Below are 558,402 nucleotides of genomic sequence, written 5' to 3'. Positions count from 1 at the left end.
ATGCTTATGTTGAATAATTGTTTTCTTTAGAGACATCTAAATATTTAGAGTGACTGGTTCTATTCTTATTCAAAAAGTGGCTAGGTTGTTTATCTTTGTTGGGGCATTTTATATTTTTAATGACAAAAATTGGTATTTATTGTAGAACATTTAGAAAACAAAGGTAAGTGATGAGTAAAATCTAAAAATTGCTTATATTCCTGCCATCTGGATATAATCACTGATAATATTTTTGGTATATAAGCATTAGGAAACTTTAATTAAAAAATCAGAAATGTTCATTGCCAAGACTCATTGAGACCAACTGAGGACATCTTCAAAAGCATATGTTGTATTCTGTTCCATGTACACAGAGTTGTATTGGTTTGGTCCCATTTACTTAAGTAGTCTTACTCTGTTATTCTAGTAATTAATAGATAAATATAAAATGTGTTATGATTGTAAGTATTTGAATTAGAGAAAATCCACAAGAAAATTTAAAGAGTAAAGAAAGACTATCAGAAGATACTCCAATATTTGATGCAGTTTTTTTCCTTAAGGGTTTATATTCAGCCAAGAGAATTGAAAAAACTGAAGCACCTAAAACACTGGATTATTAAGGGCATGTTGATAGTTTGTTTTCAGTATTACTTTAAATATTTTTCTTTGTTGTTTACATGTAAGCTTCCTCAGATTTGAACCTGAAAAAATGTTTAAGCCAACCACTTAATTCTGCGTTTTGTTCATTAAGTTTATAGAAAATATTTTAATTAAAAGACCATGTCTTTTCATTTTTTCCCTCACTAATTAAAAATAGTACCCAGTTTAAGCAGAGAGCGTGGGCTTTTGGGTGAGATAGACCTGAATTTGAATCCCATTTCTACCACTTCTAGACTAGATGTGTGATACTGGATTGGATGTTACTTACCTCGCTGAGCCTCTATTTCTTTATATGTAAAATCGAGAGAATAATACTTGCTTTACAAAATTGTAAACACAAATTTTAATAATATATGTGAAGTCTCTGGCTCATTTGAAGTATACAAGTTTCTCTTCCCTTTTCTCCCCCAGTGTGTTTTTTTTAAATGAGGTGAAATTCACATAATATAAAATTAACCATTTAAAAATGCACAAATTCGGAAACACTTAGTACATTCACAGTGTTGTGCAACTACCACCTTTGTCTAGTTCCAAAACATTTTCATCACCCTAAAGGAAACCCCATACCCATCAAGCAGTTGCTCCCCACTCCCTCTTCCCCCTTGCCCCTGGTTATCACCAATCTCTATTCTGTTCCTATGGATTTACCTGTTCTAGATATTTCATGTAAATAGGATCATATAGTATGTGATTTTGTGTCTGGCTTCTTTCATTTAGCATAATGTCTTCAAAGTTCATCCATGTCATAGCATGTATCAGTTATTCCTTTTCATGGCTGAATAGTATTCCATTGTATGTATATACCACACATTTGTTTACCCATTTATCCATTGATGGGCATTTGGGCTGTTTCCACCTTTTGGCTACTTTTAATAGTGCTGCTATGAACATGCCCATACATGTACTTGTTTGAGTCCTTGTTTTCATTTCTTTTGAGTATATACCTAGCAGTGGAATTGCTGGTTCATATGTCAATTGTATATTTAACTTTTTCATGGACCACCCAACTGTTTTTCACAGAGCTGCACAACTTTACATTCCCACCAGCAGTGTATGAGGGTTTCGATTTCTCCATATCCTTGCCAACGCTTGTTATTTTCCTTTTTTAAAAATTATAGCCATCTTAGTGGGTGTGAAGTGGTACCTCACTGTGGTTTTGACTTGCAGTCCTGCCTTCATTTTTGAATGGAGTGTATTCTAGAAGTTGATTTTTAAGTTGGTTGATTAGTATTTGAAGCGTATTTTTCCAAGAAATCTGTAATGTTGTGATCAAGCTGTGGTCATCTATTTAATGCATAAACTACCTGAATTGTCTCCATAATAATATAAGATCAGAGACAAAACTTGAATATTAAACACTTATTCATTTAACAAACATTTATTGGATGCCCATTATGTGGCAGATGTTGGGGATATAACCAGATGTTGGAGATAATAACAGTGGAACCCTAGACCAGATGTTGGAGATATGACAATGGAACTTAGATGGTTCCTTCCCCTAAAGGAGCTCACAATGTGTCTAGACAGATAGACGTGTAAGTAAAGATAAGATGCTAATAAGATCTGTGCCAGTAGAGATAAATGCCGTATGTGTGGTATATATGACCATTAAGATCCTATGGTTTGCCTCGGAGCTTAGTGCTAGAGTTTTACAGAGCTGGTGATTGAGCAGAATTTCAAATAATGTATGGTAGTTTAGCTAGTGACAAGGGAGGGAAGACTTTTCTTGGGTCAGCCTCTGCAAAGGCAGTAAAGGTCAGAATGTTTGGGGATCTGAAGCAGATGATTATGGCTGAATCTATAATGATAGATGGGGAAGAGATGAGATGAGGCTGTGAAGATATGTAGAGGGCCTTGGATACCAGGCCAAGGAGTTCAGATTTTAGCATATGGGTAATGTGGCATCACTGAAGATCTTTAAGTGGAAAAGTGACATACAATTTGTATTTTAGAAAGGTCATGCTGATGTACTATAGAGTACGTATTGGAAAGGGCAGCCAGGAATGCCAATTAAGAAGCTAGTGTTGTAGCTTATGTGAGAAGTCATGAGGTCTTGGACCAAGTCATTGACAGGCATAAAGAAGAACACAACAAGGAAATACTTAAAGGAGGTAGGCTTGGTTAGACATGTGAAGGGAGGAAGAGTACAAAGATGACTTCAAGATTTCTGACTTCTGGTAATTTGGTGAAAAAAAGGTAATGGCATTCATCAAGATAGAGCATATAGGATAAGCATGATGATTCTCCTTTTGGACATGTTGAGTTTGAGATGCCTATTTAGATTATCTGTTAGCTATTGAAAACACAGCTCTGGAACTTGAGACAGGCCTGTCGGGGATGTGGTGGGGGGAGGTAGGCACGTGAATGCTTGAATGAGCAAGAGAACAATTTGGGAATCATTATTATGTGTAGGCAGTAGCTGAAATCAAGGGTGTGAACCAAAGTGCTCAAAACTGAGATGAGGGTAGGGAGAAGATAGCTAATCCTGGGGGACACCATAGGAAAAGTGACAGAGGTACGAGGAGAACAAGGAGGGAGTGGCCATGTGGAATCCAAGAAAGAATTTTAAAAAGAAGTGTTTAGTGCTTGCTGGAAGTCAAATAAGATCAGGAAGAAGCATCATTGTCAGTGGCAGTTAGGAGGTTATGGGTGATGTTAGCACACAGATTCCCCAAAAAGAGGTGCCTGAAGTGTGCTTGCAGAGGGTTGAAAAATGAGAAAATGACAATAATAGTGACCATGAGCTAGTCTTTCAAGAAGTTTGGTTATAAAAGGAAGGAGTGAAGGTATTAGCTGTAGATAATGTAGATAAATAGGAGTTCCTTCTTTGGAGGAAACTTCTTTCTTCCACTTGTTAGGCATTGACAACAATGTTTCCCCATTATCCAATCCATTGATGGAAGAAGGCAAGGAGCACCCTCAGAATCTGGGAAGGGAGAGGGAGAATAGAGACAGGGACGGTGATGGTGTTGATAATAACAGCTAACATTTATTGAGTGTGTACCATGTGCCACGTACAGATTTCAGTTAATTTGCCCAAGCTATTATTTCTCATAGATATTATGTGGTAAAGCTGGATTTGAATGTAATTACTCTGGAGCCAGTGTCTCTGCACTAGATAGTAAGAAGCAAGGGAGAGAATAGGTGTAAAGAGTGGCTCGTACCAGAGTTCCATGTCCATCTGATCTCTACCCTGCTTCTTCCGAGAAAATTCATAGTCCTCAGCTAGCTCCTGCCTTCCAAAACGCCTGCTGTGATAAGTGTCAGGAGCATGCTTCCTTGTTTCCTTTTCGACTAGTAACTACCCCTTGTGGTTTCCTTCAAGAGTTTTTCTTAGCTTATTTGAGGTTTTCTAAAAGGATTTTTTATTGCAAAAAATAAGGAAATAAGTGCATTTAAAAGACTGTCAGTATGCTTATGAAAAGGTAAAGTCACTCTTATGTGACAGTAATAGTCCTTGGGTATTCAAAAAGCTAGTTTCAGAGGTAAAGCAAACTCTGTCCGTTATGAACGTTTGATTCCTAAAGCAAGGTTTCTGGGATAGGATTGTGGCTTCTCTGGTACAGGTGTGGGGAGAGGAGAGAAGAAATAGAGTAGTGTCTGAAGATACCAGTCAAGGAGGCCAGTGCTATGGTGTGGGATGGCAGCAGGAATGAAGGAACGAAGTTCAGAGGGTTTACACTTGACTCTGCCTCCCCTTGGCTTTTATTGCTGCCCGTGACCCATCAGTTTGTGGCAACATGGGCTCTATGGAACAGGGAGCAAAGTTCCAGGTAGGGGCATTGGGTACCTTGACTGAGTTTCTGTGAATACCAGGCCTCCAGGTTGGATAGTTTAGGTGTAACCATCTCTGTTGATATCTCCATGTTTTTCATAATTGAGGCTTGTGTTGCTTCTTTGGTTTTATAGTTACCAGTATGAAAGATCCTTAGAATAATGACAGTTTCATTGTACATGCATTTTTAAAAATAAGGAAGATGACTTGCAAAGAATTCCTCAGTCTGAAAAAGTTTCCAAAGTCAAATGTTTACAGTGACAGATTTTTTTTCTTTTTCACTCAATTTTGTTTTTTCCAAACCATATTTTGCTTTTCTATTTTTGGCTATTCATATTTTGATTTTGTCTATTTCTAGCCTCAATTCAAGGCATCTGGTTTTACAGTAGTTTCTGCCCTTGTTTTCATATGGTTATATGTATAGCATTCAATCTATTTGAGGAGAAGGAAATCATAAATCTGTCTACTTAAGGAGATAGGAATTATATATATATACACACACACAAATATACATATAAAATATGAACTGTATGACTGGGACCATATTTATTTCTTCTGGATTTCCTAAATTGCCGAGATTGGTAAAAAGAACACACTAGGTATTAAGTAAATGGTGGATGGAAAAATCTGGAGAACAGTAAGCAACCATACCTCTATCATGTCTTTTTAGATCAAAAGCAAGATACATATTAATTTATATCTCCAATCCATTTTAGTTCCTCTTCAAGTCAGCCATGTGTAAGCCAAACCAGCACATGTATAACAGTAACTGGAAATAAGGGTTGCTGTTCATTTCTAAGTGTATTTCCTTTTCTATGGTAATTGTATGTGCTACTCTCTTTTCATAGCTCAGAGAATGCAGGCAGTATCTTTCAATAATAAAGCATCTTCATGTATCAACAGAAACGTACATTTAATGAGTACTATTTGGCAATAAATATTAAATAAGGTTAAATCCCCAGGCATGAAAAGTTTTACCAGCATGTTTTTGTCTGTACTTGTTAATGTTTTTCTCCTTGTAAGTATGCCTCCACATCTGATTTTAAAAAAAACCCAAGACTTCCTCTGTCAGAGAGCACCTAGCAACTAGTGAATTATCATAGGAGTTCACAGGGTTGTCTTTTGGGCCTTCTTCTTCTTCTTTCTTAAAACACATGCACTTTGACTCGGGGAGTGAATTTAATAGGCTTTTTTGTTAGAGGACAGAAAGCAAGGTGGCATATTAGAAGAAGCATGCACTTAGGAGATAAAAGTCTCTTAGCCAAATGGGTGATCTTGGCAAAGTTACCTAATCTCACAGAGCCTAAGTTTCCTCAGGTATAAAGTGGGGAATAATACCTACCTCATAGGACATTTGGGAGGATTACATGCAATAACAGATATTGAAGCACTTAGCATGTAATGGGTAGCCAGTAAATGTTGGCATCTACCTCCTTTCTTTCTTCAGTTCCCCCTGTTCCAGGCTTCCAGGCCTACTCTTGACTTTATTTCCTGCCTTCTGATTGTTTCCCAAGATTTAGTCATTTCTTTTGCATTTTCACAACTGAGTAACTTCATATCTCCTGGACATTTTTCTTACGCAAACATTGTCTGTTCTACCTGAAGATAAGCTGAGGAACCAGGTATCTTTTGTGTTAGGTATTCACATAAAACTTTTATTAAAGATGATTAGCACATCCTTCTGTATATTTTACATACTTTTTTCAAAGAGGTTTTTACTCCCTTTGTTACCACTATGAACACATGGTTGTAGTGCTATATATAATTTTCACCTTATCTTTTAAACAAATCTATTTTCTTTTTCAATAGTTTAATTAATACTGAATAGAGTTTTAGCATGGTGTGTATATGTTATATGATTGCTCTTTGGAGGAGAGATAAAAATACATGTATAATGTATATAGTTTAATTTTGTTGTTCAGTGTATTGAATGATTACTCATTCCTCTTTAGTTAAAGTAGTTTAAAAGTATTTTGTTCTAGGTGCTGGGGATATGGCAGTGAACCAAATTGAGTCTTTGCCGTTGAAAAGCTTGCTTTCTAAAGTGAAAACTTTTTAATTTTTTATAACGCATTTTTCTTACTTTGGTCATACATATATATACCATGCATCAAGGAGTTTTATTGTAATAGAATATTATATTTTGGGGGAATATTTGAAGCTATGGCTCAAATATTTTGTGTCCCAAGATTTATTAATATCAAATGTCAAATTTTTTAGATCAAATATTGATTTCATTACATTTGCCATGTTCCACAAAGTAATATTTTGTTACAATTCTTTATATAAAATATACTTGTTTTGGAGGTATAACATTGGCTTGCAGGTTGAAAATATTTTTCATTCATTTAGTAAATATTTTTTGAGGACCTCCTATACTCCTAGGTTCTGTCTTAAACTAACCTAGTACAGGAATTTAAACTCAGGTCCAGAGCGCAATCTATTTCCTTTTCTTCGTGCCATATATTAAAAGGTGGGGACCAGAACTGTGGTGATGAATAGATTGGTCAAGAGAATGAGGATTTATTTGGATTTAATTCCTGGGAAGGGGTCATTACCTTGGAAAGAATTTTTTTAAATGGTTGGGGGAAGAAAAGCTTATTATAGGAGACTAAGGAAGCCCAGAATAATAAGGAAACTGAAGTATGAAGTATAGGCGATTCTTCTTTGTATCGTGGTAGTGAGTAGAAGGAAGATTCATGCAAGGGCTTGAAAGTACCAAAACTAGGGAAGGAAACTTCAAATAAGGGATATATGAGGGTTGTAAGAGAGAGCAAGGAGTTGGGGATCAAGTGATTAAATACCATGAAGAGAGGAGATCATTGAAACTGTAATGTTCCAGAGGAACCAGAGAAGATAGTTATTAGGACAAAAGTGAAAGGGGATTTGGCTTAGAAGAGTAGAGAGAAAACTTCATTTGATATAAGAGGAAGAGATGAGAATGAATGAAAATAAAAGTATTTTAAGATGGAGGAATGGGATGGTTATGACCACTCCCAAAAGATAGCCTTTAATCTTCTCATAAAGTAGACGGTAGGGTCATTTGCTGAATGGAATAGAGTGAGAGGGAGAGGGGAACTTAAAAAGGGGAAAATGTTCTGCCATTGAAACATACTTGGAAATCACTGAGTTGAAGCAGTGACACCCCAGTTGAGGTTAGCATGGATGTTACAGTGATCTACAGTATCCCACTGTTCTGTAGCAGGAGTTGGCAAACTACAACCTGAGGGCCACATTAGCCCATGTAGCCTGTGAGCTAGGTAATATTTTTATATTCATAAAGCGTTTGAACAAAGAGAGAGACAAAGAAAGATGTGTGACAGAGACCATATGTGACCTTCAAAGCCTAAAAGATTACTCTCTGGCCCCTTAGGAGAGAACTGACCCTTGCTTAGGACCAGAGAAAGCAAATGATAGTGTGACTCAGTGGTTGGAGCTGACATGTTGGACATGATCAAAGATCAGGGGTGATAACGTAAGGGATACTAGTTATGAGGGTTTTGGTGGAGGTGGACAGTTGGGTGCAGGTTGATAAGGGGGTAAAGTAAAGCCAGAAGAAAGCTAACAGATTGGATGAAAATGGAGAGGGCTTGTGGCTAGATCTCATAATGAGAATGAAAAGCATGATCAGTTGGTGTAAAGCAAAGATGACAGGTAAGGAAGTTGGAGGTGGAAGAAGGGAAGCACAGTTGGTTATCTTGGAGATAGAAGAGCTTCACAAATTGTCTATTGATGAGGTCAGGATGATGGAGCATCAGAAGTATGATATTTAAATTCCTGAAGATGATAACAGGAGACTCTGTAAGAAGAAATAATGTGAATTAGGTTACTAGAGTATTTGAAGAAAGTGGAAGTGGGCATGGAGTATGAGGTAGATGATGGTAAAGAGTTAACAGAGGCTGGTGTAGTAGGGTAAATTCCTTATAAATAAGGGGAGGGGGAAAGTGATGGTGGCAGTTAAGTGGTCCTCCATTTGCCCTGGCAGCTGTTCTATCCTCTTGACTAGGTAATTGATAGAGGTAGATAAAAGGCTGCAGGGAAGATGTGGTATTCTCCATAGAAGGTCACATTTACACATAGTCTTTGAGGATGGGAGAAGCAAAGTGGTAGATTAGTTTCAGTTGTAAAATGAAGCCCTCAAAATAAAGTAGTTGATTTTTTTTGCACAGATGTGTAAATGTTTTACTTACACAGCTCCTCCTGTAAAGACTTTTTGACGTTAGTACTATTTACTATGTAAAGTTCATTTTTGTACTAATGAAATTATTAAGGGATTAATACGAAAAATATCTCTTTTTACTTAACTATGAATATATACAAGAGTAACCTGGCAGGTAATCTTCATTTGAAATATTAAAACTGTTTTGATTGGGCTACAAATAACTAATAGATACAAATCACTTGGGCATGATAGTGGTCCTTCCATGACAACGTTAATGTAGAGTCTATATTATGGCTTATGAAGCTTTACTATTAAACATACATATAGGAACATAATGTATTTTAGCCACTAAAAAAAAAAAAAATCTAGTTAGGGGGATTCCCCTGGCGTTTAAAAGATGACGCAGGAGCCGTTGGTAGCTGCTTTGTTATGTTTTTCTATATTGGTGGGCAAAATGATTCCTGTATATGGCATAATTGGATAGTATTTTCTGAAGGAAAAACTCTTTTCTGTGCCAAGGACTAAAAATATGAGAAGCAGACAAAAGGTAAATTGATAGAAATTTTCACTGTGCTAATTAAGTGGGAAGTTACTGGTTCTTATTATAAAAGCCTCTTTATTTTTTCTGGAGAATCAGACTATTTCCTGATAACCTGAAATCTTAAATACCTAAAACGTGATTGTTAAATGGTACCTTATTTTTAAGTGGTTTTCAGTGAATGACCTTTGGAATATTTTTAAAGATTGAGTTAAATTTCGTCTGAATCATAAGAAGAAAATACCTTAATTATGTCATTTATTTTAATTGTATTTTTGTGTTGTGTGTTTTTTCCCTCAGTTTCCTATTACAAAGAATATAGCCAAAAACACATTCTTCCAAAGCAACCCAGTGTTCAATGAAGTCTCCACAGAAACTGCTGTAATATTACCAACACAGCAGATCAGGAAATCAAGTCGGATTAAACCACCTGCACCTACTTCAGTCCCCAAGAAGGGGAGTACTGTTTAAAAATATCACACCAAAGAAAAAAGGCCCAAACTCAGGAGAAAGGTTAGTTGTATCTCCTACGAATTTGTATTACAGGTCTCCGTAGTGCCTTATTATTAAACATACAGTTTAGGACTTACTAAGAGTGTTATGATGCCTTTTAGGAATGTACCAAGAGTATATAAGGCTTTTTACAAGGTGGAGCAGGGAGGGGAAGGGAAGGATTGGGGAGTTCGGGACTAGCAGATGTAAACTATATATAGGATGGATAAACAACAAGGACCTACTGTATAGCACAGGGAACTATATTCATATCCTGTGATAACCATAATGGAAAGGAATATGAAAAAGGATATATAACTGAGTCACTTTGCTATACAGCAGAAATTAAACACAACATTGTCAATCAACTATACCTAATTAAAATTAAAAAAAAAAGTATATAAGGCTTTTTAAGACCTCTGTAACCATCAAGATTGTTATTTCTTTTCTTGGATAAATTTAAAACTGAATAGTGTTCGACCTCTTCAAAACCACATTGAAAATACTGCATGGGTGTATTTATGTTCGAGCCAGTTTATTTAAAACTCCGTATACTTTAAAATCAATGCGAAGTGAATTTTACTGTACATAGATTATACCTCAGTAAAATGGGGGTGAGGGGGAAATCAGTGTGATAAATTCAGTGATGCCAAAGTCACATCCTACCTAGCTGACTCTCCCCCAAAGAAAACAACTCTAAAACCTGGAAATAATAGAAAAAGCAGCTACCCGAAGACACTGGAGAATGAATGGAAGCAGACAGACTGTGGTTGGGGGGAATACACATAGGAGGAGGGGTGTTATACGAAATTCTATATTCAGCAAACATACTCTTCAAGAATGAAGAACTAAAGACGTTTTCAGGTAAAAGCATACAAAAAATTCATCACTGGCAGAAAAACACTATAAGAAATGCTGAAGGAAGTTATCTCTAGGCAAATACTAATGACTTTCTTTTTGCTTTTTTCCTCTTAATTTCTTTATAAAAATAGGACTATTTAAAGCAATGATTATAATACAATACAGTCTTGTGGGGTTTATAGCATACATAGATATAATACATAAAAAAATTATAGTATAAAGGCTTAGGGGTGGTACCGCAGACCGCCTGCAGAAAGCTAGAAGTTCCTGGCGGTGAGGGGTAAGGAACTGAAAAGCACCAGTATGGGGTCAGAAGGGCCAAGACAACTGATGGTTGCAAGGCAAGTTTATTCAAAGAGCATGAATGTATATATAGGTTTAGTACGGAACGAATATTAGACAATAAATCAGTAAACCTTGTATTTCCACATAATTCTGTCGCCACTATCTATGGGCCACTATCTATGCGCCACTATCTATGCGTCAGCATGCCTTATGGGCCATTCTTTGGAGATACAGACTTCCTCCTCAGGGCAGCATGTCCTTCTGCTGGGGAACAACCAGGGGCTCTTAGATCCAGAGCAGGCACCTGGAACGAAACTGGCCGCAAGCCATTTTCCTTTTTTACGCTCAATACCGCAGCGTCAGGAGTGCATACCAAGAAAGAGACAAGCAGTTCTCCGGAAAGCAGAAAGCTGAATAAGCTTACAGCTTGGGGGCCACCACATTTCCCCCTTTTTTATTATTTTTTAAAGCTTGATAATGTAGTTTTAAGCCATGAACATCCTGACGCAAGACAGTGAAGCGCCCCATTACAAATCTAACAACACAAGGTAATAAACCGATCACCAATAAAAGTAGTACACCAATTGATATCAGGCCTGAGAGCCCTCCATGAATCCATTGTATCGGATTTAGCCCTTGTAGGTGATCTAATAATCCTTGAATCAAATTCTGGGGTCCATCTTCGTCCAGGTGGGCCTCTTGAATAGCTTGTATTTCGGCATTTAACTTTTGAATATCAAGGCTAATGTGTCCATCAGTCCATACACTTAATATATGCATTTTTACTTTTTCCCAATCCCATTGTGAATCATTATATAAATGTTGAGTTACACAAATCCAGGTATATTTGGCATGACAAATCAAACGCATTTTTAATTTTAAAGCCATAACTTGATCCCCTATTCCTATTAGAACATTGTTTAATTCATCTACTTCCGTTTTTAGTTGGGTATCAATATGACTTTGTAGGGCTAATGCTACACTAGTATTTTTAGATAACTGATTAACATAATGAGCCTGGTGAATAGTTTGTGAAAGAGCAATCCCAGCAGTGGCCGCAGTAGCAGTTAAAGCTGCTAAGGCTAGGATTGCACATATTAGAACACCTATAAATCTCTTTGGTCGTTTTAATGCTTCAGTCAATTCCAGCCAGGCTTGCATGCCAGTGTTATGATACCATGGTTCAGACAAATTAACAGGTAACATTATATAAGAAGGTTGCTTCATAATCATAACAGATGTAGATCCTTTAACGGGCAAAACACAACTACTAAAGATACAATTAACACAAGTAATATTATAACCTATAGGATTCATAGTGTTTTCTACAATTAAATCTCCAATCAATAAAGCATAAGGAGGAGCGACGCAAGTAATCACCGGTCTATAAGAAAAGGATAAGGCAAGTTTCCAGAATTCCCATTGCTTGTAAAAAACAAGGCTGTTATTATTAAAGGGGACAGAAGAAACTAGTATGGTGCCATTATTATAATCTAAAGTACACCAGACAGAGGCTTTAGTCCATGTATCATTACAAACAGGAAAATCAAACTGCGGGAATTCAGAAGCCATAAAAGCAGGAAATTGTAGTCCTGTGACAGTCTTTACGACCGTAATTTGATGTCCAGCTAATAACGTCCCTTGATTACCTATGGTAGTTTCAATACACAAATAATGTCCAGTATCTTCAATCCTCAAGCGATATATGCATAGAGAATGATCCAACGAAGTATTAGAAGCAAGCTTAGTTACTCTAGCATTCATGTGAATGGGAACGTTATCCTTATACCAAAATACAAAGGTGGATAAATCTTCTCGTCTAGAAACAGTCTGTTTGCAAGGAAGACAAATATTAGATCCCACAGCTTTATAATTTTTACATAAATGAGTAAAAAATTGAGAATTTACAGTGGTTTGGTAAGAAATAGCATGTTCTAAAGCAACAGCCTTAACACAACCCGAATTGGTACTCATAGGACTTAAACAAACAGGGGGAGTATTAAACCAATTAGAGTAATTAACAGAAGTATTAGTAATAGGCAAATTTCCTAGCACTCTTCCAAAAGTAGAATCATTATAGAAAATTGGAAGGTCAGCTTCAGACCATGTAACAGGTTGTAATAAAGGAGGATCGGGTACATAAGCCCAATAAGATTTAGCCTCTATAGGTGGGGCTGCCAATACAGCTATCATGGCTAAAAAAAAGGTAAGAGGAGAGCGAGGATGAGCACTCTCCTCCATAATCCTACGTGCTTGAAATACTAAACATTGCAATTGATACCAAGTAATTTGATTTCGATCTCCCCTCGCCTCCCTGACAAGTTGTCTCCTACTCCATCGCCGCATTCTTCTCGTCCGCCGGGGGGAACCGGTTGGGGTGTGCTGTGGTCGATTGCGAGAGCCTCAGGCGACGCATTCTTCGAGTCAGGGTGTTTATTGGTGATGGCATGATAATGTCGAACCAAGCGCTCCGGGAGCCACTGAGGAGAGTCTGCCTCCCTAGGGAAAACACAAACATGGCCTCGGCCCCATACTAAAACAGGGTCTGGTCCATGCCAAAGGTTAGTCATGGGATCTTTCCATTTAACAAGCGCTTTTTCAGGAGGGGTTCCAGAAAGACCTGTAAACAATCGTTCATAAGGCGTGTGACTAAATGCATCTAAAGTTAAAAAATTTAAAATAAATAAAGCATGATTAAGCATAATCTGAGGAGATCTATCATATTCTCCCTTTTTTATTTTTTGTAATGTAATTTTTAATTGTTGGTTGGCACATTCTACAATACCTTGACCCTGAGGATTGTAGGGAATGCCTGTTTTATGTGAAATATGGAAAGTTGCACAAAAATTGGCAAAAGCTTTACTCGTATATCCTGGAGCATTATCTGTTTTTAAAGCTTTAGGAATTCCCATAGATGCAAAACAATGAAATAAATGAGTAATTACATATTTAGTAGATTCCCCAGCCAAAGGCGTAGCACATATAAAATTAGAGTAAGTATCAACAGTTACATGAACAAATTGTAATTTACCAAAAAAGGGAATATGAGTAACTTCCATTTGCCAAAGATGATGAGGGAGTAAACCCCGAGGATTGACTCCAAATTGTGGAACAGGAAGGTGGGGTAAACATTTAGAGCAGGACTTAACAATGTATCGGGCTGTTTCTCTAGAAATAGAGAATTGTTTTTGAAGCATAGCAGCAGATTGATGATGTAAATTATGTGATTGAGTAGCAAGATCCTGAGGTTGAGATAAACTTAAGGCTATAATCTTTGTATTTTCGTCAGCCAATTGATTTCCCAAAGACAATGGGCCAGGGAGACCTGAATGGGCTTGAATATGTAATATGGCTACAGGAAAGTCATGCTGACGAATAATCTTTTGTAGTTGAAAGAAAGTCTGAAACAATTGAGAATCAACAGTATTGCCAATTATAGCAGTTTCTATGTTACGCAAAATAGTAACCAAATAATGGCTATCTGTATAGAGATTAAAAGAACAATGTGAAAAGATTTGAAAAGCCAAGGAAATCGCATGTAATTCAACTCGTTGGGCAGAGGTATGATCTGTTTGTTCTTTATGAAGTAAGTCATCAGAAATAACAACAGCGATGCCATTGGCAGAACCATCAGTAAAAACATTTGGGGCATTGAGAATAGGAGTTGAACAGATAGTTTTAGGAAAAATAAATAGATGTTGAGTAGCAAAATGAAGGAGCTTATTAGAAGGATAATGATTATCAATAATTCCTGAATATCCAGCAAAAGCAAGAGCCCAAAAATCAGAGACAAATAATAGCCAAGAATATTGATAAGTAGTATAAGGTATAATAATAGAATTTGGTTCATATCCTACCAACTGAATATTTCTTCTATGACCCAATTGAACAAGGGTTGCTATTAACTCATAATAAGGTGTAATGACTTTATTAGGCGTATTTTTCATATGAATCCATTCAAGAATTCCTGTTTCTTGCCATAATAAGGCGGTAGGGGTATGTGACGTAGCACAGATTATTAATAGTATAGGTAAAGAAGGCTCAATTCTAGTTAGCTGAGCAGATTGTATTGCTTTGTTTACAAGCTTGAGTGCTTGTTGAGCTTCAGAAGTTAAAATACGAGGGGAAGAAGGATCAGGACTTCCCTTTAGGATATTAAAAAGAGGCTGTAACTGACCCGTAGTTAATTTTAAAGAAGGTCGCAGCCAATTAATATCTCCTAATAACTTTTGAAAATCATTAAAGTTTTAAGAACGTCAGTCCGTATCTCTATCTTCTGAGGTGTAATATTATAATTTGTGGTATACTTACCAAGATATGAGAAAGGTGGGTTCATCTGTACTTTGTCAGCAGCAATGACTAGTCCTGATCGTGACAAATGACTTTGAAGGGAATTATAAGCCTTAAGTAAAATATGTTTATCAGAATAAGCAAGTAATAAGTGATCCATATAATGAATAAAATATATCTGAGGGAACTGTTTACGAACAGGGGCAATAACTTGAGGTACAAACTGTTGACATAAAGTAGGACTATTAGCCATACCCTGAGGCAGCATTTTCCATTGATAACGTTGCATAGGTTCTATAAAATTTAAAGAGGGTAAGCTAAAAGCAAATTGCAACTTATCAGCCGGAAGTAGAGGAATAGTAAAAAAGCAATCCTTAAGATCAATAATAATAATCATATAATTTTTAGGTATGGCTGCAGGAGAAGGCAAACCTGGTTGCAGAGCTCCCATAATTACCATAGTTTGATTAACAGCACGTAAATCTTGCAATAAACGATATTTTCCCGATTTTTTCTTTATAACAAATATAGGAGTATTCCAAGGGCTATTAGACTTTTCTAGTCTGCCCAAAGCAAGCTGTTCATTAATTATATTATGGGCCGCCATTAATTTCTCCTTAGAAAGGGGCCATTGGTCCACCCAGACAGGATTATCAGAAATCCAAGTTATAGGGTCAGCATGTGGTGGAGGAGAATCCAAGGCCCCTAGAAAAAACCCAAGCCTGTTTTATCCCGTTTATTATCAGTCTGTAAGGGTAATTTATTTCCCTGTTGATTTTTTCCCAAACCATTCCTAGGATCATACCCTTGATTTAACTATTGTTAAATTAGTTACAGTAGGGTTGGGACTAAGCAATAGGATTCCCATTTGTTGTAATATATCTCTTCCCCAAAGGTTAACTGGCAGTCCAGGCAATACGTAGGGTTTGAATATTCCTTGATTACCTTCAGCATCCTGCCAATGTAGGTATTGCGAACTTTGTTGTGGAGAATTAGATTGGCCAATACCTTGCAACTGTGTAATGGTTTGGTGCACGGGCCAATTTTTTGGCCAATGTATAAACGAAATAACAGAAACATCAGCACCAGTATCTAATAACCCAGAAAAAGGCCTTCCATTTATTTTTAATACCAATTGTGGTCTTTCCCTACCAATTTGTTGAATCCAGTAAACTGCATCAGAGGAACCGAAACCCCCAGTTCCTCTTTTGTTATGTTGTAAAATTTTTCCTTCTGGTATATATGGAATTAATAGAAGCTGAGCTATTCGCATACCGGGCGTGATAAGAAAAGATCCTTTTGATGTTTGAACCATAACCTTTAATTCCCCTTCATAATCAGCATCAATCACCCCAGGAATAATAGTTAAGCCTTTCATAGACATACTACTTCTTCCAAGGATTATACCAACCGTTCCCTGGGGTAAAGGCCCAAAAGTTCCCGTAGGAAGGGCTTGGGGTCCCATATCCGAGGTTAATAAGAATTGGGTGGAGGCACAGAGGTCCAGTCCTGCACTATTTGGCGTGGCCCTTTGAAGGGAGGAGATTCCATTCCCTGAGGAACAAAGGTCTGAGCTGGAGGCGGTGGAGCACGTTGTGGGGGGATTATTGACATTGCTCCAATTGTTTGATGGGGCCGGAGCAGGCCCCTCCGGAAGTTTCCCGACAAGGGAGTTCCATCTTTATGAGTCACTGATCGACATTCTTTAGCCCAATGCCGTCCTCTTTGGCATCGGGGACAAATTGTGGGAGGAGGAGATTTACCTTGAGGCACAGAATTTACGACAGGCATATTAGGAGTATCAACAGTACAATTTTTTGCAAAATGACCTGGCTTCCCACATTTAAAACAGTTTTTACTTTTAGCATTTGGCCCAAATACTGCCTTAGTTAGGGCTGCAGCTATAGCTGCTCCCTGTAAGTAAGATGATCCAATATCAGAACAAACTCGAATATAATCCTCTAAATTTCCTTTCCTTTTCCATGGACGTATAGCTGCTTGACAAATATTATTAGCATTTTCGAAAGCCAATTGTTTGACGATAATTGCTCCAGAAGGACCATCAGAAATAATTCTATTAACAGCCTGTAATAATCTAGCCACAAAATCAGCATAAGGTTCATCTGCCCCTTGCCTTATTTTAGCAAGGTCTTCAGTCCTAGTGGAGGCAGGTAAATGTTTCCATGCATGTAGAGCTATATGATTGATCTGAGCATAAGCCACAAAAGGGAAAGCTAATTGATCCTGTAATAACTGATGTTGTCCTTCCCCAATCAACATCTCATAATTTACTAGCACATTATGTGCAGTATTTCTTTCAGCTTGTTCAGCAGCCTTTTCATAATATTCTGATTTCCAAAGTAAATAGTCGCCACCAGTGAGACAAGCACGAGCAATAGATTTCCAGTCTGCTGGAGGCAATGCTTCTGTTGCAATAGTATCCAACATAGTAATAGTGAAAGGGGCTATAGGCCCATATTGTGCACAGGCTGCTTTTAAATCTTTCAAAACCTTAAAGGAGAGAGGCTGATATTCCCGATTATTTTGTTGTGGATTTTGAGGATTGGGTCGTTCCACCACCAGACAGCAGAATAAAGGATCTTCCCCTCTATTAAGAGCTCCCCGTACTGCTTGTTGTAAAGGACTAAGCTTAGGAGGGATAGGGACAGAGACATGTAATTGCTGTAACCGCGGAAGAATATTTTCATCAGGATATTTTTCAGCCTCATATTTGGCTTCTTCACCTGCTAAATCAAAAGAAAAGTCATCATCATCAAGTGAATTAACACTCTTTATCCTCGGTGGCAACGGAGGAGCAGTAGCTACTGCAGCAATATGTTCTACAGATTTAGCTGTTAATTTTGGAACTGAATCATAAATTGGATTAAAACAATCTCTTATTAAATTCCACAAGCTAAAAATGGAAACTGAAACAGAAGATGGTCCATGTGCTTCATGATATTTAGATAACTCATCTCCTACACGAGTCCAAATTGCTAAGTCCACTGATCCTCCTTCAGGGAACCAAGGACAAGCATCATATACTAATTGCAAAAATTCCAGAAGTTGTGAGGTAGTTACCTTAGTTCCACGGGCTTTTAACATCGAAAGCAAAACCTGAGCAAATAAATCATGCTCCTTAGAGCCCTTTTGTCCCATATTATTTTACTTCTGACTCTTTCTCGAGTTACCGTCCTAAAAACGAAATTATTTCTTGTGGCCACACTATCTCACTCGAGAGTTCTACTTACCTGAAATCTTCCGAAATGCCTCACGCACTCAGGTCCCTGTGCGGGCGCCACTTGCCACAGACCGGCTGCAGAAAGCTAGAAGTTCCTGGCGGTGAGGGGTAAGGAACTGAAAAGCACCAGTATGGGGTCAGAAGGGCCAAGACAACTGATGGTTGCAAGGCAAGTTTATTCAAAGAGCATGAATGTATATATAGGTTTAGTACGGAACGAATATTAGACAATAAATCAGTAAACCTTGTATTTCCACATAATTCTGTCGCCACTATCTATGCGCCACTATCTATGGGCCACTATCTATGCGCCACTATCTATGCGTCAGCATGCCTTATGGGCCATTCTTTGGAGATACAGACTTCCTCCTCAGGGCAGCACGTCCTTCTGCTGGGGAACAACCAGGGGCTCTTAGATCCAGAGCAGGCACCTGGAACGAAACTGGCCGCAAGCCATTTTCCTTTTTTACGCTCAATACCGCAGCGTCAGGAGTGCATACCAAGAAAGAGACAAGCAGTTCTCCGGAAAGCAGAAAGCTGAATAAGCTTACAGCTTGGGGGCCACCACAGGGTGGGGGATATGGATTTGTAGCATTGCAAGGTTTCAACATTTTCTGTTAAGTAGTACAATATTAACTTTATGTGGATTGTACATTGAAACTCCCAGAGCATATTGTAAAAATACAAATGCAAAGAAATATAGCTAAAAAGCCAATAGGAAAATTAAAATGGAATTCTAAGGACTATTCAAGTAATCAACAACAACAAAAAAGAGGAAAGTAAGACAGAGGAACAAAACACAGAGGAAACAAACAGAAAACAAATAATAAATGGTAGACCCAGACCCAAACTTATTAATAATTACTTTAAAAATTAGTAAACTAAACTTTTCAATTAGAAGACAGAGATTATCAAAATGGATTTTTTAAAAGATCCAAATACATCCTGTCTACAAGAAATACACTCTAAATATAAAGACATAGAATCTCTCTAGATCTGTTAGAACTGAATTAAATTTCAGCAGTATTACCTTAAACATTTCTGAGTTCAGCCACCTGATATCAATATATATAACGTTTCTATTTTGTTACAACTAATGTTTGCAGTATGGAGCAAAATGACAATACCATTTTGATTTAAAAAACTTACATTAATATTGGTATTTTATTTTAAAAGGCATTCAAAATTTATAAAATAAAAATGAAAAGTCAATAAAACTGAATATTTTTCAAATATAAAATCATAAATATTGAAAAAATCAAATAAGCAGATTATTCTAATGTAAATTCTTAGCAGCTGACATTTTTTAAATTAAAAATAAATTATATAAGGGGACTTCCCTGGTGGCGCAGTGGTTAAGTCTCCGCACTCCCGATGCAGGGGGCCTGGGTTCAATCCCTGGTCAGGGAACTAGATCCCACATGCATGCCGCAACTAAGAGTTCGCATGCCACAACTAAGGAGCCCTCGAGCCGCAACTAAAGGAGCCCGCCTGCCACAACTAAGGAGCTGGAAAGCCACAACTAAGGAGCCCTCCTGCCGCAACTAAGACCCGGTGCAAACACATAAATAAATAAATATTTTAAAAAAATAAACTGTATAAACTTAAGGAAAGTTAATGAAATTTAAAGGCAAATCATTTATTTTAAATGCATTTTAAAAATTAAAATGTATCAAGGGTGTCATTGATGCATATATTTAGTACATATTTTCCAGTTGCTGAAAAAAGTCTTTGTGATTAGCTGGTATATGGTCAAGATATGATAACTCCAGAAAGTTTCTCTTCATTCTTTTACTTTCAAATAATTCCAATGCTGATTTGACAATTTTAAAGAAATCTTTTTGAAAATATTGTTGTATGGTGGTGAGGAGGGGCAAGGGAAAGATAATGTAATTTTTTTGATAATAAACTTTTTTGTTGCAAAAGAAGCATTTCAATTCACCTTCATCTTTTTTAGCTTCATTATTTCATCATAAAAAGATGAAGATTCAACTCTTTGAACTAGAGTAGGAATTGTTCTTGCTGTACTCTCCTTTGTCAATTATTTTCTTCCCTTCCTTAAGCATTCTAGAAGTATGGAAGTATGGAAGCATATTTTCCAAATAACTATTCAATTTACATTGTTAGTGCAAACACACTATTTTGGTATGTCATAAGTCAAAGGATTTAGATGTTAGATTTTTAAAATACTGAAAGAACGGGAATATATTGACACAATAATTGTAATTTAGTATTTTCAAAATAATTTACTAAGGTACTGTGAACCCAAATGACAGTCACTAATTTAAACAAATAAAGAAAAATCCGACAACAGAGTGTTTGTTTTTTTCTCCTTTTTCCCTGCCTTTTAAAATATCTTCTATTATTACCTTTTCTAGGCACAAGATCCCCTTCTCTGATACTGAAGAGTTGTGTTTGAAGATAGCTCCTAGAAAACCCCAAGAGTTGATATAAAATAAACAAAACACTAGTGATGTTAACAATACCCAGAAGACATTTGGTTCTTACATACAATAGGCATAATTTTGTATGGACTTTAGCAAGCCACTTACAATTTTGTCAAAATTATCGTATGTAATATGGAGAAATGCAGGCTAGATATGGTAAAAACCCAGATGAGTGACTGCTTTCTGAAGACAAACTTTGTCCTCTGCCTTGTTGAGGTCCCCCACCCTCATCTGATGGATTGCTGGATTAGATTTCCAAACTACTTTAGCAGTGTAAAAAACTTACTGGGAACCTCAAAAAAAATAAAAAATAAAACAAGTTTTACAGAGTGAATTATTTTGGCTAAAGTGTGACTAGTTGGAACAGGGGGTAGCATTGGGAATCCCAGCCTCTTGGTCTCTTCCTCTCCTACCTGACCAGCTTATGGGCCCCTCTTAGGAGCACAGTTTGAAAAGTACTGCAGTTTGTGACACAGAGATTTCCAACCCAGAGGACTTCAGACAACTGATCATTTGTGAACCAGTGATGCCAATAATTTTATGACCTCCTTATCTAGGAATTTTTTTTTTTAACAGGAAAAATGTATTCCTGTTGTATGTTCCACATCTTCAGCTCCTCTCAGTACGCTGACCAGAGAACGTCGTGGTGCTTCATATGATAAGGATGCTGTTGCTGGGTCATCTAAAATAGTGATGTCTACAGGTAAATTAATATTTTTAAAAGAGTATAAAATTAGTTATCTTTTGTTGTATTATTTTCAGTGTCTTTGAAGTCTTGGAAATAAAGTAAGAGGGAAAAAAGATGATAGTAAACATTTCTTTTAGCATTTTTCATATTAAAATATTTTGAAATTCTGATTGTTCATTTTGATGTCAAGGAAAAACAATCTGTTTAAATACATAAGTCACTTGAAAATTCAACACCCTTAAGATATTTTATCCCTCTTGGTAAGATTTATAAAATTTACATTATTGTCAAATCTATTCTTGTTTTCCCATTATCTCATTTCACAATTTGTCTTTTTTGTTTTTCATGTATTTTTAAGGTACCTCAAACCTTATTTTAATGCCTTATAAAAATTTCACAGATCCTTGCCTGTCAGGGGGCATGATGACTTTAAATTGTTCTTTGCTATGTGAAGAGTGTGAAATGACAGACACCCAAACTAATCAGTCCCTTTTATTTGTCATTTCCTGCAAATTTCCTTATTCCTTTCCTGTTTTTTAAAGCAAGTTTTTTTGCTCCCTCTCCTAGACCCTTAATTATCTCTCTTACATTTCTTCTGTTCCTTGGACTTTTCCCCTCAATTTTTCTTTTCTTATTAAAAAGAAATTATAATTTGATTTAATTTTTTGAAATAGAAATCACTTTAAAAATGATTATTGTAACATACCCCCCCCCCTTTTTTTTTTTGGCTGTGTTGGGTCTTTGTTGCTGCGCGTGGGTTTTCTCTAGTTTTGGCGAGCGGGGGCTACTCTTTGTTGCGGTGCACAGGCTTCTCGTTGCAGTGGTTTCTTCTCTTGTTGTGGAGCACGGGCTCTAGAGTGCAGGCTCAGTAGTTGTGGTGCACGGGCTTAGTTGCTCCGCGGCATGTGGGATCTTCCCAGACCAGGGCTCGAACCCGTGTCCCCTGCATTGGCAGGTGGATTCTTAACCACTGCACCACCGGGGAAGCCCGTAACATACCTCATTTTGTCTCTTTATTATTTCTGATTTTTAGTCCATTAGGAGGGGAGCCTAGCTAAACGAGTATAAACATTGAAATCCTTGTTTAGCTCACTTGTGTTCAGTAGAACTTTGTCCATGCCATCAGCACCTCAGGTTAAGTTTTTAATAGGTGTTTCATTTCTGTGACAGAGTCCATCCTTCCTCTGGCTATTGCCACAAAGCTTAATTATATATTTCAACATAGTGAAAGTGAGATTAATGGGTTTTTATTGTACTAAATATAGACTGTATACATGAAAATTTTGCAATATATTGAGTAGTGGATAAAAATAATGTGCCTCTTGATTTAGGGGGACAATATATTTTCTGTTTGTTAATAATCATACTACGTTGTGTGTTAATTTGTATTTGTTGATTCTCAGTGAAGAAAAATTATAGAAACTTGACTGATTGTGATTATAGATTATTTGCTTCTAAATTCTAAATGCTTTTATTATACGAAGGAAAGCATTTATTTTTAAAATTTTCTTCCGTGAACCTCAGCATGTATATAAAGAACATTTTTATTTTCTTAAAAATTAATGAAAAAAATTTCTCTAGGTCATTAGAACTTACTGTGACACATATCTGAAATTATTTGGTTACTTTAGAAAATACTATATGATGAGAGTGCAATATTGTTGATTTAAAATAAATTCAGTCCAAAAGGAGTGTGCTAATATGACCAGTTTTGAAAGAAAAGTCTTATAGTGTGATTACTGTTAAAAAGTGAAAATATTCTTGTCTTTAAGCCATTTTATATAATCTGAGAATGTGTGAAGAATTGTTTTGTGATGCTACTAAAACTTGTATTGTTTTCATTATAATCAGTTTGGGCAGAATTCTAGAAAATGGAATAAGCATTTGGATTATTTATTTCTAGATTTAATATATTTACAAAATGTGAAAATATATTTACATATATATTTTTAGGTAGCAGAAAGGATCACCGATAGTAACTATGTTTAGGTTCTCTTTGAGTGAAGCGTGGCTAATGGGATATATAGTGATTGATTATGTAGTGTTTATGTTCCTTCTAACCAATCTCATTGTTTGTTATATCTATATAATACACGTTTTTCATCAAGTCTGTGTCTATGTAAACAAACATGGAAACTGTGGCCCTCACCTGGATCAGACGAAAATCCAGCAGCTGCCCGACCACTTTGGCCCAGGCCCTGTCAATGTGGTGCTCCGGCGGACGGTGCAGGCCTGCGTGGATTGTGCCATTCAAAGTAAGACTGTTTTTGGATTCCTTAAGCCAGATCATCGTGGAGGAGAAGTGATAACCGGTACGCTCATCTAATCCTTTATGAGGTTTTATTCCCTAATTTGTTTGTAGGTTTCAAGAAGGCAAGGATTTTATAATACATAGATTATTTTATAAATTTATATTCTGTTAACTATAATATTTGAATATTATATTAATGTAATAGAATATGTATAATAATTATATGTTTATAGACTTTTAACCCTGGTTTGGAAAGTTTAACTTTCAATATAGACAAATAATGTCAGAGTAATGCTGTATATTGAGGTAAGAGGTACAGATTTTTCCTTTTACCTGCTATATTAAGCTCACTATAGATAAAGTGAGCTTAATATATTTTAATTTTTTTAGAAAACAGACTAATCTGTAAGAATCTCTAAATAAAAATGTGATTCAAGAAGTGAGTAAGAGGTAAGATACACATGGCTTTCATGACTGTATGATCAGATACTGCATTTGTACCCATGGAATGTTTGGAAGAGCAGGAACTATTGTACATCAGTGGGTTTCTGTTGTTGTTGTTTACTTTATGAATATTTTTAAATGAGAATGCTTTTACTAGTTCAGACTATTGTGTTTGAATGAGAGGAACTTTTATAATTTAAGATTATTCCTTTATAAATTACAAAAACCACACATTAGATTTATAATACATTTCCTAAATTGATGGCTTTTATTTTTGTTGATGTGGTTCTCATCTTTCTGTGATGTAACTCTGACATCTTTTCTTCCCTATAATAGCCTCCTTTGATGGGGAAACTCATTCCATCCAGCTCCCTCCAGTGAACAGTGCATCATTTGCTCTTCGCTTTCTTGAGACCTTGTGCCACAGCCTGCAGTGTGATAACCTTTTGAGTAGCCAGCCTTTTAGCTCTTACAGAGGTAATGGTCATAGTCCTGCAGAGCATGATCAAAATAAATCAGATAAGAGAAAATGTAAAATTTTATACTGTGCTTCTATTTTATATTAGATTCTACATTAACTTGAGAATCTTATATAATTCAGTTTTTCCTGTGTCTTCCTCAAAGTAAACCTTTTAGCCACAGTGAACTAATTAGACATGTATAATATATAGTTTTTGTTCATTCAAAGTGGAAAAGTAATTTCTTATTGAATTCATAATTAACTTGAGAATCAAAACCTGAAAGGTGTATCATTGTGGGGTTTCTTTGTTTTTTAAAATTTATTTATGTATTTATTTATTTTTGGCGGCGTTGGAGCTTCGTTGCTACGCATGGGCTTTCTCTAGTTGTGGCGATCGGGGGCTACTCTTCGTTGCGGTGCACGGGCTTCTCATTGTGGTGGCTTCTCTTGTTGCAGAGCACGGACTCTAGACGTGCAGGCTTCAGTAGTTGTGGCTTGCGGGCTCCAGAGCGCAGGCTCAGTAGTTGTGGCGCACGGGCTTAGTTGCTCCGCAGCATGTGGGATCTTCCCGGACCAGGACTCGAACCTGTGTCCCCTGCGTTGGCAGGCGGATTCTTAACCACTGCGCCACCAGGGAAGCCCCCTCAGTCCTCTTTTAAGTACTGTCTGTATGGTATATTTTTTCCCATCCTTGTACTTTCAACCTATTTGTGTGTTTGAATTTAAAGTGTAGTAAGTTTGTAATACAACTTTTAAAAAAAATCCATTCTGCCAATCTAATTTTTTACTGGAGTGTTTATTTCATGTACATTTAATTTAATTACTGATAAGGTAGGACTTACATCTACCATTCTTTATGTCTCTCTTTTTTTTGGGGGGGTGGGGCTAGTCTTTTCCTCCATTACTGCCTTCTTTTGTTTTAAGTAGATGTTTTCTTGTGTACCATTTTATTTTCCTTGTTCTTTTTACTATTTTTTTGAGTTATTTTCTTAGTTAGTTGCCTTGGGGATTACAATTAACATCTTAATTTAAAACAATCCAGTTTGGATTAATACCAACTTAATTTTAATGTTATGCCAAAACTTTGCTCCAGCATAGTTTTGTTTTCTGCCCACTTCTTTGTGCTGTTATTGTCATACAAATTATATTTTATACATTATAAGCTCCCAAATACAGTTTTATAAATACGGCTTTTTAAAAAAAATAAATTTATTTATTTTATTTATTTATTATTTTTGGCTGCATCAGGTCTTCGTTTCTGCGTGTGGGCTTTCTCTAGTTGCGGCGAGCGGGGGCTACTCTTAGTTGTGGTGTATGGGCTTCTCATTGCAGTGGCTTCTCTTGTTGCGGAGCACGGGCTCTAGGCACGTGGGCTTCAGTAGTTGTGGCTTGCGGGCTCCAGTAGTTGTGGTTTGCGGGCTCTAGAGCGCAGGCTCAATAGTTGTGGCGCACGGGCTTAGCTGCTCCGTGGCATGTGGGATCTTCCCGAACCAGGGCTTGAACCTGTGTCCCCTGCATTGGCAGGTAGATTCTTAACCACTGCGCCACCAGGGAAGCCCTGTAATTATTGCTTTATGTAGTTGTCTTTTAAATGAGAAAGGAGAAGAAAAGAGTTATAAACACAAGTATATTTACTGGTACTGTTTTTTTTTTTTTTAAATGTGGATTTAAGTTATTCTCTATTTTCATTTCAACTTGAAGGAGTCTCTCTAGTATCTCTTATAGGGTAGCTCTCTACAAGTGAGGAATTCTCTCAGTTTTTCTTTATGGAGAATTTCCTATTTTCTCCTTCAGTTTTTAAAGATTAGTTTTGCTAGATATAGAATTCTTGGTTGACCATCTTTTTGTTTCAGTGCTTTGAATATGCCATCCCACTTCCTTCTAGCCTGTGTAGTTTCTGATGAGAAGTCAGTTGCTAATCTTATTGAGGCTCCTTTGTATGTGATGATTTGCTTTTCTCTTGCTGATTTCAAGATTCTCTTTGTCTTTTGCTTTTGGTGGTTTGACTCTAGGTGTGGATACCTTTGCATTTATAACTGGAGATTCTTGTGCTTTTTGGATTATGCAGATTAATGTTTTGCATTAAAGTTGGGAAGCTTTTAGACATTATTTCTTCAGATAGTCTTTTTGCTCCTTACTCTCTCTGTCCTCTCCTTCCAGGACTCTCCCATTATGTTTATTGCGGCATGCTTGATGGTGTCCCACAGGTCTCTGAAGTCTGTTCATTTTTTTTTTCTCTCTCTCTCTCTTTTTTTTTTCTGTTCCTCAGACTATATAATCTCAATTGACCTCTTAAAAAATTTGGTGATTCTTTCTTCTGCTAATTCACATCTGCTGTTGAGCCCCTCTAGGGTTATTTTTTTTTTTTAATTTCATTTATTATACTTTTCAAGTCCTGAATTTCTATTTGGTTCTTTTTATAATGTTTATCACTTTATCGATAGTGTGAGACATTGTTCTTATACTTTCCTTTAGTTCTTTAGACATGATTTTTTTTTAAGTTCTTTAAACATATATAAAATAACTGACTTGATATCTTTGCTTAGTAAGTCCAGTGTCTGGGCTTCCTCAGAGGCAGTTTCTGTTGACTTTTTTCCCCCTGTGTATGGGTCATACTTTCCCCTTCTTTGCATGTCTCCTAATTTTTTAATTGAAATTTAAAAGTAATATAATGCAGCAACTCTGAAAATTAGGTTCCCTCCCCCTTCCTAGGCTCTGTTGTTGTTGCTGGTGCTGTTTGGATTTTTAGTGACTCTCCTGGACTAATTTAATGACTTTTCCAGGTCTAATTTTGTTATATGTGGCTACTGAAGTCTGTTCACTTAGCTTAGTGGTCAGCTAATAATTGGACAGGGATTTTCTTAAGTGCCTGGAACCAGTATGTCTCCCGGCCTTTGCCAAGGGGTTCTTAGTGTGTGTTGGGACTTACCTTGAACATTCCAGGAGACAGTTTACAAATCTGCTTTGTGCAGGGCTTCAAGGTCAGCAAAAAATGAAAGATTAGGGCCTCCTAAAGTCTTTCCTGAGCATTCATACAACCATGTACATACATATGGCCTTCTAGATTCCCAGGAATATCTCAGTGCTTTTCAGAGTCCCCTAATGGACATCTCATTCTCCAGTTTTTCCTTTTAAGCTTCTTGGTCAGCTTCTTGTCAGCCCCAACTGGTAATACTACCTCTGGGAGCTGCAGTGTTAAACAATTGCCATTGTTGTGGGTTTTTTGGTTTGGTTTTGGTTTGGTTTTTGACCAGTGCTTTGGATAGGGCTGTTTACACAGAGCAGGCTCTGATTTAGGTCAAATAAAACAAGCCCAGAGATCAGAGGTTTTCAGTGAGCTGCAAGATTGATCAAATAGTGACAGTTCTCTGGGGGTGGAGCTTTTGGAGAGTTCCAAATCCTTTGTGCCCCCTCCAGTGCTAGGCTGGCTGCTGGCTTTCACAGCTACTGTAGTTGCGAAGCTGTTGGTTTGCAAGGCTGCTGCAAAACTGGGGTGAATGGGATTATATTAGGGAAGCTAAAATGCCACAGAATTTGTTGTTCTTTCTGAGATTCAGCCATTTTTCTTGAATAAATGCTTTTTGGGTTGTTGTAATCCTTTAGTTAACGTCCAGAATTTTGAAAAAGTTAACTTTGCCAGTGCTGTCATTATTTTTATGAAGGAGTGGATTTTCTGAAGTCCTTAATCAGTCATCCTGGAAGTTGCTTCTCTATGATGACTTCTCTATGAAGTACTTTGTAAATTATCTGGCTTTTTCTAGTTATCTCTGCAGGAACAATTTCATGCCTGAGCTCACTACGATACCCAGAAGCAGAAGTCAAGAATCAATTTTATGTTTGTATCAACCCCAGATAGTAGACCATATACCAGCTTCATAAACTTTTCATAAAGAAAGTATTATAATATTACAAGTAAAAGATAAGTAAAGACTTTTTCTGATCTTGCTATGATTCTGAGGTAAATATGTATAGAAAACTTTAGAAACTGTATATTTTAGTACTCCAATTTTCTGTATCATTAAATGGGTATGAAAAGAGTCAATTATTTCTCTTCTTAGAATTTAGCTGTCCGAATTGTAGAAATATCTCTCATTCACTGAAGTATGTTTTGCCCGTTGGTTTTGTAGTTGATGATTAAAAATAAAATCAAATGGTGAGAGCTCTCTTAGACTCATTAGTAATCAGTCAGTAACTGGATGGCTAAAGATTGCTCATCAGACGATTTTGAGAGGCATGCCTGGCCCCCAGCCATTTTGAACTAGATGAAGTTTGACTTTGGTACTTTCTCATTGCAGTCTTTCTTCTCTCTGGAGGTCTGTTATCCTACTTTATAGATTTCTATTGCACTTTATTTTTCCTTTTAGTTGGAGATTAAATCAAAATATCGATCGATAATGTAGTGTAATGTAGTCTAATATAGTGTAATAGTGTAATTAATAAATTGAAATGTCTTTACTTTCAGGATTATGCCTTAAAGTGTGGTCCTTTAGGAAGAAATGCATTTGGTTGAATGATAAGTAAGCAGTAGAATTGTTGTAAGGGTACCCCTAGGCCAGGATTGTTGCCTGTAAAATGGAGTGTTCATTGTACCCTATCTTCTCTTTAACTTCTCTGAATTCTTAACTTTTCTTGCTCATGGGAGCAATTTTCCCAGGTCTTTTTAGACACATTACAATTGGTTGCCTCACTGTTGGCCTGAGAGAGTTAGAAAGATGTGTTGACCCTAGAATAAATGAAGCCTAGACATAATGCCTTTAACCCTTGAATATAATATCACTGAAATATTTAATAGGATGAAATGAACACATCTTGTTCATAAATAATCGATAAATTATTGATGAAGTTATAGTAGGCAAATGATTTAGAAACAAAAGTGTTTTATGCTGATGATATGAAAACGCTTGAGTATATTAATTAGTTATAACAGACATTTCTTTTTTTGAAAACAGTAAAAGAAGATACAACAGAAAAGAAAAGCACCAAACGACCTTCTCAGCAACCTCTGCCTTATGTTGCTCCTCTCTCTCCTAAGCTCCCCAAAACAAAGGTGCATGCCTCTGAAGGTAAATAGTATTTACATGTTGCAAGATTGGGGAGAAAAGTCACTCTTCTATCACTTATATGCTCTTGAGTGTTGATGCTGGAAGTAGGGGAGTATATTCCCCCAAATCAGTTTGGCAGTTAGGCTACTACTTTGGCAGCTTTGTTGAGCACTTCATTCCCTTCAGAAGTGCACAGTTGTCATTTCTCCTTAGATTAAAGAAAAACAGTTATAGGCGTATTTTCCATTCGGCTTTGTATTGCTAAAAGCTGATAGAAAGAGGAATAGAAAAACCTAGTACATTTCTCCAGTGAAAGTTTTAATAAGTGCCCAAGGAGTAAGCAAATGTTAGAAACCAACTGTGTGATCATATTGTAACAAAGAGTTGTGAAGAACGGCATTCCTAAAAATAAATGCTTTAGTGAGGTGTTCATAGTCTTGGTGGCAAGACTGGCAAGGGTTAGTTGCCATGAGAAAAATAGGTGATGTCATTAGAATCAATTTGGATTTCAGGACAGTGTCCATTACTATAAACACCAAGAAAGGGATGGCCATGTGCTTTGTGTTAGAGGTTTGTGGTTCAGTATAGTATGGCTTAAGTGAACTGTTGTTGGCAGTTAGGGGATTTTTGACCTTTTAATAGTATTCGAGCTGTAAGTCTGTTGAAGATAATTGCCTTTGTCTTTTTTCTTATTGCCTTTGTCTTTTTTTCTTGTAGAAGAAGTATTATCTGCTGAGGGAAATGGCATGCCCAAAGGGGAAATGCTTTCTGAAGAGTCCAAGAACTCACCACTAAATCCAGCAAGTTCTTTGAATCCTGCCAGCAGAAGTCCTGTAAGCACTCATACTCCAGTCTCCAGGAGTGTTTTTCAAAGTGTGCCATGCACCTCGAGTTCAACACTGGTGGGGACCAAATCATCTTCCAAGAGCGGTCACCATGAAGTTACATTCCAGAAGCAGAGGAAAAGTGAAGGTATATTCAAAAACAGTGATTCTCAGCCAGTGTGTTTGTCTTTCCCCTTAAGGTTTCCATGCCCCACAACATCCCCTGAGAGTTTATCGCATTGGAGAAAGTGCCAAAAGTGAGGAGGTCGAGTCCTCCCCTTCACATCATTTTCAGGGCCAAGCTGCTACACATGCTCTAATCCTCATGGCATTACAGAACTATTTCTGGGAATCTGGATCACCAACCATGTTTCTGATGGAGACTTCGCAGTTTAGTGCTTTTCCATCCATTGTAATTTATCATTTCCTTGGTTACTGCCTGGACTCACAACCCTCGCATGACTCTGAGGCCTGGAAGGATGCACTCCCTCTTCTTTCTGACGTACTCTCTTCCTTGTCCCTATTGAGACCTTTCCTGGCCCCAGCCTGTATGTGGTTCCCAGATCTAGGCTCTGGCATCCTGTTGCTGCAGCCATTTCCCCATTTTCCACACTCCCAGTCGTTCCCTCAGACCCCCCAGGAGAACATGATATGTATAAACAGGACAGTATCCTACTCTTCATTTGGAAAGAGCCAGAGCAGCCTTCCATGTGCAAAGATAGCTACTATCCTGTACCCTTTTAAAAGGGTTAAGGGTGCTGTGGTGGGGGGAATAAGTGTTTTGTCTTTTGTCACCAGATAGGCATCTAGGCAAGGCTGAGGAGTAAAGGAAGTAGGAATCAACTAACTCCCCTGCCTTTCATAATGGATATTATCTATGGGCAACTGCACTGTACCACATGCTGTGATACATTTAATATCGTCACCCCCATCTCCTACTCCGTGTAGATTGTCTCTGGTTCTGGAGTGATTTTTGTAGAGAGACTGAAGATAGATGTTCATTTTATAAAGGGGTAATGTACCCTGAATTTTTAGATATTTTCACAATATATGAGTTTATGAAGACAGGCCTTCTGATCTCCTAGTGTATATAAGACAGAGCCATTAAGGAGAAGAGCATGACTGGACTTTGATTATTTTTCACATAATTTTTTATTTCATGTAATTATTTGAATAACACTAAAATAATGTTCATAGCCTTCTCTGATTGTTTGGAAGATGTGGGCCCAATTAAATTATTTTCCATGATAGATTAGAAATAGATGAGCTCACAGTTGTTTTATTTTTATTTTTTAAATTTTTTATTTTTTAAATTTTTAAAATAAATTTATTTATTTTATTTATTTTATTTTTGGCTGTGTTGGGTCTTCGTTGCTGCACGCGGGCTTTCTCTGGTTGCGGCGAGCGGGGGCTACTCTTTCTTGCGGTGCGCGGGCTTCTCATTGCGGTGGCTTCTCTTGTTGCGGAGCATGGGCTCTAGGCATGTAGGCTCAGTAGTTGTGGCTCGCGGGCTCTAGAGCGCAGGCTCAGTAGTTGTGGTGCAAGGGCTTAGTTGCTCCGGGGCATGTGGGATCTTCCTGGACCAGGGCTCGAACCTATGTCCCCTGCATTGACAGGCGGATTCTTAACCACTGCGCCACCAGGGAAGCCCCTGTTTTATTTTTAATATAAAATTATAGTTTTATACCAGAAATCGTATCTTTACATATAGTTTATTTGTAGTAATCCGTAAAAGTAGTTATATGTTATTCAAAACATAACTATACCAGATTCTGATGACAGAAACCAAAAATCCCACACAAATATAAGTTAATTTAGAGGTATGGTTAGCCTTGCCAGTAGTTTTTTAAGTATTAAATTGAGTCTGTTTTGAGTTAAAGGAGAAGACTTTTCTGTCTAGATTGTTAGAATGCCTTAGGCATGGCATGGTCTATACCATCATCGTTTTTACTTGGGTTGATACAGCCCAGCAGCATTTCTTGGTAGACCAACATTTTTATCTCTGACAAGTAGAAAGTAGGATAGATTTTACTAAAGAGTTTTTATTTCATATCAAAGTTACGCTATTTAAAAAGAAAATAAGTAAAATTTACCATTGTGAGTTCTTTTATCTTCTGATTTTCTTTGCCCTTTCCCTGGGTGAATACTCAAAATACCCATAAAATGGCCAGAGCCCAGAGGATAGGAAAGAAAAGGTGCACTTTTGGCTAATTCACACATACAAAAATATTAAATTTGTATTGATGGTCCTTGTTTAGAGAAACAAATCCTCCTAGCAAATTACAAAACCCACTTCTCTTATCATACACTAACTTTAGAGAGTCAAGCACTCTGGTTGAGTAAATGAATACCTGTCTGGACACAAAGAAATTTCAATACAACGTAGTGAACGGCACAGCTATAACTTTTTGAGGTATGAGCACTTGAATTGTTTCATGTCTTAGTTACTTCTTTTTTAAACATATAAACCTTCAACCAAAATATCTATTACTATGCAGTGAAACTTGAAAGAGGCATTCAGTATAATGTTAAAGTTACTTCTGACCTAGCTAAGCACAAAATAATCTTGTTTTCTTCAAAATTCAGGTAAGCATATCAGGCTTGAGAGACAGGAATTTAAAGAATAGAGTGATGCTAAAAACCATCCATATTGAATACATTAAAGTGAATAAATTTAAGCAATGATCAAACTGTAAATTCTGGGGATTTCCATTGCAGTTAGCTAGTAAAATAAACCTAATTTGGAGATATCAAGAGGAGAAAGATTGAGAGAAACTCTTTGAAATATTTAAAGTAAGAAAGCAGTAAGTTAGCTTAGATTAACCTAATTTAACCCAAGTAACAGATCTTTTGCTGTATTTTCCTGTGGCCAAAGTGGCCTCGGATTGCTCAGTCTCTTTTATGATCTTTGGAACTGCAAGGTGTCTTCCGAAGCTGCTTTTGTTGTTTGGGGGAGGTCAGGTGGGACATTCTTGAGTAGCCATCCTCAGGTCATCTTTACTAGGCTTTCCCTGGATTTTATCTTGGAGTCCTGGGTCCATGCCGGGGTACTTCACAGAAGGTTCCAGGAATGAGACAATTACTCCCTACCTAACATCTCTTCTTTCAGGATAATGATCAGGTCAAGTACGATTTGTCTTTTTTCCCCCCATTGACGCTCCAAGTTATATAGCTGTACCTGACCCCAGTGTCCTGAAACAAGGCTTCTCTAAGGACCCTTCAACCTGGTCTGTGGATGAAGTGATACAGTTTATGAAACATAAAGATCCTCAGATATCAGGCCCCCTCGCCGACCTCTTCATGCAACATGTAATGTATCTTTTGATCCGGTTTTCCTGCCGTAATGACTTTGAATGACCTCTGTGCAGGCCCTTCAGTTGGATACTGATTAGTGTGGATGGTGGGGGAACCCTATCAACTGATTTTTCCATATGCGAGAAAGTTTACTTTGCCCAAAGTTAGAGCCTTAAAGGGTGGAGGCTGGATCTGTGCTTTAAATGGGTACCCGAGTACCTAAAATACTACAAGTCTTCAAGTTCTCAAGAGAAGATGATTCGGCATGGCCGCTCTCAGGTGTCTTCTCCTTTGTAACAACAGTTACAAGGATCCTCCTCCCCACCTGCTCCCTGCTCGGCCCCAGGACCGTGAGTAGGAGGGGTGACCACAGCTGTGACAGGGTGTCTTCCTTGTTATGATGCCCGACGAATCCAGTAACTGTAAAAGATTAAGTGCAGCTTTATTTTAAATAGGAACTCATGAAAACCAAATAATATGCTTCCACGACATAAATTGCTTCATTAAGGAAATAATTTTAGGAGGATGCCTTGTGTCTGTTAAATAATGTTTATAGTCTTTTCTAACAAATCAAATTCATGACCAAATATCTATGTATTCCTTTTTGACATTGTAAGAAAATCAGTAATAAGTTTTCGTATCTAATTAGCTTCACACAACTAACTGAATAGCTTTCAACATAATGACAACACTGTATAGCACATTTACAGTTTGCATTAATGCTGATATACTCATATTCCCAGCCTTTCTAAGAAAGTTAATGACTGTCTGAAATTCATTTCTACAGTTCACAGTTTTCTACCCTTTGTCATAAATACGTGGTATTTTATTCAACATATAGTATTTAAAATCAGAGTTTGATGCTAAGGCCACTTTTCAAAGATACTGGGTTAAATTTCCTTTTTCTTAAAATTTGAAGTGAATTTAGAAATTTGCAAATGATGCTTCACATATAAGTTACATTTTTAATAGTTTTCAGGAAATAAATGCATATTCAGAGAATATATATTGAGAATGTACAGCTGCTCCCTATTTTACATGTTCTTATATGTACGTAACGTGACAAAACATGAAAAAGTTTCCAAAGTCAAATGTTTACAGTGACAGATTTTTTTTCTTTTTTACTCAATTTTGTTTTTTCCAAACCATATTTTGCTTTTCTATTTTTGGCTATTCATATTTTGATTTTGTCTATTTCTAGCCTCAAATTCAAGGCATCTGGTTTTACAGTAGTTTCTGCCCTTGTTTTCATATGGTTATATGTATAGCATTCAATCTATTTGAGGAGAAGGAAATCATAAATCTGTCTACTTAAGGAGATAGGAATTATATATATATACACACACACAAATATACATATAAAATATGAACTGTATGACTGGGACCATATTTATTTCTTCTGGATTTCCTAAATTGCCGAGATTGGTAAAAAGAACACACTAGGTATTAAGTAAATGGTGGATGGAAAAATCTGGAGAACAGTAAGCAACCATACCTCTATCATGTCTTTTTAGATCAAAAGCAAGATACATATTAATTTATATCTCCAATCCATTTTAGTTCCTCTTCAAGTCAGCCATGTGTAAGCCAAACCAGCACATGTATAACAGTAACTGGAAATAGGGGTTGCTGTTCATTTCTAAGTGTATTTCCTTTTCTATGGTAATTGTATGTGCTACTCTCTTTTCATAGCTCAGAGAATGCAGGCAGTATCTTTCAATAATAAAGCATCTTCATGTATCAACAGAAACGTACATTTAATGAGTACTATTTGGCAATAAATATTAAATAAGGTTAAATCCCCAGGCATGAAAAGTTTTACCAGCATGTTTTTGTCTGTACTTGTTAATGTTTTCTCCTTGTAAGTATGCCTCCACATCTGATTTTAAAAAAACCCAAGACTTCCTCTGTCAGAGAGCACCTAGCAACTAGTGAATTATCATAGGAGTTCACAGGGTTGTCTTTTGGGCCTTCTTCTTCTTCTTTCTTAAAACACATGCACTTTGACTCGGGGAGTGAATTTAATAGGCTTTTTTGTTAGAGGACAGAAAGCAAGGTGGCATATTAGAAGAAGCATGCACTTAGGAGATAAAAGTCTCTTAGCCAAATGGGTGATCTTGGCAAAGTTACCTAATCTCACAGAGCCTAAGTTTCCTCAGGTATAAAGTGGGGAATAATACCTACCTCATAGGACATTTGGGAGGATTACATGCAATAACAGATATTGAAGCACTTAGCATGTAATGGGTAGCCAGTAAATGTTGGCATCTACCTCCTTTCTTTCTTCAGTTCCCCCTGTTCCAGGCTTCCAGGCCTACTCTTGACTTTATTTCCTGCCTTCTGATTGTTTCCCAAGATTTAGTCATTTCTTTTGCATTTTCACAACTGAGTAACTTCATATCTCCTGGACATTTTTCTTACGCAAACATTGTCTGTTCTACCTGAAGATAAGCTGAGGAACCAGGTATCTTTTGTGTTAGGTATTCACATAAAACTTTTATTAAAGATGATTAGCACATCCTTCTGTATATTTTACATACTTTTTTCAAAGAGGTTTTTACTCCCTTTGTTACCACTATGAACACATGGTTGTAGTGCTATATATAATTTTCACCTTATCTTTTAAACAAATCTATTTTCTTTTTCAATAGTTTAATTAATACTGAATAGAGTTTTAGCATGGTGTGTATATGTTATATGATTGCTCTTTGGAGGAGAGATAAAAATACATGTATAATGTATATAGTTTAATTTTGTTGTTCAGTGTATTGAATGATTACTCATTCCTCTTTAGTTAAAGTAGTTTAAAAAGTATTTTGTTCTAGGTGCTGGGGATATGGCAGTGAACCAAATTGAGTCTTTGCCGTTGAAAAGCTTGCTTTCTAAAGTGAAAACTTTTTAATTTTTTATAACGCATTTTTCTTACTTTGGTCATACATATATATATACCATGCATCAAGGAGTTTTATTGTAATAGAATATTATATTTTGGGGGAATATTTGAAGCTATGGCTCAAATATTTTGTGTCCCAAGATTTATTAATATCAAATGTCAAATTTTTTAGATCAAATATTGATTTCATTACATTTGCCATGTTCCACAAAGTAATATTTTGTTACAATTCTTTATATAAAATATACTTGTTTTGGAGGTATAACATTGGCTTGCAGGTTGAAAATATTTTTCATTCATTTAGTAAATATTTTTTGAGGACCTCCTATACTCCTAGGTTCTGTCTTAAACTAACCTAGTACAGGAATTTAAACTCAGGTCCAGAGCGCAATCTATTTCCTTTTCTTCGTGCCATATATTAAAAGGTGGGGACCAGAACTGTGGTGATGAATAGATTGGTCAAGAGAATGAGGATTTATTTGGATTTAATTCCTGGGAAGGGGTCATTACCTTGGAAAGAATTTTTTTTAAATGGTTGGGGGAAGAAAAGCTTATTATAGGAGACTAAGGAAGCCCAGAATAATAAGGAAACTGAAGTATGAAGTATAGGCGATTCTTCTTTGTATCGTGGTAGTGAGTAGAAGGAAGATTCATGCAAGGGCTTGAAAGTACCAAAAACTAGGGAAGGAAACTTCAAAATAAGGGATATATGAGGGTTGTAAGAGAGAGCAAGGAGTTGGGGATCAAGTGATTAAATACCATGAAGAGAGGAGATCATTGAAACTGTAATGTTCCAGAGGAACCAGAGAAGATAGTTATTAGGACAAAAGTGAAAGGGGATTTGGCTTAGAAGAGTAGAGAGAAAACTTCATTTGATATAAGAGGAAGAGATGAGAATGAATGAAAATAAAAGTATTTTAAGATGGAGGAATGGGATGGTTATGACCACTCCCAAAAGATAGCCTTTAATCTTCTCATAAAGTAGACGGTAGGGTCATTTGCTGAATGGAATAGAGTGAGAGGGAGAGGGGAACTTAAAAAGGGGAAAATGTTCTGCCATTGAAACATACTTGGAAATCACTGAGTTGAAGCAGTGACACCCCAGTTGAGGTTAGCATGGATGTTACAGTGATCTACAGTATCCCAATGTTCTGTAGCAGGAGTTGGCAAACTACAACCTGAGGGCCACATTTAGCCCATGTAGCCTGTGAGCTAGGAATAGTTTTTATATTCATAAAGCGTTTGAAAAAAGAGAGAGACAAAGAAGATTGTGTGACAGAGACCATATGTGACCTTCAAAGCCTAAAATATTTACTCTCTGGCCCCTTAAGGAGAGAACTGACCCTTGCTTAGGACCAGAGAAAGCAAATGATAGTGTGACTCAGTGGTTGGAGCTGACATGTTGGACATGATCAAAGATCAGGGGGTGATAACGTAAGGGATACTAGTTATGAGGGTTTTGGTGGAGGTGGACAGTTGGGTGCAGGTTGATAAGGGGGTAAAGTAAAGCCAGAAGAAAGCTAACAGATTGGATGAAAATGGAGAGGGCTTGTGGCTAGATCTCATAATGAGAATGAAAAGCATGATCAGTTGGTGTAAAGCAAAGATGACAGGTAAGGAAGTTGGAGGTGGAGAAGGGAAGCACAGTTGGTTATCTTGGAGATAGAAGAGCTTCACAAATTGTCTATTGATGAGGTCAGGATGATGGAGCATCAGAAGTATGATATTTAAATTCCTGAAGATGATAACAGGGAGACTCTGTAAGAAGAAATAATGTGAATTAGGTTACTAGAGTTATTTGAAGAAAGTGGAAGTGGGCATGGAGTATGAGGTAGATGATGGTAAAGAGTTAAACAGAGGCTGGTGTAAGTAGGTAAATTCCTATAAATAAGGGGAGGGGGAAAGTGATGGTGGCAGTTAAGTGGTCCTCCATTTGCCCTGGCAGCTGTTGTATCCTCTTGACTAGGTAATTGATAGAGGTAGATAAAAAGGCTGCAGGGAAGATGTGGTATTCTCCATAGAAGGTCACATTTACACATAGTCTTTGAGGATGGGAGAAGCAAAGTGGTAGATTAGTTTCAAGTTGTAAAATGAAGCCCTCAAAATAAAAGTAGTTGATTTTTTTTGCACAGATGTGTAAATGTTTTACTTACACAGCTCCTCCTGTAAAGACTTTTTGACGTTAGTACTATTTACTATGTAAAGTTCATTTTTTGTACTAATGAAATTATTAAGGGATTAATACGAAAAATATCTCTTTTTACTTAACTATGAATATATACAAGAGTAACCTGGCAGGTAATCTTCATTTGAAATATTAAAACTGTTTTGATTGGGCTACAAATAACTAATAGATACAAATCACTTGGGCATGATAGTGGTCCTTCCATGACAACGTTAATGTAGAGTCTATATTATGGCTTATGAAGCTTTACTATTAAACATACATATAGGAACATAATGTATTTTAGCCACTAAAAAAAAAAAAAAAAAAAAAAAAAAAAAAAAAAAATCTAGTTAGGGGGATTCCCCTGGCGTTTAAAAGATGACGCAGGAGCCGTTGGTAGCTGCTTTGTTATGTTTTTCTATATTGGTGGGCAAAATGATTCCTGTATATGGCATAATTGGATAGTATTTTCTGAAGGAAAAACTCTTTTCTGTGCCAAGGACTAAAAATATGAGAAGCAGACAAAAGGTAAATTGATAGAAATTTTCACTGTGCTAATTAAGTGGGAAGTTACTGGTTCTTATTATAGAAGCCTCTTTATTTTTTCTGGAGAATCAGACTATTTCCTGATAACCTGAAATCTTAAATACCTAAAATGTGATTTTAAATGGTACCTTTATTTTAAGTGGTTTTCAGTGAATGACCTTTGGAATATTTTTAAAGATTGAGTTAAATTTCTTCTGAATCATAAGAAGAAAATACCTTAATTATGTCATTTATTTTAATTGTATTTTTGTGTTGTGTGTTTTTTCCCTCAGTTCCTATTACAAAGAATATAGCAAAACCACATTCTTCCAAAGCAACCCAGTGTTCAATGAAGTCTCCACAGAAAACTGCTGTAATATTACCAACACAGCAGATCAGGAAATCAAGTCGGATTAAACCACCTGCACCTACTTCAGTCCCCAAGAAGGGGAGTACTGTTAAAAATATCACACCAAAGAAAAAAGGCCCAAACTCAGGAAGAAAGGTTAGTTGTATCTCCTACGAATTTGTATTACAGGTCTCCGTAGTGCCTTATTATTAAACATACAGTTTAGGACTTACTAAGAGTGTTATGATGCCTTTTAGGAATGTACCAAGAGTATATAAGGCTTTTTACAAGGTGGAGCAGGGAGGGGAAGGGAAGGATTGGGAGTTCGGGACTAGCAGATGTAAACTATATATAGGATGGATAAACAACAAGGACCTACTGTATAGCACAGGGAACTATATTCAATATCCTGTGATAAACCATAATGGAAAGGAATATGAAAAAGGATATATAACTGAGTCACTTTGCTATACAGCAGAAATTAAACACAACATTGTCAATCAACTATACCTAATTAAAATTAAAAAAAAAAGTATATAAGGCTTTTTAAGACCTCTGTAACCATCAAGATTGTTATTTCTTTTCTTGGATAAATTTAAAACTGAATAGTGTTCGACCTCTTCAAAACCACATTGAAAATACTGCATGGGTGTATTTATGTTCGAGCCAGTTTATTTAAAACTCCGTATACTTTAAAAATCAATGCGAAGTGAATTTTACTGTACATAGATTATACCTCAGTAAAATGGGGGTGAGGGGGAAATCAGTGTGATAAATTCAGTGATGCCAAAGTCACATCCTACCTAGCTGACTCTCCCCCAAAGAAAACAACTCTAAAACCTGGAAATAATAGAAAAAGCAGCTACCCGAAGACACTGGAGAATGAATGGAAGCAGACAGACTGTGGTTGGGGGGAATACACATAGGAGGAGGGGTGTTATACGAAATTCTATATTCAGCAAACATACTCCTCAAGAATGAAGAACTAAAGACGTTTTCAGGTAAAAGCATACAAAAAATTCATCACTGGCAGAAAAACACTATAAGAAATGCTGAAGGAAGTTATCTCTAGGCAAATACTAATGACTTTCTTTTTGCTTTTTTCCTCTTAATTTCTTTATAAAAATAGGACTATTTAAAGCAATGATTATAATACAATACAGTCTTGTGGGGTTTATAGCATACATAGATATAATACATAAAAAAATTATAGTATAAAGGCTTAAGGGTGGGGGATATGGATTTGTAGCATTGCAAGGTTTCAACATTTTCTGTTAAGTAGTACAATATTAACTTTATGTGGATTGTACATTGAAACTCCCAGAGCATATTGTAAAAATACAAATGCAAAGAAATATAGCTAAAAAGCCAATAGGAAAATTAAAATGGAATTCTAAGGACTATTCAAGTAATCAACAACAACAAAAAAGAGGAAAGTAAGACAGAGGAACAAAACACAGAGGAAACAAACAGAAAACAAATAATAAATGGTAGACCCAGACCCAAACTTATTAATAATTACTTTAAAAATTAGTAAACTAAACTTTTCAATTAGAAGACAGAGATTATCAAAATGGATTTTTTAAAAGATCCAAATACATCCTGTCTACAAGAAATACACTCTAAATATAAAGACATAGAATCTCTCTAGATCTGTTAGAACTGAATTAAATTTCAGCAGTATTACCTTAAACATTTCTGAGTTCAGCCACCTGATATCAATATATATAACGTTTCTATTTTGTTACAACTAATGTTTGCAGTATGGAGCAAAATGACAATACCATTTTGATTTAAAAAACTTACATTAATATTGGTATTTTATTTTAAAAGGCATTCAAAATTTATAAAATAAAAATGAAAAGTCAATAAAACTGAATATTTTTCAAATATAAAATCATAAATATTGAAAAAATCAAATAAGCAGATTATTCTAATGTAAATTCTTAGCAGCTGACATTTTTTAAATTAAAAATAAATTATATAAGGGGACTTCCCTGGTGGCGCAGCGGTTAAGTCTCCGCACTCCCGATGCAGGGGGCCTGGGTTCAATCCCTGGTCAGGGAACTAGATCCCACATGCATGCCGCAACTAAGAGTTCGCATGCCACAACTAAGGAGCCCTCGAGCCGCAACTAAAGGAGCCCGCCTGCCACAACTAAGGAGCTGGAAAGCCACAACTAAGGAGCCCTCCTGACGCAACTAAGACCCGGTGCAACCACATAAATAAATAAATATTTTAAAAAAATAAACTGTATAAACTTAAGGAAAGTTAATGAAATTTAAAGGCAAATCATTTATTTTAAATGCATTTTAAAAATTAAAATGTATCAAGGGTGTCATTGATGCATATATTTAGTACATATTTTCCAGTTGCTGAAAAAAGTCTTTGTGATTAGCTGGTATATGGTCAAGATATGATAACTCCAGAAAGTTTCTCTTCATTCTTTTACTTTCAAATAATTCCAATGCTGATTTGACAATTTTAAAGAAATCTTTTTGAAAATATTGTTGTATGGTGGTGAGGAGGGGCAAGGGAAAGATAATGTAATTTTTTTGATAATAAACTTTTTTGTTGCAAAAGAAGCATTTCAATTCACCTTCATCTTTCTTAGCTTCATTATTTCATCATAAAAAGATGAAGATTCAACTCTTTGAACTAGAGTAGGAATTGTTCTTGCTGTACTCTCCTTTGTCAACTATTTTCTTCCCTTCCTTAAGCATTCTAGAAGTATGGAAGTATGGAAGCATATTTTCCAAATAACTATTCAATTTACATTGTTAGTGCAAACACACTATTTTGGTATGTCATAAGTCAAAGGATTTAGATGTTAGATTTTTAAAATACTGAAAGAACGGGAATATATTGACACAATAATTGTAATTTAGTATTTTCAAAATAATTTACTAAGGTACTGTGAACCCAAATGACAGTCACTAATTTAAACAAATAAAGAAAAATCCGACAACAGAGTGTTTGTTTTTTTCTCCTTTTTCCCTGCCTTTTAAAATATCTTCTATTATTACCTTTTCTAGGCACAAGATCCCCTTCTCTGATACTGAAGAGTTGTGTTTGAAGATAGCTCCTAGAAAACCCCAAGAGTTGATATAAAATAAACAAAACACTAGTGATGTTAACAATACCCAGAAGACATTTGGTTCTTACATACAATAGGCATAATTTTGTATGGACTTTAGCAAGCCACTTACAATTTTGTCAAAATTATCATATGTAATATGGAGAAATGCAGGCTAGATATGGTAAAAACCCAGATGAGTGACTGCTTTCTGAAGACAAACTTTGTCCTCTGCCTTGTTGAGGTCCCCCACCCTCATCTGATGGATTGCTGGATTAGATTTCCAAACTACTTTAGCAGTGTAAAAAACTTACTGGGAACCTCAAAAAAAATAAAAAATAAAACAAGTTTTACAGAGTGAATTATTTTGGCTAAAGTGTGACTAGTTGGAACAGGGGGTAGCATTGGGAATCCCAGCCTCTTGGTCTCTTCCTCTCCTACCTGACCAGCTTATGGGCCCCTCTTAGGAGCACAGTTTGAAAAGTACTGCAGTTTGTGACACAGAGATTTCCAACCCAGAGGACTTCAGACAACTGATCATTTGTGAACCAGTGATGCCAATAATTTTATGACCTCCTTATCTAGGAATTTTTTTTTTTAACAGGAAAAATGTATTCCTGTTGTATGTTCCACATCTTCAGCTCCTCTCAGTACGCTGACCAGAGGACGTCGTGGTGCTTCATATGATAAGGATGCTGTTGCTGGGTCATCTAAAATAGTGATGTCTACAGGTAAATTAATATTTTTAAAAGAGTATAAAATTAGTTATCTTTTGTTGTATTATTTTCAGTGTCTTTGAAGTCTTGGAAATAAAGTAAGAGGGAAAAAAGATGATAGTAAACATTTCTTTTAGCATTTTTCATATTAAAATATTTTGAAATTCTGATTGTTCATTTTGATGTCAAGGAAAAACAATCTGTTTAAATACATAAGTCACTTGAAAATTCAACACCCTTAAGATATTTTATCCCTCTTGGTAAGATTTATAAAATTTACATTATTGTCAAATCTATTCTTGTTTTCCCATTATCTCATTTCACAATTTGTCTTTTTTGTTTTTCATGTATTTTTAAGGTACCTCAAACCTTATTTTAATGCCTTATAAAAATTTCACAGATCCTTGCCTGTCAGGGGGCATGATGACTTTAAATTGTTCTTTGCTATGTGAAGAGTGTGAAATGACAGACACCCAAACTAATCAGTCCCTTTTATTTGTCATTTCCTGCAAATTTCCTTATTCCTTTCCTGTTTTTTAAAGCAAGTTTTTTTGCTCCCTCTCCTAGACCCTTAATTATCTCTCTTACATTCTTCTGTTCCTTGGACTTTTCCCCTCAATTTTTCTTTTCTTATTAAAAAGAAATTATAATTTGATTTAATTTTTTGAAATAGAAATCACTTTAAAAATGATTATTGTAACATACCCCCCCCCTTTTTTTTTTTTTTTTTTTTGGGTCTTTGTTGCTGCGCGTGGGTTTTCTCTAGTTTTGGCGAGCGGGGGCTACTCTTTGTTGCGGTGCACAGGCTTCTCGTTGCAGTGGTTTCTTCTCTTGTTGTGGAGCACGGGCTCTAGAGTGCAGGCTCAGTAGTTGTGGTGCACGGGCTTAGTTGCTCCGCGGCATGTGGGATCTTCCCAGACCAGGGCTCGAACCCGTGTCCCCTGCATTGGCAGGTGGATTCTTAACCACTGCACCACCGGGGAAGCCCGTAACATACCTCATTTTGTCTCTTTATTATTTCTGATTTTTAGTCCATTAGGAGGGGAGCCTAGCTAAACGAGTATAAACATTGAAATCCTTGTTTAGCTCACTTGTGTTCAGTAGAACTTTGTCCATGCCATCAGCACCTCAGGTTAAGTTTTTAATAGGTGTTTCATTTCTGTGACAGAGTCCATCCTTCCTCTGGCTATTGCCACAAAGCTTAATTATATATTTCAACATAGTGAAAGTGAGATTAATGGGTTTTTATTGTACTAAATATAGACTGTATACATGAAAATTTTGCAATATATTGAGTAGTGGATAAAAATAATGTGCCTCTTGATTTAGGGGGACAATATATTTTCTGTTTGTTAATAATCATACTACGTTGTGTGTTAATTTGTATTTGTTGATTCTCAGTGAAGAAAAATTATAGAAACTTGACTGATTGTGATTATAGATTATTTGCTTCTAAATTCTAAATGCTTTTATTATACGAAGGAAAGCATTTATTTTTAAAATTTTCTTCCGTGAACCTCAGCATGTATATAAAGAACATTTTTATTTTCTTAAAAATTAATGAAAAAAATTTCTCTAGGTCATTAGAACTTACTGTGACACATATCTGAAATTATTTGGTTACTTTAGAAAATACTATATGATGAGAGTGCAATATTGTTGATTTAAAATAAATTCAGTCCAAAAGGAGTGTGCTAATATGACCAGTTTTGAAAGAAAAGTCTTATAGTGTGATTACTGTTAAAAAGTGAAAATATTCTTGTCTTTAAGCCATTTTATATAATCTGAGAATGTGTGAAGAATTGTTTTGTGATGCTACTAAAACTTGTATTGTTTTCATTATAATCAGTTTGGGCAGAATTCTAGAAAATGGAATAAGCATTTGGATTATTTATTTCTAGATTTAATATATTTACAAAATGTGAAAATATATTTACATATATATTTTTAGGTAGCAGAAAGGATCACCGATAGTAACTATGTTTAGGTTCTCTTTGAGTGAAGCGTGGCTAATGGGATATATAGTGATTGATTATGTAGTGTTTATGTTCCTTCTAACCAATCTCATTGTTTGTTATATCTATATAATACACGTTTTTCATCAAGTCTGTGTCTATGTAAACAAACATGGAAACTGTGGCCCTCACCTGGATCAGACGAAAATCCAGCAGCTGCCCGACCACTTTGGCCCAGGCCCTGTCAATGTGGTGCTCCGGCGGACGGTGCAGGCCTGCGTGGATTGTGCCATTCAAAGTAAGACTGTTTTTGGATTCCTTAAGCCAGATCATCGTGGAGGAGAAGTGATAACCGGTACGCTCATCTAATCCTTTATGAGGTTTTATTCCCTAATTTGTTTGTAGGTTTCAAGAAGGCAAGGATTTTATAATACATAGATTATTTTATAAATTTATATTCTGTTAACTATAATATTTGAATATTATATTAATGTAATAGAATATGTATAATAATTATATGTTTATAGACTTTTAACCCTGGTTTGGAAAGTTTAACTTTCAATATAGACAAATAATGTCAGAGTAATGCTGTATATTGAGGTAAGAGGTACAGATTTTTCCTTTTACCTGCTATATTAAGCTCACTATAGATAAAGTGAGCTTAATATATTTTAATTTTTTTAGAAAACAGACTAATCTGTAAGAATCTCTAAATAAAAATGTGATTCAAGAAGTGAGTAAGAGGTAAGATACACATGGCTTTCATGACTGTATGATCAGATACTGCATTTGTACCCATGGAATGTTTGGAAGAGCAGGAACTATTGTACATCAGTGGGTTTCTGTTGTTGTTGTTTACTTTATGAATATTTTTAAATGAGAATGCTTTTACTAGTTCAGACTATTGTGTTTGAATGAGAGGAACTTTTATAATTTAAGATTATTCCTTTATAAATTACAAAAACCACACATTAGATTTATAATACATTTCCTAAATTGATGGCTTTTATTTTTGTTGATGTGGTTCTCATCTTTCTGTGATGTAACTCTGACATCTTTTCTTCCCTATAATAGCCTCCTTTGATGGGGAAACTCATTCCATCCAGCTCCCTCCAGTGAACAGTGCATCATTTGCTCTTCGCTTTCTTGAGACCTTGTGCCACAGCCTGCAGTGTGATAACCTTTTGAGTAGCCAGCCTTTTAGCTCTTACAGAGGTAATGGTCATAGTCCTGCAGAGCATGATCAAAATAAATCAGATAAGAGAAAATGTAAAATTTTATACTGTGCTTCTATTTTATATTAGATTCTACATTAACTTGAGAATCTTATATAATTCAGTTTTTCCTGTGTCTTCCTCAAAGTAAACCTTTTAGCCACAGTGAACTAATTAGACATGTATAATATATAGTTTTTGTTCATTCAAAGTGGAAAAGTAATTTCTTATTGAATTCATAATTAACTTGAGAATCAAAACCTGAAAGGTGTATCATTGTGGGGTTTCTTTGTTTTTTAAAATTTATTTATGTATTTATTTATTTTTGGCGGCGTTGGAGCTTCGTTGCTACGCATGGGCTTTCTCTAGTTGTGGCGATCGGGGGCTACTCTTCGTTGCGGTGCACGGGCTTCTCATTGTGGTGGCTTCTCTTGTTGCAGAGCACGGACTCTAGACGTGCAGGCTTCAGTAGTTGTGGCTTGCGGGCTCCAGAGCGCAGGCTCAGTAGTTGTGGCGCACGGGCTTAGTTGCTCCGCAGCATGTGGGATCTTCCCGGACCAGGACTCGAACCTGTGTCCCCTGCGTTGGCAGGCGGATTCTTAACCACTGCGCCACCAGGGAAGCCCCCTCAGTCCTCTTTTAAGTACTGTCTGTATGGTATATTTTTTCCCATCCTTGTACTTTCAACCTATTTGTGTGTTTGAATTTAAAGTGTAGTAAGTTTGTAATACAACTTTTAAAAAAAATCCATTCTGCCAATCTAATTTTTTACTGGAGTGTTTATTTCATGTACATTTAATTTAATTACTGATAAGGTAGGACTTACATCTACCATTCTTTATGTCTCTCTTTTTTTTGGGGGGGTGGGGCTAGTCTTTTCCTCCATTACTGCCTTCTTTTGTTTTAAGTAGATGTTTTCTTGTGTACCATTTTATTTTCCTTGTTCTTTTTACTATTTTTTTGAGTTATTTTCTTAGTTAGTTGCCTTGGGGATTACAATTAACATCTTAATTTAAAACAATCCAGTTTGGATTAATACCAACTTAATTTTAATGTTATGCCAAAACTTTGCTCCAGCATAGTTTTGTTTTCTGCCCACTTCTTTGTGCTGTTATTGTCATACAAATTATATTTTATACATTATAAGCTCCCAAATACAGTTTTATAAATACGGCTTTTTAAAAAAAATAAATTTATTTATTTTATTTATTTATTATTTTTGGCTGCATCAGGTCTTCGTTTCTGCGTGTGGGCTTTCTCTAGTTGCGGCGAGCGGGGGCTACTCTTAGTTGTGGTGTATGGGCTTCTCATTGCAGTGGCTTCTCTTGTTGCGGAGCACGGGCTCTAGGCACGTGGGCTTCAGTAGTTGTGGCTTGCGGGCTCCAGTAGTTGTGGTTTGCGGGCTCTAGAGCGCAGGCTCAATAGTTGTGGCGCACGGGCTTAGCTGCTCCGTGGCATGTGGGATCTTCCCGAACCAGGGCTTGAACCTGTGTCCCCTGCATTGGCAGGTAGATTCTTAACCACTGCGCCACCAGGGAAGCCCTGTAATTATTGCTTTATGTAGTTGTCTTTTAAATGAGAAAGGAGAAGAAAAGAGTTATAAACACAAGTATATTTACTGGTACTGTTTTTTTTTTTTTTAAATGTGGATTTAAGTTATTCTCTATTTTCATTTCAACTTGAAGGAGTCTCTCTAGTATCTCTTATAGGGTAGCTCTCTACAAGTGAGGAATTCTCTCAGTTTTTCTTTATGGAGAATTTCCTATTTTCTCCTTCAGTTTTTAAAGATTAGTTTTGCTAGATATAGAATTCTTGGTTGACCATCTTTTTGTTTCAGTGCTTTGAATATGCCATCCCACTTCCTTCTAGCCTGTGTAGTTTCTGATGAGAAGTCAGTTGCTAATCTTATTGAGGCTCCTTTGTATGTGATGATTTGCTTTTCTCTTGCTGATTTCAAGATTCTCTTTGTCTTTTGCTTTTGGTGGTTTGACTCTAGGTGTGGATATCTTTGCATTTATAACTGGAGATTCTTGTGCTTTTTGGATTATGCAGATTAATGTTTTGCATTAAAGTTGGGAAGCTTTTAGACATTATTTCTTCAGATAGTCTTTTTGCTCCTTACTCTCTCTGTCCTCTCCTTCCAGGACTCTCCCATTATGTTTATTGCGGCATGCTTGATGGTGTCCCACAGGTCTCTGAAGTCTGTTCATTTTTTTTTCTCTCTCTCTCTCTTTTTTTTTTTTGTTCCTCAGACTATATAATCTCAATTGACCTCTTAAAAAATTTGGTGATTCTTTCTTCTGCTAATTCACATCTGCTGTTGAGCCCCTCTAGGGTTTTTTTTTTTTTTTTTTTTTATTTATTATACTTTTCAAGTCCTGAATTTCTATTTGGTTCTTTTTATAATGTTTATCACTTTATCGATAGTGTGAGACATTGTTCTTATACTTTCCTTTAGTTCTTTAGACATGATTTTTTTTTAAGTTCTTTAAACATATATAAAATAACTGACTTGATATCTTTGCTTAGTAAGTCCAGTGTCTGGGCTTCCTCAGAGGCAGTTTCTGTTGACTTTTTTCCCCCTGTGTATGGGTCATACTTTCCCCTTCTTTGCATGTCTCCTAATTTTTTAATTGAAATTTAAAAGTAATATAATGCAGCAACTCTGAAAATTAGGTTCCCTCCCCCTTCCTAGGCTCTGTTGTTGTTGCTGGTGCTGTTTGGATTTTTAGTGACTCTCCTGGACTAATTTAATGACTTTTCCAGGTCTAATTTTGTTATATGTGGCTACTGAAGTCTGTTCACTTAGCTTAGTGGTCAGCTAATAATTGGACAGGGATTTTCTTAAGTGCCTGGAACCAGTATGTCTCCCGGCCTTTGCCAAGGGGTTCTTAGTGTGTGTTGGGACTTACCTTGAACATTCCAGGAGACAGTTTACAAATCTGCTTTGTGCAGGGCTTCAAGGTCAGCAAAAAATGAAAGATTAGGGCCTCCTAAAGTCTTTCCTGAGCATTCATACAACCATGTACATACATATGGCCTTCTAGATTCCCAGGAATATCTCAGTGCTTTTCAGAGTCCCCTAATGGACATCTCATTCTCCAGTTTTTCCTTTTAAGCTTCTTGGTCAGCTTCTTGTCAGCCCCAACTGGTAATACTACCTCTGGGAGCTGCAGTGTTAAACAATTGCCATTGTTGTGGGTTTTTTGGTTTGGTTTTGGTTTGGTTTTTGACCAGTGCTTTGGATAGGGCTGTTTACACAGAGCAGGCTCTGATTTAGGTCAAATAAAACAAGCCCAGAGATCAGAGGTTTTCAGTGAGCTGCAAGATTGATCAAATAGTGACAGTTCTCTGGGGGTGGAGCTTTTGGAGAGTTCCAAATCCTTTGTGCCCCCTCCAGTGCTAGGCTGGCTGCTGGCTTTCACAGCTACTGTAGTTGCGAAGCTGTTGGTTTGCAAGGCTGCTGCAAAACTGGGGTGAATGGGATTATATTAGGGAAGCTAAAATGCCACAGAATTTGTTGTTCTTTCTGAGATTCAGCCATTTTTCTTGAATAAATGCTTTTTGGGTTGTTGTAATCCTTTAGTTAACGTCCAGAATTTTGAAAAAGTTAACTTTGCCAGTGCTGTCATTATTTTTATGAAGGAGTGGATTTTCTGAAGTCCTTAATCAGTCATCCTGGAAGTTGCTTCTCTATGATGACTTCTCTATGAAGTACTTTGTAAATTATCTGGCTTTTTCTAGTTATCTCTGCAGGAACAATTTCATGCCTGAGCTCACTACGATACCCAGAAGCAGAAGTCAAGAATCAATTTTATGTTTGTATCAACCCCAGATAGTAGACCATATACCAGCTTCATAAACTTTTCATAAAGAAAGTATTATAATATTACAAGTAAAAGATAAGTAAAGACTTTTTCTGATCTTGCTATGATTCTGAGGTAAATATGTATAGAAAACTTTAGAAACTGTATATTTTAGTACTCCAATTTTCTGTATCATTAAATGGGTATGAAAAGAGTCAATTATTTCTCTTCTTAGAATTTAGCTGTCCGAATTGTAGAAATATCTCTCATTCACTGAAGTATGTTTTGCCCGTTGGTTTTGTAGTTGATGATTAAAAATAAAATCAAATGGTGAGAGCTCTCTTAGACTCATTAGTAATCAGTCAGTAACTGGATGGCTAAAGATTGCTCATCAGACGATTTTGAGAGGCATGCCTGGCCCCCAGCCATTTTGAACTAGATGAAGTTTGACTTTGGTACTTTCTCATTGCAGTCTTTCTTCTCTCTGGAGGTCTGTTATCCTACTTTATAGATTTCTATTGCACTTTATTTTTCCTTTTAGTTGGAGATTAAATCAAAATATCGATCGATAATGTAGTGTAATGTAGTCTAATATAGTGTAATAGTGTAATTAATAAATTGAAATGTCTTTACTTTCAGGATTATGCCTTAAAGTGTGGTCCTTTAGGAAGAAATGCATTTGGTTGAATGATAAGTAAGCAGTAGAATTGTTGTAAGGGTACCCCTAGGCCAGGATTGTTGCCTGTAAAATGGAGTGTTCATTGTACCCTATCTTCTCTTTAACTTCTCTGAATTCTTAACTTTTCTTGCTCATGGGAGCAATTTTCCCAGGTCTTTTTAGACACATTACAATTGGTTGCCTCACTGTTGGCCTGAGAGAGTTAGAAAGATGTGATGACCCTAGAATAAATGAAGCCTAGACATAATGCCTTTAACCCTTGAATATAATATCACTGAAATATTTAATAGGATGAAATGAACACATCTTGTTCATAAATAATCGATAAATTATTGATGAAGTTATAGTAGGCAAATGATTTAGAAACAAAAGTGTTTTATGCTGATGATATGAAAACGCTTGAGTATATTAATTAGTTATAACAGACATTTCTTTTTTTGAAAACAGTAAAAGAAGATACAACAGAAAAGAAAAGCACCAAACGACCTTCTCAGCAACCTCTGCCTTATGTTGCTCCTCTCTCTCCTAAGCTCCCCAAAACAAAGGTGCATGCCTCTGAAGGTAAATAGTATTTACATGTTGCAAGACTGGGGAGAAAAGTCACTCTTCTATCACTTATATGCTCTTGAGTGTTGATGCTGGAAGTAGGGGAGTATATTCCCCCAAATCAGTTTGGCAGTTAGGCTACTACTTTGGCAGCTTTGTTGAGCACTTCATTCCCTTCAGAAGTGCACAGTTGTCATTTCTCCTTAGATTAAAGAAAAACAGTTATAGGCGTATTTTCCATTCGGCTTTGTATTGCTAAAAGCTGATAGAAAGAGGAATAGAAAAACCTAGTACATTTCTCCAGTGAAAGTTTTAATAAGTGCCCAAGGAGTAAGCAAATGTTAGAAACCAACTGTGTGATCATATTGTAACAAAGAGTTGTGAAGAACGGCATTCCTAAAAATAAATGCTTTAGTGAGGTGTTCATAGTCTTGGTGGCAAGACTGGCAAGGGTTAGTTGCCATGAGAAAAATAGGTGATGTCATTAGAATCAATTTGGATTTCAGGACAGTGTCCATTACTATAAACACCAAGAAAGGGATGGCCATGTGCTTTGTGTTAGAGGTTTGTGGTTCAGTATAGTATGGCTTAAGTGAACTGTTGTTGGCAGTTAGGGGATTTTTGACCTTTTAATAGTATTCGAGCTGTAAGTCTGTTGAAGATAATTGCCTTTGTCTTTTTTCTTATTGCCTTTGTCTTTTTTTCTTGTAGAAGAAGTATTATCTGCTGAGGGAAATGGCATGCCCAAAGGGGAAATGCTTTCTGAAGAGTCCAAGAACTCACCACTAAATCCAGCAAGTTCTTTGAACCCTGCCAGCAGAAGTCCTGTAAGCACTCATACTCCAGTCTCCAGGAGTGTTTTTCAAAGTGTGCCATGCACCTCGAGTTCAACACTGGTGGGGACCAAATCATCTTCCAAGAGCGGTCACCATGAAGTTACATTCCAGAAGCAGAGGAAAAGTGAAGGTATATTCAAAAACAGTGATTCTCAGCCAGTGTGTTTGTCTTTCCCCTTAAGGTTTCCGTGCCCCACAACATCCCCTGAGAGTTTATCGCATTGGAGAAAGTGCCAAAAGTGAGGAGGTCGAGTCCTCCCCTTCACATCATTTTCAGGGCCAAGCTGCTACACATGCTCTAATCCTCATGGCATTACAGAACTATTTCTGGGAATCTGGATCACCAACCATGTTTCTGATGGAGACTTCGCAGTTTAGTGCTTTTCCATCCATTGTAATTTATCATTTCCTTGGTTACTGCCTGGACTCACAACCCTCGCATGACTCTGAGGCCTGGAAGGATGCACTCCCTCTTCTTTCTGACGTACTCTCTTCCTTGTCCCTATTGAGACCTTTCCTGGCCCCAGCCTGTATGTGGTTCCCAGATCTAGGCTCTGGCATCCTGTTGCTGCAGCCATTTCCCCATTTTCCACACTCCCAGTCGTTCCCTCAGACCCCCAGGAGAACATCATATGTATAAACAGGACAGTATCCTACTCTTCATTTGGAAAGAGCCAGAGCAGCCTTCCATGTGCAAAGATAGCTACTATCCTGTACCCTTTTAAAAGGGTTAAGGGTGCTGTGGTGGGGGGAATAAGTGTTTTGTCTTTTGTCACCAGATAGGCATCTAGGCAAGGCTGAGGAGTAAAGGAAGTAGGAATCAACTAACTCCCCTGCCTTTCATAATGGATATTATCTATGGGCAACTGCACTGTACCACATGCTGTGATACATTTAATATCGTCACCCCCATCTCCTACTCCGTGTAGATTGTCTCTGGTTTTGGAGTGATTTTTGTAGAGAGACTGAAGATAGATGTTCATTTTATAAAGGGGTAATGTACCCTGAATTTTTAGATATTTTCACAATATATGAGTTTATGAAGACAGGCCTTCTGATCTCCTAGTGTATATAAGACAGAGCCATTAAGGAGAAGAGCATGACTGGACTTTGATTATTTTTCACATAATTTTTTATTTCATGTAATTATTTGAATAACACTAAAATAATGTTCATAGCCTTCTCTGATTGTTTGGAAGATGTGGGCCCAATTAAATTATTTTCCATGATAGATTAGAAATAGATGAGCTCACAGTTGTTTTATTTTTATTTTTTAAATTTTTTATTTTTTAAATTTTTAAAATAAATTTATTTATTTTATTTATTTTATTTTTGGCTGTGTTGGGTCTTCGTTGCTGCACGCGGGCTTTCTCTGGTTGCGGCGAGCGGGGGCTACTCTTTCTTGCGGTGCGCGGGCTTCTCATTGCGGTGGCTTCTCTTGTTGCGGAGCATGGGCTCTAGGCATGTAGGCTCAGTAGTTGTGGCTCGCGGGCTCTAGAGCGCAGGCTCAGTAGTTGTGGTGCAAGGGCTTAGTTGCTCCGGGGCATGTGGGATCTTCCTGGACCAGGGCTCGAACCTATGTCCCCTGCATTGACAGGCGGATTCTTAACCACTGCGCCACCAGGGAAGGCCCTGTTTTATTTTTAATATAAAATTATAGTTTTATACCAGAAATCGTATCTTTACATATAGTTTATTTGTAGTAATCCGTAAAAGTAGTTATATGTTATTCAAAACATAACTATACCAGATTCTGATGACAGAAACCAAAAATCCCACACAAATATAAGTTAATTTAGAGGTATGGTTAGCCTTGCCAGTAGTTTTTTAAGTATTAAATTGAGTCTGTTTTGAGTTAAAGGAGAAGACTTTTCTGTCTAGATTGTTAGAATGCCTTAGGCATGGCATGGTCTATACCATCATCGTTTTTACTTGGGTTGATACAGCCCAGCAGCATTTCTTGGTAGACCAACATTTTTATCTCTGACAAGTAGAAAGTAGGATAGATTTTACTAAAGAGTTTTTATTTCATATCAAAGTTACGCTATTTAAAAAGAAAATAAGTAAAATTTACCATTGTGAGTTCTTTTATCTTCTGATTTTCTTTGCCCTTTCCCTGGGTGAATACTCAAAATACCCATAAAATGGCCAGAGCCCAGAGGATAGGAAAGAAAAGGTGCACTTTTGGCTAATTCACACATACAAAAATATTAAATTTGTATTGACGGTCCTTGTTTAGAGAAACAAATCCTCCTAGCAAATTACAAAACCCACTTCTCTTATCATACACTAACTTTAGAGAGTCAAGCACTCTGGTTGAGTAAATGAATACCTGTCTGGACACAAAGAAATTTCAATACAACGTAGTGAACGGCACAGCTATAACTTTTTGAGGTATGAGCACTTGAATTGTTTCATGTCTTAGTTACTTCTTTTTTAAACATATAAACCTTCAACCAAAATATCTATTACTATGCAGTGAAACTTGAAAGAGGCATTCAGTATAATGTTAAAGTTACTTCTGACCTAGCTAAGCACAAAATAATCTTGTTTTCTTCAAAATTCAGGTAAGCATATCAGGCTTGAGAGACAGGAATTTAAAGAATAGAGTGATGCTAAAAACCATCCATATTGAATACATTAAAGTGAATAAATTTAAGCAATGATCAAACTGTAAATTCTGGGGATTTCCATTGCAGTTAGCTAGTAAAATAAACCTAATTTGGAGATATCAAGAGGAGAAAGATTGAGAGAAACTCTTTGAAATATTTAAAGTAAGAAAGCAGTAAGTTAGCTTAGATTAACCTAATTTAACCCAAGTAACAGATCTTTTGCTGTATTTTCCTGTGGCCAAAGTGGCCTCGGATTGCTCAGTCTCTTTTATGATCTTTGGAACTGCAAGGTGTCTTCCGAAGCTGCTTTTGTTGTTTGGGGGAGGTCAGGTGGGACATTCTTGAGTAGCCATCCTCAGGTCATCTTTACTAGGCTTTCCCTGGATTTTATCTTGGAGTCCTGGGTCCATGCCGGGGTACTTCACAGAAGGTTCCAGGAATGAGACAATTACTCCCTACCTAACATCTCTTCTTTCAGGATAATGATCAGGTCAAGTACGATTTGTCTTTTTTCCCCCCATTGACGCTCCAAGTTATATAGCTGTACCTGACCCCAGTGTCCTGAAACAAGGCTTCTCTAAGGACCCTTCAACCTGGTCTGTGGATGAAGTGATACAGTTTATGAAACATAAAGATCCTCAGATATCAGGCCCCCTCGCCGACCTCTTCATGCAACATGTAATGTATCTTTTGATCCGGTTTTCCTGCCGTAATGACTTTGAATGACCTCTGTGCAGGCCCTTCAGTTGGATACTGATTAGTGTGGATGGTGGGGGAACCCTATCAACTGATTTTTCCATATGCGAGAAAGTTTACTTTGCCCAAAGTTAGAGCCTTAAAGGGTGGAGGCTGGATCTGTGCTTTAAATGGGTACCCGAGTACCTAAAATACTACAAGTCTTCAAGTTCTCAAGAGAAGATGATTCGGCATGGCCGCTCTCAGGTGTCTTCTCCTTTGTAACAACAGTTACAAGGATCCTCCTCCCCACCTGCTCCCTGCTCGGCCCCAGGACCGTGAGTAGGAGGGGTGACCACAGCTGTGACAGGGTGTCTTCCTTGTTATGATGCCCGATGAATCCAGTAACTGTAAAAGATTAAGTGCAGCTTTATTTTAAATAGGAACTCATGAAAACCAAATAATATGCTTCCACGACATAAATTGCTTCATTAAGGAAATAATTTTAGGAGGATGCCTTGTGTCTGTTAAATAATGTTTATAGTCTTTTCTAATAAATCAAATTCATGACCAAATATCTATGTATTCCTTTTTGACATTGTAAGAAAATCAGTAATAAGTTTTCGTATCTAATTAGCTTCACACAACTAACTGAATAGCTTTCAACATAATGACAACACTGTATAGCACATTTACAGTTTGCATTAATGCTGATATACTCATATTCCCAGCCTTTCTAAGAAAGTTAATGACTGTCTGAAATTCATTTCTACAGTTCACAGTTTTCTACCCTTTGTCATAAATACGTGGTATTTTATTCAACATATAGTATTTAAAATCAGAGTTTGATGCTAAGGCCACTTTTCAAAGATACTGGGTTAAATTTCCTTTTTCTTAAAATTTGAAGTGAATTTAGAAATTTGCAAATGATGCTTCACATATAAGTTACATTTTTAATAGTTTTCAGGAAATAAATGCATATTCAGAGAATATATATTGAGAATGTACAGCTGCTCCCTATTTTACATGTTCTTATATGTACGTAATGTGACAGAACATGAAATCAGTATTAGTAATTATAATTTCTTTCTCTCTGTAGGAGATTGATGGGAAGGCTCTGCTACTACTCAAAAGTGATGTGATGATGAAGTATATGGGGCTGAAGTTGGGGCCAGCCTTAAAGTTATGTTACTATATTGAAAAACTTAAAGAAGGAAAATATAATTGAAAAAAAATGTATAAGTTTAGATTAGACATAATTTTCAATATTCTTGATAACTTTTTAATTTAAAAGTATTTTTATTCTCGTAGCAGTTTTTGTTTTGTAGACGGTTCCTCTAAAACTACGTTATATCCAGAATTGCAGAACTACATTGCAAGTCCAGTCTACTTCTTTAAAACACATTAACATGTTAGTATTAGCATATTCAACTTGGCAGTCCTTTATGTCTTATTATTATTTTACACTTTACAGTTTATTATTTAATTGTACAGTTTACAAATATACTTAATGCAGGAAACAGAGGAACACCGTTGATTTTGATTAATGTTTATATATAAAACCAAAACAGCTACATCCCAAAGGGGAAAGTATCAGGGACTGACAGGCTCTCTAATAAAATCCATGAGAAGTTTTCCTTAGAAAAGAATTTAAAGATGCAACTGTAGATATCATCTCTTTTTCAAATATTTTATGTCTGTTACTGCAATGTTCTGTTCGTGTTCTACCAATTTCCGGAAAGGGAATAGCCATATAAATTATTTTCCTTTCGTTATTATTTCTCTGTATGTTGTGTTTGTTCATATTTAAAGAAAAAAAACAAGCTTATAAACTTTCATAAAGTGTTCTTACCAGTTTTTGATAAATTTCGAACAATTGTTAAGATAGAATGGTTGTTTTATGCAGGAGATATTATACTACTACAAGGGTGGTTTGGATGGAGTCTGATTAAAATTTTTCAGTGAAATACCTATTATTTCAAAACTTTACATATTTTCTCTAAGCTTAGACATTTAACTAGGCATTCATTTCTCATATCTCTATATGAGGACACCTGTGCCCAAATTTTTAAAATATATATATTTTATTGTCTGTGTTTATTCTTCATATGGATACTATACCATATTTATATATTATTCTATACCTGTAGGTATTCAAACAAGTAAATCTGTTCTTTTTGAATTTAATATGGCACTTTGCACTGCCACAGAGGTAATGGTGAACTATTTATATAGTTGGATGTTTTTATTCTGAAAAATATATGTGCATCATTTGCTATCACTAGTACCTCTCAGCTTAGTCTTCAGGGGATAAGAAACAATCCATAGATTGGTTTCCATACAGGGAAGTTCTCTGTCCTATGCAATGTTGCTAGTTAATTTGCTTAGTTCTGAGCCATTTATTCTGCTAAATTTTGGAAGATGCATTAATTCAGACTTATCATTTTGGGCTTTATTTTTAAAGTTAGAACTTTCAAGGGGAAATGGTGCTATATGTTTATTGTTATTACTTTGTATAAGTTTGGTGTAATGTTAATAAGCTATGAGAATCTGTGCTAAAAGTATTAGCCATTTGTTATAAATGCCAATAAAATGTACACCAGGGGCAAGAATGTACATTTTCTTTTTTAGAAAACCAAATGTACTTTATATGAGAATGCTACTATTTAAAGGGTGGTTTCATCTATGTTATTCATTTTGTGTTATAAGACAAAATTCTAATTTAAACTTGGTCTTCTCTCAAATTGTTTGTGTGAAGATGCTGTGCCCAGTTAAACAGTCCTCAGGTGTTTGTATAAATACTGTTTTACAGTTTTCAGATTTTAAAATATAATAAAGTTTAATAACCACAGCCATTAATGTCAAAGCCTCAGATTTGATTTTACTTGCTTTCACCACATTATATTAATGTATGAATCAGCTATAGTTGAAAAAGCAGCACTCTAGTAAGTTTGTGGCTTTATATGTCCAAATACTTGGTTTTACCACTTGCTATTCCTAGGAGCAAAGGGCTGATCTTTTGCAGGGGCCTTAAATGAGACCCCAGGGAAGCAGTAAGAAGTTAAATCAATGAGCTTTATCTGTACTCAAGTTAGTTGGCAGTGATGCAAGTGTGCTAGAAAATGCCAGTGCCCCCATATATCTCATCCTACCTGAGTTCATGCATCTGGCTGGCAATTCTGGCTGCTCTTTTACCACTGGGGGCCAGAAGCCATACTGCTACTCAGCCTTCAGCTCTCCCAGCTTACCTGGTGGAAAAGCCCTAGAGGCTCAGGGTTGTGGTTGAATCACCTTCAAGATCCGACCCCTCAGCCCACCCGCACCAGGAGCTGCTGCCTTGGAACCCAGAAACTCTTACTGCTGTTCATTGGAGACAACCGGGCCCTAACTGAGGCTCCAGGGATGATGAGCTCAAGTAACTGGAATGGAGGTGTCGATTTTCACTATCTGGTTTGTAAATTTTTGTCCAGAAACTATCATGCCGTGTTAGCGCGGGTTACCTGTGAACTTAGTTATCTTTGCTCTAGTTTTCCCCCTCAGTCCATTCTTCAACTTTCTGTGGGCAGCAGGATTCTGCAACTTGAGCTCTAAAGCCCTCTGGGCACATTGAGCATGTGCTTTTCTGTCTTTTGTCTACGTGATTTCTAATTGTTGGACAGTCTTATGGTACATGGTTCAGAATAGAATTTCCCAGACTTTTAAATTGGGACTCCCTCTGTAAACATGAAAAAACCATGCCCTTCTGTAATATTAGAAATTAAAAATTAAACATCATGACTAGGAACAGTGATTATGGGAGGAAAAGTGCTGCTTTTTCAAGCTACATAAGGGACTGTACTCACAGTTGGTTGAGTAAATGAAGTATGTTTAAATCTCTGGGGCTGTTTCTACAGTGTGATGCTAGGACTTGCTTATATTTTTAAGTGCTCTGACGCTGATCCAGGGAATGGAGGGAGCTCTTAGGGAGGACATGTAAGCCAGGGCCCACCTTCAGAACACATGGTGGACAGTTTGCATCTGATCCCTCCTGACGTTTCCCCTGTTTTGTCCAGCATTTTGATGAAATTGAACCCTGAAAGCAGCTCTCCACAATGAGCGCATACTAAGACCAAGCTTGCCCACTCTCCCTGCTGTACAAGAGGCAACAGCAAAAAGACTTTATTGTATCAATCAGTCTTTGACATAAGGAAGCAAAATTAAACGGCAGATACTGGTATAATTAAAAAGGCATTATTGATAGACATTAGATTCAAAAAGAAAATTCACTGTTAAGAATCCATGGAGCTTTCACAAAATTGAGTACATACTAAGCTACATAGAACACTCTGAATCACAGGAAACAAAGTTAGGACAGGCTACAGTCTGGGACATAAAATTCAGAAGTTAATGAGATACTTCTGAAACGCTAACAAGAAAAACAATAAGCACCCCTACCTTTGTAGCCACAGCTTCTTTCCTGAACTTTCTCCTTGAGTTCTAGGCCTGGGTATGTCACTGTCTACTGATGTCTCCACCTGCAAGCCCACAGCATCTCCTCCTCATCACACCTGAATCTTTTCCCATCTTCCTTTGCTGATGTGCCCGTCTCCAGTCCCTGCCTTAACAGCGCCTCACCCACTGATGCATCCGGGCGCCTGACAGAGTGACTGCCGGTGTTGGCCTCCGCTCCTCATTGCCCACAGCCCACCACACCCCTGAGGTCACCTGGTCCCAGGCATCCTACCTCTCACGGCTCTCTCTTGTCTGGGCCCCCCAATCTGCTGTTTCCCGAGTTTGCTGCCAGATGCCACTTCAGAAGTGCTGAGTTTCTTTCCTGTGAGCACTTCCAGGGCTGATACTTTTATTTATTATTGTATTCCCAGGATTTAGCATAATAGCATAATCCTACATAATAGATACTTAGATGTTGGTTGACGGAAAAAAACACAAAAGCAAATTTTCTTCTTAGAAACACGGCCGTTTCCAGTACCTCTCCCAGTTTACAAGAAACTCATTTTTATTGATGCTTGTGCTTCATTAATGCAGTGTGGCTCCCCGCCACCACCATGGAGCAGCTCAGATGTGTCTGAACGGTAATGGGAGATGGCCGATCCAGAGGGCTCTCAGGGCAAAGGCAGTTAGGCCCAGAGATTCTGGGCTTGTTGTAGGAGAATTGAAAAAATCCCTCATCTTTATGAAGATACTGAAAGATTTGTCAGAGACACAAACGAAGTGCTTTCAGTAAATCTGTTGGTGTTTTGCATGCGTGTGTGTGTGTGTGTGTTTAACTAGGATTTGAAGGTGTAACTGTGAGCTGTAAACCCTTAAGTTTAACAAAGCTGTCCCATGTCCTACTGACAATTTATATCTTATGTCTGCAAACCAGTTGCTGGGTGGCTCCATGTTTATCGAGCCAGGCTAATATTTTTCTCTCCTATTTAGGAGCCGCCTTTTTCATGCTTTGGAGTTGGAATTTAAAAATATAAATATAGAAGGTCAAAGTTGTGCTCGCTGTTGACAGCTCCTGTAAAACACCTGACTCAATGAGCAAATATTAGCTCTATCAACTACTCCTTTCTTTTAAAAAAGCTTTATTGTAGTACATTTCAAGTACATGTGAAAATAAGGATAGCGAAGGGATACCACCCAGCTCCAATAATTATCAGCTCATAACCTATCTTGTTTCATCCACACTCCCACTCACATCTCCCATTTGCACGTTGTTCTGAAGCAAATCTGATAGATCATTTAATGTATAAATAGGTCAGTATGTACATCTAAAAGATAAACTTTTTAAAAAGTGACCATACCATTATCACACTTTAAAAATTAATAATTCATTTCTAACACCATGCTGTAATGAGAGGAACCAGGGCTCCCTGGAGAAATGACCGATTCTAGGACTGGGATGGGGAATATACAAGTTGAGTCTGGAGCATCTTGTAAGTGTCGAAGGATGTGCTCCAAAAAAGCACAACCATGAGGAATGTCAAAGGGACACAGGAGCGAACTGAAAGAGCTTCCAGTGGCCAAGGAGTCTGGAACGGTTTGAGCAACAAAATAAAGCAGTATTGGATTATAACCCAAAGTATAACAAATATCCCTGAGTCCATACTGCTGCAAATCAACGACTGAATAAGTAAATAGGGGAGAAGAGAGAAATGTGTGCAGAAGAATCCCAAGTCATCTAGACACTCACCCTCAAGGAGGTGGAGCATTGCTCCCCACTCCTTAAGTGTGTGCTGTGCAGAGAAGTACGTGCTTCCTTCCAAAGAGGACAGCATGGAAAGGGGGGAAAAGAGGAACTGTCCAGGGGAGAGACCTGACAAACACCCTCAGCCAGGGGATCAAGGTCAACATCAACAGCGAGAAGTCCTGTTCATAGTATGTACCCTTGATATGATAGGATGAGAATGGCCCCTTATCGCTGAGGTTTTCCTCCCCAAAACCCATGACCCCAGTTTCATCACGAGGAAAATCATCAGACAGATCCCAATTGGGGAACATTCTGCGACATACCTGACCAGTCCTCCTCCAAACTGTCAGGGTCATCAAAAACAAGGAAAGTCTGAGAATCTGTCACAGTCTAGAGGAGCCCAAGGAGACATGAAGAGTAAACATAATATGGGATCCTGGAACACAAAAAGGTGAAAAGGAAATGTGAATACAGTGTAGGCTTTAAGTTAATAATAATGTACAAATATTGATTCATTAGTTGTGGTAAATGTACCACAATATAAAATACTAATAATGGATGAAAATGGGTGTGGGTACTCTCTCCACTATCTTAATAACTTTTCTGTAAATTAAAACTGTTCTAAAATTAAAAGTTTATTAAAAAAATTAGCAATTCCCTTCTATCATCCTACATTCATGCAGTGTTCTGTTTAAAGCCCTGATCTCTCAAATCTGAAGTGTGAAAATCTTCGCCAAAAGTCCCAGTGAGATTTTGAGGGAGTGACTGCTCTTCCTTGAAAAGGAAAATATGTAAAGTTTCTTCTTGGTGCATGAAATATTTGATATGTGCAACCTGCTCCAGTAGTTATTTTTAGATCTTACCTCTGATGAGTGCCTGGGTCTTGTTTTCACTTGTCTTTCAATGTTTGTGTGTGAGCGAACGTCAACTCCCAGAAAGAAGGAGTTACGGCATATGCTTTAAGGGGAACTTATGTATGTCCATGTAGATTGATTTCTACTTTTTCTTCTTTGCCTTTTCTTCCTTTAAAAATATTTTGTTGTTGCTTGCTTTCCTCACACAGGAGTATATATCTCGTTTCTATGTGGAAAACTGATCTATGATGTACAATCAGCATATGAGTGTCACCATTTAGAAGTGTTCATTAAGTGAGGCTTACTGGTTTCCAGTGTTGCATCTGGCTTTATTAATTTTTGTATCAGTATATTTCAGAAGTTAGCATGGATGCTGGCCAAATCAATAGCAACGTTGCTCTTAGAAAAAGTGCAAGAACGTAAGGAATGACTCTGGTCGGAAAAGAGTGTCTTGATATAATCCTTTCCTGAAATGCTCGAGTTAGTCAGTGACCTATGAACCTCCCCCCATCTGGGCACTATGAACAGGCCCTGGTCAGGGTGGGCAATGGCGGCAATTAGCACCCAGTTCCACTCCAGACATTGCCAATGTTTAAGTACCTGCTAAAGGGACACGCTCATGACAATTGTGCAAAGGATTTTAAGCTTTATTATTATGTAATAAGTAAACTGCCTGATTAAGTGTGGTTTTGGTGACTACGCTTATATCAGCCAGGATAAACTGTGCTTTGCTGCAGTAACAAACCAACCCTGAAATCTCAGTGGTTTTGCTTTTCTCCCAGGCAAAGTCTGACTCTCCAGAGCTACTGCTTTTTTTTTTTCTTCTTTCTTTTTTTTGGCCTTGCCATGCGGCATGTGGGATCTTAGTTCCCCGACCAAGGATCGAACCTGTGCCCCCTGCAGTGGAAGTGCGGAGTCTAAGCCAGGGAAGTCCTGAGAGCTACCACTTCTTTTGTGACTCTGTCCATGTAACACATGGCCTCCAAGAATCTTTTTGTTGCCCAGAGCTGACATGTGGCACTTCTACTTGGAGCCCACTGTTAGAACTAGTTACGTGGCCCTGCTTAAGTGCAAGAGAGTTGGGTAGAGTGGCTTTCTCAAGAAGAGGAAGAAGAAAATGCAAGATTTGGTAAACACATAACATTGTTTCTACCACAAGGGTTTAAACATTTTTTTCAGACTAAAATGATTGCAGACATGCTTTGGGGCTGGGCCAGGTTGGTGGCCTAACTGGGAGAAGCTGGTTGGGTGTAGTGCATAGGTGTGCACAGGTGACTGGAGGGGCTGCGTCTGGCAGGAGCCCAACCGTTGCCATGCAAGATTTTGAGTCTTATGTTACAGTTCTTCCAATTTTTCAAAAGCAAGTGGAAAAGCAGATTTTAATGTGAAATCTCCCGATTTAAAAATGTAGGCTGAAGTATATGAAAACACAGGCCAAACAAAATGTGCTTGCAGGTCTCATTGGACCTATGTGCCACCAACATTAAAATCTTAATTAGCTCTTTGGCCTAGGAACTTGGGATCTTGAATGGCCCTTTATTTATCTGTGAGGTAGGGCTACATTTCTAAGAATCTGGCTCTGCCTGTGAGCATTCCCTCAGCCCACCCTGGTTCAAGGTTCAAATCCTTCCTTCGTCCTTGCACAAGCTCAGCTGACCGCTGGAGCACTTGGAGCCACACTTAAAGGACAACAGATTCCTTGCATTCCAGGTCATTGCCAGGCTATGTAATCTTTAGGCATTTGGGAAACCACAAAGTGTTGAGAAAGAATGAAATAGGGATGGGTGTTGGGGAGCCATTATGAACTTGGAACTGGAGGGCCCGTATGTCAGTTTCAGACGAATCTCAAGGGCTGTGGGAGGCAATTAAAAGATTATAAATGGGGGAGGGGTCACACGGACCTGCAGCTCTCGGGGGCGGGGAGGAGAGCTCTCAGCAAAGGGAACCGATCGCCCACGGTGCGCCGTGCCCTCCACGTCATCGCATCCACGTATTGTCCTTGCGGGCGACTCCAGCGACTTCATTCCACCTTTTCTGAGCTCTTCTCAGAGGCGTAGGCGTCCCTCTGAGGGCGGCCCGAGTTGTTTGTTGGGTTCAGCACAGCCCGAAGACGGTCCAGCACAACCACCTTTTCCTTTCAAATGATATTAGCGGTTACTTTCCAGATCGCCCGAGGTCTGGGAAGGCCAGCTTTTGGCAGGGGTCTTAGATGAGCTTTCGGGCCGGGGAAGAGCCCAGGAAGGCACCCAGAAGCCTCGACCGCCGGCCATCTGGGTCCCACGCTGCCGACCCGGACGCACCGCGCTCAGGAGCAGAAAGTTCCGGGCCCGATGGGGAGGGCGGCGTGCGCTGCGGCCGCTTCTTGGCACGAAAAGGTGATGGGGTGTGGACGGGTCTCCCCACCCCACCCAGGCGCCCAGGAGCCACGCACCGCGGCCAGGAAGCCACGTGGGGCTCGAGTCGCCGCCAGAAAGAAGGCACGTGAGGAGAGGCCCCGAGTCCTGTGCCACCACCTGGGCGGGGGTGGGGTGGGGGCGCCGCACTGCTGCCCGGAGCCGGGGTCACAGGCCCAGGCTCAGCCTGGGAGGCACACAAGCTGTTGTCACCCTTTCCTCGCCCGACGCCACCACCTCTTTGTAGGTCACACAGCAGTGGAGAGGGGTTGGCTCTTATTTACCCCTGTGTCCCCTCTCGAGTGTCTTTTCTATTCTCAGCCCCCATCGTAGCCCCATCTTCCCCCCCCCACTCTCTCTCACGCACATCCCCCCACCCCGACGTGCACGTATACGCATGCGCACACACACACACACACACACACACACACACACACACACACACACACATATCTCGGCGTTAATGACCCAATGGGATCCAGTTTCACAACCGCTGGGACGCAGGCTGTGCTCTGTGCCTCTCCTGGGCCTTTCCCTGTCTCTACAAAGAGAATGTAAGTTGGTCAAACTTGTTCCTGTGTTGTTGCCACCCCTCCCCCGCCCCCCCACACTGGGAAGTGTTCTTAAGGCCTTGGATCCAACAGCCCCGTCGTGGCCCCGTAGGGTGGGAGTTGGGAGGGGGCAGCAAGGATGCAGGAACAGAGGTCTTGGTCAAGTGTGAGGTTCCACACCTGGGCTCTGCAGCCCCCAGCGTTTCAGGCTGATTGGCAACCTTCAGTACTGCCTTGTGAAATCCGTCCCCGGGTTGCGTTGGTTTTTGTTGTTGTTGTTGTTGTTTTTTGCTGGATCAATAATTTAAAAATTTATTTATTTAAAATTGAATAATTTGAATTGAATATAATCAATTATTTCATTTTGGGTTTTTTGTTTTTTAATTTTTTAATTTTATAATTTTAATTTTTTATTCAGGTATAGTTGATGTACAATATTATGTAAGTTACAGGTGTACAATATAGTGATGCCCAATTTTTAAAGGTTACCCTCCATGTATAGTTATTGTAAAATATTGGTTATATTCCTTGTGTTGTACAATATATCCTTGTAGCTTATTTTATACATAATAGTTTGTACCCATTAATTCCCTGCTCCTCTATTGCCCCTCCATCCTTCCCTCTCCCCACTGGTAACGACTAGTTTGTTCTCTATTTCTGTGAGTCTGCTTCTTTTTTGTTATATTCACTAGTTTGTTGTATTTTTAGATTCCACATATAAGTGACATTGTACAGTATTTGTCTTTCTCTGTCTGACTTATTTCACTTAGCATAATACCCTCCAAGTCCATCTATATTGTTCCAAATGGCAAAATTTCATTCCTTCTTATGGCTGAAGAGTATTCACCTATATCTATCTATTGATCTATCTATCTGTCTATCTATATCCCACATCTTCTTTATCCATTCATGCATCGATGGACACTTAGGTTGCTTCCATATCTTGGCAATTGTAAATAATGCTGCTATGAACATTGGGGTGCATGTATCTTTTCGAATTAGTGTTTTTGTTTCTTTCAGGTATATACCCAGGAGTGGAATTGCTGGATCATATGGTAGTTCTAGTTTTAGTTTTTTAAGAAACCTCCACACTGTTTTCCACAGTGGCTGCACCAATTTACATTCCCACCAACAGTGTTCAAGGGTTCTCTTTTCTCCACATTCTTGCCAACATTGGTTATCTGTGTTCTTTTTGATGATAGCTGTTCTGACAGGTGCGAGGTGACATCTCATTGTGGTTTTGATTTGCATTTCCCTGATGCTTAGTCATGTCGAGCATCTTTTCATGGGCCTGGTTGGTCATCAGGGTTGCAGTAGTTTATTTATTTATTTAGGCTGCACTGGGTCTTAGTTGCGGCACGTAGGATCTTCGTTGTGGCATGTTTAGTAGCGGCATTGGAACTCTTAGTTGCGGCATGCACGTGGGATCTAGTTCCCGGACCAGGGATCGAACCATCCATCAAAACTCCATCCAGCCAACTCCATCAAAACTACTACAACCTGGTGACTTCACTGGTGGTCCAGTGGGCATGACTCCACACTCCCAATGCAGGGGGCCCAGGTTCGATCTCTGGTCGGGGAATTAGATCCCACATGCATGCTGCAACTAAGAGTTTGCATGCTGCAACTAAGAAGTCCACATGCCGCAACTAAAGATCCCGCATGCCGCAATGAAGATCCTGCGTGCCGCAACTAAGACCTGGCACAGCCAAAATGAAGGAAAGAAAGAAAGAAAGAAAGAAAGAAAGAAAGAAAGAAAGAAAGAAAGAAAGAAAGAAAGAAAGACATCCTCTTCTGTAGGGACGGTGGCTCAGCTCATACCTAAGCCTAGGTTGATGGCACTACCAGCGTCTCCTCCCACTTCTCCCATATCTGCAAGGTCTCCTGGGCACTATGTTCCACCCTACTCAGTCAGGTTGATGCAGCTTAGGTAGACTAGGAGAAGAAAGCTGGCCTTAGGAGAGAACCACGGTTAAGAAAGCGTTTCCACCTTCCATTCTGTGTCCCTTCATGGAGAAGAGGGGGCAAGTGAAAGAAGGGAGAGGTCTGACTAGAAATGAAAGTGAAGGGGTTGTTGAGCATCTGCTGGATGTTCGGTTACATTCCAGGAACAGACATTGGGTACATTGGGTAAGTGGATCAGTCTGTGTGTACGATGAAGAGAAAAAAAATCACACAATAATTGGAACAGAGAAAGTTTAATACAAAGACGTATTAAGTATAACAGTGGATTGGAGTAATGAGGGATTGGCTAGTAAGAAAAAAAGAAAACTCCAAAGACTATAGGAATAACAGCTGTGAGGAACAGTTACTACCTCTAGGCTGATAGTGGGCCCAAGAGGGCACAACTATGACTGAATGATACAAATCACTGTGCTGCTGTACTGGTGGAACTTGCTGTAAATCGACCCTCTGGAACTTGCCGGCAATATGCCCTGTAGGATAAAACTTGTTCCCTCTACAACCTCTCTCCAGCACCTCCTACTGAAAGAAGCTTAAACTGTGCTACTGGCAAAGGGAAAAATTAAGGGTCCATATCCATTTCCACAGAGCAGGCTAAATGGTGAATGTGAAGTTGAAAGGGAGTACCAGTGTCAAAAGTTCAGAAAAAAAAAAAAAAAGTGAAACCGATGAATCACTGAGGCAGTGATTAGTAAAAAATTTACTTTGCACACACCAAAAGGACAGTTTTCAAACCAGGAGCACTGAAACCAAAACATAGAATGAGACTCAGAAGTATATTGTTATAAAGCAGCTTATATAGTGTGGAGGCAGTGATTTTCTTCACAGTGATTGGTTATAATATTAGAATTTTCTTAAATGAAGGGGAATTGGTTAGTGGTCACCTCATCAATTTTGGGGAATAACTTAAGTTTCACCTATGATTTTCAGAGGCATAAGCAAGAAGTGACCCAGGTTAAGTTAGTCTCACTTGCTTTGCAAAATAAACTAAATTAAGCTTTGCTTGTGTGACTAAACTGGTTTTGTATGCTCAGGGAATTTTCAAGACTGGTTTCTGTTTGTGTTTGATTTTAACACCAGCATAGTGCATCCTTTCTATTACTCAGCTTCCCTGTGCACCCTCTTACACATATTTACACTCCCACACCCCAGTGAAGCAACTCTACATTTCTACCCAAGGAGTGGGTAGAAACTTACGAGTGAAGAAACTCTCTCTCACTTTTCCCCCCAAATGAGGAGATGCACAGTGCCAAGAGTCACTGTATAACTGCCACAGTGAAACGGAACCAAAATTCCAGGCACTGTGGTGGGTGCTCTATATTTTATAACATTTAATTCTTAGAACCTTGTGAAGGAAGTGCCATTTAAATATAAATAAGATGTGGTGCTTCTCTCCAGGAACTTAGGCGAGAAGACTGTCTACAAAGATTTCTAATAACAGGCAAAGTGACTTAAGTGCTAAAAGGAGGTGACGGGAACCCACTGTGGAATCCTAGAGAAAGAGCTACTCATTCCTTACCAGGGGGCTGTAGGAAAGTGTCTTGGTGTAGGTTTTATTAGAACAGATGTCCTACTGGAACAGGCTTCAAGGGATGTGAGAAAGTTCCAGAAGCAATTGAGCAGGAGGTAGAATAACAGGGGATGTGAGCATGTGCTATGGGGTGGGGGTAATACGTGTGTTCAAATGATAGCTCTGCCACTAGCCTTGTGGCTTTGAGCAAGTTAATGAAACTATCTAAGCCTCAGTTTTCTCATCTTTAATATGGCACAGCAATACTGACTTCTTACAGTGGAAAATGGCAAATAGAGAGTGGTGCAGCTGAAGGGCAGGGTGGCACAGATTTAGTGGGCCTTATTAAGGGCACATTTCGAAAGTTGGATTATTCCCGGATTTGTTCCCACAGCTGGTGTTGGATATGAGTACAAGCCCCGGAAAACGTTAGACAAAGTCTGAACTCGAATCTCTTACATTCTACACTTTTTCTATGACGTGTTGTATGTGAAGAACATTTTGGAAAGGGTGGAATTACCCTGGTAGCTACCAGTTCACATTGCTTTTTGTATGTGTGGAAAAAGGTACACTTAAAAACATCTACATATAGGTAGAAAGTGAGGGAAGCCAGGCACCACACTTGCCGTCGCACATTCGGCCCCCCTCCCTTGCAGGCGAGTGCACACGCCCGGCGCTACTGCGCAGGCGCAGAAACCTGGGCGGTTGGCGCGCTTTCTGTTTGACGCCTCAGGGTATTGCCGTCATCCGGTGGGCTCAGTCGCGATCCGGCCGCAGCGCAGACGCCGAGCCTGAGGCACTCAGAGCTGGGCTCCCCGCCTCACGATGTCTGAGGAGCAGGGTAAGGGGCCCTCCCCGAAGCTTTCCCAATAGCTTCTGCCTCTCCTCACCCCGCCCGGGGAACGGCTCTAACAGATCTCGAACCCAGCCCACCCAGAGGGCTACACAGGTGACCGCGGGACTAGCTGGTAATCGGCCACGGCGCGTCAGGTGGTGGCCTCTCGGCTGCGGTCCCAGCTTGGTCAGGGCGCGCGTGGGAACCTGGGTGTTGCGGGCAGAGTCTAGCCCTGGGTCCAGGGCGTCACTGAGGCTTGAGGCATCCCCGGAACTCAGGGTGTACCCGAGGTTCATGGCGTTCCAGAGGCTGAAGCTGGTCCTGGGGCTTTTGGGGTCATGGTGTCCCGGGGACTGGAAGCTCTGGGGCTTTCGAGGTTCCAGGGTTCATAGCTTCCAGGGGCTGGCGGCGATCCGGGGCTGGCGGGGTCCCACGGTTCATGGCGTCCCAGGGGCACGAGGAGATCTGGGACTTCCGGTATCCCACGGTTCATGGCGTCCCGGAGGCTTGAGGTGATCTGGGGCTTCTGGGGTCCCCGGGGTTCGTGGCGTCCCTGAGATCCGAGGTGATTTGGGGCTTCAGGGGTCCCGGGATTCATGGTCTCCCAGGGGCCTGAGGTGATCTGGGGTTCATGGCATCCCAGGGGCACGAGGAGATCTGGGGCTTCCGGTATCCCACGGTTCATGGCGTCCCGGAGGCTTGAGGTGATCTGGGGCTTGCAGCGGGGCGCAGGGTTCATGGCGTCCCAGGGGCTTGAGAGGATCCTGGGGCTCGAGGTGTCTGCAGAGTTCATGGCGTCCTGGGGGATGGAGGGGATCCTGGGGCTTTCAGGTCTCCAGGGTTCATGGCGTCCCTGGGACTTGAGGTGACCCTTAGCTGGCTCCGTCCCCGGGCGGCTTTCTCGTGGCGCCAGGACGTGGTGAGGCCCGGCCTCGTTTCCTGCATGAGGGCGGTGTTTCCTTACAGGACCTCTATTGGCCGTAGAACAGCCGTCCTCACGCAGGAGGGTGGGCCACCGCGGTTGTTTCCTGCGCCCTCCAGAGGGCGGCGTGCCACGCTTTAGCTCCAGAGCAGTTCTGTGCAGCAGCGGTTTTTCCTTTGAACTTTTTTTCAAGGCCTCGTGTGCATGCGTCACAAGCAGCTGCTGAGCACCGCTTGTTGCTCCAGGAAAGCGATTTGGCTTAGCGGCTGGGACACTCTTTGGAGGAAGAGGATTTGCTTTGCTGGAAGAGCGAGCCTGCATTTGGCAACCTCAAATTGCAGCAGTGCTGCGGGGGGTGGGGTGTGTTTCCCACCATCTCTCCCGGGATGCCAGAACGTGTGAGCTTTTGAGATTTGGCTACTTATTTTTTAAGTACTTGGTGCTGACTTTCTGGGACAAGTTGATCCTTTATCCTTTCTCTTTCCCTGTCGGAGGAGGTAGGGGTCCAGGAAGGGCCAAGACTCTCAGACGTTATATAGAATTTTTTTTAATGTTACTTTATTTTTATTTCTTTTTAGATTTGCTTTTCATTGAGATAAGATTGGTTTATAACATTATACGTTTCATGTGCACAACATTATATTTGTACTTCTGTATACCCTACAGCATGCTCACCACCAAAAGTTCATATAGAATTTTGAGTTTAAAGAATTGACAAACTAGCGAGTTGATTTATTATAACATCTTTTGAGATTGAGACGTTGATTCTGAGGCTTAGATCGTAACTGCGTTTGACCAAAGACAGATTGGGCAGCCTCGTTGTTTTACAGTAAATATGAAAATGAGGAGAAAGAAAATAAAGATGTGTGTGTGGAGAAATTCCCGCGCATAGAGCCTGTTCTTTGCTTCAAGAGGGCAGATGCGGGAGTCAGAACACTGCAAAATGTGAGGACCGCTGTAAAGCAGGGGAGTCCTTCGGTGCGAGCTCCAGGACCCATCCCGCCGGCAGTATGGTCGAGCACGGTCGTCCGGTAGAAAAGACTCTAATTTAGTCTGCTGGGGATCGCTTCCCTCCCTCTTCTACCCGGTTCTCCCCGAATTAGGACTGCTCTGGGGTTTTATGACACGAAGTGGTCCACTGGTTCAATGTTTACAAGTAGAGATTTTACAAGCAACTTTTCTACGCATTGTTTTATAACGCAGGGCATGGGCTCGATTCAGTTTCAAGCCTGCCTGCAGCAAGTGCTGGGCGATGGGACACATTTTGGTGGTATTGTCCCCCAACGGGCCGACTTTGTAGTCTCTAAAGTTTGACTAGGAGAGTAGAAGGGCTGCTTTTTAGAGTCCTGGGCAGGAGATTTAGAAAGTGATTGTTCAGTGTACTGACGCAGAGTTTTGCTAAAAAAATCGGAATGATCTGGCTATTGTAATCTGCCCTGTTTTGCTGTGTATATTCTTTGCAGTAGTTGTCATGTGAAACGCAGGTTTCAGCCCTCACCATTGTGAACTATGCCTTGTCTGGTAAGTTCATGGCAACTTAGTCCCTTGCACCTTGGGAGCATAATCTTCAAAAAACTTCTAAGTATTATAATGTCTTAAAAATTGCCTCTGAAGGCTATGCATATACCTAAAGGAATTAATTAGAATTTTGCAAATTAACAGAAATCTTAGTGGAGTTGTCAGTAGCTTTACTCATACTAGTTTGAAAGATCAGTTGATATACAAAAACTTGTCTTAAAAATAAAATTTCAGTTGCCTTTGTTATTTTCTTTTGATTATAAAGTCTAAGCTTTATTGTAGAGAACCTTAACAAATACAGAGAAGTCTAATGAAGATAATTTTGCCACCCAGAGATAGTGACATAGAGATAACCATTGGTATGTTTCCTTCTGCTCTCAAAGTTAAGATTATGCTGCATTTTTCTCCTTTGAATCTTACCCCCCTTTAAGAAGCAAGCATTTCACAAGCATTTCTAATATTAATAAATGTTCTTTGAGAATGTGCTTCTCATTGGCAATATACCATTCCATCATATGAAAATACCATAATTTATTTAACCAGTTTCCTTTTGTTTGGATAACTAGGTAGTTTCTAATGTTCTATTTTTTTTCCATGAAGACTATTAAGTCTTGGGACTTAATAGTTGGGACTCTCCAAACCCAGCCCCGAAGTTTTATGGATGAGAAAACAGAGGCAAAAGAGTAGATGTATCTGGCCCAAAGTTAATACCTCTGGATAGCTGGAGAGCCTGAATTGGAACCTACACCATGTGATTCCTAATTTAGTACCATTTTCACACCACCTTATACTAGCTAGTTACTTTATTCTAATACTTTGGTCTATTGCAAATAAATGTACTGAATCCAGGATATGCAATGTAAATGTGATCTACGAGTTAATACTTCAAGCTTAAACATGTTCTTTTTCAGACCAACTTTAAGAAATAAAAAAGCCCATTTAGCGACCATACATTTTGCACATTGTGCTATTTTTCATATTCATTAAAATGGTTTACCAAGTTGATATTTCACATCTAGTTTACCTGTAGTCATCTATTTCACATTTTGTGAGATTCAATTTGAATTTAATTTGTTTGATAACAACATTTACTTTTGTACATTATTTCTGCATTATTTATTATCGTAAGGATTGATATTGATTTTTATCTTTTTATTTTTAAATGTCACCTTTAAAAAAAATTATTTATTTATTTATTTTTAGCTACATTGGGTCTTTGTTGCTGCGCGCAGGCTTTCTCTAGTTGCAGCGAGTGGGGGCTACTCTTCCTTGTGGTGCGCAGTCTTCTCATTGCGGTGGCTTCTCTTGTTGTGGAGCACGGGCTCTAGGTGCGCGGGCTTCAGTAGTTGTAGCACGCGGGCTCAGCAGTTGTGGCTCTTGGGCTCTAGAGCGCAGGCTCAGTAGTTGTGGCGCACGGGCTTAGTTGCTCCGCGGCATGTGGGATCTTCCCGGACCAGGGCTCGAACCCGTGTCCCCTGCATTGGCAGGTGGATTCTTAACCACTACACCACCAGGGAAGCGCGATATTGATTTTTAGAGAACAAGTTTGGGAATTCATGGTCACCACAAAGTGTGGTTGTGTAATACCAGGTGTATCCTTTAAAAGTTAAAAGCATATCATTGAACACATAGTACATGGGCCAGGTGGTCCAGTTTCTTTTTGTTTTTAATTTAATTTTATTTATTTTTTAAACAGCAGGTTCTTAGTAGTTATCCATTTTATACATATTAGTGTATATATGTCAATCCCAATCTCCCAATTCATCACACCACCACCCCCCCCCTCCCCCAGCCACTTTCCCCCCTTGGTGTCCATATGTTTGTTCTGTACATCTGTGTCCCAATTTCTGCCCTGCAAACCGGTTCATCTGTAGGTTCCACACATATGCATTAATATACGTCATTTGTTTTTCTCTTTCTGACTTACTTCACTCTGTATGACAGTCTCTAGATCCATCCACGTCTCTACAAATGACCCAATTTCGTTCCTTTTTAAGGCTGAGTAATATTCCATTGTATATATGTACCACATCTTCTTTATCCATTCGTCTGTCGATGGGCATTTAGGTTGCTTCCATGTCCTGGCTATTGTAAATAGTGCTGCAATGAACATTGCGGTGCATGTGACTTTTTGAATTATGGTTTTCTCTGGGTATATGCCCAGTAGTGGGATTGCTGGGTCATATGGTAGTTCTATTTTTAGTTTTTTCAGGAACCTCCATACTGTTCTCCATAGTGGCTGTATCAATTTACATTCCCACCAACAGTGCAAGAGGGTTCCCTTTTCTCCACACCCTCTCCAGCATTTGTTGTTTGTCGATTTTCTGATGCTGCCCATTCTAACTGGTGTGAGGTGATACCTCATTGTAGTTTTGATTTGCATTTCTCTAATAATTAGTGATGTTGAGCAGCTTTTCATGTGCTTCTTGGCCATCTGTATGTCTTCTTTGGAGAAATGTCTATTTAGGTCTTCTGCCCATTTTTGGATTGGGTTGTTTGTTTTTTTTAATATTGAGCTGCATGAGCTGTTTATATATTTTGGAGATTAATCCTTTGTCCGTTGATTCATTTGCAAATATTTTCTCCCATTCTGAGGGTTATCTTTTCGTCTTGTTTGTAGTTTCCTTTGCTTTGCAAAAGCTTTGAAGTTTCATTAGGTCCCATTTGTTTATTTTTGTTTTTATTTCCATTAATCTAGGAGGTGGATCAAAAAAGATCTTGCTGTGATTTATGTCAAAGAGTGTTCTTCCTATGTTTTCCTCTAAGAGTTTTATAGTGTCCAGTCTTACATTTAGGTCTCGAATCCATTTTGAGTTTATTTTTGTGTATGGTGTTAGGGAGTGTTCTAATTTCATTCTTTTACATGTAACTGTCCAGTTTTCCCAGCACCACTTATTGAAGAGACTGTCTTTTCTCCATTGTATATCCTTGCCTCCTTTGTCATAGATTAGTTGACCATAGGTGCGTGGGTTTATCTCTGGGCTTTCTATCCTATTGCATTGATCTATATTTCTTTTTTTGTGCCAGTACCATATTGTCTTGATTACTGTAGCTTTGTAGTTTGATAGGGATTGCATTGAATCTGTAGATGGCTTTGGGTAGTATAGTCATTTTCACAATATTGATTCTTCCAATCCAAGAACATGGTATATCTCTCCATCTGTTGGTATCATCTTTAATTTCTTTCAGCAGTGTCTTATAGTTTTCTGCATACAGGTCTTTTGTATCCCTAGGTAGGTTTATTCCTTGGTATTTTATTCTTTTTGTTGCAGTGGTAAATGGGAGTGCTTCCGTAATTTCTCTTTCAGATTTTTCATCATTAGCATATAGGAATGCAAGAGATTTCTGTGCATTAATTTTGTATCCTGCAACTTTACCAATTCATTGATTAGGTCTAGTAGTTTTCTGGCGGCATCTTTAGGATTCTCTATGTATAGTATCATGCCATCTGCAAACAGTGACAATTTTACTTCTTCTTTTCCAATTTGTATTCCTTTTATTTGTTTTTCTTCTCTGATTGCCGTGGCTAGGACTTCCAAAACTATGTTGAATAATAGTGGTGTGAGTGGACATCCTTGTCTTGTTCCTGGTCTTAGAGGAAATGCTTTCAGTTTTTCACCATTAAGAATGATGTTGGCTGTGGGTTTGTCACATATGGCCTTTATTATGTTGAGATAGGTTCCCTCTGTGCCCACTTTCTGGAGAGCTTTTATCATAAATGGGTGTTGAATTTTGTCAAAAGCTTTTTCTGCATCTATTGAGATGATTATATGGTTTTACTCTTTCAATTTGTTAAAATGGTGTGTCACATTGATTGATTTGCGTATATTGAAGAATCCTTGCATCCATGGGATAAATCCCACTTAATCATGGTGTATGATCCTTTTAATGTGTTGTTGGATTCTGTTTGCTAGTATTTTGTTGAGGATTTTTGCATGTATATTCATCAGTGATATTGGTCTGTAATTTTCTTTTTTTGTAGTATCTTTGTCTGGTTGTGGTATCAGGGTGATGGTGGCCTCATAGAATGAGTTTGAGAGTGTTCCTTCCTCTGCAATTTTTTGGAAGAGTTTGAGAAAGATGGGTGTCAGCTCTTCTCTAAATGTTTGATAGAATTCACCTGTGAAGCCATCTGGTCCTGGACTTTTGTTTGTTGGAAGATTTTTAATCACAGTTTCAATTTCATTACTTGTGATTGGTCTGTTCATATTTTCTATTTCTTCCTGGTTCAGTCTTGGAAGGTTATACCTTTCTAAGAATTTGTCCATTTCTTCCAGGTTGTCCATTTTATGGGCATAGAGTTGCTTGTAGTAGTCTCTTAGGGTGCTTTGTATTTCTGTGGTGTCTGTTGTAACTTCTCCTTTTTCATTTCTAATTTTATTGATTTGAGTCCTCTCCCTCTTTTTTCTTGATGAGTCTGGCTAATGGTTTATCAATTTTGTTTATCTTCTCAAAGAACCAGCTTTTAGTTTGATTGATTTTTGCTATTGTCTTCTTTGTTTCTATTTCATTTATTTCTGCTCTGATCTTTATGATTTCTTTCCTTCTACTAACTTTGGGTTTTGTTTGTTCTTCTTTCTCTAGTTCCTCTAGGTGTAAGGTTAGATTGTTTATTTGAGATGTTTGTTGTTTCTTGAGGTAGGATTGTATTGCTATAAACGTCCCTCTTAGAACTGCTTTTGCTGCATCCCATAGGTTTTGGATCGTCGTGTTTTCATTGTCATTTGTCTCTAGGTATTTTTTGATTTCCTCTTTGATTTCTTCAGTGATCTCTTGCTTATTTAGTAACGTATTGTTTAGCCTCCATGTGTTTGTGTTTTTTACGTTTTTTGCCCTATAATTGATTTCTAATCTCATAGCATTGTGGTCAGAAAAGATGCTTGATATGATTTCAGTTTTCTTAAGTTTACTGAGGCTTGATTTGTGACCCACAATATGATCTATCCTGGAGAATGTTCCGTGTGCACTTGAGAGGAAAGTGTAATCTGCTGTTTTTGGATGGAATGTCCTATAAATGTCAATTAAACCTATCTGGTATTGTGTCATTTAAAGCTTGTGTTTCCTTATTAATTTTCTCTTTGGATGATCTGTCCATTGGTGTAAGTGAGGTGTTAAAGTCCCCCACTATTATTCTGTTACTGTCGACTTCCTCTTTTACAGCTGTTAGCAGTTGCCTTATGTACTGAGGTGCTCCTATGTTGGGTGCATATATAGTTTTAATTGTTATATCTTCTTCTTGGATTGATCCCTTGATCATGATGTAGTGTCCTTCCTTGTCTCTTGTAACATTCTATATTTTAAAGTCTGTTTTATCTGATATGAGTATAGCTACTCCAGCTTTCTTTTGATTTCCATTTGCATGGAATATCTTTTTCCATCCCCTCACTTTCAGTCTGTATGTGTCCCTAGGTCTGAAGTGGGTCTCTTGTAGAAAGCATATATATGGGTCTTGTTTTTGTATTCATTCAGCGAGCCTGTGTCTTTTGGTTGGAGCATTTAATCCATTCACATTTAAGGTAATTGTTGATATGTATGCTCCTATTACCATTTTCTTAATGTTTTGGGTTTGTTTTTGTAGGTCCTTTTCTTCTCTTGTGTTTCCCATTTAGAGAAGTTCCTTTAGCATTTGTTGTAGAGCTGGTTTGGTGGTGCTGAATTCTCTTAGCTTTTGCTTGTCTGTAAAGCTTTTGATTTCTCCATCGAATCTGAATGAGATCCTTGCTGGCTAGAGTAATCTTGGTTGTAGGTTCTTCCCTTTCATCACTTTAAATATGTCATGCCACTCCCTTCTGGCTTGTAGAACTTCTGCTGAGAAATCAGTTGTTAACCTTATGGGAGTTCCCTTGTATGTTATTTGTCGTTTTTCCCTTGCTGCTTTCAATAATTTTTCTTTGTCTTTAATTTTTGCCAATTTGATTACGATGTGTCTCGGTGTGTTTCTCCTTGGGTTTATCCTGTATGGGACTCTCTGCGCTTCCTGGGCTTACGTGGCTATTTCCTTTCCCATGTTAGGGAAGTTTTCGACTATAATCTCTTCAGATATTTTCTCGGGTTCTTTCTCTCTCTCTCCTCCTTCTGGGACCCCTATAATGTGAATGTTGTTGCGTTTAATGTTGTCCCAGAGGTCTCTTAGGCTGTCTTCATTTCTTTTCATTCTTTTTTCTTTAGTCTGTTCCGCAGCAGTGAATTCCACCATTCTGTCTTCCGGGTCACTTATCCATTCTTCTGCCTCAGTTATTCTGCTATTGATTCCTTGTAGTGTATTTTTCATTTCATTTACTGTACTGTTCATCTCTGTTTGTTTGTTCTTTAATTCTTCTAGGTCTTTGTTAAACATTTCTTACATCGTCTCGATCTTTGCCTGCATTCTTTTTCTGAGGTCCTGGATCATCTTCACTATCATTATTCTTTTTTTTTTTTTTAACATCTTTATTGAAGTATAATTGCTTTACAATGGTGTGTTAGTTTCTGCTTTATAACAAAGTGAATCAGTTATAGATATACATATGTTCCCATATCTCTTCCCTCTTGCATCTCCCTCCCTCCCACCCTCCCTATCCCACCCCTCTAGGTGGTCACAAAGCACCGAGCTGATCTCCCTGTGCTATGCGGCTGCTTCCCACTAGCTATCTATTTTACATTTGGTAGTGTATATATGTCCATGACACTCTCTCACCCTGTCACATCTCACTCCTCCCCTCCCCATATCCTCAAGTCCATTGTTTAGTAGGTCTGTGTCTTTATTCCCATCTTGCCACTAGGTTCTTCGTGTCCTTTTTTTTTTTTTTCCCTTAGATTCCATATATATGTGTTAGCATACTGTATTTGTTTTTCTCTTTCTGACTTACTTCACTCTGTATGACAGACTCTAACTCCATCCACCTCATTACAAATACCTCCATTTCATTTCTTTTTATGGCTGAATAATATTCCATTGTATATATGTGCAACATCTTCTTTATCCATTCATTCGATGATGGACACTTAGGTTGCTTCCATGTCCTGGCTCTTGTAAATAGAGCTGCAATGAACATTTTGGTACATGAGTCTTTTTGAATTATGGTTTTCTCAGGGTATATGCCCAGTAGTGGGATTGCTGGGTCGTATGGTAGTTCTATTTTTAGTTTTTTAAGGAACCTCCATACTGTTCTCCATAGTGGCTGTATCAATTTACATTCCTGCCAACACACTATCAGTATTCTGAATTCTTTTTCTGGAAGGTTGCCTCTCTCCGCTTCATTTAGTTGTTTTTCTGGGGTTTTGTCTTGTTCTTTCATCTGGTACATAGCCCTCTGCCTTTTCATCTTGTCTATCTTTCTGTGGTCCAGTTTCTTAAAGGAGAAGAAATTTATTGCTCTATAGAATTGGAAGTCCTAGAAATAATACTATTTGTGTGTGTGTACATACACATATATCTCAAAGCTTCATACTAAGCAGTTGATTTCTTAGCTAACTTGCAATTAGAGAGATGAAAATATTTAATGTAATTTTTTTCAGCTAAAATGTTTTTTAAACACTCCATAACTTTATAAGGTAGTTTCCTCTAGAAACTTTTAATTTAATGTGGTATCTAATCTAGCCTTTCTCTTTGCTTCTTCTTAGGTTATATTATTTTAACTATTGGAGAGGACAGTGATGCCAGTGATGATGCTGTTGTGACGGTAGAAGATTCTGATACAGAGGTTACTGAGAAATCATTTTCTAGTGATGAAATATTGACTGTAGAATCAGATTTTGAAGACGACCGTGATACCTCTGAGGAACCATCCCAACAGTCACATGGTAATTTTGTTAAATTTCCTCCTGTGTGAAATTTTGCTCCCTGGTCCTCATTTCCAGTAAATTGCTTAAATATTCCTCTAATTCTTACATTAATTAGTTATTATCAGAGGGCGAAGCTTTGTGGTAATAGCACAGTGTTTACTTGTACTTTCATTTTCCCTTCATTTAAGCTTTGTCATGTCTCCTTTTCTATATATTTTCGTTCTATGGGGAGTGGAGAGGTAGCCTTGGAAAGTGTTGGGGAGAATATATTTTGTTTCTGAAAAATTATTTATACCTGGCAACTAAAATTATAACTTTTTGGGGGCAAAGCAAAAACTGAACTTATGGGAGAAACATCTTGGGCCAAGAGTCCATGGAACAGACGACATGATTGTCTTTGTTGAAGGTCTCAAAGAATCAAGAAAAAACTCCCAAGCAATTATAGCAAGATTCTCAGGATACAAGGTTAATAGGCAAAAGTCAATCCCTTTCCTATATACAAGCAATAAACAATTGAAACTTGAAATGAAAAACACAGCATCATTTACATTAGCACCCTGGAAAGTAGAATCCTGCAACCAGAACTCTAGCTACTTGTCCTTCCAGTGGTTGCTTCTCAACCACAATAACAAGGAAATGGGAGGCCATTCACCTCCTCACTTATACACAGAGCCAAGAGACGTTAACCCCTTGGGAACATTCCTTCAGTAACTATATGACAGTATGCTCTTTGCCATTTGCTTAGAGACTTGAGTTTCCTACTCTTTAAAACATTGAAGTATTGTTGCTTAGATTAGAGGTCAGCAAACTTTTTCTGTAAAGGACCAGATAGTAAATATTTTAGGATTTGCAGTTGTAAGGGCTCTGTTGCAGCTATTCACCTCTGCTGTTGAAATGTGAAAACAACATTATATTAGCAGACAAGCATGGCTGTGTTTCAATAAAACTTTATGGACACTGAAATTTGAATTACCTGTAATTTTTCCATTTCATGAAATATTCTTCTTTTGTTTGTGTTTTTTAAAATTTAAAACTTAAAAATGTGAAAAAAACCCCACCAAACAATAAAACCATTCTTGGCTCCTGGGCTATACAAAAACAGGCAGCAGGGTGTGTTTGGTCTACAGGCTGTAGTTTGCCAACCCCTGATCTAAGTGATGCCAAAAATCATTTGATACCACTTGTTGTCAGTTCTGGTTTTAAAACTATATTCAAGACCAACAGGATGCTTTCTTAGTGTATTACAAAACATCTGACTGACTCCTTGATAGTGGGGAAAGAACTAGAGGAGAATTTTCAATTGTGGATGCCCTTTGACATCTCATTTCTACTTCTAGGAATTTATCCCATAGAACTACTTGCAGAAGTGCACGACTGTTCAGCAGCGTTCTTTGCAAGAGGGAAACTTTAGAAGTAACTTAAATATCCATGAATTGGGGACTGGTTAAATAAATCATGCATGGCCTATCTGCATGATAGGAAACTGAGAAGCTGTTAAAACTGATTGCAGTATACCTAAAGGTATTAGTTTGGAAAGACTAATACATGTTTAGTGGAAAAAGGAGGTTGCAGAGCAGTACTTATAGTCTGATCCCTTTTATCTATCTAACTGACATAAAAATTCAGAATAGGAGATTTCAGAAAAGGTGGCTTGGTAATTTTTTTATTGTGGTAAAATATATATAACATTATATTTATCATTTTAATCATTTGTAAGTGTTCAAAGTAGCGTTTGACAGCCTAATAGCTCTGGCTAAAATTTTCAGTACATTGATATTGATATTGATAGCAGTGGTGAAAACGGGCATCCTTGTCTTGCTCCTAATCTTAGGGGAAAAGCTTTCAAGTCATTCACCATTGAATGTGATGTTAGCTGTGGGTTTTCATAAATACCCTTTATCTAGTTGTGGAATTTTCCCTCTGTTCCTAGTTTTCTGAGAATTTTTATAATGAAATGATGTTGGATTTTGTCAGATGCCTTTTTGGCATCAATTGAGATGATCATGTGTTTTTTTCCCCTTTTATTATATTAATGTGATGTGTTACATTGATTGGTTTTCTTATGTTGAACCACCCTTGCGTTCCTGGGATAAATCCCTCTTGGTCATGGTGAATAATCCTTTTTTTTTTTTACATTTTGACTGTGCCACGTGGCATGCGGGATCTTCGTTCCCCAACCAGGGATTGAACCTGCAGCCCCTGCAGTGGAAGCACAGAGTCTTAACCACTGGGCTGCCAGGGAAGTCCCTGAATAATACTTTTAACATGCTGTTGGATTAGACTTGCTAATGTTTTATTGAGGATTTTTGCATCTATGTTCATAAGGGATGTTGGTCTTTTTCTTTTCTTGTAATGTCTTTATCTGGCTTTGGTATCACGGTAATTCTTCAGTTTTTTGGAAGAGTTTGAGAAGGATTGGTTGTTAATTCTTCTTTAAATGTTTGGTAGAATCCAGCAGTGAAGGCCTCTGGTCCAGACCTTTTCTTTACTGGGAGGTTTGTGATGATTGATTCAATCTCTTCACTTGTTATAGGTCTGTTGAGATTTTCTATTTTTTCTTGAGTCAGTTTAGACAATTTTTTAAATTATAAGGACAAATTGTCTTCTCATATACCAGCATCAAGCAATTTAGAAAATATATAGGAAAAAAACCCAATTGATAATGGCTACAAATAAATATTTAAAATTATAAGGAATAAGCAAATAAAAAATAGCAGAACCTATATGAAAGGAAAGCAAATACTTTACTGAGGGTCATAAAAAAAGGCTTAAGTGGAGAGACACAAAGTGTTCCTGGATGAGAACAAATACTTTAGTGTACCTTTAAAAAAAACCTTGGGAAAACCTATTTAAGGGACAGGTGGTAATTTACCATATCAAATGCACAAAAAGTTTAAAAGGACAATTATCGAAATATTAGGATACTAGTTTTGAAACAGGGAGCCAGATATAATGCAATAGGAAGATCATAAACAGAACAAAGAATTTAGAGTTAATATACTACAGTATATTAATATGAGAAACATATTACATAGTAAATCATGCTGGTACAAATGGTTAACTATTAGGAGTAGGGAAGCCCACTGGATTTTGCCTCACGTCACACTTAAATAATTTCAAGATGGATTAGAGAGCTGAATATCTAGTAAATGAAAGTATGGAAAACTAGAAGAAAATATAGTTGAATGTTTTTTCTAATCCTAGTGAAAGATTGAGTATAGAAGTAGTTCGAGAAGTCACAAAAATGTTAATGAATTTGATGAAATTAAAAATAAAGAATCGCTCCCTACCTCAAAAGCATCAGACTTCAAAAATCACATCACTACCTGGGAAAAGTATTTGCTGAAAATATACATTTTCCAGAGTTATTATCCTTAAGATAACAAGACCTCACACAAATCAAACAGGAAACACTGAAACCCCAATAGGGCAATGATCAGAGGACATGAAAAATAGCAAGTCACAGAACAGGAAATCTTAATAGATAGCAAACATCTGAAAAATATTCAACTGGCTGGCGGGGTCCCACGGTTCATGGCATCCCCGAGGCTTGAGTCGATTTGGGGCTGTCGGGGTCCCCGGGGTTTGTGGCGTCCCTGAGATCTGAGGTGATTTGGGGCTTCAGGGGTCCCGGGATTCATGGTCTCCCAGGGGCTTGAGGTAATCTGGGGTTCATGGCATCCCAGGGGCACGAGGAGATCTGGGGCTTCCGGTATCCCACGGTTCATGGCGTCCCGGAGGCTTGAGGTGATCTGGGGCTTCTGGGGTCTCCGGGGTTCGTGGCGTCCCTGAGATCCGAGGTGATTTGGGGCTTCAGGGGTCCCGGGATTCATGGTCTCCCAGGGGCTTGCGGTAATCTGGGGCTTCTGGGGTCCCCGGGGTTCGTGGCATCCCTGAGGCTTGAGGCGATCTGGAGCTTCCGGGGTCCCAGCGTTCATGGCATCCCAGGGGCACGAGGAGATCTGGGGCTTCCGGTATCCCACGGTTCATGGCGTCCCGGAGGCTTGAGGTGATCTGGGGCTTGCAGCGGGGCGCAGGGTTCATGGCGTCCCAGGGGCTTGAGAGGATCCTGGGGCTCGAGGTGTCTGCAGAGTTCATGGCGTCCTGGGGGATGGAGGGGATCCTGGGGCTTTCAGGTCTCCAGGGTTCATGGCGTCCCTGGGACTTGAGGTGACCCTTAGCTGGCTCCGTCCCCGGGCGGCTTTCTCGTGGCGCCAGGACGTGGTGAGGCCCGGCCTCGTTTCCTGCATGAGGGCGGTGTTTCCTTACAGGACCTCTATTGGCCGTAGAACAGCCGTCCTCACGCAGGAGGGTGGGCCACCGCGGTTGTTTCCTGCGCCCTCCAGAGGGCGGCGTGCCACGCTTTAGCTCCAGAGCAGTTCTGTGCAGCAGCGGTTTTTCCTTTGAACTTTTTTTCAAGGCCTCGTGTGCATGCGTCACAAGCAGCTGCTGAGCACCGCTTGTTGCTCCAGGAAAGCGATTTGGCTTAGCGGCTGGGACACTCTTTGGAGGAAGAGGATTTGCTTTGCTGGAAGAGCGAGCCTGCATTTGGCAACCTCAAATTGCAGCAGTGCTGCGGGGGGTGGGGTGTGTTTCCCACCATCTCTCCCGGGATGCCAGAACGTGTGAGCTTTTGAGATTTGGCTACTTATTTTTTAAGTACTTGGTGCTGACTTTCTGGGACAAGTTGATCCTTTATCCTTTCTCTTTCCCTGTCGGAGGAGGTAGGGGTCCAGGAAGGGCCAAGACTCTCAGACGTTATATAGAATTTTTTTTAATGTTACTTTATTTTTATTTCTTTTTAGATTTGCTTTTCATTGAGATAAGATTGGTTTATAACATTATACGTTTCATGTGCACAACATTATATTTGTACTTCTGTATACCCTACAGCATGCTCACCACCAAAAGTTCATATAGAATTTTGAGTTTAAAGAATTGACAAACTAGCGAGTTGATTTATTATAACATCTTTTGAGATTGAGACGTTGATTCTGAGGCTTAGATCGTAACTGCGTTTGACCAAAGACAGATTGGGCAGCCTCGTTGTTTTACAGTAAATATGAAAATGAGGAGAAAGAAAATAAAGATGTGTGTGTGGAGAAATTCCCGCGCATAGAGCCTGTTCTTTGCTTCAAGAGGGCAGATGCGGGAGTCAGAACACTGCAAAATGTGAGGACCGCTGTAAAGCAGGGGAGTCCTTCGGTGCGAGCTCCAGGACCCATCCCGCCGGCAGTATGGTCGAGCACGGTCGTCCGGTAGAAAAGACTCTAATTTAGTCTGCTGGGGATCGCTTCCCTCCCTCTTCTACCCGGTTCTCCCCGAATTAGGACTGCTCTGGGGTTTTATGACACGAAGTGGTCCACTGGTTCAATGTTTACAAGTAGAGATTTTACAAGCAACTTTTCTACGCATTGTTTTATAACGCAGGGCATGGGCTCGATTCAGTTTCAAGCCTGCCTGCAGCAAGTGCTGGGCGATGGGACACATTTTGGTGGTATTGTCCCCCAACGGGCCGACTTTGTAGTCTCTAAAGTTTGACTAGGAGAGTAGAAGGGCTGCTTTTTAGAGTCCTGGGCAGGAGATTTAGAAAGTGATTGTTCAGTGTACTGACGCAGAGTTTTGCTAAAAAAATCGGAATGATCTGGCTATTGTAATCTGCCCTGTTTTGCTGTGTATATTCTTTGCAGTAGTTGTCATGTGAAACGCAGGTTTCAGCCCTCACCATTGTGAACTATGCCTTGTCTGGTAAGTTCATGGCAACTTAGTCCCTTGCACCTTGGGAGCATAATCTTCAAAAAACTTCTAAGTATTATAATGTCTTAAAAATTGCCTCTGAAGGCTATGCATATACCTAAAGGAATTAATTAGAATTTTGCAAATTAACAGAAATCTTAGTGGAGTTGTCAGTAGCTTTACTCATACTAGTTTGAAAGATCAGTTGATATACAAAAACTTGTCTTAAAAATAAAATTTCAGTTGCCTTTGTTATTTTCTTTTGATTATAAAGTCTAAGCTTTATTGTAGAGAACCTTAACAAATACAGAGAAGTCTAATGAAGATAATTTTGCCACCCAGAGATAGTGACATAGAGATAACCATTGGTATGTTTCCTTCTGCTCTCAAAGTTAAGATTATGCTGCATTTTTCTCCTTTGAATCTTACCCCCCTTTAAGAAGCAAGCATTTCACAAGCATTTCTAATATTAATAAATGTTCTTTGAGAATGTGCTTCTCATTGGCAATATACCATTCCATCATATGAAAATACCATAATTTATTTAACCAGTTTCCTTTTGTTTGGATAACTAGGTAGTTTCTAATGTTCTATTTTTTTTCCATGAAGACTATTAAGTCTTGGGACTTAATAGTTGGGACTCTCCAAACCCAGCCCCGAAGTTTTATGGATGAGAAAACAGAGGCAAAAGAGTAGATGTATCTGGCCCAAAGTTAATACCTCTGGATAGCTGGAGAGCCTGAATTGGAACCTACACCATGTGATTCCTAATTTAGTACCATTTTCACACCACCTTATACTAGCTAGTTACTTTATTCTAATACTTTGGTCTATTGCAAATAAATGTACTGAATCCAGGATATGCAATGTAAATGTGATCTACGAGTTAATACTTCAAGCTTAAACATGTTCTTTTTCAGACCAACTTTAAGAAATAAAAAAGCCCATTTAGCGACCATACATTTTGCACATTGTGCTATTTTTCATATTCATTAAAATGGTTTACCAAGTTGATATTTCACATCTAGTTTACCTGTAGTCATCTATTTCACATTTTGTGAGATTCAATTTGAATTTAATTTGTTTGATAACAACATTTACTTTTGTACATTATTTCTGCATTATTTATTATCGTAAGGATTGATATTGATTTTTATCTTTTTATTTTTAAATGTCACCTTTAAAAAAAATTATTTATTTATTTATTTTTAGCTACATTGGGTCTTTGTTGCTGCGCGCAGGCTTTCTCTAGTTGCAGCGAGTGGGGGCTACTCTTCCTTGTGGTGCGCAGTCTTCTCATTGCGGTGGCTTCTCTTGTTGTGGAGCACGGGCTCTAGGTGCGCGGGCTTCAGTAGTTGTAGCACGCGGGCTCAGCAGTTGTGGCTCTTGGGCTCTAGAGCGCAGGCTCAGTAGTTGTGGCGCACGGGCTTAGTTGCTCCGCGGCATGTGGGATCTTCCCGGACCAGGGCTCGAACCCGTGTCCCCTGCATTGGCAGGTGGATTCTTAACCACTACACCACCAGGGAAGCGCGATATTGATTTTTAGAGAACAAGTTTGGGAATTCATGGTCACCACAAAGTGTGGTTGTGTAATACCAGGTGTATCCTTTAAAAGTTAAAAGCATATCATTGAACACATAGTACATGGGCCAGGTGGTCCAGTTTCTTTTTGTTTTTAATTTAATTTTATTTATTTTTTAAACAGCAGGTTCTTAGTAGTTATCCATTTTATACATATTAGTGTATATATGTCAATCCCAATCTCCCAATTCATCACACCACCACCCCCCCCCTCCCCCAGCCACTTTCCCCCCTTGGTGTCCATATGTTTGTTCTGTACATCTGTGTCCCAATTTCTGCCCTGCAAACCGGTTCATCTGTAGGTTCCACATATATGCATTAATATACGTCATTTGTTTTTCTCTTTCTGACTTACTTCACTCTGTATGACAGTCTCTAGATCCATCCACGTCTCTACAAATGACCCAATTTCGTTCCTTTTTAAGGCTGAGTAATATTCCATTGTATATATGTACCACATCTTCTTTATCCATTCGTCTGTCGATGGGCATTTAGGTTGCTTCCATGTCCTGGCTATTGTAAATAGTGCTGCAATGAACATTGCGGTGCATGTGACTTTTTGAATTATGGTTTTCTCTGGGTATATGCCCAGTAGTGGGATTGCTGGGTCATATGGTAGTTCTATTTTTAGTTTTTTCAGGAACCTCCATACTGTTCTCCATAGTGGCTGTATCAATTTACATTCCCACCAACAGTGCAAGAGGGTTCCCTTTTCTCCACACCCTCTCCAGCATTTGTTGTTTGTCGATTTTCTGATGCTGCCCATTCTAACTGGTGTGAGGTGATACCTCATTGTAGTTTTGATTTGCATTTCTCTAATAATTAGTGATGTTGAGCAGCTTTTCATGTGCTTCTTGGCCATCTGTATGTCTTCTTTGGAGAAATGTCTATTTAGGTCTTCTGCCCATTTTTGGATTGGGTTGTTTGTTTTTTTTAATATTGAGCTGCATGAGCTGTTTATATATTTTGGAGATTAATCCTTTGTCCGTTGATTCATTTGCAAATATTTTCTCCCATTCTGAGGGTTATCTTTTCGTCTTGTTCGTAGTTTCCTTTGCTTTGCAAAAGCTTTGAAGTTTCATTAGGTCCCATTTGTTTATTTTTGTTTTTATTTCCATTAATCTAGGAGGTGGATCAAAAAAGATCTTGCTGTGATTTATGTCAAAGAGTGTTCTTCCTATGTTTTCCTCTAAGAGTTTTATAGTGTCCAGTCTTACATTTAGGTCTCGAATCCATTTTGAGTTTATTTTTGTGTATGGTGTTAGGGAGTGTTCTAATTTCATTCTTTTACATGTAACTGTCCAGTTTTCCCAGCACCACTTATTGAAGAGACTGTCTTTTCTCCATTGTATATCCTTGCCTCCTTTGTCATAGATTAGTTGACCATAGGTGCGTGGGTTTATCTCTGGGCTTTCTATCCTATTGCATTGATCTATATTTCTTTTTTTGTGCCAGTACCATATTGTCTTGATTACTGTAGCTTTGTAGTATAGTCTGAAGTCAGGGAGTCTGATTCCTCCAGCTCTGTTTCTTTCCTTCAAGACCGCTTTGGCTATTCGGGGTCTTTTGTGTCTCCATACAAATTTTAAGAATTTTTGTTCTAGTTCTGTAAAAAATGCCATTGGTAATTTGATAGGGATTGCATTGAATCTGTAGATGGCTTTGGGTAGTATAGTCATTTTCACAATATTGATTCTTCCGATCCAAGAACATGGTATATCTCTCCATCTGTTGGTATCATCTTTAATTTCTTTCAGCAGTGTCTTATAGTTTTCTGCATACAGGTCTTTTGTATCCCTAGGTAGGTTTATTCCTTGGTATTTTATTCTTTTTGTTGCAGTGGTAAATGGGAGTGCTTCCGTAATTTCTCTTTCAGATTTTTCATCATTAGCATATAGGAATGCAAGAGATTTCTGTGCATTAATTTTGTATCCTGCAACTTTACCAAATTCATTGATTAGGTCTAGTAGTTTTCTGGCGGCATCTTTAGGATTCTCTATGTATAGTATCATGCCATCTGCAAACAGTGACAATTTTACTTCTTCTTTTCCAATTTGTATTCCTTTTCTTTGTTTTTCTTCTCTGATTGCCGTGGTTAGGACTTCCAAAACTATGTTGAATAATAGTGGTGTGAGTGGACATCCTTGTCTTGTTCCTGGTCTTAGAGGAAATGCTTTCAGTTTTTCACCATTGAGAATGAGGTTTGCTGTGGGTTTGTCACATATGGCCTTTATTATTTTGAGATAGGTTCCCTCTGTGCCCACTTTCTGGAGAGCTTTTATCATAAATGGGTGTTGAATTTTGTCAAAAGCTTTTTCTGCATCTATTGAGATGATCATATGGTTTTACTCTTTCAATTTGTTAAAATGGTGTGTCACATTGATTGATTTGCGTATATTGAAGAATCCTTGCATCCATGGGATAAATCCCACTTGATCATGGTGTATGATCCTTTTAATGTGTTGTTGGATTCTGTTTGCTAGTATTTTGTTGAGGATTTTTGCATGTATATTCATCAGTGATATTGGTCTGTAATTTTCTTTTTTTGTAGTATCTTTGTCTGGTTGTGGTATCAGGGTGATAGTGGCCTCATAGAATGAGTTTGAGAGTGTTCCTTCCTCTGCAATTTTTTGGAAGAGTTTGAGAAAGATGGGTGTCAGCTCTTCTCTAAATGTTTGATAGAATTCACCTGTGAAGCCATCTGGTCCTGGACTTTTGTTTGTTGGAAGATTTTTAATCACAGTTTCAATTTCATTACTTGTGATTGGTCTGTTCATATGTTCTATTTCTTCCTGGTTCAGTCTTGGAAGGTTATACCTTTCTAAGAATTTGTCCATTTCTTCCAGGTTGTCCATTTTATGGGCATAGAGTTGCTTGTAGTAGTCTCTTAGGGTGCTTTGTATTTCTGTGGTGTCTGTTGTAACTTCTCCTTTTTCATTTCTAATTTTATTGATTTGAGTCCTCTCCCTCTTTTTTCTTGATGAGTCTGGCTAATGGTTTATCAATTTTGTTTATCTTCTCAAAGAACCAGCTTTTAGTTTGATTGATTTTTGCTATTGTCTTCTTTGTTTCTATTTCATTTATTTCTGCTCTGATCTTTATGATTTCTTTCCTTCTACTAACTTTGGGTTTTGTTTGTTCTTCTTTCTCTAGTTCCTCTAGGTGTAAGGTTAGATTGTTTATTTGAGATGTTTGTTGTTTCTTGAGGTAGGATTGTATTGCTATAAACTTCCCTCTTAGAACTGCTTTTGCTGCATCCCATAGGTTTTGGATCGTCGTGTTTTCATTGTCATTTGTCTCTAGGTATTTTTTGATTTCCTCTTTGATTTCTTCAGTGATCTCTTGCTTATTTAGTAACGTATTGTTTAGCCTCCATGTGTTTGTGTTTTTTACGTTTTTTGCCCTATAATTGATTTCTAATCTCATAGCATTGTGGTCAGAAAAGATGCTTGATATGATTTCAGTTTTCTTAAATTTACTGAGGCTTGATTTGTGACCCACAATATGATCTATCCTGGAGAATGTTCCGTGGGCACTTGAGAAGAAAGTGTAATCCGCTGTTTTTGGATGGAATGTCCTATAAATGTCAATTAAATCTATCTGGTATTGTGTCATTTAAAGCTTGTGTTTCCTTATTAATTTTCTCTTTGGATGATCTGTCCATTGGTGTAAGTGAGGTGTTAAAGTCCCCCACTATTATTCTGTTACTGTCGATTTCCTCTTTTACAGCTGTTAGCAGTTGCCTTATGTATTGAGGTGCTCCTATGTTGGGTGCATATATAGTTTTAATTGTTATATCTTCTTCTTGGATTGATCCCTTGATCATGATGTAGTGTCCTTCCTTGTCTCTTGTAACATTCTATATTTTAAAGTCTGTTTTATCTGATATGAGTATAGCTACTCCAGCTTTCTTTTGATTTCCATTTGCATGGAATATCTTTTTCCATCCCCTCACTTTCAGTCTGTATGTGTCCCTAGGTCTGACGTGGGTCTCTTGTAGAAAGCATATATATGGGTCTTGTTTTTGTATCCATTCAGCGAGCCTGTGTCTTTTGGTTGGAGCATTTAATCCATTCACATTTAAGGTAATTGTTGATATGTATGCTCCTATTACCATTTTCTTAATGTTTTGGGTTTGTTTTTGTAGGTCCTTTTCTTCTCTTGTGTTTCCCATTTAGAGAAGTTCCTTTAGCATTTGTTGTAGAGCTGGTTTGGTGGTGCTGAATTCTCTTAGCTTTTGCTTGTCTGTAAAGCTTTTGATTTCTCCATCGAATCTGAATGAGATCCTTGCTGGCTAGAGTAATCTTGGTTGTAGGTTCTTCCCTTTCATCACTTTAAATATGTCATGCCACTCCCTTCTGGCTTGTAGAACTTCTGCTGAGAAATCAGTTGTTAACCTTATGGGAGTTCCCTTGTATGTTATTTGTCGTTTTTCCCTTGCTGCTTTCAATAATTTTTCTTTGTCTTTAATTTTTGCCAATTTGATTACGATGTGTCTCGGTGTGTTTCTCCTTGGGTTTATCCTGTATGGGACTCTCTGTGCTTCCTGGGCTTACGTGGCTATTTCCTTTCCCATGTTAGGGAAGTTTTCGACTATAATCTCTTCAGATATTTTCTCGGGTTCTTTCTCTCTCTCTTCTCCTTCTGGGACCCCTATAATGTGAATGTTGTTGCGTTTAATGTTGTCCCAGAGGTCTCTTAGGCTGTCTTCATTTCTTTTCATTCTTTTTTCTTTAGTCTGTTCCGCAGCAGTGAATTCCACCATTCTGTCTTCCGGGTCACTTATCTGTTCTTCTGCCTCAGTTATTCTGCTATTGATTCCTTGTAGTGTATTTTTCATTTCATTTACTGTACTGTTCATCTCTGTTTGTTTGTTCTTTAATTCTTCTAGGTCTTTGTTAAACATTTCTTACATCGTCTCGATCTTTGCCTGCATTCTTTTTCTGAGGTCCTGGATCATCTTCACTATCATTATTCTTTTTTTTTTTTTAACATCTTTATTGAAGTATAATTGCTTTACAATGGTGTGTTAGTTTCTGCTTTATAACAAAGTGAATCAGTTATACATATACATATGTTCCCAAATCTCTTCCCTCTTGCATCTCCCTCCCTCCCACCCTCCCTATCCCACCCCTCTAGGTGGTCACAAAGCACCGAGCTGATCTCCCTGTGCTATGTGGCTGCTTCCCACTAGCTATCTATTTTACATTTGGTAGTGTATATATGTCCATGACACTCTCTCACCCTGTCACATCTCACTCCTCCCCTCCCCATATCCTCAAGTCCATTCTTTAGTAGGTCTGTGTCTTTATTCCCATCTTGCCACTTGGTTCTTCATGACCTTTTTTTTTTTTCCCTTAGATTCCATATACTTGTGTTAGCATACTGTATTTGTTTTTCTCTTTCTGACTTACTTCACTCTGTATGACAGACTTTAACTCCATCCACCTCATTACAAATACCTCCATTTCATTTCTTTTTATGGCTGAGTAATATTCCATTGTATATATGTGCCACATCTTCTTTATCCATTCATCCGATGATGGACACTTAGGTTGCTTCCATGTCCTGGCTGTTGTAAATAGAGCTGCAATGAACATATTGGTACATGACTCTTTTTGAATTATGGTTTTCTCAGGGTATATGCCCAGTAGTGGGATTGCTGGGTCGTATGGTAGTTCTATTTTTAGTTTTTTAAGGAACCTCCATACTGTTCTCCATAGTGGTTGTATGAATTTACATTCCCACCAACACACTATCAGTATTCTGAATTCTTTTTCTGGAAGGTTGCCTCTCTCCACTTCATTTACTTGTTTTTGTGGGGTTTTGTCTTGTTCTTTCATGTGGTACATAGCCCTCTGCCTTTTCATCTTGTCTATGTTTTTGTGGTCCAGTTTCTTAAAGGAGAAGAAATTTATTGCTCTATAGAATTGGAAGTCCTAGAAATAATACTATTTGTGTGTGTGTACATACACATATATCTCAAAGCTTCATACTAAGCAGTTGATTTCTTAGCTAACTTGCAATTAGAGAGATGAAAATATTTAATGTAATTTTTTTCAGCTAAAATGTTTTTTAAACACTCCATAACTTTATAAGGTAGTTTCCTCTAGAAACTTTTAATTTAATGTGGTATCTAATCTAGCCTTTCTCTTTGCTTCTTCTTAGGTTATATTATTTTAACTATTGGAGAGGACAGTGATGCCAGTGATGATGCTGTTGTGACGGTAGAAGATTCTGATACAGAGGTTACTGAGAAATCATTTTCTAGTGATGAAATATTGACTGTAGAATCAGATTTTGAAGACGACCGTGATACCTCTGAGGAACCATCCCAACAGTCACATGGTAATTTTGTTAAATTTCCTCCTGTGTGAAATTTTGCTCCCTGGTCCTCATTTCCAGTAAATTGCTTAAATATTCCTCTAATTCTTACATTAATTAGTTATTATCAGAGGGCGAAGCTTTGTGGTAATAGCACAGTGTTTACTTGTACTTTCATTTTCCCTTCATTTAAGCTTTGTCATGTCTCCTTTTCTATATATTTTCGTTCTATGGGGAGTGGAGAGGTAGCCTTGGAAAGTGTTGGGGAGAATATATTTTGTTTCTGAAAAATTATTTATACCTGGCAACTAAAATTATAACTTTTTGGGGGCAAAGCAAAAACTGAACTTATGGGAGAAACATCTTGGGCCAAGAGTCCATGGAACAGACGACATGATTGTCTTTGTTGAAGGTCTCAAAGAATCAAGAAAAAACTCCCAAGCAATTATAGCAAGATTCTCAGGATACAAGGTTAATAGGCAAAAGTCAATCCCTTTCCTATATACAAGCAATAAACAATTGAAACTTGAAATGAAAAACACAGCATCATTTACATTAGCACCCTGGAAAGTAGAATCCTGCAACCAGAACTCTAGCTACTTGTCCTTCCAGTGGTTGCTTCTCAACCACAATAACAAGGAAATGGGAGGCCATTCACCTCCTCACTTATACACAGAGCCAAGAGACGTTAACCCCTTGGGAACATTCCTTCAGTAACTATATGACAGTATGCTCTTTGCCATTTGCTTAGAGACTTGAGTTTCCTACTCTTTAAAACATTGAAGTATTGTTGCTTAGATTAGAGGTCAGCAAACTTTTTCTGTAAAGGACCAGATAGTAAATATTTTAGGATTTGCAGTTGTAAGGGCTCTGTTGCAGCTATTCACCTCTGCTGTTGAAATGTGAAAACAACATTATATTAGCAGACAAGCATGGCTGTGTTTCAATAAAACTTTATGGACACTGAAATTTGAATTACCTATAATTTTTCCATTTCATGAAATATTCTTCTTTTGTTTGTGTTTTTTAAAATTTAAAACTTAAAAATGTGAAAAAAACCCCACCAAACAATAAAACCATTCTTGGCTCCTGGGCTATACAAAAACAGGCAGCAGGGTGTGTTTGGTCTACAGGCTGTAGTTTGCCAACCCCTGGTCTAAATGATGCCAAAAATCATGTGATACCACTTGTTGTCAGTTCTGGTTTTAAAACTATATTCAAGACCAACAGGATGCTTTCTTAGTGTATTACAAAACATCTGACTGACTCCTTGATAGTGGGGAAAGAACTAGAGGAGAATTTTCAATTGTGGATGCCCTTTGACATCTCATTTCTACTTCTAGGAATTTATCCCATAGAACTACTTGCAGAAGTGCACGGCTGTTCAGCAGCGTTCTTTGCAAGAGGGAAACTTTAGAAGTAACTTAAATATCCATGAATTGGGGACTGGTTAAATAAATCATGCATGGCCTATCTGCATGATAGGAAACTGAGAAGCTGTTAAAACTGATTGCAGTATACCTAAAGGTATTAGTTTGGAAAGACTAATACATGTTTAGTGGAAAAAGGAGGTTGCAGAGCAGTACTTATAGTCTGATCCCTTTTATCTATCTAACTGACATAAAAATTCAGAATAGGAGATTTCAGAAAAGGTGGCTTGGTAATTTTTTTATTGTGGTAAAATATATAAAACATTATATTTATCATTTTAATCATTTGTAAGTGTTCAAAGTAGCATTTGACAGCCTAATAGCTCTGGCTAAAATTTTCAGTACAATATTGATAGCAGTGGTGAAAACGGGCATCCTTGTCTTGCTCCTAATCTTAGGGGAAAAGTTTTCAAGTCATTCACCATTGAATGTGATGTTAGCTGTGGGTTTTCATAAATACCCTTTATCTAGTTGTGGAATTTTCCCTCTGTTCCTAGTTTTCTGAGAATTTTTATAATGAAATGATGTTGGACTTTGTCAGATGCCTTTTTGGCATCAATTGAGATGATCATGTGTTTTTTTCCCCTTTTATTATATTAATGTGATGTGTTACATTGATTGGTTTTCTTATGTTGAACCACCCTTGCGTTCCTGGGATAAATCCCTCTTGGTCATGGTGAATAATCCTTTTTTTTTTTACATTTTGACTGTGCCACGTGGCATGCGGGATCTTCGTTCCCCAACCAGGGATTGAACCTGCAGCCCCTGCGGTGGAAGCACAGAGTCTTAACCACTGGGCTGCCAGGGAAGTCCCTGAATAATACTTTTAACATGCTGTTGGATTAGACTTGCTAATGTTTTATTGAGGATTTTTGCATCTATGTTCATAAGGGATGTTGGTCTTTTTCTTTTCTTGTAATGTCTTTATCTGGCTTTGGTATCACGGTAATTCTTCAGTTTTTTGGAAGAGTTTGAGAAGGATTGGTTGTTAATTCTTCTTTAAATGTTTGGTAGAATCCAGCAGTGAAGGCCTCTGGTCCAGACCTTTTCTTTACTGGGAGGTTTGTGATGATTGATTCAATCTCTTCACTTGTTATAGGTCTGTTGAGATTTTCTATTTTTTCTTGAGTCAGTTTAGATAATTTTTTAAATTATAAGGACAAATTGTCTTCTCATATACCAGCATCAAGCAATTTAGAAAATATATAGGAAAAAAACCCAATTGATAATGGCTACAAATAAATATTTAAAATTATAAGGAATAAACAAATAAAAAATAGCAGAACCTATATGAAAGGAAAGCAAATACTTTACTGAGGGTCATAAAAAAAGGCTTAAGTGGAGAGACACAAAGTGTTCCTGGATGAGAACAAATACTTTAGTGTACCTTTAAAAAAAACCTTGGGAAAACCTATTTAAGGGACAGGTGGTAATTTACCATATCAAATGCACAAAAAGTTTAAAAGGACAATTATCGAAATATTAGGATACTAGTTTTGAAACAGGGAGCCAGATATAATGCAATAGGAAGATCATAAACAGAACAAAGAATTTAGAGTTAATATACTACAGTATATTAATATGAGAAACATATTACATAGTAAATCATGCTGGTACAAATGGTTAACTATTAGGAGTAGGGAAGCCCACTGGATTTTGCCTCACGTCACACTTAAATAATTTCAAGATGGATTAGAGAGCTGAATATCTAGTAAATGAAAGTATGGAAAACTAGAAGAAAATATAGTTGAATGTTTTTTCTAATCCTAGTGAAAGATTGAGTATAGAAGTAGTTCGAGAAGTCACAAAAATGTTAATGAATTTGATGAAATTAAAAATAAAGAACCGCTCCCTATCTCAAAAGCATCAGACTTCAAAAATCACATCACTACCTGGGAAAAGTATTTGCTGAAAATATACATTTTCCAGAGTTATTATCCTTAAGATAACAAGACCTCACACAAATCAAACAGGAAACACTGAAACCCCAATAGGGCAATGATCAGAGGACATGAAAAATAACAAGTCACAGAACAGGAAATCTTAATAGATAGCAAACATCTGAAAAATATTCAACTGCATTAGTAACAAGAGAAATGCAAATTAAAATGGGATACAAAAATGGGATAGATAAACTTTCATCTATCAAATTAGAAATTTTTAAATAATTCATTTTAGTGATAATGGAGAAAAACCATTGTACTTCAGTTTTCTATGAATGTAAATTAGTACAACCTTTTTGGACATTTTGGCAGCACCTATGAGGAGCCCCTGAAATGCTCATAGCCTTTGACCTACTGACTCTTCTATATATCCATTATAAAGAACTATTCAGAGATGTACATAAATATTTACAGTTGAATGTGTACACATCATTATAGCAAAATAATGAGCAATTGGAAGCTGTATTAATGTCCTGCAACAGAAAACAGATAACATAACCTATGGACATACACATGATGGAATATTATGCAGGCATTTAAAATATTTAAAAAATTATAAATGACATACAAAATTGCTCAGAATACATGTACGATATGAGTCAAACTACTATATAAAATATATAGAGGCCTTCCCTGGTGGCGCAGTGATTAACAATCTGCCTGCCAATGCAGGGGACACGGATTTGAGCCCTGGCCCAGGAAGATCCCACATGCTGCGGAGCAGCTAAGCCCGTGCGCCACAACTACCGAGCCTGTGCTCTAGAGCCCGTGTGCCTTGAGCCCGTGCTCGGCAACAAGAGAAGCCACCGCAATGAGAAGCCCGCGCACCACAACGAAGAGTAGCCCCCGCTCACCGCAACTAGAGAAAGCCCGCGTGCAGCAACGAAGACTCCATGCAGCCAAAACAAATAAATAAAATAAAAAAATTTTAAAAAAAAAAAAACAAAAATTAAAAAATAAAATATATAGATAGTAAGAAAACAAGAAGGAAATATGTCTAAGGGTTATGCTATTTCTTAGTGATGGATTACTTTATTTAGATTCTGAATTTTTTATAAAGAGCTTAATTTTAGGTTGACTGTTTATAGAAATCTATCACATACAAAAATATGCACAAATCATAAGTATGCAGCTTAAATAATTTTCAACTTAATACACACATATAACCAACAGTGAGCCCCCCAGAATCAGCTCTCACCTCCCTTTCAGTCACTACTCTCTTGCAAGGTAGCGCTATCCTGACATCTCCCACCATTGATTATATTTGCCTGTCTTTAGATTGAGCTTTAGCTCAATTGAATCATACACTATTCTTTTAGGTTCCTGAACCCAATTCCAATGTGTGTGTTGGGGCTTCCCACACAACAGCAAGCAATTCTTGGAAACCAGCAGGGTGTCTGAGAATTCAACTAAATTCTGACACTATCTATTGTAGATAGTGTCAGATTCCACAGGTTGAGGGCTCAGTCTTACAAGACTGCCCCCTGCCACCCCTCCTCATGCCCCAGTCACAAGCCCAGGCTGTTACCTGTGCTTCTGACCTACTTGCTATAAATCAGAGGTTCCCACAACCTCCTGCTTGGGTTCAATTAATTTGCTAGAGCAGCTCACAGAGTTCAGAGAAACATTTTACTTACTAGAATAACAGTTTATTATAAAAGGACATAACTCAGGAACAGCCAGATGAAAGAGAGGCACAGGGCAAGGTATGGGGAAAGGGCACGGAGCTTCCAAGCTCTCTTCTAGCTCCACTCTCCTCAATCTCCATGTGTTCACTAACCTGGAAGCTCTCTGAACCCTGTCCCTTTGGGTTTTTCTGGAGGCTTCATTACATAGTCATGATTGATTAAATCATTAGCCACTGGTGATTGATTCAACCTCCAGCCCCTCTCCCCTCCTGGAGGTCAGGGGGATGGGACTGGAAGTTCCAATCCACTAGTCACATGGTTGGCTCCTCTGGTGACCAGCCTCTATCCTTAGGTGATCCAGGGGCATTCCAAAAGTAACCTCAATAACATAACAAAAGATACCTTGATCACTCTCATCACTTAAAACATTTTAAGGATTTTAGAAGCTCAGTGCCAGAAACCAGGATGGAGACCAAATATGTATTTCTTATTATAAATCACAATATCACAACTATATTCTCTCCTTTTTTAAAAAAATTAATTAATTAATTAATTAATTTTGGGCTGCATTGGGTCTTTGTTGCTGCATGCGGGCTTTCTCTAGTTGTGGCGAGCAGGGGCTATTCTTCGTTGCGGTGTGCGGGCTTCTCATTGCGGTGGCTTCTCTTGTTGCGGACCATGGGCTCTAGGCACTCGGGCTTCAGTAGTAGTGGTGCACCGGCTTAGTTGCTCCGTGGCACGTGGGACCTTCCCAGACCAGGGCTCAAACCCTTGTCCCCTGCATTGGCAGGCAGATTCTTAACCACTGTGCCACCAGGGAAGTCCCAGTATATTCTCTTTTGTGTCTAGCTTTTACTCAACGTTATTGTTGTGAGATTTGTCCTCATAGTGTGTAGCAGTAGTTGGTTTATCCCACTGCTGTGTAGTCTTTCTTTGTATGAAAACACCACAGTTTAATTATTTATAGCTTGTATTAGTCAGAAAAAAACAACCAGTTTAAAAAATAAAAATTGAAGTTACAGCTCAAATTGGAGGTATTTCATAACTGAATTTTCCCCACAATATTAGTCTGCATTTATGTAACTTGAGTCTTTAACTCCTCTGATTTCTTGCTTCTGAGCCTTTGTTCCTTTGTATCTCCACTATAGAATGAAAGGGAAACAGGAAAGGAGGTAAAACTCGAAACCCTTCATTCCGCCTCATTCCTGCCCTGGCTCAGGATGGATAAAGGGAACCTAGCTCTCTCATTAACGCCCCTCCCAGTACTGTGATGCCAGCGTTCAAATCTACTACAAGATATGATATGATAGCATTGCACTCAATGTCTTCCTGGTGGCAGAGATGAATGACTCAGAACCATAACCGAGCCTACATAATTCAAGAAGAGTTTTTGGCTTATTTTTCACATACAGTCCTTTAGGTTTAATACAAAATTTAACTACGGAAGCAATCCTAATCTTAGCACTGAAATGACCTTAGACATAATCTCACCCAGTTTTCACCGAGCAGGGGAGGAGGCGATGTCTTTGGTGGTCTTTCCAGGCCGCACCGTGGTGGGCGGCCCAAGCCAGAAGAGACTCCTGACTCACATTTGGAGGCCCGCAGCCTCCCTGAGTAAAAAGCCTCTGAGCTCCTTGACTAAAGCAGTTGGGACTCATGCTCTGTTGTTCATTTGTCTCCAGCGCTTACTCTGCAGCCTTTAGGCTGTGGAGCAGCCGCTTCACCACTTGGAGCTGTGTTCGATCTGGAGTCTTATTCCTACGCGTGGGCAATAAAGCCCTTCAGTTTTTAAAGGTTCATTCTAAATCACTAATGGAAGAATTCTCATTTTGTCGCTCTCTCAACTTCAGCCAGGACTCCAGTTCAACTTGAGTTGGTATTCTGAGAACATATCCACATTAAGTTTATTAAGGCAGTAAGTGGGTGAAGTAACTTTTTTATGCGTTGCTTTTCAGGAGTTGAAGGTTTAGCAGAGCTAGGTGACCAACCAGTTTCACAAATGAACCGTCTAGCAAATTTAAGAAGACATTGCCCCTACTCAGCGGAAATGGAGTCCATCCCGTTGCACAAAAAAGGGCGATCATCTATTCCAGGAGAGGATAACATGGGTTGTATGGTAAAGTGAAAATCTTTCTGTTTTTCATTCTGCTTTATTTCTTTTTAATAGATTGAGTTTAATTTCATACAGTGAAATGCACAGATCTTTAAGTGTATACAGTTCAATGAGTTTTGACAAATATGCACGCTCACCCCTCATCAAGGTAAGAACATTTCCATCATCCCAGAAATTTCCCTCATGCCTATTCCCAGTAAGTCCCCACCCCCTGAACCTTGGCGAAATACCATTCAGATGTTTTTTTCCATCATAGATTAGTTTTGCCTGTTCTAGAACTTTATATAAATAGAATCATATAGTACACACTCTTTTGTGTCATGGTCTCTTTTCCTTAGAGTAATGTTTGGAAATTCATGGTCTCTTTTCCTTAGAGTAATGTTTGGAGTAATGTTTTCCTTAGAGTATTGTTTGGAAATATTTCATTCCCATTTATTGCTAAGTAATATTCTGTTGTATGAATATCCATGATTTGTTTACGCCTTCTCCTTCTTTTTTAAATTATTTATTTATTTATTTATTTATGGCTGTGTTTGGTCTTCGTTTCTGTGCGAGGGCTTTCTCTAGTTGCGGCAAGCGGGGGCCACTCTTCATCGCGGTGCGCGGGCCTCTCACTATCGCGGCCTCTCTTGTTGCGAGGCACAGGCTCCAGACGCGCAGGCTCAGCAGCTGTGGCTCACGGGCCCAGCTGCTCCGCGGCATGTGGGATCCTCCCAGACCAGGGCTCGAACCCGTGTCCCCTGCATTGGCAGGCAGATTCTCAACCACTGCACCACCAGGGAAGCCCAATGCCTTCTCCTTCTGATGGACATTAGGGTTGTTTCCAGTTTTCGGCTATTATGAGTAAAGTGTCTGTGAACATTATTATGGAAGTCTCTGTGAACATATATTTATGTTTCATTTGGGGAAATGCTCAGGAGTGGAAATACTGGGGCACAGGGTAGATTAAAGTTTATGAGAAACTGCCAAACAGTTTTCTGAAGTGGTTGTGTTGTTTTACATTTTCATCGTATTCTGCTATGCTTCTAAATCTTTGAAGTTGAATAAAATAGATTACTAAACTATATATAATTAAGCTTAACAGAAAATGCATTTATTTACTTACATAAGGATGAAGATAGTAATACCACCTAATCAGTATAGGCAATTCTCTTAACTTCTATCAGCCCCAATATTTTAATCTTTGGGGGGATAATGTTATTTGCCTCCCAAGAGCCATGGTTTCTGACATAATTATGTGAAAGCACTTTGAAAAGCATAAAGCATTATAGAAGGGTAAGATGACAATATTGTTTTTATTATTACTAATCTATAATTCCATATAATTTTTACTGCCTAATAAGTTTGTAATGCAGGGCTAATTCAGATAATTTTTTAAAACAAAGACTTTGATAACTACTTGGTGTATTTCTATTAAAATTATCCTTATAGTCCATAATTCATCCTTAAAATAGTTATTATAATTAAATCAAATGGTTATTTGCTGTCTGTTTATTTATTTATACTCTATTTTATTCCAAAAAAGGATTTAAGGTGCCTTAGAGATTAATCTATTAAGAAAAATAGGTGCTTATGTGCTTCCTATTTTGTCCACAGAGTGTCACTGTTGGATTATTTGAAAATTAAAAGCCATCTAACATTTGGTTCTTTGTGGTTAGAAATATTTGCTTTTAAAGCAGTTCTGGTGCCGGATTACTGGAAGACTAGTCTTTCCATCCTGAAGTACATAAGGGGTTAAGCTTGATGGAAAATGTTATCTTAAGTGTAGTTGACTTAATGAGAAAACAGTTCTGCAAATATCTTTCCATGTTGTTGTAGTATTTGCAGCGGGCAGAGGTCCTTTAGGCCTTTGGTGCTTCTTCTTTCTTTTTTTTTTTTTTAATAAATAAATTTATTTATTTATTTATTGGCTGCGTTGGGCCTTCGTTGCTGTGCATGGGCTTTCTCTAGTTGCGGCGAGCGGGGGCTACTCTTTGTGGCGGTGTGCGGGCGTCTCATTGCGGTGGCTTCTCTTTGTTGCAGGGCACAGGCTCTAGGCACGCGGGCTTCAGTAGTTGTGGCTCGCGGGCTCTAGAGCGCAGGCTCAGTGGTCGTGGCGCACGGGCTTAGCTGCTCCGCGGCATGTGGGGTCTTCCTGGAACAGGGCTCGAACCGGTGTCCCCTGCATTGGCAGACGGAATCTTAACCACTGCGCCACCAGGGAAGCCCCCTTTGGTGCTTCTTGAAAGCGAAATTGAAGTCCTAAAACTTTTCTTTCAATTCCTTCTTTTGTATTTCCTTTTGGTTTATTAATAAATCCTTCCTCTACAAAAACATGAACACCTTATTGTAAAGAAGGTGGAAGTGTCATTAATGAATGTACATCAGACTGAATATTTAAGTAATATTAATTTATAATTGCCAAATATATTTACATTTACTATCATAAAGAAAATGATTAAAATTCTTTTTCAGCCTTCATTTTTTTTTAATTAATTAATTAATTATTTATTTATTTTTGGCTGTGTTGGGTCTTCGTTTCTGTGCGAGGGCTTTCTCTAGTTGCGGCAAGCGGGGGCCACTCTTCATCGCGGTGCGCGGGCCTTTCACTGTCGCGGCCTCTCTTGTTGCGGGGCACAGGCTCCAGACGCGCAGGCTCAGTAGTTGTGGCTCACGGGCCTAGTTGCTCCGTGGCATGTGGGATCTTCCCAGACCAGGGCTCGAACCCGTGTCCCCTGCATTGGCAGGCAGATTCTCAACCACTGTGCCACCAGGGAAGCCCTCAGCCTTCATTGACTATGGAGTAACTCTGAACTTGTGAGCCCAAGGAAATATTTCTCTCACATGAGCAGTTTACCATTTTATTTTCCTCTTTTCCTTATCTGATAGAAATTCATAGCAGTTTTGTACCCTGTTTCAGTAGCTTTTCTAATTTTTGAAATACTTTTAGATTTATGGAAGAGTTGCAAATATATTACAAAGAGTTCTTGTGTATACACTTCACTTCCCTTAATGTTAACTGACCTGTATAATTTAAAGTTATGGTAATTGTTTAACCACAGTACAGTTTTCAAAACCAGGATATTAACATTGGTACCTTACAATTAGCTAAACTGCATCCTTGTTTGAACTTCACTATCCCCCCCCACAATGTCCTTTTTCTGTTCCAGGATCCGATCCAGTATCCCAGATGGAAATTAGTTGTGTCTCTTTAGTTTCTTCCAATCTGTGACAACTCCTTATTCTTTCCTTGTCTTTTGTGACCTTGACATTTTTGATGAGTGTACCGATCAGTTATTTTGTAAAATGTCTCTCGATTTTGATATGTCTGATATTTTCTCTTGAATAGATTGAGATTATGCATTTTTGGCAAGAACACCACACAAACCATGTTGTCTCCTCATTGAATCGTATCAGGAGTATGAGGTGTCCATATATCTTTTTACTGGTGATGTTAACATCAATCATCTGGTGTCTTCTGGATTTTTTTCACTGCAAAATTACTATTTTCCCTTTGTAATTAATAAATATCTTGGGTAGGAGTGTACTTTGAGACTATGCTAATATCCTGTCCTCAACTTTTTGCCCTGTCTTGAGTTAGCTCATGGATTTCACCTGCAACATTCAGTACCGTGGTGTTTGCCTAATGGTGACTTTCTATTTCCCTTATTCCTTTGTATTTATTAATTGGAATTGATTTGTAATGAATAACTGTCCTTTCTCCCCCATTTATTCATTCAATTACATATTTTATATCAATATGGACGCATGGGCATTTATTGTATTATATAAATTATAATCCAATATTATCACTATTTTATTGATCAAATTTTCCAGCTTTGGCTATCGGGAGCTCCTTCCAGTTGGCTCGTGTGACCTTTTGACATGCCCCCACTTCTTTTTTGAGCAATTCCTTTTTTTCTGACATCACAAGGTGTTCTAGTCTCATTTATACTTTCCCTGTTCCAGCTCTGGAATTCACCTCTCTTCAAGGAGCTCTGGTTCCTTTTATTGGAGAGTGGTATTTAGAAACCAAGATCTAGACACTAGGTGTGTTCATTGCTACTCTTGTGTCATTGATTTTAGTCCCTCTTAGTGGACAGAGCTAGGAAATAAGTGTATGTCTACTAATCCAGACATACACATGTATTTATATTTCTATATCTATTTTTATATATATTATAAACTATGTGTTCATACTGATATTCAGGAGCTTCTGTTAAACTTAGGCTCCTGTATAGTAACTTCCTTCCTTTAGTCCTCTTTTTAATCGGCTCTTATCTTTTTCATTCTCATGATTGTGAGGTTTGGTTTTACTTTATCTCTGCTTTATATTGTAGACTTCTGAAATCCTTTTGGAATGTAGGTAAAAAAGAAAAACAATTAAAATAGGGAAATATATATTTCTAGTGCTTTATTTGGCTCCTAGAGATATTAAGCATTGACTCACTTATTTTCATGATATTAATAGGAGAGCAGTGCATCTGTAGTTTTCTATGATGAAAATCATCGTAACCAACTTTCGGAACTCCAGCACTATTGCGAGGTATCAAAGTTGTCTCTTAAATGTAGTTTTCCAAAATATTGAGCTAAAAGTTTCTTTATCTCATTTAACGTCATTGGACTATTAATAGAAATTTTGCTATGCCAAGTTCTCTATGATTATCACTCCATTGTGATACATTTAAAAAATATCTACTTAGAACAACATCCCTAGGTGAACAACTTGAAATAAAAATATGGCTTTTGTACCTTAAAAAATACAGCCCATAACTGGTCAAGTGTAGTTAAGTGTCTTGCATCTAGACTGTTCGATGTTGAATTTCTCCAATATTCTCTTTTAAGGAAGTTGGCTGATTTGGATAAAATTTAGTATGTGCCTAAATGCATGTCAAGATATCTCAGTTGAAACAAAATGGCAGCCCACCATTTTTTAAAGAGTTTATCTTCCATAGTTTTGAGGGGATTTTGTAAAAATTGACGTGTTGGTGGAGATTGATAGAAGTATGTAATTATCAAGGATTCTGTGAGTGGCATACCCTAGAAGCAGTGAACATTTATAAACAAATACATGTTTCTTAACATATAAAAAAGTTTCTTGAATACAATGAACATACTTTGAAAAGTAAAAAATGTTTATGGAAGTCTTCATCATTATAGAGAACAGCAGTGGAATAGTTAAAGGGAACGTGTCTTGTCTTCCGGGGAAGGATGTACAGAGAGTGGGAATGCAGGGACGACGTAGGGAGTTCTGATTTTTGAGCAGTGCTCTCCCCTGCTTGCTTTACATCAGCATCCACGATGAACTGGGTTGACACTGCTCTGCCAGGACCTTCTGAGCGATTGTGCAAGATGTGGTGGGATAGAGTATCTCCGCTAAGACATGCCCAGGTTCCAAAGTCACAGCTAAGGGATGCTCTCCATTTCTCCTAGTGTGCTAGCTCCCTCCTTTCTTCAGCGCCTTCCCTTACCAGTCTAGACCACACGGTGCAGCACTTCCACCTGTCCTTTTTTAATCCTCGCCCAGCACCCCCTTTAGTAAAACCCCAGCCCTGTCCAGGCTGGGAAGCAGAGGGGAGGACCTCCACTGGGGACTGGTGATCCTCAGGCAACCCCAATCCTGTTCTCTTATTTCGTGGAGAAAATGGAGGGTGTGGAGCAGAAATCCCCTCCAAGTCCTGATTCCTCTCCCCACAGCCCTCACACTTGCCTGGATCCATCTCTCACGACCTCCTTCCTGACCACTGGAGTGGGAAAAGTGTTTCCTCTGTAAGGCTAACACCTCTGCTGGTTTCTGCATCTGACCCTCTTTCCCTGCGCTCAGACACCTCCCTTCATCGCCCTGTCTCTTGTGTCTTCAGCCTCTGTCTCCATCACCCTCAGCATAGTCATTCTCCCACAGGTTTAAAAAAACCACTCCTTTTTGCCTCCCATCCCTCTATAGCTGTCATCCTCTCTCTCCTTCCCATCATAACCCAGCTCTTTGATCGTCATTTATGTTCACTTTCTAAACATTTGACTTCCTGTTTCCTGTTTGGGTGTTTTTAATTTCTGTTTTAATTTTTTTGTATTGAAGTATAGCTGATTTATAATATTGTGTTAGTTCCAGGTGTAGAGCATAGTAATTCGGGGTTTTTGCTGATTATATTCCATTATAGGTTATTATAAGATTTGGGGTATAATTCCCTGTGCTCTACAGTAAATCCTTGTTTATCTGTTTTATGTATAGTAGTTTATATCAGTTAATCCCATACTCCTAATCTGTTGGGTATTTTAGAATATACTGTTCCTTCTGCCCCGTATGCTCCTCTGTACATCTCTACCTAGTGAACACCTTCTCATCTTTTCAGTCTCAACGCAGATACCTCCTTCTTCGAAAATCCTGCCACGACTTCCAGCCTGGATTAGGTCTTGCTCTTCTGTGCACGCTTAGCCTCTTGTTCTTATCTGTATCGTGGCAATAATAATACTAATAGATGACTGAGCACTATCAGACCAGTCATCATGTACTATTATTATTATGTCGGTATTAATACTGTAGCACGTTGTTTTGTCCTCAACAGAACTGAGAGAGGTTTTCATCCTGATTCTATTTATAAGGACATTGAACAACAGAGAAGTTAAGTAACTTGAACCCAACTGTGTTCCCCTAGAGCCTGTGCTAGTTATTCAGGGCTGAGAGCCAGTGGGTCTCACGCTTCATCGTGCATCAGAATCACCTAGAGGGCTTGTGAAAACACAGATCACTGCCCTCGATCTCAGAGTTCCCAGTTCAGTAGGTCTGAGGTGGGAGAGTTTTCATTTCCAACAAGCTAGTAGATGGTGTCGGTGCTGCTGGCCCGCGGAGCACACTGAAATCTACTGCTCCAGGCTGCTGGTCACTTTCTCTGTTGACCTTGTCTCTTTACTTGTCTCTCTCCAGCTAAAATGGGAGTTCCTTAGGGTAGGAGCTGGGTTTTTTTTCCTTTTTCTTTTTCTTTCTTTTTTCTTTTTAATGTCCACATTCCCAGCATCTAGCAAAGTAGTTCTCACAGGTGGTAGGCCTTCAATAAATGTTTATTTGAATGAATGATGTAATGGTTCTGGCCTTTTAAGTGTATTTTTGCCCGAATGAAATTTCTGTGAATTTCAAGAATTCTCCGGTTTTATCAGTCACATACTTGATTGGCATACAGGGGCCGCGTACTCAAAGGTTTTGTAAGGTTAATTGTTAATTGCATGACTTTAAAATACTCTGAAGCCGAAGGTCACATCTGTTGTATTTGGCTCACTGTTCTTTCCAGAGTGGACCCCTCACTGCCTATTAGTTTATACCATCATTATATGGAAAGAGGCTCTTCGGCCTTTTAGCAGATTTGAACAATCTCTTTCCTAAAATAGCACCTTCCTTGCTGTAAAATGACTCCATCATAAATGTGATGGCTTATAGGAATTGTGGTACATTTACTTCCCAGTATTCAAGCTTCTTAAAATGCCTGTGTGACATGGAGTAGTTGAGTGGGAGGTTGGGGCGCCTTATCTCAGCCAGCTCGGCTCTGGGTCACCAACAGCCAGGCATCAAGTGGGAAACAAGAGATTTCTGACGGCTTGAAAACTTTCAAACTTTGACTTTGGCTTAATGGTACTTTCTTATATGTTACTTTTGTTTCAAAATAGGAACTACTAAAATTTTTTTTTATTATGACAGGATTTGCGAGAACTTATTGAAAACACGAATAGGCAAGTTAACCACCTTTGTGGAGTCGTTTCACAAATGCAGCATTCTTTGGAGAAACCATTGTTGCCTAACTGTGTACATGTTATAAGAAGATTTTTACTACTTCCATAAACCTCTAGTTCCTAAAGATACCAATCAGTTAGAAGTGAGAGAGAACTAATAACTCTGAGATTAGCAAGGCTGATCTATCCTTACTTTAGCAGTAGGTTGGAGAATAACCTCTCTTGGAAGAATGCTGAAGTCTAGGTTTGAGACATGATACTGAATACTTTTATGTTTGTAACCATAATGTATAAAATGCAATCAAAATGTAGGGTTGAAGAGGATTAAAAATCATATAATCAAAATTCAGCATTTATACTTGACTATGGAAAATGATGGGGCTTCCCTGGTGGCGCAGTGGTTAAGAATCCGCCTGCCAATACAGGGGACACGGGTTCGAGCCCTGGTCCGGGAAGGTCCCACATGCCGTGGAGCAACTAAGCCCGTGCGCCACAACTATTGAGCCTGCACTCTAGAGCCCGCGAGCCACAACTACTGAGCCCGCGAGCCACAACTACTGAAGCCCGCGCATCTAGAGCCCGTGCTCCACAAGAGAAGCCACCGCAATGAGAAGCCCGCGCACCGCAACGAACAGTAGCCCCCGCTCGCCTCAACTAGAGAAAGCCCGCGTGCAGCAACGAAGACCCAATGCAGCCAAAGATAAATAAATAAAATAAATAAATTAAAAAAAAAAAGAAAATGATGTTGCAAGGAAAACGGGTATTAATGCTTTTACTGACTTTTCAATTCTTATTTTTACTCACAGATGATTTATACTGAATTTGTGTCATTTTAGAGGTCATCTGGATTTACACAAAAAAGTTTTGATTGTATACTTCATGGAGAAATTACAGAAAGGAGCTTAACCCGTTCTGTTCTTTTACCCTGGACAGGGAGATTGTAGCCTATCTTTACCCGTGGAAAGGAAGGAAGACGATGCCGGGACCAACCCTGTAGGAACATCTCTTCAGTCAGCAGCACTCCCTGAACTGCAGCAGCCGGTCCTCAGGGAGAGTCCACCACTGCCCAGAATTGTCTCCATATACTCATTAAGGCCGTGTGTCACACCACACAGCCCGTCTCCTGGGCCTCCTGTTCTATCCTACCATCTCAGTGAAGGTGCCGAAAGTACCAACAATGTTATCTCATCTGCCCAGGCTACTGTAGCAGTACCTATAGCAGTTCCGCCACAAGGAGAACCCAGTCTGGCAGATACCTCTGAGACAATGAACTACTCAACTATAATGGGAAATAACAGCATGGGCCCAGACACTGCCTTGCCATTTCTCTGCACCCCTCCCAATACTGGTGAGTTTGAAACGGCACACATTACAAATAGCATCCTGTAATCTATATTCAAAAGCATCCTTAATGCAAACTAGTGATAGCTATTTTTTAATTAGAGGTTTTATATTGAGATAATTATAGATTCACATGTAGTTGTAAGAAATAATACAGAGTGATACCCTTTACCCAATTTCCCTCAGTGGTAGCATCCTGTAAAACTGTAGTAAAATATCACAACCAGGATATTGACGTTGATATAATCCATGGATCTTATTCAGCTGTTCCCAGTTTGACTTGTATTCATTTGCGTGTGTGTACTTTTAGTTCTATGCAGTTTTACCATATGATAAGGTTTGTATGTCCACCACCATAGTCAAGGTACAGAATATCTCCATCACAAGGATCACTTGTGTTGCCTTTTTTATAACCACCTATCACCCTCTGGTGACCCTGCCCTCCCTATTCCCCTATCCCTAACTCTCCCTATTCCCTTATCCCCTCAGTACTCAGGCACCCACTGATCTATTCTCCATCTCTAGAACTTTGTCACTTCAAAATTGTTATATATTTGTAGGCATATGGTATGTAACATTTTGATATTGGCTTTTTTCACTAAATATAAGTCCCTAGAGATTAAACCAGGTTGTTCACTAGTTCCCTCCTTTTTATTGCTGAGTACTGTTACTTGGTATAGATGTGTCCTAGTTTAACCATTTGTCTGTTGAAGAGAATTTGGGGTTTTGTTTTCCAGTTTTTCACTATTAGGACTAAGGCTGCTATGAATATTCATGTATAGGTTTTTGTGTATTCCCTTATCCCCTCAGTACAGTACTCTTCCTATGTTTTCCTCTAAGAGTTTTATAGTGTCCAGTCTTACATTTAGGTCTCGAATCCATTTTGAGTTTATTTTTGTGTATGGTGTTAGGGAGTGTTCTAATTTCATTCTTTTACATGTAACTGTCCAGTTTTCCCAGCACCACTTATTGAAGAGACTGTCTTTTCTCCATTGTATATCCTTGCCTCCTTTGTCATAGATTAGTTGACCATAGGTGCGTGGGTTTATCTCTGGGCTTTCTATCCTATTGCATTGATCTATATTTCTTTTTTTGTGCCAGTACCATATTGTCTTGATTACTGTAGCTTTGTAGTATAGTCTGAAGTCAGGGAGTCTGATTCCTCCAGCTCTGTTTCTTTCCTTCAAGACCGCTTTGGCTATTCGGGGTCTTTTGTGTCTCCATACAAATTTTAAGAATTTTTGTTCTAGTTCTGTAAAAAATGCCATTGGTAATTTGATAGGGATTGCATTGAATCTGTAGATGGCTTTGGGTAGTATAGTCATTTTCACAATATTGATTCTTCCGATCCAAGAACATGGTATATCTCTCCATCTGTTGGTATCATCTTTAATTTCTTTCAGCAGTGTCTTATAGTTTTCTGCATACAGGTCTTTTGTATCCCTAGGTAGGTTTATTCCTTGGTATTTTATTCTTTTTGTTGCAGTGGTAAATGGGAGTGCTTCCGTAATTTCTCTTTCAGATTTTTCATCATTAGCATATAGGAATGCAAGAGATTTCTGTGCATTAATTTTGTATCCTGCAACTTTACCAATTCATTGATTAGGTCTAGTAGTTTTCTGGCGGCATCTTTAGGATTCTCTATGTATAGTATCATGCCATCTGCAAACAGTGACAATTTTACTTCTTCTTTTCCAATTTGTATTCCTTTTATTTGTTTTTCTTCTCTGATTGCCGTGGCTAGGACTTCCAAAACTATGTTGAATAATAGTGGTGTGAGTGGACATCCTTGTCTTGTTCCTGGTCTTAGAGGAAATGCTTTCAGTTTTTCACCATTGAGAATGAGGTTTGCTGTGGGTTTGTCACATATGGCCTTTATTATGTTGAGATAGGTTCCCTCTGTGCCCACTTTCTGGAGAGCTTTTATCATAAATGGGTGTTGAATTTTGTCAAAAGCTTTTTCTGCATCTATTGAGATGATCATATGGTTTTACTCTTTCAATTTGTTAAAATGGTGTGTCACATTGATTGATTTGCGTATATTGAAGAATCCTTGCATCCATGGGATAAATCCCACTTGATCATGGTGTATGATCCTTTTAATGTGTTGTTGGATTCTGTTTGCTAGTATTTTGTTGAGGATTTTTGCATGTATATTCATCAGTGATATTGGTCTGTAATTTTCTTTTTTTGTAGTATCTTTGTCTGGTTGTGGTATCAGGGTGATGGTGGCCTCATAGAATGAGTTTGAGAGTGTTCCTTCCTCTGCAATTTTTTGGAAGAGTTTGAGAAAGATGGGCGTCAGCTCTTCTCTAAATGTTTGATAGAATTCACCTGTGAAGCCATCTGGTCCTGGACTTTTGTTTGTTGGAAGATTTTTAATCACAGTTTCAATTTCATTACTTGTGATTGGTCTGTTCATATTTTCTATTTCTTCCTGGTTCAGTCTTGGAAGGTTATACCTTTCTAAGAATTTGTCCATTTCTTCCAGGTTGTCCATTTTATGGGCATAGAGTTGCTTGTAGTAGTCTCTTAGGGTGCTTTGTATTTCTGTGGTGTCTGTTGTAACTTCTCCTTTTTCATTTCTAATTTTATTGATTTGAGTCCTCTCCCTCTTTTTCTTGATGAGTCTGGCTAATGGTTTATCAATTTTGTTTATCTTCTCAAAGAACCAGCTTTTAGTTTGATTGATTTTTGCTATTGTCTTCTTTGTTTCTATTTCATTTATTTCTGCTCTGATCTTTATGATTTCTTTCCTTCTACTAACTTTGGGTTTTGTTTGTTCATCTTTCTCTAGTTCCTTTAGGTGTAAGGTTAGATTGTTTACTTGAGATGTTTCTTGTTTCTTGAGGTAGGCTTGTATAGCTATAAACTTCCCTCAGAACTGCTTTTTCTGCATCCCATAGGTTTTGGATCATTGTGTTTTCATTGTCATTTGTCTCTAGGTATTTTTTGATTTCCTCTTTGATTTCTTCAGTGATCTCTTGCTTATTTAGTAACGTATTGTTTAGCCTCCATGTGTTTGTCTTTTTTACGTTTTTTTCCCTGTAATTGATTTCTAATCTCATAGTGTTGTGGTCAGAAAAGATGTTTGATATGATTTCAGTTTTCTTAAATTTACTGAGGCTTGATTTGTGACCCAAGATGTGATCTATCATGGAGAATGTTCCATGCGCACTTGAGAAGAAAGTGTATTCTGCTGTTTTTGGATGGAATGTCCTATAAATATCAATTAAATCTAGCTGGTCTATTGTGTCATTTAAAGCTTCTGTTTCCTTATTTATTTTCATTTTGGATGATCTGTCCATTGGTGTAAGTGAGGTGTTAAAGTCCCCCAGTATTATTGTGTTACTGTCGATTTCCTCTTTTATAGCTGTTAGCAGTTGCCTTATGTATTGAGGTGCTCCTTTGTTGGTTGCATATATATTTATAATTTATATATCTTCTTCTTGGATTGATCCCTTGATCATTATGTAGTGTCCTTCCTTGTGTCTTGTAACATTCTATATTTTAAAGTCTGTTTTATCTGATATGAGTATAGCTACTCCAGCTTTCTTTTGATTTCCATTTGCATGGAATATCTTTTTCCATCCCCTCACTTTCAGTCTGTATGTGTCCCTAGGTCTGAAGTGCGTCTCTTGTAGACAGCATATATATGGGTCTTGTTTTTGTATCCATTCAGCGAGCCTGTGTCTTTTGGTTGGAGCATTTAATCCATTCACGTTTAAGGTAATTATCGATATGTATGTTCCTATGACCATTTTCTTAATTGTTTTGGGTTTGTTTTTGTAGGTCCTTTTCTTCTCTTGTGTTTCCCACTTAGAGAAGTTCCTTTAGCATTTGTTGTAGAGCTGGTTTGGTGGTGCTGAATTCTCTTAGCGTTTGCTTGTCTGTAAAGCTTTTGATTTCTCCATCGAATCTGAATGAGATCCTTGCTGGCTAGAGTAATCTTGGTTGTAGGTTCTTCCCTTTCATCACTTTATGTACATCATGCCACTCCCTTCTGGCTTGTAGAGTTTCTGCTGAGAAATCAGCTGTTAACCTTATGGGAGTTCCCTTGTATGTTATTTGTTGTTTTTCCCTTGCTGCTTTCAATAATTTTTCTTTATTCTTAATTTTTGCCAATTTGATTACTATGTGTCTCGGCGTGTTTCTCCTTGGGTTTATCCTGTATGGGACTCTCTGCGCTTCCTGGGCTTACGTGGCTATTTCCTTTCCCATGTTAGGGAAGTTTTCGACTATAATCTCTTCAAATATTTTCTCTGGTCCTTTCTCTCTCTCTCTTGTCCTCCTGGGACCCCTATAATGCGAATGTTGTTGCGTTTAATGTTGTCCCCGAGGTCTCTTAGGCTGTCTTCATTTCTTTTCATTCTTTTTTCTTTAGTCTGTTCCACAGCAGTGAATTCCACCATTCTGTCTTCCAGGTCACTTATCCGTTCTTCTGCCTCAGTTATTCTGCTATTGATTCCTTCTAGTGTAGTTTTCATTTCAGTTATTGTATTGTCCATCTCTGTTTGTTCGTTCTTTAATTCTTCTAGGTCTTTGTTAAAGATTTCTTGCATCTTCTCTATCTTTGCCTCCATTCTTTTTCTGAGGTCCTGGATCATCTTCACTATCATTATTCTGAATTCTTTTTCTGGAAGGTTGCCTATCTCCACTTCATTTAGTTGTTTCTCTGGGGTTTTATTTTGTTCCTTCATCTGGTATATAACCCTCTGCCTTTTCACCTTGTCTATCTTTCTGTGAATGTGGTTTTTGTTCCACAGGCTGCAGGATTATAGTTTTTCTTGCTTCTGCTGTGTGCCCTCTGGTGGTTGAGGCTATCTAAGAGGCTTGTGTAAGTTTCCTGATGGGAGGTACTGGTGGTGGGTAGAGCTCAGTGTTGCTCTGGTTGTCAGAGCTCAGTAAAACTTTAATCCACTTGACTGTTGATGGGTGGGGCTGTGTTCCCTCCCTGTTGGTTGTTTGGCCTGAGGCGACCCAACACTGGAGCCTACCCGGGCTCTGTGGTGGGGCTAATGACAGACTCTGGGAGGGCTCATGCCAAGGAGTACTTCCCAGAACTTTTGCTGCCAGTGTCCTTGTCCCCACGGTGAGCCACAGCCAGCTCCCGCCTCTGCAGGAGACCCTCCAACACTAGCAGGTAGGTCTGGTTCAGTCTCCCCTGGGGTCACTGCTCCTTCCCCTGGGTCCCGATGCACACATTACTTTGTGTGTGCCCTCCAAGAGTGGGGTCTCTGTTTCCCCCAATCCTGTCGAAGTCCTGCAATCAATTCCCACTAGGCTTCAAAGTCTGATTCTCTATGAATTCCTCCTCCCGTTTCCGGACCCCCAGGTTGGGAAGCCTGACGTGGGGTTCAGAACCTTCACTCCAGTGGGTGGACTTCTGTGGTATAAATGTTCGCCAGTCTGTGAGTCACCCACCCAGCAGTTATGGGATTTGATTTTATTCTGATTGCACCCCTCCTGCCGTCTCACTGTGGCTTCTCCTTTGTCTTTGGATGTGGGGTATCTTTTTTGGTGAGTTCCAGTGTCTTCCTGTCGATGATTGTCCAGCAGCTAGTTGTGATTCTGGTGTTCTCACAAGAGGGAGTGAGAGCATGTCCTTCTACTCCGCCATCTTGGTTCCTACTCCGGATCCTGTGTTCTCTTTACCCACTTTTCCCCAATGGTATTTACAACTGTAAAATGGTATCAACTTGCAGAATGATAGAAAATTATCACAACCAAGATAGTGACATGATACCAGCCACAGATATTTTTGAGCTGTCCCCAGTTTCACTTGCGTTAATATGTGTGTGTATTTAGTTCTGTACAGTTTTATCACATGTGCAGGTTCACGTACCTCCTACCACAGGCAAGCCCTAAAACAGTCCCCTCACCACCACGACCTCTCATGTTGCTCTTTTATAACCACACCCGTCCCCTTCCAATTGACATTTGCCCGCTACTCCTACCCTCTGCCCTGTTGCATGATAACTATGAATCTCTTCTCCAGATCTATTATTTGTCCCTTCAGCGTTGCTATATACATGGAATCATGTGGTGTTTGAGATTGGCTTCTTCCCTCAGTGTAATTCCCTGGAGATTCATTCACACTGTTGTATCAGTGGTTCCTTCTTTTTTATTGCTGAGTAGTATTTCATGGTGTGGATGTACCAGGGTTTATTTTTCTGTTCATGTGTTGAAAACCTCTGCGTTTCCTGTTTTTGACTGTTAGGGGTAAAGGTGATATGAATATTCATTCATAGTTTCAAATTTTGCTTCATTTCACTCTTTCACACAAGTTTTCACTTCTCTGGATGAATGCCCAAGACTGCAATTTCTGGGTCCTATGGTAACTGCATCCTTAGTTTTATAAGAAATGGTCAAACTGCTTTCCAGTGTAGCTGTACCATTTTCCCTTCCGGCCAGCAATGTATGAGTGATCTAGTTTCTCTGCATCCATATTTCTGTTCTTTCCATTGTTCTTTCTCCTTCTTAATGCTCCAGAATTCTATTATAGATTTTCTGCCAGAAGGTTTTCTTGTAGCTATTTTCTAAGTATAAGTCAGTTAGTGAGAAATACTTTTGGTTTTCCTTTGTCTGTTAATATCTATTTTTGCTTCATTACGGGAGGATAGTTTCATCAGCTATAGGTATGAGGGTGGGAGTCTTTTCTCACAGCATTTGAAAAACGTTTTCCTCACAGAAATATCGGCAGAAGTAGAAATCATCCTGGAAGATAACACTCAGATGAATTACCCAGCTTTCTTGGGAGATGACAGTGGTAAGATACTTCATATTTCTTCATCCCTCCCAATTTTGGTGAGTTTGTAATGATATATATTACAAGTAGCACGATTTAATCTAGGTTTATTAACACCCTTAATATGAGCTAGTGGTAGCTTTTCCTAATTAAAAATTAAAAGGTTTACTTTAAGAAAATTTTAGCTGGGCATGCAGTTGTAAAAAATAATGCAGAGAGATCGTGTGTATACTTTCCCCGGTTTCCCCCAAAGATAACACCTTGCAAAACTATAGTACAATATCACAACCAGGATATAGACATTGATAAAATCCGCAGATTTTTATTGAGATGTGTTCAGTTTTATTTGTATTTGTGTGTGTTTATGTTTGTGTGTGTGTGTGTATGTGTATTCAGTTTTATATAATTTCATGACATCCTCCATCACAGTGAAGATTCAGAACATTTCCATCACCACAAGGATTCTCCCTTTTGCCCTTTAAAACCACACCCACCTTTGTCCTCTCATGCTCCTACCCCTACCATGCCTGTCCCTGCCCTCAGCAACTACTAATCTGTTTTCCTTCTTTATAATTTTGTCATTTCAAGAGTTTTACATAGACTCACATAGTATGTAACCTTTTGGGATTGCCTTTTTTCACTCACCGTAATTCCCTGGAGACTCATCTCGGTTGCTGTGTATATCAGTCCTTTTCTATTTTTGAGTACTACTCCATGGTATGGGTGTACCATGGCTTGTCTGTCTGTTCACCAGTTGAAGGATGTCTGGGTTGTTTCCCGTTTTTGGCTATTTGGAGTAAAGCTACTATGAACGCTCATGGATAGGTTTCTGTATGAACATCAGTTTTCATTTCTCTGGGCTAACACCCAAGAGCACAGTAGCTGGGTCCTATGATAATAGTAAGTTGAGTTTTGTAAAATACTGGCAAACTGTTTTCCAGTGTAGCTGTACCATTTTACATCCCCACCAGCAATGTATGAATGATGTAGTTTCTTTGCATGTGTATTTCTGCTCTTTCTTTTTATTATTCTTATGATTAAAAAAATTCTTTTGGCTGCACCACGCAGCATGTAGGATGTTAGTTCCCTGACCAGGGATGAAATCCATGCCCCCTGCAGTGGAAGCGCTGAGTCTTAACCACTGGACCGCCAGGGAAGTCCCTCTGGATTTTGTTCTTTCTTCCTTCCTCATGCTCCAAGCTTCCTTCCTTCATTATATCCTTTTGGTCAGATGAGTTTCCTTTAGCCAGTTTTTAAGGGTTAAGTCAGTCAGTAACAGTTTTTTTTTCAGTTTTCCTTTGTCTGCAGATGTCTTTATTTTTCCTTCATTCCTGAAGGATAGTTTTGCCTGAAACAAAAATTACTGTTGAGATTTCTTGTCTTTCAGCACTTGAAAATGTTTTACTTATCAAAATGTTGTTCAAACAGAATCCGGCACACAAATGGGTTGTGAGGCAATGAATTATCCAACGGTACAGAAAGATGAGAGGGACGAAGATACTGATTCAGAAAATTCCTTCTTCACTCCTGGTTTTGGTGAGTTTGAAATGATCCCTATTATGATACACTCTAACCTAGATCCATCAGCATTCTTAATATTAATTCTTAGTGACTGCTTTTTCAACATTAAACTTTTCATTTTGAGATATTTCAGAATCACATGTAGTTGCAAGAAAAAATACAGAGATCCTGTGTACCCTTTACCCAATACCTCCCAATAGTAGTATTCTGCAAAAATATAGTAAAATATCACAACTAGGATTTTGACATTGATATGATCCACAGATCTATTCAGATGTCCCCAGCTTTACTTGTATTCATTTGTGTGTGTGTCTGTGTGTGTGTGTATGTAGTTCTCTGCACTTTTATGACGTGTTTAGGTTCAGGTATTCACCGCTACAGTCATGATACAGAACTGTTCTATCACTTCCAGGAACCCTCTTTTGGCTTTTTATAACCACACCCACCTCCTTCTTGTCATTCCTTCCCTGCCTTCATCTTTAAGCCATCCAAATACGAATGTGTTCTCCCTCTTTATAATTTTGTCATTGCAGGACAATGTTCTATTAATGGACTCATATAGTAGTTAATATTTAAGGATTGCCTTTTTCCTCACTCAGCGTAATTCCCTGGAGATTCAACCAAGTTGCTGCATGTATCAGTAGTTCCTTCCTTTTAATTGCTGAGCACAACCATGATTTGTTTATCTGTTTACCTCGTGAAGGACATCTGGGTTGTTTCCAGTCTTTAGCTATTAGGAGTAAAGTTGCTGTGAACATTCATGTGCAGGTTTTTGTCTGAACGCAGTTTTCATTTCCCTGTGATAAAGGCCCAAGAGCACAGTTGCTGGGTAGTATGATGATTGCCTGTTTAGTTTTATAAGAAACAGGCAAGCTATTTTCAGAATGAGTGATTTTAGATTCTCACCAGCAATGTATAAGTGATTCATTTTCTCTGCATCCTCACCAGCATTTAGTGTTTTCACTATTTTAAAAATTTTATCCATTCTGGTAGGTGTATAGTGTAATAATATTTCATTGTGGGTTTAATATGCATTTGCCTTTGGATAGTGATATACAACATCTTTACATGTGCTAATTTTCCCTCTGTATGTTCTTTCTCTGAAATATCTGTTCTGTCTTATAATTTGTTTTCTTTTTTTTACTGCTGAGTTTTGGGAGTTGTTTAGATGTTTGTGGATACTGGTCTTTTGTTGGATATGTGGTTTGCAAATATCTTCTTCCTTTCTGCAGGTTTCCTTCTCATCCTGTCTACAGGTATTTTTTGTGTTGTTTTGTTTTGTTTTGCAGAGAGAAAGTTTTTAATTTTTGTGAGGTTATATTTGTCTAATATATTTTCTTACATAAGTCTTTGTTATATGTACAATATAATATTTTTAAAGTATGGTTAATTTGAATCACTATGGACTGAAGAGAGATGGTGATGATTAGGCTGTAGAGTTGAGAAATAAAAACAGGCTTAAAATTTATTTTTCAGTTCAAGTAAGTTATCTAAAATATGATATTTTAAGATGAGTTTGTTGATTTTTAAATGATGAGTTTAATACCAAATAAAAAACCTACATTTTAAAAATTATAAATATTTTAGTAAGAATCATGGTTCTTAATTTTGAAAAAGCCTTTTCTCTAAGTAGGAAAACAATTCATTAAAACTACTTAGAGTTTTTGATACAATAAAAATTAATTTTAAGAAAGCTACATAGAATTTGTTACCAAATGTAATGTTAAAACTGATTGTATCCTAAAAGGTAGCAGAATACTGAATTGTCCTCTTGAACAATCAGAGCACATGTAATTACATCAGAAGTGATTCCTGTCTCATTTCTCATGCTGTCTCGTGATACACTAAAAACTTAAAGCTTTAATTTTTTTAACCTCTCAAATTCTTGAGCCTAAAAATTCAGAAAAGTCAACTTTTCTGTTACAGCCTTTTAAAAACTTGAACCTAACATTTGCCATGAAAATTGACATCTTCTTTCTCTTTTGCTTCTAGAATATCTTGGAAATCCATGTAGAAATATACAGATGCCAAAATCAGTTCTGAATATAGCAAAAGGGAAGTCTCTCCCAGAGCTGTCAACCAGATACCTTATTTGCAACCTGTTCACAGAGGAAGCCCTGATAAAAAGTAATGTCTATGGCAGTCTGCGGTGTGGCACGTGCGCCCTTAATGCCAATAAGATTAACGCTCTCCGAGGTGTGTTACATGTCGAGTATGTGAGAATAAATAGAAGCAAAGTGTGTTAGAGAAGGACAGAAAGAAAAATTCATTCAGTTTATGTGTATTTTGAAGAGAGGGAGCTCTTTTACTAATTCCCTCATTTGGGTATAACAGCAGCAGGTTCATGAATATGTTTCTTTTTGCATTTGGGTTCTCAGAGCTAATTGCTCTGTCTTGAGCAGCTTTATTAGAACAGGAAAGGCATTATTGACTGTGGCTCCTGGTATGAACTGCCAGATGTATGGAAACTCAAACACCTTCATTTCAAGGTCGAAGCTGCTGGGCTTTGTCAATTTGCAGAAGTGTCAATAATAGCACAGCAGGTTAATTTGCTAGTTTTTCCTTGTGCACATGAGCATAGTGTAGTCTTTATTTATGACATAAATAGATGAAATAATAAAGCTTCCAGAAGCAATTCTGTGAAGTTTTAAATTTAGACCAAGCAGGAAGCAGAATATTCCTTACTTGTGTCACTGGTACCCAGTAAAGATATAGTTCTGAGCCCTGGCCTAATCTCAGTTGGCAGGTTCCTGCCTTCATATCACACGTTTCACATCCATCAGATTTGAAGAACACTTGTGTTTCACACTAAACTAAAGAAATCTGGCTCATAGCACCTTTTGTAAGCATTTGCTATCATCTAATCCAAATGTTTTCAATTTTTTTTTTACCTGCAACCCATAGTAAGAAATATATTTTACATTGTGACTGAGTATGTGTGTGATTTTTTAAAAACTGAAGCAAAAATTTCACAAACAGTACTTACTCTTCCTATGAGAATTACATTCCAATGTTTTCTATTACTTTTTTTTTTAAGTGCTGCTATCACTAATTTCATGACCTAGTAATTGGTCATAATTTGCAACTTGAACATCACTGAACTAACCCACCACGCAAAAAACCACAACCCAATTCCTCTTACCTTATAGTAAGAAAAGAACACAGAGTTTGTAACCAGTTTGGAAATGAACGTGTTTATAGAAGAAATAATGTCTTTCTAATTAAAAAAAAATGTTTTTAAATGAGAGGTAAAAGGTGACTTTTAGAGTTCTTTAATGTCTGGAATAGATTAGTTCCTTAAAAGTGGACTAAAAATATTATTCTATGTATTTTGTTTTGTTTTATCCCTTAATGAATTATATTACAAATCAAGAAGATGTCTTTTGTAGTGAAAAATATTCAGCATGAGTTTGACATACTAGCCACTTAGGGCATATTTTAACAAATTTCCCATAAGACTCAAAGTTCTACTCCTTTGTAGAAGGGCAGCCATGTAAGTCATTTCAGCAGAGAGAATGCAGTAGAATCATCATTGTCCTGGGGGGCAGAGCCAGGCCCAGGGAGGAGAAGCTGACAAGAAAGCATATTTTACTTTAATATGAGGACACGATGAATTTGGAGAATGAAAATGCTCAGAGTAACAGCTGAATGACCAGAGATGTGAGGAGATTCCTGCACTAGTAAGAGAACTAGGCTTTATGGGCTCTAACATAACATCTTTAGAAGTATTGGTTCAGTATCAACTATTTAAAACATACAGAAATGTATAGAAAATAATATAGTAATAAATTAACACCTGTCTACCCAGTATAGATATATTTTGCTTTTTGTGCTCTAGGTTTTTAAAAATAATAAATCATTACTGATACCATTAAAACTCCATCCCATCATCTGTTTCCCCTGTCTTTCTCCCCAAAAGTAATCACAGTCTTGGAGTTGGATATATCATTCCCATGCATATTTTATACTTTTGCTACCTCTGTTGATATGCAATATTGTTTTGTAGTTGTTTTAATGTACATAAATGGGAATATATAGTACGTATCCTTTTGAAATTTTTTTATCACCCGACGTTATGTTTTTGAGATCTAACTCATGTATTTTAACTGCTGATTGCTGATTGGTATCAGCAGTTGGTAAACCAGATTATTCTTCTATTCTAATATCACTTCTTATCCTAAGATTTTATTATTTTGGGGGAACTCTTCTGGAAATTAAAAGTCAAAGGTAAATATGTCCAGTAGCCAAAGGTATTGATTTCACCTAAGAAACTGTTATGTGATGCTCTCTGAGAGTTCAGTTATCACTTAAGGTCTCTTTAAAGAATGGTCCATATGGAGAAAGTTAGTAGGCTGCAGATTTGCAATCAGCAAACAACCCTTACTCCTGCCCCCTCCCGTCCATTTCTGAACATAACAGAACTGTAAAATCTTAGCAATAGGAAGTACATTAGGTCCTCTAATACAGCTTCTCACCCAGAGCAGGAGTTCCCATCTCAGCTTTGGCATATAGTTGCCTCCCCTTGGCTTGAACACTTCTGTTGATGGCAGTCCACTACATTTTAAAAGGGTTCTAATTCATGAGAAAGTTCTTCTTCCAAGTGACTCAAAGTTTACCTCCCTGCGAGTAATGCACATTTGTCCTACTTATTCCTTCTAGAGCTAAATTGGGTGGATCTAATCACGTTTTACATGATAGGCCTTCAAGTATTTAAAGACAGCTATCACTTTCTGCTGTATGCGTTAGGAGAGAATAGATATACCCTCTCCTCCCACTTTCAAGTTCAGAACCAAGTGAGTGACAGCCACTAGAATCTGGCAGGTGGAGATTAAAATATCAGCTTTATTTTTGAATCATACATGCCCAGTTCTTCTAAACTTTCCCATTTAGAGATCCCTCTACATGGAAGTGTGAGGATTAGAGACTAAGTCTTTGAGGATTGGAGAATAAGTGTTATTCCTAGCTTTTCCCCACAAAGTCTTAAACTTTTACAGTTAAATATCTCCATTTTGTTTAGTAATTCCTCATATAAATATTGTCCTAATTTTTCATGATCTCGTTCAGTGACTAACTTCGTATGTGCTCAAGTTAACCCAGAATGCAATAGTACTATTACCTACAAGGCTGTTAATGCAGCCTAAAATGGCACTTGCCATTTAAAAACTTATGGTTATCTAAACCCCTAGATCATTTTTTTCTATATACTGACATTTATCCAATACTTTTTATTTTATTTTATTTTATTAACTTTTTTTAAGTGAAAGATTCTCTAAAGTCTATAGTGCTTTACTATCCAGTACTTCTATTGTTAGTATTTAGGCTGTTCCTATTTATACTGTTAGTATTTTTTTAATGTAAATGTAGGATTTTTTATTTATTCCTCCTGCATTTTATCTTGTTAGTGTAGAGCAGCATTCCCCAAACTATGTTTCTTAAAGACAGCTGAATGTTAATAGGTTCTTCCTGAATAAAGTGCTTTTTAGTCAAATGGCTAGGAAAGATCTTGATCTGGCACCCCAAGGGCCTCAGTCCATAGATCTGCTTCATTTGACTCTGTTTTAAAACATGTTTTGAATGCCTATAGCTGTCCAGCCTGCCTAGATCTCCATGGTCCTGACCCTCTGTTGCCTTATGTGTTGCCACCTCCCTTATTTATGTGCCCCACCAAATCTGCATCTGTCACCTTTGATTCAGCACGTCTCTCATTTTTTAAATAATTAATTAATTAATTAATTTTTGCCTGCATTGGGCCTTCGCTGCCGCATGCGGGCTTTCTCTAGTTGCAGCGAGCAGGGGCTGCTCTCCGTTGTGCTGCGCAGGCTTCTCATTGCGGGGGCTTCTCATTACAGTGGCTTCCCTTGTTGCGGAGCTCTGGCTCTAGGCGTGCGGGCTTCAGTAGTTGTGGCATGTGGGCTCAGTAGTTATGGCTCACGGGCTCTAGAGCGCAGGCTCAGTAGTTGTGGCACACAGGCTTAGTTGCTCCGCAGCATGTGGGATCTTCCCGGACCAGGGCTCAAACCCATGTCCCCTGCGTTGGCAGGCAGATTCTTAACCACTGCGCCACCAGGGAAGTCCCCAGCACGTCTCTTTACTGTGGGATTTTTCAGTGGAGACTAACTCTGGAGTTAAGCATTTCTTATTTGCACAACCAGAATCTTTCCCCGCTAAGAAACTTCTTTTATGACTAGTGTTTCAGAGAATACATTTTAGGAAACACCAACCAATTTAGGTTCCTTGTTGCAGTCTTGAAAGCTTTGCAGGTACTTGTCTTCCAGTCTGTTAGTTATCTGTCCCAGCTTTGCTGTCATTGGGAGATGGGGCAAGCCTGCTTTCCATAACTTCTTTTTTGTTAATAAAAATGCACAGCAGGATAGAGCTTGATACTGAATCCAGTGACATATGACTAAAAGCCTCCTTCCAGGTTACCACTGATCTGTTAGACCTTTGAGTATGAAAGCTTTTTAACTTTGTCACATGACTTGCTAAAATTTAGATATACACTGTGTTTATGGCATTGTCCTGATTTCCTAGCCAATTAATCCTATCGAAAAACAAATGACATTAATGTAGCCAACTAATGCTGTCCTGTAGTGATTGCCAGATCCTTTTCTAAGAGCTCAAAGGTACTTAGGAAATTACCTAAGAAAGTATCCAAGAGTAGCTCTGCTCTTCTAGTTAACACCCTCTTCCCCACCTTTCCCTTTGTCCTCCTACTTTCTCTGAGTGCTCCTTGAGCTATGTTGCTCTGTTAATAGAAGTTTTCATTTAACTGCAAGATCTAAAGACTCTCATTCCTTTTGTCTGAGATAAACCAAGCAGTGCCAAAAAAGTTAGCAGTTATAGCTTCTTGCCTCTAAAAGTATGAAAGACACTGCAGCCTCTAGTGTATTAGAACCTTATTAGCATGTCTCTATTTGATATAATGAATAACATACTAGATGCATGTTTAATAAATTTAAGAATAAGAAAAGTTTCTGTTGGGTACTAAAGAGAGCAGATCTTGCTACATAACCAGATCATGGGGTATTTTGGTATTTTTTGTGTGATTTAAGAATGGTGCTATTTCATATTACTATCCTTTCTGATGAAAAGATTTGTTCAGCTAATTTAATAATAGCTATAGTCCATGTGTTTTAATTAATTAAAGTCTTAATGACCCTTTCACAGACATAGCAATAGTACTAAGGTTGAATAAATTCATTTCTCTGAGAAGTGATTTCTAATTAACTGTTATATTTTTGGACTTTACCACCAGAGTTTCTCCAAGACATCTACCCGACTTGTGATCTATCAGCAACTGGATATGACTGGGAATTGTGTGTGAAAGCTATCAATAGTTGTATTCGCAGTCTTAGATATGACCACAAGAAGTCCACATCCGAATCACAGCTGCCTCCAGCAACGACTCCTTCGACAGAGTCAGAGCCAAGAGATACTGGCTTAGCTGACTGAAGTACTTGAATGTCAGTCATCCAACTTTTTTTTTTCACTGTTGTACCATCCTTTAAGTTTCTCAAGTTATTAATTCCAAAATTAGCCTGATGTAGTGGCATTGTAGTTCAGCATTCACACCTAAAGAAATAACCTATGTTCTTTGTTTGCCCACAAGGGAGGCAGAATTGCATTATGAAGTTGTCTAATGTTTCATCTCATGAATAAAGTGATGGGCAATATTGCAGTAAGAACCTCTGAATAAAGGAATGGTTGTAGACTCCTAAGGATCTTTTTAATTGCTGTTTTAATGTAGAATGAGAATAGTACATTTAGCTGTTAATGACAGATGAAATCTGAATGTCAGTGATACAGATACAGGTAGTGACGTAGAGAGCCACAGTTGGATAGGGAAATCATAATTCCGAGCATAGGAACTTGCAGGTAATAGACACTCAATATGTCAAGTGAATCTGCAGTACAGAGCTTAGGTTAAGCTACACTGATTCAGAAGGGTGGTATGGTTTACATATAACCAAAACATGCGTGCTGGCTTTTTTTTTTTAACATCTTTATTGTAGTATGATTGCTTTGCCATTTAGTTTCTGCTTTATAAAAAAGTGAATCAGCTATACGTATACATATATCCCCATATCTCTTCCCTCTTGCGTCTCCCTCCCTCCCACCCTCCCTATCCCACCCCTCTAGGTGGTCACAAAGCACCCAGCTGATCTCCCTGTGCTATGCGGCTGCTTCCCACTAGCTATCAGTTTTACATTTGGTACTGTATATATGTCCATGCCACCTGGCTTTCTTATACATCCATCAGTAGGGGATTCATAGGATTGACATCATATTGTTTAACATAAGCTTTCCAGAGATGAGACCTATGTTCTTTTGATCTACTTCTGATAAGAACAGAATTCTTTTAATTAACTCCTGATAATATTTTATCACCGAAGTTTGCTAAGAGTCAACATAGAAAATCATATTAGACTTTTTGGTTCCATTGAGGTAATTTAAATTTAAGAATATATCACTGTGAATATAAAGAATCTGACAAGATTTAGACACTAACTTTTTTTTTTTGATTTCTGAAATGTCTACGTAAAGGTTTTAATATGTTTACTGTGTTTTTATGATTAATTCTAGTTGAAATGCATACAAGTTTAAATCTTACAAAGTTTAAATGAAAAAAATTTTTATCAGGAATTCAATTAGAAAAAAATGATCTTAAAGGATGTTGGTGGGATTATTGGAGAATTAAAAAATCATACCATTTTGCTCATAAATATAATTTTTTTTTTTAATACTCAGGGTGCAATCCACCGGCTCCCCAGCCTGGCCACTCCTGCCTCCCCTGCCTACTGTCACATCTGAATCCTCACACTGAATGCCACTTCCTCCATGAAGGCTTCCTGCTTACTCCCTTCCTAGGATTCTTTTTTTTTTATTGAAGTGTAGTTCATTTGCAGTGTTCTGTTAGATTCTAGTGTACGGCAAAATGATTCAGTTATACATACATATATATTCTTTTTCAGATTCTTTTCCGTTATAGGTTATCACAAGATATTCCCTGTGCTGTACAGTAAATCCTTGCTGTTTACTAGGATTTTATTTTTAACTTAATCACTTTATTTTAAAGTTCTTGAATGTTTCAGCCATAGGAAATATTATATAATTTCATCGTTTGATCATTTGTGTTTAAGAAACATTTTGTCAGTTACAATGCCATCTTTCAGCTTTCAACCTGTTGAACGGTCCTCAGTTACATTTGTTTTATAGTGTTCCTTGTTATTGTTCAAAGAGCAAATTTTTTCCTTGTGAGAGTTCAATCTTTAGTTATGGCCATTTGCTTGTGACCCATGGCTTTGTCTTAGGTAATAGACATTAATTAAGTTCTGTTTTTTAATAAGGCAAAGAAGAAATTCAATAGAAAGTAATAAGTATGTCAAACAGGATAGTTTGTGTGAAGTCTTGTTATTTTTGTGACTTGTGAGATAGTTTAAGATGGTTTTATGTGATCAGTTGGTAGAACAGATACATATTTTCATATGATATATCTTTTGAAAATTGAATTCAACTTTGAGTATTTTAGTGAAGTATAATATAATTAGTTTTATAAAGATAAGATATAAGATTTAATTTTTAAGACTGTTCTTCAAATAAATAATTTGCTATTAGTTGCCTTTAGCTTAATAAAACTATAGTATTTCTATGCATATCTTTATATGTTTAGGCTATGCCTACAGTGGTCTTAAGAAGTAGATAATTGAAACCAAAAAGTCTTCCAGACTTTTAACTTCAGATTAATTCATCTAAATTAGTCTTTGGCTTCGCCATTCAGTTTCACAAAAAATTTTACAAACTACTAGTAATAGAGTTAATATAGAAAAGTAAATTTATATCCTAGGCAAGATTAAATTTCAAATTGTATATGCAGATTTCAAATTTGATTTGTATTTTGTGGTATCTGAAAGATTCCCTGGATTAGAAGCAAAATTACAAAAACAAAAACTTAATATTTACAGAAGTTTTTCAAGATTTATATGATTAACTTTATTATGGTGGTTGCTTATATAAGTTAGTTGACCAGCCCTGTCCAATAGAACTTTCCATTATGTTGGTAATATTCTATAATTTTACATTGTCCAGTATGGTAATAGCTAGCCACATGTGGCTTTTGAGCACTTGAGATGTGGCTAATTAGATGGAGGAATTAGATTTTAAATTATATCTCATTTTAGCTAATTAAAATTTAAATTTAAAGTCACATGTGAATAGTGGCTACTATACTGGATAGCACAGTTTAGAATGAACTTTATTTTTTTTTAAGTGTTTAAAATTGTCCCCACAGTTTGAGTCATAGTAATATACACATAACTTCTTTAAAATCACACTGAGCAAAATAAGTTTCATAAAGGTGTTTCAGATCTTATTTAAACTAAATTAGACCTTTTCTATCTACAAAATTTCACAGGTCAGTTTTGTTATTGTATCAGTCCAACGTTAAACACTTTAAATGTCTGCTCATAAGACTTGTTTTTGATAAATAAATTTATCGTTAATTTATTTTGTTTTCTAAATAAATACAATGAATAAACATTTAAAATATTCTTAATACAGACGCTTATTGTTTTTTTAATGTAGTAATTTTATAGAACTTTTATTTAATGTCATCTATAGTGTTTTTAATTTAATGATAGCATTTTCCAGCCAGTTTCATAAATGTGACACAGTGAGAATGTTTGCTTTCTTGCTTGATAAGCAAAACAGAAATAGTTTAACCCAGTAACGATAATTGTGGATATAATTGAAAGGATGTTGAAAACTTTGGAAGTGTTTTGTCCTTCCTGGGTAAAACATAAGTGTTACTAAAGCATATTATTTTATACTTTAATATTTATTTAAATATATGCCAATATTTTAATTTTGGTCAGCAAGGCTTCGATGTTCAGCTCTGGTTTTCGCCTTTCTTTATAGCCCATATCCACATAGAGTAAAGAATTATCTTTGCAGCATTCTGCAACAGTAGCAATCTAACCACAATCACTGTTGTGTAGGACTAAAAAGCACTTGTCACTCCTTCCTTCACCCTAACTTATTTTAATACGTTAAATGTGCAATGAATTTTTTCACCATGATAAAAAAATCTGCTCATCCACTTTGAGATGGAATAATTGGTAATCTCAAATAATTAGCAATATTAATCTGAAAGATTGACGGATGACAGGTTTAAATCTCAGGACACCAACACAGGTGGGCAAGAAACATTTTTCTATAAAAACTTAATTTCTATTTTGATTACACAGCTTTCAGGTAATCTTTCCAGCCCCTTTGGGCCAATCGCCCCGCCCCGCCCTCGGGAGTCACAGTGGGCAGGGCTCTGTTTTAGCTCACTTGCCTTAGCAGGACTGGGTTGGGTAACGCCAGGCTTTCCAGGCAGGGTAGGCCGGCAACTACTCTCAGCCTCGGCTCTGAATTAATTCCCCTCACTTGGGCGGTAGCACGGGAACCCTGCACGCGATTCCGGCTTTTCTCGGGAGGCTGTCAGCCCCGCCCACCCACCTCTCAGCTCCCGCGCTGTCGGCCGCGCAGCTTCCAGGTGTCCGCTCCTCTGGTGAGACGGGGCCGGGAGATGCTCTCCTCAGCTCCTTGCCTGGGTGGGCAAGTCAGGCTCTAGGGCCAGCAGAAATCCTCGTTTGAGGGTCCCACCGAGTTCCCCGGTCAGAGTGCTGCAGCTGAGCAGAGCGGCTGCTTGGGACTACTGCTCGGGCGCTGCAGGTACGAACTTAGCCCAGGTCCAAGTGCTGGTTGTTGCCAGTCCCTCGGCCCCTTCTCGGTCACAGGCAGATTCCCACTGGGCAAGCCCTGTGGGGCGAGACTGGAGTAGGGGCTCCCACACAGTGACCCACAGTGCTGGGCGAGCTGGCTTCTCCCCCCACCCCCGCCCTTTTCGCACTGGAGGACCCGGAGGCTCAGGGGAGACGACCGTGTGGGGCTGCGCTGGCCTGGGGGAGGGGCAGTGTGGTGTGTGTAGCCGCTTCTCTGACCTTTCTATGCCGTCTGTCTTGGTCTCTGCGATGCAGAGGGTGCTTCCGCCTCACCCCCGCGTTCTAGGCTGCTCTCAGTGGCGTCCGGTTCACCAATGGTCGTTGGTTGTTCCTGAGAGGGTGAGCGAAGTCGGAGTGACGTGTGACGCCATCTTGGTGACGTCACCCTTAGTCTCCGATTTCAGCCTCCATGTGTTGGAGTGGAAACTGAGCCTTAGTCATACAAGGCTTGTGAGTTTCCCAGAACTACAAGGAGAGAACCGAGGACATGAACGGAGATAGGTTTGGGAGAATACCAGCTGGCGGGGGTTTTAATCAGAACTGCTCGTATGTTGTAGGGGGTCTTACACAGTGCCAAGGCTGGGGGGAGGGTTTCAGAATCAGTTTCTGGTCATTTTTCTTAGCTATCAGCTGAGATAGTTATTTGTCCCATCTGCTCCTTAGTCGTTGGCTCAGAACCATCCTCATTTCTGTCCACAAGACCCATCAGATGGCGCAGCTCTTATCTCTGCTCCTTCCAGTTTCCCCTGGAGCTCATGGGAATTGTTTTGTTGCCGCTTCATTATTTTGCATCACGGGAAACGGGTTTTACACAGTTTTCCATATACTTCTGTTACCGAATTAGGTTGTCTGGTCCCCCACTTGGGCCCTAGCCTGGCCAAGGCCCCCCTGCCTCAGGGGGAAGTTTCTTTTTCTGTTCGGGTTCTGACAGCCAAAAACTAAACCCAAGCTGAGATCGAAGCTGAGGGCAATTAAATTAATTCAATGGCCCGAGGATGGAGAAGTGAGAACTTAGGTCGCCAATCAACTTCTCACCTGGGTGATGGTTAAGACAAGATTTTAAGGGCAAGGTTAATGAGAGGGAGTCATATACATTGATTTTTCTGGGAATAGGTGGGGTTCTTCCTGGAACTGGGGTGCCACCTCTTTTCTGCCCTTGTATGGTCCTTTGGCATTTGGGTCTGAAGCAGGTCAAACCATCATGGTGAGGACAGGCAGAGATCTTAAGATTACAATGAGATGGTAATGAGCTGCAGGGCAACCTTTGTCCCACTTTTGAAGCTGAACAAGTTTCACCAGTTTTCTTGTCGATGGACTCTCTTGTTCCTGTCCTGTGAACACAGCTAGAGGATATGCTTTTCTGCAAGTTTACTTGGTTCTGGGGCAACAGCCTTGGTAACACTTCCATGCAGGACCAGCTACATAATTCGCAGGGCCCAATACAAAATGATGAATTCAATTTTGATACTGTTTAAATAGCACGGTTTTAATTTTTAACATTTTATTTTGGGATAATTTTGGATTTACAGAAGATTTACAAAAATAGTACAGAGAGTTCCATACACCCTTCACCCAGCTTCCCCTAATGTTAACAGCTTCCACAAATGTGATACAATTATCAAAACTCACAAATTAACATTGGTAGAATGCTATTAACTCCAGACTCTATTTGTATTTCACCAGGTTTTCCGTTAAAAATCTTTTTTGCTTCCAGGAGTCAATCCAAGATCCTATATTTTATTTAATTCTCATGTCTCCTTAGTCCCTTCCCATCTGTGGCAGTTCTCAGTCTTTCTGTTCTTCCTGACCTTGACACTTTTGAAAAGAGTACTGGTCAGTCATTTTGTAGAATGTCCCTCAATTTGAGTTTGTCTGATGTGTTCTCATGATTGGACTGGGGTTATGCCTTCTTGGGAAGAACACCCCAGACATGATGTGCTCTTCTCAGTATCACAGCCTTTTGAATTTTTCAGTGAAACAGTTATAAGAAGGTTCAGTGGTTTTCCCCAAATCATAGAGCTGCTAGTGCCAAAGCCAGGGCTAGACCTCAAGTCTCACTTTTATGCTAGGGTTGTTAGTACAAACCTGTAAATCCTTTCATGTATTTTTCAATACTACTGAATTATTCAGCAGTTGCCTTCTAGGATTGTGACTGCAGGGTCCTTGTTTGGCCCCTGCACAATGAAGTAGGGGAAAGGGGAGACTGGACAATCAACGGACAGAAATCCTACAAGAAAAATGGTACAGTTGACCCTTGAACAACGTGGGGGTTAGGGGCTCTGACCCTCTGCAAAGTCAAAAACCCATGTATAATTTATAGTTGGCTCTCTCCGTATACCTGGTTCCTCTGTACATGCAGTTCCTCCAAATCTGAGGTATTGCATCTGCGGATTCAACCATCCGTGGATTGTGTAGTACTGTAGTATTTACTATTGGGAAAAATCCACGCATAAGTGGACCCGCACAGCTCAGATTTGGGTTGTTCAAGGGTCAGCTGTACTTTCAAATGCTGGGAAGGTGAACACTTGCTCAGTGTCCCTGCCACTTCATGGACGGCAGGGTTGATGGTCACCATGTAGTGAGCCCCAGCTGTGTGCCAGGTCTCAACTCAGCATCACCACCTCCCCCTTCTAGAATCTCTGCTTTGCAGAAGAGAAGCTGAGAACCACATCTCGCAGAACCCCTGTCTCAGTATAGTTCTGGTTTAGAGTTTGTTGATGAGAGGAACTGGCCTGAAGTTTGAAGGTAGAAGAAAAGAAGCCGTTTTTCTCCACAACTGGGACATATGGGCAGACTGAGATTTACAGAAGCTTCCTGAAGAACTCATGAGAATCATGAACTTCACTGCTGCAGACACGTCAGGGTAGGGTTGGGGATTTTCAGAGATTCTTCATCAGCTTCCCAGTAATCTTTCGAGAATCTTCCACCTTGGTGCTTCAAGCTGAGGTCTCCAGTGTCTGTTTCCTTGATCTTTGGTGGCACCGTCTTTGACCTTGTCTTTCCTACCTCTTTTAATAGTCCTGTAAACCACTAATTCCTGAGCTTCTTGAAGGCAAAGATTGTGTCATCAGTGCCTAGCACAGTAGTCTGGGATTAGTAGGTGCCCAATAAACAAAGGCATTCCTCATTCACCTTGTCTTACTATGCTTGAAATTCTACCATTAGTTTGATTTCTTTGGTTTGAGCCTAATTTGACCTTTCCCCTTGTTACAGTACAAGTTCTGTCTATTCGTCTTCTGTGCCTTCATGTAGCTGAACTTGTTAAATCCATTCCTTAAAGTTGGTTTGATTTGGAGTGTGAGAGAGCATGAGGACTTCTTAGTCTTGAGACTTCTATGCAGAGATAAATGTGCAGTAAGTGTTGCAGCATCCTCTGTAACAGGATAAAAAATTAGAAACAATGTGTTAAAGAATAATTTTTAAAAAGCTAAAATATGCCTCATGTACAGATATAAAAGGAACACATGTTAGAGATTTTATTAACTCATTACTTATGAGGGAACTCGTTAGATGTCACAACCATTTTAAAGGACAATCCAAAGAACAGACACATTTACAGATTAGAAACATTAAAATTAAAGTGCAAATGAAGAAAAAATTGGCTTTTCCCATAACTGGGGAGGAAAGTCAATTGAATCTTCACCAGACAATTTATTTGCATGTCTATAGATAAGAATTATTTTGCATTGCTATCAGTTATATACAATTTATAGAATGGAAAATCAGAATCAGATAACCAAGAGCAGTGTTCTCTAAACAATGTACAGTTTTCCACTGAAGCACAAAATTTTCCCTATGAGTGTAAATATCCATTAATAATGGTAACATAAATTAAGAAACTGCTACTACAGTGGGAAAAATGTGCATCCATTAAAAAGAATGTGGCAGATACTAATGTGAAAAGCAAGCCTTAGACTGAAAATATTCACAATGCATGTGTCTGATAGAGGACTTGTATCCATTATATGTTAAAAATTCTATAAATTGATAACAAAACGATGAGCAACCCAATTTTAAAATGGGCAAAATTCTTGAACGGGCACTCCATAAAAGAAGATATAGGAATGGTCAATAAGCACGTGAAAAAGTGCTCAATATCACTGGTCATCAGGAAAATGCAAATTAAAATTGTAAGGCGATACCAGCATGCATCCACCAGAATGGCTAACAATACAAAGGACTGACAATGCAAAGTGCTGGCGAGGATTGGAACAATTGGAACTCCATACACTGTTGGTAGGAGTATAAAATGGTTTAGTCTCTGTGGAAAAATGTTTGGTAGTCTCTAATAAAATTAAACATACACTACCTATGACCCAACAATTATAAGTACATTCTCAAGAGAAATGAGTGCACATGTCCACAGAAAAGTTTCTAAAAGAATGTTCATAGTAGCTTCATTCACAAGAGCCCCTAACTGAAAACAACCCCAATTGTGGTGGGAATACCACTCAGCAACAAAAACAAAAAAACGCAAAACTACCAATATGTGCAAAAACATGGATGAATCTCAAAGGTGTTATGTGGCATGAAAGAATCCAGACACAGAAGAATATTTACTATATGAGTCCATGAATGTGAAGTTTAATAGGAAAACTAATGCTTGGTGTTGGAAGTCTGAGTAGTGGTTACCTCTGTGGGCGGTGGTATTGACTTGAAGGGGCATGAGCGGATCCTTCTGAGGAGGTGGAAATTCTACATATTGATCTGGATGGTGGTCACACGAGGATATACAGTCCTCAAGCTGTACTTATGTGCATTTATTGTATATAAATCATTCCTCAACAAAATACTATTGAAAAAAAGAATGCAGTCAGTCTACATAAACGAATTTAAAATTTGTCCTGACTCACAAAGACATACCTCTTAAGTTCAGACAGCAAGTCACAGAACAGTAAATGTAATGCAATTCTATTTGCATTATTAAAAACCATTTATGTGTGGTTATGGGTAATACGTGAATGCATCACAAAAGGCGGAAGATACTTGTCTGGATGTTTACTGTGGCTCTCCTGGGCAGTGGATAAGAGTAGGTGTGGAGAGGCTTTATTGTTTGGATCATTTACACTGTAAATGTATGCGTAATTTAAAAAGGCTAATTTTAATTCAAGTAATATTCACAGAGAATGGAATACGTGATCTAAAAGAAAAGTGCTGAAAGGGACAGTTATGCAGTTGGACCAGGCTGGCCCCGAGATCTCAGCTGGACATAGTTTCAGAAAAGGTTCCATTGGCAAATAGAGGGATTTTAGTCAGCCCTAAGTAAAGCCAGAGCCAAAGATCTTCTGTGAATCCACTCTAGTACAAAAATACAGTTTGGGTTTTGGCCCTCTAGCATTGTGTCTTTCACACTGCAGGTCATTTCCCGTCAGTGGTGGTGACATCAGTTTAATGAGTTGGGACTAGCATTTAAAAAAAATGAAATAGAAAATATCAGAGGGCGGTATTATTTTGGAAAATGTTTGTCTTAGTTTGGAATCTATACTGTATTTAGGAACTGGGTTGCCATGTAAAATGTGGTTTCTTATTCAGGTCACAATTCAAAAATATGTGGAATCTACTGGCTCTAGTAACTTTAGCTCTGCTCTGCTTAGTTCACTGCATTGACAAGTGCAGGGTGACTGGTTTTTCCCTTGACTTGTAATTTAGAGAGATTTGAGTGACAGCCCATGGGAAGGGGAATGACTTTCCCTCTGGCTACAAGGAGAGCACTAGCCTCCCTTCAATCTGAGTCACAAGTGATACCATCAGGGATGGTCTTTGGCATCCAGATCAGGCTTGGGAAGCAGGGGCTGGACCACAGTGGGTTGTGTTTAGTGGAATGAACTTCCTTGTTCTTACATTCCACCTGTCATATGACCCTTGAAATACTTGCTTTTTAATCCTTGAAATCCATGTTGTTGTTTTAAACAAAAGCTATTTTAGATGTCTGTTTAAAGGAAATGCCAGCTGCCAGCCTTCAAGATGTAGGCAACGGTAGGTTTCTTTTCTTTTCCCATCTCAAACACAGGAAGAGTGATGTGTGTGTGCACGCGCCTGCACGCGTGTGTGAGAAAGCACGCACGCGTGCACCAGACAGAGAGAGAGAGAGAGAGAGAGAGGGAGAGAGAGAGAGAGGAACATATATATGCATGCTCATGGTCCAATATATTATCCTTATCCCTAAATGGCCAGATAAAGGCCCTGCCTAACTGAGATATCTGACTTGGACAGGACCATTCAAGCCCAGCTTGAGGAGGCACTTGTACATTCGCATTGCTAACATAATCATTTCCCAAGAATGTTGATACTTCAAGTTTTTAATGGCACCATTTAAGTGAATTTCCAAGTAAGTAACTTTCTTAAAAGTGATGTTCCTGAAATAAAATGTACATTTTAGTGGATATCACTTTTCTCTATTAGCGCTTTTGTTTTCAAATTAATTGGTTTACTTAAGTGATGAATGATGTCTATTTAAGGAAGATATAACACATTGATATGTTTTTGTGGTGCCTGACAATGCAGTATCCTGTACTTATACTTACTTACTGGGCTCCTAGAGTAATTATTGTTTTAACACCCTTTTGATCTGCCTAAGGATACTAATAAGAAAAGCTGTTACCAAATTTACGAACTGTGGGCTTGAGAACAGAAGTGTTCACATAGGCACACTTCCCAGCTTGTCAATTACTAAAGAATATTAACCAATTCATAGACCTTAGCATGTATCTGTGTATGCAGGTAGGTATTCTAATGTGTGATGGATGTGATACACAAGGCTATAGAATACTATTTGGGTCTGTTGGTGGGGGGCAGTGGGAGTCAAGCTTTGTTAGTTACTCATATTAAAGACTCATCCTTTTTTTCTCAGATGGGCCTATGCTTTCTAGGTTATTACTCTAGAAAAGTGGTTTTCAAACTTCATTCTAAGAAACCCCAAGGGTTTCACAAATGTTTGATTAGAGTATCATTGAAAACAAAATTGAAAAAATTTAAACCTGTCATTAATGCAATTGTTAATTTTCTTAGGTGTGATGATAGCATTGTGGTGGTGTAGATTGCACTTATTTTTGAGCAATGCCTACAGAAGTATTTAGGAGACAAGTGAGATGATGTCTTCAAACCTACTTTCAAATGGTATAGGAAAAACAAAAGATAGGGAAAAGAAAGTATGCTAAAATGCTAATAATTATTGAATCTCAGTGGGAGTATGTGAGGGATGGTGGTGTTAGTCCTTCTGTAGGTTTGACAATTTTCGAAGTAAAAATTTGGGGAAATATGTGTGTGTGTGTATATATGACACACATATAAGTTATAATATGTATATATGGAGAGAAAGAGTTAAAATATAGCAAAAGGAGAGTACTTGTTGGATCCAGGTGTAGGCTACATGGGTATTTGTTACATCTTCAACTGTCTGAGGCGCTGAGACAGATGTTTACCTGCAGAAGTTAATGGTGGAGTGCTCTTGTGGGGGAATGAAGGCAGCAGGATTCAGCAGGGGGAGGAGTCAGTCACTACTAAGGCCTCAGCTCAAATCATGGGAGCTCTGCAGCTGGGATGGCCCTTCCCTGTTGTCTTCTCTGAGGCAAGGGGGTCAAGAATTTATGCCTCCTCACCCACTGGTCATTGGATGTGAGCTACCCGCCTTTGGGGGTGTGACTTTGGGTGAGGTGGCTCTCTTTGGCTGAGGGCAGTTCCCAGATGGGGCCTCAGCTGAGACCTGTCAGCCTCAAACACAGCAGCTGGGGGATGAGCGTGTCTGTCCTGAAGGCTAGAGCTGGAAGGCTCACCACAGCATCCACCACACCGCTTTTCTTTCTGGCATGTTAATTTGTTTATTGGAGTCACATTCTTTTTTTTTTTTTAATTAAAAAAATTTTCTTTGGCTGCGTTGGGTCTTCGTTGCTGTGTGTGGGCTTTCTCTAGTTGCGGCGAGTGGGGGCTGCTCTTCGTTGTGGTGCAGAGGCTTCTCATTGCAGTGGCTGCTCTTGTTGCAGAGCACGGGCTGTACGTGTGCAGGCTTCAGTAGTTCTGGCACCCGGGCTCAGTAGTTGCGGCTCACGGGCTCTAGAGTGCAGGCTCAGTAGTTGTGGTGCACCAGCTTAGTTGCTCCGCAGCATGTGGGATTGTCCTGGACCAGGGCTTGAACCTGTGTCTCCTGCATTGGCAGGCAGATTCTTAACCACTGCGCCACCAGGGAAGTCCCGGATTTCGCCTTTTAAAACATGGATACACGAGGAGCTTCAAGATGGCAGAAGAGTAAGATGTGGAGATAACCGTCCTCCCCACAAATATATCAGAAATACATCTACATGTGGAACAACTCCTACAGAACACCTACTGAATGCTGGCAGAAGACCTCAGACCTCCCAAAAGGCAAGAAACTCCCCACGTACCTGGGTAGGGCAAAAGAAAAAGGAAAAAACAGAGGCAAAAGAATAGGGACGGGACCTGCACCAGTGGGAGGGAGCTGTGAAGGAGGAAAGGTTTCCACGCACTAGGAAGCCCCTTCGCGGGCGGAGACTGCGGGTGGCGGAGGGGGGAAGAAGCTTCGGAGCCACGGAGGAGAGCACAGCCACAGGGGTGCGGAGGGCAAAGCGGAGAGATTCCCGCACAGAGGAACGGTGCCGACCAGCACTCACCAGCCCGAGAGGCTTGTCTGCTCACCCACTGGGGCAGGTGGGGGCTGGGAGCTGAGGCTCAGGCTTCAGAGTTCGGATCGCAGGTGGCGTGAACACAACCTGAAGGGGGCTAGTGCGCCACGGCTAGGCGGGAGGGAGCCTGGGAAAAGGTCTGGAGCTGCCGAAGAGGCAAGAGACTTTTTCTTGCCTCTATGTTTCCTGGTGCACGAGGAGAGGAAATTAAGAGCACCCCTTAAAGGAGCTTCAGAGATGGGTGCGAGCCACGGCTACAGCGCGGACACCAGAGACGGGCATGAGATGCTAAGGCTGCTGCTGCCGCCACCAAGAAGCCTGTGTGCGAGCACAGGTCATTCTCTACACCTCCCCTCCCAGGAGCCTGTGCAGCCCGCCACTGCCAGGGTCCCGTGATCCAGGGACAACTTCCCCGGGAGAACGCATGGCGTGCCTCAGGCTGGTGCAATGTCACGCCAGCCTCTGCCGCCGCAGGCTCGCCCCGCATCCGTAACCCTCCCTCCCCCCGGCCTGAGTGAGCCAGAGCCCCCGAAGCAGCTGCTCCTTTAACCCCGTCCTGTGTGAGTGCAGAACAGATGCCCTCAGGCGACCTACATGCAGAGGTGGGGCCACATCTAAAGCTGAACCCCGGGAGCTGTGCGAACAAAGAATAGAAAGGGAAATCTCTCCCAGCAGCCTCAGGAGCAGTGGATTAAATCTCCACAGTCAACTTGATGTACCCTGCATCTGTGGAATACCTGAATAGACAACAAATCATCCCAAATTGAGGAGGTGGACTTTGGGAGCAATGATATATATATATTCCCCCCCTTTTTCTCTTTTTGTGAGTGTGTATGCGTATGCTTCTGTAGGTGATTTTTTCTGTATAGCTTTGCTTTTACCATTTGTCCTAGGGTTCTCTCTGTCCGTTTTTTGGTTTTTTTTCAGTATAGTTTTCAGCATTTGTTATAATTGGTGGATTTGTTTTTTGTCTTGGTTTTCTCTTCTTTCTTTCTTTGTTTTTTTTAATTCCTTAAAAATTATTTTAATAATTATTTTTTTTGTATTTTAATAACTTTTATCTTACTTTATTTTATCTTTTTCTTTCTTTCTTTCTTTTTTTCTCCCTTTTATTCTGAGCCGTGCGGATGACAGGCTCTTGGTGCTCCAGCCAGGCATCAGGGCTGTGCCTCTGAGGTGGGAGACCCAAGTTCAGGACACTGGTCCACCAGAGACCTCCCAGCTCCACGTAATATCAAATGGCGAAAATCTCCCAGAGATCTCCATCTCAACACCAAGACCCAGCTCCACTCAACGACCAGCAAGCTCCAGTGCTGGACACCCTATGCCAAACAACTAGCAAGACAGGAACACAACCCCATCCATTAGCAGAGAGGCTGCCTAAAATCATAATAAGGTCACAGACACCCCAAAACACACCACCAGACGTGGACCTGCCACCAGAAAGACAAGATCCAGCCTCATCCACCAGAACACAGGCACTAGTCTCCTCCACCAGGAAGCCTACACAACCCACTGAACCCACCTTACCCACTGGGGGCAGACACCAAAAACAATGGGAACTACGAACCTGCAACCTGCGAAAAGGAGACCCCAAACACAGTATGTTAAGCAAAATGAGAAGACAGCGAAACACACACCAGATGAAGGAGCAAGGCAAACACCCACCAGACCTAACAAATGAAGAGGAAATAGGCAATCTACCTGAAAAAGAATTCAGAATAATGATAGTAAACATGATCCAAAATCTTGGAAATAGAATGGGGAAAATACAAGAAACGTTTAACAAGGATTTGGAAGAACTAAAGAACAAACAAACATTGATGAACAACACAATAAATGAAATTAAAGATTCTCTAGAAGGGATCAATAGCAGAATAACTGAGGCAGAAGAACGGATAAGTGACCTGGAAGATAAAATAGTGGAAATAACTACTGCAGAGCAGAATAAAGAAAAAAGAATTAAAAGAATTGAGGACAGTCTCAGAGACCTCTGGGACAACATTAAACGCACCAACATTCGAATTATAGGGGTCCCAGAAGAAGAAGAGAAAAAGAAAGGGACTGAGAAAATATTTGAAGAGATTATAGTTGAAAACTTCCCTAATACGGGAAAGGAAATAGTTAATCAAGTCCAGGAAGCACCCAGAGTCCCATACAGGATAAATCCAAAGAGAAACACGCCAAGACACATATTAATCAAACTATCAAAAATTAAATACAAAGAAAAAATATTAAAAGCAGCAAGGGAGAAACAACAAATAACATACAAGGGAATCCCCATAAAGTTAACAGTTGATCTTTGAGCAGAAACTCTGCAAGCCAGAAGGGAGTGGCAGAACATATTTAAAGTGATGAAAGGGAAAAACCTACAACCAAGATTACTCTATCCAGCAAGGATCTCATTCAGAATCAATGGAGAAATTAAAACCTTTACAGACAAGCAAAAGCTAAGAGAATTCAGCACCACCAAACCAGCTTTACAACAAATGCTAAAGGAACTTCTCTAGGCAGGAAACACAAGAGAAGGAAAAGACCTACAATAACAAACCCTAAACAATTAAGAAAATGGTCATAGGAACATACATATCGATAATTACCTTAAATGTAAATGGACTAAATGCCCCAACCAAAGGACATAGACTGGCTGAATGGATACAAAAACAAGACCCGTATATATGCTGTCTACAAGAGACCCAATTCAGACCAGGGACACATACAGACTGAAAGTGAGGGGATGGAAAAAGATATTCCATGCAAATGGAAATCAAAAGAAAGCTGGAGTAGCAATTCTCATATCAGACAAAACAGACTTTAAAACAAAGACTATTACAAGAGACAAAGAAGGACACTACATAATGATCAAGGGATCGATCCAAGAAGAAGATATAACAATTGTAAATATTTATGCACCCAACATAGGAGCACCTCAATACATAAGTCAATACTAACAGCCATAAAAGGGGAAAGCGACAGTAACACAATCATAGTAGGGGACTTTAACACCCCACTTTCACCAATGGACAGATCATCCAAAATGAAACTAAATAAGGAAACACAAACTTTATATGATACATTAAACAAGATGGACTTAATTGATATTTATAGGACATTTCATCCAAAAACAGCAGAATACACTTTCTTCACAAGTGCTCATGGAACATTCTCCAGGATAGATCATATCTTGGGTCACAAGTCAAGCCTTGGTAAATTGAAGAAAATTGAAATCGTATCAAGTATCTTTTCTGACCACAGTGCTATGAGACTATATATCAATTACAGGAAAAGATCTGTAAAAAATACAAACACATGGAGGCTAAACAATACAGTACTTAATAACCAAGAGATCCCTGAAGAAATCAAAGAGGAAATCAAAAAATACCTAGAAACAAATGACAATGAAAACACGACGACCCAAAACCTATGGGATGCAGCAAAAGCAGTTCGAAGAGGGAAGTTGATAGCAATACAATCCTACCTCAAGAAACAAGAAACATCTCAAATAAATAACCTAACCTTACACCTAAAGCGATTAGAGAAAGAAGAACAAAAAAACCCCCAAAGTTAGCAGAAGGAAAGAAATCATAAAGATCAGATCTGAAATAAATGGAAAAGAAATGAAGGAAACGATAGCAAAGATCAATAAAACTAAAAGCTGGTTCTTTGAGAAGATAAACAAAATAGATAAACCATTAGCCAGACTCATCAAGAATAAAAGGGAGAAGACTCAAATCAGTAAAATTAGATATTAAAAAGGGGAAGTAACAACTGACACTGCAGAAGTACAAAGGATCATGAGAGATTACTACAAGCAACTCTATGCCAATATAATGGACAACCTGGCAAAAATGAACAAATTCTTAGAAATGCACAACCTTCTGGGACTGAACCAGGACGAAATAGAAAATATGAACAGACCAATCACAAGCACTGAAATTGAAACTGTGATTAAAAATCTTCCAACAAACAAAAGCCCAGGACCAGATGGCTTTACAGGCGAATTCTATCAAACATTTAGAGAAGAGCTAACACCTATCCTTCTCAAACTCTTCCAAAATATAGCAGAGGGAGGAACACTCCCAAACTCATTCTATGAGGCCACCGTCACCCTGATACCAAACCAGACAAAGATGTCACAAAGAAAGAAAACTACAGGCCAATATCACTGATGAACATAGATGCAAAAATCCTCAACAAAATACTAGCAAACAGAATCCAACAACACATTAAAAGGATCATACACCATGATCAAGTGGGGTTTATTCCAGGAATGCAAGGATTCTTCAATATACGCAAATCAATCAATGTGATACACCATACTAACAAATTGAAGGAGAAAAACCATATGATCATCTCAATCGATGCAGAGAAAGCTTTCGACAAAATTCAACACCCATTTATGATAAAAACCCTCCAGAAAGTAGGCATAGAGAGAACTTTCCTCAGCATAATAAAGGCAATACATGACAAACCCACAGCCAACATCATCCTCAATGGTGAAAAACTGAAACCATTTCCACTAAGATCAGGAACAAGACAAAGTTGCCCACTGTCACCACTATTATTCAACATAGTTTTGGAAGTTTTAGCCACAGCAATCAGAGAAGAAAAAGAAATAAAAGGAATCCAAATTGGAAAAGAAGAAGTAAAACTGTCACTGTTTGCAGATGACATGAAACTATACATAGAGAATCCTAAAGATGCCACCAGAAAACTACTAGAGCTAATCAATGAATTTGATAAAGTTGCAGGATACAAAATTAATGCACAGAAATCTCTTGCATTCCTATACACTAATGATGAAAAATCTGAAAGTGCAATTAAGAAAACACTGCCCCTTACTACTGCAACAAAAAGAATAAAATACCTAGGAATAAACCTAACTAAGGAGACAAGAGACCTGTATGCAGAAAAGTATAAGACACTGATGAAAGAAATTAAAGATGATATAAATAGATGGAGAAATATACCATGTTCTTGGATTGGAAGAATCAACATTGTGAAAATGACTATACTACCCAAAGCAATCTACAGATTCAGTGCAATCCCTATCAAACTACAACTGGCATTTTTCACAGAACTAGAACAAAAAATTTCACAATTTCTTTGGAAACACAAAAGACCCCGAAGAGCCAAAGCAATCTTGAGAAAGAAAAACGGAGCTGGAGGAATCAGGCTCCCGGACTTCAGACTATCCTACAAAGCTACAGTAATCAAGACAGTATGGTACTGGCACAAAAATAGAAATATAGATCAATGGAACAGGATAGAAAGCCCAGAGGTAAACCCGCACACATATGGTCACCTTATTTTTGATAAAGGAGGCAAGAATATACAATGGAGAAAAGACAGCCTCTTCAGTAAGTTGAGCTGGGAAAACTGGACAGGTACATGTAAAAGAATGAAATTAGAACACTCCCTAACACCATACACAAAAATAAACTCAAAATGGATTAAAGACCTAAAGGTAAGGCCAGACACTATCAAACTCCTAGAGGAAAACATAGGCAGAACACTCTATGACGTAAATCACAGTAAGATCCTTTTGACCCACCTCCTAGAGAAATGCAAATAAAAACAAAAATAAACAAATTGGACCTAATGAAACTTAAAAGCTTTTGCACAGCAAAGGAAACCATAAACAAGATGAAAAGACAACCCTCAGAATGGGAGAACATATTTGCAAATGAATCAACTGACAAAGGATTAATCTCCAAAATTTACTAGCAGCTCATGCAGCTCAATATCAAAAAAACAAACAACCCAATCCAAAAATGGGCAGAAGACCTAAACAGACATTTCTCCAAAGAAGATATACAGATTGCCAACAAACACATGAAGGAATGCTCAACATCATTAATCATTAGAGAAATGCAAATCAAAACTACAATGCTATATCCTCTCACACCAGTCAGAATGGCCATCATCAAAAAATCTAGAAACAATAAATGCTGAAGAGGGTGTGGAGAAAAGGGAACCCTCTTGCACTGTTGGTGGGAATGTAAATTGATACAGCTACTATGGAGAACAATATGGAGGTTCCTTAAAAAAGTAAAAATAGAACTACCATATGACCCAGCAATCCCACTACTGGGCATATACCCTGAGAAAACCGTAATTCAAAAAGAGTCATGTACCACAGTGTTCATTGCAGCTCTATTTACAGTAGACAGGACATGGAAGCAACCTAAGTGTCCATCACCAGTTGAATGGATAAAGAACATGTGGCACATATATACAATGGAATATTACTCAGCCATAAAAAGGAACGAAATTGAGTTATTTGTAGTGAGGTGGATGGACCTAGAGTCTGTCATACAGAGTGAAGTAAGTCAGAAAGAGAAGAACAAATAGCTGTATGCTAACACATATATATGGAATCTAAAGAAAAAAAAAAGTGGTCATGAAGAACCTAGGGGCAAGACGGGAATAAAGACGCAGACTTACTAGAAAATGGAATTGAGGACGTGGGGAGGGGGAAGGGTAAGCTGGGACAAAGTAAGAGAGTGGTAGTGTATATATGGACATATATACACTACGAAATGTAAAATAGATAGCTAGTGGGAAGCAGCCGCATAGCACAGGGAGATCAGCTCGATGCTTTGTGACCACCTAGAAGGGTGGGATGGGGAGGGTGGGAGGGAGGGAGATGCAAGAGGGACGGGATATGGGGATATATGTATATGTATAACTGATTCACTTTGTTGAACAGCAGAAACTAACACACCATTGTAAAGCAATTATACTACAATGAAAACGTTAAATAAATAAATAAATAAAACATGGATACAGAGAGTGGGCAGGTTTGCCCAGACAAGATCGCTGCTTTCATGGAAAGTCTCCAGAGAAAGACCAGTCCCCACTGAAAGTGGCAGTGATGTTGAGTGTTATAATTCCCACCTGGAGACCCGACTGCAGTCTCAAGGTGCCTTTGGAGAGTTGACCTGTGCAGCATTTTTAGAGCATACATAGGCAAATCATTTGTGACAACCAAAATATGAAGAATTGCTCGGCTTCCCTGGTGGCGCAGTGGTTGAGAATCTGCCTGCCAGTGCAGGGGACACGGGTTTGAGCCCTGGTCTGGGAGGATCCCACATGCCATGGAGCGGCTAGGCCTGTGAGCCACAATTACTGAGCCTGCGCGTCTGGAGCCTGTGCTCCGCAGCAAGAGAGGCTGCGATGATGAGGGGCCCGCGCACCGCGATGAAGAGTGGCCACCACTTGCCGCAACTAGAGAGGGCCCTCGCACAGAAACGAAGACCCAACACAGCCATAAATAAATAAATTAAAAATTAAAAAAAAAAAAAGAATTGCTAACCCCTCCCTGGCCCCATGTCCTCACTAAATTCCAACCTTAAATAGTCTATTCTTCGTTAGTACTTTCTCCCTCTGCAGTAGCCTAGTACAGCCCTTACTCTGTACTGTAAATGGTGTTGTATTGTAAATAAGGCCATTAGTACCCAACTATGCACGCTGGGGTGCTCACTAAATACCGTGTTCATTGGTTATATTTTACCATGAATTCCCTACATTTCAGAAGATCAAAACCAAATGTTAATGACTCAATTTTCTCTGACATTAAGCAATAGGTAGAAATTGTGCAAAACATGGTGCAATTTTTTTTAGTGTGAAAGATTGTCCTCGTTTGAGTTCCTGTGGAAGTAGATCCCAAGACAAGGATTCAAATGCAAATCATTTAATTGAGAGGTTAAGGAAACACTGGAGTGGGGTGAGGAAATGAGACAGGCATGGGAAGGAGCTAATATAGGGTGCTACCAGAGCTTCAGCCTGCTGAGGATCTCTGGGAGGTGGTGTAGGAGACTCAGAGTTCTCCCACCTGAGGGTGAGGAAGCTGAAGCATTTCATATACAAATCCTGTCAGCTCTGGGTTGAGGACTGTTGGGGGAACCTCAATTTTGTAGCACTTTCAGCCTGCTGCCCTGGTGGCAAAAATGGGCTTTATGCTAGTGGGTTAGGGATATGGGTGGGTGCTACAAAGATACTATTGGATATCCAGAATAATATTGCAGTATTTTTTAGCAAGGTCTGGCACTTCTATCATTAAAGAATTGTTTTTTCTGGTGATGGGCAAGAGGCTGGTTTCATTTACTTGAGTTTAGTAGCTAAGAATGACAATACTTTTTCAACCTCACAGGTTTATTGTGAGGATGAAGTGAATTAGTACTATCTGTGAAAGTACAACAGAAATGGAAGATGGCAGTTGAAATTATTTGATTGTTTGCAACTGGATAAAAAAATGAACCAAGGAAAAACAGTAAACTGGAAAATAGAACTATCACAGTTTTTTTCTCATTTTATTGTGTTTTAAGTGGTTTTGCTTCTGAATCCCAAAATGTGGAGTTTCACGTGATTTAGTTTATTTCACGTTTTCTGATTCATCAGAAAGCCTTCTTGGAATCTGACATGTTATCACTTTGGGACTGTTGGCCAGCTGCTCCTGACTTGGCCACATGAAGGCTCAGACTGTTCCAGTCTCTGAACTGAAGAGGACCAACACTGTTAGCATATCTCTCACCGCCATGAATGCAAGGTTAGTATTCTCTTTGTAGTCAATTTTTGTAAATGTTACATGTGATCTCAAAATGAGTGTGTATTCTCTATTCATTGAGTGCAGTATTCTGTGTATGAATATTAGATCAAGCTGTGTTTTTAGTGTGGATTAAATCTTCACTGTTTTTAATGTATGTATATATATTGCCCACCTTATTGATAACTTTTCGAGAGAAGTTAACTGAAAATATTCTATGATGGTGCATCTGTTATAAAAATGTTGCTTTATGTATTTTGAAACTACATTATTCAATGCATACAGGTTCAAAATTGTTATAGCTTCTTGGTAGATTGTTTTTATCATCTAGTGAGGTCCTGCTTTATTCTTACTGTCTTTCTGCTTTAAGTTCTGTTTTGCCAGATATTAATTTTGCTAGATAGATTTTTGTTGTTATTTGTCTAATATATATTTCCCATACATTTTATTTTAGCTTATGTATGTCATTGTGTTTTAGGTGTGCCTCCTATAAATAGCCCATGTCTAGTTTTTGTTTTTCACCCACCAAATATAAATAGATTTACTTATCTATTAAACATTAAAAGCATAGATTACTGCTATATTTGGGTTTAATTTTTGCTTTCTTGTTGTTCCTGTTTATTTTTTCATTTTTGTTTTCTTCTGGTTTGGAAGTTATCGATTCTATTTCTTTTTTTATCATTCATTTCTTACTCTCATTTTCCATTGCCTTTTGACCTTTTATGTTGCTGATGAGATGTTTTCTGCAAGGTTGTCTTTCCTTAGCTTGGAATAGAGTAAAAACATGATAAATATTTATCTTCTGGAATAACATTCACTGCATATTTGAGGGTTGTTGCTGTGTACCTAATGACATATAGTGTATGTTGCTTTACTCCCTACTCACAGAGGGTATGGGGCAAATTAGTGAAATCTTCCCAAACTTTCTTTGACATTTCTATCCACAGTACTTGGCTGACCCTCCCTCTTCTTCCCTTTCTCTTTCCTCATGATTTTTCTCGTGGCCTTTGAAAAGGAGCCTTAAATAGTGACAGGAGTTGCAAGAGGTAGCATGAAGGAAAGTTCAGTATATCAAGTTATGAAGCCTCAGCTACCCAATTCTGTAAAGTTAATAGCTTTTAAAGGGAACCTCTTTTTTTCTTTCTCTCCATTTGTGTGACAGCTTTGTCCTGTGACACATGCACCTTCAGCTGACTTTCGGAAGCCTGCTATTCTTGAGGTCATAATTTTGACTGATGGGCCTATAATTAGTAAGTGCTCATTAAGTACTCTGTCCTGAGTATTTCTGTGGGATGGTAAAGAAGGTTCTTAGCAGCTGCCAGGGTGATAACAGTCCTGCCAATTGGCATGACTCCAAAAGTAACCAAAGAACTTTATTAAGATTAAAAGCAAACGAACAAAGAAGCATAGCAGTAGCTATAGCAGCAACTATGGCAAAGGAGAAAATAGTGTGAAGGCCTCCTAGTCACCAAATCCTTTTTCTCCATAGTGTTCAAAGCTTGATACACTCTCAGTTTTCCTCCCACCCATCTGAAGTCATGCCTGTCTCTACTGACTCTTTGTCCTCCTGCCTCCTAGTTACAGGTGTTTTCCACATGTTGATCTGGAGTCCTTTTCTCTCTTCTGTGATCCTCCCCCACACAGAGCATTCCATTCCATTGGCTTCTAATATAAACTTTATGTTGATGCCTCCCAAATCCACATCTCAGGCTTCTACCTAAACTCCAGTTCCACATCTTTAATTGCCTGCTAAATGTTTTCCCCTAGAGGTCCTTCTGAAGCCTTGACTCAAGTATGACTTGAGTATGACTCACCTAAAGTCATACTCTTTCCTTAAAATCAGCTTCCACACTCTGTGACCCAGCAATTCCACTCTTATATATGTAGCCAAAAGAAATGTGTGCCCAATGCACCAAGAGACATGTGTTAGTGTGTTCATAGAACATGATAGAGACCAAATAGAGATTGACTCAGGAATGCAAAGTTGGGTTAAAATTAGAAAATCCAACAGTTTAATTCATCACATTAATAGAACAAGGGGGGGGGATCACATGGTAATTTCAATAGCTGTAGAAATTCATTTGATAATATTAAACATCCTTTAATGGTAGAAACTCTTAGCAAAGTCAGAGAAGAAGGGAACATCCTTAATCTCTAAAAGACTTACTGCAAACATACTAAATGATAAAATGTTGAAAACTTTCCCTTGGAGATCAGGAACAAGACAAGAATGCCCTGATAACCACTGCAATTCAACATTGTTCAGAGTGTTCTGGCCAGGGCACAAAGCAAGAAAAAGGCATGAGAATTGTAAAGAAAGAAACAGAAAACTGTCATTATTTGCATATATGATTATATTCATAGAAAATCCAAGTGATTTGGCGGATAAACTATTGGAATTAATAAGAGAATTTTAGCACAGTCCCTGGATGTGAAAGCTCAATACCCCAAAATCCAATATGTTTCTCTATACCAGCAGGAAACAGAAAATGAAATTAATACAAAATACCAAGAAATAAATATAATTAAGGATGTGCAAGATTCTACAGAAAAAAATGATAAAACCTTATTCTCAGACATTAAAGGAGTATAAGAACAGGGAGATATACAGTAGTAAATATGAGAAAAAAAGATGCCCATTCTCCCCAAATTCATTTCTAAATTTAATGTAATACCAGTTAATGTTTTTTGGTGGAACTTGACAAACTGATTTTAAAATTCATATGGAAATATAAAAGGCCAAGGATAGGCATTACCCTTTTGAAGCAGAGGAATAAGGGAGAAAACTTGATCCATTGGATAAGAAGAGTGTTATAAATCTATAGTAATCAAGACAATATATTACTTTTTCAGGGATAGAAAAATAGACCATGAAATAGAATGAATAAACCAGAAACATATCCACATATAAGGTCAATATTTGATATATGTTGCACTATAGAAGAGAAATGTCAATCCTTAGAATAAATAGTACTGAGACAATGGGTAACTGTAATTAAATTAAACCTCTATCTCACACCATATCCCCACATCTATTCAAGGTGTATTGAAAACCTGAACATGAAAAATCAAAAAGTTCCTAAAAGATAATATAAAATATCTTCATGAGGTTGGGGGGTAGGGATGAATTGCATAAACAAGATACAAAAGATACCTATTCATAAGGAAAGGGGAAATATTGATAAATTAGATATTAACTTTAAGAATTTCTGTTTATTAAAGAACACTGTAAGAGTGAAAAGGTAAATCACAGGGTGAGGGAAGGTATTTGCAGCTCATGAAACTGACAAAACTGGTATTTTGGCGTATTAAGAAGTCTCATGTAGGCAAGTCCTCGGGAGAAGGATGGGGGTGGTGCTGACAGACAAATTTGGGGAAAACTGAGACCAAGGAACTTTTGCCTCATTTACTGCTTGAAAGTTTTAGAGGAGTCTGCTGGACAGAGACCCTTTGCCAACATGGGATGGCTCAGCCTAATAAAGAGAGGCATTGTCAGACATAGTGAGTGTCTTAGGTCATGTTCACTAGAAGCAGAGCTTGAGACAGGGATTCCAGTGCATGCTCTTTATTGGAGGAATGCTCTCAGGAGAAGGGGAATGAGGGAAGTGGGATAGGGCAGGGGAAGGTGCTAAGCAAGGATGTGTTCTTAGCTTCAGCCTGAACCCATAGGGAGTTCTGTAGCATGAATTGCACCACAGAGCTGTTTCCCCTTGAGGCAAGGAGGCCAGAATTCCATACCTCTATGGCATTTAGTCACTGGCTGTGGGCTGTACCCCAAAGGTGGGGGTGAGCATAGCTTCCTAAGCAAAAGTGGCTTCTGCTCAGCTGGGGGAAATTCTCCAAAGAAGGGGGCATTTGTAAGCTATTAGCAACCATCACACAACATCTGGAGGGATGGGTGAATTGGTTTGTAAAAGGCATCACTGTGGAGCACCAAGAGTGTCCTCCGCAGTGAGGACCTGGTTAGCATGTCTGAGTCAATCTCAGTTCCCATGTGGTGTGGATCGTATGTTGGAGCCCAGAAGCCTGCGTGAGGCTGGACCTTACAGGGCACAGTGATCTAGAGCAGAGGATAAAGGGTGAGCTCTGTTCTCAGAGGGTGAGGAGGAGGTTGTGACAGGGACTCAGAGGGATTTCTAGAGATGAGATTGAAACAGCCACAGGGAGAGGGTCAATATTCTCCTAGAACACTGAGCCAAAAAACAAAACCAGAAACAGATCACAAGTTCACCAGCTGCCAATGCTGACCTTAAGGCCTGCAGGGAACACAGCGCAAGAGAATATAAGGACATCTTCTATCTAAGACCAACCCCATTTTCATCATCCAGGCTCTAGCCTCGAGAAGACCCTAGGGCTTGGAAATAAGTGCCGTTGGGGTTTGTGAAGAATAATATATTAGGTTTTTAAGAAATAAACTACATTTACACTGCATATCTGAATTGTAGTGTAAGTGAAATTTCAACACCCACTTTAAAACACATTATGTCCACTAGATTGTTACAGTCAGACACATAAATGGAGTAAACAAAAGTTTGACCTTTGACAACAAGATTGTAAACCCTTTGAGAGCAAAGTGGTGAAGCCCACACAGTGAAGTGTTAATAATTCTCTTTTATCTCATATTATTTCCCCTAATGAGATTTGAAACTCATCCTCTTTTGTTTCAACCCACACGTGTTACCAAGAGCCACTGGTAAAATTCAAAAGACACCATGGAAAAGGAAACTTGACTAGAAATTGCATTGGGATATCTGTTACTGATTTAGAGAAAAATCATTTTAGACCCATACCTTACACCACAGTGCCAGATGAATAAAATACGTATAAGAAATTAATTCATAAGGAAAAACATTGAACTTTATGAGGTCTCTGGAACTCTCTATAAGTTTCATAAGCTTTTTAAAAAATTTTATTTTTTATTTATTTATTTTTGGCTGTGTTAGGTCTTCATTGCTGTGCGTGGGCTTCCTCTAGTTGCGGCGAGCGGGGACTACTCTTTGTTGTGGTATGCGGGCTTCTCATTGCAGTGGCTTCTCTTTGTCGCAGAGCACAGGCTCTAGGCACGCGGGCTTCAGTAGTTGTGGCATAAGGGTTCAGTAGTTGTGTCTCGCAGGCTCTAGAGCACAGGCTCAGTAGTTGTGGCGCACAGGCTTAGTGGCTCCGCGGCACGTGGGATCTTCCCGGACCAGGGCTCTAACCCGTGTCCCCTGCATTGGCAGGTGGATTCTTAACCACTGCGCCACCAGGGAAGTCCCAAGTTTTATAAGCTTTAAAGTGAAAAAACATCAAAATTATAACTGACAATTTCTGACTACATAAAAATTTAAAGTTTTGTATACAAGAAACTAAAAAACACAGGGGAAATATTTTTAACAAATATGGAAAACAGGTTTAATATCTTAGGAAAATTCAAAAGAAAACATTAATACCCCAATAATAAAGAAGAAAAAGACTGACAATTCCAAATGAGGACCTATGCTAAGTAAAGAAATATATGGGAAAGTGTTAAACTTTTTGCTTCAACCTTAAACAAGTTCTTATTGAGTATAATATTATGGGCTAGATACAGTTCTAGGTACTAGTCATTGAAGAATACAAAGCAAATTACTAATTTGATACTAGCAAAACTGATACTTTCATACACTGCTGATGGAAGTAAAAATTACACAATCCCAATTGAATTTAGCCATACCTATCAAGTGATAGTATTGTTTTAAGTCAAGAATTCTACTTTGGGGAACATATCTCCAAAGGAAAAAGTAATCCCAAGAGGGGAAGAAAACATATGCCTGAAGATGTTCATCACATTGTATTTTATAAAGAGAGAGAGAGAGAGAGAGAGAAAATATATATGAAAGCGCTTAAAGTATTTAGCATTTTTATTGAAGGTTTCTCAAATTAATTTTTCTGTATAATCTTTTTTTCATAGAATATCTATTAAGTTTCTTGAGAACATGCCTTCTGGAAGAAGGGAGCCCCTCACTTTGGTTATCTTCCTCTTAGGGTTATAAAATTAATGATGTGGTTCATTTGGCAATAAGGTTTCAGTTGGATGAAAAGTTTGGAGCTCAGGCCCACCTAAGCACTAGCCTTTCACCAAGGTGAGAGAGAGAACTTCTAGAACATAAACGAAGAGGATGAAGTCCCTTGATTATGTACTTTTCTAGATTTTCTGAGGTGTGAGCATCTCATGTGGCCTTTAGTAAGGCTAGATAAGACAGCTCCAACCTACCTACTGGACACAGGCCCTGAACTTCTCAGAAAGAATGAGAATAAATCTCTTATTCTATAGAAACTAAGACATGCATAGAAAGGACAAGACCCCTTTATCAGCTAGAGGGGTCAGAAGGAAGGGCAAACTACCTGATTGGGCCTCAGAATAAATAATCTCAGAGCAATGGCACTCACTAGGATCTCTCCAAGGTCCTGAACAACTGCCTGCATCTCTCTACAGCCTAATAGAAACTTCCTCTCACTAGTGTCTCTCACCTTAAGGATTCACTACCTCTGCTTGCCTTGGCACTTGCCCTCTGGCCTCTGACTCCCTGACACAATCTGTCTATGACCGTACCTAATGGTACTTCAGTCACTGTCTGTTCTCTGCATGTACTGGCAGCTTCATTTATCAGGTTCCTTCTAAAGGAAGTCTGTTTGAGGCTATGTCAGTAATAGAGAATATATGCTTTATTAATTCTTGGTTGTACTATCAGGAGGAGAGGGAACACAGGAGAGGTGATTTTCAGATATGAGTGCTCTTAGATCAGTAAAGCCTAGTATCTGTCACTGTATTTGGTTGTTACTGGGATGCTTGAGAAAGGAACTACAAGAAGATCACATAGAGGAAACAAAAAGAGGAGACCATCAGAGAGTGGAGAGATATAAAGAGCCTGTCATACTTTTCAGTCCTTCAATTACTGGATTACAAACAGGGTGCCTTACATATGGTTGGTGCTGTAAAGAAATGAATATTAAACTAAGCACTAGAAGAACAAAATTCTAGTTCTCTCTCTCTCTCTCTTTAAAAACTAACTATTTGTGTAACATTGGGTAAATCATTTAAGTTCTCTGTATTAACGTAGGGTAACTGCTGCAACAAATCACCCCCAAACTCCAATCACGTAAAACAACATAAGCTTATTTCTCACTCACACAACAATCCAATACATATTCCTGGTTGTCTGGCTTTCCTGGACAACTCTCTTGAGTCTCCAAGTGGTGACTCAAACTTCTTCCATATTGTAGCTTTGCTGTCCTCTGAGTTCTTGGAGTAATTGTCATTCAGTTAGCCACTGAGGAAAGAGAATAGGAAGCTTATATATTGGAGGGTTTTATGGGTCAGGCCATGAAATGGTACACATCACTTCTACCCACATTCTATTGGACAGGAATCATCACATGTTCACACCTAACTTCAAGGGATCTTGGGAAATGTAGTCTTGCTATGTGCCAAAAAAGAAAAGGAACACAGTTTGGTAAATAACTGGCCAGTCTCTACCATAGTCTCTGGGTTCTGGTTTCCTCAACTGTAAAATGATGCAAATAATATCTGCCCTTCCTTCTGCATTGAGTTATTGTGAAGATCAAAGGAGATTATCTGTGTGAAAATGGCTTGAAAACTGTAAATCAACATATACAGGAAGGGAATCATTATTGCTTGGCTTACCTATCTTTGAATGTTAACTTTAGGAGTGAAAGAAAGATGTTCTTTCTTTGGTAAGACTCTTTATAGTTGATCCCAGTATATACCAAGTACAAGTATATGTAACAGGGTAATATATTTTTTCATGTGGGGTAAAAATAGAGATTGTAAATGGACCTTTGACATTTCATAATTTGAATGCCTTGATAGAAGTATACTAGGATGAAATTAAGGGAAAGTGCCATTTTGCATTCAAGCCTAATTTCTTGCCAGGCTCCTTAAGATACTATAACCTCCCAGACAATAAAACTACCACAGGTTTGATAATGCATGTTAAGTTCTATCATCTTTGACATTCTTCCCTGGACTGGTTATTGGAAGTAGGATATCTATTATGACTTTTGTATATGACATCCAATTATTCATATATAAACAATGAACATACACACACAGATCCTTTTTAATTTTTGAGGCCCTCACCCTCAGCAGCCAGAAGCTCCTATTCCCTCTAACTTTCCAAACAAGCAAACAAACAAAGAAAACAAAAACCAAAACCAAACAAACAAAAAACGAAAAAAGAAAAAGCCTCCTCCAACTTCTCTTCTCCATCTCAGGTTGGCCATGAAGGAGAGGATCTGATAGAGTTGCATTATGCTTACACACCCAGCAACATGCCAACGATTTCTTTTTTGGTTTTTTGTTTTTTTTGTTTTTTTGTTTTTTTTAAATTAATTAATTTATTTATTTTTGGCTGTGTTGGGTCTCCATCTCTGTGCGAGGGCTTTCTCTAGTTGTGGCAAGCGGGGGCCACTCTTCATCGCGGCGCGTGGGCCTCTCACCATCGCGGCCTCTCTCGTTGCGGAGCACAGGCTCCAGACGTGCAGGCTCAGCAATTGCGGCCCACGGGCCCAGCCGCTCCGCGGCACGTGGGATCCTCCCAGACCAGGGCCCGAACCCATGTCCCCTGCATTGGCAGGCAGACTCCCAACCACTGCGCCACCAGAGAAGCCCCTCTTTTTTGGTTTTTAAATATTTATTTATTTATTTATTTACATCTTTATTGGAGTATAATTGCTTTACAATGGTGTGTTAGTGTCTGCTTTTTTTTTTTTTGATGTTTAGAGAAGCTTTATTCATAATTGCCAAAATGTTGAAGCCATCAAGATCTCCTTCAGTAGGTGAATGGATAAATAAATTGTGGTACATCCAGACAATAGATTATTTAGTGCTAAAAAAATGAGCTCTCAAGTGATGAAAAGACATGAAGGAAACTTACATGCCTGATACTTGTTTTTTTTTTTTTTTAAGATTTTTAGAAATTTCATGTAATGTCTGAAACATTTATATTAACGTATTTCCATACATATTCCATACAAATACAAATATAAGATTTTTAGAAATTTCATGTAATGTCTGAAACATTTATATTAACATATTTCCATACAAATAACCCAATGAAAGTTTAGTATTAGTTGTTTTGTTTGTTTTTTTATACTGCAGGTTCTTATTAGGCATCAATTTTATACACATCAGTGTATACATGTCAATCCCAATCGCTCAATTCAGCACACCACCATCCCCACCCCACCGCAGTTTTCCCCCCTTGGTGTCCATATGTCCATTCTCTACATCTGTGTCTCAACTTCTGCCCTGCAAACTGGCTCATCTGTACCATTTTTCTAGGTTCCACATACATGCATTAATATACGATATTTGTTTTTCTCTTTCTGACTTACTTCACTCTGTATGACAGTCTCTACATCCATCCACGTCTCAAAAAATGACCCAGTTTCGTTCCTTTTTATGGCTGAGTAATATTCCATTGTATATATGTACCACACCTTCTTTATCCATTCGTCTGTTGATGGGCATTTAGGTTGCTTCCATGACCTGGCTATTGTAAATAGTGCTGCAATGAACATCCGGGTGCATGTGTCTTTTTGAATTACGGTTTTCTCTGGGTATATGCCCAGTAGTGGGATTGCTGGGTCATATGGTAATTCTATTTTTAGTTTTTTAAGGAACCTCCATATTGTTCTCCATAGTGGCTGTATCAATTTACATTCCCACCAACAGTGCAAGAGGTTTCCCTTTTCTCCACACCCTCTCCAGCATTTGTTGTTTGTAGATTTTCTGATGATGCCCATTCTAACAGGAGTGAGGTGATACCTCATTGTAGTTTTGATTTGCATTTCTCTAATAATTAGTGATGTTGAGCATCTTTTCATGTGCTTCGTGGCCGTCTGTATGTCTTCTTTGGAGAAATGTCTATTTAGGTCTTCTGCCCATTTTTGGATTGGGGTGTTTGTTTCTTTAATATTGAGCTGAATGATCTGTTTATATATTTTGGAGATTAATCCTTTGTCCGTTGATTCATTTGCAAATATTTTCTCCCATTCTGAGGGTTGTCTTTTCGTCTTGTTTATGGTTTCCTTTGCTGTGCAAAAGCTTTGATGTTTCATTAGGTCCCACTTGTTTATTTTTGTTTTTATCTCCATTACTCTAGGAGGTGGATCAAAAAAGATCTTGCTGTGATTTATGTCAAAGAGTGTTCTTCCTATGTTTTCCTCTAAGAGTTTTATAGTGTCCAGTCTTATATTTAGGTCTCTAATCCATTTTGAGTTTATTTTTGTGTATGGTGTTAGGGAGTATTCTAATTTCATTCTTTTACATGTAGCTGTCCAGTATTCCCAGCACCACTTATTGAAGAGACTGTCTTTTCTCCATTGTATATCCTTGCCTCCTTTGTCATAGATTAGTTGACCATAGGTGCGTGGGTTAATCTCTGGGCTTTCTATCTTGTTCCATTGATCTATGTTTCTGTTTTTGTGCCAGTGCCATATTGTCTTGATTACTGTAGCTTTGTAGTATAGTCTGAAGTCAGGGAGTCTGATTCCTCCAGCTCCATTTTTTTCCCTCAAGACTGCTTTGGCTATTCGGGGTCTTTTGTGTCTCCATACAAATTTTAAGATGATTTGTTCTAGCTCCGTAAAAAACGCCATTGATAATTTGATAGGGATTGCATTGAATCTGTAGATTGCTTTGGGTAGTATACTCATTTTCACAATGTTGATTCTTCCAATCCAAGAACATGGTATATCTCTCCATCTGTTGGTATCATCTTTAATTTCTTTCATCAGTGTCTTATAGTTTTCTGCATACAGGTCTTTTGTCTCCCTAGGTAGGTTTATTCCTAGGTATTTTATTCTTTTTGTTGCAATGGTAAATGGGAGTGTTTCCATAATTTCTCTTTCAGATTTTTCATCATTAGTGTATAAGAATGCAAGAGATTTCTGTGCATTAATTTTGTATCCTGCAACTTTACCATATTCATTAATTAGCTCTAGCAGTTTTCTGGTGGCAGTTTTAGGATTCTCTATGTATAGTATCATGTCATCCGCAAACAGTGACAGTTTTACTTCTTCTTTTCCAATTTGTATTCCTTTTATTTCTTTTTCTTCTCTGATTGCCGTGGCTAGGACTTCCAGAACTATGTTGAATAATAGTGGTGAGAGTGGACATCCTTGTCTCGTTCCTGATCTTAGAGGAAATGCTTTCAGTTTTTCACCATTGAGAATGATGTTTGCTGTGGGTTTGTCATATATGGCCTTTATTATGTTGAGGTAGGTTCCCTCTATGCCCACTTTCTGGAGAGTTTTTATCAGAAATGGGTGTTGAATTTTGTCAAAAGCTTTTTCTGCATCTATTGAGATGATCATATGGTTTTTATTCTTCAATTTGTTAATATGGTGTATCACACTGATTGATTTGCATATATTGAAGAATCCTTGCATCCCTGGGATAAATCCCACTTGATCGTGGTGTATGATCCTTTTAATGTGTTGTTGGATTCTGTTTGCTAGTATTTTGTTGAGGATTTTTCCATCTATATTCATCAGTGATATTGGTCTGTAATTTTCTTTTTTTGTAGTGTCTTTGTCTGGTTTTGGTATCAGGGTGATGGTGGCCTCATAGAATGAGTTTGGGAGTGTTCCTTCCTCTGCAATTTTTTGGAAGAGTTTGAGAAGGATGGGTGTTAGCTCTTCTGTAAATGTTTGATAGAATTCACCTGTGAAGCCATCTGGTCCTGGACTTTTGTTTGTTGGAAGATTTTTAATCACAGTTTCAATTTCATTACTTGTGATTGGTCTGTTCATATTTTCTGTTTCTTCCTGGTTCAGTCTTGGAAGGTTATACCTTTCTAAGAATTTGTCCATTTCTTCCAGGTTGTCCATTTTATTGGCATAGAGTTGCTTGTAGTAGTCTCTTAGGATGCTTTGTATTTCTGCGGTGTCTGTTGTAACTTCTCCGTTTTCATTTCTGATTTTATTGATTTGAGTCCTCTCCCTCTTTTTCTTGATGAGTCTGGCTAATGGCTTATCAATTTTGTTTATCTTCTCAAAGAAGCAACTTTTAGTTTTATTGATCTTTGCTATTGTTTTCTTTGTTTCTATTTCATTTATTTCTGCTCTGATCTTTATGATTTCTTTCCTTCTGCTAACTTTGGGTTTTGTTTGTTCTTCTTTCTCTAGTTTGTTTAGGTGTAAGGTTAGATTGTTTACTTTAGATTTTTCTTGTTTCTTTAGGTAGGCTTGTATAGCTATAAACTTCCCTCTTAGAACTGCTTTTGCTGCGTCCCATAGGTTTTGGGTCGTCGTGTTTTCATTGTCATTTGTCTGTAGGTATTTTTTTATTTCCTCTTTGATTTCTTCAGTGATCTCTTGGTTATTTAGTAACGTATTGTTTAGCCTCCATGTGTTTGTCTTTTTTACGTTTTTTTCCCTATAGTTCATTTCTAATCTCATAGCGTTGTGGTCAGAAAAGATGCTTGATATGATTTCAGTTTTCTTAAATTTACTGAGGCTTGATTTGTGGCCCAAGATGTGATCTATCCTGGAGAATGTTCCGTGCGCACTTGAGAAGAACGTGTAATCTGCTGTTTTTGGATGGAATGTCCTATATATATCAATTAAATCTATCTGGTCTATTGTGTCATTTAAAGCTTCTGTTTCCTTATTTATTTTCATTTTGGATGATCTGTCCATTGGTGTAAGTGAGATGTTAAAGTCCCCCACTATTACTGTGTTACTGTCGATTTCCTCTTTTACAGCTGTTAGCAGTTGCCTTATGTATTGAGGTGCTCCTATGTTGGGTGCATATATATTTATAATTGTTATATCTTCTTCTTGGATTGATCCCTGGATCATGATGTAGTGTCCTTCCTTGTCTCTTGTAACATTCTTTATTTTAAAGTCTATTTTATCTGATATGAGTATAGCTACTCCAGCTTTCTTTTGATTTCCATTTGCATGGAATATCTTTTTCCATCCCCTCACTTTCAGTCTGTATGTGTCCCTAGGTCTAAAGTGGGTCTCTTGTAGACAGCATATATATGGGTCTTGTTTTTGTATCCATTCAGCCAGTCTATGTCTTTTGGTTGGGGCATTTAATCCATTCACGTTTAAGGTAATTATCGATATGTATGTTCCTATGACCATTTTCTTAATTGTTTTGGGTTTGTTTTTGTAGGTCCTTTTCTTCTCTTGTGTTTCCCACTCAGAGAAGTTCCTTTAGCATTTGTTGTAGAGCTGGTTTGGTGGTGCTGAATTCTCTTAGCTTTTGCTTGTCTGTAAAGCTTTTGATTTCTCCATCAAATCTAAATGAGATCCTTGCCGGGTAGAGTAATCTTGGTTGTAGGTTCTTCCCTTTCATCACTTTAAGTGTATCATGCCACTCCCTTCTGGCTTGCAGAGTTTCTGCTGAGAAATCAGCTGTTAACCTTATGGGAGTTCCCTTGTATGTTATTTGTCGTTTTTCCCTTGCTGCTTTCAATAATTTTTCTTTGTCTTTAATTTTTGCCACTTTGATTACTATGTGTCTCGGCGTGTTTCTCCTTGGGTGTATTCTGTATGGGACTCTCTGTGCTTCCTGGACTTGGGTGGCTATTTCCTTTCCCATGTTAGGGAAGTTTTCGACTATAATCTCTTCAAATATTTTCTCTGGTCCTTTCTCTCTTTCTTCTCCTTCTGGGACCCCTATAATGCGAATGTTGTTGCGTTTAATGTTGTCCCAGAGGTCTCTTAGGTTGTCTTCATTTCTTTCTTTTTTTTTTTAAATGCAGATTCCCAGGCCTTATCCTACCCGGGGCAGGACCAGAGAATCTGCATTTTATTAAGCTTTCCCAGTGACTCTGAAGCCTATCGCAATTTATGTCTTCATTTCTTTTCATTCTTTTTTCTTTATTCTGTTCCGCAGCAGTGAATTCCACCATTCTGTCTTCCAGGTCACTTATCCGTTCTTCTGCCTCAGTTATTCTGCTATTGATTACTTCTAGTGTAGTTTTCATTTCAGTTATTGTATTGGTCATCTCTGTTTGTTCGTTCTTTAATTCTTCTAGGTCTTTGTTAATCATTTCTTGCATCTTCTCAATCTTTGCCTCCATTCTTATTCCGAGGTCCTGGATCATCTTCACTATCATTATTCTGAATTCTTTTTCTGGAAGGTTGCCTATCTCCACTTCATTTAGTTGTTTTTCTGGGGTTTTTTCTTGTTCCTTCATCTGGTACATAGCCCTGTGCCTTTTCATCTTCTCTGTCTTTCTGTAACTGTGGTTTTTGGTCCACAGGCTGCAGGATTGTAGTTTTTCTTGCTTCTGCTGTCTGCCCTCTGGTGGTTGAGGCTATCTAAGAGGCTTGATGGGACGCTCTGGTGGTGGGTAGAGCTGACTGTTGCTGTGGCGGTCAGAGCTCAGTAAAACCTTAATCCACTTGACTGTTGATGGGTGGGGCTGGGTTCCCTCCCTGTTGGTTGTTTTGCCTGAGGCAACCCAACACTGGAGCCTACCCATGCTCTTTGGTGGGGTTAATGGCAGACTGTGGGAGGGCTCACGCCAAGGAGAACTTCCCAGAACCTCTGCTGCCAGTGTCCTTATCCCCACGGTGAAACAGAGCCACCACCCGCCTCTGCAGGAGACCCCCCAACACCAGCAGGTAGGTCTGGTTCAGTCTCCCCCAGGGTCACTGCTCCTTCCCCTGGGTCCCGATGCACACATTACTTTGTGTGTGCCCTCCAAGAGTGGGGTCTCTGTTTCCCCCAGTCCTGTCAAAGTCCTGCAATCAATTCCGACTAGGCTTCAAAGTCTGATTCTCTAGGAATTCCTCCTCCCGTTGCCGGACCCCCAGGTTGGGAAGCCTGACGTGGGGCTCAGAACCTTCACTCCAGTGGGTGGACTTCTGTGGTATAAGTGTTCGCCAGCCTGTGAGTCACCCACCCAGCAGTTATGGGATTTGATTTTACTCTGATTGCGCCCCTCCTACCGTCTCACTGTGGCCTCTCCTCTGTCCTTGGACGTGGGGTATCCTCCTTGGTGAAGTCCAGGGTCTTCCTGTCAATGATTGTCCTGCAGCCAGTTGTGATTCTGGTGCTCTCGCAAGAGGGAGTGAGAGCACGTCCTTCTACTCCGCCATCTTGGTTAATCCTCTCTCCTGAATATTCTTTAATTCTAGTGTCTGCTTTATAACACAGTGAATCAGTTATACATATACGTATGTTCCCATATCTCTTCCCTCTTGCATCTCCCTCCCTCCCACCCTCCCTATCCCACCCCTCTACGTGGTCACAAAGCACTGAGCTGATCTCCCAGTGCTATGTGGCTGCTTCCCACTAGCTATCTATTTTACGTTTGGTAGTGTATATATGTCCATGACACTCTCTGACTTCGTCCCAGCTTACCCCTCCCCCTCCCTGTGTCCTCAAGTCCATTCTCTACATCTGCGTCTTTATTCCTGTCCTGCCCCTAGGTTCTTCAGAACCTTTTTTTTTTTTAGATTCCATATATATGTGTTAGCATACTGTATTTGTTTTTCTCTTTCTAACTTACTTCACTCTGTATGACAGACTCTAGGTCCATCCACCTCACTACAAATAACTCCATTTCGTTTCTTTTTATGGCTGAGTAATATTCCATTGTATATATGTGCCACATCTTCTTTATCCATTCATCTGTCGATGGACACTTAGGTTGCTTCCATGTCCTGGCTATTGTAAATAGAGCTGCAATGAACATTGTGGTACATGACTCTTTTTGAATTATGGTTTTCTCAGGGTATATGCCCAGTAGTGGGATTGCTGGGTCGTATGGTAGTTCTAATTTTAGTTTTTTTAAAAAAAATTAATTAATTTATTTTATTTATTTTTGGCTGTGTTGGGTCTTCATTTCTGTGCAAGGGCTTTCTCTAGTTGCGGTGAGTGCGGGCCACTCTTCATCGCGGTGCACGGGCCTCTCAGTGTCGTGGCCTCTCTTATTGCGGAGCACAGGCTCCAGACATGCAGGCTCAGTAATTGTGGCTCATGGGCCTAGTTGCTCTGCGGCATGTGGGAACTTCCCAGGCCAGGGCTCGAACCCGTGTACCCTGCATTGGCAGGCAGATTCTCAACCACGGTGCCACCAGGGAAGCCCCTATTTTTAGTTTTTCAAGGAACCTCCATACTGTTTTCCATAGTGGCTGTATCAATTTACATTCCCACCAACAGTGCAAGAGGGTTCCCTTTTCTCCACACCCTCTCCAGCATTTATTGTTTCTAGATTTTTTGATGATGGCCATTCTGACTGGTGTGGGATGGTATCTCATTGTAGTTTTGACTTGCATTTCTCTAATGATTAATGATGTTGAGCATTCTTTAATGTGTTTGTTGGCAATCTGTATATCTTTGGAGAAATGTCTATTTAGGTCTTCTGCCCATTTTTGGATTGGGTTGTTTGGTTTTTTGATATTGAGCTGCATGAGCTGCTTGTAAATTTTGGAGACTAAACCTTTGTCAGTTGCTTTATTTGCAAATATTTTCTCCCATTCTGAGGGTTGTCTTTTCATCTTGTTTATGGTTTCCTTTGCTGTGCAAAAGCTTTTAAATTTTGTTAGGTGCCATTTGTTTATTTTTGTTTTTATTTGCATTTCTCTAGGAGGTGGGTCAAAAAGGATCTTGCTGTGATTTATGTCATAGAGTGTTCTGCCTATGTTTTCCTCTAGGAGTTTGATAGTGTCTGGCCTTACCTTTAGGTCTTTAATCCATTTGGAGTTTATTTTTGTGTATGGTGTTAGGGAGTGTTCTAATTTCATACTTTTACATGTACCTGTCCAGTTTTCCCAGCAGCACTTATTGAAGAGACTGTCTTTTCTCCATTGTATATTCTTGCCTCCTTTATCAAAGATAAGGTGACCGTATGTGCATGGGTTTATCTCTGGGCTTTCTATCCTGTTCCATTGATCTATATTTCTATTTTTGTGCCAGTACCATACTGTCTTGATTACTGCAGCTTTGTAGTATAGTCTGAAGTCAGGGAGCCTGATTCCTCCAGCTCCATTTTTCGTTCTCAAGATTGCTTTGGCTATTCGGGGTCTTTTGTGTTTCCATACAAATTGTGAAATTTTTTGTTCTAGTTCTGTGAAAAATGCCAGTGGTAGTTTGGTAAGGATTGCATTGAATGTGTAGATTGCTTTGGGTAGTAGAGTCATTTTCACAATGTTGATTGTTCCAATCCAAGAACATGGTATATCTCTCCATCTGTTTGTATCATCTTTGATTTCTTTCATCAGTGTCTTATAGTTTTCTGCATACAATTCTTTTGTCTCCTTAGGTAGGTTTATTCCTAGATATTTTATTCTTTTTGTTGCAATGGTAAATGGGAGTGTTTTCTTAATTTCACTTTCAGATTTTTCATCCTTAGTATATAGGAATGCCAGAGATTTCTGTGCATTCATTTTGTATCCTGCTACTTTACCAAATTCATTGATTAGCTCTAGTAGTTTTCTGGTAGCATCTTTAGGATTCTCTATGTATAGTATCATGTCATCTGCAAACAGTGACAGCTTTACTTCTTCTTTTCCAATTTGGATTCCTTTTATTTCTTTTTCTTCTCTGATTGCTGTGGCTAAAACTTCCAAAACTATGTTGAATAATAGTGGTGAGAGTGGGCAACCTTGTCTTTTTCCTGATCTTAGTGGAAATGGTTTCAGTTTTTCACCATTGAGGATGATGTTGGCTGTGGGTTTGTCATATATGGCCTTTATTATGTTGAGGAAAGTTCTCTCTATGCCTACTTTCTGCACGGCTTTTATCATAAATGGGTGTTGAATTTTGTCGAAAGCTTTCTCTGCATCGATTGAGATGATCATATGGTTTTTCTCCTTCAATTTGTTAGTATGGTGTATCACATTGATTGATTTGCGTATATTGAAGAATCCTTGCATTCCTGGAATAAACCCCACTTGATCATGGTGTATGATCCTTTTAATGTGCTGTTGGATTCTGTTTGCTAGTATTTTGTTGAGGATTTTTGCATCTATGTTCATCAGTGATATTGGCCTGTAGTTTTCTTTGTGACATCTTTGTCTGGTTTTGGTATCAGGGTGATGGTGGCCTCATAGAATGAGTTTGGGAGTGTTCCTCCCTCTGCTATATTTTGGAAGAGTTTGAGAAGGATAGGTGTTAGCTCTTCTCTAAATGTTTGATAGAATTCGCCTGTGAAGCCATCTGGTCCTGGGCTTTTGTTTGTTGGAAGATTTTTAATCACAGTTTCAATTTCAGTGCTTGTGATTGGTCTGTTCATATTTTCTATTTCTTCCTGGTTCAGTCTCGGAAGGTTGTGCATTTCTAAGAATTTGTCCATTTCTTCCAGGTTGTCCATTTTATTGGCATAGAGTTGCTTGTAGTAATCTCTCATAATCCTTTGTATTTCTGCAGTGTCAGTTGTTACTTCTTCTTTTTAATATCTAATTCTACTGATTCGAGTCTTCTCCCTTTTCTTCTTGATGAGTCTGGCTAACGGTTTATCAATTTTGTTTATCTTCTCAAAGAACCAGCTTTTAGTTTTATTGATCTTTGCTATCGTTTCCTTCATTTCTTTTCCATTTATTTCAGATCTGATCTTTATGATTTCTTTCCTTCTGCTAACTTTGGGGGTTTTTTGTTCTTCTTTCTCTAATTGCTTTAGGTGCAAGGTTAGGTTGTTTATTTGAGATGTTTCCTGTTTCTTAAGGTAGGATTGTATTCCTGTAAACTTCCCTCTTAGAACTGCTTTTGCCGCATCTCATAGGTTTTGGGCTATCGTGTCTCCATTGTCATTTGTTTCTAGGTATGTTTTGATTTCCTCTTTGATTCCTTCAGTGATCACTTGGTTATTAAGTAGTGTATTGTGTAGCCTCCATGTGTTTGTATTTTTTACAGATCTTTTCCTGTAGTTGATATCTAGTCTCATAGCGTTGTGGTTGGAAAAGATACTTGATACGATTTCAGTTTTCTTCAATTTACCAAGGCTTGATTTGTGACCCAAGATATGATCTATCCTGGAGAATGTTCCATGAGCACTTGAGAAGAATGTGTTTTCTGTTGTTTTTGGATGGAATGTCCTATAAGTATCAATTAAGTCCATCTTGTTTAATGTATCATTTAAAGTTTGTGGTTCCTTATTTTTTTTCATTTTGGATGATCTGTCTATTGGTGAAAGTGGGGTGTTAAAGTCCCCTACTATGATTGTGTTACTGTCGCTTTCCCCTTTTATGGCTGTTAGTATTTGCCTTATGTATTGAGGTCCTCCTATGTTGGGTGCATAAATATTTACAATTGTTATATCTTCTTCTTGGATCGATCCCTTGATCATTATGTAGTGTCCTTCTTTGTCTCTTGTAATAGTCTTTATTTTAAAGTCTATTTTGTCTGATATGAGAATTGCTACTCCAGCTTTCTTTTGATTTCCATTTGTATGGAATATCTTTTTCCATCCCCTCACTTTCAGTCTGTATGTGTCCCTAGGTCTGAAGTGGGTCTCTTGTAGACAGCATATATACGGGTCTTGTTTTTGTATCCGTTCAGCGAGTCTGTGTCTTTTGGTGGGAGCATTTAATCCATTTACATTTAAGGTAATTATCGATATGTATGTTCGTATTACCATTTTCTTAATTGTTTTGGGTTTGTTATTGTAGGTCTTTTCCTTCTCTTGTGTTTCCTGCCTAGAGAAGTTCCTTTAGCATTTGTTGTAAAGCTGGTTTGGTGGTGCTGAACTCTCTTAGCTTTTGCTTGTCTGTAAAGGCTTTAATTTCTCCATCAAATCTGAATGAGATCCTTGCTGGGTAGTGTAACCTTGGTTGTAGGTTTTTCTCCTTCATCACTTTAAATATGTCCTGCCACTCCCTTCTGGCTTGCAGAGTTTCTGCTGAAAGTTCAGCTGTTAACCTTATGGGGATACCCTTGTGTGTTATTTGTTGTTTTTCCCTTGCTGCTTTTAATATGTTTTCTTTGTATTTAATTTTTGATAGTTTGATTAATATGTGTTTTGGTGTGTTTCTCCTTGGATTTATCCTGTTTGGGACTCTCTGTGCTTCCAGGACTTGATTAACTATTTCCTTACCCATATTAGGGAAGTTTTCAACTATAATCTCTTCAAATATTTTCTCAGTCCCTTTCTTTTTCTCTTCTTCTTCTGGGACCCCTATAATTCGAATGTTGGTGTGTTTAATGTTGTCCCAGAGGTCTCTGAGACTGTCCTTAATTCTTTTCATTCTTTTTTCTTTATTCTGCTCTGCAGTAGTTATTTGCACTATTTTATCTTCCAGGTCACTTATCCGTTCTTCTGCCTCAGTTATTCTGCTATTGATCCCTTCTAGAGAATTTTTAGTTTAATTTATTGTGTTGTTCATCATTGTTTGTTCGCTCTTTAGTTCTTCTAGGTCCTTATTAAACGTTTCTTGTATTTTCTCTATTCTATTTCCAAGATTTTGGATCATCTTTACTATCATTATTCTGAATTCTTTTTCAGGTAGACTGCCTGTTTCCTCTTCATTTGTTAGGTCTGGTGGGCTTTTACCTTGCTCCTTCATCTGTGTGTTTTTCTGTCTTCTCATTTTGCTTAGCTTACTGTGTTTGGGGGTCTCCTTTTTGCTGGCTGCAGGTTTGTAGTTCCCGTTGTTTTTGGTGTCTGTCCCCCGTGGCTAAGGTTGATTCAGTGGGTTGTGTAGGCTTCCTGGTGGAGGGCACTAGTGCCTGTGTTCTGGTGAATGAGGCTGGATCTTGTCTTTCTGGTGGGCAGGTCCACGTCTGGTGGTGTGTTTTGGAGTGTCTGTGGCCTTAGTATGATTTTAGGCAGCCTCTCTGCTAATGGATGGGGCTGTGTTCCTGTCTTGCTAGTTGTTTGGCATAGGGTGTCCAGCACTGTAGCTTGCTGGTCGTTGAGTGAAGCTGGGTCTTGGCATTGAGATGGAGATCTCTGGGAGATTTTCGCCGTTTGATATTACGTGGAGCTGGGAGGTCTCTTGTGGACCAGTGTCCTGAAGTTGGCTCTCCCACCACAGAGGCACATCACTGCCTCCTGGCTGGAGCACCAAGAGCCTTTCATCCCCACGGCTCAGAATAAAAGGGAGAAAAAATAGAAAGAAAAAAAGAAAGAGGATAAAATAAAATAAAATAAAATAAAGTAAGATAGAATAAAATAGTTATTAAAATTAAAAATTAAAAAATAATTATTAAGAAAAAAAGAAAAAAAATTTTTTTAAGTAAAAAAAAAAAAAAAAGGATGGACAGAACCCTAGGACATATGGTGAAAGCAAAGCTATACAGACAAAATCTCACACAGAAGCATGCACATTCACACTCACAAAGAGAGAAAAAGGGGAAAAAAATAATATATCTTGCTTCCAAAGTCCACCTCCTCAATTTGGGATGATTTGTTGTCTATTCAGGTATTCCACAGATGCAGGTACATCAAGTTGTGTGTGGAGCTTTAATCCGCTGCTTCTGAGGCTGCTGGGAGAAATTTCCCTTTCTCTTCTTTGTTCGCACAGCTCCTGGGGTTCAGCTTTGGATTTGGACCCGCCTCTGCGTGTAGGTCGCCTGAGGGCGTCCGTTCTTCGCTCACACAGAACAGGGTTAAAGGAGCAGCTGCTTTGGGGGCTCTGGCTCACTCAGGCCAGGGGGAGGGAGGGGTACGGAGTGCGGGGCGAGCCTGTGGCGGCAGAGGCCGGCATGACGTTGCACCAGCCTGAGGCGTGCCGTGCGTTCTCCCGGGGAAGTTGTCCCTGGATCACGAGACCCTGGCAGTGGCGGGCTGCACAGGCTCCCAGGAGGGGCGGTGTGGAGAGTGACCTGTGCTCGCACACAGGCTTCTTGGTGGCGGCAGCAGCAGCCTTAGCATCTCATGCCTGTCTCTGGGGTCCGCGCTGATAGCCGCGGCTCACGCCCGTCTCTGGAGCTCCTTAAAGCGGCGCTCTTCATCCCCTCTCCTCGCGCACCAGGAAACATAGAGGCAAGTAAAAGTCTCTTGTCTCTTCGGCAGCTCCAGAGCTTTTCCCAGACTCCCTCCCCACTAGCTGCGGTGCACTAGCCCCTTCAGGCTGTGTTCACACCGCCAACCCCAGTCCTCTCCCTGGGGTCTAACCTCCGAAGCCCGAGCCTCAGGTCCCAGCACCCGCCCGCCCCGGCGGCTGAGCAGACAAGCCTCTCGGGCTGGTGAGTGCTGGTCGGCGCCGAGCCTCCATGCAGGAATCTCTCCGCTTTGCCCTCCGCACCCCTGTGGCTGCGCTCTCCTCCGTGGCTCCGAAGCTTCCCGCCTCCGCCACCCGCAGTCTCCGCCCACGAAGGGGCTTCCTAGTGTGTGGAAACCTTTCCTCCTTCACAGCTCCCTCCCACTGGTGCATGTCCCATCCCTATTCTTTGTCTCTGTTTTTCCTTTTTTCTTTTGCCCTACCCAGGTGCGTGGGGAGTTTCTTGCTGTTTGGGAGGTCTGAGGTCTTCTGCCAGCGTTCAGTAGGTGTTCTATAGGAGCAGTTCCACGTGTAGATGTATTTCTGATGTATCTGTGGGGAGGAAGGTGATCTCCGCGTCTTACTCTTCTGCCACCTTGAAGCTCCTCCCTATTTATTTATTTATTTGGCTGCGCCAGGTCTTCTTTGTGGCATGTGGGATTTTTATTTGCAACATGCAGGATCTTTAGTTGTGGCATGCGATCTCTTAGTTGCGGCATGTGGGATGTAGTTCCCTGACCAGGGATCGAACCGGGGCCCCTGCATTGGGAGCACAGAGTCTTAGCCACTGGACCACCAGGGAAGTCCCAACATGCCAATGATTTCTGAACACTGATCACTTTTTAGTTTCATTATGTTTTGACCTGAAGCTAGTACCAGCCATCTGGGAAGGGCTGTTATTTAAGCAAACATCGCTCCGCCAATTGGACTGAGGCACTGGATCATGCTGAACTATGAGATTTCTTATAGGGATGAAAGGAAATAATAAGAAATCACAGTAGCTAGGAATATACTTTGAGACCCAGCTTAGTCTTCTGAAAGGAGAAAAAGAAAGACATTTGTTTGAAACTCTGGGGCCTTAGGGTAGTTCACCAGAGCATACTAAACCTTAGGAATAATGTCTAATTTATTTTAGAGCAGACCAAACTCACTGCTTAAAAAATCAAAGCAAAGATAGCTCTCTTCTCAATACGTGTAAAATAACTGAATGTGAACATGCCCTAAAGGAAATTAGACTGCACAGAATCATGCATTCTGGTGCAGTGTGGTATTAACTTGAAAATACTGAGCCTTGGGTTTTGTGGAAGGAAACAGAAGTTGGGATGTGAAATGAAGCAAAGAAAGAGATGCTCTTGGAAATATAAATTGCTATAAAATGAAAGCAGTGTCTAATCAAATAAGGGCCTTCTACAGATAGACTGTCCCTCACATCTGGGTATCTTGCCTATCTATTATTAGGAGAAAAAAACGGGTCAGGGAATTATAGCAAAGCTATCTCTTTCAGGTGGACAAACTTTGAAAGAATTAAAAACAGCCTCTTTTCTAGTGCCTCTCAGTGGGCATGTCTTTTTTTTTGTTTTTTTTTATTAAAAAAAACTCCTTATACCAGGCATTTCCCAGCTACATATCTACTTGGATTTCATTCTGGTCTGTGTTCTGCTTATCTTATGTGTCTCATGAAACTCTGCAAATTGGTGCCAAACCCAAGCATACTAAAACTACTGGAGTCAGATTGTACCCACCACTTATTCACTGACTGCTTGCATTAGTGAAGAGGAGGTGGTTTTGCTTTCAAAAGGATTTGAGTATTGATATGTTATACTTGGAACAAAAGTTTCCCCCTTTTCAGGACAATACACATGCATCTTCCCAGATATTATGATGAGGGAGACATGGGGAAATGTAAAGATAATATGAGAGAGTGGAGGAAGAACTGGGATTCGGGGGTTCAGGAAACCTGGAATCTTACTGTCTCTCACTGAATCTAGGAACTTGGCAAGTGGCTGATCCCTCTGAGCCTCCATTTTCCCATTTTCATGATAATAGTATTAAACAGTTAAGTGGCAGGGTGGTATAGTGGGCAAGTGCACTCACTCCAGAGAGATCGCCAGGGTTCAAATTTCCGGCTCTGCTGTTGTTACCTGTAACACTTCTATGTCTCAGGGTTTTTTTGTTTGTTTGTTTTTGTTTTTTCTGATTTTATATCTAGCTGAAGCTTCAACTGTGTTACTGGTTGTAGAATGTTCCATTTTCCTTTTTTAAAAAAATTAATAAACTTTATTTTTTAGGGAAATTCTAGTTTCACAGAAAAACTGAGTGGAAAGTACAGAGTTCCCATATACCCCGTGGCCCCACACATGCCCAGTGTCCCCCGCTATCAACAATCAGTGTTATAGTTGATGAACCTACATTGACACATCATAATCCCCCAAAGACCACAGTTTACTTTAGGGTTCACTTTTGGTGTTATACATTCTATGGGTTTGAACAAATGTATAATGACATGTATCCACCATTGTAGTATACAGAATAGCTTCACTGCTCTAAAAATACTCTGTGCTCTGGCTTTTCATTCCTCTCTCCCCGCCAACGCCTGGCAACCACTGATATTTTTACTGTGTCCATACTGTACTTTTGCCTTTTCCAGAATGGCATAGAGCTGGAATCATACAGTATGTAACCTTTTCACATTGGCTTCCTTCACTTAGTAATATGCATTGAGTTTCCTCCATGTCTTTTCATGGCTTGATAGCTCATTTTTTCTTTAGCGCTGAATAATACTCCATTATGGATGTACCACACTTTATTTATCCATTCACTTTCTAAAGAACATTTTGGCTGCTTCCAAGTTTCAGCAATTATGAATAAAACTGCCATAAACATCTGTATGCAGGTTTTTGTGTGGACATAAGTTTCCAGTTCATTTGGTTAAATACCAGGGAGCACGATTGCTGGAGCATATGGTAAGAGTAGTTTATTTTTTTAAGAAGCAGATTTATTAAGTGCGAGATTTGGTAGATTGTGTCTTTCAGGGTAGTGGTCCATTTCATCTAGGTTAACAAATTTGTGGGCTTAGAGTTGTCCTTAATATTCCCTTATCTTCCTTTTAATTTCGATGAAATCTTTAGTGATGTCCCCTCTTTCATTTCTGATACTAGTAGCTTGTGTCTACTCTGTTTTTTCTTAGCCTGGCTAGAGGCTTATTGATTTTATCGATCTCAAAAAAACAGCTTTTGGTTTTGTTGATTTTCTGTATTGACTTCCTCTTTTCAGTTTCATTGATTTCTGCTTGAATTTTTAAAATTTTTTCTTCTGCTTGCTTTGGATTTAGTTTGCTCTTCATTTTTAGTTTCCTAAAGTGGGAGCTTAGATTACTGATTTTAGATCTTTCTTCTTTTTTAATATATGCATTCAGTGCCATAGATTTCCCTCTAAGCACTGTTTTCACTGTATCCCACAAATTTTGATGAGCTGTATTTTTAGTTTTATTTAGTTGAAAATATTTTAAAATTTCTCTTGCTTTGGTATTTTCCAGCTTTCTTTCTGTTATTGATTTCTTCCTTAATTCCACTGTGATCTGAGAGCACATATGATTTCTTTTTTAAAATTTTTTTTAAAAATTAATTAATTATTTTTGGCTGCCATTGGGTCTTCGTTGCTGCACGTGGGCTTTTCTCTAGTTGCAGCGAGCAGGGGCTACTCTTCATTGTGGTGCGCAGGCTTCTCATTGCGGTGGCTTCTCTTGTTGTGGAGCACAGGCTCTAGGCATGCAGGCTTCAGTAGTTGTGGCATGTGGGCTCAGTAGTTGTGACTCGTGGGCTCTAGAGCACAGGCTCAGTAGTTGTGGTGCACAGGCTTAGTTGCTCCGTGGCATGTGGGATCTTCCCAGACCAGGGATCAAACCCATGTCCCCTGCATTGGCAGGCAGATTCTTAACCACTGCGCCACCAGGGAAGTCCCTATATGATTTCTATTCTTTAAGATTTATTAAGGTGTATTTTATGCCCCAGAGTGTCGTCTGTCTTAGTGAATGTTCCATGTGAGCTTGAGAAGAATGTGTATTCTGCTATTTTTTAAAATTAAAAAAAAATTTTTTTATTGGAGTATAGTTGATTTACAATGTTGTATTCATTTCAAGTGTACAGCAAAGTGAATCAGTTATACATATACATATATCCACTCTTTTTAAGATTCTTTTCCCATATAGGTCATTACAGAGTATTGAGTAGAGTTCTCTGGGCGATACAGTAGGTCCTTATTAATTATCTATTTTATATATAGCAGTGTGTATATGTCAATCCCAATCTCCCAATTTATCCCTGCCCCTTTTTCTCCCCTAGTAACCATAAGTTTGTTTTCTACATCTGTGACTCTATTTATGTTTTGTAAATAAGTTCATTTGTACCATTTTTTAACGATTCCACATATAAGTGATATCATATAATATTTGTCTGACTTCACTCAGTGTGACAGTCTCTGGGTCCATCCACGTTGCTGCAAATGGCATTATTTTGTTCTTTTTTATGGCTGAGTAATATTCCATTGTATATATGTACCACATCTTTATCCACTCCTCTGTTGATGGACATTTAGGTTGCTTCCATGTCTTGGCTATTGTAAATAGTGCTGCAGTGAACATTGGGGTGCATGTATCTTTTTGAATTACGGTTTTCTCCAGATATATGCCCTGCAGTGGGATTGCTGGATCATATGGTAGTTCTATATTTAGATTTTTAACAAATCTCCATACTATTCTCCATAATGGTTGTATCAATTTACATTCCCACCAACAGTGTACGAGGGTTCCCTTTTCTCCACACCCTCTCCAGCATTTATTATTTGTAGATTTTAAGATTTTTTTTTGATGTGTACCATTTTTAAAGTCTTTATTGAATTTGTTACAATATTGCTTCTGTTTTATGTTTTGGTCTTTTGGCCACAAAGCATGTGGGATCTTAGCTCCCTGACCAGGGATTGAATCCACAGCCCCTGCGTTGGAAGGCGAAGTCTTAACCACTGGACTGCCAGGGAAGTCCCTGTAGATTTTTTGATGATGGCCATTCTGACCAGTGTGAGGTGATACTTCATTATAGTTTTGATTTGCATTTCTCTAATAATTAGTGATGTTGAGCATATTTTCATGTGATTTTTGGCCATCTGTATGTCTTCTTTGGAGAAATGTCTATTTAGATCTTCTGTCCAGTTTTTTGATTGGGTTTTTAAAAAATTAATTAGTTTATTGGCTATGTTAGATCTTCGTTGCTGCCCGTGGGCTTTCTCTGCTTGCGGCGAGTTGGGGCTACTCTTCATCGCAGTGTGCGGGCTTCTTATTGTGGTGGCTTCTCTTGTTGCAGAGCACGGGCACACAGGCTTCAGTAGTTGTGGCACTCAGGCTCAGTAGTTGTGGCTCACGGGCTCTAGAGCACAGGCTCAGTAGTTGTGGCGCATGGGCTTAGTTGCTCTGTGGCATGTGGGATCTTCCTAGAGCAGAGCTCGAACCCGTGTCCCCTGCATTGGCAGGCGGATTCTTAACCACTGTGCCACCAGGGAAGTCCCAAGGGTTGTTTGTTTTTTTGATATTGAGCTGCATGAGCTGTTTGTATATTTTGGAGATTAATCCCTTGTCAGTTGCTTCGTTTGCAAATATTTTCTCCCATTCTGTGGCTTGTCTTTTCATTTTGTTTATGGTTTCCTTTGCTGTGCAAAAGCTTTTGAGTTTTATTGGGTCCCATTTGTTTATTTTTGTTTTTATTTCCGTTACTCTAGTAGGTGGATCAAAAAAGATGTTGCTGCAATTTATGTCAGAGAGTGTTCTGCCTGTGTTTTCCTCTAAGAGTTTTACAGTATCCGTCTTACATTTAGGTCTTTAATCCATTTTGACTTTACTTTTGTGTATGCTGTTAGAGAGTGTTCTAATTTCATTCTTTTACATGTAGCTCTCCAGTTTTCCCAGCACCACTTATTGAAGAGACTATCTTTTCTCCGTAGTATATTCTTGCCTTCTTTGTCATAGATTAGTTGACCATAGTGCATGGGTTTATCTCTGGCCTTTCTATCCTGTTCCATTGATCTATATTTCTGTTTTTGTGCCAGTACCATACTGTCTTGATTACTGTAGCTTTGTAGTATAGTCTGAAGTCAGGGAGCCTGATTCCGCCAGCTCCATTTTCTTTCTCAAGATTACTTTCTCTATTCGGGGTCTTTTGTGTTTCCATACAAATTGTAAAAATTTTTGTTCTAATTCTGTGAAAAATGCCATTGGTAATTTGATAGGGATTGCATTGAATCTGTAGATTGCTTTGGGTAGTATAGTCATTTTCACAATATTGATTCTTCCAGTCCAAGAACATGGTATATCTCTCCATCTGTTTGTGTCATCTTTGATTTGTTTCATCAGCATCTTATAGTTTTTTGAGTACAGGTGTTTTGTCTCCTTAGGTAGGTTTATTCCTAGGTATTTTATTCTTTTTGTTGTGATGGTAAATGGGATTGTTTCCTTAATTTCTCTTTCTGATCTATTGTTGTTAGTTTATAGGAATGCAAGGGATTTCTGTGTATTAATTTTGTATCCTGCAACTTTACCATATTCATTGATGAGCTCTAGTAGTTTTCTGGTGGCATCTTTAGGATTTTCTATGTAGAGTATCATGTCGTCTGCAAGCGGTGATGGTTTTACTTCTTCTTTTCCAATTTGTATTTCTTTTTCTTCTCTGATTGCCGTGGCTAGAACTTCCAAAATTATGTTGAATAAAAGTGGGAAGAGTGGGCATCCTTGTCGTGTTCCTGATCGTAGAGTAAATGCTTTCAGTTTTTCACCATTGAGAATGATGTTAGCTGTGGGTTCGTCATATATGGCCTTTATTATCTTGAGGTAGGTTCCCTCTATGCCCACTTTCTGGAGAGTTTTTATCATAAATGGGTGTTGAATTTTGTCAAAAGCTTTTTCTGCATCTATTGAGATTATCATATGGTTTTTATTCTTCAGTTTGTTAATGTGGTGTATTACATTGATTGATTTGTGTATATTGAAGAATCCTTGCATCCCTGGGATAAATCCCACTTGGTGATGGTGTATGATCCTTTTAATGTGTTGTTGGGTTCGGTTTACTATTATTTTGTTGAGGATTTTTGCATCTATGTTTATCAGTGATATTGGCCTGTAATTTTCTTTTCTTGTGGTATCTTTGGTTTTGGTATCAGGGTGATGGTGACCTCATAGAATGAGCTTGGGTGTGTTCCTTCCTCTGCAATTTTTTGGAAGAGTTTGAGAAGGATAGCTGTTAACTCTTCTCTAAATGTTTGATAGAATTTGCCTGTGAAGCCATCTGGTCCTGGACATTTGTTTGTTGGAAGTTTTTAAATCACAGTTTCAATTTCAGTACTTGTGATTGGTCTGTTTATATTTTCTATTTCTTTCTGGTTCAGTCTTCGAAGGTTGTACCTTTCTAAGAATTTGTCCATTTCTTCTAGGTTGTCCATTTTATTGGCATATAGTTGCTTGTAGTAGTCTCTTATGATCCTTTGTATTTCTGTGGTGTCAGTTGTAACTTCTCCTTTTTCATTTCTAATTTTATTGATTTGAGACCTCTCCCTTTTTTTCCTGATGAATCTAGCTAAAGGTTTATCAATTTTGTTTATCTTTTCAAAGAACCAACTTATAGTTTCATTGATCTTCTCTATTGTTTTATTTGTCTCTGTTTCATTTATTTCTGCTCTGATCTTTATGATTTCTTTCCTTATACTAACTTTGGGTTTTGTTTGTTCTGCTTTCTCTAGTTGCTTTAGGTGTAAGATTAGGTTGTTTATTTGAGATTTTTCTTGTTTCCTGAGGTAAGATTGTATTGCTATATACTTCCCTCTTAAGACTGCTTTTGCTGCATCCCATAGGTTTTGGATCATCATGTTTTCGTTGTCATTTGTCTCTAGGTATTTTTAAAATTTCCTCTTTGATTTCTTCAGTGATCCATTGGTTGTTTAGTAACATATTGTTTAGCCTCCATGTGTTGGTGTTTTTTACATTTTTTTTCCTGTAATTTATTTCTAATCTCATAGTGTGGTCGGAAAAGATGCTTGATGTGATTTCAGTTTTCTTAAGTTTACCAAGACTTGATTTGTGGCTCAAGATGTGATCTATCCTCGAGAATGTTCCATGTGCACTTGAGAAGAACGTGTATTCTGCTGCTTTTGAATGGAGTGCCCCATAAATATCAGTTAAGTCCATGTGGTCTAATTTGTCATTTAAGGCTTGTGTTTCCTCATTGATTTTCTGTCTGGATGATCTGTCCATTGGTATAAGTGGGGTGTAAAATCCCCCCACTACTATTGTGTTGCTGTCAATTTCCTCTTTTATGGCTGTTAGCATTTGTCTTATATATTGAGGTGCTCCTATGTTGGGTGAATATATATTTACAATTGTTATATCTTCTTGTTGGATTGATCCCTTGATCATTATGTAGTGTCCTTTTTTGTCTCTTTTAGCAGTGTTTATTTTAAAGTCTATTTTGTCTTATGTGAGAATTGCTACTCCAGCTCTCCAGCTTTCTTTTGATTTCCATTTGCATGGAATGTCTTTTTCCATCCCCTCACTTTCAGTCTGTATGTGTCCCTAGGTCCAAAGGGGTCTCTTGTAGACAGCATGTATACGGGTCTTGTTTTTGTATCCATTAGGCCAGTCTATGTCTTTTGGTTGGGGCATTTAATACATTTACATTTAAGGTATTTATCGATATGTATGTTCCTATTCCCATTGTCTTAATTGTTTTGGATTTGTTTTTTCGGTCTTCTTTCTTTTCTTTTTCTTTTGTTCTCTTCTCTTGTGGTTTGATGAGTATCTTTAGTGTTTTTCTTCTTTTTGTGTGTATCTATTGTAGTTTTTTGGTTTGCAGTTCCCATGAGGTTTTGATATAGCAGTCTATAAATGTACAGGGTTGTTTTAAGTTGCTGGTCTCTTAATTTCAAATGCATTTCCCATTTCTTGCATTTTTACTCTCCTCACAATTGCTGGTTTTGATATCATATTTGTGTGTGGATGATAGCATACTTTTACTGTATGTTTGCCTTTACCGGTGAGCTTTCCCATTTGTGATTTTCTTGTTTCTAGTTGTGGCCCCCTCCCCCCTCCCCCCACCTAGAGAATTTCCGTTAGCATTTGTTGTAAGTCTGGTTTGGTGGTCCTGAATTCTCTTAGCTTTTGTTTGTCTGTAAAGCTTTTGATTTCTCTGTCAAATCTGAATGAGAGCCTTGCTGGGTAGTATTCTTGGTTGTAGGTTTTCCCCTTTCATCACGTTAAATATATCCTGCCACTCCCTCTGACCTGCAGAGTTTCTGCTGAATAATCAGCTGATAACCTTATGGGGATTCCCTTGTATGTTATTTGTTGCTTTTTCCTAGTTGCTTTTAATATTTTTCTTTGTATTTAATTTTTGTTAGTTTGATTACTATGTTTCTTGGCATTCCTCCTTGGGTTTATCCTGTATGAGACTCTCTGTGCTTCCTGGACTTGGGTGACTATTTCTTTTCCCATGTTAGGGAGTTTTTGGCTGTAATTGCTTCAAATATTTTCTCAGGCCGTTTCCCTTTCTCTTCTTCTTCTGGGACTCCTGTAATGTGAATCTTGATGCATTTAATGTTGTCCCAGAGGTTTCTGAAACTGTCCTCATTTTTAAAATTCTTTTCTCTTTATTCTGTTCTGTGGCAGTGATTTCCACCACCTTGTCTTCCAGCTCACTTATTCATTCTTCTGCCTCAGTTATTCTGCCGTTGATTCCTTCTAGTGTATTTTTCAATTCAGTTATTGTGTTGTTCATCTATGTTTGTTTCTTCTTTAAATCTTCTACCTCTTTTTTAAACATTTCTTGTATCTCTTCGGTCTGTGCCTTCATTCTTTTTCCGAGATTTTCGATCATCTTTATTATCATTACTCTGAATTCTTTTTCTGGTAGATTGCCTATTTCCTCTTCATTTAGTTATTCTTGTGGGCTTTTATCTTGTTCCTTTGTCTGCAACATATTTCTCTGTCATCTCATTTTTTCTAACTTTCTGTGTTTGTGGTCTACTTTCTGCAGGCTGCAGGATTGTAGTTCCTCTTGCTTCTGGTGTCTGCCCCCTGGTGGGTGAGGTTGGTCAAGGGTCTTGTGCAGGCTTCCTGGTGGGAGGGACTGGTGCCTGCCCTCTGGTGGGTGGAGCTGGGTTTTGTCCCTCTGGTGGGCAGGGCCGTGTCAAGGGGTATGTTTTGAGCTGGCTGAGAACTCAGTATGGCTTTATGCAGCCTGTCTGCTGATGGGTGGGGCTGTGTTCCTATCTTGTTCATTGTTTGGCCTGAGGCTTTCCAGCACTGGAGCCTGCAGGCTGCTGGATGGGATTACCTCTTGGTGCCAAAATGGGGACCTCTGGGAGACCTCATGCTGATCAGTATTCCCTGGGGCCTCCTCTACCAGTGTCTTTGTCCCCACAGTGGGCTACAGCTGACCCTCACCTCGCCAGGAGACCCTCCAAGACCCCTAGGTAGGTCTAGCCCTGGTTCCTATGGAGGTACTGCTTTCTGCTGCATCCTCGTGCATGTGAGATCTTGTGTGCACCCTCCAAGAGTGGAGTCTCTGTTTCCCCCAACCTTGTGGAGCTTCTGCACTCAAGCCCTGCTGGGCTTCAAGGCTAAATGTTTTGAGGGTTCTTCCTCCTGATGCTAGACCCTCAGACTGTCTTGGAGAGCTATTTTTATGTGGGAATGTCCCTGTGTAGCCTGCATGTATTTACTATTTTTTGGTCCAAGGGCTGTTTTTAGAATGGATGTCTGCCACCTCTTTCCTCAGTGTAGGCTGGCCTTTATCCCCTTCATTGGAGGTGTGACTGATGTTGTGGTGATCAGAGCCTGCACTGGATATTGAGCGGGGCCTCCCCTTTGCTCTTTGGTTGTCACTGCCCTGTCAGGAGCAGGTTCTCCTCCCTAGTTGTTGGAGTAGAGGCCCCCCAATGTGTTCCCTAGCTTTGTTTCTGATCTGTGGTGCAAGGTAGGTGGGATTGGAGCACTCCCACTGGGAGAGAAGCCACTGAGTATTCCTTATTTGGAGCTGTTCACCTGTGGGTGTGCTCTGTTGTGTCACCTTTCACACTGTTACACTGTTGTTGGCACTGCTTTTGGCCTCACTTTAACTGTGGGTATGCCGGCAATTGGTCCTGGTGTCTCTGAGGCATTGTTTTCACCAGGCCACCAACGTAGATGTACTTGCAGTAATCATGGATCTGGACCCGCTGTGGGCACTATGGAGGCAGCTCAGACTCTGGCCTGGCCCAACCCCCGCATGTACCTGCCCACAAAGTCCACAGTTGCTAAAGCTAGACCCATCTCAGCTACGGGAGCATTCATTGTCCATTCAGATGTTCTGTAGGTGCTGAGTTTACAAAGCCAGTTGCGGGGGTATAAATCCATGGTTCGCACAGCTGCGAGGGGAGATTTCAGCTCTTCTTCCTTAGTCATACAACCCCTGGGGCTCAGCTGTGGTTTCAACCCTGCCTCTGCATGTGGGCCACCGACAGGCGTCTGCTCCCGAGACTGCCCCAGAGCACGTGAGCTCGCCTGGGTGGGAGGTGGCAGAGGAGGTGGCAGCAGCTGGGGGTGTGCAAGCCCACGCCAGCGGGAGCCCTTCCTAGTGCCTGTGGAGGCAGGGGCCTGCACATGGAGAGAGAGGCTGCAATGGCGGGCCCCGCCCTTTGTACATCACTCAACAATGGCACTTTGCTTCTATGGCTGTCAAGGCTTCCTCCACAAGCATTTCCAGTTGCAGGGCTCCTCACTCTTATCCCCTGAGGCCGTCTCCTCACAGCTGGCAGCAGTCCTCTCCCTGGGTCTGCTCTCCAAACCCCCAAGTTCCAGCACCCAGTCCCTGTGCATACCGGCGGACACATGTCTCAGGCTGGGATGCGCAGGGCTGTGGCACGCACTGCTTGTGTGGGTCTCACTCTGTCCTTCCTGCCACAGACCGATTGCTGCACTCTCCTCCTGGCCTCCGAAGCTCCACTTCTGTCCCAGCTGATCTCCCCACCAGTGAGGGGGCTTTCCCAGTGCAGGAACCTCTCCTCTTCTTCAGCTTCTCCTTGCAGGGGCACAGGTCCCGTCCCGCTTGCTCTCCTCTTCCTTTTCCCTTCTTCTATCCTTATCGTACCTGGTTACATAGGGATCTTTCTTGTCCTTTTAGGCATCCGAGGTCCTCTGCTAGTGTTCAGCACGTGCTCTGTGAGAATTCTTCCATCTGTAGATGTATTTTTGCTGCATTTGTGGGGAGAAGTGAACTCCACATCCTCCTACTCCTCCACCATTTTGACTCCCCCTCTATTCTGCTATTTTTGGATGAAGTTGTCTATAGATGTCAATTAAGTCCAGTTGATTGGTGGTGCTCTTGAGTTCAACTATGTCCTTACTGATTTTCTGCCTGCTGGATCTGTTTCTGATATAGGGGTGTTGAAGTTTCCACCTGTAATAGTGGATTTGTCTATCTCTCCTTGCAGTTCTGTTTTTGCCTCACATATTTTGATGCTCTGTTGTTAGGTGCATACATTATGTCTTGGAGAATTGACTCCTTTATTATTATGTAATGCCCCTCTTTATCCCTGATGACTTTTCTTGCTCTCAAGTCTGTTCTCTTTGAAATTAATACAGCCACTCCAGCTTCCTTTTGATTATTAGTGTTAGAGTGGTATGTCTTTCTCCATTCATTTACTTTTCTATATGTGTCGTTATATTTAAAGTGAGTTACTTGTAGACATATAGTCGTCTTGTTTTTTTGATCCACTCTGACAATTTGTCTTTTTTTCTTTCCTTTTTATTTTATTTTTTTGAATCTCTAAAATGATTGTATAACCTCACAAATTCATACTAAGTTCCTACTGGGGGGCACGTTTTTCTAATTAATCCTGAAAAGGTGAAAGAAAATTGGGGCTGAATCTCAGATGTGGTATCACTGAAGGCAGTAGGAGAGGAATGTGGATCGTCCTCTTTGGTTGGTGAAATTGAGGAGGGGGGACCATTACCTTTCAAAAATTAATAAAGCAACACATTAAAAATGCTGTTCATATTTTCTATTTTTTCCTGGCTCCGTCTTGGAAGGTTATACCTTTCTAAGATTTTGTCCATTTCTTCCACGTTGTCCATTTTATTGGCATAGAGTTGCTTGTAGTAGTCTCTTAGGATGCTTTGTATTTCTGTGGTGAGACAATTTGTCTTTTAATTGGTGTATTTAGACCATTGATGTTTAAAAGTGATTATTGATATAGTTGAATGACTATCTACCATATTTGTTACTGTTTTCTATTTGTTGCCCTTATTCTTTTTTTCCTATTTTTGTCTTTCACACTTTTTCTGGCTTTTGCGGTTTTAACTGAGCACTTTGTATGATTCCATTTTCTCTCAGTTTTAGCATATCAATTATACTTCTTATTTACTTTATTAGTGGTTCCTCTAGAGTTTGCTGTATATATTTACAGCAGATATGAGTCCACTTTCAAGTAACACTATACCACTTCATGGGTAGTACAGGTACCTTATAACAACAAAATAGTCCTAATTCCTTCCTCCCATCCCTTGTATCATTACTATTATTCATTTCATTTATACATAAGCATATGTGTATATATATATGTGTGTATATATATATATATATATATATATATATATATATACAGGTAAGCACACATAGTTGAATTCATTGTTGCTATTATTATTTTGAATGAACTGTTATCTATAGAGCAGTTAAGTATAAGAAAAATAAGAGTTTTTAGTTTGCCTTTTTTAATTCATCCTCTGATATTCCGTCTGTCTTTATGTAGATCCAAGTTTCTGACCTATATTATTTTCGTTCTCTCTGAAGAACTTCTTGTAATATTTCTTGCAAGGGAGATCTTCTGGCAACAAGTTCCCTCAATTTTTGTCCTAGAAAATCTTTATTTCTCCTCACTTTTGAAGGATAATTTCAAAGATTACAGAGTTCTAGGTTGGTGGGTTTTTTCTCTTAACACTTTAAATATTTTGCTCCACTCTCTTCTTGCTTGCATGGTTTATGAGAAATCAGATGTAATTCTTATCCTTGCTTCTGTATTGGTAAGATGTTTTTGCCCTCTGTCTTCTTTCAAGAATTTTTTCTTTATCTTTGACTTTCTGCAGTTTGAATATGATAGACCTAGGTGTAGTTTTTTGGGCATTTATCCTGCTTGGTGTTCTCTTGAGCTTCCTGGATCTGTGGTTTGGTGTCTGACACATGCCTCAGTTAATCCATCTGTAAAGTGGGGATTATAATAGCAGCTACTTCCTGAGGTAATTTTGGGAATTAGGATGAATTCAATGTGTGACAAGCATTTAGAAGAGTACTTGGAATGTAGTTAGTACTACATAAGTGTTAGCTAATATTTAATAGACACTTGCTAAGCAGCAAGCTAAGTCCTTTTCATACAGGATCTTGTTTCTTCCTCACAACAATCCTATCCTCAAGAGGTACCTATTAGCTCCATTTTACAGATGGGGAGACTAAAAGCTTAAAGAGAGTAAAGGTCTTTTTTTCTTTTTCTTTTTTAAAAATTAATTAACTAATTAATTTTTGGCTGCGTTGGGTCTTCGTGGCTGTGCTCAGGCTTCCTGTAGTTGTGGGGAGCAGGGGGTACTCTTCATTGTGGTGCGCGGGTTTCTCATTGTGGTGGCTTCTCTTGTTGCGGATTACGGGCTCTAGGCGCACAGGCTTCAGTAGTTGTGCCTCATGGGCTCTAGAGCACAGGCTCAGTAGCTGTGGCTCACGGACTTAGTTGCTCCGTGGCATGTGGGATCTTCCTGGGCCAGGGCTCGAACCCATGTCCCCTGCATTGGCAGGCGGATTCTTAACCACTGTGCCACCAGGGAAGCCCAAGAGAGTAAAGGTCTTGTCTATGATCACACAGCTAGTTAAGTGGCAGGTCTGCAACTCCAGCTCAGGTCTGTCTGATTGCCAAGACCATGTGTTAAATTATCAGGGAGCAGCATCTCAGAAGGGGGTTGGATTCTAGTTAATCTCTATGATCCCTTTCAGTAATAAAATTCTATTGTATGAAGTTTGAAATAATGCCAGAATAATACTGTGGTAAAGTGCACAGGCTTGGGAGTTGGAAAGCCTGTGTTTAAGCCAGTCAGGCATACTCTCTGCTTTCCCTACTATGACATGAAGCTAATCCACCTACCTTTCTTCTTGAGTTGTTTTGAGGATTTAAAGAGCTGTTGTATGTAAAACATTTTTGCGCAGTGCTTTGTAAGTGGTACTGGCGCATTGTAGGTGCTCAAAAAAGTTAGATAATAAAATAATTATAATTTTAAAATCTTCTCTAGTAGTTATATTATTGGAAAGAATCATGAAATGCGTTGATTTAGAGGCCCCCAGGTTGTCCAGGCAGGAGGGCATATGGTAAAAAACTGTTGATATGGAGCTTGGCTAGAAGAGGTCAGAATAACTTGCATAATAGAACGCAGCCCTTGGGCTGCACAGAAGCCCTCCTGCAGAAGAAGGTGAAATGACTCTGGTATGTGGAGATTTTATTTCTAATGCTGGCAGTCATAAGAGAATTGGGACACTCTTGGGCATTATGGCAAGGCTCTTATTTATGATCAGTCTCATTCGCAGGAAGGATTAATTTGGAGGGAATATTCCCAACATGGCTGGTCCTGATTGGAGAGGGACCAGATGGCCTTTAAGCTGGACATCAGCCATGCCAGACAATGTTAGGACTGCCTGCTTTCTGAGCTTCTCAGAGTGAAAGGGCTGCCACAGTGATGTGACTCGGGCATGGCATTTCTTAGAGTAGCATAAAGGGATATATGATTGTTAGAATTAGAGGTGACAGCTGCTGTGGGAGCCAGACCTATGGGTGAAAGGGACAAAATTCCTGTCTCTCACATTTCTCTGTGTGTTTATGTGTGTGTGTGTGTGTGTGTGTGTGTGTGTTTATGTGAATGATTCTATTACTGCTATTTCCATCTCCTCTGAAGTAGCAATTCTACTCCCTTTCTTTGGCTGCCCAAGTAGCCCCACCTCCAGAAATGTGACTTATAATCTCAAAGCCCCTTGCTAGCCTTCTTCAATAATCCCTGCTCATCACACATCACATTTTACACTGCCACAGTTTTGGTTTTCAGATCTCTCCCCTTAGTCAATAAGCATGGATGGAAGGCATATTAGGTGACTGGAACTGTGTTACGACCTGAGGATACAAGAAGAATGATAGAGTTGAGAGTTCTTAGGGTGATAGGGATGTTGAAACAGAAGTACAACACTATGTAATGGGCTGTGAGAGAAGTGTCGTAATTTGGGTTTCTCTCAAAGCAGGCCTGTGCCACAAGGATTCGAATGCAAGTAATTTATTTGGGAAGTGATGCCAGGAAATACTGGTAGAAAAGATCAGGGAATTAAGGCAGGGAACAGAAGAAAGCTGATCAAGGGTGCATTTTTAAGCTAGTTACTACCATAGGCAACTAGGGTTCAGTCTCCCTGGGGAACTCTAGGAGCCGGTGTAAATGTGCCTCATTCTCCCAATCAAGGGGCCACACAGCTGGGGCAGTTAGCCATCAGGTCCCTCTTCATCAGTGTTTGAAGGCTGTCTGGAGTGGCATTAACTCCCTAGCACTACTCCCGAGCACCTGGCCAAATGTGCTCTGGTGGGCCAATATAGAGCCCCAGGTGGAGCGACAGGTGTTCATAGCAAGCATCCTTCTGTGTCTTCCTCGTCATAGTAAGCATCTCTTCCAAGGAGATGTAGGCAGGGCCCCAGCAGCATCCGCTAAAAGAAGTATGTTGGGTTTATAGGGAGGGCACACAGAAAGGATTAGCCATTTCTAGTTTGGGTGATCAACAAAGACTTCATAGAGAAGAGCTTCCCAGGCCAGAACAAAGGCACGGAGTGTTTGGGAGAATGCAGTGAGTTCAACATGGTTGGCGTGGATGCTGTCAGGGAGAGAGCTTGGAGTGCGGGAAAAGATAGTGCTTGTGAGCAAGCCAGGACCAGCTCTAGGAGGCCCATACAACAAGCTACACTCCACACTCTGCTGGAGATGCAGAGAAAGCCACGGATTTAAGAAGGCTTGTGACCTGGCCACATTTGGTTTTTAGAAAGATCAGTGCGGCAGGACAGGTGGCTGCTCTTTCCTGTTTGCTTCCTGTGAGTTTAATGTCTATTTCCTGTTGCTGTGAGCATCACCCTGGCACTAATTGATTCCCATCCAGTTTGCATTTTCCCCAACACTCTCATAATCAGCCTCATTACGTCCCTTCATAGATGGGTGTTGTCTCCTCTCTGGGGCTCTGGGTCACAACCCCATGGGGTCCCTTCTCCAGGCTTCTAGGTTCTGATAACCTCAACCTCTTCCCTTTGTTCCTCCACATCCCGGGGAGGCCACTGATTCCTGTGTTATCTCAGCATCCCCTGTCTACCTTTTGAGTTCTTCAGTGTCTTTTTCAGCAATTTCATCTCCCATCCCTGGTTTACCTCTGCTGAAATAACTGGTGCTTTGTCTTTCTGCCTGGATCCTGGTTGGTGGAGTACACCGATGGCATACCAATGGAGTACCTGGGGAGTGGGCTTAGCTTGGAGAACATGAGTTTGCAGTCCGCACACTTGTTTGATTTTCCCCAAAACTCTCAACAGCCAGGACACAGGCATGGATAAGTCAGATGGTTGGGCTGATCAGACTTTGGGGGTTTGAAGAGGAAGATGTTCAAGAGGACATATAAGCATCACAGGCAGGTGAACTAGATAATAACAGCAACAGCAGCAGCAGCAACAATAATAATAGATATACATAAAATTTTGTTTACTGTGTGCCAGGCACTGTTTTAAGTGCTTTATGTATACTATTATTTAACTTAGCCCCACGACAACCCCAGGAGATCTGTATATACTTTTATTCTCCATTTTGCAGATGAGGACACCAAGGCACCAAGAGGCTCAGTAATGTGCCCAAGGTCAAATAGCTAGTAAGGGGCAAAGTTGATATTTGAACCTGGGCAGTCTGCCTCCATAGTTGGGACTCATCATCATTACAAGGGGTGAATTTCCTCCCCTACAGTTCTGACTCCACGGATATATGACTTAATGCCTCTATGACACTGCAACTTGGCTGTGAAGTTTTAGTGATGATGACACATTTCCAAGAAGCCCTTACAGGAAGTCAGAGAAAGCTGAGCTTAATCTACAAAGATGAGACTGAAAAGAAAGCTGGAAGAAAAGGCATGGACTACTGGGGGTGTGGAGCTCCTCTTCTGCAAAAGCACGGATGGAAACGAGACAGAGGAGCTGAGAGTTTATCATTCTCTGAAAGCTTAATTAGGTCATTGGCGAGGACAGAATATTAAAAAAAAAAATCCCATCAGCTAAAGACCTGTGGGATTTAATTCCCTCATTCCTATTCCTTAGTCTTAGAATAAATGAAGCCTTTTCCTAGTTACAAAAATGAGGTTGAAAAATGATTGATTGTCCTAACGAGGAAAGAGAACAGCTGCCTGAACAGCAGATGTAACTTTTATAATCATTTCCTCTTCATTGGTTTTCTCCCTAATGACCCCAGCACTGATGATAGTATTTAAGAAGGAGGGTGTGTGATGGGCAGAGGCCTGGAATGATCAGGAAGCTTGGACAAAGAAGTAAATGGTTGGCCTGAGTCCCTCGTGATTGGCTGCATTAAGTTATGGCTATTCATCAGGCTGGTTGAAGACAGCATAACTAGAGTTTGTGGCAACCCAGTGTCCCAGGACTGAGGGCCAGACCTGATAGAAAAACCACCCACAGCTACTACATGTACTTAAATCTGCTCCAGCTTCACTAAGACCCTAGGGTAAACAGTCATGCAGAGAGGAACATCCCCACCAGGGGACATTTAGCAGCAAGCCTGCAAAGAAACTGAAATGTGATAACATAGGCAGCAGGCATGGTGGTTAGGAGCATGGGCCCTGGCAGCAAAGACTGTATTCAAATCCTGACTCTACCACTTACCAGCTGTGTGATAATGGGCAAGTCACTTAACCTCTCTGTGCCTTGGTTTCTAGCTGTGTGACCTTGGGCCAGTTTCTTAACATCTCTGTGCCTTATTTTACAGTTTCCTAATCTGTAAAATAAGGATGATAAGAATACCTATTTCATGGGATTGTTGACGGGATTAAATAAGTAAATGTAAAGCACTCAGTGCAGTGCCTGGCATTATAGTAAGTCTATTTACATGCTTCTTAAATATCGTAAATGACCTGCCATTGGTAAAACTGAATCAGCCAAGTTTTTATGCTATCTGCAAAAGTACGATGCAGCCAAGTTAGTCTTCAGTGCCCTCCAGATTCTTGGACCTCTTTCTCTGTCCCTTCACTTCCATGGCATGTTCCTTTATTCTGTACAAATATTGCACACAAATCTCAGGCGGGGCTAAGACCTCAATTTATGGTGAGATGCTAGTGACTGTTAAGCTTCATCATGTTCCTCCTGTCAGCCTTAGATCAAGGGGCTCATGTGGCATTTCAGGCACTGGCCAGAAGTGGTGGACCTCTCAGGGCCACTTGGTGCTCATTTTGAAGATCAGTTTTGTGTGACCTCTCCTGGTGTCCCTCGCCACAGCTCAGAAATCTCGAGCTTACTGTTCCCCCAGCTGGGACCCCAGATCCCAGCACATCCTGTTCAGGCAGTCCTGACATTGCACCCCCAAAGCAGTCATCTCTTTGGCCTATGGGTGTAGCCATTGTTGGTTCTGGACGTGTTGGATCAAAGCTGCTTGGTAATACTCTTATCCACATATCAGGGTAGCTGTCCCAAATTTTGGTTTGGTTCAAGTAGATATAATTACCCCTAATGTTAAAGAGCAAGATTTCTTCTAGTCAAAACATTTGTCTTCATTTCTTGTAGCCTCATGCTATCTCCATTTTGCAAGTGAGAAAAATCAGGTTTGGTTGTATATGCTAGGAACCCTATCTTAAAGTGTCTTCAAAAATATGGGAAATTAATTGCTCCAAATAAATGACGAGCCCATTGGCAGGGCAGTGATCAGCTTTGGTCCTATGAAGACCATCTTCTCTTGAGAATCTTTCAGCTCTCCTCCTCCACAGTGTGGCTTGATTCTCAGGCTGGTAGAAGGTGCTACAGCACCCCTGGGGCTCAGATCCATACCCCAAAACGCCCGAGGAAGACAGGAACCATCTTTTCTGGTGGTTCTCTTTAAGAAGCACCCCAAAAGTGTCCTCTTGTGCCTCATTGGCCTGAATCTGGTCATACGCCAACCCCTGAATAATCATGGAGGCTGGGAGAATGCCGTGTGCTAACTGGCTTAGGTGTGGAATTTTGAGCCAATCACTGTCAAAGGGGCTGTAATTACATTTAGCTCAATTAGTCTCACCAATGGTATCGGGGAAAGAAAGACACCCAAACAAAAGTCTGTGGTTTTGTCAGGAAGTGGTCATTGTCAAGATGCTGGATAGGTAACCAGGCAGTCAGCCTATATAATGGTCTCCACTGATTCTTGCCTCCTGGTAGTCACACCCCACCCCTCCCCTCTCCTTCCCTCCCCCATTGAATAGGGCTGACCTATGTCACCAATAGGATATTGCAGAAGTGACAGTGTGACTGCTGAGGCTAGGTCCTAAGAAGCACTGGGGCCTCTGCCTTGGATCCCTCCCTCTAGGAGAAGCCAGCACCATGCCATGAGGACACCTCTGTAGCTCTGTGCAGGGGCCCACAGAGAGAGGAACTGAGGCCTGCAGACAACAGCCTGCACCAATTTACCAGCCATGAGTGTGAGCCATGTTGGAAGTGGATCCTGATCCAGCCCCAGACAAGCTGACATCTTAATGCAATCTCATGAGAGACTCTGAGCCAGACTCACCAGTTAAGCTGTTCCCAGATTCCTGAACTTCAGAAAACCATGAGAGGTAATAAATGATTCTTGTATTAAGCCACTAAGCTTTGAAGTGATCTGTTACACAGCATCCTACAACCGGAATGGTGACCTTCAATGGACACTGCAGCGATTTTTTTTTTAGATCCAAGAGGTTTCCCTCCTCCCTTTCCTTTTCTTTCTAGATAATTCAAGTAAAATAAGTGCTTTTTAAAGAATTCCCTGTCTTTGCTCCCCATTACTTTCACTGCTTCATTGAATGGGCAGCTACTAACCAGATATGTTTTCTGAGGAATTTCGCTTGAGTTCTTAAAAAATTCAGAACTTCTAAGTTGTGCCACAGACAAGGCTGGCATGGAAAACATTGAACTGGGAAGTTGCCTGAGTAACAAAGTGAGAAGTTTACCAGGCCCACCCGGATAGCTGACTTAGAGTCAGTCCTTAGTGTATACAGGCTCTACCAAGTCGGAAACAGAACGTTCAGCTTTACAAATAATCAAGACAGAATTTCCCCCTGGAAATATGGTAAAGCTAAAAAGGATTATAACATTTCATTTGCTTTTTTCCTGATTATAAAGGTAAAAACTTTTAAAATTAGAAAATGTGGAGGATAAACACTGAAAAGAATAAAGAAGAAACTAGAAACCACCCATAATCTCACTACAGAGACTACTACTAACATTTCTTCATTGCATTTCACTATAAAATTGTGACATGAAATATACAGTTTTATATCCTGCTTTTTCCGTTATGTTCTGAGCATTTTCTCATGTCGTTAAATATTCCTTGAAAATGTGTTCTTTACTGGATGCTTAAGGTTTTATTAAATAAGTGTGCCATCATTTATTTAGACATTCTTCTAGGTGATTCCCAATTTTTTCTATTATAGACAAAGCTGGGGGGGCAATCCTTGTACATTCATCATTGTCCACTTTTCTGATTACCTCTTTAGTAGCTATAATTCCTAGAAGTAGAATTATTGGGTCAAGTTTGTGGTATTTTCTAAAGCCATTGATCTATATTGCCAAATTGCCTTTCAGGATGTCTTCGCAGTTTATAGCATTCTAAGAAGGTAATGAGACTGTTCATGTCATTGCACATTTATCAAAACAGAGTAGGACAATTTCTAAATTATCATTTCTAAATTATTGTCAGTTTGAAAGGTAAAAATAGTATGTTTTAATTTGCATTCATTTATTAGTTGGAAATTGAACATTCTCTCGCACATTATTAGCTATTTTTATTTCTTCTTTTGTGAAGTGTCTATCACAACCTTCACCTATTTTTTCCATTAGGATTTCATCTTTTATTTATTTTTTCATGTTCTTTTTTTTTTAGGATTTCATCTGTTAAAAGACACTGATTTTTAAAATATTTAGGTCAATAATATTAAATGTAGTACAGATATTTTCCTTGCTTGCTCATTTGCCTTTTAATTTTATTTATGGTGTTTATAGATGATCATATTGATTTCTTTCTCTGCTTTTATATTTTGGAAGTTTGTTACCATGTCAATATGATTTAAGCATTTGTTTTTAAATTTGTGTTTCTCTTTTAATTATCAACCCATCAAGAATTTATTTTCTGGTATGGTGTGAAGTAAGAATCTAACTTTGGGGCTATTTTTTTTTCTGGTTTAGTCAGCTAGTTGGCCTGAGACAGTTTATTTAATAAAACTTTAGTTCACCACTGATTAGTATGATGACCTTTGTTGCATACGAGATTCTTATGTATATGTGTCTAGCATGGTTCACTATAGCTGTAGGTAGGGTACATTTAGATAAAGTCTCCTTCTTTTAATATTCAAAATATTAATAGGGACTGACCAGTTTCTACTGGACTCTGTGTTCTCTACAGCAACAGAAACAGAATTGGTGGTTTACCAGTGAGTGAGATGGCACCTGAAGTTCTCTTTTTTAGGGGAACTGGAAGCTGGGCTGGTCCATAAGCTCCTGGGGTAACTGGGAAATTTAACTGGGGCTGTTACAAGAGGAAGATACTATACGTCTCGCTCAGCCAGGGGAGGGGGAGAAGGATAAGGGAGAATGACACATGCGATAGTCATTATTTCAAGATAAAGTCTTGTTTGAAAACTTCATAAGAAATGGAGTCTTCATAACATAACCCTTGTGACAGAATCTGCAGTGTCTCCTGAACAATTGAAGAAGTTGTTCAAGAGATGTGTTACCTCAATAGTAAGTTTTTAATGTTGGTGATTCAGGTTTCTTTTGGAAGCAAGCACCTTTTAAAACTTCACTGTATTAGTTAGGGAGATTCTAGCTGCTGTAAAAAGTATTCCCCCAAATTTTAGTGGCTTAGTAGAATAGAATTTATTTCTTGCCTTCATAACTGTCCACAGGGAGTTCCTGGTCAGCAGACAGTGTTCTATGCAGTCATTCAGGAACCCAGGCTTCTTCCATCTTGTGTCTCTGCTGTCCTATAGGGCATAAGACTCTACTGCTTAATCCTTTGTATCTAGCTAGCAGCCAAGTGAAAGAAAAGAAGATGGAGAAGGCACACCTGCTTCCTAACCACCTGAGCTCAGAAGGGGCACACATCACATGTGCTCACTTTCCTTTGTCAAAAGCTAGCCATATGGCTCTACCCATATGCTAGAAATATAGTACCTGACGGAGAAACCATTTCCTAGCAACAATTTTATACATGGAAGCAAATGCATGAATTTTATCGTATGGTTAGCTGTCTCTGCCATATTCGGTAACTAACAAAATTTTCAGATATATAATTCATGGGGTTGATGAGACATTGGTATAACAGAGTTTATCAACCTCATCACTATTGACATTTTGGATTGAATAAGTCCTTGTTGCAGGGGTCTGTCCTGTGCATTTAAAGATGTTCAGCAGCATCTCTGGTCTCTACTCATTAGATGCCAGTAGCATCCCCCTAGTCGTTACTGTTTTCTGTTCATTGCCCTTGTCCTTTGTTTGTTTGTTTGGTCTTCTACTTTTTTCTGTCTTCTCTTGTTTTAATTGAGCATTTTATATGATTCCGTTTTCTTTCCTCTCTTAGCATATCAATTATACTTCTTTTTTTTATAACTTCTATTTAATGGTTGCTCTAGAGTTTTCAATATACATTTACAATGATTCCAAATCGACTTTCAAAGAACACTATACCACTTCATAGGTAGTGCAAATAGCTTATAACAGAGTATTCACAATTCCTCCCTCCCATCCCTTATAACCTGCTGTCATCCGTTTCACTTATTCATAAGTTACATTCGCTGAATACATTGCTGCTACAATTATTATGAACTGTTTTGTGTTAGGTTAATTAAGAATTAGAAAAAGAAAAATATTTTATTTTACCTTTACTTATTCCTTCTATTGCACTCTTCTTTATGTAGTTCTGACTTTCTGACCTATATCATTTTTCTTCTTCTAGAAGAACTTTTTTTTAAAACATTTCTTGCAAGGCAAATCTACTGGCAACAAATTCCCTCAATTTCTGTTTGTCTAAAAAAGTCTTTATTTCTCTATCACTTTTGAAGGATAATTTGACTGGATACAGAATTGTAGGTTGGTGGGTTTTTTCTTTCAACACTTTAAATATTTCACTCCAGTCTCTTCTTGCTTGCATGATTTCTGAAGAGAAGTCTGATGTAATTCTTAACTTTTCTCCTCTATAGGTAAAGTGTTTTATTTCTTTGTCTTCTTTCAATATTTTATGTCTTTGATTTTCTGCAGTTTAAATATGATATGTCTAGGTATAGATTTTTTAATATTTATCTTTTTGGGTGTTCTCTGGGCTTCTTGGATCTGTGGTTTGGTGTCTGTCATTAATTTTGGAAAATTCTCAGTTATTACTTCAAATATTTCTTCTCTTTCTACTCCATCTGGTATTTCTATTATACATATATGACACTTTTGTAATTGTCCCATAGTTCTTGGATATTATGTTCTATCTTTTAATTTTTTTTCTCTTTGTATTTCAGTTTTAGAAGTTTCTATTAACATATCACTGATCCCTTCCTCAGTCATGTCTAATCTGTTGCCGAGCCCATCAAAGGCATTCTTCATTTCTGTTAGTGTTTTTGATTTCCAGCATTTCCTTTTGATTCCGAGAATTTCTGTCTCTCTGTTTACATTTCCATCTGCGTTTGCATGTTATCCACTTTTTCCATTAGAGACTTGAGTATATTAATCATAGTTGCTTTAAATTCTTAGTCTAATAATTACAAAATCTCTGCCATATCTGAGTCTGATTCTGATGCTGGGTGTGTTTTTTGCCTTTTGGAATGCCTGGTAATTATTTGTAGAAAGTCACACATGATGTAATGATAAAAAGAACTGAGGTACATATCCCTCTAGTGTGAGGTTTTTATGTTTTATCTGCTTAGGAGTTAAGTTGTGCTTATTGTTTGCCTTAGCTGTAGGTATCAAAAGCTAAAATTTCCTCTGATGTCCTTATTTTTGTATCCCCTGTTGTCTTTGGGTTTCCCTAGAGTCTTCTTAAATAAGGTCTGAGATGTGCAATTCTCTCAGTTGTATTACTTTATTATTATACAAGAGCCCATATTGATGTGGTAAGGTGTGGGATATTTTCTATAATCCTATGATTAGGTCTTAGTCTTTTAGTGAGTCTGTACCCCTCACAAGTGCCTTTTATCCCCCCCTCAACCTTAGGTGAGATAGGAAGGCTAGAGGTGGCTGGAGTTGGGTGTTTCCCTTCTCCCAGGTCAGTTAGTAAAACCCCAGTTGGTAAGGCCCTGGAAAAATAGTTTTCTTGAGAATAGGCTTTGTTAAGAAGCACAGAATGATCTAGGCATATTTCAAAATGGCCATGTTGGGGCTTCCCTGGTGGTCCAGTGGTTAAGACTCTGCACTCCCAATGCAGGGGGCCCTGGTTCGATCCCTGGTCAGAGAACTAGATCCCACATGCTGCAACTAAGAGTTCGCATGTTGCAACTAAAAGATCCCGCATGCCACAACTAAAAAAGGTCCCACGTGCCGCAACTAAAAAAAGATCCCGCATGCCGCAACTAAAAGATCCCACATGCTTCAACTGAAGATCCTGCACGCGGCAACGAAGATCCCACATGCCACAACTAAGATCCAGTGCAGCCAAATAAATAAGTAAATAAATATTTTTTTAAAAGGCCATGTTTCCCCTGCCTCTGCTAGAAACACGAGGAAATTTCCCTTTAATCTTTAAAAATAACACAAAGACAAAAGAGCATATGCTTCACATGCCTGATTCGAAGGTCAAGACTCATTATGTTTTAACCTCTGTAAATTTCTCACTACCTGATTCTGAATTAATGCCTTAAGTATGATGAAGAATAAGCAAATTAGTAGGTTATACATAAGTTTATATGGGTCAAGAAAGGCATGTAACCTATTTAAACTCTTTGGGAAACAAACCATTTTCAAGTTTTTGGCAGCATTAAGTGGTAGAAAAGGGACTTCCCTGGTGGCGCAGTCGTTAGGAATCCACCTGCCAGTGCAGGGGACACGGGTTTGATCCCTGGTCCGGGAAGATCCCACATGCTGTGGAGCAACTAAGCCCATGTGCCACAACTACTGAGCCTGAGCTCTAGAGCCCGCAAGCCACAACTACTGAGCTCACGTGCCGCAACTACTGAAGCCTGCGCACTCTAGGGCCTGAGTGCCGCAACTACTGAGCCCCTATGCTACAACTACTGAAGCCCGTGTGCCTAGAGCCTGTGCTCCACAACAAGAGAAGCCACTGCAATGAGAAGCCCGTGCACCGCAACGAAGAGTAGCCCCTGCTTGCCGCAACTAGAGAAAGCCCGTGCACAGCAACAAAGACCCAATGCAGCCAAAAATAAATAAAATTAAATTTTAAAAAATACATTTAAAAAAGTGGTAGACAAATATATTAATTAGAAATAACTTACTAAAGCAAGTCTTTGAGAAATTCTAATGGTAATATTTTAGTTAATTGCTTGTATTATATTAAAGGACTGGAATATCTTTTGAATATTTAGAACTTTCATGAGTCTAGACTTCCTTTCCTTCAGTTGGTCCTATTTAATGTGGTTTTATGCTGCATCTTGTATTTCTGAAAACTGGGTTTTTGTATGTATTGAGGCTGAAGAACCTTGAGAACTGTCACTGGCCGACCAGTGGCTCAGTAATCATCAACAAGACCACTGGGAGTGGGAAGGTGGTTAGATGGTGCCCTTGAGTGACTTAATGGGAAGGTTCTTTATGAGAGATTTCCTGAATAAACATGTAGTCTTTTCATTCCTTTAGATATGCTAAAAATTTTTCTTGGAATCAGCCCGACCCTGAGATAGCTCTTTATCTAACTTATTTTGGCCCCAGTAGACGTGCTTTTGCTGATTTGTGTTTAGCTGTTGTAATGCTGACTGGCATTGAGAAACTTGATATCATATTAAGTTCAAGGTTGTTATTTCTCCCTCTATCACTATTTTATGCAGTATCTGCATTATGAGTACCCGATGAAGAAGCTTCTCTGAAATGTCACTAGCTAACAATAGACAAAGTGAGTCATGGAACTCATTGAGTTTCCCACTATGGGTAGACAGCTAGGAAGCTCAGAACTGAGAATGAACCCACTTCTTGCACAAGACTATGGGATCATAAACTATGCATCTGTTTTTCATATCGCTATTCTTTCTTCCCCTCATTGTCCCCTCTCTCTCCCTTCAGTCTTAACTGTGAAAACCTGATAGGGGTCCTGGAAGTAAAATTCAGGAAAGAGTGGGGCTCCCTTAAGGCTGGGACCCTGTGGCATTTTAAATTCACAAGACTGTCCGTATTGAGCTTCCAGCTTTTGTTAATTAAAGCTTAGATTTTCCTATCCTGTACAGGTTCCAGTAGTGATTTCTGCTTCTGATGGTAAAACATGATTCTTTGTGTCTGTCTGTCTGTCTGTCCAAATTTGGGGGCAGTAGTTTGCCCTATGACCTCAGTTCTCTGAAGAACCTAAGAAGAGTTGTTGAATTTCACTTTCTTCAGCTTTTTTCTTATTGTGGAGCTGCGAGTGATGATTTACAAGCTCCTTATATGCTGGACAAGAAACCAGAAGCTTACTATCCCTTCCAGTTGTGACCACCAAAAATGTCTCCAGACATTGCCAAGTGTCCTCTGGAGAAGAGTCAAAAATCACCCTCAGTTGTGAATGATTGCTATTATATCATGTAGAATACTAAATATGATGTTTAATAATATGTAATTATATATTTAATAAAAATAGAATTAGGTGAATGAGACTTCTTGGCGATTTGATGGAATCGAACACTGTGGTTTCTGTTGGTACGTGGCTGGGGCAGATTGGCTAAATGCGCGTCAAACCCATTTCCTCTTCCTGGGCACTCAGTTGACTGTATTCTCTGCCCCATTGCATCTAGGTGGAGCCATGTGACTAATTGAATAGGGGTGGAAGTGGTGCATCTCATTTCTAGGCCCCTAAACCATCCCATGTGCTCTTCTGTATTCTCTCACTTTATTCGTCAGTCAGCCAAATTCAGAGGATTCAAAGCATATAGGGGATGACAGGCTTACAAGGTAGAAGGAACCTGGACCCCTGAATCAATGCTTGAAGAAAAGCCACCTGGGAGAGCCTTTCAACTCGAACACCTACAATGAATTTTGTGTGAATGAGAAATAATCTCTATTAGAATTTGGAATTAATTCGTTGCTGTAGCATAGCGTAGTTTAACCTGAATAATTCAGGGGCTCAAAACATTTGCTATTAAAGAATAGGATGACTCTAGAAGTTTGGAAGACTTGAGGAAATGTAGGGACAGACCTTAGTGTTTATGCCTATCAGTTAACAAAATGCATTTATTCCCATTACTTTAAAATGATGTATTATAAATAATTCTAATTTCAGAAAACCGTATCAGCAAAATGATAAAGTCCTTCAACAGTCCTCAGTACTGCAGAGTCTACCTGAGGCTCTAGTGTCTCAACTAGACACCTAGGAGTCAGGGTAACTGTAAGGTGGGGCCCACACTACTTCCCCACAGTCTGATTCTGATAATGCTGACCAGTACATTCTTTTCCAAGGCAGGAGTCAGAAGAAGTTTTCCATTTTGGTTGCTTTTCATAGAATTTTGAAGAATGAGAGTAAGGGACTCATTCAGCCATATGCGGATAATAAACCAAGTCAACCGAATGGCAGATACTAGAGGGAAGCCAAACATCCAGATGTTAATCCTTCCCATTAATTAGAATAAAAGTCCTGTGGAATGTGAAGGGTTGGAGGTTACTGGGTTAAATTGATCTATGGTTTTTCTTAGACTACTTAAGAGAATTTGAAATTGCTGTCTTTAAAAATGCAAACTGCGCTGCACTATTTACATATTTTATGTGGGAAGTGGCAGGTTTTAATTTTAGCTGCATACCACCTTCTCAATTGTTCCCTGAACAGAGTAGAAACTTAGAGAAAATTAGATGGACGGAAAAAAATGATAGTAAAATGAGAAACTGATATGAGTTTAAAGTTCAAAGTGCATTCCAAAGTGCTGGCACATTCTGTAATCCATGCACATTTGATCAGGAAAACTACATGGTCTCTTATAGTGTTTTTGACTGTCTGAAGAGACTCAAAGCAAGGAAAATTCATTGTAGAAGAAAAAATAGACTCATGATATGCACGAAGAGATGGCTCTAGGGTTTTAAGAATTTCTTCCAATCTGATAGTAAACTCTTTAAGAAAAAAAAGGGGTTGGTTTTATGCTTTAGCCTTCCTTGGTTTTGTGCTTTGGAATAGAACCTACCTTCTACTTAAATTGTGTGAAGGAATGTTAAATGACAAATGACAGATAAGTTTAAATCTTGAGCCACATGCAAAAAAGAAAAAGGCTGAAAGGAAGGATATTCTTTTTCCTTTTTCTTGGTCAAGTTCTTCTGGTGCAGCTTCATGAATTGAGGTGCCTGACTTCGAGGTGAGGACATAACTCTTGGAAAAGTGACCTTATCACTTTAGAGAACGCTTTCTTCAGGCAACATTTATAGACATCTGCCTTCTGCTTGCATTAGGCTCTTTGCCCTCTCTCACCGGATATTATATTAGTCAAGATAGATAGGCTGTACTGCAGTAACAAAACTGCCTTTCTGAGCAGTGTGAAAACTGCCCTTCTCTTTCTATCAAGAGACTTTCCTCTCAACCAATCCTGCTTTCGCCTTCAAAATGGTGTTGTTTTTGCTGCGGGCTTCAGGTTCTTATTTTGGACAGTAGTATCTGAACATCTTCTCTTTGCATTCCCCCTTCAGTAGTCCTCAAGGCAACATGGATGTCCCTGACTATCCAGATGAGAGTCACTATAAGGAAGTGCAGAGAAGAAAAACCCCAAAGTGAATTTTCATTCTCAGCGATTATTCCTGTAACACACTGCTTCAGTTCTTGTTATTCACGCGTAATTTTGTGACAAGCTTTTGAGTGCAGGGCACTCGGGCTCAGCTCTGTGTCCCCTTGGGCTTGTGAGCAGTATGTGAGGAGATGTGTGCAGGCCTGGAGATTTTTTAAGTCTCTCACTAGGCATTCACTTTCTAATCAAGGGCTCTTTCACAAGAAGCTCAAATATACTCTTAGGGACAGCAATAAGGCATTAAAGTTTGCCGAAAGATATGTCCAACCAGCATGTTAATGGCGGCGCCATTTTATTTATACCTATTGGAATGTGTTTTTTTTTTAAATTGAGGTATAGTTGATGTACGATATAAGTTACAGGTGTACAACAGTGATTCACAATTTTTAAAGGTTATACTCCATTTATAGATATTATAAAATATTGGCTGTATTCTCTGCATTGTACAGTATATCCTTGTAGCTTATTTATTTTATGCATAATAGTTCGTACCTCTTAATCCCTACCTCTTTCTTGCCCCTCCCACCTTCCCTCTCCTCACTGGTAACCACTAGTTTGTTCTCTGTATCTGTGAGTCTGTTTCCTTTTTGTTAAACTCACTAGTTTTATTTTTTAGATTCCACATGTAAGTGGTATCATACAGTATTTGTCTTTCTCTGTCTGACTTATTTCACTTAGCATAATACCCTCCAAGTCCATCCACGTTGTTGCAAATGCAAAATTTTATTCTTTTTTATGGCTGAGTAGTATTCCATCATGTATAAATATATACACCACATCTTTATCCATTCATCTGCTGATGGACACTTAGGCTGCTTCTGTATCTTGGCAGTTGTAAATAATGCTGCTATGAACATTGGAGTGCATGTATCTTTTCAAATTAGTGTTTTTGTTTCTTGAGGATATATACCCAGGAGAGGAACTGCTGGGTCATATGGCAGTTCTATTTTTAGTTTTTTGAGAAATGTCCGTACTGTTTTCCACAGTGGCTGCACCAATTTACATTCCCGCCAACAGTGAACGAGGGTTCCCTTTTCTCCACATCCTTGCCAACATTTGTTATTTGTGTTCTTTCTGATTATAGCCATTCTGACAGGTGTGAAGTGATATCTCATTGTGGTTTTAATTTGCGTTTCTCTGATGATTAATGATGATGAGCATCTTTTCATGTGCCTGTTGGCCATCTGTATGTCTCCTTTGGAAAAATGTTTATTCAGGTCTTCTGCCCATTTTTTAATTGGGTTGTTTGTTTTTTTGATGTTGACTTGTGTGAGCTGTTTATATATTTTGGATATTAGCCCCTTATCGGTCATATCATTACCAAATACCTTCTCCCATTCAGTAGGTTGTCTCCTTGTTTTGTTGATGGTTTCCTTTGCTGTGCAAAAGCTTATAAGTCTAGTTAGGTCCCATTTGTTTATTTTTGCTTTTATTTCCTTTGCTTTAGGAGACAGATCAAAAAAATTTTGCAATGATTTATGCATATTAATGGTTACACCATTTTGTTTGTAACTACTGGAATGTGTTGGTTTTTTAAATAATGTAAACATTTTATATATAGGTAAGAAACTCATATTAAATGTTTATACAGATCAGCTTGAAAATCACTGCTTTATTAATTAGCTGATAAGGCTCTGTGTAAAATCCTGATGATGTGAACACATGATAGGGAAGCTTTGATGGAACAGGGAAGGACTAGCAAAGGGGTCAGAAAGTTCTTGGTTCTGAAATGTTGCATTTGTCTTTGGGGGAAAGCAAGACAATGGAAGATGAATCCTGTCAGACCAAGAAGACCCATTTAACAAACTACTGACATTTTCTTCCCAGAAAGTACAGAACTACTTCAGTAATCACAGTAATATGTTAACTAGCAGTTGTTCTTGGATAAACTTTAATTTTGGTACAGTTGTTGCCTTGGCTATGGGTGATGCAGGAAGGTACCCAGACTCTTCAAGGCTGTGTCCCAGAGTCTGATACAAGGAGAAGAGGAACAGAGGGAGGAAGTGGGGAGAGAACAAAGGGGAGTGGGAGGAGACAGTATGGCAGAGACCTTGGGGCATTCTGGTGAGCGCAGCTTCAGAGGGCTTGGGCCCAGATGTGGACATAGGGCCTTACTCCCAGGGTCCTAGTCACTGAGGTCAGGGAAGGCCCAAGCTGCAACCACAAGCTTTTGTGCCTCTGGGCCAGGGATACTTCCTGAAGAGAAGCCAGAATGCTGGAGTGTGGTTTCAAAGGCCAGGAAGCTGGAAGCCAGAGACCACCCCCAAAGGAGAAGCCTCGTTGCCTCAAGGGGAGAAAGGAAGAAAATGAGTACCTATCTGCTATGGTCTGAATGTTTGTGTCCCCATACCCCCCAAATCCATATAATGAAACCCTAACCCCCAATGTGATGGTATTAGAAGGCGGGGCCTTTGGGAAGTGCTTAGTGCCTTTGGGAAGTGGGTAGAGAAAAAGATGAGTGAGTGGTAGAGTTAGACCAAACAGAGCTCCGTCCTTGTCTGGGGTTTTGAGGTCCACGCTGTGTGGGCAGTGAGAGGTGGTCAGGAGGTGGGAGACATGGAAGTGACCTAATAGATGCTGCTAGAAGAGGGGCTGGGACAAGGTGGCCAGGTCCTGGGGGTGGGGTGGGGGTGGTCTAGGGATGGGAAAGAGTGGTTGAAGATCTGTGGGGTGGAGACTGCTGGCATTTACCTCCCTGATTTCAGAAACTCCTCAGGGCATAGGCTGTACTTTGGGAACATTCTTTTCTTTTTTTCCCCCTTCAAGGCTCTTGCTGAGTGTTTAACCACTTCTTACCTAAGAACAGTTCTGGGAGTGGAAAGGGTTCCCTCACAGTATGATTTGCCCCACACTGAAGAGCGGTTGCTGGGGCCTTACTGTGTGGGAGTTGGGGCTGAGGGCTGCCCAGCCAAGAAGCAGAAACTAGACCGGGCTTGCATTCTTCCTAATTTCTCCAGACATGCTCTTGTTCACTGTTCACTATTCTCACCTGCTTATTCTTCAGTGTAAATGCTAGAATCAATTTGGCAAGTTAAAAAAATTCCAGTGAGATTTTTAAATAATTAATTAATTAATTAATTTTTGGCTGCGTTGGGTCTTCGTTGCTGCGCGCAGGCTTTCTCTAGTTGTGGCGAGTGGGGGCTACTCTTCGTTGCGGTGCGTGGGCTTCTCATTGCGGTGGCTTCTCGTGTTGCGGAGCACGGGCTCTACGTGCGCGGGCTTCAGTAGTTGTGGCTCGCGGGCTCTAGAGCGCAGGCTCAGTAGTTGTGGCTCACGGGCTTAGTTGCTCCGCGGCATGTGGGATCTTCCCAGACCAGGGCTCGAACCTGTATCCCCTGCATCGGCAGGCGGATTCTTAACCACTGTGCCACAAGGGAAGTCCCTCCAGTGAGATTTTGATTGTAATTGTGTCAAAGCAATGTATTACTGCTTTTCATTAAAATTGAATTTGAGCCTAAATAATAAAGTGCTTTTTTATTCGGAAAGGACTTTTTTTTGCTCATTCATTTATTTCATTACCCAGCAATACATATTGAGCACTTAGGAAAGTCCTAGAAAAGTGGCCCCATTATCTAGTGACACTGAGAGCCACTTGAGGCAAAGGAAAGAAGAAGGACAGTCCTTCTACTTGCACTGCCCACCTTCCTCACCTTGCCCCAATCCCAGCCCTGGTGGAGCCTGTTATTTAAAATTTTGATATTATTTTCATCATGAATTTTTGCATTAATTTTAATTTAGAAATGTTGTATTAAAATGTTTATCTTGATTACTGAGTTTTTTTGACATCCCTTTAAATTTTAAACCCAAAGTGAGTGCCTTGCCTGTCTCCCCCATGTCCCCAGTCCATGGAGTACTTAACAGCAGGTGAGAGTAGAGAGGGAACAGGGTTTTAGAGTGCTCAGGGAGCCAGGATGACTGAGGACCAGGAGTGAGAAACTTCTGTGCTTAACTCCTAAACAGAATCATGCAGCGCTTCTTAACTGCAGTGTAGAGATACCCATTCTCTGAAGGGCTGCCCTGACCACAAGTATGGCAGGTGGCTTGCAGCTGAAGAGGAGGAGGACACAGCTCAAGCATTGCCATCCCAAAAGGAGTACTGCACTGTCCAGTATGGGAGCCACCAGCCAATTTGGCTCTTAAGCACTCGAAACATGGTTAGTCCGAATTGTGATGCGCCATAATTATTAAGTTTGCACTGGATTTTGAGGACTCAGTATTAAAAAAAAAGATCATATATCTTATTAAAGTTTTGTTTTATATTGATTACCTGTTGAAATGATAATATTTTTGGATACATTAGTTTGAATAAAATGTATTATTAAAATGAATCTCACTGGATTTTTTATTCTTTTTTTAATGTGGGAACTAGCAAACTTTAAATTTCATGTGTGGCATGTGTTTGTGGCTCATAGTATTTCTGTTGGGCAGCACTGGTCTGGGTGGTAGCAGGGATGTGTCCTTGAACTCATACAGGGGCCCTGATCACAGAGACCTTCGGAATTTCATCACACATTGAGGCACTTCCTCTAACCTCTTCTGTGTGACTGGGTGCTCAGCATGTAACCTGTATTAAGAGGCCACCAGCTAGGCAAATGTAAGTTGGAGCTCACAGGTAGTCAGAGATAGGACCTGCTATTATGGCAGTAGGGGAGGGCGCTGGAGAGTGACGGATAAGGAAGTGTAGTGGAAATCCTTGTTGACCTAGCACCTTTGAACACCTTTCTTATATTTGGAAACTGCCCCACAATGGATGAGATTCTTACTCTCCCAACCTCCTTTGCAGGTAGGGATTAGGGCTCAGCCAATCAAACACACACAGGCCATATTTGAGGTGATGTGGAAGCAGCCAGCGTTACTGCATGAATCCATGAGGTTGAGGTTGGCAGCACCAGCTTCCAGGAGCAGTGAGGCAGAGATTCAGCATTAGTGGGTGGGTGATACCAGCTGTTATGATGCTGCCCAGGAGGTGGCAGGAGTGTCTCTACCAGACCAGTCCTTGGTGAAATTTGTGGCATTGTTCTTTACTGCATAACCTTTAAACTGGTTTTCTGGTCTTTCAGAGATTCTCTGTATCCTTCAAATTTTTCCTAGCTAGAATGCTATTGTCTGCAATAAAATCCTGACTGATATACAGTGGTTTCTACACCTGCTGTATAGTAGTACCCAAATACCCAAATGGTGCTTCAAGCAGTCAACTACTCTTGAAGACCTTCTTTTTGTTTAGCACTGTGATAACAGCTGGAGGGACTCAGAAAAATAATGAGCCTTCATTGCCTTGTTCCAGTAACTCACACAGGTGATGTATGGTGATTGGCATCCTGGTGCCAAGGTCTTCCCCAGGGCAGAGGAGAACAGGTTCTGATTCCTCTTCAGCTTAGAGCTACATTTAACTCTTCAATTTTAATTCTCTAAAAATAATTGGCTGCCTTCCCTCTTTCCTGGCATCTGTTCTCAAATCAACCTTGAGACCAAGGCTGCTCTGGACACACACAGAGTCACAAAATCTCACTTACATCGCTGCCTCTAAGTGAGTTTACTACTCTACTTCCTGCCTGCAGGAAGTAAAATGATGGGGTGTGTGTTCCTTGTAAAAAGGAGGACATATTTTCAAATCATACACTTATAATTTTGCAAACGTCAACTCTAGTGTTTGGGTTCCCCCAAAGCTAGACTCTGAGATGAGGATTTAGATGCAAGTTGTTGATTTGGAAGGTGATCCCAGGAAGCACAGGGAGGGAGCAAGGAAAAGAGGGTGTGTTGATGAGAGGGTTATTGCTGTGGGCAACTGGGCTCAGTCCTGCTAAGGATCCTCTGAAAGATTGCGCAGAACATAACTCAGAACCATCCCACCAGGGAGCAAGGAAATTGGGGTATTATCTGTCAACTCCCAGCCCTCATTATTTGAGAGTTATTCCTGGGGGTGTTACCTCCCCAGCGCTTCTATTCTAGTTTGCCCTGCATGGACAGAGACTGCTCCTATGGCCAGAGAAAAGTCCTCAGGCAGAGAGACCCAGGTGCTTGAGGCTGCAATCTGCCAGTGTGTGTGGGGACTGTCCACCAAAGCTGTGGATGACCTTCAGGTGGGCCAAGGGCATATTGGCTATATTGGTTGGCTACATCTAGTTAATAAAACTTTCATCATGAATTCATTCTTGCATTAAACATATATTTATAGAGCACCCCGTATGTTCCCAGCATGCATTTTGTCATGGCGATATAATAGTGACCAAAACAGATACAAAGCCCTCCCTTAATAGCTTATTCTAGTGACTATTCTCAGGAGTATTAAATTCTACCAACCACAGATGCCTAACAGATTTTCAGTAACATATGCATTCATTTAATACTAATATTTGATATTGTACTAATTGGATAAAATATGACACTTTTTGTTATCTTTCTTTGTTAAGAAAACATAATTTCAAAGAATGTTGGAGCTTGAAGTGTTCCTAAAGATAACTGAGGCATGATGTATATGGAATTTTAAAAAGCGATACTGATGAACCTAGTGGCAGGGCAGGAATAAAGACGCAGATGTAGAGAACGGACTTGAGGGCACAGGGGGGAAGGGGAAGCTGGGATGAAGTGAGAGAGTGGCATGGACATATATACACTACCAAATGTAAAATGGATGGCTAGTGGGAAGCAGCTGCGTAGCACAGGAAGATCAGCTTGGTGCTTTGTGACCACCTAGAGGGGTGGGATAGGGAGGGTGGGAGGGAGGCTCAAGAGGGAGGGGATATGGGGATATATGTATACATATAGCTGATTCACTTTGTTGTACAGCAGAAACTAACACACCATTGTAAAGCATTTATACTCCAATAAAGATGTGAAAAAAAAAAAGATAACTGAGGCATGCAAAGGTGAACTAAACTTTCCTAAATACACATAGCGGAACCAGGACCAAAACTTCAGGTTTCTTCACATATTTCCGAAATAGCACCACATTGCCTGAGACTGGTGATTTTTTACAGCAAAAACCAAAAAGCGGTTTGAGTGCACCCTTATACATTGTGGTAGGAGTGGAAATTGATGCAAAGTTTTTGTAAAACAATTGGCAATAAGCATAAGAGCTTTAGAGGTAAACATTCCCATTGACATAGTAATTCAGCTTTTAGGGATTTATCCTAAGAAAATAATCAGAAAATTGCAAAAGATTTATATACAAGAAATATTAATTTAGTTGAAAAGTATGTTTTTAAAAATATTTAGTATTATGGGAAAATACAGTACAATACTTAGTGATGAAATGAGAATATACAACTTCATATACTGGATGTCTCATTTTTTTCAGAAAGATCCACACAGAGAAGAAGATAACAGCAAAGCAGCTGTTATATCTTCATGGTGGGACCATGGAATATTTGTTTTTTCTTGTATTTTCTGCAGTGGACATGTGTTACTTTTATAATCAGGGGGTAAAAATCGAAACATTCTTTTGCCTAATTTTTCACCTCTAAGCATTTTGCTGAGTGCTGGGGAAGTGTTAAGCAGATATTTTTGTGTTCTTCCACCTTGAAAAAAAATCATAGTTTAAAACTAGGCTCCCAGTGTTCAGAAGCCTTCCAGCCAGTATGGCTGTGGAGAGGGTACATCTTGAAATGCCTTCCCTCGTGGCCCTGCATCCCCCTCTGCAGCTTCATCTCCCTTCACTGGAGTGCTTCCCTTCTCCCCATGGGTGTCCCATGGACATGGGTCCCTTGTCTGCATCCTGCTGGTGTATTCCTGCTTTGTGGCTTCTATTCCTTTGTTTCCTTCTTCGCCATCAGCTCCGCCTTCATTGTGTTTCTTTCAGTTCCTCTTAGAGAAGCAGAATCCCATGCTGCTGTTTTTCAGCCTTTCTCCCCTCTTAGTTTCAGCTGCAAAGTGTGATGGGGACTTCATCTCATCTTACCTGCTGTGTCTTGCCTTTGGGATTAGACACTTACTATGAAGATGAAAGAAAACCAGCTGCCTATTAAATATATCACCTTTGGACTTTCCAGAGCCTCCAGCTTTGCCAAACACCACGGGAGCCTTTGGCCCCCTATGGCAACACTTCCCGAAATGCATGCTCTCTTCCAAAGCAGCTGAAGAACACAGACCCCCTTCTTTCTCCCAAACAAGGCTGTTGTTTTTATCTCCCAGGTTGCTACCATGTGGGAATGTCGTTGTGTGAGAAAACATCAACACCCAAAATGCAGATCTCACTTGCTTCCCATCAACTATGAAGGGGCCATTAATCATTCTCCACCCTCCCATCTTTCCCCGTCTTTATTACAGAGAAGCTGTTCTTGTAATTTCTGACGAGTATCTGTGGGTGGTGACTAACCTTTGGCATTGTCCATGTGGTCTGACAGGAATGGTCTCGTGTCTCCTAGCATCAGCCTGGAGAGTTCAAGGGCATCTGAGGAGGCCGCATGGCAAGGTGCAGCCAAGCAGAAGGAAATGAAGATGTTAGGATGGGAGCAGCCTGAGGCTGGCTCCCTTAGGCCTGGTGGTGATGCATTCTTGCTTCTTTGTTAACTAAAGCTCTGAAGGCGTTTGCTTTTTTTATTCCTGGCTCAGCTGAGTAAAAAATGCTGTCTGGGCAACATTTATTAGAAAACCTCTGCTCACAGGGGTGTAATAAATATCATTCTTTTTGGAAAACCTGTGGTACTTATATGGGTGCTACTGTAGTTCAAGCCCAAGAGAGATACCATGCTGTAGCTATTGGCGTTCAGTGCTAGAAACAGAAACCCCTTTAGGTATTTAAATAGAAAGGTTTTGAGTTCAGAGAATTAGGGACTTACCATATTGTTGGAAGGGCTGGACAAACAGGAATGATTGCCAGGGTATCACAGAACTGACTAACCCAAAGAAATCCTACCTCTGTCACAACTAGGAAGGTGGAGGGTCAGAGGCTGCTGCTGGAATACACTATCCAGGGTCCAGGAAGCCACCACTGATGCACTTCTTGACACCCCAGAGGTGCAAATGAAACATTGGAAATCTGCTTCAGAAACTCCACATCTCTGCTTAAAGGCAGAAAAGCAGGAAGATGATCTCTGCCTCATGTATTCTTTCCTATTGGTGACACCTGTCTATGTACAGAAGCCTAGCTGCAAGGGAGTCTGAGAAATATACTATTTAGCTTTCTGGATTTCTTAGTTTAGTAAGACACAATGGAAGGAGGTGGGAATGGAGGCCAAGTGCCAACAGACCATAACTTATAAACACACATACGTTATAAAACGGCACTGGCCTTAGAGCATGGAGGGGGCCCAGTTGGGGATGGCTGGGGCCCAGCTGGGGATGACTGAGTCCCAGTAGGGTCTGAGACCAAAAAAAGTGGGGTAAACAGAATATATGGTAGAGTTTCTTCAGGGAAGAGAGAAGGCAGAATCCATCACAGAATTGTCCCTGGTCTGATTTTTAGCAACACAAAGGAAATAAGGAGACTGTATCCTGGCTAGGGAAGTGGCTTGACTTTTGGCTTATGGGAATTGCTGATACTCAGTGTTAAGTGCAGACAGCATCATTACCTGGGACTTCAATTAGATGGGAGATGGAGTGGATCATAAACAAAGGTATAGTTCTTGGAAAGAGCTGGTGATGGAGTCAGGTCTCTGGCAGCCAACTTCCCTGGCATGGAAAGAGCTGTGGAATGGGGTTTAGGGGAAGGCACAGCAAGAATCCTGGGGTCCTGACAAGACCCAGGGAGAATGAGGCCAGATGATTGGGTGGGCTCTTTGGGTCTGATACCGAAAATGGGCCTCTGTACACCAGCACTGAATTAAGTCTTGGAGACAGAGTTTGGGTGAAGTAGAAAAAAATAGCTTTATTGCTTTGCCGGGCAAAGGGGGCCACAGAGTGCTAATGTCCTCAAAGCTGTGTGTCCCAACCTGGGAGGGTCTGTGAGAAGTCTTATAGTCAAGGGGCAGGGTTGCTGATAAGGATCAGGGTGTGTGCAGGGCCTGCATTCATTCAGTCTAGAGATCGTCTGGCGTCAGGTGGTCTCATGATGGGCTTTTGTGGTTCTTGAGGTTATTGAACTGTGACCTTCTCTCTGAAATGAAGAATGCTTCTTCAAGCAGTTAACATCTTCCATTTAGTGGGGGTTTTAGTTCTGCAGAAGAGCTCAAAGATATTGTTACGTATATCCCTTGAGGAGGAACCAGGACCCTGCCCCAAGGCTGCACTGTTGTTTTTTGACTGCTTCTCCCTTGTCTCCACATCACCTCCCTTGCCTGATTAGCAACTGTTTGAATTGTCCTTTGGAACTCACAGAAAATCGTGGAGGCTGAATGAAGCCTACTTCCTACAAACAAGAAATGGGGGACACAGAAAGGCTTTTGTGCCCAGGAGCCCCACAGGGTCCAAGTAAGCAGATGGAAGATTGCGGGAAGTTGGCTTAATTAGCCCCAGTTCTACATCCCTCCCTGTATCCATGCCCTTTGCCTTGTAATTTTGCATCTTCTCTTACAAAAGGCAAAATGGGTTTCCCGACCCCTTGATTTTGGGCTTGGCCTTGAGACTTACTTTGGACAACAGAATAGGGGAAGAAGCAGCACAAGTTCGGTTTTGAACCAAAGCCTTAAGAGGCCTCACCTGTTTCTATTTTCCCTCTCTCATGCTTTTGCCATGTTCATGAGAAGAGCTTCCCCTGGGTTCTGATTATTCAGCCTAGGCCCAAGAATAACCCATGTGGGAGAGACTAGAGCCCAGCTCATTACAAGGAACCAATCCCAGTGGACCTATAGCTTGAAGGAGGGCCTTCTAGCTGAACTCAAGCTAGTTCTTCTGGGCCCCAGGCAAACTAATGGTGTGTGAGAAATAAATGCTTATTTTGAACACTGAAATATTTGTGATTGTGTAATAGTTATGCAGCAATAGCTGGCTGATATAGAGACTGTCACTGAATACCAACGGGTTTATCATTTCCAGGTATTTCAATGAAGAGTATCAGGAGGACATCTACAAATCCCCGACTGGCATGTGCAAGCTCTGAGGAATGGTGGAAGAACCCAATGTATCTGGGTGACCTTTGGAGACAGCTGAGATAGAACTACAACAGGGCAGTGGCTGACACCCAAATCATAGCCTGTCTTCTCCAGGTAGGCTTCCCTGATTGGCCAAGCCCACAGAGATCTCTTCATCCTCTACTCTCCTCACTTATTGCCTGTTTTTCTCCTTCAGCTCTGATCATATGCCATCACATTTAGAGTGACCTAATTCCAAATCTGTCCAGATAAATGGATCTACCTCACTGTATTTTTATCTAACCACATGTCTATATTTTTTCTGTGTGGATATAATAAGGGACTGGTCAAGCATCTTGTTCAGATCCACATGCATTATGTTTAAAGCAGTGGTTTTTGAGATTCAGTCACTTCTGAACCATCTTCATGATGTTTGTCTATTTCCGTGTATAACCAGGGAACAGTGTCTAGGGGGTGAGAGATTGTAGGCAAGCTGAGGCTGTGACTGGCTGTGACTCATAAAGGACTAGAATGCTGAGAGAAGGGAAGAGTCTTAGAAGGAGTTCTGTAAGGGAGATGGGGAGGCTGGAGGAGGCAGAGGACTGGGCTAGAATTAAAGTGCAGTAGTAGTTAAAGAAGGGTACTGAGAAGGAAGCCATTCGAGGGCAGCATTAAGAACCAGGAAGGGGCACTGTAAGAGGTAGAGATGGGAAGGTGTAGGGGAGGGCTGCAGAGTCAGTGCTGAGGAGTCTCACAATAAGACAGGGCAAAGGGCAGATGGTGGAGGAGAAGCAGGAAGATGTAAATGTTGGGCAAGTGAAGTCTGTGGACCATCATCGTGCCAAGTAAAATAATCTTGTTTTCCATGTGAAGAGATGTCTCTGTATTGAATACCACACTGAGGAAACTTTGGTCTAAATCAGTGGGCTTCCAAATCTTTTTCTGCTTGCATGTCCTCTAAAAGAATTTTGAAAAACTACATATTCCCTCACACTTTTAAAGTTGATATCTAAAATCCTTTATAAGTTTAAATATTGTAATTCTAAAAGATGTAATATACAATAATATATTGTAACTATTGATATTTAAAAATAAAACTCACACTGTACTTGCTGGTATCAAAACATCATTATGGGTGGGGACCTTCAAGATGGCGGAGGAGTAAGACGTGGAGATCACCTTCCTCCCAACAAATACATCAAAAATACATCTACATGTGGAACAGCTCCTACAGAACACCTACTGAACGCTGGCAGAAGACCTCAGACTTCCCAAAAGGCAAGAAACTCCCCACGTACCTGGGTAGGGCAAAAGAAAAAAAGAAAAGACACAGACGAAAGAATAGGGACAGGACCTGCACCTCTGGGAGGGAGCTGTGAAGGAGGAAAAGTTTCCACACACTAGGAAGCCCCTTCACTGGCGGAGACGGGGGGGTGGGTGGGGGGGAAGCTTCGGAGCCACGGAGGAGAGCGCAGCCACAGGGGTGTGGAGGGCAAAACGGAGAGATGCCCGCACAGAGGATCGGTGCCGACCGGCACTCAGCGGCCCGAGAGGCTTGTCTGCTCACCCGCCGGGGCAGGTGGGGCCTGGGAGCTGAGGCTCGGGCTTCGGAGGTCGGATCCCAGGGAAAGGACTGGGGTTGGCTGCGTGAACACAGCCTGAAGGGGGCTAGTGCGCCACAGCTAGCCGGGAGGGAGTCCGGGAAAAGGTCTGGACCTGCCTAAGGGGCAAGAGACCATTGTTTTGGGCTGAGCGAGGAGGGAGGATTCCTTCCCTGTCTGCCCACAGAAGGCAGAGCACCGCCTGAACGAGCTCCAGAGACAGGTGCAAGACGCGGCTATCAGCGCGGACACCAGAGATGGGCATGAAATGCTAAGGCTGCTGCTGCCGCCACCAAGAAGCCTGTGAGCGAGCACAGGTCACTCTCCACACCTGCCCTCCCGGGAGCCTGTGCAGCCCGCCACGGCCAGGGTCCCATGATCCAGGGACAACTTCCCCAGGAGAACACACGGCACGCCCTAGGCTGCTGCAGCGTCATGCTGGCCTCTGCCGCCGCAGGCTCTCCGCACATTCCGTACTCCTCCCTCCCCCCGGCCTGAGTGAGCCAGAGCCCCCGAATCAGCCACTCCTTTAACCCCCTCCTGTCTGGGCGAAGAACAGACGCCAGAGGGTGACCTACATGCAGAGGCAGGGCCAAATCTAAAGCTGAACCCCAGGAGCTGTGCGAACAAAGAAGAGAAAGGGAAATTTCTCCGTGCAGCCTCAGGAGCAGCAGATTAAATCCCCACAATCAACTTGATGTACCCCACATCTGTGGAATACCTGAATAGACAACGAATCGTCCCAAAATTGAGATGGTGGACTTTGGGAGCCACTGTAGACTTGGGGTTTGCTCTCTGCATCTAATTTGTTTCTGGTTTTATGTTTATCTTAGTTTAGTATTTAGAGCTTATTATCATTGGTAGATTTGTTTATTGATTTGGTTACTCTTTTCCTTTTTTTAAAATATATATATAAATATATTTTTCCTCTTTTTCTCTTTTTGTGAGTGTGTATGTGTATGCTTCTTCGTGTGATTTTGTCTGTATAGGTTTGGTTTTACCATTTGTCCTAGGGTTCTGTCTGTCTGGTTTTTTTTAGTATAGTTTTTAGCACTTGTTATCATTGGAGAATTGTTTATTGGTTTGGTTGCTCTCTTCTTTTTTTTTCTTTTTAGTACATTTTAATTTTTCTATTTTAATAATTTTTTAATTTTTTATTTTAATAACTTTATTTTTTATTTCTTTTTTTTCCTCCCTTTTCTTCTGAGCCGTGTGGCTGACAGGGTCTTGGTGCTCTGGTTGGCTGTCAGGCCTGAGCCTCTGAGGTGGGAGAGCCGAATTCAGGACATAGGTCCACCAGAGGCCTCCCTGCCCCACGTAATATCAATTGGCAAGAGCTCTCCCAGAGATCTCTGTCTGAACGCTAATACCCAGCTCCACTCAATGACCAGCAAGCTCCAGTGCTGGACACCCCATGCCAAACAACTAGAAAGACAGGAACACAACCCCACCCATTAGCAGAGAGGCTGCCTAAAATCATAATAAGTTCACAGACACCCCAAAACACAACACCAGACGTGGACCTGCCCACCAGAAAGACAAGATCCAGCCTCATTCACCAGAACACAGGCACCAGTCTCCTCCACCAGGAAGCCTACACAACCCACTGAACCAACCTTAGCCACTGGGGGCAGACACCAAAAACAACAGGAACTACAAACCTGCAACCTGTGAAAAGGAGACCCCAAACACAGTATGTTAAGCAAAACGAGAAGACAGAGAAATACGCAGCAGATGAAGGAGCAAGGTAAAAACCCACCAGACCAAACAAATGAAGAGGAAGTAGGCAGTCTACCTGAAAAAGAATTCAGAGTAATGATAGGAAAGATGATCCAAAATCTTGGAAATAGAATGGAGAAAATACAAGAAACATTTAACAAGGACCTAGAAGAACTAAAGAGCAAACACACTGATGAACAACACAATAAATGAAATTAAAAATTCTCTAGAAGGAATCAATAGCAGAATAACTGAGGCAGAAGAACTGATAAGTGACCTGGAGGATAAAACAGTAGAAATAACTACTGCAGAGCAGAATAAAGAAAAAAGAATGAAAAGAATTGAAGGCAGTCTCAGAGACCTCTTGGACAACAGTAAATGCACCAACATTCGAATTATAGGGGTCCCAGAAGAAGAAGAGAAAAAGAAAGGGACTGAGAAAATATTTGAAGAGATTATAGTTGAAATTAGAGATTATAGTTAATATGGGAAAGGAAACAGTCAATCAAGTTCAGGAAGCACAGAGAGTCCCATACAGGATAAATCCAAGGAGAAACACGCCAAGGCACATATTAATCAAACTATCAAAAATTAAATACAAAGAAAAAATATTTAAAACAGCAAGGGAAAAGCAGCAAATAACATACAAGGGAATCTGCATAAGGTTAACAGCTGATCTTTCAGCAGAAACTCTGCAAGCCAGAAGGGTGTGGCAGGACATATTTCAAGTGATGAAAGGGAAGAACCTACAACCAAGATTACTCTACCCAGCAAGGATCTCATTCAGATTCAATGGAGAAATTAAAAACCTTTACAGACAAGCAAAAGCTGAGAGAATTCAGCACCACCAAACCAGCTTTACAACAAATGCTAAAGGAACTTCTCTAGGCAGGAAACACAAGAGAAGGAAAAGGCCTGCAATAACAAACCCAAAACAATTAAGAAAATGGTCATAGGAACATACATACCGAGAATTACCTTAAATGTAAATGGATGAAATGCTCCAACCAAAAGACATAGACTGGCTGAATGGATACATAAACAAGAGCCATATATACGCTGTCTACAAGAGACCCACTTCAGACCTAGGGACACATACAGACTGAAAGTGAGGGGATGGAAAAAGATATTCCATGCAAATGGAAATCAAAAGAAAGCTGGAGTAGCAATACTCATACCAGACACAATAGACTTTAAAATAAAGACTATTACAAGAGACAAAGAAGGATACTACATAATGATCAAGGGATCGATCCAAGAAGAAGATATAACAATTGTAAATATTTATACACCCAACGCACCCAGCATAGGAGCACCTCAACACATAAGGCACAACCCAATCCAAAAATGGGCAGAAGACCTAAATAGACATTTCTCCACAGAAGATATACAGATTGCCAACAAACACATGAAAGGATGCTCAACCTCACTAATCATTAGAGAAATGCAAATCAAAACTACAATGAGGTCTCACCTCACATCGGTCAGAATGGCCATCATCAAAAAATCTACAGACAGTGAACGCTGGAGAGGGTGTGGAGAAAAGGGAACCCTCTTGCACTGTTGGTGGGAATGTAAATTGATACAGCCACTATGGAGAACAGTATGGAGGTTCCTTAAAAAACTAAAAATAGAACTACCATACGACCCAGCAATCCCACAACTGGGCATATACCGTGAGAAAACCATTATTCAAAAAGAGACATGGACCACAATGTTCATTGCAGCACTATTTACAACAGCCAGGACATGGAAGCAACCTAAGTGTCCATCGACAGATGAATGGATAAAGAAGATGTGGCACATATATACAATGGAATATTACTCAGCCATAAAAAGAAACGAAATTGAGTTATTTGTAGTGAGGTGGATGGACCTAGAGTCTGTCATACAGAGTGAGGTAAGTCAGAAAGAGAAAAACAAATACCGTCTGCTAACACATATATATGGAATCTAAAAAAAAAAAAAAAGTGGTTATGAAGAACCCAGGGGCAGGTCAGGAATAAAGACGCAGACATAGAGAATGAACTTGAGGACACGGGGAGGGGGGAGGGGGAAGGGTAAGCTGGGATGAAGTGAGAGAGTGGCATGGACATATATACACTACCCAATGTAAAATAGATAGCTAGTGGGAAGCAGCCGCACAGCACAGGGAGATCAGCTCGGTGCTTTGTGACCACCTAGAGGGGTGGGATGGGGAGGGTAGGAGGGAGTTGCAAGAGGGAGGGGATATGGGGATATGTGTATGTATGGCTGATTCACTTTGTTATACAGCAGAAGCTAACGCACCATTGTAAAGCAATTATACTCCAATGAAGACGTTAAAAAAAAAACATCATTATGATGTGACAGCCACCATCATCCATTTAAAAAGTAAAAGACAAGCTCTTTAACAATCAGACACTTTACTTCATTCCTTTTACTCCTTGAAATTATATTTCCATTTCACTTCCCCCACAGAATTTTATCCTGATGTGATACATTGATACTTTTATGCTTGGCAGTCTTTTATTGATCAGTCTCTCATGTATCACAGCAACAAAACATGTATGCAAATTTGTTTAAAATTTGTTTCCTATAACCGTAAATAATAAATAATTATTAAATATAAGAAGTAACATTTTATTGGAAAAACATCTCTTAACGAGATGGCTGGAGTAGGGGAGGTAGGTCATGGTCCCTCCATTAGAGGAAACTTGGCCGATGCTGGTATCCTGAATTGTACCTTCCTTAAGCATCTCGGAGGTTTTTACACCCAGGGCATCGTGTCTTGGTCAGGTTTGGAACCTTGGATATGGAGACATCTGTATGCCACCTGTACTAAGACAATGGTGATGGTAGCTGCCATCATGGTAAACTGAAGATCCCCTTTGCCTATTTCCTGGGTATCAGAGAAGCTTCCCAGATCTTTGTGTGATGCCAGGGCAAGGCAGGGGGGAACCCAATAATGCCAAAGATTGGATTTCCTGCAAGCATGACAGAATGGGTATTTAGAGCCTGATTTGCTTTGATTCAAAGAATACAAAGAAATGGGGCATTTTTGGTACAGTTGAATTCCTCACATTAAACTTCATGCCTACTATGTGGGGGGAAGGGGGAGAGAGCTTTGGATTGGGTGATCATAAAAGCGGAGGTTATCTGCATCTGATTGTCCACGTGTAAGATGGGATTGAAATCTACTCTATGCATCCTCCTGTGTTACTGTGAGGCTCGTATGAGATCAAAGGATGCTTGTGACATCATTTTGTAAACTGTCAAGAATTCTTTCTTATTTTTATTTGTAAACTTTTTATTTGGAAATAATTACAGGTTCACAGGAAGTTGCCAAGACATGTACAGGAAGGTTCTGTGCATCCTACAATCCACCTCCATCAATGCTGACATCTTGCTTAACTACAGTATAATATCAAAACCAGAGCTTATTCACATATAGCCAGTTATCGCCAGTTATACTTGTACTCATTTGTGTGTGTGTCGCTTCGTGAAAATTTATCACGTGTGTAACTTCGAGTAATTACCGTCACAGTCATGATACAGGACTCTTCCATCATCACCAGGCTCCCTCATGCTATCTCTTTATAGCCACATACTCCTCTCTCACAGTCCCTAACCCCTGGTAATGACCCTGTGCATCTCTATAGTTTTGTTATTTCAGTAATGTTATATACATCAAATCACAGTATGTAGTTGTTTGAGATTGCCTTTTTCATTTAGCATAATTCCCTTGGGGTCCATTTAAGTTGTCACCTGTATCAGTAGTTCATTCCTCTTTATTGCTGAGTTATATTCCATGGTATGGATGCACCATAGTGTGTTTAACCATTCACCTATTGAAATACATTCAGGTTGTTTCCCATCTTTGGCTATTATGAATATAGCTGCTATGAACGTTTGTGTACAGGTTTTTGAGTAAACATAACTTTCCTTTTCTTTGGAATATGTGAAATTCTGGGTTGCATGGTAAATGTATATCTAGGTTTATAAGAAACTGCCAAACTTTTCCAGAGTGGCTGCACCATTTTACATTTCCACCAATAATATATGAGTTATCAATTTTCTCTGTATCCTCATCAGCATTCAGTGTTTTCACTATTTTTTATTTTAGACATTTTCACATTCCCATAGGTGTGGAATAATATCTCATTTTGGTTTTAATTCACATTTCTCTAATGGCTAATGATATTGAACATCCTTACATGTGCATATTTGTCATCTTTAAATTATCTTTGGTGAAATGTCTGGTCCTGTTGTAACAGAGAAGAACAAACCTGACTCCATATTGGATCTATTCCTCTAGCTCTAACCCTTGTGCTCTGTTGCCTGTGCTTAGTCATGCTGGCTCTGCACCTTCCTAAAAGAATGTTGCCTAGAGTCTGAAATATACATAATAGCCCTTTCTCAAGGCTCTGCCTCCCAGGCTTGATCTTCATATAGAGATAAAAAGTTGCATAACAGAAAATAAGAATTATCTTGTTGGAGGTTTACAGGAATATTGTGACCAGACCTATGTGGACAGCTGCAAGAACAAAGGATTATCACATACCCTCCGGGGTCTGGCCAGCACCAAGAAGTTTCCAACAGCAAGCCACATCCCCTCCCCTTTGCCTAGGCCTAGATCCCAAAGGATTTCTCCTAATTTTTTTTCTAAAAGTTTTATAGCTTTATGTTTTGCATTTAAGTCTGTGATCCATTTTGAGTTAATTTTTGTCCATGATGTGAAACTTAGGTTAAGGTTCATTTATTCTGCCTATGGATATCTAATTTCTGCAGCACCATGTGTTGAAAAGTCTATCTTTCCTCCATTGTATTGCTTTTGCACCTTGGTCAAAAATCAGTTGGGCACATTTGTGTAGCTCTATTTCTGGGTTCTTTGTTCTGTTCCATTGATCTATGTGTCTGTCCCTCTGCCAGTGTCACACTGTCTTGATTACTGTAGCTGTATAGTAAGTCTTAATATCAGGTAAAGTGATTCCTCCAATTTTATTCTTTTAAAAAATTGTTCTAGTGATTCTAGGTTTTTTGCCTTTTCATATAAGTTTTACCATAGTCTTATCTATGTCTCCAAAAATCCTTGCTGAGATTTTGATAGTAATTGCACTAAGCCTATAGATTTCAGCTTGGGGATAATTGACATCTTTACTAAGTTTAGTATTCTAATCTATGAGCATCCATTTATTTAGTTCTTCTTTGATTTTTTCATCAGCATTTTGTAATTTTCAGGATACAGATCCTGAATATGTTTTTCTAAGATTATACCTAAGTATTTCATTTTCTTTGTGTTTATCTTGTATCTGCAACCTTACTGAATTCACTTATTAGTTCTAGGAGTTTTTTTTGTAGATTCTTTGGAATTTTCTGTTTAGAGAATGTCATCTGCAAACAGGGAGTGGTTTTCTATCTTTCTTTCTGAGCTGTATGCAACTTATTTCCTTTTCTTGCCATGTGCTTGCTAGGACTCCTGGTACTATGTTCAATAAGAGTGGTTAGAATGGACATCCTTTTCTTGTTCCTGATCTTAGAGGGAAAGCATTCAGTCTTTCACCTTTCATTAAGTATGATGTTAGTTGTAGGTTTTTTAATAGATGGTCTTTATCACGTTGAAGACCTTTACCTCTCTATTCCTAGTTTTCTGAGCTTTTAAAAGAATTATGAATGGCTGTTTTCAAGAACTTTTAAAACGTTATTTTCTTTTAGTACTTTTAAAATGATGCTTAGATTGACATCTTGGTTCTGTGTGAAGTTCTGATAATATGAGGACACATCATTTTCCTTGTCAGCTCTGCCCCTCCTGGGCGGACTGGGAGGACACAGGTGACGGAAGGGCTTCTTGTTGGGTGGGACTATGGAAAAAATGGAGGGGAGAGATCTCGAGGCGTTGCCCAAAGGGGTCTGTTACCAAGTTATCCAACAGAAAACCATGGTGCTGAGAGGGTTATCAGTTTCCCAGGGCTGCTGTAACAAATTGCCACAAACTTAGTGGCTGAAAACAGCACAAATTTATTCTTTTACAGCTCTGGAAGTCAGAAGTCTAAAATCAAGGTGTTGTCAGGGCTGTGTTCCTTCTGGAAGCTTCAGGCAGAGCCTGTTTCCTTGCCTTTTCCAGCTTCTAGAGGCTGCCTGCGTTCCTTGGCTAGTGGCCTCTTCCTCCATCTTCGAGGCACATCACTCCACCCTCTGGTTCCATTAGCACATCTCCTTTTTTCTCTTTGGCCTTAACTCTACAGCCTCCCTCTTTTATAAGGCCTCTTGTGATTGCATCGAGCCCACCAGGAAGATCCTTAATTACATCTGCCAAGTCGCTTTTGCCATGTAAGATGACATAGTCACAGGTTCCAGGGATTAGGATGTGTACATCTTTTGAGGGAGGGGGCATTATTCAGCCCAGCACAGAGGTGTGACCATGGACATGATGGTGAGGTATTCTAAAGAGCAGCACTATGGAATTAGCCTGTGGTTCGAATTCTCATTCCAGGTTTACAAGCTGTATGACTTTCAGTCAGTTTCTTATTCTGGCTAAACCTTTGTTCACCTGCAAAACTGTAACCCCTACTGTGGTAGAGATGACAACTGCCCATCAGAAATTTACACAACTTTTCCAGAGTATGCAGTGGTGACTGGGAAGCAACTTTCCAGACAGGAACTACATTTCTCTGTACCACGTGCATCTAGGTGAGGCCCATATGACTACCAATGGAATGTGAATGGAAGTGATATATGTTACTTCTGGCTGAGGGTGCTTATGAAGAAGGGGTGGATTCTCTATGCTCTCTTCTCCCACCTACTGGCTCTATATTGACTCCCAGGTGACCTTGGAAGCCTCGTGATGAAGATGGTAAAGCTTCCACTAGCCTAGGTCCCTCAATGACTGAGTGGAGCAGATTCTCTCCTCCTCTCACTGCCAGAATGGACACCTGTGTGGGCCTATAATATGAGCCAGAAATAAATTTCTGTTGTCTTAAGCTGCTGAAATTTTAGGTTTATTCATTTCAGCAGCCAGCATTATCTTAAGCAATAATCTACCTTGCAGACTATTATTATCCCCTGGAACTATAAAATGAAATCCTGTGTGTAAACCACATGTGAAGGGACTAAGGGACTCACAGATTAGAAAGTCATGAAGTTTTCTGCCTAGAGCAGTGGTTCTCAAACTGGGAAGTGCGTCAGAATCCTGAAGGGCTCCTTAAAACACGGATGCGAGGCCCCATTTCAAGAGTTACTGATTTGGGGTGGGCCTCCTACACCCAGAACTTATCCTTAGGCTTTTCTCTCTTGCCTGTGTTTTCTGTGTGGCTGTCACCTCCATGAGGGCAGGCACTGGGTCTAACTTCTTGGCAATTCCATTCCAGAACTAGCACAGTACCTGGCAAATAAAAGGCCCCCAACCAGCAGTGGAAGAAGGAAAAAGGAACAAGTTGGCAGTCTGTGGCTCCAAGGGCTAAGTTAGAGCCAATATGCTTCAGTTAAAGGTTTGATGATTTCCTCATTCTTAAATAGCCTTGAGTGGGATTCTTTGTTCCTCCATGATCCTGTTAAGGTGAGGAGAAGCTGCTGCGGTAGTAGCCTGTGCTGTTGTCTGCCAAGTAGATTTTACCTTTTGCTGGTATCTCTTTGGAAGAGCTCCTGGGATTGATGAAATATTTTGCACCCCAGAAAGTATATCCATTCTCCTATCAGGCAGACTTTATTTTGCCTTTTCATTCTGGGGGCGTATTCACTTGATCACGCTGGAGGATTTCATTTCAGAGAGCTGCTGCCCATTTGAGAAAGTGTATGGCCTATATTTCCTCTCAGTGGAGCTTCCCTGAAGAACATAAAGCGCCCCATGCGGAGGCTGAGGAGGTAGCCTTCTCCTGGTGTGAGGAAAGGCCTGGGGGGACGGGTGAGCCCTTGGAAGCAGCTATTAAAAAACAAATGTTAAAAAAAAAAAAAAGCAAATGTTATCTGGGAAAGAGGGAGATGGGTTCAAAGAGACAAATTCTGTGTACTTGGCGATTTTGCCCATGGCGAGCTCTGAATTCTATCTTTCTGTGAAGTAAGAAGTTTGGTAATAGCAATTCCAGAGTCATTCTGATTTCAGCAGCTTTGAGGGCTGACGGTGGGCCGGGGGTGGGGAAACAGGAGTGTGTGGGGCTGCCAGAGGACCAGGCAGAGGCAGGAGGTTGGTGGTTGCGTTTGGTTTACCCTCCCAGAACTCTGGCAAGACAGGGCAGCCTCTCTCAGATCACCGCCCACTGGGGTCGCCTTTGGAGGCCTGAGCTATATCCAATTTCAATTTCTTGGGTTAATTTATACTCCACTGTAAACAAACTTTGTAAAAGCTGAGAACCGGCAAGGATAAAGAAGCTGTTTTTCCATTACAGTCTTTCTTCTGATTGGTTGTGAAATGAGTTTTGCAATAACAGAGACCCCACATTTTGCCCTGGGCATCTGGAGGGTGTGTACTGGGGAGGAGGTGAGGGGCAATTCAGCACGAGCCTGCTTCATGCTTGGCTCTGTGTTGGGGGCCTTCACTTGTATTGAAGCGGGGGGAGGGGGAAGTTGTGCCCTCTCCCCCTGCCCCCCAGCCCCTGTGACCTGGAGTTTAAACGTAATCCACAGTGTGGTGCAACGTGGGAAAGTGTAAACAGGGCTATGTGGCCAGCCTAGGCCTCTCAAACTCAAGTTTATTGCTGCCTAAATCTCCTTGCTCAGCTGATGTTTCAGTATCAAGCTATTCTCTAATTGAAGTTTTAAATTTTACTTGGAGTATTTGGGGAGATGTTGTGTCTTATGTGGTAATTTTCTGAGAGCTCTATTTTCCCCATTTCAAATTGTTGCTAATGTAGCGTATTTGGGCGCCTGTATGATTTTTATTCATTAACCTCATCTGAACCGCTCATCTGAACTGATCCCAGATCATCTCCACTCTTCTGCGTGCTTTGTTTCTGTTTTCTCTTTTTCATTCCAAAATTTTCGGAATTGCTTTTCCTGCTCTCGGTTTTGAGCACCATGCGCCAATGATTTGGCTCATTTCTTTGTGTCGCCAGTTAGTGTCCACCGACGGAACTGTGGGAGGCCTGAGTCTCAAAAGCGTCTAGTGACCTGACTGCATTTTAATTTCAGATTCTTTCTTCCAGATGTGGTAGTAAAAAGAGAGGTTACTGAAAAAGCATGCGTGGTTTTTTATGTATGTAAATAAATTTTGGGTTTATGATTGCTGAGAGATTACCTTTCAACTTTCTCTTTTAATCTCTAGTTAAATGTAGTTTATAACTAGTTGCTATGGAGTTTGCACCTTTAGAATATTCAAGTATGAGCTGAGATTTTTTTCAGCTTTACTGAGGTATAATTGACAAGTAAAATGGTAAGATATTTAAAGTGTACATTGTGATGATTTGATATATGTATATGTTGTGGAAGGTTTTCCCCATCTAGTTAAGTAACACATCCATCACCTCACATATTTATCTTTTTTTTCTGTGAGAACATTTAAGTTCTATTCTCTTAGCAAATTTCAATTATACAATAAAGTGTTACCAACTATAATCACCATCCTGTACATTAGATTCTCAGGCCTTATTCATCATAGAGCTGAAAGTTTGTACTCCTTTACTAGCCTCTCCCTATTTCCCCCACGCCACTCCCCCCAGCCCCTGGAAACCACTTTTCTGCTCTCTGTTCCTATGAGTTTGACTTTTTCTAGATTCCACTTATAAGTGATAGCATGCAATATTTGTCTTTCTCTGTCTGGCTTATTTCACTTAGCATAATGCCTTCAGGGTCCATCCATGTTGTCACAGATGGCAGGATTTCCTTCTTTCTCATGGCTGAATAGTATTCTTCTGTGTGTGTGTGTGTGTGTGTGTGTGTAGCGCATCTTTTGTTTGATTATGCAGATCACTTTAGTTAGCACCTCTGATGTGGAAGGGCAGTACTAGGTGTTGCGAGGATTTGGAGATTAATAAAGACAAGCCTAGGGAGCTGACAATCTAGTGATTTTGTGACACCAATCATAATAACACCAACAATATCTAATATTTCTGAGCATTAAAAATGTGCCAGCCTAAAGTCATAGAGATATTCTTCAATACCTATAAATGTAAAAATTTTTATTTTTCACATTTAGATCTTTAATCCTCTTCAAATTCATTTGTGTGCATTGTTTGAAATAAGAATCCAAGTTTACATTCTATTTAGATAGAACCCAATTTCCCAGGACTATTTCTTGAATCTTTTCCCCACTGCTTTGCCATAACCAATTCCATTTGTTTATTTGTTTATCCCTGAACCATGTGTCATGACTCCTGTAGTTATATAACTAATGACTTGCTATCTGGTTAGAGCTAGTCATCCTCTACCTCTGATTTTACTGTGAATTTTGACTTCTTACTCTCTTTTTTTTTTTTTTTTTTTTATTTCTGAGATATACATTTTAAAGTAATAACTAGGATTATTACTTATAACATTATACCAGAACATATAAGATTTTTAGAAATTTCATGTAATGTCTGAAACATTTATATTAACATATTTCCATACATATTTCCATACAAATACAAATATAAGATTTTTAGAAATTTCATGTAATGTCTGAAACATTTATATTAACATATTTCCATACATATTTCCATACAAATACAAATATAAGATTTTTAGAAATTTCATGTAATGTCTGAAACATTTATATTAACATATTTCCATACAAATAACCCAATGAAAGTTTAGTATTAGTTGTTTTGTTTTTTTTTTTATACTGCAGGTATGACTTTAGGCTGGAAGAAGGAGTGCTTAAAAATATCCAAACATAAAGACTAATACAAATATTAAAATTTAAAACTTCTTTACAAGAAAGACACCATGGACACAGTTCAGAAACAAATCATACACTAGCAGAGGATATTTTCACAAGTAAACCCCACAAATGATTAATATCACACTATATTAATAAAAATAATATTAAAAATTAATATGAAATAAATACAATCCAATAGAAAAATGAGCAAAATATGTGAATAACCAATTCATAAAAAAAGAAAACACGATTGACCAATAAACCTATGAAAAGATTATCAACCCCTCTGTTAATTAAGGAAGTGCAAATTCAAACCACAGTATGATACAACCTCATGCAATTCAGGTTGCTAAAAATTTAAGTCTGACAACCCCAAGAGCTGGCAAGGATGTGGAGCAACAGGAACTCTTCTACACCACAAGTGGGAGTCTGAATTGGCAGACCAACTTTGGACAGCAGTTTGACAACATCTAATTAAGTTGAAGATGCACACAGCCTCAACTCAACAACACTTACATTCCTAAGACTATGAGAAATTCTTGCACATATACACAAGAAAATATACACCAATGTTTATAGCAGGAGTGGTTGTGTGGCAAAAAAATTGGTAACATCCTATAAAAGACCCTTAACAGAAGATCAGGTCATTATATTGTGATGTCTTCACAGATCAGAATATTGTGCAGCAGTGAAAATGAATAAATAAACTAAAGGTAATTAAATCCACATAAATAAATCCCCTAAACATAATGTTAAGTGAAGAAAAAGACATTTTGCAGAATACATATGACATTATAGCATGTAAATAGTTTAAAACATGTAAAATAGTAAAATATAATGCTCTTGATATGTACATATGTAATCATAAAGAAATGATAAAATAATAAAGAAATATGCTGAAATATTAAAAAAAAAAAAAAAAAAAAAAAAAAAAATGTGCCAGTGTACTAAAAACCATTGAGTTGTACACTTAAAAATATGTGCCAAGTCTTGTAATAACCTGTAATGGAAAAGAACCTGAAAAAGAATATATCTATATCTGTATATCTATATAACTGAATCACTTTGCTGCACCTGAAACTAACACAACATTGTAAATCAACCATACTTCAATTAAAAAAAATATGTGCCAGGCATTCCACATACATTTCTCATTTATTTCTTTATACCTTTAAAAATAAAGTAGATATAGTTGACATATAACATTATATTAGTTTCAGTTGTACAATATAATGATTTGATATTTGTGTATTTTTCGAAATGATCACCATAATGTCTAGTTAACATCCATCACCACACAGTTATAGATTTTTTTTTCCGTGTAATGAATGTTTAAGGTCTACTGTCTTAGCCACTTTCAAATATACAATACAATATTATTAATTATAGTCCCCATGTTGTACATTACATCTTCAGGACTTATTAATTTTATAGCTGGGATACCACATCTTCTTTATTCATTCATCCGTTGATGGACACATTGGGGGCTGAGAATATTTTTAATTCTAAACTTTATGTCAGTAACAAATTGTCACAGGAATAGTCTCCTCTAGGGGCAGTGAATGCAGGTTTGAGTTCATATAAAATCTAGGAAGAAGACACAACATTTGAGGGGCAGTGAGTGTCTGTCGTCTCTCTGGCTCGTTACTCCCACCCAACACACCCATCCCCCACTTGCAGATAAAGACCAGTCAAAGTCTGTTTGCAATGCTTTTTCTGGGTCCTTTTCACCTGTTTCTGAGTTTTCTACAGCTGAAGCTTGAAGCCAGTCCTGGTCCTTCCTGGAGCTTCCTCGCAGGTTCTGCCCCCTCCCCATGTCGTCTATGATGGTAGGAGTCTGGCCTGCGCCAGTCACTTGGCTAGTGCCTCAGTTAATGCAAGACAGAAGGGCACAGCCCTTTCCCCAAAGGAATATGCTACCAGGAAAATTTTAGTTCACAAGGGCCTAGGCTACTGGAAGGCAGACCCTTATTCTTATGGCCAAGCCCCAAGGAACTGTCAAGATAACCTATCTATTGGGCCCCAACAGTCATGAAGGGGGCCTGGGCCGCTTCTGGCTGAGGGAGAGAGACTCAGAGCTGGGAGGTAGCTAACTCCATTGTAAGACTTCAGTGCAAGTGTGAAAGAACTATTCTACTTGATGATGGAGATAAACTGGAGGTGATAGAATGTATTTTATACAGTAACTGTGCCCAGTTAGGAATTTTGAAAATGGTATCAAATTGACCTAGATATATATATTTTTTAAAAGCATGTTAATTTTTGACTGACCGAAACATTTCATTAAAAAAGCATGTTCTATGACTTTGATACTCAAAGGAAGGTCCGTGAACAGCTTCGGCATCCCTTGGGAGCTGGTTAGAAAACAGAGGGTCTCAGGCCCTGCCCTAGCCCTACCGAATCTGAATCTGCAGCTTAATAAATCCCCCAGGCAATTTATATGCACACTAAAGTTTGCATGTTTCCTCTCTCTACCCCCTCTCTCTTTTGCTTTTTCAAAAACTTTTTATTTGAAAATAATTATAGATTTATAGGAAGTTGCAAAAATAGCATACAAAGGTCTGATTAGACTCTTCACTCAGTTTCTCCCAGTGGTTACATCTTACATAATTATAATATTATCACTTCTCCACAAGACTGCAAAATCATTATGCTTCCTCATTGAAAGCTACTGCACCTGGTGGCACTCATCTGGGTTTCAGGCCACCGTAGTGCCTTGTTCTACTTGGCAGGATTCTGTAAGTAAAGGAGATGGTGCTGCCAGGTGCAAGGTGGGGCAGCATGGCTCACAGGGTGATGTGTGCTGGTGCTGTGCAGTTGTCCCATTGTGGGTTCTATAGTGCGGCTTCAAATGGTCAATGCCAAGAGGGGAGCTATGGGACCGGACATAGGGACCGGGCTGAGGCCAGACGCGAGAGCTGGAGAGATGGGAAAGTCAAGCCAAGTCATCAAACCCTAGGTAAGCACAAGTGAGGAGAGGTAAGTTTGAATGTGAGAGCCAAGGTCTTTGGGACAAACCTGGAATCAGTGTTGATATGGATGGAGATGGGAGAGAAGGAATTGACAAGGTCATCCCAGTGAATTTGGGTGCACAGTTTTTGGTTTTACAAGGACTCTCCTTTGAAAGCTCGGAAAGATCTCCGTTGGCCTTAAAGGCACAGAACTCTGAACCTGACTGAGTCATTTTATTAAAGCAAGGTGAATTTGGGACCAGAGAATCTGTGTTTAATGGGCCAAGGTTGACGGCAGGTTGAATAATCAGGAGAGGACTGAGCTTGACAGAGTCAGGTAGAAACAGAGGCATGAAAACAGGAGGCCACACAACACTGAGGACAAGGCAAGGGAGGTTGGGCTGAAAACCTGAGCCCCAGTTTAGCAGGAGCGGGGCCAAAGGCAGGAGGAAACGCTGCCTGCGTCTGGTTCCAGGAAACCCAGAGGCAGAGACGACTGGAAGAAGCTAAGTTATAGGGGAACCCAGAAGCAAATGGGCCCAGGCCAGACTTCCTGCCTCACCTTGCATCAGAGGGCCTGCACCCTCAAAGTGCTAGGGGTTGCCCATTTCCTGGGAGGGAATAAAGAGCCTGTGGGTGCTGAACTTAGAAAGCTAATGTGCACTGGGGATGGCAGCAGTGTCACTTACAGCCACTCTCTGTCTCTCCTCTGATTTTGAAAGCCACACAGCTTATTGCCTTGCTGCTTAAGTATGGTGGGGAACCAGCAGCAGCAGCTGGGAGCTTGTCGGAAATGCAGCATCTCTGGCTCTGCCTCAGACCTCATGCAGTAGAATCTGCATTTTAACACAACCCCACCGTTGTGGTTACTTCTTTGCACTTTAAAGTTAGAGAAATGCTAGCTTATTGCTTTAGCACACATCCTGGAGATCTGAATTCTAAATCCTCTGCCAACAGTCGCCTATTTGTGGAACTCTAAGTGTGTTTCCTGGCTCTCGAGAGTGACTTATTTTCTTATAAGGCAGTGGTTCTTGACCCTGGCTGACCATTAGAGTAAGTTGAGGAGCTTCTTAAAATACTGATGCCCAGGCCCCACCTAGGGTCAACTGGGATGAAATGCTGATTCAGTTGGTCTGGGTGGGGCTCCTCGGGTGATTCTAATGTGCAGCCCATTGGAAACCTGGGAACTGGGGTGAGAGGAAAGAGGAGGCAGCACAGGGCTATCTCTGAGAAAGGGACCAAGACCTCGAAGTGGCCACAGTAAAAGGATCCTGCATCTCATGTATCATTACTTCATTCCTTTTGGTCGCTGAGTAGTATTCCATTGAGTGCCTACATCACAATTTGTTTACCCATTTTCCGGTTGATGAACATCTAGGTTGTTTTCATTATTTGAATACTACAAATAAAGCTGCTGTGGACATTCACGTGCAAGTATCTGTATGGATGTATGCGTTCATTTCTTTTGGATAAGTACACAGGAGTGGAATGCCTGGTTTTATGGCAAGTATATGCTTAACTTTTTAAGAAATGGGGCAGTTAAAAAAAAAACACCTCATTTTTAGTTGTCAAGTCCATATCTTATGTCAGTAATTCCAGCTTCCTGTTCCTGTGGTCTAGTTGGAAAGAATATTGTTTTAAGAGTCAGAAGTCCGGGGATTGGCCTGAGCAGCTTAGTTCTAGACTTGGATTTTGAAAAAGGGGTCATTTAGCTTCTCAGAGCTTCAGTTCCCTAATCTTTAAGTTGGGGTTAATAATTTCTTTTTTCTTTTCTTTTTTTTTTTTTGCCCTCACCATGCAGCTTATGGGATTTTTGTTCCCCAATGAGGGATCAAACCCGGGCCCTCGGCAATGAGAGCACAGAGTCCTAACCACTGGACTGGCAGGGAATTCCCAATAATTTCTATAACAATAAAAAATTGGAAGTAGTCTCAGAATTCATTAACAGGAGACTGGTCAAGTAAAATACATTCCTAAATTTGAATACTCTGTAGCCAGGGGGGTGGGGGAGGGACGGATTGGGAGTTTGGGGTTAGCAGATGCAAACTGGTCTATATAGAATGGATAAACAACAAAGTCCTACTGTATAGCACAGGGAACTATATTCAGTATCCTGTGATAAACCACAATGGAAAAGAATATTAAAAAAAGAATGTATATATGTATAACTGAGTCACTTTGCTGTACAGCAGTAATTAACACAACATTGTAATTCAACTATACTTCAATAAAAAATAAATTTAAAAAAGAATACTATGTAGCCATTAAAAATGATGATGTAAAATTATATTAATTGATGTGGAAAGCTCTTTTCAACATACTCTGAATGAAAAAAGCAGGTTAGAGAAGCAGGTATAGTATGATACCATTTAGGTGAATTATGCAAATGGAGAGATATATGAAAAGCATATTTACTAAAATATTAATAGTGGTTATCTATGGGTAGTGGGACTTAGGGTGTTTTTTTACTTTATAATTTTCTATATTGCTTAATTTTATTTGCAACAAGCATGTATGAGTCCTTGCAAAATAATAAAGCTATTAAAAATATAAACTAAAAAAAAAAAAAAAAGGATCCTGCATCTTGAGAGTCAGGAGTTCTGTGGATAAGGCTCAGTGCAGAGCGGTCTTCCAGCAGGAATGCCCCTCACCAACCCACTGACCAAGGGTACCGGATCCTTGTTATCCCCAAAATGGCAGGTTGTGGATTTTGGCCACTTTGGGTGGGAAGGGGGTGTGAAGGGAGAGCCTTTTCTCTGAAGCAAGAGGGGCCTGATCAGAACCATTTGGAAACCCAGAGCAGGGGCCAGGGAGACAAGTTGGGAGACTCATTGCTGAGGCTCAGGCCAGAGATGGTGACTAGGATAGGGTGGTGGCCGAGGAGATTTGGATCATGAGAAGGTCAGGACCTTGTCTAAATCCAAGCTCTACCCTGACTCCCTCCTCCCTATAGTTTGCCTGGACCCCATTGGCTGGCTCAGCCTGTCAAGGTCAGAAGACACTTGAGTGCTTGTCCGTCAGTGTTCTGTGGCTGAGTGACATCCGGCCTTGATCTGCATCCTTCATCTGGCTTTCTGCCTTGATTTCTGCTCTCAGCATGCTGAACCCTGCTCAGGACTCATTGCCTCCTAGAACTAGAACTCTGCTTGCTTGTACTTGTCCTTCTCCCAGTCTCTTCACCTCCTTACCCAGCATCCAGCCTGTCTAGATCAAATAGAGAAATATATGTACAGAAACTGCAAATTGTCCCCCAGAATTCACTCTCCCTTTCTTTAATAATAAGAAAACTCTTGATTTTTAGTAAGGTTCCTTTCCCAGGCTTCCATAAGTCTAGATTCTGGCCAGTAGGATATGAGCAGAAGTGACATGTCCCTCTTCCCACTTGCTGGAAAGTGGGTCTGGTGAAAAGCCATCTTGGCGATGGATCAAAAAGAGGGATGAAGCCTGAGTCCTTGATGAGTTCATCAAGTGGAGCCACCACACCAGTTTGCACTTCTTTGTGAGTCAGAAGTAAACTGTTGTGTTTAGGCCACTGTCATTTGGGGTCTCTTTCACATGCTGTTGAACTCATTTCTTACCTCATGGAGTTTAATGTCATAACCCTTTCTGAGTGCCTATATGTGCTGGACACTTCTACAAGCTTGAGATCACAACACGCTAAAGCTTTGAGGTAGACATATATCACCACCATATTTACACATGACGATTCAGTCTCAAGTGTCAATGAAAAGATCTGAGATTTCACCTAGGTCTGTGTGATCCCAGATCTCTGGCCTTTGTGCATTAAGCCTCGTAGGAGTTGATACAAATTCAGGCATTTTGAGTTTTATTAAGTATATAATAGGGGGTGGAAGCCAAATGGAAATTTAGATTTCCAAAAGGAAATCTAGGCTCTCAGAGGTGAACTAGAGCAAGACATCTCAAGCTTGAATGTGCATAGGCGTCTTTTGGGGATGATCCATCCCTACCTAGAATTGAAAGAGGCAGAACAAAAAATGTGTGGGCCCAATTTTTTCTGCCTCTGGTGTTGGCCTGAACAGCCCATGGCTAATTTAATAACAAAACCTTGTTTTCTGATTTCAGTATCACTTTACAGTGATACTCCTGGGATGGGGTTAGTTTGAGTGGATTGATGTAGAGCAGAGGCTCTCAAAGTATGGTCCCTGGACCAGAAGCTTCAGTGTCACCTGGGAAATTGTTAGAACTGTGGATTCTCAGGCTCTGATCCAGAGCTGCTGAATCAGAGACTCTAAGGATAGGGCCCAGAACTCTGGGGATTTCTCCAGGGGATTCTGATGCACGCTTAAGTTTGAAAAACACTGCTGTAGAAGAAAAACCTGGGAAGAGGCAGTTATGGTATAATGGAATAAAAGCCTTCAGCTGGAAATTGAAAAATCTTTCAATCCTAGATGTCTCATTGTTCTTAAATGGAGGTGGAAGCACTAACTTCACTAAATAATTTGCAGAATTAAACATAATGATATTTTTGCTATATACCAGTTAAGAGCACAGACTCTAGAGCACAGCCTGGCTTCAAATCCCAGCTCTGCAATTTTTACCTTGGACAAGTCACTCCTTCCTCATCTGTTAAAATGGGGATAGTAATAGTGTACCGCTCTCATATTTTTACAAGGATTAAATGAGCTAGCATTTGTAAAGCCCTTAGAAGAGTATCTGGGACTTCCCTGGTGGTCCAGTGGGTAAGACTCTGCGCTCCCAATGCAGGGGGCCCAAGTTCGATCCCTGGTCGGGGAACTAGATCCCGCATGCGTGCAGCAACTAAGAGTTTGCATGCCGCAGCTAAGAAGCCCACATGACGTGACGAAGACCCGGCACAGCCTAAATAAATAAATAAGTAAATAAATAAATAAGAGTATCTGGCATTGAGTAAGTGCCATATGTTTGTTAAATAATGATAATAATAGTCATAATAATAATAAATGCAGTGCTTGTTGTACACAGTGACTGCTCTGAAAGTATTTTTGGTTTAAGAAAGAAAATGGAGCAAACTGGGATTATGGGGAAAGGAGATTAGAAGGGCTCCCAGGGAATCAGTATTCCTGAAACCAGAACAGAATGCCAACTACTTGAGAACAAGAGAACCCCCCTTCCCACTTGAATCCCATCCCCATCCCCAGGGTGACTGTCCTGGCACAACCCAGAGATGTGTAAGAACTATCTGTCTGCTGTGGCGGGATTAAGCAGGCTTTTGGTGGGAATTGTCCCCCGGATGGCCCGGCATCTCTGCACAATGTCCATTCAAGTTTAAGAGTGGTGGAAACCTGGCCAGTGCAGTTGAAGGTACCCCTACCAGCCCTCCAGAGAACTGAGTGGACTGTAGGGGCCTCACGGGGCTGAAGACCACAAAGGGACCCCAATCAGCTGAGCTGGAGAAAGGAGTGGCTGGTGCTATGTAAAATGTAACTCTTTAACAATTTTTATTAATTTTTTAAACAGTGGTATTGAGGTATGCTTTACATACCATAAAATTCACCCATTTTTTTAACCTTAAAATATTTGTCCTTCCAGTTTTACTGAGATATAATTGACATACAGCACTGTATAAGTTTAGGGTGTACAGCATAATGATTTGACTTACATACATCATGGAATGATGACCGCAATAAGCTTAGTGGACATCCATCATCTCATATAGATGCAGCATTAATGAAATAGAAAAAATTTTTTTCCTCGTGTTGAGAACTCAGGATTTACTCCCTTAACTTTCATAGATAACATGCAGCAGTGTTAATTATATTTATCATGCTGTACATTACATCCCTGGTACTTACTTATCTTATAACTGGAAGTTTGTACCTTTTGACCACCTTCATCCAATTCCCCTCACCCCACCCCTCTCCTCTGGTAACCACAAATCTGATCTCTTTTTCTATGAGTTTGTTTTGTTTGTTTTTGAAGTTTGACCTGCAACACTTGTTAATTCCTTTTACACAACATAGCGATTCAATATTTCTATACATTTCAAACTTATCACAATAAATCTAGTTATGATATGTCACCATACAAAGATACTACATAATTATCAACTATATTCCCCACACTGCCCACCCATTTTAAGTGTACAATTTAATGACTTTTTAGTAAATTTACCAAGTTGTGCAACCATCACCATAGTTGAGTTTTTTTCTTTTTTTTAAATTTTATTTTATTTTTATTGAAGTATTGTTGATTGACAACCATAGTCCAGTTTTAAACATTCTTATCATCCCCGTAAGATCCTTCATACTCATTTATAGTTGATCTATCTTCCCACTTCCAGCCCAGGCAACCACTAGTCTACTTTCTGTCCCTATAGAGTTGCCTTTTCTGGACATTTCCTATAAATGGAGTGGCTTTTTGCATCTGACTTCTTTCATTTAGCATCACGCTTTTGAGTTTCACTCATGTTCTAGCATGTATCATTATTTCATTCCTTTTTATTGCTGAATAGTATTCTCTTGTTATGGTTGTGCCACATTTTATCTAGCCATTCACTAGTTGGTAGACATTTGAGGTGTTTCCGCCTTTTGCCTATTGTGAATAATGCTACTCTGAACATTTACATGCGAATCTTTGTGTGGATGTATGTTTTTAGTTCTCTTGAGTAGAGAGATACCTAGGAGTAGAATTGCTGGGTCATAGGGTAAATTTAGGTTTCAGCTTTAAAGAAGTTGCTGAACAGTTTTCCAAATTGGCTGTACCATTTTACATTCTCATCAGCAGTGTAATGAGGGTTCCAGTTTCTCCACATCCTTACCATTGCTTGTTATTGTCTTTTAAAAATTATTATCACCATTTCAGTGGGTGTGAAATGGTGTCTCATTATGGTGATGATTTGTATTTCTCTGATGGCTAATGATGTTGAGCATCTTTTCATGTGCTTATTGGCCATTCATATATCTTCTTTGCCAAAATGTCTATTCAAATCTGTAGAATTTTTGTGTTTAAAAGTAGATATGAGATGGCTACCACCTCATCCTGCCTCTGGGCACCCAGACAGGAGGACTCTTTCCAAGATAAGTCCAAGTCCCTCAGGCTGGTGGTAGGCTGGGGTTTCCAGGAGACAAGCTCTTGTATCTGTCACTTAAAACCTTTTCACTGGAGGATTAGGGAGCAATTCTGTAAACTGCTGAACTAGAAGAAAAGTGAGTTGGTTAAAGTAAATGCTTGGTTCGTTTTCTATGAATTACATTTTTCCTTATTTTTTTAAAGCCAGTTAACCTTGTGTGGAAAAAAAAATCACCAAGTTAGGTTAGATTTATTTAGCTGTTATTCAGATATGTACATATTTTAAAAGATGGGGATTTCAGTTGTTTTCTGTTTATGCCTTTTCTTTTTCATTCTGAATAACCACATTGCCAAGTGAATTGGAAGATTCCAGGTGATTTTCATTTGTGTGAATCTGATTAACAAATGATGCCACTAAAAAGGGCCCTGCCACTTTCTTGGATGAGGAATATAGATGGCACATAGTGAGTAAGGATAAATTTCTGACTACCAAATAGCAGTGAGTCATTAGTGGGATGGCACGTAGAGCTAATGGCATTAGGGATAATGGAGAAGGGGTGATGAATGGGAGCCAATATGTTTCCTAGAGATTTGCAGTATGGTCCTGATAGGCTCAGCAGGAAAGGCTGTATTACTGGAAAGCCCAAACCATTCCCTGGCCCTTGTAGAGAATCACCACAGAGTTTACACCTGATTTTTCAGAATGGCCTGTAGCATGTTCTAGATATGTTGCTGCCAAACCTGGACAACTCAGGGGCTCAGAATGTGGAAAAAAAACCCCTGTGATTTCAATAACTATCAATACCAGGAGAATGCAGAGTACCGTTATTACTTGCGTCAAAACTACCTTTAGTGGCCAGTGGTGGCAGAAGGATGCTAGGGAGAGCTATAGGAATAGGCTGAGAGCGTCTGGATTCCAGATTTCCTCCTTATTCCATCCATCTTGTCCCAAAGATATTGAGGGATAGCCTTTCTCCAAAGGGACACAAAGAGGAGGGCCCCAGTCACAAAAGATTCCTACATAACTTGGTTTTTATTCATTTGTAAAGTGAACATAACAGTAATCATGCAGTAGAGTTGATGTGAGATAAAATGTATGCATTGTGCCAGCGGAAAGTAGGCACTCAGTGAACAGAGGCTGTTGTTATGCTGTGTTCATACATTTTGAGTGTTTAGCTTGTAGGCAAGACAGTGCACATAGTTGCAGTTTTCCCAGCCATTGATCATGTCATTGATTGAGTCATTCCTCAACACACATTTTTGAATACCTACTATGTAGCATCGATTGTTCTGGATACAGAGCATGCAGAGGTACAAAACAGGGTCTCTATACCCAAGTTGTTAAAAATCTAGTCAGGAAATTAATTCTAGAAGACTGTGTGAATGACTATGACAGAGGGTTGAAAAGGTACCATTGGAGGACAGAAAAGGAAGTGATTCACTGTGCCTGGGATTAAGGAGGGAGCAAGAATCATGGAAGGTATTCTAGAAGAGGTGATATTTGAGCTGAGCTTTGAAGGATGGATAAGAGTTCACTAGGTAGAGATGGCAGGCAGAGTGTTTCCAGAAGACAAAATAGGAAACAGCATGGAACTAGTCATAAGGGTATGATGTGTTTGGAGAACTTTAAGTATCCTAGTGACTACATTGTGGGTGCAGGATTGGGTGGTGGCAGAGTTGGGAGGGTATGGACTGAAAATATACTTCAGAGTGAGATTTCAAAAGGCCCTAACTGGGATTTTAAGGACTTTAAGATAAACACTGAAGGCAAAAAGAAAACAGAATGGGTTCTGGCAGGAGTGGCATGACTATTTTCCCAAATTAAAAATGTTTTTCAACTTGCTGGGCACATGTCAACTAGTAAACATAACCCAGTTGTCCAGTCTCTTTAGAAAAATGACTTATGGAAGGGGAAATCCAAAATTTAATCGGAAACCTGATAGATCACCTGACCTCTGACCATCAATTTTTAAAAATCCCATTACAATAAAAACCATTATAAAGACTGCCTACTGCACTGCTATTTCTCTCTCTAGGCAGATGGCTTAGAAAGACCATTTTCTTTTTATCTAGTCACAATAACTTATATAGAATGGATAACCCAGTGCAATAAATTCCATCTTTGTTCCCTACACATGTAACAGCCCCTTTTCTGCAGGGAAAGCAACTGCTCCTGGACTGCAGGCGGGAAGAGGAGGCTGAGTTGAACTGTAGCTGAACTCCATTTAGTTTTTCTCTTCAACTATCAATCCCCAACTATTCTTTGACCTCCCTTTACCACTTCCCCACAAACATTTCAATCCCTTCATCCAGAAAAGCTCATTGGGACTCCCAAACCACCCACCCAACTTCCCAAACAAAACACTCTAACCCCAAATATCTGGAGCTCAAAAAGGAACCCCTGCTGATTTCCAAATATGGTGGATTCTTGGCATCTGAAGATTCAACAACTGCCATTCCAACTCTTCGTGAGTGACCCTGACAGTCATTTCTATTTTTGGTGGGGCATGGATTTCGAGCACTGCAACAAGCCTCTTTCTAAGGGAAGTCCAGGCAATTGCTAGCCTCCACATCTCAAGGTGGTTTTGTTTTCTCTTCTTGTCACATACACATTTTTGCTCAGGAAGTTTTGTTTCACTGCATTTGATGAGGGATGCTATGTTCTATGGATATTAACTAAGTCAAGAATTCATGGAAGGTCTTAAGGTTAATACCTTAGGAATGTTAAAGACCTATTCTGCTTCTAACACTTGCTGATCCTGAACGGGGATATGGTCCTTGTGTGTGTGTGTGTGTGTGTGTCTTTTTTAACCTTATTTATGAAAAAAATTAAACCTACAGAAAAATGATGGAAATAGAATAATGAACTTCCACAAACTTTCACTTAGATTTACTTATTAACATTTTTCAGATGGTAGGACAATAAGGCCAAGTAATTGGTGAGACAGAATATTAGTTAAGGTAACTCTAGCTACTCTAACAGACCTTCAAATCTCTCTCTATATGTAGGTATAGTTATCATTATTTACCGAACCATTTGAGACTAGCATGCAGACATCGTGACCCTTTTCCTCTAAATATTTCAGTATGTAATGGCATTGTCGTACAAAACCACAGTGCAATTATCCAATTCAGGAAATTGAGCATTGATATTCCACCATTAGCTGGTATAGAGTCCATATTAAAATTTTGCTGATTGTTTCAATAATGTCCTTTAGAGCAATTTTTAAAAATTTGTATTGGAGTATAGTTGTTACAATGTTGTATTAATTTCAGGTGTACAGCAAAGTGATTTAGTTATACATATACATATATCCACTCTGTTTTAGATTCTTTTCCTACAAAGGCCATTACAGAGTATTGAGTAGAGTTCCCTGTGCTGTACCATAGGTCCTTATTATTTATCTATTTTATATATAGTAGTGTGTATATGTCAATCCCAGTCTCCCAATTTATCACCCCCACTTACCCCTGGTAACCATAAGTTTGTTTTCTAGGTCTGTAAGTCTGTTTCTGTTTTGTAAATAAGTTCATTTATAACATTTTTTAGATTCCACATATAAGTGATATCATATATTTGTCTTTCTCTGTCTGACTTACTTCACTCAGTATGACAATCTCTATGTCCATCCATATTGCTGCAAATGGCATTATTTCATTCTTTTTTGTGGCTGAGTAGTATTCCATTGCATATATATATATGTGCATACACACACACAAACCCCACATATTCTTTATCCATTCCTCTGTCGATGGACATTTAGGTTGCTTCCATGTCCTGGCTATTGTCAGTAGTGCTGCAATGAACATTAGGGTGCATGTATCTTTTTGAATTATGGTTTTCTCCGTAGAGCAATTTTTTGTTTGTTTGTTTGTTTATACTGCAGGTTCTTATTAGTCATCAATTTTATACACATCAGTGTGTACATGTCAATCCCAATCGCCCAGTTCAGCACACCACCATCCCCACCCCTCCGCGGTTTTCCCTCCTTGGTGTCCATACGTTTGTTCTCTACATCTGTGTCTCAACTTCTGCCCTGCAAACCGGTTCATCTGTTCCACTTTTCTAGGTTCCACATACATGCGTTAATATACGATATTTGTTTTTCTCTTTCTGACTTATTTCAGTCTGTATGACAGTCTCTAGGTCCATCCACGTCTCAACAAATGACTCAATTTCATTCCTTTTTATGGCTGAGTAATATTCCATTGTATATATGTACCACACCTTCTTTATCCATTCGTCTGTCGATGGGCATTTAGGTTGCTTCCATGACCTGGCTATTGTAAATAGTGCTGCAATGATCATTCGGGTGCATGTGTCTTTTTGAATTATGGTTTTCTCTGGGTATATGCCCAGTAGTGGGATTGCTGGATCATATGGTAATTCTATTCTTAGTTTTTTAAGGAACCTCCATACTGTTCTCCATAGTGGCTGTATGAATGTACATTCCCACCAACAGTGCAAGAGGGTTCCCTTTTCTCCACACCCTCTCCAGCATTTGTTGTTTGTAGATTTTCTGATGATGCCCATTCTAACTAGTGTGAGGTGATACCTCATTGTAGTTTTGATTTACATTTCTCTAATAATTAGTGATGTTGAGCAGCTTTTCATGTGCTTCTTGGCCATCGTAGAGCAATTTTTAAAAACAGTCCATGTTCTAATCCAGGCTCAAGCATTGCATTCAGTAGTCATGTCTTTAGTCCCCTTTAATCTAGAACAGTTCTTCCATCTGTCTTTGTAAAGTTTCATGGCATTTATTTTGAAGAGTACAGTCCCATTGTTTCATAAAATGTTCCTTGATTTGGGTTTATCTAATGCTTCCTCATGAATGGATTCAGGTTATGCATTTTGGGCCAGAACTTTACTTGGATTTTTTTTACTCTAGTTAATTAAGAATGTGATTTTCAAACAGTGCAGTCATTATCAAAAAATTCTCCTGCCGCAAAATATCATGGGTGGATTCCAAGGAAACTCATTTTAGTGGAATTAGTGCACCTTTACTAACACAGATTATGAAAATCACTTCCCAGGTTGCTGATGTGGCGTAGAAGTCGACACAGCAGACAGTTCTTCTGGTGGGTCACTTCCTTTCGACATTGCCAGTCTGTTCTCGCAGTCTTGGTGCACCACACTGCTGTCCCTCAGTAAAGCATCCGAAAGTCAGTAATGGAGGGAGTGTGCAGGCATGGAACGGCATTTACCAGCAAAGAGCTGGCAGTGACTCACATTACTAAGTCTTCATTACTTTTACAAAACACACCACAAAATATAATAAACAATTCACATTAAACTGTGCTTATCAAAACATGAATAGTTCATTTTATGATACAGCACCTTGACTTGGATAGTTGTGTATTCTCAATTATTCAATAAATGGACATGGATGGTGTCCACTCACTGACACTAGTAAGAATTCAAGAGCTTTCACTGATTCAAATGTGGATTGCTGAGCCTTGTAAGATGGGATGCAGAAACAATATAAACTTAAATGTGTACTTATTTCTTCCTTCTTTCATACACTCAACAAAATGTGGACTGAGAAACTACTTAGTGTCAGGCTTTTAGGGATTAAAGACCTAGTCCTTGGCCTCAGGGAGCTCTTCTTAGAACTTGATATTTGGACTCAAAAGCCAGAGCCCAAGTTATCCTCTTGCTTAATGGCATCACTTCACATTTTGTCCTAATTTAGGTGGTGATAAGGCAGAGAGCTTCGCCGTGGTAATTTCGTGACTCTTGCTTCATCCCGTTGGCTCAACGTTGCTGCCATCATATATAGGCATGTCCCTGTACCTTCCCAACAGCTAAGAAGCCCCCTTTCAGGGTTGTCACATGGCATGACCCTGTCTTCTACCTGCCAGTGACCTTTTTAGACTGCATTCTCCCAAATTTCAGTGGCCCTCAATGCCTCTCTGTGTTAAGGTCTGCAGAGGTGTACTCCATGCCTTGGATTATGCCATGTAGATGTATTAACTCATTAAAAATCCATTACAGCGTGAACCCAGTATAATAGAAGTAACACTGATCTTGGATTCAAGTGATATGGTTTTCTGGCTGTGGCAGGGATGGGCCAGTGTTGTTGACCACACCTGTGTTCTCCTCTTCTTGGGCACACAGCTAGTCTTCATTTTCTGGGCTCTATTGCAGTTAGGTGTGGCCACGTCACTGAGTTCTAACCAGCAGAATGTGAGCAGAACTGATATCTATGTATATCACTTCTAGGCCTGACTCATAGAAACATGAGTTCTGCCATGCTCTTGCAGCGCATGCCTTTCTTACAGAGAAGCCACATGGTGGTGGTAGAGCCACAAGGTACCAGGCACCTGAATCCCTGAATCACCATAAGGACCCCTGTTTTTCCCAGTGAACAGGGATACCCACCTTGAATTATCCTAGAACCAAGAAATACATGCCTATATATTAAGTCCCTGAGATTCTGGTATCTGTTACTTAACAAATACCGTCACACCAACACCTTTGACTTGTCTTTACGTTCTGTCTACCCTTGGGCAAGTCACCTAGCATTTCAGAGTCTCCATAACCTCCTCTGTCAATGGGGTAATAAGATAGGCATTCTTGGCCCCATTTTACAGATGAAAGAATTAAATGAGGTAACATTTGCAAAGATATTTTGTAGATGTTTTTACAAATGTAAGATGGTGCTATTATTATTGTATCTTGCCCCCATAGGTAGCTAAGATAATGTTTTCCATTCACGTACCTCTATTCCTTCCCTAACCAAGTAACATTTCCTGGTAAAAGTATAGCTGGGGCTCTCGGGCACCTGTACTGATCAGCCATATAGATCACGGTGAAGGAGCACTCAGACCTTGCTGACTCCCTCTGACACGTCAGTTTGCGGACCGTGCCTGCCTTAGCCAGCACTGAGTGCTTCCTACTGCCTAGGTGATGTCCCAGAACTTGAACTCCTAACCAACTAATTCCTATGATCATCTAAGTCCCTATCATAGGCATCAGAACTGTGAATTTCCCAAGGTTTTCCTGGATCCCTAACGGTCTTATTATAATAGCAGACATAATATTGAGTGCTCCTGATATACTGTTGTTGCATGCATTACCCCAGGTCATCTTCACAACCACCCAAGGAAGAGATTCTTTCTCACCCCCATTTTGCAGATGGTAAAGCTGAGGCTTACAGAGGTTAAGAATTTCACTCGAAGTCACTCATTGTAGATGTATTCAAACTTGTGTCTCTGAAAGACCTATGCTCTTAACCTCTATGTATCCAATGGTTAACTCTTTGCTTCACAGCCCAGCATTGCCCATTCCCTCGTAAGAGTCTCATTGCTGAGAAAGCCAAATCTCCTTGTAGGAGAAAAGGATTTTACTTTTTTTTTAACTTTTTTTTTAAAAATTTTTGGCTGCGTTGGGTCTTCGTTGCTGCGCGTGGGCTTTTTCTCTAGTCACAGTGAGCGGGGGCTACTCTTCGTTGCAGTGTGCGGGCTTCTCATTGCGGTGGCTTCTCTTGTTCCAGAGCACGGGCTCTAGGCACGCAGGCTTCAGTAGTTGTGGCACGCGGGCTCAGTAGTTGTGGTGCACGGGCTTAGTTACTCCGCGGCATATGGGATCTTCCCGGACCGGGGCTCGAACCCATGTCCCCTGCATTGGCAGGCGGATTCTTAACTGCTGTGCCACCAGGGAAGCCCAGGATTTTACTTTTTGAAAGGAGCCAGCAACAATTATCCCTTTGGATATTTCAAATGGACATTAATATTCCTGTACACTTACCTCCATATTTTAATTGCAGTATAGTTAATTTGCAATCTTGTGTTAGTTTCAGGTGTACAGCATAGGGATTCAGTTTTATATATATATATATATATATATATATATATATATATATATATTCATGTATATTCTTTTTCAGATTCTTTTCTATTATAGGTTATTACAAAATACTGAATATAGTTCCCCGTGTTATACGGTAGGTCCTTATTTACCTATTTTATATGTAGTAGTGTGTATATGTTAATCCACAACTCCTACTTTATCTTTCCCTCCACCCACTGCTATCCCCTTTGGTAACTGTAAGTTTTTTTCTTTTTCTTAAAAGTATTTATTTATTTACTTTTAATTTATTTTGGCTGCTCTGGGTCTTAGTTGTGGCACACGGGATCTTCATTATGGCATGCAGGATCTTTTAGTTGCGGCATGCAGACTTCTTAGTTGCGGCATGCGAACTGTTAGTTGTGGCATGCATGCGGGATCTAGTTCCCCGAGTAGGGATCGAACCTGGGCCCCCTGCATTGGGAGCATGGAGTCTTACCCACGGGACTACCAGGGAAGTCCCTAAGTTTGTTTTCTATATCTTTGAGTCTGTTTCTGTTTTGTAAATAAGTTCATTTGTATCATTTTTTTAGATTCCATGTATAAGTGATATCATGTGATATTTCTCTCTCTCTGTTTGACTTACTTCACTTAATAGGATACTCTTTAGGTCCATCTATGTTGGGAGAACAGTATGGAGGTTTCTTAAAAAACTAAAAATAGAGCTGCTGTATGATCCAGCAATCCCACTCCTGGGCATATATCTGGAGAAAACTCTAATTCGAAAAGATACATGCACCCTAACATTCATAGCAGCACTATTTACAATAGCCAGGACATAGAAGCAACCTAAATGTCCATTGACAGATGAATGGATAAAGAAGATGTGGCACGCACACACACACACACACACACACACACACACACACACACACTGGAATATTAGTAAGCCATAAAAAAGAATGAAATAATGACATTTCTTCCAAGTTTGTTATTTATCTTAGTCATTGTACGTTAATTTGCCTGCAAGCTATATTAATGCAGTTTTTTAATGTTAAGAAAGAATTCTCTGTGGGCAATTGCGCAAAAATATTGTGGCATCAATGTTCAGCATCTGAGAGAAAGTGCAGGGGTGGGTGGTCTTCCTACTTGCATAGGGCCGACTGCCTTCGACAGGTTCTTTGTTGGGACGGGAACTTAAATCCATCCCAATGTGCTGGTCAGCACAGTGCATGAAGGGGATGCCCCAGACATTTCCTGCTCTACCAGTTGTGATTGCCTGACAAGGGGTAAAATCGTTGGGTTATTTCACTTGACATCTGACGGGGACTTAACATTCCAGATTGCATGTCTGTCTGTGCTGAACCAGTATCCCATGGGATCTTTCTATACTGATTCCCAGTTTGTGCCCTATCTCCTACGGAAACTGAAGAATTCAGTTGTCAAGCAAATGTCCTGTGTTGTTAAGGAAAGGCAGTTGTTACAGTTTGTCCTTATGAAGTGTATAAAGTCAGGAGTAAACTAGCTCTGAGTTGAACTCTTGAAATTTCAAAATGTTCAATCTCTCTGAAATTCAGAGAGACTAAATCTCATCTTGACATCTTCGTTATCATCAAAAGTTTCAACTCATGAGTAAGGAAACGCTTCCCATGGGACAATATCACTGAATTCATCAGTGCAGTCAAAAAGAAAGCAGTACTGGATCAGCCAATACTTCATGTAAATACATCTCCCCTAATTCCCCAACCACTTTTCAGGGTAGGTCTTAGCTCCATCTTACAGAGGAAGAAGCTATGCTAAGCAGACCTAATTAACTGGCCCAATATGCACAGCTAACAAACGGCAGATCCAGGCTTTGAAGCCAGACAGTCTTGGCCTCACAGCCCATATCCAGCGACCTCTCTGCTTGGAACACATCTGTTTCCTAAGTAAGGAATTCCTATAATCTAAACATCCATAGGAAGTTGTTATGAAGGGACTACGAAGCAAGAAACAGAAGGCCTGCTTTGTCAGAGCCTTTCTGGTCAGCTGTTGTGAGCCTGCCCTCTTCATTGTGCGTTCCCTACAAAAGAACCTCGCTGATGCCAGAGCCACCCCCCCTCCTCCGCCAGGGAATGAAAGAGGACCAGGCAGGGGAGATCTTAGTGAATATCGGGAAGATGGAGCCAAAGAGACCCATGCACTTCTAATTAAAGAGCACGCCTTCCATGGCCCGCTCAGCGTCCTGCGCCTTCTGAAGGCCTACCCAGAGAGTTTCAGCTTTGGCAAAGGCCTGTGAGATTTCATGCTCCTTTTCCCCATGTAATAAAAAAGTCATTTTTGCCTCAAGCTAAGGAAAACACTGACATTTTTAAATTTAAATGTTTGGGTGAGGGTTTTGTTGTTGTTATTGTATTTTATTGTTGCTGTTGTTTGGAAATCTTGTGGACATTCACAGTTTTTGGTTCCCTTGCTGAACTTTTCTGGAAACTTCTATGGAAAGGAGGGTTAAAAGCAGAGGAAAGAGGCTGGTTTTTAAACTCCAAGTCTTCAGGTAGGTGGAAGACTTTAAAAACTGTGCCTACTGGGTTTCAGATGGCGTACAATTTAGTCCTGGCCTTGGTAGAGAGCAGAGGACTGGCAAGGATGCCATCTTGCTCTTTACTGCTTGTAAAAACTAGGGTAGGATGCCCCATTCTGTGTTCACTGACCAGCCTAGGGGAGGTTTTACCCATGTGCACATCTTCATTTGCTTATTAATTCCCCCTAAAAGGAAAGAAAGATCCAACCCTTCATAATTCGAACCATTCAGGGAAGAAGCAAAGCAGAGCCTTCACCAAGAATTTAGATGTTCACTGTGGTGGTCAGACCTCACCACACAGGTTCCAAATTCCAAATGAGCTTTGCCTGTTTCCCCATTTCCTCTCTCGCCATCTTGGGCCTACACCAAAACATGTCGCCCTTAGCTTTTTTGCAGCCCACACGACTGCCTTGTACAGCCTCACCCTCTAACGGTGTTCCCTTTCTGCTTTAAGGGTCAGGGAACTGACCCTAACATGATATCCTCTTTAAAAATGCCCCACCCTGTCCCTCCCAGCACCATCCTCTCTCATCCCAGTCCAACTGGACCCCTCCAGTTTTTCTTTCTTCCTCTCAGTTTCTGAGGGTAGAAAACACTCCATTTTCTTCTTTCCTTTTGGTGACTTGAATGTCTCAGAGGATATTTATGAGGAAGTCATGCATGCCCCACTCCACCTCCTACTCACGTTTCCAGATCCTGAGGCTTCTTTGGTAGGACAGCATCTGACCCATCTCCCGAATCTTCCAACCTTGGGACCCAAGTGAAGGGAGTGAGTCATTCAGTCAGTCGTCAAATTTCTGTGCAGTGCCCACCAAGTGCTAGGCCCTGGAGATGCAGTGGGGGAAAGACATAGTCCTGCTGTCATGGGGACTCCTCAGTTAAGTGGCAGGCTTGCCACCATCTAGGCTCCTCTGTCACCCACCCTAATCCCAGCCCCAGGGGAACATATGTAAGCGGTGCCAGAGCCTTCCATCCTAACTTTGACTCCCCACCACCTACCACCATCACTTCTGCCACTTTCATAGTGTGTCCCAGAACTCTCCACCTAACTGCACACTCACATTTGGGGGTGCTCATGAACATCCCCAACTCCTAGAGTCTGTGCACTTCAAAAAAAATTTTTGGCTGCATTGGGTCTTCGTTGCTGCACGCGGGCTTCCTCTAGCTGCGGTGAGCGGGGGCTACTCTCCGTTGTGGTGCGCGGGCCTCTCGTTGCGGTGGCTTCTCTAGTTGCGGAGCACAGGTTCTAGGCGCGCGGGCATCAGAAGTTGTGGCACGCGGGCTCAGTAGTTGTGGCTCACGGGCTCTAGCGTGCAGGCTCAGTAGTTGTGGAGCACGGGCTTAGTTGCTCCGCGGCATGCGGGATCTTCCCAGACCAGGGCTCAAACCCATGTCCCCTGCAGGTGGATTGGCAGGTGGATTCTTAACCATTGCGCCACCAGGGAAGCCCCTGTGCACTTTTCTGCCTCTTTCTTACACACATGATTTGATAGGTACATTTGGGCTATGCCAGATCTAGATTCTTGGCGGTTCTCCCCAAGTTTACGTGAGTCAGGTAAGTGACTTCCAGTTAAGGGCAGGTCACTATATCCTTAGTTTCTACAAATCTCTCTCCACACATTCTCCTTTGATTTAGGGGTTGACTAGAAAGAAAATGATTATCTTAAATCTTATTTTGCACATCACAAAATGGAGATTTATGCCAGACACAAGCATGCATTCTTAATTATAATCACAGCATTGATCTGAGCCAAGTATAAGATATATGGCTGCAAGTTGCTGGTGGTTTTGCATTACCATTTTAGTGCAATTAACGTCTACCACTAAAGCACCAACTTACGCATAAGACAAAATTTAAAAGAAGCTTGAAAGGTTATATCCTATCCAGGAACTGTTGTTACTATTGCATTTTAAAGATGAGGAGTTAAAGTTTTCATTTTTAATTACATTACTGAGTGATTCGGCTTAAGGGAACCTAATTGTGAAGAATATAAATTACTTTGCAAGTTTATGGTGAGGGACTAGTAATCCTTTTGGGAAGCAAACAAACAAGCAAATTAGAATTCAGCAACATTCAATAGTAAAGTATAAAATTTCTGTCTGGTTGTAACTCTTTTAAAAAGCCGTTTTACAAGAATATTGTAATAGATAATTTAATCATTCATGAAGCATTCTTACTGTGATTCGTGGGCAATACAATGGCAGAAAGCTTGTACAGCTTCAAGGCTGCTGCCACCCACGCCTTCTAGGCCTGTCTTCTTCCCTGAAGTGTTTCCTCTCCTCCCACAGGGGCCCGATCTTCTCAGAGCCCTCCTTGGAGTGCCTGCTCAGACAGGAACCCTCATTCTCCAGGGCAGTGCTCCAGGTTTGCAAATTCTCCTTTCCTCTGCTACCTTCAGAACTGCTCTTCTTTCCCTCCAAGCCACTCAGCTAGCTGTTAGAGGAAGGAGGCTGATTAAACAAAGTCACACTCCAGTGTTGATGAATAAAAGCACTTAATGCTCCCTGGGGTGTGTGTAGCTGGGACTGTGAGCCTACAATGGTGGAATTTCAGGCTGTACTACGGGCTGGTGGGGATATAATTTTTGGTGTGTTTTGATGCCACTCAAATCATACCACCTGTAGATGCTAAAGGAGCTGGTATAAAAGGATTTCATAAAATGACATTTTGCCTAAGGGCTTTCTTCTAGGCCTTCAAATGATCAGGAACAGGTTTTAGTGCTCTCCTAGTCCCAGGAAAGTTTTGTTTGGGTCACATCCATCTGCCGCTTCTTGGAATTACTCTGTGACCTTCAACCGTAGATGCGGCCTTGTAGAGCTGTAGCAATGTTCCTTGTGCCGATTCATTCCCCACGAATGGAATCCTGACTTCAGTAGAAAGATCCTTAACATTTGCCAAGGAGGCATTCCCAGGCCTTTTATTTTCCCATGAAAAAAAGTAAAGTGTAGCTTCCCAGGTGTTAATGCACATGAGGATAACAACAGACATTTCCTATGTTTCCAGCGCTGTTCCATGTGCTCTCCACATACACAAAATGAATTCATGAAACTAAAGTGTAAAATTAATTTATATAATTTAACTTTTGAGTGATGGTTTTTGTGAGTTTGTAGCATTTATACTTCTGAAATTATTAATGCTTAAAATGGCACTAACACTTTCAGGTCATCCTGTATTAACTCATTTAATCTTCATGACAATTTTAACACGTAGGTAGCATTGTTCACCCCATTTCATGGATGGGAAAACAAAAGCACTGGGAGATTAATTTGTCCAATGTTAAATAGCTAGTAAGGGACAAAACTGGGATTATAAACCCAAGCAGTGTAATCCCAGTGTTCGTGCTCTTAGCCACTATGCCACACTACCTCTTGGTAGTCACTAGGAGACAGCAGAGATGCTGCCATGCCTGAAGGACAGCTAGACTCAGTCATTAATCGGATGTTTCACTCTCCACACCAGCCTCAAATGGTCATAATTCAATTTCAGCCGTAGCAACATGGCACCTTCCCACATGTCATGGATTATCAGGGCCCTCATTGGAATCAAAACCATGAATGACAAATCTAGGACTGCTAAGGGTCCCCTGTGTCCTCCACTCTTGTGTTTCCCACGCTTTTACAAAGCATGATCCAACCCACACTTGTTAAATTGAATTAAATGGAATTGCCAAGACCCTTTGGCATTCCGTAGTGAGTTTGGACAGGTCCTCCTGTCTTGCCCTCCACTTAATTCCAGACCTATTGGATGGCCTTGGCATGGCCCGTTTCCCTCCTACATTCTCCTTGTGCATGAGGTGGCAACTTTCTCCATAAACCCACCACACCTGCCCCAGCCTAGAGAGCCATAGTGAGGGCCTATTACTGCTACATAATAGCCCCCAAGGCTGCTATATCCTCTAATGGTAGAGAAGGCACAGTGCTCTATTTTGGGGAGCCAGTCCCATCTGGGCCAGAGCTAGACCTGAAGCTGTTTATGCCTGTGGTCAGGCAGTCAGTCAGCCTCCTCTAGCTCATTCCAGGGGCCTCATTTGTTCTTCCCAGACCACCTGCGTCTCCTTTCCCAGACTCACTGGCCTCCAACTGACTTTGGCTGGGGGGCTCTGGTCTCCTCACCCTGTTTTGTTGGCAGTCCCAGGCCTTGTGACCCTGGCAAGCAGGAGACATTAACACCTAAGATCCAGGGAGCCTCATCTGTCTTTCATGGCCCACAGACAGAGGGCCTGCTTGTTGACCTAACTTTATGGCACTGTCCCTGGCACCTGGAACCCCCTGAGACTGACCTGGTCCCATTAGCCAAGGCTCTATCAACGGTACTTTATTTCTTGCTGGCATTTCTGAAAACTGGGAGGTTGCTCAGGGATTTCTGAGCCTTGAGTTGATTAGCAGTTAATGATGTGTGTTTTCATGAGAAAATAAAAGATTTTGTTTATCCACTTGAGAGGAGGAAAATTAGGAGTGAAAATGAGAGAAGGAAAAACACAAATTCTCAGCTTTTCAATGGGGTTTTAAGTGGTTTGGGTCTGCTGAGTTCCCAGTCATTGCTGGAAAATTCTCTGGGTGTTGATTTTATGTATCAGCTCTCAGAAAAATTCATGAAGTGTTCAGCTCTGCCTAAAGCTGTCAGGAGACACACAGAAGGCCAAAAGGGCTGCTGGACAAGTCATTTTACTATTCAGAGAATGTGTAAATACAACCAGGAGGTGCATTTATACTTCCGCTTGAAGCAGAGGCAGAGAGGAGCCCACTGAGACCAGAGGCAGTTTCCAGCATTGGGTCTTCCAACCAGAGCCATGGTTCACAAGGATGCCCCCAACTGGGTCAACATGTACAGAAAGGATGTTTTCTGAACTAACTCTTGGTCCACCATTGTTTAAGTCATGGGAACATGCAGAGGGGCTCCACAAAGGCAGGATGTGGTAATCTAAAAGGAATAGGCTTTGGAGTCAAACCAATCTGGGTTTGAATCTCACTTAACTATTCCAGATTTCTCAATCTCTCTGAGTTTCATTTCTCATTCATAAAATGGGCCAGTACTATTTATTAACTTGTAGAGTTGCCACAAGATTAAATGGTTCAATAAGTGAAATTAACTAGCACAGATTTACCCTCCCCACCCCTTCCCTTTTTTCCTATAGAAAGTCTGCATTCTCCCCTCTCTAGAGCGCACATGGCTTTTAATGGCTGACATTCAAAACAAATAGAACAAGGTGGTTAACATCTTCTGGGGGCTTGGGTTGTTTTTTTCAAAACAACTCACTGGGGAACTAGTAATTCATAATCCTCCCTTTCAGCTATCCCCTGATCAAATCAACAGAGTGTCCTTTATTAAGTGCTGATGTTGGAGTTTTACAGACGGCTTGGGCCAATAAACTCAGTTGGCTGGAGTTAGGCAGTCAAAGCCTTGATTTCCAAATGTGTCCATATAAGGGACGTTCTTTGACGTTAGTCTTACTTAGACCAGTTCAGCCGGTCACGTAACAAATAAGTATTGACGGTTATGTGTGGAGCTAGGTGAGAGGCAGGGTGAGTGTCTTTCCCTATCACTATTCCTAAAATGACAACTTGGAGCACATCTTATTGGCCAGCAGCATTTCCTTTGCTTGGCAAGACCAGTCCATGGGGTAGGAAGTGCCCTTTGGTGAGAATATGTTCTGAAGACTTTATTGATGTTCGTGGGTAGTCCTAAGTCTGAGGGCAGATGACAACATTAGAGGATCTCAGCTCTTCTGGAGTAGTCTCCTCTCACTAAACTACCTTTGCCTCTGGGGTTGGAAGAGTCAAACTTGTGACTTGGGTCATCTAGAAAGGAGTTACTGAGGGAGCAACTTATATGTGGGGTTATACACTGTAAAGATATTGCCACCACCCAGTAGAAGATACTCCAAGGTCACAGACACATTTAACAGCAGGTCAAAAAAAGAAAGCCTAAGACTTCAGTCTGATTATTCTTTATTTCTCATTCTTCTTTATTTCTGGTCTTTGAACACATTAAAATTGTGTTCTTTCCACTTGGAGGGAATTTTTCAGTCAAGGTTAGGGGCTTATCAGAACTTCCTTTCCGTTCTGGCACCAATACAATTCTGTAGGATAATTTTAATGGAGGAGTTGTTTCCCAATTAAGCAACAATTTTCAGGAACATCTCTGGGTTTAAGGTAGCTTTAGTATGCCTGTAAAAGCCAAGAGTCATTCAAAGCAGCTGGTTATGAATTCCTCATGAGATGGGTGATAGTGAGTTCAACACTAACATTGGCAATTATTTTTAAATAAATTTATTTTATTTATTTATTTTTAGCTGCGTTGGGTCTTTGTTGCTGTGCACGGGCTTTCTCTGGTTGCAGCGAGCGGGGGCTACTCTTTGTTGTGGCGCGCGGGCTTCTCATTGCGGTGGCTTCTCGTTGCGTGCAGAGCACAGGCTCTAGGCACGCAGGCTTCAGTAGTTGTGGCACGTAGGCTCAGTAGTTGTGGCTCGCGGCCTCTAGAGCGCAGGCTCACTAGTTGTGGCGCACGGGCTTAGTTGCTCCACAGCATGTGGGCTGTTCCCAGACCAGGGCTCGAACCCTGTGTTCCCTGCATTGGCAGGCGGATTTTTAACCACTGCACCACCAGGGAAGCCCGGCAATTTCTTTAAAAATGAAGAAATGCACCTTGGAATTGCTCAGAGTCCTAGAAGGATAAAAGAAAAGGCCAAGTTTTCTCACATGAGGATGGTGGTGGTAACGGAAGTGAGGGGGGCTGTCACCTGCAAACCAAAGGACATAAGTCAATTGGGAAGCATTTGGGGTGGGTGTGGCTGAGGTCAATATCATATGGTGAAGCTCAATGGGATATTTTATTTCTTGTTTGGGGAGAGATGGACAAGAAGATTTTCTTCAGCAAAAGCTAAGCCTCTCCATATTCCCTAAAAGCTTAGAGGTATCATCTGCAACCCACCCCAAGCCAGGAAATAGAACACTCACTCCTGGTGTCCAGAGGCCCCTTGCATTTGTCCAGTGAGGGAATTGCCTCCTGTACACAGCAGTGTGAAGTGATATTCCTGCAGCATGTTTGATCCTTCCAGAATCTTCTTTCTAAAGCCTTTTGGGCAGCTACTGGTGTGGTTCTTTAAGAGCTGCCTGTAAGACAAGATCCACTGATAGGTGCTAAAATTAGTGGGTGAACATTTGTGGAGAAACAGGCTCTCTCTCTCAAGGTATTTATTAATTACAAAGGGAAAAACAGTAACAGTGTGCAGCCAACATAACAATCACACCACAAGCAAGTGATCAAGGTTAACGTCACTAATAATCAGGTGTGTCAACACCATGTACCCTCTGATATGATGTCCTGAGAAGGGTACATTATTGTTTCTCTGGTATTCTTACCCCAAATGCATAGCAGCTTTAACTTAATTATGAGAAAACATCAGACAAACCCAAATCGAGGGAAATTCTACAAGATAACTGGCTAGCACTCTTCAAAAGTGTCAAGGTCAGAAAAGACAGGGAAAAACTGAGGAGGTGTCACAGATTGAAGGTGCCCAAGGATGAGTAGATTCTGGAACAGGAAAAGGACATTAGTAGAAAGACTGGTGAAATCTGAATAAGGTCTATAGTTTATATGATAGTACCTGTGCTAACGTTAATTTTCTGGTTTTGATGATTGTACTACGATTATGGAAGATGCTAACATTGGGGAAAGCTGGGTGAAGGGTATACGCATATGAATTCTCTGTACAATTTTTCCGACTTTTCTGTAAGTCTAAACTTATCTTGAAATAAAAAGGTAAAAAATAAGTTTCCTGGGGAAAAAACCCTACCAAGCAGCATACTATTGCCCTACGAAGTGCCTCAGCGAACCAGATGGGGGTGCATAATTACCTTCCTTCACATTCTGTGTTTGATTTCCACAAGTTGTAACTTGTGCAGCCTCTCAGTATCCTGTGGGTAGTCTAGGAAAATGATATTTCATGTTTCAAGACTAAAAGGGTAAAATTGAGAAGAGCCTCTCCAACTTGGTTTCACAAGCTTTATTACTTGTGAGAAATGTGTCTGTGAATAGGGAAATACCAATGATGTAAAAAGGTATATATTTTTAAAGGCTAAAACGTGGAAGAGGGAATTTAAGGCAGGAGGACTGCCAATTATTTGATTTTTTTTTTTCCTTAAAAGCTGTGTACTTCTTTGGAGTCAGAATCCAATTGTTTCAAGTCTTCATTAATCAGTGACACCATTCATCAAATGGACACATTGGCATAACGAGCTCTCATAAATACAGTGTTTGTGATCTTTCTTGAATTATTAGAGTGAGAAATGGGGGTGGAGTGAAATCACGCAGTACCCCATTTACTTAGTCTAAAACATACTTACATATGCCACACCAAATTAACATCCTGTCATGTTTTCTGTTTCATCTCTCTCTCTTGTCTATTTCTCTGTCTCCTTTCGTTCTCTGTCTTGCATGTATAACGAGCAAACCAAGGGCACCCCCCAATCCCTTAATTGAGGCTGTTCAGGTCAAATCATGATTGTTAATGGAAAGAAACCAAATCATTTGTCACAGAGCTTAATTTCGACTGCGTTGCCTGATTTCCTGCTGTTATTATACTTACAGTAGATGATAAAAGCAGTTGCTACAGCCTCTTCACAGGAAAACAAATCCCAGCTGAAATCTGAATCAAAGTACCTGAGACTGTGGATCAGCTGGGATCGAACAGCTATTTTTCCAGCCTTGGTTGCTCCTCAGGTTGATTGAAATGAACTGCACCAGTTTTGAATGAAAGTTAACACCCTTATTTGCAAGACTATGTTTAGTCTCAAATGAGTGAGTATTTGAGGACACTCCTGAGAAAATATGGAGGCCCCAGAGCCCTTTTCTCATTATACCACCTCAGAACTCACAGGCTTGCCCCAGGTTTCTGAAACTGCAGTTCACAGGCTTGGAACCACTTGTGTGTTAAGACGGAGATTGACTGGGCACACGTTGAAAATTGGAAAGCCATCACCAAGAGGCCAGGAGAACAGGTTCTTCTCATAGGGAACGGATAAAACATTTGACTGAGCATTTGTAGAAATGATGATTCCCTGGGACCCCATGATTTCAGTACTTTCTCCAATTTTCGCCTTGCTAATGGCCTGTTGGCTACGGAGGTGGTGCTGTCTTACAGATGGAGAAACAGGTATGACAGACATGACGTTAGTCACAAAGGAGGTTCAGAAGTGACATGATAGCTGCTGGTCATGATCAGCCTTCTGGCCAGCCACTTCCACCACACATGGGGCTCCCCTGGGGCCACCCTAAAATGCACATCAGTAAGAGTGTAATCTTCCCTTTCTGGAATCCAACACTGGCCATGGCTCTATCCAGGCTATGGTGTGTGAGTAGGGTATGTATGTCCTGCGTTTATGTATAGGTGGGGCGGAGTGTTATTTGGCATGAGAGAGGACACAGCCTGAGAGGAGAGATTGAGGAATGCCAGGCATACCCCTGGATGAATCAATTGTAACTTCCAAAACCACTGCCTTTGAAGATTTGCTCTAGGTCAGAGATTTCCAAGTCTGGCTGAACATCTAAGTCACCTGGAGAAGCTTTAAAAAAATACTGATCCCAGGGCTTCCCTGGTGGCGCAGTGGTTAAGAATCTGCCTGCCAATGCGGGGGACATGGGTTCAAGCCCTGGTCCAGGAAGATCCCACATGCCACAGAGCAACTAAGCCCGTGTGCCACAACTACTGAGCCTGCGCTCTAGAGCCCGTGAGCCACAACTACTGAGCCCGTGTGCCACAACTACTGAAGCCTGCGCGCCTAGAGCCCGGTCTCCACAATAAGAGAAGCCACCACAATGAGAAGCCCGTGCACTGCAACGAAGAGTAGCCCCCGCTGGCCGCAACTAGAGAAAGCCCGTGCGCAGCAATGAAGACACAGCACAGCCAAAAAAACCAAACCAAAACAAAACAAGACCAAAAACAGATTCCAGGGCTCATCCTAGGGGAAGGGCCAAGGAAAAAGTCTTTCCCAAAAGCCCAGCAGGTGACTCAGACCATGGTCCAGGTCTGGGAACCACTGGTCCTGACTACTACTAACCAATCACTATCCACTGACTATATGGGATACTGTGAATAAGTAATAGTAACTTAATGTTTATCAAGCATTTGCTATATGCACAGTGCTAAGAGCCTTACATGCATAATCTTATTTAATCCTTACAATAGCCCTATGAGAAAGGTACTATTATCCCCATTTTAAAGAGGAAACTGAAGTTCAGAGAAATAAAATAACTTGCCTAACATTTCACAGCTAATAAGTGGAAGAACCAGGATTCATACACAAATGGTCTGATTTATGAGTCTAGGTTCTTACTTACTAGGCCATAATACTTTGGGATGCTGAGTATTTATTCGCTTAGATAATTTTGGCCCTAGGATAAGGGAGTGGAGGAGGGAAGTAACTATATCAAAAAAGAATGAAGCACAGTGTGTATGTGTGTGCCCGTCTGTGCTTACACACATGAGTGTTAGCAATGTGGGGAGCAGATGGAGAACTGAAGAAACTGATAGATGACTGAGCCTGAGGGAAGAAGAGTACGATGGGATAGAGAAACAAGAATAAATTTTGGTGCCAGAGACTCAAGTGTGATTCCCGGCTCTGCCATTTGCTAACTGTATGACTTTATGCAGGGCATTTAACCTCTTAGGACTTTTGGTTTCCCTGTCAATAAATAAAAATAATAATACCTATGTTGCAGGTTTTTAGATTGTAGATAAGGTTTATAAACTGCTCTGTGCAGAGTAGATCCTCAGTTATGGAAGTCATTATTAGATGTTAGTATATTGCCAAGAAAAAAGGGCAACAGTTCTCAAAGGACTGATGTCCTGACCCCAAACTGAAAGTTGTTATCAGAAATAATCTGACTGAAGACATAATTCAAAGTGGCTAGAAAAAGTTCAGAACAAAATTCTTTTAGAAAACTACCTGGGAGACATTGAATCTTTAGATGTGGGGAAAAAGAAAAAGAAAAAAGTAATCCAAAACACAGTTGTTCTCTGGCCCATATGAAGAGTTATAGGAAAAGTGGGGGGTTGATAAAGACCTGAAGAGTGGATCTAAGTGCTTTCGAGTATCATGATGCTTATAAAGGATTAGTTGATTTTCTCCCCTCTTAGCATCCTCTTCTCAAAGGTGGCCTTGTGTTTTTAGACAAGACAATGCTGGTTCTAATCCGGGGGCACCAGGGAAGAGACCTCAGGGAAGAACAGATTCTTCCCTTAGATGAAGATTGTGTACAACCCACTGTGTGTCCATTGGCTGGACATGGTCCTTGGAATTTTGCTGATGGGTTTGGACCCTGAACGTGAAAATGATGGCAGAAGATAGGAAGACATTTAGAAGTTGTTCTACAAAAGCAAGGAGAAAGGCACTACTGCCAAAAGATGACTAAGAGGGAACAATAATAGTCTTCTATCATTGGAAGAATATAGTGGTCCCAGGGAGAGTAATTAGATTACATAAAAAGGATTCTTGGGAAGGAAAATTCAGACTCTCAGGAACATTTTCTACATGTCAGGACTTGTGAAATAGTGTTCCAAAAGAAGAGGCAGAAACTGTCTTCACTGAATCATGGAAAGTCAAGTGAAAATTGAACATGATAAAACACTCCAGCTGGGCATCTCCAATCTAGTTCTTGAAGATGCATTTGACAAGATTTAGATTTAAGAAACATTTTGAACTATAGCCACAAGAATTAACAAGCTATTGCTGCATGGAAAACATAGATAAGTCTCATTAAGTATAATGTTAAGTAAAAAAAAGCTAGACACAAAGATGCATACTGTGTGATTCCATTCATATTAAGGTCCAAAAGAGGTAAAACTAATCTATGTGTTAAAAGTCAGGCATCATAGTTATCTTTGGAGTATGGTGATTGAGAGGAGACACAAGAAAGTTTTCAGGGGTGCTGGTAACGTTCTGTTTCTTGATTTGGGTGCTAATTATGTGGGTGTGTTCAGTTTGTGAATATCCACTGAATTATATACTCATGATTTATGCATTTTTCTGCATGTATATTTCAATAACTTATAAAGGGCTTTTGGGGAATTTTTATTTCTCCTTTTATTTTTTATTTTGTAAACAACTTTATTGGAGTATAACTTGCATTGTTGTGTTAGTTTCTGCTGTACAACAAACTGAATCAGCTATACGTATACATACATCCCCATATCCCCTCCCTCTTGCATCTCCCTCCCACCATCCCTATCCCACCCCTCTAGGTGGTCACAAAGCACCGAGCTGATCTCCCTGTGCTATGTGGCTGCTTCCCACTAGCTATCTATTTTACATTTGGTTGTGTATCTCTGTCAATGCACTCTCTCACTTCGTCCCAGCTTACCCTTCCCCCTCCCCAAGTCCTCAAGTCCATTCTCTACATCTGCGTCTTTATTCCTATCCTGCCACTGGGTTCTTCATAACCTTTTTTTTTTTTTAGATTCCATATATATGTGTTAGCATACAGTATTTGTTTTCCTCTTTCTGCCTTACTTCACTCTGTATGACAGACTCTAGGTCCATCCACCTCACTACAAATAACTCAGTTTTGTTTCTTTTTATGGCTGAGTGATATTCCATTGTATATATGTGCCACATCTTTATCCATTCATCTGTCAATGGACACTTAGGTTACTTCCACGTCCTGGCTATTGTAAATAGTGCTGCAATGAACATTGTGGTCCATGTCTCTTTTTGAATAATGGTTTTCTCACGGTATATGCCCAGTTGTGGGATTGCTGGGTCGTATGGTAGTTCTGTTTTTAGTTTTTTAAGGAACCTCCATACTGTTCTCCATAGTGGCTGTATCAATTTACATTCCCACCAGCAGTGCAAGAGGGTTCCTTTTCTCCACACCCTCTCCAGCATTTATTGTCTGTAGATTTTTTGATGATGGCCATTCTGACCGATGTGAGGTGAGACCTCATTGTAGTTTTGATTTGCATTTCTCTAATGATTAGTGATGCTGAGCATCCTTTCATGTGTTTGTTGGCAATCTGTATATCTTCTTTGGAGAAATGTCTATTTAGGTCTTCTGCCCATTTTTGGATTGGGTTGTGCCTTATGTGTTGAGGTGCTCCAATGTTGGGTGTGTTGGGTGCATACATATTTATAATTGTTATATCTTCTTCTTGGATTGATCCCTTGATCATTATGTAGTGTCCTTCTTTGTCTCTTGTAATAGTCTTTGTTTTAAAGTCTATTTTGTCTGATATGAGAATTGCTACTCCAGCTTTCTTTTGATTTCCATTTGCATGGAATATCTTTTTCCATCCCCTCACTTTCAGTCTGTTTGTGTCCCTAGGTCTGAAGTGGGTCTCTTGTACACAGCATATATATCGGTCTTGTTTTTGTATCCATTCAGCCAGTCTGTGTCCTTTGGTTGGAGCATTTAATCCATTTACATTTAAGGTAATTATCGATATGTATGTTCCTATGACCATTTTCTTAATTGTTTTGGGTTTGTTATTGTAGGTCTTTTCCTTCTCTTGTGTTTCCTGCCTAGAGAAGTTCCTTTAGCATTTGTTGTAAAGCTGGTTTGGTGGTGCTGAATTCTCTTAGCTTTTGCTTGTCTGTAAAGGTTTTAATTTCTCCATTGAATCTGAATGAGATCCTTGCTGGGTAGAGTAATCTTGGTTGTAGGTTTTTCTCCTTCATCACTTTAAATATGTCCTGCCAATCCCTTCTGGCTCGCCGAGTTTCTGCTGAAAGATCAGCTCTTAACCTTATGGGGATTCCCTTGTATGTTATTTGTTGTTTTTCCCTTGCTGCTTTAATATTTTTTCTTTGTATTTAATTTTTGATAGTTTGATTAATATGTGTCTTGGCGTGTTTCTCTTTGGATTTATCCTGTATGGGACTCTCTGTGCTTCCTGGACTTGATTAACTATTTCCTTTCCCATATTAGGGAAATTTTCAACTATAATCTCTTCAAATATTTTCTCAGTCCCTTTCTTTTTCTCTTCTTCTTCTGGGACCCCTATAATTCGAATGTTGGTGCATTTACTGTTGTCCCTGAGGTCTCTGAGACTGTCCTCAGTTCTTTTCATTCTTTTTTCTTTATTCTGCTCTGCAGTAGTTATTTCCACTATTTTATCTTCCAGGTCACTTATCCGTTCTTCTGCCTCAGTTATTCTGCTATTGATCCCTTCTAGAGAATCTTTAATTTCATTTATTGTGTTGTTCATCAATGTTTGTTTGTTCTTTAGTTCTTCCAAGTCCTTGTTAAACGTTTCTTGTATTTTCCCCATTCTATTTCCAAGATTTTGGATCATGTTTACTATCATTATTCTGAATTCTTTTTCAGGTAGATTGCCTATTTCCTCTTCATTTGTTAGGTCTGGTGGGTGTTTGCCTTGCTCCTTCATCTGGTGTGTGTTTCGCTGTCTTCTCATTTTGCTTAACATACTGTGTTTGGGGTCTCCTTTTCGCAGGTTGCAGGTTCGTAGTTCCCATTGTTTTTGGTGTCTGCCCCCAGTGGGTAAGGTGGGTTCAGTGGGTTGTGTAGGCTTCCTGGTGGAGGGGACTAGTGCCTGTGTTCTGGTGGATGAGGCTGGATCTTGTCTTTCTGGTGGCAGGTCCACGTCTGGTGGTGTGTTTTGGGGTGTCTGTGACCTTATTATGATTTTAGGCAGCCTCTCTGCTAATGGATGGGGTTGTGTTCCTGTCTTGCTAGTTGTTTGGCGTAGGGTGTCCAGCACTGGAGCTTGCTGGTCGTTGAGTGGAGCTGGGTCTTGGCGTTGAGATGGAGATCTCTGGGAGATTTTCGCCATTTGATATTACGTGGAGCTGGGAGGTCTCTTGTGGACCAGTGTCCTGAACTTGGGTCTCCCACCTCAGAGGCACAGCCCTGATGCCTGGCTGGAGCACCAAGAGCCTGTCATCCACACGGCTCAGAATAAAAGGAAGAAAAAAAAAAAGAAAGAAAGAAGAAGATAAAATAAAATAAAATAAAGTAAAATAAAATAAAATAGTTATTAAAATAAAAAATAATTATTAAAAAACATTTTTTTAAAGTAAAAAAAGAAAGAAGAGAGCAACCAAACCAAAAAACAAATCCACCAATGATAACAAGTGCTAAAAACTGTACTAAAAATAAAAAACAAAACCGGACAGACAGAACCCTAGGACAAATGGTAAAAGCAAAGCTATAGAGACAAAATCACACACAGAAGCATACACACACACACCCATAAAAAGAGAAAAAGGGAGAAAACTATATATATCTTTGCTCCCAAAGTCCACCTCCTCAATTTGGGATGATTCGTTGTGTATTCAGGTATTCCACAGAGGCAGCATACATGAAGTTGATAGTGGAGGTTTAATCCGCTGCTCCTGAGGCTGCTGGGAGAAATTTCCCTTTCTCTTCTTTGTTCGCAGAGCTCCTGGGGTTCAGCTTTGGATTTGGACCCGCCTGTGCATGTAGGTCGCCTGAGGGCGTCTGTTCTTCGCTCAGACAGGACGGGGTTAAAGGAGCAGCTGCTTCGGGGGCTCTGGCTCACTCAGGCCGGGGGGAGGGAGGGGTACGGATGTGGGGCGAGCCTGCGGCGGCAGAGGCCGGCATGACGTTGCACCAGCCTGAGGCGCGCCGTGCGTTCTCCCGGGGAAGTTGTCCCTGGATCATGGGACCCTGGCAGTGGCGGGCTGCACAGGCTCCCGGGAGGGGGGTTGTGGATAGTGTCCTGTGCTCGCACACAGGCTTCTTGGTGGCGGCAGCAGCAGCCTTAATGTCTCATGCCCGTCTCTGGTGTCTGCGCTGATAGCCGTGGCTCACACCCGTCTCTGGAGCTCCTTTAAGCAGCGCTCTTAATCCCCTCTCCTCGCGCACCAGGAAACAAAGAGGCAAGAAAAAGTCTCTTGCCTCTTCGGCAGCTCCAGACTTTTTCCCGGACTCTGGCCCGGCTAGCTGCGGTGCACTAGCCCCCTTCAGGCTGTGTTCACACAGCCAACCCCAGTCCTCTTCCTGGGATCCGACCAAAGCTGGTGCCTCAGCTCCCCGCTCCCGCCCGCCCCAGCAGGTGAGCAGACAAGCCTCTCGGGCTGGTGAGTGCAGGTCGGCACCGATCCTCTGTGTGGGCATCTCTCCGCTTTGCCCTCCGCACCCCTGTGGCTGCGCTCTCCTCCGTGGCTCCGAAGCTTCCCCCAGCCACCCGCCGTTTCTGCCAGTGAAGGGGCTGCCTAGTGTGTGGAAACCTTTCCTCCTTCACAGCTCCCTCCCACTGGTGCAGGTCCCATCCCTATTCTTCTGTCTCTGTTTTTTCTTTTTTCTTTTGCCTTGCCCAGGTACATGGGGAGTTTCTTGCCTCTTGGGAGGTCTGAGGTCTTCTGCCAGCATTCAGTAGGTGTTCTGTAGGAGTTGTTCCACATGTAGATGTATCTCTGATGTATTTGTGGGGAGGAAGTTGATCTCTGCATCTTATTCTTCTGCCATCTTGAAGCTCCTCCTAGGTTATCTTTCAAATGATATTGATTGGAAAGTAATCTTGAGGTCCTCTTGGTAGAAAATATATTTTTCTTTTTCTTTTTTCCTTTAACATTTAATTTTATTTTTTGAATGGATAATACGTTCACATGATTCAAAAGTCAGAACCGGGACTTCCCTGGTGGTCCAGTGGTAAAGAATCCCCCTTCCAATGCAGGGGATGCAGGTTTGATCCCTGGTCAGGGAACTAAGATCCCACGTGCTGCAGGACAACTACGCCCGCGCGCCAAAACTACTGAGCTCTCACACCTCAACTAGAGACCCTGCGTGCTGCAAACTGTGGAGCCCACACACACTGGAGCCTGCACGCCACAGCTAGAGAAGAGAAAACCCACACACCACAACTAGAGAGAAGCCCACACGCCACAATTAGAGACCCTGCAACAAAGAGCCCGTGCACACCTCAAGGAAAGATCCTGCATGCCCCAACAAAGATCCTGCGTGCCGCAACTAAGACCCAATGCAGCCAAAAATAAATAAATAATAAAATATAAAAAAGAGAACAACATAAAAAGTTATATGTTGTGAGGTGTTACGCACATTCCTTCCCCTATCCTCCTGTTACCTGTTCCTTTATCCCGTAGAGGTAACCATTTTTATTAATTTCTTATATATCCTCTTATACAGTGCAAGCAAATATGAAAATATATTCTTATTTCCCTCTTTCTTACACAAAAGAACCATATATGTGGTTCTTTACCTCAATTTTTTCAGTTAGGCCTACAGTCTGGAGTTAAGACCAGATTTGCACTGGGAGATCTTATTCATTTTTTTTTATATCTGCATAGTATTCCTTGTATGGCTGTCACAGAGTTTATTTAACCAGTTCCCTATTTGTTGACATAGGGTTGTCCCAATCTTTTTGCTATTATAAACAATACTGCAATGAGTGACTTGTATATACGTTTTATCTGAAAGTGTATCCATAGAATAAATTCCAGAAGTGAAATTATTTAGCCAATGTGTATTGAAATTTTGATAGATATTGTCAATTTGCTTTCCATTAGAGTTGTACCATTGTGTACTCCCCTTACCATCCCACCCCCCTGCAGTGTACAAAAGTGCCTGTGTTCCCACAGTACAGTGAGAAGTGAATATACTTAGAAACCTAACTTGGTACTTAAAGTGCTCAACACAATCTCTGTAACATAGCTGCTCGCTCTGACCATCTTCTCTAATGGTATAACTCCAAGTAGCATTGGCTGAACTTTCTGCTGAGTGCAACTTAATCTTTTTCTCTTAAATCTTTTAAAGGGTGAAATACAACAGACGCACATAGAAAAGTTCAGAAAACAAGAATGCATAGCTTAATAAATGATTGTGAAATGAACATACATGGACCACAACCCAGATCAAGAAAGGGAGCATTTACAGCACTCCAGAAAGGCCTTGGTGTGCCCTCCCTCCTCACAAAGAAGTCACTGTCCTGATTTTTTTTAGTACGTATTCAGTTCCTGGTGTTCTTTCCACTTTGCCTTCCTATATACGCAACCTTAAACATTCTAGGTTAGTTGTGCTTGGGTTTGAACTTTATATAAATAGAATACAATCTTTACTCTTTTGTATTATGGTAAACTACACATAACATAAAATTTACCTTATTAACCATTTTAAAGTGTACAGTTCAGTGATGTTAAGTACATTCACATTGTTGTGAAACCATCACCACCGTCCATCCCCACAACTCTTTTCATCCTGTAAAACTGAAACTCTATACCTATTAAACAATAACTCTCCTTCTCCCCTCCCCCCAGCTCCTGGCAACCACCATTTTATCTTCTGTCTGTATGATTTTGACTATTCTAAGTACCTCAGATAAGGGGAATTATAGCATTTGTCTTTCTGTGATTGGCTTATTTCACTTAGTATAATGGCCTCAAGGTTCATCCATGTTTTACCGTATTGTAGAATTTCCTTCCTTTTAAAATTTGAGTAATATTCTGTTGCATGGATAGACCACGTTTTGGTAATCAATTCATCTGTTGATGGACACTTGAGTTGCTTCTTGTTTTAGCTATTGTGAATAATGCTGTTATGAACATGGGTATACAAATATCTCTTTGAGGCCTTGCTTTCAGTTCTTTTGGTATATACCCAGGAGTGGAATTGTTATATCATGTGGTTCATATAAATAGAATAGTAGAGTCTCTACTCTTTTTTTTTTAATTAATTAATTAATTTATTTATTTTTGGCTGTGTCAGGTCTTCGTTCCTGTGCAAGGGCTTTCTCTAGTTGTGGCAAGTGGGGACCACTCTTCATCACGGTGCACAGGCCTCTCACTGTCGTGGCCTCTCTTGTTGTGGAGCACAGGCTCCAGACGCGCAGGCTCAGTAGTTGCGGCTCACGGGCCTAGTTGCTCCGCGGCATGTGGGATCTTCCCAGACCAGGGCTCGAACCTGTGTCCCCTGCATTGGCAGGCAGATTCTCAACCACTGCGCCACCAGGGAAGCCCCGAGTCTCTACTCTTTTGTGTTTGACTTGTTTCAGTTAAATTTTGTTGGTGAGGTGTATCCATATTGATGTCTGTAGCTATATTTCATTCATTTTGGGAGTCTTATTCCATTGTATGAATATGTTACAATTTATCCTTTCTACTCTTGATGGATCTGTAAGTTGTTTATAATTTGGGTCTACAGTACTACAGACAGTGTTGCTGTGAACATTTTGGCAGGTGCCTCTGCTGCACACATTTCTACTTTGTATGCACTTAGGATTGGGATTGCTGACTCATAGGGTGTGTACCTTCAGCCTTAGCTGACTTGGATTATGTTACAGTGAAGAGAATGAGAAAACCTGAGTTAAACAGATATTGTTTTGAATTTTATTTTTAAACTCCTTTCAAAAGATAATATCATTTTTTAGGTCTTTTGCTCTTGGTAGATGTATACCCCACATTTTGTAGCGCAAGGTTTCTGTGTGTGGGCTATGACCCATAGGACACAGAAGGATGACTGTTGATGTCTCCTAGACATCTAGAACAGGGGGTAGCAAACTAAATCCCCATAATCTGTTTTCATAAATGAAATTTTATTGGCACACAGCCACACCCATCATTTACATATTGTCTATGGCTGCTTTTGTGCTACCATGGCAGAGTTGAGTGATTTGTGGCAGAGATTGTATGGCCCACAAAGCTCACCCCAAATCTCCTAGATGGCTATTGCTGCCATGACAAATTACCACAAATATAGTGATTTAAAACAACACAGATTTCTTATTTTACAGTTTTGTAGGTCATAAGTCTCACAGGGTCTCACTGGACTAAAATCAAGGTGTTGGTAGCGCCAACATTCTCTTCTGGCAGCTCTAGGGTAAAATCTGTTTCCTTGCCTTTTCCAGCTTCTAGAGGCTGCTTGCATTCCTTGGGTCCTGGCCCCCTTTTCCATCTTCAAAGCCAGCAATGTTGCATCTCTCTGTGCCTTTCTTCAGTAGTCACATCACCCTGTGACCACGGCTGGGAGAGCTTATCTGATTTTAAGGACCCATATGATTAGATTGGGCCCTAGACTACTCACATAGTCCAGGATAAGCTCCCTCTCTCAAGATCCTTAATCACATCATTGATGTTCCTTCTACCATGTAGGCTAACATATTAATAGATTCTGGGGATTAGGACATAGACATGTTTGTGGGCCCTTATTGTGCCTAGCATACTAGCCCTTTCCAGAAAAAGTTTGCCAACTCCTGATCAAAAACAAAACGTTGAGGAATTTCTAGTTGGAATCTAATGTAATCTAATAGGAATATAACTTCCTAGTCAAGAATTTGGCACTTCCATAATCTTTAGCTTCTCCTGCAATCTACCTGAAGTCATCCTGGCAAATGAGACAAGTGGCAGGGCTGTATTATGGACACTTGAGCGCAGTGGAGGAATTAAAGTACAGACAATCCCTTGATGCCTTTCTCTTGCAAAATTCTGTGTTCTCTGACTTTCCCAGTGGACTTAAACAGCATCAAATTCAGTAGCAATCTCTCCCAACAGGTCAGCAAATCCTCATTCGTCTTCTAGTATTCTGACAGGTATTAGCATTTTCCAACTCAGCCAAAAATGACCTCACTGAGATCACATTATAAAGCTCTGTTAAATGTGATTGGCAATATAAAGTGATCAAGAGCTATCTTTCCCATATTTACTGAACATATTAATAGTCTGAAATGATGCTAATATTTTAGCTACCTGGTATGTATATATTCAGTGGGATAGATAATAAATTTTAGAGCAAGTTTTTGAAAGACTGAAACATTAGGATTTCATGTTTTTTGTATATTTTAAAAGGTCTCTGGCGGGGGAGGGACAAATTGGGAGATTGGGATTGACATGTACACACTACTATATATAAAATAGATAGCTAATAAGGACCTGTTGTACAGCACAGGGATCTCTCCTTAATTCTCTGTAATGGCGTATGTGGGAAAAGAATCTAAAAAAGAGTGGATATAGGTATATGTATAACTGATGCACTTTGCTGTACACCTGAAACTAACACTAACATTGTAAATCAACTATACACCAATAAATTATTTTTATTAAATAAAATAAAAATTATCAAAGAAAATAAATTTTTTAAAGATCTCTAATTGAATTTTTCAATCAAAATCCATAAAAATAAATCCAAAATTCTTTCCTGTTATGTGCAATTAAATGAATGTATCTTGAATTTAACCCAGCTTTTTTGTGTGCACAATATAAATATTTCTGAATAAAAATTCCACACTAGGTAAGACAAATTCTTGTTATCGTATAAGACAGCCCAAGAAATAGCATCTCCCAGGGAAGTCACTAGTGTGGGGCCAAGGGGCTGGCCACTGGGGCTTTCTCTGAAAATGTAGAAGGCATGCATGTCAGTTCTGCACCTGACCTGAGACTGTGAGGGATCCCAGGTACCCAAGGGATGTACGTACAACCCATAGGTATTAGCTGGGAAGCTGTGGCTACAGCTGCAAGATGATAGTTGGGGGTAGCCAAAGGCTGTCACTAGTGAATTGCCTATCAAAAGCCTTGAGTGATAAGGGCTTTGCTGAAAGTGTCTTTCATGGGGAGTGGGGTGTGGGGTTGGGCAGATATGAGTGCTGTGCTAAAAAGTCTTGATTAGCTTTAGTTAATCCAGTGTATTAATCAGGATAGGACAGGTTATGCTGTAAGAACAAACATCCATCAAGTGTCAGTGGCTTAAAATAACAAAACTTTATTTCTTTTTTTTTTAAATTTAATTTTATTTATTTTTTTATACAGCAGGTTCTTATTAGTTATCCATTTTATACATATTAGTATATATATGTCAATCCCAATCTCCCAATTCATCACCCCCCCTCCCCCGGCCACTTTCTGCCCTTGGTGTCCATACGTTTGTTCTCTACATTTGTGTCTCTATTTCTGCCCTGCAAACCGGTTCATCTGTACCATTTTTCTACGTTCCACATATATGCGTTAATATACGATATTTGTTTTTCTCTTTCTGACTTACTTCACTCTGTATGACAGTCTCTAGATTCATCCACGTCTCTACAGATGACCCAATTTCCTTCCTTTTTATGGCTGAGTAATATTCCATTGTATATATGTACCACACCTTCTTTATCCATTCACCTGTCGATGGGCATTTAGGCTGCTTCCATGACCTGGCTATTGTAAATAGTGCTGCAATGAACATTGGGGTTCATGTGTCTTTTTGAATTATGGTTTTCTCTGGGTATATGCCCAGTAGTGGGATTGCTGGATCATATGGAAATTCTGTTTTTAGTTTTTTAAGGACCCTCCATACTGTTCTCCATAGTGGCTGTATCAATTTACATTCCCACCAACAGTGCAGGAGGGTGCCCTTTTCTCCACACCCTCTCCAGCATTTGTTGTTTGTCGATTTTCTGATGATGCCCATTCTAACTGGTGTGAGGTGATACCTCACTGTAGTTTTGATTTGCATTTCTCTAATAATTAGTGATGTTGAGCAACTTTTCGTGTGCTTCTTGGCCATCTGTATGTCTTCTTTGGAGAAATGTCTATTTGGGTCTTCTGCCCATTTTTTTATTGGGTTGTTTTTTTTTTAATATTGAGCTGCATGAGCTGTTTATATATTTTGGAGATTAATCCTTTGTCAGTTGCTTCATTTGCAAATATTTTCTCCCATTCTGAGGGTTGTCTTTTTGTCTTATTTATGGTTTCCTTTGCTGTGCAAAAGCTTTTAAGCTTCATTAGGACCCATTTGTTTATTTTTGTTTTTATTTCCATTTCTGTAGGAGGTGGGTCAAAAAGGATCTTGCTGTGATTTATGTCATAGAGTGTTCTGCCTATGTTTTCCTCTAAAACTTTTATAGTGCCCAGTCTTACATTTAGGTCTCTAATCCATTTTGAGTTTATTTTAGTGGATGGTGTTAGGGAGTGCTCTAATTTCATTCTTTTACATGTAGCTGTCCAGTTTTCCCAGCACCACTTATTGAAGAGGCTGTCTTTTCTCCATTGTATATCCTTGCCTCCTTTGTCATAGATTAGTTGGCCACAGGTGCGTGGGTTTATCTCTGGGCTTTCTATCCTGTTCCATTGATCTATATTTCTCTTTTTGTGCCAGTACCATATTGTCTTGATTACTGCAGCTTTGTAGTATAGTCTGAAGTCAGGGAGTCTGATTCCTCCAGCTCCGCCTTTTTCCCTCAGGACTGCTTTGGCTATTCGGGGTCTTTTGTGTCTCCATACAAATTTGAAGATTTTGTTGTTCTAGTTCTGTAAAAAATGCCATTGGTAATTTGATAGGGATTCCATTGAATCTGTAGATTGCTTTGGGTAGTATAGTCATTTTCACAATATTGATTCTTCCAATCCAAGAACATGGTATATCTCTCCATCTGTTTGTATCACCTTTAATTTCTTTCATCAGTGTGTTATAGTTTTCTGCATACAGGTCTTTTGTCTCCCTAGGTAAGTTAATTCCTAGGTATTTTATTCTTTTTGTTGCAATGGTAAATGGGAGTGTTTCCTTAATTTCTCTTTCAGATTTTTCATCATTAGTGTATAGGAATGCAAGAGACTTCTGTGCATTAATTTTGTATCCTGCAACTTTACCGAATTCATTGATTAGCTCTAGTACTTTTCTGGTGATATCTTTAGGATTCTCTACGTATATTATCATGTCATCTGCAGACAGTGACAGTTTTACTTCTTCTTTTCCAATTTGTATTCCTTTTATTTGTTTTTCTTCTTTGATTGCTGTGGCTAGGACTTCCAAAACTATGTTGAATAATAGTGGCGCGAGTGGACATCCTTGTCTTGTTCCTGATCTTAGAGGAAATGCTTTCAGTTTTTACCATTGAGAATGATGTTTGCTGTGGGTTTGTCATATATGGCCTTTATTATGTTGAGGTAGGTTCCCTCTATGCCCACTTTCTGGAGAGTTTTCTTCATAAATGGGTGTTGAATTTTGTCAAAAGCTTTTTCTGCATCTATTGAGATAATCATATGTTTTTTATTTGTCAATTTGTTAATATGGTGTATCACATTGATTGATTTGTGTGTATTGAAGAATCCTTGCATCCCTGGGATAAATCCCACATGATCATGGTGTATGATCCTTTTAATGTGCTGTTGGATTCTGTTTGCTAGTATTTTGTTGAGGATTTTTGCATTTATATTCATCATTGATATTGGTCTGTAATTTTCTTTTTTGTAGTATCTTTGTCTGGTTTTGGTATCAGGGTGATGGTGGCTTCATAGAATGAGTTTGGGAGTGTTCTTTCCTCTGCAATTTTTTGGAAGAGTTTGACAAGGATGGGTGTTAGCTCTTCTCTAAATGTTTGATAGAATTCACCTGTGAAGCCATCTGGTCCTGGACTTTTGTTCGTTGGACGATTTTTAATCACAGTTTCAATTTCAGTGCTTGTGATTGGTCTGTTCATATCTTCTGTTTCTTCCTGGTTCAGTCTTGGAAGGTTATACCTTTCTAAGAATTTGTCCATTTCTTCCAGGTTGTCCATTTTATTGGCATAGAGTTGCTTGTAGTAGTCTCTTAGGATGCTTTGTATTTCTGCGGTGTCTGTTGTAACTTCTCCGTTTTCATTTCTAATTTTATTGATTTGAGTCCTTTCCCTCTTTTTCTTGATGAGTCTGGCTAATGGTTTATCAATTTTGTTTATCTTTGCAAAAAAACAGCTTTTAGTTTTATTGATCTTTGCTATTGTTTTTTTAGTCTCTATTTCATTTATTTCTGCTCTGATCTTTATGATTTCTTTCCTTCTACTAACTTTGGGTTTTGTTTGTTCTTCTTTGTCTACATCGTTTAGGTGTAAGGTTAGGTTGTTTATTTTAGATATTTCTTGTTTCTTGAGGTAGGCTTGTATTGCTATAAACTTCCCTCTTAGAACTGCTTTTGCTGCATCCCATAGGTTTTGGATCATCGTGTTTTCGTTGTAATTTGTCTCTAGGTATTTTTTAATTTCCTCTTTGATTTCTTCAGTGATCTCTTGCTTATTTAGTAATGTATTGTTTAGCCTCCATGTGTTTGTCTTTTTTACGTTTTGTTCCTTGTAATTGATTTCTAATCTCATAGCATTGTGGTCAGAAAAGATGCTTGATATGATTTCAATTTTCTTAAGTTTACTGAGGCTTGATTTGTGACCCAAGATGTGATCTATCGTGGAGAATGTTCCATGTGCACTTGATAAGAAAGTGTAATCTGCTGTTTTTGGATGGAATGTGCTATAAATATCAATTAAATCTATCTGGTCTATTGTGTCATTTAAAGCTTGTGTTTCCTTATTAATTTTCTGTTTGGATGATCTGTCCATTGGTGTAAGTGAGGTGTTAAAGTCCCGAGTATGATTGTGTTACTGTCGATTTCCCCTTTTATAGCTGTTAGCAGTTGCCTTATGTATTGAGGTGCTCCTATGTTGGGTGCATATATATTTATAATTATATCTTCTTTTTTGATTGATCCATTGATCATGATGTAGTGTCCTTCCTTGTCTCTTGTAACATTCTTTATTTTAAAGTCCATTTTATCTGGTATGAGTATTGCTACTCCAGCTTTCTTTTGATTTCCGTTTGCATGGAATATCTTTTTCCATCCCCTCACTTTCAGTCTGTATGTGTCCCTAGGTCTGAAGTGGGTCTCTTGTAGACAGCATATATGTGGGTCTTGTTTTTGTATCCATTCAGCAAGCCTGTGTCTTTTGGTTGGAGCATTTAATCCATTCACCTTTAAGGTAATTATTGATATGTATGTTCCTATTACCATTTTCTTAATTGTTATGGGTTTGTTTTTGTAGGTCCTTTTCTTCTCTTGTATTTCCCACTTAGAGAAGTTCCTTTAGCATTTGTTGTAGAGCTGGTTTGGTGGTGCTGAATTCTCTTCGCTTTTGCTTGTCTGTAAAGCTTTTGATTTCTCCATCGAATCTGAATGAGATCCTTGCTTGGTAGAGTAATCTTGGTTGTAGGTTCTTCCCTTTCATCACTTTAAATATATCATGCCACTCCCTTCTGGCTTGTTTAGTTTCTGCTGAGAAATCAGCTGTTAACCTTATGGGAGTTCCCTTGTATGTTATCTGTCGTTTTTCCCTTGCTGCTTTCAGTAATTTTTCTTTGTCTTTAATTTTTGCCAATTTGATTACTATGTGTCTCCGCATGTTTCTCCTTGGGTTTATCCACCCTGGGACCCTCTGTGCTTCCTGGACTTGGGTGGCTATTTCCTTTCCCATGTTAGGGAAGTTTTTGACTATAATCTCTTCAAATATTTTCTCTGGTCCTTTCTCTCTCTCTTCTCCTTCTGGGACCCCTATAATGTGAATGTTGTCGTGTTTCATGTTGTCCCAGAGGTCTCTTAGGCTGTCTTAATTTCTTTTCATTCTTTTTTCTTTATTCTGTTCTGCAGCAGTGAACTCCACCATTCTGTCTTTCAGGTCACTTATCCGTTCTTCTGCCTCAGTTATTCTGCTATTGATTCCTTCTAGTGTAGTTTTCATTTCAGTTATTGTATTGTTCATCTCTGTTTGTTCTTTAATTCTTCTAGGTGTTTGTTCTTTAATTCTTCTAGGTGTTTGTTCTTTAATTCTTCCAGGTCTTTGTTAAACATTTCTTGCATCTTCTCGATCTTTGCCTCCATTCTTTTTCTGAGGTCCTGGATCATCTTCACTGTCATTATTCTGAATTCTTTTTCTGGAAGGTTTCCTGTCTCCACTTCATTTAGTTGTTTTTCTGGGGTTTTATCTTGTTCCTTCTTCTGGTACATAGCCCTGTGCCTTTTCATCTTGTCTACCTTTTTGTGAATGTGGTGTTTGTTCCACAGCCTGCAAGATTGTAGTTCTTCTTGCTTCTGCTATCTTGCTTCTGCTGGTAGATGAGGCTATCTAAGAGGCTTGTGCAAGTTTTCTGATGGGAGGGACTGGTCGTGGGTAGAGATGGGTGTTGCTCTGTTGGGCAGAGCTCTGTAAAACTTTAATCTGCTTGTCTGCTGATGGGTGAGGCTGGGTTCCCTCCGTGTTGGTTGTTTGGCCCGATGCGACCCAACACTGGAGCCTACCCGGCTCTTTGGTGGGGCTAATGGCGGACTCTGGGAGGGTTCAGGCTAAGGAGTACTTCCCAGAACTTCTGCTGCCAGTGTCCTTGTCCTCACGGTGAGCCACAGCCATCCCCCGCCTCCGCGGGAGACCCTCCAGCATCAGTAGGTAGGTCTGGTTCAGTCTCCTATGGGTCACTGCTCCTTCCCCTGGGTCCCAGTGTGCACACTACTTTGTGTGTGCCCTCCAAGAGTGGAGTCTCTGTTTCCCCCAGTCCTGTCAAAGTCCTGCAATCAAATCCTGCTAGCCTTCAAAGTCTGATTCTCTAGGAATTCCTCCTCCCGTTGCTGGACCCCCATGTTGGGAAGCCCGACGTGGGGCTCAGAACCTTCACTCCAGTGGGTGGACTTCTGGGTATAAGTGTTCTCCAGTTTGTGAGTCACCCACCCAGCAATTATGGGATTTGATTTTATTGTGATTGCGCCCCACCTACCGTCTCACTGTGGCTTCTCCTTTGTGTTTGGATGTGGGGTATCTTTTTTGGTGAGTTCCAGTGTCTTCCTGTTGATGATTGTTCAGCAGTTAGTTGTGATTCCGGTGCTCTCGCAAGAGGGAGTGAGCGCATGTCCCTCTGCTCCGCTATCTTGAACCAGTCTCTCCAAAACTTTATTTCTTATTTATGCTATGAATCCCTCAGGGATCAATTGAGGCTCTGTTTTTGTCATCATCGGGCCTAGGTTGAAGGGAGAATCACCATGTAGAGCACTGCAAGTCACTGGAGCAGAGGAAGAAGAGAATATGGCAAAACATGCACTTGCCCTTAAAGCTTCTACCCCAGAGATGATACATACCCCTTCTGCTCATGTTCTATCAATGAAAGTACAGGGATGCAGTTTTGAACTAGATATGAAGAAGAATTTTCTGAAAATTTGAATAAAGCCACCTCCTGGTCATGGCCTGTAAGGCCCTGAAAGATCTGGCCCCTGTTGGCCATTCCAATCAAATCTCATGCCATTCTTTCCTACCTGGCTTGGTTCTAGGCATGCTCACCTTTCTAAGAATGCCAACAACACGCCAGGCTCTTTTCTGCCACAGGACTTCTGCACTTTCTGTTCCTTTTGCCTGGAAGGCCCTGTCTTTACCTTTTGTATAGTTAGCTCCTTCCCATTCTTTTGGACTCAGCTTCAGTGTTGCCTCCACATGGAGGCTTTCCCTGACCATTCAGTCTAAATTAATACCCACCTCTTGTCACTTATTTTCTCTCCCGGTACCCACATACATCAGTCTTAGCATTAGTCATAATGTATAGTTACAGTATGTATGTATGTATGTATGTACGTATGTATGTATGTATGTATCTATCTATCTATCTATCTTCTGACTCCATCCATATACAAGCTCCATGTGGGCAGAAAACTTATCTATCATTTCACCACTAAATCTCTAGCACCTTTACATACTAGGTGCTCAATACACGTTTACTGAATGAATAATAGGCTCTTTTATGGATCTTTTTTCAAGCATACACAAGAGTAGAGAGAATAATAAAATGAACTCTGACATCCCCATCACCAAGCTTCAGCAGTTTTCAACTCATGGCAAATCTTGCTTCATCTAGATCCCCAGCCAGTCCTCTCCTGAATTATTTTGAAGCAATCCAAGATATCATATAACTATTATCTGCCAATAATAAATGTTTCAGTATGTGTCTCTAAGAGATAAGGATTCTTTTTTAAAAAAATAACCACAATAAGATTATCACACCTTCAAATCTTATCAGTACAGCTTAGAGCTGTCCGTGAAGAGCACAGCCTGCTTCAGAAAGATGCAAGCGCCTGGTTGGTTGACGAATGTTTACTGAGCCCCTACTCTGTGCCAGCCATAGATTTCGAAGTGAATCATACAGACAGTGTTCCAGGAGCTCACGTTCTGGAGAAGGGGCAACAGTCAGAAATGTGAGCTGGGACCTCCTTCCCCACAGAGCTCCCCAACACGGGCTGTGTCCAAGTCAGTCTCTGTGAACAGGGATGTAAAGATGTCATGGCGAGGAGTTCTGCTTTACAGGGGGACTGGTCCATCTTAAAGCTTAGGGATTCTTATTTTCATGCTGTTTTTGCCTTCATTTGACCCAATTCCTTATTTATGTCTCAAAATATTTGTATGAAAAGCATTTTCTTTGGTTTCTCTTTGTAAGAAGTGACCTGGATTTTTCTCACTTCTCTGTGATTTACCCATTATGTTTACCAAACAGGTCACTAAGGGGGTGGGTGGCCAGGACTACTCCTAGCCCATATGCCATCTCTGTATGAATGTAAAAGGCATGGCTTGCCCTGGACAGAGCAGCCTATATTAGGGTACAAGGCTTGGTGTGCAGACCACAGAGTTGGATTTTAGACCCTTCTTGCCCCCTCAATCAAGCACTCACCCTTGTGAGTAAACCACCTCTAAATCAGTACATGGCAGGCCTGAAGGTGGTTATCTGTTCAGGGTGCTTTCCTGACTAGTTTAATTCTGTACAACTTATGTTCTTGCCCCCAAACACAAGTAATTCAGTGAAACCATTAAATGCAAAGGTGAGAAATGGCATGTGATTTGTGACAGATATCTGCTGTTCATTTGTCAAAATCCAACTCTGTGTGTGAGGAACAGTTAGTGGGATGATAGCGTTATGATTATAAAGCATGGTATTTTACAAAGTTCTCGATTCTACTGACAGCCAACTATGTGAATTATTTCATAAAAGTGTGGTATGCCTGTCTCATTCTGATGTATTTCTAAAAAATGATACATGGATAATAAATCCAGGGTTTATAAATTTACTTCTTGTCAAGAAGTAGATGTCATTATAATGTCTGTTGTCATGGAAATAGTTGGGATTTTTCAGACATATGAGGGCACCTCATTAGGTTGAAAATGTGTAGATGTGTTACACTCCTTCTGTCCCTTAAATTTTCTTCAAATTTTTCCTATTGGAGGAAAAATCCATTGCAAGAATAAAAAACCTAAAACATGTTGAAATAGCACGCTTTCAATTTGAGAAAGCTAGTTTTCCCCCACTATTTAAGCAACTGAAAAGGTAGTAGTTCTGGGTACCAAAGAACTAGCTGAAGTTCTGCACTTCTGTTTAGCATGGTATAGCATTTATATGGCAAGAGGGTGGAGGAATGTTATGTGTTACCTTGCTCTGTACTGGAACCGGCAGTTCAGTGATGTTCTGTCCAGTGTGTCAGCCACAGCTACGTGTGGCTACCGAGCACTTGAAATGTGGCTAGTCTGAACCAAGGTGTGCTATAAGAACAAAGCACACACTGAATTTAGAGACTTGGTATGAAAAAGAATGTAAAATCTCTCATTAATAACTTTTTAATATTGACTTCATGTTGAATGGTATTTTAGATATGTTGGGTTAAATGTTATGATATTAAGATTATTTTTACCTGTTCCCTTTCATCCTTTATAATGTGATTACTAGAAAACTTTAAATTATCTAGGTGGGTCACATTATGTATTTTTTTGGACAGTGTTGATTTAGATATAAACAGTGCCAGCATGATGCCTAGATGTCTGGTCAACTGTGACAACCAAAAACTCATCCATTCCTGTGAATATTTTCTCTGTTTGGCAGTCAGTTAGACTGCTGGCCTGGTTTTCTCTGGGCAGACACAGGCAGAGAGGAAGGTATTGTGGAGATGGGGTGGGGAGGGGCACATGCATTATAAAACAGGTTTCCAGCGGCATACTTACTAGGTGACGTGAGGCAAACCGCAATGAAACCCCCTTGACTGCTTCCAGCCAGACCTCCCCTCATGGTGGTCTGCCTGTCCCCAGGTGTTCTATTAGTCTCTTTGGAGCAAATCACATTATCTAAGACATTTAACTATTTGAAAGAATTTGTCATTACATGGTAAGGGCTGCAATATGCATGTGGATATTTTATTTTATGTGGAATTTTTGGACAGGAAAAGAACCAACCTAAGTCCAGTGAATTTGGAAAAGGTGGCAAACTTTTGGCAGAGTCCTGGTTGATATACTTCATTGCAAATCCATTTTTCTTTCCACACTATCTGAAAGTCCAGATTTCTCTTATTAGGGTTTATAAGGTGTAAATCTCTTTTTAAAGAGAAAAATCCCTGCTGCTGAAATTCCTTCATGATACCCATGTATATATTTGGATTCAGTTAGTGTACCACATTTTCAACAATTGCTGAGTGCCTCCTGAATGTTGGATCTTTATTTATTTATAAGAAACAAACTATTTTACCATATTTTTGCAAGGTAGGTACTTTGATCCCATTCTACAAATGAAGAAACTAAGATTCAGATGCTTATGTAAGTTTCCCAAGGCCTCAAAGCTGCTCAGTGGTAGATGGACTGAAGATTTGAAAACAGGTCTTTCTGGCTCTAAAGTTTAAGTTCTTTCCTCCAGAACTCACTGCCTCCTTTTAAAACACGGAGCAAGAATTGTTCCAGAGCCACAAAATTCTACATGTAAACTGAAGGCTTGGGTCTGCTCTAAAGGCTGGGCTTTATTCTAGATTCTGAGAGGTCCTCAAAGTGGGAGGGCCCACTGCCAAGGATAAATGGGCAAGGAGGAAATCAGTGAAGACTTCGGAGAAAAGCAATAAAGAGAACAGGACTGTAAGCCAAATGTCAAACTCTTCATCATTGGCCTTCAGACCCTGGGCAGATCATTTAATTTCTGTGGGTCTTACTGCCTTTACTTGAAAAGTCGAGATGGTATTTGTCCACTCTGCCTCCTTTAGGGGTCAAAATATGGACCAAATTTAGATATTGTCTGGAAAGTGCTTTGTAAACTCTAAAATGCTCTACAAATAATGTATTATTAAAGTAAAATTATGTTTTCATATTGTTCTTTTTTAAATATTTTTTAAAAATTAATTCATTTTTTAAACATCTTTATTGGAGTATAATTGCTTTACAATGGTGTGTTAGTTTCTGCTGTATAACAAAGTGAATCAGCTATATGTTTACATATATCGCCATATCTCCTCCCTCTTGCGTCTCCCTCCCACCGTCCCTATCCCATCCCTCTAGGTGGTCACAAAGCACTAAGCTGATCTCCCTGTGCTATGCAGCTGCTTCCCACTAGCTAGCTATTTTACAAAAAAAATTAATTCATTTATTTTTGGTACGTTGGGTCTTCGTTGCTGCATGCGGGCTTTCTCTAGCTGCGGCGAACGGGGGCTACTCTTCATTGCAGTGTGCGGGCTTCTCATTGCGGTGGCTTCTCTTGTTGCGGAGCATGGGCTCTAGGCACGTGGGCTTCAGTATCTGTGTCTCATGAGCTCAGTAGTTGTGGCTCGCGGGCTCTAGAGCACAGGCTCAGCAGTTGTGGCTCATGGGGTTAGTTGCTCCGCGGCATGTGGGATCTTCCCGGACCAGGGATTGAACCCATGTCCCCTGCGTTGGCAGGCGGATTCTTAACCACTGCCCCACCAGGGAGGTCCCTGTTCTTATTTTTAATATGGGGTGATACTTGATTCCTCTTAAGTGGATAATTGTCAGCTGAATTTAATAAAAGCTTATTTGTTTGTGTATATTTCAAACAGAACAAACCTAAAGTTCATCATCTAGAATGGTCATGAGAGGGAATGAGTTTTAAACACTTTGTAGTGGTAATACAAAAAGCTCAATGGCTAGAAACTAATGCTCTGTGGCCAGAAAGGAACTTAAGGTCACTCTGGTCAATACCTGGAAATCTTCTTATTCCTAAGTGTAGAAGACATATTTGAAATAGACTATACAGGTTTTACTGAGGGACATAAAAATTAGACCTGAGTGAATTATAGAGACATACTGTGTTCTTGGATGGGAAGATTAGAAAAATAGTAGTTCCACCCAAATTAATTGATAGCATTAACATAATCCCAATCAAAATTCCCATGAGACATTATTGATAATTTCATGCAATTACTTTAAATTTTATGTGGAAAACTACTATGTATAAAATAGGTAACTAATGAGAACCTGCTGTGTAGCATGGGGGACTCTACTCAGTGCTCTGTGGTGACCTAAATGGGAAGGAAATCCAAAAAAGAGGGGATATATGTGTACGTATAGCTGATTCACTTTGCTGTACAGCAGAAACTAGCACAACATTCTAAAGCAACTCTACTCCAATAAAAATTAATTTAAAAATTTATGTGGAAAAATAGCCAGGATAATTCGAAAAAGAGGAGTAATAAGTGGAGGGTTGGCATTTAGGGTAGATTCCTATCTTCCTATCTTGGCCCCAGTTCCTCACCTTCCCTTTGTAGCTCCATCATTCATCATGTGACTTTGCAGTTCTTCTAAAGGCCCCTTAGTGTGGAGCTTAACCATGGGACTTGCTTTGGCCATTGGAATGTCAGCAGGAGTGCTAAGAGTCAGTTCTGAGCTTAGGGCTTGTGAGGCCTCCCAGGTGTCTACTTGTTTGTTGCATCTCTCATTGAGCCAGGAAGAATGCACCTTGGCTAGCCTGCTGGTTAAAGGAGGATGAGGGATGCATGGAGCAGAGCCGCCTCATGTGACTTGCAGACCTGCAGTGAGAAGCAGATCTCCCCAACCATTGCAGCCTAAAGCAGACCCACCTAGATAAGTTGAATTCCAGTCGATCTGCAGATGCCTGAGTGATAATAAATGATTGTTGTTTTAACCCTTAGGTTTTAGGGTGGCTTGTTATGCAGCAATCAGTAACTGATATGGCCATATAACAGATGAAAATCTATTGTATTGTTATAGCCAGTATGAGGTGGAAACAACATTCAATTTTGGGTCTGTTTTACTCCAAAGACCACATCTTCCTTTCCTGAGAAAGTTAATTCAAGGTTTGTGTTAAGAGACAGTGGCCAGAGCTTCCCTGGTGGTGCAGTGGTTAAGAATCCACCTGCCAATGCAGGGGACACAGGTTCGAGCCCCGGTCCGGGAAGATCCCACATGCCACAGAGCAGCTAAGCCCGTGTGCCACAACTACTGAGCCTGTGCTCTAGAGCTCGAGAGCCACAACTACCGAAGCCCACGTACCTAGAGCCCATGCTCCGCAACAAGAGAAGCCACCTCAATGAGAAGCCCGCACACCACAACGAAGAGTAGCCCCCACTCGCCGCTAGTAGAGAAAGCCCGCATGCAGCAACAAAGACCCAACGCAACCAAAAATAATAATAAATAAATAAATAATAAATAAATTTATAAAAATAAAAAATAGACAGTGGCATACTACCCAAAGCAATCTACAGATTTAATGCAACCTCTGTCAAATTATTACCCATGACGTTTTTCACAGAAATAGAACTAATAACCCTAAAATTTATATGGAACCGTAAAAGACCCAGAATTGCCAAAGCAATCCTCAGGAAAAAGAACAAAGCTGGAGGCATAACCCTCCCAGACTTAGACGATACTACAAAGCTACAGTAATCTAAACAGCTGGTACCATGGCACAAAAATGGACATATCGATCAATGGAACAGAATAGAGAGCCCAAAAATAAACCCACACACCAAGGGTCAATTAATCTTTGACAAAGAAGGCAAAAATATACAATGGAGAAAAGTCTCAGCAAGTGGTGTTGGGAAACCTGGACAGCCTCATGTAAATCAATGAAGTTAGAACACTCCCTCACATCATACACAAAAATAAACTTGAAATGGCTTAAAGACCTAAATACAAGACATGACACCATAAAACTCTTAAAAGAGAACACAGGCAAAACATTCTCTGACATAAATCATAGCAATGTTTTCTTAGGTCAGTCTCCCAAGGTAATAGAAATGAAAGCAAAAATAAACAAATTATAAGCTTTTGCATAGCAAAAGAAACCACCAACAAAACAAAAAGACAACCTCAGAATGGGAAAACATATTCACAACCCATGTGACCGACAAGGGCTTAACTTCCAAAATATAAAAACAGCTTGGACTTCCCTGGTGGCACAGTGGTTAAGAATCCGCCTGCCAATTCAGGGCGCAGGGGGTTCGATTCCTGGTCTGGGAAGATCCCACACGCCATGGAGCAACTAAGCCTCTGTGCCACAACTACTGAGCCTGCGCTCTAGAGCCTGTGAGCCCCAACTACTGAGCCTGCATGCAGCAACTGCTGAAGCCCACATGCCTAGACCCCGTGGTCTGCAACAAGAGAAGCCACCGCAATGAGAAGCCTGTGCACCGCAACCAAGAGTAGACCCCGCTCGCCACAACTAGAGAAAGCCCTCACGCAGCAACAAAGACCCAACACAGCTAAAAAAAAAAAAAAAAAAGGTTCTATATTTAAAAAAACAGGAACTTCCCTGGTGGCGCAGTGGTTAAGAATCTGCCTGCCAATGCAGGAGACACGGGTTCAAGCCGTGGTCCAGGAAGATCCCACATGCTGCGGAGCAACTAAGCCCATGCGCCACAACTACTGAGCCTGTGCTCTAGAGCCCGTGAGCCACAACGACTGAAGCCCGCATGCCTAGAGTCCGTGCTCCGCAACAAGAGAAGCCACTGCAATGAGAAGCCCACGCACCGCAATGAAGAGTTGCCCCTGCTCACCGCAACTAGAGAAAGCCCGCGTGCAGCAATGAAGACCCAATGCAACCAAAAATAAATATAAAATAATAAATAAATTAAAAACAAAAACAAAAAAACCAAACAGCTCATACAACTCAATAACAACAACAACAAGAAAACAATCAAAAAATGGGCAGAAGACCTAGATAGACGTTTCTCCATACAGATGGCCAATAGACACATGAAAAGATGCTCAACATCACTAATTATTAGAGAAATGCAAGTCAAAAGTACAATAAGGTATCACCTCACACTGGTCAGAATGGCCATCATTAAAAAGTCTACAAATAATAAATGCTGGAGAGTGTGTGAAGAAAAGGGAACCCTCCTACACAGTTGGTGGGAATGTAAATTAATGCAGCCACTATGGAAAACGGTATGAAGGTTCCTTAAAAATCTAAAAATAGAGCTACCATATGATCCAGCAATCCCATTCCTGGGCATATATCCAGAAAAGATGAAAACTCTAATTCGAAAAGATACATGCACCCCAATGTTCATAGCAGCACTGTTTACAATAGCCAAGACATGGAAGCAACCCAAGTGTCCATCAACAGATGAATGGATAAAGAAGATGTGGTATATACATACACACACACACACACACACACATATATATATATGTATATATATAAAAATATAAATGGAATACTACTCAGCCATAAAAAAGAATGAAATAATGCCATTTGCAGCAACATGGATGGCCCTAGAGATTATCATACTAAGTGACATAAGTCAGATAAAGGCAAATACCATATGATGTCACTTATATGTGGAATCTAAAATATGGTACAAATGAACTTATTTACAAAACAGGAACAACCTCACAGACAAAGTTATGGTTAACAAAGGGGAAAGGGGGTTGGGGAGGGATAAATTAGGAGTTTGGGATTAGCAGATACAAACTACTACATATAACAGCGGTCCCCAACCTTTTGGGCACCAGGAACCGGTTTCGTGGAAGACAATTTTTCCACGGACTGGGGGGGTGGGGGAATGTTTTCAGGATGATTCAAGCTCATTACATTTGTTGTGCACTTTATTTCTATTATTAATACATTGTAATATATAATGAAGTAGTTATACAACTCACCATAATGCAGAATCAGTGGGAGCCCTGAGCTTGTTTTCATTTGCCACTCACTGATAGGGTTTTGATATGAGTCTGCAAGCAATGGATTTATTATGGTCTCTGTGCAGTCAAACCTCTCTGCTGATGATAATCTGTATTTGTAGCCGCTCCCCAGCACCAGCATCACCGCCTGAACTCCACCTCAGATCATCAGGCATTAGATTCTCATAAGGAGCGCGCAACCTGGATCCCTTGCATGGGCAGTTCACAGTAGGGTTGGTGCTCTTATGTGAATCTAATGCCACTGCTGATCTGACAGGAGGCGGAGCTAAGGCAGTAATGGGAGCAATAGGAAGCGGCTGTAAATACAGATGAAGGTTCGCCCTCTCGCCTGCCTGCCGCTCACCTCCTGCTGTGCAGCCCGGTTCCTAACAGGCCACGGACCAGTACCTGTCCGTGGCCTGGGGGTTGGGGACCCCTGATATATAAAATAGGTAAACAACAAGGACCTACTGTATAGCACAGGCAACTATATTCAATATCCTATAATAAACCATAATGAAAAAAGAGTATGAAAAGTTATATATATCTGAATCACTTTGCTGTACACAAGAAACCAACACAACATTGTAAGTCAACTATAGTTCAGTTTAAAAAAGAGAGAGAGAGAGACACTGGGCATAATACAATCACTGTGCACTATAACCAGGTCATTCCTTATATGGCTTAGGAATGATATCCAAAGACCTGCTTTGTTGTGAGACGTATAACATGAATCACCTCTCTGAGATAGGGGAATTGATAAAAAAATCAAGCCATGTGCCCCAAACCTTCCAAGACCATAAATGGTTTAGCTCCCTTGTTAGAAATTCAGTTCAAGGCAGATGCAACAGAATTACACTTCTTTGTTATGAAACTCCCACTCCCTTCTTTCCAGAAAACTAACTTCTTTAGGTACCTTCTCCCCAAGAGGTCCTGAAGGTATCTTGAAAGCTGTGGACCTGCTAGGGAGGGGCAATAATTCATGACTTATAAGGGCAAAGCTTTTTAGTTTAAAGAGAAAGAATGGCTTCTATGTTACCATTCTGCACAGACTGCCAGAATCTTTCAGGAAGCTCCCATTGTCAAGTTCTCAACAACTTGTAATGACTCTTGGCTCCCACACTACACATTTCTGTGGCTGCACAGCAGTATTTCAGCCTCTTTCAGTATCTCATAAAAATCACAGCTAATAAACTCCAATCGGCACCTGAAGGAAGGGGTGCTTGCTTCTGACTGTAATATACTGGCCTCTGCAGCACTTCAAAGGGCAGGCGGCTGCTCAAGTCTGCCTTGCCCTGGTTTCCATCCCTAGGTGAAGATTAACCATATGTGCTCTGGGAAACTCTGTTCTGAGTTTGCCTTCAAGTGTTTCGTATCCCTTTATATCAGCTGCTCAATTTGACAGCCCACTAACATAGGCATCTTTTTCAGTAGGGGGAGGGCACATGCTCAGTTTCCATTTGATCTTTCAGTTTCCTCGTGTCCTCTCTTACCCATCTCAGGCTTCTGATTTCTTCTTTTCAGAAGATGGAACATGTATGTCCATGAGAGAAGCCTGATAATTTGAAAGTTTAATGATAAGTCAAAACTAAATTTGAGAGTTATTGGGTGCCTGGCTCCTGATATTTGAAAATACTTTGTTCTTAGCTAAGGTTGGGTATCAGATGCATGATGATAGGGTAAGTGATATAAATTTTTATGGAATTTCAACTGAAAAAAATTTTCCTGTGTGTCCAGAGCCTTCCGCTCTGAACCTTTCATTGTCACTGTAGCTTTATATTGAGATCTCAAAGTTTGGGTTCTTTGAAAACACCTTGTGAAAATGCACAGACTATTTTTTTAAATAGCCTATTTAAAAATGTCAGTTTCTTCTTTCACCCCATCTCAGAAATGTGGAGAGGGTTGCTGAACCCTGGAAAAATGGGAGAGCAATATTTATTGACCAGAGTAAAATTACTCCGAAATGATACGTGATATATATCACAGAGTTGGGGGTATTACTTAGCGATTTAGGGGAAAACTTTCCCCTAAGTTTTAACCACATTTCTCATTCCTCTCAAGAGAAAACAATGTTTTTACTTCCTGGTGGCACATAAAATAATGGTGTATCTTATAATTGTTGGCATCTTAGATTTGCTGAAATGCAGTATTCCAGTGGGCCACGTTCTTCCTTGTTCCTCTGATCAGTGATGTCCAGCCAGGGAAATCTGGCACTTACAGATGTGAGTCTGATGCTGGCGCCAGCCTATGGTCACTCCTGGCATAGTTCACCCTGTAGCTCAGTGGTTAACAGGCAGTAGGACTTGCCTCCTGCTGTTTCGTCATTGCACTGTGGGTGCCCGAGTCATTGGATGTGGGATACAGACCCCACCAGCTCTACATGCATTTATTTTCCACTTTGTCAGATATTTCCCTCTCTGGTCAAGCTTCTTTACTTGGAATGTGCTGTTCAGGCCAAAAGAGTCTTCTGGGAGGAGAGAGAGTTTAGGGTCACCTACCAGTAATCAGACCTTTCACAGTTTCAGTTGTCTAAAACAGAACTCCAGACCTAAGAGTGTGTGAAAATGTCCTTCAAGTGGCAAAAAGCTGTCACAGGGTTCTAGAACAGGAGCACAGAGCCTCAAGCTTCTCTCAGATAATTAGGCGCAAAATAAATTAGGAGCTTAGGAGCAATAATATACACAAATTAGCGAAAAGCAGGAGCCGAAGCTATGAAAAGGAGAAAAGAAAAAGAGCTCTGAGAGTTAATCTTTGTCTAGAGTTGTGTAGAAATCTGATAGCCAGAGACATGATGGACAAGTCTTTTCACGTCTCTAAGTCTCAGTTTTCTTATCTGTAAAGTGGGATACACCTACCTCATGAAGCGACTAGAGGCATTAAAATGCTTTCAAAATGCTTGTGTACAGTAACATCACATTGAAATAATTATACATGCTAAGAACACCATATGACTTGATAATCTCTGAATGTACATGCCCGAGTGGATGTAAACAATGGCCTTAATTCATGAAGTAAGATGTTCTGAATAATCCGTTTAAGGAAGTGGTTGCTGGTGGGGGGGCAGTGGTGGAGGGATGCAGGCCATTTTTTAGAAAGATTTCCCTCAAAAACACATGTATAGGGGCTTCCCTGGTGGTGCAGTGGTTAAGAATCTGCCTGCCAATGCAGGGGACACGGGTTCGAGCCCTGGACTGGGAAGATCCCACATGCCGCGGAGCAACTAAGCCCGTGCACCACAACTACTGAGCCTGTGCTCTAGAGCCCGCGAGCCGCAACTACTGAGCCTGCGTGCCACAACTACTGAAGCCCGCGCACCTAGAGCCTGTGCTCTGCACGCAACAAGAGAGACCACCGCAATGAGAAGCCCGCGCACCGCAACGAAGAGTAGCTCCCGCTCGCCTCAACTAGAGAAAGCCCGCGAGCAGCAACGAAGACCCAATGCAGCCAAAAAAAAAAAGAATAAATAAAATTAATTTTAAAAATATTTTTTTAAATGCTTGTATATATTGGAACTTATCAGTACATTTTAATTATCTGGATAATTCACATATATGAAAACCTAATCTTCAGCAATGCTGGATAAATGAAGCATTGTGGTAAAAACATATTCTAAGATCTCCAAATCAGGCTTTGGAAGAATTTAGTGCTATGATTGATAAAAACCATTGTAAGTCATGTAGCCAAAAAAAGGTCTTGGAAACTGGGCCTTTTTTTTCTTTCTTGGTATCCATATAAACACAGGAAACCAGGACTGTTTTAGCTACAGATTCTAGCAAATACTTAAAATGAAAGTGTAAGAGCAGAGCCCCATAACGGGCACCTCTCCTAAGGTTGCCTTAAAGTTGAATCCAAAAACCAATGATGACCACCTGCTGTTATTGCACGTAAGAAACTTGTATGTAATTTTGCCTTTCCAAAAGTGGCCAAGAAAAAGTGGGTGGATAGGATGTGGCGATACACTAAAATAATTAGAGTCAAAGCCCTATGTGATTGATTTACCTTCTAGCACATTTTTCGGCTTCTCTCTCATCTGTGTTATTCATTAAAATCACCTAAACTGATATTTATGCAGGTCATCCAGCCCTGCCATCATTCTCCAGTGTGAGTTCTGCAAATAGTCTGGCTACATGGGGAGACCACCCTGTATATAAGGTTCCCTAATGCTGAGTACGTTTTTTATCTTTGAAACTTAAGCAAGTTTGTAATCTTCTAAAACAAGCTACTCTGTTTCAGACAGTATTTTCAATTTAAAGGCATAGAACTAGACTTTCAAAGAGCAAAGAGTGAAGTGTATGTTTTGCAGTTTTCCTTGGGAGGCTTTCTAGGGCTTTACCGTAAGACAATTGCAGGGAAGGGGTTTCTTCTAGACCTGTGACACTAGCCGTGGTAGCTTACTGAGCCCTTGAAATGTGGCCAGTCTAAATTGAGATGTGCTGGGAGTGTAAAATACATACCCAGACGTCAAAGACTTGGTTTTAAAAAAAAAGTTAAATATATCATTAATATTTTAATATTAATTACATGTTGAAATTAAGATATTTTGGGTTGAATAAAGTATATGGTTATAATTAATTTCACCTAGTTACATCCCCTTTTAAAAATGAGGCTACTAGAAAATTTACGATTACGTATGCGGCCGGTATTTATGGCTTGCATAATATTTCTCTTGGACAAATAGGTCTAGGGCATGATAAGGTTGGCTCACCCTAGCCTGGTTCCCTGTATCAAGTCCTTTTAGGACTAAGAAACTGAGAGTGACAAATAGGAGATACTGGTCTTAAGCCAGGCTCTGACCTTAACCACACCAGTCTCCCCTGTGCCTCAGAATCCGGATCCATGGTTTGAGGTAACATAACCTACTCTCCACACCTCACGGGTTGGCTGTGAAGATAAAATGAAATCATGTATGAGAAAGAAGCCTCGGGGCTGTTGGTATCATCTAGAATACTCTCAACACAAAATAGTCATCAGAAGGTTTTCTGAGGCTACTTGTCCTCCCTATTCCAGACCTCAGGGGACATCATATTCCATATTACATGGGCACATCACTACATCCACAGCTCACATTTACTGTGTGCTTCTGTGCAGTGGGCATTGTGCAAGGACTTGATAAACGTTAGCTCATTTAATCCCCAAAACCATCCTGTGAGATTGACACTGTTATTACTGAGCATCAGAGCTGCGTGGTGTTTAAGATGAGGGGCTCTAGAGCCAAACTATTTGGATGCATAACTGAGAGCCACCACTTAAGAGCCGTATGACATTGGGCAAGCTACTTAACTTCTCTAAGCCACAGCTTCCTCATCAGTATGATGGGGGAAAATAATAAGACTGCATTAGTTAAGGTACTGCTAACTGGTATAACCAGCAAAATCAAATGGGCATGATGGCTCATATATAACAGAATATTTGCACATGTAAAGCACCTGTAAGTTGGATATTCCAAGCAGGGATCCAGGAATGCAAGCTTCTTTATGTCTCCTTCGAATGACTTTCAAAGTCACTGAGCTTGTCTGCATCAAGCTAGAAGAGGAAAGAGTATGGAAGATGATGTATGGAAGGAACCTGAGGCTCAGAGAGACTTGTCCTAGGTCATACAACTAGACAGTAGAGGCTCTGAGATGCACGCTCAGCTCTGTCTGGTTCTGGAGCCCATATTGACTGCACAGGTCATAACCCTATTGTTAGGGACACCAGTTCGCTGTGTACAGAGCTGAACTACCACCAGAAACGGGGGCACAGTTGACCACTTGCCTTGGACTCTACATCTGAGAAGATGGAGAAGGATCCGACCAACAGCTACACTGGCTTCACACTAGATGATGGAGTGGAGAATGTGCTCTGCGCAGGGAGTAGAAACGGGACACCATGGCTGGTCCTCCTGGGCATCGCCACTGTTGCCACCACAATCACCACAATCTTTTCTTTTTCTCACTGCCTGCCTTCACTTCCTTTTGGAACATTACAAGCCCTTCATAAGCTTGAAAAAACAGCTCCTAAGACAGAGAAACAAAAACTATTTACAAACACAGCTGGGGCAATGAGCTGGAGGTTAAGGGCTCTGGTTCTAATTCTTGCTCACTTACCAAGTGTGGTAGATTTCTTCATAGTTCTAATTCTCTACTCTTTATTGTATCCATGCTGTTTGCCATGTGTCTTTTTAGTTCCTACCACCAGTAACAGAGAATATATCCCTGTCCTGTCAGTGTTGGACTTGGCCATGTTACTTGCTTTGGCCAATGAGCTATTAGCAGACATATTGCAAGCAGAGGCTTGAAGTATGCTTACATCATTAAGCTTGTTCTCTTGCCCGCCTTACATTCTCCATTAGAAGAATAAACTCTGGCTAGCCCACTGGTCCAAGTGATCAGAGGCACATGGAAAAGACTTGAATTCAACTTGCAGCTTGGAGCCTAGCCCAGCCTAAATCAATCAATCCCTAGCCAGAGAAGAGTGAATGTTTTAAGGGACTAAAGTTTGGGGTAGTTTGTTACACTCATTATTTTGGTAATAACTGACTGATATATCAACCTTGATTACCCTCAGCAAGTCATTCCTCTCTGGAACTCAGTTTACTTCTCTAAGCAATGAAAGCATTGAACAAGATACCCTAAAGCCCCTTCCAGCTGTCCTGAAGACAAAGCCAAGCTATCTTACCACATTTTTTCCTAAGGCTTTGGGTTCAGGAACGGAAGTGGGGCTTTTAAGTGAGTATCCTTTAAATATGATCATGAGGCAACTCTCTCATTATAATTTTGAGCAATATGGCATTAATGTATTTTCATATTTTAATGAATAGAAGCAGATTTCATTAGCTTTCAAACACCGAAAGCTTGCTTTACTAGCCCCTTCTCCATAGCCAGCAGGGGCTGTTTCTGTGGCCCTCCTGGCAGCTCAGAAGGTAAAGCCTGGAGGCTGCTGAAGGGTGGCAGGTGGCCTCCATTCAATCTCCAGCCTTCAGGAGATAGAAGTCTAACTTGAAAGGTAGTAGACACATCCAAGCAGTTGTGAAAAGAGCCTACGTCCATCCACCCCTTTTCCAAAGGTGCTTATATTGGAGAGAGGTCCAAGGAGATATATAGCCATGGAATGTACATATGTGCCTTAAAAATTGGTCCCTCAGAACTGGCAGTGATTGTGGTAGTAGATTTATTGTGTGTACCACAGGTCAGGGTTCACAGGTTACTTTCCAAATATCCTTTTCAGGTGTCTGAGAATTCCTATAAAAATATACATTATGGTGCAGAATACTGTGAGGAAAGTCAGTTCATTACTTGCTCCACTTGGAGCCCAAATGAAAATAAGATAAATATTCTCTCTGGGGTCCCCAGGTCCTCAAGTTTCCTGATGAAGTTTCTGGCAGTAACTGCCAAGGGCCAGATGGGCTAGAACTCTATTCTGACTGGAGTGGATGCACCTGACATTCTGTACCTGACATTTTTTCTGACACTTACTGATTCAGCAAAATAAACTGAATCTAGTCATCCTTCCATTTGATTAAAAAGAATGGTTTCTTCTTGTACCCATACATAAAAGTACATACCAGGAGAGACATTGTAACCTTATTTTCACAAGCAAAAGATTAGAAATGACAGAAATGTCCACCAATAGATGACTAGTTAAATAAAGTAGCCACTGAAGTGGTCTAGGGTAGTGCTTAATATCAAAGTACCTGAGGTCAAAGGCCTGAGGTCAAATCCCGGTAGTGTTGATTATGCACTTGGGGTACTGGGCCGGTCATGTAATATCTCTGTAGCTCAGTTCCTCATCTGTGGAATGGGGATGGTATACCTCTATAAAAAATGTTTAGGGTTAGTGGGAATTAAATGAGCCAAGATATGTAAGGCACTTAGAACAATGCCTGGTACATAGTAAGCATATAAATATATGTTAGCTATTATTATATTGTTAAAAAGAATGAGGTAGATTTATATACTCCATTGAAATGGAATAATCACCCCAAAACTTAGTGGTTTAAAACAACAACCGCCGTTCATTATTTCTCGTGATTCTGAGGGTTGACTGGTAACTAGGGGACAAGGAGACTGAGCTGGGAGATGGACTTAATTTTCACTGTAACTTGCATTGTTTGAATTATTTCCACCATGTCCATATTTTATTCAAAATGAATAAATAAAAATGTAAAGAATCAGCAATAATATCAACGTTTCAGCTGTTCCTAGTACAAGGGGAAATCATTCCTGGAGAAAGCAGTTTCATGAAGCCAACCTTTCACTCTCCTGCCAGTTATCAATGCTGAATAGCTGTGGATAACTTTGAATTGTCCTCACTGACCAGAGAGGTCCCCCCAACACACACACACACACACACACACACACACACTACTGGTATGGGTTTTTTTTTAAACCACCAAAGTAGTTCATGTGTCTGTCAGGTTCTCACTAAGAATCAGGTTACTGGATACTTGAAAAACATTTTTCCATTCCAATTTAAAATCATCATTTATTTGTGACTAACATAACATCTCATTTATGTCTGAAATCGAAGAGCAGAATGACTCCACCAAATCGGGAATCTATAAACACAGTATCATATTTTGATAGACACATAGCTGTGGATTTCCGCGTCATTGTTTGGTAGCTGTGGTTTTATGCTATTTCTCTGTGGTATTAGATGGTTGCAAGGAGGTTTCAATTCTTCTTTTACAAAGAAGGAGCAAAATCAGAAAGTACGGACACAAATTCCCAGCCATCTTATGTGCCACAGTAAGGAAAGCCGTAAAGTCGTTCCAAGGTGAGGGGCAGGAATGTTCTGTCTGCTCTGCTTCTGCTTGATGTGTGAGACCCTCTTGTCCTAAGAGCTGGGTAGTGGTGCCACTGAGGTAGGAAAGAGATGATTCCAGGCTCCACAGCTTATGTGCATCTTGTTATTACGATGTTTGGCTTTTCATTCTGGGCATGTGCTTGCCCATAACAGAATCTATTGCATTTCATTTTTAAAAGTCTTATTCTAACTTTATGGATATGGAAGCAAGCGTTCCAGATTTTTCACTTTCATTCTTTTTTTTTTTTTTTTTTTGCCACACCACGCAGCTTGTGGGATCTTAGTTCCCCAACCAGGGATTGAACCTGGGCCCTCGGCAATGAGAGTGTGGAGTCCTAACCACTGGACCACAAGGGAATCCCCTCACTTTCATTCTTAATTTTTAAAATATCCATTTGCACTTCCATTTGTGACCCCATTTAGCATGATCTTTTGAATCAAGGCCAGCCAGACTGAGCACTAGTGAATTTCATGAATGAATAAATCAAGCAAGGGTCAAAGTGCAATTCATAGAGAATTTTAGAGGTCAGATTCACTTCCTCATTCCCCCTTGCCTTTAAAAGGGCCTTTGGGTGGGTATTATAAATAATCAGCTTCTCTATAGTCACCAACTATAGAGCCCCAATCATTATTCGGGGCTCACAAATTTTGTGACACAGTTGTGCTTATAGACTTATAACATTCTGAAGCAGAAAGGGGCCTTAGAGATTATAATGAAGAAATACAAGTTCATAGAGGTCAAGTGACATGCGGTCACATAGGCGGTTAGTGAAAAGTTCCAAGTAAAACTTGCAGATTTTTGCAGCTCCTAATCCATTGCTCCTTTTCCTGTACCACGATATTATAGTTATTATTGTAGGGTTCAATGTCACCCTTGCCTTCCGCATGTTTACGGTATAGTGAAATGCACCAGGAATTGTGCTACTTGGCCATTGGGCAAGGCTGGGGTGCATGTGGGGAGAGGATGATTCTCTACTGAAGCTTCAACAAGAACCGCTCTACTTATGTCCTTATTTGTTCATGCTTCTGGCTAAGATTTTGTTGGAACAAAGGGTTCTACGACTAAAGCATTTGGAAACCACATCAATAGTCCAATCCAAATTTAATGCAGGGTATAGGTTTAATAAAACATGTATAAAGCATGCATATGAAGTAGATTAACGTGTCAAAAGAAGTCAGGTTTGTGACTGGGTACAGTGGTGGATCAAGTCAGAATTCTGAGTTAAGTGAGCAAGTCCTTTTTCATTACTCTAAGTTATAACGTCCTCTTTCTCTTCCATCTAAGTCAGCAGTTCACAACTTGGGGGGGGGGATTTTGACCCCCAGGGGACATTTGGCAATGCCTGGGGACATTTTTGGTTGTGATAACTGGGGGGGGGGGGTTCCTACTGGCATCTAATTGGTGGAGGCCAGGGATTCTGCTGAACATCCTACAATACAGAGGACAGCCACATAACGGAGAAGTATCTGCCCAAAATGTCAGCAGTGCTGAGGTAAGAAATCCTGAACTAGTTAAACCCTACTTATTAGCCAGGGCCAGATCAAGGCCCACTGCTTCTTTTTGATGTTTTCCTGGTCTCCACCAACCCTTTTCGCTCTGAGATTTTATGGTTTCTACTCCCCAATTTAGCAGTTAGTTGAATAATTTTCTTACTTGCTCATAATTTTTCAAGCCAATATTAGTCTTAGCTGCTCAACTAGGTTATAAGTGTCTCGTGAGAAAAGAGAGTGTTTTATGAATGTGCTTGTTCTGGGTGCCTTATAAGCACCTAAACTTGGCTAAACATATAGGAAATGCTTTTCTGGGGGAGATGTGACAGGGGAAAGTTCAGAAGAATGTCTCAGGTGCCCAGAGGAGCTACTTAAACAAATATCAGGAATCACTAGTAAAGAAAGTCAGCAGGGACTTCCCTGGTGGTGCAGTGGTTAAGAATCCACCTCCCAATGCAGGGGACACGGGTTCGATCACTGGCCTAGGAAGATCCCACATGCCGCGGAGCAACTAAGCCCATGCGCCACAACTACTGAGCCTGTGCTCTAGAGACCGCGTGCCACAACTACTGAGCCCGCGTGCCACAACTACTGAGCCTGCATGCCACAACTACTGAAGCCTGCACGCCTAGAGCCCGTGCTCCACAACAAGAGAAGCCACTGAGATGAGAAGCCCGCGCACTGCAACGAAGAGTAGCCCCCACTCTCCGCAACTAGAGAAAGTCCGTGAGCAGCAGCAAAGACCCAACACAGCCATAAATTAATTAATTTGAAAAAAAAAGTCAACAGATCAGCAGATTTTTCTACTTGGTGTGAGGGTAAGGGCAAAGATGGTGGTAAAAAGCAAGAAGGCATGGGGAAGAAGGTGGAGGCAAAATGGAAGGGGATTTTGAAGCCCACAGAGGATTTAATGATAGAACAGGTAGATAAAACAGGTAGATAAATGAATCTAAAGATTTCATTCACCATTCATCCATTCAACAAATACTTATGGAGCATAGTCGAGGTATGGGTACTGTTGTAGGCGTGGTAACCAGCAATGAACAAAACAGGGTGTCTGAGGGCTGATATACATTCTGGTGGAGGGAGGGGAAGATCATTAATAAACTAATGATGTAATATAATGTATTATCTATGCATGCTTTATACATACACACATACATACAGCCTATACAATGTAAAAGCCACATATATGATGTAAATACAGATAGTGATAATCAGTACTATGCTAATAAGGAATTAACTGCTGACTTTAGGGGTGGGGAGAGCCTAGATTTATAGCATTTGCCAATTTCCATGGTATAAATACTCTGACCACAGATGATTTTAAACTACAAATGTGAGGTCACTGAGCAGGGAGTTGGGAAGAGATGCGTACAGTACTATAAAGAAGATAACAAAACATGTTTAAGAGACTGAGGATGACAGGGATGGTATTTTCTTTTTTTTTAATTGAGGTACAGTTGATGCATAATATTATATAAGTTTCAGGTGTACAACATAGTGATTCACAGTTTTTAAAGGTCATATTCCATTTGTAGTTATTATAAAATATTAGCTATATTCCCTGTGTTATACAGTACATCATTGTATTTTATTTATTTTATGCATTGTAGTTTGTACCCCTTAATCCCCTACCCCTATCTTGTCCCTCCCCACTTCCCTCCCCCCACTGGTAACCACTAGTTTGTTCTCTGTACCTGTGAGTATGTTTCTTTTTTGTTATATTCACTAGTTTGTTTTATTTTTTAGATTCCACATATAAGTGATCTCATACAGTATTTGTCTTTCTCTGACTTATGTCACTTAGCATAATGCCCTCCACGTCCATCCATGTTGTTGCAAATGGCATTATTTCATTCTTTTTATGGCTGAGTAGTATTCCATTGTATATATGTACCACATCTTCTTTATCCATTCATCTGTCGATAGATGCTTAGGTTGCTTCCATATCTTGGCAATTGTAAATAATACTGCTATGAACATTGGGATGCATGCACCTTTTCGAATTAGTGTTTTTGTTTCTTTAGAATATATACCCAGGAGTGGAATTGCTGGGTCATATGGCAGTTCTCTTTTTAGTTTTTTTGAGAAACGTCCATACTGTTTTCCACAGTATGCAGTAGGCTGCACCAGTTTACATTCCCACCAGCAGTGCGCAAGGGTTCCCTTTTCTCCACAAGCAGGGATGCTATTTTTGATGCTTCAGAAGATCTCTTTGAGGATGTGACATTTGAATAGTGCGGTTTCTGTAAAAAGTTGTGATCTTTGTTTTATCAGTATGTTTAGTGACTCATGATACTGCACCTATTTCGCCTTCTCCCTGTAGGGCTGTGAATGTGGGCAAAATTGAGCTTCTGCCAAATCTGCTTTCTCTCCCTCAGAGGAGCAGCTGGTGAGATGCCTCAGAAGAGAAAGTTGAAAAGAGCTCCCTTTCCCACATCACATCCCCTGGACCTAGCATGTGCTTGGAAGTCTCTGTAAGAGTAAAGACTGTCACCATATCTGTGGGAGTACCAGGGTCCTACCCAGAGCTGGCTGGAAATCTTGCCTCTTTCCCAGAGATAGATTGTAGATTTTTCTAGGAGTCACTCCACAACGTGAGCCTGGGATACTTGGCAAGGCAGTCCTACTTCAAGTCATAACATTCTCCACATGCTTTCTGGGTTGTTGTTGAAAAAAAATGTCATGCAAATAGGATTTTCCATTTTCAAACAAATGCCCACAGATCTCCACAATTACAAACTGGTGCTGCCTAAAAGAGTGGCGGTTTGGTTGAGAAATGGATTTCAGTTTGTAACTTCCAAGGGTAGATGATAAATTTCTAGGAGTAAAAAAGCTGGAAACATTAAGGAAATGTTTTCAAACTATCCTCAACCAAGCCACTGATATAAATGAAAAAAAAAAAACTTCCCCCGAATGCCAAAAAAGCATACTTCAGATGTCCCCGTCAACTGTGAGACAGTTGCTTTCCCATGAAGACCTGCCATATGGACAGTATGAGAAATCTCAAATTAAAATAAATTGTTATTCAGAGAGAGCCTTTCAATCGAGCCAAGACTCCCAACTTTACATTTTACATACACCCTTTGCCACACTATTATGAGGTCCAGTTGGGTTGTTTAAAATTTTTGTACTATTTAATCCCCCAAGTGCAGCAATCTTTGTTTTAATCTCTCCTCTACAGTTCAGTGGCCCTGGGCGCCAACTTCCAGCCTCCTGGTTTCCCTTCCCCTACTCCGGCTTCGGGCCTCAGGCTCAAGGCTGGGCTGCTAAGCCCTACAGGATTCAGTCCTCCTTTAAAATGTTGGGCTGGCTTAGGCGGGCCCATGGGGGACAGAAGAGAAGATGGGCTGGGTGGGACCCTTGGTTCTGATTGTACAGTCAATATGACTGACAGGGACATTGCTTCAGCCTCTGGGGATTTTTACTGGGGAAACAGACTGGTCTTGCTTTGGTGACATTGGCATCAGGAAGGGGGACACTTTATTCTCCCCTTTCATGCTGCTCGATGCTTGTAGGTCAAGCTTGCCCTCTGGGATTCTTCTCCTTCGGCCCCTTGCCTCTGATGGTTTGGGGGGGGGTCATTGGAAATGGAGGTGGGAGGCAAGTAAGCCAAGGAAAAGGTTAAAGCCAATTGTGTTCATTTGCTGGGGCTGCTGTAACAAGCTGGTGGCTCAGAAGATTCTTCCTTGCCTTTTTCAGCTTCTGGCAGCCCCATGTGTTCTTTGGCTTGTGGCAACAGAACTGCAACTTCTGCCTCCATCTTTATATGGCCTTCTTCCCTCTGTCTATGTCCAGATTTTCCTTTTCTTATAAGGACACCGGTCATATTGGATTGGAGTCCACCCTACTGCAGTATGACCTCATCTTATCATCACTAATTATATCTGCAACCACCCTATTCCCAACAAAGGTCACATTCTGAAGTACTGGGGATTAGACTTCAACATATGTTTTTGGAGGGAAACAGTTCAACCTATGACACCACTGAAGAAAGGGAGATTTTTTTTTCCAATAAAGATACTCCACTCTTTTTTTTTTAATTAATTAATTTATTTATTTATTTATTTTTATTTTTGGCTGTGTTGGGTCTTCGCTTCTGTGCTAGGGCTTTCTCTAGTTGCGGCAAGCGGGGGCCACTCTTCATCGCAGTGCGCGGGCCTCTCACTGTCGCGGCCTCTCTTGTTGCAGAGCACAGGCTCCAGACGTGCAGGCTCAGTAGTTGTGGCTCACAGGCCTAGTTGCTCCGCAGCACGTGGGATCTTCCCAGACCAGGGCTCGAACCCGTGTGCCCTGCATCGGCAGGCAGATTCTCAACCACTGCGCCACCAGGGAAGCCCCCTAGATACTCCACTCTTAACACATGCTCAGTGCCTCAGTGTAGACGGCATCTAGGACACAAGTGAGCGGGAGGAAACAGCCCGCTGGTCCAGGCCTAGATGGCGGGTCACAAGCTGCATCCTTGTTGAAATTCTTGCCCCAGCCACAAATGTAAGGGTGTCGGGGACAGACTCCTAGTTTGGGAGTCTTAACTCCAAATTTCCCAACTCCTAGAGGTGTAATTGGACCTGTAATGGTATTCTAACTGTGTCATTTGTGATTTAATACAGTTTATATGTGGCATGGATACCTGATCAGAAGCCAGATTAAGAGCTCTTCTTCTGCAGAGCTCACCCCACCTAGGGAAGGAGGCTTGTGGAGGTAAGAGGGTGGGAGCTCCCCAGTGTTACAGGGGTCGCTGAAGAAGGCTTCTTGGTCAGAGTCCTCTCTCTGTTTCAGCAGCCCTGACAATCCTTTTATCTTACTTACTCTGATCTTGAGCCCAGTTTTTACCCTGGGGGCCTTCAATTATCTGTCTCCCTTGCAGCTAAACAAGCTGACATGATGGAGTTTGACACATAGAGGAAGAGAGAGGGAGGTTCCTTTTCTTTCCATGATTAGAGGTGAAAGGGGGCTTCCTGGATAATGGTATAACTTACTTTTAAGTAAGCTGCAAAATAAAATGATCTCCCTCATTCATTCTCTGGGCGGGGGGCAGAGGGGGACCAATATGCACAATGTAGACATTTCTGTCAAATTAACACAGCCGTAACACTCAAACCCATCACACAGATATTTTCTCCTTAGGTGTGCTCAAAATGCAGATGCTTTTATGATTGTAAGCTAAACAAACAAAAGAAAAGCCATACCAAAGACTCCCCACAGTCCTGGAAATCAATTTGAGGCCTCCTTAAATTTCAGACCACTCTCCACAAGCCTGACAAACGTTGGCCTAAGTTGGCGGTTCCTGTCTTCATTTTGAGATATGGAACTCCTTGGAGGCCTGGGGAAGACTGTAGATCCCTTCTTAGGAAAGTGTTTTTAAATGCATTAAACACAATGCAAAGATTTACAAAGGAAACCAGTTATCTTGAATATAGTTACCAAAATATTAAAAAAACAAAATTTTGGTATAATATTATTTCTGTGCATTTGTTAATGCTTTAAATAAGTTCTAGCAGCAATAACCATGGTAATTTCTAAGTGATAATGAGTGTAAGAAATGATATTTTAGGATATCTGAAACAACAGTAATGTGATGTGAAAAAATCTGCGATTGCTGTTGGTGACAGTCACTGGTGTGGTTAATACTACTGAGATGTGTCGTCTATATTCCTAATTGAAGGACACGCTCAGTTTCATCTAGAGGTGAGTAAAGACAAAGGTGTAATTTTTTCCCATCTAAGTTCACAGACCCTTTGGGGATCTGTGGACCCAGATCAGAAGCCCTGGCCTATGGGACTTCGGGGTCTCCTCAGCCCTCTCCCACCTGAGGCCTCCTTAGTGGCCCATGTAGATAACGTTGTCCATACTTATCATCCCTCCCTGTCAGAGGAAGCTGAGCCAAATTCTGAGCCCTGCCTGAAAAGGGCAGAACTTAGAAAGTCTGAATAAGGCTCCCTGAGGCTGGGAGTTTGCCTCTTCAGACACCCCATCTGCCTCTGACTTCTCTCTCTGCAAATGCCCTTCCTCTCCCTCTCCCTTCCTCACAGCCAAGGTCATGGTCCTGGGAGGTCCCATTCCTGCCACTGCTGCTCATCTGTGGCTCCTGCAGCCAGACCAGGGTTGGCCCCTGCCTCCCGGTGTGCTGGCCTGCCTAATGCCACCTCTGTGAAATGGGCTGCTCCCCTAACACCATCCGCCGTGGGCCCCTCTACACCTCTCCCTGGCTCTTCTGCCCAACCCCCAGCTCAGCCTGCTGCCCCCAGAGCATTCTATCAGTCTTGTCCCGGTTCATACAGAACAGCAAGGCCTCTGTACTTGAACCAAACAATCAGTAAACTCCAGATCTTCCACCTGTTCCAGAACACCCTTGGTCAAATTCCTTTTTTAACCCAGTCTCCTCAACACTCACCACATATTTAATCACTTCCCCCCTCATCTTGGGAAAAAGATGGAAATAATAGAGTCCTTGTGCATGTTGAATCAAAATTGCATTTCTTTATTTTAAGAAAATCTTATGTAGCACTATGATGTTCAGGAACAGTTCTATATACTTTACAAATATACTATATCATTTAATCCTTGTAACAACCCTATGAGGTGGGTATAGATGAAGAGACAGAGAAACAGAGTAGGGTTGCCAAATTCAGCAAATAATACAGGATGCCCAGTTAAATTTGAATTTCAGGTAAACAGCAAATATTTTCAGTTGTTTATTTAATATGCCCCATGCAACATTTGGAACATATTTATACTAAAAAGTTATTTGTTGTTTATCTGAAATTCAAATTTAACTTAGTGTCCTGTATTTTATTTGGAATCTATACAGAGAGGTGAAGCAACTTGCCCAAGATCACACAACCAGCAAGATTCAAACCAAGGTAGTCTGGCTTTGGAGTCTTTGCTCTTAGCCATCTGTCTCAGAGAGATGAAAGTCACATTATTGCAATACATGGAACATGTATTCCTTGCAAGGGTTCTGGGAAGAATCTCTGTTCCAAAATCAGGCCAGCTTGCTGTTTGAGATTACTGCTAAAGAACTAGTCTAGTGGACCCACTTCAAATGAGGTAATGGATGCCAGGTTGCAAGCAAGAACTTTCTGTGTTGGCCCCATTAAACAATGGATGCTTTGGATCTGAATGTGCAAAAGGAAGGCTTGACTTGCCCTCTGGCTGCTAGGAAAATCTTTTCAAGGATCAGTCGTGGAGTCCCACAGAACCATCCAGTTTGTACACCTCTTCTTCTGCCGGAGTGGAAAGAAGACACCAATAGAAGGCATTTTTCACCCACCACCCTGTCAGGCACCACTGGTCTCCAGCACTCCTGTTAAGATGCAAGTGGATGGTCTGTGATGAGTAGTCGCTCTGACTGTCACCTGCCCTTCACAGCAAAGATCTGAAAACGGGGTTCATTGAATTGCATTTCTTAGTAGAGGGCAGAATCTTGGATACATTGAATGTGTAGTTTCTGCGGTCAAATGCTCCCCATCAGAAGTAGACACTCTCATAGATTGTGGAAGCATAACATTGGTACAACTCTTATAAAGGGCAAGTTGGCAAGATCTATCAAAATTAGAACCCTTTGAACCAACAATTTCCCCTCTAGGGAAATTTCCTACAAATTCACTCTTCCACATTTGTGCAAAGTGGCGTGTGAACAGGGTTGTTCTCTGCAACACTCTTGGTACTAGCAAAATATTTGAAACAATGTAAAGAATCCTCCAAAGGGAACATAAATTATAGTACATCTGTATGGTGGAATACTATACAGCCATGAAAAAGGAATTAAGAACCTCAAGCATGAATGTGAAAAGCTCTCCAAGATATATTGTGAAGTGTGGAAAAAGAAAAGTGGAGTGGAGTTTGTATTGTGCACTACCAGCTGGTTAAAAAAAAAAACTTTGAGAGGGGAAACATATACAAATATATGTGCATGTATATTTGCTTGTATATAAAGAAAATATCTCTGAAAGGAAACATAAGAAATTGGTCATAGTAATTACCTACAGTGAGGGAAACTGGGTGGCTGGGGGACCGAGGTGGAAGGAATGTTCATTGTATCGTCTTTTATACCTTAAAAAAGTTGGATCATGTGTATTCATTTTTTTATTCAAAAAATATTATTAATAAAAGGGAAAACTTCTCCCCACCATAGACTAAAAGATCACCTAAGCAGGGCAGGGGAGGGAGACAGTGGGAATTGGGAGCTACAATTCTCTTGGTAGATCTGGAGATAAAAATGGGATCTTGTTTGACTTCCTGGAAGTTTCCTTCCAGTTAGCACCTTCCTGTTTTTCCACAAAGAAAAGAAGGGGACATGCCCCCAGGCCAAACGAACCCTTCATCTGTTCCAATACCTTTGGGGAGGCAGAAATATATTTCTCCTCGGTGTTTTCTGTTCTGCCTTTCAGAAATCCTACATGCTTCGGTTCACTGTCTCCCATGGGTTTTTCCTTGGAACAGCTAACATGGAACCAAAAATCTATCTGGGATGGCTGCCCCTTATTTAAAAAGATCAAGGTCATTGTTAGTCCCACAGTCTAGCAAAGAAAGGGATACAAGCCCAAAGTCCAACAGTCGGAAATTTCCTTGTGGAGTACAGTTGGCTTCTGAACAGCCTCCTTCTTGGTTATTTTCACCAAGAGTATCTGGATTTTTCCACAGATTTTGGGCACAGGGACCACTATAACAAGTACACTGTTGCTCATGTGGGGTTCAACTCCCTGAGGCTGTGACCTGAGATGGCACACCACGTCCCTGCGGAAGGGACAGACGCCTCTTTGGTAGTGATCTTCTCGAAATTTAGAAATTCGAGTAGTTGGTGAAAAACAGGTTCTGAGATACCATACAAACTGGGATTTCTATTTATTTGTCTTGCAAACTCATATGTGGCACTTTTATGTGGCAACACTGTTACTCACCTCATAAATATTAATTTGCTTAATTTTCATGACAACACTATCAGGTAGTTACTATTAATATCCCCACTTTACAAATGAGGATACTGAGGAGTAGAAAGGTTAGGTTACTTGCTCAAAGTCACACAGCTTAGTGATTGACAGACTTGGAATTCAAATCCAGAGGTCTAACTCCATAATGCATACGTTTAAACGTTAGCATAATGCGAAGTGGGTGAGTTTTCGATATCAGATGTCTTGAGCATTCCCTAAAAAGGCAGATTAAGTCCATGTAACAATGAAGTCTATTCTAGGGGTTCAAGATCTGTCCAGACAATTAACTGAATTGGAATTAAAATGGTCTGGACAGATCTTGAACCCCTGGGTTATTCTTGGTTGCTAACATGGAATTATTCTGCCTGTTCAGGAAATTCTCAAGACATCTGATTTTGAAATCTCATCAATTTCCCACTACTCTAGTGGTTTAAAATGAAAGTATTTGGGGAGAACACCTTTATCTCTACCAACAACAGCCTAAGTAGGTGCTAACATGTAAATAAATGGTTTTGTAAGAAATGGCCGGGGTGCTTGGACCTATGAGAGAAAGATAGGAAAGTTTTCATTTTGATTATCAGTATCCACAATGGATGTGAGACCCAGAAAGTGATTGCTGCTTAGTAGGACATGGAGCACAATCTCTGCCAAAAGATGTGGCACGTCAAGAGTTAATTCAGGTTTTTCCTGAGCAGTCTCAGTCATGTCTCTTCTTTTGCTCTCCTTCTAAATTTATTTATTTTATTTATTTATTTTTGGCTGCGTTGGGTCTTCGTTGCTGTGAATGGGTCTTCTCCAGTTGTGGCGAGCGGGGGCTACTCCTCGTTGTGGTGCGCTGGCTTCTCCTTGCGGTGCCTTCTCTTGTTGCGGAGCTCGGGCTCTAGGTGTGTGGGCTCAGTAGTTATGGCTCGCAGGCTCTAGAGCTCAGGCTCAGTAGTTGTGGCGCACGGGCTTAGTTGCTCCACTGCATGTGGGATCTTCCTGGACCAGGGCTTGAACCTGTGTCCCCTGCATTGGCAGGTGGATTCTTAACCACTGCGCCACCAGGGAAGCCCTGCTCTCCTTCTAAATACTGGAAAATTGAGACAAAGGTAACAGTTTTCCCATGAAAATCACCATCCCTCCTCCCTCTTTCCCAAACAAGGGGGAACATCGAAACCATTCGCTGTCACCCTAGGATCACACCAGGCATCATGACCACTGCCTTCTTGTTTCCCCACCATAAAGTAGCTTCCAAAAGATGTGCTGCACGGAGCTATAAGAACACTGGCTGCAACGGCTATTTTACTCTGTTGCATTCTGCGACAGCATGATCCATTGGTTGATCTTTGGAACACAATATAGTAAAAAGAATTGGCCCCTGCTGGTGCTTAAAAGGTGCTGGAAGGGGAATGTTAATTTATTGCTAATATACACTGTGTTAAAAATAGAAAGAAAAATGTCTTTTGTTCCCACTTTGCCTTTTGGTGCTCTAGAAGTGGGGTGGGGGGGGTCTAGTGGCCATGATTAGAGGTCATGTTTTGGTTACAACATAAACCTGTATGGTTGTTGAGACATAGGGGAATGAAATCCTTTGTTCCATGCCTGCCAAGAAGCTTCCCAAAGGAGCTGACCTCCGCAGAGGCCAGAACACACTTGCCACACTAACGCTGGGGACATTTATCTCCTGGCCCCAGATCTTTTGAACTTGCATTTGCACTTTCTGCCTGTCCACCCGATGCCACACTAATGGGCTCTGGAAACCTTCTGCGGTGGATCAGGTCAGCTGGCGACAGGCAGAGAGGAAACAGGCTCGAGATCCCTGAAACCTCATTTCAGGGGTCTGGAAACAGAGGCTGGGAGAGAAAAATGGCCCTTTGGTGAGGCGCCCAATAAATAGTCTTTGGATTGAAGAGTTGTGGACTCAGAGTGGTCAGATGGGAGCAATATTTAAGGGAGATGCAAGGAGGCTCCTGTGAGCTTCAGAGAGTGGATTTCCTCCTGCACTTGGGTATTTTTATTTTTATTTTTTCATTTTTTTCTGATACCCAGAAAGATTGTCATTTTTTTTAAATTCCAGTTTATTTATAATTGACATAGAGCAATGTATATGTTTAAGGTATACAGCATAATGATGTGACTTACATCCATCATGGAGTGATTATTACAGGAAGTTTAATGAACATCCATCATCTCATATAGATACAAAATTAAACAAATAGAAAAAACTTTTTCCTTGTGGTGAGAAGCCTTAAGATTTCCTCTGATAACTTTCATGCTGCAGCAGTGTTAATTATGTTTATCATGCTATACATTACATACAGCACTTATTTATTACATTATAGTACTTATTTATCTTGTAACTGGAAGTTTGTACCTTTTGACTACCTTCATCCAATTCCCCCTCCCCTTAACCCCCCATCCCTAGTAACCACAAATCTGATTTCTTTTTCTGTTTGTTTGTTCTTGAATATAATTTTTAAAAATTTTTATTGAAGTATAGTTGCTTTACAATGTTGTGTTAGTTTCTATTATACAGCAAAGTGAATCAGCTATACGTATACATATATCCCCTCTTTTTTGGGTTTCCTTCCCTTTTAGGTCACCACAGAGCATTGAGTAGAGTTCCCTGTGCTACACAGTAGGTTCTCATTAGTTATCTATTTTATACATAGTATCAATAGTGTATATATTGTCAATCCCTATCTTCCAATTCATCCCACCACCCCCCTTTCTCCCTTGGCATCCATACGTTTGTTCTCTACGTCTGCACTTGGGTATTTTTTTTTAATTTTTTAATTTTTTTTAACATCTTTATTGGAGTATAATTGCTTTACAATGTTGTGTTAGTTTCTGCTGTATAACAAAGTGAATCAGCTATACGTATACAAATATCCCCATATCCCCTCCCTGTTGCATCTCCCTCCTACCCTCCCTATCCCACCCCTCTAGGTGGTCACAAAGCACCGAGCTGATCTCCCTGTGCTATGAGGCTGCTTCCGACTAGCTATCTATTTTACGTTTGGTAGTGTATATATGTCCATGCCACTCTCTCACTTCGTCCCAGCTTACCCCTCCCCCTCTCTGTGTCCTCAAGTCCATTCTCTACGACTGCGTCTTTATTCCTGTCCTGCCCCTAGGTTCTTCAGAACCTTTTTTTTTTAGATTCCATATATATGTGTTAGCATATGGTATTTGTTTTTCTCTTTCTGACTTACTTCACTCTGTATGACAGACTCTAGGTCCATCCACCTCACTACAAATAACTCAATTTCGTTTCTTTTTATGGCTGAGTAATATTCCATTGTATATATGTGCCACATCTTCTTTATCCATTCATCTGTCGATGGACACTTAGGTTGCTTCCATGTCCTGGCTATTGTAAATAGAGCTGCAATGAACATTGTGGTACACGTCTCTTTTTGAATGCTGGGTCATATGGTAGTTCTATTTTTAGTTTTTTAAGGATCTTCCATACTGTTCTCCATAGTGGCTGTATCAATTTACATTCCCACCAACATGCACTTGGGTATTTATTTATTTTTTTATTTATTTTTTGGCTGCGTTGGGTCTTCGTTGCTGTGCGCGGACTTTCTCTAGCTGCAGTGAGTGGGGGCTACTCTTCGTTGTGGTGTGCGGGCTTCTCATTGTGGTGGCTTCTCTTGTTGTGGAGCATGGGCTCTAGGCATGCAGGCTTCAGTAGTTGTGGCTTGAGGCCTCAGTAGTTGTGGCTCGTGGGCTCTAGAGTGCAGGCTCAGTAGTTGTGGCGCATGGGCTGAGTTGCTCCACGGCATGTGGGCTCTTCCCGGTCCAGGGCTCAAACCCGTGTCACTGCATTGGCAGGCGGATTCTTAACCACTGTGCCACCAGGGAAGCCCCCAACTTGGGTATTTTTAAAAGCTGCTTATGGGTATTTGGGCTGCAAGAAACAAGCATAGCCAGAGGGGAAAATCAGCAGAGCTCACCAAGACTTTCTGGAAGATGTGACAGCCGGATGCTGTTCGGCACCTGGGTCTCAGTCACCAATTGCTTCCTCTGTCCCCAGCAGTGCCAGCTCCTAAACTGCCCTTCATTTTGAGGAAGCCAGTAGACCCCCTAGGAATCGTGCTTGGCTGCAGTTGGAATCAGTTTCAGTGATTAATTAAGTTAATTAACGTATTTGGAGTTTTGACCACCTTTAATATCCTCTACCTCTAATAAAAACTCCTATGAATTAAGGCAAATATTTTTGTGGAAATAGCCTCCCTGGCCAACTTAGAGGAGGGGAAATGATAGTAGCCTGGATCTAACTACCTCTACTGCTCTTTAAGGGATTTCCAAAATATATGATTCTTTTTCCTAGAGAAAAATTTAAGTACGCTTTTCTTCATCTGATTCCCTCCCTGTTCTCTCCCTTTCCCTCTCCTCCCACTCATTCTGATTTATCAAAATCCACTGGAAATGGACTGGCCCAGCCCACACATTGAAAAAGGGCAGGTAGATGGAGCGCTCAGTGAGAGACAGCGGGGAGAATCAGCAGTCTTCCCCACGGGGCCGGGAAGCTGCGAGAAGACAGTTCATTTCTTAGCACTAAGTGTCCCTTCCCCTGGCCTGCGTGCTTGAGAGAGACCCACTTTCAACTCAGTCGTGTTGTGAAAGGTCACCCACTCAGCTTTCTGTGCCATGAAGAGAAATTAGTCAGGGCCTCGCTGAGAGCGGACCCTTGGCTGTTCATCATTTGGGGTGAGTTCTCCAGCTTTGCACTGGCCCAGCGTTTTATTAAGCAAAGGCGTAGCTGGTAGCCTGGGGCTGCGTAAGAAAGCTATGTGTTCTGTCCTTTTAGGAAGAAGAGGGGTAAGGGTGGGATGAGGCTTTAGGGAGAAAAATGATACAACCAAAAAGTAAAAATAAGTATGGAATAAAGACCATAATTAGTTCTGTTATTTTTCTTTATGTCATACAGTCAGAAACCACATGTGAAGCCTTCCTCCTCCGGTAATAAAAATGTGCATGTCAATCATTGCTGGGCAAAATACATTTTTTTTTTTTTTTTTTTTTTTTTACGTTTCACCAGAAGTCTCAGTGACCTCTGAATTTTAAATTGCAGCCAGGTAACCTGGCCTCAGCTGTACAAGCCTATTTTCCTTTTCTTGTTGTCCCCCCACTTCATTCCTACAGAAATAAAGTGATCCAGACCTACCGGCAGTTCAGGTAGGACATTAATCAAAAACCTAGTAGAAATGAGAAAGTCCTTCCAGCAGCAGGCAAGAGTTAGAGCTGTGAGCCAGGACATTCAAGTTTGCCTTTAAACTGACATGAAAACAAAACACCTTGTTTAATCAGAACCTAAAACCAGACCCAATCTAATCCTCATGGGTCAATCTATTAACTCGTGTTTAGCATCAGTATCACTCACTGCCTCCCACCCCCCACCTGCACCCTGGAAAGAGCAATCTGTGTTTAGACACTGTTTTGTTTATACAGATTATATATAACTATTTCATATATTTGCGTTTGCTATTTCTGCGCCTCTTGTACTCATAGTTGGCACACACACAGCACTCAGAAAGAAGTTCTTAAAGACTTATCAAAGGACAGGAAGAGACAAAAAGAAAATGGTGAAACAGCTTCCCATGAAGAGGATAAATTGGGTTGGTAGAAAAGCCTTTGCTTTATTTTCCCATTTTTACCCTCTGATACACATGAGATGTATGGCTAATTATAATCACTCTAAAGCTTATGGCAGTGAAAGGAATAGAATGTTTGAAGCCCCTTGGTCCTGGCTGCCCTTGGCAACCACACTTAAAGGGCTTCAGTATGGAGCATTTAACAACTGTGAGCAGGGCCAGCCCATGAAATGAGCTGGTGGGATTTTTTGCCACCGAAGTATCATTGTGGGGGAAAAGTCGATGCTGACCAGGACAACTGGTCTGCCATGGCTCTGGCTCTCTCTAGGATACCGAGCAGGTCATAGTAACTTTGACAGAACTTGGATTCCTCATCTGTAAATGCAGCAGTATGCTATTTAAAGAGCTACTAAGTCCCTTCCACTGGAATATTCTAGGATTTTGGAGTAGAATAACATTTTCTTTGACCTCATTTTTCTTCTAGGGAGATGTAAATAAAGTTAAATGTGACAATTCAGTTGAAGTGTTAGATGGCCTCTTCCTGGGCCATAACTATTATGTCAGGGAGATGAACTAGTAAGTAGTTTTAACCTTTCATGTATCATGGGTCCCTCTGAGAGCCTGATGAAAACTCTCGATCCTCTCCCCAATAAAACACACATATGCCTATTTATGCTCACTTCGTACAAAGGTCACATCACGGATGGTGGATTTCCAGAAGCGCATCATTGGATCCCAGTTAAGAACTGCCAGACAGGAGATTTTAAAGCCCCACCCAACCTCTAGAGGTCTGTAGCTCCATTATACAGCTCTAGGCTGGACAATATTTTTAGCATTTACTAGTTCATTAGGCATTTTAGCTTCCAGGATCATCTCAGGACAGAGGTGAGGGACAGCCCTCAAACATCTACTCCCTCTCCCAGATCTTTCCTGCTCTTCCTTCCTCCTGAGTTATACCCTGGTTAACATTATTTATATCTAACAAATACTTATTGGCACATACTATTATATGTGGCAGACACCTATATTTAAAAAATTAATGTGTTTAATCCTTGCAAAAACCCTACGACATAGATAGTATTGTCATTTCCATATTATAATTGAGAAAACCAAGGGACAGAGACGTTAAATAATTTGCCCAAGGTCATTGAGTTAGTAAGTGGTGGATCTGGGTTTCAAACCCAGCAATCTGACTCCAGAGTCTGTGCTCTTAACCACTGTGACTGTTTCTAAAGTATTTGGGTAATGGAGATTTCAAAACAAAAACCATTCTGTGAAAATTCTTCAAGTTGTATACTTATGATTTGTGCATCTTTCTGTGTGTATTATACTTCAGTTTTAAAAAATTACTTTACAAATCTGTGTCGATTGGGAATACTTTTGGCAGCAAGAAAAATCTCTTGAATGGTGGACTAAACCGGAGGGGTATTTAGTGTTTCTTTAACAAGGAAGTAGGTGGTCTCAGAGTTGATTTGGCAGCTTGGTTGCATCCCAGTGACTCAGACTCTTTCCCGTTTCCCTCTTGCCCATTTTCAGTGTTCTGGCAGTGTCTCTCGTCCTGGTCACAGGTGGCTACTATGTCTCCAACCACCACATCTGTATAGGAAGGGATGGGCAGTGAAGGAGGTCTCCTCGCATACTTCTCTCCTCTCCTTTTGCAAAACCTCCTGGCACACTTTCCCATTAGTCTCATTGGTCAGAATTAGGTAACATGGCCACTTTCGTATAAGGGAAACTGGAAACATGAGTCTGACTTTTCCAAGCCCCTATGGGCTGTGATGGAGAAGGGAGAAGGGAGAAGGGGTGGGAATAAACATTGTATCTCTCAACAGCGTCTGCTACACAGTCCCTAGGTAAAAACACTTCTGCATTGAGACAGGAGGAGAGGAATGGAAGTGAAGGGAAAGCCTTCTTTGAGATCAAAGGTAGCCAATTACTATTTTTTTCCTCTAGATTAAAAAAAAGCCTCATACTGATTCCTTGGGAAGATGCAGAATATAGCTGATAGTGAAAACTATTTGGAATGGCAGATTTGAAAGTCTCTGCCATCAAATTGGAACGATGAGCTCTTAACCAGCGGCTTAATTTGAATCTTTGAAAAATGGCCATTTCATTACTTTCTTTAGTGGAGTATACATCAAATTTAGGGTGTCTCCTGAACACCGGGCTAGGTTTAGCCAGATGGTGCAAGTTTTTCAACCTTCTACTAATTCTTGCACATTTCTAGCAGTTAAAATGCCTAAAGGGACCACCATTCCAGTAGGAGGAGAAGAGCAGTCGGTTAAGTGGTCTTGTCCACAGCTTTGTACCTGAATGACGATGATCCTTCCTCTGTTCTCATTATCTACTAAACTCCTTAAAATTCCTGTCTGTGGAGAGAACCATTTTCCTGCAGCCTTCAAGAACCCTATCACCACAGTGTTTGGTTTGTGGGGTTTTGTCTTAGTTTAAATTCACCCAGAAGATGATGTTAACATCAAGGATTCTGGTATGAACAGTTTCTTTGGGTGATGAAGGAAACACTGGTGGGAGAATGGGAAAGTGATACAGGGAAGGGAAAGCAGTGAACGAAGGGTGCATTACCAAGTAAATTACCATGTTGATTGAGTGGAACTTGATCTCTCTGGGAAATTCGGAGGAGATAGCGTAAAACACATAGTTTAGGGTTCTTCTACCTGAGGGTAAGAGAGCTGGGGTATTTATATACCAACTCCCCAGTATTACTGGAGGAGGCTCCTTCCAAATGGTGTTAATTCCCTGGCATTTCTGTCCTGCCACACAGGCAGACAAATCTTCTGACTTCAATGGCTACAGATAGCCCTCAGACAAAGAAAGGTAGGTGCTGGCATTTGGAAGTGGTGAAGGTAAGGGGGATGTAGATTTCTCAGAATTAAAGTCCAGAGCTCTCTGCTCTTCCTTCCTTCTCCTCATTTTATAATCTAAGTAAATGTGGTCCAGATACGTAAAGTCTCACACCTAGGCAGTGGCTGGACTACAGTGAGAACCCCGTTCTCTCACCTTTTCATCTTAGATTCTTTCATCCTCACCATGTTATTCACAAACCAGGGGGGGATACTTAAAATAATAAAAGATTATTGCTCGGTTGAATTATCATGAAATTTAGAAAATGCTTTTTCTTTGTGTAATATTAAGAAAATATAATTTTTAGGGACTTCCCTGGTGGTCCAGTGGGTGAGACTCTGTGCTCCCAATGCAGGGGGCCTGGCTTCCATCCCTGGTTGGGGAACTAGATCCCACATGCATGCCGCAACTAAAAGATCCTGCGTGCTGCAACTAAGACCCGGCGCAGCCTAAATAAACAAATAAGTTAAAATTAATAAATTGGTTATGGAACAAAGTAAAAATAATCACAAACACTCCTTTCTCTGTACATATCCCTCTTGGATGTTAGATGATCTTCCCACAGCTGTGAGCGAGGCTATTCTCAGTTCTGGGTCCTTCTGCCATGCCCTTTGGATATTCTCTAAGGTCTGCTACTTAAAGTCTGTCCGTTTGACTATTAAATACAAGACCATGTGATGTAGCCAGCCCCATCCTCTTGTAGCACTACTAGTGCTTCTTAAAAATGCAATGAGAAAAAAAATGCAATGAGGAAAGAATTTGCAAAACCTTCTACTCCCACAGGGAACTGAAGAAACCCTGCAGGTGGAGCTCTAAGATATGGGAGTGTTTAGGAAAATCTTAAGGAAGAACAAAGCTCAGCTTCACAAGAAGGTCTGAAGTAGAACATTTGGCCAGTGTTTCTCTCCAGACGCTCTACTCTCCGAGCTACATAGACTGCTCTTCACACACTTCTGGGAGCTCCTAGGGCTATTCAGCGTCTCTGCTCCATTCTGATTTTCCTCCTTTTCTCTAATCTTCTTTTCATCTCACTCACCCATTTTTCCTACTCGAGGAAGGGCTTAATTCTGGCTCAGAGATCAAAATAATTGGAATAGAAGCAAGGTGTTCAGATTGACCTCTCTTTGTTAAGTAGGTTTTGACATCTTATTACCCAGAGGTTCATGGCTGGATTTTCCAACTGAAATGATTTAGAAAGAACTCCTCTGCAGCTTCTCTTTCTTTTGTTTAAATCGTGGAATAATATGCATAATGTAAAGTGTAAAAATTTCAGGTGTACAGCTCAGTGAATTTTAGCAAAGTGAACACATCCAGGTAACCACCACCCAGGTCAAGGTGTGCGTTACCAGCACGCAGAAGCCTACTTCGCATGTCCCCAGTCATTACCAATACCCCCAAAGTAAAGATAATCTTTCACCATAGATTAATTTTGCATGTTTTTGAACTTCATGTAAATGGAACCACACAACATGTACTCTTGTGTGTCTGGCTTCTTTTGCTCAACGTTAGGTCTGCAAGGTCGTCCTTGTGGTTAGGTCATCCATGGTGCATCCATGGTGTTGTGAGCAGAAGTGATTTATTTCTTTTTTCATTGCTGTGTAGTATTCAAGTGTGTGAATCAGCTACAAGTTATCCATCCATTTGGGTCGTTTACAGCATTTTAGTACTGAATTTCATAAGGTCATTGGGATGGGATGAGATCATAATTATATTTAGACATTTATGCCTAAAAACATTCATTGGCAGGTTGACAATGGCCTGTCAAGTCTATTTATTTAGCTAACATGTATATGGAGCTTACTATGTGTCAAGCACTGACCTAAGTGCTTTATAAATGTAAACTCATTTAGCTTTCATACCAACACTCTGAGGTAGGTCACTATTATTGTTCCCATTAAACAGATGCAGAAGCTTAGACACGGATTGGTCTGGTTAAGTCACTGCCTAAAGTTACATAGCTAATCCAGCAGACAAGAAAGTTCTGGCCAGTGGAACTGCCTTAGATCATGTCTCTACTGTGCCCCTTGGATGTATTCTATTACAGCACCAAGAACATTGTAGTATATGTCTTTATTTACCTCTCTTTTTGCTCCTCTGGACCATGAGCTTAAGCGCAGCTCCTGTGTCTTATTTTTGCCAGTGTTGGTTCAAAGGACAAGCCAGGGGCTTTGCTGAAGTAAATGCTTGTATGAGGAGGGAGTTTAGTGTGAGGCAGTGAGCTCATGGGCACCTTTTGTTAAAGTGCCTAAAATTTCTTTATATTTTCCTGGTGAAAACTGGGGGAGCAGGGTCTGCGAGGGGCTAGGGAGGAGAGCAGGAAAGGGGAAAAGGAGAGTGGGTGTGTTGCCCATCGCTTGTGGATCAACCATGCAAACTGCTCAGTACTGTTTTTATAACTTAAACCAGAGGAGAGAGTGAGGAGGGAGAGCCTAGAGCTGTGCTGACCAATAGAAATAGAACACGAGCCATGTGTGTAATTTTAACTTTTTTAGAAGCCGCATTTTAAAAAGTGAAAAAGAGGTGAAATTAATTGTAATAATATATTTTATTTAACCCAATATATCCAAAACAGTATCATTTCAAAATGTGATCAATATAAGAATTATTAATGATACATTATAGATTCTTTTTTACTAAGTCTTTGGAATGTACAACACACCTTAACTCGGATCGGCCACATTTCAGGTGCTCAATGGCTACCTGTGGTTACTGGCTACTGTGCTGGACAGTGTAGGCCTAGAGCCTTGCTACTCAAAGTGTGGTCCTTGGACCAGCAGCATCACAAATGGAAGTTTGCTAGAAATGCAGAATCTCGGGCTCCATCCCAGCCTTACTGAATCAAAATGTGCCTTTTAAAGAGCTCCTGGGGTGGGGACTTCCCTGGTGGCTCAGTGGTTAAGACTCTGCACTCCCAATGCAGGGGGCCCGGGTTCGATCCCTGGTCAGGGAACTAGATCCCGCATGCCACAACTAAGAGCCTGCATGCCACAACTAAAAGATTCCTGCATGCCACAACGAAGATCCCCCGTGCTTCAACTAAGACCCAGCGCAGCCAAATAAATAAATAAAGAGCTCCTGGGGTGATTTGTTTGCACATCAAAGTTTGAGAAGCCGACCTAGTGATCAACTGCATTGAAAGGGTATTTTCTAATGAATGGCAGATAATTCCCTAACCCTGAACTTACAAGCACAGGGTCTCTAATTAACTTCATTTGTTAACTTCCCTCCCTCTTTCCTTCCCTCCCTCCCTCCCTCCCTTCCGTCCTTCTTTTCCTGCTTCCTTCCCTCTGCTGGTTCCCACATTACAAAGACTTTTTCAGTCAATACCGCCCCTTCTCTCAAATGACAGTGCCAAGCTATGAAATTCTGCCAGCTCATCCTTTGTGAATGAAGGGAAGTGGATTCAGCCGCAGTCCTATCTTTCTGCCATTATCCTGTATTAAATGTCCCTCAGTTAGTGTGTGCTGCGGGTCCCCTGCGAGACCCCCGCTGGTTTATGTCACTTGTGCATTAGCCTCATTGGTTACCAAACATCCCTATTATTAAGCCTTTAAAAGCCAGTCTTGTTCACCTGCCAGTCCTTTAATTTCCTTTTCCATCTCCTGGACGATTTTCCCAGATGGAATTTTTGTGAGTCTCTCCACATCCATCTTCTCTTTTATCTTGCAGGAATTTATTTCCTTGCAGCCCTCTCTTCTTTCTCTTCCTTTCCCTTTCTCTGTCCCATTCTTCCTCTCCCCCTACAGTGTGCTGTCTTTCTGCAATTTTTTAATACCACTCTCCCTCCCCAGGAGAAGGTAATTACTTGGTTGAGAACAGGTTGGTTATAGCTATGTGTGCATTCACCAAGCTGGAGCCTCGTCAGCAAAGCTGTTTCCAGCCCCTGCTGGCTCAAGCGACATTTGGCAAGTCATCGCTTTCCAACCCCATCCAATTGTTTCTGCCAATTTGATGAAATTGTGAAGCAGGTTGCAATATTGGCAGTTTGAAAATGGATACTGCATAGAGTTATAGAACCATAATTTGAAAACTTGTTTTTGTATAACTTGTCCACCTTACCTGTTTGTTTTTAAAGAGCAGTGCGATACAGTTTTAGCAATGTCTGTATAGTATTAAGCTTGAATTTTTAGAGAGAAAATTCAGGATGCAGATAAAAATGCTCAGCCCATGGGAATGTGCTTTATTTTCAAGTTGACATTTCACCAAGGAGGCAATGGAAGCTTTTCATTTTGTTCTCCTTGCTCTGGTGTCTCGTGTTGCCTATAGTAGGAAACAGCCAACAATGGCTGGTGGGCCAAATCCACTTGCCTCCTATTTTTGTATGGCCAGTAGCTAAGAGTGGTTTTTACATTTCTCAATGGTAGGAGAAAAAAACAAAACAAAAATATTTTGTGACACCTAAAAACTACATGAAATTCAAATTTCAGTGTCCATAAATCAAGTTTTCTTGGTCACACAGCCATGGCATTCATTTATTGTCTGTGGCTGCTTTCAAGCTATAATAGCAGAGTTGAGTGGTTACGGCAGACTTTATGGCCTGCGAAGCCCAAAATATTTACTCTCTGTTGCTTTACAGTCAAAGCTTGCTGACCCCGTGTCATGTGAGCACCGATTCCTAACTTGGGCTGCATCTGGGGAGCTTTAAAAATACAAATGCATGTGTCTTGCCCCTAAACATACTGAGTTAATTGTTTGGGGTGTATCCTAGTAATTGGTCATTTTAAAAACTCCAGGTGATTCTCCTTTGTGGCTGAGGTTCAGAACCACATAAGCCAATATAAGGAGATGTAAAACTTTTTTCATTCATGATGATTCAAGGACCTAAAGAATATTTACTCCCTTACCTAACATGGAAATACTAACTTCATTTCCTCTCCTTACTCTTATTGGGCTGTTTCTGATTCTTGCCTGCTTGCCTAGTTCTGATTTCTTTTCTTTTGACTATCTGAGTGTCTTTTTTAGCTCACATGTTTCCAAACACCATTGAAGAAAAGCAAGGAAAACAAGGTTGAATGGTGGTCACTCCTAATTTTAGAACCACCTCGTTGGGGCTTTGATGGGTAATTCATGGTTCCTCCGGATGAAGGAAAGCCATGGTGGCTGATGAGTGCACAGCTGAGAAAGTTCCTTCTTCCCTGACCACCTAGCAACATTCCGTTCATCCCTCTTCGCAGGTGAAGCTTAAGAACTGACTTCTTATGAAACCCTTTCTGTCCACTCCCCACTCCAGACCTGGCAGAATTGTCCCCTCCAGCCTCTGCATCCCCACTGCAACCCCCATGGACTTTTCCCCCAGCAGCTGGGACACCATCTGCATTTACTGGTTTTATATGCCTTTCTCCCTCCACTAAAGTGTTGTTTGCTTGAGGGTAGAGCCATGTCTTATTAATCTCTGTGGCCCTTGCTCCCAGCATCATGCTTATTATCCATTAGGTACTCAGTAAATATAACGAAGGAGGCAAGGAAGTAACGAAGCTCTGTTTCCTCAGGAATTCAAGGTGTTTCCTGAAATGCCTTTATCGATACCGACAGTTGCAGGCTGCAGACATAATGTGTTGTTGGAGACGGCACCTTAAGGCAAATCACTATAAGATGAACTCGTGGTTTTAGCGGAAAGCTTTGCTGGAGAACACCAACATGGCAAGGAGAATCATAGGGATCTTTATTGAATAGTATCAAATTAAATGGGACCAGCCACCACACTGAAGACCAGGCTTTACTGAAGATACACAGGACTATTCCAGAGAGGGGCTCATCAGGGGTCCAGAGTGGCCCCACTGGAAAGCCTGCTTTGCTCAGGAGAAATTCTTGGCAATTACCTGTAATGAATTCAGCTGAAATCTTACCCATCCTTTGGTTTGAACCACCCCTCTGAATTCCAGCTCAAATGGTCAACTTGCCCTCTCTCTGAATCTGCAGTTCACCTCTATATACATCTTTACTGTTTTTCCTCTCCAATGGTCTAATTACTCCATGAGGTGAGAGATCTTGTCACTTAATTCGCCACTGAATACCTGTACAAAACATGGTGCCAAACACATAGTGGGCGTGTGACAAATAATTGTTGATTGAATGAATGAATGAATGAATCTGCAGGACTCAAAGCTCCAATTTCTTTCATCTACTGTGGTGGGTCATGGTGTTCAACCCCCCAACATCCAGACCACTTCAACTGTTGAGTCTAAGTTCCAGATGTTCTTAACCTTGGGCCCATGGACCCTTAATTGGTCCATGGATAAAATTCGAGGGGTCTATGACTGTGCATGGAAAAAATACCTCTTTATTTTCACTAATCTTTAACTGAAACATAGCTTTTCCTTTCATTATAAATGTAGGCAACAAACCATAGTAGTATATTAGCAGGAGCTATGATTTTTGTCACCAGTGGAATCCTTTATGCTCATCAGCAATTCAGAATTATTGTAGCAATTATATCTACCACCAGATTTTGTTATTTAATGTGTTAATAAAGTAGCACACATACTTATATCATGAATTTATTGAATGACCAAATTAATCTTAATTAACCTGAATGAATGCATTAAAATGCTAATAACGTTATTTCCAGATAACTGGATTTCTTTTTATTCTATGTATTTTACTTTATACATTTAAAAGATTCTTAAAAAGAGTCCCTAGGCTTCACCACACTGCCATAGGATTCCCTGGCACAAACAAGGTTAAAAATCCTTATCTAGTAGTGCTGGTTATAGAGGTGGACCCAGTTTGTAAAAAATGCATCAATCTATATGCATATTTTGAGGTATATTATACTTCAGTAAAATGTTTTTTAAAAATTGGTCTGAACCAATCATGGCAATCCCATATGAGTAATTAATTTAATAAAGGGTATATGTCCCAACTGGGCCAATGAGACATAAGAGGAAATTCTGCCACGGAGACTGGAAAGGAGACACAGAGAGAGAAGTCTCCTCTTGACCTGGACTTTGTTGTATCTTCATGTTATATCTGGGGCTGCTGTGGCCATCCCACAGAGGTGGACAAAGCCAAGTGGAGCTGGAGATACAACATAATGTGCTTGGAGTCTGCCCTGACTCTGGACACCTTGTGATGGGGCTAATATATTTTCTCATTGTTTAAGTCAATTTGAGAGCAATTTTCCATTACTTGCAACGCTGTGCATCCTTACTGATGCACAGGTGTGAACACAGAAAAGTGAACAGTTCTACTCATGCCATACACGGACAACACAAACACAAACATGATTAGTCCTCATAAGATTAGTAAGATCATTTTCCTCCAATGCTGAGTGTAATACATTTACCAAGCAGAGATGATGGCCGAGTCTCCTATAAACAGCCTCACGGATTCTGCTTCCAATATGGGATAGTTTTTCAGCTCAAGAGCTGATTCCCTGCTGGCTACTGATCTCCTGTTCACACCTTAGTGCACGGAGCTTGGTTGACCACCCATGGACCACAACCTGACTGACCACACAAGTTCAGCTAACATGCACTGATAGAATAGTCTGGGCCCTATTCAGTATCCATTCAAATTCCCTTTTGTGACATTGGCATTACCCAAACTTTGATGTTCCTCTCTGGTCCCTGGACTTGGAAAGCTGTCTGACATCCTCTATTGTATCAACTGTATTAATCTTTTCAAAGAACTGACTTTTAGCTTCATTGATTCTTCTCTATTATTTTCTATTCTCTTGATTTCCTTTCTCACCTTTATTATTTCCTTCCTTCTCTCTTCTCTGGATTTGATTTGTTGTTCTTTAACTTTTTGAAATGGAAACATAGATCATTGATTTTCAGCCTATCTTTCCTAATACATGCTCTTAAAACTATAGTTTTGCCTCTATGCCCTTCTCTATCTACACCTGTAATTTTTGATATGCAGTATCTTTCCTTATCAGTCCAAAATGTTTCTAATTTCCGTTGTGATTTCTTCTTTGACTCATGGATTATTTAGAAGTGTATCGCTTAACTTTCAATCAGTTTTGAATTTTCCAGTAATCTTTTTGTTATTGATTTCTAGCTTAAGATCACTGTGATCAGAGAATATACGTACTCTGAATGATTTCCATCCTTTGAAATTTGTTGAGACTTGTCGACCCAGTATATAGTGAATTTTGGTAGACGTTCCTTGTGCACTCAAAAAAGAATGTGTGCTCTGTTACTATTGGGGACTGCCCCTGTTTTGAACCTCTCTCCATACTTTGTTACAGTTTTGACTGTTCTGTCTTTTCAGGCTCCAGTATCTCCTGCAATGGGACTCCCTGCTGAGCACTCCCTCATCTCCAACACCAAGGCCACTGAATGCCTCCTCACCCACATTCAGGTGAGTTGCATGGAATTTGGGCAACCAGTGCCTTTTCTCTAGTTCTTAGCAGGCATTCAGGGCAATCACCCTGCATCAGGGAGAATTACCTTAGCACTTAGATCTAGAAATGGAACAATATCATGAGAAACTGCTTCGCTTCCACAGAGAGTGATCCAAATATCCACCTCCCACATAAAGACATGCTTCCACATATACACACAATTTCTGTCTGGGGCTAGGTGGCGAGTGTCACAAATGCCCATGGAGGGGGTATGCTTGGGGAACTTGGGCTCTAGCCCATGTATCACTGCCACATACGCAAGACAAAGTACACGTGGCAGCGGCCACATGGTAATTGCAAATGCGTCTGGGTGGCTGTTACATTGAAACCTAAAGATAAACTGAAGTAAAAGTAGATCCTCCATATATGTTTTCCACAATCAGAATAATTTAGGATAAAATATGCACAAATTGTGAGTCAGTGCTGAAGAGAATAATTAGAGAAGAAAGATAAGGGAGCTAAAGTAGATGACAGAAGATCAATACGCTGCCTAGGGTGATATTAAGGAGACTGAGGCAAAGCAAATTAGGGGCTCAAAACTTCATTTCTATGGAAGCAGATGTATGGAAGACGGGTTCTTGATGTGCGTGACCATGGAGACCTCAGGTCAGAATCAAATCTCTGTAATCTCACTTGATGGGACTTGGGAGGGAATGACAGAAATGATTCTGGGTAGTCAAGGATTTTCCCTTCATAGCTGACACACAAATTCACTTCTCTGTACAGGTTTAGGGAGCAAGCAGTTAGTCCAGGGTATGAGTGGGTCTTTCTTCCTAAAGGGAAAGTTAGAAGAGAGAGATGAATGTGACAAACTCCAGTCTCCATTACTGCAGTTGGACTTGGGGCTGCAAATGGTATTTGCTATCTTCCTGTTCCACCATCCTTTCTAAATTCCCTTCACTCTCAGCTACCGTCTCTGCTGGTCTCAATGGCTTGCCCGGTAACGTGATCCAAAGCCTCACTCCTGAGGAGCCTAAGCCTCGGCAATTATTCCCTTCTCAGACTGAGCTTGATGCACGTGTCTATTCGCGGTCGCAGTCGGGTAAGGGAGTACCACAAGGTGCGCACACGGATCGCCTGGGTGCCACGTGTGTTGCTTGCCCTTTCTGTGTGAAAGTAGCCCAGCCTTCTCCTGCTGACCAGGGTCAGTTACCCCCGTAGGATGGTGACTCATTATTTGCTTGCTGGACCTAGGACACAGGGAACACAAGGGGACAGGTGTAGCTTGCTATGTCTTCTAAAGGGGAACTTTGGTGGCGAGAGTATGCCCCCTTTGGGACATACTAATCGAGAAGAGCCCAAAGTTGAAGGGATGGGAAGCACAAAATCCCCCAGTGGGTCACTGGCAATAATGGCAAGTGGAATCACTCCTACTTCCATGTCTTGGTTCACAGATCCATGGGCTTTTCCTGTGGGGGATGTAGTGCCATATCAACGCCTCTGTTTCGGTGTGTATACTGAATCCTGGAGGATGGCACTCCATCCTTGCCGGGTCTTGCCTCTGAGCTGGCATTTCAGCTGTACCTTCAGCAGGCAATCCTATTGCTCTATGATGTCCAGTTGTATTCTGAATGGTACAGTGTGTAATACAACCAGTGCATCCCATGATTATGAGTCCACTCCCCCACCTCCTGTGCTGTGAAATGAAGCATCCTGGTCAGATGCTATGTTAAATGCTGTCAGGCATTTTGTAAGCCCCTGAATGGTGGAGCTGGTTGAGGCTGTGCAGGCAGATAAGGCAAACCCATATCTGGAATAAGTATCTATTTCTGTGAGAATGAACAGCTAGATTTTCCAGGATGGAAGGGACTCACATGAAGTCAATTGCTATCAAGTGGCCCATCAGTCTCCTTAAGGAGAAGTGCCATATTGGAGGCTCAACATTGGTCTATGGTGCTAACAGGTTGGGCAACTGAGGTGGGAATAATAGATTCCTGTTGGGCCCCTGTGTGACCTCCATCTCTGACACCATGGTTACCCCGTTGTTTCCATTGTGCCAATTCTGTGGTGGCCAATGATAAAAGCTGGATGGCATCAGTTGGCTGGATCATTTTGTTTACTTGGTTGTTCAGTGCCTTGTCTCCATGGTCGATGCTTTCTGGGTGTTAACCTGAGAATCATGGATCTTCACACTTTGTACCTACTTCCATATGTCCATCCACATGCCAGAATTAGTCACCAGGCTCACCTAAACACAAGGGAGCCAAGAAGTGTATTCCAACTCATATGCTCAGAAAATAGAGAGCAGGAAATATTTGGAGAATAGCAGTAATGACTACCACAGTCTGCATTTGTTATACTCTGCTAGAAGGGTCTCAAGGCATGTTCTTTCTCTAATATTCTACAGTTTTAGAGAAAGTAAATGTTTACTTACAGCTTTCTTTCTTCCTAGAATCCAAGCAATGTTTCCTTAGGGCTGGGTTAGAGACAGTATAACTCTTGAATTTTACTCGCAACACTATTCCCTTATACTTTGTTACTGGTAAAATTATGTTATTCCTGGTGATTTTTGTCCTGTTACGGAGGGATTTTTTAAAAGCAGCTGTTCAATACTCACACAAATAGGCTTCCAGTGAGCCCACCCAACCAATCTGGCCGGTCACACCCATGCACATCTGAATCCCACAGAGACACAAATCTGGCCTGCCACTATGCTTATAATACCATTTATATTTTTTTGGCCCTCAGTTGATTCTCTCCCCAACTACTATATAAGCTCCTTGAATGCTGAGACTTTCTCTTTATAACCCCAGTTCCTAGGACGGTATCCTACCCACTTAAAATGCTTTGTAATATTTGTCATTGGTGATGAAATGATTCTAAAAAGCAAACAAAATGGGTTTTATGACAAAGATAGCCACCCATGCAAATAATTCAAGGCAAACAGTTCTCAGAGGATAAACAGGACCCAGAATGCTTTTCACCCAGGGCACCCACTGCTCTGACCTGTAGCAAACAGAAAACTCTGCAAGTTAGAGCACCGTGTTGACATTTCATGTGGCAAATGTTCAGAGGATCGCAGCTCCTCAGGAAGGCTTTATTGAATCTGAATCCCAGAAAGTAGGACAACCTTAGCCAAGTCTATGTTAATTAAAAGACTATAACCATTTTATTTTATGTGCAAGACCTTAAGGTGTTAAAGGCCACCATTTTCAAGTTGAAAAAGTCAGTCTTCAGGGCCCTTGCTTTCTTTCTATCTATCTATCTATTAACATCTTTATTGGCGTATAATTGCTCTACAATGGTGTATTAGTTTCTGCTTTATAGCAAAGTGAATCAGGTATACATATACATATATCCCCATATCGCCTCCCTCTTGCGTCTCCCTCCCACCCTCCCTATCCCACCCCTCTAGGTGGTCACAAAGCACTGAGCTGATCTCCTTGTGCTATGAGGCTGCTTCCCACTAGCTATTGATTTTACATTTGGTACTGTATATATGTCCTTGCTTTCTGTTTCTGTTCCTTTCTCCATTTTAACTTTTACCCCCAACCCAGAAGCACAAACAAAATGCCTTCTATTTGGGGAAACCAAGAAATTGTTTTGATATTTTGTTTTATGACCCAAACCTATATATTACTGGCTGCTGAGGCATTATTTCTCCCTATACACTCATCATTCATAGCTCCAGGGGCGAAAATATTCCAAAATAGTATGTAATGTCTGTTATACATTTAGATGCATAAATTTTCATTGTCAAGATGGTGATTTAATAGAAACTTATAGATTCATAGTAGAATATTTTTAATGCCTAGGTTTTTTTTAAAAACAAAGTGTGTGTGTGTTCATTTCTTGGAAATGTTATTTCTTTGTAATATAGTCTTTATTTATCATGGATGGGTCTAACAAATTTTGGCAATAGGCTAAAGAAAATTAAGGAAAAAGCATTTATTCTCTTAAGAGTAAGGAAGTAAAGCATCTTGATTTCATATCCGTCATGTCAGTAATAAACCCAAGGTCTCAGGTCCTGTAACGTCAGGCATGTAAGTTGAATATGGGATTTCTCATTTTAAGGTATTCTTTCTTTGGGACTATAAATCACAGACATTGGATTAGCCCCCCTGAGAATTCAGGTTTGTGCCAGTCTATATTATTTTGAGTTTTTTTAGTCGAATTTGAAATTTTTATTTTTAGTGCTTTTAAAAGTATAGTTTCTTTCTCTTTCCCTTCCTCTCCGTCATTCACTTGCTCGTGTCCTCACTCTCGCTCTCAGTGTTAGTTTGATGTTACTGATCTCCTCCACTAATTCCCCCACTGGTTTTGGCTGGAACTTCTTTGCAAAGAAATATAATCACTCCTCTTGGCTATAAAGTGACCTTGGCCCAGTAAGATTATATTGAAGGGGAACCTAAGGTGTTCCTCAGGTGTCACTAGAAATAAGTTGTCTCTATCTGTTTTTAGAACCATTGTAATAGTTTCAAGCTCCTGAAATCAAAGTTCAAATTTTTTATCCTCATGTAGGTAGTCCAGAATGAAAGTCAGGATATAAACTGTAAGATATTTTTCAAGTAATTTGAATAATCCCTCACTGGGAATTTAAGTTGTGAATGCCTTTGATACATTCTTTTGAAAGTTGGAACAGGAGTGAGTTACAGTAGTAAACAGCTGACATTTCTGTGCAATGGAAAAGGCAATTGTTATTTTACTTCACTGTGTTTAGTAATTCATCTTCAGGAACTGGGCCCTTCTTACCAGCCGAGGCTAGGGAGAGGGAGGGAAATCAGACAAGAATGCGACTAGAAATTGTGCTGTGTCTCATCCCATTGACTGTCATCTCAGACTTTGGAAAACACCACCTATGCAAGACAAGCAATCAGAATATTGTAGAATAATATATGATTGGAGCAAAGAGGAGCTATAAGGCAGCGCTGTCCAATGGAAGTATAACGCGAACCACTTCTGTAATTTTAAATTTTCCAGTAGCCACATAAAAAAAGTGAAAAGAAACAGGTGAATCGAATTGTAATAACATTTAATTAACACAATATATCCAAGGTATTCTCATTTCAACATGTGATTAATATAAAAAATATTGAGATACTTTATATTCTTTTTGGCACTCAGTCTTCAAAATGTGGTATTGTACATTTCTAGCATATCTCAGTTCGGACTTGCCACATTTTAAGGGTTCAGTAGCCACACGTGGTGAGTGACTACCACAGCAGACCAAGCAGGGATGGATAATATCTCATTCAAAACCCTCTCTGACAAATAAGGACTCAGGAACCAGAGAGGTTAAGCCACTTGCCACATGCAAACTGCTGTGTCAGAGAGCAAGACTCAAAACCAGATCTTCTAATTACCTATCAAGGCCACTTTCCACTACTTCAGGAGGTTTTTTTGGCCTGAAATCTTATGGGCTTCCTCCCCAAAATTTCAATTTTATTTCGCCTCTGCAGTTTCCATCAAGAAAAAAATATTAAAATAGGAACAGGGGGAGCAGACAGATTCATATGTGAGACTTCAGCAGCGTTCTCATACAAAGCTTAAGAAGGAAGTGAAGAGATATTAAGTAATATTTTAAAATCTCCTATCTGCTTTAAATGAGTTAAAAATCTCGATGCCTAGGCAAATTATATCTGGGATCATTGAAAGAATGAGATGAGATAACAGAACTCCTATTGGTTACCAGGAAAATGATGGACAGGGGAATAAATGCTAGAGAATTAGCGCATATCCAGATTTCTCTAGCTGGAAAAGGCAAATGATACTAGTAGCAAACATGTACATAGTACTTACTAGGTGCCAGGCGCTGGTTCTGAGTGCTTTACACATGTGGCTTCATCAGTTCCTCACAATAATCTTATTAGGTAGGTACTCATACTATCTTCACTTTTTAGATGAGGAAACTGAGACCACAGAGAGGTTAAATAATCTGTTTAACGTATATTGCCAGTAGATGGCAGAGCCAGGATTTGACTCTGGAGTCTAATTCTTTGGACTGGCATTGCACCATGCTGCTCACAGATTTAAGATTTCAGTATCTGTCTAGTTCCCTGCCCTCTTATTCTCCCTTTCTCCCTGGCTGGGAATCATCTGATATCCTCTTAAAAGTTCAGCCCAAGCCAGGTTCTGGGGCAAGAGGTGACTTCAGTAAGAGAAGTCCTAGTTTAATGCTTTGGAAGTCCATCATCATATGCTATTGGCTACCATCCCCACCCTGACCTTACGCCTCAGTTTGGGGCCCTGGGTCCTTCCTTGCATTATGTATCCCTAATTTAAGTATTGGAGTCTGTTCTTGGACCCTAGCTTGCAACTTGTGGACAGAAGACTCTGATATCCCAGTCTCCTCAGGTCACTGTACAGAACCTTTCCTTGCCTCTACTTGCCTGCCATTTCTATTCCCTGTTACCTCTTTTTTTAAAAAATACTTATCGATTGATTGATTGATTTGGTTGCACTGGGTCTTAGTTGTGGCTCACTGGCTCCTTAGTTGTGGCATGCGAACTCTTAGTAAGGGCATGCATGTGGGATCTAGTTCCCTGACCAGGGATTGAACCCTGGCCCCCTGCATTGGGAGCGCGGAGTCTTATCTACTGTGCTACCAGGGAAGTCCCTATTCCCTGTTACCTCTTGAGAGACCTCCGTGACAACAATTGCTTTTGCCAAAGCCTTGTGTGAAATTATACTCTTCACCCACCATGTTCCACCTATGGGTCAGAACTTCCTCCTATCACTCAAATCATTTCCAACTCCCCATCCATTCCAGCGACTTAGTCTAACTTTAAGAATCAGCCTCTCAGGCTTCCCTGGTGGTGCAGTGGTTAAGAATCCGCCTGCCAATGCAGGGGACACGGGTTTGATCCCTGGCCCGGGAAGATCCCACATGCCACGGAGCAACTAAGCCCGTGTGCTACAACTACTGAGCCTGCAGTCTAGAGCCCACGAACCACAACTACTGAAGCCCGCACGCCTAGAGCCCGTGCTCCGCAACAGGAGAAGCCACCACAATGAGAAGCCCGCGCACCGCAACGAAGACCCAACACAGCCAAAAATAAAACAAATAAATAAATAAATTTATAAAAAAACAAACAACTGTTCTCTTTAAAAAAAAAAAAGAAGAATCAGCCTCTCCCAGTTTGCTTGGTTTTCTGTACAGGTGAATCCTTCCAGTTATGAGTGAAACACCATAGTATCAAGTCATTGAGCTGGGCATTGGTCCTTGGAAAAATTATAAGTGTATTATTAAATAGTTGATTTAGAAGCACTTAAAATGGAAAGTGATTATTGTTAAGAAATCCTTCTAAAACCGAACTCAATTCTTCTTCCCCTCATCTGGATAGTGTTCCGAAAGTTGCCAGTAAGAAGAATGCCTTAGACATAGTGTATCTGGATCTCAGCAAGCTATTAAACAGGGCTATCATATTTTTGTGGATGAGAAGTAAACAGATGATAGAATAGATATGTGAATTCACATCTGGTCTTGAATGTCAACTTTGAGCTAGATTCCAATACTGTTGTAAGAGCCTTCCTCTTAACCCTGTCCTACTCTACTTCTTATTAAACACTCTAATAAACACTTAATGAGGAAAGCTCAGTGAATGTGTAGAAGATGCAGAATAGAGATGAATAGATTCCATAGCCAGTGACATGTTCAGAAGTCAGAGGATTCTCCACAAGGTAGAATGAAGAGTTAAAATGAACAAGATTAAATACAATAAGGATGCATATAAATGTATGTATTTTTGTTTAAAAATTAAACTATACAAAAACAGTATGAAAAAGACATGGACCAACATTAGTATAGTGGTGGTAAAGGGGGAGTCTTAGGATCTTTATTTATTATAAACTCATTGTGAGCCAAAGTGTGCATGGCTGCCAAGGATCAAATGTGATCTTGGACTACATTAATTATAGTATAATGGGAAGGTTAATTCCATTGTACTTGGTACCTGCCAAACTCTGCCTGGGTTTTTGTACTCAGATCATGGCAGGCTGACAAACTGCAATGGATCTGGTACAGGCAGCCAGGGTGGAAAAGGGTCTGGAACTAATGGTATGCTGGAGCCAGCTGGTACTTACTTGCTGGAAATTGCTAGATATTCAGGAATTTTGTGAGCTGGTTGTTAAACCCTTAGTAGCTTGAAACGGGCCATGGTGAAAGTATTTACACCATGGTAATCAGCAAATGCCGTAAATCAAGACTTTGTTTTCCAGACAGTGGGTCTGCCAGGGTACGACTGTCAATAATTCCCTGATATGAAGAATGATTAAAGACAGACAGAGTCTTACATTCAATCAAAAAAAAAAAAAAGAAAGAAAGAAAAACTGTAGTGGGGAGAGGGTGAGGATTTCAGAGCAGTCTTTAAATACTTAAAGAGTTTAACTCCCATTTACCATTGCAACAAAAAGAATAAAATACCTAGGAATAAACCTACCTAAGGAGACAAAAGACCTGTATGCAGAAAACTATAAGACACTGATGAAAGAAATTAAAGATGATACAAACAGATGGAGGGATATACCATGTCCTTGGATTGGGAGAATCAATGTTGTGAAAATGACTATACTACCCAAGCAATCTACAGATTCAATGCAATCCCTATCAAACTACCAATGGCATTTTTCACAGAACTAGAACAAAAAATTTCACAATTTGTACAGAAACACAAAAGACCCCAAATAGCCAAACAATCTTGAGAAAGAAAAACAGAGCTGGAGGAATCAGGCTCCCTGACTTAAGACTATACTACAAAGCTACAGTAATCAAGACAGTATGGTACTGGCACAAAAACAGAAATATAGATCAATGGAACAGGATAGAAAGGCCAGAGATAAACCCACGCACATATGGTCACCTTATTTTTGGTAAAGGAGGCAAGAATATACAATGGAGAAAAGACAGCCTCTTCAATAAGTGATGCTGGGAAAACTGGATAGCTACATGTAAAAGAATGAAATTAGAACACTCCTTAACACCATCCACAAAAATAAATTCAAAATGGATTAAAGACCTAAATGTAAGGCCAGACACTCTAAAACTCTCAGAGGAAAACATAGGCAGAACACTCTATGACATAAATCACAGCAAGATCCTTTTTGACCCACCTCCTAGAGAAATGGAAATAAAAACAAAAATAAACAAATGGGACCTAATGAAACTTAAAAGCTTTTACACAGCAAAGGAAACCATAAACAAGATGAAAAGACAACCCTCAGAATGGGAGAAAATATTTGCAAATGAAGCAACTGACAAAGGATTAATCTCCAAAATTTATAACCTCTCATGCAGCTCAATATCAAAAAAACAAACAACCCAATCCAAAAATGGGCAGAAGACCTAAATAGACATTTCTCCACAGAAGATATACAGATTGCCAACAAACACATGAAAGAATGCTCAACCTCACTAATCATTAGAGAAATGCAAATCAAAACTACAATGAGGTATCACCTCACAGTAGTCAGAATGGCCATCATCAAAAAATCTACAAACAATGAATGCTGGAAAAGGTATGGAGAAAGGGGAACCCTCTTGCACTGTTGGTGGGAATGTAAATTGATACAGCCACTATGGAGAACAGTATGGAGGTTCCTTTAAAAAGTAGAAATAGAACTACCATACGACCCAGCAATCCCACTACTGGGCATATACCCTGAGAAAACCATAATTCAAAAAGAGTCATGTACCACAATGTTCATTGCAGCTCTATTTACAGTAGCCAGGACATGGAAGCAACCTAAGTGTCCATTGACAGATGAATGGATAAAGAAGATGTGGCACATATATACAACGGAATATTACTCAGCCATAAAAAGAAACAAAATTGAGTTATTTGTAGTGAGGTGGATGGACCTAGAGTCTGTCATACAGAGTGAAGTAAGTCAGAAAGAGAAAAACAAATACCGTATGCTTACACATATATATGGAATCTAAAAAAAAAAAAAGGGTCTGAAGAACCTAGGAGCAGGACGGGAATAAAGACACAGACGTAGAGAATAGACTTGAGGACACGTGGAGGGGGAAGGGTAAGCTGGGACGAAGTGAGAGAGTGGCATGAACTTATATACACTACCAAATGTAAAATAGATAGCTAGTGGGAAGCAGCTGCATAGCACAGGGAGATCAGCTTGGTGCTTTGTGACTACCGAGAGGGGTGGGATAGGGAGGGTGGGAGGGAGATGCAAGAGGGAGGAGATATGGGGATATATGTAAACGTATAGCTGATTCACTTTGTTATACAGCAGAAACTAACACACCATTGTAAAGCAATTATACTCCAATAAAGATGTTTAAAAAAAAACTTAAAAAGTTTAGATATTCTTTCTCAGCAAATCAGAGCAATCTTCTCCAACACTCCCATCTTTAAGGACAGAACAGCCTGAGCTCCTGCAACCTCCCCATCCATCCAGAGGTGTGGCCCCAAACTGCCAGTCACTAGTGAGTTTCTCATATTATCTTTAAAAGTTATGCAAATCTTACAGTTTGCTCCATAAATGATCCATATCTCTCTGAATATAAAAATAATGGATTGAAGAGGCAGTTCTCAAACTTTTCTGTGTATGAATCACCTGGGGATCTTGTTAACATGTAGGTTCCAATTGAGTAGGTCTGGAGGAAAGACTGAGATTCTCAATTTCTAATAAGCCCCCAGGTGGTGCCAGATCTGCTGGTCTGTGCATACTCTGAGTAGCAAGGGTTTAAATTATGGACTAGTCTCTTTTCTTGCCTTCTTTTCCCCCAACTCCATCTTCCAGTAAATTCAGCACCCAGGGTGTTTAATCTGTATTTAATGTCTGCCTCCGATAGAGACACAAGCTTCTGGGGGTATACACATGTGCCTCTGAAAAACTCAGAGTTAAAACTTTTTAGACTTACTTGTATTTCATTATTTGTCCTCTTGTAGAATTCCTTTTTATTGAACAGCACTTCAGCCTTTGTACTTTCTGTCCATACTATCATTATGAGAAACAGTGGAGGAAATTCATTCTTTGACCCATTGTAGGAAAATTGTCAAGGGCGTCATCCACTTTGTTACATTCTGTTCTCTGTTTGAGGACTCAAAGGAACTTCAGTTTTATTTCTAGCAATTGCTTCTTCTGAACAATTTATTCTTTTTGATCTTACTAATACCCTGAATCTCGTAATTGAATGCATTTTCCTCTTTGACTCAACATTCATTCAACATATACTGATTGAGCACCTGCATGGGGACACAGCAGAGAAAAAAATGGACACATATTCCTGTTCTCATGGAGCCTTTTTGCAGTTTCTCTTCCCTCCCATTGTTAGGAAATATCTGACTGTTAGGAAATACAGAACCACATTGGAGGTCGCCTCCAACAACCCTAAAAGACCTGGTAAAAAGACATTTCTGGTTTGAATCTGGCTCCTGGGTGTGTGAATTTCTAACCCTCATTTTCTCTTTACTGGATTCTCTCAACTTTTCATTTTTCTCTTTGGATACCCTGTGCATATTATTAGTTGTAAGCTGCCTCAAATCCTCTATGGAATGAGGCAGTATATAAATAACTCATTAAATATGTGGAGCTGGAAAAATCAGAACTAAAGCCAATGCAGTAAAGTTATAGGGAATCACACTTTAGCCTCATGTACAAATAGTCTAATGTCCTGAAAAGAAATGCCTCACCTTATAATATAGTGACGTTTTGGACACTGATATTGGCAGTTCACCTTTGGGGAATTTTGACATAGTGCTTCCCGACATGAAGGACATTCGTACTAGATAATACCGCAGGTGCCTTTCAATAATCGGATTGTATAGAAATGTCCATGATTTCAATTCTTCTGCAGACAACAATGGCTCCTCCTTTCCCTACCAGCCCCAGTATCTTTTGGAGAAGATGAATTCTTTAGGGAAGATGGTGGGCTCTGGGGAATCCCACATGTCGGGGTGGGGGCAGTTTTGGAGAGGGAGAGGGGCTTCTGCCAGAAAAGCAGCCCAGGGCTCAAATCCTCCACCTGGGGTGTGTTTTGTGACACTCACTAAAATCTAAACTCCTGCTTTTTCTTCTAACTTGTCTTGATCCAATTCATGGTTTTCTTCAGATGAATAAAATATCCTTGTATTTATAGTGGATGCCGTAAACCAGCCAGCCATCATATTTTTTATATCATAAGCAGCTGCTGTCTGAGCCGACACAGAGTAAGAGAGGCCGATTTGTATTTTTTCAACCAGATATGAAACCAGCTTTCAGTAATTTGGGAAGCACATGCTGCCACTTGTGGTCCTTAGGGTGCTAATGTTTAAATGAGTCCCTAAAGGTTGCAAAGACTACAATTAATATAACGCTGAAAGGTAGCCCCATTTTAGCCACTTACTCAAAAACAGGAAATTTTAAAGAATTAATTGATTTTAACTTCAATATGAAATATTGGCACTTGTGATGTTACTACTCTGTGAGTAGATAGAGGCAGCATTTATGACCTTTTTAACTACATTCCATTCACTGAAAAATGACAACTATGCTAAAGAAATACTTTCCTCCTTGCTGCTGGCTTCTCCCAGTGAGAGCTTTTAGCAAAGGGCATAGAAAGTCCTGCCAATAAATAACAAAAATTTACTATCCCCACCATCATTTTACAGTCTTGCCCTCCCACAAGAGGAACACAGAGAGCAGAATAGATGAAATCAACCTGCTTTGCTCAGCACCAAGGACATGTCATTACTCAAACTGGGTGACTAAGGGGTGGGGGGGATTAGTCTAGAAGAAATACACAGACTGAAAGTGATGTTGCCCCAGACATGTTTGGTGGTGATTGTTGTCGTCATAGTCATTATTCCAGTTTTCCACCACTAATGGCTGTCTGCCCCAATTTTTCCAATGCCACGGAAATCAGAAATGTCTTCACCTTCTGAAGACACTGAAAGACAGAAATCCCTTGAGTCGAAAGCCATCTAGAAGGAATCATTTCTGTATTCCTTTTGTGGGACCGAACATTCCCCTTCTGTATGAGAGAGACTAGGATGCTTTAGAAAGTGCATCTTCAGACTCCTTGAATTGAGGAAGGAAAAGAGACAGAGCCAGAAAGAGCTTAACTGGAATGAAAAGCATTTTCCTGGACACTGCTCTCCTGAATTAATCAGGTCCAGCATGGGCGGCTTAAAGAGCTTCTTGGGGAAAAATTCCTTTCTTATATGACTATTTCTAGCCAGGCTGCATGCAGAGGAGTACTTTCTAGCCTTTGGTCCGGGCCATTGCAACCAGAATCCAAACAACTGTTTGTTATTCCTATAAGGAACTTTGATGATCTGAAAGGAAATACCAGGATGTACGAAAAGACTCAAATTTCTCTCCATTAGTGGTTTCAAGGGCTCTTGGTATAGCGATTCTTGAAATTACAATTACAGTTCATGAAGTTTCTCAGACAAAGCCCAGCTATTAGATTCGGTTTAAGAAAAGGAGCAGGGAGTGCTCAACCTCTATTTCAAAGAACCTCAGCTTTACCCTCCTTGTCTAAGTCCTAAGGAAAATAACTTGCACTGGGGGGTGGAAAAAATGTATCTTTCTTCCTTAGTAAGCACGTCTTTTTAAAACGTAGCCCAAGCTCTCTCTTTTTCCCCATGATCTGGGGCTTAATTCCCATATGCAGGCTATTATTGTCATAGCTAATCCCTTGCTGCTCTAAATACAACTTTTATAATGCTGCAGATTTCAATAAATTCTTACTACTCTTTCAGTTACAGCAGTGGTATACCCAAACGCTCCCCAAGCAAGACATGCACAGGAGCAAGAGGCAAGGCACCAATGATTAGGTGGGTGTCTACGATGAATCAGGCACTGGGCTAGTGTGAGACTGGTGGAAACGTCTAGTGGCCTGGTGGAAGCCTCCATCCGTATGCTGTAAGGATAGTATAATGGGCCCCACCTTAGAGATGGAGGAACTGAGGCTCCCTTTGCAAGGAGATTCAGCCATTCTCCCAAGTTTCTACAATTTGAACCCAGATAGTCTGACCTCAGAGCCCATGCTTTCTGATATGCCAAACTGCCTCTTGCTGAGGACAGATGATATAGTCTCCATTTAGCAGATGGCAATATTTAAGGCTAAGAAGGTTTTTAACTTTCCCAAACTCTCACAGTAATCCTTGCCAGGTTGATGTTTCTGGAAATCTGTTTACTGTACCAAGCCACTCAGTACAGGAACTCAAGACAGATAATCTGGCTGAATCAAAGTGTTGCCGGAGCAGTGTATAGACTATTTAAGAGAAGCTCCAACTTGATTATGGAACCTATCGAAAGTCTTCTTATACAGGGACTTCCCTGGTGGTGCAGTGGTTAAGAATCTGCCTTCCAATGCCGGGGACACGGGTTTGACCCCTGGTCCAGGAAGATCCCACATGCCATGGAGCAACTAAGCCCATGCACCACAACTACTGAGCCTGCACTCTAGAGCCCGTGAGCCACAACTGCTGAACCCGCATGCCACAACTACTGAAGCCCGCGTGCCTAGAGCCCGTGCTCCGCAACAAGAGAAGCCACCGCGATGAGAAGCCCGCGCACTGCAATGAAGACTAGCCCCCACTTGCCGCAGCTAGAGAAGGCCCGTGCGTAGCAGCGAAGACCCAACGCAGCCAAAAAAAAAAAAAAAAGTTATCTTATACAGTCTTCCCTCGGTGTCCGTGGGGGGTTGGTTCCAGGACTCCCACGAATACCAAAATCTGCGGATGCTCAAATCCTGTATATAAAATGGCTTAGTACACTCGGTCCTCCATATGCACGGGTTTCGCATCCGCAGATTCAGCCAACCGCAGATCAAAATACCTAGTGTCGACTGTACTCAGTGTAAAGAATAGCTTCAGATCAGAGCTTTCCTTGGGGATGGTAGAATCCTTCCACTATGACATCTACCAACTTGGTTATGTTATACTGTCTCATTGGTGGCCTGCAACCATTCATCTTTACTATTTTGTTGCACTAGCTTATTACTGGGGTTTCCTATCTTCATGACAGCAATGTGGGATTCTGATTTCCCTCTTGAGCTATGCAAGCATGGTACCCATTAGTATTGAGTCATGAGTCAAAAGCTGTGTTTCTACACTATTCCTGGAACCACAGCACAGAGAATAAATATGCACTCCAGTAGGTCTCATCGTAGCTGTTTCTGGATACTGCAAACCATACAAGGTTAGCAGAACGGGACAAGGACACCTCCCCATTACTTATACAAACCCACCCTGGGCATCTGTATCTGGGGAGGACCCCCCGGATTTCTACATACCTCATGGGAGAGTCAGGTCAGGGCAGTAGATAGACTCTAGTAGGGGACTGTGGTGAAGGCTAATATCTGGTCACTAAAATCCATCCTCCCCATCTTCCATAGTAATAGAGTTGTTGCCAGACACGTTGAATACCTCTCCCGTGTTCTTGCATTTGAGCCCCTCTGTACAGCTAACAGTATGTTTAAATGTAACTGCCTAGCTACACATTTCCTAGCATTCCTTGCAGTTATTTGTGGCCATCTGACTATGCTCTAGACCAGTGGTTCTCAAAGCATCATCATCATCTGAGAGTTGGTTAGAAATGCAAGTTCTTGGGCCCCACCCAAGAAACTCTGGGGTTGGGGCCCACAGTCTGTATTTTAACAAGCCCTCCGGGGGATTCTGATGCAGGCTAATGTTCTCGAAAACGGAATGTGAGTAGAAATAATGTGTGTCCCTTCAGTGCCTAGGTCTAAAGACATTGCTTAGACCATGCTTTCCATGCTCTTCCATGCTTTCTTGCTACTTCCAGGCTAGAACCAGACAAGCTTTAACCATGCAGGTAGTGACAATGCTTTAGGGAAGGTTTTATGCTAAGTTTTACGCCAGTTTGATGAAGCTGAAGAATCTTTCAGACTTAAGTTTAAACGCATAGGGTGAAAAACATAGGATTAAAAAAAATTTGTATTTATCAAGTCTGAAATTGTACTACATGTACATTTTTAGTAATGCATTAACTAACAAGGTCTGGTAGTGGGTCTAATGACTTCCCTAAATCCAACATATCTGCAACAATTGTAATATGATATAGAGAGTATCTGTGATTTCTGTTGGTGACAAAGTCCCAGGTACTGCTAATACTATTATGAGTTGTTGTCTACATTCATAATGTAAGGAAATGCTGAGTTTCAATTAGGGATTTGTGGTAGGCTGAATAATGGTCCCCAAAGGTATCCATGTCCTAATCCTCAGGACCTGTGACTTTTACCTTACGTGGTAAAAGAGACTTTACAGCAAATGTGATTAGATTAGGATACTGAGATGGAAGATCATCCTGGATTATTCAGGTGAGCCCTAAGCATAATCACAAGTGTCCTCCTGACCTCCAGAACTGTAAGAGAATAAATTTGTGTTGTTTAAAGTCACTAAGTTTGTAGTAATTTGTTACAGCAGCAGTAGGAAACTCATATAAGGTTAGTTAAAATAATGGTAATTTTCCCCCATCCAAGTTCATGAACCTCCAGAATTCTATCCATGGGCCTCCCAGGTTAAGAACCCTTACCCCTAGGGGTTTGGCAAGCTACAAAGTGGAAGGAACCTGGGTCACTGAATGACTCTAGGAGGCAGAGCTGCTTGGGTTCTCTTTGTTATAGTACCTTAGCTTCCCTTAACTATTATGGGGAGTAGGAAATTCCTCAAGAGGAGGTAGGGAATAGATCTAAGGAAATCATATATGGACAGGAGAAAGAATCCATAGCACCCCAGCCCATCAGACTAAGGAGCAAACAGTGCTGATGAGCAGTCGGGGCTGGAAACCCAACAACCAGAAAGTTCAAACATTAGTCAAATGTGAAGAAATAAAGAAAAGAATATCTAGTTTTAATTATACAGTTTAATTTTTTTCATATCAATGAATGAAAAATGTCTAAATTCACTCTGGGGTAGAAATATATAAATTATTATTAGAAGGTGATTATAATTTAATTACAGTTTTATTTCATTTAATGCCTCAAGTGCTTTCCTGGAAAGTTAGGGGAAAATCTATCAATTTTTTTCTTGAATATAATTATGATTTTGGAGCTTCCATCAATATACAAAAGTCAACTTGATTTTTATACATCAGCAGTTTTACACATCAGGAAAAGAATTTTTTTAAAATACCAATTATACTGATAACAGAAGTATATAAGGTATCTAAGAATAAATCTAACAAAAATGTATAAGAATTCTATGGAATAAATTATAAAACTTTATTGAAAGGTGTTAAAGACCTAAATAAGTCATTTATGAACATACTGTGTTCATAGATAGGAGGATTCTACTCTCCCCAAATTGATCTACAAATTCAATGGAATTCCAACAAGCTTGATCTTGGCATGCTGTTTCTAAAACATACATGAATAGTAATGCCCAAGGATAGCCCAGATGCTCCTAAAGAAGAGAAAGCAGGTGGAGAAATTTGACTCCCCAAATATCATGACTTGTTATGTAACTATAATAAAGACAGTGTACTCTTGACAAGGGCTAGACAATGGAACAGAAAAGAAACTCCAGACACAGACTCATACATATATGAAAACCTGATATGACAGTTATAATTGAAAATTGGGAAGACAAAAATGAACTATTCAATACATGGTTGTGGGAAAATCTGCTATTCCTAAGGGGAAGGAATGGAAATGAATACCTACCTCACCATACACCATATGAAATGAACCTTTACCTTATTATACACAAACATCCATTCCAGATGGATTAAGAACTTAAATGTGAAAGGCAAACCTTAAAAACTTTTAGAAGAAAACAAGAAAATATTGATATGACCACCCTGGGTGTAGGGAATGATTTCTTAAATAAGACACAAAAAGTTTAAACTTTAAAGAAAAAGATTGATGCATTTGGTTACATTAAACTTCAGGACTTCTTTATATAAAAAAATCACCATTAATAGAGTGAAAAAATAGCCACAATTTGAATGAAGATATTTGGCATGCTGTTTCTAACAGTTTTTTTGTTAGAAAACTAACAAGTAATTCTTTTTTTTTTAAACATCTTTATTGGAGTATAATTGCTTTACAATGGTGTGTTAGTTTCTGCTGTATAACAAAGTGAATCAGCTATACATATACATATATCCCCATATCTCTTCCCTCTTGCATCTCCCTCCCTCCCACCCTCCCTATCCCACCCCTCTAGGTGGTCACAAAGCACCGAGCTGATCTCCCTGTGCTATGTGGTTGCTTCCCACTAGCTATCTATTTTACATTTGGTAGTGTATATATGTCCATGCCACTCTCTCACTTCATCCCAGCTTACCCTTACCCCTCCCCGTATCCTCAAGTCCATTCTCTAGTAGGTCTGTGTCTTTATTCCCGTCTTGCCCCTAGGTTCTTCAGAACTTTTTTTTTTTATTCCATATATGTGTGTTAGCACATGGTATTTGTTTTTCTCTTTCTGACTTACTTCACTCTGTATGACAGACTCTAGGTCCATCCACCTCACTACAAATAACTCAATTTTGTTTCTTTTTATGGCTGAGTAATATTCCATTGTATATATGTGCCACATCTTCTTTATCCATTCATCTGTCGATGGACACTTAGGTTGCTTCCATGTCCTAGAACAAATAATTCTTATCCAGAATGTATTATATGTATATGTTATCCATTTTTTATACAAACACACACATCTTTGTGTGTGTGTGTGTGTGTTTTCTATTGCTGTGTAACAAATAACCCCAACACTTAGAAGTTTAAAGCAACACAGCTTTATGATCTCACGGTTTCTGTAGGTCAGGAATCTGGACAAGGTTTAGTAGCATCCTCTGCTTCAGGCCCTCTCGCAGGTGGCAGTCATCTCAAAGACTGACTGGGCAGGATCCACTTCCAAGCTCACACTCATGTGGTTGTTGGCAGGATTCAGTTCCTCGCGAGTTGTTGGACTAGGGCCTCAGTTCCTCATGAGCTGTTGGCAGGAGGCCTCCCTCAGTTCCTTGACACGTGGGCCAATCCATAGAGCCTCTCACACATGGCAGTTGGTCTCATCGGGGGAGCAAGCCAGAGGGCAGGAGAGGGTGCCAGCAAGAGAGAGCGTGCTAGCAAGACACAATCACAATGTTTTGTAACCTAATCTTGGAAGGGACACCTTATCACTTTTGACATATTCCATTTGTTGGAAGCACATCACTAGGTCCAGTCCACACTCAAGCGGAGGGGTTACACAAGAGCATGAGTATCAGGAAGTGGGGATCATTGGAGGTCATCTTAGAAGTCTGCCTATTACAATACATATTAACCCAATAGAAAATTATGCAAAAGGCTTTAACAAATATTTTACAGCAAGATAAACACAAATGACCCATACACAATTGAAAAACTGTTTATTTCATTAATAATTAATCAATTAATTATTAATACCACAATGAGATACCATTTCATGCCTACCAAAAGGCAAAATTGAGAAGTGACCATAACAATTGTTGATTTTTTCTGTATCTTGGAGCAATACTATTCCTTATACACTGTTGGTAAGTGTGCAAATTGGTACAGCAAAATTTTGGAAAAGAATTTGGCATTACCTTGTAAAGTTCACATTCAGAAACCTTCAGCCTGCTAATTTTACTCTAAAGAAACCCTTGTGCATGTGCCCCAGGGGAGATGTATAACAATGTACATAGCAGCCTTATTTATGATAGGCAAAAACTGAAAAAGCAATGTCCAACACTGGTAAAATGAATAAATAAATTGTGATATAACCATACAGTAGAATAATATACAGCAGTGAAAATGGATAAACAATACCTATACACATGAACATGAAGAAACTTAAAAAAAACATAACATTGAGTGAAATGAGCAATGCACAAAAACACAGTATGATTCCATTTATATAAAGTTCAAGGACAAGAAAAGCCAAATAATTTATATATCTATATCTCTATCAAGGACGTGATTAACAAGAGTAGAATAATGGTTTTCTGAGGTGAGGGATAGAATAGTATCAGGGAGGAGACACACAGGAGTTTCAAAGGTGTTGGGCAGTGTGTACTTAAGTGGTTTTCTTTATTTGTTAGCAGTGAACCCACAATACGTTATTTTGTGTATATGGTTTTTTCAAGCTAAAAATGTATGGGAAAATAACTGCAGCTAATGTTTATTCAGCATTCCTCCGTGCCAGCCATTTTGCAGGTGTTTTTATTGAAAGAATGAATTCTGTGCTTTTATTTTTATTTATTTATTTTACTTTCAGGAGTGTTTACCTAAAACAAAATAGAACATATTGTGTTTAAAGCAAGGGTGAAATGATACGATAATAAAAACAATGAGGAAAATACTAATACCCAGTTCAAGAAGAATTTTGCCTTTATACAGAATACAGAATTTAAAACCATTTAATCTACCCATAGAACCCTCTGAACCAAAAGTAGCCACATGGACAATCAGACTAGATTAGAGTTTTCTCCACGTCAGCATTACTGACATTTTGTGCTGGATCATTCTTTGTTGTAGAGGGCTATCCTGTATACTCTAGGATGTTAAGCAGCGTTCCTGGCCTCCACCCACTAGATGCCAGTAGGACCCCTTCCCCAGTTGTGACAAAAATGTCTCCAGACACTGCCAGATGTCACCTGGGAGGCACAATTGTCCCTGGTTGAGATCCACTGAACTAGATGGTCTTGACATGTTCAGTGGAAGTACATATATAGGGAACCTATCACATGTCTATTTCATATTCCCTTGGTAATTCTTGTTGATTCATTTATTTGCCCAACATTTATTGAGGTACATTCTCTGAGAACTAAATGTTAAGTAGCTTTAGTAGTTATATCATCACTCCAGGTCTCTTGAACATTACTCACTTGCCAGCAGAGATGCCAGCTCAGAAAGTACCCAATAGTTTATAATCACCATTCTGCACTTTTTTTAGTTTCAAGTTTATTTAAAAATAAGTAGAAAGGTAGACTTTGGCAGGATTCGAAGATGTATTAGTGACCAGTAGGTTTTTACTGACCTTAAAGGGGGCCACTTTTCCCCTCCACAAATCAGGGCTAGTGCAGTTTCTTTGAAGTTTTGTTGGGTTTAGCATATGAGGAGCTTCCAGCTATGTAAATTCAGTGGCTGCTTTAATTGATTAAATCATAACCTGAGCTAAGTGGATATGCTGAAAGCAACATTGACCTGTATTAAAAATTTAAGGAAAGGACATTTTAAAAAGTTAATGCACGCACTTACATGCATGCATAGATATTTTTTCTACTCTCCAATGAGAAAGATTTTCAATATCTCTGTACATATTAAGTGTAGGCTGCAGACTTTATCAAGCCCTTTGGATGTTCATTTTGTTCGCTTAGTCATTTTAAAGACTCTCCTCTAGCTGTGCATGATTTGCTCTTTCTCTTTCCTTGCTCATATTTTTAAATTGTGCATTTAGAAGGAATAAAAAGAAACTCCTAACTTGCAGTGTAATTGTGCATGAGGAGTGTATTTTGGTCCCTGCCGCTATGTCAGAGCCTCAGAGCAAGGATGCTGTTGCCATAGAGACAGAGATGTTGAGCTGGTTTCATCACCTTTGCCCTGCTATTTAAAATCATACTCACAGCAAAGCTCTGACAGACATAGGGCTTTCTCTGGTAGGTCAATCACCTCCTCCCTTTTTCTCTTTTAAAAACAACAACTTGGCAGATTAATGCCATTTTCATTTATGACTGTTATAAAACGTAATGTAAATATCCTCCTGCACAGAATGAATGGGTAGCTCTTTGTGTTGTTTTGTTCCAGCATGAAACTGAAATTCCTTGAGAGTTTGCCAAAACCCGTTCCTTTAATGGGTTCTGCTTAGGGTTCTACCCTCTCTCTTGGCTCTCTGACAGTACCAGAGCAGTGGGTAGAGAACAGAGAGATGCCAAGGTCATCACGGGATGAGGCGAAAAGCAATAGAAAGGAAGTTAATCACAGGCTTTAAGAATGTTGTTTAAACAAACCCCACTGTGTTTGGGAGTAGGCACTCTCTTACACTTGTGGTGAATGAGTGGGCCAGTATGCCTTTCTGGAGGCAATTTGGTAATACATATCAAAAGCCTTAAAAATTTCCTTTGCCCCATCAGTGACAATCCTAGCAAGTTTTTCTAAGAGAACATATGTGAATGTAAACAAAGGTTTGCATACAGGATTATTCATCACAGTTTTATTTATTTATTAAATATGAGTGAAGTCATATTTTAACAATTGAAGGAAGTTAATTAAGTTAATTAAAGACCTTCAGGTTTTGGGTTTTTTTTTTTTGTTTTTTTTTGTTGTTGTTGCGCTGTGAGCCTTGCAGGATTTTAGTTCCCTGACCAGGGATTGAACCTGGGCCCTTGGCAGTGAAAGTGCCGAGTCCTAACCACTGGACCACCAGGGAATTTCCATCACAGTTTTATTTATGATGGTGGAAAACAAGAAATAATCAGTTTCAGAAACATGTCCATAAAAGGGGATTGGTTAAATTAATTTTAGTACATCACACAGTGGAATACTAGGCAACTGTATTAAGTAATAGTGCAGAAGCTTATTTATTAACCTGAAAAGATGTTCAAGTGATACTATTTAATAAAAAAAAAGCAGGTTACAAATCACTAATACTAAGTGTGTTTGTATTCCATAAAAAATAATTGTAGAAACATACACATATACATTTGGGGAAACTGGAAGGTTATATGCCAAATTTTGGTTCTTTGAGTGTTGTTGTAATTTCTTTTTACTTCTCTAATTTATAAGTTTTACAGTGACCTTCCATTACTTGTATAATTTTAAAAGTCTATTAATAAATAACTAATTTTACTTATGTAAAATATTTTTTAATTAAAAAAAGTCCTAGAAGCCTTTCTTAAAGAAAGGGAATTTTTATTCAATGTCCCAAGAATTCCAAGACTAACTCACTGTCTTCTGTTCTCAAATTGATTCTTCACAAATTTGGGGGGGAGGTGGCAATTTATTATTTTGGGCCCCATGAAAGACAGCTAGTTAAATCCAGTTGAAAGCATTGAACCTACTGAATTTTTGAGCTACTGTCAACCACTGTCCAGAATAGCCCCCAAGAAAGCAGGTCTCACACTATCACCTCGCAGAACTCCCAGCTCCCCAAGTAACAACATCCGTGAGTGCCAGCTCTATAGAGGGGAGACACCAGCTGCCTTGAGAGCTGAGATGAGCTGCAGATGAAGGGATTCAATAGTCCCATCTCTGCCCTCTCAGAACCCTGCCAATGGAGATTCAGGGATGGGGCTGAGGAATAAACCTTGAGCAAATCATAAATAAACTTCCGGCAAGGATGTGATTTCAACTCTCCACGCATATTCCCTCTCTCTCTTTCTCTCTCTCTCTCTCTCTCTCTCTCTCTCACACACACACACACACACACACACACACACCCTGCAGATGAATTTGACATTACCAATGGCAGCTTTTCCCAGTATGAAGGAAGGAGGGTGGTAGTGAAAGAGTCTTCCCTTGTCAGCTGTATTTATTATTTCCTTTCCTAATGGAGAAATTTTTGTGAGTCCAAAATAATGTGCAGAAGCATTTGATGTGAACAATTGAGACACAACTTCAGTGCTCATTACTTGGGTAACTCTCCCCCACTCCAATTTTCTCAACACTGTCACACCAAACCAGATAAACTCTTGGGGCACAACAAAGCATACTACAGCCTGAACGAGATTTCCATGAACCCACTGTAAAGCGTGGGTATATTAACTGTGGAGATCTGCGTGGGTATATTAACTGTGGAGATCTGCAAACTGCCTGGTGGGAGGAGTGGCCCTTTCCAACACCCCTTTGCTGCTCCGCACCCCCGGAGGGGTGTGGCCTTCATTCTCTGCCAGGCCAGGCAGGGAAGCTGAGGTCCCCGAGTTCCCCCTGACCTGCCTCAAAACTTCACCCTCAGGTTTCCATTGACTGCCTGCTCTCCAGGAGTCCAGAGATGGCCCTGACGCTGGACAGGCGAGGCAGATCAAAGGCATAATGCCTCCTCAGGTTGCCAGTAACTGAGCACTTCAAATGGTAGCCTTTAATCACAAGAGCAGCATCTGCATGGGCTTTGGATTTTGAAAAACAATATTGGCCAAAAGGTACCAGACAGAAAGGTCTAGAAAAAAGCACTAAAATACAAGGGAGAAAAGATATGTCCATACTAAATATAAGGCAGGCCATTGCTTTTTAATTTCCCCAGTATTGCTTTATATATGGTACTTTTTTTTTTAAAAAAAAAAGGTCAGGATGTACCTGTATTTCAGATTAGCTCAACCGAATTTTACTTAACCTCCCCGTGCCTCACTATCCTCTTCTGTAAAATGGTAATAGAAATAGAAAATACCCCATAGGTTTGTTCTGAGGGTGAAATGAATTAGTATGTGTAACCCCCTCAAAGCCCCTGGCATGTGGTGAATGCTCAATAATTACCATTATCATTATCACTGTCGTTATCATTACTAAGCATCCCTTACTACCAGGCCCTCTGCTGAGAGCTGTATGTGTAATAGTTGAATCTTTTTTATTGAACTATATCATTCCACTGTATGAACACTATTTATCCATTCTTCTACCAATGAACACTTGAGTTTTTTGTATTTTTTTGGCTATTATTAATAAAGCTGCTATGAACCATCTTCTGCTTGTCCTTTGCAGGACATATGCGCCCATTTCTTTTGGGTACACACCTTGGAGTATAATTACTAGGTCACAGTTCAGCTTCAGTAGATACTGCCAAATAGTTTCCAAAGTATTGCCAATACTTATTCATTAAGCACTTATTTTGTGTCAAGCATGGAACCATGGAGCTACAGGGTAAACAGGACACAGAGTTAGAAGCACTACCCACCCCCCCGAATAGCACTTGAAACATCTTGGCTTTTACTATCCCCCTTTATCTTCCAGTAGAACATAATGAGTGCCACAGAACTGATAGAAGAGTTGAGAAGCAGAAAATATCAGCAATGTGCTTACAATCTCCCAGATCACAAAGCCAGTTAGCAGCAGAACTGGAATTAGTAGAGGAACAACAACAACAAAATTCCACTCTTTGCTCTATACAACTTGGTCATAAACCTTCAAAGGGAAGCCATCCTCGGGTTTATGCAGTAGTGGGCAGTTCGTGCCCCTGCCTGCCTTTATTAGACTAATGTGCAGTACATTAGCAGAGTGTATCTGGGACCCTAGGGAGCTCCTGAAATCCTTCTCTGTGCTCTTGAAAATCCCAGAATTGAGCTACCTGAGCTAATCCTTAGTTTGGCTCCAGGAGAAGGCAAACAAGAGGAACCTCCGTTGTTACCTTTCCCTCAGCGTAAGAAAACTGGATATCTTAAGAAAAAAGAGAGAAATAAAATATTCTGGTACCTACAGTTAAATGTTCTCCTTGCCACAGATCAGTACATTCTAAACTCAGCGTGCGGATGAATGGATACAAACAGTCCTGGGTAGAGGGGATAGACCAGGGTTTCTCCACCTTGGCACTATTGACGTTTTGGGCTGGATAACTCTCTGTTGTTGGGGGCTGTTCTGTGTACTGTAGGATGTTCAGCAGCATCCCTGGCCTCCACCCATAGATGTAAGTAACACCCCCTAGCCCCAGATGTGACAGCCAAAAATGTCTCTAGACATTGCCAAATGTCCCTTGGGGGGCAGAAGTGTCCCTGCCTGAACCACTGGGATATACTTAGGTTAAGAATGTGGGACAGTTGAACTTTTATATTTTTCGTCATTTCAAATCCTGAACATGTAAAGATTGTAAAGCAAAAGGGCTGACATTTAATATCACAGAACTTTGATACTCTCTAGACAAGTGTCAGGAACACTTAGTCTTTTACTTCTTTAAGGGAAATACACTAGAATACTAAAAAGAGTAATAAACAGAAAATCCCATTTCAATTCTTGAAAAGTCTGAATTATTCAATTTTTCAATATGATCTTATTTCAAATTCAGCAGAGTGAGTTCTTCAGTTACCTCTTTGTTGAATAATAATTTGCAATTGCATATCGGTTATATATTAATAGATATTTCCAAAGGGCTTTAAAGTCTTTGAAAACCATTTCTTCTCTTAAATGCTTAGTTCTTGTTGATATTATTGATATATGTGATTTTCTCTATCACTGAATAAAAGCGTTGGTAAACAGATGCTAAAATTTTGGACCTTGTCTAATTATGTCCAGCTGGGTCAGAGGATTATTTACTCCAAAGAAGGAACTTCTTTCCCATTATGATAAAGGTTTAACAGTTTGTATCTCTCTTATTCATTCATTCAGTTAAAGAAAGTAATTATTGAGCACTTACTGGTCTGCCAATGGCCAGCTCTGAGACCTTTGGAGGGGCACTCCGTCTTTTTAGAACCATCTATTAAATGAGATAGGTAGATTAACTGAAATGGCAGACAGTGCCAACTCACATCAACTGCTATTGGCTACCCAGAGCACTTGATTTATGAGGCTCCATCATCACTCAATGGCAGAGAAGGCTATCATTGATTACTGATGTCTGCCATGGGCACACTATGGGAAACGGATAGCACCCCACATGAATTCGCCATCCCTGGATTCCTAAGGCTTCAGATTCTATGATTTGCAAGAAATCTCCCTTCCCGCTTCAGTATAGTTTAGCGCGGGAGAGCAAGGTTATTTAAGTTTCTTACTTTGGAAACAGGCTGTATTCTCCCTTTTCCCTTATCCTCCGCTTCTAATTCTCTTGGTCCTAGAGAAGAATTGTAAGTTATTCCACAATATAATTCCCCCTAAGGTTAGTCTGCAATATTCTCTGACATCTTGTTCTGTCTTTGAAAAGATCAAATTAGGCAAAATTTGACCTCCCTTCATTCAGGGCTGTTTTGGGTAAATGATTTTTCAGTGCAGTGAGAGATGACTGTTTTCTTAATTTTGAGTAGATGAGAATAGACACCAATCAACAAACCTTTGGCTAAGGGGAGAAATCTTTTAAACTCACATTTTGCTTCAATTACATTGAGGACAAAGGAGCACATTGCACCCTGTGCATGAATAGATGCTCCATTATTCAAAACAACATCAACGAGCATTCCGTCCCCTATAGAAAATATGCAGTCACTGTTTAATTCAATGGTAGGATGCAAATTTAAATTCCCAGAAGGGGAAGACTGTTAATGCCATTTAAATTGGTTGTAAATTACAGATAATACGCTTGAGACCCCCGAATACAGATTAGTGGAGTATTGCTTTAGGAATTCAATTCTAGTTTGAACTTACTGTGTATTTATCTATGAAATATAAAGCCATGAAGGCTTGTTTACAGCTATATTTTATTGCCTATCTTTTTTATTTCTGAAGCAAATATTTCACTTTTCAATGCCACGGAGATGGTTCAGCGTACTATAAGGAAATGCCATGATGTTAAAGACAGATTAGCGCTCTCAGAGGCAGCTCCTTATTAAAAAACAAACAAACGAAACAAAACAAAACAAACCGAACACAGGGACACTACAACGGAATTTAATCAAGATATCACACTAGCTGACTCTTCTTTTTACCTCGTTTCCATTGGTGTTCCTGCAGTTTAAAAATCCCAGAGTCACAAGACAATCATGAGTTTCAGAAATTAGGGGATGGCTGTGATTATCTCTTGCTGCTAAAGTATATCGGCCACTTAGAGGTTGTTTCTCATTTCCACAGATTAACTAATCATGAGTGGGATGCCTGATGGGCGAGTCTTTGTTGGAAGAATTATTCCTTAAAAACAAGGGCTTTTCAGAAGGAGAAAGTGTTAGATAAAAATGGACACTTTTCAGCAAAGGTTTCAGAGTTTCCAGCTTGAAGAGTAGCAATTTCCCTCCCAGTTCATAGAAATAAAGAACGGTTCCCCCCTTGATGTGGTTTCATGTCTCAGGTAGGAAATAGGTTACTCAGGGTGATACAAATAAATCAGCTTTGAGCTCGTGTTCTCTCTCTGGCAGCCTATGGGGCGTGTTTTTATTTTGTGTGTGTGTGAAACTGAAAGGTATAAAAAAAAAAGTCACCATTGATATATATACCCAGAATGAAGCCAAGCTACGGAACAATGGAGGAATGCCTAATTCATTATGCCAGAAAATGGATTGTTACCATCAATACCACATGGAGTTAATCATTTCCAAAGAACTATAATGCCAAGTTATCCATAACACTGCACCTAAATGGAATAATGTTTTATTTTTTCTTTGATCTGTCAAAGGTGCTTCAAGCTTTGCCAGGACCTTAGTGACACTATCAACATTTCATTGTATAGTTCCTATGAATTACACAGACCTTGTGATATCCCAGAGGTTAATGGAATTTTAGAAATCCCTGGTATTATCTTTTTTACTTGTCATTTGTTTATGCATTGTAAAATAACACAGAACCTGCCCCCCTTTTCTTTTTCTGGCTATTTGCAATTAGCTTAAACTGAAGTTTTTTTCTCTACACCTAAGGATAAGGATGAAAACAGCCAGTTGAAATCCAAAGCTTCAAAAAAAAGGTGGATGAAATTCAGGTAATCTCTGCCTGTGTTAGGAGACTCTGACAAAGTGTGTGTGTGTGTTTGTGTGTGTGTGTGTGTTTGTGTATGTGTGTGTGTGTGTGTGTGTGTTAGTAGTGGTGGCAGGATCTCTCTGCCTTTTCCTTGACAAGATTTGGGTTAGAATAGTCCTGATGCACATAAAGTGAATGATGAGACTCTGGATTTCATTCTTAAATCTTCGGTCCTCTGGGCATCTGTATATCTTATCAGATGAGGCTGGAGGCTGGCTTCCAGTGCTAGCTGTGTCCACCTGTGCCAGCAGGGAGTGATCAGCACAGCAATGGTCATTCATCTTTTCTGTCTGTCCTGGGGGTGGGTTTGGGACATGCACACTCTTTCTGGGAGGAGCCATGGACCAGTGTTCCAATATGGTGGGTGGGCAGTGCTAGCCTGCTCTAGGTCCCCATAACCTGGTCCCCAACCCCCCAAGCTAACAGGAACAGAGAAGCAGGGCAGAACAAGTGCCAGACTGGGGGCCAGGTGACCTGGGTTCTTGCCTGGCCTCTGTCATCTTCTTTATCAGATCTCTGGGTCTCAGTTGAGAGTGATGAGTTTCCTCATCTTGAAAGCAAGGAGCGTCGTTCATTTTAACTAACATTTGGTGAGCACTTAACACATACTAGACTCTGCCCTGAATCCTGGACAAAAATAAAAGTAAGACATGATTCCTTTCCTTAAGGGGTTTAAGGTGAAGAACCAGAGTGGGTGTAGACAAACTTGTAGACAGATAATAACAATAAAATGCGGTAAGTTCTTAACCCCAGTATAAACAGAATGCTGTCAAAGCCTAGAGGGAGAACCACCAGGTAGATTTAAGATCACTTCAGCATAGCCATTAAAAGCATATACTTTCAAGCCAGACCACTTGGGTTCAAGAACTGGCTTTGCCTTTATAAGCTGTGTGACCTTGGGCAAGTCACTTAACCTCTCTGTGCCTCATTTTTCTCATCTTTCAAATGGAGGTCATAATCGTACCTACCTCTTTGGATTATTCAAGCAGTTATAACAGTGCCTGGCATGTAATGAGCCCTACCTATATTCATATATTATGATAATGTTCTAGAATTCTCACAGGTCCACGGGGCTGCAAAGGAACTAGTGAATGAAAGGGAATCCTTAACTGAAAAAAAAATCTAACTGCATTTCATAGGGAATGAAGATACATAAGCATATTTCATGCTTATTAGGTGTCAGTTGGTTCACTAACATCCCTGCCCCCATGAATGCCCATAAGTCAGGGCCCAGGCTGCCAAGCAGGAGCGTTTGGCATGGTTAGGGGTGTTCTGCATTAAGACTAGGGAAGGACCATTCTTTGATCTGCAGCGGGCTCCCAGGGAACACACACAGAGAAGCTAACCATCCCTGGCCCACCCGGCTCAGGCGGATCGTGGGAGAGAACATTTTCAGGCAGGAACATTTTCGGGCCTCACTGACTCCAGCGCCTGAGAAGGAAAACAGGAGGGTGAGTGGGTGTTTGTGCCTGGAAGTTGTAATGAACGTAGAGCTTGGCCCTGGCAGGAATGAGGGCCACGGGTTTGGCTGGATATCAGAGGACTCAGGCCAAGTGTGGGCAGCTGTGGGCTGCTTGGGAAGGTCCTTCTGGGAAGTGGGAGTCAAAAAGAGAAAGGGCAGAGAGATACGCAGGAGACTGGACTGAGGTCTTGATAAGGAACTTGAGAGGAAGGAGACCATGTTAGGCCTTGGAGATACAATAGTATCTCCAGAGAAGGACAGGAAAATAAGTCACATTAAGCACACACCTGAGACATTCATGGAGCAGAGATGGTCAGACTCATGGGAATAGGGATGCTCTGGTAAATTTTTTTTTAATTTATTTTTTATTATTTATTTATTTTTGGCTGTGTTGGGTCTTCGTTTCTGTGCGAGGGCTTTCTCTAGTTGCGGCGAGCGGGGGCCACTCTTCATCGCAGTGCGCGGGCCTCTCACTATCGCGGCCTCTCTTGTTGCGGAGCACAGGCTCCAGACGCACAGGCTCAGCAGTTGTGGCTCACGGGCCTAGTTGCTCCGTGGCATGTGGGTTCTTCCCAGACCAGGGCTCGAACCCATGTCCCCTGCCTTGGCAGGCAGATTCTCAACCACTGCGCCACCAGGGAAGCCCATCTCTGGTAAATATTTAACAACCATCTCCCTTCGGGGAAGAAGGGCAGAGAAGGGACTCCTTTATAGAATTTGCTGATTTCCCTAGTGTAAATACTACCACTGTGGCTGACTTCAAGCTACCACTGTGATGTCACTCGATGTGGAGTTGGGAAGAGTTGCTGGGTGGCACCCTATGATACGTGCTTTCCCCCCTACACATGTAGGAGAGATACAGGTAAGCTCAAGTGCCAGGATAAGAGTAAAATGTCGTAAATGGATTAGGAAGTGATGAGTTTTGAGTATTTATTACCTTTGTTTGAATATAATTTATCTAATTGTAAATTTCTATAATTTCATTTTAAATAATGACCATCATTTATAACGGGCTTCCAAAATTCCTGAAAATTTAACAGTTGGCCCTTGGAAGATGGTTCAAGCTAGCTCTAAAGCATATCAGTTTTCTCCATGGTAAAGTAGGAGCCTCCTTCTCATCATACTGTCTAGATCGCAGGGTTCTTGTGAGGGTCAGTAAAGTATGTGAAAGCATTTCAAGAACTGTAAGCAGCATATAAATATTATATACAAATAAAAATCATTCTCATGGGAAGAGTATAACCTAGTGGTTGAGAAGGCAGTTTCTGGAAACAGGTTGCCTAAGTTGAATCTTGGCTCTACTCTTTTTTAGCTGTGTGACATTGGGCATATCCTTGCCCTCTCTGAGCTTCAGTTTTCTCATCTGTAGAATTTGTGAGAGGCTTAACTGAGTTAATATTGTAAAGCACCTGGAACCGTGTCTAGCACACAGTAAGCACCATTTAAACATTGACTAAAATTGTTTTCAACTTGAGCAGCAGTAAGCCTGCAATTCTTCCAGAACCAGAGAGCCTTATAATTGGGGAACCCAAGAGCCTGGCCTCCACCCCATGCTTGGTTTTAAAGGGACAGCTCTCCTCTATGGTAATGGAATTGCTACTTTGCTAGCAGCCAATGCTTTTTAGATAATGAACCCTGAGGCCTATTGCGGAGATAAAGATGCTGCTAGAATCAGATTCCATGGCCACTCACCGCAGTAGTGGGGGGCGCTGGGGGAGGGAGTAGGGAGAGCTATCTTATTACATGCCTGGCTGGCTCAATTACTTCAGTCCTGACCTAGGCAGAGCCCCAGAGTTCCAGAGACCATTAGCTGCCCCGCAGAACCTGGTCTCATTTAGTATCTCAGGACAGGAAATGGAAGAAAAGCCTGCTCACCACAGGTCCCAGGGCTGGCCAGGGTAAGAAAGTAGACAGATGGGTGGAGAGAGATGGAGGACAGCTTGAGGCAGGGGACAGGAGCCATGGCTGCTACAGCAGCCACAGACTCCTTCAAGGAGTCTGGGATGTGAGGCAGACGGTTCTCAGGCAAAGTCAGGGACAGATTTGGAGGTGGGGATGGGGAGGAAGGTGGTCGGAAAGGTGGTCAGGGTCTCCTCATCAGGGACGAAGAAGTCAGGTGGCTTGGAATGAGACTACAAAGGCAGAAGTGAGAAAGGTTTAGTCCACAAGGAGGAAAAACATTAATGCAGGCTGCTAGGGCAAGGTTTTTCCAATTAAGGCTTTGCAACCATTACAGAGTCCTGACTCCCATGGAGTGGGTCAGATAGAACCAGCATTTCCTCTTTCTTAGCAAACTAAAATAGAAGAGTGTGGCATATACTGTCTGGGTGCTCATCAATCCCACTTGCTCTTCCTTGGGTGCTCAGACTATGTTTCTCTGTGGCCCTTACAGTTAGGTTGGAGCCTTGTAACTATGGCCGTGGAGTGTAGACAAAAGTGAGATAAGCCATGAAATCCCCTGGATGACTCTGTGTGTGTGTGTGTGTGTGTCTCTGTCTCTGTCTCTCTCCCCCTCTCGCTCCTTTCTACCACAATCCTGTGTTAAAGATGGTGGCATCATAATATGGAAAGAGCCTTGATCCCTGGAGGGGGAAGGAAGCCACTAAGTAGAGTTGCCTAATCTGCATTGGGCTAGGACATGAGCAAGAAATAAACTTTTATTTTGTTAAGCCATTGAGATTTAGGGCTTCAGAGCCTAGCAAGCATTGTCCTGACTAATAAAAATAACAGAATGAAATGGAATGGAGTGGAAAGGAAGGAATATAATGGAATAAATTAGAATAGAATGGAATGGAATACAATAGAATAGAAACTATCAGAGTACACTGCAGTTAGTAAAAAGTAAATTGGTTTGTTGAAACGTTTGTTTCAGTTCATATATAGACTACTTTTTTTTTTAAACAATCACTTTTGTTATTTATTTATTTATTTATTTATGGCTGTGTTGGGTCTTCGTTTCTGTGCGAGGGCTTTCTCTAGTTGCGGCAAGTGGGGCCCACTCTTCATCGCAGTGCGCGGGCCTCTCACTATCGCGGCCTCTCTTGCTGCGGAGCACAGGCTCCAGACGCGCAGGCTCAGTAATTGTGGCTCACGGGCCCAGGTGCTCCGCAGCATGTGGGATCTTCCCAGACCAGGGCTCGAACCTGTGTCCCCTGCATTAGCAGGCAGATTCTCAACCACTGCGCCACCAGGGAAGCCCTAGACTACTTCTTAATAAAAGTTTTATTTTTTGCTGGAGGAAGAGGTTAAAAGTTTTGAAAATCACTGCCTTAGAGCTAGAAAGAGATCTGTGGTGTGTGATAGAAGAAAAAGCTTTAGGTAAGATGGGGATTCCATATTTACCACCCTTTTAAGGAAGGTGCTCTAGACTTTCTGGGCACCCCTATCTTATGTCTAGTTTTAGTGGAAGTTTGCGATTTGTGCCTGCCAGTCTACTTTCTCTTCCACTGGGAATAGCATCTCAGTCTTAGTCCATATAGTTTGTTTGGGGCTGGCTCTACCCCCTTGAGATCAAGGTGGAGGACACATGTATGAAGCCTGGAAAATCAAAGTGTTTCATTCCTGAAGCCACAGTGATTGGTTCAGGGATGAACACAAGACCCAAATTGGTCCACTCAGAGCTAAAACTGGGACTTTGGCTGGAGTGATGAAATGACAAATAACATACAAGGGAACTCCCATAAGGTTAACAGCTGATTTCTCAGTAGAAACTAAACAAGCCAGAAGGGAGTGGCATGATATATTTAAAGTGATGAAAGGGAAGAACCTACAACCAAGATTACTCTAGCCGGCAAGGATCTCATTCAGATTCGATGGAGAAATCAAAAGCTTTACAGACAAGCAAAAGCTAAGAGAATTCAGCACCACCAAACCAGCTCTACAACAAATGCTAAAGGAACTTCTCTAAGTGGGAAACACAAGAGAAGAAAAGGACCTACAAAAAAAACCCAAAACAATTAAGAAAATGGTCATAGGATCATACATATCCATAATTACCTTAAAGGTGAATGGATTAAATGCTCCAACCAAAAGACACAGGCTCGCTGAATGGATACAAAAATAAGACCCATATATATGCTGTCTACAAGAGACCCACTTCAGACCTAGAGACACATACAGACTGAAAGTGAGGGGATGGGAAAAGATATTCCATGCAAATGGAAATCAAAAGAAAGCAGGAGCAGCAGTACTCATATCAGATAAAATAGACTTTAAAATAAAGACTATTACAAGAGGCAAAGAAAGACACTACATAATGATCAAGGGATCAATCCAAGAAGAAGATATAACAATTGTAAATATTTATGTGCCCAACATAGGAGCAACTCAATACATAACGCACCTGCTAACAGCTATAAAAGAGGAAATCCACAGTAACACAATCATAGTAGGGGCCTTTAACACCCCACTGTCACCAATGGACAGATCATCCAAAATGAAAATAAATAAGGAAACACAAGCTTTAAATGATACATTAAGCAAGATAGATTTAATTGATATTTATAGGACATTCCATCCAAAAACAACAGAATACACTTTCTTCTCAAGTGCTCATGGAACATTCTCCAGATAGATCATATCTGGGGTCACAAATCAAGTCTTGGTAAATTTAAGAAAATTAAAATCCTATCAAGTATCTTTTCAAACCACAACGCTATGAGACTAGATATCAATTACAGGAAAAAATCTGTAAAAAATACAAACACATGGAGGCTAAACACTGCATTACTAAATAACCAAGAGATCACTGAAGAAATCAAAGAGGAAATCAAAAAATACCTAGAGACAAAAGACAATGAAAACACAATGATCCAAATCTATGGTATGCAGCAAAAGCAGTTCTAAGAGGGAAGTTTATAGCTATACAACCTACCTCAAGAAACAACAAACATCTCAAATAAACAATCTAACCTTACACCTAAAAGAACTAGAAAAAGAAGAACTAACAAAACCCAAAGTTAGTAGAAGGAAAGATATCATAAAGATCAGAGCAGAGATAAATGAAATAGAAACAAAGAAAACAATAGTAGAGATCAATAAAACTAAAAGCTGGTTCTTTGAGAAGGTAAACAAAATTGATAAACCATTAGCCAGACTCATCAAGAAAAAGAAGGAGAGGACTCAAATCAATAAAATTAGATATGAAAAAGGAGAAGTTACAACAGACACGGCAGAAATACAAAGAATCCTAAGAGACTGCTACAAGCAACTCTATGCCAATAAAATGGACAACCTGGAAGAAATGGACAAATTCTTAGAAAGGTGTAACCTTCCAAGACTGAACCAGGAAGAAATAGAACATATGAACAGACCAATCACAAGTAATGAAATTGAAACTGTGATTAAAAATCTTCCAACAAACAAAAGTCCAGGACCAGATGGCTTCACAGGTGAATTCTATCAAACATTTAGAGAAGAGCTAACACCCATCCTTCTCAAACTCTTCCAAAAAATTGCAGAGGAAGGAACACTCCCAAACTCATTCTGTGAGGCCACCATCACCCTGATACCAAAACCAGACAAAGATACTACAAAAAAAGAAAACTACAGACCAATATCACTGATGAATATAGATGCAAAAATCCTCAACAAAATACTAGCAAACAGAATCCAACAACACATTAAAAGGATCATACACCATGATCAAGTGGGATTTATCCCAGGGATGCAAGGATTCTTCAATATATGCAAATCAATCAATACACCATATTAACAAATTGAAGAATAAAAGCCATATGATCATCTCAGTAGATGCACAAAAACCTTCTGACAAAATTCAACACCCATTTATGATAAAAACTCTCCAGAAAGTGGGCATAGAGGGAACCTATCTCAACATAATAAAGGCCATATACGACAAACCCACAGCAAACATCATTCTCAATGGTGAAAAACTGAAAGCATTTCCTCTACGGTCAGGAACAAGACAAGGATGTCCACTCTCACCACTGTTATTCAACATAGTTTTGGAGGTCCTAGCCACGGCAATCAGAGAAGAAAAAGAAATAAAAGGAATAGAAATTGGAAAAGAAGAAGTAAAACTGTCACTGTCTGCAGATGACATGATACTACACATAGAGAATCCTAAAGATGCCACCAGAAAACTACTAGAGCTAATCAATGAATTTGGTAAAGTTGCAGGATACAAAATTAATGCACAGAAATCTCTTCCATTCCTATACACTAATGATGAAAAGTCTGAAAGAGAAATTAAGGAAACACTCCCATTTACCATTGCAACAAAAAGAATAAAATACCTAGGAATAAACCTACCTAGGGAGACAAAAGACCTGTATGCAGAAAACTATAAGACACTGATGAAAGAAATTAAAGGTGATACAAACAGATGGAGAGATATACCATGTTCTTGGATTGGAAGAATCAACATTGTGAAAATAGCTATACTACTCAAAGCAATCTACAGATTCAAAGGAATCCCTATCAAATTACCAATGGCATTTTTTACAGAACTAGAACAAAAAATCTTAAAATTTGTATGGAGACACAACAGACCCCGAATAGCCAAAGCAGTCTTGAGGGAAAAAATTGGAGCTGGAGGACTCAGACTCCCTGACTTCAGACTATACTACAAAGCTACAGTAATCAAGACAATATGGTACTGGCACAAAAACAGAAATATAGATCAATGGAACAGGATAGAAAGCCCAGAGATAAACCCACGCACCTATGGTCAACTAATCTATGACAAAGGAGGCAAGGATATACAATGGAGAAAAGACAGCCTCTTCAATAAGTGGTGCTGGGAAAACTGGACAGCTATATGTAAAAGAATGAAATTAGAACACTCCCTAACACCATCCACAAAAATAAACTCAAAATGGATTAGAGACCTAAATGTAAGACCAGATACTATAAAACTCTTAGAGGAAAACATAGGAAGAACACTCTTTGACATAAATCACAGCAAGATGTTTTTTGATCCACCTCCTAGAGTAATGGAAATAAAAACAAAAATAAACAAATAGGATCTAATGAAACTTAAAAGTTTTTGCACAGCAAAGGAAACTACAAACAAGACGAAAAGACAGCCCTCAGAATGGGAGAAAATATTTGCAAACGAATCAATGGACAAACAATCTCCAAAATATATGAACAGCTCATGCAGCTCATTAAAAAAACAAACAGCCCAATCCAAAAATGGGCAGAAGACCTAAATAGACATTTCTCCAAAGAAGACATACAGATGGCCAAGAAGCACATGAAAAGCTGCTCAACATCACTAATTTTTAGAGAAATGCAAATCAAAACTACAATGAGGTATCACCTCACACCAGTTAGAATGGGCATCATCAGAAAATCTACAAACAACAAATGCTGGAGAGGGTGTGGAGAAAAGGGAACCCTCTTGCACTGTTGGTGGGAATGTAAATTGATACAGCCACTATGGAGAACAGTATGGAGGTTCCTTAAAAAACTAAAAATAGAATTACCATATGACCCAGCAATCCCACTACTGGGCATATACCCATAGAAAACCATAATTCAAAAAGACACATGCACCCCAATGTTCATTGCAGCACTATTTACAATAGCCTGGACATGGAAGCAGCCTAAATGCCCATCGACAGATGAATGGATAAAGAAGGTGTGGTACATATATACAATGGAATATTACTCAGCCTTAAAAAGAAATGAAATTGGTTCATTTGTAGAGACGTGGATGGATCTACAGACTGTCATACAGAGTGAAGTAAGTCAGAAAGAAAAAAACAAATACCGTATATTAACGCATATATGTGGAACCTAGAAAAATGGTACAGATGAACCGGTTTGCAGGGCAGAAATTGAGACACAGATGCAGAGAACGAATGTATGGACACCAAGGGGAGAAAGTGGTGCTGAGGGGAGTGGTGGTGTGATGAATTGGGAGATTGGGATTGACATATATACACTAATATGTATAAAATGGATAAGTAATAGGAACCTGCTGTGTAAAAAAAAAAAATAAAATTCAAAAAAAATAAAATAAAATGTCCTGTTGGAAACCATGGAACAAATCCCAAAATAGGAGACTATATGGGGTTGAGGAAGAATTAATGACCATAGAATGCTCCTTAAGAGCAATAGTGTCATAATACCATTGACCTTATTTTCCACTGTACAGGTCTTTTACATACCGTGATTTATTTTATTGTTGAAATAAGAAACCATCTAGGTCACCACAGAGCACCGAGCTGAGCTCCCTGTGCTATACAGCAGGTTCCCACTAGCTATCACAAACAGCATTTTAAAGAGAGTTACTGTCTTCAGGAAGTTGACAGCCTGAGATGGGCAGACCCACCCAAGGGGCTTTAACACTTGAGAACCAGAATGTGTCAAAGGGACTAAAAATCTGACCCTTCAAGTTTTATCAAGTTCTGACTTTATTTTTCAGTTTTAGATCTGTAACCCAGTTTATCCAGTTGGCATTGGTATTTGTACATGGTATATAAGGGGCGAAGACACATGATGGTTTACATATGGCTATCCCATTTATCCAGCACCATTCTTTGCAAAGACTATCCTTTTCCCACTGCTCTGTTGTGAATCATTTATCATAAATCAAGTGCTCACATACATGTTCTGGATACTTTATTCTGATCTATTGATCTATTTGATTTTCTGGGTGCGAAAACCCACAATGTTTTATATATTAGAGCACTGTAATAAAGCATAATTTTTAAGAGTAAAAAAAAACAAGTTTATCAATGCAACAGCCTAAAAATGACAATGAAAGCCCTTCTTATACCATGATTCAGAAATATGCCAACTACTTAATTGGCAATTAATCAATCTCATATTCTACCAGTCGATTTTAGGCCCCAGATACCCACCCTTGATAACCATGCATGAAAGAAAATATGATTCCACCATAGACTCATAGAATGCTAAATCTGAAGGAGGTCTACAGATCGGCTGGTCCAACTCACACACAATTATTGAGATCCAGAAAATTGGGTGCCTTTTCCAGGGCAACACAGCTAGTTAGTGGCCAAGTGCCAGGGGCCAGGGCCCCTATCTCTGAACATCAGGGAAGGCATGGTACTCAGGGTGGCATCATGTAGAAGTTCCAAACACAGATCATGGGGTCCGATAGAACTGGTAAGAATCCCAGTTCTGCTGCTTACTGATGGTGTGAGTATGGCCAAGTTACTTAACTTCACTGAGCCTCTGATTTCTCATCTGTGAAATGGGGGATAATTATGAAACTACCAACCAGGGTTCATTATGGGAGTTCAGTGAGTTGATGCACAGAAAGTACATAACATCTTGCCTGGTCCAGTTTGTAGTAAGCACTTATAAAGTCCAGATCTCTCAAGAATGAAACATTCTGGTCTGTACCTTAAAGAAGTGGACTCTATGCCGAGTGAAGAGGTTTGGTTAATTATTTTCTAGTTGGAGGATGATCAAAGGTTGTCCAGGCCGGCACTGCCACCAGCCCTCTGGGAGAAGTAAGTGGCTGCTGGCCTCACTTGAGTACCTGTGAGGTTACTGCATACACACCTCTCTTCCCTGAATACCGACAGATAACTCCTTGGCTTGTCCCTTCTGAGACATTTCCCTCCACCTGTGAATGATGGTTCAATGCCTCCAGGCATAATGCACCTCGATCTGATTCCTTCCCCGCTTGATTCTCCTTGTCACCCCTCAGAGTTGAGGGCTCCCTGTGGATGTCTGCAAGGGGCTGCGATGTCATCAGCTTTCTGCCTGCTCATGCCAGGGAGCCGCACAATGCACCCTTGGGGCAATAAAAGTCCACCTGCTCAGCTTTGGCATCGGGCACCTCAGAGCACCCTGGTGACCTCAAATCCTGGGGCAACCTCCAGAACTCAGCTATAAATCAATGGAGAGAACTGCTGGGGGCCCAAAACAGAAGCAGTTGAGAGGAGAGCACAAGCGAACATTCCCATCCAGGTGTGTGGAACATATCTTACACCAGGAATGGTACCAATTACCGGAGAGAAAGGGTTAAATCTCCTTTGGGCTTTCTGAGGCCTGGGCGGGCGTTCACAAGCATTTCTTACAGATGTACAGTGTGCCAGGCATTCTCTTAAGCCCACAAGTAGGGTACAAAGATGAACAAAATGGCAACATCCCTGCTTTCTATGCGCTCACAGTCTTCTGGGAGAAGCCAGACTCAGAAACAATGACAGCATAGCGTGCTCAGTATTGAATTTGCCGCGCGTGTGCCGATAGCAAGGTACGCAGGAGACGCGGCTGCTGGTGCTGTTGGAGGTAGAGGGAGGGGCGAGCAAGTCTTCATGGAAGAGGTGACATTCTAAGTGGGTGCTCGACAATGACTGGGGGTTGGCTAAAGGGATAAGTGAAATTCAGGCCTAAGGAACAGCATGTGCAAAAGAGGACAGCAGTCTGAAAGAACATAGAGTGTTTGGGGGAGTACAAGCTACCTGCTGGGAAGGGGAGGAGGTGGTGGAAAAGGAGGTTAGAAGGATGGTTTGGAGCCAGACTTGAGAGCGCTTGGCTGCATATATAATCAGAAGTTGGTCCTTTGTTTCATAGGCATAGTGGAGCTACTGACGATTATTGAGCAGGGGAGTGATACGCAGTTTTGTATTTCAGAAGGATAACGCTGCTCCCAGCGTTGGGGGTGAAGCAGAGAGGCCCGAGCTAAATGCAGGGAGGGCACTCCGCAGGCTCTGGCTTCACCTAGGCTGGACGAGATGGGATCTTCCATGCGGACAGGCCCCTCGGGGCAGGGGCTGGCAGAGTTCTATCTAGCAACAGCCTGGCCAGACTTAACTTACGCACATTCCTTCCATATTCCCCAGACTCCAACTAGCAGTAAGTGCTCCATATACATTTGTTAAAGGAATGCACAAATGTGGGCTGTCCTGTCCCCCCAGGGTTCCCCGTGATGTGGATCAGCAACCTCGCGAGACCCCAAATTGTGCTTGGATCTGGACCTCCTGACGTAGAACACAGAAGGCTCAGTCTGCAACAGGGCACACCGGGACTGGTGTTGCTCTGCTCCTGTCACTCTAGGTAGCAAAAGGCTCATTATTTAGGAGGAGCAATGGAAACGGACTATCAAGGTTACTCATCATCCACAGATTTTGTACAGAGGTCAGCAAAAAGGGAGCAGAAATCAGTCAGATGATTTAGACCATCACGCCAAAATGCTACAGATACAGGGGTTTGCTGGCCTCCACACTTGTCTCTTACAGTGCCAGGGTCCATTCAGAGCTGTTAGATCACCTTTGTGTCTTTTACATCCCGAGGGGTGCCCTCAGACAAAAACTCAAGTGCAAGTTGGTTATTTGGAAGGAGGTCCCAGGAAACACTGGTTGGAAAGTGGAGGAGTGAGAAGAGAAGGGAAGGGAGCCACAGCTGCATGTGATAATAAGCAAGTGCCCATCATGGGCTCTTGGAGATCAACCCCAGCAGGGACCTTTTGGGGAGAGTGCTGAACACGTTCCAGAGTTATCCCACCAGTGGGATGAGGAAGCTGGGGTATTCCTCCACCAACTCCCCACCTGTCATTGTTTCAGGGCTGCTCTCAGGGGGACTAACTCTCCAGCACTTCTGTCTTGCCCTGAGCACCAGCTACGTTTGTTCTCATAGATAGTTACAGAAGTTTGCAGCAAGCAGCCTTGGGTGTGTAGAGGGAGGAGGAGGTTGTGTGGAGGTGCCAAGAGGGTCTGTTACAGGTGCTTATAACCACAGGGAGGGCATCCAGGCTCACCCTCCGGAGATTCTTCAGTCCTGAGTTGAGAGAGGAAAGGGGGCTTGCTAGACACTGAGGTTTAATGGAAATGCATTGCGTTTTCATATGGGGTGTTGAGGTGCACGTGTCAGGAGCCTGAATTTTTAAAAAGTTATCTTTGTGTCTCATTCAAAATACAAATCACATTATCCCTTGGGCTTCAGCATCTTTTCTAGCTTGTAGGGGGGTGGGCAGTAGGGTAATAACATTACATGGCATGGTTGGGGGGTAGCCTTTAGTATCCCCATAATTAACTTCCTCCAAAGCCACTTTTTTGGGGGGAGCTGCTTGGTCAATACGTTTATTACTGTCTTTATCTGAAAAATCTTCATAGAAAAGTGTGGTTTGGTTTACTAGCTCTCAGCTGCCCATTCCTGAGCTCTGAGGAAGCTTGCCCTCTTCTGAGCTACCTGATCTTTGTTCTGGGCAAGAGACATTTTGGGATGGTTCCTCTTCCTCTTTTTAACTTCTTTCTTAGGCTTCTTATCATAGACTGGATTCTCTCATATAGCAGCATGAGCTTTCTTATACATCTCCTCCATCATGGCTGGAGTTTTGTTTTTTATGTATTAAGAAAATTGTTTCTTATAAGCATCTTCATCTTCTTCAATTAGGTAATGCATATCATCTGCAACTTTTTTAACATCTTTATTGGAGTATAATTGCTTTACAATGGTGTGTTAGTTTCTGCTTTATAACAAAGTGAATCAGCTATACATATACATATGTCCCCATATCTCTTCCCTCTTGCATCTCCCTCCCTCCCACCCTCCCTATCCCACCCCTCTAGGTGGTCACAAACCACCGAGCCGATCTCCCTGTGCTATGCGGCTGCTTCCCACTAGCTACCTATTTTACATTTGGTAGTGTGTATATGTCCATGCCACTCTCTCACTTTGTCCCAGCTTACCCTTCCCCCTCCCCATGTCCTCAAGTCCATTCTCTAGTAGGTCTGAGTCTTTCTTCCCGTCCTGCCCCTAGGTTCTTCGTGACATTTTTTTTTCTTTCTTAGATTCCATATATATGTGTTAGCATACAGTATTTGTTTTTCTCTTTCTGACTTAACTTCACTCTGTATGACAGACTCTAGGTCCATCCACCTCATTACAAATAACTCAATTTTGTTTCCTTTTATGGCTGAGTAATATTCCATTGTATATATGTGCCACATCTTCTTTATCCATTCATCCGATGATGGACACTTAGGTTGCTTCCATGTCCTGGCTATTGTAAATAGAGCTGCAGTGAACATTGTGGTACATGACTCTTTTTGAATTATGGTTTTCTCAGGGTATATGCCCAGTAGTGGGATTGCTGGGTTGTATGGTAGTTCTATTTTTAGTTTTTTAAGGAACCTCCATACTGTTCTCCATAGTGGCTGTATCAATTTACATTCCCACCAACAGTGCAAGAGGGTTCCCATCTGCAACGTTTTGACCCATGATGTGCTTCCAGTGTACTTCTGTGTTGAATGCCTTGTTTTCTGAATCATAACCAGGGAACCATTTGGTACTGTGAGGGATAGACAAGCCTCCATCCACAGCGTCCTTCAGGGCCCCAAAAACTTTATTTCTAGTAGTAAATCTAGCAAGCCCTGCATCCAAATAGCAGGTGAAGGCACCAGGTTGACCATCAATGCTTTCCACATTGTATTCATCGCTGGGTACCTCCACGTGGCCTTCATAGATCTTGTCCATGCCAAACTGATTGAGAAGCCTTTGGGCCATCAGTGGACCAGTAACTGTACTGCAGCATAATTTGTCAGGCCAACCTTCACGCCATACTTTGGGAGTTCATGAGCATTAGCTGCCCAGACTGTCATATCCCCTTCTCTACAGGCATAAGCAATCTGACAAATGATATCTCTGTTGGTTACATGAACTCATCCTGTATTTGGGTGTATTGTACTTATTTTTGTTCTGGATTGCCAAGCATTTCCCAGCATAGTAATCCGTTTTACCCTCTTGTCTTCTTCTAAATTTCACTTGGTATCTCTTGAAGTAGGTCTTATTCTTTACAACCTTAACCAACCCCATCCTGCGGGACAGAGACCCGTGTCCACAGCTCGTCACAGACCTGCAGCCTCCAAAGCCACTTTGAACGAACACGCAGTTACCATGGAGTAGCCAGACGTGTCTCCTAGCCCACCTCCGGCCCTATAGAACACAGTGCCATGCCACAGCCTAAGACGCTCCAGAGCTGCCACTCCTCAGAAACTTTGGACCAGTGCTGGGCAAACCAGTGAGACTGAGAATCACCTGGGGCATGTGTTTAAAAGGCAGTTCCTGGGCTGTACTCCTGAGATGCTGATTCAGGAGGTCTGGAGTAGGACCTAGGAATCTACATTTTAGACCAGACTCCCAGGTGATTCAAAATAAGGTCCAGAATGTTCAAAGAACAGAGGATATGAAACCTTGTCTACAAACTGGGCAACAAGAGAAGATATCAGTAGACCCTAATTAAAAACATGGGGTTGGTGGGGAGGGGGAATCCTGCAAGTTTTAACACTTGCTTACCTTGGATGAATATTCCTACCTCCTACCTGTGTGCTTGCTTCTTGGGGAAAAGGGACTTTGTGTGGTGGCTCCGTAGTCCTCCACACTCCTTCAGGGTGAACATGATACACCCGCGTCTGCTCTATTAAAAGACACTAAGCAAACGGGAAAGCTCTATGTCAACCCTAGCTTAGAATTCAGGTCATTCCCAGCCTCTGAAGAGGAGACTAGACGCCTTCATATGAATAATAAGCTCTCTGGAGACCCTTAGTTCCACCCAGTAGTTTTCAATGCTTGGGACAGGCATGAGCCACTGTCTCATATTTCCAGTCCTTTGCAGAGTCCTACAGAACCCCCCTCCCACCACAAAATTTTTAATTGCCCTGGCATTAACACGGTTTTGCTGGACCTAAACTCTCAGGACATATGAGTTGAGCTAGAGAAGAACTGCTTCTCAGTATATAAAAAAACAGGATCTCCTTAGTCCTATGCCATAAATTAGGCTGTTGGAAAGGAACATGGTAGCTCTTTTAAGTCACCAAGATATGCTTTGGAGCTGCACTTATGCAACAGGAGAAAGACAGCTACTTAATAAACCTCAGATGGGGGCTTCCATTCAGCTTCTTCAGTCCACCGATTTGATTCTATCCATTCCATGATGTCCCTGATATGCTTGTATATTTGCATTCACGATCTAGTGTGAGCTCTTTACTTTTGCTTTCACTTTAATCTGCATCCATGAATTACCCACAGATACTCAGATCTCTAAATCATAGGGTGAATTAAGGTCATGGATTAAATTAGGACTATGACATTGAAGGTGAATCTCTTAGAGCAGCTCTTTGTAATAATTTGAGGGGCTCCCAGGCCCATATGAAAAGCCCACAAAAGCAGTAGACGCTCTTCCCAGAAAAATACACCTATAGACAACATTTTGCATATAATTGTGTAGACCCCTCAGGTTAAGAATCCACAACTCATACCCAGAAAAAAAATAATCCCAATGAGACGTAAGAGGCTAGGGTGGGAGGAAGGGGAGGGGCAGAATAATGAAGAAGGGCAAGTCCCAGGTGAGCAGCCCCTGTGTTAGTTGAAGTGACATAACACTAGCTGCTGTAACAAACAACTCTCCAAATTTAAGTGTCTTGACACATAATGGTCCTGGCCAGCGACTGAGTGACTTTCCCATGGCAAGTGAGTTACTCAGGGACTCAGGCTTCTTCTGCCTTGTACCTCTACCATCCTCCAGAGCCTCAGTCCTGTGCAAAGAGCCAGCAAGAGGAGAAAAACCATGGATAAGGTACATTTACTTCTTCAAAATCCCAGCCCAGAAGTGCTGCCTCTCACCTCCAGTCATATTTCATTGATGGGAACTGGTTACAGGGCCACATATGGATGGAAACGGGGCTGGAGAATGTATCCCCTGTCAGGGTAGCCATTTCCTAGCAACAACACCACGGAAAGGGGAGCATGAGCTTTTGGTAGGCAGAAAGCTATATCTCTTCCTAAGCATTGCATGCAAGTGAAATCAGGTTAAAATAAATGGCAAGGATGACCTTGAGAGGGAAAAGGAGCCATCAAAAGATATTATGAAGCCCCAGGCATGTGTACAATAGGGCAGCTGTGGCTCCACCTTATTGGTAGCAAGTAAGTGAGATTGCAGATAAATTGCCTTCCAGTCTCAGAACTTTCTAGAACCAGATGGTCTAGCCCCTCCTTCTCTCTAGCTCTATCCTTCTTTCATCCTACTTCTAAACAGAAGTGCCATTTCAGGAGCAGTTTCCCATTTATAATGGATGCTTTGTACCCATCCATCTGAACCAGAATTTGGTTGGTTAATTGAAAAAAAAAAGATAGTTAAAACAGGGAATCATTGAAAAAATGGTATATACAAACTGTAGATATTTTATTTAACTTAAAACATGTAAATATACATTCATTCACTAAACTTTTGTTGTATAGCCAAGTCATTTTCTTTGAATATAAATCTGCTGATAGGAGATACAGGCTTTCCTTCTCTCATGAACTGTCCCTAAAATGCACTGTCTGTGATTTCCAGTTTTGAAAGTGGAGCAAGAATGTAAGACATTTGTGAAACAAGCTCAGCACGTAATCCTCCCAATTTTTTAATGATTTTCAATCTTTTACAGTTGTTTGGCACACACATAACTCAACAGTAATTTTTGTCTATTTTTAAATTAAAGTATAGTTAATTTATCATGTTGTGTTAGTTTCTGGTGTACAGCAAAGTGATTCAGTTATATATATGTGTGTGTGTGTGTGTGTGTGTGTGTGTGTATATATATATATATATATTCTTTTTCATATTCTTTTCCATTATGGTTTATTACCAGATATTGAATATAGTTCCCTGTGCTGTACAGTAGGGCCTTGTTTGTATCTGCTAATCGCAAACTTCTAATTTGTCCCTCCCCCACCCCCTTTCCCCTTGGATAACCGTAAGTTTGTTTTCTGTCTGTGACTCTTTTTCTGTTTCATAGATAAGTTCATTTGTATCATATTTTAGATTCCACATATAATAGATATCATATGGTATTTGTCTTTCTCTGTCTGACTTAGTATGATAATCTCTAGGTCCATCCGTGTTGCTGCAAATGGCATTATTTCAATCTTTTTATGGCTGAGTAGTATTCCATTGTGTATATACGTACCACATCTTCTTTATCCATTCATCTGTTGATGGGCATTTAGGTTGCTTCCATGTCTTAGCTATTATAAATAGTGCTGCTATGAACATTAGGGTGCATGTATCTTTTCGAATTAGGGTTTTCTCCAGATATATGCCCAGGAATGGGATTGCTGTCAATAGATTATATGGCAACTCCATTTTTAGTTTTTTAAGGAATCTTCATACTGTTTTCCATAGTGTCTGCACCAATTTACATTCCCACCAACAGTGTAGGAGGGTTGCCTTTTCTCCACACACTCTCCAGTATTTAATATTGCGGACTTTTTAATGATTGCCATTCTGACTGGTGTGAAGTAATACCTCATTGTAGTTTTTATTTGCATTTCTCTAATAATTAGTGATGTTGAGCATCTTTTCATGTGCCTGTTGGTCATCTGTATGTCTTCTTTGGAGAATGTCTATTTAGGTCATCTGCCTATTTTTTGATTGGGTTGTTTTTTTGTTATTGAGTTGTATGAGCTGTCTATATATTTTGGAAGTTAAGCCCTTGTAGGTCGCATAGTTTGCAAATATTTTCTCCAATTCCGTAGGTTATCTGTTCGTTTTGTTTATGGTTTCCTTTGCTGTGCAAAAGCTTATACGCTTGATTATGTCCCATTTGTTTATTCTTGCTTTTATTTCTATAGCCTTGGGAGACTAACCTAAGAAAACATTGCTATGATTTATGTCAGAGAATTCAACAGCATTTTTAGCTACCCGTTACTATTACATCTTTCCAAAATTTTCAACTTTGTTCCTGTAGAAACGACTCCTTTTTGCATTCATATTTCATTAATTCACATGTTGTATAAATCACTAAATTTTAATAACAAGTACAGCTGGAACAATCATCATAAACAGCTTTGGAAGCAAACACAATCAACTCTTAGTAAGTGTAGGACCCAGCTATTGGGAGCAGAAGTGTATGCTGTATTAGAGTGTGGCTGTGAGCATTCAGTGGGCCATGGACCTCAGTCTTTGTGTTTTGCAGAAGGAATAGGGCGCCTTGGCTTATTTGGTGTGGTCACCAGCCTCCAAGATGACCCACAATGAGCCTTGCCTTTTGGTATTCACACCCTTGTGTAGTCTTCTCCCACAGTGAACTCGTGGTTGGTCTGTGTGACCGTTAGAAAATGGCAGAAGTGTCAGTTGTGTGACTACTGAGAGTAGGTCACAAAGGGTGTTGGGACTTCTGCCTTGGTGTCTTAGATCCCTCACTTTGGGAGGAGAGGCCATCATGCCAGCAGCATTGGCATCACCTGGGAGCTTGCTGGAAGTGTAGCATCTCATGCCCCACCTCAGGCATCCTGGCCAATCTGCCTCGCTCTTGTTTGCTTTAATAAGGCAAATTCATCAAAACCCAATGATGTTTTCACACTGCTTGAGGGTATAGATATGGCTCCAGGGGAAAAACATACAGTTTTTCTGATTGCGGTATACCTGTGACACATGGCTTCCCAAGAGGGTGAGAAGGCAGACTGCTGCCTCCTGTTATTTACATCCTGAGACTCTCCGTGGGGTGGCTGTGCGACAAGCCACTGTGAGCTGGAAGGCAGAATTTTTAAAGAGCAAACAGGAGACTGGAGAAGTCATTAATTATGTTATCACAAAAAATATTTGGTGCTTTTTCTTAACATTACAGCTACCATGCTGCTGGTAATGCCCTTTTATTTGTCCAGGGGGGTTTGCTCCCATTAGATTAGATTAAGTGTCTCATCTAAGGCACAATAACAGATTTGGCCCCATGCTTTAGCTGCTGGCTGTGGTTGACTGATACCCAAGCTTTTGACTCCCTGCTGAGTATCTAAGCGGTACAAGCTGCAGTCAATGCATTTAATCTACATAAAAAGAACACAAATTGCACATTAGCCTTTTTGAGTTCAGTAATCAGGTTCCCACACACACACCTCTCTCCCTCCCCCCACCCCTGCTCTACTGGACAATTTGAGGCACCCTTGTGTCACAAAAATTTTTTTCTGAGTCAGGTAAAAAGAAAAGTCTTTTGCATTTTAATTGCACTTGATCTGCTCATTGGATGACCCCTGTAATTTATATATTGTTCATAGTTAGTGCTTTCTGCAGCCCTGCTGTGCAGCTGATAACATAATTCACAGGCGTGCACCTTGGGCTCTGTGGGTAGTGGCTTGGCTTTTCCGTTCTTTCTGAGTTTGCGAAATTCTCTCGCTCCTCCTTCAGATTCAGGCTGCTGCAGCTGATGTCAGTCAGTGTCTGCTTATGCACGTGTAGCGAAAAGGCCACTCAGTGAGCCCCAGCCTTCTCCTTTGTTTACATTTAAAGATTGCCCTATCCTAGCCAGCCACCTACACTGTTTGCAGACCAGCTGGCTGTTTGTGACGCCGCTTCCTCCAATCCCTCCCTGGATCCTGCAATGAACTGGCTTAAACTAGAGCTGTGAAAAGAACCGCAAACCCAGGTATCATGCTCTCACAGGCTAACTACAGAGGCAGTGACATACGAGACAATCAGTAAATACAAAGGGCATAATAAATAGGGAATGCAGAGATGGCTTTTTTTTTTTGGTACATTAGATGGTTAGCTTTTGGGAAGTAGAGCCGTGCTATCTTGTGATTTGGAAAATATTCTAAGCATTTAAGGCAAATCTGTGGGAAATCGAAGTTCAGTTTTTACAAAATGTTTAGGTGTTTAATCATTTTATTTGCTTTATAGTCACATTGAAGCTGTATTCCACACATTCTCCAGGAGGATAAATGACGGGGTTGAGTTGGATTATTTTGGCCCATCTCAGATTTTGCTTTAGTGGTTTTGCTCTCAGAAAGTTTGAGGGGTAAGAGGTTAGATCCTTGCCGCTCAGAGTATGGTCCGCGGTACATCTGCATCGTTCTCACCTGTGAGGTTCTTAGAAGTGCAGAATCTCAGGATCTGCATGCTAACGAGATCCCCAGGGGGCTTGCACCCACAGTTTGAGAGGCACTGAATTAGACAATCGGGTCTCAACCCTGGCTGCACATTCAAATCATCCAAAAACCTTTAAGAAAATACTAATGCCTGGACCCCAACCCCGGAGATTCTGATCTGATTGCTCTAGGGTAGAACTAGGCACTGAGAGTCTTTACAACCTACTCACATGATCTAACATGCAGCCAAGGGCCATAATCACAGGATTACGCAAAATCTTAGAGAAGGATTCAAAACAAACAGTTCTAAGCCTAAATCAGTGCCCCACGGACATTTCCAAAATCCACCCCCCCCAGGCTCCCTGGGAACCAGCAGGATTTTCAGTACAACTTAACAAGTATTTCTTCAGTGCCTCTTATGGGTACATCTTGCTACACTCCAGAGGTCCACTCAGACAAGCCAGAAGGCAAAATCACCTTGTGAGCGAGACAGAATTTTCTGTAGAGTCCCCTGCGCTGCGATACTGAGAGATCACCCCGTGCGTCTGCTGATGGCTCCATGGGGCTCTGAGAAGGTGGGTTCTCACACAGCTCCGAAACATGTTCCTTTGTAGAAGTTGTAGGACACACCAGTCTAGGCTCCTCAGAACCAGTTTCAAAGAATCCCAATTTCATGGGAATGCGTGATTTACTCTTTTGACATCTTTTCTAGCATATGTTTAGCAAACTTGCTGATTTTTTTTTTTTTTATTAGAAGAGAGGCATGTGGCCCTTTGGAAAGGATTTTGGAATGGAATCAGAAGACCTGGGTTCGAATTCTTATTTCACCATGAAGCAGTTTGTTATAATGTCTGAGATTTACGTTAAAATTCCTCACCAATTATGAGTTACATTGTGTGCCTCAAATTTAGGTCAAGCAATAACCCAGATGTGAATCGAGGATGAACACCCCAGGGCTGGTCTGTGGGCATTCTAAGCAGAGGGGACCTTGTCCAGAGGTTGCGACTATATCCATTTCTGCTATTGAGATCACCCGGGTTTTGCTAATGAGCATAGCAAATGTCACAAAGAGGTTTTTTTGGTGAAATGAATGACTTGTTAATTAGCGTGATGAATGACCTCTCACTGGTGAAATCACATGAATTCAAGATATATGGACCTGCCCATATATTTTAGCAATACTCTCTACCCTTGCATGAACCAGGTGGAAGAGCCTAGTGACATCTATAGCTCGTACCCTTAGGGATGGCCCCCAAGAATTGAACCCTAAGTGGGCCCTTGCCCAACCATTGGTTAGGAGGATTTCTTATTGCCTGATGCTGGCTGTAATGAGAACATAATCCCTGTCATGCTGTGTTGTGGTTGTTGTGTCTATTTTTGAGTAAACCTTTCATGCAAGGCAATAGAATATGGTTTGAGAATTGCTTTCTTCATAACCTTGTCCTGAGGCTGCAGTGGAGTAGCTAACTCTCATTCACTCAGACCTTTTCTGCGTTTACCATTAGCTACCAAAAATATTCTAATAGTTGAGAATGAACAAATAGGCATGAGTCAGCCGCAACCCAGTTGTGTGACCTTGTGTCTCACATCTAGCTGCTATATGTCTCTGGGTCTCAGTCATTTTATTAGAAAAAAACAAACAAAAAAAACTGGGAGGATCATCCTAAAGATTTTTTTCTGGCTTAAGGTTCTAAATTAAAACAAATTCTAACATGAGGAAAAGTCAAACAGACCAAGATACTCTATGCTGCTGTAGATCTTGCTTTTGAGTCCCCTGCGTCCCCCTGTCGGGCCCCCTCAGTTGCATCCCATACCCTGTGACTCTTTTCAATAATCCCAAGCCCCTGGGAAACTTAGACCATGCTTGCCATTCTCTCTGTATGGTCCCAATTAAGTCTGTGGACTGTAAATATGGAATTCTGACAAGGCTCTGAATGTTGCTAAGTTAATAGAAATTTCTGGCAAAAAGCAGAGTGGAGGAGATGATACTTTACAGTCATCTCACTTAGCAGGCTCCTTTTATTCTGAGAAACACTGGCAATGGGGTTGTTTCAGTTTAACATTTTTCTTCAAGGGAACCTAGCAGTGGCACTCATCTCCCAGTGTGTCTTAAATGAAGCATCAAGTCTGATGACCCCAAGGTAAGCCCTAGAAACTCCTGCTTGGTGCTTTGTGGGGTCAGTGAAGCTATTGCAAGAAGCAGACCCCAAATGGTGAGGCTCAGTCACTCGCTTATTCCAGCAAAGGAAGAAGAGCATCTTTAACTGACCCGTTGGTAGATAGTTGTTCTTATTTCATCCTCCTAAACAGCCTTGGTATCTTTCTATTGTGGCTTCCCAAGGATTCCTGGCATGCAGCCTTTTATAGCTCCTAATGAAGCTATTGTACTATTTTCAGTCAAGATCTGTGGCATGAAACAAAGAGGGGACTTGACAGAGCTGTTTCCAGCGCAGTTATTGAAAATAATCTCAACCTATTGGGGCCAAAAATAACAGAGATCAAGACAAAGATCAAGCTATTGTTGCAATCTTGTGCAATAGCAGCTCCAATGAAAAAACGCTGGGCAGCAAACCAATGGAGACCGTTCATCTCAAAGATTTTTCCTTAGAAAAATTCTTCAGGACCTCTGGCCCCCAGCTCTGAAGTTTTGTTTTGTGCTATCTAAATGTTTGTTGGGTTTCAGCTTTGCTATGTGTTTTCTAAAAGAACTTACCTTTCTCTTAAAAGACAGTATAAAGTGAATGACGCATTAAGGGCTTCAAGTAGGTTGTGATTGCCTATTATTGTATCTGACTGTATTTTAAATAATGGGAATATTAAAGTGTGAGTATCAGAAGTCTTGGTTAAAATGTCCATGAAAGATAACCAGGAAGGGTTGATGGGTATTTCCTTAAGGTGATTTGTATTTTTAAAATCTAGTATTTGGCTACTAATAAGTTCATTTGTCTGCAGTTATATAAAACTAAAAAGAACACTTAGTCTGTTTCTTTGAAGGAGTCTGAATATAAAACCCCAGTGATCTTAATGTTTTCCTCAAACCAAATGCAGTGCTCCTTGAACTCAGGTCAAGACTTTTTCTTAGATAATACATGCACGCCAATGTTCGTAGCAGCACTGTTCCCAATAGCCAAGACATGGAAGCAACCTAAATGTCCATTGACAGATGAATGGATAAAGAAGAGGTGGTACGTATATACACAATGGAATACTACTCAGCCATAAAAAAGAATGAAATAATGCCATTTGCAGCAGCATGGACAGACCTAGAGATTATTATATTAACTGAAGTAAGTCAGACAAAGACAAATACCATATGATATCACTTATATGTGGAATATAAAATATGACACAAATGAAATTATTTACAAAACAGACTCACAGACATAGAAAATAAACTTATGGTTACCCAAGGAGAAAGGGGTGGGGGAGGGATAAATTAGGAGTTTGGGATTAGCAGATACAAACTACTATATATAAAATAGATAACCAACCAGGACCTACTGTATAGCACAGGGAACTATACGCAATATCTTGAAATAACCTATAGTGGAAAAGAATCTGAAAAAGAATACACACATACACACACACACACACACACATATCACTTTGCTGTACACCTGAAACTAACACAACATTGTAAATTAACTATACTTCAATTTAAAAAAACACTATATATAAAATAAACAACAAGGACCTACTGTAGAGCACAGGGAACTATATTCAATATCCTGTAATAAACCATAATGGAAAAGAATATGAAAAAGAAAAAAAAAAATATATATATATATAACTGAATCACTTTTCTGTGCACCAGAAACTAATACGACATTGTAAATCACCTATACTTCAATTAAAAAATAAATTAAAAAAAGAATTTTTCTTAGATAAACATTAAATGAGTATCCACTATACGCCAATTACTGTGCTAGATTAGAAGTATACCCTCAAAAAATTGTAAGGAGGTATAAATACCCATTTGAGAACCACCAGCTACCACCTTGATTTTGAAATGCATGATCAAGCTTTGAGCAATGGGAAGTGCTAATGACAACCATCCAGTACCCTAAGAGACCAGTAGAAATGTGATGCAGATGCAGTGGCCTAGAGCTTGGAAGGAGGAGGGGTTGGAAGGCTCAGGGGTTCAGCTTCTGAATTCACCCCATTCTCATCTCTTTCCCCTTGTTCTTCTGTCTCTGAGGACATGGGTCTCTAGTCAGGAGTAAGTCAGTGGGTCATTGCATTGAATGTCTCAGCCACGGCTGTACTTCAGAATCACCTGTACAACTTAAAAAAAATACAGATTCCCCAACCCCTGCCCAGATTTCAGAATCAGAATTACTAGGGTGGGGCTAGGGATTCCACATTTTTAAAGCATTCCCCTCACAATTCTGTTGCACATCCAGTGTTAAGACTTACTGGACATAGAACCAATGTATCCAGAACGTTTTGTGCTAAAGGGCCAGGGAGCCGTGAAAGAAACAGAAAGCCAGGTCCCAGGCTACGAATGATTTCTCACAACCAGAGGGGAACTTTAGGGAGAGAACAAGAAAATAATAGAGGAAATGAAAGGAAAACAAGTAACCCAGAAGGAAGGCCATGGGATTGTGTGCTACATTTGCTGTTTCAGATGTTGGAAGTAGTATTTAAGCTTTTATATAAGCAACCTCACTGCTGATATTTGTAAGTCCTGGAACCAGAGTACAAGTAACCCAGAAGGAAGGCCATGGGATTGTGTGCTACATTTGCTGTTTCAGATGTTGGAAGTAGTATTTAAGCTTCTATACAAGCAACCTCACTGCTGATATTTGTAAGTCCTGAAACCAGAGTACAGATGGATGCCCAAATATATATCTAAATACTTAAAAGTTATAAAGCTAATAAACTGTTATTCAAAACATATCCATCCTCCTGCCTTGACAAATACACCTTTGCAAGACCTGGAAGACCAGGTTTGAATTTAAAGTTATTGCACTTCTTGGAGTTCCACACTGGACCATAATGGCACGGGGAGAGGAAGCCTGGGTCACCAGCCTGTAGCTCACCCACACATCTCTTCCCTCATAGACGCCACCTCCTGCTGTAAGGAGCCTTGTGGGCACGTGGACCAATGGGCTGGAGTGTCCACCTAAATTCTATTCACACGTCCCTGCGAACAGCTACCCCATGGCCTTACCTCTAGCATATGGTATTCATACTGGCTACATAATCTGCCTTTGGGAGGAAGGGCCCAGGGAAGAAGCCCATGCAGGTTCTGGAAGCTGGCTTGAGCCATCTGGTCAGGGAACTCCAAGGTTCCTGTCACGTAAACCATGTTCTAGAAAATTTTGACCTTGCTGGCTCCTCCTACATCCTGCAGGAAGGGGCCCAGCCAGAGTGGGGTTCTTTAATGGTCAAGGCCAAGGATAGGGCCCCTCTTGATGGGGTCAAAGAATAGCACTGCGTACAGGCAGGATAGTGGATGAGTCTTACAAACTATAGGCTTGGCCCACAGAAACATGAAAATCAGTGTGTGGAGAATAGTCTTAGAGAAAAATAAGTTTAAATTATTCCCCATACTTTTTGTCCCAGATGTGGGTTCAAATTTAGATCTACCAGCCACACTTGTCTCAGGGTTTTTAATCAGTTAGGATTAGGTTCAGATGGAAAGTAGCAGTAGCATTAGGTTCGGCCAAAAAAGAAAAAAAAATCAGTGGCATAAACAAGATAGAAGTTTTTCTCTTTCACATAAATGTAAGCAATAAAGTCTACTGTAGCAGCTTTAGAATCAGGGTCACAGGCTCCTTGTATTTTGATGCTCTGCCATCCTTAAGACTTGGCTTCTACTTTGTGGTCCAAAAATGGCTGCTCAAGCTCCACCCATCACATCCATATTCCAGCCAGCTGGGAGGAGAAAAGTGTATCCTATTTAAAGATACTCTCCAGAATTTGTATAGCACACGTCCCCCTCTGTCTCATAGGTCAGAACTTAGTTATGTAGCCACAAGTAGCTAAAACTTGCACCCAGATAAAAATGGAGATTCTGTTCTAAGGAGAGAAAGGAATTGGGTGACAACTAGCAGTGTCTGCCAAGGGACTTTTGACTTCAAACAATAGAAACTGACTCTGGAAAATTTAAGCAAAAGGAGAATTTACTGAATAGCTGTTGGGTGGTTCAGATATTTGATAGGCTGAGTAGGAGGTCAGGCTCTGAAAGTGGGCAAGTGATTTTTCTAGAACACCACCATCAACCCAACCCTCAGAGCTGCCAACACCACAACTCTAAATGCTGCCATCGATGCTGTGTATAATTTCTCAAATGTCCCTGCAGCTTGGCATCATTCTGTGTAGAACCATGCTACATGTGGCTAGTGGTGCCATATTGGACAGTGCAGATGTAGGACATTTCCATCACTGCAGAAAGTTTAACTGGACAGTGCTGTTCTAGGCTCACAGTCCTAGGCCAAGGCATCAAATTTGACAAACTAGTTTATGTGCCTACCTCTGGGCCACCAGGAGTACCCCCACCAAGATGCAATAGAACTCATTCAAAATAGGAAGGGGGTTTTGATGCTGAGCAGCTAAAAAAGCAGGAAATATCCTCTGCACACTTACTGACAGTGTGATCTTGGGCTAAATACTTCTCTAGCCTCAATTTTTGCATTTGTACAATGGAAATAATGATAACTGCCTCTTAGGATTGTTATAAAGATAAAAAGATATGAAAACTACTAGGACCATCGGGGTTAATAGAGTGTTAGATATAATGCCTTGATTGGACCCTGGTTTGAACAACCAGCTACAAAAGACATTTGGTAGACAATTACAGGAAATTTTAATATAGAGTGAGTGTTAGATAATATTAGGGAATTATTGTTAATTTTGTTAGGTGTGATAATGGCATTGTGATTATATAGGACATGATAAAGTTTTTAAGGGTAAAATATTATTATGTCTCTAATACTAATTCTAAATACAAAATAGATGAAACAAGTATGACAAAATGTTAATTATTAAATATAGATGATAGGTAAATGGATGTTATTCTCCTTAGTCTCTGTTATTTTTGACTTTTTTTTCATAATTTATTCAAAAAAGAAAGACAAGTACCAGGTTCATAACAGGAGTTCAATAAATGTGAACTTCTCTTCTTCTCTCCATCTTAGGGACCTCAAGTCTTCTCAAAACAGTTGGAATGCTTCCCATATTTTCCCACCCAGTATGCCCCACTTTTCCCAAGGCTTCACCTACTTAAAGGCTTCCTGCCCTTTTTGTGACAGCATACTCTCTGTATCTGCGGAGACCTTTGAATACAAGGAGTAGTTTGCCCAGTAACGGAAGGAGCCTTGCAAAGAGGCACTTGTTGACAGCACTGATACTAGATTCGAAGTTTTCCCCCTTGTGCCATAGCAGGGGTTCAAAGAAAGAAAAGTCAGTATACCAGTGTTTGTTTTCACATTTGTCGGATCAGCCCCCTTTCCTGATGCCTAATCCAGAAAGAAGTGGTGTCGGGAAAGAGAGGGATGTGGCAGCCCATTTTTCATTTTTAGTTGAGTCACTTTTTCGGTAAATGTAGAGGAGAAAGGGATAGAAGTTTGGAAGGTTTGAGTCATCTCACAAAGATCAATAGTGGGAGACGTGGAAATGGATCTAGAGTGGACCGCCTGATTTTCTCTCTAAGTGGCAGTGAGAAGTGACTTCTCAAAAACGTGGATTGTAAAGCATTTGGTAAATAAACAGCAAACTATGAAGGCTAAATAATGTCTTCGTGTAGTGTTGAAATATCAACAGTTTCCCTGTGTATGTGAGATTAAGTCAAGTGGAATGCCAGCCTCCTGGCCAAGATCATCAGTGCAAAGGCAAACTAACTCATGGTACAGGATCTATCTTTAAGTACCGTATGCAAAAACATCAGCTTTGTACACAAGAAGCAAGCATCTTGAGGCCTATAGCCACTCTCAGTATTAGGGCTGATAAATTAGTGACTAAATAAGACAGCTAGTTTTATATTTGGCACAGTAAGTGAAACAATGAATAATGGCATTTATTTTTATTTTTTAAAATAAATTTATTTATTTATTTATTTTTGGCTGCGTTGGGTCTTCGTTGCTGCGTGCCGGCTTTCTCTAGTTGCAGCGAGCGGGTGCTACTCTTCGTTGCAGTGCATGGGCTTCTCATGGCGGTGGCTTCTCTCCTTGCAGAGCATGGGCTCTAGGCGCGCAGGCGTCAGTAGTTGTGGTACGTGGGCTCAGTAGTTGTGGCTCGCGGGCTCTAGAGCGCAGGCTCAGTAGTTGTGGCGCACAGGCTTAGTTGCTCCGCGGCATGTGGGATCTTCCCAGACCAGGGCTCGAACCCGTGTCCCCTGCATTGGCAGGCGGATTCTTAACCACTGAGCCACCAGGGAAGTCCCTGAATAATGGCATTTAAAAACCAAATTTCCCCCTAAAACAGTATGTTTCAAAGTTTAACAGTGAACCTTCTCCTTCCAGCAGTATGGTGGTGGTGGGGTGGTGGTGGGTGTGTGGGTGGTAGAAGGAGTGCTCTGAGGAACTGTCCCACTGCATAGCAGCTATGTCCTGGATATAAAACACTCTTCAAGGCATTTCTGCTCTTGCAAGTAGTTGGAGAGATTCCCAAAGGCTTCCGCAACAGCTACCCACCAAACAAAACCTAATCCAAACCTGGACCAGAGCAGGAAGCCTTAAACTGCAAGCAGGGGGCTTCCCTGGTGGCGCAGTGGTTGAGAGTCTGCCTGCCAATGCAGGGGACACGGGTTCGAGCCCTGGTCTGGGAAGATCCCACATGCCGCGGAGCAACTAGGCCCGTGAGCCACAACTGCTGAGCCTGCGCGTCTGGAGCCTGTGCTCCGCAACAATAGAGGCCGCGGTGGTGAGAGGCCCGCGCACCGCGATGAGGAGTGGTCCCCACTTGCCGCAACTGGAGAAAGCCCTCGCACAGAAACGAAGACCCAACACAGCCATAAATTAATTAATTAATTAAATAAAAAACTGCAAGCAGTAGTTGTGGAGGGGAAATGCCCTGGGAGTAGATACCAATAGCAATACTTACAGGAATGCTGAGATATGGACCAGCATTCAGGTGGGCGTGCTGATCCTGGGACCCGTTTACTAAGCTAAGAGCCTCACAGTGGCCAAAGTGGTCTTAGATCAGAGGTGTCTCCAACTTTCTGCTGAAGCAAACCCTCCTAGGAAAAAACTTCCCCAACTTAGACCTAGAGGACTCCCACAGATTAAAATCAAGCAATAAGCTCACAACATGCTAAGGCAAACCACCATGAGCCAGAGGTGGCATAAACAACATATAATAGATTTGGATCTCCACCATGATTGGACATACAGAAAATTTCAGACACAGACTACAGAACAGCTATGTATGAAGTGTTTAAAGACATAAAAGATGCAATCACACAGATAAGCAGGCAACAGTAGGCTAGGAGAAATAATCAGAAAGATTTTTTTAAATTAAAGTATAGTTGATTTACAATGTTGTGTTAGTTTCTGGTATACAGCAAAGTGATTGTTATACATGTATATACGTATTCTTTTTCAGATTCTTTTCCATTATAGTTTATTACAGGATGTTGAATATAGTTCCCTGTGCTATACAGGAAGATTTTTTAAATGGAGCTCCTATAAATAAAAAAACAATTATTGAAACAAAACCCCAAGCGGACTGGTTAAACAGTAGATTAAATCCAGCTGAAGAGAGGATTAGAAATTACCCGGAATGCAGCACAGAGAGGGAAGGAGATGGAAAATATGAAAGAGAGATTAAGTGATTGGAGGCTAGAATGAAAAGGTCAAACAGGAATGTAAATGGAGTTTCAAGCTAAGGCGGGGACAGGGGGAGGGAGAAAGAAGAAAGAGAGTGATTGATTTGAAGAGATAATATCATGAATCTTCCGAGACAGATGAAAAATGTAATAACACATACACAAGAATCATAACTTATACCAAGAAGGATATTAAAAAAAAATGAAAATTCCTGCCTAAACACATCATAATTCAACTGCAGAACACCAACTGCTGAGAGATCTTAAAAGGGGCCAGAGAGAAAAGATGGATCATCCTCAAAGGAATGACAATTAGACTAACAGTTGCCTTCAACAACAATGGAAGTCAGAGGACAGTAGAATAATATTTCCCAATTGTTGAGAGAAAATAACTTACAGCTTAGACTTATGTGCTCAGAAAATCATATTTCAAGGAGGGTAAAATTAAGATATTTATAAATACACAAAAACCAAGGGATTTGCTACCAAAAAATCTTCACTAAAGGAACATCTAAAAATTATACTTCAGGAAGAAGGAAAATTCTGTTGGAAGGATGATCTGAGATGCAAAAAGGAATGGTGAGCATTAGAAACATATATACATATGAGCAAACATGTAAAAATGTATATATATGAACAAATAATATTTGGGAAAAAAGGAATACTAAAGTTGAATTTATAGAGTTAAGAAAAAATGACAAAAATAAACTCTTGGACAGTAATCACATACAAGTCAGGAGAGGGAAGTTAAGATCTCCTAAAATCCTTAGGAATAATGTTAGAGAACAGGGGTTGGCAATTTTTTTCTGTGAAAGGGCAGATAGGAAATACTCTAAGTTTTGCAGACCATACAGTCTTTGTCATGACTGTGAAACTCTGCCATTGTAGCCTGAAAGTGGTCATAGACAGTATGAAAATGAAAGAATGTGGTTGTGTTCCAATCAACCTTTTTTACAAAGACAGGTGATGGGCAGATTTGATCATTGGGCCACAGTTTGCCAATTCCTGTTCTATAGGGAAGTCAAAATGTTGTTTAATTTTTGACTTTGTAAGTTAAATATACATGATAAAATTTCAAGAGTAATCACCAAGAGAATAAAAAAAAGAGTCTATAAAGTCCAAACAAGTAAAAAGGAACAATGAAATAAGGAAACAAATAGAAAATAAGCCGCAAACAATCCAAAAAATGGCAAGAAATGAGAAAGAAAAAGAATCACAGTGAAAGCAGGACAAATAAAAAATTAAAAAATGGCAAGCCGAGTCCAAATATTACTAGTCCAAAACTGTTACTCACCAAATATGCAAGTGAATTAAACTAGACAATTGTCAGATATAGGGTTTTTAAAAATATAGCTATATGTCCATTACAAGAGCCACACTTAAGTCATAAGTATGCAGAAAGGCAGAAAGTAACAGGATAAAAAAGACACACCAGGCAATTACTAACCCAAAGAAAGCTACACTGGGGAATATAGACTTTAAGATAAAAAGCATTATCAGGGTTAGGAGGGGTCACTAGATCATTAGAAAGGATTCAATTCCTCAGAAAGATAAAACAATTCTAAACGTGTATGCACCTAACAAAATAGCCTAAAATGCATAAATATTGGCAGGGGAAGCAGCCCATTGGGAGATCCTAGGAGTAGGTGATGATTTTAGGAACTTAATGAGATTGAGCACTTAAGTAACCAGGGTCACAGAATCATGTGCTCCCTATCCTTAAAAGCAGAGCCACACCCCCAAAATAGAGTAGTGTTAAGGCCACCTAACACCATGAGAAAGAGTACTTGCGTGTGAGTGTGTTTTAAACTTAATTAATTAGAGAGATTCCCCAGGGAGTGTCGGGGTGCTAGAAGATTCCTATTTACATCATAGCCCAGGGGCTGGCTGGATTCCATTATTGGATTCCCTGCACATGTGCCCTGGAAAAACCAAGCAGAAGCGAGACCATATGGCCAGCATGAGAAGAGGGCTAGTGGGGTCAGTTCACCCTACACAAAGGAGATCCACCCCAGCTTCATTAATTTCAGGAAATGGTGACTTGGCCAGCTAAGGTACTTATTAGGAACACTGGGAAGAATCTTGTAGGGGAAAAAAACCCAAAACACTCAAAACACAATTCTGAGGTCGTTAATCATTAATCATCATTCTCATCATCATCATCAATCAGTCAGTTCAGGCTGCAGTGGGGTGTACATAATATTGAGAATATCTGCTCTTTGCCTTCAAAGATAAGCCCACTTCCTTTATAGAATAAAGGCAAGAAATCAGTGATAAGGCAAAAAAATGTCCATCTCTTTATGTACATGACTCATCTCTAAAAGGCTGAGTCCAGGACAGGCGATGGCTGAGAGGCTCTGGGCGTGGCAAGGCCGAGTCCCCTAGAAAATAGGTGGTGGGAGGGGCTGAGGGAAACTCACTAAACATGGCTGTTCTGAGAATCAAGGGTGGGTCAGAGAGGTGGGGCTGAGGGCTTGGAAAGCAGGATGCTTTAAGCTTTTGGTTGCTACAGGAGTAGTGAGGTGTGTAGGTTCTCTTCCTTTGTCTCACTCCCACCCCACCCCACCCCCCCAGTTCCCCTGCTAGATCAATTCCCCACCTCTCTCTGCCTTACTCTGTGCCTGGGGAAGTTGAGCACTGTGGATGGCCTCGCCTGGGCTCACTTGCTGGCCAGCTTCCCATAGAGACTAAGCAGGAAGGCGGAGGGCAGGAGAAGAAAGCAGTGAGGATCCTTCCACCTTGTTTCCTCTCTGCTTTGGCAGTGAATCACTTCAGCACTCTGTTGAACCTCCGAACATCCTTTGGCTATAAACAGCCCTACTGTAATGATAATGGCTAGCATTTATTGAGTGCTCGCTATGTTTCAGTGCTTGCTATAACTCAGCACATTATACAGATAAACTTATTGAATCCTCCCAACAACCCTGTGAGGTAGGTACTCTATTTACAGATGGATAACTGTGACACAGAAAGGTTAACTAACTTGCTCAAGGTTAATCAGTTTCTTGGTACAGAGCTGGGATCTCAACCCAGGCTGTTTGGCTCAAGGGTCTATATTCCTAACCCCCAATAGAAATATAACACAGGTCACATGTGTAGTCTAAAATTTCTACTAGCCATATTAAAAAACACAAAATGAAATAAGTGAAATTAATTTTAGTGATATATTTTATTGAACCTAATATATCCAGAATATCATCTCAACATGTAATCAGTGTTTTAGAAATTATTAAGATACTTAACTTTCTTTTGTTTTGTATGAAGTCTTCAAAATCTGGTATGTATTTTATACTTGTAACACATCTCATTTTAGATGCTAAATTTTCACTGGAAATACTTGATCTGTATTTAGATTTCCTAAAATTTACAGCTGGAAAAGTAAGTTAACATACTCAAGTTGTTCCAAACATACTTAAAAGTTTTCCAATAACTGATTTGAATAACAGTTTTATTCTTTATTTTTATTTATTTATTTATTTTAAACCATTTGCACCTGGTGTTTTTTTAAAATTTATTTATTTATTTATTTATTTTTGGCTGTGTTGGGTCTTCATTTCTGTGCGAGGGCTTTCTCCAGCTGTGGCAAGCGGGGGCCACTCTTCATCGCGGTGCGCAGGCCTCTCACTGTCGCGGCCTCTCTTGTTGCGGAGCACAGGCTCCAGACGCGCAGGCTCAGTAGTTGTGGCTCACGGGCCCAGTTGCTCCGCGGCATGTGGGATCCTCCCAGACCAGGGCTCGAACCCGTGTCCCCTGCATTGGCAGGCAGACTCTCAACCACTGCGCCACCAGGGAAGCCCTCTTTATTTTTATTTTAAATAATGTTTTTATTTTAGAATAATTTTACATTTACAGAAAAGTTGCAGAGATGATACAGAGGTTCCTGTATACAGCTTGTATGTTTCCCTATTGTTAACATCTTACATTACTGTGGACATTTGTCACAGCCCAAAACACAACACTGATACATTACTATTCACTAAACCCCAGTCTGTATTTGGATTTCACCAGTTTTTCCACTAATGTCCTTATTCTCTTCCAAGATCCAATCCAGGACACCACATTGTATTTAATCATGTATCCTTAGCCTCTTCTGGTCTGTGATAGCTTCTCAGACTTTCCTTGTTTCTTGTGACCTTACAGTTTTGAGGATTACTGGTCAGGTATTTTGAAGAATTTCCCTCGATTGGGGTTTGGCTGATATTTCCAAATGGGATCTGGAGAGGGAGACCACAGAGGGGAAGTGCCATTCTCATCCCATCATATCAAGGGTACATACTATCAACATGACTTATTACTGGTGATGTTGATCTTGATCACTTGACTGAGGTAGGGTTTGCCAGGTTTCTGCACTCTAAGTTACTTTTTCTCTCCCTTTCTATACACTGTTCCTTGGAAGAAAGTTACTAAGCACAGTCTGTGCTGAAGGATAGTGGGGGGGTGGGCAGGGATAAAGCTCCAAGTATCCATTTTATTTCATTTTATTTTATTTTTTTGAGTTGACACACTATCAAGCAGTATGTCTTATTTATTTATTTATTTATTTATTTATTTATTTATGGCTGCATTGGGTCTTTGTTGCAGCGCGCGGGCTTTCTCTAGTTGCGGTGAGCGGGGGCTGCTCTTCATTGTGGTGCGCGGGCTTCTCATTGCGGTGGCTTCTCTTGTTGTGGAGCACGGGCTCTAGGCGCATGGGCTTCAGTAGTTGTGGTGTGTGCGGGCTCGGTAGTTGTGGCTCGCGGGCTCTAGAGGGCAGGCTCAGCAGTTGTGGCACACAGGCTTAGTTGCTCCGTGGCCTGTGGGATCTTCCTGGACCAGGGCTCGAACCCGTGTCCCCTGCATCGGCAGGCAGATTCTCAACCACTGCGCCACCAGGGAAGTCCCCAAGTATCCATTTTATTTTATTTTATTTTATTTTATTTTAAATTTATTTTTATTTATTTATGGCTGTGTTGGGTCTTTGTTTCTGTGCGAGGGCTTTCTCTAGTTGCGGCGAGTGGGGGCCACTCTTCATCGCGGTGCGCGGGCCTCTCACTATCACGGCCTCTCTTGTTGTGGAGCACAGGCTCCAGACGCGCAGGCTCAGTAATTGTGGCTCACGGGCCCAGTTGCTCCACGGCATGTGGGATCTTCCCAGACCAGGGCTCGAACCCGTGTTCCCTGCATTAGCAGGCAGATTCTCAACCACTGTGCCACCAGGGAAGCCCCTAAGTATCCATTTTAAATTTAAATTTATTAAGATGAAATAGAAAATTAGTTCCTCAGTCACACCACCCATATTTCAAGTGGCTCATGGTGACCGTATTGGATAGTGCAGCACTGTGCATGACCACATTTCAATATTTGAGGCAAGAGGCAGCTGGTGAGGCGATGAGGTGCTGAAGAGGGAGCTGATGGGCCTATGTTAACTGGGAGGAGGAGTGATGATGAGAGATGAGGGTGTCCTAAGCAGAAGTGTTGAAGAGCAGGAGAAGGTCAACTCAAAAGGTAAGTTAGCTAGAAGAATGAACATAACATGGTGTATGGGTGTGTAGAAAGTGGAGAGGGTAGGAATGGAGAGACGTTCCAGAGAATATACACCCTAACCGCGTGTGCAAATTGAGCCCTGATTTTGGTTAAAAAGTTTGAACTCACAAATCTGAGCTCATGTTTTAACTGTGCCATTTCTTAGCTGTGTGATGATCTTGGGTGAGTCACAAATTCTCTAAGCTTGTTTCCTTATCTGTAAAATGGGAGATGTTGTGAGGATCAAAGGATATGTGTGTTTCAAAGGGCTTCATAGTCTGTACTGTAATTTACAAATGGAATCATGTTGTGGGATGGTGTAGGTGGGACGTGAAAATTAGCTGTTCTGTTGGAGAATTGAGATGTGTTGCTTCCTCTTTTGCCCCTCCCAACTCCTAGATCCATTCTCTGCCCCTCTCTGCCCTGTTCTGTGCCTCAGGAACTTAGGCACTGCATCACCCAGTCTCCTTTGCCACCTGGCATACAGCTGGGGTTGGCCAGTGGGAGACACCAGCAGGAGATCTGAGTGGTGGGAGAGAGAAGCCAGGGAATTTCTTCCCTGCTCTTTCCCTGCTCTTTCCCTGCTTTGGCATCCTGTGTCTGATAGTATCTGCAACCCTCAGAATTACCTCTTCCACTGGGAGGCCCCTCCTCCGTGGCTCCAACTCCCACCAGGCTTAAGTAACACTATTTCCTTCCCTCGTCCCTTCAGCCCTAGGGTGGCAACAGCTTCCCACTCTTACTGGTTCCAGAGTGCCTTGCCATCTCAGTTTGTTCCCCTAACCCTGCCTCTACTTCAGGGTGTTGTTCCTTCAATTGAGTTTTCTTAATTTAAATCATCTGGTATGAATTCTATATCCTGCTTGGCCCCTGACTGTGGTGGAGAAACTGGTGAAGAAGAGAATGTCGAGAGTGACATATAGGGTCAACTGAAGGAGGTGAGAGTAATGCAAGGACTGTGCAGATTGAATTGGGGATTAATCAGCCTCTGGATCAACGTGGTCAGTGAAATCAGAGGAGAAAAGGCATTTTGGAGTAAAGTTGTATAGAGAAGCATGGAAGATGCCAGTGGTGTGGGTGAGTTAGAGAATAGAGAGAGAAGAGTTAAAGGCTAAATTGAGGTTTCCATGCCAAGTGCGCCAAGAAGTCAGCCAGACCACAAAAGCCAAAGACACGTGGCCCTCAGCCAAACAGGCGGTACTACCCACAATGACGAAGACATCAAGAGGCCATACTTGGTTTTGAAAACAGTGTAAATATTGGATTCATACAAGTGTGGTCCTGGTTCCACTACTGACTGGCTGTGTATCCTTGGGATATTTAATTGACCTCTCTGTGCTTATTTTCTCATATGGAAAATGAGGTAGAGTTGCGAGACTTAGATAAATAAAAGTCATTCATTCATAGTCTACAAATATTTTTTGAGCACCCATCATGTGCCAGGCACTATTCTAGGCCCAGCAGTAAATGAGACAGATAAGGTCCCTGCTCTCATGGAACATTCTAGTGAGAACTGACAATGAACAAGTAAATGTTCTTAAGTCATGTTCCCTGGAAACAGACTGCAATGCAGACGTGCACCCAGGAAGTTTATTATGGATGCTCCTAGGAACAACACTGGAAGGGGAGGGAGGGAAGAGAGACGGCAGAGACTGTCAGGGAGAAGTTGAACTGTAATAATGCAGGTGTAGCAGAGGCTTCAGCCACCCCCACAGAAGCTCTGGAACTGGGATAACACTTTGGAGTTTCCCTGAGGCAAGACTAGCATGTCAGCCCTTATACCCCTACTCTGACCAGTCATTAAATCCAGGCTGCCCCAGGGAAGAGGTATGATCAAAGGCCAAGTGGTCACTTCCAAGGGCAATTCTTGGAGGGACACTCAGCTGAGAACACTCAGCAGCCATCACTCCCAATGCCTGGAGGAATGAAAACTAGTCCAGAAAGGAGGATCCAAAAGGCACAACACAGCATCCATTACATAAATTAATAACTGAACATGATAATTTCCAGTAGCAATAACTGCTATGAAGACAACCAAACTGGGTAATGTGATAGTTCAGGGAGTGGGACACTTACATTAGATTAGGTAGTTAGAGAAAGCTGTGGGTCATCTATAGCTGCTCAGTAAGAATTGGTTTCATTGCTTTTCCTTTTGTTTTGTTGGGAGTTATGGATATCAACCCATCGTGAGAAATACATGGTGCCACTTCTGAATGAGGCAGACTCCTAGGTGCTATGGAGGTTGCAGAAATGTAGAAGACATTATCTCTGCCCCTTAGGAGCTTGCAGTGGAGTTGAGGAAGATAAGGGCTATAGAAAATTAGCAAACAGTACCAGGTGGTATAGCATTAGTGCCAACAAATGGTACAAACCAGGTTAGGAGTGTCCAGATCCTTTAAGCCTAGGTGGAATTTCACAGGTGGAAAAGAGTCTGGAGGGCAGTTTTAGTCAAGAAGAATAATTGGAAGGGGGTGTGGGGTGGGAGGAATTGGGAGATGGGGACTGACACATATACACTATTGATACTATGTATAAAATAGACAACAAATGAGAACCTACTGTATAGCACAGGGAACTCTACTTAATGCACTGTGGTGACCTAAATGGGAAGGAAATCCAAAAAAGAGGGGATATATGTATATGTATAGATGATTCATTTTGCTGTACTGTAGAAACTAACACAACATTGTAAAGCAACTATACTCCAATAAAAATTAATTTAAAAATAAAAGAATAACTGGAGCAAAAACCAGTGATCTGGGCCTGGGCCTGGAGTCTCTCAGTGTTTGATCTGTGGGTTGGGATCAGCAGAGGTGGCTGTTGTCCTTTTCCTTGGCCTCTGATGTTTTTCTAAAGCACTCTCGGGTTTGGCCAAAGTTAGAATGTCACTAAGACAAATTTCTTAGACATATGAGATCCTGCAGTGCTTTGGTGGGTGGTGATTGTGTGGGGTGGGAATGACAGAATGGGGCCAGGCGGTTCCAGGAGCTTCTTAATAAGGAGCGAAAGAAGCCTGAGAGTTGACGTCCAGGCTACTATGAGAATGGTGGTCTGACCCATGGAGGTGGGACTTGTAGGCAAGTGGAGTGTGGGATCAGATGCCTTGAGAGAGGCTGGGAATGAGATGTAGTGTTGGAATAACATCTGTAGAGCTAATGGCTTAAAACCAGGAAGGAGGACAAGAGCTCCAAGAGAGAACTTACGAGCAAAGATTGGAGTGCTGGAAGGCCTTGAGAGGCACTTGGAAAATGGATCCTGTATTACGACAAGAGGGACAACCTTGGATCCTTGAAAATGTATGTTCTGAAATGTTTTCAGAAGATCAGGATGGTCACCAAGACTCATAGGCATCAAGAAGAAAGGGAAATGGCAGCAGTTTCAGAGACTTAGCTCTAGTATATTTTCTGTTTTCTTGGTTTGAAAGACTTTGTTGGCAGCAGGGGTCTGTGCATTCCAAGGGTTGGAACTTGAAGGGTATGTCATTTTTGTTAACCTTTAACCAAGAAGGCAGTCAGGGAGGAGATAAATTATCTGTTCAAGGAGGAATAATGGTTGCATTCAAAGAGAGAGTAGGAGATTACTGAGGCACTACTGCGAATGACCCCGCGACCCTTCGCTTCATGAGAGGATTGATGGAGAAAAGGTTCCCCCCACTTTTTCTCCGGGCACTGAAGGTGAAGTCCCAGGAGTACTAAGGAAGGGGTGACAGGACAACGTGAAAAATTAAGCAGGATATGAATCAACTAAACAAGGAGGCATTTATCCAAGACTTCTAAAGCAACTAAAGAAAATGTATTAACCTCCTAATGAAAATATTGTTATCCAATTCATCTTTGGAAACAGCTCTTTTGGTAACTGCTGCATTCACCACTTTAGGAAGTTGCTTAGCAGGATCCAGGATCTTGGGATTTCGTCTGCGAAGCCTACCTGTTATTGGTCAAGAGGCAGTGACAAAGGATTTAGATTAAAAGGAATAGAATTTTGTCGCACAGTTTTGAAGTGTGGTTAGGACAATGGTTGAAGGTGCTCGGTCAGTACGTGCTCTAATGGGGGGGACACTAAGAGTTAGTGATCCAAGTGGCTAGTTTAGACTCCTCAAAGGTCACTAGAGACAGGGAGAATGGAGGCCAGAGGACTGAGGAGAAATAGAATGGCAGATTGGTAAGTACTTTAAAAGCATAAAACTGAATAAGGTCAGTAGTCTAGTTAACAGCACTGTAGCAACATCAGTTTCCTGGTTTTGATATCCTACTAGCATCATATTAGATGTCACCATCGGAGGAAGCTGGGTGAAGGATACATGGGACTCTATGTATTATACTATTGTTACAACTTCCTGTGAGTCTATAATTATTTCAAATAAAATGTTTAAAAGAAGTCTTGCCTGGGTGGGGTAAGGAGGAGAACAGTTCTCATGAACTATAATGAATATTTGTGTGGTTCTTTACAGTTTTGAACGCTTACACATACGTTTTCTCATTCACACCTCCCAACGACACTGTTAGGCAGCAGAGGTGTACTATTATCCCTATTTTATAGGTGAAGAAACTGAGGCTCAGAGAGATAAACTAATTCACCTATGGTCACAGAGAGCAAATGGCAAAGACAAGGCAAATTCGCCTCTTTGAGTTCTGATTGCTATGATTCCTTGAGTCCAAACCCATCTGGCCTAGGTTAGGTCACAAAGACACAGACCCTGAAACAAGGATTTAAGGACAGGAAGTTTATTTGGGAGGTGATCTGAAGCTCCGGTAGGGAGCAGGGAAGCACGGCAGGAAAGAGTGCGTTATGGAGCATATCGCCTCCGCGGGCAACTGGGGCTCGCTCCCACCGGGGAACTCAGGGAGTTATATCCAACTGAGGGGCAAGGAAGCTGGTGTATTTACCTCTCAATCCATCCAGTGTCGAATGAGGGCTGCTTTCATGAGGTGCTTACGCCATGGCCCTTCTAGATTCCTCTATTCTCAGGCCAAGAGAAAACCTCAGGCAGGGAATCGCAGACACTGCTTGAAGCAGGACACTGTCAGCATATACTGGAGAGGTTAGTGCACAGGGGATGTGGGCAGGGCCCCTACCAACAGTGACTGCCCCTTTATTCAGCATCCACACCATAAACCTGCTGCCATGCAGACCATTTCCTCTCATCTTAGAATATTCTCTAACCACACACACATCCAGATAGGTTGAAACAAGGGAGGCAGGGGGTGCCCTGATCTTGTTTGTTGGGCCCAGGAGTTAGCAGCTAAGAGCAGCAAAGTGCCTGCGTGTGCATGGGGACTAGACGTGTGCATATCTGAGTCTTTGCATATCTTGATTGGTATGATCCACCAACTTATTCCAAAAGCAAGGCTGAGGAGAAGACATAAATGTTGGCGTCCACTGAGTCAGAGGTTAAGTCAAAAGTCAAAGGTTAGTTGGCATTTTCCATTTTACCAATATAAGCCTGGTCCATCTATTGGGACTTACTTAAAAGGATCTAAAAAGGACCACAAAGAGCAATTGGCTAAGGGACGGAGTTGCAGATTGTATTTTATTTAGTTTGGTGGACACTACAGAGGAAGGTAATGGGATTCTGGAGAAATGAGCTAGTTAGATGATCATGTGATTGGAGGGGTAGCAGCAATCGGCGGAGGCCTTTCTCATGGTGACGCCACTCACTAAAGAGTCGATTGGCTCATTCCTGATTCATATGGCGTTTCTTCTCCAGGGTACATGCTGATATACTCTTCATCTCTCCGGGCTAATTTAATCATTATGTGTGCACTCTAGAAATTAGTGCCATTTCCCCTACTTGTGCCTGAAATAGACATTTCAGACATTTATAACTCTCAGTCATTTTAATCTAGTCGTTTGCCCAAGTATGTTCCCAATTAGAGCCATTTTGCTCTGTGTTTGATACCATGAAGTAGAACATGTTCTGATCTTTTAAAAAATCTTTTAAATAGCAAAGGTATACTATGTTTCCCCCTATTATAATAATTCAAAAGCAGCTGATGGAACCTTTCTCAACTCTTCACACAGCCATAAAAATTTGACCATTGAATTAAAATCAAATAAAAATATCCAGGGAATGTAATGCCTTGAAATATAGAGCATTTTTTATCTGTAGAAAGCTTCCACAGCTTTAATTCATTATATCCTAACAGGTTTCTTTTTTCTTATTTAAAAGATGCCATAAGGTTATGATACCAAGTCATAAATAATAAAACAGTGTTCAGTTTTGGTTCATGTAACGTCGCTTTGTTTCCCAATTTAGCATCAATTCCTTCTAAATCATAGCCATATACATGCATTAATACTATCACATTTCCTATGCCTACATATAAACAAACATAAAACCACTTTAACCTAGAAAATGCGCTTGGATTTATTCATATTTTGACTCCAAGCTTCTCTGTGCTCTTCACACTTCGGGGTTTTGTTTTTTGTTTGTGTCTCTCCCATTTTCTCATCGTAAACTGAAAACCACATCCATCCACTGACAGCTTGATGCTTTTCCATCAGGTCTGCCTCCTTTGCAAGGGGCTGGCGATTTGAGAGGGACTGTCTCAATGCTGGACTCACCAGGAGTCCATTTGTTTCTCAGGTTGAGGACCTAAGGTACAGGTCTGCCTCCCTTTACAAAATAAAGTTTCTCTGACATCTGAGAATGGAGAGGAACTTAGCGCAAGTAATGCTTACCAGGTATAAGCACTGGGAGAGTTACACTCCTCTGCCAGTAGCATATCAACGTAGAAACTTAGCTGTGGTGGTTTTTCAATGATTTACCACCAAATGCATGCACCTGAATTACTAAACACACAATGAATAAAGGATACTCAAACGCAGTGTTAAATGACAGAGGCTATAATATAGCTATGAACAAATAGTAAGCAATATCAACAGAGCCTGCCATGTAACTTAATTTTAAAAAGTGATTTGGGATATAATATGACAGTTCTGACTTTGCCAAGAAAGGACAATTCAAAAGCAACCTGACCATCAACCATTGGACTCAATTCATCAAAGAAAGGCCATTTGAACAGTCAAACAGTGCCAGAAGTAAGGTCTTTATCAGTGCCTGAAAATATAGCAATGCCCTTCTAGAAAAGGTGGGTCTTTATCTCAGTGGGACCCAAGTTCTTGGAGAAAGGGATGGGTGAGACCAACTGTCATAGGGGAAAGTAGAGACTTCACCCTAAGCCCCAGCTTTTGATTGGGGGTCTTCTACCTGAGAAGCTATGAGTTCCTGCCGAGCATAGCAGTTTGTCTTAATCCAGAGACAGAGGTCCTCTTAAGTTGCCAGCACTTTGCAAAGCCTCTTTATTCTGAATTTTTATAAATTACTTTTCTCTTTTGAGGTCTACTTACAGGAGAGTGCACAGTTCAGTGAATGTTTACCTATGTCTACACCTGTGTGACCTCCATCAGATCAAGATACAGAACATTTCCAGAGCCCCAGAAAGCTCACTCTTGCCCCCCCTCAGCCAGTGCCCCAGGGTAAGCACTATTCTGACCTATAGCGCCATAAAGTGGAATTGCTTGGACCATAGGGTATATGCACGTTTAGCTTTAATAGGTACTGCCAAAACTTTTGCAAAAGTATTGAACCAATTTACAATCCTAACCAATCACTTTTTTTAAAATTAATTAATTAATTAATTAATTTATTTTTGGTTGCGTTGGGTCTTCATTGCTATGCACGGGCTTTCTCTAGTTGCGGCGAGCGGGGGCTACTCTTTGTTGCGGTGCGCGGGCTTCCCATTGCGGTGGCATCTCTTGCTGCACTTGTTGTGGAGCACCGGCTCTAGGCACGCGGGCTTCAGTAGTTGTGGCCTGCAGGCTCGGTAGTTGTGGCGCATGGGCTTAGCTGCTCCGCGGCATGTGGGATCTTCCCTGACCAGGGCTCGAACCCATGTCCCCTGCCTTGGCAGGCAGATTCTTAACCACTGCGCCACCAGGGAAGTCCAACCAATCACCTTTTGTTTGCCCAGATTTTCTGCTGTTAGCACTGAAAATGCTGAACCACACTTCTCTTGCTAGTTGCTTGACCTAACCTGTGACAAGTTTTCATTACCCCCGGGTTCTTAATGGTGTACAAGCCAATATGGCTGTCATTTGTCATTTGCTTGTGGTGGCAACAGCAGCATGAGCAATATGGTGGCACACTATGATTTCACAGTTATTGTGGGTGTTACTGTGGATTTCATGGTAACTCTCCACAAGACAAAACAAGGTCATCTCAGTAAATCTCAACAAATTGTGATCTGTGGTGCTACCTTATGAGAACCCAAAGCCTGAACTACTTCTTCTGTCTCGCAGGCAAGCAGATGCACAATTCTCAAAAGTCCCCCAAGAGCTGTTTGGAAAACAGTGGATTTTAAAACCCAGAAGGAGTGTGAGAGGAACCCAGGGGCTTTGCCAGTGGAGTGTCATGATTCAGGCCCCATTTGGAATCTAAACCAGCTGATGGTGTCTCTTTACTTTTTTGGGTTTTTTTGTTTTTCAAAATTATAGTTAGGCTTAAAATTTTGCGTTTCAGCTTTTATTCAGTTAGTCTTGGAAAAATGTGTACTTTTAAAGATCTGGGGGCTTCCCTGGTGGCGCAGTGGTTAAGAATCCGCCTGCCAATGCAGGGGACATGGGTTCGAGCCCTGGTCTGGGAAGATCCCACATGCCGCGGAGCAACTAAGCCCGTGTGCCACAACTACTGAGCCTGCGCTCTAGAGCCTGTGAGCCACAACTACTGAAGCCCACGCGCCGCAACTACTGAAGCCCACGCGCCTAGAGCCCGTGCTCTGTAACAAGAGAAGCCACCGTAATGAGAAGCCCGCGCACCGCAACGAAGAGTAGCCCCCGCTCGCCGCAACCAGAGAAAAGCCCGCACGCAGCAACGAAGACCTAACGCAGCCAAAAATAAAATAAATAAAATAAAATAAATAAATTTTAAAAAAAAAGATCTGGGCACAGCTGACAGAGACTGTGTGACACAAATATTCTGTTTGGTATTCATGTCATAGACTATTAGTGCCATTTGTTCAGAATTTGGTTTTATTTTAAACATTGCTCAGGGAAAAAAAAAGAGACAGCAAAACACCAAGTGTAAGTTTATCTGATCCGCTAACAATGTTACATTTAATCGAATCCTTTTCTAGGGATTTAGAAATGAAATAAATATATAAATGCCTACCAGAAAACACCTCTGCATTTTCTTGCTGCTGACCAAGCTAAGACTGCATGCCCAATGACAGGAAATGTTATCTGAGGATTGCTTTATAAACAGCCAGTGAAAGGGGAAGATGGAAAGGGGAAAGCAGATGAAGCAAGACTGGCCAAATATAGATAATAGTTGAAGCTGAGTGATGGGTACGGGGGTTCATCATACTATTCTCTCTACATTTGTGGGTTTGAATTTTTCATAATGAAAAAAATTTAAACTATGTATCAACAATAACAAAAGCAGTCAAGTTAATAATATTGAAGGGGTATAGAGCTGTAGAATAAGCAGAATTTTAAAAATAATTTATGGAAATATGAACATGGACTGGCTATTTGCTGGTGTTAAGGAATTATAATCATGGTATCGTGGCTATGTTTTTAAAAATAATCCTTATCTTTTAGGGATATGTCCCGAAATTTTTGTGAATGAAATGATATGATGTCTGGTTTTTCCTTCAAGATGATATAGGGAGAGGGCAGGAAATGGGCGAGATTGGCCATGGGTAAATGGTCATTTCTTGTTGACGGGGCTATGGGGGTTCATATACTGCTTGAGCTACCTTTGTATACATTCAGAAATAAAGTAAAAAGTAATTTATGCGTATGAATTCAAAGAAAACAGATTAGTACTGTGAAATTGCAGATTTGTTTTTTTCTTCATCCTTAGGTTATAAAAAGCTTAACTTGAAATGCTTTAATGAAACCAGCTATTGTATAAAGCACCTCTGAAATTATTCTTTCATTTGGGGAATGCATTAAAACCAATAAAAATTAAAAGTGCAAGTCCAAACAAAAAGGTAATTGTAGGGTTCAGATAAACATCACCCAGTGGACTAACAAATTCCCATGGTTCCAAGGTTACGGTGCAAAGCTGCCTGGGGAGTAGGGCTTCTGGGCCTCTGTGGCATGGCCATTGAGTCACCAGTTGACAGGCTGGGTAGGGCAGAGGTGAGACCCAGCTGCCAGATGGTGCTTCCCCAACCCTGCCTCTTCTAGAAATTCACAGACCATTGTATGAGGAGTGACCTTCTTTTCTGAACCTGTATCAGAAGCTACAGTCTGGCAAAAACATTGGCCCATATGGAAACTATGGGACTGAACAACGGTGCAGTAGTGCAGTGGTTAGGGACACTGGCTCAAAAGCCAGACTCCCTAGGTTTAAATCCAGAGCTGTGTGACTTTGGGTAAGTTATTTAACCTCTCTGTGCATCAGCTTCCTCATCTTTAAAACAGGAGTGATTATAACAGTGCTCCATCCCATGGGGTTATTGTGAGGCATAACCAAGGTCAAGCTCTTAGGACAGTGCCTGTTACGTGGTAAGTGCTTCACAAATGATAGGCATCATTATCATTATTCGTAAGTGGATCTGTCCTAAAACATCCTTGAATTGTGATCTCTTTTCCCATAGAACAGCAGGCAAGCGCTCAAACAACTAACAGCCATGCCTCCCGTTCTTTTTACCCACATACTCCCAGCCAGAGAGGAAGGAGTGCTTACTGCAAGGAACTCTGGGAGTATAGTCTGAAGGAGTCCTCTTCCAAGTACAAATCTCTTTAAAGTTTAATGTTTTCACTTAAAATCCCCACAGATTTTTGCATCCTGCACCATAATATAGCAGAATTGAGAGTCAGGAGAGATGCTTTGTGTTCAGCCCATGGCTTTCCTGGTCCTCTTGATACGCCTCTCAGTTCGAGAAGCTGAGACATTTAGAGCCATTTGATTTAGTTAATTTCCCAGATCCTCCTCCCAGACATCTGGTGTACTTTCTACCAGCTTCTCCTTAATACCACCTTCCATCCTCCGAAGGGCACTGCCTAGCTTTTTACCTGATGGCCTTTTATGGTCAGGGTACTGGGTCGCATCTCCTCCTGTCCTGGTTTTCACTGCCTCCTCTGTGACTGTTGACTCAGTCCTTTTTGAAACTCACTGAGTTGGTTTCTGGGACATCACTGGCTTCAGGATCTTCTCCTACTGCTCTGGCTACTCCTTCTCCATCTCTTTTGCAGGGTTGTCTTTTTCTATTCATCCCCCAAGTGTCATGCTCTGAGTTACAGGCCTTGGCTCAGAAATAGACATGTAACCCCCAGTGTACCAATCATAGTCTTCAGTGAGACTTTTCCACTGGAACTATCAGAAGAACCAAACCAAAAGCAAACCTCTGCTGAATTGTTGAATGAATATATGTGAATTGGGGACTTTGGGGTTGCCAGGGGCCATCAAGCCCAAGAAAGTCCAAGAGAGGAAAAAAGAAGACGGAAATCCAATACTGTCATTTAAACCTTTGGATCCAGCTATGCTTGAAGCTGGAGAAACAACCCTGAACTTTTTGGTGTCCTCAGCCAATGAATTCCCTTACTGGGTTTTTTGTTGTTGTTGTTTTCTTGGTTTTTTGTTTTTTGGGGGGTTTTTTTTGTCACATACAACTACCCATATGCTCATGACTCCCAAATCTACACCTGTGGCCAAGGCTTCTCTCCTGAGCAACAGACTCATAGAAATAACATGCAGTTAACCAACCCTCACACAGATGTCCCACAAGGACATCTCAAACATAACATGTTATTTGCTAAATATCTCAACCCTAATCACACTATAAATTTATATTTGTTAATGTTTTAAAATCTTCCACCAGAATGTAAACTCTATGAGGACAGGAACTTTGCTTGTTTATTCACTGTTGTGTCTCCAGCACCTAGAGGAACACACACACAGTAGATAGTCAATAAATATTTGTTGAATGAATGAATGAGTCAGTAAATGAATGAAAGCTAGGAATTTTCCTTGACTCCTGTCGTAATATCATCTACCATACTCAATCAGTTACTAAGTTCTATAGATTTTGACTCATGAATATCTCAAATCTCATATCTGATCCTGTCACTGCATCCTACTGCTTACTTCAAGCCCATGTTGCTTCTTGCCTAGAAAATGGGAAGTCTCCTAATTCCTATTCCTGGCTCCAGCCACCCTCTACATAATTACCAGGCTCTTTCTAAATTAGAAATCAAATGCTCTGGGCCTCTGCTTTAAATACATCAGTGATACTGCAGAGTTTTTCTGGCTCAAATCTTGGCTCCTGCCTCCCTTTCCAGACTCATCTCCTGGCTCTTTCTTCATACAGCTAATGCCTAAGGAAGAGGGAATCACTTGGGCTCTCCCAAATTCATTCGCACATTTCCTGCCTCTGCATCTTTGCACATGCTGTGGTCTCCTCCCATGCTCCCGTTTTCACCCTCTTGATTATCCTGCAAAATTCATGTCCTGTCCTTCAGAAAGCCTTCTCTGGTCTCTGTCTCCCCGTTCTGATTTAGAAGTCCCTCCTCTACGTTCACAAAGCTCTCTGTACACCCCTTTGTCTACCAAAGCACTTATGTGGCGCAGACTATTTTAGTGCTAACTAGTATCCATATTTTACTTTTTTCCCCTTGGGCTCACAGCTGGACTACATTTCCCAGCATCCTTTGCAGTTATGGGTGGCTGTGTGACTGAGTCCTGACCAGTGGAATGTGGATGGAAGTGATGTGCACCAATTCCCATGAATGGGCCTGGCCCATTAAAACCTCTCACATGTGGTCCTCCTTCTCTTTCCCGTCAGCTGAGTAGAGAGGACTCAGAATGTTTGGGAAGGAGGAGCCTCAAGGTGGATGGAGCCACTGCACAGTTCTGCAACTTGGCTACCTTGGGGTCAAAACCGGGAAATAAAAGAGGAAAAAAACCAACAACAAGAAATTCAACATAGTACTGACTTCTTCAAGTTTTATTTCCCTCTCCAATCTGCCTGCTATTATTTTATTTTCCAAGTCCTCAGTGAACTGTGGTCGTAGTTATTTTTGTCTCCTGTCCAGAGCTTTCAGATGTAATCAGTGGGGCAGATAGAATGTAGAGGGCTTATCCATCTTGGCCAGCACCCTGCCCCCCTTCATCTTGTTTTTGTATCCAAATTCCTGTTTGAATACCTGGTTCATAGTTGGGACCTTAACAGTGGTTTGCTCGGTGGACTTTTAAATTATCCAGATTCATAAAATCAACTATGGCATGCTCTTAGCAGAACAGTATTTCTTATTCTGTGCTTTACAATTTATACAAGTGTGAAAATGTTTGAAACGGTTCTCAGGAGAACTGCAGATGTGATTAAGGATGGAAAGTAGATGCTCCAAAGAGAGGTTACACTATGTGGTATTGATATTACTTAACTTTCCTGGTGGAAGAAGAATAAGTAGTGGTAATTTTACATATAGATCTTCAAATTAATCAAGGAAGGAAACTTGCAGATCACTCTTCCGTAAACTGTGGCATGTTTCTGGTACCTTATATATGTATATTAAGCAGAGATAAGAGTTCTGTACTCATATGTATGTGCAAATTGAGAATCTAATTTGTAAATTTTTGATTCCCTAAAAAATAACATTTACAACTCCTTATTGTTGTTTATTATAAACAAATATATCACTCAGTTAACACATATTTGTTAAGACCTTCTACATGCAACGCTCAACGAGGGTTAAAAGAAGCATAAGAGTGAACTCCTGATTAAAAGAATAATGAGAAACTCCCAGTGATGAGAACTTGACATTTTACAAAGCACTTTTATTCTTCTTATCTAATTTTTTCCCAGCGAGGTGGGTTTTAGTCCCATTTAAGAGAGTCTACAGAGGCTCAGAGAGTTTGAGGAATCTATCCGTGATCACATAAGGGCAGAATTGAATCTTCTACCCAGGTCTCCTGGTTCCAATTTCTGTTCCCTTGTCATTATATCTCAGTCTAGCTGGGGAATAAAATATACCATCCATGAACAGTTATCCAATGGTTCAAGGCAGGCTATGACAAATGCCAGCGGAATGATCAAATATAGCAGGGAGCACACTCTCCTACCTCCCCTTCCTAACTCTAGTTAAGGAAGGCAGCATTCTAGAAAGGGTACCGTTGACCTGATTGGTTAACTTTGAGCACTAAACTCGTAGTTGCAAATGTTCTTACCAATCCCAGTGAGGTTATTTTATTCAGGATATAATAAATAAAGAGTGCCAAGAAAAGACTGAGAGAATACCTAAGCCCAAACTGTGAGAATTAGGCACCTTTAAGTCAAAGTGTGTATATAGCAGACTATAAATAGTACACAAGGTGGTTCCATATTCACTTTCAATCCTTCCTCACCAAGGAACTATGGAAAGCTTTAGCTAATCATTTTCTTCTTTGTAAGTAATTATGTGTATTTTAAAATTTTAGATATCAGATTAAAGATGTGCCAAAAGAAAACTAACCTAGGGGGAGAGTCAGTAAATGGAGGATTACCTGGAAAGGGGCATGAGGGGCGATTTGGGGGTGATGGAAATTTGCTATAGCTTGTTTTCAGTGGTGGGTGCTCAAATGTCTACAGTTCACATGAAAGCAACCCTTAAGATCTGTGTATTTTATTTTTTATTAACTACACTTCAATTTTTTTTTAAATAAATAAATTTATTTATTTATTTATTTATTTTTGGCTGTGTTGGGTCTTCGTTTCTGTGCGAGGGCTTTCTCCAGTTGCGGCGAGCGGGGGCCTCTCTTCATCGCGGTGTGCGGGCCTCTCACTGTCGTGGCCTCTCCCGTTGCGGAGTACAGGCTCCAGACGCGCAGGCTCAGTAGTTGTGGCTCACGGGATTAGTTGCTCTGTGGCATGTGGGATCTTCCCAGACCAGGGCTCGAACCCGTGTCCCCTGCATTGGCAGGTAGATTCTTAACCACTGTGCCACCAGGGAAGCCCCACTTCAATTTTTAAAATGTGGAAAAGAGTGTACAGTTTCTCAAAATTCTTTTAAGGGTATGTTAGCAAGAAGTTTAATAACCATTGTTCTAGGCATATGTGGAATCAATCTCTTTTTTCAAGATTCTTACTCTTTCTTTAGATTTCTCAGAACCATGTAGCTTGACTGTAAGGTAAAGTCATCAATAGCATGTCACATTATTTATGTTTTTTGATTATTACCTTTAGTGTTTTTCTCATAGCCACCTTGGATTTTTATGCCTAAGGACATTCTCCAGCGGAATAGAAGAGAAGTGTGGGGAGTAAAATTAACTAGGGAAAAGGTTAATCTTCAGAGAGTTTGGTCAATGAATGTATTTTCCCGTTTATCTTTGTAATTGCTCCCCCCCCAGAGCCTTTTTTTGAAGAACAATGTAGTGACTAAAGTAACTTCTCATGTAAATGGAGTCCCCAGATTGATAATCTAGTTTTTTTTTTTATTTACTTATTTTTATTATATATATATTTTATTATTTATTTTTGGCTGTGTTGGGTCTTCGTTTCTGTGTGAGGGCTTTCTCTAGTTGTGGCAAGCGGGGGCCACTCTTCATCGCGGTGCGCGGGCCTCTCACTATCGCGGCCTCTCTTGTTGCGGAGCACAGGCTCCAGACGCGCAGGCTCAGTAATTGTGGCTCACGGGCCTAGTTGCTCCGCAGCATGTGGGATCTTCCCAGACCAGGGCTCGAACCCGTGTCCCCTCCATTGGCAGGCAGACTCTCAACCACTGCGCCACCAGGGAAGCCCAATAATCTAGTTTTAAAGAATTGCTCTTGAATTCCGTGTGAATTTAGAAAGGAAAATGCATGAATTGCATGAACCAATGAACGATGGATGACGCCCCACGTCACACTGAGTGGAGATGCTCAGTACTGATGATTTTATCCTGGCCTGCCCCTGGTAATCATTTCTCTGCAACCCACCGATTCAGCTTGGCCATAAAATCTTAATAACCAGCGGAATCTTCTTGCAAAGAGGGCGTGAAGCCCCAGGCTTCTTTAATCTTCTGGTGCTGTGACAAGTGACAAGGTGGCCTGTGCTTCCATGAATAATATTCCCATCTCATGGGTGCTTCTCACCCATGCTACACAGCTTCAAGAGATTGCTCTCTGCTCCGAAAGGCCGCCTGATTGTTCCCCTGTGCTTGAGATGGTCTCTGGGCTCTCAGAACTGTGAGCCAAATCCGAGAATTCCTCTGAGCTACAGAGATCAAAAAGTTTTGTGTTGTTCTTCCTTTTTTATAAGATCTTTGGCCGAAATGGTTCTTTGGCAACAAGGGACATCAATTCCTTCCTTTTCCTGCTTTTCAGGTGGGGCAGTGATAACAGGAATGATGAGCTAATGGGTTCACTTGGCACAGTTTGAATACTGATCTTTCCTCAGGGCCCAGCGTGGAAACACCTCTCATTTGAAGAGTTTGATTTCTTGCACTCAGTAACGCTACCACTCATCCTCAGAAGCAACTTCTCCATCCGTGTCAGTACATAAGGATGTAGCGTCCCCACGGTCATTTTTTTCTATTTCCATTACCTTTTGTCACTTCCGTTCCATATTTTTTTTTTACTTGTTTGATCTGTATTAGCAGCTTCCACTTTTATTCCAGCATTTAACTGCTCTAATACTGACTCATTCAAAATCCACACGTCATCCTGAGTGCCTAAAACAATGTAGGACATATCTCCCTCTCTAGGATTTCTGCATGTATGTGGTAAGGTCGGCAGCATAGGGATACCAACCTCTTCGGTTTTTTTCCTGGTGTTAGAACTTTCCTCTGCATGTTGCTTCAGTTGGTCTTGGCTTGGAATATCCACACTGTAGCCCTGGAGCGGTGGTGACAGGATTCCTTCTTAGCTTGTCATAGAAAGGACTTGGATATTTCACAGAGAAGTGCTGATGTCCAAGTAGTTCTCCTGAAAGATCTCCACCACGGGATCCCTGAGCCTGCTTCACCAGTATATGCTGACCTGGATATTGCCTGACCACTTGAACAGTGCACGTGTCACCTTTGTACCTGCCACCTGCAAAATCCTCAGAAGTGGCAGCTTTATTGTACCTGTTGTACACAAAAATCAGTCTGATCGATTTGGTCTGGAGAGAACCTGCAAGCACTATCAGATGTTCAACCCTGAATGGAGATGGAAAATGCTGTCATTTTGGCACTGAGGAAATTGCAGTCCGTTGACCCAAATGTCCAGTTACTCCATGGTTTGCTTGCTGCACCTCCACTGCATCTGGAGGGCGTCAGTCATGGGTCCAAAGGCTTCAGCAGTATTTCCAAACAGTGAGCAGCTGAGGAGTTTTAAGAGACACTTTCTTCCCTGAGACAATCTCTATGCTCTTCTGTTCTGGGTTGAATAGCATCCTCCCCCCAAATTCATGTCCACCTGGAAACTCAGAATGTGACCTTATTTGGAAATAGGGTCTTTGCAGATGTAATTAAAGATGAATCCATCCATACTGGACCAGGGTGGGCCCTGAGGCAATGACTGGTGTCCTTTTAAGGAGAGGAGAGGACACAGAGAGACACAGAGTGGAAGGCCATGTGATGATGGAGGCAGAGATGGGGTAACGTGTCTGTAAGCCAAGGAACACGGAGGATTGCTGGCGACCACCAAGAAGCCAGAAAGAGGCAAAGAAGGATCCTTGCCTAGAGCCTCCAAAGGAAGCATGAGCCTGCCGACAATGCGAGCTTGGACTTCTGGTCTCCAGAACTGTGAAAGAACACATTTCTGTTATTATAAGCCACCCGGTTTGTAGTACTTTGTTGCAGCAGCCACGGAAAACAAATATCTTTTCTTTCACTGTCCACACTCTGTATCATTTGCAAATTCTTCTCTAAGTCCCACAGCAGCAAGAAGAATCTTAGTGTTGTGGTTCAGTGTGGTGATTCCGAAGCCAGATTATTTGGGTTTGAATCTTGACACTACCATTCATTAGCTATGTGACCTGGAAACTTACCCCACTGCTCTGTGCCTCAGTTTTTCTGACCTGTAAAATGGGAGTTAAATGAATGAATAATGTTAAAGGTTAGAATAGTGCCTGGCACATAGGAAACGCTATCATGTGTTTGTTATACGAAAAAAAAGTCTGTTGGACTGAAATGGCCACATGGAAATGGGAATGGTTCCATAGAAGAAGAACTAGGACATGAGCTTGAACTTCAGAAATTAGGTAAGGTTGGTCAGAGGCCACCCAGTTGGGAGAAACAGTGTGAGCAAAGGCTTGCTGGAAGTGTGAGGCAAGGGGGCAGCAAGACTCGATTAGAACAGGACTTCTCACCCTTTTCTCCGTGGTGGTCAGTGGCGAATCTTAGAATATTTGCATACACATGGGGTCAGTGAGGCTGCTTGCAGCTGGACCCTGGAGGTCACTGACCAAGTTCCTGAGAGCTGAGGGGAGACAATACCTTGGCACATCTGAAACCCATTCCCAGCACCTGTGGGAAGCTCAGGATTTGAGCAGCACTTCCCAAACTCGAATGTGCATTCAGATGCAGATTTTGACTCAGTTGGTCTTGGGTGGGGCCTGAGAGTCTGCACTTCTAACAAGCAGGGGATGCAGAGGCTTCTGGTCTAAGGACCACCGCTACTCCAGAGGTGGTCCATGAACGAGCAGCACCAGCAAACCCTGGGAGCTGGTTAGAAATGCTGACTTTCTGGCCCACCTCACCCCACCCCAAGCCTGCTGAATCAGAATCTGCATTTTAATCAGGTCCTTAGCTGATTAATTTGCACATTAGCATTTGAGAAGCGCCAAATTAGAGGACTGGGCTTGGGGGTAGCCCAGCTTGCTAGAGGGGAGGACCTAGCCACCTCGGTTCTCAGACCCAGCTACGCAGTAGATCCTTGTGGGCGGCTTTGAAAAATCCCGAGGTCCAGATCAGAGTGACTCAGTTAAATCGAAATCTCTGTGAGTGGGGCCCTGGGGAATGGGTATTATTTTTCAAACTTCTTGCGTGATTTTAATGTGCGCTCAGGGTTCAAGAACCACCGGGCTAGGGAAAAACCCCTAAGTAGGGCTGGAAAGAGAGACTGAGGCCATGCAGAGTTCTTGCCGGGCTTCAAGGTCCTTTTCCCAGCAGAGCACAGCAGTTTGAAGGCGTGGATTCTGGAGCAACGAGGGCTTGCCTGGGTTCAAATCCTGCTTTGTGCCACTTGCCAGCTGTGTGATGGGCAAGGTACTTAACCTCTCTTTGCCTCTGTTTCTTTACAATGGGGCCGATAGTAACAGTAACTGTGCCGCAGGGTATTTGTGAGGATTAAATGAGTTGGGATGTAGAGCGCTCATTACAGTGCTTGGCACACAGTCAGTGCTATGGAAGTGTTTGTTTATTTAAATACACATTTTATTCTTCCTGATGGAGAATTGTGGAAGGTTTCTCACTTTCCTGTTGCCCTACCCCATCCTTGGTGCTAGGTTCTTGGGCAGCAGTCACACCTCTAATTAGGCGCTCAATAAATGTTTGAGGAATTCATGACTGAATGGTTACAATGCCCCCTTGTGTATTCAGTGGGAAGAAGTAACAAAACATACGGTTGGTTCTCCATACTAGTACGGACAGTGTGACCAACTGTTCCGGTTTGCCCAGGAAAGAGAGGATTCCCTGGGCATGGGACTTATGGTCATAAAACTGGTGAAGTCTGGGGAAAACTGGGACAAGTTGGTCACCCTCAGTATGGGTACCACCCAGATGTCCATTTCCTCAAAATACTGTTTCCAGGTAAGCATAAGGAGAGACTCCCAAGGCTAACTCATTTATGTGCACGCAACCAAGGCAATGGCAATTCGCTTCCTGGCCATTGTGTGTGTGTGTGTGTGTGTGCACGCGCGCGTGTGTGCGTGCATGAACGCACCCACATACACACATGTACACCAATAATAATAATAGCCAGAATATAATGACAGTATGACGCATGATATGTGCTGCAGTGAGCAGTTCGCATGCTTAACAGGGAGCCTCAGATGGCCTAGTTCACATCCCGGTTATGCCACTTAATGGTTTTGTGGTGATGGGCATGATTCTTAGCCTCTCTGTGCCGCAGTTTCTCCATCTGCAAAATAGAGATAATACTATTACTCACCTTTCAGAGTTGTTAGAGTACATGTGTTCATCCATGTGAAGCATTTAGCAGAGTGCTGGGCACTTCCTAAATTTGATCGATGTTAGAGATTATTACTATTGCTATCATTAACAGTACCAGGCAACCTGCATCCCTCCTCTGCTTCTCTCCCTTTCTCACCTCCCAATTTCTTCCCTTTGCTGGGAGCCCACTGCATCCTGCCTTCTGTTTCCTCCCCCTGCTCTCTCCCTCCCCCACCAGAGGGGCCATCAACACTTTTACCCTGCTTAGATGAACAGAGCCCCCAGACCATGCTCAGACACAGAAACTGGACACAGCCGTATGCTGTATGCCACGACAGCATTATGAATCTGTGTTAAGCCTCATTAAATGAATATAGACAACCAGTACACCTATTTTTCTCCTTTGGTTGGCAGATCAGTTAAGAAATAGATGGCAGTGGATGCGAACTTCAGCAGACATGTGGTGAGTTCTGTCCCTACAACCTTAAAGACGAGATGGAGAATCATAAGCCGATCACTATTAAAATTAAGTTATTAACGTTTAAAGAACGAGCAAGAGTGCTAGGTAATGTAGGCTTCTGGTAGAGCAGTAAGACATTTCTCAATCTTATCCCATTCACTGTTTCTCACCCATACTTTGGATGAAAGTATAGAAGATACACATCAGATATGCAGGAGATTAGAAATATAACAAATACTTTTAATGGAGTGTAGGGATATGAAAATATCAGGACCCTTGAAGCAATGGGTGAGATATAACCAGATGAAATTAACATGGATAAATGTAAATCTTGTGTGAGGGTCCAAATAAAACCCCACTTGGACGTATATAAATTAATACATATTATTACATTATATATCATGTAATTAAAACATTAATTTTTGTTATTGTATTATAGTTATTATATTACTATAATGTTAATATATTATATATAATTATATAATGAATAATATAATGGCATATATTACTATATATGTATAGCTTATGATATTGCATATCCTTTGGACCGAGAAATTCTACTTCTAGGAATTTATCCTAAAGAAAAATTATATGTGTGTGTGGGTGGAGGGAATGGTAAAGAGAAAGCCTAGAAATAAAGTCAGTGCAGAACTAATAATAATATTAAAAAATTGGAGAGTAGCCTAAATACATGTTAGTGGGGATTGGTAACTAAATTATTGTAAATGTAAACAAAAGAAAATGAGGCAGTTCTTAAAATTGTGCTTTACCAACAGTATTTCTCCAACTGGGATCCAAAAACCTTATGCATTAGAGTTTTCTGGGATACTGGTTAAACATACAGGTTCCTAGGCCCTCCCCAGAGTACTAAATGAGTGTCTTTGGGGGAGGATCCAGGGAAATACGTTTTTAACAAGTGCCCTAAGATAATTCCAATACACACTTAGAATCTGAGAATTACTGTAGAAAAGAACATTTAATGGAATAGGAAAGTGTTCATGATATAAGTGACAAAACAAGTTCCAAAACAGGGTGATCCCTTTTATGTAAAAATACTTATTTGTATAGAAGAAATTATGGAAAGATAAAAGCCAAAATGATAACCATGATTAATTTAATGTTATATGGCATTAATAGAAAGACGGTGTGCTGATGGAGAGTTCCACTTTATTCTGCACTTGTCGTATAATACCTGGAATGTTCCATTTGAGGAGGTAAAATCTATTTAGATTATAATAGTATTGGATGTAAGGACAATGGAGAGGAGGAGTCAAAGATGGATCCAAAGTTTGGAAGAATGGTCATGCATCAATGGAGCAAGGACGTCACAAAGAGAAGCTGGTTTAGGGAAGAAAGATGAGTTGGTTTTGAACATGGCAGGTTTGAGGTACTGGTGGCACATCCATCAGGAAACAATCAAAAGGCAGCTGGAATTCTGGGTCTAGAATTCAAGAAATTGAGTGGGGCTAGAGATGTAGATTTAAAGACAATAAAAGTTGTAGGAGTGGATTAATCAAGGAGGAAGATCAGCTAGAGATAGAAGTGGCTAGAGATCAGCTCCCTAGAAGATGCCTTTGATTAGTGGAAAGGAAAGGAAGAAAAGCCAGTAAAGGAATAAAAGAGAACATGGTCTGAAAGGTAAAGGGTGAACCAGTAAGATCCAATGTCACCAACCATCCCTCAGAGGAAGGAGTTTCAGGGAGGAGGAGAAGGTCAAAGAGGATGAAGGCAAAGAGTTGGCCACTGGACTGGACAACTGGACAGTGAGGGCCTTCTGCAGAGCTGTTCTGGAGAGCAGTGGCGTCTGTAGCCTGGTGGCGAGGAGTTAAGGAACAATCAAGTGGTAAGGAAGGCCCGAGAGCTGGTGCAGTCGTCGCTGCATTTTTAGGGCATGTAGTAGCCTCTCCCATTGTGGAGAAATGATCTCATGGTTTTCATGCTCCTTTCAAGATGAAGCTGGGACCATTTCCCCCAGCATTCTTTCTCCCAGAAAAACTGAACTGGAATTTGGGTTGTTTGTCCTTTCATGGAACTTTCAGTCACTGGGTGCAGTATAATTTTTTTGAGAGATAATTTGTATTTCCCCTCCCTGCATTTTTCCATTTCTTTCCCCACTCTTCTTTCTTGTCCTGGTGAATGTTTGGGGCTGGACAAAGGGTAGAAGTTACTTACATTTTCCTTCCTGGCATTTGTTTCAAAAAGCCTGGGTCCCTCTAGGGAATTGTAATGGTGTCCTAGAGTATGAGACAAGAGAGAGAATAGTTTTGAGGAGAACAAGAAGGATTTCCATAAGACTGAAAAGAAATTCCTCTGACTTGGAACAGGAAAGGTGTCTGAAAGCCTGGCGAGCCACAGATCCCTATAGTCTTCATCCTGACAGTACCAGGAGAGCAGGCCAATTTTAGACAATAGAGCTGAGGGAGGGAGGACCAAGGCCTAGGCTCCCAGCCAACCAGGGATTCCCCAGCCCCCAGCACAGACAAGAACCTGCAGTCTGGGGCGCTGAAGGGGCCCTATGGGCTGGGTCTTTGACATCTTGATGATACCTCTGTACCTCCCTGAGATTCAGAAGGTCACCCTGATATCTTAGCACTTTCTGAGACCCAGAACCTTGACACCCCGGAAGAGTGGGGGAAGAGCACTCAAGAATGTTTGGGATTGAATTTCCTGCTTGGCAGGACAGAGCTGGTCTCTTTATTAGAAAATAAAGACATGCAGTGTTTCTTGCTCACCTGAGTTTGTGCATGGAGATTTGTGTCTGCTACACAGGAAGAAATCAGGCTTGCATCCTCAAGCAAGGTGAGTGCTTTCTTCACCTGGGAAGAAAACCAAGGTGGTGGAATGGGGATCTCTAGATGATGTGACAATGGTGTATAGGTGGTCGCCAGTTTGGTAGGATGTGTGAAGGAGGATAGAAAACAGTGACCCCATTGCCAGAGAAAATGGGTCCTAGTCCATCCCTGCTGCTTGAGCATCCTACAACTTTGGCCATATTTCATCTCCCTGGGCCTCAGTTTCCTCATGTGCAAAACGAAAGCATTAGATTAAGTGAATGCTAAGGCTCCTCACACATTCTGAGAGACCGTTTGGCTTGGTTCTCTTCTTTCTCAGGGTAAACTTTCTTATCTCTAAGGAATGAGGTGGATTAAACAGTCCTATAGCCGCTGAGCTACAGTCAACTTAGCCTAGCACTCGTGAGGAAAGCAGCAAACTGGGACAGCTTGCATTACTGAGGAGGCTACAAGTGTGTATTTTAATCTGCACAGCTCTGGGATTTCAGATGTGGTGTATGAGCCCCTCCACATTTAATTGAAGGGGGCAGAGGGTGATGAAACTACCAAGTTTGCTCTTTAAGGTTGGGCCATCCAGTGAAGATGGGTTTGCATACTAGTCTCAGAAGGCTAATTTATCACTCTGGAGAGCAATTTCTCATTAACACAATGTCAATACTGCTGGGGATTGGCTGGACACCTTTGGAAGAGGTTAAATTACCTTTTAATCAGTGTATGGAAGAACAAAGCTTTGCTCCATCATGGCATAGCAGCCTTGCTAATTTGACAACTTATAAAAGCCAAGGCAGTTCTAACTATACTGGTGTGATATGACCAGGATTATTTCCAGAGAGGCAGAAGACAGGAGAGGAGGGTTTCTGTGGCTGTTATCCAAACTGGCATAATTGATGTGGGTGCAGTGGGTTATAGCTAATGGTCTGTGTTTAATTATGGAGGCAGTGACACAAGGGCTGGAGAATGATAAGGCACTAACCAGATGATGTACCACTATTTCAGTAGGAGCTCGCTGAATAGGGTCAGTAGAGTGGTAAGGTGGTCTAAATTCCATGTTTCTCCTGGGATTTGGGCTTGGTCTCCGAGAGGCACAGGGCTATATCCATAAGATGTGTCCAAATTCACACTGAAGAGGTCTCCTAGGAGAACAGTCAGTCACACAGGCCCCAGATGAAAGTGCTTTGAAATCCACTGCTCTAGGAATTCATTCCTCATTTAAACCAGGATCATTTGCATTGATACATTGATATATATCTAAACCTCATCAGCCACAGTGGAAAGATAGGGCTTTTCATCTTCTCTCATTCCTCAGAGCAATAAAACAACAAACAATTCTTTATCCACTAGCCTGAAAAGTAATGACAATAACTGTTGTCAAACTGCATATTATCCACCATATCCATTATCAACTTTTAGCAATAGAGCCTTCAGGTTTTAGCTGGACACATGGCTGCCCAGCCAGACGACATTTCTGAGCCTCTGTGGCAGTAGCGTGAGACCATGTAACTTAGTTTTAACCAATAAGAAAGGAACAGAAGTGATGTTCCTCCACTTATTCTTTTCTCCTTCTTGTGGGTAAGAATGAGTTTGTGTCAGGTGGTGGTTTACTTTCTTTTTTTTTAAACTTTGGGTTTATTTATTTATTTATTTATGGCTGTGTTGGGTCTTCGTTTCTGTGCGAGGGCTTTCTCTAGTCGTGGCAAGCGGGGGCCACTCTTCATCGCGGTGCGCAGGCCTCTCACTGTCGCGGCCTCTCTTGTTGCGGAGCACAGGCTCCAGACGCGCAGGCTCAGTAGTTGTGGCTCACGGGCCCAGTCGCTCCGCGGCATGTGGGATCCTCCCAGACCAGGGCTCGAACCCGTGTCCCCTGCATTGGCAGGCAGATTCTCAACCACTGCGCCACCAGGGAAGCCCGCTGGTTTACTTTCAATCTAAAAGATAAGAAAGGACTTATCTTTTACATTTCCCAAGGTCATCTAGGGACCCAGGTTCCTTCTCTGTTACTGTAACAGAGAAGGAACCTGGGTCCCTAGATGACCTTGGGAAACAAAGTCATCCTACCTCCATCAACTGCCTACAAGCTTGGACTTTTATGGAGAACTAGATCTTCTATCTTATTTAAACAGCTGCTATTTTGGTCTCTATTACAATAAATACAGTGATTTACATGGGTAAAGGACCTTGCAGTTTGCAGAGCACTTTTTTATGTTTTATCTCTTAGCTTCACAAGACAAGCAGGTGGAGTAGACAGATGGGGAAGTGGTCAGAGCATCTACTTGACAAGGAGGGAAACTGAGGCTCAGAGAGGCTGTAACTTTTGTCCTCAGTTACATACCTATGCAGATATGGAGCCACATCTTGAACCCAGGTATTCTGACTCCTTCTCCAGTGCTCCTTTTACTATAATATTGCCTCTTGGTCCTTGGAAACCTTAAGACATAGTCCGACATGTGCATGAGAGGGGAATCTCCATTTATTAAAACTCTTGCTGTTTGATGGGTTAAGCATCTCCATCTAGCTCTTCTCCTCTCCTTCCACCTCCTGCATACCATGCCCCAAACAACAAAAAAAGCAAAGCTCCATAAAACAGGGTTTTTAAAAATGGTTGATGGACTTGCTTAATATCAGAACTGCCAAGCTTCTTGGGGGAAGGGAAGTTGCAGTGGGAGGAGTATTTTATCAATGACATTGTTTAGAATTGTCAGCACGTGGGGTAATAAAAAGCAGAACAACTTTTAGTCAGTTTTATTATTGTTTTTAAATTCTCTACAGACATTCAATTGTTTTTAAATTCTCTTTTTACCTGTACCCCATTTTTGCCTGCACCTTGTATGGACCACTTCTATCATCCCCTCACTAGTATGCCACAAAATAATAGTAATGAAGGAAAGCAAAATCATAAAATGCAAAATCCAATTGACTCTTGCCGTGCTCTCTTTGATGTGTATACATGTCCAGGAAATGGCTGGAGTGTTTGTAACAATTGTTGCCTGTTACATTTAGAAGAGCTTCTGTAAAGAAAAGGAGAGCTTGTCTGTTTCCTTGGGTTTTTCCTACCCTCTTATTTCCCTAGTTACAAAAGTTGGTTCTGTGCATTTTTTTAAAGCTGGCGTCTTGCCCAACTCAGATTGATTATAAAGGTTGGGAGGGACAGTTGAGATCTGCAGCTTGATTCCCCAGTAAGTTGGCTGTTTTGAAAGATAGCATTGACAGCCGAGACAGCCTGCAGATGGGAAGGCAAGTCTGGAGATTCCCTTGTTTATTACGGAGCCACTGAATGACTCACTAGGTTGGGCTCTTCCTTGGAGGAACACAGAAAGATAAGTGCCTAAGTGCCTGGGAGAAATCAGCGGAAAGGTTCTTTCCTCAAAGGCTTTACAGTAGGGTTGCCAGATTAAATATAGGACACCAGTTAAATGTGCATTTCAGATTAACAGCAAACACTTTTCTTGTGTGTAAATATGTCCCGAAATATTTCATGGGACATACTTATACTGAAAACACAGGTGCTTAGTTACATTTACATTTCAGATAAACAAGGAATAATGTTTATGTATAAGCATATCCCATGCTTTTAATTAAACATTATTTCTCATTTATATGAAATACAAATGTTTTATAATTAATTATTCATTTTATTTTTTTAACTTAAAATTTAAAAATTTTAATTTAATTTTTATTTTATATTGGAGTATAGTTGATTTACAACACTGTTAGTTTCAGGTGTACAGCAAAGTGATTCAGTTATACATATACATATATCCATTCTTTTTCAGATTCTTTTCCATGAAATGCACATTTTAACAGGGCATCCTGTATTTTTATTTGCTAAATCTGGCAGCCCTACTTATAGAAATCTAGCAAGATTTTATGAAATGTTCTCTTTCAATTCAGGAATAGCCAACATTGTTTTTCTCTTAAAGGATTATGTAGGCTGTTGGTTTTATTTATTGGCAGAGTGGAGACATACAGGGGAGAAGGTCAAGGGGAAAGAAACTGGAGTGGAAGGCAGGAGACTGGGGTCTGAGTCTTGTTCTGCCAGCAAATGGCTGTGCGAAGTTGAACAAGGCACTTCACCTGTCCGAGCCTTAGTGTCCTAAAAGGAGAGGATTGACTAGTCCTTCTAAGGATAAGATGATTCCATTGTCCTATGTCATTCCCTATGTTACAAATATTATGATGGAATTCATTTTCCCAGGCGATGATACAGGTTGGCACTGTCCAATAGAAATAAAATGCACATCACATGTGTAATTTTAGATTTGCTAGTGGTCACATTATAAAAGTAAAAAGAAACAGATGAAGTTCATTTTAATGATCTATTTTATTTAACCAATTATATTAAAATATTATCATTTTAATATGTAATCAATATTCAAAGTATTAATGAGATAACTTACATTCTTTTTTTTGTACTAAGTCCTCAAAATCTGGTGTGAATCCTTACAGCACACCTCATTGTGGGCTAGCCACGTTTAAAGTACCGATAGCCACATGTGGCTACTGTACAGCACAGGTATAGGCTAAATAAATAACTAGATAGATAAGTAGATAAATAAATAAATTTTAGCAAGTAAGATTCAGAAATGAGCAATCTGTAGTGGGTTATGGAGAGAACTTAGGCTCTTGGGGAACATGTTCATAGGCTTTTAAAAATTAATATACAGTTGATCCTTATTATTCATGGATTCCATATTTATGAATTTACCTACTCACTAAAATTTATTTGTGACCCCCAGATGAATACTCATGACACTTGTGTGGTCATTCGTGAGCATGGCATGTGCACAGGGTAAAAAAACTGAGTTGTCCAGTGTACACATTCCCAGCTGAGGTGCAACAAGAGGAAGCTCTGCCTTCTTGTAGCAACTCTCATACTACAAACAAGTGTCCTTTTTGTGGTCTGTTTCGTGCCAAGTTTTGGGCATTTTTGTGCCTTTTGTGAGTGATATCGCTGTTGAAAATGCTCCCCAAACATAGTGGTGAAGTGCTGTCTAGTGCTCCTAAGTGCAAGACGGCTGTGATGTGCCTTATGGAGAAATGAGTTAAAGTGCTGTTTGCCACAAATATTTAATATTAATGAATCAACTGTATATTAAATGAAGTGTCTTTAAACAGAAACACACGTAAAACAAGCTTAGGTATTGATCTGAAAATGTTGTGACCAGAAGCTCTCAGCTAGGGGTAATGGCTCAACTGCACCAATTCAGTGTTCACGGAGATGTTATAAAACATAACTGTCAGAATGCTGAGAACTGACTGTACTCTATTGTTTAGAATAGTTTTAGATTTACGGAAAAGTTGAGCAGATAGTACAAAGATTTTCCATACACCTACCTCCTGCACCCAGTTTCCCCTATTACTGACACTTTACATTAGTATGGTACATTTGTTACAATTCATGAACCAATATCAATACATCATTATTAACTAAAGACCATACTTTATTCAGATTTCCTTTGCTTTTACTTAATGCCCTTTCTCTGGCTATCAGGATACATTACATATAGTCATGACATCTCCTTGGGTTCCTCTTGGCTGTGATGGTTTCTCAGACTTTGTTTTTGATGACCCTGACAGTTTTGAGGGGCACTGGTGATATTTTGTTGGATTCCACCCACCCCCAGCATTGGGATTTGGCTGACGTTTTTCTCATGATTAGAGTGGAGTTATGGATTTGGGGAGAAACATCACAGTGATAAAGTGCCATTTTCATCACATCTTATCAACAGTATATACTATCAACATGACTTATCACTGTTGATATTGGCCTTGATCACCTGGCTAGAGTAGGTCTAGTAGGTCTCTTTTCCAGGTCTCTCCACCATAAAGTTAGTGTTTTCCCCCCTTTCCGTACTGTCCTCTTTAGAAGGAAGTCACTCTACGCAGCTCACACCTAAGGAGTGGGGAGTGAGTCTCCACCTCCTTGAGGGAGAGAATCTACATAATTTATTTGGAATTCTTCTGCATAGGAAACTTATCTCTTCTCCTCCACTTATTAAGATATTCAGTCATTTATATCGGTATGGTTTCAGGGATATTTATTTTACATTTTGGGTTATAATCCGATACTACTTTATATATTTTGTTACTCAAATTGTTCCAGCTTTGGCCATTGGGAGTTCTTTTACTTGACTCCTGTGACCCTTTGACATAACCCCTTCAGTGTGTGTGTGTGTGTGTGTGTGTGTGTGTGTGTGTGTGTGTGTGTGTGGCTGAGCACTGCCTTACTTTTTGGCTCTACAAGATGCTTAGGCTCATATTGTGTATTTCCTGCCTCAGCCCTAGAATCTGCCATTTCTCCAAGGAGCCCTGGTTCCTTTTATTGGAGAATGGTGTTAGAAACCAAGGTCTGGGCACTAGGCTTTGTTGTTACTGGAGTGTCATTCCTTTTAGGCCCTCTCAGCTGACAGAGTAAAGAAATATATGTGTGTATACTAACCCATGCATACATACGTATCTATAAATATTTCTTTATATATCCATCTGTATCTATATTCAGCTAAACATGAGTTCAGACCGATGGATCATTCTAGCTCCCTGGCTGATCTGTAAATTTCCACTCCAACAGTGGGAAACCTGGCTCCCGCCATCTGCCATCCATTTACTTAATTGTTCAATTCCAGTGAACACGTATAAAAGTATTAGCTAGACATGAATATCATAGGCTTTTATGAAATACATTTATTTCCATTATAAAAATAATACGTGTTTAACAAAGACAATTTGAAAACTAGATACAAATTGGGAAAGAGCATCAAAAGTAGGCCCCCTCACCCAAGCACAACCTTTGCTGATGTTTAGGGTTATTTCCTTTCTCAGTGACCCTTTAATCCAGCCAAACTCTCCCCACACCCCCTAAAGCTGCTCTCTGCTGATGTCATCACATGTCCACAGGCTGTCACTGGCTACTGAAATGAGAGGAGAGCCAGCTTTTCGGGCACCAGGCACAGAGATCCCAGAAGAATTCACAATCCTAGATGATTTAACCATAAAGTGAGCACAAAATGAGAAAGGAAAAGTTAATGTGGCATGTAGAACAAATAAATAGGGGAAGTGGAGAGGTGGGATGTTTTCTCCCCAGGCACTGACTTAGTTAAGCAACATAAAAACTTCTTGATTTTTTAGAACAAAACAGAACAAAAAAACAGATGCTCTCTAACTGCATGGCCTTTTGCATGACACTTGACTGCTATGGTGTTTAGTTTATGCAAAATGATGATGTTAGCCCAATTGTTTCAAAAGTGTCTTCTATGATCCTATGACCTATGAACTATAGAATGGTAAGGAGCACTTCCAGAGCCCTGAGAAAAGCCTCCTGTTACATATCTTGATCTGGCTGGTGGTTACACACATGTGTTTACCTTGTAAAAATTCATTGAACTGTACACTTATGATTTGTGCACTGTCTTTATGTGTGTTATTCTTCAATTTCATAAGTTTACAAAGGAAATAAAAAAGCCTGTCACCTTATCCATCCCTCTTCAAATATGGCGCCTCACATAGTTTTTCAGAGTCCAAGAGTCATAGAAACGGCAGAGCCCAGAGAGGGCAGCCATGAAGCCATGAGCTACCAATGAAAAGGTCCCACAACTCCATTCCAGCTCCCACGAGGCCACCTGTAATGCCATTCCTTCGAGGTGTAAGCACAAGATCAAGATCACTGTGACCTTTATTTAATCTCTCGGTTCCTCCATGTATAAAACAAGGATAATAATAATAATGCCTATTTCTTAGCATTTTGTGGAGATTAAATAAGTCAATACATGTAAAGTGCTTGGAATAGTGCCTCCCACCTACTAAATGCTCAGTAAACATTTGTTAAATTGGTGGTGAAGTTGATGATAATTTTCACAAGTGTTCTTAGGCCCACAAGACCCAAGGCCACCGGAGTGACTCTGTAAGTTTCAAACAAGACTCTAGATATTTTAACAGGTATTTTAATTCCAAAGTGTATGGATCAGTATTAATTCCATGCTGGCCTTACTTCCACTCAAACTTTGCTTCCAAACACAGTCTAGTGTCCTCTCTCGAGGCTGTCCTCTAAAATGGTTGACTGTTTAGTTTTTATTTATTTTTTTAAATTTATTTATTTATTTTTGGGTGCGTTGGGTCTTCATTGCTGTGCGCGGGCTTTCTCTAGTTGCAGTGAGCAGGGGCTACTCTTCGTTGCGGTGCGCGGGCTTCTCATTGCGGTGGCTTCTCTTGTTGCAGAGCACGGGCTCTAGGCGCATGGGCTTCAGTAGTTGTAGCACGTTGGCTCAGTAGTTGTGGCTCACGGGCTCTAGAGCGCAGGCTCAGTAGTTGTGGCGCACGGGCTTAATTGCTCTGCAGCATGTGGGATCTTCCCAGACCAGGGCTCAAACCCATGTCCCCTGCATTGGCAGGCGGATTCTTAACCACCGTGCCACCAGGGAAGCCCTGGTTGACTGTTTATTGTCGTGGCTATTAGTGGCTTCACCATCATATGAAGGGAGCCTGTGGATGTTTTAGACACAGAGAACTTCTGGCAAGCTAGGAGCGCAGGAACCTTACAGCAAGGCTGATCTGAGCAGTGAAGAAGGAAGACACACTAGGTATACAGATGTGAACTTGGAATGCAAAAATACCTTTTAAGATGAATGGTAAACTGGAAATGTGTGCTCAATTGGTACAGCATTCTTGTTTTTAATTGAAGTATAATTGACTTAAAATATTATATTATTCAGGTATACAACACAGTGATTCAATATTTTTATACATTTCAAAATAGTCACCATGATAAGTCTAGTTACCATCTGTCACCATACAAAGTTATTATAATATTATTGACCATATTCTCTGTGCTGTACATTACATCCTGTGACTTATTTATTTTATAACTGGAAGTTTGTACCTCTTAATCTCCCTCACCTATTTCACTCCTCCCCCAACCCCTTCCCTCTGGCAACCACCTGTTTGTTCTCTGTACCTATAACTCTATTTTGGTTTTGTTATGTTTGTTCTTTTTTTTTTTTTTTAGATTCCACATACAAATGAAATCATTCAGTATTTGTCTTTTTCCATCTGACTTATCTCACCTAGCATAATACCTTCTCAGTCAGTCCATGTTGTGCTAAGTGACAAGAAATCATTCTTTGTTATGGCTGAGTAATATTCCATTGTATATATATACAACATCTTCTTTATCCATTCATCTAATGTTGGGCACTTAGGTTGCTTCCATATCTTGGCTATTGTAAGTAATGCTGCAATGAACATAGGGGTGCATATGATCCAGAATTCTAATATATGTCCTCCTCCACTGAAACCCTGACATCTTGAAGCCTGCCAAAACGCCAGGTTGCCAGGACTTCTGGGAGAAGATAATTGTCTTAGCTTGGGTTCCTCCAGAGGCTGACTCCAAAACAGGGACTCAAGCACACAGAGCTGATTGGAGAGTTAGTCCGAGGAAACACAGTAGGGGAGCAGGAAAGTGAAACAAGGAAGAGAAGGCTGCCAATAAAGAGTGTGATATCAAGCCAATTATCACTGTGGGCAATTGGCGTTAATTACTCAGCACTTCCGGCCTACCACATGGGAGGGCAGTGCAGACTTAAGGGGCCAGAAAAGGCAAAGAAATGCAGGTTCTGGCACATGGAAGTCAGGCTGGAATGCACTGAAGTGGTAAGGACAAGGGGACACAGGCCAAACCCTGACAGTGTCTGCTACAATAGCCCAGGCCTCATTTGAAGTTGTGGCTACATGTGCACTTCTGGGGATCAGGTGGTTGTCTTACAGGCCATACTGACAAGCTGCAATTTGTCATTTTTCAAATCATTTGGCTTGAGACAAATGTGATGGTTCCCCTAAAATGGTAATTGCGTTTTCCTGGAAATCAACCCAGGTTTGTTTATATGCTACTTGGATGTTGCAGCACATAGCACATGCAGATCTTGAACATCTTGAAAAAGCAGTACAGGGACCCAGCACAAGTCTGTTCACAGACCTGCCCAGAGGACACCAAATGGTATGTTATTTCCTCCTCTCAACTGCATGTCACCAACAAAGGAACCCTACATTCTGGAAGCAGTGCTTTTTGGAGATCTTGCAGCAGGCTACAGACGTGAGATTTCTGTCAGTGACAGGTCTGGCATCCTTTCTGCAGTGTGTCAGTGGCACGGATGAATACTCAGGATGGGGACGGTTGCTATTTTAATTTACATGCTATTGCTACCCGTTTTGGCTGGCTTACCCAGAATGCCCCAGATACCTATTTGAATGGGAAGTGTTCCATATTTGCAAGACAGACCATCTTGTGGAAATTGGTGTTTAGTCACTCTCCTGAACCGTGTGAAGTTAGGAAAATGGCTTGTGTGTCTTGTTTGTGTTACAGAATTCTGGCATTTTTTTCTCCCTGTCTTTCTTATCAGCATCTTTCTCAAGGGAGCTGGGAAAAGCCAAAAGGATCCTTTTTACCATTTTTTCAGAACCATCCAACATGAAAAATACAACCTTCTGTTACACCTTAATTATTATTTCATTTTTGTTTTTGAGAATTTCTTCTTTTTATTTTTCTCTTGGAATATTGATAAAATAGACAAACGTGGTCCTTTGTCCAAGGCCCAATATGATGGTCTGATTTGCTTGAGATATTTACTCTTAGAAGCCATATAATTTCTTCTATATCCTATTATTTTTGCAACATATTTCTATGAATTATTGAGTTATATTTTTCTTCATTTTTATATATGAATTTTGTTTATAGAACACTCAAATTGCCGTATGTAATATACATGCATATTTTAAATGATAAAGAGAAGCATTCAAAATCTAACAAGAGTCTCATATAATTGCAGTGATGTAATATAATATAATGCAATAAAAATGCAATTTATCCCAAGGACATCTTTGGCAGAATGCAAAGGTCATTGTTTTCTGACCCTAATTTTCAAGCTACTGTCTGACATTTACATTGTATATCATTAAGAGCATACACAAGTATATCATGTCTTTTGGGGACTAATTTTACATAAATTATGTGTCTCTATGATTTCTTTGCATGATGGGGTATTCAGTCTATATTAGGAATGTCACACAGATCATTCTCCAGTCCCCTTCCCAGCCCCGTCACAAGAACGCTGGAAGTAAATCAGAGTAAAGAGATTGGAGAGTTCTTCTGAGACATTCTAAAAAGAATCAACAGCAGACTCCTTCCAACAATAAGACAGACTAAGACCTTTCTCCTATTACTAACACATAGTAATGCTGTAAAAACATATCTCCAGAATTTAAATACATATATGCGCTCAGAAAAGGATAAAAGGGCTATCCCCACATGCCAGACAGGAAGAAAGGAATCATAGAGTAGTAAGGCCAAATAGGTACCACAGCAGACCATGAAGATTTCACACCCGGATACAGGACCCAGAGACTGGGGGCTGGGGTTCTAATACCTATGTGGTACAGGAAACGAGGATCCAGACCTTGACGACGCAGGGGAGCCACCATCTCAGACAGCTGTTCCATCCAGGTTTTGAAAAGGGGACTGGGAAGCTTGCTAGGGAAGCAACCCCGGCCCAGGGAATTTATGAGGAGGCTGGCATCTGGGACCTCGAGTAGAAAGAAGTCATCTGCAGGAAATGAAAAACCCAGAACTGCATCCTACTCAATATTGAATTCACATTCACAGTTCCTGTATGGCAGAGGAAACCCAAGCCAAACAACTATCATTAAAGCGTATCTAAAACCTTTGAAACCTCCAGAATTCCCAACTGAAACAAAAGCAAAACCAGTCCACAGGTCCATTCTCACACCTAGTGGCTCACGGGACGCCAGGAAAAAAAAAATAACCTGCTAAAGAGAAATTCACAATAAAAGATTATGGATGTATATAGAATAATGCATCCATTGTGAGGGACAGATAGAAAACTCAGCAAATAAGAGAATTAGCACCACATATGAGGTACAATAGATTAATTTTAAAGACACCGTAAAATAAGTATATTTTAAATAGTTGAAGACATAAAAGAGAGAAACCAAAATGAAAGCCCAAAATAATATGAAAAAAGACCAGAGAGATTTGAATGAGAACCAAACAGTTTCTAGTAATGAAAAATATAGGCATAGAAATTAGTCAACAGGTTAAACAGTAGTCTAGACAATGGTAAGAAGAGAATTAGTGAACTAAATGATATGTGTAAAGAAATTACCCCAAATGTGGCACAGGGTCGGGGGAGGGAGAGAGAGAGAGAGGGAGAGAAAGAGAGAGAGAGAAATGAACTATGGTAGTAATTTAGAGGAAGTTCCAACATATGTCTAATCAAAGTTGCAGAATGAAAAATTAAAAGGAAATGGAGGAGAAACAATATCCTAAGAAATAATGGCAGAAAATTTTCTAGGACTAAAAAAAGACATGAATTTTTAGACTAAAAGAATATCATGTCCCAAGCAAGATAAATTAAAATAAATCCACACATAGAAAAATGTAAAACTACAGAGCATTCCAGCAGAGGAGAAAAATCTCAAAAGAAACCAGAGAGGGAAAAACAAACACATAACCTGCAAAGGAACCACACAGGTTGTAATTTAGTCACATGACCAAACCTAACTGCAAAAGAAACTGTGTGTTTGAGAAGACAAGAACATAACTTTTGGAGACCAGATACCATCTCTACCATGTTTACATGTGGCCCTCTGTATCCATGGGTTTTGCATCTTTGGATTCAACCAACTGTGGATGAAAAAAAATCTTCCAGAAAGTTCCAGAAAGCAAAACTTGAATTTGTGGCTCACTGGCAACTATTTACATAGCATTTACATTTTATTTACAGCTATTTACATAATATTTGCATTGTATTAGGTATTATATGTAATCTAGAGATGATTTAAAGTATACCGGAGGATGTGCGTAGGTTATACGGAAATACTGCAGCATTTTATATTAGGTACTTGAGCAGCCGCGGATTTTGGTATCCACAGAGTTCCTGGAACTAGTCCCCCACAGATACTGAGAGCTGACTTAATTACCACCTTCTGAGTGTTGAGCTCAGACTTATGGGAGAAGGGAAGAAGAAGGATGCTCTTGGGAAATGAAGCCTTTCCAACTCTACCCAAATCATGGGAATCACTACACAAAGCACGGGAACTTTCTTCTCTGATATTATTTTGGCTTTACTGTTGCAAGTGGTGGTAAAGGAATTCTCCCACCCAGGTTGAACATAACATGTTCTAGAAATGAATCTTGTCCAACTTAAGCTCACAGAGAAGGGTGAAAATTTGGATTTGTTTCTCAAACATTGAGCTGAGCCCCAGGCCAATGCACCAAGAGTAATCAGTGTCTGTCTCATTTGTGTGTGACACGTAACAGACTCTGCAAAAGCCTATTGAATACATTCACTGATTCTTACATTCAACAAATATTTGTTGGATGGCTACACTGAGCCATTGTTCTAGATCTGCCCTGTCCAATAGGATAGCCATTAGTCACACATGGCTATTTAAATTAACTAAAATTAAAAACTCAGGTCCTCAGTCACACCAGCAACATTTCAAGTGTTCAACAGATACACGTGGCTAGTGGCTACCACATTGGACAGCACAGATGTATAATATTTCCATTGTCACAGAAAGTTCTATTGGATAGTGCTGTTCTGGATGCTGGAGATACGGTAGCGAACACAACAGACACTTCCTGTCTTCATGAAACCTAAAGGCTATGTCAGATCGTAATAAGTTTATGGAGAAAAATTAAGCAACAATGGAAAATAGGGAGCAGGAGTGGAGGAGTGGAGGGGAAGTAGTTACAATTTTAAATACGGTAGTCTGGGAAGCTCTCACTGAGAAAGTGACTGTATTAGTTAACATAATGCTAGCTGATATAACAAAGAATCCCTCAAATCTCAGTGGCTAAACACAATAGTTTATTTCTTGCTCCAGTCAAGGGTTGTAGGGAGAGACTGTGGAATCATTAGATGGAATCTGTTCCATGTGGTCATTCAGGGCCACAGGCTAACAGAGGATCTGCCATCCACAACACAGAGCTTCCAGAGTTGCCCTGGGCGTCACCATCAACCTAGCAGATGGGAGAAGAGAAAGAGTGTTGTTTAAGAGGTTTCTGTGGTCTGTGGGTCAGGCCTGAAAATGGTGTAATCATTTTCACTGGCATTCACTTGGCCAAAACTTAACCACATGTAGGGTGACCAGCTGTACCAGTTTGCCAGTTATTGAGGGTTTTCCTGAAATATGGGGCTTCCAGTACTCAAACCAGGAAAGTTCCAGGCGTACTGGGATGACTTGGTCGCCTTAGCACATATCCTTACCTAGATGCAACAGAAACTATACCATTTTCTACGCTATTGAAGGGGAGCATGAATTTTGGTGAGCAGCTAATGTCTGCCATAGTAACATTTCCCTCAAAGAACTGAGAAAGCCAGCATGCAGATCTCGGGGGAGGGGAGAAGAGCATTTTAGCCAGAAGGGACAGCAACTGCAAAGGCCTGAGGCAGGGGTGTATCTGGCACAGAAGAGGGGAAGAAAAGCCAGGGGGCCCAGTAGGGCTGGAATAGAGTAGATGAGGTAGAGTATCCCAGAGTATTCCTTCAGGTTCCCATTGATCCACCAGCAACCCTCTTGAGATGTGATTGTTCACTTCCATCCAGTTGGCCATAATTTGTTTATCAAGAAATGATAGGCTTCCCTGGTGGTGCAGTGATTAAGAATCCGCCTGCCGGGCTTCCCTGGTGGTGCAGTGGTTGAGAGTCTGCCTGCCAATGCAGGGGGCACGGGTTCGAGCCCTGGTCTGGGAAGATCCCACATGCCACGGAGCGGCTGGGCCCGTGAGCCGCAATTGCTGAGCCTGCGCGTCTGGAGCCTGTGCTCCACAACAAGAGAGGCCGCGATGGTGAGAGGCCCGCACACCGCGATGAAGAGTGGCCCCCGCTTGCCGCAACTGGAGAAAGCCCTCGCACAGAAACGAAGACCCAACAGCTAAAAATGAATGAATAAATAAATAAATAAATAAATTTATTTAAAAAAAATGCATTTAAAAAAAAAAAGAATCCGCCTGCCAATGCAGGAGACACGGGTTCGAGCCCTGGTCCGGGAAGATCCCACATGCCGTGGAGCAACTAAGCCCATGCGCCACAACTACTGAGCCCATGCACCACAACTACTGAGCTGGTGTGCCACAACTACTGAAGCCCACGCGCTTAGAGCCTGTGCTCCGCAACAAGAGAAGCCACCGCAATGAGAAGACCGCACACCACAAAGAAGAGTAGCCCCTGCTTGCAGCAACTAGAGAAAGCCCATGTGCAGCAACGAAGACCCAATGCAGCCAAAAATTAATTAATTAATTAATTAATTAATTTTAAAAAAGGAAATGATGAAGATCTTGGCTAACTCCTTCGCTGAAATCCAGATACACAGTCTATGGCCTTTCCCTGGTTTAATAGTTTGATAGATAGCCCTAGCAAAAAAGTTAACTGGCATGAGCTAACAAAGCTTAAGTTTCAAGCCCCCTCACCTGCAGTCTTGGAAGGGGCCCTAGCAATGTGTTCAGATGTCATGTATTTTTGCAAATTTTGCAAAAATAAGATGTTCTGACCACAATCGGTTAAGTCCTCTGTCTCAAGTTCTTACCTCCCCTTCAAGTCTGGTGGTGTTGAAGTGGCCATGGACATTTTTGAGATCAGGCTGGGTAATTTGAGTTGGGGGTACACTTAGTTTACTCTCAGTGGGAGATATTTATGTGGTTCACAGTGACTTGGGTATATAGTTAGTTTATTGCTAGCCATCCCACTGTAAGAGTGACTCTGGAATCCTCTGCTACCCACTGTGCCAACACATGCAGCCTTGTGACACGAAGACTCAGGTTACGATATGACTCCTGGCCGTACTGAGATATCAGCTGGACCTACAGCACCTAGTACCAGAGATATGTGAGTAGTGGACGAGGAAGGTTTGGAAACTTTGGTAGCTTGATATTGTAGAAGACACTTCCCATCAACAGACACAAGTGGAGGATTCAGTTCTTATTGATGCTTAATCAAAATGGAAGTTCTCGTGGATGGACCTAGAGACTGTCATACAGAGTGAAGTAAGTCAGAAAGAGAGAAGCAAATATCGTACATTAACACATATATGTGGAATCTAGAAAAATGATATAGATGATCTTATTTGCACAGCAGAAATAGAGACACAGACGTAGAGAACAAATGTATGGATACCAAGGGGGAAAGAGGGGGGTGGGATGAATTGGGAGATGGGGATTGACATATATACACCACTACGTATAAAATAGATAACTAATGAGAACCTACTGTATAGCACAGGGAACTCTACTCGGTGCTCTGCGGTGACCTAAATGGGAAGTAAATCCAGAAAAGAGGGGGTATATGTACACATATGGCTGAATCACTTTACTGAACAGCAGAAACTGACATAGCAGTGTAAAGCAACTATACTCCAATAAAAAAATAATAATAATGAAAAATGGAAGTTCTCCTGACAGGGGTATACTGGATGTGCTGGGTTGAATAGTGTCCCCCCAAACTCATGTCTACCTGGAACCTCAGAATGTGACCTTATTTGGAAATAGTGACCTTGCAGTGTAATTAAGTTAAGATAGGGTCATACTGGATTACAGTGGACCCTAAGGCCAATGGCTGATGTCCTTATAAGAAGAGGAGAGAGGCACACAGACACACAGAGAGGAAGGCCATGTGAAGATGGAAGCAGAGGTTGGAGTGATGCTGCCACAGGCCAAGAAATGCCAGGAGCCACGGGGAGCTGGAAGAGGCACGGAAGGATTCTCCCCTACAAACTTCGGAGGGGGTATAGTCCTGCTGACACCTCGATTTTGGACTTCTGGCCTCCGGAACTGTGAGAGAATAAACTTCTGTTGTTTTAAGCCACCCAGTGTATGGTAATTTGTTACAGCAGCTCTAGGAAATGAATACACTTAATAAATGCAATGTTTACAATTATAAGCACATAATATGTCTTTTTTCTTTTATTAATTGGAAGAAATAGAAATAGAATTCCTGTGTTTATTTCCATAAGCTTGTAGCAATACTATAAAGGATAAGAACGCGTGTGTGAAGTTGCATGTTATATGCATCCCAGCTATCAGTCTTTTTATGACGTATTTCATTTGGCCATGATGGAAGTAGGCTGAATTATTTCTATTTATAGAAAATGATATTATAAAATTATTGTCACATGAAGATGTGATCAAAGAGGATCCAGCACAAAATGGAAGGAAAAAATATTATAAATATATTTCAGGAAGTTAATTAATACAAAATATTATCTTATTTTTATTGATTTTTGTTTGGGATATTTATCTCTTTTTTTTTTTGAAATTTACAATTTGTTGCGAGTTTTGTTCTCATTCTTAGTAAATATTTATGTAATACCTAATTTTGTATCTGCTATTTTGTATGCTTTTTAAACCATCTTCCCTCACCAAATTCTATAAAGCTTCACGGCCCCCCAAAAACTTGTCTGTCGTTGGGCATGAAAAACTGACTCCAGTTTTTGCATCAGCATCTGTTCACAGCATGGTTTTCAGAAATCTACCAGCAATTTAAGCCTTCTGGAAGCTTATATCCTAAGCAAACCCAGTAATCTCTAGATTTACAACTATCCTGCACAAAAAGGATTTTCATGAGGTCGTGTAAACAGCTTGAAAATTGCTTGTGCTTCTTGTGGTTTTTCAATAGCACTTTGAATGGCATCTTGGGTGGGACAAAAGTTTGGTGTTCCAGACTGTCCCATGTGTGCAGAACTTTTGGCATCCTGGCCCCCTGCCCACTAGATTCCAGCAACAGGCTCTGTCTTTGACAATCAGAATCATCCTCAAACATCACCAAATTTCCCCTAGGCTCGTTGTGGGGGAGAAGTACTGTCCCCACTGAGAATCTCTGGATGGTAGATGGCCCCGAGATATTCTTTGTAAATCCCATTTTATCCAATTAAAATCAAATTAGAATTTAATGTGAGGGCAAGGCCCCTTGTTCTGTACCTCCCTTACCAGGCAGACCCTCCCCAGCACTTCCAAATCAGCCCCACTCCGCCACAAGTGAGGCCTGGGAAGCATCTTGAAAAGGCTCCCCATGTGATTCTGACATCCACTGAAATTTGAGAACACTGGTTCTCAAATGACGGTGATTTTGCGCCCCCAGAGGACACTTGGCAATGTCTGGAGACATTTTTGATTTTGACAACAGGGGAGCGGGTGCTAGTGGCATCTGGTGAGTGGAGGCCGGGGATGCTGCTGAACGTCCTACAGTGCGCAGGACGGCCCCCCACAACAAAGGTGATCCAGCTCCAAATATCAGCAGTACCAAGGCTGACAAAGCCTGATCTAGACATTAGGCGGGTCCCTGAAATAGTCTGTTTAAGTCCCATTTTAATAAGTCCTATTTTAACAGCATTGAGAGACTTGAGTCCACCAGGCTCTCTGGCTTTCAACCAGCTGACTTGCCTGGGAACCATAAGTAATGTGCCTGTGGCATTCCTATCACCCCCTGAATTGTTGGGAACCCTCCGGCTTTGCTCCCCATCCCTTTCCCACATCTGTCAGGCTGCCCCAGCCCTTCTCAGGTCTGACAGGGTTGGTCTGAGCTCTCAGCGGGTCCTGGTCTTGCTTAGCCTCTCTAGGTAATTATGACACAGCCAGACTGTAAGTACTCAGCGGACCGTCTTGTTGGGTATGCAGGAACCTTACATTTCCCAGCCTCCCTTGCAGTTAGCTTGGCGGCCATATGACTGAGTACTGGCTCATGAAATGTGGATAGAAATGACACATGCCCTTTTCCTGGCGGTCTTGGCTCTGGGATAGCAGGAAAGGCTTCCAGAAGGGCCCTGTGCAGCGGTCCCCAACCTTTTTGGCACCAGGGACCGGTTTTGTGGAAGACAGTTTTTCCACAGACGGGGGCGGGGGCAGGGGGGGAATGGTTCAGGCGGTAATGCGAGTGATGGGGAGCGATGGGGTGCAGCAGATGAAGCTTCGCTCACTTGCCTGCCGCTCACCTCCTGCTGTGCGGCCCGGTTCCTAACAGGCCGCGGCGGACCGGTACCAGTCTGCGGCCCGGAGGTTGGGGAGCCCTGCTGTAGAGGGAAGCCAACAGTAGCCTTGATGCTGGCTGGTGAGCCCACCAGAGGAGGTGCTCTAGGTGGGGGCAGAGTGACCTCAGGACTGAGGGCTGCAAGGTGAACCCCAGACCGGGCGCCTTATGCGGGCCCAGCTGGACTTCAGGGGATACACAGCCTGTGTAAGAGCCGGGAGAGAGGATGTGGCGCCCTGAGTGGCTGCGTCCCAGTGTTTCCAGCAGCAGAGACAACAGGGTGAACAGGGGCAAAAGAACAGGTATGTTATTGCTGTTGAGGCCTGCGAGGACTTGATGAGTGTCATGAGGACACGGCAGGTCTCTGACTCCCTACCCACACCCCCATCCCTTGAGGATGCTGAGTGGAGGGACTTTTCTCAGATCTTCCCCCAAATTTTTATTTCTAAAATTGTTAAGCGTTAAGAAAAGCTGAAAGAATAATACAATTACCCCCTGTAAACTCTTCACCAAGGGTCCCCTAACATCTCTCCATTATTCTAACATTATTCCATTATTCTCCCCCCACCTCTCTCCCTCCCTCTCTCTCTCTCTCTCTCTTTCTTGCTGAAACATTTGAAAGTAAGCAGCATAATGTGTGTTATAATCCATTCCTGTCATTAGTCTTTGTGGTGGTTAATTTTATGTGTCAACCTGACTGGGCTAAGGGATGCCCAGATAGCTGGTAAAACATTACTTCTCAATGTGTCTGTGACGGTGTTTCTGGAAGAAATTAGCCTTTGAATCAGTAGACTGAGTAAAGAAGATCCATCTCACCAATGTGGGTGGGCATCATCCAATCCCTTGAGGGCCTGAATAGAACAAAAAGGTGGAAGAAGGGCAGGTTTGCTCTCTCTGCTTGAGGTGAGACCTCCATCTTCTCCTGCCCACAGTGCTCCTGGTTCTCAGGCTTTCGGACTCAGACCAGGACTTACACCGTGGCGCCTCCCTGGTTCTCAGGCCTTCAGACTTGGACTGAATTCCACCACTGTGTTTTCCTGGGTCTCCAGCTCACACATGGCAGGTTGTGGGGCTTCTTGGCCTCCATAAGACCTGAACCAGTTTCTACAATCAATCTCTTATTGATCTATTTATCTTTCCTATTGGTTCTGTTTCTCTGGATAACCCTGACTAATACAGATTTTGGTACCAAAAGTAGGACTAGAGGAACAGAATTTTAAGGATGAGTTTTCGGAATTGGTTCTGGGGTTTCTGGAATTGGCTCTCTAACCTGATTAGATTTAAAGATGCTAATGACTCTATTTCCAGTAGTAAAGAGAGTGAATGAAGTTTTATCGCATATTGCCGAATTCCCGTCCATAGTGGCTATACCATTTTTCACTTTCACTCGCCATGTAGAAGAGTGCCTGTTTCTGCACAGCATTGCCAGCAAAGTGTTTTGTCAAGCTTTTGGATTTTTGCCCAACGGATGGATGTGAAATGTATAGATTTAACTTATCATGTGTGAAGTTAAGCATATTTTCTTATATTTAAGAATCACTTGTTCATATTTTTTTCTGGACTGTCTTATTTATGTTTGTCCATTTTTTAAAATTTGCTTTTGGTCTTTTTCTTCTTTAAGAGCTCTTTATATATGTGAAGGAGATTAACCCAGAAAAGGGTTTTTGTTTTTTTTAACTGAAAAGGAAGTTTTAAAACTGGGGGAGATGAAGACATGAACAATTAAAAAGTCGAACTTGCTCCGCTAATAAACAGGAGGGAACATGAGGATGATTAGGTCAAATACAGAAAAATAAGATAGTTTTAGTTTTTTCCCCACATGAAAGTCTAGTGTGAACAGAGCTGTGATGCATTACATATGGCTGATGCTCCAGAAGAATTTCAAATCAAATGGGCCTTCTCCCTGGACTTCCTAAAAGTGAAACCAGTTGCTGATATATGTAGCAAATGTGCCAACCAGCTCCTTTCTTAAGAACACGATGATGTTGTGATCTCAAAAAGAAAACTTGTAAAGAAGACGACACGTTTCTCGTTTTTAGAGACATTAACTGGTGCCACAATTAGAGGATAGCTATTTAAGTATCCCAAAGGCCAGGTGTTTCATAACTAGCAGCAACACTCTCTTGGTCCTAATTTGAATTTGGGAGGTATGTTTAAAGTAGAAAATAACAGTAGAAGAATGTGGAACTCAAACTGTTGTCTCTAGATAAACGTCTTGCAAGAAGTGACAACTTGAGAACGTTCTGAATTCAGAGTTTCGGCACTGGCATGCCGCGTCTGCACGGGCATTCTCTTTGATGGGAAATAAAGGGAAGAGGAAAATAAATCAACCACTCTAAGGGAAGGCAGCTTGATTCTTCCTTCGAGTCTTTGCTGTGGCTGAGGTGTTCTCCAAGAAGAGAGGCCTTGGGTGGGACAGGTCCCAGAGAGGTTGACTCAAGTTCCACTCTCAACCTTAGAAAGAGGCAGCAACAGCTCTAGTGCAGCCCTGTGAAACCGCCCTTGCAGGGGTGCTCAGCAAGCTGCCCTGGCAGGGAGTGAGGGGGGATGGGAGTGGCAGTTTCAATGGAGTGATGGACAAAACCCGATTGGAGTGGGATGGAAAAAGAGGCGAGTGAAGATGGCAAGTATAAACAACTCATTCCAGGGATTTGGGTGAAAAGGGGAGTAGAACATTAGGGCAGTAAGTGGCATTGGACATAGAGTTGAGGGAGGTGCATGTGTTTTAAAAGTTTTGAAGTATTTGCAGTGTGTTTATAAGCTGGTACTGCATTCTCCTGTACAGAGGGGGAAATTGATGAGAGAAAGGCGGGGTGAGTCCTTGAGGAGGCACGTGGGTAGGACTGGCATCCAGGCCTGCACCCCGTGCGGGTGCCCAGGGCCCCATGCTCGGAAAGGCCCTGTGCTCGGTTTAGTGCCCTCTTGTCGCCGTCTTGAAATTCTTGATAATTTTACCTTTGTAAATAGAGTCTAAAGGAACAGAGGAACACGTGCCAGGGGTTGGCGCCTCGGCTCACACACAGTCCTGCCTCGTCCAGCTCCCTGGAACACGTTCTTAGACACCTGCTCCCCAGCCCTTTAGTGCCCCAGGTCCCACCTGGCTTCCACCCTCCCCAGTCCCTGCCCCACGAGCTCACTGCCCTCTGCCTGGGATGGCGGCTGGGTTGCCTTGCGGGGAGATGGAGGGGGACCCGATTTCTGCTGTCTTCCTCCACTCCCAGTGGGGCCTGGGGACAGAGTGGTGGAGCTCAGGCTCGCGCACCCCGGGGAGCTTTAGGGCAGCCTGTGGCGGTGGCCGTCTTGCCCGCCCCAGGGTTGGCATTTACACGGCATGTCCAGACAGCTTAACAGGCTGCATCTTGGTGGGGACAAGCCTGTCGCCCACTGCCAATCCAGGTACCTCGTGTGCCCTGGCGCACAGGTTTAAATATCCTTAAGCGTCATCCAACTGCCTCGGATCAGGGAGACAAACCCATGGGGAGCTGGGCTGGACTTCCTCAGAGCTCACCCCCATCTCAGTGCAGTGGGTCTGCATGGAGGCTGGTGGGAGGGGGAACCCGGTAGCCATCAGGCCCAAGTGTGTGCAGTAAAATTTATGCTAATAACTTAAACCTTTGACCTTTTTCTTTACCTAGAATGACACTGAACAGCAAATAAAAGTGCCATGGCAAGTTGAGAGAGAGACTGAGGAAGAAAGGAAAAGGCTTTATACTTGAGTACATTTGCTCCTGCTTTTCAAACAAGGTGGCCCATATTTTCATTTTGAACCGGTCCCCACAAATTTTGTATTGAATACCTACTCTATACCAGGCACTGCGCTAGATATTGTTTACATCAATGACCTCATCTGATTCTCCTGGTAATTCTGCCCTAATGACACTGTTCTTAGAGCTGAGGAAGAACATCCTTGAGTGAGCTCGATGCTTAAGGAGGGACAGGACCCCAGGTCTGTCCTTTTCCTGGGAAGCACCTTGAAATTCTCCAGCCAGCAGAAGTGAAGCAGTATCTTGCCTTGAGCCTTTATCTTAATATCAGCTCTTATCAATTTTAGTAGCCACCTACTAATCCCTAAGGCGTTCTGTTTGTAAATCTTTCCTTTATAAATGTATAAGGGCTCAGATTTTTGAAGAAGCATGGGGGCTTTTGCAGGTGGGATGGTGTGTGAGATCCAGATGTTTGTAGATGTTTGTAGTCGGAAGAGGACGGGCAAGATGGCTTTATCTGCCCGCCCTTCTCTCCAGTGGAATGCTGGCAAATGTTGAACAACCAGCTCTTAGTAAAAATTAAAAACCTGATTTATAGCATTTGCCAATTTCCATGGTATAAATCCTCCCACCATAGCTGATTTCAAGCTACCAAGGTGATGAGGAGCTGGGGAGGGACGCACAGCAGGCCACACAGCATTATATACTATTTCCATCGTACAGACAGGAGCCATTAAAAAACCCTTAGGAGCATAGATAATATAAAGTATAATCAAATGAGTAGTCAGTGATGAGCACTGAGTGTTTAGTACCTTTGTTTTTAATATAATTTATGAAATTGTATGTTTATTCAATTTAATTTTAAATAATGGCTGTTTCAATTCCTAAAACTTGAACAATCAGCTCTCGTGAGCCAGTGTGAGCTGGTATACGCAGTGTGGGCAGATGTGAATTGGTATGAACCAGTACAAGCCAGCTCTAGCACATCACTGCTTTAGGGGAGCCAAGCCAGGGAGTGGGGTGAGATGTGTTTATGCAAGCTCCTGGGGGCTGGGTGCCCAAGGAGGTAGGATACGGGGATCCCCGTGTCAGAGCTTTAGCCATGGACCTGTTCCACTTACTCCCATTGTATGAGCTTTCCTTTCCAGTTGCTCTGAAGAGCTTGCTCGATCTTTCTTGCCCCTTTCTCCAGCTTTTTCCCAGCTGTCCCCACCCCAGCTCAGAGGGAACCACTTCTACCCTGCCCACAGCTGGAGGGGCTTCACAAGCCCTACCTCCAAGGAGAGCCCTGGGCCTGCTCCTGGGGCTGAAGAAAGCCTCCCTTCCCTTGGGCCAGTTTTCTTTCTTGCTGTGCACATCCCAGGGCAGAGACGGAACCCCAGAGTGGGAAGGGCCCTGGGAAGCTGCTGGGTGCCTGCCCATTTTACAGATCTGGAAATGGAGGCCTAGGGAATGCAAGGGGCTTGCTCCCAGTGCGCTGCACACCTGTGGACCTTGAGGATCTCGGGCAAGCTGCACGTCTTTTCCCCCATGCCGTCAATACAGGTTTTGAGGGTCAGTTCTGCACCAGGCACCATGCCAGGTGCTGGAGACTCACCAGTGACAAGCCTGTTATGGGGCCTGTGTAGGGGGCAAGGAGCAGGAGTTCACTTTGGACATGTTAAATAAGAGGCAGGTTCAAACCAACCTAGGTCTGACTCCTGACTGTGCCATTTAGAAGCTGCCTGACAAGTCACTTCAGCTCTCTGAGCCTCGGTTTCCTCTTTTCCTATATGGAGAATGTAGCACTTTTCTTCGGGGATTGTTGTAAGACTTTAACAGGGTGATGTAAGTGTCTGGCCTGGAGTAAGAGTTTACCGTGTGAAGAGAGAAGAGGGGCACCCGTGAGACCATGTGGTAGCTGCTGCAGTTTGCCCAGTATCCTGGGCTACCCTGAAGGATGTGGCGTGGAAGTGCTAGAACCCACTCTCCCTACTCTGCCTTCATGGACCGGACAGCATGTGCTCCCAGCGCCCCGGGGGCCCTAGGTGGGCAGACCTCCTTCTGCCTAACCCTGGGCCCAGTCATCTTATCTCTGGAGCAGGGCCTGGCACTGGCCATGTTCCTGGAGGCCCTGCCCATTCCCCTCTACCACACAGTACCTCCTGGGGGGTCCCCCACCACATGCTTCCCTAGTGACGGACAGCCTGGGTGGGGTCTGCTTGACCTTGGTCCTTAACTCCCTTGCTGTGGCCCGGCAGGGTGGACACTAGTTCTGTCCAACTAGGGAAGCCAGCGGCCCCGGTGCTGAGCATGAACACCATGGGCCCTCTGTCTGCCCTGTCACCGGGCCCGGGTCTCCCGGGGAAGGCGAGCAAGCCCACAAGTACCGCACCTGCACTGTGGCCAGTACTGCCTGAAGCTCAGCATTTAGGAGAAGCACATCCAGTCCTACACACGCAAGAGGTCATTCCTGTGTGCCACCTGTGGCATTGATTTTGTAACCCCAAGCAACCTATATAAGCACAGGCAGATCCAGACACACCTCAGCAACTCCAGCTGTCCTGAGTCTGCTGGGGACAGGGCAGCCTCCTGGAGGAGGGAGACAGGCTGAAGAGACACTCAGAATGGAGGAAGGTTGATGGGGCATCAGCGGGACCTCCTTCTCCGGGCACCCAGGGTGCTGGGCAGTGTCCAGTGTCCACCACGCATCTGTCCCTTGCTGCTAAGAGCCTAGACCTGAAATCAGAAGCCGTTCCCTGTCCAGGCCCACATGTAGGGACTGCCAACAGGGAACCCCTTTGGACTCTAAAACGTGGCTTCCCCTGGGTTCCTCCTGGCATAAGATGCCAGAGTAGACATCTCTGATTGCCTCTAAGCCTTGGCTGTGGCAGTGACAGCAGACAACATCCCTGGAAAAGTCCTGGGACAGACACCAAGGCATCAGAGGGCAGGCTGAGAAAGAGAGAGGGCACAGACTCAGGCTACCTGCCCCACTCCAGCAGCGCAGAGTGGCTGCTGACCGCCTCCAGCACCTGTGCCTGCAAGGGCTCCTCCCATGTTGGTATCGAGGCTCTGGAGCCCAGTGGAGGAAGCACACTGCCCTCTGCTCAGCCCTTCCACCTGCGCTCCTCTGGACAAGTCTCCTTTCACTCTGTTTCCGTTCAGTTCTCCACCCCCACGGAGTGCAGATCAGTCATCAGAAGCAACTTGCTGCTCTTCACCAACAGCAGCACCACATGATGCACCCTTGGAGTCCTTTGGTGTCTCCTTAGCTTCTTCATGGGTTGTCCTGAGACATGCAAGGCTGAGGGCAAAGGAACCCCCATTTCATTCTGTGGCTACCAGGCAATGTCTCAAGACCCCAGATGGCAGTGGCTCCCTGCTGGCCACCTAGCCGTGGCTTCCTGGGGGTCCTTGCTTCTCTGGAAGGCAATGCCTGTTCCCCAAATTACCTCCTCAGGTTACCTCAGAGAGAGACCCACTCACCAGTTCCAGGATTCTCTCTGTGGGAGAGGGTGGCCCAAGGAATGGGCATCCTTTCTTGGGTCAGGGATGGAGGCCAGTTTCATGGACATGTGACCTGTGTGGTCACACAGGACTCTGGCCTCAGAAGGGCACCATGCTTGGCTTAATGTTCTGCTGTTGGTGTCTTGACATTTTTAATAATTTTTGAATAAGGGACCCTGCATTTTTATTCTGCACTGGGCCTCCCAAATTGTGTAGCTGGTCCTGCAAGTGGGGATGGTAACCAGTGCACAAGTGAAGGGTCAGCCTTAGCTAAGAACGGACAGTTCGTCCATAGTGGAGGAGAGGCACAATCAAGGTAGGTTGGTGGATGTATCGGTGGTGGGAACCTGAGGGGCTTCTCTCTCACTGCTTCTACCTTTCCAGTGGAATAAGAAACAAGGTCATCAGATACTACCCAAGGCAATCTACAGGTTCAATGCAATCCCTATCAAATTACCAATGGCATTTTTCACAGAACTGGAACAAGAAATTTTTTAATTTGTATGAAATACAAAATACCCCAAATAGCCAAAACAGTCTTGAGAAAGAAGAACGATGCTGGAGGAATCACACTCCCTGACGTCAGACTATACTACAAAGCTACAGTAATCAAAACAGTATCTGGCACAAAAACAGACACATAGATCCATGGAACAGGATAGAAAGCCCAGAAATAAACCCACACATATACAATGGAGAAAAGACAGTTACTTCAATAAGTGATGCTAGGAAAAACTGGACAGCTACATGTAAAAAGAATGAAATTAGAACATTCTCTAATACCATATACAAAAATAAATTCAAAATGGATTAAAGACATAAATGTAAGACCAGATACTATAAAACTCCTAGAGGAAAACATAAGCAGGACACTCTTTGACATAAATCGCAGCAATATTTTTTGGATCCGTCTCCTAGAGTAATGGAAGCATAAGCAAAAATAAACAAATGGGACTTAAGAAACAAGGTCATCAGGTGTAAGGAAGAGAGAGAATTGTTTGTGGTTTGAAGAAACAAGATATGGTGTGAAATAGTAGTCTGTGAGAGTGGGCTGACTTGGTCCTTCCCAACGTCTGGGATGATTCATGGGCCCCTCAGGGGCACTGTGTTTAGAGGGTCTGAGAGAGTCAACTGGCCAGGAGGAACTTCCATTCCACCCAATAGACAGGCTGCTGGAGCCAACCTTGACAGTGTTGTCCAGTCTGGGGAAAGAGCTTCAAAAACAGTCCCACCTGATGGAGGTGAGAGCTGATCAAGCTGTCTCAATGGCCCCCACCAGTCCCTGAATGGGAACACATGATGGTCTGAACTGCAGGTAGCCAAAGATAAACCACTGAAACTGCTCTTATCAAGGATGCTAATGACCTCCATGTTGCCAAATCCCATGGCCAGTTCTTAGCCCTCATCCTGCTTAACCCATCAGTAGTCGTGACACAGTTGACCACCGTCTCTTCCCTAAATTCTTATTTTGTCGCTGAGACACCACCCTCCTTTGGTTTGCCTTTTCCTTACTGGATTCTCCTTCTCACTCTCCTTTCCTCTAGTACTTCCTTACCTTCCCGACCTCTAAGTTTTGGAGCACCCCCCAGGCTTGATCTTCATGTCTTTTCTCATTTCCTTCACTTCCTAGTTATTTTTATCCAAGCCCACAGCCTAAGACACCTGTATACTGATATCTCCCAAATTTGTATCTCTAGCTCAGACCTCTCTTCTAAACTCCACATTTGTGTGTCCACCTGCCTACTGGACATCTTGACTTGGAGGTCTAATACACATCTCAACTTAAATGAGCCTAAAATGGAGCTACTGTTATTTTTCTCAAACCTTCTGTTGTAAAGACTTCTCCCTCTCAGTGAACACCCAAAGCTCTGCCACTGCTGCCTCCCAGAAAGAAGGATTCTTCCTCCACCACCCATCCCCCAGACCAATTTTGCATGGAGCCCACTCCCTTCCATCTTAAATCCTGATTGGCAGAGCCTTGTGCCTGCTCCCCAGCTGCACTGGAGGCTAGGAGAATGAATTCTGACTTGTATCTTGAGAAAGGTAATTTTCCAAACCTAGGAAGGGTTTTCAAAAGATGCTGAGTAGTCACAACTTATAATTTCCTTATATTTTATGAGGAAATCTGAGTACAAACTCTTTTGAGAGTTTTTAAATATTCACCTAATATTTTACACCTGAAATCTACTACATCCAAACCAATAGCCTTTTTTAATCCCCAGCAACTTGCCTTAATCAAGTCTATCCAATAACTCTCAGGTTTTTTGTAGTCTTTTTTCCATCAATTTAGGTCATATCTAATTAGATTACAGAATTCTAATGACAGCTACAAGCATAAACAGGTTTGGGGACAAATTCAGCTCACTCTTTGCTAAATATACAACTCAACCAGTGGGAACAGAAGTATTCTGGCATCTTAGAGAATAGCCTTCTAGCCCTGAGCAGTTTCAGGTCCTGGGCATCAGTATTATTTCCAGTGGAGAGCATTGGTTAATCAGTAAGCAGAGGTGGGTTGAGAGCTTCTGCATGCTTTACTTATTACTATTATGGGAGTGATTACTTTACATTTACTGTCTATCTGGATTCCGCCCCCCACTTCTTTTTCTTTTTGGCCACGCTGTGTGGCATGTGGGATCTTAGTTCCCTGACCAGGGATCGAACCTGTGCCCCCTGCATTGGGAGTGCGGAGTCTTATTTTGGCTGTGTTGGGTCTTCGTTGCTGCGTGCGGGCTTTCTCTAGTAGCCCCCACGTGAGCGGGGGCTACTGTTCATTGCAGTGCACAGGCTTCTCATTGTGGTGGCTTCTCTCGTTGCGGAGCATGGGCTCTAGGCGCCTGGGCTTCAGTATTTGCATCACGCGGGCTCAGTAGTTGCGGCACATGGGCCCTAGGGTGCGTGGGTAGTTGTGGCTCGCAGGCTCTAGAGCGCAGGCTCAGTAGTTGTGGCGCACGGGCTTAGTTGCTCCACGGCATGTGGGATCTTCCCAGACCAGGGCTCGAACCCCGTGTGCCCTCCATTGGCAGGTGGATTCTTAACCACTGCATCACCAGGGAAGTCTCTGGATTCCCTTTTGATGTTGAATACTTTGAGCTCTCATGTGTTCCCTGCCCCATACTCAAGGAAAGGCTGGTTCTTTTCTCTTTCAGAACCCTTTGCTGACACATCAGTCTATTGCCTCCTGGAGGAATCATGTGTACTTCCAGCCTGATTCTGAAACAATCTGATTGCAGGGAGAAATAAATCATATATACATACATACTTAGTTATCTGTTTGTTTGTTTGTTTATCAACTAACAAGGACAGTTTTGAGCGTGAATAAAGGGGGCACTATTAAACATTAGGATGGAACAACAGGTTTAAAAACTGAGATGTTTGTCTTGGTCAAGTGGAACATCTGATAACCCTGATACATAAATGCTCATGCAATGGCAGTCTTCTCCAAAGCTCACAGAGAGGCTTGTAGGGATTGTCAACATGGTAAAATTCGCTTATTACATGTCATATGGAGGATGCAGTGACTTTAGGGATTGAGATAAACCATTTTATCTGTGGTACAGTGGCATTGCAGAAGGACAGACTGCTTGGGATAGACACACAGGGATAATACGATCCTATCTGGTAAGATTCTGACCCATACCTGGAAAACCAACATCTGCTTCTGGTTCCAAACCAGTGAGTTCTGGTATGTACTTAGACTGTGCCAACTCAGAGAGTTTGAGGGTGATGGATACCACTTTGTTTATACTTGAAAATACCGTACCCTGCAATTGCATTGTGTATTGTATAACTCCAAGATTGATGAGGTGTACCTGGACCAATGGTTTGAGTCTTCCCAGCCCAGGTGCCAGACTATATGAATGAGTGAGCTTTCAGATGATTTCAACCCCAGCCATCTGCATCCATCTGAGAGATCCTGGGCCAAAACCTGCCCAGCCAACCAATCTCAAGTTCCTGACCCATATAAACTATGAGAGATAATAAATTATTGTTATTGTTTGAAGCCACTAAGTTTATGGGGTGATTTGTTAGGCATTAATGAATAACTAGAACAAGTACCTATGTGCTGTCTCAACAGAGTATCCAACAATCAATAGATTTCATGAATTAGAACTTCAAGGGAGAGCTCAATGCTGAAAACGATAATTTGGGGTAGAATCTGAGTATATATAATGGTTGAAAGGACTGAAGATGAAACCAGAGGCCAGTGCACACATGAAAAAGGTCAAGGAGGGATAGTCAGAGAGTTAAGCCTTGGTTTCCCAAACCCCACTTTCTCATGGCTCTCCTCTATCTCAATGGCCATTGTTTCTCAGGGCCATGCTTTCTCCTCATTTCTCTGGCCTCTAAACTTTGGAGTCCCAAGCTGCTTCTCTCCTATACATATTACCTATAGACAATCTTATCTAAACTCATGACTAAATGTGATCCTTGTGCTGATGACTCCTCACTTTGATTGTCCAGATGTAACCTCTGTTTTTCACTCCAGACACATGTATCCAACTGCCTGCTATACGTCTCCATTTGAAATTCTACTAGGAATCTCAAACTCAACATATCCAATACCAAACTCTCAACTTCCTCCAAAACATGCTCTTTTTTCAGTCTTCCCCATCTCAGTAAATAATGAATCCATCATTTAGATGGCTCAGGAAAAATTTGGAGTCATGTTTGAATTCCTCCATTTGTTTCACATATTCGGTCCATCCACAAATCCTTTTGGTTCTACCTTCAAAATACACCCAGAAACCACCCACTTCTCACTATTTCCACCACTTCCTCCCTAGTGCAAGTCACCATTGACTCACACCTGGTGGATGACAGTGATGAAGAGAGGTAGTGAGTGGTACAGCCAGAAGGTAATGATTCAAAACAGGAAGTTTATTTTGTATGTTTTTATTAAATTAAACCTTTTATTTAAGATAATTGTAGATTCCCATGCAGTTAAGAAATAACACAGAGAAAAAAAAAAAGAAATAACACAGAGAGATCCAGTATTTCCCTGAAGGGTAGCATCTTGCAAAACTATAGTATGATATCACAACAAGGATATGGACACTGATATGGTCAAGATACTGAACATTTCCATCACCACAAGGATACCTCTATTGCCCTTTAATAACCACACCCACGAATCTTTCACCCCTCCACCCCATCCCTAACCACTGGCAACCATTCCTCAGTTCTCCATTTCTAAAACCTTGTCAGTTCAAAAATGTTATATAAATATTATCATACAGCTTGTAATCTTTAGGGATTGGCTTTTTTCACTCAGCATAATTCCCTGGAGATTCATCCAGATTTTTTGTGTGTGTCTCAATAGTTTGTTCCTTTTTGTTGCTGAATAGTACTGTAGCTTGTTTAACCATTCATCTGTGGTAGGGCATCTCGTTGTTTTCGGTTTGAGGCTGTTATGAATAAAGCAGCTATGGACATTCATGTACAGGTTTTTTTGTGAACATAAGTTTTCATTTTTCTGGGATAAATGCCCAACAGTACAATTGCTGAATCATTTGATAGTTGCATGTTTCATTTTAAAAAATAATTGCCAAACTATTTTCCAGTGTAGCTGTGCCATTTTACATTCCCATCAATAGTTTATGAGTCATCAAGTTTCTGTGCATCCTTGCCAGCATTTGGTGTTGTCACTGTTTTTTATATTAGTCGTTCTGATAAGTGTAGTGGTAGCTCATTGTGGTTTTTATTTGCATTTTCTTTAGTTGTTCACGATGTTGAACACCTTTTCTTGTGTTTATTTGCCATCTGTATATCCTCTTCCGTGAAATGTCTGTTCATGTCTTTTGCCCATTTTCTATTTGGATTGTTCGTATTTTATTGCTGAGTTTTGAGAGTTCTTTATATATTCTAGACAATAGTCCTTTGTTGGATATGTGGTCTGCAAATATTTTCTCCCAGTCTGTAGCTTGCCCCTGTATCCTCTTACAGGGTTTTCACAGAGCAAAAGTTCTTAATTTTGATAAAGTCCAATTTATCGGTTTTTCTTTTTATGGATCATGCTTTGGTGTCAAGTCTAAGGATTTCTTGCCTAGCTCTAGCAAAGATCTTCTGCTATGTTTTTTTCTAATATGTTTTATAGTTTTACGTTTTGCACTTAAGTTTGTGATCCAGCACCATTTGTTAAAAAGGCTATCCTTTTGAATTGTTTTTGCACCTTTGTCAAAAATCACTTGGACATATTTATGCGGGTCTATTTCTGGATTCTCTATTCTGTTCTATTGACCTATGTGTCTATCTCTCTGCCAACCACACTGTTCTGATTATGGTAGCTCTTTAGTAAGCATTAATGTTATGTAGAGCTATTTCTACCAATTTATTCTTCTTTTCCCAAATTGTTTTAGCTATTCTAGTTCCTTTACCTTTCCATATATATATTGTAGGATAATCTTATCTATAGCTACAAAAAATCTTGCTGGGATTTTGATAGGAATTGCATTAAACCTGCATATCAATTTATTGAGCACTGACATTTTTTCTATGTTGAATCTTTCAATCCATGGGCAAGGTATATCTCTCCATTTATGTGTATCTTGTTTGATTTCTTTCATCAATGTTCTGTAGTTTTCAGCATATAAGTCCCACACAGGTTTTGTTAGATTTACACATAAGTATTTATTTTAGGGATTGTAAATGGTATTGTATTTTTAATTTCAGTATTCATTGCTAGTATACAGAAATGTGACTGACTTTTGTATGTTCACTTTATATACTGCCACCTTGCTGAACTCATTAATTCTAGGAGCATTTTGTAGGTTTCTTGGGATTTTCTACATAGACAATTATGTCATCTGCAGATAGGGACAGTTCATTTCTTTCTTTCCAAACTCTACGCCTCATTTCTTTTTCTTTACTTATTACACTGGTAGAACCTCCAGTACTATCTTGAATAGGAATGATAAGAGCAGACATTCTTACCTTTTCCCTGATCTTAGAAGGAAAGCAGTCAGTCTTTCATCATTAATGTAATATCTATAGTTTTTTAGTAGGTGTTCTTTATCAAGTTGAGGAAGTGCCCCTCTATTCCTAGTTCTGAGATTTTTCATTTATTATGAATGGGTGTTGAATTTTGTCAGTTGCTTTTTCTGCATCAATTGATATGGTCATATGATTTTAATTCTTTAGCCTGTTATTATGATTGATTTTTGAATTTGAACCAGGCTTGCATCCTTAGAATAAGACCCACATGGGCACAGTGTGTAATTCTTTTTGTATATTGGTGAATTTATTTGCAAAATATTGTTAAAGATTTTTGTATCTATATTTATGAGAGATATACTTTTTTTGGTACTGTCTAAACAGTATCGTAGTAATACTAGTCTGGTTTAGTATCATAGTAATACTATGATATTTTAGTATCATAGTCTGGTTTAGTATCATAGCAATACTAGTTTAATATCATAGTATTATGATATTAAACCAGCATTACTATAGTAATACTGGTTTAGTATCATAGTAATAATATGTATTACTATAGTAATACTATTACTAGTATTAGTAATACTAATACTATGTATTACTATAGTAATACATAGTAATACTAATACTAATTAGTAATACTATTACTATTACTATTAGTACTACTAATACTAATTAGTAATACTAATACTATTACTATTGCTATTACTATTACTACTACTATTACTAGTCTGGTTTAGTATCATAGTAATACTATGATATTTTAGTATCATAGTCTGGTTTAGTATCATAGTAATACTGGTTTAGTATTATAGTAATGCTATGTATTACTATAGTAATACTATTACTAGTATTAGTAATACTAATACTATGTATTACTATAGTAATACATAGTAATGCTAATACTAATTAGTAATACTAATACTATTACTATTGCTATGACTATTACTACTACTATTACTAGTCTGGTTTAGTATCATAGTAATACTAGTTTAATATCATAGTATTATGATATTAAACCAGTTTTACTATAGTAATACTGGTTTAGTATCATAGTAATGCTATGTATTACTATAGTAATACTATTACTAGTATTAGTAATACTAATACTATGTATTACTATAGTAATACATAGTAATGCTAATACTAATTAGTAATACTAATACTATACTATTACTATTACATAGTAATACTAATACTAATTATTAATACTAATACTAATACTATAGTAATACACAGTAATACTAATACTATGTATTACTATAGTAATACTATTACTAGTATCAGTAATACTAATACTATAGTAATACACAGTAATACTAATACTATGTATTACTATAGTAATACTATTACTAGTATTAGTAATACTAATACTATAGTAATACTATAGTAATACTGTTACTACTATCATAGTAATACTAGTTTAATAAAATGAATTAAGAAGTATTCCTTCCTCATCTATTTTCTGGAAGAGGTTATGTAGAATTGGTGTTAATTATTCTTTAAACATTTTGTAGAGTTCTCCAGTAAATCCATCTGGGCCTAGAGATTTCTTTGGGGGGAGTTTTAAAATTATAGATTCAATGTCTTTAATAGTTATAGGGCTATTCAAATTATTTATTTATTGTTGGGTGAGTTGTACTAGTTTGCACTTTTTGAGGACTTGGTCCATTTCATCTAAGTTGTCAAATTATATGTGTACAGTTTTCCTAGTATTTCCTTATCCTTTTATGTCTGCAGAGTCTGTTGTGATAACCCCTGTTTAATTCCTGATATTGGTAATTTGTGTTTCGCTCTTTTTTATTTTTCAGTCTTGCTAGAGGTTTGTCAATTTTATTGATTTAAAAAAACCCCAGCTTTTGTTTTATTAATTTTCTCTATTGTTTTTCTGTTGTCAATTTCATTGATTTTTGTTCTTATTATTTCCTTCCTTCTGCTTGCTTTGGGCTTATTTTGCTTTTCTTTTTCTAGGTTCTTGAGGTAGATATGCATAGTATTTTTTTGAAGTTTTTCCTCTTTTTTAATGTAAACATTTTGTGCAATAAATTTCCCTCTCAGCTTTAGCTGGGTCTCACATATTTTGATGTGTGTATTTTCATTTTTGCTCAGTTCAATGTATTTTTAAAATTTCCCTTGAGACTTCCTTTTTAACACATGGCTTATTTAGAAGTATGTTTAATTTCCAGCTGTTTGGAGATTTTCCCATTATCTTTCAGTTATTGATTTCTAGTTTGAATCCATGATGGTTGGAGAACATACTCTGTATTATTTCAATTATTTTAAATAAGTTGAGGTTTGTTTTATGGCCAGGATATGGTATCTTGGCACATGGTCTGTGGGAACTTGGAAAGAATATATATTCTTCTGTTGTTGGGCAGGGTGTTATATAAATATTAGATCCTGTTGGTTGGTAGTAGTGTTGAGTTCTTCTATATCCTTCTTGATTTCTTGTCTAGATGTTCTATCAATTGTAGTGTAGTTTCCAAATATGATTGTGGATTTGTCTATTTCTCCTTTCAGCTTTATCATTTTATTGCTTCACAGATTTTGCAGCTCTGTCATTTAATGCATACACATTTAAGATTGCTATGTGTACTTGATGGGTTGACTCTTTTATTGTTATGTAATGTGCCCCTCTGTCTCTGGTACTTTCCTTTGCTCTATTTTATCTGATATTAATATAACCACTTCTGCTTTCTTTTGACTGTTTGCATGATATGTCTTTTTCCATCCTTTTACTTTCAACCTACCTATATCATTATATTTAAAGTTAGTTCCTTGTAGATACTATATAGTTGTGTCGTGTTTTTTATCAACTATGCCAATTTCTGTCTTTTAATTGGTGTTTAAGTCAGTTACATTTAGTGTAATTATTAGTATGTTAAGGCTTAAGTCTTCCATTGTATAATTTTGTTTTCTATTTGTTCTCTATGTTTATCATCTCTGTTCTATTCTTCCTGCCTTCCTGTGGGTTACTTCAACATTTTTTAGAATTAAATTTTGAGTTATCTATAGTGTTTTGAGTATCCCTGTATAGCTTTTTTAGTAGTTGCTCTACATATGACATTATATATACACAACTTATTGCAGTCCACTAGACATTTTACCATTCAAGTGAAGTACAGAAACCTTAACTCCTTTACCCTTCTTCATTTATAATTGTCTTAAATAATTCCTCTGCATACATTCAGAAACACATCAGACAGTGTTATAATTTTTCCTTTAATCATGAAACATAATTTAGAAGACTCAAGAGAAGGAAAATGTATTTACCCGTATTTTTACTCTTTCTGTTGTTCTTCCTTCTTTCCTTCCTGGTATTCTAAGACTCCTTCTTTTATCATTTCCTTTCTGTTTAAAGAACTTTCCTTAGCCATTCTCTTAAGTTAGGTCTTTTAGTGATAAATTCTCTTAGTTTTTCTTCATCTGAGAATGCCTTTATTTCCTCTTCATTCCTGAAGGATATTTTCACTGGATATGGAACTCTGAATTAACAGTTCTTTTTTCTTTCAATACTTGAAAAGTGTTGTGCCACTTTATTCTGGCTCCCATGGTTTATGATGAGAAATCTGCTGTTATTTAAATTGTTTCTCCCCTATAGGCAATTTGTTGTTTCTCCCTCACTGCTTTCAAGATTAATGTTTGGCTTTTGTTTTCAGAAGTTTGACTATTACTTGGTGTAGATTTCGTTGGCTTTATCCTGTTTAGGGTTTGCTCAATTTCTGGAATATGTAGGTTTATGTATTTTACTAAATTCAAAGAGTTTTAAGCCATTCTTTCTTTGAGCACTTTTTCAGTCCCATCCTCTTTCTCCTTTCCTTCTGGGATTCTAATGACCCAGATGTCAGATCTTTTGTTATAGTCCCACAGTTCCTTGAGGAACAAAACAGTTCATGTTTTTCAGTCTATTTTTTCTCTGTTGTTCAGATTGGGTAATTTTTATTCTTCTTTCTTCAAGTTCACTAGTTCTGTCCTCTGTCTTCTCCATTCTGCTATTGAGTCCATGTATTGAGTTTTTTATTTTGGTTCTTGTATTTTCAGTTCTACAATTTCCATTTGGTTCTTCCTTATAGCTTCTCTGTCTTTGCTGAAACTTTCTACTTTTTCATTTGTTTCAGTCATGTTTGTAGTTGCTCATTGAAGCATTTTTCTGATGGCTGCTTTTAAGTCTCTGTCATATAATTCTAACATCTCTGTCACCTCAGTGTTGTCATCTATTGATTGTCTTTTTCATTCAAATTGAGATTTTCCTGGTTCTTTGTATGATGAGTAATTTTTTTATTGAGACCTGGACGTATATGCTATGGTACTCTGGCTGTGATTTAAACCTTCTGCTTTAGCTGGCTTCCTCTGACACTGCTCTGACAGGGGAAGTAGGAATGCCATTTTGCTCCTGACAAGTGAGTGCAGAAGCCCAGGTTCCCCACCTAGCCTCTGTTGTCATCCTAGAGAAGTGCCAACTCCCCACATAGCCTTCACTGACGCCTGGGTGGTTGCCTCACTATCACTGGGTAGTGGTGAAAGTCCTGACTCTCCACTAGGCCTCCCCTGGCATCACCCAGTGGGGAGGAGGAGGGGGAGGGGTGTCTCATTACTGCTAAGTGGGGATGGGGGTCCACGCTTCCCACATGGTATCCACTGACACTGCAAGGGCAGTGTGTTTGTTACCACCCAGCAGGGATGAAAGACATGGCTTCCTACTCAGCCTCCTCTGACACCCACCCTGGTGAGAGGGTAGTCTAGACTACAATTCTTTTGGTGGTGTTTTTCTCAAGTAAGCTGGTTATTTTCTAAAGGTTCTGTGTTGCTAGGCTGTCCTTTTCCTGGTACTTTGGCTGGAGACAGCAGGCTTCTGTTTGGACTTTTTTTTTGTCTGCATGTGTTTGTGTTCCAGATTGTCAGCTTCTTCAGCTCATATTCTGTGATATATGAGACAAAAAGAAAACCCAGAGAATTCACCACCCTGTTTTTCCTCAGGTCCTGAGGTCCCTAGCCAGTCTCCTTTCCTCTCTCCACCTTTCAGACTCTTCTTATGTTTGTTTCATATATAATGGCTAGGGGTTTTAGTTGTACTTAGTGAAAGGAATAGGGAAAAGTACATCTATTCCATCTTCTTGGACGTGGAAGTTCCCCAGAAGGTTTTTATATAAAGGTTGAGGAACAACAGTTTGGAGGAAGGACAGATGGATGATGATGATAATTTCCATGAAACCCAGTAGAATAAACACTATCTGCCTAAAGGAGCTTTAGGAAGTAGAGCTTCGTGGGAGAGCCAGAATTCATTAACACTAGGTGATGGAGGAGTGGCAGCGCACAGGGCTCCTTGCTATGGAAGAGGGCACTGGAGTTCCAGTGGACACAGTGTACAGGATTGGGAGGGACAGGAAGAGCAAGAGAGGTGATAAGCAGAGCAAAGAAATCCTTGGCTGAAAGTATGAGAGGGGAGAGATGACCTGTGGGGCTTATTTTTGAGAGGTGACACAGGTGTGACAAGCTGGATTGACTGCCTCAGCAGTCACAGATAAATTTGGTGTCACATCAGAACCCAATCACAGTACACTCTTGATCTCTTAGTGGCTGGGAAATGGCTCTTGCTACAATGGGGTGCACGTAGGTGAGAGCAAGAGTGGCACCTGCAACCTTTGGGTTCCATTTTCTCATAGGCACAGCCAGCCCTCATACAAATAACCTAATGAAGGGTTTAATTTCCAAAATGTTCTGGAAGAGTGGTAGACCACTCATTAATTAATTCCCACCCCTCATTTTTTCATTCTAGTAAGGTTCTCAAGCAAACCAGGATTATTCCTTTGCAGCAGGGCATTGTCTGGTATAAATTTTTGGAAGATTTGAATATTGAGGTTGTCACTTTAAAATAAATTATTGTTGCTATTGCAACACCACCACCAATAATAATAAAAATAGTAAATGTATTAAGTGCTTATTAGATACCAGATACTGTTCCAAGTGCTCAAAATGTTTTAAGTCATTTGATCCTTAAACCACCCTATAAGGTAGATACTAATTATTGCATTCACTCCATTTTATGCATGAGAAAACCAGGGATGTGGCAAAGGAATTAGAAATATGTTCAAAACCTCCATTGAATTAAAAACTGGCATAGCCATCTTCTTTGTTACCACATTCATTCCATGAGAATCACAAAGAATGATGTTTTCCAGTGCTTTCGCAAATAATTGCTACAATCCAGTTCTTGTATTTATTTCAGTTGCTGGGATAAAAAGTAATGGTGCTAGTCTCATTCATTTCATCCCTGGCAAATCACTCGATCCATTACCCCTATTTTTCCTGTCTTTAAAATTGGGGCAGTCGTACCAGGCCACCACCCCTCTAGCCACAAAGAACAAAAGCAATAAGTTTTTATTGCAAAACGTTTTGAAAAATATTGAACTTGTACTAAGTTATTATTCAACCCGTAGGGAGCTGGGTGGTGGCTAAAGAAGGAGAAAAGCAGGAAATGGGAGAAAAACCACAGAGGAGAAGAAGGGTTGCCTAGTGAGGTGGAACCCAAGAAAACAAAGGATCCGGGACATTTCCAGCTACCAGAGTTTGTTTTCAACTGTACCCACCCCCATGTTGACTCTGGACTCCTTCAGGCAGGGCCCGTGGGCTTACCTTGGGGCCTCACAGATGGCTACATCAATGTTAAATAATGACTTGAGAATAGATAAAGCTTCCTAATATTGTTTTCTAAGTCTTCCCCCTTGTCTCTCATTTCCTCTTCCATCTACCTTTCCAAAGGTTCCCAACAGATGTTTCTCAGGTTCACCCATATTGATTTTGCTTCATGCAGAAATATGCCCGAGCATCTCTCTCAGAGCAGAGACCTGTCCAATGCTCAGTGGTGTGTGTGTGTGTGTGTGTGTGTGTGTGTGCATCTCCTCAGAGCACAATTCTCTTGCTTAATGTAGTATCGGTGTCACACACATTGCATTTATCTTCACAGAGGAAAAAAAAGAAAATTTCAACGTCATCTTATTATAAACCATTTTTTCAGTTTTATTGACATAAATGACATATAGCATTTATAAGTTTAAGGTGTATAGCACAATGATGATTTGACTTACATACATCACGAAATGATTATCACAATAAGTACAAACCATTTTTAAACACTGAAAATTCCCCCTTTGTGATGCACTCCCAGGGTGGGGCAAATTTGGATCTTTTTTAAGTCAAGACTATAAACAGAAAATTCCTCACTCCTGGGTTGAAGGCTACCACGGATCAACTTACTGCTTGAAAATCTGCAGATTCTCCCATCAAATTGGCGCAGGTTCAGAGCAGACTTGAAGGTTTCCATGCTGTCACTTTTTAGGAAAACTTGAATAATGGAAGACCAAAGCTCAAATTCCATTTGTTTGCCTCTGTCTTCTTTTCTGAGAGGAATGCTGGCCCAGGCTTCTCACCAAACTTTAATTCCCCGAGAAGCACTTCTTTCCTCACCTCTGTTTGGAAAGAACACTATATAAAATAGACTTTTAAACAACTTAAATAAATTCACAAGCTCTTTCATGTACTTTCTGTGTTTATCTCTTCCTCTCCCCTGCTCCACACCATGGAATATCCTGCAACCAGATTAAATAGTCCTAAAATAAGGTTTCCATCATGTCCTGTCACCACTCAAACACATTCATTTACTCCCAGTTGCCTGCAGGATGAATTCCAAAATCTTCAGACAGACCTTTACATTCTTTTCTCCCAGTCTTCCTTTATACAATCTCTTCACTTCAGACTCCTCCTAAACACGTCTTCCACTTTCCCAACCTTATTCCTCCTAACACTTCCTCATCTCAACCCTTGACATAGACCGTTGGTGTGTCAACTACCAATGACGAAAGCAGGTCCCAGAAAACTCTTGATTTAGGAAAGTTTGTTGGCCCAGTTCTGGCTACTTAAGACAAAAGGTGTGTAAATAGTATATCAGAAAGGTCAATCTGATCAACCACTAGGACCTTGTGGCTCTTGCTCACCCCCACCCTACTCCCTGGGGAAGTGACCCTTCTCAACATGGAGGGCCTCGTGGCCAAACATCATGAGAGGTAGCTCATCCTGTCTCAGGAGGTAAAGTGAGGGCCCCACCCTTTCAATACCATCTTCTTCTATAATTTTCTTCCCTTCTTGCCCACCATGAATCCTGCATTCTGATATTTTCATCTACAAGACAACCTGTTCTTAAATTCCATGATGCCCAAAGAGAACTTAACAACCAAGTTGCAGGAGCTTTGTGAGAACAGAGGGAGAGAGTCCTTTGTAAGACACTTTGGGGCAAAAAAAAGGGGTTTATGATTTTTGTTCTGAGACTCTACTATGGCCTGAGGTATTTCCAACAGGATGTGCGGTTAGTGCTCATAAACCATTCTGAGATTCCAACCCCGCTTAGAGGAGTGAGTTCTACAACTGTTTTGATCCAGGGCACCTGTATCAATAAAAATATTTTGTGCATGAACCGCCAATACAGACATATTTGTTTCTAAATTATATTTGTGTACTCCTGCTCTAATGTACTATGTACATAATAAGTCACATACACAAAAATATACTTTGAAAGAATGGGGAAAAGGTAATTGTGTTAGCTTCCTACTGTAATTTTCTAAAACGTCAAGAAATTATACACAGTCACAGAAAGGTTCGTTGTGGTTACAGGCACTGTCAGTGTCCAACCAAGATCCCCTTGGCCCTATCGGTCACCTGCAGAAGTTTCCTGTATAAGCAACAGCTTCCTGTGTCTCTCTTCATGAAAGCATTCTCTGACTATTAAAGCATGGTCGGTATGCACAGGAGAGGCTGGAAGTGCCAAGGACCTAACACACCCCAGGAATGACGCTTAACCAATGAGGGATGAGAGTCAATGGAAAAATAGCCCAACTTCCTTAAACATCAGAGGGGCAATTTTGTTCCACAAAGTCTCTCAGAGGGTCCCCAGCAGGACGGAGTCCTGGTCGCCCAAAGTAGTAATCCAGTCATCAACATACCCTTTAGTGGCTTTGCTGCCTTTGTATGTCACTTCCCCACTTCCTCACTGTACTTCCTGGAATCACCTCCCAAGTAAGATACCTGCATCTAAATCCTGGTCTTAGAGTCTGTTTTGGGGGGACTCCAAATGAAGATAGTTGTTAATAACATATTTTTAAATGATCTCCTTGACAGTTTCTACTTTAAAGTAATCTGAAGGAATTCCCTGGCAGTCCTGTGGTTAGGACTCTGTGCTACCTCTGCAGGAGGCCCGGGTTCGATTCCTGGTCAGGGAACTAAGATCCCTCAAGCCGTGAGTTGAGGCCTAAAAAATAAATAAATAAAAAATAAAGTAATCTGATTAGAAGTCCTTATTTTATGTAATATGCTGAGCTATTACTAGGATGGGAGAATTGGCAGTGCTGCCAATTTTCCTATACTTTTGTGAGCTTGAGTTAATGGTAGTATCTTGATCTATGGTTTCTTTGCAGGGATTTTTTAAAAGTTACTTGCCAGTTTTGAAAGAGTTATTAATTAAAACTGGATAACATAATTTGTAATGCCACCTGACCAGGAACATGTAAACTGTAATACTTTGCAATATGCTGAAAGGCACGATCACATGAGGGCTCCATTGTCAACTATTCCCAGTGTGGAACATTCACTCCTTCCTCAGGACACCTTGTAAAACATGAAACGTATGACCCTTTCATACAGACCAAGAGAGGGCACTGGTGACATTCTATATATTAAATAGTGGTAAAATTGAGTCTATCTATCTATTCATGCTGACATTTGTTCCCTATACCCCAGTGTATTATCTCACTCATTCCTGGGGTGTGATCACCCCATTTTGGAGACCACTGCTCTAGAGACTCTAAGGCCATGTCTAAACAGCCAAAGCCAAGTGGAGGACTGAGGCCAATGAAGAAGGCACTATCTCACAGAGAATCACCACTCGGGGCACAGTGGGTATGGTAGGGTGGGCAGTATTTCTCTGAATTGATGTCCATGAGTCCTTGACTTCTGTATCTGAAGGAAGAAAGAAGAATTAGATGTATGAAGTGTGCAGGTAGAGAAGGGTGGAGAAATGAGAAATGAGTACAACAGATTAGAAGGCAAGATTTTTGTTCTTGCCTGGTTTGGTAGAACGGTTTTGAGCCTTCATGGAGAAAGGTATTACTGAGATCCAACACGGAAGGAGCCATTTTATGAGGCACTCTGATGAGACTGAACACAAGCATCTTTGTTTTGGGGCTCAGGTGACAAAGAATACCACACATGGACCATGTAGAGAGCGTGGCAAGAGAGCACACTCGGTGGGGAAGTTGGAATTCTCACTTCTCACCAGCAGCAGAAGCAACACTGGGAAGAGATCCTCGCTCCACTTTTTTTTTTTTTAATTTTATTTATTTATTTATTTATTTATTTATTTTTTAAACATCTTTATTGGAGTATAATTGCTTTACAATGGTGTGTTAGTTTCTGCTTTATAACAAAGTGAATCAGTTATACATATACATATGTTCCCACATCCCCTCCCTCTTGCATCTCCCTCCCTCCCACCCTCCCCATCCCACCCCTCCAGGTGGTCACAAAGCACCGAGCTGATCTCCCTGTGCTATGCGGCTGCTTCCCACTAGCTATCTATTTTACATTTGGTAGTGTATACATGTCCATGACACTCCCTCACCCTGTCACATCTCACCCCTCCCCCTCCCCATATCCTCAAGTCCATTCTCTAGTAGGTCTGTGTCTTCTTTATTCCCGTCTTGCCACTAGGTTCTTCATGACCTTTTTTTTTTTTTCCTTAGATTCCATATATATGTGTTAGCATACTGTATTTCTTTTTCTCTTTCTGACTTACTTCACTCTGTATGACAGACTCTAACTCCATCCACCTCATTACAAATACCTCCATTTCATTTCTTTTTATGGCTGAGTAATATTCCATTGTATATATGTGCCACATCTTCTTTACCCATTCATCCGATGATGGACACTTAGGTTGCTTCCATGTCCTGGCTATTGTAAATAGAGCTGCAATGAACATTTTGGTACATGACTCTTTTTGTTTTTTTTTTTTTTAACTGTATTATTTCTTTATTTAATTAAATAAGATGGTGTTCAGTTCAAATAGTTGATTTGTTATTTTTACCCCTATTCTCAGCTGAATCTAGGAAATAACATTATTAAGGAGAAAAAAAAAGCCCAAATTCTCAAATTTTCCATAGTGTAGATTAAAATGTTAATGGAAATTTGTAGCTGTTTGTGATTTTGTCAATCACAAATTATCATCCCTGCCCTCCCTCCCAGACCCCAAAACCCCATCCCTGTAATCATGCTAAAGTTATGGGGGAAAACATGATTAGGCTCTCAAGGATTTTACTATCTAGGTGAATCTGACCTTACTTTCATTCTTTAAGCATATTTTCATAAGAATTAAACAATTTTTTATAAATTCTATTACTCTGAATCTCCTCAGCATTTATTTCTATTTATACCTGTGACCAACTCAGAGAGAAAGAAGTTGCTTCTCTATTTCTAAGTTGTCTGTATTTTTAGAAACTGCATTTATATTTTTAAAACTTTTTGTTGTAAAATAAAATGCAAGTACAAGAAATCACACCAAAACATAAAGCTAGTAAGTTATTATAAGGTGGAAACCATTGTAATCACCATCTGGGACAAGAAATAGAACTTTTCAGCTACCCCAGTGCCTCATCACAGTCTCTTCCTCCTTCCAAAAGTAACCATTATTCTGACTGCTGTAGTTGTCACTTCTTTGAACTTCTTCCTGGTTCCATCACTTCCCTAGACAATCTAGTTGAGTCTTGCATATTAAAAACTGTGAAACTCTTTTAAGTATCTTTTAATCTACAATTAACATTTTATAATTTGTCATTATTTTATTTAAAGCATATATATCCGCAAACCTGGCATTTGACTTGTAAAGTTTTCCACAGTCTAGATTTTCCTGACTATATACTCAAGAAGTTCTACATGTTCCCCCTTCTTCTGTATTTCCTGAAAATTGGCAGCTGGATCCAGAGGCAGCATGTGATTTACGTTTGTTCCTTTGGCAACATTATAGGTAATATTATGTTTTTTCATCAGGAGGCACATGATGTCTAGTTTTTGGTCTTTTTATAGTTGTTTTTTTACTGCCATTGATGATCAATACCTGGAACCATTAATTTCTTGGGGGTTGTAAAGTGGTGATGTTCTAATTTTACCAAGTTGTTTTCATCTACCAGTTGTAATAATTTTATAAGGAGATACTTCCTCTCACCTATTATTATTATTTTTTTTTATTTTTTTTATTTTTTTAAACATCTTTATTGAAGTATAATTGCCTTACAATGGTGTGTTAGCTTCTGCTTTATAACAAAGTGAATCAGTTATACATATACAATATGTTCCCATTTCTTTTCCCTCTTGCATCTCCCTCCCTCCCACCCTCCCCATCCCACCCCTCTAGGTGGTCACAAAGCACCGAGCTGATCTCCCTGTGCTATGCAGCTGCTTCCCACTAGTTATCTATTTTACATTTGGTAGTGTATATATGTCCATGACACTCCCTCACCCTGTCACATCTCATCCCTCCCCCTCCCCATATCCTCAAGTCCATTCTCTAGTAGGTCTGTGTCTTCTTTATTCCCGTCTTGCCACTAGGTTCTTCATGACCTTTTTTTTTTTTTTCCTTAGATTCCATATATATGTGTTAGCATACTGTATTTCTTTTTCTCTTTCTGACTTACTTCACTCTGTATGACAGACTCTAACTCCATCCACCTCATTACAAATACCTCCATTTCATTTCTTTTTATGGCTGAGTAATATTCCATTGTATATATGTGCCACATCTTCTTTACCCATTCATCCGATGATGGACACTTAGGTTGCTTCCATGTCCTGGCTATTGTAAATAGAGCTGCAATGAACATTTTGGTACATGACTCTTTTTGAATTATGGTTTTCTCAGGGTATATGCCCAGTAGTGGGATTGCTGGGTCATATGGTAGTTCTATTTTTAGTTTTTTAAGGAACCTCCATACTGTTCTCCATAGTGGCTGTATCTTTTGAGCGAGTGAAACTGACACAGGGAAGCCGTGGCAGGAGAGGAGCAAAATTTGATCATAGTGGATATGTGGGGCTTGTAGCTGCCGTACTGGTTCGTGAGCTCCCTGTGAAGTCTCCCCAGGGACATCCAAGCATACTTGGTTGGGAGGGGGCTTTTCCAGAAAGCAGTCTGTTTGGGCTGCTGTAACAACATATCATGCACTAGGGTGGCTTACGAACAGTAGAAATTGATTTCTCACAGTTCCGGAGGCTGAGAAGTCCAATATCGGGGTGCCAACATGGTCAGGTTCTAGTGGAGGTCCGCTTCTAGGTTGCAGACTGCTGACTTCTGGCTGTGTCCTCACATGGTGGAAGAGGTCAGGGAGCTCTCTGGGGTCTCTTTTATAAAGCCCTAGTCCCAGTGATGAAAGCTCCGCCCTCATGGCCTATCACCTTCCAAAGGCTCCAGCTCCTAATGCCATCAGCTTGGGGGTTAGGATTCAACATATGCATTTCGAGGGGGACAAAAATATTCAGACCTCAGCACTGGTGACTCTGAATTAGCAGGTGGAGTTAAGAGCCAGGAAGTTTGGATTAACTTGACCTCATTCATATACCCCAGGAGACATTTGGTTCACAATAATAATTTGGGTTCTTTTTACTATCAAATAAGTAAATGATTATTTAACATCGAATAATCATTTCTTCACTTTGCTTTGGCACTGCAGAGCCAGCCACACTGCAGAGAAAATAACAGTGACTTTCTACCTGTTCACTTCACATGAGGGCAGTATTTGGTGCAGGAGAATATTGTGAAGCATCAGTTGATGATATGATATTGAAGAACAAATGAAGAAGAGAATTAATAATATTACTGCTTCATCCAAGCAGGTTTGCAAGGGCAGACTTGCTTCCTGCTGCCCTGACTTGCAAAATTATAGGTGTTAGAACTCGCCCTATGAATGAGTGTATCACTCCTCTTGGTGCAGCACTTGTACATCATACGAGTGATATTTCGTGGCTCTGACCCTTAGATTCCTCCAGGTTGAGTAATCATTTATACTACTGGATGAATTTTTGCACCTGTAATTTATAAACTTGATCATTCTTACCCAGATCCTCGCCATCTCACCTCCTCATAGAGTCATGATTTAATAGCTCAGCTGTGAGGTAAGGTCTCAAATTACCAAAGCATTGTAACTTTTACCACAAATACTACAAGACATGCAGGAGGAAGTTAAGACCCCCAAAATCAGTTACACCTCATATATAGGTGTCAGCTAACTGCATGTGGACACTTTTGGAAGCTCGGTTCACTTTTTTGGGATGCTGGGAAGCCATTTAATGTGCCAGAAGAAATTTTGGGGTCAGTGAGATGGCATCCTAACGTCTTAAAAGTTAAGAGATTTTCCAAAGATACCTTAATCTATTTCCAGTGAGTAGTTTCCTGTGGCTCAATATAACAAATAATCACTGCCCAATTACACTTATCAAAATACATAAACCTGTTATATTGGGTAGTGAAGATCTAAATTTCATCCAGGATGCTATCTGCAGTTTGATTTCATTTGGAGGTAGTTTTCCTGGAGGATTTTGGGGGGAAGAAGGTCTCTTGTCTTGAGTTTCTTTTAAAAACAATTTCTCTCTGGGAAAAAAAATCTAAATTTTATATATATAAAAATGTGTGTGAGTCTTTCATTAGATTTCTAAAAATTGACCCTGAAAAAGGCAGAAATATAGATATCATTATATAGAGAGAAAGACTCTAATGAAAGATCTAATGAAACACATTTAATTAGGACATGGTCAGCTTTTATCTGAAATCCTGTATATACCATTGGGAACAAAGGTTTAGTTTATATGCAAGTGACCATGGGCAAATGAAACTCAGAAATGTGACATTTTAGAAGTTGTCAAGGATAAATTCTAGAAGTCAGAAGCTTAAAGAAGGATAAGATACAGTTTCACAAACTTATCCAAATGCCAATTATAATTTAATACTCTCCTTCTAGGAGTAAGCACTCCATTGGTAATTATTATCTTGAAATGAATTCATGAACATTAATTAAGCCCCCTCCAAGCAGGATGATTAAAAGACAGTTAATAAAAGACATTTAATACTTGTCAAATTTAGTAAACATATGTTGCTATTGAAACTTTTTGTTCATTTGCCAGATAGGTAAAAGGTACTTGACTGTTGCAGTATATCTTCTAGCAAAGGTTGTGTTTGGAGTTTGAAAGCGGCACCCTGGGAAACAGTGTGCTGTTACCATGGTCTTGGAATGTCATAATCCTGAATTCTGCAACCATCCTGCAGCCAAATGCCAGAGCAATTTTGGGCAAGCAACCTAATGCTTCAGCTCCTCTGGTTTCTAATCCCGTAATAAAACAAATATAATAATAACCTCTCTCAGCTTCTTAACACTCTTTCTACCCTTGGCTTCAAGGCCCTTCTTCACAATCTTTCTAATCTCTCCTTTTACTTTGCTCACTCTCAGTGGCAAAGCTAGTATATTTGACACTTGGACCAGATCATTTTTTTAAATGCCCTTTATTTCTATGCCAAAATTATTTCTGGTATCAATCATATAATAATCACAATGATCATCTTCTTCCCGTTATTCTTTGGTCTTAAAATAAACAATTAAAAGAAATTTTGGTCTGGGCAAGGTGGCTCGGACCCATCTCTCCCTGATTCCCCCTGCTAAGTACAACTATAAACCCCGGAAAGAACTTAAAAGGCAACCAAAGGAGCACTCTGAAATGTGGAAAGAGGAACTGTTTAGGGATCCCAGGAGAACAACACAGCAGCAGGATATCTTACATCTGTACCTCCCCTCAACAGAAGAAGGCCACCCAGGCCTAGCATTTCCAGACTCCCAACCTAGTAACACAGGATAGCCCAGGTAGGCTCATTCCTCCATCAGATGAAATAGTAGGCCCTCTGACAACACCAGGTGAACCTGACAGCACTGACAAGGGGGGTGGATCAGGAGCCCCACTAGAAACAAGCAGCTAAAGGAAGTGCTCCTCTCTTTTGCCAGACCTGAGACTCCTCTCTCTTGCTGAGAGACACCTAGTGACACAGGTTGGCACTGGCAAGAGAGATTCTGCCACACACAACAAGCTGCCTGGCCCAGGAAACACTCTTCGTCCCTATGGGCCCCCTGACTCCCTTCCTCCACGTAGAGACATCAGATGACCCTGCCTGGAGCAACCCCTTTGGCCCTCTCAGGCAACACCATCAGGGACCAGTGGGAGCCCCAGCAGCACCAGATAAACCAAGCACACCAAAAAAGTACTGCAGAGGCTGTGAAAAGTAAGCTGTCATTCAAACCACAATCCACAAAAGTAGGTCAGAACCTGCATACTAAACCTAAACAGGTGACTACCTGCTAAAATAAAAGATTTAAATAGGAGCTAGAATTTAAATAGGAGCTAGAGTCTTACAACATAATAGTAAAAACGTCCAGGATACTATTTTTTTAAATAAATTTTATTTATATATTTATTTTTGGCTGCGTTGGGTCTCTGTTGCTGTGCGCAGGCTTTCTCTAGTTGAGGCGAGCGGGGGCTACTCTTCATTGCGGTGCGCGGGCTTCTCATTGCGGTGGCTTCTCTTGTTGCGGAGCACGGGCTCTAGGTGCACAGGCTTCAGCAGTTGTGGCTCACGGGTTCTAGAGCGCAGGCTCAGTAACTGTGGCGCACGGGCTTAGTTTCTCCGCAGCATGTGGGATCTTCCCGGACCAGGGCTCGAACCCGTGTCCCCTGCATTGCCCGGTGGATTCTTAACCACTGCGCCACCAGGGAAGCCCCAGGATACTATTGAAAATCACTCATCAGGGAATTCCCTGGTGGTCCAGTGGTTAGGACTCTGGCTTCCACTGCAGGGGGCACAGGTCAATCCCTGGTCAGGGAACTAAGATCCCACATGCTGTGCGGTGCAGCCAGAAAAAAAAGAAAATCACCCATCATATCAAGAGCCAGGAAAATCACAATATGATGTTGGAATTATCTGACAAGGCGTTTAAAGTAGCCATAACAATAACAATAACAAAACTTCAACAAGCAATAACAAATTCTCTTGAAACAATTGAAAAAATAGAAAATCTCAGCAAAGAGCTATGTTATGGAAAAGAATTAAATGGAAATCTTCTAACTGAAAAATATACCAAAATTTTTAAAACTTGCTTGATGGACTCAATAGTAGAGTAAATATGCCAGCAGCTAGAATCTATGAACTTGAGGAAAAATTAATAAAATTTACCCAATCTGAAAAAGACAGAAAATAGATTAGAAAAAAATGAACAGACTCTTGGGGACCCGTGGAACAATAAGAAAAGATCCAACATTCATGTCATTGGAGTCCCAGAAGAAGAGGAGAGAGTGGGGCTGAAAGAATATTAGAAGAAGTAATGATGTAAAACACCCCAAATTTGGCAAAAGAAAACATAAAGATACAAGAATCTGAGCAAACCCCAAACAAGATAAATTCAAAGAAATTCATATTCACACACCATAGTTAAACCTCTGAAACCTAAAGGCAAAGATAAAATCTTGAAAGCAGCCAGAGAGAAATGATGATTACCTATCATCAGGGAACACCAATTCGAATGACAGTGGATTTCTCATCTGAAACCATGGAGGACAGAAGGAAGAGGTACAATGTGTTTCAAGTTCTGAAAGGAAGGAACTGCCAACCCAGAACATCCTTTAGGTGAGAAGGGGAATCAAGACATTCGAAGATGAAAAACATTAAGAGAATTTGTTGCTACCAGACCTACTCTTAAATATTGGCAAAAGGATGTTCTTCAAGCAGAAAGGAGCTTATAAAAGAAGGAATCTTGAAGCATCAAGAAGGAAGAAAGTTAATTTTGTATCCTGAAACTTTACTGAATGTTTATTATTACTTCTAACAGTTTTTTGGTGGAGTCTGGGATTTTCTATATATAGGATCATGACATCTGCAAACAGAGACAATTATACTTCTTTTTTTCCAATGTAGATGCCTTTTATTTCTTCTTCTTGCCTAATTTCTCTGGCTAAGATTTCCAGTGCTTTCTTGAATAGAAGTGGTGAGAGTGGGCATCCTTTTCTTATTCCTGATCTTACAGGAATTGCATTTACCTTTTCACCCTTGAGTATGATGTTAGCTATGGGCTTGTCATATATGGCCTTTGTCATGTTGAGATACATTCCTTCTATACCTAATGTGTTGAGAGTTTTTATCATGAAAGGATGTTGAATTTTTTCAGATGCTTTTTCTATATATGTTGAGATGATGTGGTTTTTATCCTTCATTCTGTTAATGTGATGTTTATCACACTTATTGATTTGTGTGTGTTCAACTCTCTTGCATCCAAGGGATAAACTCCACTTGATCATGGTGAATGTTCCTTTTAACATGCTGTTGAATTCGGTTGCTAGTATTTTGTTGAAAACTTTTGCACTGTGTTCATCAAGAATATTGGCCTGTGATTTTCTTTTCTTGTAGTGTACTTGTCTGGCTTTGGTATCAGAGTAATGCTGGCATAATAAAATGAGTTTGGGAGTGTTCCTTCCTCCTCAACTTTTTGAAAGAGGTTGAGAAGGATTGACATTAATTCTTCTTTAAATGGTTGATAGAATTCACCAGTGAAGCCATCTGGTCCTGGGATTTTCTTTGTTCAGAAGTTTTTTTATTACTGATTCAAACACCTTAATCATTATTGGTCTGTTCAGACTTTCTATTCATGATTCAGTCTTGGTAGGTTGTATGTTTCCAGAAATGTATCCATTTTTTCTAGGTTGTCCAATTCACTGGCACATAATTTTCATAGTAATCTCTTATGATCCTTTGTATTTCTGTGGTATCAGTTGTAATGTCTCCTCTTTCATTTATAATTTTGTTTGAGTCTTCTCTTTTTTTTCTTAGTCTAGCTAAAGGTTTTTCAATTTTATCTTCACAAAAAAACCTCAGTTTTATTGATCTTTTTATAGTTTTTCTAGTCTTTATTTCACTTATTTCTGCTCTTATCTTTATTACTTACTTCCTTGAACAACAGAAAGAGCAGAATATGGATGAATATGGATGAATACAATAGACTGTCCTTCTCATGAATTTTATAAGTTATATTTTACAATTGAAACAAAAACCATAACACCATCTGATACTCAAGACAAAGATATTTGAAAGCAATGAGAGTAAAAGGGACCTAATGGAAGTAAGATTTCCACACTTTACTTGAAGTGGCAAAATGCTGATCTTTGACAAAGAAGCAAACACAATGCAATGGAGAAAAGACAGTCTCTTCAACAAATGGTGCTGCTGCTATGTTTCCAGAGCCTAAACAGTGCCTGGCACATAATAGGTGCTCAACAAATATTTGTTAAATGAATAAATGAATGATTAAAAAAGGTCAAAGAATGAAACTTACTCCAATGCCAATGGACAATCCAGAACTCTAATGCCAATCAGCAATCCACTAGGCTTGAAAGATTATACTCCCTAATGGTGATTATTCTGTAATAAAATCATTTTTAAATTCTAAAACAAAAACAAAAACAAAAAAACAAATGGTGCTGGAACAACTGAACATCACATGCAAAAAAAAAAAAAATCACACAGACCTTACACCTTTCACAAAAATTAACTCAAAATGGATCCTAGACCTAAATGTAAAATGCAAAACTATGAAACTCCCAGAAGATGACACAGGAGAAAACCTAGATGCCCTTGGAAATGGCAATGGCTTTTTAGATACAACACCAAAGGCACGATTCATGAAAGAAATAATTGGTAACCTTCATTATAAGTTAAAAGCTCTGCTTTGCAAAAGACAATGTCAAGAGAATTAGAAGGTAAGCCACAGCCTGGGAGAAAAGATCTACAAAAGTCACATCTGATAAAGGACAGTTATCCAAAATATACAAAGAACCCTTAAAATTCTACCATAAGAAAACAATCCAATTAAAAAATTGACCAAAGACTTTAACAGACACTTCACCAAAGAAGATATATAGACGGCAAATAAGCATATGAAAAGATGCTCCACATCGTATGTCATAAGGGAAATGCAAATTAGAACAACAATGAGATACCACTACACACCTATTAGAATGGCCAAAATCTGGAACACTAACAACACCAAATGCTGGTGAGGGTGTGGAGCAACAGGAATTCTCATACACTGCTGGTGGGAATGCAACATGGTACAGCTACTTTGGAAGATAATTTGGTGGTTTCTTACAAAATTAAACATACTCTTACCATAGGATCCAGCAACCCCACTCCTTGGTATTTACCCAAAAGAGCTAAAAACTTATGTCTACACAAAAACCTGCACTTGGATGTTTATAGCAGCTTTATTCATAATTGCCAAAACTCTGAAGCAACCAAGATGCCCTTCAGTAGTTGAACAGATAAATAAACTGTGGTACATCCAAACAATGGAATATTAGTCAGCACTAAAAAGAAGTGACCTACAGGCCATGAAAAGACATGGAGGAAACTTAAATGCCTATTATTACGTGAAAGAAGCCAATCTGAAAAGGCTAAATATTGTATGATTCCAACTATATGACATTTTGGAAAAGGCAAAAACTATAGAGACGTTAAAAAAATCAGTGGTTACCAAGAGTTGGGGGTCAGAGGAGAGATGAATATGTGGAGCACAGAGGATTTTTAGGGCAGTGAGAATACTGTGTATTTATAACGATGGATACATGTCATTATACATTTGTCAAAATTCATAGAATGCACAACATCAAGAGTGAAATCTAAGGTAAATCATAGGCTTTGGGTGATTATGATATGTCAGTGTAGGTTCTCCAGTTGTAACAAATGTACCCCTCTTGTGGGTGATATTGATAATGGCAGAGGCTATGCATGTGTGAGGGAAGGAGGTATATGGGAAATCTCTGTACCTTCCTCTCAATTTTGTTGTGAACCTAAAACTGCTCTTAAAAAAAGTAAGTCTTTTCACAGACCTACTAGAGAATGGACTTGAGGATACGGGGGTGGGGGAAGGGTAAGCTGGGACAAAGTGAGAGAGGGACATATATACACTACCAAATGTAAAATAGATAGCTAGTGGGAAGCAGCTGCATAGCACAGGGAGATCAGCTCGGTGCTTTGTGACCACCTAGAGGGGTGGGATAGGGAGGGTGGGAGGGAGGGAGACGCAAGAGGGAAGAGATATGGGGACATATGTATATGTATAACTGATTCACTTTGTTATAAAGCAGAAACTAACACACCATTGTAAAGCAATTATACTCCAATAAAGATGTTTTAAAAAAAAGCCTTTTAAAAAATAAATCAATGAAATCTATCATATCAATAGAATAAAGAAGAAAAACCAAATAATCAATATTAATTGATGCAGAAAATACATTTGACAAAATTTAACACTCATTCATGATACAAACTCTCAGCTTTGTTCTTTCTCAAGATTGCTTTGGCTATTTGGGGTCTTTTGTGGTTCCATACAAATTTCAGAATTGTTTATTCCATTTCTGTGGAAAATGCCATTGGAATTTTGATAGGGATTGCATTGAATCTGTAGATCACTTTAGTTAGTATGGACATTTTAACAATATTAATTCTTCCAATCCAAGAACATGGGATATCTTTCCATTTATTTGTGTCTTCTTTAGTTTCTTTTCATCATTGTCTTATAGTTTCCCACATATAGATTGTTCACCTCCTTGGTTAAATTTATTCCTGGGAATTCCCAGGCGATCCAATGGTTAAGACTCCACATTTTCACTGATGAGGGCCCAGGTTTGGTCCTTGGTCGGGGAACTAAGATCCCACAAGCCTCGTGGCACGGCAAAAAAAAAAAAAAAAAAAAAAAAAAAATTTATTCCTAAGTATTTTCTTCTTTTTGACTCTATTGTAACTGGGATTGTTTTCTTAATTTCTTTTTCAGATAGTTTGTTGTTAGAACAAACTGATTCTAGAAACACAACTGATTTTTATACATTGATTTTTTTATCTTGCAACTTTACTGAATTTATTAATTCTAACAGTTTTTTGGTGTAGTCTTTAGGGTTTCCTGTATATAAGATCATGTTATGTGCAAACAGAGACAATTTAATTTCTTCCTTTTGGATTTGGATGCCTTTTATTTCTTTTTCTTGTCTAATTGTTCTAGCTAGGACTTGCAGTACTATGTTAAATAGAAATAGTGAGAGTGGACACCGTTCTGTTATTCCTAATCTTAGAGGAAAAGCTTTTAGCTTTTCATTGTTGTGTATGATATTAACCGAAACACAGGGAAAAAGCTCCTTGACAGTGGTCTTGGCAGTGATTTTTTTTATATGACATCAAAAGCAAAAGCAATAAAAGCAAAAATAAACAAGCAGGAGTACATCAAACTAAAAAGCTTCTAGACAGCAAAGGAAACAATCAACATAATGAAAAGGCAACCCGTGGAATGGGAGAAAATATTTGCAAACCTTATATCTGAGGTATATAATATGAGAGGTTAATATCCAAAATATATAAGGATCTCACACAACTCAATAGCAAAAAAAAAAAAAAGAAAATCACAACCTGATTTAAAAATGGGCAAAGGATGTGAATAGACATTTTCCCAAGGAAGACATACAGATAGCCAACACATATATGAAAAGATGCTCAACATCACTAATCGTCAGAGAAATGCAAATCAAAACCACGAGATATTGCCTCACATCTGTTAAGACAGCTATTATAAAAAATACAGCAGATAGAAAAGGGAACCCTCATGTACTGTTGGTGGGAATGTAAATTGGTGCAGCCATTATGGAAAACAGTATGGAGTTTCCTCAAAAAATTAAAAATAGAACTATCATATGAACTATCACTTCTGGGATTTGTTTGTCACTATTATGACATACATTTATTTTGTATTAAATAAAAGACACATAAATAAAATGCAAACATTATGATTTAATTAATAAGTGAGTGAAAGCAATAAACTCACAATTCCCTTAGGTATACAAGTAGAAGTCACACAAATAAAAATGGCCCATCTCCCTAGTAATCAGTGAAATATAATTTAAAACAAAATGAGACAAATATTTTGATGTAGGCTAGTAAGTACTCATAAGGCAAGTACTCTCAGAGCTCATATTTGGAGTTGTAAGTGGAACATCCTTTTTAAAATCAGTTTGGCAACATGTAAGTGTTTCTGTGTCTGCCCCAGAAATATTACAGCTGTGTATTTATTCTGAGAAATAATTATTAATAGGAAACATTGATATACACAAAGATACTAATTGTAGGGTTCTTTACAACAGCAGAATTTGGAAATAACCTACACTTCCAAAGTAGGGCAAAAGCTAAGTATATGGTGATGAATCCACTTAATAAAATTATTCATTGAACCATTGAAAATGTTTATTTTGATTATGTAATATTATTAGAATGCTATGGGAAATACTTACTAGTTGAAGATATTAAGAGACAAAAGCAGGACTAAAATTATATACAATATTATTTCACTTGAGTAAGTGCTATAAGGAGAAAAAATTGAAGGGAATATACAGATATTTGAGAGTGGGTGTGATTGAATGCTTATACTGAAGATAGAATAGCCTTTTACACTTATATTTAATTTTTAATGAATGTTACAGTGAAAAATCATTTTTAAAAGAATAAATTATATGTATTGTACAGTATTTCTACATTAAACATGAATATTTTCTAAAGCAATAATGTATTTTTTAAAAGGTCACCTCTATTTGCAAATAAAATGTTCGCTCTTCAAAAAAACAAAAACAACCACTATAAATCTCTAATGAGGACCCATCTAATAGGAGTGAAAGAGATAATCCAGGATGGTGGTAGTCTGCAATTTATGCAAATGCTCTTGTCAAGTTTGGGGGCAGTCTCTTTAAGGCAGGATGTCAGTGAAGGAGAAACCAGCTCTATCCTATACAGACAGCAATGTGGACCTCAGAGACTGATGGGGATGCTGGTGAGTGGGGTTTGGTGGTGGAGCTACATTTCCAATGCAAGTCATGAGAGCCATGCAGAGAAACAGACCCAGAAGCCTAATCCTAGGGCTGGGGCCAATGTGGGGGAGGGTCGTGGAGAGGACGACCTTGTGAATGCTGTGACCTGGTGAATGTGGCTGAGCGATGCCTCAGGGGCGCTGGGAGAAGCCAGCTTCATCTCAGATCCTCACACTGGTGGTCCGGCTCAGAAATTAGGCAGGGATAATCCTAGGAGTGAAGAGTATCAGAGATTCACCTGGAGGGGCCAAGGTAGGCAGGGGCTGATGGAGAGTAATCTCGTGAGAGCCCTTGGTTGTTGACCCGGCAGAGAGGCCACAAATGCAAAGGACAGTGATGAAAACTGCTAGCCATCCTAGCCAGAGAGATTTTCACTCTTGCTCTCTTTGCCTCCTTCTATAAAATTGTTCTGTTCATAAAATTCTGTGATTTGAGAAATTTCCCAACTGAAGAAAAATGAAATGATTGAAGTCCCTTCTGTATTATACATTGATGTCCTGTTCAAAATGAATGACCTTGCAACTCCTTTTACCCTTGAAATTATCGCAACAGAAACCTTGTCAATTCTGTTGGAGAGACTTGCCACTCTTGAATCGGACAAACCTGACAGTCCATCCACACACTGGAGCTCCAGGAGTGTGCAGTGCATGTTGTGGCATAAACCATTTGTGAAATTGATGGCTGTGTTCTCGTTTGTTTATAAGCTGCATGCTAGCTAGGTCAGATAGGGTGTATCTATGGGAGAGCTAGCTAATCACTCCCAACGGCCGATGGTTTGATGGCTGAGAAAGCCCTCAGTTGCTCTTCTTCCAAGAGACAACTGCAGAGATAGAATCTTGTCCTGACCACAGCACCAGGCACAGGGGACTGTGGTTTTCAGTGACTGGGGATATTAAGGGGCCACTGTGTGTTGTCCCCTTTAACATGAGCACTCCTGCCTTGGAGTGTCTCAGCAGTTATTTTTTAGGATTGTTTTGGCTAATATTCTAATTGTCAATGCTCAATTACTCCAGGGCAACTTTGTCGATTTTTCCTTTCTTATTGGGAGATCAGTCTGGCTCATTTGTGAATGGATTTTTAAGAAAGGAAAAGGTGAGTCTGACACCTGGAAAGAGAAGAGGAGTTGGCAGGTGTAAAGGTGTGTGTGTGTATGTGTGTAGTTCTCTGAGCATCATTTTCCCCGTCGAAAGGCTGGGCGGTGTGGGACCATCTCTGAGCTAGCCATCCTTGGTCCTTTGTGTGCCAGTATTTCAACCACACTCCTGTCATAGTTGGCATTGTTATCCCATCCAGCAAATTAAGTTGCCTCTCCAAAACCAAATCTGGGTCTGTTTTCCACTTAACCAAAATCCACTGCCTTATTGTTTCATGCCCTGACTCCAACTCTCTCTCCCAGCTATAATTTTTGTTTCTGGTCCTTTCTTGGTGACGAATATGCATGCTACTCTGTCACATGCAACCTGGCTTCTCACTTGGCTTGTACAGGGCTCTCCATTGATTTGGACAAACCCTGAAAGCCTCAGGTGACGATCACCTGGCTTCAACCCCCAAACTCACTCAGTCCACATCCTCCCTCCACATGGAAGAAGAAAGTGCGTTTGACAGTTGTAAGACTTGTACAAGATGGGAAATATTGATGCTCCTTAGTAATAAGACCAAAGCACTTACTGAGTGAGGGGAGATAATCATGGATTTAACCGTTACTTTTTTTTAGATTTATTTTTAATATATTTATTTTTATTGAAGTATACTTGATTTACAATGTTTCAGGTGTACAGCAAAGTGATTCAGTTATACATATAACTATATTATATACATATAATATAACTATATATATATATATTCTTTTCCAGTTTCTTTTCCGTTATAGGTTGTTACAAGATATTGAATATAGTCCCCGTGCTATACAGTAGGTCCTTGTTGTTTATTTATTTTATACTTAGTAGCGTGTATCTGTTAATCCCAAACTCCTAATTTATCCCTCCCCACCTTTCCCCTTTGGTAACCGTAAGTTTGTTTTCTATGTCCGTGAGTCTATTTCTGTTTTGTAAATAAGTTCCTTTGTATCATCTTTTTAGATTCCGCATATAAGTGATATCATATGGTATTTGTCCTTCTCTTTCTGACTTACTTCACTTAGTATGATAATCTCTAGGTCCATCCATGTTGCTGCAGATGGCATTATTTCATTCTTTTTTATGGCTGAGTAATATTCCATTGTATATATGTACCACATCTTCTTTATCCATTCCTCTGTCGATGGACATTTAGGTTGCTTCCATGTCTTTAACAATTACTTATCGAAGTCCTCCTACATAAAGAGAACTAAAGTAGGTTCTGTGGGAGATGTAAGCCATGGGTCCTCCCTTGATATTGACAGTCAAGTCAGAAAGACAAGACATAAGGGTGATGGCAGCTACTGCTGGTACAAGGGATCCAAGTCCAAAGAGAGAACCTTGCTGGCTCAGAGCCACTCAGAGCAGTGAGAGGACAGGAGATAGAAACAAATTCTCCTGACCCTGGGCGCAGGACTCTTAGCGCTCTGTCAGAGGCAGGAGAGTGCCTCCAAGGTGCTGCTAGTGTGAAAGCCACCACGTGCACAGTGGGCTTCCAAATTCAGCAGAAGCATGTACTTCAACCATGTTCTAGTTCAGATCATTTTCTGCACTTGTCTTCAATCAAATTAAAATATCAGTTACTGACCTACTTCCTCCCTCCACTTATTTTTGTTAGATCTCTTGATTTCAGAACAGCCCTTACCCCTTATCTGGGACTCAAGCAAAACAAAACAAAACAAAAACAATCCTGTAATCCTGCATGTACGTCTTATGACGCTTTCAGTTGCAAGCAGTAGAGACCTGACTCGAAGAAGCTTTGAAGCAGTGTAATGATTTACGTAATAGGAAGTGCAAGTTCAGGCGGCTCCAGAGGTGGTTGGTTGTTCTAGCGGTTCAATGACATCCTCACAGTTCCAGGTTCTTTCTCTGTTTCTGTTGTGCTGCCTTGAGCATCAGCTCCCTCCTAGCATCATAGTGACCATCCATCCTGGTTTGTTGGGAAAACCCAGTTTATGCCTTTTGCCCTGACATAATTAGTAACAGCAACCCCTTTCATCCTCAGTAGTGTCCCTGTTTAGATGATCAGTGATGTGGTCACCTGCATCGTGTTCTTGCTGCCAGTTGCAACTATGGTTACATTGTCTTCACGTCCATTGGGAGAGGGTGGTATTCTCTCCTGGAACGGTAAGAACTTACCCATAAAGCCTCCAGCAAATCTCTCCTCTCATCTGTTTGGTCCAAGTTATAGCAGGAGGGATGCAATTAGCCTCAGATCAAACAGACCCCACCCTAAAGTTAGGATCAAATTTAAGGTACATGATTTCATAGGAGAGGGATGGATACCTGAACAGCATTAGGTTTCTATCAGGAAAGAGGAATGGAGAATGCAGAATGGAGCAGCCACAAGCAATGCCCTTTATAATAAGCCTCCTTCTTACTCTTAACAATTTACCCAAATCCTCTGAAATCAAATGTCCTCCTGACTGAGACTAGACGGAGCTACAACTGGACTATGAGAGACTCCAATGCCTGGCAGGGACGGTACCTCATTACTCTGTGTGTTGTAGCATGTAGCTTATTACTGTAAAGTAATAGCTGTTTGAGATATGCTTGTCGATTGCCTAACTGAAGGACCACTCACAAACCCTTTGATTCACTCTTTGCTAAAATTATCAAAGATTTCACATGGACTCTACTATGGTCTTTGGATAAAATCAGGGCCTAAGAAATTACATATGACATCTCTGAATGAAGAATACTGAAGCCCCCATGCCGACCACATTAGAAGTCTCTGTTCTATCAAAATAGTCAAAACCTTTCCCTTACCCTGTGGCTCTGTATATTCCTTAGGTTAAAATGTCATTGCAGCTGGACTGTCTCTCTCAATGCTCTCCATCCTCTTTCCCGGAGCCTGGGTTGGATTTCAATCCTTTGTGATTTAATTACCCCTTGCCTTTTTTACCAGTATTTGTCCCTTTTGCATTGTGACTATGTTTTCAAATGCCTGCCTCATTCAATCACTTAATCATCCAGTAAATATTCTTGACCAGAAAAAAATTTTTAAAGCGTTTCAATTTTAAATACATTATTCAACTTCAGTAAAATATAGACCCCTTAAGAATTTCTTTTAAGCAGTGGACCCTTTCCCCCAGTCACATTCATACCCATGAGCATTAACTGACATCAACAACTTCATGGCTTCCAGGAACTCCTACAGAAATCCTCAACAGTGTTCATGCAGATCAGATCCAATCACGTTGGCACGGCCCAGGGTGATGGGTTCAGCCATCAACTCAGGTCACATGTGTCTTCTGCGGAGCTCATCAACACCCACTGCTTCGAGCAACACCCAGAGCCCAGTAACTCCCAAATCTAGGTCTGCAGTTTAGATTTTGAACTCCAGACCTGCTCTTGCAAATGCCTATTGGACTTCTCTATGTGGCTACCCAACAAGTACTTCCAACTCAAGATGTCCTAACCAGAGCTCCCTGGAGCGCACACTGACGGTGCTTCACCCCCCTCCCTGGGATGCTACCATTTTAACGTGCTCCACAGACGTCCAGCTGCCAGTATCTTCTCCCTGTACCTGAGAAGGACTCGCTGCCTATGCTGGGTGGCAGGTCAAAAGTGCCAGAAACTCAGCACCCCCTGGGCCCTTAACCAGCTTCCTCACCTCTTGATGGAACAATTCTGAAGTGAGTGTTTTTCATCATGTCCAAGAGTTTGCCTGTGGGATTAAGCTCCAGCTGCCCATGGTAGAAATTGGCCTTGATAACATCCCCCCTATTGGCTGCCGCCCCTCTCTCTCCCTTCTCTACTCCCCTACCAGTGTTTCCTTCACTTTCACATTCAGGATCCGCTTCTGGGGGACCCTACAGCGTTCATCATCTCCAGCCCCAAATCTGCTTCTCTTCCTAAGGACCTCTATCTCAGTGATCACACCCTCACCCACTCTGTCACCCAATTCAGAAAGTCAGGCGTGAGTTACTCCAACTCCTCCTGTTTCCTCCAGCACTAAGTCCTGTTGATTCTGTATCCCGAGTATCACTTGACTCAAGTTCTGATCCTTCATCTCTGCTGGCACTGCCTTGACTCAAACTCCGATCATGGCCACAGTCTCTCTCACCTGGTCTCCCTGCTGCCAATCTCAGCCCCCTCCATTCAGCCCTTCACACCCAACACCAGAGTGAGCATTCCTCAACCCAAATCTTTCCTGGTCACTCCCTTGCTTAAAGTCCTTCAACGGCTCCCCATTGACTACAAGAAAAAGCTCCTTTACAGGACAGACCAGGGACCTCAACTGACCCCTAGCTTCCTCCACCCCTCTTTGCTGCTGTTCTCCACAGCGCCTGCTCCAGCCTTACAGAGTATTTGCAGCCTCCAGAACGTGCTTTGCATCCGAGCTTTGGTGCCTGCTGTTCACTTGTAATGACTTTTTCTTACTTTGAAAAACTCCCATTCATCTCTCACTGCTCTGCTCTTATCACCATCTCTATGCCATCTTTCCTGACTGCCCTGCTCCATGCCACTCCCTATGCCTTCCCCCACAGTGACGGGCCCACTCCTTCGGGGTTCGCCTAGCCTGTTTTATAACTCCTCATGTACATATAGTGTCACCTTGTATTATTAATAGTTTATTTACTGGCCTGTGAGCTCCTTGAGGTCAGCAACATATGTTGACCATCTCTGTCACCGCAGTCCTTAGCTCAGTGACTGGCATACAGCAGATGCCTCATAGATGTTTATTGGACACGTGAATGAATCACTCGTCTGGCAAGTATGTGAAAACTAGATTATTAATAGATGCTGTATTAGAGAAGCAGGATATAGATCAAGAATCAGATCTGAAATGGGAACTTTCCTGAGTCCCTATTTAAAATCACCAAATATTTGAATTATAGATCTCAAAAATCACCCTGATCAACCCTGAAAGATTTTTTTGGTTCTTTCCTGCTGTTTGGGCATGTCCTTTCCTCCCTCCAGTTTCTGTATGAATGCAGTTCTTCCATATTAATGTCCTATTTCTGTCCCCAAACATCTCCTCCCCCCAATCCAGACCCTCCCTTATGGACTCCTCTTTTCCCCTTCTCTCTGCAAGGGCAGCCACAGTGAAAATACAGAGGGGTGCCACTGCACATTTCTCTGGAAATGGGGGCCATGATGCCTGTTTATTATGCATTAATCTGAATCAATATAGTCCTTCCTGAAAACACAAGCACCTCAAAGGGCAGCAAATATGAATCACAACTGCCAGTGAGGATCAAACATTAACCCAGGGCTGTGATGAGGCCAACAAAAGAAATAGGCTAGTAATTGCCTTCCAGGATATCAGTCCCTACCTTATACACACATACCCCCTCAACACACACAAAACCTTTATGGATCTTTCATCCATGAACTTGCCCGATTATAATTGGCCAGCTGTGTCTTTAGTTGTATTCAGGCTAGGTCCTGGCAACCGAGACCTCACATACCTGACCCAAAGACTCAGTTCTGAGATCTATAGAGGAAGTCTTTGGTTTCTGAAATGGTTGAAGACGAATTCGCAGACAAATATTTCCACAGGTATCATTAATGACTTGGAGCTGATTTAAAACTCCCAGAGCCTGACTGAAACAAGTAGGAACTGGTACTTTTTGTTGATATTCACTTCTATCAGTTCTTAAACTTGCATTGTGTGTCTTTCTGCCCTTAAGTCGACTGGGTACTCCTTAGTTCAACTCTTGTTTTTCAAAAGAGGAAATTCAGTATCAAGGAATGGTACCATCAGGGCTGACTTCTCCCTTAGGACCAGTAGGCACGGTGCCTGAGGCCCAAAATACTTTTCAGGGCCTCAGGGAAATGTTTTCATTTCTTTTAAGATCAGAAGAAAATGTGATCTTTTAGGTCGAAGAAGTTGTTTTAATATATAATATTAATTCATTCGTCTTCACACCAATGCAGTCGTAAAATGTAATTTTTACTTTTTTTTCTATGGAGGAAAGAGTCCACAAAGGCAAAGGGCCCACGAAAGGTATAACATGGCCCTGGTTTCTACCACATTATGCTTGCAACGCGACAAGGTTAGAGTAGAACCTTTCAAACACAAGTTCAGGTTCCCATACTAATCATGAACTTGCCAGACTGCTCTCTATGTACTGTACCCTGTGACCACCCCAAATTCTACAAGAGGGAACTCATAGCCACTACTCATGTGAGTGTTGAAACTCAAGGAGGTTTGAACACGCAAAGGACAGCTAGATTCAGACTGCTCTCAGCTCTGATTCAAGTAATTTCTTCTCTGCCCTTCTCTCTCAAATATCTGCATCCTGTTTTGATTACCAGAAAAAAAAATCTTTTCACCTTTCGGGATTAATTAAACCAGTGGAGTTGCTTCCTTTGCCCTCTTAAAACATTTATAGGATTTAGGTTTTTTTACTTTGTTTTAAAATGATCAATACTACTGCTGACACCTATGATTTATTTACTGGTTAGCGACCACATAGTCATCATCTGTGTAACGCCAGTTCTTAGCCCAGTGTCTGGCAAACACTAGGTGCTTAATAAATGTTAGATTAACAGATGAATCACCTTTCAGGCAAGTATGCGGAAATGAGATTATGTCTGTAGGCTAATTTTGTCTTTAATCATCTCACACCTTGTGAGAAGGATCTCCGACCTGTATCACAATTGGCATTTCAGGAGGTGGTCGCTGGGCCCTCACCACCTCTGCCGTCTCCATCCACCAGCCACTTCCTCCCTCCTGGGCTATGTTCTCTCTCCTCTGCATCCTGGGGTCTGAAATGGTCCCCAGCCCGCCGGGAGGCAGCAGGGTCCCCGCTCCGCCGGCTCTCCCCGGCGTCGGCCCCGCCCCCCGCGCCCCGGCACCCCTTCCTCCCGCCACCCCGTGCCTCCGACAGCCACGCCCTCCCCGTGGGCGAGATCACCTGTCCCTCCTCCGCCGCCGCCTCCTCGGGTACCCTTTCGCCCCCCTCCTGCTCCCCCTCCTCCGCCACCTCCCCCAAGCCCTCCCCTTCCCCGCCTCCTCCCACCCCTCGGTGTATATAGTAAAGGCCGGGCGCCGCACGCAGACACACTCGTCTGGACACAGGCGCACACACGCTCACGCACGACCGGCAGCAGCGGCGGCGACAGCAGCTCGGTGACAGCGGCGACGGCAGCTCCCACCGCCGCGCACCCCCTTCAGGCGGCCGGCGGCGAGGCCAGACCGGAGAGTTCCCGCACCCGCGACCACCCCTTGGCTTCCTGGAGGCGGCGGCCGCGATTGCAAGGTAGCGGCCGCGACGCCCCCGTGCGGGCCGGGGTACCCCCCCCCGTGCCCTCCCCGCACGGACCTGCCACCGGGACGCAGGGGGCGCGCCGGGCTGGGCGCGCCTGGCGGGGCCCGGCGCCCGGGGAGGGGCCTGCTCCCGGAGGCAGGACGGCGCCCGGAGGAGGCCGGGGCCAGCGGGGAGGGCCGGGCGGGGGCGGGGACGCGAGCCGAGGCCGCCACCCGCGCGGCGTCCCCGGGCCCCGCTCCTGCTCCCGGCGCCGCGCACTGGCCGGCGGGGCCGGGGCCGGCCGGGGAGGCGGCGCCGGGCGGCGGGGCGGGGGCCCCGAAGTGGGTTTCGGGCCGACACCGGCGCTGGCACCGGGCGCAGAGGGCGACGCGCGGCGGACTCCGCGCCCGGGCATCGCACCGGGCCGCCTTAGGCTCTGCCGCTCTGCCCCGGCCCGGCAAACGCGGCGCCTTCCAGGCCCTTCGAAAGATGGATTCTGTTGACGTATCTGGCGGCCCTGGCGAGCCGGGTGGAAAGTTGGGTTTTGCCAGATTTCACTGGGCTCGTCTTTGTGACGCTTGGCCAGCCCCGCATCCTCCCGGAGCTGGGTGAGTGTGCGTCGGCGCCCCGCGAGCCTTCCTGCCCCCCAATGCCCAGACCCGGGGTGGCCGCACCATCTCGGGCTTTCTGCCATGTTAGGCACCGAGCAGCCTTCTCGCTGCATTTTTGCGTGCGTTTCAGCGGTGCCTTGTGCTGCGGAGGGAGTTCTTGCCTTCCTCCGCGTTGGCTTTTTCGGGGTTGGGGTTATGCTCTGTGTGTTTGCTTGTTTGCCGTTTAAAGCCCGACTATTGTTCAGGATAAGCTCCGCCTGGGTGGGGAAATGGCATCCCACCACAGTTGCCGGCGAGGGGGTAGAAATGTTGCCAAACAGCTGCTGCTTTGTTTTTCCCTGTCAGAAGTCCCTGGAGTAGGTTTGGGGCACGACGGATGGATGCAGAGAGGGATGGGGCACGGAAGAAGAAGGTGGCTGCGGAGGAGCGAATTGTCACCCACCCCAAGGCACGCAGTCAGCTTCCCTCTCTGCCTGCCAAACTTTTATGAATATTCCTTTTGTGATGGGGGAAGCTTAATGAATTCAGCCCAGTTTTCCAGGGAAAAGCAACCCGGCTTTAACAATGGTTTGAGAACTTAATCAATGAGAAAGGCAGGGGGAGGAGGAGGAGACGCTGACACCGTATCGGGGATGTGGCTGCTTCTGACAGAGTCAGGTAGGGGAGAGGTGGGCAGGGCAGGGCGCAGCGCCTGGGTGGCCGCGTTGCCGGAACTGTCAGCATCTTTTACCTGTGCCCGCTGGAGCCACCCACCGTCGTAACCCACCTCACGGTCTACCCAGAACTCGGTGACGGGGCTTGAGGGGCCGTTCGCGGCGGTGCGGGGGCGGCCCCCCTCATCTGGCGTTTTTAAGGATGTGTAAATATTTTGCTGAGGATAAGTGACATCAACAGAATGATATTCCGCAGAGCCCGGGTGTGCAGCGATGATAAATAGATACGGCCAAACAAAGTTTTGATAACCGCGGATTCTCAGGCTGGCTCTGTTTCATTTGGGTCTTTGTTTTTGTTGGTTTAGCATTATCTCTCATCCTCTAGTGTGATCCCTTTATTTAGCTGATTCTTGGAAGCTGCTCTTTAGAACAGAGAGAAAAGCAGCCAGCAGGGAGAAAACAATTCTTAGCCTTGCATGCATCGGGCAAGGTTTTGTGTGCTTTTCCCAAGGAATCTCCCACCGTTTTCTAGACGTCTCTCTTCCTCCTTTTGCGTCATCAGAATCGTTTGTTGATTGACCAAGAGACTTTTGATAACTTTGAAAATGTGTTGTGATATGCCTTTGTTACAGTAGAGGGGTGGCAGCATGGGAGGAGGGCAGTGGGGAGGCTAGTGAGTGGCAGCCGCTCACCCGAGCAGCATTATGCCCCTACCCACTGTTTTGTCCTCGGTGTTTTCTTCTCAAAGGGGAACACAGGGAGCTGTGCTACTTTCTGAAGGCGGGGTGGCTGGAAGGCTATAAACCCGGTGGCATCCCAATTTCTCTGCCCCTTGGAAGCCCAGAGAAGCCACCTACCCCCCACCCCACACACAATATCCTGTGAATGGGCGCTTCCGCCTCATCCTGACAGATGCCCACTAGAGACATCGACAAGGTGGCCGGGCACCACGAGCCAAGTCAGACTGGATCTTGGGGTACTGGCTGCTTTGGCACCAGCCCATAGTACCATTCAGCCAGCCAGGGAGGTCCTTTATCATGCAAAGAAGCCCCAGACCTCCAGAGGTGAGTTTTGGCCCAGGAAAATCTGCCCATCTGAGGAACAAATGAGAAAACAGCTTTCCAGGTGATGCCAGTTGCCAGTATGAGAACTTGGTTGATGGGCATTTGGTCAAGAACTGTAAAATAAATGAAAAGTCTTGTAGCCAGAAAGCAGAGCCACCAAGACAGGACCACTGAAATGGAAAAAAAAAGAAAGAAAGAAAGAAAGAAAGAAAAAAGCTGGAAGGTGTGTGACGAGGTGTTGCTGGAAGCGCTATAGCGCCAGAAGACAAATATAGCCCTAGCTATACTGACCTGAAAACTAGATAGGACTGGTCTCCCCAGAACCATTTGACCCAGAATGGAGGTATTCTGTACGTGGAGACATCCACACACAGTGTGCTCTGAATCTACAGTAAGAAAATAGCAAGTGTCTATTCTCTGGCTCCTTCTGTAACCTTAGATTCAGGGAAGGAGGGTAGTGGAGGGAAATAAGTCGAGAAGGAAATTAACATTTGTTGTTGCCCTCTGTCTGCCAGACACTTTACATGTGGGAAACCATGATGTAACAGAGGCATTATTTTACAGATAAGGAATCTGAGGCTCAGAGAAATTTCCAGTTGAGTGTCTGATTCCAGACTTTGGTGGTTATGATTTAAAGGGGCAACATGTTCCTCTACCCTTCCCCCAAGTCTCTTATTTATTTCTCCCAGAGACCGGAGTCCTCAGCCCCTACCAAATATAGTACCTAACTGGGGGAGGGGGGCACCAGTGAGGCAGCCCAGCCACCCAGGGTACATGCTTATGTGCCAAGTAGATAGACCCCAAATAGTCCTTAACCATTTCAGATGGAAAGACTGTGCCTTTTCATCTTGGAATTCCCAACACCCAACCACCATTGCTTAATGAATGAGAGTTGAGTGACTAAATGATGGAACTGATGGAGTGAATGGTGGTGGGAGGGAGCTGTAAGTTATTATCAAGGGAGACCAGCAGGGAGAAATCCAGAGATTTGTGTTTGGTTGGGGTCTCGGAGCGCCTGGTGTCATGCTGCAGCTCTAGCCCTGGGTAGTTCCAAGCCGACGAGCCCATGTGAGAAGAGCAGTAACATTCCCATCTTATACACGAGGAAACTGAGGATGAGACAGATTAAGTAATTAGCCATGGTGGGCCCAGAGGGTAGGTAAGGTATTTCTGACTCAACCGTCTCAAATAAACTCTAAATAAAAATAAGGTGGGTTCTTGCTCTGCAACTGCACCATCAAAGCAAGTCTTTTAGCCCCCTTCCAACCAGATGGTGGCCTTTAACCCCCTAGAAATTCTGGGGCCGCTGGGCAAGCCAGGATTTGAATCCACATATGAGGTGTTTCTGACTCTGCTGCCTCCATGATCAGAATGTGAGGGGGACCTCAGAGAATGAGGCTCTTGAGGAAGGGGAAAGATGGCTAATTGCACTCTCCCGTGCACAAAAGCCTGTGTGGGACCCTGAATTAAGCTTGATTTGGGGATCAGGGTGACATCCTTGCTGTAGACTTGGCAGCACTTGTCTTTGGAGAATGCCTCTGATTACCACTTCTCCCTCCCACCTGACCGTCTGCCCGGACGCCCATCATTTCATTCTTTCCAGACTCAAGGCGTCTCCTTTGTGGCTCGCAATTTCTGATCAGCCTTTCAAGGCTACCGCTCTCCTGTGTTCTGATGGCAGCTGCTGAGGAGGTGATTTGGGTGGCCACGTTAGTACTTCTGGATTTCGCACATGACCCTCCTTCTCTCTCCAGCCAAGAACACTCATAGGAACACACATGCACGCGCAGACACAGGCGCACGTAATTTGATCATGTTTCTGTATCTGCTTCACCAAATTAGATTGCAAACCCAGAATTGTTATTGAAAGAACATACGTGACTTTGGTGATCTTCTGTCCCAGCCCCTGCCTTAAACAGATCCGAAGAGCTAAGATACAGGCTGCTCAAGCAGCAGATGCCTTAAGTAATGATTATACTCGCTGGCCTTGCCACCTCTGTGAGGGCGGCCCCCCACCTTGTCGGCATGGGCCCTGGGCCTTTCGTAAGAGCCCATTTTAATCTCCACTTAGAGGTAGGGCTGGGCTCCTACAACATCCCAATCCTTGCGGTTCCCATTTCTGCTGTAATTCTTATCGCCCATCCTGCTCACACGTCACTGTTCTTCCCACAGCTTTCTGGGTCTTTCAGCCCAGCACTGTCTAATAGAACTTTCTATGATGACGGAAATATTCTATACCTGCACCATCCCATATAGTAGCCACTAGTCACATGCGGCTTTTCAGCAGGTGAAAGGTGGCTAGTCCAAAGCAGGGTATGCTATGACGATAACGTACGCACGGGATTTCTAAGACTTAGTACAAAGAAAGAATGCAAAATAGCTCATTAATAATTTTTATATTGATTACGTGTTAAAACGATAATATTTTGAATATATTTGTTAAATAAGCTAGTGTTAAAATTAATGTCACCTGTTCCTTTTAATCTTTTTAATGTGCCCACTAGAAACTTTAAAATTACATACGTATTTCTATTAGGCAGCTCTGCTCTATCAGCCTGTGCCTTCAGCCTCATAGCACCTCCAGAAGTTTTGGGGGGCATAAACGCCCTCCATCCCCATGGCAGGTGGGAGGCATGGGACTGACTCAAGAGCCACAACAGTCTGGCATCAGGCAACTTTGATTATCAGTAGCTAAGGTGCCATTTTGGGGGTCCCCATCAAGCCTACCCATGAGCATGTTTGCTCAGTCACCTTCCATGAGGAATGTGGGCTCCTGAAACTGAATGGAGATGAGAGAGCAAGACAGGGGTAGGGTGGGCAGGGCTGGCCGTCCTTTCCTCCACCCCAGCCCACCCCAGGCCAGTGTCCTTGCCCACTGGAGAGCTGTCTCCCTCCTGAGCGACTGATTTCCTTGACACCTGCTCTAATAATATCCTTCCCGGGGATGTGTGTTTGGAGAATAGTGTCCCAAGTAGACATCCTTGTGCTGCGAGCGGGTTATTTGGGTCCGGGGCCAGTCTTAAAGAAGAGAAAGGAAAAGAGGGGGACGCACATAGTCATTTCCTGACAGCTTGATGAAAGCAAGAGCCAGGGAATAAATGCAGTTTCTGCGAGAGAGACAGGATGAACACCAGGAAGGCCAGTTTTACACACACGTGGTGCCACCAATGAGGAGCCCTGAGCAAGGGGCAGTTCAGGAGAGTGGGGGAGGGCTCACAGCAGGCACTGTGGTCTTCCTGGGCCCTACTCTGGGCCCTGGGCATGGCCCGAGGAAACAGAAAGAGCTGGAATAATGAACTTGGGGCTTCGGTGATTTATAGGTCAGGCGCCTGTGGCTCTGGCTCCTGAGGGGGCTGCCCCCACAGGGGACCCTTGGCTGACCTCCTTGAGCTCCTCGGAAGGAGCTGGTTTTGTTTCCCATGGCAGAAGCAGACTGTTTACTGGAGCACAGGAAGAATCCGACATTCTGGCGAAAAATAATTCATTAACAGCCAGGGTATTACCAGTTCCCTGGAAAAGCTCCTCCAGCTGCACTGTAGCAACTGTTCTTTCTCAGCAGCGGAATTGGGCCTCACTGGCAGCCAAGGCTGGGTATGCTTGGGCGTTTTTGTCGTTGCTGTTATTTTTGCCTTTGTGTGTATGCCCACTTTGGCCTTATAATTCAGGGAAAGGAACGGTGGCCTGGAAGGGTCGAAATGCTGTAGCTGTCAGCCATTCTTTCCTCCACGGTTTTAGCCTGGAAGCCCTAGGCCAGCTCTAGGAACACGCTTTTTTTCCTGCCCGAAGCCCATCCTCATGCTGGGGACACCGCACAGCCACACAGAATGTTCTAGAACTAAAGGAATTTTAGAGAATCTCAGCACCTGCTCTTAAGACTTTATGGAAATAATTGGCTGAAGGACTCCCACACCCACCTCACACACGCACGCACGCACTCACACACGCACGCACGCACACACACACGCACGCACACACACGCACGCACACACACACACGCACACACACACACACACACACACATACACACAGTGGGGCCACAAAGTAGGTGATTCATCATCCCAGTTTTGACGGTATTTGGAAAGCCAGGCAGGCATAACCAACAGAATGGGCTGCATGTTTTGTTCACTAAAGAATGATTGAATCTATAGTAAATAAAATAGAATGATTCAGAAAGCTTTTTATGCTCTGGAAAAATTTGCTTAAAAAAAGGGGGGCTTTGTCTGCTTGTTTGCTTTTTAATGCCTCATGCTCAGAAATGTGTACCCAGCTAGCAAGAAATGGGAAAGAATGGCATTTCCTTGGTTTAGTTTTTTAAAACACTAATTGCAGGTTAAGTAAGATGCAGTGTATTGATTTTGGTTTTGTATGGAACGTAACTAGATAATCATTTTATTTTATGAGATATTAATTTCCATCCATTTAGACTGATGAAATATGCATTTAAAATGCACCCTGCCTAGCTCCACCATCATCACAGTGTTTCTTTAATGTTCCCAGATTCAGACTGAGAACCTGTTTCATTTATTTGGAAAGGAGTAAATATGTCCTTAGTAAACATATATGTAAGCCAACTTCAGATTTCAAGGAAAATGGGATTTTTCTCCTTTGATGACTGCCAAAGATACAAATATTGCAGGCCAAGCGTATTTGCCTTTATCTAGAGCACAGTCTCTCCACCTTGGCCCTGTCGGCATTTTAGGCCCGGTCGCTCTGCTGCGGGGCTGCCGTGCCCTGCAGGCTGTTTAACAGCATCCCTGGCCTCCAGCCACCGGATGCCAGAAGTGTTGCCCCCCTCCCCAGCCCAGCTGTGACAGCCAAAAATGTCTCCAGATCTTGCCAAATGTCCCCTCTGGGGCAAAATGGACCCTGGTTGAGAACCACTGGTCTAGACCAAGATTTAATAGATAGTTTGTGGCTTTTGGAAATCTTCAGTTTGAAATAATAAAAGACACAATTTCCCCCTCTGACTTATATGTACAGTTCATGGGGGTGATTAATTAACAGTTGGAAGTAGGTCATGTGCCTGATTTAATTTTAAAGTGGGTGGAAGGGTCTATAAGATTATATAAGAGATTATACAGAGATTTTTTTTTTAAGTCAGGTGATCAAATAAGTCATAGGTAATTGGGGGGCACATTGTAACAACTAACAGCTTCTCTGTTTCTTCATGAAGAGAACAGGTTTATTTCTCCCTGATTTCTTTTTCATATGCACCTGATTCCAGGCATGCCTTCAAAGCCACCAGGCATCTTCCTCTACCCCACCCCCTCCCCACTGTCATTTCTCCTGTAGCATCTTAAGCCTGAGCCAATTAATTTAGCCCTTTAGTGTACTTGGGAGAGCGCTGCTCATAACACTGTAATAGACTCATTTCAGATCGTAGCAGCGCTTTACCCACCACTAGTTTCTGTGTTTTCCAGTACTGTTGAGAGAGAAAGTCAGTGGTGAGGAGATGGAGCATTTTTCAAAATTATTGGACATTCAAGTTCAGGTGGGCCTCACCACCCCTCCTGGTTTTTCCCCCTCTTACACACATTTATTTCCCTGCAGCAGTTCTGCTTGGGAAAGAGAATGGCAGCAGGGCTCCTTCAGCCAGCTCGGTCCTGGTAATGCCTGCAGTCAACAGTAACAGATGGAATGCTGCCGGGGGATGAGGCCATCTTCTTACTGGTGGTCCCTGGAAAGGCTAGAAGGGGGGAGTGGTCATGCCTTCACGGGGAAGGTGTCATGGGGTTGAACCATTCCCTGCCCATCCATGGAAATGGGATGGGCGCTTGGGGGACAGAGAGAGAACAGAGAGGTGGATTGCTCTTTCCACAGGACAGTGTCCCAGGACCAACCCTGCCCTGACAGCCTTTGGAGGGGGATGGGTGTTTGCGGGTGCTCAGGGGTATGGCCAGGTGCTCAGTGCAGACATCACTGGGGGCCACTTCATTTTGCAGCCAGCCAAGGCAGGCCGACCTTTTCCAAAGAGTGTCTGAAGGAGTTCCGAGTGTCGATTGTAGAGGGATTCCATTGCAGGCTTAGCCAGTGAGGAAAGGTGGAAAGGTGAGCATGGAGGGGTTGGCCAAGCCAGCAGTTAGACCTTCATTGGTGAGTTCTAGCCTCCCTTGAAGAGTAGTTTGACTCTTCCTTGTCAGCGTGAAGGAAGAGGCAGTGAGCTGGCAGACATCCACCCAGTGCTGGGTCCAGGCAGATAAATAATTGATTTGCAGCACGTGACTCTTGGTCATTCTGAATTGCCCAGCCCTTGCAGGCTAGGATTTGGGTGACGGCTGCAACAGTGGGAGAGGAAGCAGGATCATAAATCTGGGCTTTGGAGGCCAGTTTCATGGTGCAGAGCCCACTGGGGCCACCACTGTGTGCTACAGAAGCCAACAGACAGGTCCGAGTGGTATGTTGTTCCTCAAAATAATGGCAATGGAAATGGCTGTGAAAAACATTTAGACCCTTGTCATAAAAATGCAAACAGTCTTCCTGCTATAGGGAAAAGCTAAATAAACTCTATTGCAGCTGTATTAAGTAGAAACAGATTTGAAAATCGGGTGTTTTTTTTTTTTCCTGAGACACTTATTTATAGCAGGTTGGGCAAAAGGCTGCCACTATCTTTCGCGACTCCGGAAGAGTGTTTTCCAGATGGTCCTTGCTGTTTTTCTCTTTATTAAGCTTAGCTGAACACAGCCTCGCTTGGAAAGGTTCAGAGAAACTGGTGTTATTTTTTTCAGATTACAGTGGCCATTGATTGGCCAACAAATCAATGGATGGGAATGGATTGAGCCTGTGCCGATGAATTTCCTTTTGCATTTAAAAATAAGAAAAATGTCAAGGAAAGCTCAAAATAGAGGCGCTATTTCGACTGTGTACATCGAAGCTTTGAAAACCATTCAGGACTGCATTTTCTATTAATTTACATTTGCAGTTTTTTCTAAAATAATGCCCTCCTCTTTGCTAAAACTCTGCAATGTTACCGTTTCCTTTCCAACATCTAAACAATGTCCAGATACATTTCAGATTGAGCAATTAGCTCTGGCTGCAATTTCCTTTTATGAAAAAAAGAAATCACTAACCCGCTAGACTAAATATGAAATTATTGAATGTGAAAATATCAATATTTGTTCTAGGATCCTTTGTGGCTTATCACTTGCATTTTAAGAAGGCTAGAAGAGACTGATTCTGCCTGGCCTTTCCATGTGAGACACACCCACGCCAGAAACCTTAAGCCTTGTTTTTGCTCTTAGGAGCTGGGCAGTTGGATTTGGGGTCATCAAGGCTGGTTCTTACAGCCCAAACTGCACAGGGAACCGTTTTGGAAAGTCACATAAACCAGTGATCCCTACAGACCAGGCTTGAGAACTACCGCCCCATGTGGGACAAAATTTCTACCCATTCACAGTTAAATGGAAGAAGAGTGAAAATGTACTCAGTCTCTTTTTTAAAGCTAAACCTTTTCCATTGTACAGAACTTCCCTTTATTCTAAAATGGCCTTTCCCACTTTTCTTAGTGTTAAAGTCTCTTTTATGAATGATGACATTTGTAGTTTAACATCTTTTTTTGACAAAGTCAGAAGTTGTCCAACTCATGTTGGAGCCTCCTTTTTTTTTTAATGTTACTCATTCAGAACATTAGAGAGTCTGGGATTCACCCAGGAGGCCTGAGGAGATCAGGAAAGGGAGCCTTTGTTATGATTTCTAAGCCAGAAAAACCAACCTGAGCAAGGGTCCTGCTCCCAGTCCCTTACCTGACTCTTCTGACCCGTTACCCACAGAGCTGGCTTTGTCCAGAGTCCATGTGAAAAATGGAAATGCTTCTCCAGAGGAGTTGTTTTCTTTTTTTTTTTTTATGGCCGCACTGCGCGGCTTGCCGGATTTTAGTTCCATGACCAGGGATCGAACCCGGGCTCCCTGCAGTGGAAGCGCAAAGTCCTAACCACTGGACCACCAGGGAGTTCCCTCCAGAGGAGTTTGAAGGGGAAAACTGGCCTCTTGGACATGATGTCTGAGCATGCAGCCTCAATGCTGGCAGCCTGGACCCTTTATCCCTGGCTCCCCATGTCAGCTCTGCGGCCAGTTCACACGGGCTCGACCCACCGTCCTCCCCTCCTCAGCCCTGCCCCCCGCTGTCGGGAGCACAGCCTCAGCATGGCTCACCTGGCAGTGTCCTCCGTCTCCTTACTCCTCTGCGCCACTCCTGTCTTGCTCCCCCAGCTGCTCTTCCTCTTGCTAAAGCAACCCTCTAACTTCGTCACTCTAGCTCAAGAGCATTCAGTGACTCCCTATTTCCTAATTAGAATAAAACCCCATATGAAGTACTGTTCCCATTTTCCCAGCCCATTCTCTCCCTCATGACTGCTCTTCAGCACAGAGGATGTCTCCAGGTTGTACAGTTGCTCTTGGCTCTGTGTGTGTGTGTGTATGTTTTATTGAAGGATAGTTGATTTACAATGTTGTGTTAGTTTCAGGTGTACAGCAAAGTGATTCAGTTGTATATATATATTCTTTTTCAGATTATTTTCCATTATAGATTATTACAAGATATTGAATATAGTTCCCTGTGCTATACAGTATGGCCTTCTTGTTTATCTGTTTTATATACAGTAGTATGTATCTGTTAATCCCAAACTCCTAATTTATCCCTCCTCCCCCTTTCCCCTTTGGTAATCATAAGTTTGTTTCCCATGTCTGTGAGTCTATTTCTGTTTTGTAAATAAGTTCCTTTGTATCATATTTTTAGATTCCACATATAAGTGATATCTTATGATATTTGTGTTTCTCTGACTTACTTCACTTAGTATGATAATCTCTGGGTCCATCCATGTTGCTGCAAATGGCATTATTTCATTCTTTTTTATGGCTAAGTAGTATTCCATTATATATGTATATGTGCGTGCGTGCGTGCGTGTGTGTGTGTGTGTGTGTGTGTGTGTGTGTGTGTGTATGCCTGACACATCTTTATCCATTCATCTGTCGATGGACATTTAGGCAGTTTTCATGTCCTGGCTATTGGGAACAGGGCTGCTGTGAACACAGGGGTGCATGTATGTTTTCAAATTATAGTTTTGTCTGGGTACATGCCCAGGAGTGGGATTACTGAATCATATGGCAACTCTATTTTTAGTTTTTTGAGGAACCTCCATACTGTTCTCCATAGTGGTTGTATCAATTTACATTCCCACCAACAGTATAGGAGGGTTCCCTTTTCTCTACACCCTCTCCAGCTTTTATTATTTGTAGACTTATTGATGATATCTCGGCTGTGTTTTGTTTGCTTTCTTTATGGGGGGAGGTTTGCAAGAAGGTTACAAGATCTCTCGGGCATCTTTCTAGATGAAGAACACTGAAGCCTTGAGTCTAATGTAATGGACCCTTCCCATGGATTGTGACATTAGTGGCTTAAAAGGAAAAAGGAAAAATCTCCACACAAAATGAGGCTCTCCAACTTCAAGAATTGTAGCCTTACTACAAGTCTCCTACGGTACTGCTTCTGGATTAGAATGCCCCATTTTTTGACCTGCCAGCAAATGGGTATTGCTTCAGGATGGCACTGCTGGCTTGTCCTGCTGAAAACAGAGCCCCTCACGCAAGCTTCGAAATTTGCAGTCAAAACGTAGTGAAAGGAGTCCATCTTAGCCAATGCAGATTGTCCATTCTATTAGAAAATGTCTCCAATGGCTGCTTATAAAATCATAGTAGCAAGAGTATTACCTATTATTTATCAAGCTCCTGCTATAGCCTGGACAGTTGTACCAGGTGATTTACATTTATTATTTTAGTTCCAGCTCCATAACAGCCGTATGAGGTAAGTGGATGTTATGAGCTTTATTTCATAAAGGAGGAATCGGGGGCTCAGAGAGGGTTAGTAACTTACACAAGATCACACAGCTCAAAGGAGGTGGAACTGGGATTCTCTACAGTGTGGTTCAATAGAACTTTCTGCGATGTTGGACATGTCCTACTTGGTCCAATATGGTAGCCACTAGCCGTAAGTCGCTATTGAGCACTAGAAATGTGACTGGTGTGGCTGAGGCCTGACTTTTTAATCTTTTTCTTGACCATTTTTAACTGTACAGTTCAGTGGTGTTAACTACATCCATATTGTTGTGCAACCATCACTACCATCCATCTCCAGAACACTTTTCATCTTGCAAACTGAAGCTCTGTCCTCATTAAACACTAACTCGCTATTCACCCTCCTCCCCACAACCCCTGGCAACCATCCTTCTATCTTCTTTTCTCTTTCTTTCTTTTTCAGTCTCCCCTTTTCCCCCACATCCCAGCCTCTGGTAACCACCATTCTACTCTATGTTACTATAAATGTGGTTTTGTGTTTTTTTCCAAAATATTCTACATTTAAGTGAGATCATGCAATATTTGTCTTTCTATTTTAAATGTAAATTGCCGCTTGTGGCTAGTGGCTGCCGTATTGGCCAGCGCAGCTCTAGAACACGCTTGCTTCACTGTGCCATTCTGCCCCTCTGCTCTCACTCGGTGTGCACCTCTCCTGTAACACGCAGCCGCTTTGCGTCTCTCTTCCTCCCTCCCAGCCCAGCAAGGCTCATCCCTTTCTTGAAGCGGTGTGGCCTGGGGCTTGGCCGTTACCTCCCGGCCCGCAAGGAGCTGTGGTTGCTGGCTCTCGTCAGCTGGGAGAGTCCTCCCTCCGGCTCCTGTCCTGAGGACCTGGCCCTCTGTCAGTCCCAACTTTACTTGTACCACTGTTAGCTTGGGTCACTCCCTTGGCAGTCGTTCTGGAGTGCATTCACTTTAACTTGGGGCTCCTTGGGAGGGGCTGGAAAGCCTGGCAGGGGGAAGGAAGAAGCATAATCTCTAGGAATTGCCTAACCTTGTAGGGCAGGCCTGGGCGGAGCGGCCCATTTACTGTCCGAGCTGCTGTTCTCTGCAATTAAATGGTGGCAGAAAACTTAACCAGGAAAGAAAAAAAAAAGTGAAGCAGGTAAGGCAGACAGGTGACAAAGCTGAGTCCCCCTATCCTTGTATCTTCACCCTAATGAAGGTCTTTGTCCATTTTGGAGGGCAAAGGCCAAATGCCCTGGGGCAGGATTGGAGGTGAAGTGGTGGGAATGGCCAGGGGGCCAAGACAGGTCCCTGGAAAGGGTGCTGTCGTGTTGGCCACCTTGATTCTTTTTTTCTAATAAATTTATTTATTTATTTATTTTTGGCTGCGTTGGGTCTTCACTGATGCATGCGGGCTTTCTCTAGTTGCCGAGAGCTGGGGCTACTCTTCGTTGTGGTGCGCAGGCTTCTTCTCATTGCGGTGGCTTCTCTTGTTGTGGAGCGTGGGCTCAGTAGTTGTGGCTCGCAGGCTCTAGAGCGCAGGCTCAGTAGTTGTGGCGCACGGGCTTAGTTGCTCCGCAGCATGTGGGATCTTCCCGGACCAGGGCTCAAACCTGTGTCCCCTGCATTGGCAGGCGGATTCTTAACCACTGCGCCACCAGGGAAGCCCTGGCCACCTTAATTCTTGATCTAGCTTTCATCGGTGGTGAGAATGTTGTTCTTGCTAAAAATAAATACACATGTAAAGAAGTAGCTGCTAGGCTGTTCTTCTTATGAATATTTGTAAAATAAAAAAAATCATTTTTTTTCCTAAGTGTATACATATCCATGTTTTCTCCCACAGAACCTGAGCTTTTCTTCTTTTCTTTCTCTGTCTGTTTCCCCCTCTTTGTTTTGTTTTGTTTTTTGAGAGCAGGAATCATGTGTCTTTTTTTTTTTTTTTTTTTTGTGGCTTGGTCTCAAACCAGCATTCATTCTCTTGAGCCAGGCAGCACTTCCTAAAGTTCATTTTAATCACCATCTAGAACAACCCAACCCTCCGTGGCTCCTGGCAGTATGCTCTGTAGTACTTAGATGCTGATAATATGTTTAATTAAAAAAAATTACAACTAGGCAAATTTCCCCGTTTGTTTCCAAAAGCAAGTCTTCAAAGGCATGAACTCAAAGCCTCATTTCTGTTATTTACAGGGGTCTGTCCCCATTAATCGGTGGTGAAATGTCAAATTCTTGTGCTTTGAGTACTTCCATCTTCCCACTTAGCTCTGTGCCATCTACCCATGCGTGAGCTCAGCAAATGTGAGCACACCAGTGGGGCCTCACCCTCATCCCTCTTGTTTTTAATCACCACCACTCATCCCACCTTCCTCTATTCAACTGGACCCACTCTCAGCTCCATCTCGGATGTTTGGAACACAAAGCTCTTAATCCCCCGACTGTATGGAATGCGTCTTCCCTTCCTTCAAATCTGTTGCTTTTCCCCCTCTCTGTGATGGCCAGTGCCAAATGCCCCGTTCCTTTTTCCACTTCTGTGGGTGGGGTGAAGATTCCAAGTTCTCCAAATCCATGATGGACCTGAAGCACCTGGGCAGGAATTTAATTCACATGCTCTCACTTAAACTGCACAGTAATATTTAGAAACAGCTGTTTTCATTTGCAGATGAGGAAACTGAGGTGGCAGAAGGGCAGGTTATGGGCGATGAGCAGAAAAGGTGTGCGGGGTCCAGATCATAATGGGTCTTGTAAGCCTTGGTAAAGAACTTGGACTTTATCCTAAGCAGTTTCACAGAAGCCAGTGACATTATTTACTTTACATGTTTTGTTTTTCTCCCTAGTGGAGAATGAACTGGGGCAGGAGGGAAGGTAGACCAAAAAGGTTCCTTTGCAGAAATCCAGGGAGACCAGTGACCTTGACCTTGAGCTGAAGTGGCATGGTGGCTGTGAATGGGGAAGCAAGTGGCCGGATTCCAGAAGCATTTAGGAGGCTGACTCTGTGGGACTTGGTAATGGCTGGTAGACAGAGTAAATTGTGACAACACCCTGGTTTCTCTCGTTTAGGCCCCTTGATGGGCCAGGAGCGGGGGGAGTTTGGGTACCTGGGTCCCACCCTCCCTTTGTAGCCAGGGATGGGGCGGCCCAGATCTAGGCGAGTGGTCAGAAAACCTTGGCACTGGCCCACGTAATCATATGAGCACCCAGTTCTGAAGGGAATATGATGAAAGCAGTGAATGAACCAGAAAATGGGGGAAGAAAGGAGACCTGACAGACATAGTCAACAGCAAGGAGCACCTTCAGTCAGCAGCTTTAAATACACTTTCCAAATTCATATGCTTTAAATAGGTCAGAATTTGTAAGCACTGGGGGACATGGGTAATCCTGCTGGTTCAGGCTTTGACTGGGCCCAGCTGGTAGAGAGGAGTTTGGCTGGTGGCCTGCCACCAAGGTGACCAACTGTTCTGGTTGGCCTGGGATTGAGGGGGTTCCTGGGACATGGGACTTTCAGCTTTAAAACCTGGCAGTCCTGGGCAAACTGGGACAAGTTGGTCACCCCACCTGCCGGGGGAGGAGTTGCAGTCTGGACAGCCAGGCTGATCAGGGCCAAAGCAGTGGAGACTCAGTTCAGCCTGGGGACTCGGTATGGGGATGCCACCACAGAGCAGAAAGGGAGCTTGGGAATGGAAAAGGCAAGAACATATCCCGAGCCCTTTCAGATAGCTTCTGTGGGTCTGCATGAAATGCTTCTCTTAAAATAGGAGCCTGAGCGCTCCACTCTACTTTCCTGGAAACTAGCCTGTGCCTCGTGCGCCTTATAAGCCTGCCCATCTGGGGATTCAGCCGGGCATTTCCAGTGAATGTTAGGTGAGTGAACAAATTCTTTGGTCCTGCTGGCATCCTGGACTTGCAAGTCCTTAACCAGACGTGGGAATAGTTAAACTGGGTCCTGGGTGAGCAGAACACTTTCTTTACATAATGTGTTCCCATGTCCAATATGGTTAGAAAAGCCTTTTTATTTTTTTAAAAGCAGCAAAATGCAGAATCATTTATAGCAGTAGAACATTCAGATCTTTATTTGCAAAGCGACCATAGCCCTCCATTATTCATAACTCTTTTGAAACCAAATGACAATTTTTTTGTCCTCAAAACTTCCCTTCCCCACCCCCATTCCAACTATTTCTCTTCCAAAGTAAACCTCAGTAAATAAGCCGACTACGTGTTGCAAATGGTAGGACAGAGGAGCACTTGGAATAGGAAACTAACGAAACAGACCTTTCCTTTGAAGGCCTGGCCTGACACAAGCCTTCCACTCCATTCAGAAATGCAGAGGGAAATGGAGGGTGAGGTGACACTCATCTGAGGACACCAGTGATACCAGTGACAGGGAAAGGTATCAGAGTCCATTCCTGTGGTGGACAGCAGCAGCAGGTATGAGAAATTCCGTGCAGGGAAATAAAAGAGAAAGAGAAAAATAGAGGAAGATGTGAAAAAAGTAAGGATGAGATTCCTCAGGCCACAAGGCTCGGATAGCATAGGAGCGAGAAAGGCCGCAAATGGGACTTGGGTCTTTGGAAGGAGCCTCCAACAATAGCCTGTCTTAAAATGAGTCGTAGAGTGAAAATGAGCTTTGTCGTTTCCCTGTGCCCTTCTGGATCACTTTCTGAGGAGTGGATATTAGTTGTAGCAAAATTGCCTACAGTATATTCTTTCCCAAGCATAAAGGACTTGGTGGGTAAAAGCTTAAATGATAGTATCAGCATTTTAAAAAGGTTTTCTATTTCACATACACTTTAAATAGGTCAGAATTTTTAAGCAGTGAGGGGATAGGGTTTATTCTTTTATTAGCAATGTTTGACTTCTAAAGCCAGTTATGTGGATGGGAGAAGTCCTAAAAATTATCCATCACAGATTTTTATTTTCAAATTTTTGTCTAAACTCCTAACATACATACAGGAAAGTGCATGTATTATTAAGTGCACTGCTTGAAGAATTTTCACAAACAGCACGCTCACATCACCAGCGTCCTGGTGGAGACAGGGGACCGCACCAGCTCCCCAGAGCCCCCTGTGCCCTCTTCATTAACCCTCACCAACAGTAACCACCATCTTCCCACAGCACAGATGAGTTTTGTCTCACACAAGACTTTTTAAATCAGAGCTTTGTGCATGAGTACCAAAGAAAAACCAAAACAAAAAAAAACCCAAAACTCCCCGTAATTTTTTTAGGAAGGAGGGCAGAAATTCTGTAACAGTTTCCTTTCTCTAGCTGCTCTGAGTTAGGCCTGTTAAACAGGAAGTTTCTGAGCTGGGGCCCTGCTAGCGCAGGGCTTGGGGCAGACTGGTCTCTGCTGCCCAGAAAGATGCCCAGGCTGCAAGCCAGTTGCCTGCCCTTGGCACCACCTCTGCCAAAGGCAGCCACCGAGCTTGCCTTATCTGCCTCCTTAAAGCCTCTGTCAGATCTTGCCGTGACACGTGTCTGGAAGCACTGGGGACAGCACAACAAAATGGCTGAAAGCTCCCCGAACGTATTGGCCTTCTGGAAAGGAAGGCCAGGCACCACTAAAACAGCTTACCCAACACGCTCATTTTTCTCCAACTTCCAAATGAGAGTGTGATTGATTAATTTCGCTTCCTGGTAGGTTTCGATGTGCTTTCTGCCTCCTTTTCTTGTTGCTGCAGGAAGCAAACAGGATGAATGCAGGAATAAAGCTATGGAACATACATCGTAATGTGTCTGGAGCGGCATCAGAAAAGGACTTATTTGTTCTCCTGGGTTGTGTAGTGCCGAGTGATTGAATGCTCGCCAAGCTGTCAGTTTTATGAAACAAATTCCCTAACCCCCTTGGCCCAGAGCTTTGCCCAGCCTGAGACGGAAAAGAAATAACTTTTAATAGAAAACTCATTGCTAAAATCTAAGATAAGATTTCAGAGTTACTTCTCTCCTAAGAATAAAATGAAATATTGAAGAAAGCATTTGATGGGGGACTCTCAGGGAACGTTATTTCTCAGTTCTTGGTTAACAAACCATGTTAATAAAAATATTTAGACCTTCGTGATGCATAATGCATTTTTATTCCTAGTGAGCTGGCCTGTTTGTATACACAGATGTTTCCTGTGGTCCTTCTATCATTGCTTCTACTTTTTCTGAAACAATATTTCTAGCAGGAAACAGAATCTTATGTTAAGATCCTAAGTCCCTCACAGACCCTGTTAGTTCGAGTGAGGATATTTCCATTTCTATATTTGATATTGGTGGGGGAGGGGCAGTAGGAATCTTCTTTTATTCAAAAAACATGGAAGATAATGCATCGAATCCACCATATTGAGACATTATTAGACAATTCTTCCTTGGCTTCTAAATTAGACCTGGCCGATTTATCCGGGCACATTCATTGCTGAAGGGCTGGATGGCTTTTCAGTCTCCGTTCTCACTGTCAAAGGCACCGTGAGTAATGCCTGCCCTTTCATACAAACCTTAGGTGTGTTTGACTGGGTTTTACAGATTTTCCAAGGCATTGTTCTCACAGAGCTGCAGTTTCCTTTCCGGCACCAGGAATACTGTGGCAACACAGCTCACCAGCCCACTTTTCTCTGCCAGTCTTAGCAGCACTTGGAAATCAATTAAAAATAAAATCCATAGGCCAGCGTGCTAAGGAAGAAAATGAGGTTTTACACATCACCACTTCTCAAAAAAAAAAAAAAAAAGATGAACCTGTCTTAATAGAAAAATGGCACAATGCCCTAATGAAAAATTAAGCTTCAGGACTCAGTCCCTAATATCTCAGTGCTGAGCATGTATTTCCTCCTGTGGCTACCCCTGCGAGTGAATTCTGAAATAATCAGGCAGTGTGTTGAAATAAGATATCATTCCGCGTGACTATAGCGGTGAAGCATCACCCTGTCTGGCTGACTTGTCAGTTACTGCCTAAATGCTAGGAGAGGAAGGTTTTGGTTCTTTTGAAGTTTATTTTTCTTTAACATTTTAGTAAATTTGTTTCTCTATGATTATAAAAGTAATAATACTTATTTTAGAAAATTTACAAATATAGAAAGGTGACAAGAAAAGAATAAATATGATTGTTTTGGGTTCTTGTCCTTAAGAGTCTTCTTTTCCTATGTGTATGTCCTTTATCTTCTCCAGGAGTTTGGAAGATATATTCCACAATTCAAAGTGCTCTTGTGCTTAAATTGATTCCCCCCCACCCCGAAACTCTGTTAACATACATTTCTCAAATTATCAACATCCAGAATGAAAAGCCGTCTATTCCTTACCCCCTCATGTGTGACAAAAATTTTTGGCTTATTTACTCCCCCCTCTTCCACTGTCCCTTCCCACCTCACTTGTTCACTGCTGTATCCCCAGCACCTAGAACAGCGCCTGGCACCTAGCCAGCTGTTGCTTGATAAATTCGTTGAATCAAATCAACGAATGAATGGTGAGAGTTTATCCTCACATTACTTCCAGGAGGTGAGCACTGACTCCTGAGGCCGACCTCTTTCCCCACTTTCCTTTGCTGCCTCTCCCGACCAGTACATTTAAGCCATGGGTCCCATGGCTGTCTGTTGGGTCTGCTTTCCCTGATCATCCACGTGGGGAGGCAGTGAGGGGTGGCAGTGAAAAGTGCCCTGTCTGTGGAGTCAAACAGACCAAATCCCCAGGTCTGCAGATTACTACATAATGGGGCAAGAGTCTTAATCTCTGTGGGCCTCAGAGATGCTATCTGTCAAATGGGCAGTGATGATACTTTCCTGACAAAATCAATGACAGGTATGCATGATATTTGGTACACAGGATCCAAAATCTGTAGCTCCTAGTATTGTTCCCACTTCTTTTTCCAATGACAGCATAAATAAAGAGCCCATGGCGCCCCAGAACACTGCCTTTCTCCTTGCATTTCCAGTCATTTCATCTAATGAGCATAGGAGACTTTCTGATGAGTTACTTTATGCTTCTGTGCCAAGTAAATCATCAATGGCAAAGAATCAAGTGGCCTTTCTAATAACCTGTGCTTCCCCTGCAGCACGTGTCTTGGTTCATTGTTATTGTGTGTCTACCTAGCTGACTCCCTCACGAGACAGTGAATGGGTGGGCCTTCCATCTTCATATCCTCAACCTAGGACCCACAGTGCTGTAACTGACGAGTCACTCAATATGTATTTATTAAGTGAATGAATGAATGAATGAATAGTATCGTGTTGTACACATCTTGTCATATCTCAGCCACACCTGTGGGCTTTCTACAGCCTCCTGGATGACAAAAGTAAACCGAACTATACAATTAAGTTTCTAGCCCTCTGAATCTACAATGTAAGCTTCTGACAGACAGATGCAATACTTATTGGTTCTGCAGAGAGCCAGCTTAAGGAAAAAAATTCTAGTTCCTCTTAGTTCCCATGATTAAGTCCATGGACTCGCTGGCTGGCGTATAATTCCTTTAGAAGAGGAGAGATGATACTGTGTGCACGGTAAAGCTCATATCTGCAGCTTTTAGTTTGAGTTATGTGTGTTGGCATCTCTTTCACACAGAATCTGATGAGTTGGCATTTATTTTTGACAGCATCTCAAATCTTGTGAAAGTCAGAGCCGGGGGCTGATGATGTTTTTTAGTAATATCTCAGATGGTGGCAGAACAATCTTGATAATAAAAGAGAGAGGTTTAAAAAGATGTCCCCTTAGAGTTCTTCCGGAAAACTAAAAGTTCAGCAAAGAGCTTTGGAACTTTCCAGAACAAAGGCTTCCTGAGCATTGGAATTTTGCAGACTGGACACAAACACACACACACACACACACACACACACAGACACACACACACACACACACACACACACACGAGTCTCTGAGGTGTGTTTCCTCTAATTCACTGTGGCAGCACTTGCTGGTTATTCCCCCAAACCTGTTTTGTTCATCTTCCCAGGCACCCAACTAAACTACATTTCCCAGCCTCCCTTGCAGTTTTATGTGTGGCCATGTGACTAAGTTCTGACCAATAGGATGTGAGTGAAAATGATGTGTGCACCTCTAGTCCAACCATCAAAGCTTTCCAAGTTTTCCTCCATACTCTTTTTCTCATCCACTGGCTGTCTGGGATGGAGCAAAGTCCCAGGGTAACCTTGGAAGGAAGGTGGCCGAGCCTCCTCTGCCTGGAGAGGATCACTGTGTGAAATGGAAGTGCTTGATCCAGAGCCCTCACCCTAGACTGTTACATAAACAAGTAATAAGCTTCCGTTAGTGAGCCATTGCAAGTGTGGAGCGATTTGTCAGGCAGCTTATCCTACCTTAACTAAGTCATACTCTTTGGATATTAAAAAAAAAAAGAATAGCCAACAGTTTTCAAAGGCCTTTTATTTGCCAGGAATTGTTTATGTTAATAATAATCCTTTCATCAGGCCTGCAAAGTTACCCTCATTTTACAGCCATAGGTACAACTCCAAGTGGGAAAGGGGTGAGGATTTTGTCCACAATGATGGTCCTCAGAGCTGGCACAGAAGGTGGCATTGAGTAGGCTCTCAGTGAGGCTTGTTGATGATGGAGGAAAAGAAGGCTCAGCGAGGTGAAGTCACACGCCCAGGGTGCAGATCTGGAAAATGCTGGGCTCACTATTTAATCCTGGTGTGCCTGGCTTCAAGGTCCAGCTACCTCTGAGTATCTGTAACCCAAGACTTTGAAAAGAATGGGTGGGGAGCCAGCGATGGGCCCTTAGAAAACAGGTTTTAGTCTCTCATCTTGTATTTCGGATGGGAAAAAGTAACATATTTTAAAAATGGAAACATTATAGACATCTAAAACAAAGAAAGGGACACCCTCTGTAATCTTACCAGAGAAAACTGGTACAAGCTTGGTTTTATTCTTTACGTTCTGCACTATTCTTTACGTTCTGCACGTATACACACGTTTAACAAAAGGAAATCTAGGTTCTCTCCCGCCACGGGACCTTTTCACTTATTTTCCCCTTAAATAATTTCTTGGACATTATTTCCATGTCAGGACATACCAATCTGTATCATAGTTTGCAATGACTGGTAGTACTCTGTATTACCAGCAACAATCTACGATAGCTAACCGGTTCCCTCTTGGTTATCATTTAGGTTGTTTCAGTCTTTGTAACACAAAGGAGCTGTGATCAACATGCTTGTGCGTATCTCTCGGGTAGAATCCTAAGAGGGGAGTTGTGCGTACACCGACAGGCACGTCTCATCGCCTTCCGCGTGTGGAGACCTATTTCTGCAGAAGGTCCAGATGGTCGACAGATATTGAAATGGACTTGGTGGGTTTAGTTCTTCAAGTGAAGGTAACAAAGAACAGTGGAAGAAAGGGTTTCTAGCATCTCAGAATGTGGCAGATGTGCTCCAAGCCCGTGGCAAAGATTAACAGTGAGGAGGCACTGGCATCCCATCTACCCATCTAGAGGAGGTGGCACCTGCTGGCCATTGGCTGGTTTCTCTGCCACCTTCTGGCAATGAGGTCAGCATTGTCTGCAAGGCCAGGGCTGATCTGGGCCCCAGGGAAGATACTGTCCTGCACAAAAGTGAAGCAAGGCTTCCTTTTTGGGGAGGGGGCAGTGGCCAGTAGGCCAGGGAGAAAGGGGGGAGGAGGGTGTATAGACATCGCCGCAAGGTTGCTGCCGGGGCTGGAGCTGGAGGTGACAGGACACTTATTCCTCAGAACCAGACGTAAGCCTGACGTGCCTGGACAGCTTTCGGGGCGAGCAGGCAGCCCCAGGCAGATGTGTTTGTGGGCACAGCTGTGTGCGCGCTGAGACGTCCTGTCCGTGAGGGATGTTCCCGGAACGATGGTGATGATGATAATGATGATGACAGTGGCCTTGGTTGGCAGCAGGAGGAGGAAGATGATTACCCAGACAGTGCTGGAGCATTCAGAGCTGAGCCTCTGAGAAGGGCTCCTCGCCCCTGTGTGTGTGTGTGTGTGTGTGTGTGTGTAATCCCGTGTGGTATGAGCATCTGCTGTGTGTGTGTGTGTGTGTGTGTGTGTGTGTAATCCCGTGTGGTATGAGCATCTGCTCTGTGTTGGGGGGCTCTGTGCGGTGTGTTGTGTATGTGAGTGTGACGTGAATGTGTGATGTGTGCAGTGCTCTGGGGGTGTGTGACCGTGTGGGCTACGTGGGGTGTCCCAGTGGTCGTGTGTGAGTGTGCTGTGTGTGGATGTGTTTGAGGGGGTGCCGATTAAGTCCCCCGAGGCACTAGTGTGGCCTACCGGAGACTCCACGCTTCTCACTTTGAGTTTTTCCTCCTGTCTCCCCTGTTTCCTGTGGCAAAAATGCCAGCTTCACCCAAGAGAACCCTCTTGACCTTTCTCTCCCTCAGGAGGCCAAGCTCTAGGGAAGCACTAGTTCCTGCTGGTCATTGCGTTACCCGACAGAGAAAGGGAGGCAGTGTTCTCTAGAGCCGGCTTATTTCATTCCTTTTTGTACTCACTGTTCTCTTTTACCTTTTCATTGAGGTTCATATAGCACAGTGCACAAATCTGATGGCTGTTTACATGTGTAGCCACCCCTCAGATCAAAACAGAATCCACCTCCAGCACCTCATGAAGCCCCCTTGTGCCCTTTCCCAGTCAGTATCACCCAAAGGCAACCATGATTCTAACTTCTGTCTCCATAGATTCGTTTCGTCTGTTCTAGAACCCCGCGGTGTTTTGTGCTTGGCCGCCTTCACTTCACACAGTGCTTTTGAGACCCGTCCGTGTTGCCGCGTGCATCAGCATTCGCATCTTTTTATTGCCTTGTAGTATCTCATTGTATGGATGTATCACAGTTTGTTTATCTGTTCTCCTGCTGACGGACATCTGGGTGGTTTCCAGTTTGGGGCTATTGCAAATAAAGCTGCTACGAACATTCTTGAACATGTCTTTTGGTGGCCATATGTAGAGCTGTCTTAATGTTGCCTGTGAGAGCATTTGACAAAGATAGAGCTTGCAGAAATCAAACAACAACAACGAAAGCCCCAACTTACTCCAGCAGGTTTCCCAGGAAAAAGGAAGCAGTCGACTTGCTGGCCTTGACTCTGACCACTCCTCCGCCTTTGGGAGAGTGGCAGGCTGTCTGGGCTCAGACTCTGCTGCAAAGCAGGCATCACCTCTGCGGACAGCACTGTTTCCGCAGCCGGGTGTCCCAGTGTAAAAGTTACTCCTTAGGGGTAACTTGGGTAAACTTGGGTCTTTGAACGGGCCAATGGCTGCTGCAGGTTCTGTGGGCTGTGATTTGGGCTCCAACGCCAAGATTTTCCCACTGGGAGCCCTGTAAGGCTGGGTCCAGACAACTTCGAACGATGCCCAACTTACTCCGAGGGAGCTGGGACCTGGGCAGAAGCCGGCCTGCTGCCTGACCCCGGGACACAGGGAGGGACTTCAGGGAGCGCAGAAAGGAACCAACAGGCCTGCACCTGCCCAGTAGCCCTTTCCGACGTTCTGGTTTCTGCAGCACCTACACTCTAGCCACGCTCTCCAACGGAAGCCTGGGGTGACCCCTGCGTCCCTGGCACTCCTTCCACCTGCCTGTCTGCACACCGCCACGCCCTTCCCCAGGGCTCTCCGCAGCAGACTTCGAGGGGCCCCGGGAGCGTGCTTGGCCCAGAGGCAGAGCAAGCAAGAGGTGCTGGAGTTTATGTCCCCAGGGGCAGCCCCCAACCAGTGGCACAGTGGAATTGGGAGGCAGACCCCATGGCTTCCCCATCTCAGCGGGGATGGCACTGAGGTTAAATTAACTCCCGGAGGGACTGAGCCCCGCAGCCCACGGCCAGACCTGCTCATCAGAGCGCCTGGGACCAGCTGCGTGCCCGCCCCGACTCCCCGCCCTGGGGCTACCTGGGACCCCTCCCACATCAGCTCTCTGCCCTTGAGTCTCTGTCTGTGCTCCGGGGGATCCCAAGCAAAGCCGTGCCTTTCCCCAAACCAAACACGCTCTCTGGCACATACATTCATTTTGTCTGGGAATTTTGCAAATTCCATGGTGCCTTTTGACCACCCACTCTGGGATTCAGCCAAGCCAGTGCCAGTTACCTTTGCTGTGGAGAAGTTTGAGATCGGTGGCTGACCCAGGGGAGAACAGTGATAAGTAGTATTTCATTTTCAAGCTACAGCGAAGACGGACAACCTTCTTCCCATTGCTCCCCATCAGTGTTGCTCCCAGTACTGTGCACGATGGGTGTGACATTGTGGAAAGTTGCGGTGAAATGAAATCATTTAAGACACCCACGGGGGTGTGGGGAATACGGAGGTGGAAGGAGTAGGATGGGGGATGGGCATTGCTATTTAAGGAGATTCCAAGCCACTCTGTAGCCGCGAGGAAAATGACTTATCATAAAACACAGAGCGAGAAAGAAACGCCGAAAACTATGTCTCTGCCACGATAGGTTGTTTCCTTAAAAATGAAAACAAAATCAAATAGTTTCGATCTGTTGGGGGCTTAAGACTCCTGAATGAATTTTTCCTTTTGTTTTTGTTTTTCCAAAATGCGGTTGTAATGTAGGTGTGAACATCTTCAAAGAATTCTAAGATGAATTGTTTGGGGGAGAAAAATCATAATGCACAAAGCAGCAGTTTCTTTCTAATGTTTTCTTGGAGAGGTATTTTTCCACGTAACTGAAGAAAGGAAACAGAGGAGGAAGGTGGCGTTGGGGGCAGAGAGGTATAATTAGAGCATTCGATGATTTGAGTTTGAGTTTGCCGTTCTGAAAGGATAAACACACGGACCTCTCCTTGGGGCTGGGGCGATCGGTGGTCTGCAGCACTGAGGGAGGGCAGGGTGTGAGGCTGCAGATACAGACGATAGTCCGTCTGTGTGGAGGGCACAGATAAACTCACCCTACAGGGACCGGGATGGTGGCGGGGCGGGTGTGTTCTGGGTTCTGAAGGACTCCCTTTGGCTTGGTTCTTTCTCCTCACCACCCGGGCACATTTCGAAGCACGCAAGCCGTTGAAGCTACATTCTGTTAACCTTTCCCCAGGGCTGTATTTGCCTGCGTTGATCCAGCACACCACCACACACATTTTCTAAACGTTCTGCTGTTTCACTGATTGTGGAATTAGAAGCCTCCCCTGCCTGGTAAAAGTAGGTCAGGGAAGTTCCTGACTTTGGGATGCTGCTAATAGATTTCTGAATGGCAGCGTAAGGGCGCCTGGATGTGACATTTGAGCAGAGCAATGGTGATCACGCACTGACGAGTTTGAGCTTGAGTCATTTGTTTCTCCAAAACAAATGGAGAAACCCACACAGGAGCATGTGTGGGTGAGGTCCCACAGATTGCAGGTGCTGCTGAGAAGTAAACTGGCCCTGGACTGTTCATTTAGAAGCAAAGAAGTGCTTTTATCCGCGCCTTATCTCTCCATGTCGCCTCTTCTGGGGGCTCTCTGCCATTTCCCTTTCCCATCAGCACTGCCCTCCCTGAACCACGCCACAGGAAGCTTTTCTGTAACTCCTCATCTGGGGTAGCGGTAGCCTTGTGCAGGATCCCATGCTATCGGCCCTCCGTCCCATCCTGTGAGCTCCCATGGCTTGGCCATCTCCCCTCTCTTACCTGGCCTTCTCCAGAGCTTCCTTCTTCTCTTGGTGTTTTATTCTCTTCTCATATTATTCTAGCTTTAGGATATTGTTGGCCACACAGAACCCATAGAAAATGGCACTGCATAACCTTATGATAAAATAGCTAAGCCTTTAGGTTGCCCTCAGGAAAAAAGTAAATTGAATCAAATTATTAAGACCTAGACATTGTCAAATTCACCATCTGGGCATTTCTACTGTGAAGTAATTATTTAGACAGGGCTTGCTGTGGGTGTCTCTCTTGCTTGCTCTCTCTCCTTTTTAATTTTTAATACGAACATTTTTTGTTTAAACCACTTCTTTTTTCTAGTAGACAACGGCGATCGTAATCGTGTCCAGCTAAAACATATTGCTCGTGTGTGTTCATGTTTAATTTGAAAAATGACAACAGTGATTTCTTTGAAGTCTCATACTCACCCAGAGCTAGCCCGCCATTGGTTGCTTTAGAATCCAGAATTTCCTAGAGGAGGAGAAAGAATAAATCAACATAAAATGATGTAATAAAATCCTCTTAAATAACAACCAGGTAGTAAATTAACATATACACGACCTTTGAAATGATCATGTACAGGGAAGTCGAATGCAGCAAACAGCTGGCTGGGTGCCTGTCCTTGACTAATAGGCTGAGAGATACAGCTGGTGGAAAGATTTTTGAGAGTGAGTTCTAAATGCAGAAAGCTGTTTTTTATAAAAAATAGAAAACATCAGATCCTTCATTTGACAGACCCTAATTTCATTGAGATTGACAGCGCTGCCTTTGTCGAGCGTACATTTAACAAATGAGATTGAACAACCGCACCACTCAGTTTCATCTAATTTAATTTGACAACCAAAGCAGGTAGGTAGAATAATGTACTTACAGAGGGGGTGAGAAAGCTTCCTGGGGTTCAATGACAGGGCTTGCTGGATCAGGCTGAAAGTGGAGAGCTCCTCCGTTGCTTTTGTATTTTTGTTTCCTTTTACTTTTTTAATTGATGTATAAAAAGTACATCAAGCGAGTTCATCTTAAAGGTATAACTTAATAAATGTTTGTCAATGTGTACGTTTACATAGCCACCATCCAAATCAAGGTATAGATCATTTCCATCCCTGCAAAAAGCTCACTTCCCAATCAGTATAACCCCCTCCTCCTGCCCGCAAGGTAACCACTACCCTGACTTGTAACAGTTTTTGAAAACAGTCGCCTGTTTTTGAACTTCATATAAAGTGTATCAGGCAGTATGTCCTTTTGTGTCTGTTTTCTTTCACTCAGTGTGAAATTCATCCATGTTGTTGTGCGTATCAGTAATTCACTCTCCGCTATTGCTCTGTAATATTCTGTTATGTGAATATAGCAACAGAGTTTATGTATTATTGATGGACACTGGGGTTATTTCCAGTTTCCCCCTTGCCTTCAGATTTAGCTTATTTTTCTAGATAGTCTATAGAAGGGCATCCTAGAAATAAGCAAGAATGATACGCTCATGGGTGAACTTGTTGCAAACTGGTAGCAAAATCTACTCACCATCCCATAAGCAAGTGTCCTGTCCCCCGAATGAAAGGACAGTCTTGGGTTATCTTCCTCCTAAGACTCAAGCCAGCTTCATGTTCTCTCGTCCCGTCCCCCACAGAATTGTGGGGCGAGGAGGCCGCTCCATCGCCTTGCCTCCTTTAACCCTGAGGTGGAGGAAGGGGAGGTGAGCAGGGCCTGCGGCCAGCTATGACGACACAGCTTAGCAAACAGATGGGAGGGTGGGCCTTGGGGTGGGTCTGAAAGCAGTGAGGAAGGGAGAGGAGCAGCTTCTCATCTGGAGCGCCTGTGTATCTGGCACCATGCCCACCTTTCGGCAGACTCAGGGACGCAGCTTAAATTTGGGCATCCTTCCTGATCATTCTGACACCTTCCCATTCTCTGAATCTGGGAAATAAAGAAACCATTATCATCTCTCATAAAGAAAGTGATCAGAGACTTCCCTGGTGGCGCAGTGGATAAGAATCCTGCCAACACAGGGGACACGGGTTCGAGCCCTGGTCCGGGAAGATCCCACATGCCCTGGAGCAACTGAGCCCATGAGCCACAACTACCGAGCCCGGTCACCTAGAGCCTGTGCTCCGCAACAAGAGAAGCCACCGCAATGAGAAGCCCGCACACCGCAACGAAGAGTAGCCCCCCGCTCACCGCAACTAGAGAAAGCCCGCGGGCATCAACGAAGACCCAACGCAGCCTTAAATAAATAAACAAATAAATAAATAAATAAAGAAGAAGAAGAAGAAGAAGAAAGTGACCAGGCACTAGGGCTAGGGTAGGCATTTGTCGTTGGGCAGAAATGGAGCACAGAGGGTTGTCATCTTAGAAGGCCGCGCCCGCCCTCCAGCTGATGGGTAAGGCCAGCAACTGTATATACAGGTGCGGCAGGGCTGGGACCTTCTGGGCAGGGCACGTTTGCCAGCTGGATCTGGTGATGTGGAAACGAAGGGAGAGGGCAAGCCGTCTAACAGTCTCTTTTGCCTGGGACTGTCTCAGGGTGAGCGCTGAAAATCCCAGGTCCTGAGAAGCCCTTCAGTTCAGGATGGTTGGTCGCCCTAAAAGAGGAAGACCTTTTCACTCACTTATCTGTGCATTCAGTTAACGAATAATATTGAACTTTTAGTACAGACCATGCACCTTGCAAGGTTTGGGGGTAGAGTGCTAATCAACAAGGCAGTAGTGATGCCGGCCCCCCTTCCAGAGTACTTCCTCTAGAGGGAAAGGTGGGATTTAAAGAAGTGATTACAATCCAGTGCAGTGCTTGCTTTGACAGGGATAATAAGGCAATGCTTTAACTGGGAAAATGCTGGAGGCTACGGAAGCAGGTGGGGAAGACAGTGCACCACCGATCCTTTATCTCCTTTGCATATCCACAAAGTTCTTGAGCTGCTCAGAAAAGCCATTTACAGCAAACTGAAGCATTCATAACGGCCATGGAGCAAAAAGGGTGGGGCTGGGGGTGATAAGGAAGTGGACAGATTTAGGTCTGCTTTGTGATCCTCCAAACCGCCCAGACCCCCAGGCGTGCCTCCCTGCATTTCTTCTCCTGCTCAGAGGGCACCTGTTGGGTGGTGCAGAGCAGGCGGTTGTGCGGTGAGATCTTGGAGTCGTCCATGCGCGTGAATCCACACTGATGAGCATGGCCTGGTAAACCTTCTGCCATCTTTTTGGGTCATGTTGATAAAATATTGTGGGGAGGGGAGGGGGCAGGGATGATGTACTGGGGTTAATAATTCAGTATGTTTGGAAACAGGGCTCAAGGAGTGAGAAGTTAGTGCCAGAACAGAACAGCATGTACTTCTAAGTATGTAAAACTAATAGACATGTGTTCTTGCCTAAGAGGCCCAGTTATTGTTGGTTTAAAAAGAAAAACAGTTTAATGCATTAGAAATATATGGCAGCTGTTGTAAGATCTGAAAGGCTAGTCCAATGCAGGTTCGTTCATTTTCCATTCATTTCACAGATATCTATTGACATATATGCCCCTGAATATTTTACTTTCCACGCAGCCATCACATAGCGCCAACAAAAAAATCCCCCAGACGAAAGCCCTTATCTCCATGAGAAGGTCCAAACATTTAGTCCATTGTCAAAGACACAGCCAAGCAGGATGGGTCTTGAATCTTAGAGTCTCTTTCTTGTATTTCTCAGCCTAGACGGTGTCAGTGGTGTTTCTGTAAGGTGTGTCCTTTTATTGGTGTCTCTAGAAAAGATAGGGATGGAGGATTTTTTCTAGAGGGGAATTTTCATCGTGTGTTAGCACAGATCTGTTGGGTGAGGGTTTGTTTTTTTCTTTTGTTTGATTTGTTTCGCTTCTTGCCCTGCCCTTGCCATTGTGCAATTAAAACAAGTCCTTCCAAACGATTTTTTTTTTCTATCACATGGGAAGCAGTGTACCACCCACTTGCTCTGAGTAGTGACCCTTGGGGGTTCCCAATGATCATGCAGCCCTTTCCAGTCGAGCTGTGGCGGGTTAGGGAGGGACCATGACGCCCTCCCCTAGATGACCTCCGAGCTTTCCTTCGAAAGGAAGCAATAATGGAGACTTAGCCATGAGGAACGAAGTGCCTCTTCCCTTTACAGTTTGACGATGCCTTCCTTTGTAGCTAGTTCAGCACACTTGTCCTGATTTATGATTTTTTGCCATCTGGTTTATTTCTCTTGTTGTTTTGTATTGTTTTAAATATGCCCAAGGCCATCTTTGAGTCTTTTCTTTAAAAAATACAAATTGAAAAAGCAAATCATAGGAGTGTCATTTGAAGGTTAGGGATGAAAGAGAAGTTTAAATAGGACTCAGATCTTCCCTGTGAAGTTCAGTAGCTAAAAATAAAGTTCTTTTTACTTTGTTGATTATGTAATAGAACACATTCTCAGATGTGAACGCTATGGAATGTCTCAGTTGTTCAGAGAATTCTTGTCTCGGTTTTCTTAAACAGAGGTGCAAGAGTTCTGTCGAACAATTGAATTCATTCACTTGGTGCTTGAGCACCTATTGGGTGGAAGCCACTGTTGAGGATCACTTTGTGTTGCTGATGAGTTTTGTTTTTTTTTTTAATTTTATTTATTTATTTATTTATTTTTGGCTGTGTTGGGTCTTCGTTTCTGTGCGAGGGCTTTCTCCAGTTGCGGCAAGCGGGGGCCACTCTTCATGGCGGTGCGCGGGCCTCTCACTATCGCGGCCTCTCTTGTTGCGGAGCGCAGGCTCAGTAGTTGTGGCTCACGGGCCTAGTTGCTCCGCGGCATGTGGGATCTTCCCAGACCAGGGCTCGAACCCGTGTCGCCTGCATTAGCAGGCAGATTCTCAACTGCTGCGCCACCAGGGAAGCCCTGCTGATGAGTTTTAACCAGAGGCAGGACTTGGTTTTTGCTTGGTCTAACCTCAGTTTTCATTCTCTTGAACTAGGTTACTCTCTCTAAAGAAAAACTAGTTCCAGGAGGGAGTAAGGAGGTAGACCTTTTGTAAGAGGAAAGGGTGCAGTTGGGTGGGGGCAGTCTTCATTTTTAACAGAGAAGGTTCTCTGGGTGCTGTGTGCTGTGTTCTGGGGTGACCTGGATAGCTATGTTTAAACCATGTTATTATTAAAAACAGCAGTTCTGGCTTTCCCAGACAAAGAAATTCTGAAACAATTTTGGAAATACATTCACAAGAGTAGAATTCATAAGTGGAACGGTACAGCCGTCAGCTGCACTGTTTAGACATAAAGTTGGATGAGCAAAGGGGGAATTTTACAAGTATGGATTCAAAGCTTTTAAATGAACTTGCCTAATTGGTAGTAGTGATGTAGAGCATCTTGCTGGAAGGAAAACAAATCCCGTATCTAAAAATGTTCTCTTAGATGTAAAAGCAAACGCAGCTTCAAACGATGCTTGGGAAGTATCTTGGTTAAGGATTTTGAAAGTGATTTAAGGATCATGGTTTAGTGCCTGGCACTTGGTCAGTTGCCTCCCACAATTTAGAAACCTCATCAAGAGGTTCCTAAATCCAGTCGACTGACCTTAGAATCACCTGGCGGGAGTTTGGGACCTGCACATTCCCGGACCCCATCAGATGTATTGGGCCAGGCTCTTGAGGGTCACACAGAGAATCTGTACGCTCAGAGGGCTCTCCTGGGGATTTTGATGATTAGCCCAATTTGAGAACTGCTGGCCTAGTCCATTCCTCTGGACAGGATCCTATCCGTACCATCCCAGACAATTTTTTGCCACACAACTGGCCATGAAATAGCATCTCTGCAAATGCCATTGACTCTGGATTATACGTTTATTCATTAGCTGAAGCCCAATTTTAAAATCCAATGAACTATATGATTCCTTTAAATGACTTTGAATCAAGCCAAATACAGTGCTTCTCAAGGTTTATTTTTGTTTGTTATTATTCTGCTGAGTACTCAGGACATCTGACTGCTCCTGGGTTGGTGGGCTAGAGATATAAATAACTTTTGGATCCCTCGGGTGTCGGGATGGTTAAAAGGATAAATGGTGATCGTTTAGGGCGAGGGAACGAACAAACGTTTGACAAGGCTCTACTCTCATCTGCACAGTGTGAGGCCCTTTTACAGCATCCCCTGCTGACCCTCACAGCATCTTTCCAGGGATGTCGGGAATCCCACTTCACAAGTGGGTGAGGTAGAGTGATGATCCAGGTTCCAGAGCTCAGGGGCACAGCCAGCATTGAAGCCAGGCCTTCAGGATTTACCCCGACCTAGTTCCCCACTCTCTCCAACCCCAAGTCTGATGCTGCGTTTTCTTCTTGTTGTCATCTATAAAGAGCATTTTAAATGATCTGTGGTTCTGCCCTGGGGTCCAGCTTGGAGATCTTGTTCAGCCCAAGCTGGGCTCCTCAAGGTCCACTGGCTTCTCAAGAGACCTTCATCATTTCTTTGGAGGAACGGCGCGTTCTGTTCTATTTGGCATGTTTGAGAGCCATCAGAGGTAGGACTGTTCGTTTCTGAATTATACATAGGCTGCCCTTCAGCTCTAGAATGTAATTAAGAAAAAGGGCTCGAGGAATACCAGGTTCCAAGCCAAGAGTCTTACGAAGCTGCCAAAGGAAGTAGATATTAGCAGCCTCTGCTGTGTGCCGGGTGGGCCGGGCTGCCCTTAGCTTCTCAGCAGGAGGGAGCGGCTGTGGTGCCAGGAGGACAGCAGAGAGGAGGGCGGGGGGGGAGGCGCTGGCCTTCTGCCCTTCAGACTTGGTAGAGGTGAAGCAGGACCCAGGCGGCATTTCTCAGGGATTCCCAGATGGGCCTTCCCTTGCTGGCCTCGCCACCGCGTTCGTGCGCTTTCTGAAAGGTGGCCTCTGGATCGGCACGTTTGCTCCGCCTTGGCACTGTGGACGGGGACCAGGTGTGTCTTTGTTGTAGGCCCGCCCTGCGCTCTGTAGGATGTTTTGGCAGCACCCCTGGCCTCCGCTCCCTAGGTGCCTTAGCGCCCTCCTCTCGCAAGTTGTGACAACAAAAAATGTCTCCAGACATTGCCAGATGTCCCCTTGGCAGCAGGGACAGAATCACACCAGGTTGAGAATCGCTGGCCGAGACCTAGAGTAGAAATAGGAAAGGAGGAAGAGATCTGCTGTGGGGGGCAGGGGGCCCCCAAATTCCATCTCCCCACCTTCCCTCAGGCATATAAACCCTGCACCACCCAGGTTCCCTTAAGGGGTAGGTAAGCCTCCAACTTTCCCACTTCCCCTTTCTCCTTGCTGCCCTCCCTCCCACCTGTCCTTGGTAACACAGTGCTGTGGCCCTAGTTCAAATCCCAGCTCTGCCACTGAGTAGCAGGTCCCCTGTTCTCTTCATGCCACTGTTTCCTCATCCGTGAAGTAGTGATAATAACAGCGTCTCCCTTGTGGGGTTGTTGGTGAGGATTGGATACTTATAAGCATTTAGAAGAGTACCAGCACGTAATAAGCACTTTGTGTAAGTGTTCTGTAAATAAAACATAAATAATCTGGATGCAGAACCTCTGTTAAATACAGCCATTCAACAAATGTTTATTGGGCGTTGAACAAGGCCCCACCCCTACCTTCCAGGTGCTCAGAGTTTGGCCATGAGCCAACAGTAACTTAGGTGTGTAAGTCAGTAAGTAAATTAGTAAGAAGCACTGCCCTGGCCGTGCTCTCCTATATAGTCCCCAAGGAAAGCCCTCAGTATCCCAGTGGACACACCATCAGGCCTTAGCACCCCATGCGGGGCTTCTTGTTTATCATAAGTGGAAGCCTACTTCACCTTGCCGTCAGCTCAACACTCCATTTGCCAGCGACTCAACTCTGTATAGCTTCAGCTATAGCCAAAATACATGGAACCCATTATTCAAAAGTTAGCGGCACCTCTGGGAAGAATGTGAGGTAGTCCAGTCGTTAGGTACGCTAGCTGGGAACACTGTCCTCCCTCCCTCCCTCTCTCCTTCCCTCTTTCTTCCCCTCCCCTCCTTCCTCCAAATAGTCACTGAGCACTGTCTATAGACGGAGTGTTATTCCAGGTGCTGGGGATACTGCGATGAACATGGCAGACGAGGGGCTTACCTTCCAGATGGAGTGGAGGAGACAGACTATAAATAGTAGATCGAGGGGAAAAAAGATAATTTGCAAATGCTGAAGGAGAGACACATAGAAGTTGATGTGAGAGAGAACAGCTGGGATGAAGTTGGGGGCTTACAGATGGTCATAGAATCTTCTCTAACGAGACTGGTTTTCAGACTTAAAGGCTGACCAGGAACCAGCTGTGAGAAGGACATTCCAAGCCGAGGAAACGGCCAGTGCAAAGGCCCCGAGGCAGGAAAGAGTGTGGTAGTTCTAAGAAAAGAAGAAGTATTCTGATGGAGGAGGAAAGTGATAGGAGCAGAGATTGGAAAGGGGTAAAGTGGGGCCAGTCTGATAGGGCTTTGTAGGACTTGGCTTTTAGTTTAAAGTCCAGTGAGAAGCCAGTGAGCTGAGTAAAACACTCTGATTTATGTTTGAAAAGAAGGAAGGAATGGCCAACTGTGTGGAGCGCTATAAAGATGAGTAACATGAGGGCTGACTCAGTGGATCTGGCCACGTGGTCAACATGACGTAATAAGAGCAGTTGCAGCGGAGAAGTAGACAGCAGCTGCGCCCTCTGTCTTTTGGTTTTAGAACATACAGTCTCACCAAGGAATAGGCATTTGCATTGCAAGGGATCAATAATTTGATAACAGTTCTTAACACTGCTTTGGTCAGCTTTGCACGGAGTTATTTGGCTTCAATTCTCTCAACTAACAGCAATGGTCACAATGATGTTGGTGGTGGTGATGTCATCCTTGGTGTCCATGACATCACCAAGTGCCTGCCGTCAACCTCTTTGGTGTTTCCAGTTGCGGGACAGTGCCAGCCCAGCCACAAACGGCCTCTGGGCCTCTGGGCGATCCATGACCCAAGTTCATTGCAGAATGGCTGCCCGAGGCTGGGGGCTGCCTGTGACATGGGAGAACTACGCAGGCCCCTCCTAGGTGGGCCACGCAGGGCTCAGAGTGGTGGCCTGAGCCTCCAGTGCCGTGTTCTGACGGCTGTCCTCTGTATGGCCTTTCACTTCTAAAGTCCACCCACCTCTGTAACCTTGCCTGAACTTTTAAGCCCAAGAATTGTAGGAAATCCCTCAGGATAAATCCTTAAAGAGGCATTTGACAAAGCATATATAAACTTACACTTGGTGAAAAGTGACTGTAGAAAAAAAGTATGTTTAGCCCAAGCTTAAATATGACCGTGCTTTTTCTGCGGTCTCCCGCAGCATTTTGGAACCCTGACATTTTTCCTGACTGATCGTTCCCTTTGATTTTTTTTTTTTTCCTCCACTGCTTTGATTTTGTAACACAAGAATAATATTTTTTCTGGACTAAACTTCTTATAAGTGGTCTTACCCGGGGAATGTTTTTAAATTTAAAGATGATTCTATTTTCTCTTAAGTACCAAGAAGTACATACACATACAAACACATTTAATGACTTCAGATGGGATAGTTTGACTTTTTAAAGGCATATTTGCAAGATTTGTTCTTCTTGATTCCAGCTCCTAATTCAAAGTTTCATTATTTTAATGCTGTTGCCCACACAGTGTAGAAGATCCCTCATCACCTGCCCGGTAGAGGTTCCGTCCTGAGGGGCAGACCTTGGTTCTGGACAAACGGATTCACCCTCATTTATAGTGCCTTCAGGACGAACTGAAAGGCGAATCCATCCTGTCTTCAGAAAGGGAAGGTTTTTGACTCCCTCAAGGCAAATACCCATCTTCAGTGTGTTAGACAAGGCTTCAGAATGCCAACACCTTTGTCTTTACCGCCTGGCAGGACTGGGTCCCATCAGTAACCACTTGGGGGCACATTTTGTAGTTAACCCGTCCTGGGGTTGGGGAGGGGCTGAGGGGGGGCCGCTCTGCTCACAGTCTAACATCGGGCCCTGCCTTCCTGTGATTTTTTTTTTTAATAGCCTAGGTGACTGGCTGCTGGGTTTCTGTAATCTCTCTCCTATCTAGGAGAACCTCTCTTGTGCTTACTCCGTGGAACTCTGGGGGTCTAGGCTGAGTTCTTATCTGAAAGTCTGTGCAAATCTCAATCCCTCATGAAAGAAAAAACAATATTGGCCTTGCCTGAGGGTGCCCTTTTCCCACCTCCCCACGGAAGTGGAATTTCAAGAGCATGGGCGCCCGGGACTACCCGCTCTTCCTCTTCTGTTGCCCATGGAGCTCTCTTTAATCAGAACTGCAGGCACTTGGGAGAAAATCCAGCCAGGGCCTTCATTGTCTTGGGGTGATGCCAAGAAGTAGATTTTCTGGGTCAGCGGGTATGAATGCTTTTAAATTGCCCTCCAGAAAGTTTTTAACCAAGTTTACTTCCATATCAGCAGACATTTGCTATGCAAATCAGCTCCTGCCCTGGATGGGCTGGTGGGTGTTCTCTGTCTCTGTGATGAGAATTGAGACTGTGTGTCTGGGCCTCCTGATGACTGACCAGGAAAAGCGCTCATTCATGTTGGGAGGTGCGTGGGCAGACCTGAAGGTGGGGTCCTCGCCCCTGGCTGCACGTTCTAATCACCTAAGGAACTCTAACAGATCCTGACACCCGGGCCGACCATGGAAGATTCTGATTTCATTGGTCTGGGATGTGGCCTGGGTATCCGGATCTTTCAAAGCTCCCCAGCCGAGTCTCGTGTGCAGCCCGAGTTGATTGTCCCTCCACGCTCTTCATCCCGGGGAGTCTGGCCTAATGAAAGCCCTCCATCAGGTCCCTACTGCCTCTGCTCTTGACCTTGCACTTGTCGCTTCAGACTTAACGGCAGTTACTGTTCCTTTGCACACCTTGCCCACCGTGGCCAGCACCATGCCAGGCTTAAAACTGCTGAGAAGAAAAATCACCTTCTTTTCATCTCCTTTATTGCTTATTTATAGTTTAAAATGAAATTCTCACCCCATTTATTTAGTGTTCCACAGTGAGGGTCCTTTGGCTCCCTGTCTTTATTATAATAATAGCTCGCCCCTATTGAGCACGTACTGCGTGCCAGGAACTGTTCTAAGTGTTTTGCCTGGTAACCCGCTCACTCCCTTTCACAACCCTGCAGCGCAGATACTGCTCTGACCCCCATTGTACAGACGAGGACACTGAGGCATAGAGAGGTTCAGGAACTTGCTCCTGTTCCCACAGCCGGCCTGTGGCTGAGCTGGGCATCCCCAGCCCATTTCATTAAGTGAGGCTCTTCTCTACCAGGCGGAAGGGATTGTCTTGGATTAGTTATGCTTCAGCATTGTATTTTCTTTCTCAAATCGGAGCTTCGGGCTGTAAGTGAGGGTACACCTGTGAGGTCTACCAGCGTCCCGATTCTTCCACAGTGGCAAAGAGTGGCTTAGCACAGAGAGCTTAGCAAGGGAATCATTCAGCAGCTTCTCAGCCAAAAGTCTGAGTCACTTTAGTTGCATCCACCGTGGAGACACAGCTTAAGTAACTAAAAGCAGACGGTTCTTACCTGCGCCAAAAGATGTCAGGCCCTTCTGCCATTAGCGCCCTCACATCTGTGTACTTTCAGGATTGTCCTCACAAGAAAAATGAGAGGCAGAGAAAAGCCTGGGCATGATTCCGAAACAGCCTGAATTTGTCTCTTTGAAAATACGTAGAGCTTCTCATCTGCTTATTCTCCCGGGAGAAGTCAGAGGCTCTCGGAAGTCAGTAATTGTGATCTCTTGAGTCATAATTTCTGCAGTTGTATCGGAGCCCAGTGTGGGGACACAGGATGGAAACAGCACGTGGGTCTGTTGCCACAGATGAGTCGCAGAGTGGAGGGGCTGAAATCTCCTCCTAGAAGGAAGGGATTAGCCGGTCAACGAGGAAAACAGATTTGAGAAATCCATTTACCCTGAAGGTTTAATAGGGAATGCAGGTCAGACTGACTCCAGTGTCTTTAGTCACGGCGCTCCGTCCCGGTTTTATCTTGTACCCTGTACCCGGCTCAGAGTTTCAAAAGAAAAGGGTAGGTGAGCCTTTAAACTCTGACCTTAATATTTCCATCCATATTTTAGGAGTAAGAATTTTTATGTGTTGAACTGAAGGGATGGCATTAAAATACATGTAAAAGTATTAATCTACTACTTGTATATTTCTCACTTATTTGTAGATTATTAAGAAAACTTCTTTGTCCTGCTTATGTGGTCATAGCACCCACCTCAAATTTCAGAGAACATCACCAGCGTATCCTTGATTTTTCTCTTGAGAATATCACCCATGATAAGAAAATACCTTGGAAATATTCACATGGATTTTGACATGGCCCTAAGGCCATTAAAAAATGTCAGAATCCTAATAATCTTTTTTGCAATAAAGAACTTCTGGTTGGAAGAACACCATTTCAACATGCTACTTATCACCTCATTACCTGAAAGCCACTTGGAGGCATTTGAGGGCCCAGAGGAACAGTGCGTTGCCAGGAACATCTTGCCAGGAACATCACCTTGAACAGAGGGGACTTTGAATTCGAGCCATAATCTTGTCCCAGGATGTGTGGCCTGGGGCAAGTCACCTCTTCTCTACCTTTGTTTCCTCATCTGCAAAATGGGTTGTACTAGGTAGTCTTTGTGAAATGAAAAGTAGAAGGCCGGGCAGGATCTAGTCCCTTGCCTTTCTTTTCTGTCACTCAGGAACTTGCTCACTCCCCTCCTCTGTCTCCCTGTCTCTATCTCTGTCTGTCTCTGTCTCTGTCTCTGTCTCTCTCTCACACACACACACACACACACACACACACACACACACACACTTCTTGCAGTGCTGGAAAGTTGCTGTGCCATGGTGTTTCCTCATCTTTCAGGGCTTTACTCCCTGAAGTAGTCTCTCCCCCACCCCATTCCCCTGTGTCACTAACCCTGATTTATTTTCTTCTTAGCACTTAGCCCCGTCAGAAAGTATAATAAGACACTCTGACGCTGGTGCAGGGGTAAACAAAGGAACTGAGAGAATATAAAGTCCAGAAACAGACCCACATGTTGTTGAGTGGGCCATGCCTTCATGAGTGTTTATTTTGTTATTTTAAATGTTATAATATTAAAAATAAAACAAACCAAAAAAAGGGAAGCCATGCATGGAACAGTGTTATGAACCAAAGATGATGACTACATCATCATCTGTGCACCTGCGGTCCGAAGATTTTAAAATGAATGCTAATTCGTCTGGAGGAGGTCTCCACTCCAGTCGAGAGTTTGGCATGGATGACCAGGAAAGACCTTTGGAGCCCAGACACAATTCTCCATTGAGCAATTACTGGGCACCAGGCAATTTCTACTTAACCAGCAGTAGGCGTTATTTTCTCCATTTCACAGGCAGGGGAACTGCAGCTCAGAGAGGCTGAGTCACTTTCCCAAGGCCACAGAGTTCTGAAGGGGCAGAGCCAGGGGTCTGCAGCAGGCCTGATTCACAAGCTCATGCCTGTGCCAATATGTCAGAAAGCCGCCCTGGGCTATTTGAGGGCTGAACACCACGGTGAATGGGCGAGACTGCTGTGGCCTCTTACTAGGGAAATAGAAGATGCCTCTCCCCCATGCAAAATAGATCTTTGCCCTTAATGAACTTCCAACTTTACCGCTCCTGCCCAGGCTTTTCTGGATGCCCCACCACAGAGACCCTTGGAGGAGATCTCGGTAGCAGCACTTTGAAGCTTCTCCCACAGGGCCCCTCAGTCAGGCAGCAGTTGTTGTGCAAAGACCAACACGTTTTGGCTCTTGCTTGCCTTAATACTCCCTCCCTTTCCCAAACACAAAAATATTGGCATTTCCTGAAAGTGGTTTTGGCTCAAAGCCTGATAGCTATCCCACACTCCTGGGCCAGCTTCCTTTGGGGCCTCTGTTCTTTTATTTCATTGAGCATTTGTTTGGAGGCCGACTCTGCCTCCTCCGATTGTACCTGGGATAAAGGGCCCCTGGCAGGTGCCCTGGGGGTAACCTACTCCCTCTTACTAGCAGAATCCTCTGCTCCATCTTACCTCCCTTCACTATGCTCAGAATTGGTCAAAACTCACCATGTACGCACACAGAACCATTTTGGGTGGTTTTTTCTTTTTTGCAGTTTGATAGTATTTTCAATGTCTAGTTTCTTAAATCAAGGGACAATTAACATAAAATCAAATGATTTTTAAGTGGTCAGATACATCAGTATTGACTATTGTGTGCATCTGTGTAATCACCGCCTGAAAAAGGCTATAAAAATTTCCATCACCCCAGGAAAGTCCTTCCCCCTCCCCACTCCTCAGAGCAACCACTTTCTGATTCCTATCATTATACATTTTTTGGCTTGCTTTTGAATTGTGTCAATGAAATCTTATAGCATGTACACTTTTGTATCTGGCTTCTTTTGCTCAACACAGTGTTTTCGAAACATCGATGTCATTGCTTGTGGCAGGAGTTCTCTGCTTTTTATTGCCAAGTAGAGGTCCACCGTGTGGGTGTTGCCCATTGTGTTTATCCATTCACCTGTTGACAGACATTTGGGTTGTTTCCAGTTTGTGGCTCTTATGACCAGACTGCTATGAACATCTGTATACAAGTCTTTTATGAATATATGTTTCCATTTCTCTTGGGAGGATACCTCAGAATGGAATTGCTCAGCCTGAGGATGGGCAGTTGTTTAACCTCATTAGAAACTGCCAGACCGTTCTCCAAAGTGGCTGTGCCGTTTTACCAACAGTGTAGGAGCGTTCCAGTTGCTCCATATCCTCACCAACTTTTGGTGTTACGGTCTTTTTTATTTTAGTCATTCTAATGGATGTGATATGATCCTTTAGGTTTTTCTTTTAAAGGACATTTTTAAGAATTTTCAAGCATGTCAGTCAATGCGAGCTCAGACACTGAAAAGGTCCTGTGGAGGGGAAGCAAAGTGTTACAGTTTTATGGTGAGGAGGTCTCTGCTTGTCATCCCTGTCCCTGAAGCGGAGTCTTTCCAGCCCTGAGGGCTGTCTACAGACTGCCGCAGGGCAAGCTCAAGGCCAGAGCCCCAGCGGGGGAAGGCAGGACAAAGCAAGAGGCAGGCCAGGAGTCAGAGTGGAGGAGGGAGGGGCTCCCACGAGGGGAGCTCAGAATGCCACCGTGACAACCGCAGGGGGGCAGATCGTGCCCCACGCGCACACTCACACACAGACGCTGAGACTCTAAGCTTTAAGTAGCCAGGAGGCACAGGCCAGCTCACAATCCTGCTGTCTTTTCAGCTTCTGTGATCACACATGGTATGAAAGCTCCACTCAACGGGGATATGACATTTCCAATTTCTTACCTTGTAGTTGGCCTAGGCAACTGGAAATCCTCCAAAACCAGTTGCCAGGCATGGGACCACTTAGGTGGCGAGCATCAGAACCATCCCTGGGGGTGCTGGTTACTGCTTTCCTGACTTCTCCAACCCTACCCATACAAGGCTGGGGAGCGCCTCTCAAATACTTTAGTTAATCTGTGTATCTTGACTATCACTAATTTTACCCATTTCTAACAGTCATCACGCTAATTAGCAAGCCACCCATTTTACCACCAAAAGAGCATTTCTAATATCCCCTGTGCTCTGCTAGCCAAGCTTCGAGTATTGCTAGAGATGAAGGGCTAACTAGAGCTCCTCCGGTAGCAGCCCAGGCTTGGGCCTCCCTGGTCTGAACTTGAGCTGACACCTCCCCACAACCCCGGGGAGTGTGTTGATGACGGCGCTGGCTGGCTGGCTGCGTTAGGGCTTCACTTAAGTCGCGGGCAGGAAACGTCCCACTGTAGGTGAGGGTGCCCGTACCGTGTAGAAAGTATTCTGATCAGTTTGCTCCAGTGTGGCAATGCCCCAGAGTCTTTAGACGGATGGGTATTTTGGAGAGAAACCCAGAAAGAGGGCGGTAATGTCAAACATCGCACAAGAGCTTGCTAGTAGTGAAACATCCGTGATTGGTGGAGGGGAGGATACTTTTGAAAGGGCAGTCTTTGCCCGGACAATCAATGATGTAGGGCACCAAGGGAAAGCTGGCCGAGCCCCTTGAAGCATGGATGGTGGACCCCCCGAAAGGAAGATCCACAGGGACCTTTCCTCTAAAGAATCCCGTGTGGCTGGGAAAAGGGCAGAAGTCCCAGGCCTCCCTGCTCTTCAAACCAGCAAAGCATCAGAGGGTACAAAGAGGGAAGGGGGTGTTATGGTCCTAGCAGCTTCCTCTGGCCAGATGCCAGGCCCGCCAGCTTCCTGGGTCTGTTTGCCTGCGTTGAGCCAGGGCCCCGCCGCTTCTCCCTCCCACACCCCTACCCACTCGCACGGGTGGGCCCCTGGGGGTCTCCAGGGCGGAAGGCCTTCTCTGCGCTCTGATGGCAGCTCCGCTCCCCCTGGCCTCTCCCGACCCCGCCAGCTCTGTGAATGCCGAGGAAATGGACTCTTTCAGTGGAGACTTATGCAGGAACCAAGCAAAGAATGGTCCCGAACCCATGTTCATAAATCGATTCAAGTGAGGAAGAACAGCCAAGGGAGTCAGTGCTTTTAGTGCAGGAAAGTTTGCACGTGGAGGCTCAGAACTGGGCTCTGAGCACCTGCGCGGCTCCCGCCGTTCTGCTTTCAGCCAGTGGGGCTCGAGTTGCTCGGAGGCTGCAGGTCTGCCTGCCCCCAGCACTCGCTGTGCACAGAGCCGTCCCGGCGAGCACGGTGTCCGGTGAGGTGATGCCAGCTGCTGTTCTGAACAAGTCGAATGTGTATTGCGGCTCAAGTACAACAGAAGTTTATTCCTTCCTCACATAAAGCCCAAAGTGGATGTTGCCGATGGCCGGTCGCCCTCCACCAAGCCATGAGTCAGGTGTGCAGATTCCGTCTTGTGGCTCCACTGTCTCCATCAGGTGGCTTCCAGGAGGTCCCTGTGCATCAAGCTGAGGGGAGGCGAAAGAGGTTGGGGCATCGTGCATGGAAGGTTTGTAGGAGCCAGTCCTGGAAGTGCTGTGCATCACTTCCACCCACATTCTGTTTGCTAGAACTCAGGGGCGTGGCCGCACCAAACTGCAAGGGAGGCTGGGAAACGTAGTCCAGGCAGATGAAGAGATGGGTATGGCGAACAGCTGGCCGGTTGGCCACAGATGACATACTTTTCTGGGAAGGGTGGGAATGAACCCTTACCTGGGATTCGTTGAGGTTTAGGAAGAGAGCGTTGTCCTTCAGGGGCCAGGGGTGGCTGGTGCAGGGGCAGTGGTGGAGCGGGGAGCTCAGGTGGAGGCCTGCTGCAGGGGCAGAAGCAGGCCAGGGAGTTCTAGGCTCTGGGCCAGAGGCAAGAAGACACTCCCCCTTCGCCACCCTCAGCAGCCCCCCGCGTGGGGCCTTCTCTTCCCCTCCCCCACCATCCCCCAGACCTGCCTTCCTCAGTTTGTGGGGGAAAAAGAAAAGCGAACAAACCAATTGAAACCAAGGTGGTACTGATCTGCTGCGGCTGCTGAGAAAGTGGATGAGAAAATGAATGTGAAACGCCTAGCAGGGCGCCTGGCACATAATAAGCAAATGCTTAGTAAATAGCTTATTATTCTCAACTTGTGAGTGTGAGTGTGTGTGTATGTGTGTGTGTGTGTGTGTGTGTGTGTGTTTGTGCGTGTGTGAGGGGGAGGGGAGAGCTAGCAAAGTCCCGCAAATTAATCTACTCACTCTTTCCCTCCCTATCTAATGGTCTCATGACTGAATCATGACCTTCTCTTCAGCAGGGCCTGTGGAAACATCAAAATTGCGTTGGTTGAGTCGGCAATCCTTTGGCGCATGGGTTCATTGCTGAAGGGCAACTTTTTTTATTTATTTATTTTTTTTAATGCTATTCTTGTCTGCTTACATTCTTTTTATGTATGTATGTATGTATGTATGTATGGCTGTGTTGGGTCTTCGTTTCTGTGCGAGGGCTTTCTCTAGTTGCGGCAAGTGGGGGTCACTCTTCATCGCGGTGCGCGGGCCTCTCACTGTCGCGGCCTCTCGTTGCCGAGCACAGGCTCCAGACGCGCAGGCTCAGTAATTGTGGCTCACGGGCCGAGTTGCTCCGCGGCATGTGGGATCTTCCCAGACCAGGGCTCGAACCCGCGTCCCCTGCATTGGCAGGCAGATTCTCAACCACTGCGCCACCAGGGAAGCCCTGAAGGGCAACTTTTAAACCCCTTTGGAGGAGCCCGACACGCCTCTCATGTTCACAGCACCCTGTCTCTCCCTCAGGCCCTCCCCAGCCCCGGGCCCCAGGCTCTACATCCCTCTTGTGCCTTTCCTCCTGCTTCTGGACCGCCCACCCAGCTCATTCCACCATCTCATCTCCTGAAATCCTGCCCCCGTGGCAAGACCCAGTTCACATTGTCACTTCTGGGAGTAAAGGTTTAATGAGTGGAACTCAGGGGTGGAGCAGGTGAGGACAAAGGAGAATTATCATGGATCCTGGTTTGGGGACCACCTCGAGTGTTAGAGGGACGACAGGCGGACTCATCCCTGCTTGCCCACCGTGGGGTGTATGCATGTGTGTGTGTGAACACACGTTCCAGAACTCTTCCCCGAAAGAAAATAGGAAATAACACCTATAATCTTCATCGTCAACTAGCCAGATGTTACACTGCAGCCTTTCCTCCCCATACAGCACCCTTGCATTGTTTATGCTATATTAGCCGCTACCACGATACTTGCTTTAAGATAGAGTGCCTTTCTAGAATTTCCAAAGACTCACCAACCCAAAGATTCTGCAGAGTGCCTTGTTCTGTTCTTGAGAGAGCTTGTCTCCAGGCAGAGGGGTGCTTCTGACAAAACAGAATTCCAGAAAGAAGGCTCCCTGTTGAAAAGACAAGCACTCTCCGCCCTCTTCCTGCATTGTCTGCGTACTTCTCAGGTCGAGGTTACTATTATTATTATTTTTAGGCGGTATGCAGCTGATGAAGTGAAGTGGCATTTGTTTATTTATTGTTTTTTGGGCCCTGAGTTGGAACACAAGATCACTAGAAGAGAAACTCCCTCTATGACTCATCCCAGGAACATCTTGCATTCTAGCCAGCACAAATATGATTAAAAGAACTTTCTTGAGGGCCCAAATTATATTCTAGCAAAGGAGCACATTGGCCAAGCTGAGCATCTCTGGAACATTTTGCTTTTGGAAAGGGAGCTGTCTCTGGCCTCGTCATGTGCCTGGCTCTTTATGAGATCTCAAGGCACACTTCTAGCAGATTCCTCTGTGGCTTGGAGATTGTTACCATAACAGAGTGTCTTCTTCACAGGGGTCATAGAAAGTGCCACCAGTTGGGGAAACACCTGGTCATGGTGGTCTGAATTGGTGACATTTGGGTCGTCACATGATAAGCACTAGAACTTTCCAGGGCATGGTTGGTGTAGCGGACGTGGTTGACATCCTGTCCCCATGCCCTCTCAGAGTGACCCCTATACTCCAAAGGCTGCTCACTGAAAATACCTGTGGGTTTCCCTCAGGCTTTTTTTTCTTAGTCTCAGGAGTGCACTAGGCCCGCGTGCTGGGCTGGCTGGAAGTGCCAAGGAATTAACACATCGTCCAGGAGCAGCCCTTGACGTCTGATGGATGGGGGTTGGTGAATAAATGCCCCAACTCCCAGGCAGGTGTTCTCCACTGTCTCCCAGTGTTACCTGTGCAGCTGAGCCCCAGTTGCCCGCCGTGGTAACTAACTTGATACGTTGACTTCCTTCCTTTCCAAGTCTCAGTGCTTCACTTCTCTGCTGGTGTTTTCTAGATCTTCTGCCAAAGAAACTTCTTGCAGTCAAGCCAGTCTGTGGAGAAGCCCAAACTAAGATAAGGAGCCAATTGGGATCATCAAAACCCAACAGCTTTCCCCTCCCCCTCCTTACCGTGTCTGCCACAGTTGGTGGTCGTTAGGCTTCCACCGTGGCTGTGACATTGCAGTAGCATGTGTGCATGGGGGTGCAGTCCTTTGAGACCCCTAACCACTGCAGAGAAACCTGGTAAGACAGGGACCAGAGCTGGAGGAGGTAGCCAGTTCAGTAACAGGGACCTGTGAAGACAGTTCCAGATATTGCTAAAACCTCTGGACCCGGGAGCCACATACTCATGTGGTTCCTGATATGTGAACAGCAAGTGTTTGTTGATTGAGTCCAGGAAGGAATGAAGAATTGACTCGCATTCACTTCCTCTGTAAGCTCTGAAGGCTTAAAGGTTGAGGCCATGTCCCATCCCCTTTTTGCACGTCAAGTGCCTTTTAATGGAGCCAGCAAACTTGGTCGTAGCTGTAGGCTCTCATCTCTATGGAGGGATTTCAGGATAAGTAAGATCTCTCCCTTCGGTTGGTGTCTGAAATCGCTCAATTAGGATTTCATTTCTTTGTCCATAACATTATCACTGACTGAATTAAGTTTATTATACCAATAAAGGAAACATAGTTCTTGAACCTGTTAGTCATAGACCTCATTGAGAATGAGTTTATCAGCTCCATTCTGGAAAACCCACTTTTGATAGAGGAAACTCAATTCTGACTGCCCAAGGAGGGGGTGAGAGGCAGGCAAAGGCGAAGACCAGGCGCCGAAAGAAGACTAATCTGTGTTGTTTTCTATGACTGACAACTCAAGTCATAAGTGAATGTGCTTGGTGGTCTTCAAAGCATGGGAGAAGCTTTCCCCGAATTTGGGTCACCTTTCTCATGTACCTCTAGTGCTGGTGAACAATTCCCTGTTTTCCCTCATTCTACAGGGAAGCTCCACTCCCGCCTCTCCCTCCGCCACGCTGCACAGCAGCCAAGCGGTTGTAGCTCAACAGCGATCCCTTTTGGGCAGCTGAATAAAGCTCATTCAGCGTTTTTCTCACAGCTTTCCTCAGTTTCTCGGTTTTCTCTCTTCCAGCTGAGCAACCTTCTTTCCTTCAACTCTTGCCCAGTTATCTCAGAAAATTCCTCTGCTTTCTCTCTCCCTCTTGTCCTTACCCCATTCCTCTCCTCTTCCACCCCTCCCTTGTTTTTGAGAAAATGCCCCTAATCTTGCAGCTAGGCAGGAGAGGAGAGCTATTTAGGCCCTTCTGTCACGGAGAAAGAAAACTGTAGGTTCTGAAGTGAAATTACGCATCACAGCCAATCAGCGATCACTTTGGAACTTTACAAATGCTCATGAGTCCATATTCCAGACACAAAAGGCTCTGTCCACCTCTTCTTTCTCTCCCAGCCTCTCAGCCTGAATGAGAAGTAGATTTTTGTATTTATTGAATTGTTTTCCCATTGTCTTTCATTTCCTGTAGGGCAACAGTGTTGTTTTCTGTTTTCACTGCAAATGTTCAACATTTCAGCTATGCTGGGGGTTAAGTGAGTTTTTGTGGAAACCTCGCCATCAGATGTAATATTAATTCTATGGTAAATGCCTTCCCAGTTCCTAGCAGCTGATTTTAAAACGAACCTCTGAACAAACAGGGTTTTAACTCAGAAACTGAATGTACAAACCCATTGGGAGCATTTGTAATGCTACTTAAGACGCTGAGAGGAAATATAGGCAGTGGATCTGATAATGATGACGGTGATGCTGGTGACAAGGTGACAGTCATGATGGTGATGATGTGATGGCTATGACAGTGAGAATGATGATGATGAAGCTGAAGACGATGACAGTGGTGATGACGATGGTGACAGTAGTGGTGATGATGATGGTAGCCATGTTATTTTTAACATTATCACCAACTTTTTTTTTTTTGGCTGCGTTGGGTCTTCGTTGCTGCGTGCAGGCTTTCTCTAGTTGCGGCGAGCGGGGGCTACTCTTCGTTGCGGTGTGAGGGCTTCCCATTGCGGTGGCTTCTCTTGTGGCGGAGCACAGGCTCTAGGCGCGTTGGCTTCAGTAGTTGTGGCACGCGGGCTCAGTAGTTGTGGCTCGCGGGCTCTAGAGCGCAGGCTCAGTAGTTGTGGCACACGGGCTCAGTTGCTCCGCGGCATGTGGGATCTTCCCGGCCCAGGGCTCGAACCAGTGTCCCCTGCATTGGCAGGCGGATTCTTAACCACTGTGCTACCAGGGAAGCCCTAGCTGTGTTTTACCGGGAACTTTCTAAGTGCCAGGCCCTGTGCCAGGTACTTTACACTGATTATTTCCTTTCATCCTTACAACCACTCCAGGTCTTCCCCCACCCCAGGTCTTTTTTAAGCTCCATTTTGCACAGAGGGAAACTGAGGCTTAGAACTAACTTGCCCAAGGTCACACAGCTAGCAAAGTTAGGCAGAGCTGAAATTTGAACCTAGGCCTGTCTGAGTTCGAAGCTTGTACTTCTCACCACTCTTGGGAGTGGGGAGGGGGGCGCGGGGCAGTGCCCAGGTGAGGCTGGCACAGTTTTCATGCCGAGAGTTGGTGAGGGGCTCATGTGCGTTAGGATAAAGGGAAAATCTGAACTCCAGTCCTTTGCACCTCGCAAATCTGCACCCCTTCCTTCCAGTGACCCCTCGGAGGGTCTATTTCTGGCACACTAGTCTCTGGAAAATGTCCTGCTAATGACACAGGATTATAAACAGTCCTTTTCCCAGAACAAAAATTTAACCTTTGTATCTCAATCTAATTAGAAGTATTTTCTCTTCCAGGAGCAGGTTTTTTTCCCTCTTTGTTCCTTATTTAAGAGGTTTCTTTACTGCCAGAAAAATCTCCAAACACCATAGCTTTTTAAGATGATAGACCCTGGCGAGAGATCTTGAACATGACCTGTGCTCCTGCACGAGATGGCCACTCCGGCACCAGCACCTGAGGGTGTTCGGGTGCTGTGTGTCCAGCTTAAGGCTCTGGGACCTTGGCCGAGTGCAGGGGTGGACACTCCTGGGCTCTCACAGCCCACATCCGGGTGAGTGTCCCCTGCCACCACCAGCAGTTCTTTATGATTTTCTCTGGTGATTCTGATCTGTGTCTCTCCCCTTCCCCTGGGCTCACGAAGACTTGAGGAGGGTGCTTCTTCCCTCTTAGTTTCAGGGGCAGCCCTCTCTGGACAGTAAGCATTTCTCCCCTACCTTAGAGGGGTCCTCGCACTGACATCTCTTCCCATTGCTGTCTAGGGACTGGCATTCTTTTAGAGACTTACTCCTTTACCTCTGCAAGAACAGTGCACCTTGAGGGAGCCCTGTTAGAAGCAGATCGCCCTGGGAGAGTATCAGTTGGCTAATCCTTGGGGAATTGAGCTGAGAGAGAAGACAGTGAGCCTGCGGAGAGAGGAGCCTCGGGGCGGAGGACTAGGAGATGCGCGCCTGGCACGCGGTAAGGGTACTCGGATAGCCTTTGAAAGAATACATACATGAGTGGACGTGAATTTAGTTCTCTATTCCGGCGCCGCACCCAGGCCTGCAGCCCAAGGGCCGCCATAGGTCCTCTGTGGGCAGGCTGGAGGTACTTGGGAGTGTAAAATGAGATCGGAAATGCAAAGACATCTGACAGTCTCCTCCTGGGCCAGAAAGGAACCAGGGCAACCGCGTGGCACCCTCCACAGCCAGACCTCCAGATCCCTCCTGTGCCCTGGTGGAATCCTACCACGTCGTAGGGACGTTTGGCACATCGTGGGTTCCTGACAGCGCTGTGATGTCTTCACCCCACAGACACTGCCCTGCTCTGGAAGTCGAGTCCCAAGAGAGATAAACCATGCTCTGACTGAAGCCGAAGAGGTCTTCTTACCTTCTCCCCTCCTTTTGGCCTTCTCTTCTCCCCTGGCCTGGTTTAAAGATGAACCAGAACTCCCAAAGGAGCCTGCCTCCTTTCTCTAACCTTTCCCTCTTCACCATTCCTGGTGCCTCCCTCCGAGCTGCTCCCCTCACCCACGCTGTGGGCTTTGGAGTTGGGAGGACAGGGAATGGCGTCTTCTCGGGAGTCGTGGGAGTGGCCCAGAAAGACCCGCCCCCATTCTGCCCTCCCCCCACCCCCTTGTGCCCTTTCCCTCTTCCATCCAAGTCTCTTGAATTCCCACACCTCCCCATCCCTCAGGACCCGCAGCAATTCCTAGAAGGCCGGGTTTGACTCCTTCCCGGCAGGCACCACTCACTCGTGGGAGGCCTGAGTTAACTTTCCACCCCACCATGAGAGGGGGGCAGTACCGCAGGTTACAGAAGAGGAAACTGAGTCCCAGGGACACAAAATGACTTTACCCCAGTCACAAAGAGCTCGTGTGTGTGTGTGTGTGTGTGTGTGTGTGTCTTGAATCTCATCTTTTACTTCTATTTCAATTTCTTGTCTATTAGGTATCATGGACTCGAGGGTTTATTTCATCTTTTTTATCAAGCTCCTCACCCATCAAACTCTATTTGACAGTTTGATGGTTGAATCAGACCATCCCACATACTTTGGTGTTGGACTCTGGTTAAGGGATACAGATGTAGCAGGGGACCCCTTTGACTCAAGTGAAATTTGAACCCAAGGCAATGGCTGAGGGACTGCGCTTTTGGAGGAGCACAGGTCTGAGAGTCTTGCACGCTACAACCTCTGAGCCTCACTCAATCTCTGAACCTCAGCTTCCTGCTCTGCAGAATGTGAGGGGTGGCCTGGGCCAGTGACCCCAGGACTCGTTCAGGCAGGGGGGACCCTTGGAAGTCTCGCTGGGCCTTGGAAGCTCTGTCTCTCCTGCTGAGTTCCAACTTTTTCATGCTTGCACTCCTATCAGAAAAAAAAGAAAGAATTGAACACCCCCTCAACACATACACATTGTTAAGTTATATATGTCTTCCTGTATTTATTTATTACATATGCCATAAAATAGAAAAATGGGAATAAAAAGGATGAGATGGTCAAATGGACATAAATAAGTTTTATGATGACTTTACCCTGCTCACTGGGAAGGCCTGGGAGTGCCCTGGTGTCAGTGGCCGGTTTACGATGCTCAGGCTCTCTGCTTCCTCTGCCTGATTGTCTCACAGCTCCCATTTTTCACCAATATCACATCACATCAGAGCTAAGATTTGCACTCAGTCCTCTCTGGCAGAACTCCCCACGGCCGCTGCCCACCTTCCCGAAGGTGAGACTCAGTCACGAGCTGCATGGCCACCACTGTTTTAATAAATGAAGTAACATGTTGGGGAACTCGTTCCCAAAGCTAACCTGGGCGGTCATAGTCCTTTTGGAGGGCCGTGTAGACCTCTGCGTGTAAAAGGCAATCAGCTGTAAACCAGGTGACTATTTTGTGTATTCTCCGTATTGTAGCCAATTTGGGAATACATTCATGTGATAATTATGTTCACAGCTTCAGTAGAAATGCCCTGTGCTGATGTTTGAAGCTCAGAAAATTTAATCACTGGGGCAAGTAATTGACGATTATTACACCCTGTGGGGAGAGCAGAACCATCTTTTACCCAGTTGGAATTACTTCTTAGACATTTAGTGCATATCAGGTCCTGAATGGTGAAACCATACCCACGTTGTATTAAAGGATGAAAGTTATGCTCTGCTCATTTCACTCATAGTAGGTGGCTGGTAATTTTTATACAGAATTAGGTTGATCATTGAGGGTGTAGTTTTTTTTTTAGAATTTTTTTTTTTAATTAATTAATTTATTTATTTATTTTTGGCTGTGTTGGGTCCTCGTTTCTGCGCGAGGGCTTTCTCTAGTTGCGGCAAGCGGGGGCCACTCTTCATCGCGGTGCGCGGGCCTCTCACTATCGCGGCCTCTCTTGTTGCGGAGCACAGGCTCCAGACGCGCAGGCTCAGCAGCTGTGGCTCACGGGACTAGTTGCTCCGCGGCATGTGGGATCTTCCCAGACCAGGGCTCGAACCCGTGTCTCCTGCATTGGCAGGCATATTCTCAATCACTGAGCCACCAGGGAAGTCCGAGGGTGTAGTTTTAAGTGCTGGATCGAAAGCAAGAAATAGATTTAGAATAGGGTGCAGTTGGGAGGGGGAGGATGCTTACAGAGGTCTCTGGGAAGTCAGCCTTGCAAGAAGGAGTGACACCTCACTTTTTCCCGGGGGCGGGGGCACATGGGAAGACTCTGTGATGGCCGGGGTGGAAGTTGAGGGAATTCCGGACTTGATGGCCTTAATCTTTTCTGTGAAGTAAGAAGCAAGGTCAGCCACTAAGAAGAAGGTTGGCTGACCAGGTGCCTTGTTCTCTGGCCTTTGGATTAAGGCCATTCTGACTGCACAGTAGAGTCACCTAGGGAATTTTTCGAAACCCCAGTGCCCCGGCTGTACCCCAGACCAATTAAGTCAGAGTCTTGGTAGTGGGACCCAGGCATCAGGATTTTTTAAAGCTCCCGCGTGATTCTAATGTGTAGCCAAGTTGAGAACCAGAGGTAAGCCAGCACTTGTCAGACGTGAACGTGCACACAGATCATCCCGGGAGCTTGTCGAGATGCAGGTGCTGATCCAGGTGGTCTGGCGTGGGGCTCGAGACTCTGCATTTTTAGCAGGCTCTCAGGTAATGCTGCTGCCGCTCCAAGGACGTGGACGATCCAATTCTGACCTGAAAAAATGATGGCTGCCTACAGGCTCCATAGAAACCAAAGCTGTTGATATTTTACAGTTGGAAAACACATGGTATCGGGATATATTTTTAGAAAATGGATGTCTTTTTTTCAAAATAAATTTATTTATTTTTATTTTATTTATTTATTTATTTATTTTTGGCTGCTGCGCGCGGGCTTTCTCCAGTTGCGGCGAGCGGGGGCTGCTCTTTGTTGCAGTGCGCGGGCTTCTCATTGCAGTGGCTTCTCTTGTTGCGGAGCTCCGGCTCTAGGCACGTGGGCTTCAGTAATTATGGCTCACAGGCTCAGGAGTTGTGGCTCGTGGGCTCTAGAGCGCAGGCTCAGTAGTTGTGGAGCACGGAGTCTAGGCACGAGGGCTCAGTAGTTATGGCTCACGGGCTCAGTAGTTGTGGCGCACGGGCTTAGTTGCCCCGCGGCATGTGGGGTCTTCCCGGAACAGGGCTCGAACGCATGTCTCCTGCGTTGACAGGCGGATTCTTAACCAGTGCGCCACCAGGGAAGTCCCGAAAATGAATGTCTTAGAGGAAGAAATTTATCTTGATAAAATATCTAGGTGAGGCTGACTTCAGGGGAAGAGGAGGGCAGGTCACGTCTGCAGGCTGTTCGGGCTGAAGGGGGTGTCCCCAGGATCGGAACCAGGGGACTCCAGAACGGCCCGCCCTAGAGCATCCAGGTCCTGGAGGTGGAATCTGCCCAGATCACTAAGACTGCTTCCCCTGAGGCTGAGCTTACTTCCCCGTGACCTCACTCCAGTGGTCCCAGGGTCGTCACAGGGCTCCCAAGCAGCCAGTGGCCCCTGGCTTGTGTCACCACGAGGTGACCCTGCCCACCAGACCTAGGAACCGAGTCCTCAAGCATTTCCTCAGGGGCGCTTGGCGCTGCAGACCAGGGGCCTTGTGGTCGTCTTGATAGTTGTTTCTGTGGTGAAAATGCTCTCAATTCACAGTACAAAATCAAGCCCCTCTCTAGAAGGTGATATAGGGCTCCTGGCATGCCCCCAGGGCTTTTGTCCAAGTTCCCAGCTCAGAAATCAAGCTGTGCGTGAGGCGGTCTCGGGGGCCCTGTCCTGGGTTAGAGCGGGGTTCGCAGTCCCATTCTGAACTTCCTTGAGTTGGAGTTGGTGTGGGCTCCTCAGGGGGTCCCCATGGGATCATTTAGGGTGTAGCTGAGGGTATTAGGGTGAGTGTGTGTGTGTGTGTGTGTGTGTGTGTGTGTGTGTGTGTGTGTGTGTAGAGAGAGGGAGAGAGAGATTAGGTGTTAAATGCCCACAACAGGGAAATAGATGGACTCTACGACCTAGAGAATAGTCTAAATTATCTGAGTGGTCAACTGTTTTCACTTTTGAAATTAAGCTATAAATGAATCCTCGTCAAAATAATGTCAATCTGTATGGAAGCCTGTAAGGTAAATTGAGTCCTTTGTGCAACACTCTGGAGGCAGGAGGCCTGAGAGGCAGGCCCGGCTTGCAGGGCACCCAGTGGGGTACAGATGTGGGGCGGGTCACTGACCGACTGCCTGGGAGTTGGGCCCCAGGTTGGCTTCTTCACGAATGTAACTCCTTATCAGGAAAACGGCACACGTGCCGCTTTGCTTTGGTCTTCTTTGTCTGTGTGTGTCAGAGAAACACGGGACCCGAGGATGAATCCATTCACAGGTCACCCCGTCAAACTCTTCCCTGTCCACAAAGTGTTTTCGCATCTACTGTCTCGTCATTGGAGTCCCCCCTGGCTGGTGAAGGTGGGTGCCTGCCATGTTCCCCTCCGTGGCACCCGTGGGCCTGACCCTCTGCTCTCTCCACAACAAGAGCATGGTGACCTCTGTGACAACTGGCCTCCAGTGGGTTTTATTCAGCCTTCCTGGGTCATGGTTTCCTCATCTGTAAAAAAGATCAGGAAGAGGACAGAGATGTCAGCTTTAATGTCCCTGCCAGTCTTGATATGCTATGATTCTATAAATGTGACAAGACGCTGGTTATGAGAACGCCAGGTTGCGAAAGGCCTAGATACTCATTCACGCCCTCCTTTCTGAAAGGATTCACCAGCCTACGGATATAAAGATGAGCAAGTGAGAAAGTTGTTTCTCATACTGGCAATGCCAGTATGAGGGGAGGGTCAGGACTAGACAAGGTAAGTTGGGGTCCTGGGGGAGCTCAGTGGGGTTGGGGGAGATCTCAGAGGATGAGACTCCGGAGTCTGACAGGTGAGCAGGAAGGAGTTGGCTGGGTGAAGGTCAAGGCCCGAGAGGGCTCCAAGCTGAGGGGCAGATCCTAGGGACAACGTGCCTCTGGTATCCTTAGATCTTCGTGATAGTTAGACAAGGGGTTCAGGTGGCAATTTTGTGACCCCACAGGTCTCCGAGCTGCTCTGTGCCCTGAGGCTTCTCCCCAGAGTCTCCATCTGGGGGGCACGTAGGCAACTGGCCACGGGCCAAGAGAGCGAGGGTCTCCAGCAACCGCAGATGCAGATCGCTCACTTCCCCTCCCTTTACGCCCCGCCCCATACCCCCAGGGGTAACAGGTGCAGGCCGAATGGATGGCCGATCTCATTTAAATCCATTTGCAAACAATATTTTGAAAAACCCAAACAAAAGGCTCCCTGCCACCTCTGAAGAAATGCCCCCCCCCACTTGAGCATTACGTGGTGGCTTCTGGGACACGACCTCTCCAGTCAGCATCTGGCTTCTGGCTTGTCCTCAGGGACACGGACTTGCCCTGTGAGCCCTCATCTCACCAGCTGGTTGTCATCCTCAGGGCATCCCTGGGGCTTCCAGCACCGGCTCCTACAACAGTGACACCCACTCCGGCCCCCCAGCTGCCGACGCAGAGTCGGGGTGCCTGCCGTCAGGGTGAAGGAGGGGAGGAGGAGAAGGGCGAAAGAGGGGAAGAGCCCCCAGGAGGCGGGAGGGTGCTTGATGAAGGCAATGTAGTCCTGGGCCCCGCGTGGTACCTGGGCCCCGCGAGTGGGTGCTCAGTCCCCGGTGGGGACCGGCGGACGGCGTCTCAGCAGGCCCCTAGGTGAGGGACTGGGGCTGCTTCCCAGGCCTGCTTGGCTCGGTCATCAGGCAGGTCCAAAGCTGTCATGTGGGAGGAGGCAGGGGTGATAGTTCGGCCCTTGGCCCCTGAGATGCTGCGCACCGCCACCTGCATCCTGGCCTGTCCCGCATCCCATCTGGCCCCGGCAGGGGGTCTGATGGCAAGAGTTTAAAGCCACTGAGCGCCCCCTGTGGGAGGAGCAGGGCCCTGTGGGAGGCACCCTCACCTGGCAGGATGGCCTCCGCATACTCTGAGCGGGAAGGTTCTGGAGGATTCGCAGTCCTAGAACCGGGGCCAGGCAGGGAGAGGAGTGAGGCTGCGGGAGGAGACGCGAGCCGCCGCCGGAGCTGAAGGTGTGTGCCAGGAGCAGGTGGGGCAGGCGCTGAGACGCCTGCCGTCCCGCCCTCGGCGACGTGACGGCGGGTTGAGGGAGGCGGAGAGGGAGGGAGGCCGCCACGTTTGGAAGGCGGACACGTGTAGCCTGTTATGAGGAAGCAGCCTCACAGCTGGGCAATCCCAAACCCGCGGGAAACACAGAACATGACTTCGTCTGGTGACCTGCCTCACAGCCCCTCAGAAGCCACTCAGACGGGCGGCCGTGGGCGCCTTCTCTGACCGCTGCCGCCCCCGCCTCAGCAGCCCCGCCCAAGCTTCCCTTCAGCCTTTTGCCACCCCGCCCTGAGTTCTGGCCACTGCGAGGGCCAGGGCGACCCTTCTGGAGGAGGCCCTGGGCGCTCAGGGCCTTCGAAGGGCTGTCCGTGAGTGGCCGGCAGAGCTCTGTCCTGCCGAGGCTCATGCCCTCCTGGCTTCACTCTGGGGCCTTCTCATGCTCGCCAGTCTCTGTCCGATCAACGCGTGCACCCCCGGAAGGCGCTAATCCCCATGAAAGCGGGAGCATCTCCAGCCCCCAGCAGAGCGTTGGGCGGGCAGTAGGCATTCAGCAAATTGATTGGTTGGATGGATGAATGAATGCATGGAAGAATGAATGAATGGTGTATTGGAGGCATGGCATTTTCTGGGCTGAATCAGGGAGCGCTCCTCTCAGGAGAAACCAGGCCCTTCAGCTGGGGCAAGCCCCCTCAGCCTCGCTGGGGACAGGCTTCCTCCCTACTCTGCCCCAAGGGCATCATTGGCCACCACGCTGGGCCACTTCGTGATCATTTCTGAAGCGCACCCTGCCCCTAGGGAGCTGGGCTCTGGTGCCCTCCCTCAGAGGCTCCGCAGTGTGCCCTGCCGAGGGCATCCCTCACCATTCCTCCTCCATAGCGTTGTTTGCACAGCATCCTTCCCCTTGTCCGCCCCTCCTCCTGCTTCAGAGAAACTCCTTGTTCTGTGCATTTGACACGTTGTGATTGTCCGGAAATGTCACAGAGTTGTTCATTTCTTAAAGCTGCCTTCCTGTAGCGAGGCCTCATTTGTTCACTTCTAATCCCATGGTGTGCTGGGCCGCCTCTCTTGTTTTGGAGGTTGTGTTGGTAATTTCGGGGTGAGGAGAGAAGGGCAAGTTGACCACAGGACGAAAGTCTAGACAGCTCAGACAGGTGAGGTCAAGAATCGGAGTTGCCCAAGGCCTGCCCAGCAAGACTGAGGATTATTGAATTATTATTGAGCCCAACCAGACTCCAGGGCTGCACAGATCCCCGAGTTAGACATGGTGCCTGCCTTCTCCATGGTAACAAGGCTAAATATGGACGCGTTTCCATGGAGAGCAATATCGCAGCTGCAGCCCTGCTTCCTCCAGGAAGCACCGGCGCTGGGCTTCTTTGGCTTCTCAGGAGGTGGCCAGTGGTGCCGCGGACATCAAGAAAGTATATCTCACCTTTGAGGATGTTTGTTTCCAACAGGGGTTCCATTTCCCCAGCCCTAGATTCATCAACATCTGTTCCTCTTGACAGCTAGAAGTTAGGAGAGACAGGTCACGGGTCAGACAGACGGCATGGGGAAAGTGACGCTGGACCCAATGAGCATTCGTGCAAGTTATCCTGTCTTCACCTTGCTCCTCGGAGTGGCTTTTCCTATTACAGGAGGAAAGGGGGTGTCACTGGTTGGAGGGAGACAACTGTAATGAGCCTTGTATAAATACACTGCTGTTCCTCTCATCAAGCCTCTTTTGGAAGAATTATTGCTGCTACAAAGAGTTTTTTAAATGCTTTCCATAACTGGGATGGCCCCCTTCCAACTTCATACAATATTCTAAAGTGACAGGGTTCTATTTTTTTTCTTAAAGGAAAGTAAGTCTTTGCTGCATATTTGAATTTGAACAAGTCCAATCCCCGCATATCTTAACTGTCCGATAGAACAATGTGGAATGAAACTTTGTGTTTGTTGCAGGCTAAACATATAAGCTGAGTGAGTATTCGGCTTCACAATACTCTGTTTAACCTCACTTGGCTATTTAGTCATTACATCATCTGTGTTTATAGTTTAATCGTCTGTTAAATTGGGGCTGTCCACGCACAGCTGATCGTATGGGTGTGTTCGTATATATTAGGAAATATCTGTAACATGTATGTATACACAGAGAGATGGGTGTGCTCTCCGGTTAACTAAGATGTGGAAACTTTTAAAAGATGTAGAGAGAGCTCTCAAGGCAATTATAAATAGTCTCGGAAGGAAGATTCATATGGTGTGTTCTGTGTTGCAGGCCGAGTGGCATCAGAGCTGAGTGATGGACGATCTGCAGTCCCAGAACCTCTCCATGGACATGACCGACTCCTCCCCTGCCTTGACCAATAACAGACTGGAGAATGGCATGGCCCAGCTGATTACCACTGAGGCCTGGAACATCAACTCCACCGACCTGGTAAAGAAGGCCCTGGTGACCGTGCCGGCCCCGTCCATTCTGAACCCCCCGGCTGAGTCCCAGAGCGGCATGGCTCTGAAGGTAGCGGCCACCGTGCTGCAGCCCCTGTGCCTCGGGGAGAGTCCGGTGGTGATGCCCATTCACATGCAGGTGGAGGGCAGCTCCGCGCCAGAGCTCAACCCTAACGGCAACGCCACTTACGTCATGACCACACAGGGCCCCGTGCAGCTGCCGGTGGTGCTGGAGCAGCACGTCTTCCAGCACCTCAACTCCCCTCTGGTCCTGCCACAGGAGGCCCCGTGCTCCTCCAGCGCCATCCACAACAACCTCTTCCAGGGAGCCGAGGACCCCGAGGCCCAGCCCCAGCTCCTGGACCTGAGGATCCCCAGCCAGCCGCAGGAGCCCACGTTGCCCTTCGAAGCCGTGCTCCAGAATTTGTTTCCTTCGCAGGGCGCTCTCGGCCCTCCACCCTGCCAGCCTCCTCCGGGATACGCCCCTGTGCCCCCCCAGCCCTTTAACTCCCCCTTGTCCCCCCTGGTCCCGCCGGCCACCCTCTTGGTTCCCTACCCTGTGATCGTCCCCTTGCCTGTGCCGGTCCCCATCCCCATCCCCATCCCGGTGCCTCAGAGTCCTGAATCCAAGTTCAGCCCCAGCTTCCGAAAGCCACCATCTTCCTTCGGCCTACACCCCTTCAAAGGCACCCAGACCCCTCTCCAGAAGGAGGAACTGAAGCCCTTCGACCTCCTCCCGCCGAGGGAGTACTTCCAGCTCGGCCGCCACACCGTCATCAAGATGGGGAGTGAGAACGAGGCCCTGGATCTCTCCATGAAGTCGGTGCCCTGGCTCAAGGCTGGCGAAGTCAGTCCCCCGATGTGCCAGGAAGATGCAGCCCTAGACCTGTCACTGGCAGCCCACCGGAAATCTGAGCCTCCCCCTGAGACATTGTATGACAGCAGCGGGTCAGTGGACAGCCCAGGTCACACTGTGATGGAGAAACTTCCCAGTGGCACGGAAGTGCCCTTTGCCCCCGCCACGCCCCACGAGGCCTCAGCCGTGATGGATAGTCACATGGGCAGCAGCGACGCCGCCGAGCCGCCCAGGCAGCCCAGCGGTGAGGTCAAGGCTGAAAATAACATTGAGATTGTGAGCGAGTCCCAGGCGGCCAAGGTGATCGTCTCCGTGGAAGACACTGTGCCTACCATCTTCTGTGGCAAGATCAAAGGCCTCTCGGGGGTGTCCACCAAAAACTTCTCCTTCAAAAGAGAAGACTCCATGCTTCAGGGCTATGACATCAACAGCCCAGGAGAAGAGTCCATGGGAAACACGGAGCCCCTTAGGAAACCCGTCAAAAACCGGAGCATAAAGTTAAAGAAAGTGAACTCCCAGGAAATACACATGCTCCCAATCAAAAAACAACGGCTGGCCACCTTTTTTCCAAGAAAGTAAATAATGGCTTTTTAAAATTTTTATGATTATAATATGGGGAAAGGTGCATTGGTTTTATAAAAAGGCATTTAAAACAAATTATCTTTGTTAATTATTTTGGGGAGTAGCTGGGAAGCGGGAAGGCAAATTGGCTCTAGAGGCCCTGTAAGCAAGTTTCATTTTCTTTTTTAATTTTTGACTTTTCACAAATGAGTAAATAAGAGCAACCTATTTTTCAAGCAGATTGCACATTTTTTGCAGCTTTAATGGAATATTGGGTGAATCAGAGGGGTAAAAAAGCTATTTTCATTGCCACAAAGTGCTTTGATGATGTAATACCTAATAAAGGGTAGGATGAATATTTCACAATAAATGTTTGTTTGCACTAACTGGTTGCAGTATTCTATCATTTATAAAATCTGCATTCCTGAGCTGGCATGGTTTGGCCAAAACTGTCGCTTGTGAAGCACTGCAAGTTATCCGTGTTTAGAGACCGAAGCTCTTCAGGCATATTGGGCAAAGAAGAATCATATTGGCCTATGTCCTCAGAAAAGGAGGATTAGGGGCAGGACAGGAATAAAGATGCAGACATAGAGAATGGACTTGAGGACACGGGGAGGGGGAAGGGTAAGCTGGGACGACGTGAGAGAGTGGCATGGACATATATACACGACCAAATGTAAAATAGATAGCTAGTGGGAAGCAGCCGCATAGCACAGGGAGATCAGCTCGGCGCTTTGTGTCCACCTAGAGGGGTGGGATAGGGAGGGTGGGAGGGAGGCTCAAGAGGGAGGGGATATGGGGATATATGTGTATGTATAGCTGATTCACTTTGTTATACAGCAGCAACTAACACACCATTGTAAAGCAATTATACTCCAATAAAGATGTTTTAAAAAAAGAAAGAAAAGGAGGATTAGGAATATGTATGACCTTGAGCAAGTCATTTCCCCTTCTGGCCCCTTTCTTCATTTGTAAAAATGTGGCAAAGGGAGGGGGTGGGGAGGTGAGTTTCAAGTACCCAGTCCCCCCTCTAATTCACAGAGACCCTGGATGTGCAGAATTCTGTCTGAAACCTTCCATAGACTAAAACAGACAAATGTCTCTAAAGGGAAATTTACCTGCTTCTTTTCCTCCCTCCTCCCAGAATTTAGCTGAAAGGACTTTCTCTTCAAGGGTAGTAGGAGCACTGTTCTGAATGACTAATAGTCTTGCAAGTCAAAAGTGTTACCGAAGGCCACTCAGAACAAGAGGGAAGTCCGGTGGATTAGGAGGTGTCTCATGTAAGTTCCCGGCCCTGGGTAGAGATGTTTGGGAGTGGGGTCGAGGAGGGAAGAGAAAGCCATTCCTTATTAATTTATCCCAGTGATTCTCAACTGGGGGAGATCGCGCCCTCCAGGGAACATCTGACAATGCCTGGAGACGCTTTTGGTTGCCATGGCTTGGGGAGGGGGGTGCTCCTGGCACCTGGTGGGCAGAGACCGCATCCCACAGTGCACAGGGCAGTCTCTACGGCAGAGAGTGATCCAATCCCCATGTCCACAGCACTGAGGCTGAGAACCCGCCGTTAAACCATCTCTCGATGGACAGAAGCAATGCACCTGGAAGAAGAGAACAGCACGAAGCCATCCACACCAACGAGGAACTGTGAGTGTACGTTTAAAATAGACCTGCTAGGCGGCACAGCACACTTGGGTCTGAAATTGTGCTGGCGAGAGACTGATTACAGCATGCCTGCTTTTAAACTTCAGCCTCTTTCTTTCACTTCTTGCAATTAGTATGCATCCAGCTGTTACCATGACCACGAACAGGAGGGAAAGCAGTTGCGAGACTGTTCTTCTATTACCAGGCCCTCCGTGTATAGGGTTACGGTGTTAGCTGGTCCTGTACCCATACCCCCCTACTGGACTTTCTTTTTCCTGCTCTTTGCCTGTGTTGTTACAATTTCTCTTTCAAAGTGTGGCACGATGAGAAATAACCAAATAGTTGTTTCTCATGAGGCTAACTAGTCCCATCCTCTTACACCAGCCAGACCATCCTTTAAGCCTCTGCATGGGGCCGTCTTTTCCAGTTTTACTCCCATTGTGGGTTTCTGGCCATGTTTCCTGAGCATGGCGTGTGTATTCCAGTTTCATATACAACCAACACAGATGTGCCTAGGGACTAGCATTTCCCATTCACCTGCTGTCCTTTTCTCACCATGTTTGTGGTTGTTTCTGTTGCCCCTGCAGTGCTAGGCAGCCTTTCTGCACCGGCCAGCAGGGCCCCTGTCTTCACAATGTACTGGGAAAAGCTGCGCTTATCTGTCTTTGAGGAAACAGAATTCTCAATTTGCCCTTTAGAAGCAAGTGTTTAAAGCTGACTGACTGACATCTAGGTGGAAAGGAAGGCATTTGTAACCTGTAATCACATTATAAACATGAGGCTGCGAATTTCTCTTTGTTATATCTGGAGATGCCCTTTTCTCTTCAGATGTCAGCTCTGGTTGGGTGAGAAGTGCTGGCTCCGCCGCCAACCGTGGGTGTTGAGCCAGCGTGGGCCACCCCCCAGCCCTGGAACAGGCCTCTGCTCCCGCCCCGGCCGTGCCCATCCACGGGCCTTGCCACTCATCACTGGGCTCTTCGGAGAGAGGCCTTTGTTCTGGGGACCGGCTGTCGAGTCGGGAGACGTGCTCAGTGAGATCTGCGAACACTAGACACGAGAGTGTTGTGCTGGGACCCGGGCTGTGCTACAGGGGCAGTGACATCCTCTGCCTGCCCCCCTCTCAGCCTTTGGTGGAAACCAGAATCTACTTTGCTAGGGAATCAGGAGAAGGGCGAAGGGCCTGCTGTTGTACCAGAGTGAGGCTAGGGTTCATCCCCGGTGGCTCAGTTCCACTCTCCCTTCCTAGTCAGAAGTTTGCAGCCTTCCACACAAACCTTAAGTAAGAACCATCATCCTGGACCCATGCTTCCTGGTCTGAGACATGTGATTCCCACAGGGCGCATAGAGGAGGCCACTGGCAAACTCAGGCCCCGTCACGGTTCTGCTTGATTCGGCCAGCTATGGTCACTCTTAGTGCCCCACGCCTCACAACCGTCTCCAGCTAACCTACTTTCAGGTTTCAGCCATGCAGGATTTCCATCAGGCTTTTTCTCATGACTTAATTTCCCATCTCTTCTCAAAAAAATGTTTTGGCCAACTAGCCTAAAGAACAGCTTTTCAGAGTCTTTCAGGAAATATGATTAGTCCCCAGGAATGTTGACATTTGCTCAGACTTGTCAAGATGGCTTCAGTTGGCTTCAGTTCAGAAATGAAAAAAAATTGGAACAAGTTACTAACATTCATATTTGGGGGTAGTGATCCTCCTGGTAAAGTAAAAACTAGTTGATCTAGAGGGAAAAAAAGAAAGATTTAAAGAGGATACAGTTACTATCCTAACCAAGGAAGTCCTTGACAGTGAGTAGAAAATTCTAAAGTGAGGTCAAACATTTGTTTAGATTCAAAGGCAAAACTCTCACACTTTAAGCATGAAAAAAACATGTCTGCAATGGTAAAAACTCCCAACTCGAAGAAGAAGGAAGGGAGGAAGAAGGTTGCCGATTACTGAGAGAGTATGTCAATATAATCATTATCTTTATAAATAGCCTAATTAATAAAGCAGGAAAGGATTTAGATTTCATTTTACAAGTGAGAAAATTGAGGCTCAGAAGAGTTTTCTGCTTTCAGTTTTTAAGCATCAACGACTGAAAAATATGTACTTTGCAATGATTCTTAAATATTGGGTTTGAAGCCCGATGAACCCACAGGAATTTGGATCCTTTGGGGGCAAAAACCAGTATGAATTAATGAAGAGTCTGAATTACAGATTTTTTTTTCAATTATTTTCAAGACCATTCCAGTTAACTGGAACGCCCAGAGCACTTGGCACAATGGTAAAGGGGAGATTTCAAGCTGAAGGGTGCGGATGCCAAGCCTCTAAAGGCCACACTCAAAAGCTGCTAAGCTGAAAACTTTAACAGCAGGGGGAAAAAGCGTTAGAGGTCATTCTGGCCGACTTTACTCCTCATTAAATAGAAAAGGCAATTTTCCAGAACAGCCCACTACCTACCACCAGGTCAAATAACTGACCTCCCACATCAGTGAAACAAAATAGGGTGTATTTGAGGTCTTCAGGGTGCCGTTTTAATAAATTGAGATTTTATTTTAATTACCATATTGGTTATTTTATAGTAAGTAGTATGTATGAGTACTTGAAAGAACTAGTTCCAAAATATTGCAAATAATCCATCTGCAGCTGTTATTAGGCCAGGAGATTTTTCAGCAAAGTGAGATTTTAGCTATGCTCTGCCAAAATTATGAACAAGTTCAAGTTAAAGGGGATGAACTGTTGAGGTTTACTGTATTAACCCAACTTGTAGGTTATTTTCCATCCGAGTGTATTCTGTATGGACACTCAAAAGCATAGGCTCATGCTGCTGATAACGATGGTAGAGGCCACCTGGATCCTGTCCTCCCTCTGCTAAATCATTTTTTTAAATCTACGGTTTGATAACCCAGTCAATTAGTAAGAATGCGATGAGCCCCTTTACATTGATAGTACCATGCTGTCAGTCCCAAATGGTGTCAGGAATTCAGTTTTATTTATAACTCTTCAAATAAGGAACTGGAAGAGTTTCTTCAATGCAGAAATTTTCATTAGGACACATTTCAAGCCACATTAAGAAGCACCACAATGAACAGACCGAATTCTTGCAAGCAGGGACTGAAGCTTATGTATCTCAAGGTTTCTCCACCTCGGCACTCTTGGCATCTGGGACTGGATGGTCCCCTGTCGTGAGGCTGTCCTGCGGTATGTTTAGCAGCACCTCTGGTCTCTATCCATGAGCTACCCGTATCACCCCTCCCACTGCCCCAACTGTGACAACACCAATGTCTGCAGACATTGGCACGAGTACCCTGGGGGCAAAGTCACCCCTGGTTGAGAACCACTACTTTATTTCTAGGATCTGTCTAACACCTGGTCCACAGCAGGAGCTCAAAAATTCTTTGAAGAATGAATTTAATCAAGAAACAAGCAGAAAGAGAGATCTGTGGCTCTGATCTCTGGGGCCCCACTCATATTTTCCAGTTTACTACCTCAAGGCTGATCTGACCAGGAAACTGTTATTGGGAACTTCCATTCATCCATCCAAAGGGCCATCACTCATCCAGTATGTAACACGGTCCTCTAGAAGCTTCTCCCTAGTCAATGGGGTTCAGCAAGACTACTCCCTGTCACAAAAAGGGCAGGCACTCACTCAGCCCGTTCTGAATGGATGCCTCATTACTTTACCAACACCATGAAACTGGAAGGACCCCGTGATGGCTGTTTATCAGTCTTGTTTCCAAGGGCAGCATAACCCAGGAATTTACAAACATTGCCAGGAAGCTGGGTGTGTTTTTTTCCCCTTATGTTTTACCTAAATCCTTCTTGCTGTGATCCGGCCAGTTTTTTGTTTGTCCTTAATGGAAACAAAGGCCAAATCTCCTCCTTTGAGTAGTTTCCTATTTAAACACCAGATCTTTTCTCAGCGTCCTTCCCTTGAACTCAAAAGTCCCATTTCCTCTCACACTCTCTGAGCTCCAACTTTATACTCCTTTTGTCATCTGGGTTGCTCTTTTCCCAATCTCTCCGTCTACTTTGTAGAGTCAGAACTCCAAGTAGGTGGTGAAAATGTCCTAAAATTGATTGTGGTGATGATTGTACACCTCTGTGAATATGCTAAAAAACGGAACAAAACATTGAATTGTACACTTTTAATGGTTGAATTGTATGGCATGTGAATTCTATCTCAATAAAGCTGTTATCTTTTTAAAAATAATAAAAGAACCCCAGATAGAAATTGGGAAGTGCCTGTGGGTCGCAGCAAAGCCTCCTAGAACTGAATGGTTACTGCCCATCTTTGATCGGTTATATGCCTGTAATACATCCTCACTTCCCTTTGGGTCCCACCCAGCTGACTTTCCCAGGTTTTGCTTTACGGTCAGAAATTTGCTTGGAACATCATCCACCATGCCTCATTTCTTGGAATCTGGAATCCCTTCCTCCAAGTGGTCCACCTGGAGCAGGCCTTCCCAGTCCTTTAGTTTGGTCCTCACCATTTCTCGACCAGGGTTCAAACTATATTTGGCCACAGGCCTCTTACTTCAGAGGAAATCACATGTAGAAGACCTGTATATTAGAACATCACAGAGCAGCAGCTGTGCTGGTCTGGGGTCCCGCCTGACTGGCCCGGGCCTTGCAGGGCCTGCCCACGCGGCTGAGGAAAGCTGCTGCGCGATGGCGGAGCCAGCGTGCCCCAGTGCGGCAGCTTTCCCCGTCCCCCTCAGCACCTGCTCCCTCGGGACTCGAGACACCAGGGCAGTGTGCCTTCTGCTATTTCATCTTACGTCCTATCCAGGAGTAGGAGGGACATTCAGGCCACGTATGGTCTAATGACGTCTGAATTCAGAATTAGGGGGCCAGGTTCCCAACCATCATTCCCTGCCCTGGAAGGGGAGCTGGGTTCCAGACCAGAGAAACAGTCAAGTATCCAAGGATCCAAGTGCTGTCCTTGCAAAACAAAAACTCACCCCGTGATTACAGATTACAGGATGTCGGCAGGTGTCAGCCCCCAAGGTGGCCACACACTGGAGACAAGAATGCCCTCAGGAATTCAGTCTTCCTTGAGGCAAGGCCGGCACTTGGAGTTAATCGTTTTTTGATAACAAGTGATTTTTTTTTTTAATGCAGCTTTATGATTGCAAGTAGTACACGAATGGAAACCAGCTAACAAGGTCTTGCCTGGCAGAAGTCCTTGGGGGAATCGTCTTAACACAGGGCTAACATTATTTGTAAAGAGGGTATCAACTCTTTGTAAGTGAATGGTGCTCCTAAGGTACTTGAGAGTGGATGAAAACTGTTTTCTTTGTGTGGCTGGGGAATGCCACTAGCAGGCAGTGGGCGAGCCAGATGATGAAGAGCTAATTCTTTAAGCTCTGAGACTTTTTACTGCAACTGTTTTCAATGGGAATCTTTTCAAAATGCATCAAGCATCTGTCAGAGGAAGCCCTTCCTTGACTCAGTCATTGTTCTGCCCTCGGTGCCTGGCCTGGGCTGGAGGGCCACGATGCCCTCCAGGCTCTGCAGGGAAGGGAGGCTGTTTGTCTCCAACAGCGTTGGCCCTCCTGTCCCCAGTGCCCCCTCCACACTGGTGCCTCTCTTCTTTTTCATTAAAAAAAAATCTCTTCCAATTGTGTCCCTTCTCAGCGTCCAGGACAGCAGGGCATGCCTGGACAACTGCTGCTGGCCAACTGGCTCTCATCCACAAGCTGACCCACAGCATGAAACGGTCCCCACTCTCCAGGCAAGTGTCTCCTCACCGCCCTGCGAGGCCTGGCCCCAGTGCCACCTCTGGGAAGATCTTCCCCAGCTCCTTTCTTCGCATGCTTCTCTGAGACCCACTGCAGGGGAGTGACACTGCTAGGGAAGGCCTCTCCCACCTTACCTAGCCAGTCTCCGGCCCTCAGGCCACAAGCTCCCTGAGAGAGACTCTTGACATGGAAATGATCGCTGGGTCCTCAGCTTCTGGCCCACAGTGCAGAGTAGCTGGGAAAGCCTCCACAATTGCTTTTTGAAGTGAAACACAGAGTGCCTTCTTTACTTTCTTATTTATCACTTGATGGCTATACTGGCCCCTGCCCTGGGCTTGGCCACTGTCAGGCCCTTCTGCTTTGGGCCTGTTCTGGATCTTGGTCAAGAACAATCAGTGCAAGCACCAGACGGACAGGACACTGTGTTTTAGACACTCCACTTACAGCCCACCTGTCCTATTTGTTTACTCTTTAGATCCTTCCCTGGTTGCCACCATGAAGGTTAAAATCCAGTAGAGCCCACTTGAGACATTGCAAATTTCTAAATTAATAAAGTTTTAATTAGTGTTTTACTGAAGCTCCTTCTTTCTCCCCTTCCTTCCCTCCTTCCTCCTTCCCTCCTTCCTTCTTTCCTCCCTCCTTCCCTCTCTCTCTTTCTTTCTTTCTCCTTCCCTCTCTCTCTCTCTCTTTCCTCCCTCCTTCCCTCTCTTTCTTTATTTCCCTTTTTAAAAAAACTCCCAGAAGTGCTGCTTCTGTTGAATTTTACAGGTGACAATAATTACCCAGGGACCCCTGGTTGCCTCTCAGGTCTCATCTTCCCGACCCTTCAGAGGTATGGGATGCTCTTACCCCACTCTCCCTCCTTAGCTTTCCAGGCACGTCTCTCTCTGCATCCTCTCGCCTCTCTGATTGTCTCTTCCTTTGGCCTCTCCTCAGATGCTGCCGCTGACGCCCCACCTCTTTCTCTTTCTCCCTCCATCGCAGGCTCTGTCCCGGGCCCACAGCTCTCATTCCCGTGCTCTCCTACGGGGACCTCATCCGCTCCCCTAGTCATTTCCAACATCTTTATTGTGTTTCTTCCTCCCTATCTCTAGTCTAGCCCTGACTTCTCCCTCCCTCTATCCCTTTCTCATCCTCTCTGTCTCTCTCTCTCTCCAGATTCAAATACCCAAGGTCCAACCCGCCATCTTCACAGGGTGGTCCTAGAGGTACCTCAGACTCATCCATCATCCCTAAAACTTAACTCAGCTTCTCTCTTCCTCGCCCCTGGCCCAGATCCCACCGCGTCGCCTGTGCTCTGCTGCCGCCCCCTGCCTGGTTGCCCAAGTGGGAAACGCGGAGCCATCCTCCACGGCTCCTCCTTCACCTTTACCTCCCACATGCCCTGTCTTGCTGACTTTGCCTCCTTGATATTCCTCAGATCCATCATTCCTTTCCTCTACACTTTCTGTCCTTGACTCAACCCACATGATCCTCTGTCCAGATGAAATTTAGGCAAAGGCCATTTTGAAATGGCCTCCGAACTGGGTGGGCCTGTGTCTCCATGTTTAGCCCCCCCAAAATCTCTCTTCTGTACCTTCACCAGAATAGTTTTGGTAAAAAACAAGTCTCACCATATCATTCTGCTGCCTAAAAGCGTTTGCTGTTAGATGTACCCTCATACCCCGCAGAGGCCTCCCACACCAGGCCTCCTGAGAGCAGGCCCCAGACCACCTGCCTCTGTGGCTGGAGCTCCCCGCGTGCCCCCTCCCCCATGTATAAGCTCCAAGAACACAGAAGGTTGACAGTTCCCAGCACAGGCCTCTGTAGTTCTACTCTTGAGTGGCCTGACACTTCCTGCCCACCTTCTTACTCTGTCTGATCCTTCCAGATTTAGCTCCAAACGACACCTCCTCCCGAAAACTTTCCAGGACTTAAGCTCCAGCGTAAGCCAGGAGCCAGCTCCTGCCCCCCACAGCAGCATGTGCGTACTTACATGGTCTTGTCCACCTCGTTCCACCCCACTACACCATAAACTCCTCTAGGGCCAAGGTCAAGTACCCTGTATCTCACATGCCTAGCACAGTGCTTGGCGTTTAGGGGGCCTTCAGTAAACGTGTGTGGACTGAACTGAACCCACAGGGACAGTACAAGTATGCCCTTCTGAACTAGCATGTGGAAATCCAGGCATACAACACAGAAATATCTGGAATCTCTAATTCACTTTGCAAAAAAAAAAAGACGTACTGATTTATTCTTTTAAATCATCTGGTTCACTATGCTTCAAAACAAGGTGGCTTCTTCAAATGTGCTTTCTACACTCTTCTAGAAATATATTTAGAACATAAAGCAAGCCATCGTCAAAATCTCATCAGTGGTGTACAAAGAAAATGTTTTGGCATTCACCTCCTCAGAGTTTGTGGATTTACTTATAAGTTACAGGCAGGGACTATAAATGCATAGATTATAAAATAGGTGCAAAAATCAAAATTTTGAGAGAATGAAACAAATATAAGGAGGTTCAATATTTTCTTTCTGTGCCCCAGTTCATCATCTTATGTACCCCACTGGGTTATAATATAATGAGAATATTCTAAATCTTTCAACTGAATGAGTGAAACTTTAAATCCAGGCATCACTCTGTCTTGAAATGTGGAAAATACCCAAGCACAAGATGTTTCTGTATCAGCACCAGGAACAGTTTGGGTCACTACATCTAAGCGACAGGGTGGCTGAGGACCCTGGGCAGAAGTTAGGAGTACTAGCTTTAGAGCTACAGAGTCTGGATTCAGTTCCCACCTCCACTGTCTCCTAGCTGTGTGACTTTGGGCAAGTCACTTAACCTCTCTGCCCCCATTTCCCAATCTGTAAAATGGGAGTAATACAATATCTGCAAGCACCCAAGTTAGCACATTCGGGGCACCAAGGACAGAGTGCCCAATAAGTGAGTTCCTATTATACTTGTTTACGGATAGTAACAGAGAGCAAGGCCATCAAAAGGTCATGGAAATGCCTAATTTTACAAAGCCTTTCATTGCAGCTGTCATATTTTTAAGTTCCCCTTTGCTCCACAGAGGGGGGGTCTCTAGCCAGGCACTTTCATGCCTTCCTCCAGAATACTGACTAATAGTTGAAACAACATAAATGTCATCTCATTGTCCTTCCCTTGGGTCTGAGAGAGGGGTTGATCACTTGGCCATCAGCAGGAAAATGGACTAGTTAGAAAAGGAGAAAAAGAGACACGGGCTGGGAGAGAAAATCTCAGGGGCAAGACTGGCCACAGAATCAGTGGTTTGTGTTCTCAGGCCTCACTCTGCTTTGGATTCCTCGTCTGTAAAACCATGACTCGGCTGCCTTTCGCATGGTGATTGACGACATAAGGCACATGCCTGTAAGTAGGAGGCGCACACGGGCCACCTCTCCCTTCCTCTTCTCAACGGATAGGCCCCCAGGGTGGGCATGGGGCTCGGGGCAGGGTGTGGGGAGGGTGCAAGGACAGGCCCAGGGACTGTCCAGGGGAGGGTGCCGCCTGAGGGGCGTCGCTCTGCCCTCCACATGGTGCCGGCACAGGATCCTTGCCCAGCTTCTGTTCTCTTTGTAAAGACAGGAAAGGGAGGGTACCGCCCAGCCCCAGGGCCCATTGAAGGCCATGCCCCAGGGGCAGCTCCGTAGTGGCCCCATGGGACTGTGCAGCCCCCAAAGCCTGCAGGCCTGGTGAGCAGGGCGATGGGACCTTCCCCCAGGTAAACATACAGAGCTGTACTCCCTTTTATCAACCCCTCCCTATAAATTTCTGATGTCTCAGAGAAGAGAAATCTTTTATTTGAATTAGAAATACAAATTTACTTTACAAGAGATAACAGAAGTTTCTTTTTTCAGTGAGAGAGCTTTCTTGAGTGCCCTTTAAGCACAGTCTAGCTGGGCAACCTCTCACCAGACAAATTTGGGGCAACTGTATTTGAAATAACTACAGAAAAGGGTTTGTGAGGTGAGTATAGAAAAGGAATCCCTTGCTCATCCTCTGTAAGAGCTGCTGATCTCTCCGCCACAGGAAGAGGAGCCTTTGCAGCAAAGGAACTGTCAAAAAGTCAGAACAGCGGCTGCTTCTCTGCGGGCCTGCTGGGGAGAAACCCCCGGTCCCCACTCCGCTGGCGCTGGGAGGACAGCGCCCTCTGCCGGCAGCCGCGGCGACAACCACGGGGCCCCGCCGCGCAGAAGTGGTCCTGACACACACAGGCAACCAGGCTAGCGACCTCGGTCCTCTGGAGGAAGCTGGTCTGGGGGCATCCGAGGACATCCGTGGGAAGGATCCAGACTGAAAATCCTCGAGGGCCCAGGTTTTCAGGAAGGAGCCTCCTCACCCTTTAGTAACGGAAAGCTGTGTTCCAGCCAAGACAGCGAGAGAGGCTCGCGGGCCTAGGCCTTTCTAGCTTCCCCTACAGGCGAAAATACACGCCGAGGGACGCCGCCCGCTGCACAGTGTATGGAGCTGAAGCCACGACCTCAACGTTTGCGGGGGAGCGAAAACTAGAGCAGGGAAAGGTCGGCGGGGCTCTTGGGATGCAACAGAGAGGAGAACGGAAAGCACGGTCCCCAAGGGAGCTGGAGAAGCAACGGTGGGCGACCTGGGGAGCACGGGGCCCAGACTCCCGCCCTTGCTCCCAAGGGAGGGCAGCCAGGGCACTGGTCACCGTCCTCACTCAACTGTTCCCGACCCTGGCCGCACCCGGCAGGGGCAGGGGGTCTGTAACAACTCCTGAGGGGCGTCGCTCTGCAATCCGAGTGGTGCCGGCACAGGATCCTTGCCCGGCTTCTGTTCTCTCTGTAGAGACAGGGAAAGGCCCAGAGCACAGCCTGCGTGCGTCCCAGCGGTTGTGAAACTGGATCCCATTGGGTCATTAACGCCGAGGTGTGTGTGTGTGTGTGTGTGTGTGTGTGTGTGCGCGTGCGCGCGCATGCGTGTGTGTGTGTGTGTGTGTGTGTGTGTGTGTGTGCGCGCATGCGTATACGTGCGCGTCGGGGTGGGGGGATGTGCGTGAGAGAGAGTGGGGGGGAAGATGGGGCTACGATGGGGGCTGAGAATAGAAAAGACAGTCGAGGGGGGACACAGGGGTAAATAAGAGCCAACCCCTCTCCACTGCTGTGTGACCTACAAAGAGGTGGTGGCGTCGGGCGAGGAAAGGGTGACAACAGCTCGTGTGCCTCCCAGGCTGAGCCTGGGCCTGGGACCCCGGCTCCGGGCAGCAGTGCGGCTCCCCCACCCCGCCCCCGCCCAGGTGGTGGCACAGGACTCGGGGCCTCTCCTCACGTGCCTTCTTTCTGGCGGCGACTCGAGCCCCACGTGGCTTCCTGGCCGCGGTGCGTGGCTCCTGGGCGCCTGGGTGGGGTGGGGAGACCCGTCCACACCCCATCACCTTTTCGTGCCAAGAAGCGGCCGCAGCGCACGCCGCCCTCCCCGTCGGGCCCGGAACTTTCTGCTCCTGAGCGCGGTGCGTCCGGGTCGGCAGCGTGGGACCCAGATGGCCGGCGGTCGAGGCTTCTGGGTGCCTTCCTGGGTTCTTCGCCGGCCCGAAAGCTCATCTAAGACCCCTGCCAAAAGCTGGCCTTCCCAGACCTCGGGCGATCTGGAAAGTAACCGCTAATATCATTTGAAAGGAAAAGGTGGTTGTGCTGGACCGTCTTCGGGCTGTGCTGAACCCAACAAACAACTCGGGCCGCCCTCAGAGGGACGCCTACGCCTCTGAGAAGAGCTCAGAAAAGGTGGAATGAAGTCGCTGGAGTCGCCCGCAAGGACAATACGTGGATGGGATGACGTGGAGGGCACGGCGCACCGTGGGCGATCGGTTCCCTTTGCTGAGAGCTCTCCTCCCCGCCCCCGAGAGCTGCAGGTCCGTGTGACCCCTCCCCCATTTATAATCTTTTAATTGCCTCCCACAGCCCTTGAGATTCGTCTGAAACTGACATACGGGCCCTCCAGTTCCAAGTTCATAATGGCTCCCCAACACCCATCCCTATTTCATTCTTTCTCAACACTTTGTGGTTTCCCAAATGCCTGAAGATTACATAGCCTGGCAATGACCTGGAATGCAAGGAATCTGTTGTCCTTTAAGTGTGGCTCCAAGTGCTCCAGCGGTCCGCTGAGCTTGTGCAAGGACGAAGGAAGGATTTGAACCTTGAACCAGGGTGGGCTGAGGGAATGCTCACAGGCAGAGCCAGATTCTTAGAAATGTAGCCCTACCTCACAGATAAATAAAGGGCCACTCAAGATCCCAAGTTCCTAGGCCAAAGAGCTAATTAAGATTTTAATGTTGGTGGCACATAGGTCCAATGAGACCTGCAAGCACATTTTGTTTGGCCTGTGTTTTCATATACTTCAGCCTACATTTTTAAATCGGGAGATTTCACATTAAAATCTGCTTTTCCACTTGCTTTTGAAAAATTGGAAGAACTGTAACATAAGACTCAAAATCTTGCATGGCAACGGTTGGGCTCCTGCCAGACGCAGCCCCTCCAGTCACCTGTGCACACCTATGCACTACACCCAACCAGCTTCTCCCAGTTAGGCCACCAACCTGGCCCAGCCCCAAAGCATGTCTGCAATCATTTTAGTCTGAAAAAAATGTTTAAACCCTTGTGGTAGAAACAATGTTATGTGTTTACCAAATCTTGCATTTTCTTCTTCCTCTTCTTGAGAAAGCCACTCTACCCAACTCTCTTGCACTTAAGCAGGGCCACGTAACTAGTTCTAACAGTGGGCTCCAAGTAGAAGTGCCACATGTCAGCTCTGGGCAACAAAAAGATTCTTGGAGGCCATGTGTTACATGGACAGAGTCACAAAAGAAGTGGTAGCTCTCAGGACTTCCCTGGCTTAGACTCCGCACTTCCACTGCAGGGGGCACAGGTTCGATCCTTGGTCGGGGAACTAAGATCCCACATGCCGCATGGCAAGGCCAAAAAAAAGAAAGAAGAAAAAAAAAAAAGCAGTAGCTCTGGAGAGTCAGACTTTGCCTGGGAGAAAAGCAAAACCACTGAGATTTCAGGGTTGGTTTGTTACTGCAGCAAAGCACAGTTTATCCTGGCTGATATAAGCGTAGTCACCAAAACCACACTTAATCAGGCAGTTTACTTATTACATAATAATAAAGCTTAAAATCCTTTGCACAATTGTCATGAGCGTGTCCCTTTAGCAGGTACTTAAACATTGGCAATGTCTGGAGTGGAACTGGGTGCTAATTGCCGCCATTGCCCACCCTGACCAGGGCCTGTTCATAGTGCCCAGATGGGGGGAGGTTCATAGGTCACTGACTAACTCGAGCATTTCAGGAAAGGATTATATCAAGACACTCTTTTCCGACCAGAGTCATTCCTTACGTTCTTGCACTTTTTCTAAGAGCAACGTTGCTATTGATTTGGCCAGCATCCATGCTAACTTCTGAAATATACTGATACAAAAATTAATAAAGCCAGATGCAACACTGGAAACCAGTAAGCCTCACTTAATGAACACTTCTAAATGGTGACACTCATATGCTGATTGTACATCATAGATCAGTTTTCCACATAGAAACGAGATATATACTCCTGTGTGAGGAAAGCAAGCAACAACAAAATATTTTTAAAGGAAGAAAAGGCAAAGAAGAAAAAGTAGAAATCAATCTACATGGACATACATAAGTTCCCCTTAAAGCATATGCCGTAACTCCTTCTTTCTGGGAGTTGACGTTCGCTCACACACAAACATTGAAAGACAAGTGAAAACAAGACCCAGGCACTCATCAGAGGTAAGATCTAAAAATAACTACTGGAGCAGGTTGCACATATCAAATATTTCATGCACCAAGAAGAAACTTTACATATTTTCCTTTTCAAGGAAGAGCAGTCACTCCCTCAAAATCTCACTGGGACTTTTGGCGAAGATTTTCACACTTCAGATTTGAGAGATCAGGGCTTTAAACAGAACACTGCATGAATGTAGGATGATAGAAGGGAATTGCTATTTTTTTTTAATAAACTTTTAATTTTAGAACAGTTTTAATTTACAGAAAAGTTATTAAGATAGTGGAGAGAGTACCCACACCCATTTTCATCCATTATTAGTATTTTATATTGTGGTACATTTACCACAACTAATGAATCAATATTTGTACATTATTATTAACTAAAGCCTACACTGTATTCACATTTCCTTTTCGCCTTTTTCTGTTCCAGGATCCCATATTATGTTTACTCTTCATGTCTCCTTGGGCTCCTCTAGACTGTGACAGATTCTCAGACTTTCCTTGTTTTTGATGACCCTGACAGTTTGGAGGAGGACTGGTCAGGTATGTCGCAGAATGTTCCCCAATTGGGATCTGATGATTTTCCTCGTGATGAAACTGGGGTCATGGGTTTTGGGGAGGAAAACCTCAGCGATAAGGGGCCATTCTCATCCTATCATATCAAGGGTACATACTATGAACAGGACTTCTCGCTGTTGATGTTGACCTTGATCCCCTGGCTGAGGGTGTTTGTCAGGTCTCTCCCCTGGACAGTTCCTCTTTTCCCCCCTTTCCATGCTGTCCTCTTTGGAAGGAAGCACGTACTTCTCTGCGCAGCACACACTTAAGGAGTGGGGAGCAATGCTCCACCTCCTTGAGGGTGAGTGTCTAGATGACTTGGGATTCTTCTGCACACATTTCTCTCTTCTCCCCTATTTACTTATTCAGTCGTTGATTTACAGCAGTATGGACTCAGGGATATTTGTTATACTTTGGGTTATAATCCAATACTGCTTTATTTTGTTGCTCAAACCGTTCCAGACTCCTTGGCCACTGGAAGCTCTTTCAGTTCGCTCCTGTGTCCCTTTGACATTCCTCATGGTTGTGCTTTTTTGGAGCACATCCTTCGACACTTACAAGATGCTCCAGACTCAACTTGTATATTCCCCATCCCAGTCCTAGAATCGGTCATTTCTCCAGGGAGCCCTGGTTCCTCTCATTACAGCATGGTGTTAGAAATGAATTATTAATTTTTAAAGTGTGATAATGGTATGGTCACTTTTTAAAAAGTTTATCTTTTAGATGTACATACTGACCTATTTATACATTAAATGATCTATCAGATTTGCTTCAGAACAACGTGCAAATGGGAGATGTGAGTGGGAGTGTGGATGAAACAAGATAGGTTATGAGCTGATAATTATTGGAGCTGGGTGGTATCCCTTCGCTATCCTTATTTTCACATGTACTTGAAATGTACTACAATAAAGCTTTTTTAAAAGAAAGGAGTAGTTGATAGAGCTAATATTTGCTCATTGAGTCAGGTGTTTTACAGGAGCTGTCAACAGCGAGCACAACTTTGACCTTCTATATTTATATTTTTAAATTCCAACTCCAAAGCATGAAAAAGGCGGCTCCTAAATAGGAGAGAAAAATATTAGCCTGGCTCGATAAACATGGAGCCACCCAGCAACTGGTTTGCAGACATAAGATATAAATTGTCAGTAGGACATGGGACAGCTTTGTTAAACTTAAGGGTTTACAGCTCACAGTTACACCTTCAAATCCTAGTTAAACACACACACACACACACGCATGCAAAACACCAACAGATTTACTGAAAGCACTTCGTTTGTGTCTCTGACAAATCTTTCAGTATCTTCATAAAGATGAGGGATTTTTTCAATTCTCCTACAACAAGCCCAGAATCTCTGGGCCTAACTGCCTTTGCCCTGAGAGCCCTCTGGATCGGCCATCTCCCATTACCGTTCAGACACATCTGAGCTGCTCCATGGTGGTGGCGGGGAGCCACACTGCATTAATGAAGCACAAGCATCAATAAAAATGAGTTTCTTGTAAACTGGGAGAGGTACTGGAAACGGCCGTGTTTCTAAGAAGAAAATTTGCTTTTGTGTTTTTTTCCGTCAACCAACATCTAAGTATCTATTATGTAGGAGATAGTATGCTAAATCCTGGGAATACAATAATAAATAAAAGTATCAGCCCTGGAAGTGCTCACAGGAAAGAAACTCAGCACTTCTGAAGTGGCATCTGGCAGTAAACTCGGGAAACAGCAGATTGGGGGGCCCAGACAAGAGAGAGCCGTGAGAGGTAGGATGCCTGGGACCAGGTGACCTCAGGGGTGTGGTGGGCTGTGGGCAATGAGGAGCGGAGGCCAACACCGGCAGTCACTCTGTCAGGCGCCCGGATGCATCAGTGGGTGAGGCGCTGTTAAGGCAGGGACTGGAGACGGGCACATCAGCAAAGGAAGATGGGAAAAGATTCAGGTGTGATGAGGAGGAGATGCTGTGGGCTTGCAGGTGGAGACATCAGTAGACAGTGACATACCCAGGCCTAGAACTCAAGGAGAAAGTTCAGGAAAGAAGCTGTGGCTACAAAGGTAGGGGTGCTTATTGTTTTTCTTGTTAGCGTTTCAGAAGTATCTCATTAACTTCTGAATTTTATGTCCCAGACTGTAGCCTGTCCTAACTTTGTTTCCTGTGATTCAGAGTGTTCTATGTAGCTTAGTATGTACTCAATTTTGTGAAAGCTCCATGGATTCTTAACAGTGAATTTTCTTTTTGAATCTAATGTCTATCAATAATGCCTTTTTAATTATACCAGTATCTGCCGTTTAATTTTGCTTCCTTATGTCAAAGACTGAATGATACAATAAAGTCCTTTTTTTCTCTACTGCAATTTTATTAAATTATGCATACGGACTATCTGGTTTTGCTTTCTGCTTTGGATTCTATGTAATTGGTTAAACACAAGTTCATGATCTGTCGTCCCTGTACTTGAACCTCTTACCAACATAAGGACTCCTGATGCATTGACTGCTTTTTTGCCTGTAATTCTACCTTGCTGGGATCAGTAGTATCATTGTGGCCTATTTTTTGTTTATTTGCAGATGAATTTCTGTCCAGTCCTTGATTTTTTAATGTTTAAAGCAAGTGACGAACAACAGAAGCAAGAAAAACTACGATCCTGCAGCCTGTGGACCAAAAACCACAGTTACAGAAAGATAGAGAAGATGAAAAGGCAGAGGGCTATGCACCAGATGAAGGAACAAGAAAAAACCCCAGAAAAACAACTAAATGAAGTGGAGATAGGCAACCTTCCAGAAAAAGAATTCAGAATAATGATAGTGAAGATGATCCAGGACCTCGGAATAAGAATGGAGGCAAAGATTGAGAAGATGCAAGAAATGATTAACAAAGACCTAGAAGAATTAAAGAACAAACAAACAGAGATCACCAATACAATAACTGAAATGAAAACTACACTAGAAGGAATCAATAGCAGAATAACTGAGGCAGAAGAACGGATAAGTGACCTGGAAGACAGAATGGTGGAATTCACTGCTGCAGAACAGACTAAAGAAAAAAGAATGAAAAGAATGAAGACAGCCTAAGAGACCTCTGGGACAACATTAAACGCAACAACATTCGCATTATAGGGGTCCCAGAAGGAGAAGAGAGAGAGAAAGGACCAGAGAAAATATTTGAAGAGATTATAGTCGAAAACTTCCCTAACATGGGAAAGGAAATAGCCACCCAAGTCCAGGAAGCGCAGAGAGTCCCATACAGAATAAACCCAAGGAGAAACACGCCGAGACACATAGTAATCAAAGTGGCAAAAATTAAAGACAAAGAAAAATTATTGAAAGCAGCAAGGGAAAAACGACAAATAACATACAAGGGAACTCCCATAAGGTTAACAGCTGATTTCTCAGCAGAAACTCTGCAAGCCAGAAGGGAGTGGCATGATATACTTAAAGTGATGAAAGGGAAGAACCTACAACCAAGATTACTCTACCCGGCAAGGATCTCATTTAGATTTGATGGAGAAATCAAAAGCTTTGCAGACAAGCAAAAGCTAAGAGAATTCAGCACCACCAAACCAGCTCTACAACAAATGCTAAAGGAACTTCTCTAAGTGGGAAACACAAGAGAAGAAAAGGACCTACAAAGACAAACCCAAAACAATTAAGAAAATGGTCATAGGAACATACATATCGATAATTACCTTAAACGTGAATGGATTAAATGCCCCAACCAAAAGACATAGACTGGCTGAATGGATACAAAAACAAGACCCATATATATGCTGTCTACAAGAGACCCACTTTAGACCTAGGGACACATACAGACTGAAAGTGAGGGGATGGAAAAAGATATTCCATGCAAATGGAAATCAAAAGAAAGCTGGAGTAGCTATACTCATATCAGATAAAATAGACTTTAAAATAAAGAATGTTACAAGAGACAAGGAAGGACACTACATAATGATCCAGGGATCAATCCAAGAAGAAGATATAACAATTATAAATATATATGCACCCAACATAGGAGCACCTCAATACATAAGGCAACTGCTAACAGCTATAAAAGAGGAAATCGACAGTAACACAATAATAGTGGGGGACTTTAACACCTCACTTACACCAATGGACAGATCATCCAAAATGAAAATAAATAAGGAAACAGAAGCTTTAAATGACACAATAGACCAGATAGATTTAATTGATATATATAGGACATTCCATCCAAAAACAGCAGATTACACGTTCTTCTCAAGTGCGCACGGAACATTCTCCAGGATAGATCACATCTTGGGTCACAAATCAAGCCTCAGTAAATTTAAGAAAATTGAAATCATATCAAGCATCTTTTCTGACCACAACGCTATGAGATTAGAAATGAATTACAGGGAAAAAAACGTAAAAAGGACAAACACATGGAGGCTAAACAATACGTTACTAAATAACCAAGAGATCACTGAAGAAATCAAAGAGGAAATCAAAAAATACCTAGAGACAAATGACAATGAAACACGACGACCCAAAACCTATGGGATGCAGCAAAAGCGGTTCTAAGAGGGAAGTTTATAGCTATACAAGCCTACCTAAAGAAACAAGAAAAATCTCAAGTAAACAATCTAACCTTACACCTAAAGAAACTAGAGAAAGAAGAACAAACAAAACCCAAAGTTAGCAGAAGGAAAGAAATCATAAAGATCAGAGCAGAAATAAATGAAATAGAAACAAAGAAAACAATAGCAAAGATCAATAAAACTAAAAGTTGGTTCTTTGAGAAGATAAACAAAATTGATAAGCCATTAGCCAGACTCATCAAGAAAAAGAGGGAGAGGACTCAAATCAATAAAATCAGAAATGAAAAAGGAGAAGTTACAACAGACACCACAGAAATACAAAGCATCCTAAGAGACTACTACAAGCAACTTTATGCCAATAAAATGGACAACCTGGAAGAAATGGACAAATTCTTAGAAAGGTATAACCTTCCCAGACTGAATCAGGAAGAAACAGAAAATATGAACAGACCAATCACAAGTAATGAAATTGAAACTGTGATTAAAAATCTTCCAACAAACAAAAGTCCAGGACCAGATGGCTTCACAGGTGAATTCTATCAAACATTTAGAGAAGAGCTAACACCCATCCTTCTCAAACTCTTCCAAAAAATTGCAGAGGAAGGAACACTCCCAAACTCATTCTATGAGGCCACCATCACCCTGATACCAAAACCAGACAAAGACACTACAAAAAAAGAAAATTACAGACCAATATCACTGATGAATATAGATGCAAAAATCCTCAACAAAATACTAGCAAACAGAATCCAGCAACACATTAAAAGGATCATACACCACGATCAAGTGGGATTTATCCCAGGGATGCAAGGATTCTTCAATATACGCAAATCAATCAATGTGATACACCATATTAACAAATTGAAGAATAAAAACCATATGATCATCTCAATAGACGCAGAAAAAGCTTTTGACAAAATTCAACACCCATTTCTGATAAAAACTCTCCAGAAAGTGGGCATAGAGGGAACCTACCTCAACATAATAAAGGCCATATATGACAAACCCACAGCAAACATCATTCTCAATGGTGAAAAACTGAAAGCATTTCCTCTAAGATCAGGAACGAGACAAGGATGTCCACTCTCACCACTATTATTCAACATAGTTCTGGAAGTCCTAGCCACGGCAATCAGAGAAGAAAAAGAAATAAAAGGAATACAAATTGGAAAAGAAGAAGTAAAACTGTCACTGTTTGCGGATGACATGATACTATACATAGAGAATCCTAAAACTGCCACCAGAAAACTGCTAGAGCTGATTAATGAATATGGTAAAGTTGCAGGATACAAAATTAATGCACAGAAATCTCTTGCATTCCTATACACTAATGATGAAAAATCTGAAAGAGAAATTATGGAAACACTCCCATTTACCATTGCAACAAAAAGAATAAAATACCTAGGAATAAACCTACCTAGGGAGATGAAAGACCTGTATGCAGAAAACTATAAGACACTGATGAAAGAAATTAAAGATGATACCAACAGATGGAGAGATATACCATGTTCTTGGATTGGAAGAATCAACATTGTGAAAATGAGTATACTACCCAAAGCAATCTACAGATTCAATGCAATCCCTATCAAATTACCAATGGCATTTTTTACGGAGCTAGAACAAATCATCTTAAAATTTGTATGGAGACACAAAAGACCCCGAATAGCCAAAGCAGTCTTGAGGGAAAAAAATGGAGCTGGAGGAATCAGACTCCCAGACTTCAGACTATACTACAAAGCTACAGTAATCAAGACAGTATGGTACTGGCACAAAAACAGAAACATAGATCAATGGAACAAGATAGAAAGCCCAGAGATTAACCCACGCACCTATGGTCAACTAATCTATGACAAAGGAGGCAAAGATATACAATGGAGAAAAGACAGTCTCTTCAATAAGTGGTGCTGGGAAAACTGGACAGCTACATGTAAAAGAATGAAATTAGAATACTCCCTAACACCATACACAAAAATAAACTCAAAATGGATTAGAGACCTAAATATAAGACTGGACACTATAAAACTCTTAGAGGAAAACATAGGAAGAACACTCTTTGACATAAATCACAGCAAGATCTTTTTTGATCCACCTCCTAGAGTAATGGAAATAAAAACAAAAATAAACAAATGGGACCTAATGAAACTTCAAAGCTTTTGCACAGCAAAGGAAACCATAAACAAGACGAAAAGACAACCCTCAGAATGGGAGAAAATATTTACAAATGAATCAACGGACAAAGGATTAATCTCCAAAATATATAAGCAGCTCATTCAGCTCAATATCAAAGAAACAAACACCCCAATCCAAAAATGGGCAGAAGACCTAAATAGACATTTCTCCAAAGAAGACATACAGATGGCCACAAAGCACATGAAAAGATGCTCAACATCACTAATTATTAGAGAAATGCAAATCAAAACTACAATGAGGTATCACCTCACTCCTGTTAGAATGGGCATCATCAGAAAATCTACAAACAACAAATGCTGGAGAGGGTGTGGAGAAAAGGGAACCCTCTTGCACTGTTGGTGGGAATGTAAATTGATACAGCCACTATGGAGAACAATATGGAGGTTCCTTAAAAAACTAAAAATAGAATTACCATATGACCCAGCAATCCCACTACTGGGCATATACCCAGAGAAAACCGTAATTCAAAAAGACACATGCACCCGAATGTTCATTGCAGCACTATTTACAATAGCCAGGTCATGGAAGCAACCTAAATGCCCATCAACAGACGAATGGATAAAGAAGTTGTGGTACATATATACAATGGAATATTACTCAGCCATAAAAAGGAACGAAATTGAGTCATTTGTTGAGACATGGATGGATCTAGAGACTGTCATACAGAGTGAAGTAAGTCAGAAAGAGAAAAACAAATATCGTATATTAATGCATGTATGCGGAACCTAGAAAAATGGTACAGATGAGCCAGTTTGCAGGGCAGAAGTTGAGACACAAATGTAGAGAATGGTCATATGGACACCAAGGGGGGAAAACTGCGGTGAGGTGGGGATGGTGGTGTGCTGAATTGGGCAATTGGGATTGACATGTATACACTGATGTGTATAAAACTGATGCCTAATAAGAACCTGCAGTATAAAAAAACAAACAAAACAACTAATACTAAAAAAAAAAAAAAAAAAAAAAAAAAAAGCAAGTGACAAGGTAGGTAAAAGCATATAATTGTTAAGATCCACCCTTGAATCTTTTTTAATATGGGCGTTTAATCTACTTATACATGATATTAAATTAAGTTGGTCTTCTGACACATTATGCTTTTATCTTAGGTTTCGCTCTTTCTGCCTCCCGCTAAATGGCAATGTGGTATTTCCTTTTATCTTCCACAGTGATGTAAACATGATATGGCCTGTGTTTTTGTAATTAAACAATTACTATAAAAGCAGTACACTGCAGACAAATCAGAAAGATAAGCAAAATGAAATGAAACATACTCAGAATCCTACCTACCCATAGACGCCCTCTGTAAACATGTTTGTATCTATCTTCCCAAATGTCTTCCCAATATGTAAGCACATCTATATACAAACACACAATAGAATCCTCTAGAGACGTCATGCTTCTCACGGCTACTTCACCTTTGCCGCATTTTATACACTCATCAATTGCCCAAATATTTGTGTTGTCTAACGCCGTCTTCCCAGATAGATAGGAAGCAGTCTAAGGTAAGGGGTTTCACCTATCTTGTTTACTCTTATATGCCGAGCTGCCCGTCGTTTAGTGCCTTTCTGGATGTACTTTCTCCTAACTCAACTTTTTAAAATACATTAAAAAAACCACACAACCATTCCCAGCATGCGCTCCTAGCAGGGCTCTTCTCGGCTCAGCTTCCACCTACAGTGCTGTGCCTGCGACCCACAGGCTCACCTCCACAGATAGCATCAGTCTTCTCTGCCTCCTTCCCTATGGTTTGCTGGGGGGTTTGGAACTGACGTCACCGAAGGAAAAAGCAAGAGGTAGAGCTTGGCCAAGCCACGAATGACCATACCTCATGGGGATCAGGGTATACTGGCAAAAACGAACCACGGGGGGCTTTTTCCGATATATGTGAGAGAGACTTGCTTATATTTATAAGTGCTCCGAGGCTGATCCAGGGAATGGGGAGGGGTCTAGGGTAGGGAGGACGTGCAGACCAGGGCCCACCTTTGGAATGCAGGGCGGACAGTTTGCTTCGGCTCCTCGCAATGTGATGTTTCCCCTGTTTTGTCCAGCAGCTTGGATGGAACTGAACCTTTTCAGACAAAGGGATTTATTTCCTTTTCCCCTTATATCTTAAGGCTCTCCCCTCAGTGCTGATAGCACCCCTAAAGCCAGAGAACGTGGCCCTGTAACACCAGAGTTGCCTCTAGTATAGCAGTGAGAGTGGGCAAGCTCGTCTGAGGATGTGCTCACTGTGGAGAGCTGCTTTCAGGGTTCAACTTCACCAAGCTAAAACAGGGGAAACATCGGGAGTCCTCAATCTCGGAGGACTTATAAATATAAGCAAGTCCCAGCACCACACTGTAGAAACAGCCCCAGAAACTTAAACACACCTCATTTATTCAGCCAACTGTGACTACAGTTCCTTATGCAGCTTGAAAAGGCAGCACTTTTCCTCCCATCATCACTGTTCCTAGTCATGATGTTTAATTTTTAAGTTCTAATATTATTACAGAAGGGCATGGCTTTTTCATGCTTACAGAGGGAGTCTGTATGGTCAGGCCACCCAAGATGGCTGTTCTCTTGCTCTCTGTACATCCCCCTGCTGGGCCAGTGCCTGCTTCATCTAATCTTTAGCAAACATCTCCACCTGATAGCTCATCAAAGGGGAGGTGAGGGGCGTGCCCCTAGGCTGGTTTCCCTGGTAACTGATGAGCCAACCTGATGTCAATTTCCACTATAACTGGGAACCTCCCCCTCTCCTGGGGAGCGAAGCCTGCCGCCATGTCCTGCCCGCCGGCCGCCGCACACAGTGGGGTGTTGCTCCAGGACCTTGCTTCAGACAGGTAAGCTCCCCCGTCCATTAAACCATGATGTCTCCGTCGCCGACTCTGGGCCCTTTCTTTGGTCTTGTAGCTGGGCAAGTACAGGCCTTGTAGGCCTGCGGGGGTGCAGCCCAATTGGTAGAGCCAGCGGGGAGACCGAGGAAGCTCCTGTGAGCGCCGAGATGTCAGGAAATAAGGACGCGCAACGGAAAGTTGCAGGGGCGTCACCTAGCATGAGGGGCCTGAAAGTTCCAGGGGTGATCCTGAAAGTTGCAGGGGAAGTCCCGGGGTGGCCGTCCGCTAGTATGTGGGGCCCTAGGGTGGCCGGCCTTGATGAATGGGGCTGCCAAGACAGTACCGAGGACTCATAGTCACCCCAAGGCCATGGCGGAGATATTGGCGCCATTACGGTGGGAAAACGAAGTGGCCGCAGCTGTGGGCTGGCAGGTGCGTTTTATACCGAGAAAGGCCACGGAGGCTGAGCTAATAGCTGAGGTGAAGGTTGACTTGAACGCTGATTCTTTCTCCTCTGAAAGTGAGGCATGTGCATGTGAGTGACTGATAACGTGTTATTGCCTATTACTGTTGTTTAAACTGAACTGGCTTTTTAGAAACTGAAAAAAAAAAAAACCCTGAAAATGTCCACGATGGGACTCTTTTGACATTCTAAAACTGTTTTTTGCATATGCCCTTAGAGGAGGTTAGCTTTCTAGAAGGAATTGGTATTTCTCTTCCTGTGCCTTTGCGATGTAAATGATCTACCTGGGCTCTCTGGAACTTTAATCACCTTTTATCTTTTTTTTTTAAATTGAAGTAGAGTTTATTTACAATGTTGTGTTAGTTTCAGGTTTACAGCAAAGTGATTCAGGTATACATTTATCTATTCCTTTTCAGATTCTTTTCCATTAGTTTATTGCAAGATGTTGAATATAGTTCCCTGTGCGATACAGTAGGACCTTGCTGTTTATCTGTTTTATATAGAGTAGCTTGTGTCTGCTAATCCCAAACTCCTAATTTATCCCTCCTCCCCACCTTTCCCCTTTGGGACCCATAAGTTTGTTTTCTATGTCTGTGAGTCTGTTTGTTCATTTGAACCTTTTTTTTGGATTCCACATTGAGTGATATCATGTGATATGTCTTTGTCTTACTTCACCTAGTATGATGATCTCTAGGTCCACCCATATTGCTGCAGATGGCATTATTTCATTCAAAAAGAGGCCTTTTAAAATTTTAGCAGGAAAACTGTGAGATCTTTGTCTATATATGTAAATGTATGTCTCTGCGTACCTCATAAATATGAAGTGTCTGCCTCCAAATGGCATTGCCAAGATTGGTTTGTGGATGAGCTCTGTTTAAGTGGCTTAAAAGAAATTAGACGCTTATGTAAATTCTCAGAAATATAAAAAAAGACTGGCTTGAATGAATTTCAGGTTCATGTGGCCTGGGAAATGTTCAGTACTGAATTGGTATCTGGTATTGAAGCTAGCTTAAGCTTGTTGGTTTGATTAACATAGACATGTCTTTAGAATCATCAATGTTAAGTATAACACTTCTGTTGTACCTAGGTTTACTAGAGATCAAATAACACCTTACTGTATCTGTTGCAAACACGTCAGCAAGGAAAATAACTTGATACGATGAAACTTTAAGTAAACATAAATAAGAGCTTTTACGTAAACTCTGTAGGAATAATTACATTTTGGGAAGGTCTATCTAAAATAGTCTTTCCAGATTTTGGTAACTTGAAACTAAACCAAGTT

At 41.7% G+C, this 558,402-nt stretch overlaps 2 protein-coding genes, 1 long non-coding RNA gene, 1 other non-coding gene and 2 pseudogenes across 11 annotated transcripts in view; 2 read left to right on the top strand and 4 right to left on the bottom strand.

Annotated features, from left to right (window-relative positions):
- The window catches only part of SCML2 (Scm polycomb group protein like 2), a 106,575-nt gene extending 48,013 nt beyond the window's left edge, over nucleotides 1–58,562 (top strand). For 2 of the 3 annotated variants that reach the window (XM_036840546.1, XM_036840544.1), the window contains 7 exons: nucleotides 39,612–39,823; nucleotides 43,348–43,474; nucleotides 45,566–45,769; nucleotides 46,489–46,629; nucleotides 51,561–51,674; nucleotides 52,371–52,625; nucleotides 56,882–58,562. In XM_036840546.1, the coding sequence (XP_036696441.1) occupies nucleotides 39,612–39,823; nucleotides 43,348–43,474; nucleotides 45,566–45,769; nucleotides 46,489–46,629; nucleotides 51,561–51,674; nucleotides 52,371–52,625; nucleotides 56,882–56,889 (1,061 nt within the window). In that variant the 3' untranslated portion in view covers nucleotides 56,890–58,562. Of the gene's footprint in view, nucleotides 1–39,611; nucleotides 39,824–43,347; nucleotides 43,475–45,565; nucleotides 45,770–46,488; nucleotides 46,630–50,372; nucleotides 50,483–51,560; nucleotides 51,675–52,370; nucleotides 52,626–56,881 lie in introns of those variants that run through there. The other variant, XM_036840545.1, reaches the window with a different exon arrangement.
- A 71,182-nt stretch (nucleotides 58,563–129,744) lies between these two features.
- On the top strand, nucleotides 129,745–531,815 carry RAI2 (retinoic acid induced 2). Of its 6 annotated transcripts, XM_036841001.1 has the most exons (6): nucleotides 129,745–130,044; nucleotides 147,134–147,281; nucleotides 210,317–210,486; nucleotides 317,264–317,353; nucleotides 402,816–402,864; nucleotides 529,843–531,815. In XM_036841001.1, exon 6 carries the CDS (start codon nucleotides 529,867–529,869, stop codon nucleotides 531,445–531,447), a length of 1,581 nt encoding a protein of 526 aa, XP_036696896.1. In that variant the 5' UTR covers nucleotides 129,745–130,044; nucleotides 147,134–147,281; nucleotides 210,317–210,486; nucleotides 317,264–317,353; nucleotides 402,816–402,864; nucleotides 529,843–529,866; the 3' UTR covers nucleotides 531,448–531,815. The 6 variants fall into 6 exon arrangements, 5 of the variants coding, with proteins under 5 accessions (XP_036696896.1, XP_036696899.1, XP_036696897.1 ...); XM_036841004.1 differs by lacking the exon at nucleotides 147,134–147,281 and having other exon boundaries at nucleotides 129,745–129,880; XM_036841002.1 differs by lacking the exon at nucleotides 402,816–402,864.
- TRNAE-UUC lies at nucleotides 339,604–339,676 on the bottom strand. The gene has a single exon. It is a non-coding gene; the product is annotated as a tRNA-Glu (tRNA).
- LOC118889217 lies at nucleotides 359,303–361,079 on the bottom strand (annotated as a pseudogene).
- Nucleotides 398,246–398,994, bottom strand: LOC118888949 (annotated as a pseudogene).
- LOC118889218 lies at nucleotides 411,349–426,664 on the bottom strand. The gene is made up of 3 exons (XR_005018444.1): nucleotides 426,654–426,664; nucleotides 425,369–425,372; nucleotides 411,349–411,431 (listed from the first exon to the last, which is right to left on the bottom strand). It is a non-coding gene; the product is annotated as an uncharacterized LOC118889218 (long non-coding RNA).
- Nucleotides 531,816–558,402: the final 26,587 nt, after the last annotated feature.

This window comes from Balaenoptera musculus, chromosome X (assembly GCF_009873245.2).
Source record: "Balaenoptera musculus isolate JJ_BM4_2016_0621 chromosome X, mBalMus1.pri.v3, whole genome shotgun sequence".
Taxonomy (NCBI): domain Eukaryota; kingdom Metazoa; phylum Chordata; class Mammalia; order Artiodactyla; family Balaenopteridae; genus Balaenoptera; species Balaenoptera musculus.
Note: the sequence above shows the minus strand (reverse complement) of the source record. Positions and strands in the feature narration are given on the sequence as shown.

What these genes read in the sequence shown, in the direction of transcription:
- RAI2 (XM_036841004.1), top strand. Translation starts at nt 529,867, where the DNA reads ATGGACGATCTGCAGTCCCAGAACCTCTCCATGGACATGACCGACTCC.